This window comes from Phalacrocorax carbo, chromosome 3 (assembly GCF_963921805.1).
Source record: "Phalacrocorax carbo chromosome 3, bPhaCar2.1, whole genome shotgun sequence".
NCBI classification, from domain to species: Eukaryota; Metazoa; Chordata; class Aves; order Suliformes; family Phalacrocoracidae; genus Phalacrocorax; species Phalacrocorax carbo.
In genome coordinates, this window is record NC_087515.1 from 95,616,355 (window position 1) to 96,193,070 (window position 576,716).

General features: G+C 40.0%; 3 protein-coding genes and 1 long non-coding RNA gene across 12 annotated transcripts in view; 3 read left to right on the forward strand and 1 right to left on the reverse strand.

Moving 5' to 3' along the window:
• Positions 1-31,194: 31,194 nt before the first annotated feature.
• RIMS1 (regulating synaptic membrane exocytosis 1) lies at positions 31,195-385,202 on the reverse strand. Of its 3 annotated transcripts, XM_064447811.1 has the most exons (33): positions 384,704-385,202; positions 258,183-258,396; positions 228,031-228,374; positions 224,805-225,676; positions 191,579-191,646; positions 190,268-190,378; positions 188,001-188,100; positions 183,554-183,677; positions 177,444-177,490; positions 176,187-176,299; positions 175,020-175,150; positions 174,522-174,693; positions 174,232-174,388; positions 172,928-172,999; positions 164,879-165,035; positions 162,782-162,913; positions 158,656-158,718; positions 152,909-152,986; positions 152,436-152,549; positions 151,883-151,972; positions 139,758-139,835; positions 137,368-137,439; positions 131,917-132,099; positions 130,470-130,582; positions 124,861-124,890; positions 113,995-114,107; positions 103,670-103,836; positions 75,197-75,429; positions 42,856-42,997; positions 37,864-37,976; positions 34,989-35,090; positions 33,772-33,911; positions 31,195-33,410 (listed from the first exon to the last, which is right to left on the reverse strand). In XM_064447811.1, exons 1-33 carry the CDS (start codon positions 384,865-384,867, stop codon positions 33,192-33,194), a joined length of 5,028 nt encoding a protein of 1,675 aa, XP_064303881.1. In that variant the 5' UTR covers positions 384,868-385,202; the 3' UTR covers positions 31,195-33,191. The 3 variants fall into 3 exon arrangements, with proteins under 3 accessions (XP_064303881.1, XP_064303879.1, XP_064303880.1); XM_064447809.1 differs by lacking the exons at positions 124,861-124,890; positions 130,470-130,582; positions 131,917-132,099; ... (20 more) ...; positions 258,183-258,396; positions 384,704-385,202 and adding an exon at positions 115,966-117,096; XM_064447810.1 differs by lacking the exons at positions 75,197-75,429; positions 103,670-103,836; positions 113,995-114,107; ... (23 more) ...; positions 258,183-258,396; positions 384,704-385,202 and adding an exon at positions 50,957-51,135.
• A 70,327-nt stretch (positions 385,203-455,529) lies between these two features.
• On the forward strand, positions 455,530-478,100 carry ASRGL1 (asparaginase and isoaspartyl peptidase 1). 6 transcript variants are annotated; one of them, XM_064447814.1, is made up of 7 exons: positions 455,530-455,630; positions 456,730-456,972; positions 461,507-461,649; positions 468,174-468,328; positions 472,544-472,662; positions 474,576-474,686; positions 477,300-478,100. In XM_064447814.1, the coding sequence occupies exons 2-7, from the start codon at positions 456,786-456,788 to the stop codon at positions 477,533-477,535; spliced, it is 951 nt and encodes a 316-aa protein (XP_064303884.1). In that variant the 5' UTR covers positions 455,530-455,630; positions 456,730-456,785; the 3' UTR covers positions 477,536-478,100. The 6 variants fall into 6 exon arrangements, with proteins under 6 accessions (XP_064303884.1, XP_064303883.1, XP_064303885.1 ...); XM_064447813.1 differs by lacking the exon at positions 455,530-455,630 and adding an exon at positions 455,733-455,864; XM_064447815.1 differs by lacking the exon at positions 455,530-455,630 and adding an exon at positions 456,025-456,101.
• Positions 478,101-496,995: 18,895 nt separating this feature from the next.
• LOC135312646 (uncharacterized) lies at positions 496,996-538,156 on the forward strand. The gene is made up of 3 exons (XR_010372293.1): positions 496,996-497,318; positions 504,881-504,992; positions 535,558-538,156. It is a non-coding gene; the product is annotated as an uncharacterized LOC135312646 (long non-coding RNA).
• Positions 538,157-576,325: 38,169 nt separating this feature from the next.
• OGFRL1 (opioid growth factor receptor like 1) overlaps positions 576,326-576,716 on the forward strand; it is a 9,071-nt gene continuing 8,680 nt past the window's right edge. The window contains exon 1 of one of the 2 annotated variants that reach the window (XM_064447821.1): positions 576,326-576,716. This exon is cut by the window's right edge and continues 32 nt beyond it. In XM_064447821.1, the coding sequence (XP_064303891.1) occupies positions 576,473-576,716 (244 nt within the window). In that variant the 5' untranslated portion in view covers positions 576,326-576,472. The other variant, XM_064447820.1, reaches the window with a different exon arrangement.

Genomic DNA, 576,716 nt, shown 5'->3' on the forward strand with positions numbered 1-576,716 from the left:
TGTCAGCGAGAACCTAACATCTGTATCCCTTTTTGTAAGAGCCTTCTAAACGATGTGGACCTTTCAGATAGGAGCAAGGTCTAAATATCTCAAAAAATCTGCACCATTTCTGCAATCTGCAATGGCAGGATGGAGAGCATCAGATACACAGTCCCACCTCCTTCCCTTTGGGGGACTGAAGCAGGCCCAAGCTAAGAGTCGTCCTCTCCATTCTCATATCATACAAAACAGTCTAGCCTGGGGCTTCTACTTTTAGGGATTAGTTTTTCACTAAAAGTCAGATTAGAATAAAAAGCAGCTTCTTTTTGAAAAGGGATAACTGGAAAATGTAGGCAGAAGTACGTTTTCTGTAATTTTCTTCCTATGCACCATTTTGTCTAAAATATAAAGCAAAAATATTTCAGAACCTACATTCTGATGGCAGAAAAAAAAACCCAAAACCCAAAACAAATCTCAGCTCACCTGCTTTTGCAACCAGTGCACAGACAGTGTTAGCATTCAGACCCTCCTAGAAACTCTCACAGCATTTTCCTCTGGTTCAAGCTAGCTCCTGCTTAATTTTTTTTTTTTTTTGCTTAAAACAAAAACAAATTGACATATAACACCCCTTCACCCTCATAGACAAGGCATCTACCAAAATAACTCTTTTTCCTTTCTGCACCCAAGCCTAGCAGCTTGCAGACTTAACATGGTAGCCACCAAGCAGTGACACTGGCGAAGTGATGGGAGCAGCCATAAAGGTGGCCTGGTTAGAAGGGAAAAAATTACTTAACAGAAGAAAATATCCACTGGAAAAATACTGACAGAGGAAATGCCTGCAAGCCTGGGAACGGCAAGCCTGGGAACCAGGCCTGTGAACCAGAAGCATCCTCGAGCAGCATGCAGCTGGCATCTTTGGAGTACAGCTGGGCACTGGAGACATCCAGAGCTACCATCGATAACTGCAAAAACAAGGAACTCTAACAGTAACTTATCATCTGAAAAGGTCCAAAATAGTCTGGAAAAAAAGGGAAAACATCCTGAGAAAGTATGAATCAGTAGCTGGCATTGCCTGTTCTAACTGCAAGAAGATGAAAACAATACAGGAAAATACAAATTGGTCTGAAAGAACAGAAAACATCATCATCTATTAGCTGCCCCAGGTGAAAACCAGAAATTAACAGCATATATTGGGTCCTCAAAGTGGTGGCGTCCCATGCCCTCTTATGTCCCTGTGATACAAAAATGACATTTTTTTATCCAAAATGGAGCTGCTGTCTCTCTGAGGACTTCCCATGATGCACATACTTTTCATTCCCTTAACAGATTGAATTCTCCACATGAACTTTCTATGATGTCTCGGAATGTCACTGGGGATGCCTGTCTGACTCCAGCCGCTGTGACGCAGAGCATCTCTGAAGTGAGACTCTATTACGTTATTGGCCCCCCTTTTGCCTCCTTCTGGGGTCAGTTTGGTTTGTCCTCCCACTTCTGGGATGGTTTGGCCCCCTCTGAGACTTTCTAATTTGCTTGATACTGATATTATATATTCATATAAGTAATCTACCATAAGTATATCTGCTGTTATGTTGTTGATAAGTTGCTTCACTAATGATAACTTTGTAGTAACCTGTAATAGTATATACCTTCTTGGTTGTTGCTATAATACTGATGGTTGCTGTGAGTGATTGTTGTTATACTATTGATAGCTGCTATACTATTGATTGTTACTATTATTGATTGCTGCCATTCTATTAATTGCTGATAGTAATTTGTAATAGCCTGAGATATATATGTTCCTTTTATTAATCATACATATACTTGCTAGTGGTGATTTTTGTGGCAAAATGTAATAAAGCAGAGAAATTTAGAGGATAAAGCCTCCTTGTCCTTGTGTATTACAGAATCCAACAAACCTGTTGTCATGATCTCTACACACCCGCAGGCTGGGTAGCCCTTCAGGTCATGACGTGAGTTGGAGAAAAGGCAATTTCCTCAAAGATCTCTGAGCCAGATGAGTAGAAGCGCTTGCGAGGTTGGCATCAGTGGTGCCACAGCACCACGGCCAAGAGGTGACTTGGATCAGCTGAGAAACAAATGTGGAGAGTGGGAGCACACGCACAATGGGTGCAACTATAAGCAAATTAAAATCACTTATAATTTGAAGTATTTCTGTATTCTTGAAATACCTAATCTTTTTTAATTTTGCAGGAAAAGCTTGGGAAATGGCAACGTGAAGAAGCTGGGACTGGGAAAATTGGTGAGTGCTGCTGGGAAAAGCTGGCTGGACTTAGTGCTCTACTCTGCTACATACGTGTATTTCATGAAAGGGAAAAACAACGATCTCCATTCAGATTTGACTCTCCTTTTGCTTCTCTTACACCATTAAAGGTACAAAACAATTTATTTACAATGTCAATTTACTTGTAGTTCTCAAACCCAGTTTTACTGCTCATCTGGTAGTTGTTTATACAGGCAGTTGCTAGGGAACAGAAAATGAATTGTCTTCATCTCCGCATGTGAAAAATCAAGTCTGCTGCCTTTGAAGGTCTGTAGCAAGGATAAGCATAGGAGATAGGAGAGAATAAGCTTTAGGGTATCCGAGCAAGAGCATTGCTGTGAGCTGATGGAGATAAGATGATTCTTTCACCTCCTCCCAGCAAAGGTAAAAAAAAATGTTTTAACTAGAGCTGCTTGGAAAGGGGCTTTGTTTCTCCTGAATACACTTTTTATCTCTTTAAAGAAAAATCTGAACCTGAAACTTTGACTTTTGCCCATAGCAAAGATGCCCATATGGCTTAAAGGTGTTGCTGCAGAGGGGCCCTCTGCTGTTTGCTCCTGGGGCCTGGCTGTTCCCCCCGGACTCTGCCTCCTTTGCAGAGACGCCAGAGCAGCACACTTGCCACAGTGCATTTCAGGAGATATCGTCATCTGAACGTCACAGCCAAACAGTGACTCCCACAAGCCATCGGCAACAGTGCCAAATAGATTTTTTCCACACATCTGGCCAAAACATTTTGGCTTTTACTCTTCAGTCTTTAGAGGGAAGAGAAAAAAATATACATTTTCCATCAAAAGCAAATGCTGTTTTGTGAAAAGAAAACTCAAAATTTAACTTCAAAAGAGTTTTGACAGAGATTTTCTAACCAGTGGTCCAAAAGAATGGAGGGTACAAAGACAGATGCTCGCACAAGCAGCATCCCCCTCTGCCCTGGCAGCTAAGGGAGGAAGGTGCATTGGAGGTCCTTGGAGATCTCCTCAGTGTAACCCGTGGGGGCCTGGCCCCCTTTGCTTTGGAGGCCGTGCAGCTCTCACAGGGCCCTGCTCACTGAAGGGCCTCTGCAAAGCAATGAAAGGACCCCTCTTGGTGCCTGAGAACTGGAGACCTACAGAGGACTACTTTTCTTCCTGAAAAATGAAATGTTGGCATTCAAACCATTTATTCTCATCTTTCCTGTGTGCTTTCTTTCTTTATGCAGTTCCCATTCAGCAGCAATATTCTGCTCACTTCAATTTATGGATAAACTTGCCCTTGTTAAGAACGAAACCTCTGCAGCAGGGATATATGCCCATGTTGGTCGTTTTATTGCTTTTCCAGTGTGCACCGCTTGCAAAAAGCGTGGCTGCTCAGCATTTTTTTTTTCCACTTTAATATCTGCAAGATCTTGGTCTTGTCTTCTTTCTTTCATGTGCATTAACTTGAGAAATAAGCAGGCACCGTTTCTTAAATCCAGATAAAAAGGATACATAATAATTACCAGCTGTGTGGCTTCTTGAGGTGGTCCCCCCAGCCATGCTCCCCTGATCTAATAAAACTAACTGTGAGCAAGATCTGATTATGACTATCAGCTGGCCACCATATTTGTTCATAACAGCCAATAAAATATCAATAAAAAAATTGGTTTTTTTCCTCTTTGTTTAGTATGTGGCGGTAACTTAGAATGTGCTTGTGTGTACAAGGCCCCTGTGTACCTGCCTCTGTGCCCGTGTAACCATCCAGGTGCCTCTCACACACTTACACTGCAAAATCTGAGTGTTGAATCTCCTTCAGAGATTTGGGCCCCTCACAGTTTTAGTGGCCAAACAGCCTCTCCTCATGGTCCTTCCCCAGGCAGGTTTTGAACACTCCTGCTCAACACAATACTTTCCAATATTTTCTTGAATGTTTTTAAAGGAAGACTGAACTCCTTCTGTAAGTTTCCTAGGTATCATGTATAATATAATTTCCTTGACTTTTTTTTTTCTGAATTCTGAAATTATTAAACAACAATACTTAGAAAAAGAAACCAGTATCTAATGCAGCTCTGCATAGTGTGTGTTCAGGCTGAAAGGGAAAAGGGAAACAATTTGTCACAAAGAAATTCTGCAAAGGAAAGTACTCCTAAAAAAACCATTTTTGTGCTAAAGGAACATTAAACAACTCTAAAAAGATTAAAAGCAACATATGGTATTTTTCTCTTCCCCCCCACCTTCTCACCCCGCCCAATACGAGGACTACCAAACACGTAATTCAGCTTTTTATGATCTGGCATCAGTGGGTGCCAGTTATCATTGTTCAGTTGCCATCACACAGCTCCTTAACAGATTGCAGCATAGCTACAATTAATTAGGAGGAGAGCTCGCTGCTGGCACTGCCGCCCCAGGTCTCCAGTCCTCCTGGGGAGCATGTGGTCACTCCCCAACAGGGAGTGCACGGCTGGCAGAGACCAGCAGGCTCTCCAGGATCCTTAACCCAATTTTTTCCAGAAATTTGTTGCGATTGTCACCATAATAATGGCCAAACCTCAGCACCAAGAAAGGTGTGAGACAAGACTTTGAGTACATGAGGCAGGTACAAGTGGAGAGCTTAAGAAAATTAAAGAGCTCACTAAGTAGATTAGCTGTCACCTAAATGCACAGCTAAGATGGGAAAGTTCAAGTACCTCACTACCACCCAGAAGCCATCCCACTCCTCCCTGGGACACTTCAGCTGCTCTCTATGTGAGATCTATAGGCTTTGAGGGGGACCCGACACAGAGCGCCAGCATACCTGTGGCTTTGAGGCTGCTGAGGTTCTGTCGCCTGTCTATCCGATAAATCTCATTAAAGGAAGCTAAAAATGGAATAAGATTATTTCTCCATTTGCTTGGATCAGAGAGGGGGAGGGCTGTGCTGGGGAATGGGAGAAGCAGTCCTGTGTACGTGCCTGCAAAGCCAAGGAGGTATGTCCTCCAAGATTGTTTTTTATTAAGCTGCGTCTCAGTGAAAAAGCTGGGGAACTCTACTTTAATCCCAGTAAAGGCTTTTAGCTTCTGCTGACTTACATTATCAGGGGAAGTATCTCTTTTACAGGCTACCAATGATTTAAACATTTGTGTATGATGAAGCTAAAGGATTAAAGTCCATTTTCAGAGTATGCAGATCATATACTCTCTTACATTGCTGGTCTTAAAGTGGCAAAGGCTTACACAGTTGCAATGATTTTTTATTTAATAAATCCCCCTGTTTATGTATTTACACAAAAGGAAATGCTGTATACATGGAATATTTAAAATAGAAAAGAGAAGTTTCCCTTCATTGTTGGTTTCTCCTGTTATACCTTTTTTCCTCATTCATGCCGAATAGAGTTAGATCTCCATCGCACTTTTAATACCCGGTTCCTTCACTGTCCTCTGAAGGTTCCAGTCACAGACTTAAAAGGTAAAATACCTACAATACAGCCACAGTCCAAATGATATGCAGTGAGGTAAGGTGTTTTCCCTGCTAGTAAAACATTAGCTGCTACATATTATACTTTTACTAATTTGGCCTTGTACTTCTGTGTTAGTCCATTCATGTATCTCTTTCAAAAGCCCTGCGAAGCAGGAAAGGACTATTATCCCTGCAGATCCCAAATGAGGGAGTGAAAGAGGATTACTTAACTCGACTAAAGCTGTACAGTGAGTCAAACCGGAATTAGAAAGAAGATCCAAAAACCGACACCTATAATCCACTGTTCCTACAGTCTTTTTTCCCCTCAGTTCAGGGGATCTTTTCGTTCTCATATTTTCCATTCAGAGGACAATTTTTCTGGTACACTACTTTCACGTTTTTCAAGAAACTCGAGCCAAATTGCAAACAATTCCAGAAAAAAAGTAATATGCATGGGAATCAAACTAGAAATTATAAAAAGGGTCCTCTTTATCCAGTTGCATAAATCTTTATGGAGCTTTTTAGCCTGACTCTGCCATCTTTTACTGGAAAATGTTTAAAGACAAGAAAAAAAGCACTATAAATCATAGAAGGATGTAACAGGATTATTCACAGTAATATTGGAGATGTTTCTGGCAAAACATACTTTATAATGTACTTTCTAATGGATGTTGTATTCTTAAAATTAAATAAAATAGCATAAGTTAAATTACATTCATTTTGCAGAGACAAAAATGGTAGCTGAATTAAAAAAGAGAAATACCACCTAAGTTCTGAGGTGATTACTTACAAAGCTCCTAATTCTCATCATTTTGAAAATTATTACTATTTTCAGATTTGGTGACAGCAGAGTTTTTTTTTACAAGAGACTCTGAGGCCTCCACAGTTGTTCTTCTGGATGCTGCAGCCCAGGCTGGTACCACTGCAGGGCAGATGAAATGGCGTAGGAGAGGCTGGACAAGAACAGCCCAAGGATACAAAAGAGGATGAAGGGAAATGCAGGGTCTTTCACAGGTGGTACAGAGATTTGAAAATCTTACAGAATATTAACTATTTCCTTTAAAATAATTTTAAATTACTTGTTGTTTATGACATAGCTTGTCAATCCAGCCAGTTGCAATGCAGGGTGGCCAGGCATGTGCGGCTGTGGCGGCTGAGGTCCCTCTGGGGTCCATGGGTGGGGGCAGGGCAAATATCACCCCTTTGGCCTCCCTTTTCACCCAAAGCTGTTCCTACGGGAAGAGAAAAATTGCTTCTCAATCACACAGAAGCAGGAGCCAGAGCGGGAAGGAAGGCACAAACACCACTGCAGCTGCATCTCCCCTGGGCTCAGGATACCAGAGGAGACCCAGATGGCTTTTGCAACCTGCCTCCAGGGGAAGAACAGGGAGCACCCCAGGAGAGGAGTGATGTGGTTCCCAGCCTTCACCGCAAAGGCTGCACCTTCACGCCATGGTGCCAGCCTCACAGCCACCAGCCAAGCTGCACGGGTTGGTGGTGGCACCACACCGGGCGTGCCTACCCCCAGCGTGGGGACTGGGTGGCACCTACCCCTCTCTTCCCCTGGCCTCCTGCAGCTTCATAACTGCAGTAATCAAACATACCAGTGTCACCCATGAAATGCCACGTTGGAACGACCTTTGTGTCGCTGGAGGTTTTATATATCCCCTGTGACTTCTACGCGTACAAGTAGCTATTGAATATTGAGACAAATGTAGTGATTAATTACTCAGATTTGCTGCTATGCAGTGTTTCTTTAATAGTTTGGTTTTTTTTTTTAACCTTAAGTTTACCTTTTGAACACCAAACACTGCATCCTTTCAATCAAAATACTAATAAGTTTCTTCAGGTGGCTCGCTGGTTTGCAAAGCCACTGCACCTACCTTCCTAACCTCCCCCGGCCTCAAGTTTTGCTCCTTATTCTTTGGGAAAGGACAGCTTCTGCCCTGAAGCTGAAGCCAAATACAGAGAGAGCTCAAGTACTATATAGTTTTTTAATATGACTGTCAGAATAGCGAATTTTAATGTTAATGTATTTTTAACAAAACGCTACGATTCAGAAATTCCTTGTCCTCCTGCCTTAGAGAGGCTGAGAGTTCAGGCTAGGGTGGGCATCTGGGTAGATAATGAGATAATTTAAGATTGTGCAAGTTGGATTTTTTGAATAAAAGACAACTATACAACTGTTATTCACGGGGCTTGAAAACCCATTTCATCCCAGCTGTCCTTTGCGGACATCGGCTGGTGCGGAGCGGGGGTGACAGCACCCAGAGGAAGGAAAGGTACCACTGATGTACCAGATGTATCAGCCACTGTCAGAGCAAATTGCCATGTTAGACAGGCAATTTAGGCCTGGAGGCAGTGCGGACAGCTGTGGCTATGAACCTGAGCTCTACAATATTATCTAATTATTTTTTCACAGATTCTGGAGGAGGGACATTCAGTCCCTTGCCAGGACTTTACAAACACCTCCTTTTTAAGTACAATATGAAAGCGCTCAGCAGCACACACCTCTAAGCATCACCCGAAACCTCCTCATCACAGCCCTCTGTGATATGGGATGAAAGCTTAGCTGGCTATAACTGCATTTTTTAAAAAGTGGTTAAGAAAATGAATTGTGCAAATTCTTTGCCAAGTGATTAATATTAAAGAGGAGACATCTCAATTACTAGTCAAAAGGGAAGCATGTTCTTAAAGAGGGAACATTTGGACCAAAACAAAATGTCAAACATTTTCTGATCAGCTGCATCCTCAGCTTGATGTGCCTCCTACTCTCTCACAAGATCAGCGTCACCTACTGAGCTCGAGAGAGAAATCAGGCCTGCAGCCTGGTGGCTTTTTCAAAGGGTGCTGGTGCCATTGGGGAGTTACGACGTGGCGGTGGTGGGAACAGCCAGCCCACATGGAGAGCGTAGGCATAGCAGGGAGGCGGGAACCCAGGCTTCGGAGTGACCTTAGGGGTGATGCACCCTTTGGGATGTATGATGAGACTAGCAACTTTGGAAGAAAAACAAAAGCTGGTGAATAATAGTGAAATGAATACTCACAGGTAATGTACAAGACAATTTTTCAAAAGGTTTACTCCCCAGGACCAAAGGTGTTTGTTTCCACCCCAGGAAAAAACATCAGTTTTCACAAGCCTGCAGCGGCTCTGGGCTCCACTAGCACCCTCTGCGCCCAAGGTATCTGGCTCCCTTGAAGCTGTACTGTAAGACTTTATGACCAGCAGGAAAGGCTACCCTAAAGAACAAATGTTAGGCCAAATGAGGCATCTGCCTTGACCTAGTATTTACAGACTACGCATCCCACCTCTGCAACTAACAGCATATACATACACGACAAGGATTTGAAAGAACTATCATTAGAACATGATCAAAGAGGTTTTCTTTAAAATGTAACCCTCACCTGCACAAAGCGTTACTGCTGAAGGACTGGGAAGCACGAGGAGGTGGTAGCCTGAAAAAAGATTTCTGATAGCTCCAAGCAACAGAAAAGTTAGGCTTATGAAAACAACTGTTTCACAATCAAAATTACAGTAAGTGATAAGGCAGTGTGTTCCGTAGCGTGGAAACTAAGAAGCTGTTTTCATACAAAGATATTTGGCTTATTAAGTTAACAGAGAAGGTCACGGTGAAGAAGGATGATGTTCTCAAGAACAAAACCCCAACAGTTTTCCTCATTATTATACCTGTATTCCACACAGTGAGTAGGCACCTAGATGCTGTTACCACTATATATTAGAATAGCTCTAATTATTTCATTGTAACTGTGTGTTCTCCCTGGCCGTTGCCCTTTCTTGTTTTCAATTCAGATGCTAAGCAGCAAGAGACAGCAGCAGTATTTTGGCCTTTTTACAGTCCGCAGCAGGAAGAGAAAAGCACCTATGCTCTGGGTCTGGGACATGGGATTGGGGTCCCCCGGGTCAGCTCTTCAAAGGCAAAGGTGGAAAGGTGTTTCCGCAGGACCTTATCTCCCCATGCCTTGCTGGGTGTCTTTGCTGACTTACAGCAGGCACCTCACCTGCAGCTCACCACAGGCAGAAAGAGTTCACAGAGCTGCTAAAATGAAGGAAGGGTCTTGCTAAATCCCCGCAGACCCTCTTACCTTCATCCGATGGATCTGAAGTGTGCACTGCTTCCTCCTACATTTTGGAGGAGAAGAACCAAACCACAAGGTCAGGACTATTTGGATCTCAAATTTGATTCAGACTTATCTCTTTTTACCAACACCTGTTTTAATCTTTAATGAGGCACACTATACCTTAGTGTGCAATTTGGAAGAGAACCAAGAAAAACAGGGTTTTGATTTTCAGTTCATTTAAACAACAGACAGTCAAGAAACATCATCCTTCCAGCTAATTGAAGTCAGACTGCAGGTTGCTGCTAATCTGGGACTAGGAGTTGTGTGCCGTATTGTGGCCCTGTGTCGCCAATACGCACACGCACAGAGCAGCAGCCACCCTGAAATGGAGTGTCACGAGCAAAACAGATAATAAGGATACCACAGTAAAACAAATGGGAAAAGAAAAATCATTGAGGTACTAGTGCCAGAATACTGCTAATGGAAACTTTCTCTAGCCAAAGCCTTAAGCATCTTACAAATCACTTTTTAAAGTCAAATTCCAATACAAAGAGCCTGGAGATTTTGGACTCTGTGTTTGTCTCCATGCTGTTGCAGGAGTGGCTTAGATTAATTCTAGCACCACCTGAGCTAACTTGACATGAGCTGCCGTGGAGACCAGTGGCATACCTTCCACAGCAACAAGAAACTTAACAGGAGTTTTTTTACCTGTCCAAAACCTGGAGTGACTACTGAGTAAATACATCCCAAGCTCAGACAGTTACGGTGACATACTCTTGTAACTACTTTCAATTGTGTTAAACACATTAGGCTCTTATTTTTAAAAATCTTGGTTTTATTTCCTGCTCAGAGGTTGCCACGGTACTGTGACAATCAAAAGAAATTAATGTTTCAGTATGATAATTAATGCAATGAGCCTGGTGAATTTATCATGATTGCTGTAAATGTCATTCCCTGGGCCCAGTTTTTCTCACCTTGTTTTTACCTTTCTTCTTATTTTTTTTTTAATTTCCTTTTTTAATGCTGGTATCAGCACACTTGGTAAGGATAAATTGAAAAGTTACGACTGTTGAGAAGCACATTGGTTTGCAAGTCAAATAGCTGTTGTAGAGCTGACGAGTCCCTGGGGAACGTTTAACACCAGAAGGATAATTTTAAATTGGAATCTGAGATGACTACGGCCTGACTGAAGATCAAACAGGGTGGAACAAATATCACCTTATTTTTAGAAAAAGAAAATATCTGAATGTAACGTTCAGGGCTCACTAATATATATATGTTGCAGGAATCTATTAAAAGGTACTAAAGAGAATCTGGATCTGTTGGAATGGGCAGGTGAAGACATTAGCTGTGCATTCAAGGAGAGGCAAACCAAGGCAGAGGTGAAACCTTAATAATGTTTGTGTTGTGGTGAAAGGTAAATATTCTGGAGGAGAACTAGGCAGGGGGGTCAGGGAAGGCTGCTCGGGGACTGGGGTCCTTCTGGACTGTACCACTTTTCTTAGGTGTGCTACTTGAAGGTATTGTTTAGCCCACAGACAAATTTATAATGCTGTGATGTGTTCGTCTCAGTCTGAAAGCACAGAGGAGACTGTAATTCTATAAACAGTACTCTTTGCTTCTATTTTTTCTTTCTTTCTTTCTGGCCACAGTTGCTGCTGCCTCCATTTCCTCTTTGGGTTATTGCTGGCATTAATTTCTCCTGGGACTTCTACTGCAGAGCACAAACCTAACAACTGCTGCCTTGATGGCAATGTGACAGACAGTCAAAGAAATGTATAGGCATGCACATGTAAAATGATAGCATTTTATAAGTATATTGTACTCACTCATATAATTTTTAGCCCAGCTTGACCTGGTACACCTGGCCACTAACACCAGATTAATAATTTTTCAATTCCCTGGGAAAGAAAGGCCAAGATTCATTTAATTGTGATGGTCTCTTTAAATATAATATACATCATATTTTACAAGAAACGGTATCTATGGTCTTCCACGGGAACAAAACCAAAAACAAAACCATGCATTGCATGAGAGTATTGCCAGAAAGACAGTTGCAGCAGTTATAATGTCCTTGGCCCAGTGAAGGATGGCTGTCAGACGAATGAGGTGGTGTCTCCAGCTCCAGCCGCTGCTGTTTTCCAGCCTCTGCTCTCCCCCTAAGGATGAGAAGCGGGGTGGGAGGACAAATGCTCCTCATGCCTCGCCTGGGAGCCATGTGGAGAGTTTCTGGTGGGAAGCTGGTTGACAGAAAGGAAAGTTTATGGATCAAGTGTGTGAGCCAGCAGAGGAGATGCTGGGTAAGTCTAAAAATGTCCGGGCAAAATATGTAAGCCAAAGTACATATACGCAGCAGAGAGAATGCAGGGCAGCGGGTGGATAAACAGTAGAAGAATGAAGTAGCTGCATAAACATCACTGGAAAACTTCAGACTGGTACAGAAAGGGCTTGAGGCCACTTAGATACTTGAAAGCTTCTATACATGTACCGGGGTCTCAGCTCCCACTGCTGTCTCTGAGGTCTAGGAAGCAGTTCAACAGGTCACTGACAGGCAACCAAAATGCCCTTGTTACCCAAGCTGACCGATCCAGCTGCTCTTCCAGAAAGGCAAGGGTCACATCTGCCGGCCTCTTACCAATGTCTGGGCAAGCCTAAGGCCTTTCAAATGGCTTGAGATGCCTGGTGCAGGCAACAGAATTAAGCTTTTGAGCAGCAGAGCATAAGGCATGGTTCAGGTTGCCTTTGGTGTGCAGCTGGGGCTCAGTCAAGTTGGCAAGACGCAGGCATCTATGTTATGTTGATCTGGGCGCTATGGGATACTCCATTTGGCCTCTCATACATCCCAGTTAGATCTGGCAGCCCTGTGCAGCTCCTGGGTGTCTGTGGTGCCCCTGGCGTCTCAGACTACACAGGCACCTGGATTTCACTCCCTACGGCTGGTTAGCTTTAGGCTCCACTGACTGCATTGACCTGCCCTCTCTGTTATGCTCAGAGCTTAAAGACATACAGACATAAAGACATTCAACTTCCAGTTTCTTATTCTTGAACTGAATAGCATCCCAAATGCTTACCTAACCAGACGCATATGCTGAAGATACCTTAGAGCTACTCATATCTACTCAAGGGATAAAAAAGAGTTTTATCAAATTTTATCAGCAGTTTGAGGAAGATTATATTGGCTGGATTGGAGAGGTTTTTGTCTTGAAGCATTTCTTGCCAGCAAGCAACCTATGTTTAAAAAAAAAAGCAGTAACAATTGAAACTGTTACAGACCCTATAGCTTTCTCTGCCCCAAGAAATCAGAGGGTTTATTTCAAGTATTTGTCAAAGAAGCCTAGCAAAGGAGAACTATAATTTTTTTAAAAAAGTATTCATTATTGCTTTTATTATTTGAGGAGCTGTCTGGAAAATTTCACCAAATTAAACTGGAAACTAAATAGTACAGCAATTTCAGTGCATTTTCTCAGTTCTTGGAGCGGTTCTAATTATTCCTTCAGAGACAGCTCCTAGGGACCAAAATCTATTGCCTGTGCACAAAATCAGGAAAACACAGACCCAATCTCTAAAAATTTACAACCTGACTAAAATCCTAATCCAACTAACCATTTACTCACTCGCTTTACAGTAAGTGTTTAAATAGCTTGAGGCTCTTAAAATCATGCTTCAACAGATGAGCTGAGTGAATATAAAATATGTTTGTCGCTCCCTGATTTTTGCCAGAATTTCCATAACTTGTATAGACACAGAGCTCAGCAACACGGGAGCTGAAATTCTAAGCAGTCTTTTTATACATACACACATACATACCCTCCCTGTCTCTCTATGTGCGTATGTGTAGTATATGTATAGATCTGTGTATAAGTATGTATACATGTATGTATATCTAATTACAAAGCTTGCACAAATGCTGGGAATCTTAGTCACCGCTGTGAACGGGAAAGGTCACTTGAGCTCTTTGAATTCAGAGAATTTGCTCTGGGGAGAGACTCTGGAAGCGTCAGCCCATATAGCTGTCCAAGTATGGGAAAATAATTCAGGAATATTTTTTTAATAGGGATGAGCCTGAACAGCAAGCCATAGAGCCAAACCATCCCAAGTGTAGTGGAGCTTGAAACTGAGTTATAAATTGATTTCTTCATAGAGAAACAGTCATCCATCTTCTAGAAGGACAGTCAGGAGGGTCCAGTCATAATGCTGGGTAGGAGCCACATCTCAGTTTTTCACCCCCAATAAGGTCATTCATGAAAATAGTTGCCAGCGCTATGCTTCATGCTTCTCTTTTGCATTGCTCTTACTGACTCAGAAGGCTACAGGGGTCAGCTGAGTGGACCAGTAGCTGTTCGAACTCTCACCTGGATGACCCTTCATCCACCTCTCCCATGTCAACCTGTGCATGAGTTTTCCTCTATGCTTGATGACGCTTTCAAGTCCTCAATGAAATTTACACCACTTTCACGAGACTGCAGATCAAATCACAGATCTCTGCCTTTCCTGTCAGGGGTTTTTGGCAATGCTTGACACAAGTGGCGATGCTTGTAGGGTGCTTAGTGAACCATGATTACAGGAGCCTTGGCTCACCCATCCCTACTCAACACCAGCTGTACGGCCCCAACGGGGAGGAGAGAGGAGGGAAATATGCTACCACCTTGGGAAGGGGATTGCAGATATAGGACAGCTAGGAAAATCCCCTCAATGGTCTGAGGGAGTGCAGGAGGTGGAGCAAGAGAGGGCAGTGCCCTGTGGAGGCACCCTGCCCCTTAACCACTTAACCAAGCCCTTTAGCACTGAGACTGACCTTGGAAGGGGTACTCAGCCTGCAGTTTAGCTTTACTTGGCATTTAATACACCAGGGCTGTTACCTGCGGAGGAATAACCGGGGCAGTTGTAGCATGTGCTTACTTACAAGGCACTGAATACTGTAGGGTAAACTCCTTTAAGGAATCTTTGTTCTATTTTCTTCCTGTATTTCGTTTCCAGTTCCTCCAGATGCAGTGGTTGCCCTTGGCAACATTCTCCGGATTCTTCCCAAAATTTATGAAGACAAAATGGCACACTTGAGGACAAATCAGCTCGGTCATTAAATAAACATCCCCTTTGCATTCAGTGGCTGCATCAGAGCCACAGAAAGTCTTTTGCCTGGGTAGTTTCCTGAGATTACTGTCATTTATTACCAAAGCAACTGGGTCTTGCAGCAGAAACCTAACAAGCCCCACTCCCATAGCACAACCCATCTCTTAGCACATTCTGGGACATGCACAGTCCTGCTACTCAGAGAACAAGAAATTCTTCATCAAAATACCTGATGAAATGATCTTCTTTGAAGTTCAAAGTTATCCATTTAAAGAAAAAAAAAATCCACAAAAATATTCTTAATTATTTTTTTAATTCCAGACTAGTTTCAAATCTATTACCACAAACTTCAAAAAAAGATTTTTAAATGGATAGCAGCTCTATAGCTGCCTTCACATAAATTTTTATCTAACATTCTTGAGTGGACGACCCACGATTGCATAATATTCTTTGTGGCCCACAAGCAGAGTAACAAAAACAGGAAATCAAAATAGGCAGAAACTTTACAATGAGAAAAACATAGTGAGAAAGATGAAGAAAACAATTCAGTAATTATTATAAATAAATCCTTAACTCCATCTGCACAGTATTTAATTATAGCAAAGAGAGAAAATCAAACCCTTCAGACACCAATATTTTCAGGCAATTGACATGTCTTGGCATTAGCACAGCCACATTACAATGAAATAGAGGACCTAAGTCTGTAAAACCTTGGCTGTAAAATCAGATTTTCCAGACGATGGATGGATATAGGAGAAAACAAATATGATTTGCTTACAGGCTGAAATGCACAATAGGCAGGGCTATATGCAAAACATGGCACAGAGGTCAGAAAACATGTCACTGAAATATAAGCTGCTGAAGAGAAAAACCAGTTGGAGAAAACAATGTGGTAGAGACGAAGCGATTCAAACCAAGAATTTGTCAGTTCAACCTATCGAGGGGTTAACTCCTGCTTTAAGAAACTTTTTAAAAGAAATCTTACAGTGTTGGCTTGAAAGAAGGCACATACAGCGCCAGTAACAGACTTCCGTACTTGTCAAGAATATATTAAGATTAAAGCATGTTGTTGTGGCATGGTCATTGTTTAGTCCTTGGTGGTGTACAGTATGTCTTTACTCTCTTGATTTCACAGTTTATTATCGTTTTAACCCTTTTGTATTAAGAGGGTGTTTTTGCAAGAGAGCAGGCAAGGGTGAATTTGCAAAACAGCTTGCCAGAGCCTTTACCAACCTGCCTGCTCACTGCTTGACCAACCAGGGAGGGATTAAGTAAGAATCCACAATAACAATCCATAAATAAGAATCCATAAATCATTCTGGCCCTAAGTTCTTAATACTTTAGATGGAGACTGATAAATAGAATTAGTTGACTACCAAACAGCTGTAATTTAACCAAATGTAGTTAAATGAATATCATAAATTTTACTACAAAGAAAGACTATTTTCTCAGCCTCATACCCGAACCACTTAAATTCCATATTCCCAGTTTAAAGCTGACAAAGAAGCAAGAGGCTAAGTACTATGCAAAGAAAGGCTGAACTCCGGGAAAATTTAGGGTGAGATTTCCAAAAGCACTCCCATCACCTAAGAGGGATGTTACCATGTCTCTGGGAAAAGTGACATCGAGTATTTCTGAACCCTCAGAGAAGTCCTCCTGGCTCCACGCGGGAGGTTTCACAGCAGTGGACCTGGCAGGGCTTGGTTGCTTTTACTGGTGTTGTGAAGAGTTTATACTGGTTAAGCCACCTGGCCTGCCTGTGGGTAATCCATGCTGGCCCAGACTGGTGCATGGGCTGCTTCGATTTTTGCTAACTGACTCTCTGTGCTGCTGCAGCTACGTCGTGCAGGTGTGTCACAAAACAGGAGTGCAGCTGCCTGGAGCTAGCCTCTGCCTGCTGCCCGGCCAAGGGGACGCTTGGCCTCTGCTCCCAGCGCGTCCCAGCAGAGCGGGCAGCATGGCTGCAGATCCGGCTGGAAAAGACACGTGGTTCTTCACTTTGGCTGGGACCCACAGGAGTGTACTGGAGCCTCTCGCCTCACTTCCTACGTGCAGAACCCGCCCTGGCTCCTCCAGCGCCTGCTGTGCTCACCTAGGTTAAAGTATCAAGTTCACGACAACATTTGAACTTGAGCTGCTGACCCAAGTTAAAACTGAACAACCCACTATTCACCACTCTTTGGAATCAGGTTAGTGAACCTAGAGTAGGATGATGTTTTTTCCTATACTAGTAAGGCGTACTCCCAAAGATGCTCTCTCACATTGTCAGCTTGTTTTGGTGTATGGTCTTGCCCAGGCTCTCCTGTACTTAACACGAGTCTGTTCTTTTTCCACCCAAAAGCAAATGATCGAGGCCATTTGTGTGAGAACTTTTAATAACAGCAGCCCTGGAATGTAAAGATAACATGCCTGGCTCTATTTACAGAAGAGGCTGAGGATGTAGCATACATTTACATATCATTATTGTAATAAGCAAGAGTAACTTTCCATGTCTCTGTGCACTACTTTTGCTTCTAGATGCTGTGATGAAGGGACACAGCAAATGGGGATTCTGTCAGGAAAGAGGACCTGGTGTAAAGGATGTACAAACAGAAAGCAGGATATGACTGAAAACCCAGGGGTGGCCATAAAAAAGCTTATTTAAAATTACCTCTGTTATCGTAACAGTACCACTTGTTGGTATATTAGGTTCCTGGTGGAGATGTTGCTGTGAAATTAAGGCAAACATGTTACGTTATTCCTGTTGATCATCCTTATGTTTATTCACACACTGTAGGGTAATTTACTCAAATGTTAACTTCTGGAGTTTCTCACTATAAGGGAATTGGATATAAGCAAAAAAAAGCAATATTAGTACAGGCCTGGCTGGAGATTCCCCATCATAATCCAAAATAGTTTAAATTAACCATGAAGCCATCTCCTCAGAAAGGCTGTCTTGCTGGAGAGGGAGACAGGCAGTGATATGAGCTCTGCTCCTCGGCTGGGAGCTCTTGGGAAGCAATGGGAGCACAGAGCTGGCCTAGGGCAGGAGGGGCGGCTGGGGGAGCAGTTACTGGGCACTGCCAGCATGGGGGGCAGTGGTGGGGCCTCTGCATGGACTGAAGATATGTCCCTTGCAGGGGCCTGCGGCACCTTGGTCTTGTGAAACAGTCCAATAAAACATTTCTGTTATCTCCATGAGATCAGGTTGCTTTAAAAGTTGCTTGCTGTACACAGTGTAAATCTTGTCATTTTGAGGATGCAGAGGTGTTTGCAAGAAGACAGGTGTTGAGGAAGAAGAAAAAAAACCCCACAGCAAGCCAACGGGAACACAAAAGAAGCAAAATCTACTATTCCTCCCATGAAAGTGAGTTGCTTTGCCTAAGTAAAGGCTAGCGCTGTGTCCTCCGTAAGGGAAGACTGATGTTTGACTCATAATAAAGTAAAGAGAACATTGCAGCCTGTTCAAGTGAATAATTAACTATTCAAATTTTAAAATGGCCAAGCATTCGATGGATGCTAAAATGGGAGCCATTCTGAATGTGCTGGGATTTCCAGGCATGCTGTGTTTATTTGGAGAATAGGTTCTTGCGGTCTGAAGCTAAGATAATGACACTACCTAACTTTTTTCTTCATTTTAACTTTCTAGTTTAATTGGCAATTTGTGTAACACAGCTAAATCCTTATAAAAGCCCAACAGCAACTATGCATATGGCCTGACCGCTGGCTTTACGGTGACTGGTTGCTGTTTTAAAAAGATGCCAAGGAATGTATAGGCTGTGGATAAGAGACATCCAAGTAACAAGAACTGACTTATGTCTGTAACTGATCTTACTTATTCATGCAAAGATTGGTGATGTTGCAGGAGGAAACGCTCGAAGGTCTGGCCTCAAGCTCTCGGTGTCAAAGTTAATGGTGTCGAGCTCCAAGAACACCTTAACAGCCAACCCTAATTGCAAATATGTACTTCTGCCAGGTCCCAATAGCAATTACAAGGGAGGGGATTGAGTTAAGCCTCTCTGAGGGCACTTTTCCAAGAGTTTCCCAGGCTGAAACCTCCCCAGCTCCACTGGCAGAGGGCTCCTTCACAGCCCCTGGGAACAAGGACACAAACGGAGCAGACAGAAACAGCCCTAACCATATTTATGGGCAACAGAATATGCAAAACGCAGCTGGCGTGTCAGGACGGTGATCAGAAGCTCAGTTCAAAGTATTAGTTATTGAGCCTGGTGAGGTCTGGGAGGCTTAGTCACACAGAAGTTTAGTCAGCTCTGCATTGCTTCAGCCTGTCCCAGACCCAGAGGGATTAGGATTACAACGTGGGGAAATTCAAAGCCTGACCACCAGCCAGCCTGTGGGACAGTCTCCCCTTGCTGACAGTTTTAGACATACTTATTCCCTCACCTGTATGCCCCATCCAGCACCCAGGTGCTGAGGGTCACTCGGGTAAGAGACACAGCTCCAGGCCCGTTTTCCCACATAGCCACCAAGCATAAACGGCTAAAAATGGAAAATTTTCAGTTAAACCAAGAACACAGCATGTGGCATAGTAAGTGAGCCACGCTTACCTTTGCCCAAGTGTTCTGTCTTGTGGCTGACAAGGACCTTTATCATACAGAAATGAGTTTCTTTATAAACAGTCTCTGTTCCTCTTGGAAAGTATAGTGTAACTTTCCAAATACTGCTACACCTGCTTCTCCAAAAAGTCAATCCCTGGCCGTGGGTGTGTCAGCTGTTTCAAAATGGCTGCTGTGGCATAAGCGTACATCTTTCCACAGCCATACAAATTATTAACTGAGTAGCTTATTAAGCTTAAAACAGGATCCAGAAAGTGTGTGCCGTTGCTTCAATACATAGAATGTAGCTGTGCTGTTGATTGATTGCCATTTTGCTACAAGCCTTTGTTCTTTGGAGGGTATGCATGTGTTACTGCAAATGCAGCGGAGGGGGATTAGCTCTGAATTCCACCACCGAGGCGCATTTTATCTTTCAGCCCTTTCACGCAATAACGAATGGGAGCTGTCACTATTGCATAAATTACATTTCTCTCTCTGCTCTTACATATGTAAATGCCTAATCCCGTATGTAAAAGCAGTGGTACACAGTAGGCAAAAATCTTCTTTAGAGACGCATTGTGGAAGGCTTGGATTATAGCCCGGTAAGAACATTTAATACCGGCAGCAGCGGTCCCAAATTCCTCTTTCAGAATTTGCATCACCAGTAAAAGGAGCTTTAAACTCACACTGAAAATTGATACAATTTGTTTGTTGATATAGTTACCAACATCTGCAGTTGTATAATTTATTATCTCCTACTGCTGCTGGGGATAATAAAAGAGTGAGTGGGTTTTGTGATGTGAGTAAAACATGAGCACAAAATCTCCACTGGAAATACTGAGTCACTTAATAAACATGTAGACCACAAATTCATTGTACATTATTCATTATGCAGGTTACAGATGGGCCTGAAGTAGAGGAGCCTGCTTAGGTTTGTGTGCACATCTGCCGGTGCACGCAGGCCCGAGTGGGGAGGAAGGGCGTCTGGCCCTGGATGTCACTTCAGACCCTCTCCAAAGACAGAGGCCAGAAAGTTTGGAAGCAACAGACTGTATTGCAGCTACCTCCAGGCCTGGCAGCCTGCAGTTTTATAGGTTTTGGCTGATCTCCAGTGTAAATACTGTTAAAGACATCGTTGAAGGAATAGTGATCAGGGGTGTCTGTAGTCTTATAAACAATGGATAAGAGATACGAGATACCACAGCTTCTTTGTGACTCTGGTGTCTACCCCAGTGCAGCAGCGGCAGCTGGCTGGACCTGCGTAGCCTGGCTTCTGGGCAGAAAAGTAGGCAGGGGCAGAGTCCAGATATGTCCGCAGGATGGTTTGTCTTAGTCGTGCAGATGTGCCAGCCATCATCAGCTGGAGGGACCAATTCTGCCCTGAAGGTAGAGCCTGGGCAGCGCTCAGCAGGAAGCAAAAGCAAGCCCTGCAGGAAGCCTGTACAGCCCCACTGTCAGGCTAGAGGTTAGGACCGGTGACTTCAGCATTTATTGTAGACCCCTGGGAGGAGAGAAGCACCTGCAAAGAGAAACGCAGGGGATGTGAGCACACCGGTAGTGCACAGCAGCAGGGAGCAGGGACCAGCCAGCCTCAGAAATGGCTCTGGAATCAGGTCCTGCCTCAGAGCTTTAGCAGAGGAATAAGGGCAGTGCTTTACCTCAGCTTTCTTCTCACCTGGTGCACTTGCCTAACCCGAAACAAGCAGCACAACCTGCCTTTTCAAGGCTGGAAACTTGTTCACCTGCTTTGGGGGGAAAAATAACATGAAACCTTTGAAGATTATGTGTAGCTGTGCCAACTGGTGACACCTGTTGTAACATGAATAAACTACTAAGAGTTTGCATTTGCCATTTGAAGTGTATTTTGTAGGCGAAATACAAGGAAATTGGTGTTCAGTGTAAGCCCAAATGCTAATCTTGCACATGTTTGGGTGGGGGAGGGAATAGGAGGAATGGTGGGAGATCTATTCTAACCGAGTAAACTTCACCGTTCTGCTTATTCTTTTCAGCCATGGACCACGGATAAGTAACCACTTGCAGATTTAGCCATCACGGCAGAACTGATAGACATCAGCATTACTCCCCCAGAATGACGCATTTATTTGCTTTCTCACATTTTGCTGCTGTAATAAAAAAGGCCTATTATTGATGATTTCCAGGAAAAGCTCTGCAATCCCATTTTTCTTCATTGCATAAGCCCTTAGATGTATCTCAATCATTAAACATGTTTCATCAGTCTTTTTTTTTTTTTTTTTTGCAAATGGCCATGCAGTGCTGCAGTTCAAATCTCTAGAAAGGCTTTAATTTCCTTGGATCATCATAACTCAGTTGTAATAAAATGGGCAAAATGCTTAATGGCAACCTTAGTACTATTCTTTGCAGACAGTCATGGTTTGACACTTAGACGAATGCTCACCCAGCTTGCAAACAGAAAGGCGTTCAAGCTCAGGTGCTGAAGCGTGGCCATATATTCCATCTACGATCCCTTTGTGTGGTTGTCAGGGTGCCTACAAAATGCCTGTCAAAAAGATAGGGCCACCATCTTCCCTAGAAATCACATTACAGGCATTCGTATTTTCAGTGCATTTGACACTCTTCCCCACCTCTTGAAAAGCCACTCTACTCATTTGCAGTTGACAACACATCTATCCAAATTCAGTCCTACAGCAGTTTCCTAGGTAACTAGCGCTTTGGCACAGAAACCCTCTATGCGGCTGAAGGAACCAAAACACCCATTAGCATTTCCACTTCTTTTCAATCCTTTCAAAACATGCAAAGAAACAAAAAACCACCACAGAAGAATTAAAAAAACCAAAGAAACCAAACCAACCAACCAACAACAAGAAAACCAATGGCAAGGTATGTTCAGCTGCTCTGTTTAACTTTTAATCCAGGAAACTCTTCATCCACCAAAAATTAGCTCAGATCTGGAGACAAGTCCAATCTAAGGTCTGAAACTGTTTCTCAAGGGTTGGACCTCTTTGGGTTATCTTAATAGATCCCAAAGACCTTTCTAGGCTCTGAGTCATGCCTGTAGCGTGGACAGGTATTTCTGAATCACGACGGGAGCTAATAATTTGAGTCTCTGCTCTCCCAGCCCCTCTTACCATAGCCAGGTTCCAGTGGGGCCTTACAAGGGGTGCAGGGCAAGGACCATTATCTCCATCCTGCTAGAGGACTTCTGAGGGGGCGTTTCCTCAGATTGCCTTGTAACACCGACCAGTTCAATACTCCCCTTTCCTCTTCCATTTCTTGGCTGCAGATCTGTGACTAGTAGTGTGGGATCGCACCAGCCCTCATCTCCAGTGCTCTGCGTGTGACTGCGACTCACCAAAGGTTCCTCTATTCATCTCGAGAGAGAAAGACACTTCATTCCCCATGTGCGACTGGTGTCTAGAGCATCTGGTGGAGAACAGCAATGAGGGAAGGGGCAGGGTGACTCCTGAGTTTGCTCTGGCTGCCTCGCTGTAGGCCAGCAGGCGCAGCTGGTTCAGCAGCGCAGTTGTGGTTGTGGCAGCTGCGGTGAGGCAGAATGCATTTCTTTGGTTTGTGTGCAAGAAAAAAGCAAATTCTTGCCCTCACCTAATATCCACACGTGGAGCATTTAGGAACAGGAAAAAAAGCCACAGCCTGAAGCCAGGATCATATTAGAAGAGATTGGGCTACAAGCTACCCTGACAGCCCTTCCTAGCATTAGCATGCACACACACTCACAGAGCTGATCCCTACGAAAAGGTAATTAAGGTGAGGGGGAAACCTGGGAGCGGCTGGCATAAAATGCCCTAAAGGGGAGGAGTGGGCTCAGGAATGTGCATCTGAAGGGCTTGGTCTGGTGTCAACTTCTGTGAACAAGTCCTGCTGAATCTTGCTCACCTACCCAACTGAAGCCAACTCTGCAGGCCTTCGCCAGCCCCGTTCACGAGGAAGTGAGAGGGCTTCACAACTGGAGGCTGTAGCTTGCAGGCAAGGCCCTCCCTTCTCTGCCTGCAATTGTCCTAGTTTGCTGAAGGGCAGCATGTGTGCATCGGACTGGAGCATAGTTCAAAAGAAGCTAGCGTTGCCTGCAGCTGTCCTCACTTCAGAGCATGTTATAGCAGGTTAAAGGCTGCTGTAAGCTATGCCAACCACCAACTCGAGAATGTTTTCTGGCAACCAAGCTTTGCCAGGACATAAGGATATGCTAGTCATGTCCCCCGCAACAGCCTCTTCTCCAGGAGCTTGGGGGAAAATGCCAGGGGCACCTTCTGTTGACCTCCTGTGTCTTTCACAGGAAAGGGGAGCTTCAAAAAGCTGGAAATGCAGGGTTAAATTTAGGAAGTTTTGTGCTATGACCTAGCGCAAAGCTGCAACAGAGTGCAGCTGCCCTGCCATGCCAGCTAATTTGAGAACTGGTAGTTGTCACAATTGCAGACTTTTATGCTAGCAATCTTCCAAAGCACTTTATATCCAGTAAGCACTTCCCTCATTGCTGTCTAGCAGAATCCCGTTGCTGAAGTGCAGCTGTCACTAGCGGGGGCAGCAAACCATGTTGTCCCCTGCTGACCCTCGAAGCTATACCACGGTGAGTATTATTCTTTTGGTTGTGCTGCCTTTTTAGATTCCAAACAGATGGGTTAGAGTCCTAAACCAGGGCCGTGTGTTGTTAGCCCCCTGTGATTTGAGTAGAGAAGGTCGAGCAATGGCCTCAGAGTTTAGCCCTTGTACGTACGCGCTGTCCAACAGCCTGTAGCTGCGCTGTGAGATTCTCCATGCCAGGTCAGCCTCAGCCCAAATCCCAGCAAACTTTAGTTTTACTCTTTGAGGATGTTGGCAAGTTGAAGGCATGAAGCCTTTAATCCTCTCATTTGGCAATTTAAATGTCACAGTAGATATACAAGGCTACACAAAGCAGTCCTGTGCTGTTCTCTGCTTCAGCTCCTTCATGACATTGAATGTTTTTATGGCTCAGGTGTCAAATTAGACCTTGCTCCCCCAAATACAGCCTTCTTTCTTGACTGAGCAAGACCTCTGCTTTTATGCCCATGTTGGCTGACCTTCCTCAGATAGCGGGTAGATGAGCAGGACCTGAGCTATCAAATAATTTTGGCTATCAGCAGTAATGCCTTCTTTTTCCTCCTTAGACAGGTTATCATCAAAGTTTAATAATCCTCCAGCACAAGCTTTCACTGGTTGCAAGAAATTCTCCTGATGTATCTGACTTGCAGCTTAATATGAAAGTAACAAAGGTGTAGTGAGGGTACAGCATAGTCTAACAATAACAGTAGCACTCAGACAACAAAATGAGGTTTGTTGCTTAACCACAGAGTAGCCTGACATTAATCTGTCAGAAGAGCCACCGCAAACACAGGAGTGGGGACAAATGTGCTTTTTAAACACTCCTTAGTGGAACTGCATTAATTTGAATGGGCAGTACTGAATCAGAGGAAAGGGTAGGCTGTTAAATATAAGCATTATTCCTTTTTATGCTTTATTAATTCTCCTTCAAAACTTTTGAGTTTTGACTGTTTTGAGAACTATTATGTGAAACCCGCAGACAAACACAGCCAGTGATCACACACCCGGGTTCACTACACTCACCGGTAGACATCCACCACTTGGAAAAACAGTACGGCTTTTTTTTTTTTTTCCCCCAGTATAAAAGTGCCTAATAAAGTAAAAAAGCAGACGCTTGTTTTTCCACATTACAGGGGAAAAATTCTTCGCGACCCCCGGCTCCAAGGCCACGGCAAGCTCCACTCCCGCGCCCTGCCGGCCTCAGCCGACTGGCCGGGCACACAGCGGGGCGGCTCCATAACCCGGCGACGGTGTGACGAGCAAGCCAGACGGGCCTAAAGCTTAGACTTAGTCCGAGAGCCGGGACGAGCTCTGCAGCTGGGCGAAGCCGAGCCCGGCCGGGCGGGAAACGGCTGAGGGACGAGGGCCTGCCCCGCCAACAGCCCGCCGCTCGCCCGGGGTTGCCCGCGGCCCGCGGTGCTGAGGCGCCCTCCGGCGGCGGCAGGGGGAGCGGCGGGCGGCCTTCGTCGGGTACCGGCGGCCCCGTGAGGTACCGGCGGCCTCCCGCCCTTCCGCCGGGTGGCTCCCTCACCCGAATAATGTATTTGAAAGCTGCTCTTTTTCCCATTCTCCGCTGCTTCCAAGGAGCCTGCCAGCAGCGGGGCTCTTTCCACTAAATAAATGTCCCTAAGTAGATTTGTTTCTCTAAATAAATAACATTATTTGCAAAAGTTGGTTGCCTAGCGATTGCCCGCAGCAGCATGTGTTCCATCTGGCTGCCCCTCAGCCATCCGCGCCACCATCACGCCAGGCCGGGCACCATCCAGCGCCACCTCAGCTGCCACAGCCCGGAGCCCCGCTCGCTTCGCGGCTGCTCTTCTTGCAGTGGGCAGCTTTCCAGAAAGTCCCAGATTTTGGTCTTATTTGTTAGGGCATATGTATTACAAAAATAAAAAAATGGGGCTCATATACAGGCCAGGCAGTGTTCTCTTGTCACGGATGCGGCACCTGGGCTGGATGTGCCGCTGCTGGCTGTCACCTGCACCGCCGTGGCGCAGATTGCCCTCTCCTTACAGAGAAAATGAGGCTCTGCACTTTGTGCAGCTGAAATTGCTGGCTGGCCCCCTGCTTTGTTTGGGGTTTGTTGTCACTGAAAGAGCCTCGCTGTGTTGTACAAGTCACCTTTTGTCACAAAAGCACTTTGGGTTCAGTCTCATTGAAATTGGTGGCAAAATTCCCACATTCTTCAGCAAAGATGAAGCTAATCCCGAGTCCATAAAAAATGCACGGTGTGCATGCGATATGCAAGTATGGGGGGGGAGGAGGGTGCGTGGAATAATGATCTTAAATCATCCACGTACAAATTGAACAGCAACCCCAGAGCAAGCGGTGAGGTATTTAAAAACCCTCCTTGCTTTCCTCCATTCATTCTCACTCGCTGAAGAAATGTAAATGTTATCAACTCCAACAGGTATTCTCTGGAGACAACAGATACAGCTCTGAGCTCGTATCAGGCAAACAAGTGATGGGAGAACGAGACTAAGATTAGTGCTGGGGGGAGATACCTACCTAAAGAACAAAGGGAGAAGAAGGTTAAACCCTGAAGAGTGGCTCACTGCCATGGCAACATATCTCCTTCTCCTCCTTTATATTTTGGGATTTGTTTTAGGCAATATTTGAATGGCATAACAGAAATCTAACAAAGAAGCCCGCACGTATAGCAGAGCTGAAGGATTACATAGATAGCACAGCAGTGACTTCTGGTGCGGCTGTAATTTAATTCTGTTTCAAGCTCTGCAGCAAAAGAAAATGCGATAGGTTTCTTCCCTCTGCCTTTTCATGCACATGATGAATGAAAAAGTCCTCAGGGCTGGGGTATTTTTATATTTTAACATGAATGGTTTAGGAATGCTAGTCTTTTCCACTAATAGGCTTGGGAATCAAGTAAGCTGCTGGCAGCCCCAGAGCAGAGCAACTGAGAGTTGAGTCCAGACACCGAACTACATTAAACTTTGCTTCAGAGTTTGCAGAAGCAATGACTAGGGAAAGGGCAAGAGGAGGTAATCAACATTTCTTACATTTTCCAAGAGAGCAGATACTGTACTTCAGCTGTGTTCCAAATCTTAGGGCCTTTTCCCTACCAGGTAAAAAGAAGCAAAAGAGGTCAACAAGCCACTCTTAATCTGCCTGTGAGAAGCTTGTTGATACTCCCTATTCCCAGCAATTACAGCCTTTATGTGCCTTTGGAGACTAGGTACACAGAAACTGAAAGATTTGTTGTGCCACCAACTTACTTTTCCTCTCCTGGTTAGCTCCTAAAGAGTTAGCCATCAGAAAGGAAACCTGTTTGACAAGCCCTGTTGCCACCATAGAGTCCCTTTCCAATACTGAAGTAATGAAGTTGGGCCAAATCCTTCAGCCCTTCAGGAAGAAATCCACTGCCATCTGTGAGGCTTTAAGGAGTTGTCCACTCTTCATTATTTTCTCTTGGGTTGCCTGTTCATTCCTGAGCGCAGAAGAGCCCCAGGCTCTGTCACTGGAAGAAACGCAGCCCTTTCTAAAACCAGAGGGTGAAGTTCTTGGGCTCTCTCTTGGTTCCTTTTGCTGCAGCTTTAACAAACAGAAGCTCAAGGATAATGCTGCTCCTACCTTCTAACAGACTTTGCTTGGTAACTAAATATGTAGAAAACATTTCCCTCCTAGCCATCCCTCACCCTCTGCATTCCTGAAAATAATAATTGGTCTTTTTTGTTCCTATGTACTAATGTAATACTGCCATGTTTGCATTGTGAGTGGACACAGTTTCTGCAGTATGCAATTACAGTTATCAGAACTGATTTCTTTTCTGAGTACATACTGTAACATGTAATTGAAGTTCTGGTTTACAATATTTGCTGGATTTACAAATCTTAGTTTTCTGGGTTAAACTGCCTGACAAGATTGCTAAAACTATCTACAACTGTCATACCAACCCTTGTATGAGCTTGTTTTAAACAGGATTAGTCCATCTTCTATAATTAGTGCCTGTACATGGGCAGCTTTCTTCTGTGGTGACCTGCTGTCAGAGAAGACAACAGTGACTATAGAGTATACTATATATATCACTAGAGGTGATAGTGCTGCTGTACTTCCTGAAGAGGGGGAGACTGGGACAGGACACATCTTCTGTTTAAAAGACTTTTTGTACAGGGGATGGCATAAACTGAAGAAAACAGCAGTGTCCTGCTTAGGTGTGTGGCTCGGGAATTTTTATTTGGCTGTAGCTGAAATGTAGTGACAAGGTTTAGTACAGAAGACATTGCTTCCTGATAGTTGTCAGTGTAAAAAAGACTTTGGGAGCAAGGACAAGAAGATGGGAGCTTATTATGGCATCTCAGTCTCTGAGGACCTCACAACCACTTTTTCCATATTTATGCTCTGCTCTTTCCATATCTATGTGATGCCCCTGAAATGGGGGATTGCAATTACCCCCATTTTATCCATCACAAAATCCAGGCGCGGAGACTGATATGTAGGTTCTCAAAGTCACACAGAAGACAATGTCCTACTGATATAAATGAGAAGGAAATGTGAAAAAATACACTGTATCTTCACCTAAATGAATTGTTGCAGACACAGTGAAAATCCAAACAGATGGTGGTATCACACAGCCTTTCATTATGGACCCAGCACTTTACCAAGTGGGCCACTACTGATTTGTAACTGCATTTTAGCAGGGCTCTGAAACTATAGACATGTTAAAGAACGGCGATCAGAATGAAAAATTCTGAGTTGTCCGAGGAGCGTGATAATAACAAACTACTGCTCATCGCTTTCTGAAGGTAATTTTTTTCAGAGGCCACCCATGGGATTCTGTGAAACCCTTAGGTGACTCACTTCTAGCAGGCAGCAGCTGAAACCTCCAAAAGACTCGGCTCTCGAGGATGCCTTTCTTGTACTAGCTGAGACATAAATACAGCTATATAACATTTGCCTTACCTGAATTGCTGCACTGATACACAGTCATCTACAGATTCTGTCAACTTTTTACCCTTTCCCTCAGTTACTACCAGTGTTGAGTGTCAGACACTGACTCAACAAAGCAGAACATCTAAGGTTTTACGTCCTGATGCACAACTATGGCTTCAGATCATACCAACCACTGAAAGTACCTAACCAAGAGGCATTTCGTTAGACACCAGGCTGTGCTTTCTGGAGCTGAAACATCAACAGCAGCCAGACTCTAGGAGTGAAGGCAGTTTTCCCTCCTATCTCTGGCTCCTCAGGTAGGATGAATTTGGATCATAAAACTCGGAAGAACATTTGATCTATGTGACATGTCTGCCACACACAAACCCTTTCATAACCATGGTATTTAACTACCGGCATACATGGTCATCCATGCCGACACTGAGACACATGACCCGTGCATTTCCTTCTCCTGGAGAGAAGTGGACAGGCTGGGAGTGAATTGTTAACTGAGGCTTGTTACTCTTGACAGATGTTAGCAGAGTTCTTAATCACTCAAGGTGGCCAGAATACTCACTACCTGAGTTGAGAAACCACATACTTCAACAACAGTCTGCTTTCTTGCAGATTGCTTTCTTCTACGTTTGCATTAATTATAGCAGGATAACATGGGGCGGGCATTTGGGTCTTAAAAGAAAGAGCCACGTTGCTGTCTGCCATGACTTTCTTCAATTAAGGCAAAAGAAGCATATGAGACCCATAATCCTTTTTCCTACAGTTACATGGGCTGTGGACAGTAGGGTAGTGACTACCTGGGAGCAGCAAACAGCCACAAATAGAACACCTGACTTCAGAGAGGACAAGTCACCAGCTATAAGTAGGCAGAATAGCCACTGAAGATCCACTCTGAACTTTCTTTGTATGTATAGTGTATCATACCTGGGCTGAACTTGACTGCTGGGACTGTCATTTGTTAGTGAGAAGAGGCAACAAAAGTGCACGTGTCATTTCTCTGGGAATTACGAAGAAATGAGATAATGAAGCTCTGGTTTGTCCTACACACTCAGGGCAGTGCTGATGTCTCTCTAACACAAAGGGCAAGGCCAAAAGCTTTTTCTCTGCCCACAAAGAAGGACACTACATTTGCATGTCAATACAAAATTTAAAACATTTACTCATCACGAGGAAAATAACTGTCTGATTATATGACAGGGATTACAGGTTTGCTGTCTTTGTTCTTCCCCTGCATACGACATATAAGGCAGTACTGCATTCTCAAGGGCAAACCAGGAAGGAACTACAGCTGATTTATCTGTGTATTATAATCCCACCACTCAGCAATGAGTTTTTAATGGGCAACAGCTCCTGGGAAACAAGACCAGCACACAACTTATCTGTCCTAGCACAGTCTACTACTTCATTCCTGAAGTCTCTGCATATGTGATCCCCTTTCATCAGGAACACCATAAATGAGATAGTTCAGTGTGTTCTTTGCTGCCACATTGTCTGTGCTCTAGGAGGGAATCAGAAATGATAAACTTTATGTACTGCTCAGGATCAGAAAGGTAAAGAAATCCTAGTATTGGGCACTATATTCAAAGCCGTGAGATTTATGAAGTTAAGGGCTTTTTGCAAGAGTATGACAAATTCTATGTTTAAACAGATGACCCCCACCACACAGAAGCAGAAATATAACATGTCTTTTTTTCAGAGATTTACCATGTTTAATAATTCATTTTTTCAGTAGGTTAACCATGTATTCAGATAAATAAAGTAATTAACAAAAGTGTTCAAAGTGAGGCAATATTGTCTTTATGTTATTTTTAAATTGTGATCAGGTATCTGTGGGACATGGAAAACTAAAAATCAAACAAAGTACATAATCTTTGCTTCTCTAATAAAATTTAGCGCCAAATTCTGCTCTCAGGTAAATTTCTATAAAGCATTATCCATGAGGGCATTACAGCACAAGGACATATTTCTGGGTTTAAAAAGTGCAAAATATCAGGAGTTGTTCTCATGTCTCCAAGGCTCAGCACACACCCAATGGAGAGCTGGTGTCCAGCTCTAACACATACCACCCTGCTGACCTAGTGCAAGCAGACGCAGTGTCGCTCAACTCCAATAAGCTGATTCGACCAGATTGTAATTTGTGATTTTTTTTTTTACCTCAATTTGCCTGCTTCAACAAATGAGAGCACAATTTGGCTCCTTTCTCGGTGAAAAGGAAACCAACCAAACACGACTTTCACCAGGCCTCAGCTTTTGGCCCCAGACTTCAACATACACTATTACAGCGATCAAAAGAACCATAGAAGTTACTTATCATTTTACTGTTCCTTAACACATTTCACACAGTCCTGCAGCAAGCAGAATCACAGATGAACCTCAGAACATACAGAGAGCACAACTACTACACTGGACATGAAAAGGAAATTTTATTAAACATGTTTACATAACATGAGTTGGAAGTTCATTTAAAAGCACAGGGGAGTGTTAAGACAAGTGGTCAAAATAGAAAGATACTATCGAATTATAACTAGTTGGTTTTTGGCCACTAAGACGGAACAGGATCTAGTAGTAGTGCACCAATGCTTGAGTTCTTCCTGCTCAGCAGGTCGAGCAGTAACCAATCTGCGCCCTATGGAAAGATGGGCAGAGGAATTCCCACGTGTTGAGTAATAATAAATAGTTCACTTGGTGCAGGCAGTATGTCTATGAATTAAAACCTAGTGTGTACACAGTTTCTACATGTGTTACAGCCCCACAGTAGGAATCTACACCAAAATAGTTATTAGAAGGAATTTGGTCCGTACTACATCACGTTTTCCATAGGGTAAAAAATAAAGTCCATCTATAGACATTTAGCACCAGACTCACAGACCTAGCCTGGCTAAAACCTGCAAAATGTCTATAAGAAAAATGGATGGCTTAGATTTCTTGGTTACTTCAGTATAGTAATTACGAGCAAACTGTACAAGTACATGCAACATACAAGCTGGCCTATGTGGAACTAACATACATTATTAAATAACCTTTTTCATCTCTTTTTACAAAACGTGCATGCAGCTTTGAACAGTTCCAAGTCATGCTGCTCTATTTGTGTGATCACAAAATTGAATGGCCTGTAAAAGGAGGGGAAACATATCAATGCACCTGCAGGAATCTGCAGTTGTTCTCACATTTACAGAATATCACAAGGGATTTCAAGGCCAAGAAGAACTCAAATGAATAAAAAGCAAATTGAAATTTGACTTTTTTTTTTTCTCCAAAAAGTAAGATATCTTGCGTTAAAAAATCAAGCCTTGTGCTTGCATCAATCTCAAAGAAATGTAAACTAAAATTTGATAAAAACATTAGTAAGTGCAGAATATTTCAACTGGAATTTCCAGTGAAACACTGAACAACTCATACCATGCTCTATCCAGGGCAGACAGGTGCGTCTGAAGCGACACACATCAGAGAAGCCTGGGTACAGCTGAAAGTGTCATATGCTCAATCCATTCCTGGTCAACATTTTGGGAAGTCAAATATACATTTATACACAGAAACGTAAATATTTCCTCCCCATTTCTAGGGGGAAAACTGCATTACCAGTAACATATTCAATGTCAAAATTAAGACTAAAGCTGCTTTATACCAGTCCCCAGCAGTAGCTGCAGAAATCTTCAAAATTCTTCCATGCAAAACATCATAAACATAAAAGTTATTCTATATAATGCAAACATATCTGCTTTTTACAAAGGAAAAGTGGCACTGTGATGACTATTTGTTTTTAAGACTATAACTTAGATTGGTCATTTGTTCTGGGTTCCCACGTGAGAGCCTTGGAAGTACCAGAACTGAGAAACGATTTGAGCTCTCTGGAATCGTAACTGTGGCTGTTGAACACTTTAACGATGCTTACAGAGATATGCTTCAGCCCTTTTTTGTTTGGTTTAGAAAAAGCAAGGAAGGGTCTCTGTTAGCGTTGTGAGGACTTCTACAAAACTAGCAGAATCACATGGCAAAAAACTAGTGGAAGTGACAAGTACAGGAAAACTGCTGATACACCAGGAAGGTAACACTGCTTCAGGGCTCTGCCAAAATGTGAAAAAATACAACATTGTTAACAGAGGGAGAGCTTCCAGTTTGGCTCATCTTTGACTTAGTTTGAATCTAAAGGTGTCTCTCTCTCTCTTTTTTATTTTTTTGATCATTATAAGCATCGGTGGTAGCCGCTAATAGATTGGCCATATGTGATATAACTTTGTTCTGTCAATTTAAGCCATCTCTCGACAAACAGACATATTTTTGGATAACTACTACAAGCAAAAACAGAAGTGATTGTCTCTCTCCAACAGTGTTTTTTGATCATGTGAATATCTGGTTCCAATCGTTATCCTGGGTGACGTTTGCATTAGACAGCACCTGCTACTACGATCTAATGCAGGGAGGCCCAGTTGAACTTTCCAGAGACGACTGGGAAGCCCTGCGTGTCAGGGGAGTCAAGGTTGGATCCACTAGTGATGAAGGTGGAAATAATTTATACCAGCCTATTACCACACTGGACAGATCCAGTTCTTCCAGAAGGATCTGGGCAACTCCCATGAAGCATTTGTGGTCCATTCGGCCGTAGTCTCCCCAAACTATTACCTGGAAGAACACAAAATACAGGTTCAGCATTGTCCCCAAACCCAGGCTTCAATGTTCAGCCCTGCTGCATTTTGTTATGTGTAGTGTAAGGAAAATGTTATTCTTAAGGGTGAATGATTGCTCCCTCTTGTGGGAAAACCTAATGGCAGGACCGCAGCAAGAGTCAACAAAAGAGAAATGTTTAATAGAGCCAGACATTGTGCAGGTCTGAAATGCCAAGCCACAAGGACGTGTTTGCTGGTATGTATAAAATGAAAGGCTTTCTGATTTGGAATGGGTTTACGCATATTGCTTAAACTTAAGTAAACATGCAAGTACTTCTCCAAATGATAGCCTAAAATGGGATTAAGAAGCAACTGACCTGAAGGACTTTACCCTGTGGACTTTCATCAAAAACCAGTGTCTGTTGGTACAAAGGATCAAGGGTCTTCCGTGCGATTCTTGTCTTCTTCTTAGCTATACATGCTCCATTTTCCAATAAATACACTTTGACATATGGAGCTGCAAATAGAACATTCTGAATTTTATGTTTGGACTTCAAAAGTTCTACATTGCACATCCGAGCTGGAGGACAAATGCCTTAAAAGCAAGCTGAGTGGAAAGAAAATGACACGTGCTATTTTCACTGTATAATCTGAATACAATTATATTTATATGACACAGCCCGTAAGAAACCAGTTTAATGAATTTAGTGATCTAAGATGTTACTAACAACAATTCCGTTTCATGTCTGTAATTTTAAAAACACTTCCCTTTGCCAGGAATTAACTGCCACTGATAGCTACTCTGGAGCGTCTACATAAGTTTAGGGGTCAGAGATATTTCAAAACAAAAGACTTTGATGTTTCATTGAAAGCAATATTAAAAACTAAATCACTCAGATAACACAGACATTAATTGCTCTTTTGTCTTCAGCTCCTCAGGAGGTTGTAAAGTTCCATTTTGGCAAAATGTTATCTAAAACAACTGTTCCAGTTGTTATGGGAAGCAGTGGTTGTGGTGGAGATTATACATCTCTTCTAGGAAAGACTTCTATAAATAACCAGAACTTCCAAATATGTCCTTATAAAATAACACAATATTAAAACTCATTAATTATTTAAATTATTGGCACTGGCACTAGCATAACCTGCTGTCTTGAAGCACTGTTGCACACAGAAGACCATGACACATGGGTCCATTAAGCTTTTTGTTCAAAACACTTTCATCTGTTCTCCAACTCCTGTTTTGATGTGGAACTGACAAAGGATTTAATCTACATCGGCAAAGCCTCCCTGAGATACGTGACTTGCCTAAGACACACAGAAATACTTCTGCAAACATTCCTTTCAGAGCAGATGTTGAGTTGCCGAAAATCATTCCTTGAGAGGTGGCATGCAATTGGCAGATGCAAGGTGATAAGAAGTGGACACTGGTAGCAAGGCTATATCCACGCACACATTCCTTGTTGAGAAGCAAACCAAACACATGCAAATGTAGTGACAGCTAACGAGGAGCTCAAAAAGTCTCAGATCCCCAGTTCATCAGTGTATTGCATATTCTTGTCTTCTGTTCTTTCCCCCCCCCCCCGCCCCTTACCTGGGGTAGATTTGGAGCCAGGTTTTTGTGTGAGGCCACGGGCTCTAATGACTTCTACTTCTAACTGGCCCTTTTTATCCACCATTCCAATCTGGATGTCACCTGAGAGAGAGAAGAAAGAAGCCTGCATTTTAGAGCAGCAGTATGGCCCCGGAGATAGGGTACAAGGTGAGAAACAGAAAGACTAGTTTGCTACTAGTCTGCTGCATTAGTGTGCTTGTCACCTCTTCTGCTGACCCCTTTAATTCCTCCAGGACTAGAAGATACATACGTAGGGAGCACAGCGCCCTCCCTTGGTGTACGGTTTATACCAGACCTCAGTATTTCTGATCCATGGAGGCAGGCAAATTTACAGCAACACTATGGTATAACCACCACACCTTTAATGTTGCACTGGTGAATTATCCAGATGCTTCCTACCTAGGACTCTTGCCCAAGCGTGCTGGTCACTGACGTGTGCTGCCCTGACAGTGGTCCCACGCTCAGAGACCCTAAAACCCAAACTCATGTTCAGAAATCCCCTCAGCTGGAAGTTTCTGCCTCTGAGCTGAAATGCAAGAGCTGGCAGTGTGAAGGTTCCTTGTCTGATGTAGCAGGAAGGAGGACTGCTGGTAGAACTAACGTTGAAATCTTCTGCAACTACAATTGCCTGAGTGGATCCTCAGCGCAAGACAGAGGCACCAACCAGACGAGGCACACAGTCACAGTGCAGATTCAGAGAATTATGCTCTGCCCCCCAGGAGCTCAAGAGAGGTCTTTTTTCCTGCAAAAGTCTCCAACAGGTACAGGGGTGACAATTTTCCTGTTTTTATCAATATTCCACACCCATTTTTGGTGTGAATAAAACGATGCAACATGTTAAAATAAGAAGCTGCTTTCGCTACTAAATAGTCAAACTTGTCTCCCTGCCTGAGTTCTGACAAATGACATTTCTTGCAGAAAAAGGAAACTGCTTAGTCCGAGACCAAGCACTGTTCTGATCTAGATCAATAAAATGCAAGGGAAGTCAACGATGGGTTGATGCTCAAAGGGCTATATCTCTATAGTTTCATGTATCATGGAATCAGCTGGGTAGAAATCCAACAGGCCACTTCGAATAAAAAATGCGCAGTATGACATGGGCAGCTGTGTGATGCCTGTGCAAATAAATGAACTATATGTATATCCATGAAACACGTGTGTATGGATATATTTGACATGTAAACACTGATTGTCTAAAAAAAAAACCACACTCACAAATAGATAGTCTTGAACTACAGAATTTGGGGTCTGGATTTCGAAAGACACCATTCTGAAATTAACTGGGCATGAGATTTTCACGTGCTTGTCTAACTATATTAAAGCAGTGTTTATACCTTGGTACTTGAGGTATGACAGAGCAGCAGGGAAGATTTTTTTTATCAATCAAACTTTGCTTGAATAAACAGACCTCTGTCTTGCACTAAAAATAGTTCATAGGAAAATTCCAAGATGCCTTTTTAAGAGCACATCTCCGTAGTGCATATCCAAAATAAAACATGCGACAGGGAACCAGAAGGGGGAGCGATAATACAAACATTTTCATATCGTCACTAGTGAAAGGATACCACATAGAAAGCCTTCTGAAAATTGCTAAAAAGCACGATTGAGTGCATTTTTGGGGGCCAAAACTTGAGCTTTCTAGCAGTTCTAAGAAGTGAAGATAAATGTATTACTCAAGTAATCTGCAGAAAAATATTTAGTCAGAAAACAAGATTAAAATAAAGAAATAGGAGAAATCTAGACCCTTATATTCATAATAATAGAGCCACTTGATTTTTATTGGGCAAATTATCTCAAAAGTACCTTCTCTTTCAAAATAATAACAAAAAATATGAATATGAAAAATATGAACAAGTTTGGTGCTTATTAATGCATTAGTAGCAGTCATTTGGACTTACACAGCAACCCTTGCCTTAGGGGGTACTCAAAGCATTCTCAAGGAAGTTTCTGTCTCCTTTTGCTCATGAGTTGGGAAGGGAACACCCTCTTCTGCAATTTTTCTTTCTGTTTCTCTCTCTTTTTTCAGAGGCAGCTCAGTAGCCCTTCCTGAAGCTGATTCTCCCAAGACAGCTATACTGAAGCGTTGGCCATTTATAATTTCCAGCAGAAGTATGGTTAAAGTAGTGGATCAAGGACTCCTCATTTCGCATCCTAAAGCATGTCTAAGAGTTACCCATATATAAGCAAAAAAAAAAAAAATCACAAACCTTTCCAAAGATACTTATACCGCACTGCACTGTTGCACACCTTATACACTCATACTCTATTCACAGCCAAGAGACAGCTAATGCTACTCTAAGGAAATACAGGCTGGTCTGGAACACGGAGACGACCACAGACAGCCCCAGGCAGCTGCCGTAGAAAAGGATTTTGTCTCTTTTATGACAAACACTGGCCTTTATCAGCAACTGATTATTGAGCATTGCAAATGTGGGCAGAAGTTTCACATTCTGCGGTTAGATGAAGTAAGGTGGGACAAGTGCAGAGTTTGGCCAGAAACTGTCTGTCACATCCAATATAATCTGTGGCAAGGAAATATAAACTCTTAACAGAGGAGATTTTGCCAGTGAGCTACAACTGGAGAAGCCACAATAATTCTGAGTGGGAAGCAAAGTGCAACCCCTGTCTTCAAACTGCAAATGAGATTACTGGACACCTCACACATGGAGCAAATGCCATTTCTCACCCCATTTTGGATGCTACCATGCTAGGAATACCAGTGACTACGTATAGGACCATCATATTTTCAGTGAAGGAAGCCACTTCATAAAAGTCTTTTTGGTGCTGTAGTCTGGCAGCGTGTGCATTAATTGGCTCATTATTTATTTAACAGAGGAGCACATATTATTCTTACCCATGGCAGGGGTTGCTAGCGTTTGTCGGCCTACTAGCTGTGCAGGTCCAAGTCCGTCGAGGAAATCGCTAAACTGACTGTCAGCGCCCAGCCGTACTCCAGGAAATATTAAGCTGAAGCAAAATAAAAGCTAGTTAAGTATAAGAACAGGATTAATTTCTATTGTACTACTGATACAAGGCAAGCAGCTCAGGTTGTGCAACCACAAATTGTTCTGCAGCATCAGAAACAAGCTGTCTCCCATGGACCCTGAACAAGTGTAGTGAAATTCTGTGCATGGACCCAAAGTAGTCCATAATACAGTTCTTGCTAAGGAGGAGTCCTCCAGGAGCAGCGAAGAGCCTGACAGGTGACTAAACTATGAGTGACCTTGTATGAGAAAACATAAAAAGCCTCATGAAATTTAATAGCCTATCATTTTTCATTCTTCAACACTTGATTTACATTTTAATACTGTTTAATATCTGTACATCCATCCAAACCCCATCCGCATCAGTTAGAACATGCACAGAAAACAGATGTACACACTAAATTAATCTGACTGCTGCAGCTGTTTAACGAAGCAGTAAACTGGCAAGTAGTACTGATTGGAGCTAAACAACTAGTGCTGATTAGAGCTAAACCTAATGCCAGTCCCTAGCCAAAATATTCTGGTAGCCACATATGGATCTACAGTTGGTACCCACCCGTCTTTCAGGACACAAACTGAACTGTAATACATCGGCACAGAATATATGGAAACATTCAAGATCAGGTTGGACGGGGCTCTGAGCAACCTAATCTAGCTGAAGATGCCCCTGCTTATTGCAGGGGGGTTCAACTAGGTGAGCTCTAAAGGTCCCTTCCAGCCCAAACTATTCTACGTTTCTATATGTGCTTTTCCAAGGTGCTTTCTTGTATTCCAGTATCTCCACTTTCTTTTTAATAGATATAGAGTCTCCAAACAATAAAAAAGAAACAAAAAAAAAAGAAAGAAAGAATGATCCACGGTGGAGAGACTCAGCTTTGACTTCTTCATCACAATTATGAGGAACAGAACAGCAGACTTTGAACCAAGCCTAGATAGCATCTTACCCAGCAGGCCATCCACGACTGTATCTGCTTCTCCCTCAAAGGCAATGCCCTATTAGACTGGAGAAAATAATAACAAAGCTTCCTAATAAAAACATCTGGTGTGAAAAGATCTGATTTCCACAGATCAGGCTTATGTGCTCCAGTCATTCAATTCACAGTGAAAACTCTTTGCAAACCCCAGTTAATTGGATAGAAAAAGCCAATTCCTCTCTTCAAGACTAACTGCTCTTACTATGCCTGCATAAATGTATAGGCTGCTGGTATCTAAAGCTGTCCAGAAAATATCAGAACAGTGCTTTTGATTAGAAAACTCTGGTTTACCAAAAGGTAAGCTTTTCACAGAAGTTCAGTTTTAAGAAATCTTTTTTTTTTTTTTTTCTTTAAGGTCTCTTTAGCTGGAGGAGGAAAAGAACCCCAAGGAGTCCAGTTCAACCACCAGCCCACCAGTTACAGCATTCGCCTAACCTTGAGATGCAGCTTCAAGTCGACCCTTCCTGACAGGACAAACAAGCTGCTTCTCTCCCCAGTGGCACTGCCTGTTCACTCTTGCCCCTGCTATGAAAAGTTTCTAGCTTGTTTCTTTGGCCTTTTTCCCCAAAACATGCTACATTTTTTAATGGAATGACTAACAACATTGAAAATGTTCACTTGAGAGTATTCTCAGTTTTCAGATACCTCTGGCTATACACATAATACTGAAGGTTGTGAAGTACACATTCACCTTAATGCGTATTCTAATCCATTAAACTCCAGATGCAGGTCAAGCAGAAGAACATAACGTGGTACCTGGGGTACCTACTGTAGGAATGTGCATTCTCAGCTGAGCTACACATCTGATTGGTCTTACAAAATGCAGGATGAGGCATGATACTGTCAAGAAACTCTCTCATCCTGGAAGTAAAGTCAGTATCATAATGTATACACACAAAAGGAAGGAAAAGTAGCCTGCGCAAACTTAACATAAGCAATTCCTAATTGTCATCACTACCTGCCTACAGTACTGTCAAGAGTGAGCTGCAGACAAAATGCTACTCAAGCAACTGAAGCCAAGCTCTCACTGATTTTGATGGGAATCTCACAAGAGACAGGAAAAACCCAGCGAACAGCTTTGCTATTCTGAATACAAGGTGCTATCAAAAACGGATTCATGGTCACACTAGAAATAACATCTGAAGTTAAGGGTGACATTTCTAATGTTCAAAAAAGGCCCAGAAGAAGGAGGGAGAAAGGAAGAGGATTTTAGGATCAGCTGGCACGATGCATGTACCCCTGATTATCTGATGCAGTTGTGCGGCTTCCTCTCCACCTTTCATTTGTGTCCAATTCATGTTCTACAAATAAGCCAGTAATGCAAGTGGGGGAAGTGATTGAACAGTAGGAAGTTGCTTTATTGGTCACCTTTCTCACAAGAGTCTCTGCATTTAACGTTCTTCATTCACTGTGATCTAAACCCAGAGCTGCTGTATGCTAACATTATTCTATCAAACACAAGCAACTTTGCAGACCATCCAAGAATTTGATCTATAGCTAAATCACCGGACCACAGAAAACCAGAAGACTTCAGGGAAGTTTTCTGAGCCACAAAGAACAGAGCCCTCTGGTATCCCTTTTGCCTACAGCATTGTGCCCTCTTTAAGGAATGTTTCTCTTACTTCATTGCAGCAAGATATATTTAACTGTTTCACCTGAGTTTTGTTATCTGCCTCTGGCCCATTCTCCTGGGCTTCCCTTCAGAGTCACTGTTAGATATTGGCGGTGTTCTCACTCCACTGGCCTCGCTGTTTCTTTACTCTTCCCAGGGGTTGAAATAGGTATGTGGAAATCAGGGAAGGCTAAGTTTAAGGCTAAGGTAAAGTGCAAAGTGGGTTTGGAATCAAGAAACAAAGCTGAGGTATACTGAGGACCAGGAATCAGCCAGAAGAGCTGGTAACTCTATCAATCCAAAAGTCTGGGACAGAATCATAGTGAAAAGTTAGGGAGCTGATGCCAAAAGTATGCATCAGAAAAGCAGGACAAACACTGTCAGATGTGAAGAAATCTATTGTATGAGAGTGCTGAGAGAGGTAAGGAGACTTGTCAGAGGCAGAACTGGTGCTGGAGCAGCAAGAGATGAGGAGCAGGCACAGGAGCTAAGGAGGCAGAACCAAGCCATAAGATGCAGACAGTAAGAATACCAGCTTATGATAGCTCACTTTACCTTGAAGATGGACCTAGTTCTAAAGGATAACTTTCAAACTAAGTCCCACTGTGCATTCCCAGCCTGCAATGTCCCAAGAAGAAGCAAGCACTCGGTTTACCTCCCAGGCTTGCTCTCTTCACTGCCTTACTCAGAGGCCGATTCTCAAATCAACATTTTAAGGGTCTACCTTGCAGTTTCTGTCCTCCAGATGCCTGCTGTGACTGCCAGATCCAGTCCTTGTTTGCCCCAGCCTTGCCAAATCTGTTTACACACTCTGAGGGTGGAGCAGAGGATTAGGCTGTTCCCCTGAAAAGGTCCTCACCATCAGTGCTGGGCTCCCACCTCTCCCATACTGCTAACCAGGGAAACAGGCTCTCTTGGCTCCTCCTCCGCAGGGTCCAGTTTATTGGACCCTTTGCCACCATGGGGAGTGACTGGTGCCTTACAGACTGACACTCCAGCCTAAATGGAGGAAGGAGGATGGCAGGATGGAGTGTTAAAAGGGTAAACATAATGCTCTACCATAGAATCATACTGGGAAAAATACTGAGATATTTTACTCTTGTCCCTCATTCTTCATCTGATGCTTATCTACTTTGGTTTTAAGTTATTCATGATGGAACCTGTTTTTCTTAAATGGCTTTTGCAATTCTTAGTATTATCATAGAGTCATAGAATAGCATGGGTTGGAAGAGACCTTAAAGATCATCTAGTCTAACCCCCTGCCATGGGCAGAGACACCTTCCACTAGACCAGGTTGCTCAAAGCCTCATCCCACCTGGCCTTGAACACTTCCAGGGATGAGGCATCCACAACTGCTTTGGGCAGCCTGTTTCAGCGCCTCACCACCCTCACTGTAAAAAACATGAGGGTGGTGAGATCATCTGATGATGGAGAAACTGCACCTTGACACAGCTCCTTGCCACCACCATGGCTACCCTGGGTCTTCACACCTTATACAATGTGCAGTAGCAATTGCGGTAACACAGTAAGCACATAAAAAGATGAAGCCAAAGAAGCCCCCATCTCTCATTTTTTCTAGGTTTTCAGTTTCCCCTTTTTTGTGGAGGCATATTCTAAGAATTCCCTGGTGACCACTGTGCCTTGGCACACATGGTAGAGTCCCACTGAGAGCGGCGAGGAGGCTGGAGTATTCATGCACCCTTTTGTGTCAGACCTGCCTTTGTTCTCCTTCCCTACATACTGAGTCATTCAGCAGTGAATGCGAACAGCTGCCCCATTCCCCACAGTTGTCTGCCCAATTTCAGCTGATGGGGCAGCTGGACTCTGGATTTACAATTCCCAATAAGAGACTTGGACCAACTCCAAACTAAACTTTCTTTGTGTATAGTATTAGTGAACAGAGTTTCATATCACCAGGGATCTACATACAACATCTGAAGTTTAACTCTGAGTTAATCCAAACATAACTCAAAGAAAAAGTACCCCTATGTTTTGTTTTGAATACTGTGGTCTGAATTTAGTTGTCTCTTGATGAGCAAAATGCCTCACTGGATGACAGGGAAAATGTGAATCCCTGAGAAGCCCTCTCTCAATTTTAGTTTTCAAGAAATTTGTGTTAGGTGCCTAAAATAGTTCAGTTTTGCAAACGTTTGAAGAGGAAGAACCTGTACACAGAGCTATCCCCTTCAGCCAGAGCTAGGACCTCTGTCCACATCCCCAGTTTTCTTACAAAGACAAAGTTCTCCTACATTACCGATGTTTTTAATGCCACTTACTTGCCCTCGGAGCTATAACTATTTATGCTGCCATCAGTGGATTCCCGACTTGGCTGTCGAACCATACGACTTCTCATCTCTGCTGCCATTCCTGTCTCTGTGCTTCTCTGTATCGTGCTCTTTAGCTTCTTGTTGCCAGCCTCTGAAAGCAAAGAAAAAGAAGCAATAGTTAGAACAACAACTTCCAACAAAGTCTTCCCTTGCAGTTTTCCCCCAACAAGTGATCTGACTGTTTAATAATACAAAAAGACTGTTCTGATTGAAGAAGAAAACTCTCTTCTACAGCTGCAAACTGGTGAAGATGTCTCTGTAAAAGAGCTGCAGCCTAGGGAAAGCTTTTAGAAATCAGGTGTCTTATTATTAATCTTTATACAGCCAGAATATAGACAGGATGACTGTGATAGTGTCTGCTAACCATACACTCGGGAAGGTGTCTCTAGCCACCTCGTTAGTTGGGTTGGGTATCTACAAAAGAAGTTACAATTCTCACAGGAAAAAAGAGGGAAAAAGACCCTTCATGCATTCAACAGAAAAATGTTAAATACTAAAATACTCAGTATCAAAGTATAATGATGTGTTTTGACCCAGCAAAATCTTACTTTTCACCACAGAAATTCTGCAAAGTAAACAATGAGCTTTACATAACTTCTCGTCTCAGCACTTTCTAAGTAGAATTAACTCTTTGGAGAATCCATGTGGAAGATGATGGACTTCACAGAGTCTAGGCTTGCAATTGAACACTAGAGAGCAATGTAAATCTTGTGAAATTGTTTAAAGACTTGATCCATTTGGAAAAGCTTCCATCACGCATTCTTTAAAATGCACTTTGAGCTCCACTTGGAAGGTTTCGTGTTACCCTTGAGCAAGGAGAGTTTCCAGTTCTTTACAGGGGTGATTATGGGCTCAAGGGGCAACAGCCGATCTACAACAAATTCTGCTGTGGCATGGCAGAAATTACGCTTCTAAATGATGATACACATACTCAAAGACCTTTAACTCAAATACTTCCACCAAAGCCTCTATGTGATGTAACAGTGTGTGTTGTCTTCAAACTCACGAGGCCTGTTCGTTTCCTTTTACTTCAGCCTATCATTCAATGGGTAACGTTACTTTCTCCCAGGAAGTAACAGATTTGATAAAGTGTCACATAAGCGCATGCAAAAACAGTCTCCTGCATTTCCCCCTTCATTTCAGTGCTCCTTCATTTGCTTTCTGCAAAGCCTCTGCTTCCTTTTCACAGTCTGCTCAGGGGAGCATCTGAAAAACATAAATGTTTCTGCCACCTCCGCCTGCTGTGGGGACTGAATTGCTCCGAAAAGTTTTTCACCTTCCTGTTTCACACGGACATGGTTGATACTTGAAGCTGACAGTTCTTGGCCTTTCTTCACATAAAAGCTATGGATCTGGTATCTCCTGCACAGCCTGCCCATTGCTCACGGTGGTTAAACATGCTGGTGAGAATAGCTGGCCCTTGCTCTTTGGGTCTGCACAGCTGGTGGAGGGCAGGGAGAAAACACACAGGAGAGAGCAGCTCCCCCTCCCCTGGGGTTATCACAGTAGCCTCTCTGGAGCTAGCAGACAGACAGAAAACATGCCCAAAGTGAAAATGAAATAATTCATATATTGGGCTAAGAAGAGACAGTACCACAGCAAAAGGGGCTCTGGTTTTCCTTTTAAGCATTCTGGACTAGGGGCCATCTAGCTATGGCCACCCAGAGGCAGAGAAACAAACGCCTCTGAGTGGAAGAAATCTGCTACTTCCACAGATCCTTTACTCTATTCTGAGGCCAGAAGCTCTGAGGTTTTACTGTGGGCCACTGCAAGTCATCCAAATTCCGGGTCCTTGGTCAGCTGAAAACGCATTATTCGGTGCTGCTAAATGTGAGGTAGGCTAGGCTGGGCAAGGTGCACCAGGCAGGCCAGGCTTCACTCTTAGACAGTACAGGTGGCTGGAACTTTAGTGACTCCGTATGTAGAAAATCAAATGCTGTATTTTGGACCTGAGCTTTATCTTTAAAAACAGATGGTGTGTCCAGCATATCAATGCTGAAAGGTAAGCTGAGCATCAAAAATGAATCAAAAGGCAGCCCAGGAAGTATAACCCACAGGCAGAGCCCTGCGCCAAAGCGGTATTCTCACATTTTCAGTAGCTATGCATTTGCCACTCGTGTTGTTTTGTGCCTCTCTCTCTTGCTGGGACCTGTCTGAAAGTGCCTCTGTTTCCACCTGCTCCTACAAAGCGGGTGAGATTATGGGGTTTACCCCCTGCTGCCTTTTCTGGAGCCAGCCAGATCAGGCAGCGTGACTGGAAGTATGTAATACGGTAGAGCCTGAAATGAGGGCAGCTGAACAGGGTTGCCTGTGAGTATTCACGGCTCAGGAAATGGGAGTGATGAGTCACTAAAGGTAGCTGCAAGATCGTTATGACCTTAGTGCAAATTGGGAAAGAGCTGTTGCTCTGGACCACCTGGACAACACGGTGGGTGCTGAAACTTAGGGATTAAAGCCAGGCTGCTGCGAAAGCATAATGAAGAACATATTCATAGAAATAATAACTGTAAAAAATATCCACTGACTAAATTACATAAATTAATATTTTAGCTTTGAGCAACGGTAGAGATTGAAAATAGCAATTTTCTGAATTGGGTCTTTTCTGAAAGAGTAGTTTTATATTATCATGGATAACATCCATGTTGCTGCTTGAACATACTTCTTCGCTCCACAGATTTTAAATGCACCGACCATGAAGTAGGAATCCTCGTGCATGGCCACAAGCGAGTCCACAACCTTGCCTCACTGTGCTGCAAACACCAGACTGGCTTTTTTCCAAATGCTTTTCAAGTCACTGCACTTGGTCTCACTGTGCTGGATTCCACTTCTTTTTTCTCTCATCAACATTTTTTTTTCAGGTTGAAGGTTAAAAAGAAATTCTTTTGCCTTGTCTTGTAACTGCTACTAATATCCACAATGTTTCCTGGAAAAACTAGAGTCCTCCTGCGTATTTCATTTTATACCCTTATATTCTGCAATACAATCAGAAATATAATATAGAAGTAACCCAAGACAGAATGGTAAAATACATCGAGAGTTTTGTGGGATAAAGGGAGTTGCTTTTGCCCATGACTAAGAACTGAAACACATGTTGCACAGGTTTTGCAAGTTTTAACCTCGGTCAGTTACGCATATCGTATTTGTTTCATCCACTTATAGCACAAAAAGTAATGAGAACATTTTATCTTGTTGGTGTAGTCCTGTAAACTTCTCAGCAAAACCCCATTCTGCAAGGGAGGGAGGTAGTTAGCATCCGCTGAGGTGGGAGCTGCTGTTATTTCTAGAGGGTCCCCGGTAAGGTGAAGTCACTCTGGGGTACAACTTCCAGTCCTGCCTTGACTGCACAACGAAATACGGGATCTGAACAACTACCAGTGTTTCTCCCGCTCTTCATAATGTTTTTTTTTTTTAAAAAAAAACCCTTTCATTTTCACCTTGTATTACTTTTAATCTAGCAGTTCTGCATATATCTTCGGAACCCTCTCTATTTATATGAACAGTACAAGTTCATAAAATATTTACATTCAATATCCATGCTATGATATATTGAGAAGATTCTCTGCTCTTGTCTGGGTATCCATTGGAGAATGCTTTGTCCTGCTCCCAATTTTTATTATTTTGATATGTACAATTAAATTTTATAATATGTTACAGTTCTTTGCCTGCACTGTGTAAATTGCACTATATCATTGTGCAGACTGAAGATAAACTGGCTCTATACTGAATACCATTTAGGGGCAAAATTTACTCCAAAATGGTCTGTATGCTTCTGTCTGCTGTGCCAGTTGTGTAAGGCTTTCTGCATGCAGAAATGCAGATTGATGTCCATAAACTGCATCTAAACACATAGTTTAACAGGTACAAGCTAGAGAAAAACCATTACAGAGCAATTGTGATAAATGTTTTTGCAGATTTAGTAACCGAAGCAAAAGGATCATAAAGCAGCCATCTGCAGCTACAAAAAAAAATACACAGCTTGTAAGCATTTTGCAATTCATCAGCAGCCTTGTTGTAGCACCCCTGCTACAATGAGAGTGGGCCATGTGCTATTTCAGTCTACCTATTATAAATATAGCCTATAGTGATTCCTTTTTAGTCTGACAAGAAACTGGTCCCTGATATTGGTTTTCTCAGGCAGAAGTAAATTAATGGAGCTCCTGATCTAAGTAATGATGAAGAGCAAAAAGCAAGCTTGTTAGTGTAGGGACTATCTTACATTTGCTCAAAATATCAATGCAATTGATGCGTCCCCAGTTTCTGTACTTCCTAATCATCCTCAAGGAGAGCAGCCAGGAGCAAAATGTTATTGACAAGGGAATTATATTATCAAGAAAGGGTCAGTGATAGTATCTATAGAATTAAGATGGCCTACTAGAGATACCTCAAGGCTAGCTTTATGTTTCTAAAGGCATCAAATTCAGAGAGGTCAATGCCAGGACAAACGGCCCAAAATGACTTGTATCCATGACTGCCCTTAGCACTGTCACGACTGCCACATGGCATCACCGTTGGCCTGGCTCTTCCTCTGGGCTCCATGTGGTGCCTGGAGGCAATTACTACATTTGCTTTTGTTTCAGTATAGTAAGTCTGAAGTAACGGGAGGGGCTGTGCCACGGCCTGCTGGAGTGAAACTTTTATCCTGTGATGCCAAGGGACAAGGCTAGGGGTCATACAGGAACATGCATGGACACAAGCCTGGTGACTTAATCAATAGGACCTCTAGAAACCTCTGAGGGCAGAAGATGACAATCCTGACATGGTCTTCTATGTACTGCCTGTAGGGAGAGGTGCCTTGAGCGAGTATTGCCCAGAATCATACCTGAGGGCAACCAGTTGGTTAGCACAAAAAAAAGAGAAGCAAATTTACAGACATACAGCTCCTGGGTATGTGGTGTGGAGCATTCACGACTGGCTCAAAAGGACACTCCAGAGAACAAAGCATACACCATTGCTAAATCCACTAATGAAAGGGATAATAAGCAGGGTGCTAACACTCAAAGTCATCACGTCTCAAAGGCAAACTGTTCACAGTATCAAGCATGCTTATGCATCCAAAGAGAGCCTAAAAGACCTACAGCTTGAAGCCAGCTCTGACTGAAACCTGGCAGGACTGTGACCCTGTTGTTGGTTTGTACACTGACTGTGCAAGACACCACGATTATGCCAGTTGGAATAGTAAGGGTCGTCCTCAGTTCAAAGGACTATAAAAAGAAAAGCCAAGGGGCATATTTCCTTCTGGTCCTTTCTGATGTGTTACTGATTTTACAACCTCAGAGTTGGCTGCTTGGAAACCTGCTGAGTTACAAGTTCTGCAGCATCCCACTCACTCTGCACGTAGCACTTTTAAACAACAACAAAATGTATTTACACATGAATTGAAAAAGTGCCCCTTGGATTATAGTCCTAAAACAGAGAAAGAAAGGAAGAAATAATTCAAACAGCATTTGTTCTTTTACATGTGTTCATCTCTCAGATGAACTCAGCAGTAGATTGATGTCAAAGATTGAAAGTGCACAGTGACTATGGACAGAAGATAAATAGTAAAAAATATGACATTTAAATACGATTTTTTTCCCCAAACTTTATATACTGCAACGCTCCACCGTATTTTTCATTTTTTTGTATTCTGCAACACTCTCCTGAATATATAATGCTGTTTATAAAAAGACATCTGAAATATTTCAGTAATGGTCTTTTAAATGTTTCCTCTGTCACACAATATATTCCAAGAAAGGAGAATGCTGTTTATATTATGTGGTATTAGATCCCAAGGTTTAAAATGCAAATATAAACCATCATGTACTTTTTCCCATTTCTATTTATTCAAACAAATCTACAAACAACATTTATACTATTATAAATAACAAAACCTTCTAGGACGAATGTTCACCTTTTCAGGTGGGATGATCTATCGAGGTGTATTTTTTTTCAGGAGTTTGGAATAAATGGTATCTCTTAATTATACTTATAAATTCACACATTCAGCTGGTAAACCAACTTCTTTCCCAATAAATATTTTCAGATAATACAAAACAGATAGTGCAACTAGTCCATTAATACACACGCTATTTTTTACCTTACATATTTAGAGACAAAAGAACAAAAAGCACCAATCCTAACAAAAGAAGACTTCGCTGAAATGCTGTTAACGGATATATTAATGCTGTGATGGCACTTTAGCCAGTGTAGTTCAGAATCTGAGCTTCTGACTCTGTTACTCATTGAAAAGCAAAGTTGCAAACTCAAAACTTTTAACAGTTTGCACTTAGATTTCAAAGGAAAGTAACTTGTCCAACAGCTCCTACTGACTTCTGCGAAGCTGAAGTAGTACTGAGAACAAATGACAAGAACTGCTTAAGGTCCATGCTCAAAACAAAACAAAAGTAACCAAGAACTTGAAATCAGGCCATTATTTACCACCTGAAAACTTCAAGAAACTGCTTTTATAAATCTTGCCTCCTTAAGAAAAGATGGTGTTAGGCATGTTTACTGAAAAATAGTGAAAACAAGCCTGTGGTTTTGTATGATCACCCTGATACATATGATTTTCCCACGTCAGGGAAGAAAACCCATGTCTAACCAGAACACTGTCAGCCAAAATAAGGCAATCAGGGATGATATATGGTAACGAGTTTTTACTGCTGTGATTGCACTAAACACTCTTTATAAACATACGAAACAACAGCATCTTAATTATCTTGTTCACATATATGCAAAGAGCTATATAAAAGCAGAATATGTAAATGAAACTGCTAATAGGTATATTATATATGCCTAGTTTTTCAACTCTTAAAGCCTGTTTCAGTGAAATTCAATTAGTAACACAACAGCAGCAAGTTCCCAACAAATTATTTACTATACAAACAGTTTATAAATGTTCAAGCACTCATTTTCTCATATACTCTTGGCTTTGTTAGACTGGAGGAGAAAGCGAGACGGGCTGAAATAAGAAGCTCAGAAGAGCTGTTTGCACTTCAACAGTAACATTTTTCCAGCAAAACACAGCATTATATTACAGCATTGTTTACTGCCGGCCAACCCGTAGAAGAGAACTGACATATGGTTCAGAGATAACATTTGTCCACTGAAAGGGTGCTGGGACACAGCTGCCAGTTAATACAGGAGAGGAAAACAAAATCGTAATGCAGAAGAAAGTGGAAGAGATTCTTCAGGTAAACTAAAACAATATTTTATTTTTTTTAAGGATTTAAACATATTTAAGTAACTGCATGAAGTCCTTTTTGGTTATAGGCAGCCATTTTAATTTTAGTAAATCTGTTTTTTAAATAAGAGTATTCACAGTTACAAATATTTTAGTATTTATTATTAAAACATAAAAGGACAGTATGATTACACATTTTACAAAATTATATCACCAATAAGACAATTTATAAGACATCACAAAAAAAAACCCCTCACTCTTGCTATGCATCTTCAAAAAATAAGGACTATCTGATGTACAGAATGGCAACCTGTACATTCAACAATGTACATTTCCAATGTACCTGGCAACAATTCTAATTCTTTTCATAATTACCATAAAAACTGTAAATTGAAACACTGTCAAAACCTTTGGTGCCAAAGCATCTTCTAGGAAAATAATGTTACATGCCTTTTTGTACAGCGGAAAAGTTTCTGAACAATAACTCAGCCCTAATTTAACAGCACAGCATACTAATCAGGAGACATTAGAGCTCCAGAAAGAGTCCTCTCCTCTTTCTCAGAACAATTAGCATCCTGTTAATTGATCTGAATATTCTGTACCTTTCCTGTAGTTTGATTTGTTCGGACTGCAACTTTCAAGCCCTTCAAGTTTTATTTTACCACTACCAGCACCTCCAGGTGGGTATTACACTTCCTTTTAAAAATGTTACTAATCTGCCTTTAGAGATCCTTTCTAGCGTATCAGATCAAGGGAGTGCCACACTGACACAGGTTTTTCCTTAGTGACTGTAAGCATTGCAAAGTTATAACCCCAGACTAACACACACTGCTAAATCAGACTAATACGTAGGCTCATCACAGCACCACACAGAAAACACAGGCTTACCTCTGGTTTAAGCAAAATTAAACATGGGCTACGATATAATCCTTAGCAAGCAGCCAGCACCTAAAGCAGCTTCACCTTTGTTTAAATATCTTGTGCTGTTTCTGGGTAGAATAAATCTCTGGGGTCCTGGCGTTGCCTCTCCCTCGTTCTCCTGTAACCACTTGGCACTGCAGCACTGCGAGGAATGATCAAGTTGCTTCACTCACAAGTTCCTTTTACAACTGTGATTACATTATAGGGCCTTGCAGTGAAAAAGTACTGAACTACCTGCCAGCTAGCACTTCATAATATATTGCTGAAAGGTTAAAAAATTCAGTCAGCAGTGTATTTTCTAGCCATGTGTAAGTAGAGAAGAGCACAAAATATTCTTGGCAACCTTGTTTGATGCATTTTTTTAATGCTGCTGTTCAGAACTGGATGAGAAGAGTCAAATAAACCCAGAAACACATTTCTCTATCCTGGTGATTTTGACTCATTCTGCATGAATTTTGGTACAAAACCACCTGAAAGATTGCAAAACTGAGAAAGCATCAAATTAGCATTAAATACTAAATTGCCGTTACACTACAGAAAAGTCTTAATGATGTTACTGTCTTAGAGGGACTTGAGCACGCCATAGTTAAAGTTTCACTGCCTCCTAAGGGCCCACGTGCATTTTGAGAACAGAACTTCATTACTGAATTACTCCTTTCATCTTTAAACTTCGTTTTGAGGAAACAGACTTTGCCATATGGTTGTTCCCAGGTCAAATCGTTCCATTTTCCTGATACTCTATTCCAAAAATGTAATATCCTTTCCTCTTGCAACTGGTTAAGAATCAATTAATTTAACACACCTTTGTCAACTTGGCATTCAAGCACTGTAGGGACCCATATGCTTTCTCTCACTCTCTTTTACAAAGAACAGAGGTACCCAACCTAATCTATATAGTGAATTTGGATTATCAGGTTGATTAAAGATAGAAAGGAGAAAGGAAATGACTCGGCTTTTGTCAAGCAGAAGGAAGAAAACTATTTCAATGAATTATAATGGGAAAAAGCCAAAAAAACACGCATGCAATAAATTTCTCTCCAGTGGATCTTCAAGTTGTGGTGAAGTTCTGATTGTTTAAAGATTCGTAAAATGATTAATGAGAAAAATGCCACAAATGATACTGCACATTTCAGCTAATAAACATATACCAGGACTTACGATTGCAAGTACTTTATAGGTGACTATCACATTCAAAATCCTCTGCGGTAGAGATGCAGTATATCTCATGCCACACCCATGCAGAAATATCCACCTATTTTCATTGCATAGGTACAGATTTCCTACATAGTGCGATCATTAAAGTAATTTGTATCTTCTTGCTCTGCGGTATGCATTTAGAAATGATGTTCAGAACACCAGAGGGAGGGAGGCTTACCACCTTTTTGAAAAACATGTAGTCGTTTGGTATGCGATTTTCTCATGAGGTATGTTAAAAATTTAAAAAGGTAAAATGCAATTAAATGGAAAGATTTATCTTCCAAAGATCAGTACAATGCCATGGTAGGAATGCAATGGTGATGTTGGTAGCTGCTAATGTGCACATGCCACCCTCCCGAGACGCGCCTTCAGCATCTGCATGGCAAAGGCTCCGAGACCAGGCTGCCATGTTGAGCACTTTTACCCAAAGTGCTGCACTTACCTCAAGTGTATGGAAGTTCCCCCCCACTCAGGCTTTTGCTCAGGGAAACTCAGCAGAGGTTTGAAGTTTAAATAAAAAACCCACAGAGGAAAGGCTTTCACACCATAGGCTCCAAGAAAGCCCCCACTTTGGTCACAGTCTTTCCTCCTTTACCCTCCTTCTCCTGGTCCCAGGAAAAATCATTCCTTATATTTCTTATTTGTATGACCAAAACCCCTTTCCATGATTGTAAGTGCTTGACCTGCTCTTCTGGATCTTCTCTTCTGGAGAAAGGCTGACCAAAAGCTTGGCTTGTTCCTCCACCATGGCAGGAAGAGTGAATTCGAGCTCATCTGCCTCCTGAAATATTAGCCTCAGACTCTCTACAGAATAAATTTTTCTGGGCAGCCTCCAAAGTACCATACCCTAAAACAAACTTTCATTTAAACTTTCTACATTTCTAAGCACAAATTTGCATGTTGTTTTTGCAACTTTGTTTGCACTGCTGTACCTTGTATCCACCAGTGACCCCGCTGAAGGTTCACCTACAGTAAAACATAGCCGTGCTCTCCTTGGGCCAAAGCACCTCCGTTAAGGCTTACTCTGCTTTTGAATTTCTTTTGCATTACTTTTGAATGCTGTTTTAAATGTGACTATATAAAGTCCCAAGCCAGAAGTGTTGTGATGACATAAGGACCTACCGCACCCCCACATATATGAGGTCAGCCCAGACAACAGCTGCCAGAAGAGAGGCTAAAAACTGAGGGGAGGCTCCTTCTTTTGGTCAGTTCAAATCCACTTAAATGATGGTCCTGGTGCAAAATTTCTCTTTTTAATCCGCTTTTTATCCATAGCAGTAGTTAAGAGAGGTAAACAGTGAGTGAAACAGTCGCTGAATGTTTGTTTAAAATCGCTGTTTGTGGCATTGCATTCAGACTCGTTTACCTTAGTTACAGCAGTCAGCATGTAAAAACACCTACGGACTTGGACAGTGGATCTGTGCTAGATAAACACTGCGTAACTTCAAGATATAATTGTTCCTGATGTGTTTATGTTATTGAAAGTGGACAACCGTACATGAAGACTCAGTTTAGAGACAGATTGCTCAGCCCAAATGAATGCTCTGGCATAACTCTGCTACGAAATTGTAAGGTTTGCATCCAGTATCGCTGGTTTATGTCCATCATCAAATATGCACTGAGGAAAACTCTACTGACAAGACATAAATGTTCAGCTGTGCCGCAGACAGACACCAGCCACAGCATCAGAACTGCTTTGATTACTGTGCAAAGTAGGGAGAGATGTGAGAGAGCAGGATTTTCTGTAACACCTTGCCTTTTGCCATTAAAAATGAGTCCGGGTTATTTTTACAGGTGGCTGCCAATTTCTCATTCTCCTCAGGTCTCCGTCCTGGGTTGCAAACCTTGCTTAGAAAGGGTTTGCCTTTCTCAAAGACAAAGGAGACGAGACTATGGTCAACAGACACCAGGCAAAAGGGTACCAATGCAAGAAGAGTTGTCCTGTTTTTTCTCTGGAAGATTATGCTCGCTTTTCATTACAAAGCAAGATTTCTTTACTGCAACTCTTTGCTTGAGTGATAATAGATTTTTTATATAATTGATCTGTTGTAAACATGATAAAAAGCTATGAAAAATATAAGCACAAGGGAGAATTAGCCATATATTATAAATGAATATTTAAGAGCATCTGAATTACAGCCAATATATTTAAGCAGACTGCAAATGTTTACCAAATTTTAAAGCCATTTCAAACACAAGGCATAATGAGATGAAAAAGAAAAGGAAACAATGCTAATACTGCCTATCTCTATAGAAAAAACAACTTCCCCAACTTCTAGTTATTTCTGAAGTGAAAACACCTCCAAACTGCTATCCCAACTAAAACACAGGGTTACTTGAACTACACTTTTTAATGTGATCGTGCAGGCATATTAGTAAGTTCAATGATCTAATGCACTTTTCTTGAAATATATATCCGCTATATCTGCAAATGTTGCTCCAGGTATGCTAATAACAGACATTACAGTACAATATGAAGCTAATTTCAATATTTCCAAACTATTTAACAGGTCATTTTCTTCTTTCTATAATATCCAAAAGCAGAGGCTAAGATTTAACACTACATTTTCTTGCTGTTTTGATATAGAGGGCACTGACAAACCTATCACAGATGAAGAGATGACGATCATTTTAAAATAAACTGGAAAATAAAAATTGGGTAGGAACATCGGCACCAAAGAAAATGAGAAAGGGTAGCAGAAAATCAGACAGCTCGGTATGAAGGCAACTTTCAAATCCTTATCATAAAAACAAACACGAAAATGTACAATAATCAATCAGCCAGTCTGAAGCACAGATTTCAAAATCCAAATTTACTTGCAGCTAGCATATAGAAAGATGGCTGCCAGAGTACCCAGCACAAAATTAAAATATAACAAATAAACCTTATTTTCGTGTTCCTAGGCTTACTATTGGTTAAATAGAAACTTGCATTTTACAGTCTTTTTCGTCTCTATCTTAGCATAGAATAACTCAAGCCAAGCAGTACTACATCTTTCCAGGGATTTCAATATATGTTAGCTCACAGATGAAGATCATAAAATACAAAAGTAAAACAAACTTGCCTTTCATAGCAGGATTACACCATGGTGCTTGGATCTTGCAGAGCTAATGGTCTGAAGGTCAGGCTCTTTGGAACAGATGCACTAATCTCTTATTATCTGTATATTACACAAATTATTTCAGATAGTATTTTTTCTTGGAACTGGCAGATAAAGCTCTATTTGCTGCTCAGGATTACTATGATCATTAATGAGAGTGCTGCTTTTAGGGTGTGTTCACACTGTGAGAGGTTAGCTGTTATTGAGTACAGGCTGCTACAAAAATAGCAATGGACATTTAAATAGTAGTAAAAAATAAGAAAGGTAAATTCTGCACAGGTAAGACATCATCAAAGTAAGGATTAAACACAATATATGCACAGAAAAAAAGATTGCCATATACATTATGAGTCAAAATCACATGAGATAAAACTTTAGATGAAAACACAATCTTGCTCTGTCATTATAAAATACTCTTTAAGGAAACATGCAATTTTGTTATTCTAGCCTCTGTAATATATCAGATTTTAAAACTCCATGAGTAAACAGAGTCTAACATGACTGAATATTAGAGTTAAACAAGAAACAATAAAATGTGCATAAACCCTGGCTCATTTATATAAAAATGGTATTACTACCCTCCTGAATAAGTAAAAATTGCATGGACACAATAAAACTAGCTAATTGTCAGATAACTTCTAATAAAATCATAATGAAAGGTGACATCAAGAGCATGCAGATATTACAAAAGAAAAAGTTTGAGAAGCTCCTTGAGAAGTTAAATGATATAGCTACTGCCAGAATAAGAACCAATATAGAAGTGACTTTCAATAAGCTTAAGTAACATACATAATTAGTATAATAACTGTTATACAGAGCCTTTAAACAATAATGATTATATGTTATTAAATATAGCATCTTTAGACTACAAAAAATATCAAGACTAGCACGACAGGTATTAGAAAAAGGATATTTTTTGAAAGGAGACTGCAGTCACAGGATTTTCCCTGTCCATTAGTGATGCAGCACTGAAGATATGTAATGAAGACAACCTCCAGTTTCTTTTGAAGTGAGTGTCGATGTGCATTTCAGTGGCAACAGGAGCCTATGTCACCAAAAGATGACTCAAATCTAAAAATTATTTTACTTTATAATTCTTTCATACAATGTGCCTGATTGCATACAGTTATTCACACTATCTCCTTTTGTCCTCGGCATTAAATACGTGTATTTAATTTTTAACAAAAAAAAGCACATTCTAGAGTAAAACTGAAGGCATTTTTCTCGAGTCAAGAATTTACAATATATAGGCAGAAAAGTTCTTAGAGTAATTTATGCTTTCTTCCACCAAAATTTTTAAGTAAAACCAATCTTTCTAACCCTTGAGAGGATGCCGTCGTCCAGTGGTGGTCTTACTCTGAAGACTGCATTATGTGTATGCCAAGTTGTGAAAGAGGAAGATGCACAGTGAAGGACAAAGCTTTTCCAAAGGCCTTAGCTTTTCTGCACATCTTTCTGTCATCTTCAGGAACTTTGGGCTACACAGGCTAATTGACTATATCGAACTAAACATAAAAAGCATGGGTAATTTAAAATAAATCCAAAGTGCATGGTCCTATTGGAGGTTTCATTTTCCTCTATATCTGGAAGAAGTGGCTTTTTATATAGCGGCTTTTTGTGTCTTACATACTCATTCACATTTAGGTATTACACACTTATTCACAAAAGCATGCAGAATTTTCACCAAGGTCCAAGTTCATCACCTGTAGTTCTCCATGGGACTATTCCCTGTGAAACATGCATAGGACTGGACTTCACCCTCATCTGGATACCTAATGCATCCTATTTAAATAAAACTTCCAATACATGTGTAATGTGACAATATGGTATTTTGACAGTGAGGAAAATAATGCACTTTAGAAACCAAAGTCAACTTTCCCATAAAATCCTGTCCCAGCACAATGGTGCCTGAAAATTTAAAATAATTACAGTTACCCAGCTACTAGGGTATGATTTATATAAAATATTATGTCTTTAATATAAATCACTATCCATGAGTTCATAATATGCTCTGTTCTATTCATCCCAACGACTTAATAATAAATAAAGAACCAACCCAGAATCAAGGTGAAATTCTGGTCTGCTTTTCTTCAGAATTACAAAGGGAAAGGAGAACATCTGGTGTACACTTGAGTGATCTCTCATCATGCCACCTTCCTGTTCAGCAAGGCAGGCAACCACAGTATTTTCAGGTATTTTGTAAAGATAACCTATGACAGTGACGAGCTATTATTTTGATAGAAAAACTAGCAATCTGAATAAAAAGATCTTGTAACAGAGAGCTTAGCACCATGCCAACAAGCAAGATAACAAATGTCACCATGCTGTCTTCTGACGTACAAAACATGAGCTGAAAGAATGGTCAAGAGGACGTGAGTATAAACATACACATTTTCAACAGTGAGCTGTTCACATATTTTATGCATTTCTTCATGGTTCAACTGAGTTCACCGGATTAAAAGATTTTAGAGATCTTACTGCGAAGTCCTGACTCAGCTTGTGGTCAACATATCTTTTATAATAATATCACTAAAATATGCCAAGTAATCAGGTACCACTACTTGATTATTTAGCTAATATTACACTGCAGAGAAGAATCTGTTATATTAACCTTTAAAGCAAGTCCATCCTGGCAGAGTATTTAATTGAAATCCCCCAAATAGAAATATTCTTACTAGGAGGACACAAGAAATGAAGATGCTGAAGGAAGCCAAGGATGATTATATGCACGACCCGCATTATATCTCAGCAGCACACAAGTGAATCCTGTTACAACATGTTGTAGGGGTCAAACACTATATTGTTTTCAGCCATAGATTCCCATTGCAAGAAAGCTAACACTGTCCTAGTCTGTATTGTAAACACTATCAAACATGTTTAATATGTAAGTGATGTTTAGACATGCTTTAATGTACGGACATTCAAGGTTCCATGGAATCTTTGCTTAAAACAATACCCCTAACTAAAGATTACACACAGATGCTCACACACATACACGCACACCCTGTGGGCACTCTGTGTTGTTTCTTTTCCAGCACCGCTTCAATGAGATTAGTAGATCTCTTACAACGTGCTCCTAGGTACTTTAAACAGTCACAAATATTTTTTAATCTGGTAATTACAGTCATAAGATTTTAGGAAGTCTTGGCTCTTCTGCAGACTGTGAGATTTTCCGTCGGTCAGTTCCAGTCCTGGAGTTTGCTCCTCAATAACATGGGATAATGGCACTTACCATTCCTTCTTAAAATGCTTTAAGGTCCATGACTGCCAACAACGCAAAGAACAAAGAACCATCGCTACTATTAAAGAGGTCTGACATGAACTATAAAAGTCAGAACATAAATTAAGAGTGCATAAAATAACTTGCACTGCAACAGTACATGTTTAGCTAGTAGCCATAGCAGTTCTTGCTCCAGTTGGGACTGCAAAATGATTGCTACACTGCTACTGCAACTCCGAACAGGATACAAAACTTTGGACAACGAATAGAGAAAACCAACCTGCAAAAGGTCATCCATTTATTCTACAGAACAGCCTTATCGAGTACCAAATTCTTAAGCCTTGAAATCAATGGGATTTTTCAGCTCTCAAAAGCAATTGATTTCTTAAAAATAAGCACATCCCACCAACAAAGAGAACTTGTTATGCATAAAGAGAAACTACCTGTGTATGTAACATGCTGACTAAAAAACCTGTGGGAAGGAAGGTCTTAAAGTGAAAAAGGAATGCCGCGATGCAAAGCATCAAGGTTCACCTCTCAATTTTGCAACGTCATTTCATTCGCAGTTCTTTTACATAACACAGATGATCTTACTTCTCTATGGCACACAGCTTATTGTGGTGATGGGTACTACGTGGACACAGATAAAGAGTAAAAGATGAGAAGAAAGTCAGGAGATGTAATATCTGTCACCCTAAACTGACAACATTCAGCCTTCCTTTTGGGACTAATCATTGATCCAGCCGGACTTTTGATTTTGCCTCACTGTTTCTCTTCGTCACTTTTAACTCAACTAAAGTTCATGTTGTCCAAGTATCTTTGCTCCTTTCAGCAAAAGACTATTTGCAATTATATGTGAAAAGTAGTATTAACGCGATAGTAAAAAAGCATAGTATGAACAGAAGCATTAACACGTGAAAGTTATCCCCCCCGAGCAAAAATAAGATAGCGTATTTACTGCTCATTATACCAGCACCAAACACACGGCAGCACTAGATGAATAATAGCACATTGCAGCTTGCTGGGCTCTCCATTTGCCCTTTGAAGACTAAAAGCATTATCCTATTCCCAGCTTGTAGAAACTGGCAGTGTCATATAATAGAAAAAAGTAATAATTTTGTTAATATTACACAAAAAAAAAGACTATTATTAGGGAAAGTACTTACATTTTCATCATAAACAAGGTATCACAGGACAATGCTGCTATTACATACTCTGCCTGATTGACGACAATGTATGAAAGGCTCGGATCATGACAGTTGTGCTGAGAGCGCAACTACTTAGAGTTACCATAAAATTACAATTCACTGTGTCGTTTCCATCTACATGGTTATTAAATTTTTGGTTTGACTGGAAAGTTTTGTACCAAGTACATAGTGTTAGTTCTGATGATGCCATTCGCTTATCAGAAAAGGTAAGATATTTAAGGAGACTGTCAGATGTAAAACTGCCGTCCCTTATTTCTTCTGATTTGATCACATATAAAACAATTAACAACTGGATTTCTTAAAGGCTTTTCATTGCAGTATTTTTCTTCTGAGTCTGACAATCTCACTATCCTGTCTATAAACTTACCAATGGCTCCCTTCATGTGAACAATTAATATAAAAATATAAACTAGCCACACACATATATGTAACTCTTGATTAGCATTCACAGAGAGACTTAGAAAACTCTGACTTTACATCTGCAACCAAATCCTGCTGCTCTTATGGATGCTGAGCAATCAACAGAGCAAATGAGAGAAACCGCTTATCAGGTACAGAATTACTCCGTCTCAGGAAAATCATTACCTGGTCTCCTGCAAAAATAGCATCAGAAAGCTTGATGGTGGTACCAATGAAAAAAACACACCCTATTTAAAAAATGGTGATTTCATTGTAAGTGTGCCAAAGGCACTCTTGAATTTAAAATTTGAACTTTGCTATCATGCAGCAAGATGAGGATCAAACCTGGTGCTGTGACACAGTTTGCTTATTGCATGCCAAGCTGCAAGAACAAGAAAGTATCTACTTTGTGTAGCTCAACGGTTGAGTCTTTTCTTAAGTCAGACTTCTAATCAAGCAACTCTGCCATCTGTCTCTCCTCTGTGCAAGAGGGGCAACAGGAAACCTTGCAGGATTCTGCTACAGGAGATGAAGGACTGGGGCAGCTGAAGCCCTTGCTACTGCTGGCCTCTGAGGGGAACCAAGGGAAGGGCTGGGAGCAGAAAGAAAGGGAGGCTGTGCACAGGCTAAGTAGGACTTGGCTCACTGAACTTTACGTGTCTGTAGATGCTGTACTGGAGCTAGTTGTGCCAGACTCCTTTTAGAGCATACATAAAGAAAGAGACATTCTAGGGTGCAGTTTGTTTTTACTGTCTCAGATATTTATTTGAGGATGGATGAGCCACATATCCAGAAGTGTACCTTTCTCTCTGCTGGCTAGAAAGAAAGCTGGAAGTGATGAACTAACAGCTACTTTGTGGACACCTACACTTGCACAGACTAATCCTACTCTTTGTGATTATAACTTCTCGTCTGCTTTTTTGAAGAACAGTTCCTCTCTAGTTGTCATGTACAGCTCATACCATATATTTAAAAAGCATGATGTGAGAGACATGGACACATGGGATTCCTTAAAAGGATAAGAAGAATAAGTGGGAATTAGTGGCTGGAAGGTTTGTGCTCAAGTCTTTCTAGATGCAGACTCAGATTTTTTTGATCCAGAGCAAGTAAAGCAATGGAAGCAGCTGCTCCATGCAACAGAATGGCGCCATATAAATGAAACAATCCGTGACGTCAAATATTCAGTCACCAGCATTTGCACAGAAAGATTTGTTTCTGGGCCGCAATGACTAGATCTGGAGAGGGGCTTTTTGCCCTCTTCAGAGCATCCCCCTGCCCAAGTCAGTAAACTTCAAGTGGTATTGCATTAGCCTGGCACAATCTGGAGGTGGTTACTGGGAAAAGTCACTCTTCTGAATATTTGGGAATATGGTCAGATGTTTAAAAACACATACTCCAAAATAAATGCAAGGCAATTTAATGGACCTGGGATTTTGGCCATGGGCAAACTTTGGACCAGAAACTACTATGAGGCAGACTGGGAGAGCCTGAACCTTGGCTAAAAGGGAAACTTTGGGATCCCATCAAATTTCTTGCCATTGTTGCCAAGTCGGCCATAAACACATCTATCCCCTTGAAACTGAGTTAAAGGCCTGTACCCAAGCATGGAGCATAAAAGTGCTGCCTGAACAAAAATAAATAAAACTGTATTACAGGCAAGCATATAAGTGCTGTTAAAGTAAAACTGTGAACTGCTACTCGAACCCACCACAGTTCCTATGTCACCTGCTCTGTCACTTTTTCTCCTGGATTCCCCAGTCAATGACAATGGTTCATCTGTTAAGAGCTAAATCCTGACCTGTCTCTATAATCCCTGCAGAAAGATATCAAAGTTGCCTGTTCCAACACATGCTAGAGATGACAGCTCTCTTGCTGTGATACGAGCCTGCTGCCAGAGCTGTAAATTTTTTCACATCAGAGGAGAAATAAGTGCAATACAAATGCAACTCAGCTCTCAGAGTGGTTATGCCTTACAAAGGCCATTACAGAGACTCCAGAGAAACAGTTTGGTTGCTAGATTAATCGGATCCTGTGCGTGACCTTTCTTGTGACCACTTCACAGCCCTATGTAGTACCTCTGCCTAGGCAGAAGCAGCTGTTTCTTAACATGGTATGCCTCTAAGCTAAGGACAAGTGATTCCCTCAAAATGTTTTCCTGGTAAATTACTCCTTTCCTATCAATAAATACAAAACTTCAAGAGAGTACTTTTAGTATGCAAAAAAACCCAAGGCAACGCTACTGTGTATATACCCAGGAGTTTGTTTTCTATGCCCTTTGAACATCTTCCCCCATTAACATTTTAGTCACTTTGAAGAAAGCAGACGAGTCGTCAAAGAAATCCCCCTACCCTGCCCTGACTAGAGAAGAGCTGCTCAGGCAGGAGAAAAGATGGTTAGTAAGATAATTTTCAAAGGGAGAGTGATGGGTAAAACTGATTTAATTTTATACACAAATCTAAGGTCACATCTATACCTAATTCAGTGTTTCAGTCTGGCCACGCTCTGAGAGAGAACACTTTGCACCATCAAATCCAATCAAACAGCAGAGCTATAAATAAAGCTATCAACTGCCATGTGAAAGCAAAACTAATCAAGACAGCAGCCCTGAGATTCCTCCCTGGAAGAGCTTTTCAGATATTTTAACCTGCTTTATAAACAGGAAATCCATTTGCATGGACCTGCACTAAGATAACTTGTCAATCTGACAAATTCTGTTCTGAGACCAGAGAAATCATTACAAATAAATGGATTCCCAAGACACTGATTTTTATCCCAAAGACAGAAAAGCCACCATTAAAAAACCCAATTTAAAAAAAGCTGATATTTGATAAGCATCATTTAAAGTCGAAGTAAGTTACCCAGTTAACCCATTTATAACTTTTATAAATACTAAGTAATTTCAAAGCAATTCTCAGGTAACTTATGAGGATAAACACGCAACAGATCAACAACAACAAAAAAACACCCTGCAGTTTACTCTTTTGGTTCTTTGAATGTCTTAGGTCTATGACACTGCAGTTAAACATTTGTAAACTTCAGTCTGAAAATCTAAACATTGTCAAATTTTGGTAAATTAAAGCAAGTTCAGAGATGAACCTTCCAATGGAGAACTGAAGATATACAGAGGCAACATGTACTGTTTACTGAGGTCTAAGGAAGTAACTATACCGAGGTTTGTACAACAGGAAACAGCAGCTCAGCTTCAATATTGCACAGAATTTTCATGCCTTACTTAGAGTAAGTCATCCCAAATAACCGATATACATAGCACCTAACACTGCAACAGAAATCAATATAGATTTAAACAAAGCTAACATTTTACACTATTTGTCCCTTTCGGAAGCTATATCACCATCACATTCTAAAAACCGCTCACTTACCAAACTAAAGAAAAGCTGGCACAACATTCAAAACACTAATGAAACTGTAAACCTGTGCCACAGCTGATAAAAATACTCGCACTTTGACAACATGCCAATGACTTAGACATATGAACATCTCTAACTTCCTGAGCTATTTTATTCCTTCACCTTTTCTTGGCAATTTGAAGAAAATTTTGCAGATGCAACAAACTGGCTAGTCAAACAGAGTGGCTAAAAATCACTGAAGGTTTAATTTAAGCACTTGAAATACCAGTACATGTACAAAGGAAAAGATGGTGTAAGAATAAAAAAGTGTATTTAAATATAAACTGCCAAATTCTCACTAGCCCCTGCTGATTTCCTTAAAAAGAAATCACCTGGTATGTTATGAAGAAAATCATTCATATGCATAGAGAGCAGTCATTTCCATGGGATAAACCCCACTGCTCATGAGCAGCGTTTACACATCAAGTGCAACTGATGCCACTGAAGAGCTGAGCTCTGTTCTGAAGAAGCACAAATTCACTTGGGTGCCTCAATCTCTTTTTTCCCTTCTCTTTGTGTATCAGATTGGTTGGCAGGAAGCAAGTTTGGACTAGCAAGGAATATGATGTGCTCCGTTTCATATTTTGTATCTTTGTTCTATTTTAAGACTTGCCAAAGTGGTTATTACTTATGTTAATTTAATTTATATGCCATCTAAAGTATGGAGAGGAGTCTGGGCAATAAATGTTATACAACCAGAGATCAAATTCTTCTGTCACACAGTTTATATTTGACTGCTGCTCCTTCTCTTCTTGGAAACAAAGTCAACATTGGACTGGCCAATAGCCCTGGCTAGCAGATATGCTGCCAGACTGATGCACGTGGGAACAAGGCCAGTGACTGTCCCCATTTCTCCTCTCCTCTCCTCTGTCCTGCAATGCTGCTGTTACCTGGACCTCAGCCAGCAGAACCTGACCTCCTTTCACTATCTGTAAAAAGTACTGGAGGAGGGAGAGTTGCTTTTAGGACTGTACCTTAGGTGTGCTCGCAGACAAGATATGCTGTGCCGGGTGGCTGCTGCCCAGACTCTTTCCTATTCATATGCAGAGCTCCTTCATGGGGAAACAATGTACCAACATAGCTCTGCGAGGCTGAGTGAAATTTTTCAGCCCAATACCTTTTCCAGCAAAAAGAAAGGAAAAGGGAAAAAAAAAAAAAAAAAAAGATTCAGCAACACTGAAATATTTTGTGAACCACTACCCGCTGTACCTGATGCTGTCAGCATTTTGTTTTAAAATGTCATTTGTATTTATTCGTATTTAAGGAAATATGCAAGCTGAATTGTGTCCTTTCAAGATGGACATCATAAGCTGTTAGGTTTGAAATAATTTTTCATCCAACTTAATGACTAGCCAAAAAATTTGAAAATTAAATCCTATGAACATTTTTTTCGTAATTTTAGTGAGTTCTGCTACTTCATTACTTAGCATATGCAATTCAGAGTATATAAGGGCCATTATCTGTATTGCAGGCGCTATGAGTTACATTATAGATATGTATACATTAACATCATCAGCTGCAAAAAACCAGCAAGCTTTATTGTCATTATTATTATCATCATCATAATCATTATCGTTATTACCCTTATTATCCTTGAAAATCCCTTAAAAACACCTGTTGATCCTCTTTTTTGTCTTAGGTTAGGTTTACTGCTGTTCATTTGGATTCTGTTGCTAACAGTTCTATTCCTAGCAAAAAAAATACTGAAAAACCCCTCAAAGCTCATCCTCACATTCACATGTAAAAAGGGCTAAATAAGATTAAAATATCGTCTCTGAATCTAATGCTCCTTTGCACTCAGCTAAATGCACTTTTTTTTAAACTGAGCCCACCAATATCTTATCAAATGTATGACTACCACACATTTATGTTTCATAAAAAAAACTTTAATATTTTAAAAAGTCAGTCTTATTTTCTAAAAGATCCAGAATTAAATTATTTCTTGCCTCTCATGGTTTTAGAGATATGATACTCATATTTGAAATACTGTGCTGGAATCAAAGAAGAACCTCTGCCCATATTTATGTGCAAAGACCGACTTTGACCATGACTGTAGCTACACTGAAGCTACAAGCAAGCAAGCAAAATATTAAAGATGACCTGTAAAAGAAAAGAACGCAAAGAAAATTTCAGTTGTCTGTTTGCAGGGAAGAATTAAGTATGATTTTAAAACATTTTTTAAATCATTGCAAATTCTTCAGTTACATGAGAAAAATAATACCGTAAAATAATTGTAAGAAATACTATCATGTACTGGCCAGATTTCAAAATATCTCTTTCTAAGAAGTATTTTGATCTGCCCTCTGGAACTCTGTATTACCTTTACTAAAACTATCAGGGAAAAGCCCATAGTGTGAGAATCTGCAAAATTCAACAAAAAATGGTGACATTAACAGAGTCTTGAGAAGCCATTTGAGTAGACGATTGTATACAACAAGTCAGTTCTGCCCCAGACTTCATCTAGATATTTGGAACAACCCTGGAAAGCAAATAGTGAAGATCCAGCTGTTTCTGTTCTTCCCAGTTTTAAACTAGATAGCCTGAGCTCCCAAATCAATACTTAAAAATTGAATGAGTTGTTTCATGCTGAACAGGCTCATTCACACAAAAATCAAAGTTTATATTAGTTAAGAGAAGGACTGCTTTGGAAAGGAAAAAAAATCCAGGTATATGAAAATTAACCTATATTATCTGACTCTAAACTAAGGGGGTTTTACTATTCTGTGAGACAGGAATTCATTCCTGTGCCACAGAATGAGAGCATTTTATCTCTGGATAACTGCAGGTACTCTAAACTTTTCTACAAAATCCCACAGGTTTCAGAAAGCCACAAACTGTGGACCTGATCAGGCATGAAGTATCTGAAGAGTAATAAAATTCAAGTTTGAGGCTGACATTCTCTTACAGACAGGCATTTATGTAGTAGACCTTTTTTCCCCACTTGACTGTATTTGGCATCACTCTATTTCCCTCTTCTGTCATAATTTTGATATTATTTCAACTCAATGTTTATACTTGCACAAAATAAAACTTGTGAACGCAGTGTGGGTCAGATGAAAAAGCAAATAAAAATCCTGTTTAAACAAAGCTCAGTTAAATACAGTCAGAATTATCAGTAGGTCTTTCTATAAAACATTTCATAAAAAATACAATAGAAACATAATAGTGAAGCTACACATATTAAATACATTTTACATATTTTGAAATTATAGTTCTACAAGACATGTACGTCTTAGCTAAAGCTGATGTATAGCTTAGCTAAAATCCAGATTATAGCTTTGAGAAGGAATAAATTTTCCTAAACCCCACGCTACTTATATACTTGAGGTAGCCCAACATACAGTTACTACTGCAGTAATATCTGTTAAAAAAATCCAGGGAGAAAGTGCAAATAGACAGAAAAGCAAACAAATACTTTTGAGTACAAGTCAACCAAATACATAACAGGAGACAAAGTCAAAATTTATATTTCAGGAAAAAGGAAAAGAGCCACATGTACTACTAACTCAACAGAGCGGGGGGGACTTTGTTTGAAAATACTAGCCCTTATTTGGAAATGTTTTGGAAGATGAGTAACTGGAACTGAATTATGTTTCTATTAAGGGTAGTGAATTCCTCAGCTAGACGGCAGCAGTAAATAAAAGAGAACACGCTTACATTCACTCAATAGTTTCAAAGAATTAAGTATCATTACTAGAACAAAGAGTTCCTCTTACATAAATAATCAGGTCTTTTTCTTTGCTTTTGACATTATTCTTCATCCATTTGTCCGTTTTCCCCCTCCCACTGCAGAAACGTGTGGATGCATGTGGGATCGGTCGGAAGCTTTTGCTCGGTTCAGGAGGGTGCTCTTTGCTGCCGGGGTGTCAGGTTTAGAGCCTGTCACCACCCCTAAGGCACCGTTACCATCCCTGCTGCTGCACTACAGACTTTTTTTAGATTGGCTGAAGAGAGAAATCCATCTTCATGTCAGTCTCCCTCCATTCTTCTTTTTGTGCAACAGAGCCATTGTCCTCACAGACCACCACAACTATGCAAAGCAAGCTCTAATGGCCTGCTCTGGGAGAAATAACACCCTGGATAGGAAAGACTGTGAACAGCCAAACAAAGCTAATGAGTGAGCTGCAGGATGGATTACCACACTTCTGCTAGGCTGCAGAAACATACCTTTCAAGTACACGCAGTCTAACATTAAGGAAATGATTTACAAAGTGTGCAACCTTAAGACAACAAAACGGAGGCATCTGTAGGTAAGGGAACTCGTGTAAATGCTAAGCGTTCTTGCAGAGATAAACGCCCCACGCAAACGAACACTTGGAAATGCTCCTCTACAACACAGTGAACAACAGGTGAATTACAGAAGACTAAGCTAAACCTGTGGGGTAACTGTAGAGCTGGAAGCCTCATGTTAATTCTGACTTCCAAGATAATACTGTGAATCTATCAATCCAAAATTTGAGATCTTGTAGCATTTCATCTGAATGAACAGGAGATGGCAATACAAAAGAACAACATCAGAAAAGAAATCCTATGAAAACAGCAATGGGATATTCTGCTAGATACAAAACAAAACAAAACAAAAAAAACCAAAAGGGTTGTTTCATCCGTGGCATGCTAAATGCTTTGAGAGGTTTAACATACCACTCTCTCTGTTCTGACAGTTAGAAACTTTATTGTAATTCTGAAACAAATAGAACAATTTTTTCATAACTAATTTATACCGGTTTGATTTTATACCACAGTTTCTGATGGAGTTGCCCTTCAGCTTCAAAAGCTCCTCTGCCCTTTTGACGTTTACTCTCATTGCATTCTTACAGAATAGTCATATCCCTGTTAGAACCTTCATTTTTATAGGCTGAACAAATCCAGCAATAGATCATCCTTCAAGGTCTTGATTCCCACAAACATCCAGCATTCATTTTCTTGAATGCTGAGTGACCAGTATTCCAGATGAGCTGTCAGCTGTGCCTCATTCAATGATGTTAACATTTTCTTAGCTCTCCAAGGAAACACCTTGCCTGATACACCCAGGATAGCGTTTGCCTTTTCCCTGGCCAGATCTTACACACAGCTCACGTTCATGCTGTGATTTTCATTATACCCATGTCTTATCACAGAATCATAGAATCATTAAGGTTGGAAAAGATCATCTCTAAGATCATCGAGTCCAACCGCCAATAAATTTCATAAGACAGACTGCATGCCATATATGGTTAGTGAGTACAACAGGTAGTAAGATATACAACAACTATGTGCTTGGTCATTAAAGTATTTTTAATCTGAAACAAATGAAAGTGTCTTCCTCCTCCTCCTGTTTTTTCTAGATGACAGCTCCCAGATTGCACCTGGAAATCTTCACTAGTTGTTCTGAAAAGATTGATCTTGCTATCTGCATTATCACATTTTATCCGAGTTCCATTGGTCTGGTCCTCAGGTCCTTCCTCTATATCACCTGGAAGTGACATACCTTCCAAATCAGCATATTCTAGCTGTGCACACACTACATCTCATTAAAATATTAGTGAGATCTGTGTGTGGTTTTTGTCTTAGAAACTCCACCTATAAGCACGCTCTGGCTCTTGTTTTAATAAAACCAGCTGATGCCTCCCTCCTAACCAGTTTCTTCCTGATGTCTAGTATTCCTTACTGACGTCCATGCTTTCCGTCCAGCCTAATAATAATAGATGATTTATTGAAGTCTAGATAAAATAACAAATCTTTTGAACTTTTGTCTAGCACTCAGCTTTCTTACCAAATAAATGTAATTTTAAAAATAAGCACAATTTCTTTCACTACACTAAAAAAAACCCCAAACTCCAGAGGTTATGTGGTAAAATAAACATGCTCAGAATGAATCCTTGTCATTGTTTATAACTGAGACTCAATCAATCAAAATGAAATGTGGGGAAAAAAAAAAAGACTGACCACTCCAGGAAAAGATTGTCAGGATCCTTGTAAAAAAGTAATAAAATTATGGAAAGAAGCAATAGCTTTCTCAAGAAAGACAGCAAACAACCCTCCTTATCCCACAGGCCTCCACTCTCCAGCATATTTTAGTTCTGATTTGTTACCTGCTTTATCTGTCTGTACTATCTAGACCTGTATGAAATCTCTTGTATCATAAAATTACTACAAGGATGGACAGAAGATTATCCCTCCTGGCATTACGAAACAAAGACTGTGAAAATGAAAGCTGAGATTTTTTTTTTTTTCTCCTAGCAGTGTCTACTCTGAAATGATGTAGCTCCAAGCCTGGAAGATTGCTTTACTCTGCTTAATTTCCATGTCTCCCAGGCAGTGCTATTTTTACCACAGCATAGTGGTGCTTGCTAAGTCATTAGGTACCTCCAGTGAACCACCATGTTCTCCACCACTGGAGGACAATTTGTGTAATGGATGGGGTTGCCTTTTCTAAATGTTTACCTAAAATTTGGTCATCCAACAAAACCATGAGAGAAGGCCTTCTTAAGATCAGTCTTAGAAGGTGAATTGTGGGGCAGCCAACCAGACGAAGTGGTGTTTTTAAAGGTAGACTGAGCACACAAAAGGAGCACAACTATACTGCGGAGTATAAGATAAAGATTATCAGGACTTCACTGCTCAATGACAATTTCCTCACTTAGATGATGGTACCTTTTCTGAAACTGGGAATTTGGAATTTAATTCAAAAGGACATACAGAAAGACACTTCTTTAATGGGAAAATTACAGCAAATTACAGAAAATATACTGTAGCAGGGAATTCCATGTGAGGACATGTGCAATTTTTACATAGGGGAATGCATTATACGATTCTCACATGGTTTTGCTCAGGTTGCCAGTTATTTCCTGAGTGAAGCAGTCAGACACTTAAAGATTCCTTCCAAGAATCCAGCTCACAGATGCGCATAAGTGGTCCTTACATAGAAATATCTCATTGTGGCTCATGCTATAAACATGGCAAGGTATTTCCATTTAGAAAAATAACCCAGTACCAGTGTAATGTGAGACTGGACAAGCTCCCCACTCATCCAAGCTCCTTAGCTCTCCTTCTCTGCACCTCTCCCACCATCAACTGTTTTGAGCCAGTAGTAAGAACAATATGCATTATCCCAGGCAAAGTCTCACTTTTATCTTATGTGAGACCACTAATGTTTCGCAAGCAATGTCAATGGAAAACTAGTCAGAATACTGATGTTAATGGTGTTGAACACCTTAAAAAATAAAAGTAGTCTCAAAGAACTCATATTTAGGAAGAATAGAGTCCATGTCTCAAAAGGTTCACCTGTCGCATCTCTGGTAGTTTTGTTCGTATTTATCTCAAAGCTGGTGTTTTCAGTCTTTCTATCTGTACTGGTTATCATGTTTCGGATATCTTAATTAAATAAACATGCCCAAATTATTTTGTAATTTCCTATAAACTCTTACTCTCAATGCTTTTGAGAGAAAAAAATGGCCTCCATTAGAAGTGGCTAAAGAAAGAAAATCCTCTAAGCCCTTCAACAAAACAAACAAAACCACAGCCTTCCATCCTGTCCATTTGCCTTGAAGAGAAAAACCTGTCTTGCTGACCCAGCAGGCAATTGCATCAGGCTGAATAAGTTGTAAGATGTTACACTACCAAATCTCTGATAGCAAGATGGCGAAGATACAGTGTCAGAATGGTTGCAAAGCACTTAAAAAGAACTGGAAAAGAGTCTCCTAGTAGTAGATGACCTTTCTGAACCCCTATCTGCTGACCAGGGGTTAGAAAGCAAAAGGGAGGAATCCTTTCACCTGCTTAAGGCACTCCTCTGCATGTACCAGGACAACTGAAAGGGACCCAGGGGTGGGAATACTTTTGTTTATCTGAGATTGAGCTTTTCCTTTTCTCCAGAACTCATCTTACTGGTGATACCCCTATCATTACCTCCATCCACTTTGAAATGCACTATTATGTCTCTATTTATGGTATAAATTATGTAATAAAGCTCTTTCCTCTTGTAATAAAACTCCTTCCTCCTATGGCAGCAGTTTTTCTCTCTTTGAAAAAAAACCCAGAACCCCACATCAAAAAGCAGTGTGATCAATACTGCCCTCAGTCGCTCTTGGTCAGGAAACTATAATATAAGAATATCTGTAGGGGAATAGAGTGTTGTATCAAAAAATCAAGACAATAGATGATGATTTCCTAGCATAATCTGTTTTCCTCTCATCTTCCTATAATTTAAAGTTTAGTTGCTGTAATTATTTAGAAAATCTGCAGTTATATATTTATTTCGTATATATGTATATATTTATTTACAAAAATTAGGCTTGCAAAGAAAGCTAGAAAAGTTGGTTTATAATTAAAATGGTACAGAATATGCCTGGACCTATTTTCATTCTTCTGTTGTCTTTCTGGGGGTTTTGTTTCTTTTTTTTTCCTTTTTCTTTTCTTCTTTTTAACTGTGATAACATAAGCAGAACTGGATTTTCAGTACGAATACTGCCAGAAGATTACAAGGTTTTTTTGATGAACTGTAATATCTATCCAATTTGTGGACACAATGAACAAACCATAGCGAGTAAGGATTTCTTTATTTCAATGAACAGTTACTAGAAGTATTATGAAATCTTAAATGCAATTGAAAGGAAGGCACAGCAGAAATATATACTTTTCCTCGCAAATTTACATAATTTTTTTTCATTGACCATTTTATAAGGCACATATTAAGAATAAATATTTTCCAACTGCACTGAACAAGGATGCACAAAATAATGTGATTACTGGCCCTTCTAAAGCTAACATGCAAGTGGACCTGCACCACACATGCAACGAGGTCGTGTGCGTATATATGGAAACATACATGCATGAACAGGCTCACACTCACACACTCCTTTTTCAGGTGAAAAGAAAATAAACTCTTAGAAATAACTGGCTACCTAGTAGCAGGTTCATACACTCCACTTCTATTTTTATATAAGATTACACCTGTGCAGTGTACTAAAAGCAAGAATTATCTACAAAAAGTCAAATTTAGCACTTATTGACCACCTCTTCAAATGAAAAAAGGCAGGACAGAAGTTAATTTTACTGGTTTTGAAGACAGTAGTAAACTAGAATTTCAGACCTACGTGTTCCACAAAAATATGGAACCTCTGATTTTTAGAGAATTATCTGACTTTTTGTTATATTTCTGATCTTCTGTTTTGAGTTTTCAGAAACAACTAACCATATATGTCATATGTAGCTGGCTTACAGTCATGCAAGTCATAGGAAAAAAAAATTAAACTGACCAATTCAGGAAAAACTATGGAGGCTATACATACATTTCTGTATTTTTTTATACTTCCTTTAAAATTTGTGCTCTGTGTCCACAGCACACCTTCAGTTACTGAAGATTTGTAGCAGAAGTTCATACCTGGCACCTCTTTTTGGAGGCTCATACACTGCCACACCAATTTTAAAACTTCAGAATTTGGCTATTAGAACCGATTTAAACATAATCAATTTTAAGGACGTAGTTTATACTATATTGTCAAAACAGGTTTGGTTTTTTTTACTCTCAGTGGTAGAGACATTATTAAGTTACTTAGGCACAACACATTAAAATGAATTAAACCTTTTTAGATTTCTCCTCCCCTCTTGTACACTATAGGAAGGAAGGAAAGTGGGTGCCTGATTTAGGACATGAGTACCTAGTCTCCAGCAATGGATTTTCTTTGAAAAACCTATCAAGTCTCATGTATATATTGTCCTAAAAATGCATTAATTCAACTCACTGATTTCTGACATAATTTAAGTAAAGAAAGAGTGACTGACAAAACATGCCAGATTTTATTTGCTCTGCTTATACCACGGACAGTACTGTTTGCCTGAGGCACAGTAAGGCAAAGTAATTATCATTCTCAACTCTGTTTTATAATCATGAATAATACATAATTGTGCTTTTCATATTTGATTTGCTGTTTGAGTTTCATTATCATTATAACTTTAGGTGCTCCATTCCTTGCAAAATCCCTATTGTTTTGAAAGTTACACCAAGCAAAATTTGGAGAGCTATAGTATATTTCTGTGAAGAGTGGGAACATCTGAGCTTTAAATAGCTAATGCTGAGAAGAGCTTGGAAGTCATAGTTTAGATTTTAAGCTATTGGCAAACTTCACTGAGAAGAGCCAGCTGGGGCTTATGCAAGGCAAATCATCCTGTGTTTAGTAGCCCCCTGTGCCTTCCTCTTAGGCATACTGCCCTGGTCCCTGGTTAGAGCTGGACTATGGAGTAAGATGGAGCAAAGATTTGCTCTGTCACAGGAATTCCTATTTCAATGAGATTTAGGAGCTAGAAAGGAACACCAGATCAAACCACAAAAACATTCTGTAAAATACTTAAAATACTTTGTTCTTTATAGTAAGTGGAGTAAAACATCAACCTAAAATCCTTTCTATAATACAATACCACTTTTTATTATTTTAAGAGCATGTCATTGATTCTGATGCATCTAAACTAACATTTTACTGTGTACAGCTATCTATATTCTAGTTTAATATCCAAGCAGAGTGCATTTTTGAGCAACACAATATTAATTACAATTCTGGCCTTCAAATATGCCTACTATATTTATCAATTGATGCAACTGTATGATTATATGCTTTTTGGCTTAAAATTCATAAATGATTAAGTGTAGAAAAATAATCTTTTTGTTAAAGCTGACCAAGCTTCACATTTTGAAAGAATCATTTCTACTGCTCATCTGGCAATTAAAGAAAACCAAGAGAAAAGGGTGAAATATTTAATGATACAAATAAACAATAGTTTTACTTACCTTAGTTTAGATTACCCTGCCTATGTGAGAGGAGTGCTGCAATACACGTGCATTCTATGCTAGGCTGAAGCTTTTCCTCTTTCTTTTCCTTCTTTTAGTAATAAAGAACCCTTAGGGTCAGGCCCTGCTCCCAATGAAGACAAGAGGAAAAGTCTTACTGGGGTTCAATAGGAGCAGGACAGGGACTTTAAAACACTTTTTTTTTTTTTTTTCCTTTTGTATCTTTCTGTATGAGCTTTTGCTCCCCTCCAGGCTATGCAGATATGAAGCTTTTAAGATTTTTGAAGTCACAATAAAGAGTTAGATGTCTTACGTTCCTAATGAAGCATCATGCTGTCATCTAATTTATCTGAAATCACTGACCCCAATTTGCCAGTGTTGTTTTTAAAGAAAAAATATTGGTTTTACTCTTGACTAAGAAAACAAAGGTAGTTTTTTAAAACCCGTATTTTTTGCCACTACAGGTACAACCTTTTATCCGAGTTATGTAACTGCCATTCAGTTGCTCAGATTTCAGTTCCCCCATTCGTACTCAACTCTTCTGCTAGAAGAAATTTCCTATACATAGAAAACTGCTTTTAGCCAAACCACTATCCACAGTTGATACCCACATATGTCTCTTTGCATTTCCTTGCCTACCTGTAAACAATGTTTCTAAGAGATAAAAACATTTTTCATTGATCAGGACCGAAAGTTGTTATGGTACATATTCTAAAAGGCATTTGTATATTGTTTCTTGCAGATGCCTAATGATCAAAGAAAATTAACATCTCAGAAATTTATTCACAGCTGGAAAATCTTCTCTCCTGAGTGGTCTATATCCATATACATGTAACACAGATGCCACAGATGAAATAATGGTAAACCACGTTTGGTGAGAGTCCTGTTTCCAAAGAGCATGTGTCTCACTCACCTGTTTGGCTAAGCTGAGATGTGCTTCTGCTCCTTCGAGACACTATGGCAACCACTTTGGCACTAAGGCTGGAACGCCTTTTCTTCCCACCTGTTCCAACCGTGCCGACAGCCGTGTCCGACTGACTCCCGTCATTGTGCTCCAGCTTATACATCTCTCCGCTCACACTTGTGCTCTTAGTGATTCTCCCTGAAGTCCCCATCCGTCTGCTTTGCAATTTAGGAGTAAATGTACTACAGTTACAAAGTAAAAACAAACATGTTAATTTGCCTGTGTAACAGCAATGCCAAAAGCCTTTTTTTTTTAATTCAGTAAATTATTTTTAAGTCTTGATACATCTTAATTTCTTTGATTCACAAAGAAAAGGTTAATCTGATGCTCCTCAGAGTATGTATTTCCAGTATTATAATATGTTCTTCACTTCTTCGAGGGAAATAAATAAAATGAACACTTTCCCATGTTTTTCAGAGTGACAGGAAGAGAGACATGCAAATTTTAAAAGTCCTGTGGAGCCTTCCTATCTATATCCCCACAACACAGAAAGTAATAAACCAGCAATTTTACGACCAAAGAAAATTAATATGGGCCAAGACAATATATGTAGGTTAATACACGTATCTTATCGGCACTGTTCACCAAAGCCTTAACACCTAATACATATGAAGATATCATCTTCTATATTTTCATACTTCACAGAAACAGTAGTATTTTTTAGGTCTTAGCTCTATCTTAGCAGTAATCACAGTATGAAGGCAAATAATTTCGAGGCTAAAACCCCTAATAACTGACTAAAACTTTCATTGATTGATAGAAAGACGAATCGCTCTGTCAGTTCAGTTTGATTTTAACTATCTCATTGCATTTGGATGTTTCTATACAAATCCTTTTTCTGCTCCTGCACATTGAGGCTGGACAAAGTATTCAGAAACACGCTCTGGAGAACAATCTCAAATACACTCAGGACATGCTAATACACAGTCCTACCACCGCTGCGACCGAGCGACGCCCTAGCTCTAATGGCAATACAAAGTTAGCTATCACTCTGCAGAGACCCAGAATTTAAGCTGCAGCCTGACTCACGTCAGGTGTAGTTGTTAAATCAGCCTAGTATGTGGGAAATGCCTCCATCTTGCATTGCTGATTAGTAGACCTACTGGCAACATACTAATTTTAGTGATTTTTTTCAGTAATTCTGTATTTTGAAGTCAAATTTTGACTTTATTTGTTGAGGGACAGTCCTGCAGTCCCCCCCAGCAGGTTCCCTTCCCAGCAGATATGATGGCCTGCTCCTCCCCCCACCCCGCTAAAATAAGAAAGAGAGGGGTTAGAGGTGGAAGGTTCTTTATCTCATAGCAAGTTTCAGACAGATAGGAAATCTTTCCAGGGAGAAATGAAGGGGTCTGTGGGAGAAGAACTGACATCCTGTGACTTCTGTGGATCTGGGCCCTACTAAAGCTTAAACCAGTCCTCTCCAAAGACAGATGCAGGAAAGTATGAGTATACCTAAACTATGTTTTACTGACAGTTATGAAGATTTACTAATGTGTGACCGTATGTAAGAGCAGATAAAAATAGACAGTATTTTTTGAAGGAGAAGCTGGAAAACTTGAATAGACAACACTTCACGGAAAGGTGATTATCAATCCTGCATAGGCATTTAACTGTGCTCAGCACTTAGGATCTGCTCCTGTTAAGTTCAGATAAAAAGCCAGCTACAACCTTCGCACAGAACAAGGTGCTGTGATGCACTGAAGTACTCAAGAGCACATTCGAGTGGCCCACCTGAGGCACACTGAGCTAAAAATAGGTTCTCCTTCCTTCCTATCCCACTGTGACTTTAGTGACTGGGTTTGCATGGCAAAACTGAAAGGACATATGAATTTTGATGTTTTTATGTAAAATTCCTTTGTATTTTATCACAGATCTCCCCCAGCACACACTCCTCTACATTTATGCAAGCACACACACACATACACGCACACACACACATATCTATATATTCAACCACTACAGGAAAAATTTTAACCGCAGTTTTTGGTCATTTAAAAAAAAACCTCACAAAAAGACGATCTTCTATAAATATGAAAGTATCAAGGAAAAGGTTTTGTGTAAGGCGTACTAGTTCCATTCACTTAAAATTATTATAAAATTGAGAAAAAATGCCCTACATTATTTCCCATTTTCAAAATAGAGACCGATTTTCTTGAGGGACATAAATATTAGTTTCTTGGTTTTAATATAAATCATGTCCCTAATATAGTCCAGGTGTTTACTTCATCGGCCACATATACTGCTGCTTTTTAAAGCTGCAATGACCACTAAACAATGATATTTTTATTGTTCACAGAATGCAATAACCTCAACTTTACAAAATATCTAACCTAACATCTACTTTTGTTTCAAGTAACACAGATTTCTTTCTTTCTTGGTCTCTCCACAAACACTGTAACATGAAAAAATATGAATCAGAATTGCCCATGCTCTAAGAACACAGGAGTCATTATTCTTCGAACAGTGAATTCATTTAACAAAGCAGTAATGAACATAACAAAATTCATGATGAAACTTCTGATAAAATTTTTTTTCCTACAATTTGAGATGTAGTGAGGTTTATCTTCCTTAATTTTGGGGCTGGATTTTAGTCCATGCCTCTAGCACAGAATTCTGGCTATGGGCAGAAAATCTTAGGAAATGGTTTCTCTTTAAGAAGTGATGTTACTAACTTGCACGTTTATCAAGGAAACCTTAAAAACAGAGATCAAATGTACAGTGTGATAATACTGTCTGACTACGCAATCAACCTACATCACTACCGCAGAGTGCTGTCACACGACCCCAGTATTCAAACAGAACCTTTGATCCCTATTTCAAATTAGGGAATTTGAATTCAAATCCAAATCCCTAATACCAGGGTTTGCCAACATCATTTCTACATCAGCCAGTTTCCAAACGCTGAGTCCCTTTTCCTCCTCTGCCGAGGAGACAAGGCCCCACACTCACGCTCACAGGGTGCTAGAAGGCAACCCCACTGACTGGGTTGCTTCTCTGGAGGAGGAGACGCTGCCACTTCAAGCAGAGGGCAGACCAAAAGTACACTCTGATACTTGGTGGGGGGTGGGTGGTTGTGCAGAATCACACAGGCCTCATTTTCAGGGGTCCTACTTTCTACTTTGATTAGACATGGATAATTCCTTTCCACTGGCACTTCAAACTGGATTTCAGTGACTGTTTCTGTGTTGCGGATGACGCCTATCACTCAAAGCTTTCTGTAGTCATTTTGTTCCCATTTTGAGCCATGGAGTTGCTGTCAGTTCTGGAACTCCTGAGTTTATGCATCAACACTTTAGTAAGAGAGAGGGAAGAAACTGGAAATACTTATTTTGAGAACATCTGTTGACATTTGAGCTATATTGACGTGTACTTTGCTGACATATTAATCTATAACCATACAATTTACAGCAATAAAGTTTAATGAAGTATAAAATCTGCCATGCAATTAAAGAAATAATTGTTTATCATAATACTGACTTTGCTACCGAATTTCAAGTGTTTAGCAATATAATAAATACAAATCTTATGGTATTTTTTATGCCAGTCTACTTTTTTGTACAATGGAGCTGAAATGCTCTAATCTAATATTATTTAATAAGAGTTTAGGAGACAATTATGTCCATCAACTGAGAAATAAGAACTTATATTATCATGACGTCATCAAAAATCCCATTTTTGATGTTTTAATTCCCTAATTCAAGGATCATGAATACTTCCTGAATAATAGATAAATTGCTTTTTCAAAGACCCACATACATTTCAATTTTCATTCTTTGTGACAGGTGAGGGACCTAGAAGATTCACCTTAATAAAAAAAAGATTGAGAAATTCGGAATTCAGATTAATCTTGTACTTGTTCTTACCTTGCAAATATCAAGTCCTACTTTCCTAGGAAATATGTTCTAGTGTACTTCTAGTATGAAATACCTATTAGTTTGCAAGAAACAGACTTAATGGGATAGGACCAAGGATCAAATCCTACAGCTGTCCAATACTTACCCTTGTCATAACTAAACAAACAGACTAAGATTCCTTTGCATTCATCTAATTCTTGGGCTGGTCTATTATTTGACATTAACTGGAACAGTATCAAAAGAACGGACATTTAAAATTCTGTCTTTTTATACCATCTAATTGAGTACCCTTAGAACATAACATTTTTCATTCCATTACTGGCTATTACTCGGAGAAATAGCTCCTAGCTCACACTCTTACTTCCGTCAATATACTTAGAGTTTAATTCAGGAAGCACAAAGAAGCAAAAGACCTGCATAAATCTACATATAATCTTTTGCACTTAACCCTTCTGATAAGAACATACCTAAATTTTATTTTCCTTTACTGGACTTGCTGGGATTATTGACACATTCATTTAAATACAGACACAAGTTTTTGCAAGCCTGTGGCTAAAAATGCTAAATTATTAAATTATACTGTTGACTCAAACCTAGTTATCATAACATAATAAATAAATACAGTTTTCAGTAGCAGGATAACTAGAAGTAACATATTTATCAGTATAGTCCACTGATTTCTGAAGAAAATAATTCATTACATTTCTATTTAAAATTATTTTACCATCTTTAGCAATTCTTTTAATGACTAGTTCAGCAAAAATCTTACGCTATTTCTAATTATTGACATAACAGCATCATCAACGTGTATATTAAGAATAGTTACAGACAATCTGTCCGTGCCTCTGTTTTACTTCACAGATATTTAGCATGGAAAAAGAGATGCTTGGTTTTTATTTTAATTTTTTTTTTTTTAATTGAAGTAAACCACTAAAGCCAAAACCCCTTTGACGCCAGCAGGAGCAGAGCCACCCCCCCGGGCTCCCTGGAGCTGTCCTTCAGCATGGAGGGGAACCCACTACCCTGGGCTCCCACATCAGCTGGGAAGCCACTGCTTGCTTTACCGAGCAAAAAACGCCTACATTTTCTTGCCAAAACTTATGCAGTTGAGATGGATCCTATCTAAAGTGGTATCTGTACTAGAGAAGGCAAAATCAAGGCTGCATTTACACGTCAGACATCAGAGTTGTGAAAGAAAGCAGCACTTTCAGTTTTGCGAGCTGCCACTACCTGAAAGTTGTATTTGCATCTGTGGGAATGAAGAATGAACTATTAAGATAAAAATCTTATTCAAAGAGTAGTTTGAGTTACAAGCTGCTATAAAAATCAACCCTAAGGTAAATTCTATAAAATGAACACACTACAAGGATGCTGTGGATTATATTTGCTTATATTAAACTATAGCATACAGAACTATAGAACTGAAACAAAGCCAATTACATGTATTAAGTCATTGTATATCTTTCTACATAGAGATATCTAATATATATATTCAAGATGCATATAGTTATACTGGACAAATTATTTGGATTGAGAAAATTAGTATATAGATATACACTCAGTATTTCTCAGTAACTACATAAAATACCTACCAAGAGTATATATCACCTGAAAAAGAAATAGAGTAAGACACAGTAAGCCAGAACAAACTTTGCCCATAAACTCACCTTTATAATATCTGGAAGCATATCCTTTTAGGGAAAAAATCGTAAGTGATTAGCCATTGCTAAAATTACAGTATTTCCTTCATTCTCTTAGACTTACTGATGATTTACAAAAAATACTTTAGGTGTTTATTTTCATGATCACTCATTTTTACTCCATCCATTTTTCTAATAATGCAAGCCATGAGTAAATAAATAATCCCCTGTATTTCTTGCTGTATAGATATTTTAATATACGTTCTTTCCACACAGTTGCAGTAACTTGAATCTTTTGACAGAATCCCTGGCCTTCACCAGCACGAGCTAGTAAGCTTCCTTTCTGTTCTGCTAACTGCAGAATCACGTACTAATTCATAGCCCCTATGGCACCCTTTTGCAGGGAGGTAGCTCATGAATACTAATAACTTCCTAAACGTGTAATAGTTGTGGACCAAAGGGAAGATGAGCACTCCTTTATAATGAGGAACATTACATTTCTAAAAATAAACTAAGTCTTGTTATTAGTATTATATGATATATAATTAATAAATCCAAACTCTAAATTACCTATCCACAAATTGCTCTGCCAGTCTTAGAATATATATCTATATTTACATAAGATATGTAACATTTGCTGCAAGATTAATTACTGTACAATTTATGGTATTTCATAGATTAATTCAAACACAGTGCTTTACAAACCAAAGGACAAACACATATCCCATATTAAAATTCTCTCTAGTTAGTCAAGAGACTTTTTTAGACCATAAAGAAGTTAGCTGATTCAATGAAACAATAATTTCGTACAGTCTGTACCAACTGGAATTACATATTGACCGAACATGAACATTGATCATATATTAAATCCATGAAATGGCTATTAGAATCAGAAAAAAAAACTTGCTTCCTCTGTAAAGTCACCATATTAGAATCCTATTGGTGTATTATGATAGCTGAAATTCAGTAACTCTTGTGAATTATATCTGCTCTTGACAATGTTCCTACAGTGTAAAAAAGTGCTACTCGGTGACACAGACACTGCCCCTGGAATGACAAAGTCCCAGCTCCATGTGTAAACTCTCACTGAGGTAAGGGTTGGGGAAGGTTTCATTACAGAAATCTCCTCTGGGAGCTTAACTGATTAACATCCTACTTTGGAGGATCAGGACATTTCCATGTCGGAAAATAATATCAGAGTCTGTTTTGTGAAAATGCCTTTCTCAGTGACACGCTGACCAGTGAATTGTGCACGTTTCCCAGCTCTGTCAGCTCTCTGTTTTTTAAACTTGTAAAACTAGCATTTCTCCGTGAAATGAAGGAATAATAATTCAGAATCTAAGCCTGAATATTACGAAAGATGAGCAGATTTTAACTATTTTCAAGAACATTTCAGCAAGTTAATTTATATTCTCTGAAGAAAGCCGAGAATTGCCTCTGTGTCTGCCTGTGCATACCCATGGCGCTATCAGCCTGAAGCCAAGTAATCACATGAATCGTCAAATGAAATCAACACAAAAGCAGTTAAGTCACTGCAGAGATGCTGCTCAGGGTGAAGTGTTGCTCTTAATGCTGATGTGGACAGGCCAGTGGGAATCGAAGGGCAAACAGCTCAGTTGACCCAAACTTGACTGCAAATAGCTATGTATATATTAAGTTCTAGTGTACCAAACAGAGCAAGCATGTAATTGTTAAATCTGTATCAAGAAAATAGGTAGTATTTGTGTATAACAAATACAAAAATGTGGAGTTTTTTGTGCTCACCACTGAATGGAGGAAACTTTCTTCAGTGGCAAGAAAGCTGAATTCACTAGTTTTTCTTTTTGTGTGTAACATTCAGCGATAACATATTATTCTGCTTGTTACAACATGCTGTATTGCTTTTTCCCCTCCAACGCATGACGTACTGAAGTACCTGCGATGTGACTGCTCTTTCTGTAAAAAGGTTACATCGCCGATATGAACTAGATTGCTCACCGCTCCTTTACAAAAGTAAATAATAGCAACAGGCAACAGCCACAAAACAGGGAATGAAGGAGGAAAATCTAAAAGGCTAAATGGAACAGTGAAAGGACAGGACTACCGAAGAGAATACAGAAAATATTTTAAAAAACATAACCTGAGATGAAGGTAAAGCAAGTGAGAGCTACCCTGAGGTCTGAGGCATGGCAAAAACTATTTTCCTATATTTCTTCATTCTAAAAATAACATGTACTGCCTGTTAAAAATGTTAGTGCAATATTCTTATACTAAAAGTTTATGAATTATATTTCATCTTAATCAACTAATAATTAAATGAAAAACCAATTAAATATTTTTCAGTCTTTTTCAAATCATTAAGAAAGGCTGCTGGTAATGTGACAGTTTCTTTGGAAGAGGAAGCATAATTAGATAATTAAAAATGCACAAGCAATGCTCCAAAGTACATTTTTCATGTACAGATGTTCTGAAGGGATTAAAGACTCCAACTCCCTCCCTCTCTGACAGACATATAAAGCAGCTGATTATGTAGGATTTGAAAAAAATCATTATTTTTAGATAATGAATAATTAGAACATTAATTACTCTGGCTTCACCTTGGGTTTTTTACATAAATGACCTCAGAATCAGAAGTTTCCATCTGTAATATACTGTTTGGGGGTAAAAAGGATACACTATATTTTTTAAGCAGCTTAGCTTAACTGTTTTCATATCTCTTGCCTCCATGGTAATCATATAGAGGCTATTGTCCTCTGTTTCACCCCCAAAAAGCCAGTTGTGACTCAGGCTACATCAGTGTCCTTGCCCTTGCCCCAGAGAGATCACCTAAGAAGCAATATTAATTAATCCACCATACATGTCCAAAATGTTTCTGTAACGAAACTGAGAAGTGTTGCAGTTCAGAAACAGTTTTGGTGTTTGGTTTTGAGCTGCAATGATTTGGATAATCAGGAAAAAAAGCAGGATTGCCAATTTACTTCAAGTATTGTGGTGGATGTTTACACTCTGGAGATTTGAGATGCAAAAAGCCAGTCAGTTATAACGTTACTGGCTTCCCTGTTAGTTAAATCTATTCTTCAAATTTGTCAAACATTAAAAATTTAGGTAGGAATTTTCCATGCCTGGTTTCTGCCCAAAGTATAATTTATTCTTTTATTTATTTTCAGTTCCAGCTGAAATATCATGACAGATTTTCCGGTCCTTTTGAGGAATTAAAAAGAAAAAAACAATCCATATTGTACTGTCGCATAATAAGCAAATACATAAATTCACTTCACTCTGAGAAGTATTTATGGGCAGTGCATGACTAAAAGATGGCAGTGAAGTGATCCTTCTATTTGGCACAAACTGTTTTCTGTTCCTTTGAATATCTGCAAATTTGGTAAAACAACATATTTAAGCCATAACTCTCATGTTAAGAGACTTCAAAGAGATCAACAGTTAAAACACCAGGAGAATTTCTATTACAAAGTGGCATTGCACTCACTCACAGCTCCTGTTGCTAAACAGATTGTACATTTCCTGAATATTATGATTTCGCCTCAAGACTAGAGGCAGAAAGTGAGTATTTCCCAGGAATTGCTTCTCTTGGCTACTCTGGACCTGGGAAAGTCAGCTGGACTGTCCAGGTTGCAGGAGGCTGCCTCTTCTCTATTGGCCGTCAAGCATGACCCAAGACAGTCATCTGACTGGAGTGCAAAATTGAAGTGAGATGCACAGTAATCCCTGGAAGGAAAGAGACTGGTTCATGGTGATACTGAAGTAGGAAGAGAATAAGAAAACTTGGGGAATAAATTATTTTCATTGCTCCTTCTAAAGACAAAATGGTCCCTAACAATTCCTGAGACTGTACGCAAGCCTTTCCAACATACCACTACAAGTATTCATTATATTATGACCCTCCCATGAGAAGGTCAGTTTATCTTTTGTAGCAACAAAACACTCACTATCCCCTCACTTTGGGAGAGAAAGCACACTGCTTTCTCAAGTGCCATTCATCCTGTTGCACAGTGAACCCAGCAATCATATAAACTGTGCAATCTTTTACTATGTAACTGGGTTAAACAAACCAGAGTGTTAAAGAACCATGTATATTTTTTTCCTCCAAACTTTCCACATGATGAAGGGATTGAACCCACAGCATCAAGCCCAAATAGACTCACATGCAACAGGCAGCATATGATCACCGATGAAATCAAAAGCTATGGGGCAGAGACCTGAAGAGATTAATTTCCCAGAGCAGTAATTAACTAGCTGAGCCAGAAGACCATCCTTTCTCCTCCTACAATTTCCCCCTCAGTCTCTAAATAAGTTCTAGCTTCTGTAACAAAGAGAAGTTGAGTTTTAAAGATGACTGACTCTTTATGTGCACTGTCTTCATTTATCCCTGGAACAGGCCCATAGCATGCACTGATTGAGGCAATTTCCTTGGAAAGAAATGTGAGACTAATTAAATGAGTGTCCTACACACAAAAAGCCAGGCTTACACAGGCATGCTCGGTTCTAGGATTTCCTATCTTTCAGCACTTAGCTTCACACTCTTTGTATTCTTTTCATATAAATTTTCTGGAAGTTTTCTTTATATTTTTATATATATATTTATATATATATTTATATATTTATATTTATATTACATAAATTTCAGTTTAATTCTTTATGTCATTAAAAACCTTCACACATAAGCAGTAGAACTGATTTTCATAGTATTTTATCCATATATGCATGCAATAATCCTGCTATTTTTCAGCCACCTTCTCCTGATTTTTCAGAAACATATACATCAATCTAAGACCCATAAAATGTTTTTTTGCTTTCCATTTCAGGGTACATTTTTAATGAGGTGTATTTTTATAAAAACACAGTTTATTCTAATATATCAAGAACCAAAGATTGACCAGCCATAAACTTAACAAATCAGTACTGTTCAGTTTTTCCTTTCTGTTTTCAGTTGAAGTACTGCAGACTGAGAGGCTTTGGTGATTTTAAATTTATTCTGACAGCTCTTCAAGCCAACTTGCTGGTCATCCTTCCATTTCTGGTCATTACCAATTTCAGTGAGTAAAATTCAGCGAATTGCTTAGCCAGCCAAATTCAGCCAATTCAGCAAATTGCTTAGCCAGTCAGACTTTGTTAAAATTGTAGTTTTCTGACTTTCTACGTCAGAGTAATTTTTATTCACGAACTTAAACATACCTTCACTATTCTGGCTGAACTCTTATACTTCACTGTGCTTGAACTACTCTTCCAACTAAGTTATGTTATTTGGAGACATTGAGACTAACCATAAAATCACAGACTAATGCAAAAGATCACTCTCAAAGCAAATTACCACATACTCTCTTCCAGCACTTGTTCAAAAGAAAACAGTCCATATGGTTACTATTCTGTTACTACTCCTATCTACTCTTGACACAAAGACATGAAGTAACACAGGGACAAAAATCTTCCTGTAAACAAACTAGCCCTGGAGTGAGAAGCCACAGAGCTGCGCTTAGTGGCGCTGTGCCCCACCTCACAAGCCCTGAAGAGGAGGACTTCTGGTCTCGGCATAGCAAGTTGCTGACATGAGATAATGCTGGGATAAAACTGTTGTGTATGAATAGCTGTGTACACACTATGTGATTATATAAATTGAAAAAGGGAATTAAAGTGCAAAATATAGATAAATACTTTCAGATATTATGGCAGGGATTATCCAGAAGCAGGGATATGCCTAGCACAGGCAGCATGATGGCACGCCTGCGCCAGAGTTGGTGGAAAAATCCTTTCCTTTTCTTCCCACTGTCTATCACTATGAGAGCTTCTTATGCTGTCTAATGGGTTGGGTAACCTATATTCAGCTATATTCTTTCAGTTTTCTTAAATTCTGACCAGCTCACAATGTGATTATTTATTGCTGACATAAGGTCATTTAGATCATGAAGATTTTTACAAAATTTTACTTAAATATACCTCTGTCAAAAATACATATCTTTTTAACTTAACAGCATTACATGAATAGCCAGAAACAAGAAGTGAGGATGTTATTACATATGCATCTATCTACGCATCCATACAAACACATACAGAGTATTTCAACCATGCCCTACACAAAAACTGAGATAGAAGTAGACTTACTCTCTACTTCTCAGAAAGCTGGGACAGATGTCATGCAGATGAGAGAACCAAATCTTAAAGTTGCCCAATGCTGAAAAGGTTCCTAGAGAGATTTTATGCCTACGGCTTTGCCTAAAAGTCTTGATCAGGCTTTTTGCTGCATAAATACTCTTTCTTTGCAAGAATGAACACTATTACCATCCTGAAGCTTTGAAAAGATGCTCCTTCATTTCTCAGATCTGATGACAGCTGGAACACCACTGTCCACATCTGTGGAGCTCTTAGTCTTCGCTAACCCAGGGGATTTGCATTAGCCACAAGTTGCATTTTGCACTATATAAAAGTTGTATTATCTTTCAATACAATTTGACTTGGACTGTTTGGTCTTCCATCCATACTTCTCAATTTCCACTCGTATTTTAAGCAAAGCAGCAGCCATACCACTCTACTTAGCACAGTTACACTGAAAACTGATAAGTTTTCCACCAGCTTGAACTTCCAGTGTGTGAAGAGTAATCTTTTAAAAGACCTCTGAGTATTGACAAGTATCAGTTACCCCTCTAGGGGGAAGCTGAATAAATGTATCCGTTTGTTAAGCACACAAAATAGTCAAATGCCCAGCCTGTAAATAAAAAGATGAACTATTGTGCTTTTTAAACCCAGTTTTAAAATGTTACCATTATGATAATGTTTTCCAGACCATAATGTTCTAACTAATCATAAAAAGTTTACTAATGCTTATAAAAATATATCACTGTCTTGAGCACAGACTTGTTAAAGAGTTTCAAGTGCTGGTTATTACACTGTCCTCTGAAAGCCAAATTATTTTTTGGCTTATAAACTTCCAATTCAGAAAAAAGACAAAAATCAGTGAACTTCATTTTTTTTAACTCAGATATGAAATTTCTGAGCTTCTAGCTTTGTTTCCTCTATTCCTTATGCAACCCTTACAGTTTCTATCACTCATTCCCCTGCTGGCTTATGGTGGTGAATTTCAACCAGAATTGATCTGTTGTGAAGGAGCTAAAGGTACCAAGGTTTTACAAGTTTTGTTAAGTCTGATATCTAGGCAGATAAGGGCTACATTAAATAAGGTGCCCTGCTGAAAAAAGGCTGCTATGTGATCTCAGTACTTATCTATTCTCTTTGGTCTGCCAGATGAACGCTCTGGGTAGGGGAAGATCATGGAGGTACAGTGGAGGAGGGAGGTGACTGCAGTGTGGGCTGGTAGGTTGTGACCCTCCACTGAGTTGTTCCAAAATGTCTTATATACATGGTCTTTTCACTGCAGTAAATATTAAAGGTGAATTGAGTTTGATTAATTTATTTTTATCAACACTCCACATTTTAGTTATCATCTATATATCTTTTGTGAGCAGAGCACTAATGCAAACATGGACCAGGGACACACACATGTACAACAGACAGTGCAAATGAGTATGCTAAATGTGGAAAGCCTACATCAAAAAACTGATTGAATCTATTACCTGCTGCTGCTGGTCTTGCTTTCACCTCATTTTATTCTTGCAGTAGGAGTTTGATTAGCAATTATGGAGTGGGTAAGTTTCATTGATGATTTTGAACATCGTATGCTTTGAAAAATACTGCTTCTTATAATGCTACCCCATATGCCATTTTCTGCATTATCAATAGTGAGAGGCTCTTTGGATTGAACAAATGCTAACACCAGTCACAGAGTAAAATGTTAATTTAAACATCCTATTTTTAAATAAAGACTTTGCAATGGAAAATTCCAAGATGAAAAGGAATCTTCCGAAAACATAGCAGACTTACGGCTATGAATCCAATTAAGGCTCTTATTGTTTATTATTAATAATAAGACCCATGGAAAGTCTTCAGTCTGTCAGCAGCACTGGCTACATGATGGATGCTCCCATTCTAGCTATGGGAGAGAAGATGTTCTCCATTGCAATATCAACTAATTAATCTCACTCAGTATTTAAACACACAACTATAAACCACTGAAGCAACTGCACAATAAATGTTGCTTATTACATTATATAAGAAAATGACTCTACTCAGTGACCCTAAATGTCTTGTTTACAGCAGAAACCTTGACTACAAAGAAACAGACGTACACAGGCAAATTGTCAGCAATATAATTAGCGTCATAAATAAAGAAGCTGTCTTCTGGTATTTATAATAGCCTTTTTTTACATCAAGCTGGAATTCCATTACTGTTTCGGTCATGTTGTACAAAAGCTAAAGCAGTATAATATCTTAGGTCTAATACTGACTTTAATAGCTTGCATTTATAAATTACAAATAAACAATTGTTAAAAAATATTTGGGAAATCAAAGCAGATGGTCACCATTGCCATGTGCTCAATTAGCTTGTTAATACAAGTGCTGAAAGAATCTAATTCCTGAAGCTAATGGGAATGGAAAAGTGCTTGACAATTCCATGCAAGTGCTCAACACAATGCAGAATTCCAGCCAGGCAGAATAAAACATACAAGTAACTGTTAACATCCTGAGTCAGCGTAAGTGCTGCCATAGGCTTGAATCTCTTTCCAGCAAAGCATGTGTAGTGCAGCACAGGCTATGTACTTCACTGAACCTGTGCACAAATCTCTAATCATAGAGATTCATTGGTTGTGGGGAGCGCTCATTCGTCCTTCATTGAAACCACTTGGTTCTTCCTGCACACATAGTCTGGATCTCACTATCCTTCCCTTCCCTTTACTGCTGATGATCACTCATTAAAGCTTGTTACTATTGTGCAACAGAAAAAGCTATTAATCGTCTGACTATTCTCCCCTCCCCATACCCAGCTAAGCCTGCTGATACGAAGTTACGCTTCAAATGCTCAGTTCCCTGCAAATTCCCCCCAAATATACATCTTAGTACAAATGTCAACATGACAAAAGCAAACAGCATGAAGAGAATCAGGCCACTGTGCTCTGCTGGTGATCCCTTGGTGATCTTCATTGTCAATATACAGAGTGACTATTTAAACATTTTGAGATCCCAGTTCACCAGGGAATCTGAGCAATTTGAGCTCTGCAATTATGCCTCAAACTAAAAACTCCTTTCTTTCCATGAAGAGGAAACTGGCCTCCAACACTAGATCAAACTGGGCTGTTAACTCATAGTGTTTCTGCTGTGATGGCTCTCTGAGCTGGATGTCTCATCTGCCTCTGCAAAACTCTCTCCTTCCTTACTCTAAATTCTAAGAGCCTTTGAAATTAAACCAGAAGTAGTGTGCAAGAAAAAAAAAAAAAATTTTGTGTTTTCCTGCTCTAATAAGAATCTCTGGGTAACACACTGAGAAAGACCCCAGATTTCTGTAGAAGTTAGATGGGTAAAACAGAAGAATCAAACTAGAGTGAAGTATCTCTTATATTAGTTGCATCATTTTATTTTTTGGGCATGACAAAAAATGGTGGAGAGACCAGCCCAAGGTTTCCAGGGAAGAATGAAAATTAGCAATAGATTTTTCTTTAAGGTGAAGCAGTTTAAGGTAATTTCTCTTCCACATAGAAGTGAACAAAATCCCCCCACCAGTTTAAGCTGAAAAAATGGACCACAGGAGGCCCCAGAAACAGAAAGTCATTAAATAAATTTAATCCTGGGGAACGCTCTGCATTGTCCCCACTAGCAGGAGACACATTTGAAGAAGGGCAAACAAAAGAAATGAGTCAATTTTTATTTAACTTTAAAGAATTTGGTTACACTCAATATTTTATTGAGAAATTACATAGGTTAAAAATCTTTGGCCTTTGAAAGCCATCTAGTACTAGAGGACTATAATGTAACATATGATGGCATAATAAAATGCAGTTGCTACACACTGAAGTTAGAAAACAGATGTTTAGTTCCTAGGAAGTTGAGAGACTTCACATGTTTACAAAAATTACAGTTTTTCAGTTACAGCTTACTGAACTGTAACTCAAAACCTAAAAGTTAATCTTGTAGGTTAAAGTGTGAGGCTTGAAATTTGATTCTGAACTATAAGAGCTATTGAAATCAGTATGATTTAATTATTCAAATTAGAAGGAAGAACCACTTATTTCCGATAACGTTATTTGTACACTTAAGCACAAAACAAATTATTGCATCATTTTTGCATTATAAATATATGGATTACTTTAATCAGTGTAGCTCAGTTCTAGTATTTCATGTTTCTTTCTTAGAAAGGAGGGATCCCTGTTTACACAGAAGATAAAGGGTTTCACACTAATGTGAAGTACAGCCTAGCCACCTTTAACAAATTTGTACCTGAAAATTACAGGATCTACAAGTCATCACAAGAAAGAAATACTCAGGTCAAGAAATACTCTTCAGTAAAGCTTAATTTTCAGAAACATAATTTAAAAAATAAATTGGGAACTCTCTCATCCTTTTGAACATTAGAAATAATGAAAATTAAAAGAAAGCTTCAGAAAAGAGGATAACTTCACTATTACCTCCCCAAAGCCATGCCAGTTCATATTATGAGCAGAAATTAGTATTGTTTCAAGAAGAGCCTTTGCACTGGGGCTTTTACAGTTGATTAATAAAATCATATTGAAGTATGGATTCTTATGACCCACAGTCCAGCTGATAAATTACAACTGCAACCATCTATAAATTTGCATTGCTTAGCTATGCAGGCTTTGAAGCAGCTATAATATGGAAGATGAATAGCAAATGAGAACTGAGTCTAAGGTTCTTTAGAAATGTAACAACCTGTAATAATCTGGAGTTAAAATTTCCGAAGAAAAAGCCTGATCTGATTCATATGTGAATATATATGGAGCAGAATTCATAATTTCTGGTACTGCTCCAGCTATGTAATTGACTGTGTGGTGCTTTAGGCCTGAGAAATGTGGAACAGACCCTCCACAGTGATGTTCTGAAATGCTGCACAGGGCAGAATTTAACCACAAAAGCAAGAAACACCCTCTTGAAAATGCCGATTAAGGACCAGATTTTCAACATGATGCAGACTGGCATTGCCACAGTGATGTTTGTGGAGCTGTGAGATTTTCAGTTGCTGGGATCTAGCCCTTCATATATTGCTAACACCTGCTTCTACTGAGAGACCCAGAAACGCACGCTGCTAGAACACTGTGATCATTAACACCTGGTGGCATACAGCCAGGCATGCAGGAGGTATGCAAGTAATAAGAGGTTTTTTTAATCTGTTTGGCAGTGCTGCAGCATATACAGTATACAAGATGAATCTACTATGTCTTTTAGTAAATAAATTTCACTGCAAATTTATGTAGCTCAATCCTTTCTTTATATAACACGCACTTGCCCATACACAGGTTTGTATAAGGAACATGGGATCAAACATATGCAAGGTAAAAAAACCACCTGTAATATTCAACCATTTTCATGATCCTCTGCTAGGTTTAGATCATGAGTGTGGCATAGTGAATATCCAACGCAAGGCCAGTTTGAAACTACCCATGAATTTGGCCTATTTTCCAGATGATTTGCTTTTATTGATAAATAAACTGCAGTGTTCTGTTATTGCCTCCGCTAGTTCTGTCTGCAATATCTACAATAATGAAAGTATTTTTTTCTATGAGTGAAGAATCTTAGCTACACCCTGTACACTGTAGCACAAATTTAATACACAGATTTTAATTACTTTTGCAATTAACATGAAATTAGTGCATTTCTTTATTTCAACGCAAACTTCAGTCTCATCAATTGAAACGCATGAAAAGCCTTGGTGTATTATGTTTTCCTCAACTGCCATGACATGAAGTTAAACTTCACTCAGCTGGCTCTGTGGTGCAGTACCCTGCATTTCAAGTGAATTAGTGAGCTGACAAGGATGGATGCAGCCCTAGTCTAAACAGAGGGTGAGGGAAGGACTGAACAACTTTATTGTGCAGGTCACATCACATCCATACATTTACAATGGCAAGGCAGCACTAGTGGGAGGGCTGAGAAGAGGTCAGAAGACCCTTCAAGCTCTCTCTACACCATTCTCCCTCACCACCATAAATGGTATTAAACTAGCTCCAATGCACTATGTGGAAGGATGAAAAACCAATGGGAGAAAATCTATTTCCAGTCCAGAGAGAGCTCTCTGGCTACATCTCCTTGAGCGATCTTTTGCAGATCAATGCTGCTGTTTGTCCTCAATGAGATGGCAAAGTTCCAGTTACTTCATCTGGCTCCACACTAAAGACATTGAACGTTTTATGTAAGAGACTAGCATGATAAGCAGCATGAAATGAAACTCTGAAAAGGAAGACGGATCTATGTGTACAAATATTGCTAAATAAGAGGGAGCTACAAGCACAGAAAAGCAGCCAGTCAGCACTCACCATTTCCCAGTGACCTCCAAGCATAATGCCCCTGGGCAGGTCTAGAAGTGGGGAAGGGAGAGATCTTATCTGGGTCACTGGGAGCCTTGCCTGGTTTAGAGTTTTCAAGCTCATCACCTTAAGAGCTTGAAGAAGCTGGCTCCTCAGTAACTAACAGGGCAAGAAAGTACAACAGCATAAAGATGGGGACCCTATCCTGTGCTAGGGAGTCTCTTACACTTACATAAAGCCAGCAGACTCCCCCTCTAGAAGTGTGAGTTTCCAGAACTGTCACAGTAACTAGGAAAGTCCCCAAATGCTTTGAAAAGAAAATATTGAAATGGCCCCATTTCTAGTTAGCTCCTTGTATGAGAGTACTATCAACAGAAGGAACATTATGTTATTTTTCTCTGAGACAGGCATAGACATAGGAGTGGGTACTTCTAATCCCTGCTGACAAACTGGAAGAATTGATGGAGTTGGGTAAAAACTGCATATCCAAAAAGTTAACATTGCACGATATGCTACCTGTGTCATCTTCAGTTTCACAGTGACAATCAGACTTTTAGTGCAAATATTCAGTCGTGGTCAAACCCAACTTTAATAAGTTAATTCCTTTTAAAAGAAAGAAATTAACAGCAGACTCATTCATTAACACACAGTTCCTTTTCAGTACGAAAAGTTAAGGATACTTGGAAACTGCAGTTATATATGAAAGCTAATTTAGATTCATCGGATCCTCCCTCTCAGTAAGTGTTGCTAATCAAAACTGCGAGGGAACACAAAAAGACCTAAGTTTCTCAGATTTCCTCCTCGTTGAAATGGCAAGGAGAGCCTGCAGAGGAAAGGCCAGGAGCAGGGTGCTGAAGGGAACACTCAGCTAGCTCTTCATGCATGCTCAATATCCAAGGAGAAAGGACTCTGGAGGAGATGCAGGGGACTGAGGAAATGATCCAGCTCTAACTATGCCTCCAAAGGCATCGCTTCTGACATGGTTACAGTTTTTGACCCGTTTAGCCAACTGCTACACAAGCAGCACAACCAAGCATTATGGTTATGAAAAAAGCAAATGGACTCTTCCATGTCTTGGTTAGGGCAGAATTAATGACACTGTGGAAGAGACCCATCCGCAGCACTGGTGACACGAAGTCATGGTTTCATTCAAACTGGAAACTGGCAGAGAAGGGCTGCTAGGAAGGCCAGCAAAATAGAAAGGATGTAATATATAACTGAGTAAAACAACAGCTAGTTACACCATTGAGTTATGATTGCTTGCTATGATACCCCAGGGAGTAAACAGAAGTGAGAAAAAAACCTGTGTAAATAAGATGCCAATACTGGCACAGGGACAAATGTGAACAATGTGTTTAAATTCCCTGTGAATAAATTGACCCTGTAACTCAAAGAAATTTTCAGATCATCACAGAAATTAGATTTGGAAAACCTTCTAAAATAAGTGGGTGAGCGCAAAAGCAACCAATTGAGTTGAAGATGGATACTGAAAATGCAGAAATGTGATTCAGTCCTTTGTGATAGCAGGGGCCACATTCAGTAACTCCAGAGAGGTCCCTTCCAGTTCTGTGTTCTTATATATAGAACAGAACAGATGAAGGGAAAATTGGCTTACAGACAGCACCTACTACAAAATAGGACTGAGTTATGACCAAATGCTTCCATATGTGTCATCTAATAAAGCTGAGATTTAATGAAGTAACATTCCTGAAGATCTGCTTATGTCCAGTCTGTTTAGGCACCTGTTACAGATAAGCCTGAGGATTGGTCACCACAAACTCATTTACCAGCTCTAAGTGATTGATTACTATCTACCAGGTTGTCACAACGAGTCAGAAGCAAGTTGTATGCTTTAATCCTACTCACATGATACCAAGTAGTGTGGTCAGTTTTAGAGCCTGATATTAAAACGATGATTTTAGCACATGGAGAAGCTTCCTAATAACATTTACATGTTGCCTCAACAGGTGGGAAAACCAATATTCCTTCTTTAAGTGCAATTATGATTTGATAGTAGCAGAGTGGAAGGCAGGAGGTAACCTAATCTGCCAAAGGGTCATTTGCATTTCCGATGTACATGCATATTAAAGTGTGTGCATGCACACTCAGAGAGGAAAACAACAATCACAGGGTTGAGGAGCAGCCTCCTCAATCGGTTAAGAATCGATGGTGTAGTTCATGCATGTGTGTGCATGTATGGAATATGATCTGAACCTGAAAGAAACTGTAAGGCAACCCTGAGTAAAGGATGGAATGAAAAAATCTAGCGTGCTATGATTTCAGAAGATTGCCTCTGACAAATGCAACTTTAGTTGTAAAGTACGCATATGAGTAAGGTAAAGGGACAGCATCTACAACAGGTGATGTGAAAACTGGAGAAAGAATTTGGGTGTTAAATACAAATGAAAAAAATTCTTCATTCTCACTTACATTGTGTCACACTTAACTGTCATCTGCTTTGCATTCTATAACTAAGTATTTTACTTTCATTTAGCTTCAACCCCAATCTCACTTGAATTAGAAGTAAATTCCAGATACAGCATGCTCACCTACCCAATACATTATTCACAAAATCATGGAATAGTTGAGGTTGGAGGACAACTTTGGAGTCTGTTTAGTCCAATCCTCCTGCTCACTGCAGGGACAATGACAGCGGGCTGCTCAGGGCCATACCCAGCTGTTTTTGGATATCCCCAAGCACTGAGACTGCACAACATCTCTGAGCCACCTGTCCCAGTGTTCAATAAATTGTGCAGGAAAAAGGTTTCTCTTATGGTTAAACGGGATTTCCCTTATTTCAGTTTGTGCCCACTGCTTCTTATCCTTTCACTGAGAGGAGTCTGGCTGTGTCTTCTTTACTCTGTCTCATCAGGCATTTATGCACATTGATAAGATCCCCCTGAGCCTTCTCTTCTTCAGCCTGAACAGTCCCAGCTCTCTTGGCCTCTCCTTCTATGACAGATACTCCAATCCCTTCACCATCTTCATGGCCCTTTGCTGGACTTGCTCCAGTAGCTCCATGTCTCTTGTACTGGGGAGCCCAGAACTGGACTCAGCACTCCAGATGTTTCTCACTAAAGTTGAGTAGAGGGGAAGGATCATGTTCCTCAGCCTGCTGGCAATGCGCTTCCTAATGCAGTCCAGGATGGTGTTGGCCTTCTTTGCTGCAAGGAGGCATTGCTGGCTCAGGTTTAACTTAGTGTCCACAAGGATCCTCAGATCTTACCTGTAAAGCTGTTTTCCAGCCGCAAAGCTGCTTTCCAGTTTGTGAGCCCCCAGTATGTAATGGTACATGCGGTTATTCCTCCCCAGATACAGGATTTTGCATTTCCCTTGTTGAAGTTCATGAGGTTCCTATTGGCCCATTTCTCCATCCTGTTGAGCTCCCTCTGAAGAGTGTCACACCTGCCTAGCCTATCAATTATTCCTACCAGCTTTCTGTTGTCTGCTAACCTGCTGAGGGTGCACTTTATCCCATCATGCTAGTCACTAATGAAGATGGTAAACAGTACTGTCACAATATTAACCCGATGCATGCAGCACTAATGACTTGCCTCCAGCTGGACTTCATGTCACAGATCACAATTCTCTGAGCCTGATGTTCAGCCAGTTTTCAACCTGCTTCACTCTTCACTTACCTAGGCTGTACTTCCTCAGTTTGTCTAAGGATGTTTTGGAAGAGAGTGTTGAAAGTCTTACTAAAGACAAGATAGAGAATGTCAGCTGTTCTCATTCACCAAACCAGCCAACTAATGAAAGAAAGCTATCAGGTTGGTCAGGCATGATTTCGCCTTTGTAAACTCATGCTGACTATTCACAACCACCCTCTTGTTCTACATTCTTGTAAATAGTTTCCAGGATTATTTGTTCCATCACCTCCCCAGGGGCTGAGCTGAGGCTATAGCTCCCCGGATCCCCCTTGCTCTTCTTGAAGACAGTAGTGACAATTTCTTTCTTCCAGTGTTCAAGAACATCACGTGGTTGCTCTGATATTCCAAAGATTACTGAGTGACCTTGCAGAGACACTGGTCAGCACCAGCTCATTTAGTACTCATGGCTGCATCTTGTCAGGTGCCAATGACTTGTACATATTTAATGTTATCTCATCAACATTAATTGCTTAAATGTTGCCTCATCTGATCATCCTCTGCTGAGTCCTTGCTCCAGACTTTCCTTCTGGTCACCAATGCACTCCAGAAACCTCCTGGATTTCTTGTGCCTGCTCATCCAGCAGATATCAGGATGGTTCAAGGTCCCCATGCAAACCAGTTCCCATGAAAATGAATCTTCTTCCAGATGTTGGAAGAAGGTTTCATCTACTACTTCTTCCTGATCAGAGTGTCCACAGCAGACACCCACAACATGATGACATTGATTGGCCCTCTAATCCTGACCCATAAACTCTTGGCGGGTTCATCATTCATCTTCAGGCAGAATTCCCTGCTCTCTCACATAAAGGGCAACACCCCTTCCTTGCCATGCTTCCATGGATCGCAGCACTCCAGTCACATGAGCTATCGCAGCATATCTCTGTGATCCTGATAAGATCATAGCCCTGCAGCTACACAACATACCTCTAATTCCTTGTTTGTTCCCATGCATTAGCGCACAGGCCATTCACAGAGCCACCCAGCTGTACCGCTCTCCCAGAAAATGTGTAAGAGCTTCCCCCAAATGCTCTCCTCTCAAGCACCTCCTTATTTGTGTGCATACACTTGGGGTGGGCTCCCTCCTACCCTGTTTTCTTGATTATGAGGCCCTGCCTGTCTACACCCTGGGTACGGGGTGCATCACCCTGCATCCTTTGCTTGCCAACTCATCAACTACTTCCTCACTTGATCATGTGTTGTCATTTTGCTCCCCCATTGCTCCTGATTCAAAGCTCAAGTAGTGCTAAAGTTCTAGTGTACTGAGAATAACAGCTACATGCAAGTTGTACGTGCTGTCCTGGAAATGGGGAATGAACAGGTTTGTCAGAGAGAACCAAATAAGTTCTTTTTCCTGCAGTAATATACTGAGAACATACCTGAATCCCAAGAAGCATATATAAGTTTGAGATACAAGCCATTCAGTGGCATGCTATAATATGTGAAAGAAATTGGGACTGGTTTAAGTCCACTATTATACCCTATTATATTATTCTCTTTCTTTAATAGGCCTATTTAAAATATTTTCATTAAACTTAAGCATTCAATTAAGCAATGCTAGTAAACCAGATGAAAATATGGCACATACATAATTATATTATTGTATACCAGATATTTATTAAGATATTAAATATAATTCTTATGAAAGATGTGATGATACTAAATATAGGTCTTACTAAAGATGTGATTTTCAAATGTAAAATGAGGAATAACTGTGATATTCTTAATGCAGGGACAATTTGCTTGAAATCCAGATACATGGACAGAAATTCACCTTACAAGTAGTTATGTAGTCTTTCATATACTTGGTAGATTTTGTTCAGTCAGATTTAAGTGAAACATCTTATGGTAGCCAGCTTGCTAAACCCTCCAGAACAGAAACCTCCAGTTCACCTCCACCATGCATGACAATTCCCTCCTTGACTTCACCAAGGAGTCTAGGTATGCTTGGTATCTTTGCACAAACAGGTCTCTAATGAAAAATGACACAGTGAAATCGCTGGGCATGATTTTTAAGAAAGAGAGCAAATGTCCTTCTTTGTCTGATCAAGCCCATATGGTGCTGATTAATCATCATGTATTTAACATAGATTCTTATTTATCAATCTTTTGCATTAAACCATGAAGAATTTCCTTCTGTTTCATTTAGAATGTGAGAAATGTTTCTGATTCATATACAGTGGCATCTGTAGCATCCACAGGCACAAAGCATTGCTTGACAGTACTATGAATGCATAAAGACCATGACCGACGAAAGCAAACCTCCATAAAGAACGACTGGTAATCTGACTTCGGTCATGAAATACACACCAGCTCCAAATGCTATGGCAAGCCAAATTTTCAAGTCTGATACTGATTCAAGTCAGAAGTCCCAGAACACTTTGTTCCCAAAATTCAGGGAATACGTTGTTCCCAGAACAAAAATTCCCAGTATTTGCCTGCACTTCCACTAGAGAGCGTGGCAGTCAACCAGACTTCCCAGGACAGTAACATGAAAGGTGTTTGGAATAATTTCATATGCAGACTAGTTTATTCATGCATAGCCATTTGTGATAACAACCACCTGAAAATGCTAAACAAATTAGAAATGAAGAAGCTATTTTATATACTTATATTTAGAACTTGCATCAATCATAATTCCCTCTTGCAGCCTACTGGAAGTGTTAATCAACAAAATCTCCAGACTGAAGACTAACTAATGGTATTTTCTATGCATGCTATGCCACAGATTTCTGACAGGTAATTAAATTACAAATATACTGCAGGAATGAAATTAGTCTTCTGCCTTAGAAGGTTTAGACGTGGTCCTGTCATTGGTTAAAGGAAAGGGAAGATTCATCTTCATTCTCCATATGTTACTAACTTCTTCAGTGTGCTCGTTTCCTATTACTACAAAACTTCAACTATGGGAGTTTTGACCCAATGAACAGCTAGAGTGTTATCTAGCTATTTAAATAAGATGCACAGTATTTCTGTGTTCTTCTGGATCAACTGGTTTTATCCTTGCTATTCAGATAGTGGTTTATTCTATAAAAGCTCTACATTATGAAAAGCACAATGTAAATTGAATATAATGTAACTGAAAGAGTTACTCATTAAAATTAAAAGTTGCTGAAAACATCACAAATTGTTGCACATTTATAGCTAATACCTGTACACTTTAGAGCCACAAGATAATGAGATGTGTGTCCAGATTTTATAATCTTTACTGCTTGAATAAAGAAATAACTATTTACAAACATAGGATAATATAGAATGCATTGTCTGAAATGACAGAATCTCAAACCTTCAAAACTGAGAGGTAAGAGAGAGAGATTGATCAATTCTGCCTGGACTGATGGGGAAAAGGCATTAGCAAGCTTTTTTTAAGGCTCTTTCCTCTATTAGGATTGGGGAGGAAAGGTCAGGAAGCTGCTTGTGCTGGCAGGACTGGTGGTGAAATTAGCAGATATAAACTCACTATTACCTGAAACCTCTGTCCCTCTGACATTTAAAAGTAACGATATTTTGTACGAAATTACAACAAAAGTTTGCTCTCTTAACAATAGTCCTAAAGAGGACAGTATCTTCTATTTTCGTATGTCTAGGAGTTTAATTTATAGCCCTTTTCACCGATACATTAATATGGTGGGTGATGAGGTTATATACTGACTAACAACATTAACTAAAACTACTGCTGTCTTAAGCTGGCACACTTCACATTCAGAAATGTGACTCCACAACCCAGTATGAATAACTAACCAGTGCTTTTTAGCTCATGTAGAAATGTTAGAGGAGCACAATTTCACTTCAGGTTACTAACCTGACCACTGAAGTACTCTCCAGTCACATTTCTCCATTTAATTAACTCAGCTTGCTGGTCAATAGCGCTAGGATTCATTTTCCTCTACTCAGTGGAGAAAGAGACAGAGACACCTTTCCCAAAGGTGATGCACACCAGGAATCTTGCATGTGTATTCTGGATTTGTGTATTTTCCTTCTGGATACAAAAGGCACCTAAGGATACTAGTTGAATGACTTAGTTTAGTGAGATGGCTAAAACTGGGCCACCCCTTCAGCTTCTATACGCTTACTAGCTTCTTCATAGCTCTCACCTCCAGAAAGTACGTGGCGAACAAAAGTAGTTGCATAAAAAAGGCAGTTCAACAAAATTTGTGTCTTTAAACTTAACATTACTTTCACACACTTGCCATGGCCACTGAGCTGACACACTTCCCAGTGAAGATGATCGTGGATATGTGGTTTCAGTAAGACAGAAGACGGGAAGTTAAAAAATGCCCTTCTCCTTGCCCCATCCCATTCTGCTTGATATGTTAGCACCAGGTTCCTTGGAGGTAAAAATAAAACTTAAACTTCAAATTTACTGATCAAACTTGAACTTCAAATTTCTAATTCCTTGACCTGAAAGAAACATTAGTAATTAAGAGAGAGAATCCATTTCACTTAATGTTAGAGGTCTAAAATTAAAACAGCCAATCTAAACAAGTGATCTAGGGTTAATTCAAATATTAATGCCAGAAAAGGACATCTCACTTGTCTTTGACATCTATCTGAAAATGAGGTGAACCATCTGAGATAATAGGTGTTTTCTTCTTTTTAATAATGACTTAGGGAATTTAGCCAATTAATTTAATAAAAAACTAATTTTTACATGAATTCCACTGTAGATATGCAGGTTTTAAAGCTGAAGTTAAAAAGCACGAATTTCGCTCTGAAAAAAATGTTCATAATACAATTAACCCCATCCCCAAATTAGCTCTTCACTTCCATGTAATAAGTAAGCTGCACAAAGAATTAACTAAAGACTGTGTGACAGAGGCTACCAGTACAGACACAGGGGGTAGGAAGCTGACTTTGGCTCACATCATCAGGAAAATGCTTTGTCCTTTTCTTCAACACCCAACTTACTTTCAGTCTGACTTCTCTTGATACCTAATTCCTATGATAAAACTTTTTTGCAGGTCTCTAAAGACTTTGACCTTTTTATAGTGATGGTGGGCAATCATCCAAAAACAAGTGTGGACAAATCAAATGGAAAATTTTGAACAGTGGATGTTAATCTGCTGAATACAATGTTTTCCAGCATAACATCAAATTATTTTAAATTTAATCCACTGCACTTAATGGTTGAAATAGGCTAATTGCAAAGACAGTGTACTAGGCATCTCCCACTTATTTTAAAAGGTGTTTCAGGGGAGCAAAACCACTGCCAGCTTGGAAGAAAAATATTGGACATTATGAGTAATTTATGAATCTATTAATTTCTTCCTCGTATTTCTAATGAATGAGCTGCACTGTATATTATTGCTATACATTTTGTTCACTATGTAAGTACTATCTGAATTTGAGAACACTAAAGCAAGCAAGCATAAAGTGTCTAAACTCTGAAGTATGGATCCTGTGGACAGTATCAGAAAAGGAAGGCATCTGAATTCTACTTATGTCTCAATTTAGGGGTCTAGAGTGAAGCTGAAGTGGAGCTCCCATTGCAGACACTTGGTTTTGTACACTATTGTGGCTGATCCTGTACCCAAGGTGCTCTGCTACTCATTAGATGTTGAACAAGAGCAAGGACTTGACCCTAAGTTTCCCCCTTTCCAGACTCACATGAGGTTAGCGTTTCTCCTGGTTCTGATATTTGTGATCAGACATTCTGAACCCAAGGAACATTTCTAATAAAATCTGTTCAACACAGAGATATATAGGGGAAAAAAAATCCTATTGTGTTCAGCCTGCTGAAGATATTGTGACAGGGCCTAGTTGAGAAAATTCAATGTCTAGAAAACACAGGTATTTTGGTATAACTAAATCCCTCTATAAGAGACAAGTACTGAAAATCTAGGACAGAATGAAAAGCAGCATTTAAACACATGAATTGAAATCACTGTAAACATTTGAATAACTTTAAACACATTTACAGTTCCACCACGGTGTTCTGTTGGATTGTGGATTACTGCACTGCCAGGTTGTAATTTCACCAGTCTGAAACATGACTTTGAATACCCTTGTGAACTTTCCTTAACAAAAAAATGAGGTGGAGCTAGTTCATACATAGAGGCCACTTTCCGAGTTTCCCTAACAGCCCTTCCCATTGCATGAACAGATAAAAAAGCCTGCAGCTGTATTTCTCAGATAGTGAGTCTGTCTAGAAATGTTCTGAAGTACTAAATGATGCCATCCAGACTTTTATCAGACTGATTTCCTCCATAGGGCTAATTTTTTTTTTTATAGTTCCTAATTCTTCTTGTGTCTTATAACACTTAAAGTCAAATCTTTGAGAGTTCAGATATTGGTAGATATAATTGTAGACTACCATGCCAATCCTGCAGCCATTATAGCTGGTGGGAGCAGTGAACCAATAATAGATTATTATCAAGGATGAAAGAGATGTTTGATTATTGATAATAAAAATGAATTAAACTACTTTCGAACCAGAGATATCAAAATTACTATACAAGTACTTGTTTCAAAGCTAGTAATTTATCATATGCATGAAAACAGCAAAATAAAGGCAGGTAGGTAGGGAAATAAATACACAGATTTAAAGAAAGAAAAACAGAGCTTTTATGAAAGAAAATTCTGTATATTAAAGATCTAGTAATATTTCTGCTATAATACTTTATTGGCATACAGATTACACTAATTCATAGTCAGCAATGAGATGATAGTGTGTGTTCAGGTTCCAGTTGCCACAAATACATTAATCTGTCATCTCCCCATAGGAAGTTTGTTTCCTGTTTTAGATGCACAACTGCAAAAATATTGTCATCTTAGGCTAGCAATGGAAGACAGTTTATATGTGCATAGACATTTTTTGTAACTTCTTATGTTTTGACCATCTAATTTCAATAATTTCTGGTTGTATTTTGGCACTAAATGAAAGAGGGGGTGTGATACAATTGAAGCTGCACTGAGAACTCACCTGATTCTGCCCCGAGGGCGTTCAGATTGCTCTGACATAAAACTTGTGCTGCTGAGGCGTGAGGCACTGCTGGTTCGGGAAATGGCTGACACATCACTGACATCACTATCTGATGATTTGGCAGAGACGTTATCACAACTTCTGTACTGATCTGTTTGTATATTATACTAAAGATCAAGAAAAGAAAGGGTGAGGAGTCTCATCAAAACATAATGCATATATTGAGACAACAAATGACCTAAGTATGAAAATTCTCTCTAACTGCTTTTAAATCTAACAAAATTGTATGAAATTCAGAGAAATGCCTATATTAAATAATGGATTTTTGTCTAGTGAAGAAATCAAACATGGTATTTATGGACTAAATAAGACACTTGAAATAAATTATGGCATTGGAACTGAAATAGGCTGTTGATTCTTTAGTAGACTGAAACTATAATGAAATATTTATGCAGTGGACAGATATCTTCTCAAGCACATGCATACCATCTATTTGGCTACAGACCTTTTACAATTTTTAATTTTCAATGCTATGAAATACTTGTATAGAGTTAGATTGGAACCGGATAACTGTGTATGAGTCTAAATGAAATGTAATGCTACATGAAGCTGACATTGGGGACTGATCAAAATACCTAAGTTCTATCAGAAAAGGAAAAAAAGTACATTTTCTACCACAATATATCTCTTTGCATCATAATGCTAGAGGACTAGTCAGGCAGAAAGCTAACTCAGCAAAAATATTATTTGTTTTCAGGCAGATCAGTGCCATATCTAGTTGCCTTTACATGTGCACGTGTGTGAGAACTGGCAGAAGACTCAGCAGGAGGAATATGTAGACAGGTAGAAATTATTACCATTTTGCCTTCAGCAGAATCTTTGGTTAGTTAAAACCGACAGTGACACCATACCACCTATTACATAATGCTCATATTACTCACGTCATCAGTCAGACATATATAATAGGGCCTGGGGTTGTATAGCCTGGAGAAAAGGAGGCTGAGGGAGAGACCTTATCACTCTCTACAACCACCTGAAAGGAGGTTGTCGTGAGGTGGGTGTTGGTCTCTTCTCCCAAGTTACTAGTGATAAGATAGGAAATGGCCTCAAGTTGCATCACGGCAGGTTTAGATTGGATATTAGGAAAAATGTCTTCTCCAAAAGGGTTGTCAAGCATTGGACCAGGCTGCCCAGGGAAGTGGTTGAGTCACCATCCCTGGAGGTATTTAAAAGACATGTAGATGTGGTGCTTAGGGACATGGCTTAGTGGTGGACTTGGCAGTATTGGGTTAATGGTTGGACTTGATTATATTAAAGGTCTTTTCCAACCTAAATGATTCTATGAAAAGGAAGCTTTTGTACTAGCAATGTCACACTTACCTAAATTTTCAGTCACACAGATATGAGGATCAAATCGTTGCCAGGTTCACAAAACTAAAACCCTCTATCATTAGAAAGCAAGGTACCCTTGACTGGAAAGCGACTAAACCAGTGGTAGACTTCCCAGGGCATACTATGAGAAAATTATTAACACGTGGGAACACTAGGCAGTTTTTAACATGATACTCTAGGGACTTCATTTTCCAGATCTGTGCTCTGAAAAATTGCAAGTCATAGAAGTTTATTTATGAATTATACACAAAGCTCTGACAGTCTGTGAATACCCCCAGCTCATCTAGGCACGGGTTGCAGGCTGAGTCAGTTGTCAAATGTCATGACTTAACTTAAAAAGCCTGGCAAACACTTGGGTTTGTGAAGATGAATGTATCGGGCCTCCTGTCTTCAAGCCAGGTTTATCTTCTGCTGATCTGAGGCCTTTCAGTACCTAAGTTTGAGGTCTACCCAGCATACCTGAAAACCTCTTGGTAAAACATCTAAGAGAAAACGAGGAAGTTAACGGGAGTAGAGAAAGGGAGGGAATAAAAAGAATACTAAGCACTGACTGTAAATATAGAAATCTGTAGGAGAAATAGAGATTATACAAATTTAGTGTCCCAGCATGTGTTTCAGGGTTACTCACAGCTCCTGGACAGGATATGCCAAGATTAAAAACACAAACCAATTTATAAATAAAAACCTGGGGGTTTGACCTGAGGATTGTGCATTGAGGGAACTCTTAGCAATATCCTGTGAGGGGCTTGCACTGGCTGACTGAATAAAAACATCTGAGGGAGAGAAAGCTCTGGTTTACTAAAGGTGAATTTTTGGCTTCAAGTATTAAAAGAAACTCGCAGATAATTTCAGGATAGCTTGGAGTATGATGACTTCAGGGTCAAATAACATATCTAACAGGCATTGGCATGGAAAAAGATGCACCAGAGCTCTGATTTAATGAAGTGGATAACAGAGGACTCAAGAACTCCAATATTTAAAAATATTTTCAATTACAGCAAGGATTTATTTGGAGATTTTCTTTCCAAGTGACTTTGTGTGACTTATCTGAATAGAAATGACCAATGGAGTTAAGGTGAGACTATGCTGCTATGTTTATTCAGACCACCTTTTGGAAATGGCTTGTAGAGTCTCTTAAATAATTTTGCTGCTTCCCCTCTTTGAGACTACAAAATAAACCTCTCCGAAAAGGAAATACAAAGCATACCAATTCTTATCAGCTCTGTTTCATAATAATGGAACATTTAAATTCCTTTAGATGACATATTTTTCTTCTAAAGCCAAAAAAAAAAAAAAATTCAAAGCAAGAATAAAAGCTATGAAGACTTTTTACTTACACTAAAAATAAATGTTTTCCAGAGGCTGGAAAAGTGAATGGTTAATTTTTTCCATTTTAAGTTAAACTGTCCCACTCCTGCGCCAGCCTTGGTATTTTATGCAAAGTTCCCATAGAATTCCTAATGAATCCTTTAAGCTTTCCTAAAATGAGGCATCTAAAAATATGAAAAGCATCTGAACACGTGGAATGTTCTGGTTTTCCATTGAGCTAAACAGAATTGCAATCTGCAAAAGAAATCATGATCCTATGAAATAACAGCATTTCTACTGATTTCAGTGAAAAACGGATTTCACCCTTCCTATATATTTAAACTATATCGAGAAATTATTTCTCCACAGGTGAGATTTTAAAAAATACATTGCAGTCTTTCTCAAATACATGTTTTTTTATGCATGGCAACAGAATGTTTCAGAAATATCTCCATGTTTTACTTGCATTTGCTGAAGACAATCTGACTTCCCCCCTCACCATAACAGATATTACGATGTCTATTTACTTCTTTTCCTCACCAAGAAGTTCACATTCTCTTTGTGGCTGTTGGTTTGAGAGTACATACAGCAAATCTGGAATGGTAGAAGATTCATGTGAACCCTGAGCAAGGACGATGACATGCTGCTGGAGAAAGCTGACACTGAGCTCTCTCATCAAGGGAACCGTCAAGGACAGATGCAGTGACTTCCTTCCTCCTGCTGGAAGCCTTTCTTCTTCTTAAGTGTTGAGGGAGGTAGAAGCTGCTGGCCTTTGTCCCAAACCACACCTGAATCTGGCTGTTTGTTTAGCACTCAACTGATTATTCAACCGCAGAATAACAAAGTTAAACGCAGTGTACTATATATGCCATGTGGGGCAGCGGAAGACCCTCTGTTTCACTCGTACTGAATTTGCTCCACCTTTCATGGGCTGTCTACATGGCTGGGAAAGATGAGGAGGAGAGAGAGAGAAAGCATCAAGCATAGTTGTCCAGTTTACGGACATGATCCCCGGTTATGATACTGGGAGAGAAATCAGAATTTCCAGCTTGTATATCAGTGACTGTTTAGGGACTCAGCCTCGTCAAATGACTGCTCTGTATCAGTATGAAACCATTTATTGCCACAGGGTCTTTAGCCCAGGTATCATCCCCCATTAGTGGGGGCTATATAAATATCCTCACTCTGTCTTGCTCGTTATAGTCCAGCAGTCTGTATGGAATCGCTTTGTAAATATCGGACTTAACAGCCAGTGTTTCATATGTTGGTAGACAGAATTTTATGGTGAGGTAGGAGATAAGGAGAAAACTGAATCCATGTCTTCCACTTGCCTTGGTATTCTAATCACAGAGCTACTGCATAAAACATGGATCTTCCCTTCCTAAATGAGATTTTCATGGCATGGCTGAGCTTTTACTATCCATTTATACTGTATGCCAGGGCTGTGATTCCCAAGAAACTGAAAACCCTTCCCTTCCCAGAAACAGAGATCAGCACAAAAGGTGGTGATGCTGAAAGTTACTGCTGAATGCTGCAGCATTTACATTTTACTACTTCATCTTCTGGCTTTAGCTCTTCCTTCCTATAGCTGCTGCTTCTGCTGAATTCACTCTCCTCTATAGGAGGCATACAGCTTTTCCTGCTTATTCTCTACCTACTCCTAAATCATCTTAGCTAACAGATTAACAAACTGAAAGCAATTTTGAAGTCAGCATTTTTCCCCTCAAATACAGATGGAAGTAAATAGTACTCTTCCACAAATCAGTGATCATTAAAAGAACATTTTACTGGTGCAATACACCTGAACTTATCATTCAGAAGAAAAATGTCCTGGGCTGAGATCCACTTATTCGGTATCTGCATTGAAGTGGTGCTTGCAGGTTTCCAGCTGGGCTCTAAAGTAATATGATACTGTCCTGCTCATCTAGAAACTACTGTTCTTCATAATTCTGCATGTATTTGTAAGAAATTTCTCTGTTGTGTTATATTTAAATATTATATAAAAAAATGTTGAAGCTTCAAAATAAAGTGGATTTTCAGTGCAATCACTTCTTTTTCAATTCTGTCTTAAAAAGTTAAAGCTTATGTAACATTTCTATTCCGAGGTGCACCATTTGTCACATTAGGAGAGCTGTTGAAGTTTGCAGCAACTCTGAGAGCAGTTTCGAAAGAGTAGGCCTGGTTTTTCAAACATTAATAGCAGCTAGCTTCAAATGTTCAAACTATCTGCGCTGTCTGCTTCTGCATCACAAAGACAGAAGTTTTTTCAATACAACAGAAGTTTTTTCAATATAACTATCTGAAATATAAACAGCTGAAATGCAGTTCTTCCACCCACTTTACCACTTGTGGAGTTGCTGCTTCTTCTATGCCAGCAAAGGGAGAAAAACGGGGTATGATGAGCTGCAGGTGTGTTAATGTCAACGGGAAGAGCATAGATGTACAGAATGTATTTCATTAACAGTTTTACAGTTCCTCAATGCCTAACAATGTCAGCAATTTTACTGATTATAAGGCATATTTTAGAAGTCATTTAATAGTCCACTATAATTATATTATCTTCCATATTAATCAGTATTTATAATTCTAGATTTACCTCCCAAGAGCATAGAGAATACAATAGTAGAGAGCTTTGAAAATCAAAGGAGTGTCCCCTCCTTCGACTACAAAAAAACAGCCTCAGGTGACCAACCTCTGAAAATATGTGCCTCATTAAGTGCATAAAAGGAGGAAATTAAATGAGAAAATTGAATGGGGATTAAAATGAGGAATGAGAAATCCAGACCAGAAACATTAAGGGCTAGAGTCATCTTGGGGCTTATGCAAGTCTTGAGATCACAGCTATCTTTTGAGGCACCTTACTCTAAAAAGGAATTTTGTCAGGAAACACTGACTCATGCACAAAGCACCTCAAGTTTTATGGTTCCTCTAAATGCTGCTGGGGTTCATGGCCCAGCAGTCAGCACCCTCGTTCATCCAGGTTCCATCTCTGACTCCTACCAGCATCTGGATCTGTGTCTTAGAAGCAGCTCACATGATGGTCCAGAGCCCAGTAAGCAGCAGCGATTCTAAGTAACTCTTCCCATAATTGCATCCAACTCAACTACTGAGAGCATTGCTCAACTTCCTAACAGGGAACAGTAAAAATGAGCAAGTCAGACCATCAGAAAACTGCAGTGAAGCCCATGAGTCGAAGGAATGGACCTCACTGAATTTTGTGAAACCCTACCAGTACCGGAGTGACTGTCATATCAATAAAATATACAGTAAATATTTTTTCTTGAAGATCGATGAAGTGGGATCAAAAGAAGATACTCATCACATCAATGTCTAAGAGCCCTAAGTGCCTTGCCCAGCATGACATAAAACTTAATCAGTCCCCTATCACGCCAAGTCTCCTACCCAGCCTTTCCCTGTAGACACTAACTATCAAGTCAGACCCACAGAGTGCCACTGAACTAAGGTCACGGTTACACTCTTACACTAAATGCTCTCCAATCACATAGAGCGTTAACTGAGTGGGTAGTGCATCTAAATATAGATTGAAGTCCTTTTAAGTATGTACTACAGCTCTCCGATCAGTAACTCTCTTGAATAAACAGAGCTTCCAAAAAATGTGTTTCACATTCTCTGGAAAGCTGGAACAGCTGCAGCATGGTGTTTGTGTTCTGTGTGTGGCATCTGGAGTAAAAAACTTAACTGTATTTTGAACTAAGAACCTAATTAAGATATACTGCCACTTATATCTATGCAAATCCAGAATTATGCTACCAAAGTGTTTTGGTTCTCTCAAACACTGAAACAGCACAAATATGTGCGTACTAGCCACTACAGCCTTACCAATACGCAAGAAAGAAGGCAGACAGATGTTTAAAGCTCTTTAAACCCTTTTGCCAAATCCACGGAGGGTTTGTTGGGTTTGTTTTTTTAATTTTTTATTTAGCTTCTTATAATTTAACTGTTTTGCATAAATTATGGAGTCTTTCTGTTGGAAGTGAAGGCAACAAGGAAGTGAGCTCTGTGAGGGTCTCGAAACAATTAGAGTGGAACAGCCATTAAGACCTATACAAATGTTGTAGAGCAGAAAAGTTACCTATTTAAAATCCATTAATGGATGTTTAAAACACAGATGTTCAGAAATGTTTATGAAATAACTTGCAATGACATGCATGGTGCATGCTTGAAAAACTAGTGCTTGCTTACTGAAACTAGAAGATTGAGAAACTGAGTGGGAGAAATGGAAGAAATGCACCTGAAATGGGTTGGAAATTGCAAAGGCCATGTTATGATACCTCTGAAAAAAGGCTTGTTTCAATATAAGAGAAAACATATTTAAATTTAGGGAATTAATTTTGCATACACATAATTAACTATTGCAAAGGGGATCCAGTCCATACTGAAGGAAAATTTTTGAAAGGTTTAGAGATTTTTATGTGTAAGAAAACAAGTGTATTTGCAAATGCTAAAACAGTGGATGTATCAAATCCATGTCACTGATTGTGCTGAAAAGCAGAAGGGAATATTTTCTCAATGTGCAGCACAGCAATAATTTTTCTATTAAATATAAATATTTATTTTCTGAAGTAGTGGGCAAATACTGCTATTTGGCAAAGAAAGAAGCATTTTTGTTAAAGAGGGACAAACTCTGCTTGCAAGTGCTGTTTCTTTAATAGCTATTTAATATTTCTTTCTCACTATTCTAAAATGTCTATTAGACCACTGAACATTTCTCCTTTTTTATTTAAAGTAAGTCTTGCTCCTGCAGCTTTCAAAGACTTTGCACAGATTTTGGCAGCAGAAATTAGGTATAGTCTGAAGTCCTTAGAAGTCTCAGTCACCAGCTTTACTGCACCACCTGACATGACTTACTACATTTTCATTAGATCTGTCTAAATCTTCATCTGTCTGGTTTATTTTCTTGACTCTGTCAGCATCTTCTGAGGGTAAAGAAAGACAGTAGCACAAGGTTTGCTTTAGTAGCCTTTTTAAAGTGATGACTACCATTATGAAGCAAACAGCTACATCACTGAATATAGTACAGAGTGTTAGAATGTGCTAATATAATTTGTTCTCAGCACTTAACAATTTATTATAGGCTGGACCATCCTAGCTAGGACTACACCATTACCATGTAGAAAATAGATGAAGAGTTAAAGATTCTTTGATTTAAATTCCAGTACAAGTCATTTATTCTCCTTACTACTGTTTTAGAATGGAAAGGGACCAATGGCTTTCAGAATATCAGGTACCCCAAAATATTCTTCTTGTAACAATGGACAGAGAATTCACTTCCTTAAAGCTGTGGTCATACCTGTTTTAAAAATTCTGAATAAACAATAGTACTTTAGCACTCATCATGCTGTGATTTCAATTTTGATTTCATTTCCACACATATTTAAAAACTAAAGGTGATACTAGAAAACTCTAAATACTAGGGGATAAGGGAAATTGGTATCATTGCAGACTGATGTTTTCCAACAGCTAGTTCACCACAGATGGGATTTACATTAACACAATATGAAAAATATATTGAGGAGTTAAAATAATGCTTATGATAAATACTAAAGAGAGTGGGTATAAAAAAATGTTTCATAATGAAAAGAAAACCCTGAAAATTTGAATCAATCTCTAAGCACAGTTAATCCAAATCAGAAAACTGGCCTTTGACTATGAGCAAAGGTATGTGTTTGGTCATTCTGGCCAGACTGCACATTAGCTTTCTCTCCTGCAAACTTTATCAAATGCATTTTTACTATTTTTTTAACACTTTAACTGGTTGGGAAGCACCACAGAGACACACTGTATCTCATCCTCCTGTCCTAAGTTGACCTCTTGTGAGGGTAACGGCAAACCCAACATCAAATAAGCTGTTCTAATTATTATACAAATTCTGTCTTCTGACAGATGATCTCATTGGAAATTTCCATCCCAAGTGTTTTATTTTTTAATAGCACTGACATCCCACAATTTGGCAATTGAGGGCCTAAAGCCCTGTTTCTCTTATTTCTCTTCCCTTTGAGAACTATTTCATGTAAGTTCTGTGTTCACAGTGGGGTGGTATCAAAAATGAAACATCCTTATTAAAGTTGCCTCCATATTTAACTGTAACAAGATCTTGAACAGACCTTTCATATCTGTTAGATACTACAAGTTAGATGCTCAGTTGCCTTTTTACCCATTTCTAAGTAAGTTTCTGATTTTGTTTCTGCCGAGTACCTCACTTATCCATTATTTCAACCTGTGCCTCCACGACCATGCATCAATTCTGTGAAACAGAGGGAAGTGACCCTGGAGGGGCAGGGACAGAAATTCCAGTGCCCGTGCTGCTGCAGTAAGCGCCAGGAGCGTTCTGGTGTCCGCAGCTGTTCGGAGCTTGACAATGTTTGTTGATTTCTGTATGGCACTGGTTCACAAATGGGAAGTTTGTCTCTTTTTAAACGTGGAAATAAAAATACAAGCGTTTAGTTCTTACTGATGTGAAGAAAATCTTTGAAATGTGGCTCTAGAAGCACTGAAGTCTCAATTAATAAAAGCTGTGATTTTCTTCCAACTACTGTTATTTGAGACCTTATTTTTAATGCATACGGTTGCTATGTGAGTCTCTGAATTTTTTACAGTGGACTTTTACATTGATACTGCCATCCTGTGGTCACTTGCTGAAAGCACGTAACCCTCAATGGCACCGCAAGAAAAGAATTGCGGGAATGCTTCCCACACAACTGAGTTACCGCTGGTTTTGCCCCTGCCCTTTACTTCGCCTACACCAACACAGTGATGTTTCTCTAAAAGGAAACACGGAATCTAACCAAACCTTTCCCTTCCTGACTTCTGCAAACGTCCCCCCTCCGTTAGGTGCCACATGGCAACACAGCTTTAGCAGAAAGTTCAGCCCCTCACAGCTTGATTTGTAAGTGGCAGTGGAGATGTGTCAGATGTTTTCAGCAGTTTGCTCAGAAGCCTATACAGTTTTAAACTTACAAGGTTGTGGGATATCATTTTAGCATTATCAAGAAAAAAGGTCCCTCTATATAACTTCAGTAAAGTAATTTAATGTACACTTAATTATCAGAGGAAATCTTTACACTTTCATTAGAAAAGGAGATGAAAGTGATCAGTATGCATTTCAAGAAACAAAATACTTAATCTGTGACATTATTAGGGTGCAAAAAAATTATACAAATATGAGATCAGCTGCATGGGACTGGATCTAATTCTTCCTACCTCTCTACACATCAAACAGCAAGGGTCTAGAGAAGAACCAGAGAGTAGGGCCAACATAAAATGATACTTCCATGGCCCACTTTTCCAGCCTCCAGGGATTTGCAGGCCAGGGACTTCCTATGCTAGACGTGACATGGCTTTGTTTAACAGCTGTTGAAGGATCTTTCTTCCCTGAATTAGTTTTGAAGTGTTCTGCTTATTGCAGATTCATTTTAGGTGACATCAAAGACTAAATCTAATGCACATCAGATGGGGGTAAAAACAATGTTAAAAGCTATTACTCGAAGACATTTCTGTGAGGCTTTATAACACAGTGTTCTTGAGGGTTATACAATATTTTAAATAAACAGGTTTATGCCTTCAATTTTAAAGCCAAAGTATCATTTCAATACTACTGACTTTACCTTGGTATATTGCTCACGCTCATGTTCTTGGCTAGAACCAGACCCTGATGTCTGATTATAACGGTGCACTTTCATTTTCATCTGTCTCGTTCGCTCCTCCACTACTAAGCTTGCTGCAAAAACACACAATGAAAATCAATTAAAAATTGTGAAAACCTTTTGGAAAAACAAACGGTTTAGCAACAATTTTAACTTATTTCCATCTCAACGAAACAAAGAAGTGTACAAACATGTAGAACGAGCAGGGTGTAAACACAGAACAAAGGAACACTAATGTCAAGAAATCAACCACTTCCATTGTGAAAGTCTTTACCTGAAAATGGGCAGACATCCCAATTTCCTATACATAATCAAGCTGGTGCAACAGATATGAAAAGAGTGTAAGAATTTTGGTGATAGGCTGAATTATAAACCTGTTAAGTATTCTGGATGCAGGGGACATAAATCCATGATCATCTAACCATGTATTTGCTTACATGCAGAAAATATTACAGTAGCATTCTAAAAATTAATGCATTAAACAGGTATTAAAATTTATTTTTAAAGTAATTAACTCCTACTGCTGTCTTAAAACATAACTGCTTACCAAAGCTAAAGATTATTTGACAGGAATAATTTCTCCATTCAACCAGTCATAGTAAAAAATACAGTCATTTTCTAGTAATTTATTTTTTTTACAAAAAGTCCTTTAAAAACACTACTTTGCTCTCTAATGTTCACACCTATTTCAAATAAATTATTTGTTCTGTGTCTTCAATTTCCCTATGACAATGTTTGTTTTAAAAAAATGCATATAATATAAAGAAGTTGTGGTGCTATAAAGAGCATTTTCTTCAGTTTGAGCAAGTTATGGCAGTTAATGTTGGCTGTGCTTGCCATAGGAAGATGACCTTGCACTAACGGAAAGAATGGTGTGAAAGCCCCTGGGCTAAGGCTTCCTGAAGAAAAATTAACCTTTGTGGTAGTGGATAATTTTCAGAGGGAACTATATGTTTTGCCATTCTTAAACTTGGTAGCACTACAAATGCAAAGGAACACCAATAAAACCAATACCTTGAAAACTACCACTTTTTTACAGTTCTAGAACTAGACCCAAATCTTCATCAGTCACTATTCTAAATCACAGGAGTACTCACTATGTTCATTGTGTTTTAACAGGTTATAACATCCCAGAACAACTTCTTCTAGTTGGATTTTTTTTTTGTTGTGGTCACAATTTCAAGGCTGGCATTTTATTTGGGAAAACCTCCGCAAAAGCTTCTGCTTTTAGGTCAACCATGAATTTATATGTCTTTCTCCAAAATTATTAGCTTTAAGTCAGGATTTTTGTACACAGCCCCTCCCCAGACCAGTGACAGGAGAGAGACACCAATTTAAAAGCTGCATGATATTAATCACAAAACACAGAATTTTCAATTAGGGGAAAATAAGTACTTTATCCTGTTGTTTACAGATCTGTATTGTGAATTAAGAGGTACCAATGTCATCATATCTGGGTTTTATGCTGCTACTTAACTGTGGGATTCTTTACATATCTTATTTTTTGTCTGTGCTTTGCGAGCACAAAGATACAAAAAGAAAGCAGTACACTCAGGGTTGGATATTTTAAACTTGTGCTAATGTGCAAATCACAATTGCACGTGCACGTGCCATCCGTAACCTGTTTGTGGAAATTATGGAATGTCTGCGTGCTGGTTGGGTACGAAAAAATATACAGAGACACCATTGTGAAAAATACGTTGTTTTCATGTCCTCTTTCCACATTTCTTAGTTAAAATAAGAAAATTAAATCCAGCAATTGACATTAAAGTTTTGCTACAGCTACAAATTTAAGGCAAGAAATAAAGTTATCATCGTAATCTTCAATCTCCCACACGCAGAGGGTCCAATCGAGGAAATTCTGCACATGCAGAATGTCACACTGGACCCAGCGACTATTCCAGATGACTAATTATGTTGGTAAATGTGTACCTTAATTGCAATGAATCCAGTTCCACCATCAGATATGCAGGCACAGCTCCAATTACTTCAATGGAAGTTGCATGGAGGTATCTGAAGGCAAAATTGAGCACTTTAGGTGAAATTTTTAAAGATGGCCTCTTATTTTATGGACAGATATGAAGGGATTAAGATATATCAGTTAGTGATTGAAGTCAAAACCTCAGATATCTTAATCCTATCATACACGCATGAAATAGACGGAGGATATAAAATCAGAGGGAAAATTGAGACCCCTTTAAAAATTTAGCCCTATATGTTTATGGTACACAGATTACAGTTACTCTGAAAAATAACCCTGTCATTGTGTGACTCTTAGGTGCTTCACCCTGTCAACTGTATGTTATACTAAATAATTTATATGAAAGAATGTTACTCTATATTACTTATATCTGAGAAAGAATATTCTATTATGTAATGAGATGCTATCTCAGTGACTATATGTGAAAACTACTGCAGTCAAGGTTGAGTAAACATTCAGCCTTAACTCAGTAATGCTAGGTTTTTGTTATGTTTACATCCTTAACCTTAACTCCATGCTTATGTTCTGTTTTGCATCATTAGATATCATTACATAAAATAACATGAGAACAATTAATGAGGACTGTGAAGTAAATCTAATTCTCTAGTGGAGACATTTAGCTTTGTGCATGGAGTAGAATGTATTTAGCTCACCAATTAGCTGGTAATGTGTTTCTAAGCAAGCAACTGTGTGAAATGTGCCTGCTCTACAAAATACAACTGTGTTCCTTTCAGATTGTTTACCGTGCACATCTGAACATATATGGTATCTAGCTCAATTCTGTGATGGAAAATTTTGTCTGCCCGGTAGGTAGCCTGGTATACTCCTTACATGTTAATCACAAGAAGCAGAAAAAAATCTAACACAGGAGCAAAAGCACATTAGCAAAAGCTGTAACAACCATAGGTAAACACCACCGTACGATCACATTACTTTCTTGGAACACAGCTGGTTACCACAGGTAACGAAAATTTGACATAAACAATACTTGAGGAACTTAACCTGTCTGTCAGAAAAATACAGTTCTACTTTCTTTTAGGACATCAATATTTATGGAGTGCTTTTCCTGGAGCTCTTGAGAGGTAGGACTACGCAGTAATTTGCATATAGAAGCATTGTAATCCCAAGACCTCTAAATTCTGCAGAGGCCCTAGAATTCAAAATATGGAGATTTACCAGAAGCATCTGAAGTTAGTGGTACAACTACCATCAATATCAGTTGTGCCAACATGTTACTCTCTTTGGTGTCAACAAGTCACACTTGAAAGAGCGATCACTCTCATCTCTTCAAGAGCTGCTGATTCAGATGTGATCAGTGTAAGAAGTAATTGAGAGATGAGAACTCTAAGCAGACTGCTTAGATAAGGAGTGCAAGTTTAGAGCTAAAGCTTTTACTAGAATGGGTTTTCTTATGTAAACCATGTAAAGGTTGTACAACAATGATGTACATAAACAATCAAGCCATGCAGGAGAGAAAAGACAGACATACAAATGGAATCAGAATGTTACACTTCAACTCCATTAATATATTTATTATCTGGTCTGACTTCTGTAATCCCAAGGGTACTGGGTCTGGCTGGGGTGGAGGTAATTTTTGTCACAGCAGCCTGTATGGTGCTGAGTTCTGGACTTGTGACTAAAACAGCGTTGATAATACATCGATGTTTTATCAATTGCTGAGCAGTGCCTGCACAGTGCCGAAGCCTTCTCTGTTTCTCATGCTGCCTGCCCCCCAGCAAGTAGGCTGGAGACTGGAAGAGGAAACAGCCAGGACGGCTGGCCCCAAATAACCAATGGGATGTTCCGTACCATATAGCATCATCCTCAGCAATAAAACTGGGGGTAGTCTTTCCAAAGCAGCTGTTGCTCAGAGACTGGCTGGGCATTGGCCTCCTAGTGGGAGGTGGTGAGTGATTGCTGTTGCATCACTTGGTGGTGGGGTTTTTTGTTTTGTGGGTTTTTTTTTTGTTTTGTTTTGGTTTTTTTTATTATTATTTTTTCTCTTCACTTATTAAACTGCTTTTATCACAGCCCATGAGATTTATCCACTTTTGCTCTTCTAGTTATCTCCCCCATCTCACTGGGGAGGGTGGAGTGAGTCAGTGGGTGGTGGGTACTTAATTGCTGGCTTGGGTCAACCCACCATACCAAGCTACCAAGAATTAACTGCCCGGTGTGGTCTTTCATCAAACAAACAAAAGTTCCCTTAGCTATTACTCAGTTTATTACTCAACTCACTGCTAAGTCTCATCTGGCTTCCACTGGGAATGATATTCAAAGGAAGAAGACATAGTCTACAAAGATTAAGACCACCTCCTATCCCACAGGCTAGTAGGTCCATCAGCTCCTCCTGGGTCTCTTCCTCACAAGTCATTCAAGAAACATCCTTGTGAAGAATGTGCACCCTGTACTGTAAGTCATAAGTTTTAGTATGGACATACATCTTAGCTAGAAGAAAGATCCTACACAATTTTGTCAGTACAATAGCTTTCTCTTTTGTGCTTTCTTGAATGCTGAAATGTTGAACTTTCTTCTGTTACTGATGAAAAAGGTATTATATTCGCATATTAATCTACAGTTATACTTTCCCAATTTGCCAAGCTGTTTATCCCTGATGGAGGTCAGTTAGTGGTAGCAGGACACTCAGAGTGTAGAAAATTAGGAATTCTTATCCTAACAATGGCTTTTCTGCCATTGAATATACTGGAACTACAATTAATTTAGTGTTGCATCTGCATTTTTTCTTTCAATCTTATTTGACTAATAAAAGTAGCAAGAGTTCTTCTATTGAAGTTGGGATTTTTTAGGTGAAACAGGGCTTTTCTGAAAGTGTTTCTATCTGTTCTTTGGTAGCACAGTGCTGGTATTAATGTCATGAACTTTTCATCCTCTCTTGATATCTTTCCAGAACTCTTAACTTTTTGAAATTAAGGATGCATTTTATATAACATAATTTTTGTTGTCTTGTTAGACCTTTATTTCAAAATTCCTTTACAAATTCATTTTCTTATTGGAAAGGAGAGGATAAGCTCAGTAATGGCATAGCTGGATAACTAGGCAAGTTTTAATGTACAGTAATCTCTCATTTAATGAATAGCACTTAGTAGAATTAAACGTTCTCTTAAAGTATGCTTCTCTGCTGTTCCTTATTATTGATGCCCAAAGGACTTGTGATTCTATGCTTATTCATAGCCACTATTTGTTAGTAATTCTGCTTTTCTTCCGTTGTTACAGAGAGTAACAGTGAAAGGTGCTTTTTACCATGTAAAGCCAGAAAGGTGTATATGGAAAAGTGCAGTTTATATACCTAAGGGGCCTAAAGCACAACTTCGTGCTGAAACAGGATACAGAAAAAAAGCTGCAGGGGAGGGACCAGACTTTTTTCTCCATCACTTTAAGAATACCCCATCTCTTTGTTGTGCAGTAAGCTGGGCAATCACCAACCATAAGAAGTTTAACAAGAGCAAGTGCTGGATTTTGCACCTGGAGCATTGCAACCCTGAATGTACAGGATTCAAAATATGCTATATGCTGGAAGTACAACTAAACATCTGGATTTCCAGTCTTTGTAGAGGTGATCATGGTATTAGTAAAAGAATGAATGAATGAATTAATTAATTAATTTAATTAATGGTAAATGTTTCCATCATAAGGAATCTGATTTTCTTATTTCATTGACAGCCTATGAAATACAAGCTCTCCTTCAATTGTCTAAAATATGCAAATCCGTAATATGTTACTTGAAGGAGACAGGGAAGAAACTAAAGAAAATAGCTACAGCTCTCTCATTTTCAGCCTGCAACCTATCCTCAGAGAAAATCATGACAGGCCAACAGTTGTTTTTCTTAAAGGAGATGGCCATTTCTAAATCATTCTACGAGCTTATCTCTTCACTAAGAATTTATATACTCCTTTTAATATGTCAGCACTAAGGTAAGGTTTATAGAGGTATTTCTGATAGCATTAACTAGCTGACAGTCTTCATCTTTATTTCTATCATCAAAGAACTACATGGACACATTTTGACCCCTATCTGCTGTTTAACTGACAGGTTAGACCTGGCTAGAATCCAGAATGTGAATCTAGCAGTGCACAAAATCTGACCTTAAAATAAATTCAGCCTGCATTGGCATCAACAACAGACCGATCCTATGAAAAACAGTGAGAGCTACAAAAGCTGCACTAACATTAGTGACCACTGCAAAATAAAATAAAATAATTTTGAGGTTTTAAGTCCCCTATTTAAGGTTTGAAAGAGGGACTAAACTATGTGTTATTTGCAAAATTTCTTAAATGGCATGATGCTATAAGCACCTATCTGTTGGGCTCATAACAAAATATATGAAGCATATGTGGGCTTATTTAAGTAAGGATTGTACAACATGCAGCAATACTGAACTAGCAAGGAGCAGCGAAAATGCTGTAGCTGCCTTTCTAGCTCTAGTTTTTAATTCCTGAGCTTACCTGTTCAGATATCCACCTCTTTCACATTACAACAATCATCAAAGAGACTACATTCTGTAGACTTTGGAAAGCTTTGAACCTTGACAATAAATAACATCTAAAAAGAACACACTCATACATTTGGAAAAAAAGGATTAGAATTGTTTTAGCACTGAAACTACCTCCTGTGTAGCAATGTGACTATCTTGAATTCTTGACCACCACCAGATTCCAAGAAGAAGCACCTTCCACCCAAAACTGAACTGCTGTACATGCTACACGTATCTCCAGAAAAATGTCACTCTTCCTGAAGCGGAGACTTGTTGCTATCTACCAAATAACTGAGCAAGAAAGGAGAAGGGAAATTTTGGCAAGGTACATGAAAATAAGCCTTTATGCTTACAAAAAGAACAACAAATGTTTAAATGCCATACAGAGATAGGGAGTTTTAGGACATTAAAAAAAACATATGTAAACTGGAAGACACTCAGTTTATCTAAGGAAGACTATCATTCAAAGCATATTGTCGGTAGAAAGATTTAGGGAGATGTCATCAGAATTATACATAGTCCAGGACATGGTCTTGCAGAAACAGATTAAAGAAATGATTAAAAAGAAGGCAAATATGCATTGACTGTGGGAAGATTTCTAACAGTAGAAGCCTCTCCAACTTAGCGGATACAGGTAAAATAATGCTCAGAAGCTATGAAGTACTAAGACATATGTTTAAAAGTCAGGTGGTTAAACACAGGAACAATTTTCCATCACTTGGAGTCATTAAGTGCAAATACCTTTCTAAAAGGACATTCTTACTCATACCCAAGTATGGGTTTAATGCCAAGAACAATTGGTACCATTACCTGGTCTGTGATCAAAGCTGATAACCATATTGGTTTTTTCTAGCCTACAGAAACCCTACGGATACCTTAGCACTGGCTGTACAATTGTCTGCAACGTCTGCAACAAACACAGAATTTGCTCTTGACGCAGTTTATATTTCTGTTAAAGAAGGTCAAGACAGAAGGGAGGTATAGGCAAGCAGTACAATTTGGAAATCCTCCAAGTCTTACCTGCACTATTAATCACTGGGGTAAGCTACAGAACAAGAAATCAGCATAAAATTTCAGATGGCTGTAACCCTTACCAGCAGATTTCACACACCATTTATGATGCAAACTTTAAGGGAAAAAGTCTAAAAGTCTGAAATGACAGAAAGATTTGCTTACACAAGGAAGCTACTGAAAGATAACTTGATATGACAATTTATCTCATAAAAACTATTGTACAGTAATAGAGAAACTATTGTACAGTAATAGAGTTTCTGGGGCACAAACAGCAGGTTCTGGCAGGGCCACAGGGAACTGCACTAATCCCAGAAGCCAACAGAGATCTGACCTATTCTTCACTGTCAGTCTTCATACTAAGAAGAAAAGTTGAACGCTGACAAGCAGCTACAGCTACAATGCAGTCTGGAGGTATGTACACTTAGCCTTTCTATGCTGCAAAAGCCAGGAGCTTCATCTCTCTGTGCTGCTTAGACGCCCTCTGGATAGCCATCAGTGGAGAAAAACAGTATCTGGTTTGAGGAAGTGAGAGATGGAAGCTGGAGAAGAAACTACGCAGAACTAATGTCCAGCACAAAGGCAGGGGAATAAAGCAGTGATGAGATTTGGATGGGAGAATCCTGCAGTACAGTGGGCAAGGGAAATGAGAGGGCAGGGGAACATTCACTGGACAGCTGGCTGTGCTGCACAGGGAAGAGAACTCACACTGGTGTTGGACCAAGGATGAAGCATTTCAGAAATAATACAGAGTCTCCAGGTTATTTCTGTTCAGCCTTCAGGATTAGCTTTGCAATATGCACACACAAAGTATCCCTGTGGTAGGTTTCATGCCTTAAATATCCACAGAAAACTCTACTGTGAAATTTTAAAAAGACAAAATTTTGAAATCATGAGCAGATGAATATTTTCAAATACAAGGTTAGCAACACTGACAAATCAATCTGTTGCTAAGATAAAGAACTTGTTACCACTTCTCTGCACATACGACTTCAAAACATGCTTATTGGCATCATGCAGATAGTGAAGGAGGTGGGCTCTGAAGCCTGCTCTGCAGCCCTGGTCCCTGGTCCTGACTGGAACATGCTGTGGCTCCTTTAAGCTTGTGTGCATGGGTTTTCTTTCCATGGGAGCTGATACTGCTCTCAGCCTCCTCCCAGATTAGAACCGAGGCATGACCAAAGCACATACTCAGACTGCCAAGCTGGGAACTGAGCTTGGATCCCCCAGTACACACAGAAGCATGGTGGCCATCTTGAGTTTAGTAACTCACTCCAGAAGAAAGATAAGCCAATATAAAAATCTGAACCAGCTGATGCAACACTCAGTTCTTCCTCAAAGAGTTTCAAGGATGATCCAAACAGAAGCTTCTATTTAAAAGAAAACAACAATAAAACAAACTTATACTTCTTAAAAGAGTAAACCATTGGTTTTGGTATCAATTTGAGTGAGCATTTTAGTAACCTGTTGAAGACCATATTGCAACCCTTACCATTGATTAAGTGGAACAGATGTTTGATTTCTTTGTTGTAGACCTATCTTGTCAGTGTTGGTCATATCTGTAGTATATGCTTTCCTTCATACCTATGTCTCCTGTTACATAATATCATGTAAACCCCCCAACTCCATCTCCCATTCACCTACTGTCTATTCTTTTTATCTCTTATTCTGCACTGGGGAAAGTCACAGGTGACAGTGGGCTACTAGTGTAAGTCAGCTCAACTTAAGTTATTCATGGTCCCCCAGCACTCCACTTCTTCCCGCTCCTCTTCTTTTGCCCAACACTTTTTTCTCCTCTGGGCTGCATCTGCATTCAGCTCCCTTGAGCCAGAGGAATCTGTGCGTAGAGATCCCACCACCTTCTACACACTCCCAAATCTTGGGCCAGATCCATCAAATATTGTGGAAACAAGCTCATTTACAAACCTGTTCCAGGCATGGTCTAGTTTGTCTGCATAAAGTCAATTGTTTTAAACAAAGAAACATCCACTGCAGTCCAAATCACAGGGCAAGGTTTGTGAACTTGAAAGAGGTATAAACAGCAAACTGGCATGACTGATTTCTAGTGTTCTGTTTGAGAGAAATATAAACACTGAAGAAAGCAAAAATGACAGAAACAATTTGTAAAATCAACCATTCTTAGCACTTTTTAAAGACATTTCATAGTACATTCTTAACACTGCAAAATAACCCGTAATTGCTAAAACCTAAGTTAAATACTGTTTCTTTTTCACCTTTTGTTTTTTTTTTTACTTTTATCAAGAAAACATACTCCTAAATAATGGTGTGGGTGTTGCAGTTTGTAGCTAGTGGAACAGCTGCTGTATTTTTACCTAAGAAAGTATGAATGCATCTGTGGAATTCACCCTTTCAGAAAGTAAAGAATTTTCAGGAGATATTCTGATTCAACTTCAGCTCACAATTTGGCTTTGACCCAGCAAAGCTCAGACCAGAATTTCCCAAGATCTGCAGGACTCAGGACTAAAGGTCAGAAAAGGTTAATCTGTGCTATTCATGTTTATGCAGCATTGTATTTTGCCTTTAACATTAAAAGGGATGAATTTTTTCATTTTTTCTCTCCAAGCTTCATTCTGATTTTGAGATAAATCCTGCTTTGAGCAAAAAGAAAAAAATAAGGGACTTCTCTGCAAGGTTGCCTTGATAGGGACATGACAGAATACACGTTTCACTTCGTGAGACAGCCTTAGATACCTGTTGTTTAAGCTCACTGATTCAGTAGTATTGGGACAGACACAGAGAATTCATAGGAGGTCAAATTCGTAGGAGATGAGCATTGTATTTCTGCTCCCAGAAACCTGCCCTACAACATGGTTAACTTTCTGAGTGTCAAGGGCTTGGCACGCAAATAAAACACAGCTCATTCTTCAGAATCTCTCTGCATATGAAGGATGGTTTCTGGCCATCATCACCTTCACCTATTCCTAAACCTAGACCTATGAAACATTCTTCACAGATGCCAAGAGCCATGGCTGCATTGCTGGAAGCAGATGTTTTGCAGAGCTCAAGAGCAGCTTAGGTAAAATCTTAGTGTTTGAGTGAACTTTAACTCAACCGAGCAGCTTGAGGCATGCAAAATTCTATGGCTACTCCTGTTAAATCCAGTATATTGAATTTCAATAGGAAAATTAGAAATCACAAGAGAAACCATTTTCAGATTCTAAAGAAAGAGGGGCATCAGATAGCATACAGATATTTGAGAAACAACCCTCTCGCCTGTTAAACACTGTTAACTAAATACTATATGCTGACATGGAATATATTGAGGGAAAAGCCAGTATTAATAGTTGCCAAACATTTGTAAAAAATTACATAAATATTTACCTTTTGTGGAAGAGTTAAAAGTCTCTTGCTCTTCAATGAATTAAATGCACGGAATGATGGAAACAGAAAAAGAAATCAGCAAATTTAAAGTTAGATAAAGAAATGTGTTACATGTGACAATGGCATGTACAGTAGGCAGTACTCCAGCATATGTAAAAGTAATGTAGAAAATTAAAATGATAAACCATGACAAATAATAAAGCCTGTGACTTTCTTTAAAATCAACAGGAACAATGAAGTTACTGAGAACCAGATTGTGGAATCTTTAAGTATTCCGCTTGAGCAGTATTGTCACATCCAAATTTATGAATGACATAAATATCTTAGAATTGCTTTAAGTATCACTCTCACTCCCGAACCACGTAGAGCTCTTTTAGATTCTGAAGCCTTTTCTGCAATAATGAGCGTTACAAATTTCTTTTCTATTAACTGAAATCTGTAATACTCAATAACCACTGGACTATTGAAAATGGGTCTTTAAGGAAAACATAAAGGATTATGAGGCTTAAACTCATTTGCAAGAGTTAGCAATGCTGAGAAAAAATACTCTCCAGCGAGAGTAAAGATTCCACAAGCTGCCTCAAAATACGCAGTGCCACCTAATAATTTCAAAATAAAACCAGAAATATGAAGACAAAACAAATAACGCTAAAAGACTAAAATCTAAAATGGAAATTACTTTTTCTTTTGCCAATCAAGTTTTATACTGATGGATCTGAAGAAAGGTTTTAACTGAAAGGGTTTGATCTTTAACCATTACTCAAGCCATACTCTTACTCCAATGACATTTCAATGATCAAGTACATAAACACAGAACGGTTTTCACTATTCATTTTTTTTAGGCTCTTAAGTTGGTTAAATAGAAAAAGATAGTTGCAACTCAAACGTATTATTTGACAACATACTGATTTTCTGTACAGAATTCTGATTCTTATTTGTTAAAAAGGAAACGCTGGACATCAAAACACTTCACTCCTCTATGATGTGACTACCATTAAAGACTTGTACATGTATTATACACATCAAGTTTATACAAGTAATCCCCATTCAGTACCAGCAGAGTCTTCAATGTAGCCTTCCCTCATGAAACAGCAGCGCACACACGCACACATGCACTTCACCCTGCATACAAGCTATGTACAAAGGTTATGCAGCTTGTTATGACATGAGCTAAGATACAGAAATATCTTCTTGTGCTGACACACGCTGGTTGCACTTTTGCTTTTCTAAAGGTCACTGCATAAGGCCTATTGCTGTAAACAGGTGCCACTGGAAACACATACAACCACACTAGTTTGGTTATGCTTACAGATGCTCTTTACACGTCAATAGGCTGCTGATCCTCACAAACCTTACACTCATTATAGGACTTCTGAAACATGAAACCACGTTGTTGAGGCTATGAAAAAGAAATCATGCTGTGAAGAGCCAAACAGAAGTAGATATAGGGATAAAGACCTGCTTTGCATGAATTAGCTCTTAAAGATCGTTTCTATACTACAATCATTGCACATTTATCTTGCTGGTTCATAAATTTCAGTAGTACATAACATGTTTTTTCTTATTCATTTGCTAATTTTCCTAATATTATCCCTAATATTATCTCCTGCAGCTAAAAAGGAGTGTAGAAAAATGCTACAGATCTTCAGGCTGTATTCTTTTCCATCATCAATACAATGATTAACCATTATGCAAAAGTGTAGAGACCCACCCTTAAATCCTATTCAAGCAGGAATTCCTGTGATGTTTGGTAGTTGCAATGACAGAGGACAGACTGAATAAAGATTGCAGAAATACGCTTTACACAAAAGTATCATTTAAAAACCATACAATTGCATAATAAAGTTGTTATAGAAACAGCTGAAAAACAATTTCAATGCAGAATCCCCACCCTTCTTAATGGTTTGCACAGATCCACTCAAACATGATGCAAGTAAAAAAAACACTGATGCAAATCTCTTACAGCTCAGTACACAGGGCGACATATTGAGATCACAGCATTGTCCTTACCATGGCTTAGAATTTCATTCCTTTAGTCACTGAGCCACAACATCTTCATATATTAGATCCTTTTATAAAATTATCAGTTAAAACAAAGAAATAAAAACTGCTTCTTAAGTAGCATAAGTTAGGGTAATGACCACCAAATCATGAGTTTTTAAACACACACAGAGGCACACCTACACCAGACTAACTTTCAGTATTCAAGCATCTCAGGACCTTTAGTTACCATAATATCCCAGTGTGTCTTGCACGCTAGGAAATACTGCTGACAGGGTTGCAAAGGAAAGAAATACAGGCACATCTTCCTTCAGTATCACCAGGATTAAAATAAAAATCACATTGCCTAAAATTTCAGAAGCCTACAGTCTTAACTATAACCACTTTAAAAAGTCTGCACGTACTGGAGTTGCTAAAAATATTATTTAGATAGAATTGTCCCAAGTGAAAATAACTATCTCCCTCCCCCACTCCAAAACCAGGCAAAGCTGCTATCCCCTTTAGAACATAATCACCAAGAAGCCATTTTTTTTTTTAGCTAGTGTGCATAATTATGCTGGTTTGAGATTTTAGTCCTTAAATTGGATGTTTCCCTCTACATTTAAGACTTTTTTCTCTGTTCCCGATCAGTAGTACCAACCTCACTTCTGTAAAGGAATAGGGACCACTACTTCAGTTGTGTTTGTGAGAATTACTTCTATGAGATTTTTTTTCAATAAAATTTGTCTACTAATAAGGACCTTTTAAAACTACCTTATTTTCTCACATGCTGACTTTTTATGCTTCTCAAACTGCTGACCAGAGCAGTACCTAAGACAACATCATCTGGCAGAGACAAGGAAACCACTGTTTTTTTGTAGTTCTAAACTTGACAATGACAAAATGGAAAGTTTGAGATGAAATGTCAGTCCTAGAAAAAGCCTTATTAGCATGGATATGATCATTTACAACTAAGAGCTAAAGATTAAAAAGTAAAAATCTCATCTAAGATTAAGAGTTAAAATATCATTGTTTCTCAGTGAAAACCACTACCAGTCTCTTGCTCCTTCATTAACTTTTATGTGTTCCATAATGAAAGCTTTAAAGAGTGATAAAATTACTTTACTGGATTCTTCTATGCCTCCTGAATATGCAAACAGCAAATAAAAAAAAAAATCTACTCTTGATACACATTCAATCTTTTTACAACAATTACTGTGATTTGTAAACCAGACATAGATTAATAGATGTATATATTTAGATGTGTATTCAACCCTCCTGAGAACAGAATTTGTATAGAGTGTAAAGGAGAACTTTACTATAAAAATGATACCTTATGGTATATCACACAGGATTTCCTTGAAACACAGGATGTCAAAACTGACCACCAAGAAGTAACTTTATTTATAAATTACGAAAATGCAAAGAATTTTTAACTGCCTCCTATAATATCTATAGATTGCACCAGATTTTGACATCTTCTAAATCCATGGTGTGAATTTAAATCATTAAGGACACAAACACAGTTAATGGAAATCTTTTACAGACCTCAGTATGCTTTGGATTCAATCTCACATTAGCGTCCCATCACTTCTAGTCACTCCATTTGACCCTGATACTCATTTGAAAAGGATTAAAGAGGTGAAACTGGTATTAAAATTTGATACTGTAAATCACAGCAAATGCTATGGTTTTATAGCCTCACTGAATTTAATTTCTTACAGTAGTATAAAGTTTATACATACTATCATATTTATTTCAGAAGATACTGACATAACCATTTAAAATATTTTATTAAATCTATTCAATTTAGTACTTCTCCGCAAATATATTCTCAATCTTGAACAGAGTGTTAAACATGCATAAAATCAAAAAACCTCCCCTTCAAAAGGACAAGCCAGTCACTTAGGCAAAACCAAAGTGCTATATAGAGAAGGAAATCTCTTTAGCTTTCATTTTCATGTGCTGCAATACAGCCATATTGAAATAGGCGGTATGATACGTAACAACAAAGTAAACAATATGTCACATCCTACTTGTACATTTTATACGTAAGACGCAAGCATATCAACCACAAGTGCAAATCAGAGTTCAGTGAAACAGCATTATTTTACAGATTTCATGGTATCAATGGTGTCAACAACTTCCTAAATCTAGAGTAGCTTTAGCCTTCTGCTCAACTTCAATTTTTTCTTTCCTCTTCTGTGTACATCCCACTTCTACTCATTCTAATGGTACGTTCTACATTCATTTCCCATGTCTTCAACAAAATATAAACTAGTATTTTATTGTCAACACACCAGTTATCAAGAAAGCTGAAAGATGATAGATGAACATTCAAAGGAAAGCCAGCTCAAAATTAAATTAAAAGCTGATTCATCATTATATATTGGACCAAGTTCTGAAATTGCAGAAAAAACCACAAAAGACATTTGAAATTCATTACTCATTAAATTTCCCTAAAAAGCTCCCAATTTACTAATATGCAGAAACAGAATCTGTAAATGTAGTTTGTCACTAGTTTGCAATCCGGAGAGTCTTTGATTCACTACAAAATGAGATAACTCGAATGTAAAGTTTAAAATGAATGAAACTGCCTTGTATTAGTATATTATTCGTTCAGAATAAACACATGAATAAAACAAGAATACATTTTTATATGTGTTAATTGAAGGTGTAGTATGCCATCACAGCCCAAAGCCATAAAATTAATGTAAGCTGATTGCATGTTAATGTAAGCCATCATACCAAAACCCTCTATGGTAATCTATCACGATAAGGTGGTCATGGTCAGCAACATTATCTGTTAAAGAAAGCAGTCTGCCAGCAGTTCTATAAAGTACTACAATATTACATCATTAGAAGCATTTCTTTAATTTCCACATAGAAAGAAACCTTGTGGCACATGGCAGTCTCAGCTGTTGCTTGTAGTCAATGAGAAAACAGGCTTTTTAAACACAGAAGAAAACCTGGATGTGCAAATGCTATGCATTGTGCCATTTCATTTTACCATGATAGCTCATACTCTGTGTGCAGTATGTTGCTAGAAAAGGAAACATCTTCCACAACCACTAGGCCTATATTCCCTTTTTCAGAAAAGAGCAGCACTCTTTGCCTGATCAGTTTATTCTTAAGAAAGAAAGAGCTGATGACCTGTGATTTCACATTTCCCATGGTGATTATTTTCATTCTTTAATCACTGAACTATGAACTCCAAAAGAAAAACAGATTTGTTATATTATTAATCTATGTTAACAATGCACAACAATTAATATAAACCACAAAATAAGAAATGAGTAAGACTGTTAGAGTGTTGTCAAAATCTTTGCACCTGATTTCTTTAGCTGAATACAAACTAAATATGTGCCGGAAACTACCATGACTCTAATAGAATTTTTAAAGTAGACAAACATAAAAGGGTACTAGAAAACTAAGGCAATTAAACCATGTGTTATAATCTACTGGTCAAACTCTAATGGATTTTCCAGACTACAAATATGCTTTCATTCTCTTCTATTGCTCTATTAGTAGAATTATAGCATTGAACACACAGTTACGAAAGTAGACTTTAAGTAAAAAAAGGTAAGAAATCAAAGAGTTTGAGCTATCATAAGCTCATTATTTGATACCTTGCTCTATACTGCCACTTCTTACTGGAACTTGCGGTAGCTGTCTTCCCCTGCGACTGCTGAAGGATGTGTCTGCAGAAGGAGACTGTGTGGGACTTCCTTGTTGATGTATTCTGCAAATGAAACGAAGACAAAAGTCAAATAACCCAAATGAAGAGAATTTTTACATTCTGAACTTTAAACACATATTAAGTTGCATATACTGAAGATGGGTTTGAAGAAGTTTGCATTTGGTGCATGCCATATGCACATACTCAGGTCTGGAAATCCAGTAAACTTACAAGGCCTCACATTTAATTTCTCTAACTACCTTCAACTAAGGAGAAATATTTTCCTTTGTTTTGTTGTTTTCTTTTTTTTTTTAATAAAGTACCAGTGCACGAAAAGCAGTTTTCTAAGAACCATTTATGATTATGACTCACAATTTACGCATGTCCTCCTGCACTGCATCAAGGGCAATATGAAATGCCACCTCTGCATTTTATTAACTTTTGTACTCCCTTTGTGCTGATGCAATAATTGCACAAGGCCACAGAGAACTGGACACCAAGTATGTATTCCCATGGGATAACGTGTTGTTCCTCCCTGAACTCAAAGAAGGAAAAAGACCTTTAACCTTGGTACTGAGGGGAGGCACGTGTGTGTGTGAGTGAAGAATGTACAAGATTTCTAATATTCTTACCTAAGTAAATAGCCTAAACCCCTTTGGCAGAGTTCTAGCTAGCACTATTTCAGAGCACCTTGGCTACTTGATTTCTAATGCATAGATAGAGCATCAGAGTGTAACACATCAAACACCTTTCGAACACTGGTAAGTTTGCGTGTAAAATAAGTAGGGCCACCTCTAATAACCAGGGAAAAAGTTTAAGAAAGTAAAACAAAGATGACAAGAAGCAGACTGCTGAGAGGGAGAGCTTACTACGAAATGCCCTTGCCAGTTACAGTAACATCACACTCGCTGTGGAGGACAAACACTGTTCATCCACTACACTAAGGTTGCAAGTAGATAATTTGCAGTTTTAAGTAACACATTTAAACAAGTTCAAAATACTGTTGCCTTTCACACCGCGTAGATCAACTGACTTTCTCTTAGCTGTAAGATCATAATTAGCTGTGTACAGCATGTGATTTTCTGCATAGTGTTTAAGCAAAATACTTTGATAGTTTTCATATGGATACAGAACAAAACACAACAATGGTGGGATGAAACACAGCCGATTTTTTACTCTTACATTGTATAACTATTTAAGTTCAACAGCGAGAAGTACCATCTGGATGGTGAAGATAAGTGGCGTAAAGGATATGGGAGAAGTGTAAATACCATGAAGAGAGGATAATCTACAGTGCCAGAATGGGTGAACGCGCCATGTATGCTCAGGAAAGTACACCACCACACTGACACCTGGGAGGCAGAACATGAAAGCTGTGCTGTACATGTAAGAGCAACCTTGTCAGAAGTGGAGAAGGTGGTGCCGACCCTCCGGGCGCTAGGTGATGTACAGAGCATAAGGGTCTGATACTAGGGAGCTCACTCGATCTTGAGCGAGCGTGATGTTTTCCCCTAATGACTGGCTGTTCAGTCGTTCGTGGGGTTGGAAGTCCCCTTCTAGAAAGACATGGTAGCAGACCCCTAAAACATCAGGGCCAAAAAGAAACTGTTCAGTTGTTAGCTCCAGGCACACCTTCCCATGCCCCCCTCCACCAAAGAACATTGCAAATCCTGGCTGCATGACCAGGGTTGACATTTCAGATCAAAGTTATTAATTCTCAGTGCAAATCCATTTTCTAAATGATGAACTGCAGAACACTCACCACTGCAGACACACATGACCCTACCTGTGGAACTGTCGAACTGCACTGCATATAGCAGACAGTTGGCCAAAAACCCTAGCTGCATCTTAGACACAGCAAACACAAGCTAACAACATGCATGACGTAAGTGCTAGCACAGAGTAGGCTGTGGATACCTAGTTTTACCACAAAGCATTTCTGTTTCTAAAACATATCTTTTATCTTTATTAAAAATATTAACTGGCTTTCAATTAGTGTCCTAAAACAGGACAATGTGTAAGCACATATACGTAATTCCCTTGGTTTCCTTAGTTTGAAACAAGGAATCTATTTAAGTATCTTTCTGCTGTAAGCCTAAACCAGAAATACAGTTCTGAAGGAACTCTAAGGAAAATATAATTAAAATATGCAGTAAAATGATTAATCATGTTATTATGATAAAGCATAATTATTAGTAGCTTAATAACTGCATACACTGCAAGTATAAGATATCCTGAAACATTTCAGGTTTGGAGAGTGACAAAGTATTCTAACTGTGCCTTTTTACTCTTCCTTGGTTTCCCAACAGTGCAGCGTTCTGTAATTGGTACTATTGTATCTGCTGTTCCTTCAGAAATGTCAATGTCTTGTGACATCATTTCATTATGGGTTTTTGGTTTGTTTGCTTTTTGTTTTTTTTTTTAATTTCTGCAGACTTATGAAGTCTCCCTTCACACACCTAGCACAACTTTCCCAGACAAAGTAACCAACTGTCTAGTTCATGTGACTATCATACACTGAAAAGTCAGCCTAAAAAATATGAGGTAACATGCAGGTGTCTACCAAGGATAACAAACAGGTTTGGCTTCAAAGCCATTTAATCAGTAACAGTTTATGTGGAAGACCAGCCACAATACAACAGAACCAGGCCTCTGTTGCCCTTGCTCTGTTCTCCCTCTTAAACCCTAACGCTTCTTTAGCTTAACTCCTGGCTTGCCCTGGTGATAACCATAACATTCACGCAGAGACCGACTCCCCTGATTCTAAGAGATGCTTACAATAACAAAGATAAGCTGAGTTCTGAAAATGCCTGTTTGTCCATGCTGACTGTAAAAGTAATCCATGCCTACTATTGGATGCAATCAGCTTTTAAGTATGTGGTTTACCAGATGTTTAAACATCATAACATTCATAAAGCAAATATGGATCCCACTCTGTACCAGAAAGTGCTTGCTTGCTTTTACTATGAATGAATGTTCCAGTCTAACAAAGTCGTCATGTTCTCAGTTCTGATTTTTCTCATTTTAGAGGCTAAATATCCTGGAATTTATCTGAGAGCCCAGTGAAGCACTAGGAGAGTCTCTCCTGCCACTACAGAACAGAGACTTTACCTGAGACTCAGAAACTTACCTCCTGCTCTTTCAGTAATACCCTTTTTACAGACCTGCACCCTTCCACTAGAGAAAGATAGAGGATCTGCTTAACCAAAATGAAGACAAATTAGACTGAAGCCTTGCATTAGCTGGGGTATTACATTGGGACGAATATGCTACTTAGAGCGCAAATGAAGAATAGAGCTAAGAGGGAACTGGAGAAAATCTAGAATGGAGTTAAGGACTTGCTGGTCTAGAAGAAAGATCAGTTGCCGAAAGGACGTAGTCTGCAAATGGCCGATCAGGATAATGAGACAAAAAGGAACAAGCATGGGAGACAAAAGCTAGTGTATGACTGAGGAAACAAGAAAGAAGTGAGATAAGTATGGAGAGGAGAGGAATTTGGGAGAGAAATACCTGGTAAGCAATGAGACTGCAACAAGCACATACACGTGTTATCTAATCTCCTGGTTCCTCACAGAGGAAGGTAACACTGCAAGCAGCAAAACTATTAAGTCAATTGGCAATGGTTTACGGGGGAATCCTACAGGTTCTAGCTCTGCCTGCACACGAGAAAACTCAAATTCCTTTATCTTCAGACAGATGCCTCAGTGGCAAGTACTAAATAAAACATGCTGCCACTATGGAACTATAAAGAGAAACTAAGAATAAGAGAGCATCGCCAATCAGTGCACCCAGGGACCTGTGTAAAATATAGCAAGTACAGTTAAAGACTGCAGGTATCAAAACATATATGACAGGTAACCTCAAATCTGGCTTTTCTGGGGTGAGCAGTTAGGGCTGAAAGAACACACTTTACAATTGGGATGAACCAATTTTTACCATAGTTTTACTCATTCATACAAGGACAGAAAATGTTTGATTTTTATGTAATCAGTTTTACTCCTTCAGAAGAGTTTACCGAATCCCATCCTGAAGGCTTATCTCATCAAATTATTGAGAGAACTGTTAGGCTTTGTAAACTATCCTGAAAAGGTTTGCTTTTTCCCTTTTATGTACATTTCCTAAGCTATCACAATACATAGAGAACTTAACCTTACATAGCATGCTGAAAGGCCTTATAAAGAAGCTGATGCATGCTGATATCTTACTCCAGTAATCTGCTTAGCTTGTAGACAAGATCTGCAAATTGCAGAATAAAGACTAAATCTAAGACAGAAATGGATATTTGAGGAAGAAATAGTCTTGAGTTATATTTGCCATTTGACAAGGAAGTTAATTGCCTGTCCTACTATCAAAAGTTTCTGCCACTAGTGCAACATTATATCTATGAATAAATACTAAACTACAGCACTCGTGCTTATTTAGGCATTTGTGTCTCACTTCTAACAGCAGTGAATCATCTTATGGAAAAAGAAACCTACACCATGTGCCATGGAGATGTAAAAAGAAGCACAATTCATGTTTTGCTATGCTCTTGTTGCACTGGGTCCATCGCTCATTAGAAATCAGAGCTGGCTTTTCTCTTGTGGAAAGTAAAAATGTAGCTACGGGGACTTATACTTCTGGTAACTTTGCTAAACTTTGTGGGGGGGGAAAAAACCCACCAGATTTTTTTTTTTCATTTTCCTAATCACATTGATTTAAAAAAACAACCCACGCCGCCACCCCCCAAAAAAAAATAATCCAAAACCAGCAACTCCCTTCCCCCAGCCTAACACTAGCACCAGGTAGTGGCTACAATCATTAACATATCAATGCCAAATTTATCTCAGCACAGCAATGACAGAAGTATCAACTTCCAATCCATTAAATCACATACAGATACTGTATATAGGCACTGTAGCAATATTTCACAGGGGCCTCCAGACTCATGCTTCAATCTTCAATCGGATGTTTATATAAAAAAGAAAAAGCTTTGAAATATCCAGGAAAAAAGAATCTCAAATTTTCAGACCTGGGCTGGTCATTTAAAGCAGAGAAACATATTGCCCAAGCCTTAAATAGGCCTCTTCCTCATAAATATAACTACACTGCATGCCTGTCCTTAGAGATGGAGCCCATGTGCTGCTGATGTGTTCAGCATAACACCTCATGATCACAGCCCCTGCAAATCAGTTCCTATCTCACCTGCAATATCTGAAATTCTAAGTATTTCAAGATTATGATTTACACCTTCCATATATTGAGATTAGTGTGAAGCACTAATTAGTGTAAACAGGATTTATTGAGGCATTTGTTCTTGATCTATGCAGTGAACTTAACATCTGTAGAAGAAACATGTGCCCAGTTCGCTCACTGAAATACAACGTTTGAAATGTAAACTTCTGCATATACAGATACACTGATTTGTCCAATTGCAAGTGTTGTGGGGTTTCGTTTTGTACTCTGCCAGTGTCTCTCCCTCTCTTTGCTCTACCCTTTTGCCATCAGAATCTTGTATTTTCTTTCCTTCCTTATCCTTTCTGTTGCTATACTTTCTAGTGATGCTTATATTCCCATTTTTTCCCCTCCGATTCACTTTATATATCTTCATATCTCTTTCCCACCTTATCTTCCTTCTCATTTTCATGCCAAACTCTCTAACCATATAGTCTGGTTATCAAGAACTGTGAGCCCCTTGGACCTCAGTCCCAGTGGCTCTTCTTACTCTTCAGAAGTTAGAAAAAAAACAGGGAAAAAGTGATCTCAATGGCACAACTGCTCTGGTTTAAACACAGCAAGGATTTCAGCAATCATTTACATAATTTCTCTGGTCTAAACTGAAAAAGCAACTGGGTTGTTGTGACAACAGAATCATCAAAACCCAGAACCATTGCTTTTAGATCAGGACTGATAATCTGGGCCTTGAAGCAGTAAAATAAAATAAAAGCTCTGAATTATTGCTACATAATGTTCATTTTCATCGAAAATAAAACTCTGTGTTGTTCATGTAAGTTTTTCAACCCTCACAATGTAAACAGATGTACATTGCTCCTCTGCTAAGCAAGATAACATAAATGTGTTTCTGATAAAGGCAGGATCTCACCTCTCCCCACTGCCCTTATTTCATCTAATACAGAGGGTTTAAAACTTAACTAGATGTACTTATTACCATTTAGTAAATATATTTTTTTTACTTTTTCTTAAGAATCTAAATACATAACTCTATATGACTGCAACATCAAAGCTAAAAGTTACAATGATGATGCAAGCACAGCAAAATTCAATTAATATGAAGGGTAAAGTCCCAGTGTTGATATTAACTTTATGTAATGGTAGATGACAATTTTTTCTACACATATTTAAATGTATAACAGCTTTTTTATATTATAAAGGGAAATCAGTTTGATCAGAGACAACTTGAATTATTAATCTGTTATGATATTTTTCTCATCCTCAAAGTTACTGTAAAATAGACTAGATTTTTTGGAAAAAGATCAGTGGGGTAAAGCACAGAAAAGATTTAGTCCCATACCAATGAAATATGCTATGCATTCCCAAATTTCATCTTACAGAGATCAAGATAGTGGCAATGGGTCTCAGATTTTGGCTCATAAAATGTACAGACTGCTAGTCTTTACCATTGAGTTTATCTGCAATGATGGAGAGTGCCAGAAAAATTCCGTATGTATGCAACACAGCAAGCAGTGCTAATAATATAGATACAAAGTAAATAATACTGTAAGTTACAACAACATAGTTGTTGGTACAGTCACAGATTTTCTACTTTAAAAGTCACATTAGAGGTATTTTCCAAACACTGGAATCAGACTGATTATAAGAGATGTTTACTCATCGATCAGCAATCCTACCTTTCTGTTTCAGCTGCGGAGCCTTTCCTAGTTTGTTTTTGGCTGCTATATCTTTCCACTTTTCTGGACTGCCTGTGAAATGACATGTCAGAAAAGAAATAAACAAAGAAGAAAAAGAATACAAAAATATGAAGATTATATATTTATTAATGCATTGCAAAGCTAGTAACAGAAACGGTCGACAGATGAAAAGGTGACAACAATCTTCACAAACAGGCTGGTGACTTGAGGATTAAGACACATGGCCCTGATTAGTTTTGATTGAGGCTGATGATGTGAAAGTTATGAGGTACCAAAACAGGGGAGATAACATTAATCCTGACTGAAGAGTGCAGCTAGCTTCCACTTCACCATCTGCATGTGATTAGAAACAATGCCTCCTCAGAGGCCTTTTAGTCCTCCCTTGACAGCATGAAAAACAAATGCAAAGTAAACAGCAGGAAAAACTGTTGCAGAAAGGACCAGAAAATACTATTCAAATGTAAACTTCAGAAATCGCTTTTAAATCTAAGTTTCAAACGCAAAATAAATACTGCATCGTATCAGATTTAAATAATGCTGTCAGTATATTGATAAATACTTGCTTCTCAAAAATCTCATGGTATTAAAACTCGTTAAAGTTTTTGAGAAACAGTTTAAAATAATTCCATTTTTTTCTAGTCAATATAAATAAACTAGAAGTTTATTTCATTCCTTCATTCCTTTCCCACAAAAATCTTTTATAGAAATAATCTGACATTTGGATAGTAGGCATTAGTTACCTCTGACAATCTAAGCATTTACTCTGATAGTAGATAAGAACAATGAACAGTAATATGAGTCAATAAATGTAAGAACAAAGGTAAAGCAAGCTTCACCCCTATGACCCTGGACTATAAATATACTGTAAAAACCTCTGCAAGTCTTGTGTGTTCCAAAATTTCCATTACTATCCATAGTAATGTAAGCATTTACAAATTAGGATTTACAATTTTAAATCTCTGATAATCAATAGATATTAGTTTTATAGAATAAAAAGTACACACAGTATATCAGGAGTGGTCAAAAACAGGGAGTGATGATTTTTCATGATAGACCAGAAATGCTGACAAACCCTAACTTGCATCTTACACCGGTGCAAGAAACATACGTAGGAACTTGCAACGATATACTCAATGTAATATATTAAGCCATAAAAGAATTAATGTGGGCAAAATAAATAGATAAAGATAATACTTATAAATTATATTTTCCTTTTAAATCTCTGTGGTTATAAAGAGTAATCCAATGTCTGAACTGAGAGATACCTAAACAACACCAAATTATACCCAAACAACAACATCACAGTGGATTTTTGTGGTTTGTACCCACTGTACTTTGTGAGCATTATATTGTGACACAGCATGCTCCACAACAAAGAAAATAACGCAGCAAAGTAAAATGTATTTTGCATGAGGAGAGCTCATTACCTGATGCTTTCTGGGTTTTAAAATAATATATTTTCTTACCAAAAAATAGTATCTCAGAATAAAAATTAAAATCCCGGTTGTCCTCAAACTACTTTTTCCAGAATTATTTTTTGTATATTCTCATGACTTTTAATTATTTTTCTTGACCAGGACGATTACAAGGTGGATACACAGGGAAACAAACATTAAATACTGCAGCTTTACTTAAAACCTAAGGTTAGCAAAGTGTTTAAAGTTATGGTTAGATCCACTGAATGCAGCAGCATTACCACTCAAATGATGTCACTCTCTTCATTTTCTGTTTGGTTGATTATGGGGCTTATTTTCATCTTCCTCCTTATGTCACTTGCTTAGACTGTGACATTACGTGCAATGGAGAAAAAGAGCACGTAGTGACTGCTCTTTTTAGGATGGAAAAGCTGAGAGTAGGACATGCTTTCCCGTGAAGAGTGACAAAATCATATATAGCAGTAGTGAGCGGAATATACTTATTTCTCTGCTCTCTGTGGTGTCCTTGTGAGAAGTATACATTAGAAATATGTTTAAAATCACAATCTCCTTTCTGTTTCCTTCCTCTTGCTAAGATGATGCTGTACACAATTCCATATAGCTCAACAGCCTACTACAGCACTCGCAGTCCTGGCTCAGCTTGAGCACGCTGTGGGCATTGGCAGGTACACATTTACAGGTAGGCATCCTTTCACGCTCAAGACAACGTATGAAGAATGCGCTGGGGATAAGAACATTCATGTCATACTCAAATTTACCTCTTAAATGTACTTCATAGGGGATTAAATATTATCTATGAACAATACATGCATATATGTACTTATACATAAAAAGAGAAGAAATATTAAATATGTGAAGGTATTATGCAGAGCATATGAATATACTATAACCAATACCTCATTTACTTGGAACTATGATTTGAGTAAATAATACCTCTGTGCTGCTCCAGGTTTAGCACTTAGGTGGTCTACACTGTCCTGTTTTGGAATGCAAGACTCCAGCGTCCTTGTTCTTCACAAAATTTGGAAACATGGATGTGAATTTGGACAGAATGAGCAGAAACAGAGAGATGGTCACATGCAGTGAAGGTGGAGACATGCAGTCAAATATATAAACCAAAAGCATTAAGGTACTATCTTCTGAGAAAGGTTATATTTCTCATTTCCCCTTCCGTTGATTTAATGCATACACTTAAAGGAAATGTTAAAATTTTTAGACATAATATCAATAATCTAAGATGCAATAACGTAAAGAATGAAAGCCACAACAGTATTTTAAAAAACCTTTATACTCTACATGCTGAACGGCAGCACTGTGGCTTAATAGCTGCCATTATCCTTCTTGTAAATTCATCTACAGTATTGTTCATTAGATTGATATATAAACCCATACAGAACATCTTCCCTTAGGAATATGAAACATGCGTATATTGTCATTATATTGTGAAATTCTCCTGAAAATGTAAGTGGAATTCATAATTCAATATACTTCGATGAAAACTTCATGTTCTGTCTGCTACAGTAATAATTAACAACAAATCAACAGTAAAGTAGAATAACTGACTCAGTTTTTTAAAATGCAAATGAAGTTCAGAATATTTTTTAATTTCTATATTATTTTCATTTCTGCTGAAGCTGTTTCAGAACCTCAGAATTTATTCACAGCTTTCAATTTGGCATAAATATTATTAGCTTGTTGGTTTATTAGTAGTCTTTTATGGAATATATGGTAAAAAAAAAATAATTTCTTGATAAGGTGTATCAATGTAAGAATTTTTTTTCCAAACATCAATTTTGGCGTTTAATGAGAAAACTCAGCAAAATTTGCAGTCCACTAATAATGTAGGGTATGCGATAAATTTGCATCTATACTTCCTTTATGGTGAGGAAATGATAAAATATCCCTTAAAGGCCATAAATCTACCAACTTGTCACACCAAATCATTGATCAATGAGGCCTTATTACATATATAGACAAGCACTATATATTATTTTATATACAGACAAGCTATCCATAGTTCAGGTTCCAAAGACCCATGTGCCTCAAAGTATTTATCACCGTTGAGTGTAAACAAAATCTACACACAGAAATATGATAATATTCCTACCAAAATTAAAAATTGCTATTCATAAAGTGACAAAATAACAGTTTTATAAAATTCAGTGTCTAACATTTAAAATTATTTATTACTGGCTTGTACAAGAGGCCTCAGTGGTTTGCAGTTATTCTCTTCATTTATGTAGCCTTAAAGCCATCAAGAACGTGATGGTCAATACTTGCTGATTTTTCCTGAAGATTTCTGAAAGGCTGGATCTACATGGTATGTGAGCTGGGAGGTCACAACTACTCTGAAGGCTTGGTAGCTCCTCACACTCATTCCTAGCACTTTTGTTATGTCTGGCAAAACTGCCTCCCTGATCAAGTCAAATAGTATTGCTAGAAAGACAGGAAAGGATCATCCAGGCCAAATCGGTGTGCCACTGGCAGTGCACAGCACACCTCAGGTTCACTTTGTGAAAGTACTTGCTCTACAGCTGGCTTCAGGATGACGCTTGGATAAGGGTTCTTACAGATGCATGCATGACCACCAAAAGCTACTTCTCTTAACCGGAAGTATATGAAAATTATTTTTTAAAAAGGCTTATTTTATCCAGTCTTGGTTGTATGCTGAAATTATATGCAGACTTCTCAAAAAGAACAGTCTGAATAATATTCCCACCTACCATTAAATGCTCAACTTTCATTCTCCTTGATTTCATCATCACTTATAATTTCACAGTTTCGCAGTTCTCCAGTTACCAGAAAGTCTTTCACTTTAGACAGACTTTCTAATTCTCATTTCTTATATAAAAATCAAAAAACCTCCCAGCAATGACGCTATCAAATTCAAACACAAAACTAGTCTTCAAAATATCTTAAAGAAATACATGATACTAACCAAACACTCGTTACTTCTTAACACTGAAAGAACATATAACCCATGTCTTCATCTTACCAAGGTACATCAAGGAGTCACTTTTTCTGACTTGGCAAGTGATCAAATTCCAGAATAACAACAATCTTGCCAAGACCTTTACTAAAATTTATGTTATGAATCATTATCAACAAATACAATATTGCAAAAATTGAATTTAAGTGACCAAAATTAGAAGTAACGCATATCATATGTTTAAGAAATGTATTCAGAAATAGATCTTGATTGCACCCTATATGCAAATTGGGCCAACTTGTAAGATAAATCTGGAATGTACTCAAATGAGGAGTAAGATGACATCTGTCAAAGTCAATTAATCTGTGAAAATGTGATTTGAAAGCAGTGATATGCTGTTAATTAGTCACCCCTGCCGATCCATCAGACACTCATTCCCCAACACCCACTGCATCAGTTGTCAAACTGATACCAGCACATCTTAAAAACCCGTAAATTACAGAAGTGAGTGGTGCTGGCCAACTGCCAAAGCTATGGGAAATAATCAGAATGAATGTAAACTTGAAGAGTAGAAAACAAAGGTAAAGTACCTGTGATCCCCTCACTGATACTCTCTCTACACACAATGTGGGCTATTATTTATATTGGGCATGCAATGTAAAGAGCCCAGCGTTCTCTGAACTTCTCTTAATCTGGGAGAAAGATGCAGGAACTGAGAGGCTGCAACCAGTCATCAGGATTGGGGTTCGCCTAAATGCCTTCGAGGTTCATCACTGACCGCATCACTGGGATATGGTGACCAGATTACCTGCAAGACTTCTAAGCACAAGGTGGCACTGATTTCACTATGAAAAATAGACTGCTGTTTCTCCAACTTAAAACCTTTCCCATAATAGATTCTATATCTCACAGATGCTTTATTGTAGTATGTTTGCTAACAGGTATTAGATGATTTCAGCCTTTCTCTGCGAAACTTCAGCTGACATCAAAAGGCTTACAATTCTGCATTAAGGATGGCAGTATTTAAATGAAATCTCCATTTCACTGATAAGTGATATGATTATGATTTAATTTTAATCACTTCTTCAATGACAACAAGATTTTATCAAGTCTGATCTACTGAAGGCAAAGACAGTCTTTCCATCAACTTGAAAAATGGGAAGAGAAATTACTTTAAAATGCCTAAAAGATACAAAGGACATTTGTAAACTATTAATAGGTGTCCCATCAAAGGGATGCATTGGCAAAATTTCTAGAAATATAAGGAGGGACAATTTTGAAATAATGTTTCACAAATCTAATTTTATAATTTAGAATGCTGATTTACTCAAATAAAAACCAGAAATGCTATCCAAACACAACTACACTCTTCCCACCTTGTATGAGTAGAATACTTACAGTATTAAGCAAACATGACAAATGACAGCACAAATATAAGTACTGTGGAGAGCAGAAGGTAAGGACTAGCACTACAGTAACTGAATTTATCCATATACCAGTCTTACAGTTTTAAGTGCAACTTCCTAAGAGTTTACACATATATGGATTATTTACAGAAACCATCCGTATCCTGTCATTTACTGTAACACAAAAAATTTGAAGGGAAAATTTTGAATTTGCATTTCAACAGAAATTATAATGTCTGTTTAACACACACCCTCCCCCCCCCCCCATCTATCTGGAAAAAACCACGAAATAAATTACTACTGCCAAAGCAATGGAATACCAAAACTGATTAGAGTGGAAAGTTCATGAGAAAAAAAAAAGCAAAGGCGCTTCTATTAATCACAGGTGGTATCCACCATAAAAATTTATTTAAAGCACTGGTGTTTTTAACCAAAACCTACCTTGTTAGGAAAACCTGCTCCATGGAGACCATCCTGATTTAGGACAGAACTTACGAACAGTGCCAATTTTTACATGCATCAACTAGCAAGCGTTACAAAGACTTCCAACATATCAGTTTGTGGGTTTTTTTCCCCCTTAGGAACAGTTTGTTAAAAAAAAAAGGAAAAAACCCAATAAAAATAAAAATAAACACCTGGACAAGAACAGGGTCTACAACAAATATTTATCACATTATAAAGCACCACAGTTAACACACCACCAATGTTTACAGAAGCAGGTAAAAACAGACTAAAGAATATTAACACAGATGATGTTCTGTTGTATTAGACATCTTATTTCATGGCTTGTGACCATTCAGGCAAACAGAAATCTTGACAAGACATTAATTCCTAGGTGCTTTATAACAGTTCAACAAAATGCAGAGATGATATTTAAGCTGCTGTTTTATTTTGGGCTTCTGGAGGTTGTAAGTCTCTCTCTACATATATGCATACTTTTAAATTTCAGTATACTCCTCTGAGAGTGCAAGATGCAGTAAGCCACTTTTCAACTGGGAGGAGTTGACTAGTACCTGTCATCCTCCGGAGATGCATGCTGGATATGAATCCTGGGACTAGTAGGTCGTCTCCTCTCTAGGGAGGGGGACCATCTACCCCTGTTTGCCCGTTCAATAAAACAGGAAAAAAATAGGATATTTAGTTTGTGATAAAATTAAATATGTGGGATTGGGACTGGAAAAATACCCCAAAAAGTAATGAAAGTGTGTAATTTAATTATTTTTTCTAGCAGTTTTCTAATTCCCAAGTATACTATTCTTATGGCTGCTTACCACAGAAATATTACAGCTGAAACAAAAAGAGCGTATGCCCAAAGATGCAGAATTTAGACCGATATAAATCCTTTACATAGTGTACCATTAAGTTTTCAAATATTCTCAAGTGCTAGACTATCTAAAAGCTGACTATTCAAAACAGAAGTTTTAATTCCAAACTACAACAGCTTTTCAGAGACCGTATGGTGGTCATTTTCCATCGACTGCTGGCTGGTATTTTGGTAGGCCCATCTCTCCTAGCATTTTGCACTGAAAAATGCATTCTCAGAAAAAATGTAGGACTTCGAATTCTAAAAAAATTTCTACGGCACAAAATGACCCTTCTCTGGAATGCAATGAGAGAGTAAAGGTAAGTTAATTAGCTACAACTAAGCTACACACATTTGTTTACAAGTACTGGGGTAGGTTTTTTGTTTTCATTTAAAAATATATATTGAAAGTGCGTGCAGCCAGCTTCCTCTTCTGTTCGTTTCTCTGTATCCCTGTAGTACATGCCAGCAGATCACGTTATATAATTAACAAAAAGGACCTGAACTGTGAACGAAAACTGGTGTCTTACATGATTTTTTCTTAAAAAAGCTAATTTAATTTATAATTACGTATACTATACTATAGACCGGTGTTGCTTATTTTGTTGGGATGTTATGTGGTTGTAATAGTACAAGTGTATCTGTAATAATTTACAAAATCAAACTATACTGATTAATTTACAAGCAGCAAAATGTTTACATAAACTCTGCATGACACTCTAATATTTCACTTTCTGAGGCATCCTTCCAGTCCATGTAATAAGGAGAAGGGTTTGATTTATGGAGCATGCAAATAACAAAGGTTTCAAGGAGATTAGCATCACTTGAACAGTTAGGTAGATCTTTCAGAAGTTTCAAGAGGAAATAGCTTGTTAGCGGTTAGTTTCTTTTTCTTTCCAAAGCAAGAGTTAAAGAAAATGTTAATGCATCAGTGCACTCAAAGCCCTTAATATGCTGATATCCACTATAAATATTAAACAGCATTTGATAGAATTCACTGGGTCATGCAGTATGAACTTTGAGAACATGCTCTCTTTCACTGAATTTTGAATGACCATGATTCACAGTATATTGCACACAAACATGCAATAACCTATTCCTTTACATGGCTATAAAGAACTGGAAACACAATATGTTGCATACCTAATACAAACAGATATTTTACTATACATTATTTTAAATGTAAATGGTGATATTCAACATAACAGTTAAAAGCATGCAATATGAACACTTAATACTTCAGACTTACTAAAAACCTTAGAAAAATCAACATGAAATCAGGACAGGTCTTAACTGGACCAAGTGACAGCTCCAACTTCTTTGTTAGCTATTTATGGGTATGTAACAGGTAACTGTTCAGCTTTGTATCTTGTTTACGTGGTAGTGACCAGCTGACAGCAAACATCCTGATAATCCTTGAAATGCTTTGATTCCTACTGCAGCAAAGCACCTCATAACAAATCGAACAGAGCTGCAGGGCTGCATTTTGCAGATACACTGACCCTGTTGTACATGAACTAATCCTCAGGCTGTGCTCCTCGCTTGTATTTGCCTAGCTCTCCGCTGACTAACCTCTCAGAACCAAAGCAGTACCAATCTGTGCGACTGCTCTTGTGCTAACTGCTAATACACAAATTGCTTGCAACACAAGAAACTTAGAAGGTAAACAGAAGCCACACTAAGTATTATTAATGTGCTTTCCTGACTTGAGGCTGAGGTTGCACACAGATTCCTCCATTGTAAGGAAATGTCATCCAAGTTACAAGGCAAAAAAAATCAGAAATTTTGAGACACAGTGAAGACACAATTAAAAAAAATCATACTAAAGGAAGTAGTGACACCAAAACCCATTTTCAATGGCATTAGAGGGTATTTATGACCATATTACACACTAACCTATGTCTTAAAATTCATCACAGAAGCTTCAACAAGATAACCATTTTGAAAAGCTAGGAATAAAAGGGAGGGGAAGAAGAAAGAGGGGGGAAAAAATGGCATGCATGGCGCAACTGTATAGATATATAAGTAGGGGCTGTATCTTTTTGAGTACCCTAGTGTACACTGTGCCAAAGAAAAATATATAGACTCACAGAATCATAGAATCATTTAAGTTGGAAAAGACCTTTAAGATCGTTGAGTCCAACCATTCACTGAGCACTGCCAAGTCCACCACTAAACCATGTCCCTAAGCACACACTTACACATCTTTTAAATACCTCCAGGGATGGTGACTCAACCACTTCCCTGGGCAGCCTGTTCTAATGCTTGACAACCCTTTTGGTGAAGAAATTCTTCCTGATATCCAATCTAAACATCCCCTGATGCAACGTGAGGTCATCTCCTTTTGTCCTAACGCTTCTTACTTAGGAGAAGAGACCAACACCCACCTCGCTACAACCTCCTTTCAGGTAGTTGCAGAGAGCCTCTTTTTCTCCAGGCTAAACAACCCCAGTTCCCTCATCCACTCCTCACAAGACTTCTGCTCCAGACCCTTCACCAGTTTCGTTGCCCTTCTTTGCACATGCTCCAGCAACTCCATGCCCTTCTTGTAGTGAGGGTCCCAAAACTGAACACAGCATTCAAGGTGCAGCCTCACCAGTGCCGAGTACAGGGGCATGATCACCGCCCTACTCCTGCTGGCCACACTATTTCTGATACAAGCCAGGATGCTGTTGGCCTTCTTCGTCACCTGGGCACACTGCTGGCTCATGTTCAGTGGGCTGTCAACCAACACCCCCAGGTCCTTTTCTGCCAGGCAGCTCTCCAGCCACTCTTCCCCAAGCCTGTAGCATTGCACGGGGTTGTTGTGACCAAGTGCAGGACCCAGCACTTGGCCTTGTTGAATCTCATATAGTTGGCCTCAACCCATTGATCCAGCCTGTCCAGATCCCTCTGTAGAGTCTTCCTACCCTCCAGCAGATCAACACTCCTGCCCAACTTGGTGTCATCTGCAAACTTACTGAGGGTGCACTCGATCCCCTCATTGATAAAGATATTAAACAGAACCAGACCCAGTACTGAGCCCTGGTGGACATCACTTGTGACTGGCCGCCAACTGGATTTAGCTCCATTCACCACAACTCTCTGGGCTTGGCCATCCAGCCAGTTTTTCACCCACTGAAGAGTACACCTGTCCAAGCCATGAGCAGCCAGTTTTTCCAGGAGAATGCTGTGGGAAACGTTTTCAAAGGCTTTACTAAAGTCTTGGTAGACAACATCCCACAGCCTTTCCCTCATCTACTAAGCAGGTCACTTTGTCATAGAAGGAGATCAGGTTAGTTCAGCAGGACCTGCCTTTCCTAAACACATGCTGACTGGGGCTGATCATTTGGTTATCCTGTATGTGCCACGTGATGGCACTCAAGATGATCTGCTCCATAACCTTCCCCGGCATCCAGGTTAGGCCAACAGGCCTGTAGTTCCCTGAATCCCCCTTCCATCCCTTCTTGTAGATGGATGTCACATTTGCTAACCTCCAGTCAACTGGGACCTTCCCAGTTAGCCAGGATAGCTGACAAAGGATTGAAAGTGGCTTGCTGAGCACTTGTGCCAGTTCCCTCAGTACCCTTGGGTGGATCCCATCTGGATCCACAGACTTGTTTGTAAGTGGTATAGCAGGTCACTAACCATTTCCCCTTGGATTATGGGACCTTCATTCTGCTCCCCGTGCAGGTGCTTCCTCTGGGATTATGCGGGGTTTACTCTGCTCCTCTGTCCCTGTCTTCCAGCTCAGGGGGCTGGGTACCCAGAGAACAACCAGTCTTACTATTAAAGACTGAGGCAAAGAAGGCATTAAGTACCTCAGCCTTTTCCTCGTGCTTTCTCCCTATGTTTTCCCCCGCATCCAGTAAAGGATGGAGATTCTCCTTAGCCCTCCTTTTGTTGCTAATGTACTTCTATAAACATATTTTATTGCCTTTTATGGCAGTAGCCAGATTAAGTTCTAGCTGGGCTTTGGCCCCTCTAATTTTCTCATGCATAACTTCATGACATCCTTGTAGTCCTGAGTTGCCTGCCCCTTCTTCCAAAGGTCATATACTCTCTTTTTTCTTCTGTGTTCCAGCCAAAGCTCTCTGTTCAGCTACGCCACCCTTCTTCCCCACTGGCTCATCTTTCAGCACATGGGGACAGCGTGCTCCTGCACCTTTACAATTTCCTTCTTGAAGAATACCCAGCCTTCCTGGACTCCTTTGCCCTTCAGGACTGCCTCCCAAAGGACTCTGCCAAGCAGTCTCCTAAACAGACCAAAATCTGCCCTCCAGAAGTCCAAGGGAGCAGTTCTGCTGAACCCCCTCCTTACTTGAAGGATTGCATTCTGTACCAAACCAGTCCATTTACCACAAAATTTTGGCAGGTCTGTGTCAAGGCAAGGTCAGTTTGCCAGTCAGGTTGTATGGACTTTCCTTGCTCAAATGATGTAGCTTATAGCAGGAGAAAGGTCTTTTTTTGTTGTTTTGTTTTTGTTTTAGTGCAACTAACAAGATATATATCCCAAAATCATAAATATTGCTGAAAGTATTTTTCTGCTGGTGTATGTGGGTCAACACAATGACTTCTACTGGCAAAGCAGCATCTTAAAAAAACATTAATTACTCCAAACATTTGAAATGACAAGAATTATGTTACACAGGGATTAAGGATCAAAACCATTTCCAATAAATCATTAACATAGGGAAACTACGCTTTACTGTCTATCAGTTACACATGGCCAATACCATGTTGTTAAAAAAGGTCAAGTGGACCATTTGATCCCAAATGCAACCTAATTTATACCCTCTGAGGCAAAAGGGTTTAGGAAGGGAATGAGTGGGAAGGATTTTCCATAGGTAAGTGTACTTATAATTTTGCTGAAGAAAATACGTAATGCCACATTTAGAAGTCTATCGTTATACTTTGAAGACTAAAAGCCTAATTTGTAAATAAAATATACCATTCCATTCCCGGTGACAGGGAAGTAGACACCTTGAAAGCAACTAACAATACCTTCAACACAGACCCCTTAAATATAACAATCATAAAGTGGTGCTCTACAGACTGGACTTCACAAAACCATATAGTGTTTACCTTTGCTACAAGCAGGATCAACTACGCATGACAGTTATTTAATGATAGGAATAATAATATATAAATAATAACAAAAATAATATAAACTTTAATCTCTTCTTAGGCAGTGTTCAGTAATGAAGTCTAGACAACCTTTTCCGTATCATCTATTACAGTGTTTCATTATACTAGCCTTCAGAAAAGCTTTCCTACTATTTAAGGTGAACCTATCTTACTTTAAGTCACCTGTTCTCCTCTTGTCCACACATATACAAAGTGCTTTCTACACACCTTGAACTTAATTCTGTATTTTTCAAACTGAAGACTCCTCTGTCATTACACACAACTGATCACTAACCTCACACTAAAGTGTAAGCAGATACATTCAACAGTGGGGAATTAAATCTTCTAAAATTAGCTTCCCCCCATATGAAAGATTAATTTGGTGTTTCTTATACATTAAATATGACATCTTCCTCAAAAAAAATTGGAAAAAATCTATGCCTGACCAAAAACCCCCATGTTGTTAATCCTCTGACAGAGCCACACAGATCTTCTAATTTGCAACAAAGCCATCATGGAAATTTGGAACAATAATTTAATAAAAAAGCTTTTCTACACCCCCATGAAGGACCCCAAATCAGAAGCACCTATTCAGTCACTATTTAGGACTTCTAAAGGCAAAGACAAAAGGTTCATAGGGATGGACAATTTTTCTGGATCAGGCCCACAGATGATTTGGCAAAACCTCATTTTTAGCAGAGGCCATTAACAGACTAAACGCTTCTCTTTATGAGGAGGCTCTTGAAGAATGCTGCAGATTCTGCTCAGTACCTATTGGACAGAGGTTGCTGAAGATGATTTATAAAGACATAATAGACCTAGTTAACATCAGTGACAGGTTCAGTTTTGAGTATAATATTTTAACCAGGTAGTTTACAATTCCCAGCTTTCGTGTCATTGAATATTTAACTGGATGGGTGGCATCTTGAAATAAAAGTACAAAACATATACTGCTTATGTCCATATGTTAGCACATTAAATAACTGCTTATAGATGAATACAGCTGTATATAACTACACACTTAGTTATTCATATAATGCTACAATAATTTTTTCAATCATTTAGAATGGTATCCTGTATTTCATTCTGAGTGGCTTTATTTCTGTCCTACTTTTTTTGGATAACCATATATGTTTTATCTATGGTATCTTGAGCTTGACCTGAAAAAGGAATGAACTATTATTTTAGATCTGAGATATCTCAGCAGAACATTAGTCACTCCTCTGCAACAAGGGCACAACTTGAGAAGCCAGATCAAGGAAGCAGGGAAAAGGGAAAGGGAAATTCCACCAAAAAAAACCCCAAAAGAAACCTTACCTCAATGAGAAAAGTATGTTCTTATTTCTTTTCTACACAGGTCCTCTCCCATGATAATGAAAGTGATGCAACTGTTTTAATAGCCACACTGTGGGTTGACTGACAAAGCAACTTTGCATGACTAACTGCCACACTAGTTAAATATGTAATGCACAGATGAAATTATAATTCCACCATATTCCCACTCAATGGGAGACTATTACTGCCTTTAGTGAAGCTAAAATCTAGACTAGAATGGTAAAATTCTTAGCCAAAAACACAGGTGGTGATGAAAAATTCCACTGTGAAACAATTCCATCTGTCAAATACACCAACAGTATTTGGTTCACCTAAGATTTTTAACCAAGTGATTGCAATATTATAAATTCAGAAAGCATCCATAAAATGCCTGCATAATGTATGTGACACAACAATATTTCATTTAAATTGCAAACATGTCTTCTTAAGAATTATGTGAGACTTAATATAATGTCACAGAGTGAAAAAAAGCTTAATGCAGCTTTTTGCCTTGTAATTGCAGAAGCAGATGAAGCAGATTAGATTAAGGAAGCAATGAAGTTTGGCTGTTTAGTAGAAAATACATCATGATACCAACTACAATTCTGGTTTTAAATATGAGAGTTTTGTCATATAATTTATAAATTATGTCACTGCCTTAACAGCAGTCCACAGAACAGGCAAGAAACAAAATTTTAGCAAATGATGATGAAGATTAACTTTGTCAAAATACTTAACACTGCAATGCTATTATCAGCATACTGAGGACTTTTGTAAACAATGACATCAGCTTGAAATAAAACAAGGAAAGAAGCCAGAAGCGGTTATAAACTCCAACACACAATTTACATGACATTCATGAATATAGGCGCAAAAATGTCTACAAATACCAAAGCAGACATGAACGTACAAGAATGTAGAGTACTCATATGAAGAAAAACAAAACTGATAAAGATCACCAGCACAGATGACAAGAAATTCATAAGTTTTTATTTTATACCTTTCTCGTTCTGGTGAATGCAAACTAGTATCTGGTCTCAAGCAGTTGGTACTAGCACTCCTAGCCCTGTCAAGGGAGGGCTGTAGTTCACTAGTGCCAGTGCATTGCATCCAATGGTAGAAGAGAAAGAAAAAGAAAACAAAGAAAGGAATACAATGTTAGATATTAACTCATAAAATAATGCTCTCTTTACAGAAAATGTAGAATCACAATGATTTAATTAAGGAAAACACAAAAGAGCTGACTGGATGACAGTGCCAAGGTTTGTTTAGAAAATAAAAGCAAACAAAAGACTGCTAGAAATTTTTTACTAAGGTTGTTGAAATGTTTAAAAACTGAATGAGACAGAACAGCATCCACTTGTAAGAAAGTGGAATGAGAAATACCAAACAATAAATTTAAATCCTTATTAAGAGAAGTAAATCTTAGGCCAACTTAAAAGGATGTGATACACTACATATTATGTGAAATCACTTTACAGTGAAGCTCATTTATTTTGCAAATCCGTATGAGATACCAAACAGAAGGAGGGAAGTAATCCTCAGTTTCTTACCTAACCAGTAGATCATCTCCAAATTTCGGTATTTGTGAATTAAGGCAATCACGAAGAAGTGAAATATCCTGTCTAATCACTGATTTGGTCTTAGCACATGCAGGAAGAGTTGAGCTTTGTAAATTAAAATTATTTAAACAAAATAAAAACAAATTTGACATGTAACCAAAATCATATACATAAACAAAAGAATTGAACAAAGAAAAATATGCAACATATATTTTAACAGTGAAGAAAACTCTACCTAATACAAAGTGGTTTGGGTTTTTTGGGGTGGGGTTTTTTTTTCCTTTTTGGATGTGTGTGGAATGTAGGAGTTAATTTAGACAGTTATATGAAGTTATTTTAGTTTTATATCCCTTATCTCTCAGTTATCAAAACTGTATGAAACTTTTTTTTTAAAAAATTTAACAAGGCAAGACTATTTTTTAGAAGGAACTAACTACTTAAAGCAGACTCTAAACACTTCTTACCTGTACAGGTTCCAATGAGTACCATTTTCTAGTAAAGGCATCTTGGGTGGTAATGTTTTATAGTGCCTAACAGAATTTCTTGAATGTGGTGGATCAGAAAAGAAAACAGAACACAAAAACATGCCAGAAATAAACAGACAGGTAAAGGTAAGGCAAGACTGACCAGAACGTAAAATAAATGCATAAATACTACTACACTTAATAGCTGTCTGAGTAGATTTCTCAATACGTGTTTTTCTCAACTCAACTACTGTGACAGCTACCTGGGGGACAATTTTTTGTATTTACACCTTTGTTAATATAGTCCAAGAACACATGACAATACTAGTACAGTTCAGATTTTTTTCCTTGTGATGAAAGTAATCTAAATTCAATTTCCAGATATTTTTAAGTAAAATATATAAGCTGTTGTAAAAGATTCAGTTGTAATTAAACTTGCTGTCTATTTCTCTCAATAACGTCTTATTTAGACCTACAGAGACTTTAACCTCTTCAGTAGCTAGGCATGGAAAGCTTTCTAAAACAGTGATATAAGTTATCACAAACTCCGTTACAGATGTGTTAGCTTTTGAATGTGGAAGTCTTTCTGAAGTGGTGTGTCAGATTCAAAATCTAACAGTAATTAAATGCTATTAATACTAAATTAATTAAAAAACCCTAGAGATCTACTACATCAACCACCACAGTGGCATAGCTGCTCTGAGATGCTACATGACAACTATCTAATATCATCACTTCCAGTACATGAGATTTTAGAACTGGAAGTGTTTGCTTTATTATCCAGCTCTACAAACTGAACAAGGGCATCAAGTAGGATTACATCCCTAGAGTTCAGGAGAGCTGACTTTGGCCTCTTCAAAGACCTGCTAGGAGGAATCCCATGGGTTAGGGCTCTAGAAGGTAAGGGGGTCCAAGAAAGCTGGTCAGTATTCAAGTACCAATTCCTCCAAGATCAAGATCGGTGCATCCCCAGGAGGAAGAAGCCAAGCAAAGGAGCCAGGAGACCTGCATGGATGAGCAAAGAGCTTCTAGAAAAACTCAAATGGAGGAAGGAGGTTTACACTATGTGGAAAAAGGGACTGGCCACCTGGGAGGAATATAGGGATGTTGTCAGGGTATACAGAGATGCAACAAGGAAGGCCAAGGCCCACTTGGACCTATCTGGCAAGGGATGTCAAGGATAACAAGAAGGGCTTCTTTAAATACATCAGTAGTAAAAGGAAGACTGGGGAAACTGTGGGCCCATGCTGAATGAGGTGGGTGCCCTGGTGACGCAGGATGCAGAGAAGGCAGAGTTACTGAATGCTGCCTTTGCTTCAGTCTTCACCGCTAAGGCTGGTCCTCAGGCATCCCAGCCCCCATAGAGGAGAGAGAAAATCTGGAGAAAGGAAGACTTCCCCTTGGTTGAGGAGGATTGCATTAGAGATCATTTAGGCAAACTGGATCCTCACACATCATAGGCCCTGAGGGGATGCACCCACGAGTGTGGAGGAAGCTGGCAGATGCTGTTGCTAAGCCATCCTCCATCGTCTTTGAGAGGTTGTGGAGAACAGGAGAGATGCCCAAGGACTGGAGGACAGCAAATGTCATTCCAATCTTCAAAAAGGGTGAGAAGGAGGACCTGGGGAACTATAGGCCAGTCAGCCTCACCTCAATCCCTAGAAAGGTGATGGAACAGTTCATTCTGGAGGTCATCTCCAGGCATGTAGAGGAAAAGAAGGTTATCAGATGTAGTCAACATGGATTCACCAAGGGAAGATCATGCTTGACCAACCTGATAGCCTTCTATGATGGCGTGACTGGCTGGATAAATGAAGGAAGAGCAGTGGATGTTGTTTACCTCGACTTCAGCAAGGCTTTTAACACTGTCTCCTGTAACATCCTCATAGGTAAGCTTAGGAAGTGTGAGTTCAATGAGTGGACAGTGAGGTGGATTGAGAACTGGCTCAACAGCAGAGCTCAGAGGGTTGTGATCAGTGGTGCAGAGTCTGGATGGAGGCCTGTCACTAGTGGTGTTCCCCAGGGGTCAGTGCTGGGACCAGTCCTGTTCAACATACTCATCAATGACCTGGACAAAGGGACAGTGTCCCCTCAGCAAGTTTGCTGATGATAGAAAACTGGGAGGAGTGGCTGATACACCAGAAGGCTGTGCTGCCATCCAGTGAGACCTGGACGGGCTGGAGAGCTGGGCCGAGGGGAACCTGATGAAATTCAACAGGAGCAAGTGCAAGGTCCTGCACCTGGGGAGGAACAACTCCATGGACCAGTACAGGTTGGGGATTGACCTGCTGGAAAGCAGCTCTGCTGAGAAGGACCTGGGAGTGCTGGTGGACAGCAACAGCAAGCTGACCATGAGCCAGAAATGTGCCCGTGTGGCCAAGAAGGCCAACAATATCCTGGGATGCATTAAACGCAGTGTGGCCAGCAGGTTGAGGGAGGTTATCCTCCCCCTCTACTCTGCCCTAGTGAGGCCACATTCGGAGTACTGTGTCCAGTTTTGGTCCCCCCAGTTTAAGAAGGGTGTGGAACTGCTTGAGCAAGTGCAGCAGAGAGCTACCAAGATGATCAGGGGACTGGAGCATCTCCCTTCTGAGGAAAGGCTGAGAGTCTTGGGTTTTTTTAGCCTGGAGAAGAGAAGACTGAGGGGGCTTCTTCTCTAGATATAAATATCTAAAGGGTGGGTGTCAGGATGATGGGACTAGACTCTTTTCAGGTGCCCAATGACAGGACAAGGGGCAATGGGCACAAATTGGAACACAGGAAGTTCTACCTAAACATGAGACAAAACTTCTTTCCTGTGAGGGTGGCAGAGCAGTGGAACAGGCTGCCCAGAGAGGTTGTGGAGTCATCTTCTCTGGAAATACACAAAACCTGCCTGGACATGGTCCGTGCCCCCTGCTCTAGGTATACCTGCTGAAGCAGGGGGGGTTGGACAAGATGATCTGCAAAGGTCCCTTCCAACCCCTACCATTCTGTGGTTCTTTTTGATTCTGTGAACAAGGGAGAAATTTAAAGGCAGACAGTGGCTGCGAAATGGGAATCATGGCTATTTAAAGGTTAAGGGTTAATAATGAAGTTCTAACAATTTTCCACATACCCTATCAGGACACAGATGAGGTGCTATAAGAGAAGGACCAGCAGCCTTGAGGATTTTGCAGCTTGAAGAACAGTCTGTCCCAATAGGACATTTTGATTCCTATTAAGGCTTGTACCTAGGCACAGCAGATCAACATTACAAGCCTGGCTGTGTCACAGACAGAGGAAACAACTCTCTTCCTGGAAAACATAGTGTTTGTAAAACCTTGAGGGATTTAACAGAGGAGCTTTGACCCTTCTTGTACATGTTTAGCGGTCATCACTGCTGACACCTCTACCAAAGATCACTGTGTTGTTGCAAAGTTGGAACAAAGGAACGGTTGTCCATCGGATCAATCCTGGCATACTAGCAGATATTACCAATCAAAGTGGGTGTGACCTAAGACATGGACTGTGACTACCCATGGTCTATGGCATAGGCACACATGTCCTTCCACCATTCCTGCTATTAGTCAATAACTGCATACAGATGGACAGGATGGACAGCTAGGACTAGTATTAGTCTAAACTAGTGTATTAAACTAACAATTTATCTGAACTTTGTAGCTTGGACTATCTCATATTGATATTTCTTTCATTTAACATGAAACCCTTAATATTTCTTTCTCATTTTAAGCTGAAACTGTCTCAACTATTAATTAAAACATTCAGCAAGCTGTCTAGAAAACAAGGATAAGGCCTTATAATGTTTCTAACATGAATGTCAGGCCACTACAAACAAGAAAGGACAAAAGATGGCAACCAACACGCAGGCCAAATTTTTGTTGAAATGGTTTTTGAAACTATTCAGTCAAGGACGGATATTGGCAATTTTCTGGGTATTATTCAAACTTGGATCAGGCTGTATAAGCCTCAGAGTTAAATTTTTAAAAATCAACCTATTGTCTTCTATTGCCCTTATATTCACCTTTAATACATTATTAAAAGTACCATTCTGTTTCATAGTATACTATTACTGTTACTTTAAAGGAGTGAATTTGTTACTTTTCTTGATCATAAAAATATAACAGCAATAATTAGAATAAGGAAAAAGGCTAGAAAGGGCTGTATCTCTGAATTAACTGTAGGTCTCACCTCACTCTGTTGCAGCCCGTGCACGATTTTTGACTGTTTAACTTGCCAGACTGGTTAGTAGATTTGTAAAACTACTGGAAATCTATAGTGGCTGGGCAAAGTGCATCAAAAATTCATAACACAATATATACTTAATAAATTGAGAATTTAAGAATTGTCACTGAAGAATTCTAATGAAAATTATAATCTTTAAGAAGGAAAGGAAAAAACATAAATCTGGGGGCAACAAGGGGGGTGAAGCTATAGAAGATGCAGCAGAAAGAGAAAGGCCGTAGGAAGGAGGCAGGAAAAATTGCTATTATATGACAATAAACTGACATAAAATAACAGGGATTAAAATAAATTATTAATGTTTAAAACCTAAAATATTGAGGAAAAAGCTTCTTTAGCTGAAGTGTGAGAATAAAACCCTTTCTACTGATAATGAAATCTTAAATTTTAATTTAACAGCTTCACTGATGCACAGATGTTTTTTGGAATTTTTTGTATTTATTATTTTATCTTTATACTCGTGCCTTGTAACAGAACCCTATCACAGCATCTTTGATGATGTTTCAAATACTATGAAAAGAATTAAAGAAACCCAAGGCATATTAAAGAAAACCTACTCTATAGGGGAAAATTCTACACCAAGTAAATGAATAAGTACATTAGACAACATGGTTTTAAAAGTTTGATGGTTATAAACATATAGCACAGATGTAAAACTCTTAGCAACACCCAGATTCCTAAGAGAAAAATAGCTGACTACTTGGCTGAAGCAGTTGAATGGTTACCTCTTTCAACTTCAACCTACATTTTTACTCATTCTAACTAGAAGATTCTCTACACAATCTGACATGTATGTTTAACAAGGTTAACAGACGTGGTGAAAAAAAAAGGAGGGGGCAGAGTTACACTTGTTAGAAAAAAGATATTTCAGTCCCATTTAGTTTCACAACAATGGGAAGAGTTGAGAGAGGGAGCTCCAAGCTTTGGAATGAGAGATTAATGAAGACTGAAGATGAGCCCAAACTACAAAGTTTATGCCTGGATCTAATTTATAGCACAGTTTGTAGATGAAAAAACACGTAACACAAGACCCCTCAAATCTGGGGTTCACAGTGAGCCCTCATTAATCACTGTTTTTTCCTCTACAAGTGACCAATATCAACATGAGATTAGCTGTCACAACAAGTAAAGATTGTTGGCTTGAGCATGGTTGTAATATAAACATAAAAATGCAAATAAAAGAGTATATAAAAACAACTGAAAAGGAACATTTAAAATTATAACAACACTGTCATGCATTGGGAGATCAGGACTTCTCTGACTAGACAGAAAATCTACCACAAAATACAACTGCAAAATCAGAATTTCTTCAACTGCTTTAATCCTTACTACTGAAGTTCACAAACACATGTACACATCTCGATCTGAATTAAAATGAACAAAAAAGAACAACTGACACCTGGATCACAACGCACTAGGAAGTTCTTTACTTACTGGCACTAAATACCACTATAGAGAAAAGTCGGGCACACAAAGTATAGACAACTAACCAGATGTGTTCATGATTACCGAATTCCTGTATTTACCTGATGGTATGTAGGCACTCTGCACTTCTTCCTCGTTTTGCTCTGGGCAGCATAAGAAGCTCACTGCACAGACAGGATGGGTGGTGAGTGAAACAGATATAATTATGAAGCATTAGATGACATGGGTTATGCCAATGATATGCAAATGAAAACATAAAAAGAAACAAGAAGCTTCCACCCAGATAGATAGTCTGATAATGTTCAAACCCAGACTGCACTTCTCAAAGAATAGGAGCCAAAAAATGCCTGTGATAACTGCATTTTCAACAAATTCCGTTTAGCGTGGCACCTAATTTTGTGGGATTTCTCCTTTTAAAATTCAGAAGTACTGTTTCAGAGTTCTTCACAACAAAAGGAATCCACAAAACAGCTATATTTCTCTAATAATCTCCTTTCTCATGAACTAATTAGTGAAGAAATACTTCAGAAGAAAAACAAATGATGCTTATTGTTTGGGTTTTTTTTTTTCCCCTCTTCCTAAGCCACAAAAACATACATGAAAAGGCAGGGAGGGTTTGCTACTAATTTACTGCAAATCAGTTTATGGGAAGAGTAACCAGTCACCCTTTCAGGAAAAACAAAAAATTATGTTCACTGGAAATATTACGTTTGGAAAAAATATAAATTCTGACTCATAACTCTTGACAGTATTTTTTAATGCAATCCTAAAGAAACAAAAAAATTGCTAATCAGCCATTAGAATTTTTGTTTCTTATTGTTTCCAGTTGAGAAAACCAGCCATCTATTCTATTTTTTATTTAGTGTAACCAAACACATGCTACAGCTGGCACAATGGTAAAATTAACACACATTTATGCCTATGGTAAATATGACTATGATATGAAATATCCCTTGAATTAATCTTGCAGTTTTATGCACTTCAACACAATGAGAAAGACCAAGCTCCAAACCAGCTAATTATTGTAAATAGGAAATTAAAGCTAAACTTCATGGAAACATGCTATTTTAAAAGAAGCAGGGAATCATATGAAGTACTGTGGTGACAAAGAGAGAAAAGATTACAAAATAGGTAAAGCGGCAGTTATTCATTGTGTTTTGTGCTTCATGCCATTATAAAATGACCCATTTAATTGATGCAGTATAGGTAATATTTATCTAAAATTCTAAACTGGGCAGCTTGAAATAATGGCTTGTGAGTCACGTAGGAGATTTAACTTTGCATCTGGAATCGCTAGCCTGATTTTGACGCAACAAGATGCATTAAAGGTGAACTGAATTGTTTTTCTTTTAAGCAAAATTTCCATTCATAAGCTCAGAGGACTGACAGAGTTTATATGCATGTTTCCAAATTACAAATAAATATGCATTTTAGGAAAAAAGTTACTACTTTCGTAAGAGTTGTGAAGCAGATGCAATGTCCATATTAAAGCACAGAGTACTTCGTTAATATTTACTGTACCTTTGCTAACTCAAAGAGTATCTATTGCAATTGGTCCACAGCAAACGGTAACATAAAATTCATCCAGAAAAGGGATATAAAATAGCAAATCTACCATGAAATCTTCAAGATTAAAAAAAAAAAAAAAAACAAGGCAAAAGAATCCATCACAGTGGATTACCAATAATATAAGATACTCACAGTTCTGTAGTAAATTAACACTGGTTTGGAGACATTGAAAATTACTCTAAAACAAATGTTTTACTCTCATTAACAGGTTTCATTTAGGAATAAAACACTAAAAATATTATAAGGGCCATGTCCTTGAAAATTGGATGATGATCCTAAGTTCAGAGCAAAGTATACTGCTTAGGTAGATTTCCTAATAAAAAGCTTTTCCTAACAGATTTATATATATACACACAAATACATGTGTGGATATATGTATATAAATATATATTAAAAAGGTACAGTGGACAAATCCATTTCACTGGAAATTTATCACACCAAATGTTTTAGTAAGAGACCAAAATACCTGTTTTTACAAGGATCTGTTCAGAATATTTAATATTAATTTGGGACCAATCATTGAGAAAATGATCAAAAATAATCAGCAACTGCAATTTCTGCCATGTGACTACAGGGTAATTACTCACCTTTCAAACCAAGTTTATGTTAGGTATCTACATGAATGTACTTGTTTAGATTAAGGGTTCAGTAAAGGGTTCAGTAAATGAACAACACATAACAGCCATACTACTACTGATACTAATACATAACACTGAATCAAGATTTGTTTTAAAAAATTTTTTGAATGTGATAGAGAATCTTGCTCAACAAAAGCTGATTTTGATCTTCCCTATGATGCAATTTATGTACTGAAAGACAGTGAAACCTGCAAGAGTTAAACAGGCTCCACAACTGAATAAATCTGGGGGAAAGATGAAAACAGGAAAAGGAGACCGCTGCAGACAAGATTACTACTGAAGAAGAGTAAGTACATGGACTCATCTTTAAATCCTGCAAACGAGCCACGTATATCCTTCATGTCTGATCTGTAAAAAGGCATTTTTTGAACACTGAAAAGAACTGAAGCATGTGTCTTACTCCTCTGAACAAATCCAGCAGCCAATTGCTGCTGTGACTCTGGTCTGATGCCTCATCTCCAGGCAAGCCACAATGCAAGCCCTGCTCTTTAAGCAGAATCCATGCATGTATCATCATTTATATCATGGTTTGAGGATTTACTGGAAGAAAATTTTCTAGACAGTTAGGTGTCTATATTTATTTCTACTGACAAATCTACTTTCTAATGTCTCTTCCTCTTCAGATCTGCTGAATAAGAAATCTACTCAAGAAATATTTCCAGTAATCTTTTGAAAATATCACTACTTATAATAAATAATAATATGAAACGTTTGCAACAAGTGGAAATTATTTGAATTAGCTTAACTATAAATCTGACTGCTACATTTAAAAAGCATTTCAATTCACCTCTGGAAGGAAATTCAGTACAATCCAACTTAGACAATTCTGTACATACTTCTTGCCCACAAGGTGGAATTTTAAAGTGTTTCGAATAACTCATTAATTCCCATTTGTATCTTACCACATTAAAAAAAAGCAAAACAGGCAAGAGCATATACAAAACTGAAGTAGTTCAACTGCAAAAGCCATCTGTTATTCAATTTCTATGTTGCTTCAAAACTGGACAGAGTTCCAGAGATTTTTATGGTTTATTCCTTACATGTTTTCACATCACTAAATGTATGTTTTGTATTGAATTTACTGGATCATTTGGAAAGGTATTGTCATCCTCACTCATAAAAAATAGTAATGTACTGCAAAAAACTAAAAATCCAAAGACATTACCAGGATAATTGATTGTGTATGAATGGTAAAAGTTTGCCATTCTAGTTTAGCTATATGATTTTTTTTTAAGAAACTACCCACAAACATTGATGACCTATGTGACTGTCATCATTATGTTTCCCAGATACTGAAGTGAAATACATTTTTAAACTTTTTTCAGCTATAAACTAAACAGATAGTCTAATTTTCTTCCGTTTTATTAGACAATATTCCTAGATAGCTGAAAACAATGCCTACTAGGAGACACCAAGCATTCTGCGAGGAGTGTAGCCACTGCATGTACTCCAGTGAGAAACGTGTACATGTCACGCACCTAAGATTGGAGATTTTTGCTAATCACAAGCACTGCAACTATCCTTGCTATGCTTGGGTACTGTTCACCAGAACGTTACATAGGATGCTGTGAGACTGCATGAATCGATGTACAAAATCTATAAGCACAGGAATGCAAATCAGAGCATATGCAACTCCTAACTAGTAGGAAGGCATGCCTGGTATTTTGCTGGCTACCAAAACAGAAAAATCCTAAGTTACAAGAACAGCGAGAGCATACATGTAGATTTATGTCTTTCTAGCAAAAATCTCTGGGCTTCATCCATGAAACAATCAGCAGAATGCTCTAGGACAACACCCAAGAACTGTTAGTCTAGATACCTGCTATTACTGCCAACACAAAGCACAGTTTTACCAAAAAAGAGGCATAGATAATTTAACCAGGACACTAGATTTGACAGTTAGGATGATTTCTCTCCCTTCCCCATTACTATCAGTTGTGTTTCTACTGAATACTTGAAAATTAGGCAAACCAACAAAGACATTTCTAAACTTGTTTCCAAATTCAGGCTGACGATGTACCTTTCTTGATCAGACAAATACTGACTATCCATGTCTCTGTCTCTGGATCTGTAATCAACTGGAGTTCTGGAGGCATCATGGTGTCTAGTTGGAGAACGTGATCTTCTCATTTGATGAATTTCATCTAAACTCCTGAAAGGCAGAAATACATAGGATAAACCTGTTTTCTCAAAAATAACACAGCTTCATGGATTACAGTACAAGTTGGCTGAAGGAAGTCATTAATCATTACATTGCTAATATATGACTTCCAAAAAACAATCGGTTCCTAAGATTAAAAAAAACCCGAACAACCTCTAACTATAGAAAGCAGCCATTTCTACCATATTTAGAAGTACACGTCTGTTCCTGTGTACACTGATGGATTCAGTAATGGCATTTCCAAAGCCTGTACTTAAAGAATAACTGAGATAACAAAAGAACTGGTAATACTTCACATGAAATTAAGTTTTATGCTTTTGCAGATTGATGGAGAGATTTCTAAAGGGCTGATTTGGGGCTGTCAACTTTTTGTAGGTATCTCCAAGTATCCTTTAAAAAATTCTGGGACAGGATATAGGGACTTGCAGCATATTTTATCAATTTCAGGCTAAGTATTATACAAAAGCGGTATGATTTTGTATAAATACCAGTAGGCGCTGACCTCCATGACAATAGTATAAAGCTCTCTTCACATGGAAAATAACAAGAAAAGAAACTACTACTTGAAGGGCACATTCTTCCTGTAGTTTAATAACTGACATTGGAACAAGATGCATTAGTTTTGCAAAGTACAAAATGAAAGGATGGGTGGAACTGACTATGAAATATTTCATTTGTGCGTTGTGCTTCTAGACAGAAAGATACAACAAGGGCACATATTAATTGTTTGCAAAAGCAGAATGAGGAGGTCTCACTCTCTCTACTACAAAAGAAATGAGTCAGTGCCACAGTCTGTTTTATGTACAGCCATAGTCTTAGTCTTCTATCTGGACGGATCATTACTGAGAAATGCAACAGCAAGTGATTGGGTGGATAGTGAAACAGCTTCATCTGTAAGAACTGATGTAACAGAGGGGATGCATGCAGAGACTTAAGAAACACACAAAATTTTAATGCACACGAACAGTATATATGGCATGGAGAATGAAAAGGCAGAAGCAAGATCATCAGGATTCTCAACCTGTAGGAGAAGCTGGTTTTCCAGAATATAGCATCACTTTGAAACATCACAGATTTCTGGTATTAAATGTCCAGTGATGGAACTCCAAAAAACCAGACACAGAAACAATGGATAAGGACAGTACTTTGGCACAGAATTTTGTACACAAAATTCAGCTACGAAGGGTAGATTTTCAGTAAACTACCACAGCTAGTGGGCAACGGTGTTGCTAGTGCAACACTTCAAGCTCTTGCAGTGATTAAAGAACAAAATTCCTAGAAATTTGAGGAAAGAAAAACTGGTAAAAACTGGCTGATTTTTAGGGTTCCATGAGAGGTTGCAAGAAAAGCTTATTGCCCTGCACAATAAAGCAAACAAAATCATGTGGGTCAAGTTTTAAAGCATGCAAATTAAAAGCTCAGAAAGGATTCTCCTATTAATAGGTTGTCTATTAAAAGCAGTAATTGCAGAAAATAGACGTTTATAAATCACTGTCTGTTTCTGTAAAGTATTTTTTACTCCTTCCAATAAAAATGTCACATTATAAATACAGTTGGTAATTTCAGGCTGCTGTTAATTCAAAATTAGCTCAATTCATAGTTATTATATGATTTGTACATACCGCTATTTATTATTCTACAAATACACTTCATACAAGAGTCAGCCACTGATTGAAAAAACACTTCCAGACCTACATATTAATTCTGGTACACAGATGATGAATCACAAAGAAAATATCAGTAAGAAGAGGTAAGTCTTACAAAGTTATGATTCATCTCATGAGTGCTCTTGAATTATTAATAAAAGCATACATCAAGTTCAAACACAATGCTATTAGTTTAAGATACAAAAAGCATTTTAAAATTGTGAAAAATCGCTGAACAAGAGAAAAGTTAATAGTGACACACTATACAAACTTGAAGCCACCCAGTGTTTCACTAACTTGTGCTGCTTACCTCTGTAATGGCACATTTGGTAAACGTGAACGGGTCCTGCCCTGATCGTCGCCACGGTGAGGAGATACAGATCGTGAACGATGATGTGTTGTTCTTTGCTGTTCTGGCACAGTTAGCGTTGTAGATTTACTTTCTCTAGTACTAGATCTATAACCTACTGGCAAGAGGGCAACAAAAGGAAATTAGAGAATAAAAGTCTGGGTTTGGAAAGAATTCAGATGGTTAGTCCTTTCAGGAACACACATCTAAACGCTTACACAACTTCTAAGATGTCATTCAGCTGTTGTACATCCCGGCGTATCATGCAGCCAGGATAAATTACAAGCATTACCTTTAAATGTCTACACGTACAGAGACAGAGAAACTGGGATGATTTTCATACTGGAAGATGTGGAGGAGAGGACTGAAATAGTTTTCTGACTTGGGGAAGACTGCCCAGAGTAACTTGTATTTCAAAATTGTCATACAGTAGCAAAAATTTAAAAGGAATCCAAGCAAGGGAGGTCTATCTCATATAACAAATGGAGAAGGCATACTTGTGTACAGCAGCACAGACTCATCCAGGACTGTTCATATATAAAGCATCCTTCTGACTCTTGTTTCAGTTAAATACAAAGATATTCTCTACCGAACTTGGCCAAAGCCACCTACTTTCAAGAATTACGAGCACTTAGAGTATATTGTACAGAATACTGGGTGTTGCATACTCTGCAGAACACTTTTTCCGAATACTATGAATGAGCTGCAAAGTTTCGCATAGTTCATTTTCACATAGGTTTTAAAAAAGAAATCAGCAGAATATTAGTACATTTTAAAGCATTTATATTGCTGTGCATTTTTCCATGTAGCATACTGTTTCCCTTTCCTAAAAGGTCAATAAGATGAACAGCTTTCAAAAGGTGCTTGTTATCTTTCCAAAAGAGCCTAAGGAGATTTGCTGAGACTTCAGTTGCTCAGTCCTGACATTGAAATTAGATTACAAGAATCCATTGACAGAAAATCCCTTAATGACAAAGGGTCATCCCTCAAGTCATCCCTTAATGACTCACAAATTATTGTTTAGATTCCAAAATAATAATTTTGCTGCTTCTTTGAATTTGTCCAGCATTAAGTTCCTGGAATGTGTTATTTTGTTCAGCTAAAAAAACCAGCCTGCATCAGAAATCTTCCTTCCATGCAGGAAAAGATTATGACTTAGTCACTCAATGATCAATTGGATAAATTAAGTAAGTTGCACTTTCTAAGGCTCTTGTTACAGAGTTTCAAGTGTGGGGGGCTTTTTTTCACATTTTGTATAATTTGTACAATTCTTGTAGTTCTTCTCTGATCTTCTATGACATTGTTATAGCCCTCTGTATTAGGCTTGGTCATGTATTCAATGGCACTTTACCTGTCCTGACACCTCATAACCTGTTAAGCTGCAAGTCCAAACCCTGATCACAAACATCAAGAAAGCATTCATGCTCTTTCTCCCAAATTGTACATTGGTTTACTAACCTATTCTAATGGACATCTAACTTATCTGAATGCATTATCTCATTACCAGACAAGGAGAAAAACACTTTGTTAAAAAAGTGATAAGTAATCCTAAAATAACATCTTCCACCATAGAACAGATTATTTTAGTAACACAAAGCTGAGCACAAAGACCTACTTGATCATGCATTTTATCATCCAAGGAACTCGAAGACCGTTTTCCCTGATTATACGGTTTATAATATCACAGCCTCCAGATCTGTTTCCACACTTTTTATGGAGTACTGACCAAACTAGCAGAAACTATCCAAAGATAACAGATGAGCACCAGGGTGCTCTGGTATCCTGCAGCAGCCTCCACCCTTTCACCAGCAGCAACTTTAGGAAATAAAAAAAGATCGGCTTCAAAAATTTTTGTGATCTTTAATATATTTACCACTAGAAATATGATAGGGAAGGCAGGTGTGAAGGAGGCAAGGTTACCAAAAAGATGATTGGGCAGTTTTACTATGGACTTTCTGGTTACTGAGATCTAGAAAACATATGCAGAAAGACTTTTGCAAAATCTGCTATCATTTTGTCCAGCCTGTATGACTCATACTTCATAGTATAGCAGCTGGTGTGAGAACATGGGAAATAACTTTTTTCTTCCATTTGTTGAAGCAGAGAGGTGAGATGAGGTTAACAAATCAGGGAAACAGGAATCACTATGAGTATTGATAGATCTTAGAAGGTACGGCTAGGCCCAGAGTAAAGCATTTGTAATAAGAACGTATCATGTAGCTCAGAAACAAACCAGTGATCATAATGTTGTGTGCATGTGTGCACTGTTCCCAAACACTGAGTTAGACATGTCAAATAAAATAATGAATACTGTTTCGTACTTAAAATGTGACATTACTCAAGTTTGAGGAGGTTGGGGGCTGTCGTTTGAAAACCAGAGGACATGGAGAAAAAAATTCCCAGGTACGTAAACAGCAAATGCTTGCCACTTAATTGGCAATTTTAATAGCAAAGCTGTACTGAGTACTGACTGCAAAATAGAGCTGTAAAAGTTAACGGCATGCATGAAAGTATCTACCAAGGTTTATCAACCTTTTAACAAAGAAGGACTCCAATGTTCTGCAGGTTTTGATGCACTGTGATGCTAGAGTACCTTATCTGCCATAAAAATGTTTCAGAGTTGTGTAATAAAAATAGAAAGAAACATGAGGAACTCCCTCATCTCAGGACAAGGACCGTGCAAATTTTGAGGCAAAAAAGGGACTCCCTCAGACTTCTGTGGAGATTCCCTCATCTCATGTACTAAGGTTGCTGCAGAAAATGTCTGGTTTTTTGTAAGAGGAAGGAAAAAAAGACCACATATGATAAAAGCTGGATGTGTTCCCTTTCCCAGGATAATTACACCTAAGCTCTATGTGCTAAAAGATATTTCATTTTCCAGACAAGCTCATTTCAGATAAAATCCTGTCAACTCTATTAGAAGGCACACTAGTTTACATCTATTCAACACTAACATCAAAGAAATCCAAAATGTCATTCCAAGCTTTAGGCAACTGTACTGAAATACATATAATTTAAACATAAATTCCAGTTTTAAATATATTTCTAGAGCATCTCTTGTGTGCCTAAAAAAATATACCTAGGATTATCCTGTAGATGTAAAAATCTGGTATAGAAAGATGATTTTATCTGATACGTTCTTCAGAGCCAAACTATCCAGGGAACAATATCTGAAATTTGTGCATTGTGTGTACACAAAGCTTACAGAACAGACAGAGCAATAACAATTTACATTTGTCCTAAGTATTAGCTCAAGTATTGTCAAGTTGGTGAAATCGCACTTCCACAGCGACCGTGACAGTGACAGCAACAGTAACATTTCCTCATATCCTCAAATACAAAGGCTCTGTGCTCTCCAGAGTGAGCAGAGAAATTATTTGCATGGACCAGCATGATAGCAGCAATCAAGCTTATGGTAGTTTACACAGAAGAAGTTTCTCAGTTGCTCATGGGAAACTGTCAGGTGTGACATGAAATGGAAGCTGGATGGATGATGAAAATGGTTCTAGCAAATGTTTCATACCAGAACTTTTTCTTTTTTTAAAGACAATACAGACAGCAACAAGGTTTTGTGTTGATGTCACCCTGCTGCTACAGGAGTAAAGTCAGTACAATGAAAACATATATACAGATTACATATGATAGAAAAATAAATTGTTCTGAAGAGTTACCCATAGTAGAAGCAATACAGCTCATTAAAAATACCCTTTGGGATAATGCCAACTGCATATCAGCTTTTTTCTTTTTAATTAAGAAAGTTATTGAAGTTTTGGTTAAAAAGATAGGCCTCAAAACATCTTCAGTTTTTATTAAATCCTTCATTGATCCTTTACTAATCCTTCCTATGCACTTAGCATTGGTGAGGCCACATCTGGAGTACTGGGCTCCCCAGTGCAAGACAGACATGGAGTTACATATGAGCAGAGGCTGAAAGATTTAAATTAATATTTTCTTCATGCTAATAGATGTGGGCATATCACAAAAAACAATTGTATCACAATTGCCTGTCATATCACATATCACAAAAATCAATTCTGTTAAAGCTGAGCTTCAAATTAATCTGACTTTCAGCTGTTGATATAAACTCCTTTTATGAACAATTATATGAGCTGATTTTAAAAAAAAATATATATACTGCAAGATACTAATAATGACAGTAAAATTATATGAAAGATAAGACACATTTGTGGTATGACAAGGGAAAAACTTTTCTTCAAATATTCTTGAAATTATAAAAGTGTCATTATTTTTGATGTAGCAGTCTCTACTTCCATCAACAAGCAGTGATTCTTTGCAGCTGCTGAAGCCTCTAGGAAAATAGTTTTCTGTGTTATTACTAAAGGTCAATACTACATTTGCCTTAGCAATTAGTAAAACATTTGAAATTATAGTTTAAAGGATTTCCAATGTTAGTTAAATTAGCCAAAATATTTTCATCATTCCTTTTTTAGCTTATGGTGGTGATCAAGTGAACTTTTGTGCTTCTACATTTTGCAGTTATGTGTCTGTTTTTCAGAAAATGAGCAATAACATGTGTGAAAATCTTGAGATATTAAGAATGCAAAATAACTTCCTTCTCTTCTGAATATTTCAAGAAAAAGAATAAATTAACAACTGTTAAGAATATACCTTTAATAAAGACAGAGCTTATTTATCATATATAAGCACCATGGTGGGTAACATTGGCAAGTAAGTCGTAAAGGAAGGAAAAGGGGCTTTAAAGGGAAACATTTTCTTTTGTGTCACATGTAAACTCAATTTTGATATTCTTACTTCTTTTGAGAAGGTATATCTTAATCCTAGACTAATCTAGTTGAAGCCAATAAAGGCTATGCCAAAATGGTCTAAGAGTGCACCTGAACTGCATCATCATCATCCTACATTACAGGAAATATGGAATTTCGTCGTTCCCTCCCAGATGCATACCTTGCAAGATAATGCGTGGGAAATCTGGACCAGACAAGAGCTTCAGTGCACTCTGGTGAGGTCCACGGTATTGCAGGGCAGGAGGAGGGAAGGAGTAAAGACGCTGCAGCACAACAAGGAACTTGCATTCAACTTAGTTTTAACAGAGGACACTGTTAGATGGAGAAAATACTGTCCTATTCATTCACTGCAAATGAAGGTAGCAGTCCAGAGTCTTAGAAGATTTAGCAATGTGATAAGTAAGGAAGGTTGGATAGGAGGGTAGAAATGTATATCTTGGTGTCCAGGCGCATTTGTGAATCTGTGTCTAAGATTTTCAAGCAGTTCAATAGATGGTGGGATTGGCAACCTTTTCCAGCTCTCACTTGAAAACACATTTTCATATTCTGTCTAGGCTGTCACACATTCATGGTTGATGACTGAAATTTTCTTCGCCCCTGTGTGCCTAAAGTCTAACCCCCGTTTAAGAATTCAGGTTGCACCTGCAAACAAAACCCCCACTTATATGTATATCCACTTCGCATAGGATTCACAAGCTGATGAACTTCACTTACAATTGCCAAATATGTATCCATTAAACTCAAAATAGACAAATTTGTGCTTGGTCAGGTCAGCTGTCAGATTGTTTCTGATTAGATGGAGTTCAGAATGAGTTTCCTCACCAGGCCCCTCAAGTTTCAGTTTAGAGACTCTCAGCTAATTGTAAATGCTATTGCAATTTTCCACTGAGCCAGTGAATAGAGTCCAATGCATTCAAAATATTTTTGAACATTTCCTGTCAGATGGAAAATGGTTTTGTATTGGGTTTGCAGGGCAAGGTTTCGGTAGTATGGGGACTACAGGGGTGGCTTCTGTAAGAAGCTGTTAGAAGCTTCCCCTATGTCTGATAGAGCCAGTGCCAGCCGGCTCCAAGATGGACCTGCTGCTGGCTAAGGCCAAGCCCATCAGCGACAGGTGACAGTGGTCGTGCCTCTGGGATAATATATTGAAGAAGGGGAAAAAGTTGCTGTGCAACAGCAACTGCAGCCAGAAGAGAGGAGTGAGAATATGTGAGAGAAACAACCCTGCAGATACCAAGGTCAGGGAAGAAGAAGGGGAAGGAGGTGCTCCAGGTGCCAGAGCAGAGATTCCCCTGCAGCTGTGGTGAAGACCATGGTGAGGCAGGCTGTGCCCCTGAAGCCCATGGAGGTCCACAGTGGAGCAGATACCCACCTGCAGCCCATGGAGGGCCCCACACCAGAGCAGCTGGATGTGCCCAAAACAGGCTGTGACCCTGTGAGAAGCCAACGCTGGAGCAGACTGTTCCTGAATGACTGCACCCTATGGAAGGAACCCACACTGGAAAAGTTCATGAAGAACTGCAGCCCTTGAGAAGTACCCACACTGGAGAAGTTCATGGAGGACTGTCTCCTGTGGGAGGGACCCCATACTGGAGCAGGGGAAGAGTGTGAGGAGTCCTCCCCCTGCGGAGGAAGGAGTGGCAGACACAACGTGTGATGAACTGACCACAACCTCCATTCCCCATCCCCCTACGCCGCTGATTGCGAGGAGGTAGAGAAAACTGGGAGTCAAGTTAAGCCCGGGAAGAAGGAAGGGGTGGGGAGAAGGTGTTAAGATTTAGTTTTTATTTCTCATTTTTCTGCTCTGATTTGATTGGTAATAAATGAAATTATTTTTTCCCCAAGTTGAGTCTGTTTTGCCCGTGACCGCAATTGCTGAGTGATCTCCCTGCCCTTATCTTGACCCATGAGCCTTCTGTTAGATTTTCTCTCCCTTGCCCATCTGAGGAGGGGAGTGTTAAGAGAGGCTTTTGTGCGCACCTGGTGTCCAGCCCAGGTTTATTCAAATGGCAAATGGATACCATGAAGAACTGACAGCTGAAAAAAAGCCCCAATTTTTAATACACTATACTGAAACCTTAAACCTAAGTAAGTCTACACAGATATGCCAGTATCTACACTGCCAACTAAAAAAATGAAATCATGAAGAGGAAAAAATATTTAGAACCTATTATTTATTTTAAATTTAAATGTTCATTCTCTCAGCTGATGTAAAAATGTCAAGACTAATCACTGTGTTAAAGCAAATATCATTACTGAATGAATTACCTGAATAAATTTCCCTCTTAGTAACTCATGTGGTAAGTGTATTAAAGTAAGGAAAGAACCCAATCAACGTCAAAGGAAGGAGAAATTGGCTCAGTAAACATCAAAATGATATTTCATTAATAAAATACATGATTTATTTTTATGGTTATATAATGAATAAATAAACTGCCATATTATTTTAAACACAGATCAGGAAGACAGAGAGCTTTCCAAATCCCACCATGATTTAATTCAGAAATTTTCATCAGTAAGTTCCACAGAAAAACTGATTTAGTGCTGGCAATGACATAGTGACTCTTCAGTTAGTTTGGGACAATTGGGAAACATTCATCTGACTTGTGGCAACAGTCAAATAGAAGTAGAAAAATGTGGTATCCAAAATGATCCTCAAGATTTTCAGTATGTAAGGAATGCTGAACTAAAAGTCAAACCACGATAGTGTCGACAAGTATATATTTATGAACATTTAGGCAATGATAGTTCATGAAGGCTTATGAAAACTACAAAAGATATAGCCATGCTACATGCATCTTAATCTACAGCCATGCATTCTCAATAAAGTCCATGGGAGACTGCATTATATCTAAGTTTCAAGCAAAAAGCAAAATGAAAAAAAAATGCTTACAATAAACACTGAAATCTTAATTACTATTTTAAAATTATTTTTTTAATTTAATTTATATTTTAAATAATGCTTGGAACATTGCGCAGTAAACAATTAAACAATTTGAACCATCTAGTGGTTCACATATGAAGAATGATATGTAAAAGAAACATCAATGAATGAATAGTAGAATCTTTTAATTCACCATGATTTAGGACAGGTGCCATGGAATTATCAGGAAAACTGTTTTTTTCACAATGCACTCTCCGAAACCAGTATCCTCAATATTCCGATATATTATAAAGAAAAAAAAACAACAAACAAGCAAAAAAGAAGAAGAAGAAAGCAGGACCATGCTGTTCACCCACGCACCTGGAGGAACAACTCCAATACCATCATCAACATCATAATCTGAGATGTCACTATCACTGATTGGCCGAGATCCTGCACAACAGTAAGGTAAACAAATACCTGAACATCTGGTCGTGTTATAAAATGTAAAAATACGTTCATTTAACGTACTACTGAAATTAAAAAGATGATTTTAAGTCTAAACAATAGAGGAGGAGAACTAAACTGCAGTGACTGACAGTGATGTTTCAAAAGACAGCTGAGCCAGTTTAACATCTTAGAGCTGCTGCAGCCTCCTTTCCCCTTCTCCTTCCCTCAGGACCTCATTAATCCTCTACTAGGACAGTTTACCTCACTAAACCAGCAAAAAGTTAACTCAAATAAAGGAAAAAAAATACTTTTGTGCTATTTCAGTGAGTAAGCTGAATCAGCTTGCTGAACAGGAAAGGAGAGGTGGCAGCATATGGTGAGAAAGGGAAAGAGGAAACAGCATTGCCAGCATTTAGAAAAGTTCAAATATCTCATGAAAAGTAACCTTTAATTTGTTCGCTCTATACATATCCTCATACAGCAAATACAGCAGTATCACATTTTTATAATTCATTCCTGAATGTGCACCAATTTCCTATGCATTGGCTGGAATGAATGACTGCCACGTTTAAGAAAAAAACAAAAAAATAGCTTGGAGACATATTTTAAAATGTGTCCCTGCATCCTTCTTATTTCTAAATAAATCTTAAATGGATTTAAATTAACAGAGGAGCTACAATATTCAAATATTTCAATACATTCATTATTTTAATTGCCTCATACAAACCTGAAATCAGACTCATCAAAACAACTGTAACTCCCAAATACACAGTTTCTTTTGCTGCAAAATTACACTTCTCATCTGTTGTATAATGAGCATATTAGAGGTTGAGACTTTGTGATGAAAAGTGGTTTTAAGCTTCATATGTCTTTAAGGATTTTCTTTTTTTAGACAAAATGATTTTAATTATTGATAAAAGTAAGTAGCCAATAATGATGAACTTCATCTTTCTATTTGAAAGGAAATTTATGCAAACAAATGTTAGAACAATTTTCTTTTGTTAGTGAAAACGAAACAATTCCAACAGGCTTCACATACTTAAAAGTTATACATCACAGGTGAAAGGCTGCCATGTCATAATGTCATAATTTGCATTTCTTCTACCACACATTTTCATATATTTAAAGACTATGAAATAGTATTTTTATTTTGTATATGAAAGTCAAATACCATTACACCATATCCAGCATTTCTGATTTAAAATTGAAGAGAGATGAATGGAATTTGGACCTACTTTGTAATTTTTTGCTAGTGCTTTCTCCACCATGAACATGTCTTCTTGGCATGAAAGGTGATGGCTGAGGCAGAGGTAGTGAAGATTCATCATGTGTCTGTAGCTTATACCAATGTGGTTCATCATCTAAAAGTGCTGTCTCCAGCTCTATAAGAATCTAATAGAAAAATTATCAGGTTTTAATTTTACTTTCAAGGCACACACACACACAAACACAAATATAATATATTTATGCATATGTATTAAAAATCAAACAACAAATTCAGGAGAAATGTGACTTTATGTATCACCTCTCCAAGAAATTCACTCTCTTCTTCTTGTACTCGTGGCTGATCCCATACGGTTATTTCAAGCATTCGTTCTCTAAAATCTCTACGATGTACATGTGAGTAGAGAAAAGTTTGGTTCCACTTTGGCTCTAGACTTTTCTTTACTGTTTTGGTCCTCCTTTTACTCTTATCACTGAAACATAAATATTAGTTGTAAATTTTTTGTAGAAATAAATCACAGAATGCCATCTACTCATCAGCACATACTGTTTTCATTCCTTCTGATATGATGATGCCTAAGGGAGAAACGTATTTGCTGTACAGTGGATCACGTTCATCCAAAAGTCCACCAAGTTAATCTGATACTGACTCACATGATTCAAGCGCAATTTTTGGTTATAATTCATCTAACTATAATAAATTATTAAATGGAATTCTTTACTTCATAAGCATCCATCCAAACATTGATTCAATACATGGTAAATTACAGCATAATTTTCTAAATAGAAAAACTACTACCTTCTGTCTGGAAGAAAATACATTTTTACATAGGGATTCCTGGGGCGTCCATCTACTCTTGGTGGCAAATCTGTTGCTTGCAGAACATTTACTATTAGCTGATGTCCCACTTTGTCATACCACAGTTTAACCTACAAGAATCAAGTTACCAGAAAACACTACTGAAAATGGAGAAAAACGAGAATTTTCAGACTGCATCACATTAACCACAATGTAAAAGTAACCACTGTTTTTTCCAAAAGATAATATATTTTATTTCAAATCCCTTAATATTTAGTAAGGTTAGATGGAAAATATGATGACATATACCAAAGACCTTTGTATTTACCACACGTGAATAAAAAGGTGGTGCTTGATTATACTTACATTGTTTATTGTTCTCACTGCATAATCTTGTGTCTCTGAGTGCATTTAAACCATCATAAGTCTTAGCTCTGCACCTTAAAAGCTACATTAAAATAGGAAGCCCTGACTGCAGCTAAACTCGAGGCACAGTTGAAATTTATCCACTCTGATTTTTCACCTTGCAAATGTTCTTATGAAAAGTATAATATACAGCTAAATAATTTCTTAAGAGAATGATAACATCATGAAATTTTTGAGCCTGCTGTGTACTTAGAAATTAGTATGATCAATATAAACATATAATAAAGTACCAAAGTCCACGTACTCACAGTATATTTAATAAGCACAGCTTCAATTAGTATTACAGGCAGTTCCAGAATGTAGTGTGTGTCTAAATTAAAATGCACTACTGAACACTGCAACTCTCAACAAACACACAGCTCTTTAAATGCTCCCTTAAAGAAGATAAAGTGGCACCATGCTTGTTATCTGCGGATTAGTGGGCATGTAAAGGAGAGTGATCATTTTCAGTGCAGAGGGTACAGGATGACAAGTTACAAGGCACTTTTATGGGCTCCTCTCAGTGGAAACTCCTGCACTCCTTGGTGTATTAAGACAACAACTCTTTTACCTCTGCTGTGATTACAGTGATGATCTGTGAGGGTGTACAGGGGATCTTAAAAAACATTTGAAATATGTTAGTCTTTACCAACAGCAGACATTTCTCTTGACCTCCCAATAGACCGCGGGAATGTGGAGGGCTGAGGGGCCAGCACTTCATAGATTTTTATTAGCAGCTTAGGAAAAACAAAATCTGCTCACAGAAAGCTGCCCTGGTAGGACTTGTGGTGCATCCCGTAGGGCTCCAGGGCTGGTTGGAGATATAACAGAAATAGAAGGCCTTTCCATCTTCTGCGACTCAAAAGAACTTGAACCTAAAAATACATGAGAAACCCATGAATTTTCCATCCAAATTCTTTATGTGAATTTGGATAACTTATGAATTGCTCTTTCTTTGAATTGTATAAAGCTTGTATTTATCCACAGAATAACTGGATTAATATACAGAAAGATTTTAAACTGATGTAGATAGCATGGTGAAAAAGACTGTCTGGTTACCCTTACCCCAGATTAAACCTGCCGTTTTTTGTTTTATTTGAAATAATATATTAAAAAAGTGCTCCTCATACAGCAGTGACAGACCATACCAAGTGTTTTAAATAAAATAGTGTCTTCTGACAGAATCTCCCTTCCAACCCAAACTATTCTATTACTCTATGATTCTGTGATCTCAAATCTTTGATGAATAAACCCACATCTGTTGTATGGATTATACTTCCAGTAGCCTCTGAAGTTTTAACTCCCAAGGAACTGGCGCACAGGAAGGTATGCAGGACACGTGTCTGGCATGGAGGATGCACCGGTGCCTGCTGGACATCAGCAGTTCTCCACCAGTGAGGCAGAGCCCTCACTAATGGGATAAGCTCATGACAGGTGTAACTACACTAGGTGGCCTCACAGGACCCTGTCCCAGGGAAGGTTTCTGGCTGCACCTCAGACAAGGCTCAGATGAAGCCATGACCCTCACACCATTCAAACGCAATAGTTAAAATGAAAACCGTTCTTTCAAAGCATGATACACAGAAAGTTCACCTAACCAACATTTTCTTGTTAAGAAAAAGAGAAACAAGAACTCTGGACTTAGGCTGGATGGTACGAGAGGTGAAATCCTGACACCATTTGTATATTTGACAATCCCTTATACCTGATTTCTCTCTTATGTTAGGGCAAGTAAATGACTGTTTTGGGCCACAGCAGGTACACCAGTATGGTACTAGCAACACAATATATAGAAGAAAACAATAAAATCCTGTTAACATTTCAAATCTGTTTAGCTTCTAACCAAATCTGTATTGTTTTGAATTTAACACACAAGACCAAAAGCCACTAAATTTTGTCATACAAAAACCTCGGAGCCAATGCAGTCTCCCAGTGCTCACGTTTCAGAAAATTCATAGCCGAAATGATCGTGCTGGGTACAAGACCATGCTCAGTGAAAGGAACAAGGTGCGTACTCACTAGACTCTAATGGGGGGTGAGAAGTCTCAGGAATCCGTGGAATATCACTAAAACATGAACATACACACAGCAATTAGAAACAACAGAGACGACCTTCTGCTGTAACAAATACATTTTTTGGGACATTTTTTTAGAAATATGGATCTGTTTCTATTCTAATGGATTACAATGAAAGAAAGGAGAAATATTTTAAAACATATTTTCCACTAGCATTGATGAAAATCTTACTAATGCAAACTACTTCCCTCAAGTTCAGGAACTAGCAGACATAACAATACGTGTACTACAATGTTAATATTGTGGATGGATTCCACAATATTTTTACAACCAGGACAAGAAAGTTAGAGAGCTTTTAGGAAAAGAAAGGTGGCAAAAGGTAGTACAGCTATACATGTTCAACTATTTTTTGGAGGAAAATAAATCAAAAAAATAAGACATAGATTAACTCACTAGTAATTTTTATATAAACGTCTCAAGGAGTTCACTGAATGAAACTGATGAAAATGTCTTATAACAATAAAAAGAAAAAGCAAATAACATTAGCAATGTTAAACGAACAAAAAAATGCATTTCTTCAAAGGCTAAAAGAAAAGATCAAACCATATTACAATTGGGTATGGACATTTTCTGACATACACATACCGAGCACATATACAGGCACAATCAAAATCAAACTGGTTAAGTCCACACACATATATAAAAATCTTGCCATCAACAAATTTACTCTTCCATCAAAATCTGGATGATGCTAGCTCCTAGCTCCTAACTCTTTTGTGTTCTCAGCAACCATTGAAAACACACTGCAAGAGCAAGAAATTACTGTTATTGTACAAACTTTAGAAAAGCAGCAGAGCAGGAAAATGGAAACAAAGCTCTTGAACTAATTACTTGAAAATATTTTCTCCCTTCAATTTCCAGGGCAATTCTTATCAGTCTGAAATATTTACTTAGCATATTCAAACTGATTTTTCTGTTCAATACAACATTAAGTTTGCAATGTTTTCTTGTGCTAGAATGTGAACACTCTTGTCTACAGTATAGCATTGTTTGTAACAATACCCCATTTAGGATATCTAAATGAGGGCTCATCTGCACAAGGAGTGTTTCAATATGGAAAGTGCAACCTACTGTGTCAAGTTTCATAGTTCTTGGGTGGGTGAAAAAACGGTTGATAGTATTTTCCTCACTTAGAGATGGCAATACAAAAGTCCTCACCAGGTAAAGGTAAATGACAAAAATAATCAGATCCTCGTTAAGACTTTACTCATCAGACAGGAAAGAGCTGAAAGTATAATTTGTTAATGTATGTTTCTAAGCCTCTTGTAATTCTTGTGGAAAACTGACAAGAACAGTGGATGCTAGAACATAAATTTTAACTCCTGACAAAATGTATGGTTTGCAAGAGAAATGTTATTTGGCAGCTTTCCCACCCACTCTGTACATCCCCACCATTTTAGAGCTCGTTCACCCTCAGGAAATCTCTAAAATTTTATAGTACAATGGACAGCTTTATATATACACATATAGAAAATCATCTCTTCCCTGATATATTTGTCTTGTTTAAGTACAACTCCACACAGAACTGCAAGACACAAAAAGCAAATAAACCAATAAATTAAGTATGCAATACAGTACTGATCACCAAACTTGTGGCAGAATATCCTAACAAGCTCTGTAAGAGTTCTCCTTTCTGCTATTGATTTCAAAATGGACACGAAATAATTAAAAGCTCTGCTTCTGTCCGTATACAAACTTCTTATAAATTCAATAATCTACTTTACATCATCATTTCTTAAATATTACATGCCCACAAGAAAATAACTGGTGTTATATAGCTAGTGACTTTATCAAATGTATGAGTGGTAATTTTTTTTTAAAAATGGCATTTTAATTGAAGAATGACAATTCTAAAAAGAAACTATAATCTAAAGCTTGTTAGGTAAGAAAATGAGTTTTATCTAGCCTGCTCTTACGGATTGCAGGAAATATTCTAACACTAAGGTTTACAAAAAAAGCTCTTCAGAAGAAATACTAGGAACCTCATGACTTATTCAAAACTAGACTAGTCAAAGCAAATGGTAAAAACAAAGTAAAAAGTTGCACAACCTTTTATTGAAAATAACAACAAAATTCTCCTCTGCTTTCAGAGCAATGTGGACATCAGAAAAGCAATGTCAGACACATTCCAGTAAATAGCTGCCAACATCAAGCTTCATCTTTCTATCCCTACTCTGAAAGGCAAATGTTTTGTGTGATCTTATGTGATGTTACATATGATCCTTCCACACCTCAGTGAGTACATAAATTAAACCAAACTATACCTTAGGTTGAGGCTATGCTGTGCAGATATATGGTTTGCGAGGATCACTATTTCGTAAAACACAGGAACAGCTATAATTTCTCTGAGAGCTATAGTCAAGAGCTTGATCACTGAAGACAAACCAAATTCAAATGTGGTTGTAACCCACACTTCTTTAGATTGCTCTAGGGACAGAAGCATCATCCTCTACACCCTTCAGAGTTTTCAGTGTTTCCGAGTATCTGTCCGCAGTGCTCATCCTATTTCCAAACCTGTTTTTCCCATCAGAACCTGTACATCAATCTGCAGTTTGTACTAATTAATTACTTGAGCGACTCTCTGGAATTCAGAACTGCCTGGTCTATGATGGAGGTTCAACCTCCTTGCAAGGACGTAGAGCACAATAGCAGTCCTTGCACAAAGAAGCTGAATCACACCAGAGAAACAACAATTTTGGCAATATTATCTGTGGAAATCCAAGCAAAGATAGCTAGCATCTGACAAAGAAAACAGAAACAAATGAAAAAACATTTGTTTTACCTGCACTGTCCCATAGAGCTCACCCAAGCACACAAGAGACGGTGAGTTAGTTACCATGCCAGGTTTCTTCTCTAAAAAGCATACTGCCAGAGGATTTTCTGTGCTGTCCTATGTTAACCGCCTCTCGCGCTGTATGCATATTCATAGGTAATTCTTCCCCTCATATTTAGATAGCCAACCCATTAATTCTATTTTTTATAGGTTTCTTATCTACCTTGTGTTGCAATCATTAGCAACAATTAGTTTCTATGGAGTTTTAAAGGTTCTGTTGTGGTTATACTGTTTATCATTGTTATGCCTTCATCTGCTAATAGTGTTACATGTTTCACATTTTTCTCTAATAAACATCCTACAATTATCCATTACTCAAAATTACATTTGCTGGTAGACGCAGAAATCCAAATTTACAAGACCCAGCAAATTGTTTAGACATCAATTTTGTAACTGGCAGTTATCTAATTAGTGGGCTCGCAGTCCTCCCATTATTCACTTAAGTTAAACTGTGTCATATTTGGGCTTTTTAGACCTAATATGCTTGGACTTTTTAAATAGGGACCATTAAAAGTGCTGGTACATTATTTGCATTATTAATACTGAAAGATGAAAACACTTAAATTATGCAGACGAAACACCATTTTTCAGGTCTTTCGGGAACCTATTTCTTCACAGAAATTTTAGCTGTAATGGACTACCGCTTAATGCTGTATCAAGTAGCTCCGATTTTGCTGAGTCAGCGTCTAAAGTAGACACAAAACTTTGATATACTAGATTTGTTGGATTAAATAAAATTCCCTGTCATGAATTTGAAACAATCATATATTTTGAATAACAAGACAAGTAGAAGCTGGGGGATTGTGGAAACTAATCTGTTAATGCAAGCAAACCATTATGTACACAATTTACATAGATTTTAATTATTAAAAAAAATAATCCTGTGCAGCATGTTCTTTTTTGTTAACTAAAACCAGGATTTCCTTCATTGTACAATGTCTGATATTTTTTGTTCTTTTAAGGCAATGGACAGGTAAATCCCGATCTGATACAAAACAACAAGACTTTGACTCATTACTGCTGGAGAAAGGAAATATCTTCAAATTTCAAAGGTATATGCTCTAGTTGTTTTGGGATATTTATTTGCTCTTCTCAAAAAAAAAAAAAAATCAAGACACAACTCTTCAAGAATAGTGGTGTTATAGTATGTAAAAATGTCCATGCCAAGACTGTATTTCTCTCAAAATAAAAGCACAATCTGATGTGCTCTATTTTTGCCTATGTCTAGAAAAAAAAATATGTATGGGTCATCCAAAGCAAAACTTTCCATTTTATTGGTACTATTTCTGGGTGCACTTTTTCAGTTTAAAATTGACTGCTCAGATTCAAAAACATTTTTGACTTTGAATGCACTTCACATTATATGCCTCAGTTCAATGGTTGAGGTATTTTCTCTCAATTTTTCTTCAAGAATACGTCATGGGAATGTGTTCACCTTGTACTTCATTTTTTTGAATTATTACATTTATCAAATTCATAAAGTAAAATAATTCAATTAGTTTAATAATAAGGTTATCTTAAAAGCTTAAGGATACATGATATTTGCAAATATACTGATAGCAATAAATATATCTAAAGCTCATTATTTGAAATACTAATCTAGCACTCTCCTTTTACATCAGTTGTACAAATAAATTTCCAGGTTCTCTTCAACTGAAACATGGAGTTCAAGTCAGGTCCAGTATCAACGTATTTCTTTTCTGCCGATTTGAACATAAAAACTAAACTTCAAAAAAATCTCCTTATGGCATTCTATTTTTAATTACAAATTGTAGGACTGAACTTGCAATTTTCAGTCAGGAATGACTCTTAATTTATCCAACTAAAGAATGTAAAATAAGGTTTCTACTCCCCCACAGTCTCCATCTGGATGGTAATTTTAGCTTTTAACAACCACTATTATTGCATCAAGTTTTCATTTTCCATTAGAAGGTCAAACTCATAACTGAAATTAGCAACGAATGTTAATTTTATTTAAGTACTTTTAATAGTGATTGCCATTAAAAGGCAGAACTCATTCTTAAAATATAGGTACACTTGCACAGTTCAGACAAAGCCAAACATCGAAAGCTGATATGAAATAAATGTAAAGGAAGAATGTTTTAGTCAGAAAGAAAATTGTGGTTTTGGTTTCTAAAATTAAAAACCTATCATATTTGAGACAGATAAAAATTATTATTAGGATGAAATCTAACAAATTCAAAATAAAATAATCATGCATTCATAAGGAGGAAACAGTTTACCACCTACCTACAGGACAGTGGTATTCAGAGACTTAGAGTGAGTGGACATGAAGTCTGGGAAGGTGATAAACTACAGAGACATTTAAATCCTTTTATTTTATTTTTTAAACTAGGGAAGAGTCACTTTTTATTGCCAATCATGTGACTCTGTTCCACAATATAAATGTGAATTTACAATATATGATTGATATTCAGTCCTTTAAGACTTAGTTCAAAATGGTCCCAATAAAGTAACATCCAATTGTGACAAATGCAGGGCCAACCCCACTAATCTTATCAATTCGAACAGATTTTATGATCTTTCTAAGGCTATTTGGGAATTCAAGGATATAAGAATTGTTACAAGAAAACGCCCAACCTGGATTTGTAATAAATTAAGATTATAAGCATTACATGTTAATGCTAATTTTTGAAGAAACAAGTTACCTTTGTAAATATGAAGGTATTTTTGTTTCGACTTTTGATTTTGATGACAGTACCATTTACGGCTAAATACAGTCTTTTCGATTAAGAGTTTCGGGTTTTGGGTTTTTTAGCTCTTTAAAGAAGGTCTCTTTAAAATCTTGCTAGCATTGACATACTAAAATCCTGCAGTGTTCAATGATTGCTGATGCTTCCTTCTACTCATGAATACTTGTATGAGTTATTCTGATTTAATGAAGCTAAAAGCATGAAAAACAGATTTTTCTCACACAGAGGTCCACTTGATCCACCAATTTTCCTTTGCTACTTGGCAAAAACCTTGTTAGTACTTTGACCATACAGAAAGCAACATTCATACTTATATATGCATCACTACAAACATCCGAGATTGCAAATGTTGGTGAAGAAAAGGGAATACACAGAATGTCAGTAATAGAAAATTAATCATATTCCATTATTAATAGATAAAAACTAATGAACTCACAAATAGTCCCTTTAAAAGTCCCATTAGTAGAAGTAATAACTGTGTTTAAGAAGCAAGTTTTTAGCCTTACCCAATAGGCCTTGAAACAATAATTTCAACTTGAGGTTCTGATTTTGATTCTAAAATAATGTTGTAAACTTCTTCATTTGTAGCTCCAGGCAAGGGTTTACCATTCCATTCTAGAACTTCATCCCCTTGAAAGTAAAGAGAGGTTTATCATCTCATTTCCACATTCTTTTAGAAAGTGCAAAACATTTCTTAAATCCTTATAATCAAGTAACATTCCTGGAATCAATTAAAGACTGTGCTGAAACTCAAAAGAGGTTTCTGAGACACTATCAAGGCTCCTTTCTCAGAACACAGCTACAATTTGCACACACAAAACATATTAAAGAAACCACTAGAGCAAATATATTAAGTATTTCAAAAATAATACAGCAGCTGTTATTGTGCTATGAAATGCAAGAGCCTTTTTAAAAGATCTTTTATTAACTAGCGGCAATAAAGTTTGAAAACGGGTTAATCTTCAAAAATTAAAAATATAAATACCTACTGTTAAGCCTTTAAAAATAATGATATTTCATTACAAGTTATATACTGTGTATTTTAATTTCTCTACATGAAGTGCCGTCTTCACTGTCTGTGTCAAACGAACCAAAAATAAAAGCAAGGAGTGAGTCACTATCTCCTGAGGACATTAAGGGGGACAGAAAGAAAAACGTGATGTGGAAGTTATTTAGATAACTTACTTTCTTCAGCTTGCCATTTCTGGAATTTAAATAGTATGTACATTGCATTGTACTTTGGCACTATTATAAAAAGGAGCAAATCTTGAAGAACTGTTTCTAAAGAAAGATCAGTATATACAGTTGAACTGCAGGAACCATAGGGTAAGTTTACACTCACATACCCCACCATATGGAGCAGCCAAAACTTCACAACCACTACCTGATGCCACAAATAACTTTACTGACAATGATTTTATCTTTCTTTATTGACAATGGTTTCTTGTTAATCTGATTCAGTCAGGAAGAACCTTTCAGCTGTTGGCTTTGCTCCTTTCTGAGGAGATTTATGCCAAATGATCAAACTTGTGCTTGTTAATAAGCCAAGGAAAACTATCCTAACTGAATTACTATCTATCAAAACACATGGCTTCAATCTCTTGTTATGTTCAGTGATTGTCAGTCCTTTTTCACAAACAGCCTATATTTTGATGGCTTAAGAAAGGACTCCACAGAGTACTCCATTGGCTTTCAAAGCATTCTGGCATTCTTTAAAACATAAGGGCTTGCTAATGACAGACTTAATAAATGCTTGCTGACATAAGTTTAATATTGCCTAGGAACTTCATTTAAAATTTATACAGCTCAGTGAAAACACGCTCAGTTTCTTCTGTAATTCTGACTGTATTTTAAAGCTAACAACTGTTATAAACTAACATGTTGGTTTTTCCCTAAAATAAAATCTGATTTCTTTAGAGATTATTGGCTTAACTTACAAAAGCATCCCAGGCATTGAAAGGAACAAGACGTGGCCAGCTTTGCAATACTTGTAATTTAATAGCAAAAACTGACAGGGACATATGTTAAATTTCTAACACTAAAAATAATGAATTAACCTAGTTTACACAGCATTGAAACTATCACATTTTGAAGAAGACAAAGAGGGTGCAACATGGTTGAGAATCCTGAAGAAGAACATGTAAGGTGTCTGCATCGCTATTTTAGAGGACTTAAGCAGCTTTTTGAGAGTCACTAGGAGATCAAACAATTAAAAAAAAGAATTGCCAAGATGATTAAACATCAGATCATCAGAGTCAGAATGCTAAATTAACAAAAGTGGTTCCAAATATTCTTAGTGAAAACTAGATCCAAATGGAGATTTGAGTGAAATGGCATTTCTGCTACTTTTAACCAGATCACCACCATCCATCTTTTGCTCAGCTTGTCCAGTTCTTGATATGTTTGACCACTCAAGCCCTTTTACATTGTCTCTTTTATCTAAGATGCCATCTATAAGGCTTACATTCTGATTTCTACTCTCAGTAACAGACATGGAAACAGGAAAACACCATTCACATACCCAAAACTTGGACATGTGCAAAACCCAGCTGGACACGGTCCTGTGCAACCTGCTCTAGCTGACCTTGCTTAAGAGTAGAGATGTCAAGAGGTCCTTACCCACCTCAACCATTCTATGATCAGGTGATACACTGCTACAAATAGAGGTGAGATGAACTCCACGGTCTTAAGTCCCACTGTAGTAGCCCAGTTGCAAGTCAGTCAGTCAAGGAGCTGTTAGACATCTTATGCTGTAGATGTTTAGGATAACCAAGATATCTGCACAAAGCTGGCTGACAGAACCTACAGGACACCTGCACCCATATGGAGCCACTTCTGCTGGTGAGGCATATAACCCAGCATATGTAAGACGCCTCTAGAAAGGAGTATTAATGCATCTTGCATTCTACTCCCACTTACTGATGCACATTAGGCAGAGATAGAAAGCTTTCAGACATGCTGCAAACCTCTGAATTGTTTTATATTGATTTCTAAAATAGTAATTTGGATTGGGAAATACCTCTGGGGGTCAGCTAGTTCCAACTCCTGCTCAAAGGGCCAACATCAAAGGATATCCCAGGTTGCTCAGGGATTTGACCAGATGAGATCTGGGTATCACAAAGGAAGGATATGCAACATCTCCTCTGGGGAATTTGTTGCAAGCCTTAACTATCTTCCCTAGATACAAGAAAAAAGATTTTCACAAACAGGATCTCCCTCATTCTAGCTTGTGCACGTTGCTTCTTGTGTGATCAGTGTGCGCCTCTGAGAAATGCCCAACTCTGGGTTCTCTACAGCTTCCCATTAGCCGGGTAAAAAAAAGAAATAGACCGTCCCATAGTCTTAGTCTTTGCCCGTCGGAACAAACCCAGTTCTCTCAGCTCCTTGTACGCCACATGCTCTAGACCCCAATCAACTTTCTGCACCTCTGCCCAGCCTGGGCCAGTTTGTCAGTATCTCTCTTGTACCAGAGAAACCCAAAGAGGACACAGTACTCCAGATACTCCTACCCCAACCTGCTGGTGACAATCCTGCTAGTACAGCCCTGTACATGGCTGGCATTTCCTGCAAGGCTGCTTTGCTAACTCACATTCAACTTACTGTCCTCCAGCACCTCCAGACACTTTTCTGCCAAGCTGCTTTCTAGCTCATTGGCTCCTAGTGCTTACTGTTGCACTGGGTTATTCTGTTCCTGATGCAGAACTTGGTATTTTCCTTTGTTAAAATTTATGGGGTTTGTACAATTACTCAAAGATTTATCAGCTAGCCAAATTTTAGAGGTTTTTTGTAAAGACGAAAAAGCATGTTTTCCTAATAGCAAGGACACATCCATGCCTTTTTTTTGTCCCATACAATAGGCTGAATAGACTTTCATGCATTGAAAACGTGCAGAACAATGTATTTTTTCTGTGAAATTATTTTGGCTCTAAAAATATTTTTAGAAATTAAAAATAGCTTCAACTTAAAAGAACAACCTAGAACAGACATTAGCAATGTATAATTTCAGCCCAAATAGTTCAAAATTAGTGGACAGAAACTTATTTTCTGTAATTATAATCTGCAGTTAAAATCTGTAAACAACTATAATTGGTGCTATTAACCCCGTGTATATTGACTTTGTTAAAATAAAAAATTAACAAATTCCAAAACAAATTAGGATAATTTTAGAGACTCATCACATTTTCTACTTCTTTATTACTATTTGCTTCATGCAATTATCCTAAATTCACACAAGTTGTTATCAGAGCTTCTGGATTCCTAAGAAGGCATTGCATAGACTTTGGTTTGCTAAGACGACACTTGGAAAGTAGTTGCTTAGAGCCATGGTAAAAATATAAACCACTAAGAAGTAATTTTGAAAACCAGCTGCTGTGCATAGTTCTTGCTTCATTTAGAAGCTTGAAAAGTGCCAACAGCATGGCCACTTATTTGTAAGTACAGAATATACATCTTATATAAATGAAATATTTTAAGATCATTTTCTTGGGTTGTTTTCCATTATTATTTGTAACAATTCACACTGAAAGAAGCACTAAGAAAGCCTATTGTGTACACAGTGCATCATCCTTCAGGTGACGTTATAGCGCAAGTAAAGTAACTGTATTGAGTTTTGTTTGCCACCCTGAAACAGTTTAAAAAATTTTTTGCATTGATTTTATAGAACGTAACAACCACCTCCTGAGCTAGCAACCAAAAAATTTACCAGTGGCACTCAAACCTGACACCAGCACTGATCAGGAGCACTTCCATTTTGCTTGTACAGCCAAGCAATTGGAGTTAATAATAAATTAGAAATGTAGGCAACTGCAGCATTTCATAATAACTTTTCAGTATTGTCCTGCATTTTAAAAATATTAGCATATGACGTGAGCAATGTTAATATGAATTAACAGCTGCATTACAAAAAGCCATAATTAAAAGACAATATATTTTGTACGCAACTGATTGATTTACCTGCTCTGAGATGCCCCACCACATCAGCCAAGCTACCTTTCTTCACTTTGGTAATGAAGGCACCGAGTCGTCCTAATTCTGTCATTTTTCCTCCAACAACCTGGTTAATCATAAATTTGTGAGTTTCCAAGCCACAAATTAGACAATATATCAAGCATAGACATATCAGCAGATCAGTTTTCACAGCATTTTAAAAATTAAACTTAAAATATGCCTAATTTGCATCTATAATAAATAAATAATGCAGAAACTTAAAATATGCACATGGGCTTTACAGAGGCTTAAAGACAAAGTTAGAGATTAAAAAAGGCCAGATTTCCTTGAAAAGAAGCAAAGCTGGCACACAACAAATAAAATTTATATTCCTTTTAATGTGTTTGACTAATCAATCTTATGCAGTTTGCTAACTATCTAAATTTGTTGCAGAAAGAAAATTTCTTAACAAATAACCAAGAAAATGTACTTTTTGCAAATAGATGTCTGTTACGTTCTTAAGTTTAAATTACAAGTGCACATCAAACCAAATGTATGAAAATCCCAAAATGCAACTGGTACAACAATTAAAATCTTAGCAAATACACTACTATGAAACAAGGACAAACAATTCACAAGAACCATTGCTACTGCTAAAACGCAGGCCCTCTCATCCAAGCGCATGACAGGACAAAATAGCAACTTCTGGCTTTTATTACACAGAACTCAAGAGGGCTATTTTTGAAGACGACTGCATGATCAGGAAAATAATTTTAAAAAGGTGCCCTCAGGAGACTGTATTTTTAATAAAATATGAAACAAGAAAATGTAGTCTTGCTGACTTGCTATTTTTGTCTATCTTACTCTCTCCAGTCATGTTTTTTTTTGTCAGGAATATCCTGGGAGGAGTTTTATAATAAAATGGAAGAGTGGAACTCTGGTTCATTAGGTATTATTTCCCCATGTTGCAATCACAATAACTAGTAGGAGCTTTAATATAGATATACATCCAAGCAGATCCAGAAGCCAACCTGCCAACAAGGTTGTAACAAGATAATGAGTTAAGTTTATCAGTGGGTGCCTTAGTTCATATCATACAAAAATGAAACCTGAAAAATTGAAGAGAAGCTCTCCAACCTACGTTTCCTACCAGGACCAACCTTTTTACTCACATATTAAAAAAATATTGCTTGCTGCCAGCAAAAGTCAGCATTGTGCTACAGACTACTAGACATTTAGTAGAGTGAAGCTGTTCTCATCTTCTATATTCCCATACCACACCATCTCACTTCAGGGTGGATAAATGGCTTATACCCAGGACATGCCGTTACCAAGTTCACAAGATTCTTTCCTGATTCAATTCCCACCATGATGAGCAGAACCAACAACCCACATCTCCATCATGTGCGAGAGACTGAGCTATCAGACAACTCTGTGCAAGGAGCAGTTCAGTGTCAGTGCCCTTTGAAGCAGAAACAGTCCTAAGTGGATGGGAATGTTTCATATTTTGCATTGTTTCCGTTGTTCTCACTGGGGTGAGGAAGACAGCCAAATTAAATTCTCTCAGTCATCTCTGGAGCTCCATATAGTTAAAAATATACACAGAGAGAGAAATTCTTGAACTGGCACACTGTCCTCCCAACCAACTTCAGAAGTAGCACTCTCTCTTTAAGTGTTCCAGCAATTTATGGACACAAACCTAAAAGTCCACTACAAATGACTAATTTAGGGATTTAAATCAACTGGACAGTGTTGCCAGTGTCTTAATTTTGGAGCACCGAACTGGAATTACATTAAATATAATTTGTACTATGCTTTACATTTTTGTTTTTGCAATTGTTGGTGTAAATGTCTAGTTTCATTCCACAAAATTTCTGTTTCTGAATGGGTGTATGGATTTTAAACACTGACATGGTACACATTTGCATCCGGATGACATTTATGTATGTGGATTATGAGATTAATTACTTGACTGAAATGCAAACAGTAGAGCTAGAAAAGGCAGGACTCCATTAGTGCATTGCAATGTGCAGTGTATGTTTTGCAGACAGGAAGCTGAATAAACATACACTTTTTAATCAAAATGGTTCAGGTCCTTTGCCAAGGATGAGTGGAATACTGCATAGAAGGATAACTTATCTGTAAAACTTTCAAAACTTACTAAAAAATGAGAAATATATTTTTGTCAAATGACCATATAATTGGAGAGTCCTCTGATATAATGCGTTAGACATCTACATGCTATGGTCAGTGGAAGTTTCTTTCACTTAGCACACAAACACTGTAATACTTACTTTTAGCCCCAATAATGCACCTGATTCTTTTGGCATGGTTGTTCTCTTGTTAAGAATAACACGCCCAATTAAGCGATCTCCCTCTTTAGAAGGCTGCCACGTTACTGGATGCTGTTAAAAAAAAAAGCAGTGGAATTAAAGAAGTGCAGCCATCCTCCTCTATTTAGATGCACATTTATAAACCAATAAAATCTCTGGATCATTATATCATGGTAGAAAAAAACATCCTTCAGATGTGTTACACATTGCACCTAAGCTTTCTATTATTACATCTGTTGGACTCTGGCTTCATTAAATATTTATGCCCACTGTAAAAAAATCTCAGCGCTAAGTCTACAGGTGGAATTATAATACAATTTGAATTTCAATACAATTAAACATTTAAACCACACCTTAGGCAATAAAATTAAACATTTACTTTTAAATTCCATACACCTGAAAAGTGCATTCATAACTTCTGTTCTTTGGAATAATATACATGTTATACAGTTCTACCATATGGGTTCACTATATAACAAAAATCAAAACGATCCCTTCCCGCTCCAAGTCAATAGAAAAACTCACTAATCTCTCCCAGAGCAACATCACACTCACACCTGCTTTTGTGGCGTTTAGTGAAATCTAGTATCATGTCTATAAAAGTTAAATACAAGTTAAAATTCAGGCAATTTTACTAGTATATATTATGATGAAAATTTCTTTCCAATTTCAATTTCCATGATCCATTAAACCAAATTTTGCTACCACAGAATCACAGAATGGCAGGGGTTGGAAGCGATCTCTGCAGATCATCTTGTCCAACCCCCCTGCTTCAGCAGGTACACCCAGAGCAGGGGGCACAGGAACGTGTCCAGGCAGGTTTTGAATGTCTCCAGGGAAGGAGACTCCACAACCTCCCTGGCAGCCTGTGCCACTGCTCTGTCACCCTCACAGGAAAGAAGTTTTTCCTCATATTCAGGCAGAACTTCCTGTGTCCCAACTTGTGCCCATTGCCCCTTGTCCTGTCGTTGGGCACCACTGAAAAGAGTCCAGTCCTATCGTCCTGACACCCACCCTTTAGATATTTATAAGTATTGATTAAATCCCCCCTCAGTCGTCTCTTCTCAAGGCTGAACAAACCCAAGTCTCTCAGCCTTTCCTCATATGAGAGATGCTCATCTCCCTGATCATCTTCCTAGCTCTCCGATGGACTTGCTCGAGCAAATAATTTGTATAGAGTATTTTTTTTGCAAGAAAATACCTATGCTGAACTGAAATAATGAGCAAGCATTTTAACTCATACTTATGACCTTCTTTTTCCCTATTTCTTACCGAACTAATAGGGGATGTCTCCCTGCTGTGCCACGTTGCAGGATCCAGCCAGTAATAATCCAAGTCACCTGGAAGAATATGAATAGAAAGAAATGTGTAATCTCTCAAACAGAAAAAGATGCATGAATGATTACTTCTGCATGCATGAATTTTAATGTGCAATAGTTTGATGAAGCAAATACAAAACCTGTATTATGATTCAAATTAACTTATATCAATTTGAAAACAATATAGCATAATAATATAAAAGCACAGAATAGTACATTTATTTGGACCTCTGCTTTTCCACAAATTGCACCTCAGAATCAGTTGTGCACTCCAGCTGGTTTTTTCTTTGCCCAGTCATCTTCCAAGAATGGACCCCAATGCATTGCATTCACGGCCCTCCTCCCCCCCCCGCCCAGTCTCCATAACAAATACGCAGGACTACAGCTAATGGTGACATAGGAGAGAATATTCCACAGAATAGGCACTTAGCTGTAGTTAAGGACAGAACAGTCAACCACACTCAGGAATCTGCCAAGTGACCAATACTGTGACAACGGGTACCACACAGATGGACAGGCACAGGAGCTGGTAAAGGGCAATGGAGTATCAGGCAAAACAGCCACACAAATAGAGCAAACAGTGCCAACAGCACATTAAAGGTTGCAATCTTTCATTTCGCTTGGGACAAACTTATACACTATGTACATCAAGAATAAATCCATTTGCAGCAACCTGGAAGCCATCAGCCCATCGGGCCAAGAAGGGGAACCGTGGGTAGAGTCTGGGAGAAAAGGCAGCAGAGTGTAACACCACAGAGTATACATTTATTTATGGAAAGCTAAGGAAACCACAGTTTGACTTAATATATTACAGCTGTAAAAGGCTAAGTCAGTACCAAAAAACTACCAACTTCACTGGCAGCTGTCTGTGATAGAGGACTGATGCAAGAGTGCACTCTGAGAAGGAAAAGCACAAGGCAGGAACTGCAAGAGGAAGTGCAATTCAGAGCACAATTTTCTTTACAAAGAGGAAGGGTGCAGGTGATATTGGGAAGGTCATAGAAGAATGATGCAGGCTAGAATAGATCCAACAGAAGAATAAATGTGAGACTGATACAGCAAGAATAATCTGAAGTATTTCTGTGCTAGTGCTAGTTTTAAACAGAATATACCTGTGAACTCTGAACCTTGGTTATTTCATCCCTTTGGGCATTGCCACAGTGTAGTAACAAAAATGCAATAGTGTCATTAGAAATGAGAACGACAACTCTTTCTAATGCTCTCTTGCAATAACAGTAGTATATAAAAGCTTGATCTGAAATAACCAAGAGGTATTTTTGAATTTTATCTGAGAAAAGGTAGATGATTCTGCCATTCAGCTTACAATGACTTTAAACACGTGAACAGCCAAAACCCCCACTAAATCAAAATCTAAACTATCACTTCACAGGTTCATTTTAGACCTTGAAGGAAATACAGTCACCCCTCACTGAGGTTTACATCCATACCTGCACTCCAAGCGTTCTTCACCCTCACTTAGGCAGAGAACCTTGGTCATTTTAAATATGTTAGTGCAACAGTTTAATAATACTGCTTTTTGCATCTGCAAGTGATTTTTTTTTCAAGTCTTTAAATTATTATGTCCCAGAGTTAGTTTTCGTTATAGAACAACTCTTCACATGCTCTCCTAAAATTAATCCTACAAACTCTTTACCGATCGTTTAAAAGTCACTGGGTAAAAACCTACTTTATCACTAAAGTCAGATAATTATTGCTGATACCCTCAGCAGTCTTGATACGCTCTATGTCTTCAGAAAACGTGTTTTACTTGTTATGTACACTTTAGGCAATACATCTTCACTATTTTGCTTTAGAAAACACACCCCTACAGTACTACTGTTAGGTGACTACTCTTACTAGCACGCAGGCATCCCACAGAAGCCCAAACAAAGCATGCTTCTACCTGGAAAACATACACATTTACATGAAGAGTTTATTATTTTTGACTCTTTTTCTACAAATGTTTAAATGCTGGTTATGAAATACAAGTTGTACCACTCTTTATAATCCATAAAATCTTTAATAGCTTACGGTCTGCATGATCATATGCACAAGCCTATTTTTAAACAGGTTATTATTATCATATGCATAACCACACAAGGCAGTTTGCGGTTGCATTAGCTACTGCAGTTCCGCAATTTTAGAGAGCTTAACTTCACATTAAAGATCTTTTGGTTTTATTTTTAGCATCATTCCTTGCACCTTTATAGACTTCAAAATTGCAGCAAGAGCAACAAATTCACAAACCAGACTGCCACCCCAAGAGCTGGCAGTACGCTGGGACCTGTGGCACAGAGCTCTGCAATTTTCAGTAATGGACTCAACAGTAACAACAAAAAGCAACTCTTGCCTGTATGAGCTGGCCTGCCACAGGCAAAACACAACATGCTTCGCCTCATTGTTTCACATCTATTTGCTCAGCAACAGAGAAATGTTCAGGCAGGAATAAACGTCAGCTCCAGCATGCAGAAGTGTGTGTCCAAGCGCTCAAAGACATTTCTGCGCTTGTCCCCATTGCTCCCTGGTCTCCTTTCTTCCTTCCTCAGCTTCAGCGCCTGGGTCTAAGTTCCCTTGCTGCTCTTCCTCCTGGATATTGCATACCTGTGACCACCTGATTCAGGCACCTAGCATCCTTCCCCACCAAGCTCCTGCTGTAGCAAGATCCTCTCATACATCTTCTGCCCTGGCTCCTGCCTGCTAATCTTTCCTCCTCACCTACTACCTACACTTTGCTGCCTTTCTTCCCTGTCCATTTGGTTGCCATCGTCCACGTTCTGTCTCCCGCTTCTGGCTTTGGTGTCCTCTCTTTATTGTCTGTTTTATTCCCTCCTTCCCCTCACACCCCTCTATACTGAGCTACCTACTTGCAGCCCCCTCTTCCCCACACATAAAACTTCAGCTTTCATCCCTTTCACCCCTCCTGTCTGTTCTACACTTCGGTAAATTCCAAACCACCAGCTACATCCAGCGCGGCTGGCCATGGCCATGGCCTTTTCCCTCTGCTCTTAGAACCTCAGAGCAGGAACTGCACTGCCAATGCAGCTGTACTGAGCTGGAGCATAGGTGATACACCAGGAATGCATAAAGGTAGCTTTCAAATAAAAATTCGTGACTAAGCGGTATGACTACAATTCAGTGAATATTTTAAAAGCTGCAAAAACCTGTGAATTGGGGGGGGAAAAAAAAGAAAAAAAGTCCACGTTATTGGAAGAATTACTGTGGTTTTAAATTTCCATTAAAATTCTGTATGAAATAGACCACTAGCATGTCAACTTTTGGTTGAATCTACAACTGTGAAAAGGGTTTTACAATGGAAAGTGCCAGTTAATCCATATTCAAAAACTCTCATAGAATAAAACAAACGAAACATAAAGGAATAAAATCCCCAAATGAGATTTAAAAATATTTTATGGTAGCAACACTGACAGTGGGGTCTTGACATCTTCAGGTAAGTACTCTGTTACGGCTATACTTTTAAAAATAATTTCTCCTTGATCATCCTATGTCATTGCTGCTTCTTTACTTAATACTTATTTATGTCTTTCTTTCACTGCTGCACCCCAGAACTGACTATTTCTTTAATTACACATAATAATTTCACTGAGCAAGTATTCTAGAGATCCAGGCATAGGTAAATAACATGCAAAAACTTAGTCTAAGAGCATAGTTTCAGAATTTCAGATTTTCTCAAAAAAAACCCACCGAAACCCAAAAAAAAAACCCTCTACACAGAGTACCCTCTCCACTGGTAAAAGTCACTAAGAATAACTAGCAAAATAAGACAAATTTAAGACATTATGGAGCAGAAAGAACAACTTTTCTAAGGAGTAAATAATTGATTTACAGGCTTAAACTGCTTTTAAACACTTTTTTAACAATGCTTTAAATTTAAAAACATTAAAAACTTTAAAATAGTAAGTCCCTATGAAAATGTACATATACTGTATGATTATTTTTGTTAGAGTTCCAATGTACATTACTGATATATTTCTAAAACATAAAAAATATATTTCAACTTAAAACATATTATTAAAAATCCATTTGCAGTTATAATGCATGATTTACTTAAGACCAAGAGAGTAAAACAAGTATATATTTATAAAACCTTTTTTCCTGAGGGAATAATTCAAAAGTCCTGCCAGCAAAGAAATATTTTTCCTATTAACATGCTGCTGCTCAATTACTTTACACTTGGACACAGATGGATATAATAATAAATCTACTTTACAAGACACAAATGTGATGAGGTTTTTTTTTCCAAGAGAAGTCTTTTGCAGTCTTCAATCAAATTTTAAGACGGGGAGTAAAACTCTAATTGCCGTTGTTTTTATATCCGCAACATGCATGCCTTCAAAGTAAAGGGAAAGCAAAATTCACACCACCAAAAAAACATTTTCTATAAAATACTTCATCTTCAGCAGCGCTACCCATACCAAAGCTAATGCTGGGATACTGTTTATTTCAAGTGAAACCCTGCAAAGCTGAGAAGTGCTGGAAACTGCAGCCTTGTCTCTCCTGCAAAGCCAAAACAAGCACAAAACATGAGAAACTCCATTATCGTGTATGACCAGTCGTGCTGATTTCCAAAGAGTCCTGATTACCAGAAATAAAATACCCCAAGAAGTTTTTCTAAATCCAGACTCTATTCAGTGACTACTGATATTCAGCAAACAACTCGCTTCTGGTGTTTCGCTCAAATCCAGATGCACTAGATTTGCAGCAGTTAAGACAAGAAGCAGTCTAATGATAAGAGTCAGTCAACCCATGTTAGGCACCTAATTGAGCCTAGCATGTAGGTGCTAATTAATAAAGCAGTTCTATCATGTAACTAGGAAACTTAGATAATTATTTTCAGAGGATGCATCTAAAATTAAGGCACAGACTGGCTTCTTACATAGTCAGACTAGATCTCTAATTAACACATGCAACAGCCATTTTTGTATTTACCTTGTTAATTTTTAGGGTCAAATATAGCCTGCATTAAACAGACAATAAAGCTTATCAAAGACCTGGAACATCCTCTGTTTTGTCTTCCACAGGTCCCATGGAACTGGATCAGTATCTCATGGAAATGATCAACTGTTTCCCAAGGTAAAAATCAATAGAAGCCACGCATCAACCTACAGAAAGTTACAACAAATGTACAGAAACACTATGTATCGACTTGATTGCCCTCCTCCTTCATAGCCTGAGTTTTCATGAGTTAGAAGACCACTACATGCTATTGGTAAATGTCTTCACCATACTGTTATTGCCACCAAAAACATCTGGCTGCTGTTGCAGATGTGATAGGTCATATTGTTAAGAAACAAAGTACTTCTATGCCCAAGAAAAAAAAAGATGCTAAACATTCTATCCTGTCAGATAAACAACGTGTGTTTAAATCATTCTAGTCAAGCTGCTAACTAACCACATAGTGAGAAAACACTGGAGTACCCTGGCTTGACAGACAGCCCTTGCATCTAAGTGGCAAGCAGAGAATTCAAAAGCTACCTATTGCCTATTTATATAGAAAGCTTCACAAAAATGCTCATTATCTCCTTGCTGTCAAATCAACCCACTTCAGATGCCTACAGTTACGAACTTAAATCCTTGCAGAACAAGGTCTGTGTTTTACCATTTATTCAGTTGAAGGACATGCTGGCTCATGCGGTATGTGGGAAGAATGCAGCACATGACTGTGAAGTTTAGGTTTTATTTTGTACAGAAAATATATAATTGCATTGGATTTGAGTCCCCTGCTGGCACATGTCCTAAACACTGAATGCTAACATACTGTAAGATTCCAAAGCTCAAATAAAGACTCGTACTTCATACAAGTGACAATTTACATATATATAATACTCGCATTTGGAGTACAGACCTGGCACACGTGCCTGTGACCTCTATAGCTCCCAAAACTAGAGCCAAGGTCTCAGATCAGTCCCTCAATTCAATATTTATTTAGACATTTTATCATAATGATGAGATACAAAATTGCTTTTCTATATATTAATTAAATTTCTGAGTAACAGAAGATCATTAAAAGAGGGTCTATGGAGCTTTACCAAGCACTAGGCTTTCAGATTTAAATAACTGACAAACTGGGCTTATCCAGCACACACTGAAAATAACTGTTTATTCCTTACTTTTGTGTTTAGAAGTTAAGGGCATTTCCTACTCTTTCTCACACAAACTGAGCACTTTGGCATTTTCTTTTGAAAAAAAAAAAAAAACAAACAACAAACCCTTAGTTTAAAAATCTTTTTAAAAGAGGTAGTTACATTGTGAGCATTGCGCAGGTTGTAATGCTAATTAGTATTTGCAAACCAGAAATCCAGAAATAATTAGGCAAGGAAGTAGTTAAGGACATTACCATTAAATGAAATCTAGTGAAAAGGAAATCCATTTGACTTCTCCCTTAGTTACTATTGCAAAGTTATTTGTTTACAAGAGTTTGCAAATTCACAGTTATTTTTGATTTGTCAGTGGCTGATTTACTAAAAATTCTTTTAATATATTATTTTTATCTGGGGGCAAGGTGAATTTTCTGCGGACTGGTTAAAATATAACATGAGTTTCTTATCCAGCCAAGATTTTTTTTATTTTATGGATTGTGATTTTTTACTTTAATGAGGAGTACAGTTTACACATTTACTCTTTTATATGACAATATTGCACTTGCACTCATTGACGGTTCAGGAAGGTTTCTCAAATGATATACTTGCAAAAGACCGACCAACACAACAACAGCTGGGCCCATTTGTATGTTCACAAGGTGGATTTCCTACCTGAATTGTCTCAGCATTGTTAGAAGGCTTTATAAATTATTGAAAGCAAAGATTACTAATCTTGCCAACAGAAGCTTGAAGCCAAAAATCACAATTTATCCAGTCAAGTAACAAACTGAGGATTTGTGAATGTTTCCAAAACTTTTAATATGCACACAAGGAACGTAACAAGGAAGCTGTGCTAAGTTTCCTGAATCTCTAGGGAGTCTGCTCATGAGACTCTCTGAGCCAACATTATTTAGTTCCTTCACTCAAATGCTGAGAGTGTTGAAGAGTTCATCGACCCTTTCCAGCTAGATGCTTATTTTTATCTCTGAGACTGTCTAAAATGTTATTCTGAGGATGTGTAAGTCTTATTGTATGCATAGGAGTCCAAGAATATATACGATCCACAAAGCTCACAAAGGGATGGCCCTCAGAAGCATGTTCTGTAAGGTCTTCAAAAGGGTGTTTCAAGTGCTAAAGGACCTGGAGAGACTTAGAGATGTAAAATACTAAGTAAGATGCATGAACTTCCATTAATTTGAAAAGTTCCTTTAAAAGCTTTATTAAAAAAAATATTGTGTTGAGGATACAAGAAAAAGCAGTTAGCACTACCGAGAACTTCAAACCAGCAGGCAAACATTTTATTTGAGTTTTGATACTGTGGTATCTAAACATTTAAGAAAAATTTTGTTGTCTCAGGGCTAGCTCCAAGTGCTGATTTTGCTGACTTTGATTACTCTCTTGAGTGGAAGCTAATTCTGTAGATGGATGGAGAGAGATCTTGTTTTTGAAACTCAGAACTTGTTTGAATAAATTTATTATTGTTATTTAATTCCAATTCAATATTGAAACTAACTTGTTTGAACTGCTTTATTTCAGTTCCTGGTTCATATGATTAACACTATTTTAGCTTTGGCATGATCTCTTGGTAATATTTTTGTTCAGCATATGATGAAATTTGCAAAATGTATAGCAAGTTATCTCAAAAAGTCACATGGGCTCATAAATTTGGAAACAAGGATACATAGCTATACCGCACACTAAAAGCCTGGCCAGCTCTTAGTAACTCTTCTGCTGTTCTGAAGGAATTCCTAGCACTTCAAGTATGCCATGCTGTATTCCAGCCTAACACAAATTTTCTTTCCTGTGTTTTTTTGTTTGGTTTGGTTGTATTTTACAGAGAGGTGGGAGAAGGTATTTTAAAAAACCCACGTAGACAAAATAGCTTTCAGCTGTTGTGTGGGGAGTGGGTTTTTCTGGTGTGTGTGTGTGGTTTTTTTTTTCTGTAGATATTTAAACCAATTGAATAGGTGTTAATTGCAAAAGAAAGTAATATTTTCATTTTGGTCTCTTTTGGTATTTTTCCCCTGACAATTCTAAAAAACATTCAATTGAATATTTTTTTATCTTAGTATTTGTTAAAGACTGATTTATGAACAAATTATAATTCAAAGCAAAGCTCAGAATAAATTCTCCTCAAACCCCACGTTGTTTCTACACTGCCAGTACATAGGAATTTTAACAAGGATAAGCATACCAGAAAAAAATGTAAGGCTGTGAAACAGCAACCCATGCCTTAGAAGTCCCATGGATACAACGCCCAGCGAGGTATCAGGGCCCTGGCAGCACTCACTGCAAGTAAGTTGACCAAAATGGGCTATGCCCAGAGAGGCTTCTTTAAACATACATTTTCTCCTACTGCCAGAAAGGCAATTCTGCTCAGATATAGGTGTATTACCTACTCAAAAGGTAATACACAGTGTTTATAAACATGCTGATAGAAACACCAGCAGCTGGGAGCAAGGTTTCTCGTTACCCACGGGACCACAGGAATGGGAAAAAAAAGACAGTGAGCCTTTACTTTGATTGTCCAACATACACAGAGTCAATCGTGCAGACCTGCCCAAGTGACTTGAGAAATAACAAGAAGATGATATTTCATAATCAAAGTTATTATTTCATTTTCATGAAAACTGGGGGAGATAATTAAACTCAAATATTATAATGAAAAGGGAAGTCTGAGGAAATAAAACAAAGCCTTTGGTTGTCCTGAGCTTCAGGACTATAGAAGGAAATACAGCAGGTTAAATTCTTGGGATCGTGATTAAAGAGAAAAGCACTTCAGCAGTACCATGATGGGGACGTACTCCACAGCACCAAATTAGGAAGATGAGCCTGATAAATTTTGCCTTTTTTTTTTTTTTTTTTTTGGTAAGTATTCATCAGAATTCTCCATTACACTGCATTTGAAGACTATAAGAGGTTTTAAAGGCTTTCGCTTCTCCAGTTCAGAGGGGAATACAGCAGAAAGAATCCTTGGAGCACACAATGAGAGATTACTGACACTAGGAAGGCAACCAGCAAAGGACCTTTGGGACTTTGTTTCCCATCAGTAGAGAGGAAATAGTTTAGAATGTGAAAGTGAATACACTTTGTGATCTTTAAAAAGGTAAGGAAGCTGAGCAGAAGAAAACCCCCAAACGTTTATAAAAAAAACCAAAAACCAACAACAACAAAACAAAACCAAAACATCCTAACCTTTGAGAAAATAAGGAAGCAACCATAGCAGCAAAAAGGAGTCCATGATTTATGGACTTCCATGATCTACGGAAACATTTGAAGAAATAATACCAACATCAGAAGCACAACCAGCCCAATACAAAAGAAGGAGAAATCCTGCCAAAACTGACCAGCTAGGCCATAAATGTTTCATTTTCTAGAAGATGAACAATCAATGGAAAGTTGCTTATGATTGAGGAACTTACAGTGATAGAGTACCCAGAATCATTCAAGACAAAATTAGAAACACACAAAATTTAATGCAAACAGCAAAGTATGCAAAAAACAATTGAGATGATTCTGCAAATACTTAGTCCCTAGCACTTAGTACCTAGTACCATGTATTTCCCATTCTAGAATATTATGGAAGGAGTCTGCTGCCATTTGGCTCTATCAGCAAACGATACCAAAGCAGCTGAGTTGTTTTTTACTTTTAAATAAGTTCTCCTAAAATAAACTGAAATAAAGCCCATCGCAACAAGTTAACAATGTCTGTAGCATAAAAATTAGATGTTATGCCAAAGCAGGAAGAGGTCAAACTGTCTAGACTGTGTATTATACACTAGGCTGATTCACTTCATCCTGGAGTACATATAGACCTGTCTGAAGCCAGGTCTCATTGCCAGGAACAATTATTTCTTGAGAATTAGTGGAGTATGAATGAAGTTTCACAAAATTGGGAAACGGCAAACACAGCACGTATTTTTAAAGGAGAGGGGAGAGGAAGAGAAGCTAGAAATCATAGACCAGTCAGTTTAGTATCAGTTCCTGAAAAAATGCTAAAAAAGCCCAAATAGTTTTGTTGCCTATCACTGCAGTATGATAGGTAACAAACAGCAGATGTCAAATATCTTCAGTTGAGCAGGAGTTTTGTTTATGAGCATCCCATGTTAGAGTCACACCAGAAAAAGTGTCTAACTAAAACTAGTATAAGGTGAAAAGCTATTTAGAAAAGCATATTCTAAACAGCTAAAATTGGTAACAAAAAAAAACCCCGAAGTATTGATTAAGCAGGATCTGTCATGTTTGTCTGGGATACGGTAATAGTCAACTCTCACATTACCGTTCTAGATAATAAAACAGAAATGTATTACGTTTGTTGGTGACTTGACCCCAAGGAGAAAAGAATGGCCAGTTACAGGAGACCAGGACTGGACTTCAAAGCTATCATGACAAACTGGAACAATGAAAAGAGAAACCAGTTCAGAGTGAACAAGGAAATGGCTCCACACTCAGACCAGGATAAACAAGTATAGAAACAGGGAAAGGAACTCAACCAGTTAAGGACTAGCTGTGCAGAAGATGATGAGGTAGATATACTCTATCACAGTGGTAACAGGAGAAGACAGCACACAAGCCTGCCTGCTGTCTGAAAACCATTACCTTGCACTTGAGGAGGTAGCACCGCTGGCCAGAGGCCAGGCTTAGGTGCCTGGCCTACTACTTGCCACTAAATAACAAATACCTCCACAGGTCAAACTGGTGGAGAACTTAAGGTTTTGTTGTTGTTGTTATTGTTTTGATTTTGCTTTACTCTGCATCATGGTTTGTCTTCTGGGCACCTTTGCACCTAACCAACACCCTGACATGACAGTGACCTTGATGACAGCTCAGTCTCTCAGGTTCTCTCCTTCTAGCACACAGTTCAATTTTAAGAGCGGAATATTTAGCTTAACTGAAGTGTAGTTATGGGAGAGACATGAGTTAAATTTAATAGCCAGAGAGATATAGATGGTCTTAATAATCCCTTTATAACTCTACAGTTTATTCCACAAAAAAAAAGTTAAATGTTGTCAAGAGAGACTACAACTGGACTGGGGAATATGGGCTAGTGTGATTTTAAAATATCTTTCAGTTCTTGCTATTCCACGCTATTCCAAAGGCTGGAGAGGTGCTGCTGTATGACACTGCTCACAGCACAGCCTTGAATCTCTGCAAAGCCAGGTGTCAACAGCTCTGTACTTCTCAATCCCAGCCCAACTCCAGCTTTGTCATCTACTTATGCCATCTACCTGAGTACCCTGAAGAAGAAATAGGATTTTACCTTCTTTACATAGCTATAAACAACTGATTAAGTGTGAGAGAAAGTGCAAGGCTTTGATCTTAACCAAAGGTTTTCTCCAGTCTTACCCTTCAAACTCCATGCAGAGCTAAGACTGACCGTTGTCTCTTCCCAGCCTTAGCAGCATCTTGTTTTCCTGATATTCCTGCTGCTGTTTCAGTTCTATCTCTGTTCTGATTGCTGCTCAACCCCATTTTCTCCAACACACCTCTCCAGATTCTGCCCTCAGAATACTCTTATGCTCCTCTAAACTCTGCTAAAACAAATTAATTTCACACATGGTTTTCTTAATACATGGTAACTAACAGACCTGTAATATTTGAGAGGACAAAACCTCTTTCATGACTTATTCTATCATACAATCTTTAGGATTAATTCTTGTAGTGAAAAAATTACTTTTCAAAAATTATTTTTACAGACAGTGTTATCAACTACTTAGACATAAGATTTTAAAGATTTTTGTTATTCTCAACACACTGCACAATCCCGAAGGAATCTGCAATCATCAGTCCTTCCTCTCACTTTCGCCTGTGATCCTTTAGTGATTTAGCTGAGAACCTTATTCCAAATACAGACTTTTTTTTCCTCCTAAGTAGAGGGCTCATGTCCTTCCCTGATTCAGAAAGTGCAATGCATCAGTATGATGATGCAGAGATAACATACAAAATAACCACAACTATACATTTATTATGACCCATATATTATTATTATAAACATAACTGTATAATACGCTAAACAAACATATTCTTGTTCTATGTACATGGGTTTGATGATAATTTTTTTCCCAAAATAATATGCAGAAATAGAAGTAACAAAAACATATTCCCTTCTGAACTTGTTAGATCTACTAACAATAGCACAATTCATGGGATTGAGGACACATCATTTGTCTTCTGCCAAAGAGAAATAATACACAGGAATGATCACTTGTTTCCTGAAGTAAATTTCTAAATTATTTATCTGTGACATCTCCAAAATGCAAAATAATCATAATGCAGTCAGAATATTATTATGACTTTTCAAAAACACATTTACATTTTGATGTGTGCTTTCAAAATACAGATTTTTGTTTAAAAACTCATGCCACATAGCATCACTAATGTCAAATTATATTTGACGATGATCTTTCAAAGCACAAACAAAACTGAAACACAGACTTACAAGTAAAATGGTTCCTTATTCCCTGATTAAGCTGAATATTTGCTACATTTAATACTTTCCATTCAGAGGACACGTTTCTACTCAAACTGTACCGTTAAAGAAATCTGTTTATAAAAAGATATACGTAAAAAATATAGAATACAAAAATATATCTAAAACCTCAGCACTGTATAGCCACTTGTTTACCTGTCCCTGAATGCAATGTATGGAGCAGAAACTGAAGAAACCCAGCAAACATAGCAGCATCAGCAAGAGAGTGGTTAAAAAAGCACAACTGGCATCTAGTAGGTTGCTAAATTCCAGCCTGCAACTGTAGCAAGAACATAACGCAAGCAAAAATCCACTTCAGTGTGAAGGAGGTGATATAAAAGAAGTCCCTAAGGTCCTTGCGTCCTGATTCTAAGCCAAATTATTCTGCAGCGTCAAACATTCAACACCGGTGACACCAAACAGGGCTATACAAGAGCTCTTGTCATCAAAACAAATCTCTGCAGTGTAGTGCAAGCATCGATTACTGCATTAGTTCATACACGCTCACTGCAATGACAAGGAGTTTCAGTCTCTCGAAGGAGTTAATGATTTTAGGAATCCAGAATTAATAATCCTCAGGAAACAAGATGGGGAAAAAAAGCTCTCCAGATAGAACAGGAAAGAAGTTTCTTAGCGCTTTAAAGCCAACAGTAGACACAAACTCAGGTACCTAAATAATCAATACTACTGCTGCAGTTGTTATTTATATTCAGCAGTGGTGCACTGAACAAGTTTTAATGAGCTGCATAAATGAAGCAATTGTGTAAACCAAATGTGGCTGTTTTAAGTTATGTAAAACTTCCCAAGCTGTAGATTTACTTCTAGCACACTGAAAACACAATGGCCCTTAAAAAAATTCACCATTTTTTACAAATTAATGGGGTGATTTAATACTTTTCTTACATAATAAATGTGTGCATGGAAATGTCATTTTATATAAGAAAAATATATTCTAAATAAAAAACTGGAAATAAAATTTTGTATTCCAAATTACATATTCAAGCTAAAGCAGAAAAGCAGAACCTGTGCACCAGCATATTTGGGAAAGCCAGATGATTAGAGAATTACAGCTAATAAAATTTGCTAAAGAATTTAATCTAATTTTACCATATCCAACCATATGACAATAAAACAATTTCTTTGGCAGAGAGAGCTTTCCTCTGTAAAAATACATGTTTCTCTGCAGCATATCTAGATACTGCAGGACTTTAAAAATACAAAAATCCTGCCTGTTTGCAAACTAAAATGTGAGAAAACAAAGCATGATGAACTAATCTACTTAAATTTCCATTCAAAGAGAAGCTTATAAGGGATAAAATATAGATAATTAAGCTAATGAGAGCTTACAGTTCTTTCATCTTTAATAATATAGAGAGCTATTAGTAATGATTAAAATATACTTTTAATCAAGTTGTTTCCCTGTAATTCTGGATCACATCATCAAACCCAAGGTACTGTACGCTGCCTTTCACACACAATGTCACCTGTCAGAGAACGGCAAAAGCCATGGCTGACATCCCAGCTCACCGCTGACTTTCAGTGTCCCCAGGAGCACAGTATTAGCAGAAAGACAACACTGCTGTTACACCTGCTTTTTTCACTGACATGTCCTCATTAGGAGATGATTCTTCAGAGGAGGACAATGTGCAGGTTTCACACACTCCAAGAGACAGTGATCATTTGGACATTTACTGACCAGGGAGCAAACACCCAGCTTTCTCTTAAGCTGGAGAACATTTCTTGCAAGAGAGACAAAATACAGACTATGCCAAATGCCCCATGCTTCCACAGCGCACCCACTCTCCCACTGACCCTTCTGCACTTCTCCTTAGAGGACTTCCTCCTGTTCTGCCAGGGTTGGCGTCGAGCCCTTTGCTTCATTTTCAGAACATACCTCCTCTGGATCCTGAATGCTCTCCTCCCCTTGCAGCACATACTAAACAAGGTAGAGGATTTTGCCACAACCCAACTCAACATATGAAAAATATTTATTCCCTACAAACTCAGAACTTCTAAATGAGACTGCACTGTAAGGGGTTTTTCTTCTGACTTTTTTAAAAATGTTCCTGTCATTCCCACAGCATGCGTTTGTGGAAAAAACTAATAAACTGTTCTCCCAAATGTATCTAGAAAGCTTGTTTGTGCCCCACGGTGTTGTTGAAGTTCTCGCTGTCTCCCATTGTGCCAGATATGCACAACCTCTCTCTGCTTCTCCATCCCCACATCAGGCAGTCCTCAACACCAATTTTACCCACCGCGCTCCCTAGCCATGAGATCTGCCCAAGCCCTGCCTAAGCAGCCCAGTCTAACAGCTTCAGGTTTACATGGCAGAGGTTTATGCGAATATTTGATGAAAAGTAAGGGAAGAGAGGAGCAGCTGAAGAGCATTCTGAGATCAGAAGTGCGCACTGCACACTCCAAAGGGTGGTTTTCATTCTCCCCAGCCCAAATCAGAGCCTTTCTGATCAGAGTTTCGGCACCCCGAAGGCCCATCTGACAGTCTGAGGATCAAACACTGATAGATGCTTTAATTGCTTTTGTATCTATTAATAGTAGCAAAGCTACTGGAAACTAACTGGAAATCGGGTTACCATTCCATTGTCCTAGTAAAAATACATAATTAAGTTATAGCACACTTTCAACCTTTGCTTTGGGTAACATTGCCTATGCAATCTCAGGAGGTTTTTACCCTTGCAAGTTATTTTACTGCCACTGTCCTCTGAGGCACATTACACTGTGCATTTGATACTTGGATTTTGACCATCGTATTTTAGCTCCTTCATAATCTTCCTGCTAACAATTGTTCTAGATCTTAATCCATGTATGATCCTCGTGCATTTATGACACATTCTAAGATCATTAGAAAAGAATGAGATTGAACAATCTCACACAAATATCCAACCCTACCAGTTGCCAAGTTTCAAGATTCCAAGTCAAGTTTTAAATTCCAAGCATTAAACAAACTATTCAGTTTTATGCCTGGGTGAAAATGCAGCTTTCCTCTAAACCAAAAATTTTACATCACTTCTTTTGAAAGAAGAAATCTAGAGAATTGTCCCAAGCTTAATTCAGTAGCACAGAAAGAGCAATTAAAGGAAAAAAACATATGCTTTAAGTGGGAATTTAGTTTAGGAAATGAGAGAAGCAACAGAGAAGATCCATGTTGTGGTCTCCAGGCCTCAAAGCCAAGTTACAATAAAGAAGAGATTCTAAAACAGTTGCAGGAGTCTTAGATACAATATCAGGTATTGTATGTGACATTTTGTACTGCAGCCCTGTGTGATCCACTTTGAAAAGTCCTGGCTATTGTGGGAGATTCACAGTGACTGGACAAGGCAAACGTCACACCTCTCTTCAAGGAGGGCAAGAAAAAGGACCTGGGAAACTACAGACTGGGAAGGCTAACCTGAGTCCCTGGCAGGTTATGGAACAAATCCTACTGGAAGGCAGTCCTGAGCACATGAACACCAAGAAGGTGACGGCAAACCACAGGCATAGCTTTACCAAAGGCAAATAATACCTGACCAATAGGATTTCTGGATTTGCCGACAAGGGGAGAGCATGTTGTTTAACATAACTGTAGCAAGGCTTTAAATCAAGTCTCCCACAATATCTTTGTAGCTGAATTGGAGAGATATGGATTGATTAGTGAACTACGAGGTGGGTGGAAAACTGACATAACCACTTGACTCTAGTCATGGTCAAAGGATTGAAGTTCACCTGGTGGTACATAACAGAATCACAGAATGGCAGGGGTTGGAAGGGACCTCTGGAGATCATCTCATCCAACGCCCCTGCTTGAGCAGGTACACGGGGCACAGATGCTAGATATGTAAAAAAGTATAAGAACAAAGATTTATGGGGAGGAATCAAGGCTTTCCTCTGCTCGGCCAGCAGCACTCCAGACCACAAAATGCTCTCCTGGGATCAGAGAAAACTTGGATATAGCCTTTGGCTATGCATCCACAATTAAACTCAGTAAAGAAAACATACTTGCTTCTGATGGGCTTAAGTGCAGAGTTTGGCTGACACTGGGCTAATTAAAACACTTCTGTTCTCTGTGCATTTGTGTAACATTAAGTGCATCTTCTCTTCAGCAAAGTATTGCCCAGTGAAGAGGACTGAGCATTTTTCAGATTCTTTGGCAAAATGCTTACAACTTTGCAAAGACAACTGTTGATCACTTACCATTTACAAGACAAAGACTTCTATATGTAAATATACAGATACATATAGTCACACACACAGAAGTGGTTTTCTTTTCAACAGATTGACATAGCATGTCATTTCTCATAACTACTGAGAAAAATCAGAGGTTAAGAACTGAGATGACTGTGGTGAAAAGGACACATAGCTCCTAAAAGGAATGTCTGCCCTCCAACACTCATCAAATTTGTTAGAGCTCATCAACGTTCCTTTCCATGCAGGCATGGCATATTCTGTTTATGTGTTGGCCAGCTGGCAAAAAACAAAAACACCAAGGCAGAAATGATGTGGTCACATCAACAGAGACATATGCTGGAGCTAATAAGTTTGGCCTTTTATTTACCTTGGGCTAAATCAATGTCATGCTGTCGTTACTCCACAGCTTTTAGCTCAAACCTTGATCAGAGCCAATGAACTCAAACTAGAAGGGAAGTAACTTGGCATCTGTCTGAAAAACACAATGTAAATGCACACGTTGGGAGCAGGCTATGGTGTGCCTCCCACTGGCATCCCAGGCAAGCGGCTTTACCACATTGTTCCTAAAGCTCCTTTAGGGGAGTTTTATGGGACACCACCTGCCATTTTGCAGCACACTGGAAGACTGCTGGAAGACAGAAGAGCATTGCTGCACAACCAGATGATAGAAACCCCTTCAGGCACACAGGTATGCAAGAGGCAGTAAAGAAACACCCTGCTATCTATTGCTCCTGTATCCATAGTCTCCAAGTTCCAGCGCCGATTGTTTACTACACTGCTGCCACCAATATTCTGTTTCCCCATCCTCCACCCCTGATTCACTCAATTGGTCTTGACTTATCTGAGGAAGATGATAATGACAGAGAAAGAAGAATGCTCACATTAGAAACCTATGTTAGGCCTTCAATCCCATAGATGTAGTGGCTGAGATCTTTGCTATCCAACCTTCATGATCCAGTATTTTTTCAATGCATTTGTCTTAGTTACTTTTAAATACTTGAACTATTAGTAGTTACTAAAACTACTAATCTAGTTACTTGAAAAACAAAATTATTAACTTTAATAGTTAAAACTAGCTATTAAATATGAAATTTAATAGCTAAATAACTAGCTATTAAAAAAGCCGACATCTCCTCAGGTTGATCATTTTGATAATTGGTCTTGACTGAGGAGGATCTACTGAAATCAAGACAGAGAACATCAGTGTTGCACTGTCACATTTACAGATGACTTCTGGAATTCCTCTGACATCACAGGACAATGAACTGACTTTTGTATGAAGAGAAATTTTTTTGAACACTTTTCTTTGTGATAAGAGCAGTACTTAAGAAAATAACTTAGAATATCTATAAAATATCTGTTGGATGACTTTTTTTAAGAGCCAAAGATGGTCTTAACTGAACCCTAATTCAAACAATTTGCTCAGCCATTCAATTGCTAGCCAAAGCAGGTGCTTTCAGTGAAATGGTAACTGATATGCAGACACTGACTTTTCAATTTACTAACCAAAAGTATCAAAACATTCTTTCTGCTCCAAACTTTAACTACTACTTCTAGTTGTTGTGTTAATGTCTCCATAGAGACAGATTTCTCCCAACTCTCATGCCCTACAGCATGGTGGATGTGGAAGACCCATATTCAAGTCTCTTCCCTGTCTGATGCAGGCTAAGCTGGGATGAAGTGGTGGTATGACAGCACTACCTTTGATAGCCATGCTCAGGTACAGGCTTGAACTCAGAGAACTGAATTGCTCAAATCAATTTGATGTTACTACCTGTTGGAAAAGACCACAGACATCTCACCTGCACCCGAGATTTCCTGCCTAAAGAGAAGCCAAGCAAAAGGTATCATCTGCAAACCTGGGCTACAGCAAAATACAGGAGATTCAACCTATAGTGACAGTGTCATTACAGCTTCTTATTTAAGTCGGCCACACCACCTTACCAAAATTCCTTAAAACAATTCTTTTTTTCCCTCCAAAAGTTTTTTTTTCTCCTCTTCATTACAAAACAAAAGACAATGCATATCCTGAACTGATTCATGTACAGGCTGTGGCTAAAAGGTTATACAGCCAAGGGTGATAGACATCTATGTGTCACTAGTTCATTCTATTTCTCTAGTTCAGGACACCTTTGACAGTGTAATTCACATTTCTGCCTTTTCCTTTCCTTACCACCTAAGTCTGCATAGATGTGGTTTAATTTCTAGTTCCTCCTACAAGTCAGATTCCTCCCAGATCCTTTAAGTCTAAAAATTTCAGATTTAAACCAAGAAATTAGAGCAGCAGTACCATATGTATTGACCATTTCAAAAGTTCAACCTCTATTAAATAGCATTTTCTATTACTTTAAAAATGTTACATACCATCCAAACAAAAAAAAAATAAAACCACACAACTAAAGCAGCGTTTAACATTGACCATGTTGTTTGTTTAAGCATTGCCAGAAAATTCATTCCTAATCCTTATAATAATTTTCTAGGTCAAAGTAATTTTAGGTCCACCATAGCACAGATAACTGATGTCTGACAACACTCCTTAAGTTCATATCATTATTTGGTTTTGTAGCTTTTTTTTTTTGGAAAAAAAAAAGGATGCTTATGGATTAGAATTTAAAGGAAACATTTGAAAAGTCAAAATGTAAATGGTACATTTATTTGTTTAAAAAAAAAAAAAAAAGAAAAATCTGCTCACTGGCAAAAGTTAACATCTTCCTAAATATCTCCTTTCAGTGGCTTGTAGAAATAGCCATTCCCTAAAACTTCCTCAGCAGTGAGATTTAAAACCTGGTAACAGGAACAGATTAATCAACTTTCTGCATAACTGATTTCAGAGCAACTTGTCTGTGGAAGAGTGTGTAGCAGCACAACTGGATTTATTCCTAAGCATTCAGTTCAATTCCCATTCCCAGGGGGCTGTTTTGCCCTCAACAGACAGCCTCTCCTTAAAGACAATGACGACTCCACTACCGGCAAAGCCAGAACACCCGCCCCATGGGAGATAACTGAACCGACCTGGGTATGTTGACAAGGTTCAGTGTGTTACATAAAAACTGGCAGAAACAGGAAACACCAGAACGTTTTGAGAATCTAAATCTGTTTAAATTTGTATCTGTGAGTTGCTTTTGTGAGGTTCACTTTTATCTGTAAGTGCATGGGAAGCTGAGAAGGTCCCTGACTACTACAGGTGCTGCAGTGAAGAGAAGTAACTCTTTCCCAGCCAAAACCAGCACACTTTTATACTACATTTTAAGTAAAATCTGACCCTGTACAGAATACCAAATTAACTTGGCATCCCATGTGTTTTGATGTAAACTTACACCAATTTGCTGTGGTAGAGCTCCAGAGCCTGACAGGCAAGAACGTGCATTATACCTGAGTGACCCAGGACTTCGGGGAGTTAGAAAAAACTGGCTGTTCACTAGCCCTCAGCTCATGGCACTGATTATTATTCACTGGGTGAGCACCGGTTTTTGCTTATCTCACAATTCAGGTGAGACCTGTATGAATAACTGCACATAGCTTAAAGCGAGTCAGCTGGAGACCGCAGCTTTGCACAGCATGAGCTCCCCGCTCTGCAAAGCTATCTGTCACTCCTACCCAAAACTCACAGGATCCAGGTGCCAGGATTTGCAGTTCCCACCTGAGATGCAGGAGCAGGGCTGAGGCACTCCAAGGACTGTAGCCAGCTGCTTCGGAACCGCATTTCTTCTCTTGTGACACCTGCTGATAATCTTTAATGCAGAACAGTCTGACTTTGAAATTCCTTACAAAGGCAAAGAATAAAACAAAAGCCTGCAGAATTCTATAGTCATGCATAGTTCTATGCACTGCCTCTAACACCACTCTGGGGTGGTGCCGTACAAGTACACCTCATGTCACCTGAAGTATCTAAATGCAACAGAGGTACTGGAAGGCACACATGCCTTCTAATAGCACACACACATTCTAATTCCTATAAATGTCTACATATATATTCACAAGCATGTACCCTCCCGAATAAAAACCTCATCTTACTAATGTTATGAAACTACAATAAAACAAAGAATATGAAAGCATTCACATAAATTATTCTATCTTTTCTTTCTGCTCCTGAACCTACCTCACTGCAGTGTTCCTGAAGCAGGTAACACAGTGTGCTCTCATTAAACAGGTGTTTCTTATGCATTAGGTCACAGAAAAAAATTAGGTTGGAAGGAAATGTGCTTTGGGGAAGTAGGAAGAAAACATGTGACTTCACCAGAAGGTTCAGCAAGATCTCTTAAGCACAAACATAGAGAGTCCTCTGTAAATGTGTATCTCTAAGCTTCCCAAAATTCTGGAAAATCTGCTCGTGATCCTCAAAAAAGAGCACCTTTTTCTTGCTATGTTTATTTTTTTTCTGAGGATAGGACTCAACCCATGTAATGAATAACTGCTTCCGTAGAGCTATAATTCTCAGTGTAATTTCCATATCCAGAATATATTTCATACACTGTCTCTGACACTGAACCCATAGGACAATGCAAATCCACCTACGGAAAAATGCACATGGAGATGAGATCTGATAAAGAGTTTCAAATTACCAGTTCGAGTAGGAAGGTGTGCCTGCACTTCCAGACTCTCACTTTGCTAAGAAAGAAATTGTCTTGCATAAACAGAGTGTGACAGATAAAAATGAGATTTGACTGCTCCATCTAGCGGCTCATTAAGCACAATTTTAATGGTTAAGAACATGTGGCCTAATGGGTTAAAAAGTGCCACGTGTGGTGCTTGCTGAGCAAGAGAGCAAAATAAATTCATAGCACCAAGTTCTTTTAATAGCAAAACACAAAAATAATACCAAAAAGTTAAATAAAATTTCATGAACATTTAATATCATTAGATCCAAAAAAGCAGGTAAATATTTTTACATTTTTAATTATTAGCTTATTTATTCTGTTTAGTTAATCAACTTTAATAAGAATGGAAAAGCTTTAGGAATCATTCATTTGAATTTACAGTGAAGTTATATTTCTATTTGAGTTTACATTTCCAGTGAAAAGGTATCTTATGTTTTTAGTAAAAGAACCCAGTTAAGAAGAAGCCAACCATTAAAACATATGAACTGACTCTTACCTATAAGAAGTAAATAACAAAGCTTAGGTGTGATTCAGAAAGCTAATTCTACTCCACGAAGGACAAGTCCTAAACTAAGCTATAGACCCACTGACTTTTAGAGGGAAAAAGAAGTGTGTGCCCTCAAGTCTGCCCAAGGCTATTCCATGGCAATTCTAAAATATTCCAAGAACTTAGATCCTTTAGAAAACCAGTATAATAACATCACCAAGTTGTGTTAAATAGAATATTTTTTCAACAATAATTTTGAGAACAACTAATTAGAATTTAAGCTTATATTGCAGATGAAAGAATTACCAAATCAAGGACTAGGTTTCAAAAACTGGAACTTCAAATTCTAGAAATTAATGTATACAATTAAATCATAAAATACATGTGAGTTAAAAATCAGACAAACATGCGATGTGCTTCATTTTTCCTTGCTACATGTCTGAAAACATTTTGTTTTAACTTACAGATATGACTGAGAGGTAGCCAAGGAATATAACCATTTCACGTACTCCTCCACCACACATAGCTCCCACAACTAACACGAAAGACATACCAAGTTACAACCCTATGTGCAATCAAAACCTCTTTGTAATGAAAATTAATTATATGCTTAAATTCTTACAGACCTGCATTTAGAATTGCAAAATAATCCCACGCTACCTGTGGCCGAGGTGAAGCATACAACACATATCAAAGTTAAACACCCTTTTCAGTCTGATGTTCCAAAACAGCCCACCTTCCCTTCAAAGGCCATATTTGGATCTGGGAAGTTTAGATGAGCCACGCTGCCCTCCACATTTCTCAGCTTGCTCAACAGACCAAGCTAGACTTGGTCCAATTTGCATTTAAGGTACAGCAAAGGCACAGGTCACAAAGTAAAGAATGCTGATATTTGCTTTCTAAAATAGAAAAGGTCATGTTTACAGACAGAAAGGAAATTCTAAATAAAATGTATTATTAGAAGTTGCTTCATAGCTGGAAAGAAAGTGTAATAAAATATTTAACACTGTATATCTAAAAAGTATTGCTGTAGGTATGCATTTACTGTATAACATCAAAGCATTTCTGAGACACTGACAAAATAGCTCTAGAGTTGGAAGTGTTTAACAATTAGAAAGCTCTTCATATACTATTTTTGCAGTCAGTCAAGGGAATGAGCTGAGGGACTCATACATAACAGAAAGATATTTTTAAGAAGCTAAACATGTACAAACACTGAGATTGCAAGTGTTGGAGCACCTCAAAGAGTAACCAATTCAACTCAACATTTAGAGCAGCTGGGTGTCTGCAGAGGGAGGCAGTGAACTTATTAACAGGCTAGCACCATGTAGGTCCTAGCTCTCTATGTGCATTAGCCAACAAATAATCATTGTTGCATCACATTTTGTGTATCCTGCTTGCAAACTTTCTATTCTCACAGCAAATTTATGAAGAAAAGCCAAAAACAACTATCAACATGAAAATAAAACTATAAAACTCTGTCCTGTCCTTACATGTCTTCAAGATGAGGGGCAAGCCAAAACAAAAGCCCTTTTAAGAGTCCTCTAATTGGACCAGAACAGCAACGTGGTCAGTTATCAGAACCATTAGGTTTAGGTCTTAAAAACTGTAAGATCTGGAAATCTGGTCTTTTCATATGAAAGAAATACCTCCACAACATCTTTATAAGGAGTAGCAGTATACACACATAAATCACTTTGCTACCTGATAGGAAAAGCAAGCAGGCAAACAAAAGGGTAATTTAGCTGATTAACAGCAAATTAATAGGTAGTGAGAACAGGAATCTAGGCTCAACTGCAGCAGGCAACCTGCAGTTAGCCACAAGAGAATACAACCATGCCAGAGGACACCTGACAGTAATCTGGAATTCTGCTGGATGCCAATAAATGGAAGAAAAAGGTAACTAATAATAATACTGTGTCCTTGCATTAAATAAGAATACTATTTTATGATCATCAAGGCAAGTTGGAGTCTCAGTCATGGACTGAAATCTGTCCAAGTTAGGCACTGTACAAACATAAAAAGAGAGCCCAGGCTCCAATGAACTTGCAATTTAAAGGCAAGGGAAGAAAACAGGCAGACAAACAAATACGAAACAGTGACTACATTTATACCAGTGTATTAGACAGTGCCAAGTGGATTGTCTTTCTTGCTCTGTCATTAGAGTTATCCCTGGAACAGTGGTGCCCTGCATCAGTTAGCACTCTCCCATTTACTTCTAGGCAGGAGACAGGCCAAGAACAAAACCTATGCAGCTTCCATGCAGCCTTTCTCTTGAGGAATGCAAATGCTTCATCATCCGGAAGTGCGCTGTGTTTAATTACTTGGCCAAAGATGTCCAAGAATGGCTCTTTAATTCACTAGGACAGTAAGTATAGCCAATGAAACTGTATGAGATGTGCACCTTTGAAAATACAACTCTTGTGCTTGGTATCACAGGTGAAATGGAGACAAGAATCAAATTCAGTGATTCCAAAGTCTAGGTGGGGAGTCCCTGACTGTGAAGTTCATATATTGTACAGAAGGAGAAAGGAAAGAAGAAAGCGTTAGAGCAATGCAAAAACACATGAGCAAATATGGGAAAACACATTTTCAGGGGACCATTCAGAATGGACAGGAACAGGATGAAACCATGCATATTTAGTCAAAGGAAACACAGACATTTCATAATTATTAACCTTCCTTCTGACACAATCAAGTTTTTCCCAGATGCCATTTATCAGCACAGTGATTTTAGAAAGCTCCAATAGGCCAGCCTGTCTACTCAAAGTTGTGCTGAAGAAAAAAAACTGGAATGGTTCCTGTGTGTTACGGTAATGACGTGCATTATTAAAAGCAAAAAAAAAAGGTATCAAAGGTATCAGATAGTAACACAAAATACTAACCAATAATATCCAGTATTTTACACCATATGGTATAACCCCTATGTTTGGACTCAATATGATTTAGGATGATCAGAATGAATACACTGAACCCCTGGAACTAAGAAAAGGAAACAGAAGGATTTTTTTCAGAAATTCAGATGCTTGTTTGTTCCTAGGTAACTCTATAATTAACTAAAATAAACTCTGAAATTAATAAAAAAGTACATATTATTCTAAAATAAGCCAATATTTAATTTACCTTTTACTTTCACAGGCTTTCATTTTCCACCCAAACAGAGGCAACTTCCCCATACAGGTGGAAAAAAGCAAAAGGTTTGGATTTCAGTCCCAAGACCTAAATTCATCCTTCAATATGTTGCACAGACCATCCACCGTTACACAGCTTTACCAAACACAGTTCGGTTAATCCTTCACAGTTCACCTTTTCCTCCAAGCTCTCAGATCAAAAGAATAATAGTAAATCCTGAGTAGCAGTTCACATAACTTTTATGGTATACAAAAAATATAGGCATATACAAAACAATAGCAGGACAGAGTAGGGGAAAGGATCATCCTCTGGCTGTAACACCATGCCACATTTCAAGCTAGCTGAGTTTTAACTCCAGTTCACTGCATGGCTGCATTTTGAAAAATGCTCAGCAGCTAAAATTAGGGCAAGTTTTTCAAAAGCTCTCAGCTCCCTCTTAGACCCTTAAAAAGTGCTCCATGACCTGCAGCTCCCACTGCTCTCCTCTCACCTGCTACCACCAGTGATTTCTGTATGGAAAAAACCTGACTGATTAATGTTCTTGAGGATTGGTCCTTCATGGAGAAATCTAGAGAAGTCCTGAGTTTCTCTACAGGTCCAAACTCTCTCACTGCTCCTGAAATTAAAGCTACCCTGCTTGTCAGGTGTTGTTCAAAGTCTTTTTGAACTTATGATCCTATTCCTCCATGCTTTAGTATCCCCCTTTTTGTAATGACAGTACTTATTACAAATTACTATTAGGACAAATTCATTGCTGTTTTATGAATTGGATGTGCAAGAGAAAGGTAAGCAACAAAGAAAAAACAATTAATAAAATAATGAATATGTGAAAAATCAAGCAACATGGAAGGCAGAGCACATTAATAGTAACGATACATAATGCCTTGCCAACTGCCAGAGATGTAAGAAAGAACTCAAGATTTAACAGTTTGTGACATCTTTTTCTTCCATGTCTCTTAATATGTCAAAACATACATTTCTTTTTTCCTTTTCAAAAACCAGATTGTCATAATTTTGTACTGGAATTGGCTATCAAATATCATTAACTAAAGGGTGACAAAAAAGGATAAGCTACAGTCCAGAGTACTGGGGATTTAGCCTCAGATTTCTCTACCTTGGCCCAGAGCCCTCCATAGGAACAACAGCAGTATTTCTAACATACAATTCCAGTGCAGGCTATGACGAAATTAATTTTTTTATTTACAGGAATCCTCTATTTCAACTGAGTAAGAAATCATTATTACAATTACCTTTAACTCTGCTTATCTGACCTCTGAGATGACATGGTTTCTAGCACAGAGCTTCAAACTCCCTAACCCTCCAGGGGAAGAGAGAAACACTCACTCAGTCTCTTTCCCCCTACAGTTTCTTCTTTCCTATCTAAAGCCCAGTCCTTCCTCCCTGCTTGCTTTTGTTTGTTTGGGTTTTTTTGTTGGGTTTTTTAGGTTTTTTCCCCTTTCTTTTCTGGACTGTTCAACCCACCTTTCATCCCACCTTTCCTTAATATATCATGTTTTATAGACCTTGGTCCATCTCACAGCTCTTCTGTGAACTTCCTTCAGCACATTCACAACCTTATTAAGGTAAACTAGAGAAAGGGCTTTATTAGGATTTTAAAGGAGAACTGAGCCACGTATCTTCTGTGACATCCCCATTTATCTGGTTATGTATCTCTGTGAAGTGTTGGATTTCTTGGCAACAGTATGACTTTTTTCCCAATCATGCTCAGCTTATTTAATTTGTATATGCATGTATGCACTTTCAATAATTTCATAAACACAAAAAAGATTTCTTACTGCCCAACACTAAGTTAACAAGCACTTATTTACAACTCCATGAGCACTGCAAATAATTTCAGCTACTCAAAAACACTGAATATTGACACCATTGAATAATGTTAGCACTGACCAAAATTCTGAAACGAGAGCCATTTTAGTTTATATTTTCATTAAAATCTGAATCAGATGTAGATCTAAATTATTGCACAAGGACTAGAAGATAAAAAGAAACTAATTTCTAAGAGCTAACAACTTCATAGCAAAGATATTTTATTTTACACTAAGTTAAAGCTCAGTCACATTTTAAAAATATCCAGCTCTTTTTAAACCTCCATGCCCAACTCTCCATGTGAACAGATGTTAAAACATGCTAGTAGATGTTCCAGTACAACCTGACTTGCCTACACTCCAGATTTAAAATACCTCAGTGAAAAAGCTTAGCTAAAAAAATTTTAAAACAGCTGCTTCTTCTCTATAGCCTTTTCCTGATGTTTTCTTTCGGTCCACTTATACACCCTGCTGCATGCGTGTGGTTTCTGTCTTAGCCCACAAGCTACCTTTCTTGCCAACAATACTACAGAATTTGGAAGAAATCACTGGGGCAAGGATTTAATTTATGCTCTCCTTCCCCCAGGACGCACAAGTGCCCAAAGCAGCACTTGAAACACCAGAGGAGGATGGAGGCAAGGGTCAAATCCTCTTGTCGTGGAGCTGAGCCAGCACCAACACATTTGTCTGCAAACAACAGCGGCCCTTTCTCCTTCTGACCTTCAGGACCCCTCCTCCTTGTCACAACCATCCTGCCTCACACCTGCACAATACACCAAGATCCCTGCCCCTAACACTTTCTAACCAGAAGGGTAATGTCATAAGAATGAAATGAAATTGGGTTGCTCTGTTCCTACTGGTACCGTAAGAAAGGCATTATGACTGAAACAATCATATCTTCATGAAAGTGACTAGAATTTAATCTCAGAACATTTTTTTCAAACACAACTCCAACTCTATCACTCTCTTCACTCCCAATTAAAGCCATGAGCAAGTAAAAAAAGTGAGTTTTACTTAGCTTTTTACCATTTTGCTGACAATATGCGAGTATTAGGCAGATTTTCAAGCCTAAACAGTGTGAACAAAATACACATTTAGGCAAATATGAACAATGAGTAAGCAAAATGTAAAACCATTATCACATCTATTTACATGAAAGTACACGAGCAGGTCCCAGTACCTCCTTACATTGCTCCAATTTCCAACTATATTTTATCTTCCAGTTTCAAAGACTGCATGACAGAAGTCTAGACTATCACTTGTACCTATCATGGGATAACAGAAGTTACGTACAACCTCATGACAAAGTGACTTGCCTGGTTGACATGGGGCAGGCGGTGGACATTGTCTACCTGGACTTCTCCAAGGCTTTGGATACAGTCCCCCACAGTCTCCTCCTGGAGAAATTAATGTGTTATGGCCTAGACAAGTTGTCTGTGCAGTGGGTGGGGAACTGGCTGACAGGCCGCACCCAAAGCATAGTGGTAAATAGCTCCTTTTCAAACTGGCAACCTGTCACAAGTGGGGTCCCCCAGGGATCAATATTGGGCCCAATGTTATTCAACATCTTTATAAGTGATCTGGATAACGGCATCAAGTGTAGCCTGATGAAGTTTGTAGATGACAGCAAGTTGAGTGGGGAAGTAGACACTCCAGAAGGGAGAGCTGTTCTGCAGGGAGATCTGGATAGGCTGGAAGATGGGGCTAACAAGAACCTTATGAAGTTCAACAAGGACGAGTGTAAGGTCTTGCACCTGGGAAAACATAATCCAGGAGTGCAGCACAGACTGGGATCCACCTGGCTGGTGAGCAGCTCTGTGGAAAAGGACCTGGGGGTCTTGGTGGACAGGAAGCTCAACATGAGCGAACAGTGTGTTGCTGCAGCCAAGAAGGCCAACAGGATGCTGCGTTGCATCAAAAAGGGCATCGCCAGCAGAGATAAAGAAGTCATCATCCCACTCTACTCAGCGCTTGTCAGGCCACACCTGGAGTACTATGTACAGTTCTGGTCCCCACTATACAAAAAGGATGTGGACAGGATGGAAGGTTTCCAGAGAAGGGCCACCAAGATGATCAGAGGACTGGGAAGGCTGCCATACGAGGATAGGCTGGGAGAACTGGGTTTGTTCAGCCTTGAGAAAAGGAGGCTCAGACAGGATCTCATCACCGTGTCCCAGTACTTAAGGGGTAGCTACAAAGAAGATGGAGACTCCCTTTTTACACAGAGTCACATGGAGAGGACAAGGGGGAATGGACACAAGTTGCTCCTGGGGAGATTCTGATTGGACATGAGAGGGAAATTTTTCACAGTGAGAACCGTCAACCATTGGAATAAGCTCCCCAGGGAAGTGGTTGACTCTGCCACATTGGACACCTTCAAGAGTCATCTGGCCAGGGTGCTGGGCCATCTTGTCTAGACTGTGCTCTTCCCAGAGAGGTTGGACTAGATGATCCCTGAGGTCCCTTCCAACCTGTGATTCTGTGATTCTGTGTGATTCATCTGGAAACAAATCTGCCAGTTCTACACAAATTCTTGGGTTTAAACTTTAAAGAAGATCTAATTTGCATTCTTCATTGGATGTCAGTAGGCAGAAGCTGTTCTCAGTTTTAAAATGACGTCTGGATTTCATGTGTCATAGTCCAGTTTGTGTTATTCTAGCAAGTCTTTGGAGCAATATGAATGCAATCTATGCCTTCTAAGAGGATTCCTTTTGCCTTGCCATGACAGTGTCATCACTGGAGACTAAGTGTGCCTAATGTTCAACTATTATGTATTTCAGAATAAGGAGTCCTACATACTAATGTATTAATAGGCATACCTGCATAATAGGATGAAAAAGATTATCAGCAATCAGTAATAGTGTCCTGCAAAAGGTGCAGATTTTTTTTTAAATAAATTTGAGGTGGCCTTTTTGGATACCGCTACACAGTTCTTTCTCTAGATTTACTCCAACATGGAAACAACTTGACATAAATCTTTAGGTCCTCCACCAAAGAGGCAAAATCCCAGCGGACTGCAAAAGACATTGATTTTTTGGAAAGAAAGTGTCTCCAATGCTTGTGAATTATTTTGTTAATCATTTTGAAGAAAGACAAAAGGTTACAGTAAACAGCAGGAGATGTACTAGCTAAATTAGCTTGCTTTGTATTTAAGAATATCACTTTTAGAGGGTGTTGTGTGCTCAGAAGACAGGGGAATGCAATCCTAAACAGTGTTTCTAGGAAATGCAAATGTTAAAAAGTAACTTTTGTACAGCATCTACTTCATATGTAATTTTTGGCTATTAATTTTCAATACAGGCTCATCCACTCTACCTATACCTTGCATTCCTATGGGGCATTATTTACTTCTAAACATCTCTGTAAGCTGTTTTCCATAGAAAACTTCTACTTTATTTGTTCAACACAGAATTGTAAATAGTACATCTTTATTACTCAGTTGCTGATTCCTTTATATTAGTACTCACCAAATATTAACATTTTAAGATCTTGGTTTTTCTTTGTAAAGCTGTTCGAAGTTAAAAATTTTATTTGCAATAATTCTATCTTTCTAGTTCCATTTCTATTACTTTGGCACCGGATTTCTGACTGCAATATTTATATAAGAGAGGATGGATTCCAGACCCTCCTGGGCTTATAAACTAAAGCACTACAACTAGGGACCTGTGCAGTATCTCTCCAAATTACACGCAAAGCACTGAAGGAATGGTGGGTGAAATTCTGTTTGTAACAATGCTGCTGAAGAGCAAAGAATGGGATTCTGACCTTAATTACAATAGGGGAATTTTAAAATTATTTTTATCCATTTTTTAACACTAGACCCTTTTACCATGGCATTTTTTTCTTTTAGAATATTGAAGGATTTCTAAAAGATTTCCTTAGGTAATAAAATTTCCTGCCTTTCCATCTATTCTTATTAAATGCTGCAGATTTTTTCAAGTACTGATGAAAATTTAATTCTAAAAATAATTGGATAAATTACTACCAAAAATGCTTCTGCTCCTCCATTTGTATTCACATTTCCTAGCTCTTTTTCTGTACTATAACACCATCTTCAAAGGCTTTCCACTTTTTTCCCATGACAACGATTTTAAAAGTCATATCAAGACCAGGTGAAAAAGAAAACACATTAACAGCTGCATCTCTCAACTATTAAATTAATAAATATATTTCTGTAATTAATTTATTGCATACCCCCGTACACACACACAAATAATATATACACATATATACATTTTTATATATATATTCTGATTAATAACACGGTGCTAGCTTACTGACAAGTAGAGAGAAGGTCTCAAGGAATGCTCAAGAATGTTAACCAAGTATTGAGTTGGCAGTGGTCAGACAGGTCCCTAACATATTCCTATTTATAATATTTATTCAAATACAGTGAGATAGCACTGTGATATGATACAGACCAAGGCCTCCGCTGTCGAAAGGGGGAGCTTAAATATCTCCCTTGGAGGTAACCAAGAACTTGATTTAGTTATTGAGAACATAAGTATTTAGAGACATTTGAAACCCTCTGGGATTCATAACACTGAAGGAAAGAAGTCTAACCCTTAATGACTTAACAATACAATGGGAAACTAGTCAAAAGCCGAGATCAGTGTTGTGAGCCTGAAAGCAGCCATCAAAAGTTTTAACTTACAAAGGACCATTATGAAGCAACCTTTATCAACATATTGATATCCGTATCAATGACTTTCAGCCTGGACTTGACTTTCACATCAATGACCTTCCACTTTATAAGGATACCCCTCACTGAATACAGGAAATCCTTTCTACTTCATAAGCAACCTTAAACTGATGCACGTAAATGAAAGATAATAACAAAGATGAAAAGGAAATGCTGTATTACAGACTGCTACTACCAACAGAGGAAGTCAGGGAAAATGACACAAATCCAATTTTCAGCATAAAACACTGCCACAAAATAAGGGAAAGAGATGTGTTCCCTTAGAAAGACAGAATAGTTGAGACTGGAGGGACTTCTGTAGGTAACCTAGTTAAAACCCCACTGCTCAAAAGCAGGGTCAGCTACAGCAGATTGCTCAGGGCCTTCTCCATTTGGCTTTTTAGCATCTCCAAGGATGGAGACTGTACAACATCTCTGTGTGATATGTTCCAGTGTTTGACCACACCCACAGTCAAAAAAGTTAGGGTTTTTTATGTCTAAGTGGAATCTGGATTAAGATTTTAGGGGCATGATCATCATCCTTCCTTAAAAATGAACAGAAGAGCAAGCTTCCATATGTTGAATGGAAAAGATCACACTTAGAGAGTTAAAACAAGCAGCTATTCAGATGGGATAGGAGAGAAATGTTGTCTTTTTTTAATATGTATACCTGTAGCTTTACAGGATGTCAGGAGACCACAACATCAGATAAAGACAGACAGATCAGCATACATGAATCATGTCAGAACAGAGTGCCAGGAACTAAAAAGCAATGCAGACAAGCCGTTGGCATTTGAGTATGAACACCAGCAGAAAACTTTCAAGTTACAAACACAGATAATTAAAGAGCTAAAAGTTACTTCCAAAGATAGAAAAAGCCTTCAGCTCACTGTATTGTCACTTAAAGACAAATCAGTTACAAGAGAGTTGGTAGGTTCTACCACAGTCTTTTCTGATGATGCTTATTTTATCTGTTCACCATTCATTAAATTGATTAACTTCTTCAGCCAGAAGCACAGAGTGTACTACACTTATTCCTCACTGATGAGTGTTACCATCAACAGATGAAGGCAAACTGAAATAACAGATTTTAAACATAGTTGTAAGCCTGGGAGCAAATTCATCTAGATAAGTTAGGCAATTCTCATTTCTTTCCTGCGTAACACTGCCCTTGCCCCATATCCTGTCCTTGATAATAATGAACTCTGGCAGATCCTTGATATTTTATTAAATGTTGTAAAATTTTGCATATCTTAAGACTGAGGTGTCAGTGAGATTATGACGCTGTCTAATGGTCTTCTCAGATGGTTACAGAACTCACTTCCAATTTCAATTCATTCACAGAAAATTATCCTGCATTCAGACAAAAGGATGATATAATGACCAAAGGAGTACAGATACCATCGAGAGAATAAAGTAGAACCCTTCAATTCTGTCAGTTCTAGTTGAAAGAGACAAGAGAATGAGAAGGAAGCTCATCAGCTGATGCTACCTGTAACCACCTCACCTAAGAATGCAAAAGGAAACATTGCAAACCAAATGTAAACAGGTATAAGACACTTCTCAGTTGGAAGGAAAAAAAAAAGAAAGGTAAGGGGAAAAACAAACGTGTATGTTTAAAAAAGAGGCAAAAGAGAGAGTAAAATACAGATTATTTTTTTTCCCCAAACCATGGCCATGTGCATAATATACATAAAGGTCCTTACCTTTTTCACTGACACTTTCACTTTCTATCTCCACATCTTCACAGCTAGTATATTCTGGTGTTGATGCCCCTTCTTCCTCTGAGCTACTAACTGACATCTGCCTTTTCTTTCCGCCTCTTTTTGCTCTATGAGGCTTTGGAGGGGATGGCCGCACTGATTCCGACTGGTCAGAGCTAAGGGAATCATTCCTTAGCATGGTCTCCATTTTCTCCCGCTTTGCTTTTCGCATGAGAATAGCAGAGCTAGGATCAAGGCGGCTCTGTTTTTTAAAGGAATCGTGGTTCTTGTACTCTATGTGTTCTATAGGAACTGGACTATGCCTGGGAGTTGGTGGGCTATGATTAGTTAATTGTTTAGAAACAGAAATTCTTACATCACCTGTTCTGTCTATAGAGTACGACCTCTGAGTTTCCACAAGAGATTTTCTGTCCTGAGTTCCCTGTAATTGTGAGCGTTTTCCTAATTTATTCTCAGGTACCTCCGCTTCCTCCATTTCTGTATGTGGCAAAGCTACATCACTGTGCCTTCTCTCGTGCCGTGCTTTAGAAACTTTGGCATGCATGCGCATCTGCTGTTCCTCAGGATGTGGTTTTACAGGATATCTTGCCAGATTGGGGTCACTCCTGTAACGGGTATGATATTCATCTTCCTTCCTTTGTTTTTCATCATCAGGCACTTTGCCTTCCTCAAGTTTCTCTGGCAAGTCTGGGTACTCCTGTGACTTGCCTTTCTCCAGCCTTCTACCTTCATGCCGTTCTTTACGCTCCCTGTCATCCGCTGGTCCTTCTTTCTGAAGCGAGGATTTTGGCGCACGCTTTCGCTCGCTCTTCAAACCTTTGCCATTCTGGTCTGAAACAGATATTGTCTTCTTCCTACAATGAAAAGGAGTACAATAATTCGGAGAATTGAATGTAAAATAAAAATACTGGTGTACACTGTTTCGGTGAATAGATTATAAACCAGGATAAGCTATGGCAAAATGTACTGGATCCATTAGCATGAATTAAATCTGTTAAACCTTCCAGTGGTACATTTATTTTCCAAGAGCAAACAACTTCCAGAGTCCACAAAAACATAAATTACGGATGGTCAAATTTAGTAAAATCACAGAAAATATTAACATGGACAAATGCAAATAAAATAATTTACCCACATAAGCAGGAAGACACAAAGTCATCTTTGTAGTAACTGCAGCACTATGAGAGAGTATTGGACTACGTTCTCCATTTTTCTGGCAGCAGTCATGAGGGTTACAGACTAACCACATATACACAATTCACTTCAAGCACCCTGACAGTATAAATAAACACCACCAAATGGAGTATCTCCCACAAGGATATTACAGACAAAAGTAATATGGGTATTAAAAAAAATGCAGAAGAGAATATATCCAGAAACAAAAATATTTGGCCTAGTTTGTTTTATCTTATTAAAGCTCTAAAAAGAAGTGCCCATTGCATAAACATATAAAGAAAAGCAAATTGACTCCTTGGGATAAATTAATGGCATTCCTTTCTCTGGTAATAAAAGAGGATGAAAAATGTAATTTATTTCTCTATACAGCCAACGTACAAAACAATGAATAATGAAGCTGAATGAAAATTATGCTCTCTCCTCTTTCATCTTCTGCTTTGGGAGAATAAGCAAGCCAAAGAATCATAAAATCCTCTTACACTGGATATTTTTATTTCCCTCATTATACCAGTTGCCCTTTTGTTTACCAGTTCACATACGAATCCTTCGATTTTGAAGAAGGCTGAACACAGCTACACACTGGATTTGAGATGAACCTGCACCAGGACAAAGTCACCAGGACTTTGTTTTGTGGCACTGAATCTTCCCTTCCACAACTGACATGTCTTCAGATTACATATCACAGATTTTCGCAGATGCATCCTACAGGACAGGCAAAGTTGGATATGATCCAAGTTAAGCTTCTGTTTCCTTTTTCTCTATCTACTGTTCCTCCTGAGATTTTGGCAATAAATGGGACCTGAGCTTTCCAAAGATGCTTTCCATTCAGAACTCTAGGACTTCATTTGAAAGTCTCGATGACAAATAGAGAACATTCCTATTGTATGATTAATATAACCATCTCACTTTTGGACAGCAAAGCAGAAATAGAAAGCATTTTGCTGCCCTAAAAGTGTCCTTCAGCTGAGTGATGACTGCTCTGGGGGCCTTCCCAGTGCTGGGGGAAAAAAGTCAACAGAATTAGGGGAAGTTCATTTATATGTGTTCATTTACATCATATGTATACATAACACTAATCTCAGTTTTGGTACAGTTAAACCCAGACAGACCTCACCCACACAGTATGTTACTGTTCATCATCCATTTTCAACTTCAATAGCTATGAAAAAAAACCCAACAACCATTCTGGCCAAGGGAGGATCTTCTATGGAAGGCTCTTGTTTTGTTGCCACAGGCTCCCTCCTCAACTTCTCTGCCATCTGCTGGGCAGCGGCCAAAAGAACAGCAACTGCTTCATCACATTAACCTCTGATTTGCTACTCCTCAACCCGTTCATCACCCTGAATGCAGCTCAGGAATTTATTCATTCACTTGCTTAAAACATAATAGTTTGCTTCCAGTTAGCTTTATTCTTGCATACAATTTGCTCTGAATTCAAGACGGTGCTATTGCTGTTCTTCACGAATGTTTACTTTGCAGGTGTAAATGAGATCTTTTAACAGTTCCTCTTTTATTATTAAAAATAATACAACAATTGATAAAAAGATAACACATAAGGATACCTGACAGAACTCCACAGAGTGGGTTTTTTTGGTTGGTTGGTTGGTTGGTTGGTTGGTTGGTTGGTTGGTTGGTTGGTTGGGGTTTTGGGGTTTTTTTTGGGGGGTGGGGTGTATTTTTGTAAATTCTAGTAATAGGCTTGTTCTTTGTTTAATAACTCTAAAACACCTGCCAAATTTAAATTTTAAAAGTAACCTGCAATTCTATATTAAAAGCATTCACCAAAATGCATTGAAGTACATGGAAATATCCCTAAAGTACAATTATTAGTTTTTGTCCTCATTTTTGTTGCACAGACCAAATCAGACAATGTATTTGCTAGTGAACATTTATCCTTCCCTGGTCAGTAAATCAACTTATTCTTTGTTTTTACACAGTTCTAGACACACACAAATCCCAGCTGACAGCCTCGTGTAATGTTACTGAACTAGCATTTATAATTGTGAGGCTCTATCAAGACAGAAACCATTACCTCTCTCTTGGAGGTTCACTTCTAGACCTTGATGAAGCTTGCTTTTCGTCCAGGCCCATAGCCGGCTGTGATACTTCTGCTCCTTTCCTCCGGTCAGACTGCACTTTGGAAGAAGAGATTTCCTGTGGCGAGGCAGTTGCTGTACTTAAGGGAGTCTGTGATCTCGATCGCTCTTGAAGTCTTGCTTTCTTTTCTCTCGGTGCATCCGAGCTTCCACCAGTTGCCGTATCACTCAGTGCTCCGTCCTGGCTGGGTGAGGGTTGTGGTCCACTTCCAAAAAACCACGCTCCGGATTTTGTTAGGATTTCTTGTTGCTTTCGACATAAATTGCATACCCACATAACCTAGTTGAAGACAACAAGAAGAGTCAGTGCAGCTACACTTCAGACCCTGAAAAGCATGCTTGCGATCACAGAGCAGGTACGATCCCCTGCTCTCCTCTAAGCTGTTGAGGTTGGTGCTCATGACAGGACCCATAACATGCTTTTCCAAGCACTGACTGCACTGGCTAGAGCCAAGCATCCTACAGGCACATGCTATGCGAGCTTCTCCAAAATGTGCTGCCAACATATGTCAGTCCTACCTATAGCAATCCCCTCTCAGCCCAGCCCTTGCTCTCCTCTGAATAAACACCAACAACATGACCAACGCTTGTTGCTGGTGTTGATGCAGTTGGTGGGGTGGGTCAGGTTGTTTTTGTTGATGTGGATCACTGTCAGGACAAGCCAGTACTGGACTGTAAATGTGGCTTGTACCTCAGGTGGCAGAGTCCTGCCCAGCTAACTCCCAACCTCCGCCACCACAGAAAACTGACACAGCATTTCCCTTTAATTAATTTTTCTCAGGTAACACAACTCAACATTATCCTGCAAATACATTCAGCATTTACTGTGCATAGTTTTAGCTACATCCACAACAACTACTTACCAGAGATGTATGGTAAGACCTAAAGAAACCTACTAATAGAGAACTAAATGCACCAATGAAAAGAATGCAAAAGTATCATATTTTGTACTACGCAGAAAGGATCATTTACCATCTCTTTGAGTTATAGCTGTAAATAATAACTAAACAAATTTAAACATGTGTCCCTGGCAATCACAGTTAAGCGGTGTACATAAACGGTGCTTCTTAGGTTTTTAAAATATTTTTTTTAATTCCAGATACACAGATAAACAGGAGCACACACAGTAAAGGGAAACTCCATGTTTCAAGTCTAGATACAGTACAAGACTGTCTTATGTACAGGAGTAAATCACCAGAGAAAAATAAAATGTTAATCAGGACTCTAAAGTGTGTGAATATTTAAGAAAAAATTGAGACAAAGACAAAAGGAGATTTGAGGCAGAAGAACACAAAAGGCAAAACGCATGAATAATATACAAGAGGTAGGAATATTGGCAGAAATAAAAATAGAGATGAGAGGAAACAAAGTTGGCAACTAATAAGGAAAATGGTACAGAAAATCTTTTAGTTTACCTGGAAAAAAGTAAAAGAATAGGCAAAATTGTAAAGAGGATAAGAAGGATAACAAAAGTTCAAATGAAAAATATGCTTAAATTATTTTGCTTTAACACAGGAATGGTGCAACAGTTGAAAAATTATGCAACACTTAAAACTGAAAGGAACAGAAAAAACAATCACTTCAGGGAAGAAACTGCAACAGGACAAAGCTCTGGCACCGAGCTCTCTTATTCTCTGGCCTGGGGAAGAAGTACATGGCTTACATGGCATGATGAAAATTTTAGGCATTTTGCATATTTAACATAATTAAGATTTATTTAAAACACCTTAGAACAGACTATCTGTTTAGGTCTGAAGACTACCTCAGAACTTCCAATACCACTTCTGCACTGCTTGACCAAACCACCCTGAGAAGACATCCAATTCTTTTCCCTGAACCTGGATTGTGCCTTTATCAAAAGATCACTTATATTTCTTCTATTTAAGAAGGATAATAAAATACCTATTAAAATTTTAATTAATTAAAAACAACAACCCAAAGCTAGTTATTCCAACAGTGGCACAAACATGCATCATGATAAAACCAGATAACCCTCAGTAGGATAGTAGGAACAGCATCTTCAACAAAATAAATGCTAGTCTTTTAACGAAAAATTCCCTTGATTCCAAAATGTCTTACTTCATCTAGTACAGCTCAAAAAACAGAGATTCAGTTTATCAGACTATCTGTTCTAATAGAATAGATTTTTAGTCTATCTGGTATTATCATTACAGGTATTTAAAAAAACAGCAAGACTAAAAGGAAACACACACACCCCCACACATTTTTAAATGTCTTCATAGACTCTGACACAATTGTTAGCTCATTAGACAGCAAGAGTGTGCATGCACAGGTGTCTGTGTATAAAATCTATATCAATGCTATAAACCAAAGTCATTAATGAAAAATACGTTGTTGCCTGTATTTTATCAGTTTACAGGGAAAGTTGAAAAAAGTGTTAATAAAAACATAAGTCAACTGGAGTTTGTTTAAAGGAAGGATAAGGAACACTAAAGTAAACTTTAAATATTCTACTTAAATTACATATGTGTGTATGTATGCAAGGACATTTAAATGTATAACGATGGTAACAGACTTCATTTAAATTTAATGTATTTGATAATTTAAAATATGTATAAAGTATGTAATAAACTTCAAGAAATTGCCATTAATTTACATAATCACTTTTGATGTTGTAATAGGTTTTATGCAAAATATTATGAGATCCAAACAAATAGGAATAGCTAATGCACAAATAGACACAGAAAAATATGGAATACAGAAAGAAGAAATACTAGACATGTAAATACAAAACCATTTTCTTACATCTGTCTTTAAACACTGCAGTTTGGACACAATACATACCAATCACCACAGATTGCACATGTAGGAAATCTGCATTATACTCACACAGAAGCTACACTACCATCCCTGTTGAGGAATCTCCTCAGGACTTAATAAATGCTGTGTTTGCCTTGAGATATATTCAGTCCAAAAGGAAAAATAATAAAAGCTTTTCTTTATGAGGAAAAAAAACCCCAAAGCTTGAGGTGACAGAACAGTTTCAGTGACAAAACTGTATATTGCAAAACATTTCTAGAGGAGTATGTGGAGCAAGCAATTTAGCAGCATGCAGGAATTATATCCTGATTGAATATACTGGGATGTGGTCCAAACTAATCTGAACTAAAGCAGGTCTGTGCAATAACTTATCTTAACAATCCACAGATGTTAGGCAACCAAACAAATGCTCTGATGAAGGATTACAGCTCTCTAATGTGGCTTCTGGACCTCCACGTGATGCATCAGTAAAATGAAGAGTGTTAGACAATTTTACTCTGGCCTGTCACTTCAATAATAGTTTCTGTTTACTCTTTTCTGGATGCTGCGTTCTGATGCAGTGCTACAGTAACTCATTCAAGACATACACAGTCTGGGTTTTGTTGTTGGGTTTGTTTCTGGTTTATTGCATCCTTGCATAGGTTAATGCATATCTGCACATAAAGAAAACCAGTAAAGGGGTGCTCCTCATTCAAAGGGTTCATGTGTGTGGCTCTGGAAAAATGTGCATTTTCACAGCATAGCAAAGGGTTCTGGGCTTTACTGCTACGTAACAAAAACAAAGTGGCACATACAGGACTCAGCAGAGGTGGGTCAACAGCTCCCACACAGATTCACGTGGAAACTTTACAGGCTGCGTGAAAACATGCTAGAAGGATCCCATGCTTGCCTTCACGTGGAATGTGGGGGTATTTCATTCACAGAAAAAATATTCCTCAAACTTACTCTTACAGGTACTGTTGAATGTGATCCACAATGAGTAGGAACAGAATTCCTGTACTAACACAACATGAAATACCAACTTGAAAGAGCCCATAGTAAGTAATATATACAACTATACACACAGAGAAAAAGAGCATTTTCAGTTACAAAAATAAGAACACTTCTTCATAATCACATATTTCAAAACCACATTTTAGAATGCAGAAAGGCTTTTTTCAAATTCAAATTTGGAGACTTCCAAACATGCTCTGGGAGGCTAAAGTCACATTAGGGGGACACAAACTTTATTCCAGATTTGTGTGACACACGCTAGGCAAAACTCAGACTGAGGTCAGAGCAAGCTCTCCCAAATCCTTCACCCAAGCCCGGATTCTGTGGAGACTCCAAAAGGAGCACACACTTCATGAGTTTAGAAACAGCAAACCCACGGTTACACTGACTCCCAAGCATCCTGCTTCATCTCTGTACAGCAAATTAGGTAACAAGCATGCTAGTACAACAGGCCACAAGCTATTCCTTACTGAACTTTCATGTTATCTTAATTATTTCCCTTCTGAAGGGTGTGTACACAACATCTTTTCAGTTTATTGCTTTTGTTAGCGTTCCTTTAGCCACCTCCTTCTATGCACTTCTAGAAAACCCTGGTTATTTCAGAAGACAATAGTTATTTCAGACAGATGTAATTAGGCAGACCCTCTTCTCTGCGTGAAGCACCATTAACTTCAGCAGAGCTCTGCCACCATCCTACAAGTCATCTTTGAAAGTCATGGTATCAATGGTATCAAGATATGCTATCAATTTCCTCTTACAAAACTATTCATTCACAGAATTAAGACAGACTATGTATCACTTAATGTTTCTGAGATAACGTAAAACATGCAGCACACCATGAAATTAGCATATCGTATTGCATTTATCTCTTTTGCTACATTGAAATGAATTCTGCAGCAAAACCCTAGCTTAAGTGTCAGGATGGTTTCACTCCATTAAAATATAAATAAATGAGACTGAAAATCTACTTGATTTCTTACATTAGTCCAAAATCTAAGTAACTCTACCTTTCTAATGCAAATGCGCTTGTGAATCCAAGCTTTCACAAAACTTATTTTTCAAAATTTTACAGACAGCTGAGTTCATCCAATGGCTCCTGGTCATCACAAGGGAACATCTTCCCCCCACCTCCCTCCTCTCTTGCTCTTCTTTCTCCCTATCCAGGCTTGCCCTCTGCCTTCCTTGTTCCCAGCTTCACCATACTGCATGTTCCCTTGTATGCCCTCCCCTGACTGCCAGGTCCTCCCAGGAGCCACCTGCATTTAAAAACAGAGCAGAAATGTATGTGTATTTTTAATTGGTTTCATTTTTTGTCCCATCTATTTTTCTCATGGAGGGGTATGATGAGTAGTGAAACCACATGGCCAGGAACAGAGGCAAATGGGAAGATGTTTTCTCTATGGCAGTGGCTCGCTGCCTCCTATTAAACTACATCTTGAAACCACACGCATACTAGTACATTAAAATTGCACAGGAACCGTTTTGAGCACTGAAGCCGAATGACATGAAATAACCTGCACCTCCACTACGATCTCTGCTCTACTGCAAAGCAAGGTGGCTGCATACTGTCTTCTGGAGATAAGGCTGGGATCACCCCAACTCCCAAACCACCAGGAAAAATGGATGAGAAAGTGCGGGTGGGCAGAAGATCAAGAGCGTGCCAAGCAACCTTCTGTTGGTTTACTAGTTAGATACTCTAACACCTATGAACAGACCCAGATTAGGTTTAATTGGTTAGTAGAGAAGTAGCTTAGGAGTCTAGGCTTTGCTTTTGCTGAAGCCTCTCCCCTTGACTGAAGGGTTTAGAAGGGACAGTACAACTCTCTACCGTTCTCCCCTGCAAGCGGAGAGGGGACTGGTCTGCCCACACTGATGCTCATCAGACATACGGGGCTCAGCCATTTCAGGACTGTGATAAAAAGCCATTTTAGCACTCCCTGTTCTTCCATTCCTGTTCAGAGCAGATTTACTTCATAACTTAGGTTTTCAGCTTGATATTTTTATCCCAGTTTGGCAAGAAAATGAGGTTTATGCTGACAGCTGATTGGTTTCTTCCTCCTTTTCTCCCCACTCCCTCCAATAATGTTTTAAACCACAGGACAAATGCAATAAAATTTTGCACAGGCATGCGAATTTTCAAGGGATTATATTCTTAAAAGTTTCATGAAATAGACAGTTCTATAAAAGCCCTATAAATATTTCATTAGTGCAATCTCTTACTGGCATCACAGAATCTACACAGCAATTCAACCGCAAGACATGTTCATAGGGAACGAGGTCCCACCGCTCACAGAACTACATGTCACCTTAAAGTCTGTGGTGTTATTTACATGTTTAATAGAGAGCATCCAGGAGGGATGTTAGAAAGTCCACCTTACCAGAATTTTCCACTGGCGCTACAGAGTGCACTTCAGACTCTTTTCCTGCTTGCCCTTCATAGTTAGCCAAGATGTTAACATTCCAAATCAGATCCTATGTGTACGAATCAGGATGAGAGTAAGATGCTTATATTTTTTCTCTACCCAGAAATTACTATAGGCATGGCAGGTATTTAATTTCCCATCCAAAGAGAACCCACTCCCTTTCAAGTAGACACAACAAAATAAAATGAAATCCTGTGCCTAATGATAGGCTAGTGCCGTTAGAGGTAAGTCAGCATATCCCGCCTGGCTGCCATGTGCCACTTAAGAGGGCATAAGCCTGCCACAGGAGTTACATCACATCTGCTGGCCATACGTATGTGTCTTATGTACCGTAGGGCATCAAAAATGGCATCAGATGCCTACTTTTAGGCAACTGAAGACACAGTCCACACATTGATCCTAATCTTATTCCTGGCCTAAGTTTCTAAACCTACAACTACAAACTGCCAACAGAAAGATGCAGGAAAGGTGCAGTGGAGCAATGATTCAAGGAGTTAACATCAAAGTGTATTTTATGCCAGTTTTGTTGACACTGGTGCTAGCAACAGCATTACTAGTCATTTTTAGATAAAAATAAAACAAAAACCAACTGACTTTCTTCACATGCCCTGCTGCCAAAATCTCTCAGCTACAGCTGCCAATCTTTCGGAAGGCTCCCGACAACTTCCACAAAAATGAAACATTCTCTAGAAAAATCCTGCAGCAAACTGAGTGTTGGAAGTGATACATTCAGGCAACTATAAAGTTATCATATGAAATAATATCTCAAAAACAGCAAACAGACAGGTTCCAGTCACTATTGCAATGTACTTCTCTGAGAATACCTTTCGAATCCAAGGAAGAAAGCAAAATCACTAGCGGAGGAGTCTTTGCTTTTGTCTAAAAATTCACACCAGCACATTTACATACAGTAATTTGAAATATTCTCCCCCTGCAAGTTTTTTTTTTCTAAATGTACCACACAAGTAAATTAATAGATACACAGCACTAAAAAAAGACTATGAAAATTGTATTGCTTGTCTCAGTTACAGTTCTGGCCTCCTGAAGCAGGACTATAGCTTGGACAAATCTGTGAAACCTTGCACCTGAACTTCCTTGAAGCTCTGGTTTTAGGTCCACTTCTAACTAAAATAATCAAAATTTACAAACTTACAATTTGGAGGGAGACAGAAGAGACTATCACACCAAGAGAAAGGAGGCATTAGAAAGTCAAAGAGACTCAGGAAGTATTAATTGTTTGGGCTGATTTGTCTGGGCTTGAGAATTTCATTTTTGGAAAAAAAAGCAAACCATCAAGAAAAGTTGGTGGAGCATCAGACAGTACAGGCTTTATTTATCCACGGGTCACCATGAAGAGGCTTAGACCACTTTTTTTGAAACTCAGCAATCCCAAACATCCCAATGGCTTGATTCCTCCACAGGCCCTGTATTTAAGCTTACCCCATTTAAAACCATTTTCCATATTGCTACACTCACTCCCTCCTCACCCGTCATGTCCACACTACCCAGTTTCTCCCTCAGTATTTTTACTTCCTTGGCAGTGGGAGAATTCTGAGCCCTAGCAACAATCACAGCTTCAGAAAGCTCTGCTTTGGTCTCAGTCTTTCCTCATAGATCGGTTTCTTTTTCAGCTTTATCTCTCTTGCCTCGATTTCCTTCAATTTCTTAATATCTTTCTGATAATGTAGTAGCCATTAATTGCTAGTCACATTTTCTGCAATGTCAATCTCCATTTTTTTCATAGACTGTTAAGCTACACTAGAAATCGTTATGTCATAGGTCATTTTTGTATATTCTTCTAACCTTAAAACAACAAAAAGTTTTGTCTAACTATTTGAACATTTGGCTGTCTTGATGAGCCACAGAAGCGTCAACTGTACTCCTCTTAATCACTTCATGGTTTCCATAGTTACAGATATACATGGAACACAGAAATAATTTTTAAAAAATGACATAAGTCTAACAAAATAAGGTAATTGGCATGAAACAGCTTACACACAGGACTGATATAAAATTTTAGTTGCCGTTCAAAAAAGAGAGAACTCACCAGAAGGTTTCCACTCCATTTATCCACTTATATATTTAAAAACTGTAGTAAAAATATACAACTGCTTAGAACAAGACTCTTTAATAGTGCATGAGTGTCTATATCATCTCTGCAGGAGCTTGCACTACAACGCCATTATTTATGTTTCTATACTATTCTTTTATATAAACATTATTTTATATAAACTGTGTCAAAACAAATGTAGAGAGGCAAGAGAGGGGTTTTTTGGTATAGAATGGAAAATAATTTATGGCAAAAGAAATTGGAAATGTGTGGCTGTAGAGAAGTTGTGAAGATTAGTTAAGCTACAAAGCTGAATTCTTGAAGTAAAAAAAAAAAGCTCATGTTAGGAAAAGGAAAACTGATGGAGGTCATAGGGGGCTTGATGGGCATGAACTAAATTCTGATTTTGTATTCTCAAACACTAAAAAATTAAAGATCGGGTTATGGACCCTCCATCCTTGGAGACATTTAAAACCCAATGGGACACAGCCCTAGCAATCTGATATACTTGGGCCTGCTCTGAGTAGGCATTCGGACTAGAGGGTCTCCAGAGGCCCCTTCAAACCACAACTGTTCTGTGATTCTCTACAGAATAAAGCACACAGAAATTTAAATATCTTGGCCCTATGGCTCTTCAACTACTTTAAGTATTACTATGCTTGCAATACTTTACTGCTAGAAGGTCTGCCTCTTTTTTGCCTCACTGTCAACATAGGTTTCTGCCCTAAAGCAAACAGTACATAAAATCTGAAAAGCTCTGAGTTGGAGAGGCACTGCACTCACACACAGGACTATGCAAAGCCCACAGCATGTCGACCTATTTTCTTCCAGGAGCATACAACAGTCTATAAACACAGCTACTTCCCTCGGATATCTGAAAGCTTAAGATTACCACCAGCAAATGCTAGTGGAGTAATTGTGCGCTTGAAAGCTTCCACTATGAGTTACTGAAACCCAAGTTGTATTAATTTTAGCATATATATATATGCATCTCCAGAGATTTCAGAGATTAAGTCTCTTTATCCTGTGTTGAAGTAAGGTGTTAACAGCTGATGGTGTTCTCTCTAGATTCAAGAGAGATTGTCTGCCTAAAACCTGCATTTGGGGTTCCAAACCTCTGAAACGCATGTCACTGTTGAGTTACTCAAAGGAACATACTGGCCTTGAAAGCCACTAGGAGCACGGGATGACCAGGAGATCTGTTCTGTGTGCCTCTGTCTGCAGGGGCAATTCAGGGGAAAGAACAACAGGCACAGGAGGTGAGCAAAGCTTACAGAGACTGCTTGGATCCACAGGAAGAGACAGTGGAGCTGAGACTAACAGAGCGCTAGGCAGACACAACATGGAAATTCAGGGGCTGTGAGGATGAAGAGGATCATTACTGACTGTGTAAATAAGGGTAGAAGGCAACAGAGGATGGCTGGCAGTTCAGGAGTATTCCCAATGGGAATGAACTGAATATACAGCAGAGTGACAATCATGTTAGGATGAAGATTTTTATGCCTGACATAACTACCTGCCCAGGGAATGAAGGGAGCATGTGCAGCACATTTGGACCTGTCAGTTCAAATAAATACACAAAACCACTCTGGTTGAGAGGAGAGTGGCACTAAAGGTATGCTCTCTCCTGTGCCTGGGCAGCCCTGCACACAGCCCACGCTCACCACCACTGCCCAGGACGGCCAGCGCCCTTGCCACTGTCCTTCAGAGGCTGAAAGCAGATGTGAAATGGTCTCTGATTGATCTGTTACAGGTACCTTTTTATATCACAAAGACATACAATACTAAAGACAATCCGGATAAACCTGGAAATCTAAGCTTAGAAAAATGAAATCATGACAAACCTCTACCAGTTTGATCCTTCATGTTTTAACTTTTCTTAAGCAAGCCACATCAAACATTCTCAGTAAAAGAGTAAAATTCATATTCTATGATTGCACATTAATTTTGTATTATTAATATTTAGTTTTCAGAATTAAAAAAAAACCTCACTATGGTAGAAATATAGCTAGACAGAACTTTTCAAGCTTGAGGGATGTTAAGTATCATATGGTACCTACTTATGAGCATTTTGCAACAGTACTGCCGCCCCTGAGGGTTTTGACAAAGCGTCAGGTAGGATTATGCCCTACACATTATACACATTCATGATTCACCATCTATCCCAAACTACACTCTTAAGTTGTACATTTCTTCACGCAGTTAAAAATACTTAAGCTTGATTTTTTGTTATGCAGGTAAATGCATGGAATGCTTATAATTACAGAAGGCATATTCTTCCCACTTTGATATCATCACCACAACTTCTTACATGTTTCTAAGAGCTATTTTTAAAGCAAACACATGCTTTCTTTGTGCAACATTCTGCCTTACACAGACCAGCAAACTGAGCTCCTCTTCCAAAAAAGCTACCAGACTATCCTGAGAAACCACAACACACCATAGGAGTTGGCTCAACATCTTATTTGCAGTTACTCCCTTACCGAAAGGATGACAAAGTTTTGGGGCTTTTTGCTTTTTTTTTTTTTACATTTCATCTTTGTTGATCCTACCTTCTGAGATGTCCATGGTCCTTTCTCTTATTTCTCCCACCTCTTGCTCCAGGTGCAGAGTGTGAGGCTAAGTTGGTTAAGTCTGTGCTATCTGTGCTATCAAGCTCGAGCACAAAGGAATCTCAGTAAATCTGGGGTGGAAGATTTGAGGAAGGGGAAGAGAAAGCATCAGTGTTCTACAACAAATTTGAGTGGATATCTAAGATTTAAAAAAAAAAAACAAAACCCAAAACTGGGAAAACAATGTATTTGTGATAAGGAAAAGTGTAGATTTTTAGGAGAGTAAAGACTACAGGGTGACTGAGAAAGAGATAAACAACTGTGAGTTTGAATATGGAAGATTTAAAAGACAGGGAAAAGGAAAATGGGGCAGGAAAATGCAGTAAGAGTTTCGTGCCAGCATAAGAATATTATAAATTTTTTAACTGATCTAAACAGCACATTGTTGACAGCCAATTCACAGACCATCCCCGGTATCAATTTCAGAAGTGTACTGTCCTGAATTTACAATTCTACTGGCAGACCACAAAGGGAAAGAGGAGAGTTTCAATAAGGTAAGAAGATGTAAAGCAGTGCAGAACGTTACAGTTGAGAAATTCAAACAGTAATGATATTTCATTATCTGATGAAGCTACTGTTACAAAAAACAGGTTCAAAAATTGAGATCAGAACTTTGCTAGATGATGAGATAATCGTTCTGATCTTCTGCACTTACCTGTATATTCACAGATATCTAATGAGGCTTTTTATCTCCTAAACAAATAAAAGGCATATAGCACAGTGATGACTTAAGCGTATGGAAGGAAGAGGCAACAATTAAGGATATCCTGCCTTTTATTATCAGAAATAGAGGGATGCACACCCCATGGTGGTACAAATATAGGGGCCGTGGGCCCTCAGACCACGTTTATACATTGGTGAAGACTTTTTGTGCTCACATGGACAGCCTGTTCAACAGAAGCAAGCTATCTTTTTAGTTAGGTAACTGATTTGTATGTTACAGGTTTCTGTGTATATCAGGAACTAGACGAAATTTAATGGCTAGCTAGATCCCTCTTAAATGCTAGCTCCTGGGCACTTGCACCTTATATAGAGGAAAAAGAACTGTGTCGGCAGCTAGGGAGAGAACTTCCATATTTCCTGCTTGGTAGAAGGTAGCCTTCCATAGCAACAGCTTCCAGGCCTGGTGGGGTCCATCTGCTGTTGCCTAAACTTGGATCACCTTTCCTGCATACAGATGTGAGCTGTATTTAATGTTCGGTACCCAGCCGTATTTGACATAGCTGAATGCTAAACACAACCACAGGCTTTGCAGGAAGCAGGAGTATTTCTGATCATGTGGTATATCTGGAAAAAAATAACTTTCAAATATATCAGCCTTTTGCTGGGTTCAAAAGCTTGACCACCTTCTGAACTGAAAATATAATTTTATCCAGCCCAGGTGATAATCCTTCTGTGCACAGTACAATTCCTCTCAGTTTTGATTTGATCCCTGCATGTTCTTGTGAATCCATCTTTGAACCCTTTTTTTAAATTCAAATGACGTAATATAGCTACCAGAATCATCCCAGCCAAAGAAATCAACTTTGGTTATTTAAATCCAAACAAGACATAACAGACAAATCAGACAATTGTACCCTCATCCATAGCCACAAGGTTTTATGGAAGATTTTCTAGAAGATTTTATTTCAGTAATATCTGCTGTTTCTAGAATGTGAGATTAATAGTTCATTTGTGTTTCTCTCTAGTTCACAATTAATTTTAACTCTATACTGAAATACTTCAGTCAGGTCAGTAGACTATATATTATTAAGGTTAGCACTGTTCTACTCTGGTTGTCTCTGTAAGTTTTAGACGATTATACTAAAACCAGCAGTTTATCCCAGCTTAAATACAACTGGTTTACTGGAGGTCAGACTCTTCTGGCCCTGTTGTCTTTAATAACTTTCTCTTAAGCACTTCAGCTCTTTATTGTCTCTAGGCAAAAGAATGCAGGGTAAGAGGGAAGACTTGTGGGATGAGGTGGCCAAGAAGAAAGAACGTCCAAGAGAACATGGACAAACAGGTAGAAGGGTTCAAAGTAGGGTGAAGAGAAAAGGTAAAAAGGCAATGACAAGTGGAGGAGAAAGTTTCAGAGAGAGACAACAGGGAGAAAGTAGGGCAAATATCAGGAATTAAGACAAAACAAGTGTGCTGGAAAAGCAACAAAAATGGGTTGTCTTGTCACATACCAAAGGTTATTGCATTTGGAACAGAGATGATGCACAGGCAAATGAAAGTTACTTCAGAGGAAATTCTACTTCCTTTCCTCCGTTTGGATTTTTTCTTTGGGTTTGGGTTTTTTTCTTCAGAAAAGAAAGAAGGCATTTGGGGATTTAGGGTTATCTTTCCCTTTTAAGAAAAATGCTTTTTGGCAAGCTTTACATCTCTTCAGGCAAAATCAGCATAAGACATTAACAAGCCCACACACACATGTGCACTACGACAAACTACCTAACAAATGAGCTTACTAGGACTCTTAGTACACAGCAGAAAACAGTGGCAGATTGAATGTGAGACACTAAAGCTCTAAATGGAAACAAAGCATGTCCAGCAGCTTTTGTAATGATCACGTGGCATTGCAATCTTTTATTTGCAAATCCTTCAGGGTTTTTTTTTTTTTGTCCTGCCTATTTTAAGGAAACAAGAACTATCCTGAAGGTTAACGTTCAACCACTAGAAGAAACTTTCTTTTCCCCTGAGCACCAGTGATAAGAGTATCACTAGCCTTATAAACATTTGCTGCCTGCAGAATGTGACAGAACTGAAAGGTTTAAGATCTGCACTGAATGTCATGCTCTGCATAAGTCAGACTATACTACCAAGTTTTTTGTATTATTTTAATGGTTGTCTTTCAAATTAAATCAAAGCAGAAGTGACTCCTCAGTTTCTAAATCTACATATGTTTACTTATCCTCTGTAAGAAATATTACTATATATAGGGGTTTAAGCATTTTGTTTGAAAGAGTTGCTCAAACTATGCCATGCCACTTGGTGTGCAAGCACAAGGAACTTTTCTTTTTGAAACATCTACAGTATTTGCTACACTTTGTCACCCCGAAGAGTTTACGAAACAGAGGCCTAAAAGTTGCTGTATACTACCTTAATCTTGAACGCTGCTGTCTTTCCTTGCTTTTTGTAGCACAGGAATCATAAGTTCTTTGTACTTGTTTAATACAATACTTTGTGACAGATAAATTGGAAAAGGAAATTATTGGGCAGCTAAAGTTAGCCATCCAGAAAGCTATTGAAAATAAAGAAGAATAAAAGATTAAGAGAGTACATACTTTTCAGTAAGACAAACTGCTAAGAAATAGTAATCACAGTTAAAATATATGTTGGGTAAGTTATATAGTTAAAAGGACAGAAAAATAAAACCACGAATAGAAGCAAGGAGGAAAAGGTGATTTCTCAGCCCATAAACATTATAGTAGCTACATTTATGGCATAGATACGGCCAAAAAACAGAGTTCTTAGTCACCTGTGAACATCTCTAAAATAAAACACTAAAACGCAGATTGCTATCAAACAAATTGAATGCCTTAACCAAGTGAAAGAGTAGACAGCACAATATGTGAGATAAGTTTTGAGAAAACAGCCAAATTACAAGCAATATAAGGTGTTGTACACCAGGCAGCTTCTTGCCATAATTTAGCACTTCCAAAAGAGTGGCTTTTAAAAGCAAATATTAAAACAGTTAAACCCCAAATCTGATCCTCCTGGGGCTAAAATAGAAAGACAGTAATTTTATCTTGATGGTAGTTTAGGATTAGCTCTCTGATCATTATTTAACTCATATTCATCCACTTGGTGTACACAAAGTTGCTCCTGTATGATTCTAATTTATTACACAAGGTATAATGTAACAGTGGGATGCTAAGTGCAGCTTTATTATCTATTAAATTTTTATTTAATTATAAATTAACTTATAACGGAAATAAAGCCTGTAAGCAACACTGCCTCAAAACTTGCAATGATATAGTTTCAAAATTTGCAGGTAATCCAAAACATAATCAAAAGTTGAGAACAAAACGAAAAATGAAAGCAGCCTAATAAGGATGTTGACAACCTGTGTGCCAGTGACTGTATAAAGGATCTTCTACCTTTAAAAAAGGAGAGAAAATAAATAACAGGAAAACTGGCCAAAGTAAAGTTTCAAAAATCTACATGCTTTACACTGAAAACAAGCTATTGTTTTGTGCATCAAATTAATGGATTAAATCCAGTCAGTCCACTGAAGAGAGCAGTAACTACAGATATTTATGGTCAAAGAAAAGAAAGTAATTAGGCAGAACATGGTGGGCTGATCCCAAGACAGCCGGAGTGACAAAAAGAAGGGCTAAGAAAGAAAGAGAAAATAGTATGAGGACTAAAAAGGACAGACCATACAGGCCAGCCTCCCTCAGGCTGCGTTAGCACTGCCAAGGAGATGACTGAAGCTGTACTGGGTGCAGGTGCCCAGGCACTGGCGGCACTGGGGGGCTGCAGGGCGGCCTCTGTGAGGAGCGGCCGGGGCTGCCCCGTGCCGGGCACGGCCGGTTCCGGCCGGCTCCAGCCCCCCCACCCCAGGGCACGGCCGAGCCCCGCAGCCACGATAGTGGAGCCTCTGTGGAAACCCATTTAAGAAAGGCTGAAAAATACCACTCAGCAGAGAGGAGTAAGGATAAAAGGTGTGAGAAATAGCACTGTGAGCACCGAGGTGAGAGAAGGAGGGGAGAGAAGGGTGTGTTCCAGTCACCCAAGCAGAGATTCCCCTGCAGCCGTGCTGGAGCAGGTTTTCCTGCCAGGAACTGCAGCTCCTGAAGAGTCCACATGGGAGCAGATTCTTTTCTTGAAGGACTGCAGCCCATGGAGGACCCCAAGCTGGAGCAGGGGAACAGCATGAGGAAAGAAGGAGCCGAAGAGAGGAGCTGTTACGGACTGACCTCAACCCCCACTCCCCACTCCACTGCACCGCTTGGCGGGACAAGGCAGAGGAGTCGGGAATGAAGTTGAGCCTGGGAAGAAGGGAGGAGCAGGGAGGTGTTTTAGGTTTTTTCTTTGTTTCTCACCATCCAACTCTGTTTTAGCTGGGAATAAATTAATCTTCTCCAACCTGAGTCTCTTTTGCCTCCATGATGGCAACTGGTGGACCAACTCCCTGGTTTTATGTCAACCCATGAGCTTTTCCATCTTATTTTCTCCCCCTGCCCTGTTCAGGCACCTAGCAGCCAGCCAAAGTCAACCCACCACAGAAGCTTCTCTAACAAGACCTTCAAAATTAAGAAATGCAGCTGACTGATGTAAATCTTGTCTTTGTGAAACAAACTGCATAACAGTTTTACAAATGACTGGTAGCCCATCTACGGCCCTTGAAGTCTTAACAGCCTCTCCCCATAGTCTTCAATGGGAGAAAAAAACCCTGGATGCATTTCAGATGCAGCTTGGATAGATTAAACAGCCTCCTTAATCTAATTTAACTCAGTCACGAACTTCCATATCAAGAGACTTATGAAACAAGTTACTTTTCATGTAATTACAGTTACTGAAGTATTCATTTCTATTTATCGTTGTGTCTTGCTAACAGAGCCCCAGATCTGTCAAGCTTTCAGCTCTCTTCCCAATGGATAACTTGGGAATTTAGGCAGGGAGTCCAGAGAGAACTGTACCCAAAAATTTGCAACAGTTGTTGAGACTCCACAAACCCTTTCCTATAGTAACTGCTGATAGTGTGTATCTCTGGCATTACAGAAAGGGCGCGGTTTCTGAGAAACACATATGTATTAGCTGAGCCTGCCTGAATCTTCTGTTGCTTGAAGCATTAGGCTTGCTCCTTGGTTTTGGCTTGGGAGAAACAGCCTGCATGGCTTACAGCACCTTTTGTATCCCAAATCTGTCATTCAGCTTCTTTTTACGAAAACAAGTAGTTTCTCCTAAATCAACCAGACCACCCTGGGTTTTCTCCAGTCACTCTCTTAGCCTCAAGAAGGCTACAACATTCTAGCCTAGATTAAGCTAGTTAAGTAAACTCTTTCCTTAGCTGACTACTGATCTTTATGAAGCTGAATATTCATAGTTGAACTATGCCCTTCTCATTACCTAAAGATTGTGTATAACAAATTTTTAAGAATAGTTTTTGAGTGCCTCATTGCATGGCCATAGAGTTGAAAAAAGTTTTTTGTTTTCATAGGTCCATGAATTATACTCAAGAAATGGAAAAAGAATTTTCTAATGCTAATAATTTATATCCTAAATAAAATATTTAAAATTGAACCGTGGGTTAGTACAATTATCAGTAACATACAAAATTTTTTTGTCAATGTTGAACGTGGGAAAAAAACCAAACTGAACTCTCTATAGTGGAATGTATTCACAACTTTCCACACATCACAGACTGCATAAGACCATAGATACCTGCTTTAAAGAAGGTCAGTTTATGTAGGAGACAAAAGGCTAAAAAAAATATCCGCTGCTGTATGAAATCATAGAATGGTTTGGGTTGGATGGGACCTTTAAAGGCCATCTAGTCCAACCCCCCTGCCGTAAGCAGGGACACCTTCAACTAGACCAGGTTGCTCAGAGCCCCGTCCAACCTGACCTTGAATGTTTCCAGGGATGGGGCCTCCATAACCTTTCTGGGCAAACCATTGCCAGGGCCTCACCACCCTCATTGTAAAAAAATATTTTCCTTATACCCAGTCTAAATCTTTTAGTTTAAAACCATTACCCTTTGTCCTGTCACAACAGGCCTTGCTAAAGAGACTGCCCCCATCCTTCCTATAGTCCCCCTTTAAGTACTGAAAGGCTGCAGTAGGGCTGCAGCCTTCTCTTCTTGAGGCTGCACAACCCCAACTCTCTCAGTCTGTCCTCATAGAAGAAATGTCAGGTTGCCTATAATGGAGAGAAGGCGTAGGTTTGCACAGAAGATTCATATCAAGCATGTAGAGTTTCATTTGAGATAAGACTAAATATAGGTTTCTAAATGTGTCTACAGGCCATCACTGGTGTCTGATTTCCTACTGTAACTAATAAATATCTATAGTAGGATTCAGCTGCCTCAACACTGGCATTCAATTCCACCTGCAATACCCTAAGCATTTCCAAAGTAAGAGCGTGGAGCTGTCATGTATGAATGACATGGGAATTACCTGAGAGCTACCCTCATATGCTGTAGATGCTGGAAGCTATAGTAAAAGCCTACAGTACCTTATATGACACTAGGTGCCTGGTTTGGCAAGCAAAGCCCCTAGTCAGCACAGCTGAGAAAGATTCTGGGCAGATTCAGTCTAGTTCACAGCAAGCTGAATCACTCCAAAGCACGCTGATCTCCTGCAGTAAGTCTTATGAAAGCGTAAACACAGCGCACATATAACGTAGGTGCTTTCACCTGGAACTGACTTCTATGCAGTCTGACAGGTAAGGTGTTGACTTAATCTCTCTTGGACACCTCACCAGCCTCCTCTTTAAAAGGCTATAGAAGTGACCAGGAGGCCAGCTCCTCTAACGTAAACAATAGGCTCTACTGAACACTCACTTGCTGGTTGATCAAAAAACCATATACTTAGGTGTATAAAGCAAAGGGGTATAACCTGCAACATAGGATATTCACAGGTATGCAACAATAAGGTTATACCTATGCTGAAAGCAAAGGGGCAAAACCCAGAATAATACAGCAAGTGGATGAAATCTTCCTCCATTGAATTCCTTGCACCACCTTGTTGCTCTCCCTGCTGCACTGCACTTACATGGACAAGAAATTGTCTCTGTGGTCTTTTTAGCCTACTCACAAAGCCAGTCAGATCAGCTCCTGGAACAGGATAGGAAAGCAGCTGTCTCTACAGCTAAGGACTGATCCAAATGATCCTAAAGGCTAAAGCTGTCAGGCTGACAAAAGTCTGGAGAGCAGTTTGCTGGGTGGACCTTCAACTGCCCTCTCTCTGTTTATGAAAGCTATTCAGCCAGAGAAAAAAAAGTTACAGAAGAGAAAAATTGGCTTTGCCAATGCATGCATAGGCAAGTAATAGAATACATGAGTTGTGAACACTTACCACACATTGCAGAGATGCAAGTTACACTACCATTAATAACATCCCAGTAACATACAAAAAATTGCTCCAGTCATGACAACACAACCATCATGTACATGCTCATTTATAGAGTCCCAGGATCATCTGGTCATCTCTACAATTAATCGGTATTTCTCAGTAATAATAAACTTTTTACGGTGTCATATCCCCAATCATTTTCACAAAACTCACCAATACAAAGGTTTTGATACGGGAATCTGCTTTTTATGAGCAAGTTAATTACAAATCTAATATATTATTCAGAAAATAACATTTAATTCCAAAATTGCCTGTAAACCTGTTACATATAAGTTAGTTGATGGGTGTTTTAGCTGTATGCTGGTTTTGGCTGGGATAGAGTTAATTTTCTCCATAGTAGCTTATATGGGGCTGTGTTTGGATTTGTGCTAAAAACACTATTGATAACACAAGGATGTTTTCATTACTGCTGAGCAGCGCTTACACAGGCTCAAGACCTTTTATCCTTCTCACCCCACCCCACCAGCAAGGAGGCTGGGGGGGCACAAGGAGTTGGGAGGGGACACAACCAGGAAGCTGAGCCCAACTGACCAAAGGCATATCCCACACCATATGACGTCATGCTCATTATATAAACTAGGGGAAGAAAAGGAAGGGGGGGATGTTCCGAGTATGGTGTTTGTCTTCCCAAGCCACCATTATGTGTGACAGAGCCCTGCTTTCCTGGAGATGAATGAACAGTTGCCTGCCAGTGGGAAGTAGGGAATTCATTCCTTGGTTTGCTTTGCTTGCGTGCACAGCTTTTTCTTTACAGCTTTTGCTTTACCTATTAAACTGTCTTAATCTCAACCCATGAGTTTTCTCACTTTTACTCTTCTGATTCTCTCCCCATCCCACCGAGGGGGGAGAGAACGAGCGGTTAGGGCTTAGTTGCCAGCTGGGGTTAAACCATGACAAGCTGGAATAATGAAATTGCCCAGTAAGTGATTAAACTTCAGTCGAAATAACTTGCAGGTCTTTGGAAATGTCAATCTGGATTTTAAAAATTATTAGGTTTTATCTGCTCCTTAAGGAAATGCAGATTACATTTTGTGCAGATTTTCACTTAATCTCTTACCAGTCATTAAACAATCAGTAACAGATATTTTATACCCTTTTATAATCACAGTTTTGGGGAGGGGGTTAATTTATCTCCATAGGAAGGCTGAGTTGCAAATGTCTCCTCTATTAACGGCATCCAAGAAAAACCCACAAAATACTACAGAAACTTTGTCTATAGATTTGCTTTCTTAACATACGCTGTTCTATCCTCAAACTCATGTATTATATTTAATAAAATCATGTATCTCAGGTATATCTATGCCAAACTATCCTAAGCCCTCATTAATTGCAGCACTAGAGATATATAGATGAAAGTATCCATCTGTTAAGTAAAGTCACAAAATGCTCCAGAATGCAAAAGAGAGAAAAACATAGATGGAAGTATCTCTTATCTAGGACATCGCATAGCTAAAAATACACTGAATTTTAATCCTGGATGAGGATTAAGGTTATTTATAATAAAAAGAGAAAGAGAAAGCGAGAGAGAGCACAGCTCTGGTCCTCATAATTACTTTGTTCTCTGGAAATTTTTTCTGCTATTTGTCGGTTTCTCAAAATGCTTAATAGGTCATAAATATTATCAAATCTCTCTTTACAGTAAAATCTCTTTTTAGCTAAAATCTCTGTGGTTTGGGGGTGACAAAATATCCCCAGAATTCAGTTTGCTAAATTTAGTTCTATTTAGCATCTCCACATTATTTTGTAACTACTAAAAACAAAGAATTATGCGTTAGCAGTGTACCTAACTATAGAAATTTTAAATTAATATTAGAAGTCATACTTAGTCCAAAACCCTACATATCAGGTTCAGATCCCATCACATGAAAGGATCTTACATGAACGAGGGCCATAATGATTCATGCTGAAAGATAAAAAATACAAGAGGAAGTTTCAAACTGAAACAATTTTCAAATTTTCATGGATCAACAGATGCAAGACCCCAGTCAACAGTGTTTATTACTCAATAATGTAACAAAAGGGTGAAAAGGGCAACACCTGCCGACACACAAGCCATTAGAGATTTAAGAAATAAATAAATCAAAAAGCTACAAAATCTTATTTTAATCCCAGGAGGGGGAATAAAAAATTAAGAATACACTAAAAAATGTGTTCTCTTAACCCTTTATTACTACGCAATAACACACACCTGGGGAAAATAGCAGCAGCCTGGGGAAAAGTGTTCTCTTGTTCAGCTGAAAACACCATACAAAACAGACATTGAAAAATTAAGATAAACTGAAAGTCTTCTCCCAGGAGACATAGTAAATAATATTTTTGTTGCAGAAGGAGTTCATACAGAACATAATCATAAAACAACTATCATGCAACACAGTGGAGTAGCCACTTGGTCAGGTGCCTGTAGCATTTCTGTCTAATGCAATAAAAATGCCACTAGCTGGTTGGGGCGGGGGTGCCTTTTTCTTTAACTGATTAAACTTGTCTTATGTGTTCAGCATATGTGGTTTTGTTTTAAATGGCAATGAAAAAAAATCACACAGCCTCCACTCACTGGAAAAAAAATTAGTTCTTTCCCATTATTTTTAAAGTATGTATTTAAGCAGAATTAGCTTATAAGGTGTGGAATGTCAGTAATAAATTTGCTACTATCTTTTGCTGTGAAAGCATACCTTTAAAAGTACAATACAGTAACTTATTAAAAAATTCAATAAATACATGTTCAGGAAGTCAAAGCTATATACTAACTCAACGTGTGCTTTTGGACAGAAAGAAAACCAGAAAAATCATTCCAACACTTTCCATTCTAACTTTTCAGTGAGACTGATCCAAGTCAGGTGTAAAGACGAAGATGTTCCTCGTTACTTCAGTACTGACAGCACCCTATTCCCATCTGGGAAAGTAAGCTTTAATCACCGTGGAGTTCAACACTGATCTCCCACACCTCAGATGATGTCTGAGCCCCCAGGATACACAGTATTGCTGGGAGAATCACTCAAAGGCTCTCCTGTTCCTCCTCTTCGGCTTTATACCACCAACTTAATTTGACCAAACAGAACGTGAGGTTGTTAGTGTTAAAATTATAAAAATACTACATTGAAGGAAACAAATAGCTTAAAGTTAATCTGGTAGCTTTTTTTTTTTTCCCTTTCTCTCTGAGCACTATGCTGAAAAAGCATAGTACTTGTTAGTGCTCCTTCTGAAGGATTCTGTGAAATTCTGGAATTCATTTGTGCGAAGTTGTAAGTCACAGAATTATTCCCTAGCAGAACTTAAGGAGATTTTCTGTAAGCTTACAACGTGTGTAGCTACAGTGAGGAAACAAGTTCCTCCTGGTGGCCCTGCTGGAGCGGGGTGGTTGGATCAGATGACCTCCAGAGGTTCCTTCCAACCCCAACCATTCTGGGTTTCTGTGTCTGCTATGACATGCCGTAATTTTTGTCAAGATAAATGGGCTTATAAATAATAATTCCTCAACCGATTTAGATACCTTGGATGATTTATAGATTTCAGAGGTCAAGAAGGTGGTTCATAAGAGTTTTATTCTGTCCCGTATTTCCTATATTAGACTATACAGTGGGATACATGTATATAGTATGCATGTATATTCACTTACAAAAAATCTATACAATATATGCTTATACATACACATACCATATATATATATATATTTCTCCAATACATGAGATTAGGCAAAAGGAGGTGGAATAAAGCTCCTTTTGAAAACCCTTATTGACCTTTCAGATCTTATCAATATTTATTTTTTTTAACACAAGTTTTTGCAATGGAAGGAATTACTACACTCAAAGGTATTGCTGACCCTAAGAAAATATGCAAAATAATTCTGACATTTTTGTATCAGTTAAACTGAAACAAAGGTACTGAAAATACAAGACTGAAAATAGGATAACATGTCCAGCAGTAACACTGCAGGGGATTTAAAGGTTGGGTTTGGGTTTTTTTAGGATCCATTATACTACATGGAGTTTCCAATATTGTTTATGTAGGGTCTCCACAGATCACTGTTACCCAGCTTGCATGCTAATGGCAAAAACAACCATGAAAGATTCAAGACTAAGAAAGAAGGTTGCAGTAGCAATATTTTGTTGGTCATCAACTGGCATCACATGACAAGTAGACAGTGTTTGGCTAACAGGTAAACTAAAGGAGCATTAAGCAAGTGGTTATTGATTTAATGCTGATCTAAAGCTATAGGGGAAAAAACCCCAGCTGTCCAGTGACTGTCCTACAGCCCAACCATTAAATGAAGAAGCTCTGATCTGGTTACCTTCAGAGCGTAAGCATCAGCTGCCTGCTTCTTTTTGTGTACAAGAAGTAACTGAACATTTTTGCTAGCTGGACACTGAAAAACAGGTATTAAATTCAAATGTGTTGCTTCAGCAAACTTGGTAAAGAGCAAGCTAATTTTAAGGATTTAATTAGAAAAATTTAACACTTGGATTTGTTTGACAGTGAAATACCTTCCCAGAAAGCAAAGCACTCTGCATCTTACTTGAGATAGAATTCCTCAGTTTCTTGCTGGACATCTTTTTTTTTTTCTTTTTTCCTTTTTCTTCTTTTATCTGCTGGAAGCAGCAGTTCTAGGGAGCAGTTACTGAAAAGCAATGCTTCTTCCCTGATGCATACAAACCCCAAATCTTTTAGGAAACAAATTTCACTGAATGCTACATGGAGAATTTATCTGCTATCACTTTGCAATTTGCTATGTAATTTTACCTCCTTCTGATGATTTTTTTGTTGTTGTTGTTCTACAGCTGTATTAGTCAAAACTTATACAAGTTAGCCTTTTAATGGACAATTTGACATAAGAGATCTATTAAAGGCATGTAGAAACACTCCTGACAATCCAGACATTTTGTTCTGACAATATTAACAACTTCTGTTAAAACCATTTAGTACACAGCTGAATTGCATAGCATATGCGCTCAACTTGTTAAAGCTTAAATTAGCAAGCCATTATGTAAGCAAATTTTAAGCACCATTTAAAGGAACTAAATGACAAATACCCTGTAAAAACACCTGACATACAATTAGGGAACTGTTTCCAAGTTCTCTTTCTTTCCAAGTATAAATCACTGACATGCAACTAAAATGAAAAGAATTTCAGTGAAACCCAGATCAGAAATGTGAATCTTTACTATTTCAGCACTGATAATCAACATTACTTTCCACAATCACATACTACTAAGTTCAGTTAAATTATTTCTCATTTACCCATAATGTATTTTACATCCTGATTTCCTCCCAGTCGTCCTTTACATATGGAAACAAAACAAAACAAAAAAAAAAGTAAACCGCTTTATTATGCACAAGTAACATTTCTGGAAAACACAGGGAAATAGTGACAAAACTGTTTTTCACCATTTGCTCCCAATCCTTTTCACTTTAATTTTGATCAAAAATTGTAACTCTAATGAAATCTGTAGAATGGTAGACTGACTGCTAGGGAGAAACACGTGGCTTAATCTGGAACATGGATCCTGCACCTGATTCTGTCAATGTCATACAAATTTCACTTAGTTCAATACACCCAGAGCACCTCACAAAATACTTTAATTTTGATTCGGACAAACTGCATTTGCTCATTCAAGGCTACTTTTGTACCCTAAAATATATCTCCTTTTCTAGAAGGAGAAAGAAACAGAGCCATACGACTTCACAGATCAGGTGTTTACAAAGGAAATGCATCTTTTTGCATTACCTAACCAAATATTAGGAAAATGTTTTACAGGAATGATGCAAGGAAAAAAAGTAATATTTTCAGATGTTTTTTGCTCTACAAGGCTGCGGTACCACTAGAGGGAAGACCAGGACAAGCAGTGGCAGCCAGCCAGTCGGGAGGACAGGGCTCTGCCCACTGCTTGCCAAACCACAGAGAAGTACCAGCTGGACATTTTGCTGGCTTCTCCACTGCCCCAACACCACCGATAGTTGACATCAGAGGGGACAGTGAATGGAATGGAGTAACTTAAACCCATTACTATTTTGGCAATTAAAATGCTGGTGTACAGAACAGAACTAGAAGGATCCAGAGCAAAGCGAGACACTTTCTACAGAACTAACACCTAGAAAACATAGTGTCAAATTAATAGCAAGTGGTCCCTCCTGCCAGCCTTTCTCTAAACACCTACATGACTTCCTTCTGAAATACTGTCCCATGTAAAATTCTGTACTAATAATATTCTGCTTTTTTTAGAAATACATACAAATGCTCAGTGCTCACAGTGGTAATACTAAGGTAATACGAAGGAAGAGAGAACAATTGTAAATTTTCTGTACACCATACAACAGCCGATGGTTTTCAGATCCAGCCACCGCTGATATTATTACTAACATTATTAACACAGTGAATACTCTCACTGCACAACTACATTTAAGCCTGATTTGAGTAATCAAATCAGCTAACAGTCCTTTTATCTGACGGTGCTGCCATTAAATGTGGTCTGTCTGCAAACATATGAAAGGAGAGCAGGCTCGGGTGAATATGAAGAGCTATCCAATCCTCACAGAACATGGAAGAACTTAAGATACATATTTAGGTATGCATTTTGACATATTAAAATAAAAATAATTTAAAAGTATGTAACTTTTAATGGATGTACCAGTTATTGCAAATTAATTTTGTAACTGCACTGGAGAATTCTCATGATAAACCTAGAATGCTTCCTAATTCCAACAACAAGGAATTAATGTTTTGGGATGTCTTTTTTTATTTTCAACAAGGAGAGAACATATTAAGTTCTGTTATGTATTTTTGAAACTGTCCTAAAAATATATTTGGTACTTACTTGAAAAGGTCAAGAACAGCTTCAAAAGCTTTGCCTGCAGTATTATCTAGTCCTAGTAAGGGCATAATACATTCCTCTACAGCCACAAGGAACCATATCACATACATCCTTTCTTAAACTTCTCAAATTTAATCTTTAAATATTTATTGGGTTATTTTTCCTTTCAATAAGTCATATGAAAAAATTTCCCAAAGCTTTACTCTACTCATTGCAAAAATCTTTTTCCAAGCCAAGAGCATTTATAGCCAAGTTACACCCATTCGATTTTATTCACCATCCTCTTATTCTATTCAGTCTTATACTCACTGTCCTCCAGTTTAAAGGTTATTCTTACTGTTTAAACTGACTGTTTTTCTAGAGATCAATTATAATTTCTCTAGCTTTTGTCCCTCTACTCTCTCTAGTCTTCTATGATGAACTCTTAATTTCTTTGATCATCCTCTGTATTACTGACTTTGTGCCTGTCACAGGCACAATTTGAATTTATCAAATATGGGTAACACACAGTACCCAACATCCCAGGTGAGGTCTCATTAATACTACCAAGGTTTATTTCATTCTCCAACTCTACAGGAAATATCTTGAATCTAGGATCATGCTTGACTTTTCCTGGGCTTGGCACTTTGATAACTCACACTTCATGCTATCCTTTCCAACTGAAGCACCCCTAGCTTGTAGGAATTGGGTGCATGGGGTTTAATATTAACATAATTTATTGGGCTAAAAATTCATGTGGAGAGAGCAAGGCTCATCTAAACATACTAATATTAAATTCACCAGATAAAGAAAGGTTTCTCCCTATAAGTAGTACAGTCAGGAATGTTGAGTCACTGAAAATAATTAAACAGGTGTTGCTTTATATAAGTTATACCAATTGTTATTCTTATAAAAGAAGTTATTTGCTAGGTATGTAGTCATATTTTTGAATTAATTCATTCTATATATCCCATTAGCTTTCAGAGACAAGCACTGTGAAAGCAATTGTGCTTCAAAGTTCCTCATGCAATCAGGAGTAAGTATTGGATACTCTCCTTCTGACTCCTGTAACTTTTCAGCTGTCAAAGAGATGTAGCTCAGCTTCACCACAAGGTAAAAAGGATATTTTCATGTTATTAGGGTATTTTCTTGGCATGTGGAAGCTTGGAGTTCAACACAGCAAAACCTAAACTAAGGCAAATGCAAGCAACAAGGATATTTTTAACTGAACTTCGGACAATCCAGATGAGTCAGGTATGTCTTCAGCACACGTCTTCAGAGTACTTTAGTGCAGTGGGGTCTATTTTCTGGATCCAAATGACATTAATCAAAGATGCCCACCTAAGCTGTCACCTCATCAAAGACACCACCTCTACTGCATGTGGATGCTGTCACGGTTTCGGTAATCAAGAAAAGTTTTTGTTCCAAACTGAAGTGCGATGAATGCCTCAAGCATATAAGCAGGTGCAGTTCACCTGGATTGCTCTCCAAAACCTAGGTGACTAAATTGTACCTAAGTGGCACTTTCAGCACTTAAGGGAATTGCTGTTCCTGGCCCTAAAGAAGCAAGCGTGTTAGCCTTTTAGCACCCCAGTGGATGCATCAATGATGCACTGCTTTAGTAACAAATCAATATCAACCTGAAACCTCTCTCACTCTATCCTAAGTAATTTAGATAAATAGAATGGAAAAGATCTGGAAGTCCTGGATTACTTCAGCACTTTGTTCAGAGTACCACACAGAAAACAGTGGAATGAAGCTGTAGCAAGTTATATTTCATAGGCCTTAGAAAAACAACCACGCTCTCACAACACTTGCCTCAGAAAAAAACTACTGCAATATGCAGGTGTGAGAGAACTCATCTTCTCTGGGTGTTGCATAGCACTAAATTGCAGGTGACAGGCACGCAGTGATGTACGTTGGGCCGTACCACCACTTCCGCGTACAAGCCTAGCACCATCACGTCAAGAACCACGTTGGACCGTAATGACTTTACGCTCATTTAGGCTGAAGTGCCAGCGAAGGTGGCTAATTCCCACTACCTACGTCTCCAAGCTGAAGTCTGGAATACCACGTTTTGCAGAGCCCCCTGAGGACAGGTGGTAAGTGGACAGGCACTGTTCTGCTCAAGTACTGCCACCCCTTCCTCTGTGCGCAGGGCGCAGATGTGAACGGGGAATTACCCTCACCTATTTCAGATGAGGCGCAGGCATTAGTGGTGAATATGCCAGTACTTGAGCCTATGCAAACTATTTCTAATGTAAAATCAAAAAGCTGATCTCACAAGAATGCCCTAAATTTCTGCTGCAGCCAGAAACGAAACACAGCAAACCATATACATCGATGTAAAATTACAACTAAAATACTAAATTAGATTTCCTGAAGCTGATGGAAGGGCCTTGCATGCAAAAAGTCAAATTGTTAACCAAAGATATTTTTATGAAATATCACTGTATTACACTTCATTACCTCTTCTACTTTTTAGCTATTAATAATTCTCCATTCTTAATTAATTTCTGTTATTTTCCTAATTTTGACAACAGTCTTGCATTTCCTTCGCAGAGCTATTTTTGAAGCGTACATTCACCTAAGGGATGGGCAGGGCCTGGGTGTTAGGATTCCTGTTCTTCCCCGCACCCCCCCCCCCCCCCGCCCTTGGATGATTTTAAAATTTCAGTTCAGTTTTTTATATTAATATGTTTCCCAGTCAACTAACAACATTATAATAATAAATGATAAAAAGCATGGATTCTAACCACTTTGTCCTCCTTTGGGAAAGCATCCAAGGAAGCAGAATAAAAAGAGAAAAGAAAAAAAGAAGAGAAAAAGAATAAAATAGGCAAGTATTAATAGACAGATTTCAAAGAAATGCAGTACTAATAACTCTCTACAAAGAGATAACGTAAAATTTCAAAAAAAAAGAGCTTTAAATAAAAAGATGACATTACTGTATATGTAGAAAACATGCTTTCCCACTCTAACCCACAGAAGAATAAACAATATAACAAACAAAAGGCAAGTTACAAATAAATGGAAACTTTTCCATTTCTGTGACTTGAAACAGTGGGTGAAAAATCATTAAAATATATTCAGGTTTTTTCTGAGTAAAGATAAGCTGTATCATATGCACTCTAACAAATGAAAGTCAACTACATTTTCATAGACTTGCTCTACTGACACCACCTGCAGGTGATGCAAAGCAATGCATCTATTTTATTAAAATATGGATATATTTAAAATTTTTTTCCAATACACCAACATAATTTTTTCAGAATGTGAATTTAATTTAATGGACTCACAAGTACTTTAGGGCTATGGAAAACTTCCAAAATAAAGATGAAATGTATTTTCTTCTGAGGGTTTGTTTTTTTTTTTTTTTTTCTTACATGACATTTCAGAAGCCCTATTCAGTTGATGTTTAGTTCAAAGAAAGTGAAAAGGACATAAACTAGTTCCATTGTGAACATAATTACCTGCTATAAAATTCATGACCACTTTTAAGTGAATTTGTCTTGATACAAAGAAGATTGATGTGTTTCCCTTACAAAAGACTGGCATCTTAAAGCCATATGAGAAAGCTTTCTCATCTCATGATAGACAACAAAACTATTCATGCAATAAAAGGATATTTGTAAAATGTTTTATAACACACCATAGTCCTAAAATAATCACTGGATAATGGTCTTTATAGACTGTTCAACAATCAAATATAGATCCTACCACTCATGTGCAAGTGAGTAGCCAGTTCTTTCTAAGGGACTGACTGAACAGAGGGTATTCTCTCTCGGATACCCTTCAGTTTTGTGGACAGCTACCGCAGTTAACTGCATGAGGATCAGAGGGAGAAATATTTCTCTCACCTGCCTGAAGTAGGATACCTAATCCAGATTAATCTATAGTTTTACATTTTAAATAAATACAAAATAAATTGACGTAACACTGTAGTAAGAAAAGTGGTTGGGGTTTTTTTTCTAACCAAAAAAATGACTGATTTTATGTAAGAGAAACCTGTAAATGTATATGAAAAACTTTATAAAAAGAGAAATGTAAAATGAAATTAGAGTTCAATAAAAAATTATCAGTATGGAGTTGTACCTGAGCAAAAAGGTTTTTTCTTTCATTCTATGAAAAACAAGTATGTTTTCTTCAAGCCATCACTCAGTAGAACTATATACTATGTATTCTTTTTTTCATTAACTCTGTGAATCTTAATATCTCCACAATCATTAAATACATTATTCTTCTTTATAAAAACCTCATAACAAAGTGATGAATGAAACACTTAAGTAAAATGAAGCACGAAATGCCAAACTTAAGGTGAACAATCTGCAGTGTGACAATGTCAAGGAGGCTTTTTCTTAAGAGTACGCATCAGAAGACTTACATTGTTTGATCGCAGAGAGACACGACCTCCACATCGAGCACAAAACTTGGTCCGGCAATAAGAGCATAAATGGCCACAGCCATCTGCAAACTTTGTTTTATGACAGATTCCACATGTTGGAGCATCATCCTTGTGCTCTCCCTGGTAGCGGCGGGCTTCTTCCCCTATCTTTCTTACTTGCTCTTTATAGCTTTCAAATTGTTGATGCAACCTCCTGCATAGATGAGAAAAAAGTTTATATAGCAAGAATAGGAGGAAATACTGCTAATGTGTATTTCTTTCTTTCAATTTATAACTCTACCTAATATTCTTGGCATGTTCACAACAATAAATGTACCTCATATCAAACACACACTGCACATAGAAGACTGTATAGGAGAATCTAAAGGAAAAAAATAACAGGCGTATTCCTATTAGGTTTACTTCAAAGCTCATCAGCACATCATTTCACTTCCAGAGAAATTGATCCAAATATAAAAAGATGGCAAAAAATGTATACTCTTAAACAGAAGTATCTATCATGTACAGAATAAAAGCAGAAATATAATTGCCTGAGCAAATTTGCATGCTTTTTAATCAATGTTATTTATACAGCAGGTGTAATAAAACAAATCTTCAGTTAGTGTCACACTTCTGTTTTCAAAATCTAAGTTACTACCCCATATAACTTAAAGATTTCAACAGGCACTCTACAATCACACTGGCCCTACAAGAATCTGAGATCAGTTTTCTCTGTCAAATCTATATATTAGCAATCTCTAGTATTCTCTCTGGTTAAGTATTTTGCATGCAAGGTTTGCTGTCCCTCATTAAAGACATTTCTTCCAGCTTATCTGTGCTTAGCTGTAGGAGTATATAGGAGTATTAGCAGGTATATAGGCTCCTGAGATGAATACTGGTGTTCAGAGAAGTAGCACTTCTCCTCCAGCCGCCCCAAATAACAAATGTCCTGACGCTGTGCCACCAACTGGCTAAGCATCCTGCTACCCAAAAGACCTTCCTTCTAATCATGAGAGCTCAGGGAAGAGCACTAAGCCCTTTAGCCTTCACTTCCCCTTCTGTAAGTCAGAATAATGAAATATTTAGTGATAAAATCTTTCTTTTAATTATGATATTATCTCTGAGGAAAAAGATGTTCTCCTGTTGGTTTCCATGAGATTTTGTTAGCACGGATGATGTTTCAGAGAGGAACCAGCTAAAGGTCCAGGCTCTTTCAAAAAGGGCAATCCAGCTCCTCTCCTGCTCCTGGCTGCACACAGTTACTGCTCCTTAGGCTCTGATTTTGACATTCACCAAATCCATCTCAGTGAGCTAACTCATTTCCCTGAACCAACAGAAAAGTAATTCTCCTAAGAAAAAAAAGAAAACCACCCAAATTGTTCTCCCATCATTTTGCTTCCTGAATCACTCCACTCTGAGCAGGGCACTGGAGACCTGGGAATAAGGCAGGACATGAGCTCTTGAAGCCCAAAATGAAGATGAGCCATGGACAGCAGGATCATCCTTTTTGCAGCAACGAGGAACAAGCTCAACTGTCGTGTGAAACCCCGCTCTGAAGCTTACTTAAAAGGATTGTATTTCAATTCTGTTAACTATCATACTATTTATCAAATCACACAAGAAAGAAAAATTTCTGTAGGTGCATCAGGACAGCATTGCAACTTCTGACCTTTATTTTCATGAGCTTGAGCAAAAACCTCATATAGCCTAAGTGGGAGAGTCCAGCAGGGCACATTTAACAACTCAGTCTTTTCACCACATGTGTTGGTTTTGGCTGGGATAGAGTTAATTTTCCCCACAGTAGCTGTTACGGGGCTGTGTTTTGGATTTGTGCTGGAAACAGTGTTGATAACACAGGGATATTTTTGTTATTGCCGAGCAGTGCTTACAGAGAGTGAAGGAGTTGGGAGGGGACACAGCCGGGACAGCTGACCCAACTGACCAAAGGTATATCCCACACCATATGACGTCATGCTCAGGACATAAAGCTGGTGGAAGAAGAAGGAAGGGGGGGACGTTTGGAGTGATGGTGTTTCTCTTCCCAAGTCACCATTATGCGTGATTGAGCCCTGCTTTCCTGGAGATGGCTGAACCCCTGCCTGCCCATGGGAAGTAGGGACTGAATTCCTTGTCTTGCTTTGCTTGTGTGCGCAGCTTTTGCTTTACCTATTAAACTGTCTTAATCTCAATGCATGAGTTTTCTTGCTTTTACTCTTCCAATTCTCTCCCCCGTCCCACTGAGGCGAGAGACAGTGAGTGGCTGTGTGGGTCTTAGTTGCCAGCTGGGGTTAAACCACAACATCCTGCTCTGCGGAGCCTACAGGCTATTCATCCACATTTTCAGATGTTGCTTCAAATCGACATCTCCATGGATAACATTAAAAAAATCATTAACAGATAAATAGATTATTAATAGCAGCATGGAATCTGTAGTTTAATTAATTATAACAGTAGATGTGTTGTCTACAGAGGTCTTGATGATATCCTTCATCTCCACCTGCTTCGAGCTACATAAATCACTTAATTAGCATTGAGACTCGCAGCATTTAACCAATGTATTTCTAGTGAAAGAATTTCTAGTGAGACAATTCTGTGTTTCAGAGGGATTATTTTTTTTTGTGGTGAAGTTGTTTTGACTTTTAAGATATAAGTAATCAGTGTTATCTGTATGAAATACTGTTTTGGGTGGTGTGGATAGTTTTACTTTAAGATTATATTCAAGCCTAGAAAATGATAATTCAATTTATCTAACAGGAATCATGGTAAAATACACATATTTCATTTGGACAAGAATATCACCGCTCGTTACTACATAAATCACCAAATCCCACACTAAAATCAGTGACTTCATACAGGCACATTCTAGTGAGGATGCAGCAATAGCAAAATCTAAGAAGCCAAATAATCTATTCTACCTCACTACAGACATGATGCATTATCCTTAATGCTTTATGCTAATGAAAAACTTGGCAGAAGTAGTAAATGGGGGGTTTTTTTGTTGTTTTATTTTGATTTTTTACTAATCTGCTTATAAAAATTTCACAGTATTAAGTAAGAGGAGAAAAGTAGGTCAAAAGAATTAGGCAAAGTAATGGAGAAACGTAATACTTTTGGCCACATTATTGGATTACACATATGATTTAATTTATCTTACACGGCTGCTCACTTATAATGCAGAAAAACCACTGAAGACATTCAGGAATTTGTATAATAACCAGCTTAAAGAACGCAATTAAATAATGGAGAGGTCTGTAGGTAACTTTCTTGTTACATCAATATTCTATTAAAAAATGGAACCATGGAAACTAAATTCAGTTCTCTTCCACTACAGCAAGACTTCAAGCTCTGGATCTTTACTAATGTGGAAAGGGAAGATAACAGCAAGCACTGCACCTCTGCCTGTTCTTTTCCAATCAGACAGTCTACATCTGAATTTTTTTTATCTCATATGAAGCTTACAAAGTGTATTTATACAATTATGTTTTGCCCTCCTGTGTACACCAAGAGGTAGATGAACATACTAGCAACCAAGCAAAACTTAAGTGAGAGATTTCATTTATTTGTAAGTATGTAGCACTTATTTATAGATTTCTTATTTTCTGCATCAGTGTAAGACCAGCCTTTTTACCATGAGGGGTTCAAAACCAAGCACTTATTTTGCATGTCATACTCCACATTATTGGAGAAATCCTCATATTTTATCTACAGCAGGAATGGAACTGAAGAAATCCGTTGCAGAATTCACAGAGCTGAAAGATTCTTACCCAGTCCATGGCAGGTCTGGTTCAACTACTTCTTTTGGAAGGCTTGAACCATCTTTCCCACCTTTTTGAGGAATGACAGGATCTCTGTATCTCTGGCTATTCTATAACGGCGGCAGCAAATCCCTCTCAACAGTTTTGCCTTATACAGAAGTATTATTAGCCTCATAGAGAAGTATTCTCTGGAGCAAGAACTAACATACAGATGGGTGTTTTTCAGGTTTGCTCCTTAACTTCCAGGCTATAGAGCACATTTTCGTCAAATGCAAGGAAAATTCAAGTCTATTAAATATTCCTTAATGTAGACAAGCACCTAAAGGTTAGGTTAAAGACTTAATAACAGCATATGATATAATAGCTTGGGGGAACCTTGAGGCAGACATCAATTCAAACCCCAATGCCTGAAAGAGCAGCCACGCTACTATGTAAGAGGAATATATGCATATATCTACACCGTTTTTCATCATGCATCCCAAAATTCAGCTAGTTCTACTACTGAGGTCAAGAGCATAGCCAAAAAGGGGAGGTTTCCTCACCCGCACAGCCTCCAAACATGAAGAGGAAAAAAATAAACGAAACTTTATAACAAAAAACAGAGGGAACTATTCCAGGACTTAACACTGGACATATATAAGTCAGACTGAATAAGTTTCATAGAATTTTTCCTTCAAAAGGGAGGAATATAGGAGGCAGAAGATGGCCAAAAGGAGCAATGCACTGCAAGTGTACTATTCTTACAGTCTCCATGCATATCACAAAACAGGAAAGTATGACATCTAATTTATTCAGATTTTATACTACCTATAAATAATTGTTAATATCACCTTCCAGATGTGTTCTGTAACAATACACTAACAAATACAGTAAAATTCAGTAGTTTTAAAATGTTGACCAGAAAAAAATCTACCAAATGTTCTTGTTATTAAAAATTAGTATTTATTTTTGAAATTGGTATCTTCAACAGACTTCACTGAACATATATTTTAGAACAGAAAAAAAAATCCTGAAGTGCAAAAATATCTTCCAGTAATACTGTTTTGTAAAAGCTTTTTGTTGTTGTATGGTTGCTTGTTTGTTTAGGTGGGAGGATTGTGGTGGTGACTTTAGCAGCCAGTACAAACAAGTTAATGACTATTATTTTTACTCAGTTTAAATGTTCTTTGACTTGAAAGTGCAAATCTTTGATCCCACCCTAAAGAAAATGGATTTATTTCTCTGTTCCTTAAGATTTGATCCTCTAATCCACAAAATCTATCAGCAGCTGTTGCATAATAAGTAAGAACTGTTAGGTACAAACAGAATTTGAATTAATTAGAAAAACATCCCTCCAGGTGTAGATGCAAGAAAATATTAAAATTCTCATAAGTTTACCTATTTACATATTTTACACATTTAATATTGTATGATTAATATTTTAATATTTATGTATTTATATTTTAATATTGTTGAATTAGAAGTCCCTTAATTTTTGTCCTGTATCATCCTAGCCACATTTCTTGCTTAATGGATCTACCTTCTTTAACAGATTGTCTCAATATAATAAAACTTTGGGTACCTCCAAGAGCACCTCTTTGTAACATTTATGCGTGAAACTTCATCTTTGCTAGAAACACAGAAGCACCCATGCACTGGGAACTGTTTGGGTCACCAACAGCATCACCTGATGGCCCAAGACTTCAGTACTGCTCCACCTTTTATTATGCAGTAAACTTATCAGGCACAGACACAGGATTAAAACCATTCCTCTCTTCATGGAGAAATAATAGGGAAGATGTCTACAAAGGCAGCAATACATCTGAGAACATAGCACAGCGAAATCAAGACACTTGAAGGATAACCTTCCTCCAACATTACTGCCTTACTTCACTTGTGCAGACCTTGCACCACTCAGCAAAACAGCTGCACCCACATAAGATGGCTCTGCTGGTGAGGGTGCCTGGTATTTCACATTCACACAGGTGGCACATATGTGTGTGATCAAAAAAAGACCATACAATGGGTGAATCTTTGGGCATATCAGATCTCATATGACTAAAAAAAAAATCTTCTCTTGCTGGATTCTGGAAGAGACTGAGCCGCTCGGAGAGGTACGTCATAGCATCATGGCTACAGCTCCGTCTCTGGACTCTTAAGCATCAGCCTCAGTACTGTACCACATGTACATGAGAGCTTGGCACCGCCACTCGTAGAGCAAGAGAAGAACCGATACATTTTTCATGCGTACACTGAAAGACTTAGCCCATTCACTTTTACAGTAGGACAGTACAACATGTGTTGAGGTTTCTAGGGTTTTTTCCCCAAGAAGATATGGTGGGTTCCTCTGCCCTTTTTTCTTCAAAGGCATTTCACAAAAAAAATGTTTTAACTGCAAGTCACACATGTACCACATTTTCAGTTGAATACGCAATATTTTACATTGACTAGTGTAAACTAGTAAAAAAAATTACTGATGGGGTATTCTGCCAAGCTTCACTCATGTCTTCATGTAGTTATTAAAAACTGGAAGCCTTGGAGGACACTCATGTCATAAGCATCTTATATACCTCAATCATTTCAGACAGCTCAGAGATATCCTTAGTAGGACAGACAATGGACATGAGGTAATCTGTAATATTGACTGATCACACAGTGGCATATCGAACCATACAGAAGTAATCATTTATGTTGTTGGGTTTTTTTGAGTTGGCCCAAGATGTAAATTTATACTGCTGCAACCATCTCCACTAAGCAGATATTACAGTTATGATCCAAGAATGCAATTTTTGATTAACAGGCTGTGTTATTGCTTTTTTGCTGGTTTACTGTTAAATTCCTACAGTGTATACCTATCTGAAGTATTTGCACACATACACTGAGGATTAAAAAGTGACAAAACGATGCACTTGCATATGCATGCTCTGTCTGCACAGATTTTCCAAACATGCCAAAGATTTGGGTCACCTTTATGCACCGTTACATTTTAAATGATTTTTAAATGTAGTATGAATCTATATTTTTTCACTTGCTTAAAAATCCAGCAGATGGCACTACAGATTGCATTTTCACTCGCAGTTCAACACAAATCATTCAGTCTTGAAATCTTTAACACCTGATTTAACATTATAAAAATATTATGCCCTGTCATGAGTTCAAGTTGGTAGAAAAAGTGACACCTTCTAAGTGACATAGCCTTAAGTAACTATTGACCAGTGGCTATTGCGTGTTTGAGAAAAGCTCTTAGTAAAATGCAGTACTTTACCCTGTTCAACCATGCCACACAAACACATAATCACACAGAACTTAGACATTTTTTTCTTTGTTTTGTGGTTGGTTGTTGTTTTGTTTTGTTTTGTTTTGTTTTGTGCATAAAATCAGAGGGACTTTAACTGAAGTCTGTTCTTAGCATTCTTCTTTATGGCAAATAAAACAAACAAACAAACAAAAAGTTCAGGAATGCAAACTCAAAATTGTTTCTACACATTTTCTTCTGCTGTAGGAGATGTACCGAAGACTAAGACTTCATTAATGTGCCAGTAGGGTAATGTATTTGGACAACACAGCAAGACTTCAAGCACTTTTGGATATTTGGATATTTTGCTGCCTGTGAAGGCAACAGCTAGACCTAACAACCTGTAGACAAACTTTCAGTGGCTATGTTGAAGCTGTGACCTGAACCAATGTTCATCAGCTCTGTAACGCTGGAAGTACCCCAGCCTCACCGGGTGCCTGGCTGCTCTGCCAGAGTTGGGGGTACTCACCTCATGCAGGTGTTCCCAGAGGGAGCAGCGTGGCACCTGGCTCTGCCTCAGCCCCACTAGCACCTTAGCTGGGGAAAGCTGTCAACTTGTGACAGGTTTTAGGAGTACACACTTTAAACAACAAAGCTAAGACAGGCAACCTTAGCAAGATGATATGGACAGCTTTGTCTGAAAAAAAGGGGAAACGAGAAGCTTAGGAGGAATCTAGCAATGCTGACCAGAAGAACAGCTGAAGTTCAGAGAAGTCTAGATGTATTTGCTGCTTACTTCATGCATCATCACATCACATATAAATCTGTTATTAAAACTTATACCTTCTGCGCAAGTAGGAGGAATTAAGGTTGCATAGTAAATGAACTTATCTAACTCTTCCAGCCCCCAAGTGCTTGACCTAGCCAGGCTAATGTGTTAGCATATTTGAAGTCTAGGGTATTTTCTGAATGTTTGGGGTGTGCTGCTCTTTAGCACGGATGATACCTAGTTTGGTTGTTTTGTGAAGATCGAATAATTACTGAATGTACTCATATTGCAAAATATTGTACTTCTGAGTACATTTGGATGTTATGTTAATATTTCTTTATTATTGCTACTGCTGTACTTTTTTATTCAGTTTGAACTGCCATTTTACAAGTGGAGAGTAGTATTTGTCTGTAAAAAATGCTCGCCCGAGGCAAGCGAGACATGGATGTGTGTAAGTTGTGAAACAGGTAGGAACCTGATTAATCATCTAATCTTTAGAGGAAAAAAAGGCCATATTTCTGTAAGAGTAATACAAGCATTAATCAAAGGACTGCAAATGAAAGTTAGCGGCTTCCATATCTTGAGGGCGTTGGGTTTTCTCCTCCACGAACCAGCTGCTTCTAACCCCTTTGCTGTTACTTACTGTCCAACTTCTCAATTTTCTGTAACTACTTAACACCCATTTGACCTTTTCCTATTCACATTTCCTGTAGGCTTTGTCTCTCCCTCCTACACATTTTTAACAAATATATCACAGTAATTACTATATACAACATATTATAGCATGTTCTATATTCTATAATCAAACAAACAAATATTCCTCAAAATCTCAGATTTTGCCTGGCTTGAAGGTTTCTTCATTCTCCCTTGTTTGTTCAACACACAACTGTGGATCAATTCTATTACTCTCTCAACTCGGTCTTCACCTTCCACCCATGACATTTTTCACCTCACCAGCAATCACCTGAATCCTGCTGGGCATCAGCCCTTTCTCCTCCACATGCCAAGATCTCTTCTTCCACCCTGTTTTATTGGTGCAAACACAAATTTGATCATGCTTGTAACTCGCAGGTCTGTTTCTCTACCCCACATTTGTCTCCTTCTGTCCAAACCAGTGTTTGGCATAGTCTCCCTTCATGGGAGACTTGTACATCAAACTACATAAACTGAAATAAAGATCTCCTTGTGCCTCCAGCAAACCTTAACCACCACCTCCATTCTGCTTACCACTCAGGACCAATATCTACTGTGCTACGCTGGACTCACACCTATTTAGACCTTCACCTCAAAATGCTTTATAAACCTCAGAGATTAATTTTTCAAATTAAAAAAAAAAAACCACACCAAAGTTTAGCTAATTTCATATCCGTCCAGCTTAAACATTCAGCTCTCATCAGCTCATCCCTCAATTCCTTTTCTCGCCAGTTCAAGTCTGTCCTGCTGATAGTCTAATCACAATCCTGCAACAAATATAATTTAATTTATTTTACCTCTCTCTTTGTATTCCTCCGATGAGCCCCCTTTTCTGCTGCATAAAACATAAATGGCTTATCTTCACCTTCAAAGACTTTCACAGCCTATTTCCACCTTACCTATCATTTCTCATTCAGTACTGTGACACTTCTGGTCCAGTTAAACTTTCAAGCAATAATTTTTGTGGTTTGCCCCTTGTTGCCCCTAACATGGGAGTATTAGCAATAACACCATCCCATTATCCTCCTTCAAACTCTCCTTTGCCTTGATGCTTACAAAGATCTGGACAAAAATTACGTTACTGCTATGTTAAAACTTTCGCTTATCAGGTCAGACCATACAGGCTCCCCTGTCTGCTCCTATTATTTTATTGTTTGCTTAATACTTACAGTTTAGGCTTCTGCTGTGGCAAAGACTGCCTTTTTTCCTAAGTCCATAAAAACCCTCACTCAGAAGGGTTACAGTCCATGACAAGTGCTTCCAGGCAATATGGTAGTACAAATCTCCCAACATGACTCAGAAATTCATGATGTTACTTTTCAAATTTCTTCTAATAATTTTATGATTCTCATCATTTACTTTTTGGTTTCCTGCCCTCAGGCAATATATTCATACTTTTCCCCATGTTCATGAGGGACAAAGTGTTTTTAATGAATGTTGGTATTTTCCTACATGCCCATGATGCTAGAAACCAGGAGCAACATAACCATAACGCATTTGATTATGAGACTTATGATAAAGTTCAGACTTGGCAAAGACTAAGGTTTCACTTATAGACCTCATAGGGGTGTTCAGATCTGGCCACCACCACTGGAATTAATAGCTGTTCACATCTAACAGATACTTTTGCCCTCTATACAAGTTATCTTAATTCCAATTCCCCCATATAATCTCTTATCAAACACATACTACGTGGCAGCATCCTAACAAGACTGTACAGGTTGAGGCAAAAAAGTCCAACACATGGATTAGAAAGTCCCGCTCCTCATCACATTGGAGCAGAGGCACACCAGCAAGGTGGCGTGGACTGCTGCTCTATTCACGGGGCTCTTATCTGGTGCCTTTTCACCAGCTGTAACAAGTCATTTTCAAGCTAACGTTTTACTAAGGGCAGGTTTCCTGTAAGCATATAAATGGGCTCACTAAATAACTTGCATAAAATGTCAATTTTTTCGGCTTCCTGGAAGTTTCCTAATGTAGGTTACGGGAAAACTTTATTTTCCTGTACTTCTATTTGTTTTTTAAAAATAACCACAGCCCACAAGCAGATTTCCTCCTTACACAACTGAAGAACTGTGAGTCAGACATATGCAATATCTACAATAAGGAATTTACATTCCAGCTTCCCACAGTTCCTCCCAAATGACCGTTACCCTTTCTGAGGTATAAAAGAGAAACCAGATAACTAAGCAAACAACGCCTAACAGTACTAAAAGGGGCATAATGAAGGAATTCAGAAAGAAGCTCTGCATGTCTCGTATTAAAAAGCACTTACACGCTGAGATATGTTTAGTACTTTGTACATTCGTATATTTAGTACATTGAAGGATCGATGCCTTCTGCAAAAAAAATAATTAATGCTTATTCCTTCTTTGTTTAAAAACATCCATTCTTCTGACATGGCTTTTATGGAAAATGCAAATAATTTAAATCAACTGGGTTTTTTCTTTTTTGTTTTTTAATCCTGAGTTCATAAAAATATTAAAACCGATACCATTGCTAAAAAAGATGTTCCATTCTCCTCATGTGACTATTTCCACTACCTTAAGTACGTGTACAGCTCCTATGCTTTATGGTAACTGGGTATAGAAAAGCTTATCTTCCAAAAGTTTAAGTCTTATTTTTCATTGAAAGTGTTTCAGTAGTATTCGGAAGGGTTTCATGGTTTTCTTAAGACAACACCTTTCCACCCAGTACATCTCAGGTCCTAAAGCCCTTGTACTTTTGGGAACCTCTGTGCCCCCTTCCTTGGCCTTTTTAAGGAGGTATAAGCCCTTCTACTCAATTGCTGTGATGAGCTGGGATCTGGAAACAGATTCTCCTAGGGCAGGGCATGAGCTGTACTCACGACGCCCCAGCTGGCTTGCACAAAATACAAGGAGGAAGACCTCTAGGTCACAGCACAAGCATGGAAAACTCTGAAAGAGCAACACAAATCCAGAATACAAGAAAAACAGATGAAAGGTATGATCCACCCCTCCGAGGTGGAGAGGGAACTGTAAGGGATGGAGATTATACCAGGGTGGAAGAGGCTCCAGCTGAGACTTTCTTAGAGAATGAGAGCCTTGTCAGAAGAGGCCACAGAAACAGAAGTCCAGCATTCAGAAGAACCATGAGATCAGGTTTCACACAAAGCACAAAGTTTGTGATGTAAGTACAAGCAAAAGAGACAGCATTAATGAGTCTGAAAATGTTAATGAGTTCAAAGAATAGCAATAGGACGGTGAATGGGAAATGGTGGCAAGGAGCTACCCACTCCCCTGTCTTCCATGGACAGGAAAAGGATATAGCTCCACTAATCTAACAGGTTTCAGTATTAACCAAGTAAAATTTGTAATTACACCGACCACAAATAATTACACTGCCCAAATTTGGTGACACAAGGCTTAATATAATATGAAGTCCCATCAGGTGAGTGAGCCTGCACATAGTTCCACACCAAAATAATATTAATAAACATTTGTCCCTAAGCCCATTGGAAACAGCTGATTTAAAAATCTGCAAGCAACAACCATAGTCCTCAATGGTTTCTTCACTCACATCTGAACATCAAATTCAACAGAACTTTCTTTTTTGAAAACAAGGAAACGACAAGTTCTGGTATGACACGCATTATCTTTGGTGTCCTGGAACAGAGTCCAGCATGCCTGTAACATGCAGACTCACCATGCCTTAGGGCAGCAACTGACTCAGTACTGCACTGCAGGAACCATGCTGTATTTGCTAAACGTTCAACCCTTCTGTTTCTTTTACCATCCTATTTTAACTACAGCATCTGCCCTTCCAGCTATTGTTTGAACTTCACTTACTCATCATCAGTCCCACGGGTTAGACTCCTCTCTCATCCCACTGCTGCCAGCTTCCCAGGCGAGCAGACTCCGGTGCCCTAATGCAGTCAGCTCAACACTTCACTAGAACACGTAACAGATTTATAAGGGTACATGAAGTGGTATCACGCAGAGAGGAGACATATCTCTACCCACTCGCCTTATACTTTTATGCTTCCCTGGGCAGCCCCAATAGGCCACTTTTGGTTCTCTACCCCTAACAGGACCTAGGAAACAGGGATGGAGTTAAACACTGTCACCACCATCACAAAACTGGGAAAACAATCGTGGCAGTCAAAGAATAAAAAAACCAAACAAAACCAAAAGATACCCCACCAGATACAGGGAGTAAAAGACGACTCTACTGTAAAAATGCTTAATTGCAGGCGACACCAAGCACAGCACCGCAAAGACCTCCACAGAGTTAGCAGACTACTCAAATAGTATTCTGTCCAGAGACTTGGTAGCATGTTGGAGGCCCCAAAGTCACCAGGATACTCTCCGTCAGGCTTCCTCTTCCCAGTGCTGTACATGGACAGTTTGGCCAGAGCCAGCAGATGAACAGTGAGAACATTCCACTATGCGTCAATTCCTTGTCCTTTGGTCTTACCCTGTATGGGTATTTTTACACACCTCTTACCTCTGTGAACAACCTCACCAAATATCGGTCATCTCACATAACCATCAGAGCTCTGCTGCAGTTTCCTGTTTAATTTCTTCACTACCCAGCTCTCCTAACACAGATGGTGCAGCAGGAGAGCACCTGGTTTGCTCCAAAGGGTTGCTACCAGTTCAAAAAGTTTCGTGAATGCATGCACTTGATGCTGTTAGGAGCCTGAAGTTTACTGAACACAACCACTTAAGTTATGGAAATATCCCTATGTTACAGTTCCTCTCTTACTGAATTGCTAAAACAAGCATTCATGGCCAAGTGTTATCTACCTAATAAACACAGGACCTATAAAGATATTACTCTTTTTAAAGATTGCTCTAACTACTCATGCATAAAAACTGCACAAGTAAATTAATATATTATTTTACTTGCAGCATTCACTACAACACCTGTTGCAGGAAAACCAGCCATAATAATCAAGGGACAGCAATACTCACGTAACCACACAATGACCCAGTCCAGGAAACTGTCAAAACCAAGCATTTTAAGAAATAAAGTTCTAGTATTTTTCAAGGTGCAAACCTACTATTGTTTGTACGTGACTTTAACCAAGACGTGCCTCTTGGAAAAAAGACTTATTAAAAATCAAAATAACAAGATTTGCCACAGAGTTTGTTTTAAAAGTAAATTTCAGTTTTCTAAAATTTGTCAGATCAATTTTCCAGAAGATCCACTGTAAAAAGAGACCTGAGAAATTCTCTCCTACCTGCTGCCTACCCTCACTATCAAACCTCAACAGGGAGACCACCTTCCAGCATCTCTGCAATCCCCAACACCTTTATAATTTAGCCCCTGCTAAACTGTGAAGTGAGATAAGAGTCATCTCTTCTTTCCCCAGTTATTTCAGAGACAAACATCTATTCATATACATAAAAAAGTATTTAAATAAGTTTTATGCAAGGGTTACTTAAACACATGAAATCAGGGTTTACTTTGACACCAAGAGAAGAATTATAAAAATATTAAAGGCAATTAACTAAGGTTAATTTGCCTTTTTCTTTCAGTGAAATATTTTCATTCTCTCTGCTTTCCTTATATAGTGTACCAGATGAACTCTTTTAGTACAGGTCTATGGCAGAAAGCAAAGGTCCCGAAGACAGCCAGCCATGCCAGCACCATTTGCGAGATTACAGGGCATATGCTTTTACATTACTGCATTTGCAGACACAAGTAGTTTTCATACACGGGGGGGGGGGCGGTTTCTGGGTTTTCTCAGAGCAACATGAAACACCACCATTCATAAAATATGTGTGCTTCAACATGCCCGAGAATCAAGAGCACTGATTAGCAGCCAAGGAGGCAATAACCTCTAATGCAGAGAATGAGAACCAAATCACTCCATGATTTTTTTTGTCACTGATACTGAGTCCCACTGAACCAACAATTGCAAAGAAGTGGGGAAAGAATAACTGGAAGTACCAGTAGAATATAACCAGTTTAAAAATAGGTATAAAATGTGTGCTACATAATCCTGGGTGGGTTTTAGCTTTTTTCCTTTATTGCTGCTTTGCTATCTAATAAGCAAGAAGTTTCCATCTCTGATTTTATAAGTGGCTATAAAAAGTGGAATATTTCAGGTACTGGATCATGGTTTTCTTTATCAACTGCCTAAGTGATGTCTTCATTTTCCTCATTTACCTAAATATTACTGATTCTAAGCCAGCACCATGCTCTCTTCCCCACGTAATATAAAAGACATGCAAACTGTGTCTCCTGAATGAGCCGACCTTTGTCAGCTCGTGATGGTGTAACACTGCTTTAATGCCACTACTTCCCTGAAAGAAGCACAAAATGATCCTTGGAGCAGTAGTCTCTGAGCCCCATAAGAAATTTCTCCAGTGAAATACTGTTTTATGAAGTGCCTCTGCCAGCAAATGTCCCTTAAAGTACATTAAATCAATGAGTAAAGAATACCTTGATTTATTTTCTTTTCAAAAACATCAGCTTCATTTTATTATGGAACACAAACACCATTTATTTAAGCTAAACTTCACCAAAATCATATTTTTGTGAACAAACAAAACCTAATATGTTTTCAGAGTGAAGCAAAAGGTAATTAAATGGTGTTCTCTTCAATTTATTGAATTAATTTATTGAATCAGATATTATGCTACTGTGGGCATGTTTTTTTTTTCCTAGGGATGGTCATCATGTTGTAACCAACCAGCCATAAAATGCAGAATAACTTAAAGGCATGTAAAACAAAGGGCAAAAAGGCCGAAAGGGGGTGAGGGGTGTTTACAGTAGAAAAGCTCAATGTAATGATTGGTGAGGAGAAAAAAAAGATGAGTGAAAATCTTAAGGAAGAAGTTTTAAAAGTAAGGCACAAATTTGCACCTACACAAAATCACAAACACAGGTACCAGTATTTAGCTTTCTTACTCTGAATACAGAACCACTAACCGCTAGACATATTAACGAAGTAGTGCATGAGAGACATAGAAAATAAAAGAGAAGCCCATTTATCCAACAGAACAATATGAATTAGTAGCACCACTAAGTTCAGCTGGATGAATTCTAAAATCGAGGTAGAATTTGTCCTGATCAACCAAGCTACCTACAACAGAGACAGTCCAAGTCAGCAGAGAGGCAGAACAACCGCCCATCAGATGGGACTCAGATGGGTCTTAAGAGATCAGCGACCATTTATAGGCAGTTGGTCCTGTATGGGCTTGCATTTTTAAGCTGTTAACTCAGTTTGGAAACTGAGGGCACTTAAATGCACAGCAATACCCAGGGAAGCTGGCAGAAGATGACCACAGAATTATATGGCTTCACTATGGGCACACAACTGTGAAATGTTGTTCTTTGTCCCCACCAAGAAGCCATAGGAAACAGAGGCTTATGAGCACCTCTTCTAAAATTAAAGCTATGAACACCTGGCAAATCAAGATTTTTGCATCTTAGAATACTACTAATTCATCATGTCTAATACCCCAAATGCTGCTGCAGGCTCCTCTACCTCTAATTCGGTGATACATTCATTTCTCATGCTATCTGTTCCTCTGCCCCCAACATTTAATTACGTCGTGACAGTTGGTGAAGTGATTTTTTTGGTGTCAATATCACGAGAGATTGAAATGGTGGATTAAAATGGCATCAGCCATCACTAATGCCAACACTTGCAAATCATAATGATCATAATGTATTTTATCTGTCAAACCAGTCTCAAAAACAGTTACTTAGCACAACCCGAGTACCAGGGTATGAATAGACCCTGCTATACTCTAAGAATATTGTTTTTGTTACAATCACGCAGTGGGAAAATATGCTTAAACACATTACAGTCTGCTACTAACAGTGCAATGCACACAAGCCAGAAAAAAAGAATCCCCCGTGCTGCGGTATATCCCTCCAGTCAGCTGGCACCTGTTAAAAAGTTTGGAAAGTTGAGAGGTGTGGGTACTGGTTCAACATAACAGGAAATTACTTTGGAGCAATGTTTATTAAAACAGCTTTCTGAAACAGTCTTTCTCACACACGCATTTGAAAAAAAAATCTGAGTATTTTTGGCATCCAATGTGTTAAACAGATGATAGGTATCAGATGGCAATACAGGGTGAGCAGCAAAAATATGACAAAGCACAGTGGTCTGTAAACAGAGCAAAGCTACTGAAATTCTAACTACCATATGGTGGGAACAAACAGGACACGTGCAAAACAGGAAAAGATCTCACAGTGAGGGGCGTGATAGGAGCCAGCAAGATGCAGAACTGAAAAAAAATTACAATAAGACTGCAAGCACAACTGCGATAACGTTTCAAATTAATTATATTCAGCTGAGGCTCAGTGTGTACAGTATGTCTTCTACCTAAAAATAATTTAACAGCCTCGCTGAGAGCATCTCTAATTTACCATCCTGTTCACCTTCCTTTATAATATCCATAATACAAGGAACAAAAAAGGCTCACACATCTATTTTAAATATACCATCAAAGTGCTTGAACACAAGACAATGATGAAGCTCATCTCCAGCATTATTTAATTCTCTTCATTCTTCTGGATGCCAAAGTAAACACAAATTAAAAGCATATGGCATTTTAGTGAATTAGAAAATTAGAAAAGGAGAACATTAACTGGTTTTATTTTACGCTTTAAGCATGGCACATAGTAAAATAAAAAAATTCAAGACTTTTTATAGTTGCGATTTACTTTCATTCCTTCTTTTAATGTACTCTCTACTGAAGTTAAATGTCCTCAAAACCACTATTTGTGAAAGAAAACCCATGCTCCCTACATTTTTATTACCTTTTTTTCCCCAAAATATCACTGATCATAACTTTTAAGAAAATTTTTTTGAGCTTTAAATTATTCTCAGTAGACAAATTAAGCCTCTTTTGTGGTAAGCATCCTTGCTTCTTGATGCTCACTGAGACTGTACAAGCTAAGAATTAAATCAGTGTTAACAAATAATTTTTCCGCAAAACTGTCTTACCTGATGAAGTTGTTGAGTAGAAAGTATGAGCCCAAAATTAGTATAAACTACTTTTCCTTTGATCTAAACCTCCCCAGCAAGGCCTACAGAAAACCATGACATCCAATTTCAGGTTTTCTTCTCCTTTCCTTCCTGTTTTCTATCAACGGTTTGATTAATTCCCAAGCCTACTGTTTATGTCCAAACTCTTCCAAAAAGATATTCCCATAAAGAAATTTAGTCCACACAGTTCAGTACTGCTAATACATCAAAACATGGATTTTATTCCTGTAATAACACATATTGAAAAATTGTCACACAGACCACGCAAAGCAGAAGGACACCAAGAGGGGTGCTTAAAGTAACCACGTGCTCATTAATCACATCTAGCACACCCACTGGTGTTCTCTCTTGAGGAGCCATACTTGTCATAGGTATGATTTTAAAAGAAGGAAAGCTTCTGCCAACCCATTTCCCATTTAAGTCCTGAGAGAAAACCCCTAGGGCTCGTAATAAACCAATAATGTCTTCAATCAGGAATGAGCGTCCTTTGGGAAACACTGCACAAAGCCTACTAACCCGTTCTAGGATTCTGCCTGCTACTCTGAAACACCTATAAATTTGGCAGAGAGACATTTCTCCAAAGGTTTTCCTTGGTTAATATTCTTCTACTGTTCTACAGTGGTTCTCACAACAGCCCGTTAAGCAACCTGCACTCACAGAGCTTCAGGCTCCCTGATCACTTTTGACCACCACAGGAGTCCACAGGCAGGTGACCCATCACATGCAATAAGCTCAGCCCTCCAGAAAATTTGGTCCAGTACCACAGAAGGCTCCAGGTACAAATCTGACACTCCAGCATAGCTGTGTCCATAGAAAAAGCACTGATAATTTTTCAAGTGACCAAGTCAGTATTTGTTCCAGAATACCTGGATCTAACCATAGCATTAGTCTCCTACTTATTCTCTATCAGAAAAAGGCATTTCAGTCCCCTTGGCTAGCCCTTTAGAGAGCCAAAAGCTGTAAGGATTTAGTTCGTCTCGTAGTTCAGTATTTTGTTAACCTAAAAATGGATTTCCAGATGGAGCTAGATGTAAAGGAAGAATATAATTCTTTTACATCAGGATTTCTTATTCCTTGAGCCAGCAGCCTCTGCTCATCTAAGCAGAGTTCTTGTGTTTTTGATGATCGCTGACTTGTTCTTCTGCCAACTTCACAGATTTTTCACAACCACATGGAACAGTCATAGAACTGGACCATTATTTTGTAGACTTGTTCTGTGCTATGTTTTTTAAAAGGCACTCCCTCCCTTTACTTGGGGTACATGATGTGAAATCCAAAGCTGTATGTCAAGAGTGCTTAAGTGACATTTTTATTCAGCACATTGTACAATATTCTCTAAAAGCTGAACAGAACAATGAAGAGTGAAGCTGTATGGGTACCTGGAGTGAGATCCTTCAAAACAGATGATGATGATTTCTTATCAGCTCTCTCCACCCAAATGGAACAAATGAAAATTTCTTTCTGTCAGCTATAGTGTGAACCACCACCAGTGCATTTCTAAAGTAGAAGTGAAAATCTGGAGGCTTAAAGAAAATACCTGGAGCTGGCCAACAGTACAGATACTGAGACTTTTCCTATGTTTCAAAGAAAATCACCTACCAAGCCATCTGTGCATTGCAGCACGCCTTGGTCTAAAGCCAGAACAACAAAGGGGTGGCTGGGCCCAGAACGCTGACATCATCCAACCATGTCACTGATGTGGCCTCATATCTGCCAGCTTCCCAAAAAGCAGGAAGTACAATTTGCCAGAAAAATTTGTCATGTTGAATGATGGCACACAACAAACCTGGCTTGCTTGATGAAAGGTAGTACTTTCCCTACCTGAAAACAGATAAGGAGTAAGTATCTCTGGGTAGCAGCAATTCTCACCTTTTCTTCCTCTCAATAAACTGCCAAGATTATAAAAGTAGTATCCTGGTATGTCCAATAGGGGTATATTCAAAAAACATATGAGAGAAAACATCCTGCTAGGATTGCACTAGTGTGAAATGCTGTCTCTAACACTTCAGGAGGACTTGGCTTAGGATATGGTACACTGAAGGACAGAGAAGATTTTTTTCTTCTGTGATGAGGACTGAGATGTAGGAGAAATTTTCCTGTAGCAGATCATCTGCCTGTGCTCGCTGCCATTGCTACTGTAATTTATTTATGTCACGGAAGACCAAAATATATGTGAGGAAGTTTGGAAGGAAGCAGAGTGTTAGGAACTCAAATGATAGTGTCTCTAGTTAAGAAGTTTGAACCAAAACCCACTAGGTATCCTATTTCATGTCATTTTGTTAGGTCAAGTCACCTGGGGGATAATTTGGTGTTTCATACAGATTCTTCAGCCAAACCATTACATTATTTGGAGACTGAAGAGATTAATATTTTACCCTGGAGGAGTGTGGAAGCATGGCTTTACACACTTTTTATCAGTACCTGCTTGATTACCAGGGAGTTATGATTGGAGGTATGTACAATTGATCACTGAAAAACAGTGGACTGGTTGTAACCATTATACTGGAAATATTATCAGCACATACAATGAAATGTATTGAAGCAGCAAGTCTAGGTAAGTTGTCTTTACTACACCATAAAACATGTCAGTTAATTCCTTTAGGAAACCTGCTCCTGACGTAGGAAGATGTACAATACAAGCTCATTAACATCTTTGCAATACATTGACATCAAAAACTTCGGTTCTAGCTCTGTGAAACAGGTTTGAAAATGGCCCCTTCTGTCCCTTCGGGGGGGGGGGGGGGGGGGTAAGACAAGAAAAAGAAAAGACAAAACAAATTATCTAAGTCCTGGAGCTCAGGAAGTGTGTAACATTGTGTTGATGGGATCTGAAGCTGTATAATGCATTAACTTTACGATAAGAAGCAAGTTTTGTTTGGAGAATACCGAGAGATCAGCACCTCCTAGGTGAATCACCCTCACCATTAAAAATGCACACCCTGCTTCCAAGGACAGTCACTTCAACTCCTCAATGCTTATTCTGCTTTTCACCACTAGATTAAAAAGCTTTTAGTGGTGGACACTGTGTGTGTATGAAAGTGTTTACATTTTATAAAGTCACCTCTTGATCTCCTGTGTGATGAACTAAACAGATTGAGATCTCTAAATCCTCCATTGCAAAGTAGCTTCTCCAGCATCTGAAACATTATTGTAGCTCTGAACTGAACCTTTTGCGACCTTTCAACAAGCTTTAAAACCATAATGCCCTAAGAATTGTGTCTTTCCTTTACCCATTTTCCAAATGCTGTATTACAAATGCCAAGGATGAACATCAGGCTTAATGGCCCAACAAGCCCCTTTCGTCATCTGAGTGCTCCTTTTGAATACCAGCTCTATGTCAGGAGTCTCATAAATTTACATAATTGTCCTAATTTCCAAAATTTAACAAAGAAAAAAAGAGCATCACTCAACCAGAGACTTCTGCAGCCAAGTCTTTTAGTTGTCTTCTGCACAAGAAACTAAGGCCTATTTATTTTTAAATATTTACCCAAAGCAGGTGTTTTCTCAAGTTTTCTTTCGTTACTGTAAAAATGGGAAATGACTACTTGTCCTCATAGGATGCAAATATACTTCTCTTTTTTTTTTTTTTTGTACAAACAGAAGTATTTAAGTAATGCTCTCACTTTTTGTACATATTAGCAGTGCTGGTATCCATCTGAAAATGGGCCACTATCCTCCTTAGAGTATCTTCTGTCTAAAATACATTTCCTGAACAACCTTACTGCCTGGCAGATCTGGATTTTCTCCCCATTTCTTTTGTATCCCTTACAAATTCTCTGTACTTCATAGTTTATCATTCTAAACAGTTTGTATCTGTGTTTATAAGGAATAAAGACAGATGAGTAAAAGCAACTGGAGCTGTATGATTCCCATATTACTCAGGTAGATTAGCCAGTTAAAATATACCTTCCCTGGAAGATATTCCATATTAAACTTGAAGGGATTCTGTAGAATGGAAGCAAATGAAAGTTTCGAAGTATTACAGTAGTCTTCTCATCTCTGAAAAATACTAAAAATATTGTCCTATTTTCTTCGTTGTAGAGTGTACAAATAATTACTTAAAATCTTTCCTGCAGTTCTTAGTAAGTACATTTGAGAAATTTTTAAGAGTACAAAAATTAACTTGCATTGTTATGACACCCAGGATTTACAAATGAAGGGTCCTACATGAGTATTTAATATTAATCACAATTAAAAAGAGCAATCAATTTTTAAGGGGAAAAAAAACCCTTAATTCTAGCCATTCAGGGGTACACTTTTCCCTTGATCATTTGTACTGAGAACTTCTAAAATTCATATAAAATAGCTTCTTGTCATGAAAAAAAAGAGTCAGCTATCCCTCCTTCAGAAAGAAGGCTCTCACTATTCTAACGTAACTCTTCTCCACTCCTGCCAAAAACTCCAGGTTATGTGAATCTTAGTAGAACTTGCAAAACTAAGCGTTATCCTACTTTCGCAAAAAAAAAAAAAAAAAAATTTCCATTAATTGCAGAAAAATGCTTCTGAGTGTTGTATCCTTATTTTCTTCTACTAATGCCCCTGTACTAAATCCCAAAGTCTTCAGTCAGGGGAAATTCCTTAGAAACAATTTTGAAATCCCTTCTTTACTTCCTATTTTTAGCTTTCAGATGTTGGCAGGTAGGAAAGTCGAGTGCTTGCAAATCCTGAATTTCAGCAGAGCTCCTTTGATTTCCTTCTTCGAGGATGCAACAGACAATTAGTATGTCCCCGCTGTCAGAAAAGTTTCTTAATTAAGTTCATGAAAAGGCTTTTGAATTCCTGACTGAAGTGGAACGCTCTTGTTTATTGCTCATACTGTCATCGCTGCCAACGCTATGAATAGCTCTCCTGCTTCTCCTTGTGCGTGCTCTTCAGCAACGGCAAGGCATCACGGACGCTGTCCTCTTGTCAACTCTGTTATCACGAATGGCATCACCGGCAAACTTTCCATGCGCCTTGCAGAGCTCACTCCCTGCCTCTGTTGGCGTCCTCCACCAGCTTTGCCCCTTAATCTTAAATCACGAATACTCAACTCCTACAACTTCCAACATATTACCACAGAAAAAAATCAAAATCCTGGGTATATGCTGTTCAACTTTTCTTATCATCTTCTGTGACCTGAAACGACCACTACAAAAACCATATAAAAAGCCTAATTCAGAAAAAGGGTATTTCTTTGAGCCAAAAATCTGACATTTTTATATACAGTTTCAGTGCCACAAACTAATGTAGCATTCTGTACAAAGAGAAAGTGAACCTCATTTTAACCTTCAAGTATTCATTCTGATTTCACTTAGGTAAGTGTCTAGCTCTGGCAAGGATATGATTTGCATTTTATTTGTAAGGAGAGCAAAGATGGATTCACACAACGAGAGACATTTAGAGTGACAAGAGTTGAGGGACAAAAGATAAAATCTCCAGCTTAAATCTTTGCAGGTGCTGAAACAAAAAGGGAATAGGAGACAACAATACAAATGCCGCTCTAGGAAAAAAGGCAAAAAATTTAAAGTATCACACAACTTTTGTCATGTATTCATTTTAAGTACTTTCAGAATCTTGCAAATATAGTGCTCTACTGTTTAATTTTCTTCTGTATTTGGAAAATATTAAATGCATTAGCAGGCTTTCATTATGGCAAGCCAATATTGCTCTATTTCGTTTACTTCCTTCCTTATTCATTAGCTGAAATGATTAAGTCAAGGGGATTAATAAGTCAGAAATTTTCTGTTTCCAAATCTGACAGTGCAGCAAAGTCTAATGTATTAGATCCTTCAGAGACACAGTCATTTAAAACAAGGGGGTGTTTTTTTGAGATTGGCAACTGTATAAACAAACAAAATAATACCTGCTTAACTCTGCACCTTAAAACCATGAGCTCTACACACACAGATGTTCCCAAATAAGGTCCCAAAAAGCATCTCAGATGCACTAGATGCTCACAGTCAGGCAACTGAATACTGGCCCTAGTTACACTCCATGGAGCCTATAGTGAGATTACCTCATACTAAAGTAGAAAACTGCTTTTGATTGGCTGAATAGCTCCCTATTTGCGCTCATGCAAATAGGGGGCCTGGTTGACAGCCGGCTGAACGTGAGCCAGCAGCGTGCCCAGGTGGACAAGAAGGCCAACAGCATCCTGGCTTGTGTCAGAAATAGTGTGGCCAGCAGGAGTAGGGAGGTGATTGTGCCCCTGTGCTCGGCACTGGCAAGGCTGCGCATTGAATACTGCGTTCAGTTTTGTGCCCCTCACTACAAGAAGGCCATGGAGTTGCTGGAGCGTGTCCAGAGAAAGGCAACAAAGCTGGTGAAGGGTCTGGAGCAGAAGTCTTATGAGGAGCAGCTGAGGGAGCTGGGGGTGTTTAGCCTGGAGAAGAGGAGGCTGAGGGGAGACCTTATCGCTCTCCACAGCTACCGGAAAGGAGGTTGTAGCGAGGCGGGTGTTGGTCCCTTCTTCCAAACTACTAGAGACAGGACGAGAGGAAATGGCCTCAAGCTGCATCAGGGGAGGTTTAGATTGGATATTAGGAAAAATGTCTTTACTGAAGGAGCGGTCAGGCATTGGAACAGGCTGCTCAGAGAGGTGGTGGAGTCACCATCCCTGGAGGTGTTCAGAAAACATGTAGATGTGGCACTTAGGGACATAGTTTAGGAGGCATGGTAGTGTTGGGTTCAAGGTTGGACTTGATGATCTTAGAGGTCTTTTCCAACCTTAAAAATTCTATGACACATTTCCTTCTTATTTTTTAAATTTATTTGAGATAATAGAAAGTTGATAATTCTGTAAATATAATTTTAAAATTACTTGAAAAATGTTAATTCATTTGTTAATCAGATTTCTAAATTAGACCCAGACACTCTAGAATAAATTTCTTTAAGGGGTGCCTCTAGCATATTAACCCACTTCTAATAATTAGCCTTTTGGGCCCAGTTACCTTTCAGCTGAAGTCAGTGGAAATTTTGCTATTGACTTAAAAAGAAACAGTGGGACTATTTCATTGGTGGTCTCACCTAAAGGCGTTTTGGCTTCTAGACAACAGAAAAGTATTACTTCTTCATTAATGGTGTATCGTTTTAAAAGGGCAGTACAGACTGGGATCCACCTGGCTGGAGAGCAGCTCTGTGGAAAGGGACCTGGGGGTCTTGGTGGACAGGAAGCTCAACATGAGCGAACAGTGTGGTGCTGCGGCCAAGAAGGCCAACAGGATGCTGCGTTGCATCAAAATGGGCATGGCCAGCAAAGAGAAAGAAGTCATCATCCCACTCTACTCAGCACTTGTCAGGCCACACCTGGAGTCCTGTGTACAGTGCTGGTCCCCACTATACAAAAAGGATGTGGACAGGCTGGAGGGGGTCCAGAGAAGGGCCACCAAGATGATCAGAGGACTGGGAAGCCTGCCATATGAGGATAGGCTGGGAGAACTGGGTTTGTTCAGCCTTGAGAAAAGGAGGCTCAGAGGGGATCTCATCACCATTTCCCAGTACTTAAGGGGTAGCTACAAAGAAGATGGAGACTCCCTTTTTACACAGAGTCACATGGAGAGGACAAGGGGGAATGGAGACAAGTTGCTCCTGGGGAGATTCCAACTGGACATGAGAGGGAAAGTTTTCACAGTGAGGACAGTCAACCATTGGAATAATCTCCCCAGGGAAGTGGTTGACTCGGCCATGTTGGACACCTTCAAGATTTGGTTGGACAGGGTGCTGAGCCATCTTGTCTAGACTGTGCTCTTCCCAGAAAGGTTGGACTAGATGATCCCTGAGGTCCCTTCCAACCTGTGATTCTGTGATTCTGTGGTAACAGTCAACTTTTGAATTGCACGGACTGTCATTTTTGCTTTCAGAGCAGGAGTCAGACGTTATCTGTCAATAATTTCTCAACACTATTTAACACATAAACAGGTGACTAAGTTTTGAATACTTTTGCAGTAGAATGAGTCAACTTAGAAAATTCTAATGAAGGGCCTAAGAAAGAGTTCAGGTGCCTACCTGTCTCAGGATGATCTCTGTCCCCATCTCTACTGCCCCCAATTCAGACTGGGGCTTTTCTTTCGTTCGTTTGAACTTCAGAGCATGCACAAGTGGTGGAACAGTTTGGAGGGCTAGAAGAAGAGATGCTCTAAAAGCTGGCTCAATCATACCATAAGTTTAATCACCTCAATATGGCATTGCATGAAGGGGAAGAAACTGGGGATGATTGTTTTTAAGATAAAAGATCAGCTTTTATAATGTATGGGATAGATAATCACCTGACTGGAACTGCGAAAAATTTCCAGAACTCATTTCAGTAATGACTTTAACTAGACTCCACTGACAAAGCAACTTCTTTGGTGTTATTACACAAAACTTAGAAACCTATTTTAAACATACCAAGGGAAGTCCTACCCAATATGAACTTACTTCCGTTTTGCAAATGAAAACAAGAGTCTAGGCAATAAAAATGTTTATCTTGTCTTGCTGAAGTTAAATGGCAGGATGCGGAGAAGGAAAGAAACATTGATGTTTTCAAGAAACCCAAATTCCATGTCCCAAAGGCACAGACAGAGTGCTCAACTCTCTGTTAATAGCAGAACTCCCATTCTTACTTCAGAAAATACTGGCATTAAAAGGTTAATTTACTAAAACTCACTTTTGTAAGCTAGAAAAAAAACTATACTATATTAAAGGTAAGCCATGACTCCATATAAAAACAGGACAAGTATAGAATAGTTCAATCTACATGTCGGCTGCATATACAGGGAAGTCCAGTAAGCATGTGTTTAGACCTTTTCACATGGAATGAAAGAAGTCAAGATTCCAATTACTTCAGTGTTCTGAAAATAGTTTTAAAAGGAAGCTAAATATTTAGCTAAAAAGAATGCTCTGCAGACATGATAACGTTTAAATATTTAATTTATTAATTTGGACTTGAGTTTGTCTTGGCCCTGCCAGAGCTGATTTAGTCTTAGCTCTGAAAGCAATTGTCTAGCAGTCAGGATAACTATTGCTTAAGGTTGTTTTGTTCAGCTTTAGTTTATAGCGGTAATAGGCAGCTAACTCATGTGGATTAAACCATCTATGTGGTATGGGAGAGTGCAGACACAGGATAATACCAGAGGTCCCAGACTGTACACAGGAGTGACAGTGGTCAAACAGCAGTCACTGCAGGAGTGCAACCTCATGATTCAGGAAAAAACAGCAATAAAGACAACAAAGAGGATAGAAAAACAGAGTAATTAGGGACAAATAAAAAAACAAGTGAGAAACACTGAGTTAAAAAAAAAATGCAAAAATTAACCCATGCTGACCGAAACACTTAGGATGAGTCAGCTATTGGCAGCGTGCTTCCACCCAGCAAACAGAAGGGAGAAACACCCCTCATGACCATCAGCTCCTCCTAAGTGAAGACCTCAAGATGCTGATGTTTTGCTGCAATCTCCCTGCACCCATTCTGCTCAGGAAAAACCAAAGCTGCCAAGGGTAGGAACCTGAGGAACACTGGAAGGGTGAGCATAACAGAGAAAAGAAGCAGGGTTTTGTGTTGTTTATTTCTGTGTAACAATATTATCTGTATTATATGTTTTTGTGTATTAATTTGGACTATACCTATTATTATAACACAGGTAGGGATATTAAGTATTAAGTTATTAAAACATTAATTGGACTAACAATAAATTCTTAGTTCCATATATATGGTGTGTTCCTCTTCACCTGTAAGATCTGGATTATAGCATCACATACACTTCCTATGGGAACCTCAAATACAGAACTGATGGCAGTTGTAGCTTTTTAATTGATAAGAGAGAGACAAGGCAGAAGCTAATTACGCCATTTCAGAAAGTCACTTTTTCAGGGGTAAAAACCAAACAGCCCTCCCATGCACATACATACACATAAAATAAGAAAACCCACAGAACTAGAGGTTGTCTCCAGTTCCATTCCTGATGGACAATATAAAAGAAGTACCTTCAGGGAGAGATCCCCTCTTTTGAAAGGGAAGAACATGGCAGGATGTTTTACATGCTTAAATTGTGTCAGAACTTTTAAAAAAATCTCTTCTACACTTCAGAAGAGAAGAACCACAATAATAACATTTGTGCAACAGTAACCTAATCACAGTCTCTGTTATCAAATTTGTACTATTTTTCTGAAATAACCTGAATTCACATTTATAAACCACAAAACCACATTCAATCTAAATATAATCGTGCTGGTTATGCTTTAACAACAATCATATATCATGCCACCCTGCAAACTGAAAGGAATAAACCTTTTGATAGTAACTTTTAATGATAAAGGATTGTCCTTTATCCATGTTGAAATAATTCTTCAGTCTAATATGTTTAATACATTGAATTAATGAAATGAAAAGATTTCTGCCGCTTTCAACTTTATAAATTCCATGTGCTTACACTGTCCTTTATGATATTGTATGTGAAAATTTCATGCAACACATGTACAGAACATATGTATGTTCAACAGGTTTCATGCACTGAATCATATAAATGAGTAAATGCATTCTGATCAGATATGCATATATTTGTACCCTCTCAGTATGAATGCTTTACTATTCCCTCTTACATACATGTACTTCCTCAGTAACAGAAATGCTTTGCAGACGAGCAAATCCTCTTTTTGGGATACCAAAAAAAACCAGTAAGTCAAAATGTAAAAACTAAAAATACCTAATTCATAGAATTATTGAGGTTGGAAAAGACCTCTAAGATCATCAAGTCCAACCTTGAACCCAACACCACCATGCCTCCTAAACTATGTCCCTAAGTGCCACATCTACATGTTTTCTGAACACCTCCAGGGATGGTGACTCCACCACCACTCTGAGCAGCCTGTTCCAATGCCTGACCGCTCCTTCAGTAAAGACATTTTTCCTAATATCCAATCTAAACCTCCCCTGATGCAGCTTGAGGCCATTTCCTCTCGTCCTGTCTCTAGTAGTTTGGAAGAAGGGACCAACACCCGCCTCGCTACAACCTCCTTTCCGGTAGCTGTGGAGAGCGATAAGGTCTCCCCTCAGCCTCCTCTTCTCCAGGCTAAACACCCCCAGCTCCCTCAGCTGCTCCTCATAAGACTTCTGCTCCAGACCCTTCACCAGCTTTGTTGCCTTTCTCTGGACACGCTCCAGCAACTCCATGGCCTTCTTGTAGTGAGGGGCACAAAACTGAACGCAGTATTCAATGCGCGGCCTTGCCAGTGCCGAGCACAGGGGCACAATCACTTCCCTACTCCTGCTGGCCACACTATTTCTGACACAAGCCAGGATGCTGTTGGCCTTCTGATCTTCATCATCTCATCTTCAGATGAGAAGGAAGACAGGGATCTCACAAATTCCTGATCTATAAAGCCCAAGTATTTTGTTCATCAAGATCTTTTGCGCTCTGCATTTTCACTATGGTAGCATATGCTGAGGACTTAAAATTACAGTAGTTTCCTCATGTTCATATAGGATCTAGAGCAAAGATCAAGAATGTCACTTGAGAATGGATGGTCTTACCACCATTCTTAATTATTTCTCTGGCACAACTACATCAAGGAATCCACAGCCGAGCAAACACCTACCATATTTGTTCTTCATAATACAGCTAGGCATATTAAAAGCTGGAGGTGAAGAGGTGGCAGGTCTGTTCACAATCAAGGGGAGGATGGTAAGAATAGCAGGGTTTTAGCTCACTGCTGAGTCACACATAATACAAGTTGTATCTTGTAGACACAAGAAGAACAAGAAGTACTTACAAGACTGACTGTTGTACTGGATGGAGGAGGAGGGCAGAAAGTGGACACAGGAGAGTTGGTGAGTGAGGTTTTATTCCCTAAAACTTAGTTTTCACTTAAAATGTTTTACTAACTTAAAGGTAAAAAGGATTGACCCAAATATAAATGTATGGAGGAGACTCTTCTAGGATGAGGCAAGAAGCAGCACGTGATCAGTTAGATTGAGTTTAAAAGCAGGTAACTCCTCCAGCAGACTGGACCAGAGTTATGCAATGGGCAAGGTGCCAAAACTTAGAAACGTAACGAGGGAGGAAAAAGAATGACATTGGTATAGAAACTGCTTTTCTTGTCTCCAGTATCACATGAAGCATTAATACTCCACAGAAAAAAGCCAAATAATTTATTCCCTGTTTAACAAAATAAAATTGGTAACAGTCTTTGAAAAGTTTTATTTTTCTTCTTCCAACCACATATCACTATTACCACAAACTACATGTTTATTTTAGATAATCATATATCACACTATACAGAGTTCATAACCATACTAGCAGAAATGTGTAACAAATCTAAATTCAATATCAAAATAAGCTGTGGACATCATCTTCAGGGTTTCCACTTAGCTATCCTTTCTTTTTATATGCTGCTTTAATCAATCAAATGCAATTCTGTCATTTCTATGAAGTCACTAATTTTCTTTTGATTTTTTAAGATAATGTGTTACTTCTTTCTACTTGGAGGCTGGCAATGCATAGACTTGTCTCAGATTTTTTCAACTAAATATGATGGGATTTCATTTCTTCTACATTTCTCTTCTCATTTATTATATGAGGAATTAGGTGGATATATCACCTATACAGATATAGGTGGAATTCCAAGAACAGGTGCCTACAATTTTGGTGAAGCAATGCCTACTTAGTAAAAGCTGAAGTAAGGAAACCGAACACTTATTTCTCTTGACTGCATGTTTCTTATGCATTCATTTTTCCTTTTTGGGGGTCTTGTTGTTTTCCTCAGGTTTTTATTTAGCATCTTCATACTGCCTGAATCCAGGATCAGACCTACAGGATCAGGCAAATCCTCTGCCTCCCCGAAACTGCCATTCTCTAATTCCTTTTAATATGGAACTTAAAATTAACCAAAGTTTAAAAGAGTAACATTTGGATTTCGCTCATTATCTAACAGTGCTTTTTAACATATCCTTCCTTTAATTTAGCTCTCCTTAATATTATTGCCTAAAATTGTAACTTCAGAACAGATCTTTGACACTTTTTCTTGCTCCTCTTCTTTGTAAATACTCACAGAGGACCTTTTCATCTATTCAATACTGTCTAGTGTCTGGTGTGTAATATTTTTAAAGCAACTGAAATTCAGTTCTGAACACACCACGGGACTGCAATGTTACAAGTTACTACCAAGGAACATAAGATCAGAAACCAAGAAGATGCCATCACCCTCACAAAGTCCATACCCTGAGAGACGCTGTAGCTGACAACTTACGATTCACTACAGTAGAGAAAATCACTGTGGTAAATGTCTCCGTGAAAGAGGATAAGAACATTAAAAGGAAGGAAGATGAGACAGGGTTGGCCTGAAGACATAATGGGTGAAATGAGGGACATGCATTTTATTCAAATCCTTTCTTCAAATTCTGTTGTGCCACAATGCCTGTAAGTTATCTGACAATGGTTATGGTGTAAATTTCAAGATCACCATCTACTATGCTAAGGAGGATATACACACTCTTTCCTTGCATGTTACTCTCTGTCTGTCTAGACTACAAACGCTTTCAGACAATGTATTTTCTGCAGCATTCTTTGTGTACCGTTCCAATAAGGATGCCACCCCAGGCCTACAGCTCCTAGATGCTAGAGCAATCCAAGTGACAATAACAACAGAAATGTTCTCAGACATTCCTCACAAAGGAAAATATAATCTTCAGCCAAGCACACCTCACCAGGAAATCTCAGTTTTCCAGTTCTGTTATTCAGTTCATGAAGGGAAAATACTAGAGGTTGTTCATAACCCTCTTTTGCTGCAGTATCTTCCGAAGTATAAAATAAAGACCTTTCTATGATTGCTAAAGAATATCACAATTACTCCCTTATTTAAGATTTTCTTTCATTCTTATTACACCACAAAAGAGTCTGCAATAGCTTCCCACCATGAGTTAATATTGCAAAAGGCATAAGGTAACAAACCCATACCTTCTACCATGAAAACATGGCATGTCACCTCTAACATGTTCCCTCAGTTCCACTCTGGGATTTGAAATGTACTCCCATGCACTTCTCTTTGACAGATTAATGCACTGAATATGGCAGCTCATTAAAACATTTTTAAATAAAGTACAGTTTGGGGATTTCTAATGTGAACATGATTTCTAGAATTACCTCAACACAGAATTTCTCCATTGCAGTATTTCCCCAGGCATCATTGCAACTACAGAAAAGCGAAGCACCAAAGCACACTTTCCATTTTAATTTGTAATTGCTGAGCACCATAAAGTTGCTTCGGGAGGTTTGGGGGTGAATAACTATTTGGTGCATGTATTCAAAGAAATCCTGACTATAAGCAAATGAAATGAGCAGTCTGTATTAATGGACAGAATAGCAGCAGAAAATGACAAGCTGAATGTCCTTGTTGCTGCACAACACAGAACAAAGAAATGGAAAATGCATGGAAGGTGGCTCAGCAGTGACAGGCAGAGCCACTCCCCATGTTATCGCCTGCCATCTCTATCCTTTTGCACAACCACAGTTACCAGTGCTAAGCCTTCCTGACCAATAGGCCAAAATGATATGGTCTTAAACAGAGAAAGAACAGTCTGTGAACAGCCACCCATCATCTTTAGTCTATTGGTGGGAGAAACACTGACTTCCTTCAACTTTTCCATATCAGAGAAAGGGATAGTGTGGGAGACACTCACAAAGAGAACAGAAAGGTGGACTACATAAGACTGTGGAGGAGCAGGGAAGTCATGTTCCCAGCTATTCTGTGTGCACCACAAAGCTTGCAGCAGGCAATGATTTAGAGAACCTCCAGAAGTTAAATCCCACCTATTAAGAGCAGATATATAGTTAGGTAACTACAACACAAACACGCTTGTAGATTCACTTTGCCAAAACTGCATCTTTATATCCAAAAAATTGCCATACATCAACAGGAAAAGTAAAAGACCCTGGAGATACTTCCCCACGCTGAGCAGTGGGAAGACTTGCTTGACACATTTAATAACTACAGGTTATTTGCACATCTACAGGTGAGAATAAAATAAAACTGATGCATTCATGGCTTTGGAAAATTAACTGCCTGGCAAAAGAGGTTCAGGACCAACATTTGCTCTAATTATTCCTCCTGTGAGCAGGAAAAAAAAAAATCACTGCCGTATCTCCAGTTGAAAGTCTAGGAGCAGAGTCTCTCCCCCTCTCATGCCCTCCTTATTTAATCTCCCCTTCCACTCACCTGCTCCCCCTCCTTCTTTGTTCTATTTTCCACCTTCATTACCACCTCCTCCTCACCTCTCACATTCTCCCTTTTGTCTCCCTCACCCTCCCTCTCACTTTCTCCCCCCCTTTTCTACTCCTCATCCCACACACCCTCCTCTGTTAGCTTCACTATGTGAGAAGTTAAGAGGAAAAGAAGAAAGAGAAAAGACAGAAGGATTTGCGGAGGTGGAGAACTAGAAATAAAGAGAGACAAAAAAAGAAAGATGTGCTAAGCCATCCTATTTGTGTCAGTGAAAGCAAGGATATGAAGCCAGAGCCCTGGATCCAGCAGACAGATGCTAACTGGTAGGAAGCAATTCTGCCAGCAGGGACACCATTTAAGAATTCAATCAATAGCAAATCTCTGGTGAAAACAAATAAGCATGCAATATTCAAACGTAGATTAAAAACCATTAAAATCACACTGGGTTTTAGTGGCAGAGTCAGAATTAGAAATTGTAGTACAAATGGAGCTACTCCTTACTCGGAACAGCTTCAAATACAAAAATGGCTGCACAAATGGTCATCTTCCCCAAAAACTACCTACAGCTGCCTATTTGTTTAGAGACCACCACATGCGCAACATCTACATATTCAGACAAACTATCTGGGCAGCATATTTTTCAATATTGAGATTTTACTGACAATATCCGTAATTAGCAACCCATTCATAGACATTCTCCCCCTCAGTATTCACAAAGTATGTGTCGGAGCTTGCAGCACAGATCCTCCTGAGTGGCTAAGCCTGCCCAGCTTTCACTGTTTCAGGGCTATAGAATCAATCAAGCAGTATAGAGAATGTTTTTTAATTAGATCCTATCAGGATTATAATTAGTGTTGTGTAGGAGCAGAATTAAGGTAACACATCAAAACGCAGAACAATTCTATCCTGCCTGGCATGGCTACAGCCAGCAGTAAAACAGCTAATAGCGTCTGATCATTTTCTCCTTGCCCACGTGCTTTCATTTCCAGTGCAAGCCAGTGGAAGTGGCTCCAGGAGAAGAAAGCGAAGAGTGCCACCTTCGTCCCACAGCCTCAGAGCTAACAGGATGCAAAGGTGGCACAGTCAATTCCACCCAGGGTCTCTGAGCACGCCTGGCTTCCAGGAGTAAGAGCAGACCTGCTGTGCAGTGCACAAGCAACGTATAGATTTGACATTAGCGAAACACCTACTTGGCTACAGGCACCTTTTCTCTGAGCTCCTGGGAGTCCAAGCTGTTGGAAGCAGGTTAGGCGGCACACCCTCTGCCTCACACTCTCCCACTGTGAGCGCAGCCAACAGCCAAACAGAAACACCCTGAGCCTCCCCCTGTTTGAAGTTGTTCCCTCAGGACAGTGCAGAGTCAGCCTGAACACGGGCCTGCACAACCATCACAGGGTGTAAGAGCATGTATGGCAAATCTCACTTGTTCCTCTGCCACACCAGAAGATGGGTGCTGTAGAAATGAAGCTGTACTGAGACAAGCTGCATTAATGACAGAGATACCAGCTTAGGATAGTTTGCAGACTTTTGACCTTGCAGCTCTGGAAGAGCAGAAGGTTGTCCCTTTTGCAGTCCTGTTGAGGCACTTCCCTTGAAATCTGCTGAAGAGCCTCAGCCATCTGCCCCCTCTCTTTGTCTACATCTCATGATGAGAGAAAGTAGAATGAAGTTAACTTATCACATTGATCTCAACAAATGGGTGCCTGAGATCTATTTTAACAAAAATAACTAAATACCAACAACTAAGGGCTCACAAGGCATTCAATATGATTTAAAGCACCATCAGTGCTGTATGCAAGGTGAGCTGGAGCACAGCCATATTTCACAGAGTAACAAAACCATATGTGCTGGAAGGGATCTTTGGACTTCATCTAGTCCAACTGCCTTCTCAGAGCAGCATGATTTTCAAAGATGCCCCGCTGCCTGGGAGCAGCAAGAGCACCTCTGCAAAGCAAGAAGAGCCAGATGCTGAGCATCATAACAAGGCAGGGCAGAGGCAGCAGCCTCAATGACAAGCCAGTCAGTCCCAGAGTACAAAATGTGGTGAGAGCAACAGGTATGGCGATGGTAGCCAAGCTCAGCCAAGGGTCCAGTGATTGCCAAGCAAGTCTGTAGGGTAGGTCCGTAAAATAGCACAGTCCCCCACCATCAATTCCTGAGGGACACCACTAGTAGCCAGTTGCCAATTGCATTTTGGATGCTAATCACCAACCTCAGAATGCAGCAATCCATCCAGCGCTTATCAATTCCCAATTTTTCTGCCAGCATACTACTGAAGAATTTTTTTCAGAACTTCCTGAAGTCCATTTCAAGCAACATTCACTGCACTTCTCGTTTACAGAGCCAGTCATTTGTAGAAGGCATTTAGGTTGGCCAGGTGTGATTTGTCATTGTTAATGCCATGCTAGCTGTTCCTAAACACCTTGTTGCCTTTCATGTGCTCAGAAATGGATTCCAGAAGAATTTGCTCCACCATCTTCCCAGGTCCTGTGGAGACACCAACAACCCTGTAGGTGTGGCTCTTTTTCAATATGGGTGCAATATTTGTATTTTTCCAGTCATCAGGGATCTCTCCTGATTGCCACAACCTTTCAAAGATGGTAAAAAGCAGTCTTGTTACATCTGCAGGCCTCCTCCACAGCCTTAGATGCATCTCTACCAAGATTTGTAGGAACCACTGCAAAAATTGCCTCAGATGCTTTCTAAAATACGTTCTATAACTACCAAAATTTCAGATCAAGACCATTTGTTGTACAGATTGTATCTGACCTGGGGTCCAGCAACTGACATTTTCATATGTCATTAGAGTCTTTAAAATACTATCAATGAAACTAGCATTAACATTTGATCTACCAACAGCATTTGAAAAGCCTACCTGGAGCAAGGAAAAGGATTCTTCCCCTCATCTAAACAAGATCCCTTTCAGTTTGATAAATTGTATTTGTTGTCAAACAAGTTTTCCCCAATGCCAAAGCTATCCCTGCGAGGTTGGTTAAGCTGGCTTTAAATATATTTTCTGTTACCACATAGCAGAAAGACATCTTCCAGGGGCTCAGATCTGGTTAATCCATGTCTGTGTGTGCAGAATGCTCTTCACCCATATATACTGGCTTACTTAGCCAGTTGCAGTGGACGTCTTTTGCGTATTCAGAGAGAATGCTCCATGCCTGGTCTCTCCACCATGATTAAGTTCCTGTGTACTTTCACATAATGGAATTTCAGTAAGACACAGTACTTTTGTCAGATCATCAGTTAATTCAATTCTCTGCCATATTTTTTTTTTTCCATTTTACTGCAGCTAGGATATAGGCATTCTCTCCATCCCGTGGGGAATTGGCTGCCGTTTTCTGCTTCTGCTCTACCTTCACTACAAAGGGAATTACATTAGAGTGGCAGCAACAGTCTCATGGCTTATTAGTACTTCCTTTGCTGATCTTTGAAAGGTTGTACCCTGAGAGGAAGCATTTAGCAGCTAGGAAATGAGCCAAAGAAACACAATACTTTAAGAGAACTCTCTCCTTCCCAAACTAAGACTTTTTTTTACTAGACTCATTAAAGGAATTATACACCCTATAACATAATTTTTTAAGAAAGCAAAAATTGTCAAAAAGCTCAGAGAATAATCATGAGATTGCTCCCCAAAGTCAATTTCCTGAAGATACCTCTAAAATCTCTGTCATTTCCCTACATCCCATTCTTCCCCACACATCCACCCTGAATCAGAACTATGAACTGAATATTACAAACTAATAACCAAGAAACATACAACATTCTTGTTTTGCTCCAAGTTTCCCACTTACTTTTCAGCAGATGTCCATGTTTTTACATAAATGAACCAAAACACAGCTCAGGTAACATGACTGTGATTATTATACAAGGCATTTTTTTTTTCCCCGGATTCACTATTGTCACAACACTTAGCAAAATATTGTATCATACTACGTGATTTTTACAATATCAATCAACTGTATAATTATATACATCATTTGATAATCACATTATTTTTATGTAACTTAAAACTTTGATTCATAGCCACCCTAACAACTAAGTGGAATTGATTCTTTATTGTCTTCTGATACCACTTCCTGAGACTTTCAGGAGGAAGAAATGAAAAGAAAGAGGCAGAAACCCTGCAGCTGTCTTCTGGATAGAAGTCCTGGAGAAATGGGGCTGGGGAGGTAGGTGCAGTTCTCCTGCTATTTCTTTCACACTTCCTTGCCTGAGTGCCAGGCACCATCACTGCACCAGAGGAGTTGAGTTTTAGGTGACTGCAACAGCTCCTCCTGCACTAGGACTTGGTTGACTCATAATCAGTTGGAGAGACACACCTAAGGGGCATCTTTAGAGTGACATATCCTCTTCACTACAGCATGCAAGTATTTCAAGGAAAGCATCTTTCCCTGAGTTGTTTTGGGAAGACACGAAGTGAGTACCCTTGGACATCTGGCAGATGCAGATATTTAACTAAAAAGTAACACCAGACAGGTACGGATCAACCAAAGAGCCAAAAGGTTTTAAGTTGGGACTGCTGGAAACATCTGATTTGATCGCCTATGGTGTAAAAGGCATCTGGGCAGTGCCCACACTGTCTGTGGGTCAGCAGTAGTAAAAAATCCAAGCTATCACAGAAATACCATGATACATGTTAGAGATAACAAATACAGGGCTTAAAGCCTCTGTTTTTTTCACGAGGCTGAGTAGCTGCTACCCAAATAAAAGGAGTAGATATCAGACATACTCTGAAGATATTTCTTCAGATTAATCACTGATACCATCATGTCATATAAAAGACAGTGCCAAAAAACACTGATTTGAAGTGGTTGTTGATCAAAACCATCCTGTTAACTTTGAACAGTCTCTATACGCTGTCATATCCACAGTCGTATTGAAAGGCTGAAAGACTGAAGTCCTGTGATGTAAACGTTATACCTATTTCGGTTAATGCAGAAACGTTTAAACATTTAATTAGAATATAAACTTAGCAGGATGTTTCATAATTTGGAAATGTTCTGACTTCCAATGTTCTCTAACAAACACTTCTCAGTGCTCTGCTGTAAACTGGGCCCTCTGCTAAATAGCATCAATAAAATGACAGCTCCTGTGGAGGGAATGAAAACTAAAGAAACAATCTCTTTTCAGTTTTAGTAACCTTATCCAGAAAATTCACATTTTAATTTTACATTTACATCCTAGAAGGATCAGAACTTTAGTGGCGCTTTAAGTGACACTGCTAAGGCAGAGCTCTGTGATCCTTAGTCTTATATTTAGACCATTCTGTGGGACTGGTCTTAAACACAGAAACCAGAGAAAAGGGAAACCATTTTCAGATTCATGTGAGAGAAACCCACATTAACACTGACTTTGTGATTTGGTGACTGAAACCGTAAGTGTGATTTGAGTTCTGCCACAAGGAGAAAAAAAATTAAAAAAAAAAAAGAAGCAGCTGAGATTTCACCAAAATGAACATCCAGCCTCCAGAGCTCATCTCTGGTGACAATGGATATGCTCCACAGCAGTATCAGCAAGATGGATCATTTGGACAAGAAGCGCAATCCTTATTTATACAGCCCATTAACTAGCTATACACACACACACACGCAGAGAAACACATGGAAATTTTCTGTCAGCTAAGGAAGTATTATACAATGAACTTGGGGAGAGACAGGGTTTCCCATGAAGTTGCAGAAAAAGTCCTTAAAAAGTATTTTGAAATGAATGTCAGAACATCTTATACTGAGGATCGTTTTTTATAGTTAATATTTTTATTTCCTCCAAAATGTATTTTTTTAAAAAGTTGCCTAATAGAAGCTACTTTTAAATCACAACACACAACTCCATCTTTACACACACAGTGCACTTCAGAAGACGCTGCAAAGGAGTCAGCATCTTCACTAGCTTTAGGCTAGTGGGAAAACACCTCCTTGGAGTCAGCCCGGAGAAATCCCAGCACCAGCCGCATCAGGGCTGCTTGTGCCCCAGTCCCAGGAGAGCCCCCTGGGCTCCAGCACAGCAGGACGTGTCCTCCTTATGCCTCTGACTGAGGCATCCACCCCGAGGAGATGCAGGCTCCACGCCCCAGCCCTGGGCTAAGCTGCCCCTATGTTGTACCGCCAGCTCACAGCTGCCTTGTGCTGACTCTTTCCGTACCATCGACCATCGCAGAGACAACACCCACTGCCGGCAGCTAATCAAACAGCTTTATATTAATCCATAATTGATTAATTTTTTCAAAAGAAATTTTCAAAACATCAAACCATCTTTCCCGGTCATTAATTCAACCCTCTGAATATTTTATATCTCCAGACACTTCTACTTGTGCATACTTATTTTAAGAGCCCTTCATCAAAGCACTGATGTTACTTGTATATATCCATCGCTTCTTAATTTCATTGCGTGTATAAACAGAATTGGATCTACAGAAGTATGCACAGAGCAAAAATACATAAATAGAAAAGCCTAGAGTTTTATGTTATAACACTACATAAACTGTACCGGAAAGATGTGAAGTCACACTTACTAATAACAGTAAGACTTAAAAAACAAAACCACATACACAGAATAGCTATGCCTATTCACGTAAGACTATTTCTGGCAAATAGAACCTTTTGTTCTTTATTAAACAGAAGTAACTCCTCTTTTGTCTGAAATGAAACAAAATTTGCCCTTGTGTGAACACCTTATTTCCACAAAACTACCTTAAGATTTTTTAATTCACAGCATGCATCTCCTGCTTTCAAACATCCAACACTTACATTATTAATTCATTCAGAATTATTTATGTGGGATGATGGGTCAAAAAGCAGCCTGGAAGACAAGAGCTTCTTTTGTATTTTATTTTCCAAGTATTATGAAATTGATAATTTTCTGAACACTACTGACTGAATAGTCAATTCCACAGTCATAGTCAAACTACCAACATCACCTCCTGCATCAGCTTCCTAGCTTGTAAACCAAAATCCTGAGGAGCACAGCATCATCCACCCACTTCCACTCCCCATCTACTTGCAGCTCTAGATTTATTATTTGTTGATGGGCTAGAGATGGGGATCATGTTACTACCTGGAACAACGATCTGCAGAAATGTGATGTGCTGTTTTCTTAGTAATCAAGGAACTACATAGTAAAAAGGACACCCTGCTGAATTCACCTGCTAGCTTTTCTTCCAAGTCATCAATTCAATTGCTTGCAACTGCTGTCCCAACTTCTATCATCTAACTTAAGGCTAAGAGCAAGAAGAGATGATCTAATGAACATGGCCCACAGTGGTTGCTTTTTAAAAGACTTCTTAGAAGTCTAATTTTAAAGGCAGGATGGGAAGAGATGAAAAAATGACAGAGAAGGAATGGCAAGAAGTGGGGAACTAATTTATGCATTTTCCCCCTGTAAAATGAGCTCTATGAGACATGCAGTGCTTCCAAACATAAAAGTGATGCTAGTGGAAATAAATATTACACCAGTTATGTCCTGCTTTTCTCAAGCATCTTCTCTCTGAAGGCATCAAAATATTTTCAGCAACAACACTGGCTAAAAGCGCAAGCGTTCCACTCGTTTTTCATGTTTCTCAACTCTACACAGAAGAATTTAGCACCCTACTATAAGTCACACGGTGCATCAACTGTATCGATGATGAGAAAATACATGATGATGAGATAAACTGGTGACGAGAAAATACAAGTGAGTGAATGCCAACTAGATCACACTAGACTTACACTGTTGTTTTAAGAGACTAAACTCTCCTCAGTTTGAATCCTCAAGGATTTAAATGTTTTCCTGTTAACAAAGATCTACATCACCTCACTAACAAAACCCTGTGGAACCTAGAAAAATATTCATGACATCAGTACGCTCGTGATAACACAGTTTGGCAATTTGTCACATCTAAAAGTAAGAAAAATAAAAGGAAGAATCTCATTTGACATTAACATCAATACACAGTTCTTCACATTATTCAGCATATGAGCGATCAATTATTAAGGGTATTTTTAAAGAAAAAGTGCACTGAACTTAGATGTGGTTTCTCTGGGAAAAGCAACATTACTCTTTATTCGGGTAACTTCATGTATTAAAGTGTCAAACACCTGTTTCTTGCTATTGAGACTGTTACAGACAGAAAACACTTAAAATAGGCTTACTGACTTGAATTTTTTTTGTTTGTTTGTTTGTTTTAATATGAAAGGCCAATTTCCTCACTTCATTAGGGCAGTCTCTCCCTAGGGAAAATCACCATGTTCCAGCACCCAAATGGAAGGGAACACAGTAGTGCAAATAAATATCTAAAAAAGAAATTGTTGTGAATGACTGTATTATTTTTGCAGGTATTAAGTGCACCTACATCACACATTCAAAGCTGCCTCATCTTCGTCAACTGAGATAAATCAGGAAGCTTTGCCACTAATTTTTCAACTCTTCTTTGAAAACATAACAGCCTTCCATAACACTTCTGAAAATGTTTGGAGTGGTAAGTTTTTTTCAGAAAGTGTCTCCAGTGAGGAACAGCAGTCACATAACTGGCACAGTTAAGCAGTTTTCAACATTATTCCCTCACAGACAGAGATGTCAGAAGCATGTTTCTAGCTCTTTCCCACATTTTATACAACTACTGCCATCTTCTTCCTCCATTAATTATCCCTTTGATTTTCAGTCGTGCTGTTTCTTCCCTACCACTTCTTCTGCTACACTTTTCCACTTTTTGTTTAAATTTTCCACTTTCCTTCCCACCTATTTTTCTAAATCATGATTTTCTTAAGATTCCCTGCCTATTCATAGTAGGGCTGCAGGATACACCTACTCTTAGAAAAGCATTGCAGTCTGAGAGAAAACTTGCATAAAATTACATACACCGCTGTTATGCAAATACAAACATCCCACAGTTCTACCTTGCTACATCTCCCCTAAGCCTACTGACTAGCCTAACATAATCTGTCTCCCTCTTGTGTATTCCGCTAATAAATTCCACTAATTTCATTTCCTCTTCTTCTCAGTCCATTTGTCTTTCAAGTCTCTGTGTCCCAGCCTCACTTTCTTTGCTCTGCCCTCCATCACCCCAAAGACACCTTCCCTCAATCCTGCCAGGCCTCCCATCACAGACTGGGAAAACAGTCAAGACCAGGAAGTCAAAAAAGCATCAAGCAAGAAGGGCAGGACAGAGTCACAACTGGCCCTTCCTGTTTATTACAGTAACTTTGTTTAGCTGTTTAGAATCAAAAAGCATGTTAAAAAAGAAATAAAATCTAGAAACTGCAGTCAAAACCTAAAAGCCAAGCAAGTCTGATTTCGTTAGAGGAGAAGAAATTATCTGCTAAAGAAAAGTTGATGCTTAGGTCCAGAGAAAGGGCAGCTGCACTGGCGGTTGGATGAAACCCCAGGACAGAGAAAATACAAACAAGAACAGGTAAAAGACTTCAGGAGTGGGTGAGAGCAAAGAAAGTCAGCTTCAAAGCTTCCATTTTACCAAAAGGGAAATCTTAAATACTTACAGAGATAGAACCTCCAATACTTCCCTTTCATTCTCCGTTACTGCCGTCTCTTGAAGGTATAGCTTCAATAATATACGTAGTAAGTCTGGTTCACAGAATGATAGTATCACTTAGCTTGGTAGGGACCTCTTGAGATCATCTTGTCCAACCTTGCTGCTTAAGCAGGGTCAGCTATAACAGGTTTCCCAGGACCACGTTCACTCAAGTTTAGAATATCTCCAGGGATGAAGACTCCACATTCTCTTTGGGCAGCCTGTTTTCAGTGTTCGACCACCTTCAGAGAAAATAAATGTTTTCTTGTATTCAGATGGAGTTTCATTGTTTTTGATTTGTGCCCATTGCCTCTTGTCTGTCACTGGGCACCACTGAGAAGAGTCTGGCTCCATTGCCTTCATTCCCTGTCATCAGGTATTTATACACATTAATGAGATGCCCCCTGAGCCTTCAGTTCTCCAGGCTGAACAGTCCATGCTCTCTCAGCCTCTTTTCATTACAGATGCCCCAGTCCCTTCATCATCTTCATGGCCTTTCACTCAGCTCTCTCCAGTGTGTTTATATCTCTCTTGTACTGGGGGAGGCAGAAACTAGACACAGCAGTCCAGATGTCGCCTCACCAGTGCAGTGTAGAGGCAAAGGATCACCTCCCTCAACCTGCTGGCAACACTCCTGATGCTCCATTCTAATGCTCCAGGCTGTTATTGGCCTTTTTCACCTTCAGAGTGCATTGCTGGCTCATGGTCAGCCTGTAGTCCACCAGGACCCTGAAGTCCTTCTCTACAAAGCTGCTTCCCAGATGCTCAGTCCCTCACCTGAACTTGTGCCTGTGGTTATGCAGGACTTCACATACCCCTTTGTTGAACTTCGTCAGATTGCTCTCTGCCCAGCTCTCCAGCATTCCAGGTCCTTTTGAATGGCAGGACATCTACCTAGTGTATCAGCCACTCCTCCCAGTTTTGTGTCATCTGTGAACTTGCTGAGGGTTCAGTCTGTCCCATCATCCAGCTCATTAATGAAGAGGTTAAATACAACTGGACCCACTAATGACCCTTGGGGCACACCACTACTGACTTCCCTCCAACTGGACCTTGTGCCACTGACCACCTGTTATTCAGCTTGTTTTTAATCCACCTCACTGTCCACTTACCTAACCTGTACCTTGTCAGCTTGTCTACAAGCACATTATGGGAGACAGCGTCAAAAGCCTTCATGAAGTCGAGATGAACAATACCCACTGTGCTCCCCTTATCTACCAAGCTAGTCACCTCATTGTAGAATGCTATCAGGTTGGTTAAGCATTTGTAAATGCATGGTGACTACTCATGACAAGCTTTTTGTTCTTCATTTGTCTGGAAATCATTTCCAGGATTAATTGCTCCATAACCTTTGCAGGATTGGAGGTGAAGCTGACTGGCCTGTAGTTCCCTGGATATTCCTTCTTGCCATTCTCAAAGACAGGACTGGCATTTGCTTTCTTCCAGTCTTCAGGAGCCTCTCCCAACTGCCAAGATCTTTCAAAGATAGTTGAGAGTACTTGTACAGTATCAGCCAGCTCCCTCAGCACTTGTGAGTGTATCCCATCAGGTTCCACGGACTTACATATGTCCCATTCTGAGAAATATATTTATTTGGAGCTTTTTACTTTGTTTTAAAGTTATTTCAGCACCACACTTCCTCCTGACCCGATATTTGAATTTGTTGGTTAAGGAGAACCAGAAGCATCCAGAAAGGAAATAAGACACTATCATTCACTTCCAACTCTGAAGAATTCATGGAGCATACATACACACTGAAGTCTCATGCAGCCACTACAGAGGTGGCTAAATGTGCATCACAGTATGAAGTTCATTCTGGTGCACTAAAAGACAGCACAGAACATATGCAATAGTAACTACCTGGGGGGTGACGACTTATGAAGATTACCGTAAGGTTAACTGCTCACTAGCTTTGCTGAATAAGTTATCAAAAAATAATCTAAATATCATTCACATTGAGTGCCTGTTTACTAGAAAATTGACAGTACAGGACTGCCGAGGCTGACAGGCAACACATTAACAGTGACACTCAGTTTTCCGTACTGCACTTTGCAATGCAAATGCATAATAGGCTGGCATTTTCTTTATAAAACAACTCAAAAGACTGAACTCTGCTCTACAGTGCAGCAGGAAGTACGCTGATGTACAAAAACCAAAGGAGGCCCACACACAGCTAAAACGCTATGCTCCTGCCACATGTCCCTGAGTGCATAAACTTTGAGTTCGTCCTTCCAGTCGACTGCTGAAACTCATAGAACTGAAGACCAGCTTTGGCACATCTGTAACCACCTTTATCCAGGACAAGCCACCTATGCATTACAAACCAGCTCCATCCAGGACAAGAAAGAGATTCCTTCAGTTTGGGTGGACTAGAAAAGCCTCTCCTTGATATCATGAGAAAGGGCATAATTCTGGGCTTTTTTTAAAATCACTTTGCTGTCAATGAAAGTCTTAATTCTTTATTACTTGTCAGTTAACAAGCAAGAAACAGTTTATGCTTGGTAAGAGATGTGCTGTTGTTTGAAGATCTAGTGGATGATTTGAACAGCACAGAGCAGATTGGGTCAACATTTTTTACCAACAGCACATTGTGTTACTTATCACCACTTGCCTCATTTGCAAGTATGATGCCTCTTGACTCAGTCCCAACTTTAGCACCACCTGTTTTTCTCAAAATGGTTTTTAGTTCATTAAAAAGATGTGCTTCATTATCATAATGAAATAGATAGCCCATCTGATGTACTGTATGAATAAATTTTTCCACATTCATATTTTTAATTTTAGGTTAGCAGTTTGGGCTATTGCTTTAAAATTTTTTTGCACATACATATATTTCTAAATACAAATGTTATCAAAAAGAAAGAAATCCTCAAAGGGTGTTACATCCTCCTTAGTGAAGCACAATTAAATCTATTCAACTAGACAGACATGATTTAGTAAGTGCATCCCATAAGCTACTGATTTTGAAATTATGCTGTAATACAAAGGAACCAATTTCCACATTAATTTGTATTAATGCAACGCCTTAAGATCAAGAATTCTCCTCATCCTGTTCTTGCCTACTGTGAAACTATGGCCTTTATTCCAAAAATCTCACACTTGAAAGGCAAAGCCCAGAGAAAATTCCTATGTTGCAAAGAACAGCTTTCACTCCAGAAGAACAGATGTTTTTTGTCATTCTCCCTGGATCCATACTATTCGTCGGAACACACTAGCTCAGGAAACCTTCTAGAAGTTATCCCTTGCTAAAATTTGTGTTCTGATCAGAAGCAATTTGAAGAACTTCAGAGTTCTGTAATACGCCTTTCCACGGGGGGGAGGGGGGGCGTGGGGTGGGGGTGGGGAAGTAAAGAAAAATGAAAATCATTGTCCTATAAAAAAAAAAGTGATGTAGAAGAGTTTGGTGAATAGCCAGCACTTTGGTTACTATATTTTTCATAAAAATACTTAGTTTCTTTGAAACCCTCTAAAAGATAAACAAACTGATCCTAAGTAAACCCTTGACCAAAAACCCAAGAGGTATATTCCCCACCACCGTAGATCGTGTGCTCGGTCCTCATCTCAGAAGTGACTGTACTAAGTCCTATTGCAGAAATCCTTGTCCCACGGCCATCTCATTTGCATATACTGTATAATACAAGAACAACCCTCTGTATAAATTATGTCTACTCATGATTCATCAAGCTCCTTATCATAGACATGGGTTTCTGCACCACTGGACAGAATGGCTCCTACAGGGGGTGAAGTCAGCCAAAGAGAAGCAACTCAACCATAAACAAAAAGATTAATTAAAACAACTAATTTATGAAATAAAAGAGAGCAGCAATAACTATATGCTGCAAATTACATAAGTTGTATTTGTCCATCTATCCAGGAAGAAATGTACCCACAGTGTCTTGCATAGCTCTATGATGACAGTGACTCTTTTAAATGGTATCTGGATAAATATCACCAATTATATTTAAGAAGGTTTAAAATCATTAACACATCAAAATGTACGACTTAGTTTTTTCATGGCAAGCTGTGTTACATAAACATTCACCTGCTCTCTCTCCAAACTGCACTATATTTTTAAAGCTACTATGAATTTTTATTCTATCCTACTTCTGTTTTGATGGCTTGTAACAGATGGTAAAATTATTTAGGTTTTTTTCCAGTGTACCTACCTTATATATGTTTAACCCAGAAAGGATGCAAGTGAAGAACAGGAGGAAGGCTACACCATTGCAGTGCCCTGACTAGTTCCCTGGGGCAGGAAGACAGACTGCTTTGCTCCTCAGCATGCCTCAGCACCCACAACTCCTGCCATAGACCAGCAGAAAGGGAGGGCACTGAAGAAACCTGAGCTTGAAAAGCTGCCAGGGTGACTGAAAGGGCAAACCACTGGAAGGAAGAGCACTGCTCTGGAGACCAGAGGAAACTGCATGGAGTTTGGGTGACTCAGAAAAACTCTTACGTTGGACCTATTTCTCTTTTTCAAGAGGCTCAAATAATGAGATTCACCTAGCAGGCCAGAGTTTCCCCTAGTTGAACAGCTATCTTGTTTTAGATTATCTGAGTATGCTCTAGTAAAACATAAATTTAGCTGCTGGGAGGTTTCTGCTATCACTTTGTTTGCCCAGCTTGGAGAAAGAAGTAGGCTACCTCCACCCAAAGACTCAGCTCTGAGTTGAGTCAACTGGTGGAGGTCCTCTACTTCTAATGATCTTTTCAGTAGCTCTTGAGAGATGAAGAAGCAAGTGAAGGAGCTACATAAATACAGAAGTTATCAATGCTAACATGCAGGAGTAAGTGTCTTAAAGCCCTATGGTTTGGGCAAGAAATCATGACTAAGTTCTTCTGAAAGAATTTTGTTTTCTAAAAACAAGGAACTAGTCACCTAAAGCCTCTCGACAGTTACTGGTGAAAATATGAAGATACAAAGGATTACCATTCAACTTACAACAGATGTTTTTTCTCAGTTTGCATGCTCTCCATAAGTACCTTTTGACAGCACTGACTAGAAAAAAGTTTAGATGACAAGGAAAGGTAGATGAGAAGAATCTCACCTCAGACCACCGGCGGAGTTAAGGTTTCTCAGATGCTCAGTTTTCCTTGCACTGCCTGCCATGTTAGAGTAGAAGCAGAAACAGAGATCTATCTATACACGTGGTTTCAGAAGTGATAAGTGCTTTATTCGCTGTAGCATCAAAAAGATGAAAGCTCCTAAGGGCATTTAAGGTCTCCCTAAAATATGCTTGGTTCATCTAATAAAAACTATGACAGTAATAATGAAAGTAAAAATGTTTTGAATTATTAAAGCATTTATCTTAAAAAGAAACTAACATTTAAGCCAAAACTTATCTTTGTACCATGTTCCAAGTTCTGCCAGTCAGGAGGTCTGGGACGAGGCCTGGAATTTCAGCAATAGGGCTTTACCATACTGCAGACCCTAAGAAGAGGCCATTAAAGTAGCCGCTCTGTGTACAAGTACCATTAATGACTTCAGACTGGCAAGCGGCCTGGTACAGAGACGATCACTTCCCATGCCAACAGCATTACTTGCTGTCAACACCACTGCTTAACGGCGGTGTCATTTTTGCCACTGTTGACTGTGACATCCAGTCAACAGTAAAGTAGTTTACAAACCTCTGGCTGAGTGTGGAGCTGGTTCAGTAAAATCATTATGCAGTATATGAATTCAAAGTATAATACTTATTTAACATGGTTGTAAGAGATACTAATGGAAGTTCCCAAGAAACAAAGCATTCATTATACATGATACTGAAGCATTACAACTATGAGGATGTCAAAACATCCACATAGAACTATAACATCTTAAATATCATTATCCTGATGATATAAAAACTCAAACTGAATCAAAATAAAAATCCAGGAAATTATTTTCAGAAATTCATGAGGAATTCCTCGTTTAAGAGGACAGAGACCTATGAAATGTAACACATACAGACATGCCCTGATTTGGATTTCATTTTTCTGCTGAATTAAATTTCAGAGAATTACAGCATAATTGAGCTTTGGAAGGACCACCTGAGGTCATTAGTCCAAGCCCACCCTGTTCAAGAAGGGTCAGCTACAGCATGTTGCCTGGGGCCATGTCCAGTCAGGTCTTGAATATCTCCAAGGATGGAGACTCCGCGAACTCCACATGGCATGAACATTACAGGCATTTAGTCTGACTGGCTGTATTCATCTGAGAGGTTTTTTCATTCTTTGGTAGCTGAGAGATCATGCTGTCCTCAAAAAACACATGCACCATATACCATGCAGTTACCAACAAGGGAGAGAAACACTGCTCAGCACTGCACAGCCCACAGCGCACTGGAAAGCTGGCACGTCCCTGCTTCATACAGACAGGAAGGTGGGAAAGTGGTCCAGGAAAAAATTATCTTTTACTGCTTTTCTATTTTGTCACTATTGCTGCATTGAAAATCGGTTTTGCATTCAGCATCTTTTTCATGTTAACTTAAACAGCAACAAAAAAATCCTGCTCCAATCACAATCTTCTGCCATCGGAATCAGCCCATGAGGCTCAAAATGACCTATATCAGAAAAAATAGCTACAAAAGCTTCTCATTTGTGTTGTCACACACTATGCTTAAGGCTTAAAAAAAATCTTTTGACTTATGGCAGTGCCAAATAAATCCAAATTATTTTAAGATAATTTCTCAATGTGCACGTAACTTAAAGAGGCAATTAAATTTACCTGAAATATATATTCTAATGGGAGAGAGAAGTATGTTATCACACAAAGTAATCTTATTAAAAATTTCAGCAGCTGTAAAGAGTTTAAATTACTCCTTTCAAGATTTATCAAGGTGCTCAAAGGCAAGACAAAGACTCAGATAGACCATATACTACAAGATAATTATAGAGGGAGGGAGGGAAGGAGGGAGGGAGGAAGGAAGGGAGGAGGGAGGGAGGGGAAGGAGGGAGGGAGGGAAGGGAAGGAGGGAGGGAGGGAAGGGAAGGAGGGAGGGAGGGAGGACTATTCAAATAGTCATTGCTATTGCATTCCTATTGCTATTCACTCTTGCAAATAGCTCTTTTTTCAGTCAAGAGACCTCAACTTGCTTTATTTACACTAAAAAAGATCTATCTCCATTTTATTGATAAGGGTGCTACAGTCCACAGGAATAAAAATAAATCAGTATGTATGCCTGGCCAATTAAAGAATGAAGACCAGTGTTACCCAAAAGTCAGGTATAGTATCAGGAAATGGGAGAGTGCTCTAAGTACAGGCACCATCGATGAGAGTTCTCTTCCTCTCTTCTGAGATGCTGCTGCTTGCTTCACTGGAAGACCACAGCAGACAAAAGCAAGCACAACACAAAATCAGATCGCATGTACAGTACAGTAATGTGAAGTTGTGTGGATTTCTGAAGAGCAGGACAACTAGTTTAAACTTCATATGGCATTGGAAGCCAAAGCACTAAGCTGATGTTGAATGCAACATGACCTAATAAACTGACAGATAAAATAACTGGCTTAGGGAGGGTTGCTGGTCTTAGCTGCTGAAACACTCTCCACTTCTTGCAAAAAGTTATGCCAATGACTTAAAAGGAATATTACTTTCAGATTAATTTTTAATTATGTAATTTTAAATACTTTACTTTTCCGAATATTTATATGGTATGGTATTATGAAATGTGTCTATTACAGTATACCACTCTGAAGTGCATAAGCAAAAGAGTGAGGTACAGATCAATAGGCAGCTACTGCAACTTACATTACTAAAATATTCTTGAAACAATAGCATGCAAAAGCCAGAAATTCTCAAAGCATTTCTTCCAAACACTGACAGTCTCAAACAAAATATATTCATTAACAGCTCAAAAGGTATACTTTTTAACAATGTATGACTGGAAATAGCTTTAGCTTAAGGCTATGCCAAGTTCAGAACCAACAGAAACTACTCTGTTCTTCTGTGTGGCAGCATTTATCATCTAGGGAAGAAACAAGCATGAAAATACAAACTTTACAGGTTCAGAGTATAATGGAGTATGCTCCTTGCTTGCCTTAGAGTACCCCCTCTCACTAAAATCTGCTGGTTGAGATCTCAGATTGGTTTGATTATGAGTATGTAGTTTACCTCTCTAAAAGAAAAATGGATGGTGTAACTTCTCACTCTGTAATCTCTCAAGAGGGACACTGTTCTCTACTCCTTTTTAGCCAGCCCCACATATGCTGGATGACATTCCTGCACATCTCCCCATCCGGGCAGAAGTCCCAAAGCAGCTGCAGAGTTAATTCTAGCAAGTCCTGGTGAGAAACATCAGTATAAGGACAAGGGTGACAAAACGATTGCTTCCCCTCAACTCCTGGATACCAGGTTCCCAAATCAAAGAGGTGAATGGCACACATACATTTTGAACTGCAGCCTCTTCAGGGAAACAGCACTAAAGAAAGGAAAGGACTGTCAATATTTAATCTATCACCTTCCTTACACTTATGGTAAGACAGGCAAATGCTGATAGGAGTCCCACCTGGTTCCTCTTAGATGGAAGACAGGAATCAATCCAGGATTACCAAAGCAGGAAAAATGAGATATGCCAGAACGAAACCTCCAGAATCCAAACTGAAAACTTCCATACGAACGGAAAGCATCAACCTCCCACTTTAAATCACAATATGTAATGTAATGTGATCGTTCATCCTCAAGAGGTAGTCGAGCAATATTTTGATTCTTGCCTTTCAGCTGTTCTGAACAATTTAATTATCATCCTTTGCTAAAATGGATGCAGGAACGATGCAGGTTTTATTCTCCAGCCATGTCTTATCATGTGCTTGGTTGTTGAAGTGAATACTCCAATTCAATAAAGCAAGCTGAACTAAGCCTAGCTTGAGCTTTTAGCTTGTACAATGATTTTAAGAGATTTCTAAATAACAACACAGAAATGCAGGAGGACATATTGCAAAGACATGTTGGAAGCAAAATTACTGACATTCGCAAGCCTTACATAGCAAACACCTCCTTCATCTTACTTGTTTTCCAGATCTGCTCTCTTGCTTCTGCACTAGTTATATGCTTGTACTGCATGAGTTTCTGGAACACACTAATAGGAAATACTTCAAAAGCACAAAATTTGATTTAATAACTAATGAAATTTATGAAATGATCACTTCATTACTGAGCATCTCCACTTCCTATATGAAGGCTGGGTTTACTTATAATTTAAAGCACACATTCAGATCTTGTTTCCAAAACAATACTTGTACATTAATGGGCATATTTAGTTTCACTGATTTCTTTTACTGATTCATTTTCATTTTTGCTTTATTTTATCATGTGATTCAAAGTGACAGCCTATTACAGGCTTCATCTCTCCTGTCTGACCTTTCTGAAGTTTAGATTAATAAATGTATTTATAATAACTCTTTACACTGCCACTTTGGAATTACATTTAATATCCTCCATGCAACAGTACACACTTACCTATGACAGATCCACTTTGCCTCTGTAAAATATTGACTTCCTAGTACCTCCATGAAAAAAGACAGAATTTTAGGAAATTAGTTTCTCACCCACCTACTCTTTAGTCAGGATGCTTATAAAAGGCATGCCAGGTTGCAAAACCAATGGGATAAAAACAGACATAATTTTTTAAAGGATTATTTGCCCCTCCAATGTTTTATACACATGATAGATGATAAATCGCTTTTATTTTGTGACTGAGTCCAATTAACACATCTATAAATAAACTAGAGTTACTAATTAGTTTTTTGGTTTAAATGCTAGTAATATGGAGGCAGGGGTCTAAACTCAAACCATATTTTAAAGTTACATGTGCATTTAATGCTGAGATGCCAAATTTTAAAGTAGGCCTACTTACCGAGAACACTATTAATCAATGAGTCATTTCGGTGATACTGGTCACACACTGATAAAATATTGCCTAATGTTTTCAATGCAATACAAATGCTAATCTTCTACAGATTTTAAACTGTTTTTCTTAAACACTGGCTGCTTTCTTTACCACAGGGTGGTGGTAAAGTGGTTTAACGCTTTTCAACTGCTCTCTCCCTCAAATAATGTAAACCTTCAAATCAAATAATAGTTATCTTGCACTCCAAAGAGATAATTGTGTCTTATAAAGATATTTTTGTACATATCTTAGCTCTTTTGTCCACAGAGGACTAGAATATTTTGTTGATCGACTGCAACAGTATTTTGATTAAGCAATGTGTGTTTCCGGCATAGATATGTAATAAGCTGTCATTTTTATCAGAACCAAAGAAATTCTCGGTCAGATTAATATCTGTAGGTTTTGATGTAAAAGAGCTTGTTAAATAGGCTCCCAGAATGGTCAATTTGCCCATTTAATTGACTCAGTATTCCCTCCTACTTTCCTTAATTGGATGCTAGAATATAGATAATGCAATAGAAGGATAAAATTACATGCTGTGTAAATTCTGCCACAAAAATTACATTAAAACCATTCAGAATGAAACACATTTCAATTATAAAATAAAAAAATACATTTCAGTGACATTGCATGTCTCCCTTTAACTGTTCCTAACATGATAAAACAATGGAATAATGGTTAAATTTAAAAATAACTTATTACATGTTATGGATTGAAATGCACAGTCAGGGCACCCAGAATAGCATTAACTGTGCCCACTGTAGCCAATTGGTGACAATCATATGATTAAATCATTTTTTGTATTTGTAGTTTAAGAAAAAAATTGACTGGATTTTTTTTTTTTTTTTTTTTAAAGGCATCTCTCCTGGCTTCTGTCATAACACGACAAACTCACTGAAATATCACTCTGAAATCACAAGGTTCAAGTTAAAAAAACAATTTAATAATATCAAATTACACCAAGACATGGCAGAAAGGTGGTGATAAAAGCAACCCCAAAAAAACCTCTAGACGCTAAGAAGCAGAGCAATTACTGAAGCATTCTCTCCCATTCTACTACCTAGACACATCTCCTGGCCTTCTCAGATAACAGAAAGAAAATATTGTGGTCCTAGAAAACATTATCAGATGCAGACAGTATCAAACACACAGAACACCTTCTAATCTACTTTACTGCCCTGGAAATTAAGAAGGAGAGGTCATCATTCCTCTGCTGGAGAAGCAGTAAAGTCACACTTGAGAGAATGTTTCTGTATTACAAATCAAGCCAGGCTGCCTCTGTTCATTCACTGAAGGCAACACCTCCTCCTGCAGGAAAGATTCATGGAGGAATCTTCTCGAACAGCCTTCCTGACAAACGTACATGTAGTGGGAGTATTTAGCCCTCCTCTGAGCTCCAGCTCTGTCACCGTATGATGTTTTCCAACACCATATTTCTAAAAGTTAGGGCTGATACACCACGGACATGTACTCCTGACCATGGTAAGTCCAGTCAGACATACCTGCCTAGAGAGCTTACTTAATCAGGACTCTAGGTACACAAATGTAAAACCCAAATGTCGTCTAAGGCATCATCTCCAGCCTCAGTCACTTCTTCTGCCTGACTACTGAAACAGTTTGTATTGTGGGCATTACATACCTTTATTAGTTGAACTTAAAAAAAAAAAAAAATTCCTGAATATCAGAGCCTAATCCCAAATAAATTTGCTTGGCTGAAAAATCCAAAATTCTTTAAAAAAAACCCTTAAGATTTTAGAGTAGCCTGACACAGCATACCAACTTTTTTTCTCCTTCTGTCTTGTATACAACCCCCCCATGAACTAAGCAACCTGTTTCTCAAAAAAATCATAACAATAAAAAAACCCACAAATTGCTATCACTATTTTTAAATCTAAACAAAATGCCATGATGGTAAGTGCCTTGTAAGCACACAGAAAGAAAATTACAGAACAACAACACAACATAGCCCAACACAGCTTCGATTCCAGATAACCCCAAACAAATGGTCTGCTTATCTGTTTAGGTCCTTACTGTGTGCAGATCCCTACAGTATCTGAAGGCTGTTCCTCATCCATCAGACCTAAAACCTTAACAGTAACAGACCTCATCCCTAGCAAGATGCTTTCACACAAGGGAGTCCACCCGAAGACTCAAGGTACATTTTAAAGTGCTTTCTAGTTCAGAATTCAAATGCATTCTGCCTGAACACACGCATGAAGTGAAAACGTGGTTACTACTGAAATTAAAAGATTTAGAAGTCCTTTACGCATCATAGCTCAAATACCACAAAATTTGAATACTCCTACAATTAAAAAAAAAAAAAAAGATACATTTCCCAACCTTCTGGCGTTAACTATTTCTTTTGGTAAAATTTTGTATTTTAAGTTGTTTTCCCTTTCTGGGAACAAGTGTTGGCAGACTGTTCCAATCCTGTCGCTTCACTGCAGCTTATCTTTTCGTTTCACTGATCTTCTAAATCAGCAAATTCCTACACTTTAAATACTAACAGAAATGTAGTTTTGGGTGCTAGCGTACTAAGACTTAAAAATATTCACAATAGCATGAGTATTTTTTGTGAAATACTGTCTCTCATTTGTGCCCCCCCAGCTATTTAACTGACGAACAGGGATTTTCTGTGCACTTATTTAGTGCTGCTGTCCCCCTGGTCCTAAAGGTCTGCTTCATGCAGATGGACAACTTGTATACATTTAAAAAGCAAGTTATCATCACCATCACCTACAGCAAAGTTTCAAAGTCTTAAAAAAGCAAAATAATTTAAAACCCGGTAACAAGACATTTTAACATATCACCATTGTTTTAAGACAGAACCGTCTGACCAACTGAAAGCAGCTTTCTCCCTTGAAGCGGTTTTGAAATCCTGTCTAGAAGGGTCACTAATTCCACAGGTATCCAAGCTGAAAAAACAAAAGAAAAATAAATTGCTTACTTACAAGTCAGCACCTCTTTTTCTAGACCAGAGCATAAGGTTAGTATTGTTCCTATTTGATTTTCTTTCAGCATTAAAAACTTTTAATCAGACAACTGGGAGAAGTATGTGATGTGGCTTATTTCTGTTGCTAATCGTCAAGAAAAACTACCTTTTCCGAGCCTCATATGACCAAAAAAATTACTACAGGAAATGGATTATTTTCAGAATCTGGGAGATGCAGAAGCGCTTCCATGATAAGCAATGTTCGCAGAGCTTCACAAAAGTCTACTGTAAAAGACAATCAAGCTGCTTGAAAAGGGAGCTTTCTAGTACATGAAGGATGTAAATGAGAAGTCAGTCTTCAATTTCTGATGGCAACCCTGAATAAACAACACTTGATGTACGGTCTGCTCCTTTCTGCAGAAATTTCCAACTTTACACCTTTATAAAGCAAACACTACAGAAAGTATATGAGATTTGCTAGCTTGCCCTACATCGCACTGTAGATGCCATACACCAGGGATGTGTATGGTATGTTCTCCAGGGATGGAGAACAGTAAATCCCTGTAGGGAAGTCCACAGAGGGGCCTCCTCACAGTTACAATCCTTCATCCTCAACACAGGAGGAAGCTCATCAGAAAGCTTGTAAGCAGCTTTCCATTCTCCTGTCCAGATTCCTCACAATCACAGAGCCTCTGTATTTGACTGTACAGTTCCCAAAATCATGGTGGTTTTCAGTAGGGTCTTTCTACAGGCTTTTTTGTATCCTGAAAATCAATATGTAGATTGACTTAGTACAGAAAAATAGTGTATGTGTGGATTAATGTATCTATCTTGGATGCAGCCTGTGTGTCCAGGCTGGTCCCTGATCTGTTCTCTGGGCTCCACTGAGTCCAAACATGGTGTATTTGAGAGCACTCTTAGTCTGGAAAAGGGAGATCAGAGTTAGCCTGGCATCTGCCAGCTGGACACACATAACCTTCTCAAGGGTGCAGCTGTCTGTAGACAAGAGAAAACACAAACCTACAGTTCAGAGATGCTTGATTACTCTTTCCACCTTCCAGTGCCACAGCCAAGACCTTCACACGCCACTCTCCCCACACAACCCAGACTCAAAGCATGCACTAGCTAACACAAAGGATCTCGGAAGTTACCCTCCACTGAAGCATGACAGGGAGCATTCCTCTTGAGGCTCACACCAACATGTGACCTAGTCTATCCTCCAGAGAAACATTACACGTGATAAGAAGAGAAACCTAAACCAAACCAGTCTCTCCACCCTGGCCCGATTGAAAAAGAAAAAAAATACCAGCCAGAATTAACAGAGGTGGAAACTAGGAAGAAAAAAGAGCAGTGGAGGACATTTTTCCAGTCATTTTGGTGGAATACGATCTTCCACATCCACATCTCTGCTTTGCTCTGGCAGAGCAGCAGCCCTTGCAGTGCTCTGGACTCCCCTGCCTTGGAGAGATGTCTATCGACGCCAGCTCCTGATGGGCCCAAGAGCCCTAAGTGTATTGCTGGCAGCGCACTCCCTTCATGTGCCTGGATGACTTCTTAGGTCATCTGCTCATTTCCCACCAGCTGATGCAACATACGAGGCTAGGCTTTGGACAGCTTCATATAAGCAGGCTTTTGGAACAGGTCTTGCACACTTGAGCCATGAGCAAAATAACAAAAAACAAAGAGTGGGGGACTGAAGGATGAGTGATGGAAATGGCTGCGACACCATGGAAAGAAGAGCAGCTGAAAACCCAACTGGAACGATGCAGAAGCCTGATTCCCAGCAGCCTTAACTGTGGAGTATTAGTTCAGTATTATTTGCCCTTTTTGAGATTTTATTCTTCCTTTTTTTAATTGTGCTTTTACTGGTAACTGAATACTCTTAATTTTAATCTCTTTGTACTAATACCTTCTTAACAGTGAATAAATTTATCCTGGAAAAAATGTGAAGTCAAAGAAATGAGGAAACCAAAAAGAAATGGGGATACCCTCAAACCTAGAAAGGGGAACTGGACTGAAAAGCTATGCAAAATATAGCGAGGAGTGTTCTTCCTCAAGGTCTTGCATACTCCAAAGACTTACCTTCAATCATGAAAAAAAAAGTTTGCTATATAGAAGAGCTAAAAACCAAATCTCCTCACCATACAAACAGCAAGATGGATGTAAATGTGACAGGAGAAGAAGTCATTTGGGCACAGACTCCATGAACAAACTTAATAATTTAAGAGCAAGAGAAAACTACCATTGTTTGCAAAACTGTATTTCAGTGAATTTAGATGACATACATTCAGAAATCTGTCTGGATGGCAGATGCTCTTATTGTCCCATGAAAGAGCTAGAACAAAAGGCTTGTTTTAAAAATGTGCTAACAAGCTAACGAATTCTGAGTGGATCGGTAACTGGCTGTTCAGGAAAATCTCTTTGGTTATGAGGTACCACGTTTTATCTGAACTCTAAGGTAGCCTCAGCTGCTCAAAATTTATTCTGGCCTTAGGTTTTACATCTCATTTTACTCAGGTTTATTTTGTCACAAGCCATTAGAAATAAATGGCTCTAGGATATGGGCGCTCTTCTAAGAAGATCTGTTGTATTAATTGGTGACTGGTATCCCCAAAATTAAAGAGCTGTCAAAAAGAAGAGAATACTGCAGTAACTTTACCTCCATTTAATTCATAAAACCAACAATCACTGGTAATGAAGAGGTATTAACTATTTTATTATTTATTATTATTTTATATGTATCATATTTTATACAAATATATATATATTTACACACACTCACATATATATATAAAATACTTTGTGTCCAAGAGGCTGGGATCAAAGCTACACTAGGTTTTTACCCAGAAGCTGCAGTTTTCCAGTGGAGACATTAGAGAAGCAACATCACTTATGCTAAATTCAGCAAGTCCATGTTTTTTAGTTGGATGGTTTGGGTGTCATTGATGACAGACAGATATATTTTGGGTGACTTTAGCTATAACTACAGCAGAGGTTTTCCCTTCCTCATCTCCCTTTGGAGAAGCTATGGCTTCACTTTTCTATCTACAGAATCCCATGCAGAAATACAGATGCTTGCCTCAAACAACACGCAAGGTATGACCACCAAGTCCAGGTGCCTCAGATGGCCAGAGCACACATGGCAAGTCGCATCAGATGATTTCATGGCATACGTACAGCGCTCGTGTTTGCACTCTGCTGCAGACTCTCCACTGACTTCACAGTAAGTGTGAAACGTCCCTACACTGTGAGTAAATGCCCGTCTTGATTACTAACACACAGGGGGTTATTCGTCCATGATTTCCAGGCGTCTAACAAAAGAATACCAAGTCATCCAGCAGTCCAGCTAGGAGAGCAGCAATCCCACAGATATCCCAGTGAAAAATGTCAATTCCTTTCTTCCCCACCTCACCCCCAACCTGGATGAAGCTTTTTCATATTATATCTAAACAATAAACTGAAAAAAAAATATGGTCTCTGTTTAGTAGGAAGGCTACAACTAGGGGGGAAAAAAAAGGCAGATTTTTGTTTAAATCCTTTCACATCAAAGAAGGTTGTGCCAACAGAGCACACAGCTGCTACAAGGAAACTTCTGGTAATGCAGGATTTAAACACATGGGTTACATGTAAAATTCTTCAGGTCTGGGGGAGTCTAAGTCTTAGTATCAGCTCTAACACAACAAGCTTTAGACTCTGAATCAAATTATAATGACAATCAAAGATTTCTCAAGCTAAATGATTGGGCCACAGATGTGCAGAGCCTTCACTTATATTGGCTGGGGAACCCACTGGATTAGGCTCCATTACTAAACTGGTAAATTCATGCAAATTCACTTTATTCCCAGTAGATAGAAGGATTACAAGACAGTGTTTTCAGAAGAACAAGGTCTCGTATTTATACATTATTTATGCTGCTAGGAATCTAACACAAACATGATTTTCTCCAAAGCTTGAAAATATTTTATCTATAAATTCTTAGAAAAGTTATAGAATGCATGTATTTATACTGATTACACAGTTCCCCCTCCCTGAAACACACAGAATCTAGAATTAAAAGGTAGCCATTCCTAATCATGACACTGAATTGAACACTGGTTTTGCAGATTCTTCACAGATTGTTAGATTCACACTCCCTAATCAATAACCCTAGTTCCATGTTTCCTGTGATTCAAGGAGTTAAAACACACACACACACAGACTTCCATTCACACAGTATACGCCTTTATTCTTCTTACTTCCTTTCCTTTACATCCTCTTTCCATTTTCTCATATGTCCCCCTGGGCCTTCAAATACATTTTTTCCCTACTCCAAGCCAGCTTTTCTTTTGGTTATTCTTTTCTTTTTTCTGTACTGAAGAACTATCAAGACTGCAATACCTGCTACAACAAGCCTAGTCTTCAACGTTGACTTAAAAGCGTACATGGGCAGAATAGACATTTTTGTACTTGATGTTTATCAAAGTTCTCTCAGATCAGACAGTATTATCATCCTTCCCTCCATCACCCGACAGGACTGCGCCTTACGCTTATGTCACTCACACTAAGAAGGAAGCCTGGCTGTCACTCTCCAGCCCTGTAATTTGCAGGAAAACAGATACAGGTTTCCCAAAACCCACCACTACTGAAAGAATAAGCTCTACACTTCTCAGAACTTCTTATAATAGTAAATATAAACAGAAGGAACTTTAAAAGAATGCAAGATTTAGTCTGCCTGACACTACTGCATATGAACCCAAAATGGAGAAGGTGCTTATAGGGTGCATCAGGGTCAGGGTCTGATTTCTAAATATCAAGGAGGGGAACACCTGCCCTTTCTTTCTTCTGAACCATCAGAGACGGCCGAGTGCTAGAAGCAGGCTAGGGAACACTGCCATGGCACATACAGTGCTGCTCTCTGCCAGCAAATTCAGGCATTCTCTCGCCTGTGTCAGAAATTCCTCCCCATCTCCATCCAGTTCTGCTGAAACCAAGTGCTCTTATGGCCTCTGTGCTTGAATTACATCTTCAGAACATGTAAATAACAACAATTCTGCGGTATCTTGCAGGATCAACCAGAAGAAGGCTCTCCAAATGAAAAAGGAACAGCTAGTTAGCTTACTGCAAAAGGCTCCAATACCTTCTTCACAAAAACACACAGGGAGATACTAGTTGTCTCAAACACTACCTGCCCTATTGCAACACAGGAAGACAGGGTCGGTTTTCCAGAAATAAAGGATCCTGAACAAGCAGTTCCAACACAATAAGCTAAGATCCCTTACTGTGAAGAGTTTCTTTATGGTTCTCCTGAAGGCACCTAGACATCCTTTCCCTGGAAGTCTCTATTACACCCATACAAGACAGAACTACAGGAAGTGTGCTTAAATATGTACTGTCTTCACACTGAAACAGGTCCTTCGGAAATGATTTTCAAAAGTGTTCAGGCTTGAAGGGAGATTCTTGAGTGTGCTGATGAAGTCTCATTAGGCACCTGAGAGATTTCAGTAAAGAGTATACCTACATTTTTAATTTGTTAAACAATGTCCAGCCTTTTGTCCTTGTATCTAGGCTAAAAGCAAAGACGAACACACAGCTACCTAAATAGAAGCTGCAGATGTTTACATATGTAGCCTGATGCATCCTATTTTAGTTGTCTGGATGGCAGCTGAGTACTAGTCAATTAGCCAATACTACCAACTCTTCCATTTTCTTTTGCTGACCACAGAAGCCAGCAGAAAACTACAGGAGGGAGAAGCAACGTGTGTAAGAAGCAGCACTGAGAGAAGATATTGGCTAGAATATGAATTGCCAGTAAAGATAAAACATGGAGAAATGTTTCTGCGGGTACATCACTCATTCATGCGGCAGCCACGGCACTTACGTTGCAGAGGTACTTGTGTGTTGTTTGGGTTTTTAAATGCTCCAAGAAAAAGAATCACATATGGGGCTAAAATTTTTCCAAACAATTAAACTATTTCTGTATAGTTGTTAACACTGGAGTGTTAAGAAACAACACACAAACACAAGAAGTATTCTGCTGGGTTGGACCAATGGTCCATCCAGTCCTGTATTTTGGCTCTAATAAAAGATGGTAGAAGAGGCTACATAGGGAGGGTACATGAGCTGGACTGCTTTGTATAGCGCTTTCCCCTCATGCTCCACGAGCAACCATTGCTGTTGTTTGGGGGATGCAAAATAAGATGGGCACCCAACAAAACTGAGAGGATATTAGCTATATCTGAAATGTCACTGAAAGCTGTAGCCTGTTACATGGGGAAGTTGCCAAGTTAAAAATAGAAACTGCCGTTCTGACTACAGCTGTGAGATGCATTGCACTGATGGGCTGGCTTTTAGCTGTTTTATATTTTATTTAAAATGATAAACCCCTTAAAAAAAAAACCTGACATCATAAAATGTTACCTGTATCAGAACACCAAAACCTGCAGTGCTGGCTGCAGAGAGAAATTAAAAACAACCCAGTATATTGCAATACATGTTCTCATCAGTAGCAGGTCAGCAGAAAGCACTGTGATGAATCTGCTGCTGCTGCTGCTTTTCTAGTTTCTGACTGCGGTAGTAAAAGAGTTAGAGAAACTTAAAAAGGTATCTTTAACAGCTGCTCTTCATGGATGCTGAGTTACTAAAGTGGGACTAGTCTGCATGGTTTCAGCCTGCTTTCAGGGCATCATATTCCCCTATATAATGTTTAGAGCTGTATAAAGACTGCTATGTATACAGTGTAACCAAATAAATCATACCACTTGTCCCTAATATTATCAGCTGCTCCCAGTAACAGACAAGGACTTCACGCCAGCCTCCAAAAATCACCCAGCCGAATGGCCTTAAAATAAACAGACAATACATTACTTGAAACTTCTGAAAGATGAAATATCGCTAAGGTAGAAAGCAAGTTCAATACATTTGATTTCTTCCTTCCGTTGTGAAATATGTCTTCAAAAGGAAGAGAGACAGTTTTAAAAATGGTATTTGTACAGCACTTGGTTTTTCAAAATGCAAGGAACCAAGTACACTCATTCAACACCCACATAACTTATGAACAGATTTTTTTCAGGCACCTGTAAATCTCTTCACTTGTGTACAGTGAATTAACTGCATATGTACGTATGGATAAGAGAGGCTTCAAACCCCATGCATGCCACTGGACTTGAGCCCCTGGTCATTTGTCCATCTCAAAAGAGGAATTGGTCTACAGCAGGAAGTGATATTTATTGGTACATGAGACTCTGCTGGTCCAGCTCCAGGACAAAAAGCAACACACCTGGGAAAGTCATACCTCCAGACTGATCTCGCATGCACTAATCTCTCAGCAGGTCACATACCATATTCTTTCTTAAGTGTGCATTTTTCTTTGATGTACGTATATTACACTTGTTAGTACTAATGAAAGCACTGAGAAACTCTTGAGAACAAAGCGAAACCAGTGCCCCAAGGGGTACGCACTCTCTCCTGGTGACTGCAACAGTTTGAGCTGCCTGAACTACAACACAAAACCTTCTGAAAGATGAAGCATACATGCACTTTCACTGGAACATTGCCATAGTGAAGTTTGGCTTATATATATTTTAATCGGAGCTTCTGCAAAAGCTTCAAAGAGCCTATTTAATTAGCTATTTGTTAGAAAGAGACCAGGGTCACTTTGAAATTTTGCCATCTGATAAGGAACAAGCACATTCTGTCCGAGGTGTTATGTAAACCATACACACAGAGTGCTCCAGACCTTCATTTAAAATGAAATCTTCTAGCCTAGCATTACATTCTTCCAGGCTGTGCTTAGAGCAGGATCAGACCCAGGAGCCCACCTGCAAACAGATCAAATACAGGGAAGTCGACACTGATTATTCCACTTCTCAATGGACAGGTCTGGTTCTGTAAGGGGATATTATTTTGCAATTTAACATCCTAAGCCCTGACTTAACAACAAAGAACCTGCTATTTTCAATTTAAATGCAGTGGCAGCCTGGACACAAACCCGGCCTTAAACACCATGTCCCAGCCAGTACTAGATCAGGCTGCAGTGACATCTCTGTAGCTTTCTGAGAAGCAGTGAACTGCACAGGCCAAACCAGAAGAGATGGAACAGCTGATACAATAGCATTTACTCACACACAGTTTCAAATAAATCAGATTTATAAATTAAAATTGGAGTCTATCAACCTGCTGTAACTTCGCCACTTTGGACACAAAGATGAAATAAAATCTTGCCAAGACCATCTATGAGATTGGAAGTCATTGCAATTAGGGGAAAAAATATAAATGCAGCAATTTAAAGACCAAGAATATACAGGATGGTTTGCTGCTTCTGACATACCCTCTGGTTCAAATTAAACTTTCACTGTCATTTACACCTTAGAAATATGTAGTCCGAGAATATATTCCCTACTCACCTCAAAATTGCCTTTAATCAGTGGATCAAGACCCATTAATTTCCTAAAATTGCTTGTTTTAAAGGCAAAAGGCATACTCCAGATGGTATCACAAACTAGAGGGCACCCCTTGAAAGTGATTTATTGCCTTTAGCTGAACACAGAACTGTTAGATCTCTCCACATTGACAACTGTGGTGGGCTAGAGGAGAAAAGAATTAGAACCATTTTACTTTATTATAAGCAACTCCCTTTAATTAGATGCATTTAGCACACATCTCCTCATTACATTCATCACGCCGTATTTGAGCAGCTTCTCGAATCATTTGTGATTGCACAAGCGTGTCTTCTGCAAGAGCCTGAAAGGCGGCTGCTGCTGCTGGCTCCACCTCTCAGCTCTGCAGTTTTTATGAATGACTAGCAATCACTGACAATGAATGACTGCCAACTGCCCACTCAACCCTTTCTACTCTTCCCCGCACGTACATACTAGAGAAGCAAACAAGCTCCATGACTGCAAATGAGCCTTCAGTACACTTTCCAATGTATGGCATCCATCTTTCAAAACAGGAACTAAATGTTCTTCCGGATACTTAGAGTATAGAAATTAAATATTAAAAGCTTATGCAACATCCTTTTTCTTTTTTTTTTTCCCAACCAGATAACTTTTTAGACATTTAATCAAAGTGAAATTGTCTTTTTCTGAATGCTTCACTGCTTCAGCAACAAACAGGAAAACTGGAATTAAAGAGCCCTCACCTACTTCCAGCAAACTGAGATTTATCTGGAGCCAAAACATAAAATCTGTCAGTTGTTTTGCAATACTACATTGGTAATGTTTCGACATAAAAGATACTTTCTATCCAGAAGGCAGTTACATCTATACTGCTCATTTCTTAATTTAATGGATACGTGAAAACAATTGGTACTATTTTGATTGTTTATTACAATGAGGATAGCCTATAATGAACATTGAATGCCAGAGCAGTTACTATCATGGCCTGATCAATCTTAATTTGTGACTGTAAGCAGAGGGTAAAAAAACTCACATAGGGAAAACATTTCTATTACAGATGAGTTGCTAAGGCCCAATGTCAATCAAGAAGTAGCTCGCTTCAAGCTCTGACATTACTCCGTCATAATAAAAAATAAAATAAAATAAAAGAAAATGCAAGGTCTGTTTCATACTGCTTAAGATGCCTTCTCAGTTCTTGCAACCCTGCAGCCCTGTATTGCCACTGCTAGGATCAAGCCACAGGCTTTACACAGAGCTTGCAAGGCCCCGGGGCCAAGGCTTTTCAGCCCTGCTTTGTCTGAACTTCCCTTGGCCTGTCTTCAGCTTTGTTTCACTTGGTTTAGTTGTAAAAGCAAATAACAGAGCTTTGTATCTCCTGTTATCTAGCAGGAAAAACGAAGGTGTTTGGGACACACAAAGAAGAGTGAACCAGAAGAGTTTGAAGTTAGCACGTTCAGAAACATGAAAGTGGCACAGATACAGGAGTGCCTTCACTGAGCATTATTCAGTCAAGAAAAATATAAAAGATCTAGAACAGAAACATAGAAAAAGTTGTCAGAAGAGGCAGTGTCCATGCCTTAAGTTAGATTCAGCTAAAATAATGAGCGACTGAAGAGTTCTGAGCACAATAAATTACCATCTAAAATAAAACTCATCATTTTGAGTATATGTAAAAAATAGAAAACAAGATAATTCCAGGATCAGCTGATACTGAAGCTTAATCTCATGTCCTAATGCCTAAGAAGCTTCAAGAATAGACTTGAAGATGTAATATAACACACTGGAAACTTACACACCATGTTTCAGCACAATTATTGCTAAATAATGATCATGAATAACAAGGGTAAAGGCTGGGGAGGGGAGGGGAGGGACACGGGACCTAAAGGGATCTTATCAGTATCTTTAAAATATCAGCAAATTTAAGTCATTTAATGCATTAGTAAGTATTTTTAATGTAAATGTATTGATAACCAGGCAATAGTACACAGGTTGCAAATCCCATTCTTTATACACTTTCTCTATTTGAAGTGGGATAAATGAAGCTCCTATTCATGCTCTGCTCATCTGAGCATGAAGAAAAATATGTAAGTAGTAATTTATATAGTGACAGAAGTATTTCAACATTATTACCGCATGTCAAGGGTTTGACTTCAGCTGAGACCCATGAAATCATCACAAAATGTATGAAAAGGTTTTAGTGAACTCCTGCTCAGGTGCTATGGCCTAAAGCAAACTGTTCCTCGTCTCCAATTCCCAGCAAACACTGATATGCACAGAACATGTAAAGTGGTGTGAAATGGATGATGGAGCCAACATTTCCTCTGTGTCCTGAGAAACAGTATTAAAATATACTCTTAGCAGCAAATTATTTTGTTGTGGTTTCAGTTTTCTTAAGCCTTCTTGCAAAACAAATAAAAATACAGGGACAAAGAAACACAATAATTGTCTCTCTATTTAAGGAAGATCAAATGGCTACAAACGAATAGCAGGTAAGGAGGCCTGAAGATGAGCACATTCATACCCAATTAGCTTGTTTTCCATCTCCAGCAGTATTAGTCTTATAAAAGATAATCACCTCTTACTATAAATTTTGCCTTGCTTACTTGTATCTTTACACCATCACAAGCTACCACAAAACTACCATTAGAAAAGCAGAAGGTGACAGTGGCAGACACAGCTTTTGAAGTTCTCTAACCCTGTTACAGCTTGCGGCCTTTCCCATCCCACCACACCGACGTCCATCTGTAAACAAAGCATGGCCTCCACCTAGACGTTTGCCATGAGCAGTTTTTGAGAGAGCTGATCAGTTTGCACTGCCTGACTTCTAGGCCAGGTACCCAGGGGAGATGATCAACTGTTAAGATTCTAGTAGTCACGTAAGATTTTGTTATGTGGTATCTGCCATCATTTTTGCTTCTGACACAACACCACCCAACATTTTCAACAGAAGCACAGCATTACTCAGTTTTGCAGCTCTCTTGGTCATCCTCCAGCTTGAGTCAAGTCTGATGATGCCCAGCTGACACAGGCTTTTCACTCACTAAGCCACAGAAAGGAGCAAACAAAAGGGTAGGGGATGAAACCAGTCCAAGCTGCTATCTGAAACAGCCAACATGTCCCCAAATTTGTTTACATTTGTAGTTGCTCCCCTGGATATTTTGCATTTTCAGTACAGTCAAGATGATTGCTTAATACATTCACACTAGTGCTATTCATAGCAAGAGAATCTCAGTAATTCCACGTTTTCTTTTGATCTATTTTTGCAGGTGTTCTGATGCTGACATGATTAGGCTGAGAGCATACTTCTTTGTCTGAAAGTAATTCTGAGGCAAGAACAAAAAACCTTTATCGCTGCAAGATCTGAAATACCATCAGTCTTAGGGACGTAATTATGGATTTTTTCTAAGCTATTTAAGATTCTTATGACAAATCATGACTAAAGAGTACTAACCATTCTTTCACATCCAATTCAAACAACTTTTGTTATATGATCATGGAGAAAGCCAACATGTTAGACATCACAACATATTCAGAAAGACAGACAGTTATGTTCACATAGCACAAAATGAGCTCTTCAATTATTCTTGATTACATCTATGCTGCCCAGCTGGAAATAGCTGAGAGCTGCATTTAGACTTCAGTAGGGGACATTTATTGTATGAATTATTTGCAAACTGTCAAATACCAGTGCTATGTTTACCTAGAATACATGTATCACCCTTACTCCATGTCTTCACTTTAATAGACATGTAATAATTCAGCTATTTGAAGGGATGTCTCCAAATAGGACAGCTACACTGATATTTTGAAAGCTGTTTTTGCCACTTCTCATGCCCTATTCTCTACATAAATGATGTAAATGGAAGTCACTTATTAAATCCTTGAGAGAGATGCATTCAACATGAATCTAGGCAAGGGATATGGACATAAATATAGTGACAATTAACATTTCAGACCTTGCTGTTTCTGGACTAGAAAAGGATCTGAAGCACTGGGGAGGCGGGAAAACCAGATACAATGGTTTGGGTTTTTTTTTCCTTTTTCTCCATTGAAACCCAAGTATTCCTTTTTAGAAAACCCCTACATATTACTTGTCAATAGTGAACCACTTTTGTGGCCTCTATATCTTTCTGTGAAGACATATTTCATATATGATCACAGAACTCATTCTGTACTTAATCCATACTTGCACACTCCTACACACACAGAGGATCACAGGATCTTTGAGGTTGGAAGGAATCTCTGGAGACAATCTAGTCCAACCCACTACTCCAAGCTGGATCAGCTCTGACATCAGATCAGGTTGCTCAAGGCTTTATCCAGTCAGTCTTGAAACCTCTAAGGACGGAGACTACAAAAACTCTCTGGGCAATTGCTCACTGCTTGACTGTCCTTATGGTGAAAAAGGTTTTCCTTGTATTTCCTCTGAATCTCTCCTTTCAGTTTATGTCCTGTATCTCTCACCCTCCTACCAACACAATGCTTAGGATAGCCTGGCTCCATGTTCTGAATAAACTCCTTGTCGGTACTGGAAGGCTGCTGACTGGTTCCCCCAAAGTCATCTCTTCTCCAGGCTGAACAAGCCCAGGTCCCTCAGCATCTCCCAGGGCAAGTGCTCCAGATACCTGAACGTGTTGGTGGCCTCTGCTGAACTCACTCCAGTTCATCAATATCTTTTCTGTACTGTGGGGTCCAAAACCAGATGCGATACTCTAAATGATGCCTAACAAGTGCTGAGTAGAGGAGGTTAATCCCTCCCCTCGATCTCCTGGCTGCTGGGTGCTGTTGGCCTTCTTCGTTGCCAAGGCACACTTCTGGCTTGTATTCAGCTTGCTGTCTACTAGGATGCCCAAGTCCTCTTCCGCTGAACTGCCCCCAGTTAGTTCCCAGCCCAGACTGTTAACATTCCTTCCCAGATCCAGGAGTTTGCACTTTCCCTACTGAATTTCATAGGGTTCCTGTCAACCCACTCCTCCAGTTTATCAGGGTCACTCTGGATGGCAGCCCTGTCCTCAAGCCTATCCACTGACCCCGCCCAGTATGGCATCATTTGCAAACCTGAGCAGAGTGCATTCCATTGCCTTTTCCAGGACACTGATAAAGACATTAAATGGTAGAGATCACTGTGGCACTCCACTTGCCGCTGGCACCCAGGCAGAGTATGAACCATTAATATCTTCCCTCTGAGCCTAAATATCCCACCAAGTTTTTACCCATCTTGTTGCTAACACATCCAGACAGTAGGGTCCTCATTTGGACATGAGAATACTGTGGGAGGTTGTATATAAATTCCTGTTAAAGCCCAGGTCAACGACACACACTGCTCTCTCATCCAAAAAGCTAGTCATTTCATCACAGCAGGCAACCATGTTAGTCAGGCATAATTTACCCATGTGCCTTTCTCCAGTCAACAGATCAATTCATCTAATCTCCAGGACCTTTCAAAGATGATAAGACAGCAACCTTGCAAGGGCATCTGTTGTCCGAAGTCATAAGCCTCCAGCCTTCCTGAACATAGGAGTATCCACTTGTATCACAACTGCCCACAGAGCCTATCTGCCCCATTTTGCACAGTCAGGGGATTCAGACTCTCATCCCTGAAGGGTCCCTGTGAAGACCCCATCAATCCCTTTTTCATATTCCCTGACACCATATAGTCTGCTCATCTCCCCCTGGAGCTGCTTAACTTGGCCACAACTCCCCATCCAATACACACCTCCAGCAGGCATGGCCACCACCTCCGACTGTCCCAGCCTCAGCGAGGCACTGGGCACTGACTGCAGTCTGGCATCTACCTGGAAAGCAGCATCCCTCCCAGCGCACTGCCTGAGCAGGCACCTCTGCTGTGCCAGGGGTAGCTGCTCCAGTTACAGCTGGGAATCAGGCTCTGTGGCGCGTTACCACTGTAACTGATGACTTCCACACCGCCTTCAGCAGGTTTATGGTACCCTTTTTGCAAACTGTAGCTTCTAAGAAGTGCTCCCTGGTTCCCACACACTGGTAGTTACATAGCTGTATCCCCAGAACTAGCTGAACATGTGTTGATCCACCCTAACCAGCAGCTGACCTTTCCCAGCAGCAACCTGGATCAGATGCTGCCATAAAAAGTCCCCAAAGATACAGAAACCAAACCACAAACTGCAAACGCCATCCATGACCAGCAGCCGGAGCTGGGACCCTGGCACATGCCCAGCTGTGGTCCCCAGGGGCCACTCAATGAGCATTCAGAGGCCTGGCACACACACCAGCACGCTCCCGGGGGACACTCTCCTGCTCCCTGCACCACCAGGTACCTTGACTTGAGGCGCCACCAGAACTCTGCCCTCCCATCCACAGGACCACCATCCCACCCAAATGCCTCCAGCCCCCTGAGCTCCTGCACGACACCTCCCAGCGATGGGGTCCCTGGCTCAGGCTCCAAGCTGACCCACAGGAAGCTGTTGGTTATATACTGAGGGATGAAATTGCCTCTACTAAGAAGGAAAACTCACCAGAGCATCCTTCTTCTCAGCAATGAGGAGAAGCCATAAATCCCTGCTGCCCCAGAGGCTAACACCATCTGGCTCCTTCCACAGGGGCTCTCCTACCACTGGACTGATCCCCTGAGCTGTCCTTACCCATCAAAAACCTTATCTTTCTGATATGACATTTCCTTAAACACCCACAAAACAGTTCAAATATAATCCAGCTAACCAGAGCATTACAGGTGAACTTGTGAGTTGTTTTTCAGCATTCTCCTAAACTGAAAACTTCAGCACATCAGAAAAGTAAGTACCTTTTCTACCACTGTTACCCTGCTAGCATACAAGGTGAGAGGATGGGAACCTGAAGCGATTTTCAGCCACATGCTGCATGAGGAGGAGCTCCTTCACAGCAGCAGCAGCCATGGAGGAACTGGGACTCACAGACAACACATTGCAAGTGGTACCTTACTTTAAACTAGCTGAGAAGACTCCTCCTCTGAGAGATCTGATGAACATTACAGGGTTTCCTTTTCATTTTTTTCAGCAATATTTCAATTTAGGACCCAAATCGGACTGCAATATATTGAAGAACGAGAAACATGAGCAGCCATTCTGTCCAGTTCCGCAATGTTTATTGATACTCTGCTTTTAGCAGATCAGAATAGGCCTCCAGGTGCAGAGCAAGTACTGAAGCTCTGGGACAAGAAATAAGACCACCATGAAATATAAGGGCATTAACTAAGGCCAGACATAACTTCTGATGTCATATAGTTACAAACAGGTATGACGCTGGGTGAGAAAGGAAGCAGAGGAAAACTTGCTCTCATGGAAGTCTTCAGGCAGAACATTCAGGTCCACCATTCATGTTAACAGCATGTCAGATATGGTGGTGACAGACACAGAGAAATACCAGGGGACAAGTGCTACAAAATGTAATATTGGTACCAGTAACCATGGGTATAAATGTTTTATGAGCTCCAGCAGGGCCTAAAGAACATATTGCAGATTGGGTAGAGGAGAAAATGACACTTAAGGAAGGGGAAAGTGGGTCTCGAGCACTCAGGTCCTTAATCACCCAGCATGTGGGAAAAAACCAGCAAAACAATTCCCGATCATATGCTCATGACTGATTAATATGGAACCAGGGAGGGGGAAATACAAAGACTCACCCTTAAGTACTCCTTAGAGAATCACAGAATCACAGAATGGTAGGGGTTGGAAGGGACCTCTGGAGATCATCTCGTCCAACCCCTCTGCTTGAACAGGCACACCTAGAGCAGGGGGCACAGGAATGTGTCCAGGTGGGTTTTGAATACTTCCAGAGAAGACGACTCCACAACCTCTCTGGGCAGCCTGTTCCACTGCTCTGCCACCCTCAAAGCAAAACAGTTTTTCCTCATATTGAGGTGGAACTTCCTGTGTTCCAACTTGAGCCCATTGCCCCTTGTCCTGTCATTGGGCACCACTGGAAAGAGCCTAATCACATCATCCTGACACCCACCCTTCAAATATTTATAGGTATTTATAAAACCCTCCCTCAGTCTTCTCTTCTCCAGGCTAAACAAGCCCAAGATTCTCAGCCTTTCCTCAGAAGGGAGATGCTCCAGTCCCCTGATCATCTTGGTAGCTCTCTGCTGCACTTGCTCAAGCAGTTCCACATCCTTCTTAAACTGGGGGGTCCAAAACTGGACACAGTACTCTGAATGTGGCCTCACTAGGCAGAGTAGAGGGGGAAGATAACCTCCCTCAACCTGCTGGCCACACTGTGTTTAATGCAGCCCAGGATATTGTTGGCCTTCTTGGCCACAAGGGCACATTTCTGGCTCAGGGACAGCTTGCTGTTGCTGTCCACCAGCACTCCCAGGTCCTTCTCAGCAGAGCTGCTTTCCAGTAGCTCAGCCCCAGCCTGTACTGGTCCATGGGGTTGTTCCTCCCCAGGTGCAGGACCTTGCACTTGCTCTTGTTGAATTTCATCAGGTTCCCCTTGGCCCAGCTCTCCAGCCCGTCCAGGTCTCACTGGATGGCAGCACAGCCTTCTGGTGTATCAGCCACTCCTCCCAGTTTTCTATCATCAGCAAACCTGGTGAGGTTACACTCTATCCCATCATCCAGGTCATTGATGAATATGTTGAACAGGACTGGGGCCAGCACAGACCCCTGGGGAACACCACTAGTGACAGGCCTCCATCCAGACTCTGCCCCATTGATCACAACCCTCTGAGCACTGTTGTTGAGCCAGTTCTCAATCCACCTCACTGTCCACTCATCCAACCCACACTTCCTTAGCTTGCCTGTGAGGAAGCTATGGGAGACAGTGTCGAATGCTTTACTGAAGTCAAGACAGACAACATCCACTGCTCTCCCTTCATCAACCCAGCCACTCATGCCATCATAGAGGGTTGGTCAAGCATGATCTTCCCTTGGTGAATCCATGTTGACTACTTCTGATAACCTTCTTTTCCTCTACATGCCTGGAGATGACCTCCAGAATGAACTGTTCCATCACCGTTCCAGGGATGGAGGTGAGGCTGACTGGCCTATAGTTTCCCATGTCTTCCTTCTCACCCTTTTTGAAGATTGGAGTGACACTGGCTACCCTCCAGTACTCAGGCACCTCTCCTGTCCTCCACGACCTTTCAAAGATGATGGAGAGTGTCTCAGCAAGAACATCCGCCAGCTCCCTCAACACTCGCGGGTGCATCCCATTGGGGCCCATGGATTTTTGAGGATCCAGTTTGCATAGCTGATCTCTCAGCCAATCCTTCTCAACCGATGGTAAATCTTACTTTGTCCCAATTTGTCCCCTCCTCTCTGGGGGCTGAGATGGCTGAGGGCCAGCCTTAGCAGCAAAGACCGAGGCAAAGAAGGCATTCAGTAACTCCACCTTCTCTGCATCCTGCATCACCAGAGCCCCCTCCTTGTTCAGCAGTGGGCCCACTGTGTCCCCAGTCTTCCTTTTACTGCTGATGTATTTAAAGAAGCCCTTCTTGTTACCTTAGACATTCCTATATTCCTCCCAAGTGGCCAGTCCCTTCTTCCACATACTGTGAACCTCCCTCTTCCATTTCAGTTTCTCTAGAAGCTCTTTGCTCATCCATGGGGGTCTCCTGGCTCTTCTGTCTGACTTCTTCCTCCTAGGGATGCAACGATCTTGAGCTCGGAGGAAGTGGTCCTTGAATACTGTCCAGCTCTCCTGGACCCCCCTGCCTTCCAGAGCCCTAAGCCATGGGATTCCTCCTAGCAGGTCTTTGAATAGGCCAGAGCTGGCCCTCTTGAAGTCCAAGGTTGTAACCCAACTCGTAGCCCTGCTTCTACCTCGCAGTATCCTAAACTCGACCATCTCATGGTCATGGCAGCCAAGGCTACCCCCAACTCTCACATCCTCAAACAGCCCTTCCTTGTTTGTTAGGATAAGGTCAAGCAGCACATCTCGCCTCGTTGGCTCCTCCACCACTTGCATCAAAAAGTTGTCCGCAATGCACTGCAGGAACCTTCCAGATTGTGCATGGCTCGCCATGTTGCTTTTCCAGCAAATATCAGGGTGGTCGAGGACGTCCCCCATGAGGACCAGGGCCTGCGATTGTGAGGGTACTTCCAGCTGTGTGTAGGCGGCTTCATCAATTTCCTCTTCTTGATCAGGTGGCCTGTAGCAAACGCCCACAACAGTGTCACCCATATTTGGCTGTCCCTTAATTTTTTACCCAAAAGCTCTCAACTTATTCTCCTTCCACTCCAAGGCAGAGCTTGATACACTCCAGCTGCTGCCTCACATAAAGAGCAGCTCCCCCACCTCACCTTGCCAGTCTGTCTTTCCTGAAAAGCCTGTAGCCATCCATGACCACATTCCAGTCATGCGAGCCATCCCACCATGTCTCTGTGATCGCAATGAGATCATGGCCCTGCAACCGCACACAGGCATCTAGTTCCTCCTGTTTATTCCCCATGCTGTGTGCGTTGGTGTACAGGCATTTCAGAAAGGTGCTTGAGCACACAGGTTTCCCCAGAGGAGTGTACAAGGACCCACTACAGCTATGCAAACCCTTGAGGTGGTTGGTCTCCTCACTACCATCGCATGAGGCCACTACGGCACCTTTATCACTGCTCAGGTTGTCCTGTCTTATTCCCCCATTGTGTGTGATGGCATTAGCATTGCCAGTTTGTCCCCCTCCCCCCAAGTTCCTCAGTTTAAAGCCCTCCTCACCAAGTTTGCCAGCCTGCAAAGATTCCCTTGCCCCTTCCGGACAGGTGGAGTCCATCCCTCCCTAGCAGCCTATGGTTGCTGAAGAACGTCCCATTGTCATAAAAGCCAAAACCCTCTTGTCAACACGAGCCACGTAGCCAGGATCCATCTTTATGTAAAGTCAGCAGCAGAGGCATTTTAGATATGTTACCAAAACTAGCAGTAAAAAGAAGATAACTACACAGAAATGGAGTTTATACAGAGACCTCCTAAAGATGCCCCAGACCCTCACCCAGTGTCCACCCAAGGCTTATTCCCGGGCCAAGAGGTTTCCCAACAAATACACACAACTCTGCCAGCTCTTCAGGTTGCTTTCCTTGATGTTTGCAGCTTCTGCAGGCTGTTGTCTCACCCCCAGAACACCAGTCTCTCTCCCATCATTTACTAACACACACTGCCTATTTCACTGAGGCCATGTTTTGCCGCTTAAAAATTTAATTCAAGCTAGTTGACTTCTAAAATATAATTTCACTCTAGTGAAACCAGCCACACAACACAATCATATAAGCTTCACAAAGAAGGCCAACACCAGTCTGACCTGCATGAGGGGGCACCACCAGCAGGTGAGAGAGGTGCTCCTTCCCCTCTGCTCAGCAGAGGTGAGACACACCTGGAGTGCTGGGTCCAGATCTGGGCTCCCCAGTACAAGATAGATAGGAGCATACTGGAGTGGGTTCAGCAAAGGACCACAAAGGCAACTGAGGGTCTGGAGTGCCCGTCATACAAGGGGAGGCTGAGAGAGCTGAGACTGTTCAGCCTAGAGGAGAGAAGGCTCAGGAGGGATCTCATCAATGTGTATAATTACCTGATGGGAGGGTGCAAAGAAGACGGAGCCAGGCTCTTCTCTGTGGTACCCAGTGAATGGCCAAGAGCCAACTGTCACAAACTGAAATACAGCAAATTCATTTTAAACATCAGAAAAAGCTTTTCTTTTGTTATGAGGCTGACTGAACACAGGTTCCCCGCAGAGGTTGTGGAGTCTCCATCCTCAGCGATACTCAAAATCTGACTGAACATGGCCCTGTGCAACCTGGTTTATCTGATCTTGCTTGAGCTGAGGAGTTGGACTAGACAATCTCCAGAGGTTCCTTCCAATCTTAACTATGCTGTGAGTCTGTGTGTACGGTGGTGCCCTGTAGGTATGCGTTCCACAACAGTTTGCACCAGACTATGATCTTTCTTTTTATTTTTAATGTATATGCTTCATTATTGCTTATAGAATCAGGCTAGAACTACAGCAGTATAGTACAATAAGTGCAAAACTGTGTTCATTTAGGCAAACTGTTCCAGAAGCTGAACATGGCTGTACCTTCAGATGGTGCAGAACATTTATATTTCACTGGTACTTCCTCAGTGGCCATGCCTCAATTGCTTATACTTATGAATATATAACCAGGAAGCCCCCGAACACCACCACCAAAGTTTCCTCCTCATTTGGCAAGGTCCTTACTGTAACACTCATCATAGCCTCTACGCTGTACAACTGCCATAGCCTCTACACTAACCTCCTGCAGGAGAAGGAGGGAAAAGAGGTCAAATCCATCATTCCCAGCTCATTGCACACTTACACCAGTTATGCATCCAGGAGCCTGGTGTATCCCAGGGGAACAGGTTAGGAGACTAGCTTTTTGCTACGATTGGTAGAAGTACGTATTGCACCCTAACAATAAACTGTCCGGTACATTATTTTCTGGTAAATGTTGGGATATCTGGTCTGTGCCTACTGGGTAGCAGCAGAAACTGAAGAAACAGTTTAGAAGGCCAGCAGCATCTCAGCTGAGCTAGCCTGCATCCAGAGCATCAGATCCAAACTTTCAACCTTTCACCTATACTACCTGAAAATTCAGTCAAGAAGGGTGTTAAAACCAAAACCATTTAAAAAACAAAATGGCTGTGTATTGTTAGGACCCAAATTATGGCAACATCCAACACACCAATGAGTCCAACCAAACACCCTCTCCTCCACATGTAGTGGGTGCTCAATAGCATCTCCAGCTAAACAAGGTCTAATCATGCCCAGCTAAGCATGTCTGAAAATGGGTAATAAATCCAGGCTTCTACACGACTGATGAACAGGTTTTTAGGTCCATCAAAAATACCAGTGTCTTTCTTCCCACTGAGTCCAACCTCATCCATTGGTAGCAGAAGGAGGAAACAACACATAATTTATGGCTTTCGGTAAATATCATTGTGACAAATTGTCAAAGGTAGAACCAACTTAGTTTTTGAAAGCTATTTGACAAATAAAGAAGACTAACAACTTCCTTCTAATGAGATCCAAATTTAGCTTTAATAATTAGAATTTGTATAAAAAGGAAATTGTCTTCGCAAGCAAAGACTGGCAGTAGTTCATGTTGTCAAATTTGACAGCATGAAATCATAGTACAAATGACGAGATACTGCAGCTGCTAAATACTGTCAAATACACTTTACAAGTTTTATTCTTATAAATTCATTAATACAAGGTCCTGTTTTTACAAGGAACTGCCTCACTTCCCAACATACAATTTGGACAAAAAATGGTTCTGAAAGATTCCTCACTGCCATTAAGATGGCTTGCTGTTCTTTCAACATTTCAAAGCCCTGGTCTGCACACAAAGCTGTACCAGAGCCCTACAGAGTTGACAACAGATTGGAAACAGCTAGGACAGTTTACGAGCAAGTTCCTAGAAGTGTTCTGTGTGACGGACTGTTCAACCACACGTACCAACAGCCAAGGTAAAAGCTAACACGCCTGGCTTTGTACTGAAGAATCACAGAATCACAGGTTGGAAGGGACCTCAGGGATCGTCTAGTTCAACCTTTCTGGGAAGAGCAGGGTCTAGACAAGATGGCTCAGCACCCTGTCCAACCAAATCTTGAAGGTGTCCAACATGGCCGAGTCAACCACTTCCCTGGGGAGATTATTCTGATGGTTGACTGTCCTCACTGTGAAAAATTTCCCTCTCATATCCAGTTGGAATCTCCCCAGGAGCAACTTGTCTCCATTCCCCCTTGTCCTCTCCATGTGACTCTGTGTAAAAAGGGAGTCTCCATCTTCTTTGTAGCTACCCCTTAAGTACTGGTACACGGTGATGAGATGCCCTCTGAGCCTCCTTTTCTCAAGGCTGAACAAACCCAGTTCTCCCAGCCTATCCTCATATGGAAGGCTTCCCACTCCTTTGGTCATCTTGGTGGCCCTTCTCTGGACCCCTTCCAGCCTGTCCACATCCTTTTTGTATAGCGGGGACCAGAACTGTACACAGGACTCCAGGTGTGGCCTGACAAGCGCTGAGTAGAGTGGGATGATGACTTCTTTGTCTCTGCTGGTGATGCCCTTTTTGATGCAAACCAGCATCCTGTTGGCCTTCTTGGCCGCAGCAACACTCTGTTCCCTCATGTTGAGCTTCCTGTCCACCAGGACCCCCAGGTCCCTTTCCACAGAGCTGCTCTCCAGACAGGTGGATCCCAGTCTGTGCTGCACTCCTGGATTATGTTTTCCCAGGTGCAAGACCTTACACTTGTCCTTGTTGAACTTCATAAGGTTCTTGTTAGCCCAATCTTCCAGCCTATCCAGATCTTCCTGCAGAGCAGCTCTCCCTTCTGGAGTGTCTACTTCCCCACTCAACTTGGTGTCATCCACAAACTTCATCAGGCTACACTTGATCCCGTCATCCAGATCGCTTATGAAGATGTTGAATAACATTGGGCCCAATATTGATCCCTGGGGGACCCCACTTGTGACAGGTTGCCAGTTTGAAAAAGAGCTATTTACCACTATGCTTTGGGTGCGGCCTGTCAGTCAGTTCCCCACCCACTGCACAGACCACTCGTCTAGGTCATAACGCATCAATTTCTCCAGGAGGAGGCCATGGGGAACCGTATCAAAAGCCATGGAGAAGTCCAGGTAGACAATGTCCACCGCCCGCCCCATGTCAACCAGGCAAGTCACTTTGTCGTAGAAGGCCATCAGGTTTGTCAAGCACAAACTGCTCTTAGTGAAGCCATGTTGGCTTTTCCCAATCACGTCTTCATTTGACTTGTGATGGCCCCCAGGAGGAATTGTTCCATAACTTTCCCAGGGATTGAAGTAAGACTGACGGGCCTATAATTACCTGGATCCTCCCTCAAGCCCTTCTTGTAGATAGGGGTAACATTTGCCTTCCTCCAGTCCTCTGGGACATCCCCCATTCTCCATGACTTCTCAAAGATTATGGAGAGCGGCCTTGCAATGATGTCAGCCAGCTCTCTCAACACCCTCGGGTGGATGGCGTGAGGGCCCATCAATTTGTAGGGGTCAAGCTCCTGTAATAATTTGTGTACTAAATCTTCCTTCTCTGATGGTGGGTCTATGTTTGGATCAACCAAGAATTCGTTCTCAACGCCTGGGGCCCAACAGTGTTGGTAAAGACAGAGGTGAAGAAAGTGAACCTCTGCCTTTTCAGCATTGTTGGTGACTGACTCTCCTGTTTAACAATGGGCCTATGTTTTCCTTCTGTTTCCGCTTGTGGTTGACATACCCGAAGAACCCTTTCTTGTTATTTTTGACATCTATGGCCAGTTTCAATTCAAGCTGAGAAGAAGATGAGAGCAACCACAATCCACTAAGGCAGCTCAACAGCTGACTGTGACCTGCCAACAGTAGACAGCTCGTGAGAAGTAACGTTTTAAACTACTCCAGCTACATGTATTGGATTTCATTTTTCTATATATAAAGGAAAAATATAAAGTAAATCTGTGTTACAAATATTGTGGGTGTGGACTTACCTCAGTATAAACCTGATGCAGGTTAAACTGCTGTTGCTGTGTGGCTAGACACCCAATTTAGCACATATTTTCAAAAATGCAATGAAAATCCAAAATATTATAAATATATAAATTAGGCACAAATCCTTTGGGTAATTATACTTCATATAAATTATATTTCATATTAGAATGGCAAAAAGTGTTACATAAATTTAAAAAACCCTTTTGTTTCATTGCTGTTGGAGGACTAAAACCAATCTGACAATAAAAGAAAAACCACCTTGAGAAAAGCATGCACTAACAAAACTTCTTATTGAACTATTTAACCGTTTGGTTTTTTTTGCTGCATGTTCCATCTGAACTGTTGAAAACCATTTACAATCAAATGTTTCAAAGGTCAAAATTGTAATTACATTCAAGGCAGATATGGTGAACTTGCGTGGTGTTCTTGCCATTTTTTCTAACAATCCATGTCAGTTGGACACAGTAAAGAAACAAGTCCTGCTCCTTACAGTCATTCTGCTCAAGACTCTCTTAGATAATTCACTTGCCTTGATTAGGTCTGCACACACAAGATGCTTTTTTGTAGACCTCATCACAGCAGTTTACTTCAGCATCTACTAACTAGATGAATTTGTGCCTCCAGACATCATCGTGGATAATGTTACTGCTCCTAGTCTCTCTCAGTGAAAGAACACCAGTGCTGCTTTAGACCAGTTAACACTGGAAATGACTGCAATCACCCAGGTTCTACCAGTGCTCCTCTCCTCCCAAGCTCTAGCAGGGTTCTCACAGTAGACATCCCTCCCTCTATCCCACTGGCAAAACAACGCAATCTGGTGTCCTGAAAACACCTTGGACAAGTCATTCTTACATTGTGGTCAGAGCAACAGAGTGGGTAAAACACTATTTCAATATAGCTTAGACGTGGAAAATTCATCCTTGACACTAATACAGAATGTGTGACATTCTTATGGAGATTAAAAAAATGGGAAAACATAAAATGTAGACCAAGAAGCATTTAAATTAAAAACTCAAGTTTAATGCTTTAAACAGAATTCTTAGATGGCAAATAGAAGAAATCTTACCATAATCACTTAAAATCAAGGAAGGTTTCTTGGTCTCTGCCAGGTAAGAACCTGAGCAGGAACACAGATTCAGTTCCAAAGGCATGTGGGTTTTTTATTATTTTATCACTAATAGAAAACTACCTTGTTCTTCAGAAAGCACTTATATATCATTATCCCTGCACTGTATTTATTTTATCTGGATCAAGATATATGTAACTCCTATAAAATCATCTTTCCCTATGAAAGATGAGCATGTCTATTTTCTGTTTGTGATCGTGCTTGCTTGCTGACTACTATATATTGAAAGCATGGATTATTTATTACTACTTCAAGTCATCTCATCTCCTAGAGGCACATTAAAGTTATGTTGGGCATACACTATCTATACATTTTAACCTGTATTTGGTTAAGTTGCTGCATCTAATAATATTCCTAATTCTGTCTTATATTAAGACCTATTAAAATTAAATGGCAGCTCTACAGTACTTTTTGGAGCTTAAAAATACTCCAGTTACTGGAGAAAACACTTCAGCTCTTACATAGCACTTCATCATTCGGCCTCACAAAGAGCTTTGCAGAAAATCAATGCTTTGTCCACACTACACTTACCGGGAACTAGAGGTTTAAAAAGAAGAAAAATATTTTCAAGGTCACCCAGTAAGATACTGGAGAGTCTTCTGAATTCCCAGTCACAGACCCATTAGTAGGAGGCACTGCTTACTTTGAGTATTTATTGATAGTTCATGCTTCCCTTCATTGTAACATTACATCCAACTCTCAACAGTCTTTGCCAGCTCTGTATCCACAGTCCTGACTGAAAATGAAAATGTTCCCCTAGGGATTATTTTTATTTTTTCCTTAAGTGTTCACTAACAGATTTTGGAGCAAGATCTCCTCCTGTGCTATAGCTCTCTACTGCACAGGACAGGCATCCAGGAACTGCTTCTAGCTTCTTGATCCTGAGAAAGGGTACTTCGCTCAGACACGTAACTGCTGCTGACCAGCTCCATGTTGCACCACTGACACAAGGAGTGGGATTCACCTTGCTTACCCTCACACACCTACAAAGAGATTATACCTCTAGCTGAGCTACTGACTCTAGGCTCCTTTTGTAGTCAGGGTAGAGAAACAGGGACCGTAGGATGAGATGTAGAGCACCCCACAGGCACCCATTCCTCTCCAATGATTATCAAGGAGCATTTAGGATGACTAACTCATATGAAGATTTCATATACAGACATACACTTTTATTTGTTAAGCTGAATCCCATCGATGGTTTCTAAGTGAGCACATACTAGCACAGGTTTGGATTTGGACCTGGCATAGATAAAATACCTGGAATATTTGCAGCCAGATTTTCTTCTTTTATGGTGTCTGAACAGCCAGAGGAACATTGTAAATACACCAGAGAGCTTGAACTTTAACATTATATATGGTAACAGTGATCAGCTACTCCTCTCAGCATCGTGATGATTAAGGCAACCAGCATTGCACCAGCTTGAAAGGCAGTCTCCCTTCAACACTTCACATCCAGGATCAAGTTTCAAACATGTCACTCAGCTTTTACAGCCCTTGATCAGGATTTTAACCTCCTCTCAATCTGTCTGGGAATTATGTATCCCTGGATTAAATAATCTCTTAGACAGAAAGTTTTAGACCTTCCCTCCAACAACATGAGAGGAAGCCAGATCAACAGATGGCTGCCAGGCTGACCATCAGTAGCTCTGCCATGGATTCAGATGGAAGAAAGACTGAGAAAAACAACAACTCTCACTTAAGTGGTTATTCACTGGTACTGTAGGTGTTCAATGGTTTCCCCCTTCCATACTACCTAAAGCAAACTGAATCTGCATTTTTCCAAACCTGCATCTTCTGCCTTTGGGCAGTGAAGACACATATTCGTGACATCTGCCCAGTCACCAGGCTCCCAGGGTGCCCACCATGGATGGAAGCAAGGAAAAAGGTGCCTGCTAACAGGATACGGGATACCCCAGCATAGCAGCCAAGAACTGAAAGCCCACTGGTGAGAAACAGCCAGAGACAGTGTGGAAGCAGCACTGGCACCCCAGGGGAAGGGAGCAACCTTCCCACCTTCCAGCAGGGACTGCAGAGGATACAGTCCCAAACCCCACTTGGGGAACAGGCCCATTTGTAAGAGAGAGGAGGAAAAGTACGACCATATTTTCTCCCCTGCTTACTCAGCCCTAACCATCTCAACACACACACACCGAGTTCTCTTTGACCTTTGGCCACCCCTCCTGCTCCTGTGAGACAAAGACACAAGGTGCCTTTAGGTTACACACCCTATTTTTAAAATCAGTACTGCTTTCTGGTTTTTTCAGGTCAAGCCAAGCTGGCCACGAGCCTGTTGATACTCTATATGCTAGAGAGGAAGAAGGGCAGAGATCAAGCAGGACTAGTTGTTGGCATTTCAGTGCCAGCACATGTGGCTGAAGATCAAGCCATCCTCAGTCAGCTCTTCCCTAGAGGAAAGTTTTTTTCCTTTTAAAGATCTCTACACATAAATCCTTAGCGAATACATTGCATACCAAAAAGTAAATGCTGGACACTAGAGGACTATGCCATGTTTTCCACACACAAAATACACAACTCTATTCAGTGAAAACAATAAATACGTAGCATCCTGGAGTCTACCTCCATTTTATTCTTCATGTGTACATGGCATGAGGGAAGGGATATATGGATTCCTAATGTGCTGAAATGAAGTCACTGCTGCTGTCGTTAGTTGGTTAGATCTGAAAAGGAAAAGGCTGTTTTTTCAGTTGGCTGCAGATGAAATCTCATGAGAACAGCTGCTGTCATTTGAGTTCAGGCCAAGATGGCAACATTTGAGAAAAACAACTGATCTTGTGAATTTCCCACCACTTGGAATTGAAATGTAGAGATGCCAGCATCAGACATTTTATAAATATAGAAGTCCCAATTCAGGCAGGAAACTGAACCTACTGAAGCACCTATCCAGTCATCACCTGTGTCATCCTCTCACCCATGCCTCACCTCCAGGGTCTTTAAAGGTCCATGATCTCCAGAAAGCTCCATGGTTGGAAATGGTGGCCAACAACCACCGTTGTTGCGGTGGCCACCATTTCCAAGCATGGAGCTTTCTGGAGATCTTAAAGGATCTTCCATTTCAAAAGGAAAAGCTCACTTGGCAGGAGCCAGTTTTCTCACAGATCAGCTGAAATAAAGACTTCAAGTCTCACAAGATATACACACCATCACTGCTTTCTGCTTCAAGTACACATCTTCAGGTCTGCTTTTTCTAACACAAGCATACAGAATTACATTTAAAATGAACTCTAGTAAAACAAATTACTGTCCTACATACCCAGCTTTCCAAGGCTGACAATGAAGCACACAAGACAGATGTTAATCGTGCCACTTAATGCGTGACTGGGTGGATGCTGGGGTAATGTGGGCGGTTTAAAACTGAATATAATACCAACCTACAGCTGCAGAAGTAAGTGAACTCTGCCAGCACTTTGACAGCAGATATGTTATTTGTGTGGACCTACTCATGTAACAGAAAGATCCTTTAAAAATTACCTCATACCTAAAAAATATTAACCAAGCATTCAAATCACTACTGAAGGATCATAAGACACGTTTTAAGAGCTAGTACTTGGTAGTGCTAAAAAATAGAGATTATATTTGAGACAGCTGAAGAACTCTGCATACTGGCTTGAAAGGATTCCTGGTTTTGCTCTTTGCAAACTCTCACCAAAGTACAAAAACTCTCTTTTAAAACCTTTTGTTATTGAAAATTATTCACACTGAAAGATCTGCAAGTAATTTTCACTTCAAACAAAGCTTTCAAAATACTAATTATATTAAATTTGAGTTATGTGAATTATTAGGATGCATGATATACTTCTGCTGTCTCACTGAATGAATGTACATCTCTAAGACAGGGTTCCAGTGTCAATAATTGTGATAAATTAACATTAAATGTTTGTATCAAATATTTGTAACTATTTCTTTAAATATGCTCTCTGCCCAAAGAATTCTGTAAGTAAAGGTGCATGGAAAGCAAAAATAAAACATTTATAAATACAGTGAAAATTTAACATGGTTTTAAATGACAATGAGAACATGTTGAAGATGTTTCTCTCTTTTTCTAGTTCTCAGGGCACTCAGCAGATGTTCAGTGAAGAAACGCATTTGAAATAGGGAAGAATAACACTTTTTCAGTATTCCAAGTGGAAAACTGCAAAAGGGTTATGAGCTACATAGATATTCCTTCTCCTGTAAATGCTATCCTACATTCAGTACCTACAGATGAGAACCCTGACTTTAGAGGAATGTTTACCTTAAAAGTTAAAAGCAGCCAAAAGTTTCTGCATTTGGAACACAGGCAGTGTTCTGTGGGCAATGCTGTGCCCCCATCGAAATTTAAGTGATTTAAATGATGACTTCAAGTTCTTTCTTCGATATAACTCTGTGCACTTGCACAAAAGGTCAGAAGACCATGATCTGACCACACCAAGAAATTCAGTTTTATATCCTATGGACTAGACGGCAAGAGCATGGCAAAAATAGATGGCAATAATAAATTATATTATGTCATAAAAACTTGCTTCAGAATTGTCCAACTGTGTCTGAAACCTAATAATTTCAGTCACAGTGGTAGGTAAAACCTTATTTCCTTCCATTAGAGTTAAGTCATTAGTATTTCTGTGATAACTACAGCACATCAAAAACAAGAGCATTAATCTAATCAGTCTCCTGACATGCTTTTAACTTTTTGATAATTTTCTTTAAAAATGGCTAATGTAAATTGCATTGTAATAGTCCGTGTATTTTGGTTTTATTGTTTATATTGCTGCATTCAAAACAACAAGAGGATATCTAGGTTTAAAGTATTAATATAAGAGAGTATTTTCAAAATCAGTAGCAATGAGATTAATTAGGCATGAACAATGAAACTGAAATCTTTTCTTAAAGGGGATGATTTTTAGTAAAAGGCTATGATATTTGACACTATGATTGGTTTGGTGGGTTCTTTGCATTTGTCGTCCAAATGTCAAGTGACTTTCTGTTAAGTAATTTTACACACAGTTCTGCACTGAGCACTTCTGTGGATAACGGTCTCTGTTTCAGATGAAGTATCCTCAAGTAAGAGCTGAAACTTAAGAGATTTAGATAGTGTATAAAGTTTGAGGGAGGCTCTGTCTTCAATTTGTGTGACCAAAGTTCCACTGAAATCAGCTGGAGCTTTTGGTAGACGTGGCAAGCAGGACAGAGCATGTAACCGGTGCTTAAGGTTTAGATACTCTTTTGCTCAATTTAACATAATTGCAAGTGTAGAGAAAAAGTGGAGAAAAATCTACAGAAAATGCTATCAATTTGTTTTTTCTAGCCTGATTAGAAATATGTAAGTAATTTACATGGTTTGATTCAGTGACCTGCATCATAACCCATCAATACTAACAGCATTGGTAATAAATAACATTCACAATCTTTTCCTTTAATTCAATGTTCTATAGAAATAGATTCTGCAGATGAATATGTGAAAGTGCTTTAAAAATATTATTTAGACATAATTTTGGATTCAGTATAATTCATCACCATATAAACTAAGTTCATACTCCCCTTTTTCTCCTGAGGGTACTGACATACTATCCTGAGTGGGCTTAAACTCAAAGCCATTAGCCTATCATCTTACAAAGTCTCTGCAGAATCATGAGTTCATAAGTTTATTAAATATCCATCCACGAGAAGATACGTTAATCCAATTATATGTTTTGGTGCTAACACAGTTGATAAGTTTACTATTTTAGGGGTTTTGTTTTCTTTTTTACTTGGACTGAAATAAAGTGGGTGCAAAGCAAAAAGGTTCACTGAAGAACTAAGTTACTGCAAACAATACATTTTAACACCTACTTATATTACTTATTTGTAAATAACCTGGTGGCCACTGGGTTTTCCATCCGTTGTTTAAGAAGCCAAATGCATGCTGCCTCTGCACAGCACATGAAAACAAAGGGAGAAATTTCATTGCAGTCGCTGGCTTCTTACACTTGCCAAGCACAGGTCAGTGCACAGAAACTGGCCCTTATCAAGCAGTTCAGTGGTTGTTACCAGTAGGAAATTAAAAGTTCCATCTTCAGGCAGTTTGTTCAAGGCCTTGGACCTACACCAAGAACAACATCACAATCATGAAGCACACCAGAAGCACTCTGCTTATTCTTCTTACAAAGCCAGGCCTCATGTATAGCACCATCCTTCATACAGAACACTGAAATGAAGAACAGGGAATCGAAAATTGAACACAGAAGCAGCTGGATTTCAACATAACTGAGCTGATTCTTTCTTTAATATTCACTCCTGTAAGTCACTTCACCACTCCAGAGTTTTAAAACTCAGGATCACTGACAGCAGCCAGGGCCAGCATGCATGACAAGCTGAGATGCCAGTCTACATGCGGTCAACGCTGGCTTGCAGGGCTTACGTGATTTAATGGATGGGGTATACTTTTGTAAATACAAAAGCAAAACAGAAAAGTAGACTAATTTTTTCCTTCCTTACTTAATTATGAAAAAAACCAAACTAATCATATTTCCAGTGCACAAAGGTAAATGAAATAGGAGCTTCCCAACCACTTAAAAAGAATTTCCTGGCTATACTTCAAACTCAGTAAGTGCATATTAATTACCAGGTAAAATGACAGCAAATTTGTTATTTCAGTATTAGTAAATATTTGGATTTTATTGTTATTTGAATCACAGGTCAAAATGAGTATCTATTTAATGTTATTTCCCAGCAATGATGCAAAATGCTTAGGCTTATTTATAAAATTTTCTTTTAATGTAATTAAGGATTCAGGGCACCCAATTATAGTCTTTTAAAAAGGAACAGCTTTTCAAACAGTGCCAACCTTGAAAATCCTCTAAGGTGTTTCATCTAACAACTGTCATATTTCAATGGCAGTTTTTAAAATCAAGGCCACCTTAATAGGCACAATTTTTTTTTTTCAATATTGATGAACAACTATGATATTCTGGTCTGCAAAGTGCTATGGGAATGCAAGAAAACATTAAAACCAATTACCTTGAACAGCTATTGAAAGTCTGTTTACCACATAAACATATTTCATTTCACAGTGAACCATGTGAAAATAAAACCCACCGTGCTAAAACCAGAGGGTTGTTTCAGCTGAAAATGAACACAGTAACATATTTAAAATAGCTAATTGTAAAGAGCAAAATCAGGTAACATACAATATTACCATGCTGTTGAATTGCATTTACAGTAGCTAAACGACAGTTACACTTAAAGAGATGAGCAAAGGATGATTCATCCTAACTTATGTCCTGCTTTAACTTATTTTAAATTCTAAACCAGAGTTTTTCAACTCACTGATTAATGATATACTAGTATGGTACAGGAGTTTCAAACACTCAGCTGATGAAGAGATGCACAGTTAGGTTATGACATTGCAAAACTTTTTAACACTGTGCATCTTCTAATTTTAAATAAACACACATTTTGTCCTTACACCTAACTCCCACTTACCAGATTTTCTATACTGAGAGGGGTGCTATTGGCTACACAGAATTCAGCAAAAGACAGCATCTAAAGAACAGCCGCAGTTGGCATACTAATACCGTGACTGGCATATCCTGAAGTACAGGCTTGCAGAATGACTACAGGAACTTCCTGGCTAGTGAATCTGTATGACTGCAGGACAAACTTCCTTGCTGACTCTGCACTTTGAAAAACATTCAGATTTTGTATGAGTCTCATCCACTGTGCAGAGAACATCTGTGTTTCAGAGAATGTGAAAAAATCTTCTTCAGCGCAGTTTATTCATGCTGACATACCTTTAGTTACCACCCCTAGAGCAAATGTTTTTTCTTTCATCCAGAACAATCTTTCTCAGGTGAAGACCATGAAGCTTCTGGATACTGAGGGTTATCTCCCTCCTCTGTTTGTGCAGCTCAAAGACAACGAGCGCTTAAAAGGAGAAAGAACATCATTCTCCTAAGACACATGACATCAAACACACAGGACGGACTTCTGCCAGCTTTAGAAGGAGATACTAAAGGAAGCAAAAGCTTCTCCAAACAGAAGCCGAAAAACCAAAAAAGTCAAAATATGACAGATTTTATCGATCATACCATTTTAGCCAGATGAATGCCCTGGATGCTGGGTGCTCTAGGTGTTGTACAGTCACAAAGGCACAGCCCCTGAAAGCTGATTATCCAAGTACAGGGCACACCGCAACACACGGACACCGACAGATGGGAGAGCAGAAGGAAAGAATGAGTCAATATTGGTCCGTGTGTCAAAAGAGCTGGCACATGAAGTCCCAGGTACAATTGCAGGTCCACCGGAGGACAGCTGCATACACAAGGAAGAGCAAAACTCGCACTCATTTTCAGAAGGGTGATTAAAGCACTCATTAGTCTGTGCAGGCAATGTTTTATGCTGACCTACACAGTACATACGGCTTTAGCCAGGCCTCAGTAGTATGTTTTTGAAGGAAACTACTATCAAAGATGGAGGTAAATTTAAGAAAATTGAAAGAAAGAAGAGTTTAAGAAAATACAGGTCACATCAGACCAGTGGCAAGAGCCTCTTGTGATTAATTGATTTTTCTAAACAAATGGAGATGTAGTTCATCTAAATTTCAATAAAGCATTTGATAGAGTCAAATGGGAAATCATTGGGTAAACTGCAGAAGATTTCTTCAGCAACCAAGCTGAAGAAAAGGCAGGAAAATATATATCTGAGAAGGGTACTACCAGCTGAAAGGAGGCTGACTAATCCAATTTCACAGAACTGGGATTAGGATTGCCTGTATTTATCATTTAGCTCAATAGTCTTTGCACAAGAAGTGTAATTGTGATGAAGAAGTTTTCTTGCAATACAAATTCAGGAGGCAAGGTCAATTAAGTGAAAGATTGAACTGTACACAAAGTCAAATGATCTTGAGTAACACAATAAGATTACATTCAGTAGTACAAAATGTAATGTCAGGCAGCTACAGATTAATAACATCTATTACAAGTTACGAGTTCATTACCTGGAAACAAGTGAGGAAAGAGAGAGAGACCAACTGGCCCAAGTCTGCTTGTTCATCACAGCATAGCTGTGTCAACGAATGCAATTCCAAAGTATGGTAAATATAGTGCATTTCTGATAGAGGTGGGAGAACTCTACCATTGTACAAAGTTCTCCCAAAACCTCACCTGTACTGAGAAAAGCTGTGGGCAACCCAGCGAAAGCCTCATGATGTACCCAGCTTAAAATGTTCATTTTTTGTAATACTTATGTAGAAACAGGCAGCCAAGGATGGCCTACAAAACTACATTGGACCTCCTGTTAAAGCATTTGGGCAATGCTGTATATATTGTTACCTTAAATAAATCATTTACTGTACATATTGTAATTATATACATATTAAAGTTCCACCTAAAGGCCTTCTAAACTCTCATTAACGCAAGGTGTATTAAACAAGACAGGAAATTAATTAACCAGACAGCAGGAAACGGTGGCCTGTGATGTTTTACTGTAGAAGTGGTACAGGAACGTTCCCCTCGCTTTGCTAGGTCCACATGCCAATAACGAGTAACAATCAGTAGCAACAATTACTTTTGGTCAATCCTAAAGAATACAAGGATTTATGGACTTTAAAAATGTAATGAAAAAATATATCATGTAAATGTGTAAGGGCAGAATAAAAAACTGGAATGAAGAGAAATTAAAGGCACCACTGGAATGACCAGAAGTGTGAAGAACGAACTTCCCTACCTCCCAGAGAACCTTCTCAACTGCAGTGACTATTTCAGCCTAGCTCAGATGATGAATATATCTGTAAGTTGCATATCTTGGTAGCCACCCACTGACAATTCTTGAATTTTAAGAATAAATTATGGCTCTGGCCAACCTCCTTCTCCCTCTATTTGTAGGAAGAGGGGAGAGATTAAAACCTCCTGGAACATTCTGCTAGAGAAAAAGGCCACCAAGATGACCGGGGAATGGAGCCTGCCTGAGCAAAGGAGAACCAAAGAGCTCATTTCATCATCAAGACAAGTCTTGCAAGAATGTAATACTCATCTTTAACTACTTCAGGATAAAATGCACAGAGGAAAAGAGCTGAACAATAAGCAATACATATACACTAGCTAGAAAATAAATTCAGCCTGGAATTTATAATGCCTAATTATCAGGCTAGATCCGAGGATTGATCTCTTCTAGCTGGCATCTGGGGGCCTTGTGACGGAGGAACCCTTTTGCAGAGATTTGAATAGATACATCTATGCGTACAAAAAGCATCACTCATCCTAACACATCTGAAAATACCAAGTCCTCCTCTGCAGCTGAATCCTGGAAAATGTAATTTTTAACCAGTTTCTAAAAGCATCCTGTGAAAACAAAAAATAAAAGTTGCAGTGCTACAGAATGGCCAGCTTCTTATACCTTACTCTTCCACAAGTACGTAAGCAGCCAAAAGTACACTGGGAACATCACTGAACTCACCAAATATTTAGATTGAGCTTTTCAGGTCAGGTAATAAACACTGCACAGAAGATCTGAATCAAGCTATAGCATGCAAGAGGAGGAGGACAGATAGAGCCTGGGAAACACCGATAGAATTACATGGTTACTCAATTTAGATATAAATATTATCCTTCTGATTCAGATGTGTGATCATCTCATTGCTGGTCTTTTGAAGTGCAAACACACATAAAATCATGGGGAGATAGTTTTATCAGTTATCTGAATTATTTGGTACCATCATGATACCTGAATTATAAGGGAAGCTGCTACTAAAAGCCATTTTATCACATAAAAGCAGTGTTCTGAAGTACCTATCATCCAAATTATGACCCACCTATATATAAAAGTAAGAATTTTATCCAGGAATCATTATTTGGCAAGTACCTTTCAAAACAAAAATTAAATTTATTTGTATATGTGTGCATGTATACACATATATATGCTTTTCCTTCAAATAAAGGTTTGAAAGACCAGCAAGTAAGCCAATGGCTATACAGCAGGAGCTAATCTAGGAAGATATTGTCATATAAAAGCCTTTCCTCAAACTAGTGCGGCAGCATCCCACCTTGACCACCTGATGTTTAGCACACCGGTTCTCACCTGGAAGAGGCACACCAGTTTTCCAGGTGCTAGAGGAACTCCAGCCCAGCTTTTGTAGGCAGTTGTCAACACATTGGTTTGAGTAACTTGATTCTGTGAGCCGGCACACACTCTCCAAGGCAGCTTCCAGGTAAGGCTGCTGTTCTAGATCTGCCTGCCTTTGGCTGAAAGGTAAGTTAAAAAGCCAAAAAGAGCCTGCTGCTCACTGGTGATGATTCTGCTGAAATCGCTTGTGCACAAAGCACTGACCAGTGCTGACAAAACACTACCAGCTGGCAGAAATTCAGCGCTGTAGCCAGTTCTCAGCTACCTCCACTGTTTCACTAATTTAACCTAAAGCATAGAGCTCAACTGATGTAGCCAGATCAAAAGCCAGTGGAGGCACCACTTTAACTGAAACTCTATCGCTTGCTTCACAAAGGTACATTGGGTACCTGAGACTTATATTTCATAATGGTTTTATGACACAGCCACTGCTCTTTTCTGAGGGCTTTTTATTTCTTTTTTGCCACGGAGAGGGTGGCAATGTTGGTTTTGTCTGGAAGTAGGAGGATGTTGAATCCAGCAGTTGTCCGACATTCTCTGCTGCTGTCAGGCTACAGTCACGCCACATCTTATTTTCCATGGACTTGAATCTTGCACATCTGGCTTCAAACCTGCCCAATTTCAAAATGACCGATGGAATGATGTGCCTCCTAAACCTAGTGTGACCGGGCTGGGAAAGACTTTCTGGGAATTAAGATCTGTGAATTTGAGAGCGAAGAATCTAGATGCATTGCTTCTGATACATCATGGCTTCATTCGTGCATAAAAATCAGCTGTGATTTACACAGCTACCTAGACCACATCTCAAGGGTCTGGATCTTGAGTAGGTTCTAGTTTGCAGCTCTGAGCTCCAGAGAAGAAGGAGCTGTGACCCTCATGTCTCGTTACCCATTTCAGGGTGCCTATGTACACTAATTACATAAGAACGTGTTCTGCTGGAATCTGTTTTAATACTGTTCACCTCTTTCTGGGAAGATGGTATACGTCTCACTGGCGTTTTCAGATGGGGGTCCCGACATACATGTTTAGTGACACCAGCACCACTGTGAACACAGCTTACTCCTGTGAGCCCACCCTGGCTCACGCCCCGCATGCTCTTGCCAACAACGTACTGAAGAAGCAAATATGGGAAGACAGATTTCCTTTCTACATGTAGTGATGCACGGTCTTCATATATTCACTTACCGCAGACTCCTCAGGCTGATTTGTGACACGGAGAATTTGAGGGAGACATACTATGTGGTTTACACACAGAGAGGAGAGACTACGTCTGATACAGCTCCCTACACTATCCAGAAAGCATCTGCACATCTGCCTAAGAGCAGAGGGCATACAGTTTCCAGAGGTGACTAAACAAACAGTGGCATCATTTAAGCTACCTCTCAGCTACTAAACTGACATTTTGCCGAAGTTTTGAAAACCTACTTATTAGGGATTTTTTTCTAATTTGCTGATGCATATTGAGAAACGCACATACAGGAGCAGCATGCTAATTCAGCTTACACATTTCTTGATTTCTGAGTTCTCACACATGGAAACCTAAAGTTGTCCTTAGTTTTTCAAGGAATTTCATGTGGAAAAACTAGATTTTTTTTTTTTCTAAGAACTCAATGCTCGCACAGTATGACAAATAAACATGTACACACAAGCACACAGGCACGCATCAGAGCCACAAAGCACCATGTTCATCTCATCTAGTTCTTGGGGTGCAGAATGCAGACATCACATCACAGTTGTTACCCCAGCCTCCTTTACTAGCCAAACGGGTACTTTCAGGCTATGAGTCATTTCATCTTAACACAAAGGTGAAAAAAAAAAAAAAAAAAGGTTCTTCAAGGGTGTGATTCATCTGTCCTGTTTCTCTCCATTCCCCACACAGGGAGCCTTGGGTGACTAACTCAGATGTAGACGTCTACATTTTGCCGTATGAATCCCACTCACAGTCTGTAATTTCCCCAGCATATCACGCAAGAGCATGAGATTTCAAAACTGAAGAAGGGAGGTAACAGAGACAATTTCCCTAATCTCCCCCCACCTGTGCCAAGTTAATTATATATGTTGCTCTTATATTGTGTGTGGTCGCTAGAGAGATCTGACAACATACCCTCAATTGTAAGACTATCAAAATATTTTCCAAGTACTACTTTTTTCTGATACTCAAGTTGAAAGTTATTACAAAGACAAAGAAAAGCTTACAATGAATATCACACTTTCAGGGAAGGAAGGAGTTAGATGAAACGATAATTCAATTGACTAGATGAAAATTGGTTCAAGGGAAAGAAACCAGCATGTCACAAGGTCTGGACATCTCAGAGGACAACCTAGATTCAGGCAATCTGAAAAGAAAAAGGGGTTTGATTTGTATTCTCACAAACAACCAGAGCTAATCAAATTCTCCTAAATTGATTAATAAAAACAAAGCAAGAAGCAGGGGTCACTGTAACTGCTCTGAATATTAATTTGAGAACTGTAGTGTCCAGATGACCCTCAGAATTGGTAAGACTGAATTTTTAGTGGTTCAGGAAAGCATTGGGTGGGATTTTTAATCTTCCCTGGAGGCAGCAGCAAAGGGGGAAGAAAAAGCCGTCTCTCACCCCGACACCCAGAGATGGGAGAAGAAATAGCACAAGGTGATGTGTGAGGAAAAGAAGGAGCATGAAGCAGACCAGTGGAAGTTAGGATCCATCAGATTTTTTATTTACACTGGAGAAAAAAAATTTCTAGTCCTGCTACCTGGAACATGGTCACTCTAGAAGTAGAGGCAGGGTCCACTTGAGCAGCTTCAGCTACAAGAAATTAAATTTCACTCCTTCTCCTCATTTGCCTCTTCTGACTCTGATGCTTTTCTCCTGTAATTTCCACTTTTCTGAGCAAAAGCACAACTACTTGCTCTTCTGAAATAGGTACTGTTGTTGCTCAATCTAGTGTACAAAGTCAACCCAGATGAGAGACACCGAACATACTACTTGAGGCAGAAAATCCAAACAAAGCAGTGCTGCACACAAAAATCTTTGAAGTACTAAACACAAAGATACATCTCAGGATCCCACGCAATGGGATGTCTTCTTCAATAAACTGCAAGCTTCTGTTTAAGGAAAGGTGTCAGATGAAAGGAGAGATCCCTATTAGGATTTTCAGTGTTCCCCTGAGAAGAGGCAGACAATGAAATTACAGCTTATGACTTTGGGAAAACTGTTGTCACAAATAGTTAATTATATTACCACACAATATTAGATATTAGTACATTACGTACAAATATACTTTACAGCAGCACTGGACCACCACTGCACTCCACTTACACAAATCCTGTCTGGAATCTCCTGAAGATAATACACCTCCACTTCTCTTTCAAGATATTGGTTTGAGCTGCTTTATATATTTTTCTTTAAGTTTTGTCATTAATCTTACAAGAATTTCCAGAGACATTTCCATGTTAATATACTTGTCTTTTAGAAGTGAAACACAAGGAAATTTCCATCTTCAGAGGATTTTCTTTCGTCACAACAAAGAACAACGTATTCCTTCTATTAAAATACATGCAGGCTCATTTTCTTCCAGTATGCATCTAATGCATTTAGGTCCCAAACCTGTAATGAGCACAGATGCAGGGGTCTGCCCACACACAGCAGGAAAAGGGCCATAATTCTGACTCATCTGGTAATTTATGCTTCTATACTGGTGTTACAATAATGTTAATATTGCATGAAAATATTTCTATAACACTTATAATATTTGTCAAAAAATAATATTCAACGGTTGTCAAATTGCCACCATGATTCTTACATGATCAGAACATCTCCCACTAGGCTGCACTGGTGAAGGCACATCAGAACCCAGCATGAGCTTCAGTATTTGCAGTGACCTGAGCCACGGACAGAGCTTGGAGGCGGCAAGGACAGAATATGCCAGCAAATGAAAATATCCAACTCAGTTGTTGTGAAAGCTTCCAGATTCTATGGTGTCAAATGTCTCACCTGCTGCCAACCATATACTTACCAGAAGATCTTTGTTAAGGGCTAACACTGCTGTCTCTCGTTAAATTGTATGTTCGTTTCATGTTCCTGTCTCTCTTTAACAAATGCAAAATAAGATAACCAAGACTCTCAGAAGTGTAAACCAAATAAAGAACATTAAATTTACATTGGCTTATGTGTTGCAATCACTGTACGGGACAGGTCTGATGTAGATGCAGGATAGGTCACATGTAGAATAAACACATGTGAGTTTTATATTTTTTTATATATACACTTCGTCTCAGAAAGGATAATTTCAAAATTTGAGACCAGAATTGAAACTTTTGGATGGTATTCCTAAATACCATCCTCATTTAATTGATGAATTAGGTTAAAGAAAAAAATGCCCCCCACATTTTTTCCTTTTTAAAAATCGTAGTATAAATAATTGATGAAATATAAAACATAGTTAGATTTGTCTTTTTCACTTGGATGCACACAGCCAATCTTACGCAAGTTTTGCCACAGTTTGATTTCCCTTTGTCCAGAAAAATCTGTTTTGCCCTTTCATGGTTGTATTTCAAATATCTTTATTCTTTTGTCATTAAGTATACTGGGGTTACATTACAGAAATGTAGCTGCTAAACCCTCAGTAAGTGGTGATGGAATTTGCTAGGATGCATTTCATTTTCTTCAATGCCAAGTAGACATGAAAAGAAGATTCTCAGATTAAAAAAAAAACCCACAGGATGGTTTGAAATAAAACTGTTGCTCTGAATGTCTGAGGTGAATTTTTTTAAAGAAACTCTAACGTACTTAGAAGACTATATAAAAAGCTTAAACAGATGTATGTACGAAAGACATGATGATGTGTGTGAACGCATGCGTGTAGCAGAGTGGGAAGACATGTACTTGCATATATATGTACACTACTGGGTGAAACAAGCTTATATTTGGGAAGAAAATAACTTGAACAGGTGCAATTCCTAAGTTCTTGAGATCTCTTCTTGGAAAGGCCAGATCATTCAACCGTCTGAGATCCTTTCCAAGTTTTGCTATTAATGCCACTCAAGCCCCCACCCAAACAAAAACATCTGGTGCTTGCTGTATTTCTTATTAAATGATTTTAAATCTCCTCTGATTCATTCCTTCCTGCATGAATTAAAAAAAAAAAAAACCAATAACCTACACCACTTGCTATCTCTACCTGACTCGTGGCCTCTGGATGTGTGAACATAAGCATCATGATTATTCTTTGAGGGTCCGTATTCCTGGGCAGCTGTGCTGTGAGGAGGGATGGGGAGAAAGGCACCTACAGGTTCATCATTCTTAAGCTAGAGAATGAGAACCAGTGCCTGGAGTTGATTAGTTCTTCAATCACTCAAAGTCATTACTGCATTAAATTAAGACTGCTTGAAGGCACATGGAGCAATTTGCTTTGCACAAAATAAAGGAATTGCTGTCGTGGGAGTCTCCTATAGGCAACGCAGCCAGAATAATGACACTGATGAGTTATTCGTTAAGGAACTAAGGGATGCCTCTAAGTCATCTGCCCTTGTCCAGATGGGGGACTTCAACTTACCAGATGTCAACTGAGAATATCACACAGCTGGGACAAACAGGTCCAGAAGATTCCTAAACCATCTGGACAATAACTTCCTGGGACAGGTACTAAGGGAACTGACCACAAAGGGTGTCTTCCTGGATTTATTGCTTCCTAACAGAAAGGCTCTCGTGGGTGAAGGGGTGATTGTGGCTGCCTTGGCCACAGCAACCATGAAGCAGTCAGGTTTAAAATCTATGGTAGTAGAAGGAAAACTGCCAGCAAGACCTCAACGCTGGGTATCGGGAGAGCAGACTTCAGGTTGCTCAGGGAACTATTTAGGAAGGTACCTTGGGGAAAAGCTTCTGAAGGTGCTGGGGTCCATCAGTGCTGGTCACTCTTTAAATACCACCTCCTAAGAGCACAGGAGCAGGCAATTCCAAAATGTAGGAAGTCAAGCAGGCAAGGCAGAAGGCTGGCTTGGCTGAGCAGGGATATTCTTCTTCAAATAAGGTGCAAAAAGGAAGCATATGGCCATTGGAAGCAAAGTCAGCCGACATGGGAGGACTATAGGGATGCTGTTCTCCACTGTAGGGAGGAAATTCATTTGGCCATAGCTCAATTAAGAGTTGAAGCTGGCCAGTACTGTGAGGGACAATAAAAAGGGCTTTTTAAAAATATGTTAATGGCAAAAGGCAGGCCAGATATAACATTGGCCCATTACTTCATGAGCACGGTCACCTCACAAGCAGGGACACAGACAAAGCAGAGACGTTTAACACATTCTGCGCCTCAGTCTTCAACACTGATGGGGGGCTCTGGGATCCCCAGAGCCTTGGGCTAGGGAACCATGACTGTGGACATGATAAACTCCCAATCAAACCCGAACTTGTGCAGGACTTGCTGCTCCAGCTGGATCCCTGTAAGTTGATGGGGCCTGACGACATTCATCCAAGGCTACTTGAAAAGCTGGCTGATGCCGTAGCAAGACCTCTTTCAATGATTTTTCAATGCTCTTGGGAATCTGGAGAGGTCCCAGTTGACTGGAAGCTGGCAAACGTTGTCCCAGTCTTCAAGAAGGGCAACAGGGATGACCCCAGTAACTACAGGCCTGTCAGTCTCAATTCTGTACCTGGCAAAATTATGGAGAAGATTATTCTGGGAGTTATTGAAAAACACCTGAAAGACAATGCAGTCATTGCTCCCAGCCAGCACGGGTTCATGAGGGGAAAGTCCTGCTCAACAAATTTGATTTCCTTCTATGACAAGGTTACCCACCTAGTTGACCAAGTCAATGTAATCTGTTGGGATTTCAGGAAACCATTTGATACTGTCTCTCACAGTAGCCTCCTGGACAAAATGTCCAGCACACAGCTGCATAAACACATACCACAATGGGTGAGCAATTGGCTGATGGGTCAGGCTCAAAGGGCCATAGTAAATGGGGTAACATCGGGCTGGCAGCCAACCCCTAGCGGAGTTCTCCAGGGATCCATCTTAGGGCCAGTACTCTTTAATGTCTTCATAAATGACTTGGATGCAAGCCCTGAAGGAATACCAATTAAGTTTGCGGATGACACAAAATTGGGAGGAGCCGTTGGCACTCTGGAGGGCAGAGAGGCCCTGATGAGAGACCTAGACAAATCAGAGAGCTGGGAAATCACCAACTGCATGAAGTTTAACAAGAGCAAGTGCCAGATTTTGCACCGGGGGCACAGCAACCCTGGATGTACATACAGGCTGGGGAACGAGAGGCTGCAGAGCAGCCCCGCAGAGAGGGACCTGGGGGTTCTGGTTGACGACAAGGCAAACATGAGCCAAGAGTGTGCCCTGGCAGCCAAGAGGGCCAACCGTGCCCTGGGGTGCAGCAAGCCCTGCATTGCAGCCGGTCGAGGGAGGTGATTGTCCTGCTCTGCTCTGTGCTGGTGCGGCCTAACCCGAGTACTGTGTGCGGTTGTGGGTGCCACAGTACATTAAGGATACAAAGCTACCTGAGAGTGTCCAGAGGAGGGCCACGAAGTCGGTGAAGGGTTTAAAGGGGAAGCCGTATAAGGAGCGGCTAAAGTTACTTGGTTTGTTCAGCCTGGAGAAGAAGAGACTGAGGGGAGACCTCATCACAGTCTACATCTTGCTCACAAGGGGAAGAGCAGGGGCAGGCGCTGATCTCTCCTCTCTGGCGACCAATGATAGGACCCTGGGGAATGGCAGGAAGATGTGCCAGGGGAAGTATAGGTTGGGTGTTAGGAAAAGGTTCTTCCCCCAGCAGGTGGTGGGGCACTGGAACAGGCTTCCTAGGGAGGTAGTCACAGCACCAAGCCTGACACTATTCAAGAAGTATTCGGACAACACCCTCAGAGACATGGTGTGAATTTCAGGGTTGTCCTGTGCACGGACAGGAGTTGGACTTGATTAATCTTGTGGGTCCCTTCCAACTCAGGACATTCTATGACTCTATGAATTAGCAAAATTGCATGTGAAGAAACCATTATCTGATCCCTGGTTGCAGTATTTCACACTTCCTTAGCACCTCTCATCCAAGGATCTCAATGCATTCAGGGGCCAAAATCTTCTAAAGATGAGTCCCAACTTTATCTGCTCAGAGGATACCACTTGCACAGATTTGTCTCTACCTCACACCAAAGGTATCTGTGATGCCTTCTGAGGTCCAGTCCAAGGCTGCATTCATGACAAAAGTCTGAAAGTCTGAGAAGAGCAGACCTGCAGGCACAGGTTCACACACAGCTGGAAGACCCACTTGGAGGCACACCACACCCAAAGTGTACAAGCAGGGTATTCAGGTCACCACGTCTCCTGGTATTCTTGCATAGGTCTTATGACACTTGACAGAAAAAGCACTTGCGAGCCTGCTCTTTGCAGATGGCTGCATTTGAAACCAGTCTTTTGGAAAGGGCAGATACACCCCCCACTATGCTTCTTTCTTCTGCAAACACACATCTTTGGATTATTCTGTCCTTTCTCATTTCCTGCAAATAAGTTTGTCCTTTCCCTTCCACAGCATGCTGTATGAAGCTCCAGTTTAAAATTAAGAAAATAAATAAATAAGAAAGATAAAGCACATTTGCTAGGATGGTACGCCCACTGCGAAATCAAAACAGCAGTCTCCACCACTATGTGACAGATTCTGGGGCTGCAGAAATGTAAAGGGATTGTAAAAGCCATGGTCCCATGAAGAGAAGGATACCTCCAAGGAACGAAGGCAGGGAACTGCGGGCAGAGGATTTAATTTTGCACACATTTAACTACTGATGTTTCACTTGCAACACACAGCTCCCTTGGTAAGAGGTGAAATCCTCAGGGCATGGCACTGCAGAAGACTCGGGGTGGTGGCAGCTGAGGACAAATCCCTGTAGGACTGACTGTCCGTACCAATTCTGTAGGGTTGATTGCAATATCTGAAGCAGCTCAGAACTGCACAGGTACAATATTGAAGTTTTATTAACTTTCTTCTATGTGGGAACTCTCTTCTGTGCATCCAGAATCTCATCCAATGACCTAATTTCACACACATTTCTGAATGGTGTATAACAAATACACTGGTGTATACACATGCAAATACCCATACATACATACATTATATAAAACACATTTAAGCATACCACAGAAAGATCCCATAAATTGCCAGTAAGGAGAGATCAAGACCCTCACCTGTGATGTGATATACCTTGCTTCAAAAAACTTTTTTTCTAATTCAAATTCACATTATTCACGAAAGACTCTTAGCCATCAGGATCCAGAGTATTTCCATATATTCTCTCCCACAGCTGATGCAGCTGATATAAAGATACTGAACTACTTACTAACTCAGTGTATTTGAAATTACCAAATTGCCTTCTCAGCTCACTAGTTACAGCATATGCTTAGGAACTTCACTGGGTAGGATCCACTTCCTAAGCCAATGAATATTATTAAATAAGCAGAATGATTTTTGGGATTTGTTCTTTGGCTTTTGTTGTGGGTTTTTTGTTTTGTTTTGTTTTTCCAGAGGGGAAAATGAGGGAGAACTTTCTTACTAAGCACAATTTTGAAACACACCATTTTTGGTCACTGTATAACCCAGTATTTTTTTTCCACGTTGGGGCTACATCTCAAAAAATAGTAATCAGCACATGCACAGCAGTACTGACCAGAGAGGATGTCTTACTCCTTTTAGTCTACATGGACTTCATAACGCAGTAGGGCAAACATTAAGAAGCATTCAGCTTCCTTTCAGTTGCCAACAGAAATTTCCTGATTTCACACAGATCTGGCCTGCTGGATGATCACTGGCACTAAGTTCTTGAAAAAATGAAGACAAGAAAAGGATAGCCATACCTATGTGTTTGTAAAGCACAGCTCTATGCTTTATAGCTCTCGCCTGCAATTTAGCATGATGATAGCTGCATCAAAGCTAAAGCAAATGGTTAGGTACCATATTACCATGCCAGTAGCAGCAGAGGTATTCAATACATTCAACATTTCAAATCTTTCAGAAACACTGCATTTGCACTGAAGTCAACAGGGATAGTGCCTATTGATGTCAGCAGGGCAAGGATTTCACCATGAGCCTCTCTATGGGGAGTATCATACTAAACACACCACACTCTTCATATTTCTCATGCGATATTACAAGGTAAACTTCCACCATTTATCAAGACTAGAATTTTCAGAGAAAGGAATCAGTTAATAAATTAAATCCAAGAGAAAGTCTTTTAAAACAAGCCTAAACAAATATCACCTCTTATTAATGTGTTGTGTTTCTTTCCTTCCACAACACCATGTTCCATGAGATCTTGAGTAATTTCAGGCTCCATCAATTTTCATTAAAGTGGAAGACTTGAGGATCTCCATATATGTTGCTATGCACATCAGAAGGATAAGCTTAACCCTTCAGCTCTGTCTGCAATCTATTCCTATACCATTGACAAGTTAGCTGTAGTACAGTGATATTTTAACTTAAGATAAAACTCTATTATAAACATCTTGATTTAAAAATAACTGACATTTACTTGTAGGTATTTGAAGTCATTTTTTAATTCTCAAAGTTACACTAATGCAGATGACCACTCACAATGTTTGAGTGGATTTCTCTGGAAAGTTTCAGTGAAAAACTTTAAAACTCTTCTCTTGCTTGGTTGAATACATAGTGCATAAGAAAACCACTTCTTAGCAGCTACTCACAGGGTGATATGTCATTATATGTACACCAGGGCATACAGGTATTACAGAGATGGCTTAAATCATTATTATTTACATCATCTTCACTTGTGAAGAGAACAACTTCCTTCCTAGGGAAAGAGCTAGGTCCTGATATACCAAATCGTAAACAAGCAATCCTACAGAAAACTTACTTGCCTAAATGATTCCAATGACTCACCTGTACCCAGGGAACATGGGGACATCACTGCTTCCATCTTGTAAGCAAGGCACTCAGCAACACACCACCACAGAGAATTCCCTCCTCAAAATCTGCATCCTCAAATTCCTTCCTCATGCAATACCTTTGCAGTGGTTACTCCCTAATTCTTGCAGCTTATTGTAAATAAGCCTGCATTCCCTACCCCTGCTGTTATATTGACTTACTAGCTATGGAGAAGCAGTACACGCTATGCTGACTGGTTTCACCCTAGGTTCCCTTCTGCCTTTACATAAGACTGTCTTCAGTTTAAATTAAAAAAAAAAAAAAGTAAAAAAGCAAGAATTTAGTTGAGAAGATTTAAAACTACACAGTTCAAAACAGCTTTTGTTTTCTCTGTAACTTCTAACTAACTTGAATATAACTATGAAGGTGTTTGCCTAGGTGTTTAGCTCTCTGTAGAACTCCAACATGTATCCTGGTTGCTACAGCAATAACACAGGGGTTCATAGCAACATGTCATTAAGTCTCTTGAGTGCAATCGGTGTTTTGAAAGACACAGCTCTCTTTATCCTAACCACATTCCCTGGGAGGTAGGTCTGGGAAGTGAATGCAGTCACTTCCGATGACCCAGTCTGGGATAGTGTACCTTAGAGACTTCAAGGATCTTTCCTTCCCAAGTCATGTCTAATTGACCATTGCATGTAAGGTCTACCTAAATACACAAGATTATTTCTAGAACTGTGTATCAGGGCTCTTCTTCCCCTCTCAATTTTCCTCTGTCAAACAGACATTGTTGGGACTAATTCCACTAAATTATTAAAATATACATTATTTACAGGCATACTGTGTTCATTTTGTGTAAAATTCAGGATTGAAAAAAACAGTCCAACTTCAAAGTTAAAAGAGTAGATTTTAAAAAGCTCAGACTGCCCTAGAGAATGGGAATATCCAACTATATCCAACCTCCCCTTTATAACAAGGAATATAAATTGGTTGAGAGACACTGCAGCCACCGAGCCTTAACTGTCAATTCCCCACCACTGAAAAAGTTCATGGGTCTGTTACCAGCTATAGGTTACTCCAACATATGTTCCCCAGGAAAAAAAAAAGCCATTTTGGGTCCTGTTCTGAGCACAGCTTGGCCAAACATAAGGATCTGATCTAAACAAATCTGTCATGTTACCCTGACATGACTTTTCAAAACTATTTCTAAGCTTTTTGGTTTTTATCTTCATTAAAGATAACGAATTCCACATTTGTTTCGCTAGAAACAAAATACTTTTTAGCATCTTTGGAAAGGGGCTGTCTTGGGGAATACAAAGACACAGCTGTTTCATTTGCACACAGTTAAAGCAGGAAAAGGCATGCTATTAAAATGTGTATGGTGGTACATGAGCAGCTACCTGCCTCGGCCAAAGGTGGGGTGTGAACAGAGTAAGGATGGGAGTCTCATGAACAAGCTTTCTCGGTCTCTAATGGATTTTTCCTCAGAGGAGCTGGGACTATAAGAACAATTGTCAGGACCTGACGTGTGCTGAGGTCTTGGAGAAGAGAGGACATGAAGTTTTAAGTGAAGAGAAGAGAATGGGGAAGAAGAACGAGAGCGCAGAGCGGACACAGAACAGAAGATGACGTTAGAGGACAGACGGGAAGCAAGAGCGCAGCATGGTTTATATCTGTGCCAGAAACCACTAAGAATACAATGCTGATAGCTATAAAATCATATATAATTTATATATATTATATATGCGCACACATACACTTAGAAAAAAGCTTTATAAGACATTTAAACAATACATAAAGTTTTCCCCAACCCTCTGTTCCCTCAGCCGTGGGTTACCAAGATATACTACTGAAGCAAGCTTCCACCTCAAACACATTCACTTCAAACCAGCAGCAGCAAGTGCCCTCCTTGCTGCGCCTTCTGGACTTAAAGAAACTGAACACTCCTATGCATATTTTGTACGCCTGCCTAAAGGAAAATTTGGTGCTGAATTAGAAAGCAGGGGGAACTTCTGAACAAATAGCACACAAAAACAGAGCAAATTGTGAAGGACCCTCACAAGAGGCCACCTAGCACTTCTTAAAATGCCGTATTTTTATATAAATCTTAAACATAAAATAGCCCCATGTAAGAATAGCTCCTGTCCAGATTTTTCTTTTTAAAAAGCCCAAACTGTTCCCATTTCCATAATATTCTTCATCCCCTCACTACCACATCAACCAGTCTTATCTCTGCCTCTTACGCTTGTAAAAATGTATGCAAACAGTAATGGAACAAGTGACTAGGAGATTACAAAATCCAATTTTCCTGCTCCGAGTACAAATTTCCAATACAGCAAAACACCCACCTATGCTATCTTACTCACTGCAGGAAACCCCACGTGTTAGCTGCTACAAAATGTATTTAAAAAGACAAACTTGCACCTCGAAACACATTTACACAAACCTACAACACCATATACCATATACCATTCAAGACTAGGAGATCAATAATTACAGTCATAAGGTTCTGCTCTATCACCACACTGTGCTTTAAAAGAAATAAATAAAATGAAATAAATTTCTAGTATTATCTAATGTTTCAGATATTATAGTTCTACTGAAATCTCTGCACTTACTAAGCCATCAACACATCACATATACCCAATGCTTCATTTTCACTGCAGAATAAAACAAGAGGGAAAAGGAAAGTGTGAGCGGCATAAATCAACTGGAGGCAATAATGAAGGACTAAAGGCCATCAGAACTCACCAGGTCCTGTAAAAGTCCATTGCCAGAGTCACGAACTGGTGCCTTTCTCACAGCTGAAATATTTCGCCTAAGAAACACTTCTATTACTCTTTCATGTCTTTTTCTCTTCTTCTGGGCATTAATTTCTCTGGGAATTGCCAAATAACCCCTTCTAAAAGCTAACACAGTTCTGGGGCTCATTTCAGGAGCTCTGAGGAATTCAAGTTTTTTAACCTTTAAAATGAGACCATTAGCCACAAGCTGCCGTTATTGTCAAAATACCATCAATATAAATATATATAAACACACACACCTTCTCAGCAGAGTGCAACTTAATGTAAATTTGCTAATTAGCAGCATGCCCTTCCCCCCCAGGTTAAACAGGAAAATAAATGAAGAAAATCCCTTGGCATGTGCAGAACATGCACATGGTATATTAAGATTATCACTGGCTAAGAGGAAAGAATTTTTGCAGGAGCCACTCGTTAAACTACTGAAAGCATATTACTCATTAGGACCTGTGCCCTCTTAAAGCAGACACTAATTTTCCAGTAGTATCCTGCACTTCAGGGCACAGAGGAGTGGCACTGCTGTACTTGGAAAGAAAATTATATTTTGGAGTTTGCACATTATTATACACTAAACCAAGGTTTATGGTGTCTAATTAAGGGCCAAATAAGGTCTAGAAAGTAGTGAAACTTCATTCTAATACAATTTGAATTCTACTTTAGCAAGAATATGATTTAAATACAGCTTTATATTAAGTAGCAAGGCCCACAGAAAAAGAATATTAAAAAATCAGAAGATCCCTTTGAAGAACTATTTTAGTTTTCCTTTATAAGCAGACAAAAAAGATTTTCATATTGAATGCCTCATGAAGAAGTGTGGCCTTGGTTTCAAGCTTTTAATGAACTAAAAACAATAGAGAAAATTAACAGAAGATGTAAATAGGATTTTTAAAATCTCTTTTGTTAAAGTTGGAGCTACGTTTATTCTTAGTGTTATCTGCAGATCCTATTCTGGCTAAAAAAAAAGATATTAAAATCAACTCTTTTCTGTATATTGATTACATTTGTTTATAAAAAAGTCTGATGAAAAGGGTTTGTAATAACTCCCTTCAACATTTTTAAATGTTTTAAAAATTTAATGGTATCCCAAAAAATATAAAAACATGTGCTTAGAGAGAGGATTTTGGAAGGGAGACTGGAATAAAGGACCCGTATATCAGAAGAACTATACTATGTATTGCTAGCATGGGCTGCTGTGTGTTGGTAAACTCTATTCCAATATTATTCGCATATGTGCTTTAAGGTCCTCAATACGTTTTCCTAGCTGCAGGGGTTTTTGATCTTTTTTCCACTGAGATTAGCAGTACAGCCATTTATTAGAGAACGGCCACCTTGACCAGCATGGAGAACAGCTTTTCCAACGTGGTTTTTCTGAAGGCAGATCCCCCAAAGGCAAGTTCATGATCATTCAACCAGCACAAGAGGGATTTCCATTCAAAAAATCAGCAGGTATTTCCACTTTTTCTTAACAATTGGGACTTGACTGACATTATAAATATGAGTTAGAGGAAAAGAAAATATTGTGCCATACAGTAGTAAGCTTGCATAATTACTTAAGAAACAAAACCTTACTTTTAGAGCAATACATAGGCTGAGCCTGCCTTGTTTAAACAATGCAAAGGTGGCCAAAGAGTAATGCATGGTTTACAGCTCTGATATTAGCCATTGTTTGCCTCCATCTTTTGTAATGAAATAAGACCGGGTGATGTTTGAACATCTTATTCACTCCCATCTTCTCCTGGAGTCCATTTTTATGCAAATAGAGCTTTGTTAAACATGCTCCCTGTTCATGCAGTGAACAATGTTTTCCTGTCATCAAACACCAAAGCATGAAATCTCAACACACGAAGCAATTCTGGTCATTAAGTGTTTCAAATCTGTATGTGGTCACAAATAACTTCACAACGTGCAGGGAGAACACACATCAAATCCACAACACAGGATCTGTGCCTCTTCATTAAAACAGCATTTGGATACGTCACCGAGCTGCACAGCCAACTTTGGACAGAAAAAGCAAGCGGAGCGATTCAAGGCTATTCTCGGCAGTATGTTTTGGTAAATGACAAAGTTGTGCCTATGTAGACGATGCGTTGCCTAACTGAGTTAACCACATGAAATGTCCAAGATTAAAAGCAGCAAACATGAACCTTTCTCATGAGCACAAAGTGCTGAACTTGCTGTTGAACTACCATTGTAAAAGAGGGATTCCTTGTACTGTGTATCTATACAATGGATTTATATCTTCCTTTGCCAAAATTATTTGTATTCATATCTGATTCTTAGGAAATTATCACCTTGAACAAAGGATGAGGCTTCACTACCCAGGAGGCAGCAGTCCTTACAGAAGAACCCCAAACACAGTTCCAATTTTGGTCCAGAGAGTGAAGTCAGACCCAGCTGCAGACATCAACAAAGCCAGATCCTGTCCCAAATAGGCAGCTTAACGCTGGTTATTTGGATTTACTATTATCGCTTTGTCTTACTGCACTGTGCCCTGAGACCTCTGCTGAGACCACAGAGATTCTCGGGAGAAAAGCCTAGAGACCATCCCAACACACAGGAAAGGAGTGTCACCAAGACAAGAAACTACCTGAAGAAAGAAGATGGGACAACTGAAGGGAAGAGAAAAGCATTATCTCAATTTAACAAATGCAGACCTGAGGTACAAGCAGACTCCAACTTCTCCAGAGTGGCAGCACACACAGGTTAATTGTATCTCAAGTCTCTGTCCAATAACTTAACATCCAGACTGATTATTTCCTAAAGTGAAATCCAGAAATCTCAGAGTAGCACTAGAAGAACAGTGACAAATTTTCTGGATGACAATGACTGATAATTGCTCCTGACACTTGTTACAGGCTACCAGAGGTCTTCCAGCTACAGTTACACTCAGCATCAAGGTAACACAGTGCACCTTTGAAGAAAGTCAGATACACTGATTGTAATTTCTAGCAAACAAGCAGCTGAATTAGCAAATTTCCATCACAGTTAGCACTTCTGGCAAGTCCCTACCCTCAGAGTTCACCCAAAAGCACTGAGGACTTGGGAACTGAATCATTAAGTTGTCTTAAAGTGATCCCTCCAGAACTGCTGGATCCCAGCATGTGCTCTGGGTATTGCCTATCAGTTGTGATTAGACAACTCAGTATCAAGGGCTGGTAGCTTTCAGGTGTGTCACATTCATTTAAAAGAAAGGGAAAAATTATATTTTCAGAAGAATAGTATCATTAATCACCCTGCTTTTGCAATGGATGACCACTAAGATATGTGAGTATGTATCACAGCATCACTCCCATATCCTGACTTCTTGAAATTCCAAATTTCAAAATTAGCAGACACATGCTGGTACAGAAGCAAGATATCACTGATAAACCAAGTAGATGATGGTGAAATTTTGTTTCTATCAAGAGTGCTTATTCTGTAATTTTGGGGAAGAAATACGAAACTGTCAGTCCCAAGCTACAACATATAACACATTTGAAATACCCATGTCTTTCCTTAGTACAACCCCCAGGATATCCTAGCACACTCAAACTTCTTCCCCAGCAGGCCTATGTATTTATGTGTCTCTGCCTCTCCCTCACTTTTTTTTTTTTGGCTAATGATTATCACACATTCAAGAGTTTGTTTTTTTTTTTGGGGGGGGGGGGAGCTGCTGCCTCTTTGTATGCACACTTGTGGTCAGCAGCAGTCTGTGAACAATAAGATTTGCTTGTGTAGCTGTGAAGACACGAACACATGTATTGCAGTTTCAGATTTCATTGTGCATCCCTCATCAAGCACACTGGAGCAGACACCTGTTCCATATTAAAGCCCGCATCCTTCTATCCTTAAGGCCATCCAAAACAGCACAAACTTAAGTTTAGTACAAGATTGTCTGCTGCAGTCACCTCTCCCAAATCTAGCACTGATACCCTTCTTTGCCTCTTTGTATGGCCTCAAGCTGTGTCAGGGGAGGTTTAGATTGGATATTAGGAGAAATTTTTTTACTGAAGGAGTGGTCAGGCATTGGAATGGGCTGCCCAGAGAGGTGGTGGAGTCACTATCCCTGGAGGTATTCAAAAAATGTGTAGATGTGGCACTTCAGGACACGATTTAGGAGACATGGTAGTGTTGGGTTGATGGTTGGAGTTGATCCTAGAGGTCTTTTCCAACTTTAACGATTCTACGATTCAAATCCACCTTCTGGCTGCAAAGATACAGGATGACACTACTGCTTATCTGTTTCTCATCACAGTTTGAAAAACTTGTTACTTTCTCCAACATCTAGAAAAGAAAGAGCTAAACCGGCCCAGGAGAGTCAAGGTTTAGTTCTGTGTTAACCACAGTATTACTGTGTGACAATCTTTAATTGTGAAAATAGGGTTCATACTGTAGCCAAATGGGCCTTCTACATTGAGAAAAAAGGGCAATAAAGAGCTTGAAATACTCTCCTCTTCTCCTTTTCAGCTGTTTCAGAGGATGCAGGACCATACGGTGCAGGACCAAGGCAGACCCTTCTATGCCACCTCTACAGGATCAGGATATAGGTGCTGTTTCCTCTCTCCCCTCCCTTTCCATTGTGGCACTGAGGAAAATGCAGAGAGGATGTTCCAGGTGACGGGATGAGTGCTAGAAGCGGCCAAGCAGACCCCTGATACCAAGGAGCGCAGAGGGTAGAGTAAGATTGCCTACCATCGTGTTTGCTCATCCCAAATGACACTGTGCAGCCTATGAGATTATGCACCTATGTGGCTCACCTTAAATACTAGAGCAAAGGTTTCTAATGCTGTCTCCCATACTACTATATAGAACATGCATATGCACACACACACAGATACCAGGGAGACCTCTACGCACTGCCTGGGGACCGAAGAGTTATCCCTATCCACCAGAGAGTGGTACTGGGGAAAAACTACAGAAAAGTACCAGGAAGATTTCCCAGCCAAGAGCAGATGCTACTTCAGCAAAGCAGGGCCTTTACACATTCAGAGCACTTTCTACGGTTTTGATTAAGGTCTCTGCTGTACAGTCATCTCTTTGCCCCAGTTGTTCTTCCTTCTCACCTGCCCAGTCTTTTAGCTGTACTTGTACCCTCGCCTCAAACTTCAACATCCTGTACTCCCTCTTCTTTCCATTCAGCTGATTCCTTTTAGCTCCATTCTTCACCCACCCAAAAAGCAGAGATGCCACCTTTAATTAAAAGCAGAAACACACAAACATGCACCATTCCCTGAGGCACCGAGCCTGCACAGATTAATATGCACATACACAGAACTTCCAATATGTCAGGCTGGAGATGACAAGGCTGGACAGACGCAGGGGACGTGGCACCCTGCCTATAAACCTTGAGACTAACAGAACGTTTAGTGCTGCCTTACAGCTGATCTACTTGTGCTCTTTATACCTCATCTCCCTTTTGCCTGCTTACTCTGTTAGGAAGGTAAACTCCTGGTGTGGGGCCTTTCCACAACCCTCTATGATACAGCTCCTGTGACAGCAGGGGCCTTTTCCTAACCAGAGAAAGCACTCCTCTTATAAGTAGTAAGATTAAAGCAAATTCTAAATATTCAAAACCACAAAGGCCCCAAAATTCTGAGACTGAGTTAACATGGCAAATTATTTTGAAAAATAATAATGTGGATTACTACTATCAGGTTTAGGAACTCTAAGATGTTTCCAAGTCCTCTGCTACAAACAAGGAGGAAGCCTAGCCACCCTCCTGTTAAACCAGACCAGCTCTCTTACATGGATCTACCTTTCAAAGGGAAGCCAAAGAGTAGTTAGGTAATACTATAAAATGCTAATTTTCTGGGAACGTTGAATTCAAATGCACCAAGGTGTCCAGTTCCTTCTTCAGTCAAGCTAACCCGTGTTTCCGGATGCTCTCACTGCACCATCCGAGCCTGCCGAAATCCGGGAAAGCAGCTCTGCCAAGCCCCAAGGATCTGAACCTCATGACTCAGACCCCTCTCTTCACAGTCATGAGGCTGGCTCACACCCTGAGCATCTCCGAACCTTTGTATTTTCTACTTGCCCTCTAATTTATTTATTTTCACACTGAAAATAAATGTTCACCTCCTCCTGATTTGTGTGCTTAACCATCTCCAGTTCAAACCCAAAGTGAAACAGACACATAAATACACAAGTCCCAGGTCTGCTACCAATGGATCCATCACTTTTCATTACCCAGTTCTCAGTGTGCAGAAGTGCTATTTTATGCTTGTTCTGTACTAGACGAACAGGCAGCTGCATCACTCACAGCCTACTTCCAGGCTCCCATCCCAGCTAATTCCAGCCTTCCCCTCACATCTCTCTCCTGTCATACATTTCTCCTCTGATCGCCGCAGACCCGCCTATATTCCCTATAAGTCTAACTTTTTGTGCTTTAAGGGACATGTAACTTCTTAGTTTCCCACACACGTGCAACATGCTTTCCCCTTTCCTGCTGTCCCTCACAAGGCCATAGCCTGCACTCTCATCTTCTCTCCTCATTTTTTCTCTCCCACGGCAACTAAGCAACCATAGCTTTTCTAGCGAATAGCCTTGCCAGCGCAGTGCAAAATGCTGACTATTTTGCAGTCTTTTCTCATTAATCTGGTGGTTACCTTGTGAGGACATTTAAAACACCTTAGCTAGCATGAGACTCAGTATTAACACAGTAAAATAAAATAAGGATTTTATCAAACAAAGTATCTCAGTTTCACTAGTGGCAGCTTAATGATAATTCACATACAAAAGGTACTGCTTCTCATGTGGAGGGAAACGTGCTCTTACCTCAACCACCATAATATTATTTGAGAAATGAGAGATCCCCAAAGGAAAGTCGGCGACCTCAAAAATCCCACAGGACGGATCTGGAGAAAGTGGCAGCCTGTTGCACAGGTCTGAAAACAAAATCAGACCTGTCAGCTGAGCTGAAACTTTTGCCATTGCTGTCTGTGTCCAGCAATGAAACCCAGATGGTCGGGGGACTGCTTCCAGCTGAGGAAATACCCACCCATGACGGGCTCGAGGGAGCTTCAGGCCAGTCAGCTACAGAAACCTCCTCCTGCTCCCCAGCTCCCTCCACTCCCTGCTTCCCACTGCTGCAAAACCTGGTTTCAAGTATCAACCAGCTTCCCACCCTTTCCTCCCCCCTCCTCTGGGGGACAGATGAAGACAAAAAGGGTTACCACTGGACACCTCAAATAGTAGCAGGCACCTGCGTTCAGACAATGAAATCCCCTCCTGGGAGACACAAGCATGGCTTCTGTGCTGTCACCACACCTCCAGGGATAGCGCAGACATACCCTCAGCCACAACTGGACAGTGCTTTGTATCTCTGAACACCGACCACAGTTCATCCTCTTAGCAAGATTTTATGAGCTGAGCATGACATTTGCACTGAACAACACTGCAATTTCCTCACAGTTTTTCAGGAAGCTCACCTTAAACAGAAATGCAATTTAATATGCATAGAACGGCTCTTTAACTCAACTTGATGTTGAGGATTTTATCAAGAGCATGATTATAATGCCTGGAATGAGGAAAAAGAAAAAACTTCATGTGTTCCTAAAATATTACAGATTGAACTCTGACGTACTATATATATTGTATGTAATAGGTAGGATGTGTATGTAATATATATCAGTGTAACCATGATGATTTAAACATCTGGAAGGTAAGTAAAGTTGAAAGCTATAATGAAAAATATGTTATGAGATAAAGACACTCACACCTTCATAAATTGGTTTAGAATTCAACTGGGAAGGACTACAGTATTACAGGGCATAATTTGAACTGCCTTCTAGTGAACAGACAGTAGTAGTACTTTTCAGGTTTACAAAAGTGTAACAAAACATATATTGGGAGCTAATAAAAACTAGGAGGCTGATAGCCCTGGGATGCAGCTCTCTGAAGGACAAACATCTTGATATCAAATAAGAAGGGCACAACTTCACAATATTAAAAACTGCAGACTGCTAGATTCAGACAAACTGTGGTAACACAGCAAAAAAAAGCTCTCCCATATTCTCAGTGGCATCAGCTTTAGCCTGGAGGAAAAACTACTTTTCCTTTTCCTTCAGGGAAAACACTTTTAATTTTCTTGTTCATTCAGTACTTGGCCTCTGACAAAGGAGTCAAAAGGGTGGCAGTTACCGAAGTCACTTATTGATTTTCTTGGTTTATTTATGAATGCCAGACATGCAAGGACCTGTCTTCAAAATTTAACACCTGGTATTTTACACCATTAAGTAAATTGCCAGGAAGATCAGTTCCTTTCCACCTCTGCAACTTTCACATAATGAACGAGCTGCCCTCGCAGAGAGTTTATCAAATTTTAGCTTTCATAGAAAGCTCTAAAATTTAGGGGCCTTCTAGCAAAGCTGTGTGTGGAAGTTCCCTGTCTTCTTTCATTCAGGAAGGCTTTCTTCTGTAGTCTCAGTTGACCTCCATTCTTCTACCAGTACACATGAAGGAAACTGCTTTAAGCTGAAATATATGCAATAGGAAGCAGAGGGAAAAGTAAAAAGGCACAGTATGAGATCAACAGGACAGTCTTCAAGGGTAATCCCATGTACAATATGTTGCAGTAATCCAACGCAAGGTGACAGAAATCATGAATCACTCTGACAAGGTCTTGACTCCAGAGAAATATGGCAAACACTTAAATGCAGACAGAAAAAAAGCATACTTGACCATAAATTCTGCAAGGAGAGAGCTGAAAGCATTGCCAAACTGCAAACGCTGTAAAAAATAAGAGGACAAACCCCCTCAATAATAGGAAGCACTACTGTTGCTGTTGTTCTCAAAATTCTTCCCTCATATTAACTTCATTAATTTTATTTTACCTCGAGGAAACCTCAGCTTTTTTACTTTTGATCCCATACACGATAAATACCAGGAAAGAAAGGATCAGATCACCTTTGTTGAATGAAAGAGAGCGCACTGTCTCATCTACCATGTAACTAGAATTCCCCAGCTCCTTTTCCACATGGACCACTTAAACCTGTTCAAAGGGATAAGCTTAGAACTTGAAACATCCCCTCCAGAAAAAGGGATGTTACAGGTGAACAAAACTGTAAATTCACTGCTGATTCACTGAACTGGTCAGCCCAGTCCAAACCGTTCCTGGTGAAAGTTGTTTTACAGTGAGTGCTCTAATTGTTTGAAAGCAATTTTGTTACAGGAGGGTGTTTTGCTTTAAGCTAACGTAGTTTAAAAAAAAAAAAAGCTAAATAAATTATGAAGACATTTTGCTTGTCAATGAGAGAGCTTTTAAATATGAAAACTACAATCAATATCAAATCATCTAAAAACACAAAATACAAGAATCATAATATGCAAGTGAGGTTCTATATTTCTAGAATAGATTTCTCATTAAAAAATCAATATCTAATTTTGCTCTGAAATATAAGAAAAATTTACTGTGCTTTTAATCTCAAAGGAATTTACACACTCTTTACATGTACACTATCAGAATCAATTCATATAACTCTGCAATCTCCACCTCTGAGTGAATACAGTTCCTTTCTATGAGTATATTGAAAAACAGGGGTTTTTTTTAGAAAACAAAGGAAAACAAAGTACACAATTAAGGGTGCAGGAAATTAGGGGCACACAAAACAGGAAGTAATTTTTAAAAATACAGATACACTTTTGAACAGTGATAAGATTTTTCCAGAAATGTAGGTAGCTATGTCTTAGTTTCACTTTCCTGAAGTTTATTTTCTCCATAAAGCCTGGGGAGTAACTGAACAGTTACTAAATGCATTTGAGAAAAATGTGCTTCTTTCTGCAAAATACAAGACTTACAGGGACGTACCCCATCTAAACAGACTCAACAACATGTAAGTCTTACTCCAGTTAACAGATGTGCTGCCAGTGACAACTGTTCCAAGGCAGAGACTCACTGAAGTTAATCAAACTCAGCACAGGCACAAGCACAAACCAATACAGTGGTTTTCTAGTCCATGGCAGCAACTTGTTCAGCTGTGTCACCTGTCATGACATGACTGCAGGCAAAATTGTTCCCAGTTTTCAGCTCCTAATCAAATTTCACCAATGCAATCTGCATATTTCAAGCAATGCTAAGCAACATAATGTCGCAATTAAAGTCCATAAAAGAACCTGTACATATTTCCGTACAGCCTGGTTCCAGATCCTTAGGCACAGGCACACATACACATACAAAATCTCTTCTGATTCTCATCCATAAAGTGCAAACCCATTACCCTGATACTTTGCAGGTGGCATCCAGGGCCAAAATCAATAGAGTTAAACTAGTATGATCTAGAGTTCTCATAAATTCTCTCCTTTCTTCTCAACTGCCTAGCCTCATGCACCATGCACTCCATCAACCAGCTGCCTTCTTGTTCTACATCTACAGCTAAAAACACATAGCCGGAGAACACTAAACTGTATAGCTGAAGTTTGTCATGCAATGTCAAAGTTTTTGCAATAAATAACAGTACCAAGGAGACTTATCACCTAAAGGAACCAAAATACTCGTAGATTGTTCATGTCCTTTTACCACTCAAGCTTTCAGATTATGGTTTCATCTACATCAGGGCAATTTCATTTAATCAGTACAAAATTTAGCCTCCTGATGTCAAATGTCAAAATTATTCTAAAGTTCATACCGCAAATATGCAAAAGTGCAATGTTTTTATTTTGAAATAACTTCATATGAAAGGCTAACTAAAAACCTAGAGAATAGTGAATATAAATGAAGAATGACTGCTCTCCTAGTACATACAAGTGCTAAAGAAATTGTGCAAAGAAAATATATTAGAAAGCTCCGACAGCTACTATGTCTGGTTGCGTGTAGGTCTTGATGTTTTTTCCAAGACCAATGGAATCATCAAAAGGAAACAGTTATACTAACAAATCATGGCTTGAAACACAAGTAAACATATTCAACCATCCAGTTCCAAAATGGCCTTTTGGTACATAAACTGCTTCATTGTAATTTCTTTCAGAAGTCCCATCACTAATCATTCACTCTGCAGAATACTTTCACATGATTAATACATACTGATACAAATAGCCTCTAGTTAAATCTTTGGATTTTTTGGATAGTATAGTACTGTAGGTTTGCTAAATATCTGGAAAGAGAACAATGTATCAATATAAACATTACAAAATCCTAGTTTATTGATATGATTTTTGAAGCCTCCACAGTATATTTAAAGACTTTAGAATTAATATATATTTTACAAAAATGTAGACGAAATCTTTATGAGCAGTGGCTACAAAATTTGTAATGCTTGCTAGGCTCATAGGCTAAACAAGGTTTGTAAAAAAATGTATCTTTTATTAGACCTGCTAGTATAAGATGTAGACAGACTTCTGGGTACACAATTCCTTTGTCTGATCAATTCAGAATAAGTAGTATTGGTAACCAAGAGAAATACTTGAGAAGACACTTCACACTTTGGTCATTCAAGCATGTGAAGACTTCCATTAGCAATTCTCAGAACAAACAGAGCGCTCTGTTTCTTGCTAGAAGCGTACTAGATTTTTTTCTCTGCAATATAATAGTACTTACACTAAAATAGCGTGATTGGGCTGTGTTGCATTCATGAGCAATGTCCTAATAAATTTCACATAATGAAGTTTAGAAAAATAATTCTCAGTTAAGGACCTTAAAGTAAGTAATGGTCTTTTGATGCAAGGCATTTAAACCACCATACTAACTAGAACTTGGTGGTCATCTAAAGCCCAAAATACAGAGAAAATTATTCTTTGGTTACACCCCAGCTCCTCAAAATTTGAAACAGTTAATTTGCTATACACCCACCACTGTCATCATTAAACAGTGGAGCTCTGTCTGCTAGGGTCACTCCTGATCAAAAAGCAGTTCTCAGGGCATACACTCATCTTCAGTGATTCCAAGAGAGCTTAACATAGGAAAGATAGACCAAAAAAATTAGGAGATTTCAAAACACTACAAATTTTTACTGCAGATATCTGAAAAAAACATACAGAGACAGACACACTCCCCTATCTTCAATAGTATTAACAATGCTTATCATAAGCAAAAGTGCACAAAAGTCCTGACACTGAAAATAAGACACACCTTATGTGAACAAACTCAGAAATGAGTGCCAAAAGAGATGTTCTAATTCAATCTAGAACTGTCTGGAAACAGCTATTCATCATGCCGTGTCTCTTCATGCCTCTGAAGTGGCGAGTGTATGAATGCTTTTGTGTGTGTCATTATTCTGAAAATTGCAACTAGCTTTTCTTGCCTCTGTAACAGTGCCAAAAAATATATTTGGAACATGGCTTTCTTGTTTAAAACTCTCTCTGGACTTAAGTATCTGAAATGCAATCAAATTTTGAGGATGATTACTTCAGTTACAAGTACAAAGAATTACAATGCTATCCTATCATGTTGTGCAAATTATCTTACCCAAGTAACTATTAAAGCAAACTGATAGTGGTAGTCTTTTCTGCTGTTTGTTGTGAGAACCAAAAATAACTCTGACTAACATTTACTGCCTATATTCCAAAACTAGGCAACACCATAAACATTGCATAATATTTTACCATACCTGTGAGGTATAAAAGAAGGGATAAAACAATCGTAACTCTTGACAGATGCAGAGATCTGATAAGCTATCTGCATCCTTACAGATCTAATAGATGGACCTGACTGGGGTAAAATCACACAGTGCTGATGAGGTGTAAATCATTCCAGTAATGGTAAATTATATGCAACTACTTCCAAAAAGCAGAATGAAACCACTCTGATTGTAACTGATCACATAAGATTTTCGTATATGTTTTATCACCACTGGGAATTAGAGTCAAACTGTAGGCACTCAAGCTTTTTCCCCCAAAACGCAATTGCATGCCAGCATCTATTAATTAAAACTAGTAGGCCCAGGGGAGAAGACAAATACAGCGGGCACCAGTGGGTAGTGCAAAGAAGGTAAAATTGGCTAGAAATTAGAACTGGCTCTAACTATAGGCAACCAAAAACAAAATCTTGATTTTGTCATTTTCCACCTTTGATAGCAACTGCATCCCAACAAGCCTGAATACAAGGGAAGCAGTATTTTTAAATAGCCTTTTCTTAAGGTATTAGGTTCAAGTCTTAAAATGCTTAGTAACAGCCTGATGAAGGAAGCACACTACATCTTTGTTAGTTACTTTCCTGTATCCAAGGATGCAAAAAATTCTTCACATGAGCCTTCAGAAATAAAAGGGCATTGACAAGACTGACAATTTCAAATCTCTCTTAATGTTGTTCTCCCTCTGCTATTTTTCAGAAAAACAACCAACAGGAGGTACCCTCCCCCTCTAGAGAAGAGGTCTCTTCTGCATAATTCCTTTTAAGATCTGGGTTTATAACAATCCCGTACTTTGAGAAGTTCCTGCCCAAAGATCATGTTCTTTCACCCAGTCTTCTTCTTCACTCTTCTGCTGGACACAGATAATGGCCATGAATTTGTAGGCTCACAGATTTCTGAGTGAGAAAGTATTAGTGCAACGTCAGACAAAGCCAGGCACGAAGCTCTGGAGGCTTCTTGTATCAAGTGGAGAATCACGTGGGAAGACACATGCACAGAAATAACGCCCTGTGCATTTCAATAAAACCACTGCAACTGGGGCCAGAAAAGAGCTCTGAACAGAAGCCTGCACTTCAGACCTTCCAAAATGTCAACACATGCCCATCTGAAGCCCAAGTCTAGAATATGGTAGGGATGTTTATTACTGCCTGTCATCCCCTGTCACCTCCCTCTTCTATATATAGCTTTTGAGGAAATTCCTATGAATCTACTATTGTCTGCTGACAGTCTCCTGCCTTGGTGGTGAGAGAGCCCCCCAGTAGAACAGTCAACGACTGCCTCATAAATGCCTTACTGCATGACTGTGTGCACTTCTGAATACATTTTGCCTGTATATAGTAGTCTCCTTGGACTACTCAGTCCACCTTCCTGCTTAAAAATCAATTCTCTGAAGTTCCCTGAAAGTCATTAAAACCCCCCTTGCAATTCTGAGGTCACCATAGTTGTCTCTGATTAGCACATCTTTCTAGCCACATCTGCCCTCTCAGAGTGGTGAAAACTTGAAGTTTCAAATGCTGTTAAATTCTTTCTGATTCTTCCATTGGCCAAAAGGCAACAATAGTTTCTGCACTGTTCAATTCCCTCTCTTCCTCCCTGAGTGAGAGTCTTTGACAGTAAACAGAAAGGGGCTGGAAGCAGTGACCAGAAGCAATTCTCCCCCTCAATGATTCAGACTGAGTTGAGAACACATTAGATACTGGTCTCCCTCGTAAGCTTTCAAACATTCAACAAAGGGACATGTGAAGTCTTGCACAAGGAGAGGACTAATCCCGTGCACCACTACATGCTGGGGGCCAACCAGCTGGAATGAAGCTCTGCAGAAAAGCAGCTGTAGATTCCTGATCAACACCTAGCTGAGCATGAGCCAGCAACATGCCTTTGCAGCAAAGGCAGCCAACACCATCCTGGGCTGCATTGGAAAAGCATTCCCAGCAGATTGAGAGAGGTGATCTTTCCTCTCTGCCTCAGTGCTGGTGAAGCCACATCTGGATGCTAAGTCTAGTTCTGGGCTTCTTAGTACAAGAAAGACATGGACATACTGGAGCAAGTAGAGCAAAGAGCCACAAAGACGGGTAAGGGACTGGAGCACGTCACATGAAGAAAGGCTGAGAGAGTCAGCACTGCTCAGCCTGGAGAAGAGAAGGCTCACGGGGATCTTAATGTGTATAGATCCCCAGTGGGGAGGAGTCAAGAGGACAGAGCCAAACTCTTCTCAGAGGTGCCCAGTGACAGGACCAGAGGCAATGGACACAAACTGAAACACAGGAGGTGCCATCTGAACATCAGGAAACACTTTTTACTGTGAGGGTGGCTAAACACTGGGAAAGGTTGTCCAGCAAGGTTGTGGAGTCTCTGTCCTTGGAGATACTCAAAAGTCACCTGCACACAGTCTCGGGCTACCAGCTCCAGGTGGCCCTGCTCTGAGCAGGCGGCTGGACTAGACAATCTCCAGACTCCTGCCCACAACCACAACCTGAACCACAACCATTATGTGATTCTGTGAAAATGCAGTCCTCCAGGAGTAAAATCATTTCACCATGGATTTGTACACTCAAATGTCTCGATCAGAGTTGGCACTGCCAGGAAGAAGCATAAAGTAATATTCAGCCAGTCTGTCTGGGTGATTCCAGGGGCTTAAACTACCCATGCACACAGTAAGCAACCTGCATTCTGCTCCCTGCTCCATCACAGAGCCTGAAACATGGTGCTTCCAAACCCCCGCAAATACAAAGAAAGAAATAAACATTTCAAGCAGCTGAATTGACAGCATCCTCCATTCCTCCTATTCCACTGCACCGGAAGTGAGATTCGTGGGACCAAAGAAAGAATAAGCAAGAGGGAGTCTGACTCAGAGGAGGGAGTCTTGGTAGTGTTTATCTATTTTATCCTTTAATTCCTTAGTGCCAAATGCACTACCATTTCCCAGAACTCCCACTTCCTCTTTTGTCTTCTCAGTGGGATTAAAGATAGGCTTTAGATCCTTCATCCTAAAGACAGGATAAAGGCAGACTTCCTCGCGATGGCCCCTTGACTCTTGCTTTTATTTCTGCAAAGTGGCCCAGTTACAACAGAAGGGATGAAGAATGATCCTACCTCTCCCTTCCCTACTGTTTATAGAAGGGCAATTATCATCAGGGGATTTACAGCATTCAGGCTAAGAAGGTCTTGGAACCCTACTCCCTTATTTTGCCCATAAGTACTATACAAAATAAGGGTGGCAGCAGCCGCCACTGTGTTTTGAGCACTATTCAATGTTTTCTGACAATGTTAGGTGTGGTCCAAGTGTTAGAAATGGAGAGGAAAACAAATTGTCTCTAGGAAACTGGTTAAGAGCACATGCCTCCTGGCCAAGCTGTTAATCTTCAGAATTACACAGCTAGTAGTTGAGGTTGGAAAATTCCAGGTGCAGATAGGAAACAATATAGGGGTTGTCTTGAGATCTCTGAAACAGAGATTCTCACCAAATTCAAGTGACTTCAGGGTTTAGCAGTCCTGAAAAGTAACTAGCTCCAATACCCTTGTTGATTATAGAGACCTGAATTCTGCTAAAATCAAGTTTGTGCACACTAGATGGTCAAAATAGGGTGTTAGGACCAAGTTCTTCGTAATTATTAACTGCCACTCCCATCACAAGTCTTGAAATAACTCTCTTAAGATCTTGGAAGGTTTCAAGTACCTGCTAGCCTCTAATGAACCTATTCTATCAGAGTTACAAAACAACAAAGAACCTATGTCTCTTGAGTTAAGTTTCCTACTATTGCCACTACCTTGGCAAACAACCTCTTTCACAGTCTTGTGAAATCCCATCAGAAGGGCAGTAAGAGCTTTTATCCCCACCTAAATTTGCTCCAGAAAATTACTGCCATGGTAACTAGGAACCTTCATCTAATTTCTGACCAAAATTTGTCTAAGGTTGATTTATAGCTGTTCTGCCTTTGATAAGCCACTGTTCCACCAGGGGTGGACAAAAGTACTTTGGCTGTCCCAATGTATGGTCCTGTTGGGCTGTGAGAGTCTACCACAGAACAGAACTGGAACTCAACCAGCTGCGTTCACAGCTGCCATGGCTTGCACGTAGTACTTAACTAACCCAGTGAGATAAGGCACACAAGCAAACTTCAGCTTACGTACATATACATATAAATATATATAGTTCTGTGATTTGCCTATGACTGAAATTTGCTGTATATTAGGCAGGGTTGTTTCACTTCAAGGTACCTTATACCCACAAACAATACAGTTATCTCAGGCTATCCAGTGTTTAAAAGTTTAAAGTGTACGTTCAAACTATTTTTCCTTTAAAACTGTTCCCCTGCCCCGTTTTTGCAAACGATGGTTTGTTTCTCTCTTCAGCCACCTTGAAAACTTTCCCTATCACACTTCCTCACAATTTGTTAGTCACATCAGAGCGACCTGTAGGGCAACATCTGGACTTCAGGCTAGACACATCAGCCACTCAACATGAACCTCTTCCCTTTCAGCTACAGGAGTATTTACTATGTAAAGCGGGAAAAATGCCTCCAATGTTAATTAGTTTGCATCGGAGGCCATGGCACATTCTACTACTGTCCTACGCAAACATTTATTCATACAGGAGCAGCAGAAGCTTGGGTCTGTAAGGCCAATCTCCAATTAAAAGAGTTGCTAGAGACTAGTCTTCAGAGATACCTGCAAAATCCGGCACAGTCAGTGTGAAATGGGGAAACAAGAATGGATGGGAGTTCAGTCTACCATGGTAAAGCCCCACCTTCTCAACAGACTGCTCTCCATGCTGCTGGGAAATGTCTGGCAGGCAGGAAGGTGAAGCTCTCCCAACCACAGAGGAACAAAAAGGCAAAGCTCTCAAGCCCTGAGACGAGATCGTTCAGCACAGAGGGAGGAAGACCAGCTTCCTGCTCCCAGACCTCTCAGCACTTTAAACTTCTCTGACTCATTTGAAAAAAGGCTACATTAACAGCCCTGGGTAACCAGAAGCATGCAGCATGAGAGCAAGACAGCTCCTCTGCAAGGGGAACTCTTCCTGTTGGGCTTGACGTTGAGTTAGGCTCCTGGGCCCATAAACTTTTCATTCTTCTCTGTATGGGGAGCTAAAATGTTTCCACCAAGTGATAATGTAATGGCACTTGTCCAGAACACAGTTTCTTCAGGCTGGTAAGTGTACTGGGCTTAGGTAACTACTTCCTAACCACCAGGCCATCACACCTAAGGTAGCTGGAAGCGGTAACACTGCCTGTCCCCTACATGTTAGGAAAGCGGCCATCGCTGTGACAACAGCACTTTGAGTTCAGCACTGAGCATCAATACACATTAGACAGATACTGTATTAGCATCAGGTCTTTCAGAGGACTTAAACATATGACTATGTAGTTTGTGACTCCCAAACAGGCTTAGGCAAAAGGCACACAGCAAGCAACTCAGCAGCCAAGGCACTCACATGCTCTGGTCCTATATGCGCGGGACACACAGGAACACCCAGCTTCCAGGTGTATCATTACAGAAAGATTTCATGTACTGACTCAAGATGCCTCAGTTTCTACTTAGTGCCAGGTAAGCATCAAAGTGCTTATGTGGATTTGAGCCTTCAGTGCCATACACCAGGCTGGGACTGCACTTAATTGCACAAAGGCATGGATATGCTCCCAAGAGTACCTAGTGACACCGCCCCTATTACAGCAGGAATGCAAAACCTGTCTTTGGGTGCAAAGGCAATTTCAAGACAATTAACTGACATTAAAGTGTTCCTCATGCCAAGGTACACCTGTTCATAAAAAAAAAAAGGCAGTTAGAGGAACCTTCACAAAAGCCCCAACTCCTCAACACACTGCTCCAGGTCATAGGATAGCAGAACATTTCCCTTCCACAAACACCAACACAGTAGTTTGAAATCTGATATTGGAAGGGTAGGGAGGACAAGGTCTCTGCCACTGATCAGGTATACCTAGAAAAAGAAAGTCACACTGACCAGTACAAGTTGCATGCCTTTAATCTAAGTGTGTGACAAGCCCCGTTAGCCCCAGACTGCTGAAGGAAACTCGGCGGGCCAACAAACTATGGGTAGGGAAAGTTCCTGGAAAGAGACAAGCAGGTGGTTTCAAACCAAAGCATGCATTTATGCCTTTCTCCAGAGGAAGCAGAGAAAGCATGGCATTGTCCATAGTCCTGCTCCCTGCAACAGTGCCCTGCTCCCAGGCTGGCACACTGCAGTATGTGCTGATGTCAGCATGAACTGGCAGCAAGGTTTTACAAGAAGGCTTTTAGCTCCGAGTCAGAAACAGGGCTCAGGAAGAGAGAGAGGTACAGACCCAAGGGAGAGGGACACAGCCTTTTTACCCATGACCCTAGTCTCTTTCATTCCTCCTGAAATGCATACAGTCTACTCACAGGAACACCTCAAATTTGCCTAGATCCACAATTTTGTGATCGTCATGTCGAGAATGCAGTAGTTTAACCAATAATTTTCCCTGCTTTTTTTGCCATGAGGAGTGCTGGAAAGTGAAATTACAAGTACCATTTTAAAATTTTCCATTGCTATTGGGACATCCAGAACAGGAGAGAAATGCTGCACTCTTTTTAGCCCTTATGATTCATGAGACAGCACGTATCCAGCCTCCGATCCATCCAGGATTGAAGGTAGCCTAGTTTGCAACACAGATCAACTTCACTTCCAGGTGACATTACAGATTTGCATGTGGGTGTTACAGACAGAAACAATTTTCTGCAGGTGGTTTTAAATGAAAACTGGTGGCTTTTTTGCTGAGACATTTGGATAATCAGAAAAACTTTTACTGAAGATAACAGGAAGGGATGGTGACAATATATGATTTTTGTAATATAGCTGTGTCATCCGGGTAACACCATTGTATATTTCTAACAAACCTCTACAAAATTATGGAACTAAATTCTTGTCTCAAAATCCAATCTTAGAAGGGTTACTCTCTGGAAAGATGTGTCTAACTCTTGTCCCAAAAAGGAAGTAAGTGCTCTGTGTACAGAAAAGGCAAATGGTCTTAGAAAATCCAGTGGCTCTAAGAGTCGAATCATAATCCATATGAAAACTATTTGCTGTGACCTAATTTTTTAAAAGCTGAAGTGAGTAAAGAGGTTTGTAAGTTTCCCAACATATTTTCTATTAATTTCTGGCTCTTTATTAAAAGAAAAAAATCTATTTAAAAATCACAATTTCTCAGACCAATGGAGAGCCTAGACTGTTATTCCCATGAATTGACAGAATTGTTGCAAGGAAATAAACTTTTAACTTTGGGCATCACAAGCCTCTGAAGATAATATAAAGTTATTTCAAGCTGAATTCACACAGCACAATTTTTGACCTCTTCTAAAAATTGTATTTAAAGTATCCTAAATTCATTTAGTAAAACTGCTGAAGACTCGCATAATCTCACAGAAAGGGAAGCATCAGTCCAGAATTCAGAAATGCCAATGCAAAAGAAAAGCAGACTTTAAAAAAGGGGGGGGGGGGGGGGGGGGGGGGGAGGGCACAAGAGAAAGGAGGAAAATTTATCCTCTATCACACATTAACAAGAACAGGGCTGAGAAATTACCATCTCTACCAACAAAAGTTTATTCTTGCAGTGACTGTAAGATTTATAGTATTGCTCTACAACATCATCACAGAACCAGTAATCTTCTTCACCGAATAAAAGCTAAATATTTATAGGGAAGTAGTCGTGCTGGAGGACAAGGAATAGGAGAAGGATAAATGTAGTTTAGAGCCTTTGAGCTACTCCTTTATTTAATTTTCTTCTGATAAATAGAAACTGAGGAGGGATCCTTCATTTACATTGCCTTACATTGACTAATACAATGCAGTTTCACAAAACATTTCTCGTTTCAACCAGCCCCCCCTCCAAGACTAGCCACACCCCAAGCACAGTGAACAGCAAGAGCAAACTGAACTCTTCATCTCGGGCTGAGATCCAAACACCACGCTCGCAGCCTGAGACCCTCTCCTTGGCAATACGCAATGCTAGCAGCTGGGCCTCGGTCCCCGCCGCTGCGATCACCTCCGGTAGCCCCTGTAAAAATCCAGAGCCAGGCACCACCGGGAAGGGACGGAGACAGCAATATACCGAAACGCTGTCCCAGCCCCACCACGCGCAGCGTGCGGGGCCGAAGCCGGGAGCCCGCGGGGGGTTTGGTCCCCGCATCGGTCAGAGAAAGCCGCGGGGAAGAGCTGGCACCCGCATCGTCCCAGTGGGTATTTCTGATGCTGCCAAAAGAAACACCCAGATCGCATCGCACCTTCGGGACACCCCTTCCAAGCACAGGTGTACGTAACCAGCAGACAGTGAGATAAGGATACACCTCCCATGGCAGGGAGGGTCCGGGTAACGTCAGAGGTTTGCACGTATTCCAGTCACCTCTCCTACCGTTTTCCCCCCTTCCCGAGCGAACAGGCCTGACGGGTAGTCAGGAGAAACCCTGATTCTCCTCCACAGGCCACAGCTTCAATCTGTTTATTCTCATCACTCGCAGCAGGCAATTTGGTAATGTTACGTTTGAAGCCTCCTATTGACGGAGGAGGCTAGAAAATGTGGTCACATGCGCTGTTTGACAAGGATGGGGGAAGAGGATGAGAGAGAGAGAGGTTCAAAAGAGGCTGTGGGGACCCGGTTTCCAAACATGGCACCTACCCACGCCCCGCGCTCCCTCCCGCACCCCTCCCCGTGCCGCCGGCAGCGGGATCAACCCGCTCCCCCTCCGTCCCGCCAGCACGCACGCACGCACGCTTCCCCCCGCAACGAGCCGTGCGACTAATTGCGTGTATTTCCTAATCACGAACGCCCCGCTGCCCCCGCAGCGGCGAGGTGCCCTGCCGGGAGCGGGCGGGCCGGGGGGGCGGTCGGGGGCAGCCGCCTCAGCCCCGCGGCGGGCGGTGGCGGAGGCCGAGCCAGGCGGGGGCAGCACGGCGGCCGCGGAGCCTCCCGCACGCAGGGAAACCCCACCCAGCGGCCCCTCCTGACAGAGGCGGGGTTTTGGGGACCCCACAGGAATCCCACCTCGCCCCTCACCCCCATGGCGGGGTTTCCGCCCACCCCTCCGCCGCTGGTTCCCTCGGGGCGGGCGGGGAGGGCCGCCGTCCCGCTCCGTCCCGCCGTGCCGGGCTCCCCCAGCAGCTCTGCCTCGGGAGGAGCTGCCCGGGGTACGGGCAAGGGGACGGACGGACGGACGGGGAAGAGGAAGTTATGGGTCGGGAGCGGAGCGGGAGCGGGGCTCCGCAGCGCCAGCCCCGCTGAGGGGTCCCTGCGGGGCGGCCCGCCGAGCCCGGGCGTCGGGCACCGACCGGCTCCCGCTGTGGCAGCGCCCGCTCCCGCCCGCCGGCGATCGGCGCATGAATGAGTGCCTGAATGAATGAATGACTGGCGTCTGCTTACTTGAGCATGGCCTCTTCTTTCTCTTCCTCTTCTTTCTGCCGGTCCATCACTGCCATGATAATGTTCCTCTCCTCCTCTGTCAGGTGGCTCAGGTCGGGCAGCTCCTGCATCGGGGGGGGCACCGTGGGCGGGCGAGGGCCGCGGGGCCCCACAGAAGAAGACATTTTCTTTCCGCCTCTCCCTTACACCTTCTACCTTTGCACGGCAAACCAAGCCAGCCTCTCCTCCGCCCCCTTCACAGTGTAGTCCTCCGAGCAGCAGCAGCCGGCAGCTCTCTGGCAGCAGCGGAGGAGGCGGAGACCCAGCCTTTCATGGTTGCTTGCATCCACCCCGGCCCGGCTGCTGCTGCTGCCGCTTGCTCCCTTTGTTTCCGCGGCTTCAGGGAGCTCGGGGGCTGCCGTGCCGCCGCCCGCAGCCCATCCTCCCGGCGGTGGGCGTGCGTGGCGGGGGTGCAGTGGCGCGGAGGGCTCCCGACCGCCGCCGGCGGGCTGCGTGCGGGAGCGGGGACGGGGGGGCGGTGCGGGCCGGCCGGGAAGGGCGGGTGCTGCTGCCGCCGCCGCCGCCGAAATGCTCCGCCGCTGCGAGCCTGGCGCTGGGAGGAGTGAGGGACGGGGGGGGGGGGGGAGAGTTCGGTGCCGGTGAGGCGGAGTCCGAGGTCCGAGGCGCAGCGCTGCTGCCTCACGGGCGGCAGCGCTGCCTGCCCCTGCTGCTGGCCCTGCCCTGCCCTGCCCCTGGCGGGGACCCTCCCGCCGCCGCCGCCCCTCTCCCTCGCCCCGCGGTCCCACGGTCACGGCGTTGACCCCGGCCCTGCCGCCCTCCTCGCGTCCTCCTTGAGGTTTCCGCACGGCGGGGGGGGGCGGGAGCTCGCCGGAGTCCCCGCCAGGGCTGCGGCTCGCCCTGAGGCAGGGGCCACCCGAGGCAGGGGGCGCAGGGGCTGGCGAGCCGTGCTGCGGGTGGCCTGAGGCGCCGGGGAAGCCCTGGGCTCCCGGGGATGTCGCCGCTGCCTCGGGCGTGAGGCGTGCTCGGCCCAGCCCCTGGGGCTCCCGTGGCAGCTGCTGCCCCCTTGCCAGCTCTGTCACCGCCCGACCGTCCCTTCCTTGGGGTCCCACGCTTCAGCACTTTTTTCATTTGCTGCTTACACCCGGTCAGTGGCACTCACGCCATGGTCCCCCCACACCTCCCAGGGTGGTGGCGAGCGCACTTCACTCTCCGCATCTATCAGACCCATTTTTTCACTGTTGTGACCCACCAAAACTGTCCGTGAAACACGCCACAGTGCCAGCCATTCAAGTGAGGGGGTAGCACACAGTGGAACAAAACATTGTTTCCAGACAGAAAGAGCTTCCCTGCCAATTTCTGATCTACTAGCTCTGAGCAACTTGATTTTTGGGGTGCTGGTAATGAACACAACAGCCCTTCTCTATAGGAGATCATCTGCCTGTAATCCACTGGCCGGAAACCCCTGCCTGTAGCCCTGAAAGGTTCCGTGCTCAAACGCGTGCCTATCAGTGAATGAAATTGTTCAGGCTACTTAGAAATGCATAGCTGAAATATAGAGAAAACTGCACTTTCAAATAAAATGTGAACTACCACTAACATACGCTGACACTTAAGACCTCTCAGTCACGCTTCTGCCGAGGTCACAGCATGGAAACAGCTCTGGTTTCTAGAGAGATCGTCTGATGGGCACGAACCAAAGGAAAAAAAATCTATGCTGGCAGCGTTCAATGCTTCTTGCTGCCAAACTTGCCGGGTTTGGAATAGGGAGAGGGACCAGCTTTCAGCCAGCCACACTAATACCTCTCACGCAAATTCTGAGAGCTATGAACCTTTGTGACCTTTGAATTTGAGTGGAATTACTGTTGCCATCTGCTTGTACCCCCCCAAGCGATTTTCTGCAGGACACAACTTGATAACACAAATTAAAAAGAAAAAAATAATAAGCACTACTGTGACCACCAGAACTTTTGAGTGGTAATGTCCAAGTTCAGCTCAGAAAGTAAGTCTCTCAACTCTTCCAGCACATGAAGGAAACTGAAACTTGAATGACCGACAGATGGCTCAGAAGAGATTAAAGTGATGTTAATAAGCAAAGCACTATGAAGGGTTGGTAAAATTCATAATGTCACAGTCAGTTAAAGACACAGACCCTCCACTAACTCATGTGGTGATTTGAGACAGGGCCTGGCCACATTATTACTGCTAGGTGTAATCCTCCTAGCTAAGTACTTACAAATCAATAAAATCACTTCCCACCATCTGCAACCAGCAGGGAAGATAGCCTTCATGTTACAGGCTGATGCTAAAAAATTTATCCATTCATTACCAACAGGTGAAAGTATGGCAGCCACCTCAAAACTGAAGAAAGCAAGACTGAAAAAAATAAGACAATGTGAAGAAGGTGATATACCACCATAGGATGAGTATCAGAAACAACTAAAACATGACATGACTGGAATGGTAACACCAGACACGATGACTATGTTGCTATAGGTATCCATAGGTAGTCCACAATCTTTCAGATAATTTAGGCCTGCACATGCAACAGAGAAGATGGAGCTCAAGCAACTGCAACAACTAATTCACTGGAGCAGTGGCCCTAGTGTTGAAGAGTCACTGCCTTAAGGCCAACCTAAACAAAATATTAAAGGTCTAAGACCATAAGACCCAAATGCCTCCATAATAATTTTATGAAGAAAATATGCTATGAGGTTAAGTTATTCTACTCACCTTACTGCTTATTAATTACTGACGCAGTCCCATATATGTCTGTTCTGTATTATATCATTAACTACTTTATGCTGGGTGAAGTACGTTAATTCTTACTGCTCTGTGTGAAGAACAAAATTAACAAAATGTATGAGGGGCTTTGTATGTAGTTTCTTATGACTTAAAAGGGAAAGCTCAAAGCTTTTGCAGAGTAATGGTTATAAAAAAAATTATGGAAATTGGAGTGTGGACTTACACCAAGCCAATATTGTGAATAAAACCATTACTGAAAAGCACAAAATCACAGAACCATTTAGGTTGGAAGGGACCTCTGGAGTTCATCTAGTCCAGCCTCCCTGTTCAAGCAGGGTCAGGTAGAGCACAGCAGGTTGGCCAGGTCCATGTCCAGATGGCTTTTGAATATCTCCAAAAATAGAGACTCCCCAGCCTCTCTGGGCAACCTGTGCCAGTGCTCAGTGACCCTCATGGTAAAAGTGTTTCCTCATGTTCAGATGAGACCCCCTGTGTTTTAGCTTGTGCCCATTCCTCTTGTCCTATCACTGGGCACCACTGAAAAGATCCTGACTCAGTCTTCCTTACACCCTCCTGTCAAATATTCACTCCCTCTGAGCCTTCTGTTTATAGGCTAAACAGCCCCAGCTCTCAGCCTTTCCTCATAAGACACACTCCAATCCCTTAACCATCTTTGTTGCCCTTCACTTGACCTGCTCCAGTATGTCCACATCTTTGTTGTACTGGGGAGCCATGAACAGTCCAGATGTGGCTTCACCAGTGCCAAGCAGATGGGAAGGTTCATCTCCCTCAACCTTCTGGAAATGCTTTTCCTAATGCCTACAAAGTCTTAGGCACAACAAATGATTTTACATTATTTTTGAACAAAGACAGTAGAATTTACTAGAGAGAAATACAGAAGAAACTATAAAAGTAATATCATTTTTTCATAGGGTATGAAGAGTCTTAGCCCTTATTGTAAGTACTTCACGCCTTTAATGGTCATTTTCTGATTTGCCCTCATTTGCTTTGTAAAGATGAAATATCTGACATTGTTGTCCAACCAACAATGGGTGGAAAGCCCAGTCTAGTTCAATACATTATATTCTGAAGCTGGAATGATACATGAGAGCCTTGAAGAGAGTTTCTTTGCCAGGTTAGTAAGAATGCCCCCTGCTCAGTAGCATCCAAAGTCTTGCCACTGATAGGCATCCTATTAACTCCATTTCTCTGAAGTCCTGTCTATGGAAGAATGCTGTGAAATCTAGAAATGGAGTATCAGTATAGCTTTTGTAACACATCAGGTAAATTTTTTTTCTTAAACTTGAGAAGCCAATCATTATAATGGAATCTGTGATCTTTTCTTCTCAGTTCATAATGACAAGTATCCACATACGCCCCACACATGGTTCTAGACCTTCCTTCGATCTTAGGAACCTTCCTTCTCCACAGCATCTTCCTTTCAGATTGTCCAAAGGCCAAGGACTAAATTTCTCAATTACCCTAATACTTCCTTTTAAAGCTCTTTCCGTTAGCCTGGCTGTGAGCAGTCATGATTGTCTGTTTTCTTGCTTGAGGCAAACTGAAAGAAGAAACTGGAAACAAACAACTTAGAAGGTTTCCCTGTAGGTCCCTTCCCTAAAAGAGTGGTGCTCTTTCTCAGACTCATGGGAGACTGGGGATAGTGAAAGCTGTGGAGGACTTTTCAGTCTGAGGGTGGTTTGCTGTTTGAGGGACAGCCATGAGGATGAAATACCCTGTAGAATGAAGGGCTTAGAGTAATTTCTCACAATAGGTTAGTAAAAGTGGGACACTGTGACTTCTCTTTCACTCAAGAAGAAGTTGAAGGAATTAAAAAACTTCAAAGACAGACCAGTAAAATCTCTTTTATTAACATATCATGATTTTCAAGAGCAGTTTATGTTTGGGCGTCTGACTCATGATTTTTCATTTCTTTAAGTATGGTGGTACTGCAGTATTTTAAGAGAGGGAAGAAGGTCGCAGCTAGCTCTAGCATGAGAAGAAATGGAAACTGTCTTTTTCAAGGCAGACAAAACACAATGGCACAAAGGGAGTTCATTTCAGGTAGGGATTTCAGGTCCTGTTCTGGACAAGATTTGTTATTATGCATAATTTCATAATGAGTCCCTACATCCTGCCGTGATTAGTGTCTTTAAAATGCTCTCAGACAGAACTCTCGGTCTTCTTTTAAATATATTTAAAAAAAAAAAAACAAAAAGAGAAAGGGAAAAAAACAAAACCAAACAACAAACTAGCAGTTCCATCGGCAGCAAACCTTACCAAGCCTGGTTTTGGATAACAGCTTTGCATTCTCTTGTGTCAAATAATGCAGCTGGGTTCACCCTTCCACCTGTTCTTTAGTGGGTGCACAATCTGATTCTTCACTATCTGGCTGCTGGTTTTCAGATGAAGCCCACAGGAGCTCAGCGTTTTCAGACCTCTCCCTTCTTGTCAGACTTATCTGAAATCGGTCAAGAGATTCAAATGTTACTGCTGGAGAACTGACAGAAAAACAGTGTGATTGCATAGATTGGTTTCCTTAAAAAAATAGACTAGAAACCCTGTCCCACCCCCACAGGTCTCTAATTATTCCCTTTGCTCTTCTCAGTTCCCTCCTGTTTAGCGGTGTATTTCTGGCATGGCAGTTTCCAGAAAATCATCCCATCCTTCAGGTGCAGCTTGCCAAAAATGCATAAACAGGAACTGTCACCTTCCTCCTCCATGACATGATGCTTCTGTATGTGCAGCTCCAAATCATACACCCTTTTAGGTGCAATAGTGCATTTGCAAACTCCTATCTGATTTGAATCTGTTATGAGCTCATTCTTATTTCAGTCTGACTACTTTCCCAATGTGTTTGTTGATAATTATTTTTTAACCCAGAAATACTAACAAGGTTTTAAGTACAACATAATTTTCCAAAGTAGTGAGATCAGTTTCCATTTTTTTCTCCTTTAGCTAGAAAAAAAGTGCAAAAATGATGGACCTGACAGCACCCTCCACCTCAAAAAGTCATCATCTACTTTTTATTTTCTGTGATTCTGGACCTGTTGTCTAAAGGTGACAGTGCAGGCAGATCCAATCCCGTTCAGTTCAGGGGAACCCTGCGTAAGGCCACTGCACAGAAATACCATAAGTTTGTAATATCTTTTTACATCTGTCAGAAAGGCTGAGAAGTGTTATGGCTCAGACAGAAGAAACTGAAGCCCAACACTCTTAGTCAGCAATCTGGCAGTTGGAAAAGCAATGATTCACTTCAAGCATTGAAGTAACACAACATTTTCTGTAATTATGGACCATATCTTTTTGGAATAAGAATTTTATTGTTGATCCAGTGATTTTGCTGAACAGTTCTAACATAATTAGTAAAGTAGCCTATAGATAAAATGAATATGTACTTTACATTATACTAGATAAAGGTTTTTTTAAAAAAATCAATTTGCTGCCGATTCAAATATCTTACTATTATTTTTGCTTCAAAAGAAAATCTTCAATAAAGTTCTTGAATGTTTTACCCTATGACTGCAGCAGAGAGTGCAGTAAGGGTAAGATCTAAATGATCCAAGTCACCAAATGAACAAAGTGCTTAGTACACTGCGGTCTAATGCTGCCCATTTAGCCAGAAGCCCTCCAACAGCTGCCAGCAGCCCAGAAATACTCTTGTCAAGAGAATGCAAGAAATTCCTGCTGTTTCATCAAGCCTAATTGGCAGTAAACACCTGATTCCCCAGACAGGCTGTGAAGAAGCAGCAGGTAAGAGGACTGCAGTGAAGGGAGGAAGGTGTCATTCTCCAGAACTGTTTCTACAGTGGAGGATGTGCTATGGCAAGTTCCGTCTTAACGATCTGTTGCAGCCTATATAGTCTCATGCGTCTCTATTCATAAATTGCAAGATACTTTAAAAGAAAGTCAGTATTATTACTAAAACAGGCATGAGAGTTTTGTGTTTGCCTTCATGAGGAGTGAGGCAAAGTGTGTAGGGAAAAAACACCTTTAATTATTCAATGGATATAATCGGAAAGGATGAACAAACTTTCAGACACACAAGCCCTTTTACGTTCAGAAGGAAACAGCAAAATTCAAGCTAAGCACAGCCTGGGAACAGTTGCTTTGAACTTAACTTTATTATTTTGATCAGCTAGACAACCTGAGAGAAAAGAGTGCTTGAAATATGTGAAAGAGAGGATATTTGTGAGAGGAGTGATGTGTTTGAGGAAAAGAGAAGGAAATAGAAGGAAAGACAGACAGAAAGAAAATTATTATTATTACCTGTGAAAGAGGAAGATGTCAGATGAGACACAAGAACAACCAGAGGCCATAACCCAAAATGTGTACTGAGTTAATGACTTTAAACAAATGTAGTTTCATCAAAATGAAAGCATTCATCAGAAATGTGTCAGCTTCTATGGCATTGTTTCACTGGAGAGAAATTAAAACATTTTGTTCCTGTGGTGTAGATTTTCTTCATTTTGATAGTGTTTTGATTAATTTTGTTTGAACTTCTTATTATACTAAATTATTGAAATTGTTTTATTTAAGAAGTTAAATACTTCTGTATAAGAGGCACAATTGCATTAAAGAGAAGGCATGAAAAATGAAGTTGTGATAATCCCAAACCACCATTTTGGGGAATAGGGTTTTTTGCAAATAATTTGGATTTTTGCTCTTCAAATATAGTACCTTAAAATAAAGGGGCGGGGTGGGGGAATCACATAGGCAATAACCCAGTGGTCAGCCAGCTTTACCATTTTTATAATTGGGGAAGCTGAGGCACAGATTGAGTAAGTGACATTACCCCAGTCATCAAGTGAGTCCCTGGAAATAAGGAGAAAATAGTAAAGGTCACATCCAATTCCTGTGGTCTACCTATTCATCTACCTCCCACATCTCAGGGTGCTCTTACGATCAAGCTGAATAATCTCAGTAGTCTCTTCCCTTAGTCTTCCCTTAGTTACTGTCCTCTGAGTCACAACAAAGATTGAGTGCTTGTAGTCCACCACAATACAGAGTAAAGCAGGTGCACTTAAACAGGTGATTTAAAGTACTTGTTTCAATATGGATCTGGAAACCAGCTGTTTCCTTCTCTCTTTCAAAATGCTATTTTTATTAACCAAAAGTTGCAACATAATATTCTTATTTATGCATTAAATATCTCTCTTTTATATATCCTCTCTATTTGTTCTGAGACTTTAGGTACACACATACTTTTTATATGCATGAGGAAGTACCAAACTGTAAAGAGGGAGGAAATTCAGAACCGTGGCACCCAAATCAGTGTGTTCTAGTCAAAAGCTGCACCCTGAATAATCTTGTTCTCACGATACAATACAACAGTTTATATGAAGTTCCATGTTTCTTAAATCAAAAGAAGAACTTACAAAGAAGTTTGAAGTAAATAATTCTACTAATGCCTGAAGGTTATGTTCCTAAAATTACTTCCCAATGGCCTCCAGTAGTCATTCTTACTTTGTTGCCAAAGAATTATATTCTCAGATTATTTTGCAAACCACCTTTAAAAGCTGAAATGCTGAAAGAAAAGATGAAACTCTACCTAGGTTTTTTAACCTTCTCAGGGTGTATGAGATTATGAACTGAACTCCTAAAGGAGAGGTCTGTAGTCTCGGGTCAATACCTGAGATTCAACTTGAAAAGGGATATCTGTGTAAGTGTTGTTTTCTGTTAAAAATAGAATCAGAATTATAGCTGTTGAAACACTTTTTGTAGTCAAGGCATCATTAGAGAGGAAAAGATTTTTACAAGTATAAGAATGTCTTCAGTTACAGGCAATATTGTTGCCCTCTGGGCTAAAGACAAAATCAAAGTGCCAGAATAGAAAATTATCAGGATGACGAAAATGGAGTAGAATTAATGAATTTGCAATGACGATGAAAGCATTTAGGCTCAGCAGAGTAGCAGAGAAACAGAAGATGGAGCTCAGATGTTGATATTAGTAGAGTGAGAGTAGCAGGCTTCAGGGTCAAAACACAACAGCATAAGCTCTGCTTCAGTCCTGAAAGCAAAGGAACTGGATTAAAAACTACTGATTACATGATTGAACAACTATTGGCTACAGCTGTTTTTCTTCCTCCTTTCTTCCTCATGGAAGATAGACAGAGGGATGCTGTAATACTAGTGTACAAAATATGAAGGGATGAGAAAAGTATACCGTGTTAACGCTACAATAGAATTACATGTTTAGTTAGAGCTTGGGATCAAATTGAATTAATAAACTAACCACCTTAACAAGTAGCACAGAAGCTAGATTGAAATCCCAGACCCAAAGAGGAAGACTATAGAATAGGGACAATACAACCAGCCTCCCAACCAGGAGCTGAGACGGACAGGCTGAGTTAAGCTTTCAGAAGTCACAGAGCTAGTAAGGACAGAAAGTATTGGTTCACTTCAGTTACCTCCGTGTAGAAGAGGGAAACTTCATAAAGGTCACAAACCATAGATTAAATTGTCAATGATTCTTTCATGGGTCAGCTGGCTAGCAACCCTACAAGAGGAAGTGCAGCCCTTGACAAAGATCTGTTTCAAAATTTCCTCTGGAAGCGCAGCTCCGTAACAATAATTGTTACTCAGATCCAGCATCCATGACACAACAAAAGCAAAAGGCCACTACAGTTGTGCCATCAATTGGGCAACTGAGAATTAATTTACAGGTGGTGTAGAAGCTGAAGGACACCAGAGCGAAAGCACAACAACATTGTGTACTGTGTATTAGGAGAGGCTTGGAAACTGGCAAAAGGAAGATGGAATGGCTACACTGGGTTGTTAGAATTAAGAAAGCATAATTTAAAAATCTGAAGTTGTATTCAAACAAAATGAAAAGAATCATAAATTGGGGTAGAGGAAATGTGAAAATATAATGAAGCAGACCAAAAAGAATTGGAGGAGTATCTTCCTAAAGGAACTAAAATTAGTACTAAATTCTTCTCTTAGGACATCAAGAGCAAAATATCTGGCAAGCATTTTGTAGCACTTCCTTAACTGGAGTAGAAAGGAGCAGTCAGAGAGGACAAGACCATTGCAGAGAAGCTAAGTAGATTGTTGGCATACAGGTTCATTACAGAAAACATGGGAGATTACAACACAAGCATCCTTTTTTAAGGGGAACTGAGTGAACCATCTGTCTGAAATTTGAAGTAACTCTGGAAAGGATTATGATTCAAAGAAATAGAATGAAAAATAACAAATACGAATCACCAGGGTCAAGTGGTATTCACCTAAAAACTTATAGAGGAAATAGGTGAGTTACTAATGGCAATGTGTATTCACACCTGATGATGACTATGATCTTGGAAAGAGAAAACACGGTTCTGCCTTGTAAACCTCTTGTTGTTCTCTGAAGTGGTCAACAAGTATGTGGTTCTGTGTGATCCTGTTGATATAGTTTACTGGAATTTCCAAAAGACCTTGGCAATATCCTTCAAGCAAGGACACTGAGCAGGCATGGGAGAAGAGGGAAAATCCTGTCTTAAATGCATAGAATCATGTGATAATATAGGTTTGAGTGGATTTCTGGAGGATCATTCCAGCTTACACCTTAGATAAGGTGGCTCAGGGTCATGAACAGTCAAGCATTGAATATCCTGAAGGACAGAAATCCCAGAAGCTCTTTGGGTGTCTTGGTGAAGTGTGAAGAAAGTCTTTCTTACTTCTAATCAGAATTTCCCTTGCAGCAACTCATGTCCGTCACCTCTTCTCCTTTCGCTGTGAACCTATGAGAAGAGTCTACCTCTGTGTTCTCTAGAACCTCATCTTTAGAAGCCAAATAAAGTAATTAGATTTCCCTTTAGCCTTCTCTTTAAGCTGAACAAACACATCTAGAAGTAAAGCACAATAGGAACTAATAGTCAAAATTCTCAGTAAAGGAAGAGGAGTTTGACAGAATTCTGTGCTCGGACCCACATGCTTTAGCATAGCCACAAATGACCTGGAAAAGCGGATAAGTGGTGAGATTTCAAAGTTTTCTGATGATACAGTTATCAACGTAATAAGGACAAGGGTTGAGTGTACAATTGCTGAAAGATCTTACGAGGCTTCATGACAGAGCAATAAAATGGCTTCATGACAGATCAATAAAACGTTTTGAGAAATGCTGTGGTGAAAAACAATCTTAGCTTCATATATCAAGTAGTGGACTGTGACCTGACCATTACCACTCAGAAGCGAGAGAGACTTTAGGGTTAAGATAAATAGTTCCAAGGAAGCACCCTCTCAGTGTGCAGCAGCAGTCAAAAAATAAATCAAATGTTAGGAACTATCAGGGAAGGAGTAAAGAACAAGACAGAAAACACAGTTACATCTCTGGATAAATGCATGTTTCTTATACTTGGAATACTATCTGCAGTTCTGGTCTCCTCATTTAAGAAAGGATACATTAGAGCTTAAAAGAGATTCAGAGGAAGACACATTTGATGATCAAATAGTACAGAATGGCTTCTGTACAGCGAATGATTCAGTGGGCTGGGATTGTGCCAAAAAAGGGTGATTTGTAGGGATGTGATAGAGATCTACAAAATCATAAGTAGCATGACTGAAGTGGATAGAGATCAAGTATTCACTGTCCCTTCTGGGGACATTAGGAGTCATCAAATAAAGCTTGTGCTGGTGGTTCCTCAGACATCGGGTACCAGACCTGTGGAAATCCTTGCAAAAGACACTGTGAATGGGAGAAGTTTATATAAATTCAGGGGGAGAAGTACTTGGAAGAATGATTCATGAAGAGTTGCTAAATAAACAAACTATAAAAGACACAGGAAATCCTCTAAGCTTAAAACAGTAAGAAGCTGGAAGAGTATTAGAGGAAACAACCATATATACTTACACAGTTTTTATTCTTCCCTAAACGACAACTTATGATCACTGTTAGAGACAGAACATTGGCCAGCGGGACCTTTGTTTTGAATCAGTATGGCAGTTCTTATGTTCCTTCTACTCAGCTTTTGTTCGTTTGGTTTTTTAAATAATCATCCTCAAAATGAGCCCCACATTTCAGGGGCTATGCCATTGCCCAGCCTGTCTTGCTCCATTCTAATATTAGCTGAGATGCAGCCTAGAATGTAGCCCATTTTATTGCTGTCCAGAATGAAGAAATACATATTTTATCACAACAAAACAACTTTTACTCCAACCGCAGAGTAAAACAAAACCAAATTATGTGTTTTCTAAGCACAGCCTGCCTCTGTATACACTAAGAACAAAGTGATGTTCAATATCTTATTAAATGCAATGCTTAATATGTCTTTTGCATTGACAGAATGGAAACCAAACCTTTGTTAGACTGGAGATAGATGAGATTCCCTTATTTAAGAAAGCTCAAGCCAGTTCTGTAAAGAATGTTTGTTAAATTTTTTATAGTGACCAGACCCAAGCCAGATGCTCTGAAGAAAACCCCAGAGAAATCTACCAGCTGCTGCTGGTAGAAACTAACAAAATGGATGTCAGACTAAATAGCTCCTTATACTTTGCAATGGAAGAGGGTTAAAAGGCATATATAGATCTTTGTCCTTTAACTGGTGGTACTATAGCACATAGGTAGGCTGATGAGAGACTTCTGTTAGAGAAAAGCTTTGGTCAGCAAGGAGACAGCAAATACAAATTTCAGTTATTTGGAAAGGATTGTTGCTAGCCTTCTCACCTTGTGTTAAGGAATCTATATTTTTTACATTTTGATTTAAAAACCCACATTGTTTTCAATCTAGTGGCTATACCACAAAGGAAAAATCAAGAAACCAGAAGTCAAAGCTATTAGACTTAAAAATAAAATAACTTCTTTCTGAGGGCCAGAGATAGTTGTCAAAGCAAAGGTAAATCCATTTGTGTTGTGAAAGTGGACAGGATCAGCTGTCCTCAGAGAATTCTTCCAAGACTCAGAGGCATCACAAACCAGAAAAATGTTGGTGATAATGGAGGGAGGCCCAAGGAAATCATAGAGATTATACTAAATCTCTCTCAGTATTAATAACTACCCACCACCATAGCTTAATTTATGCAGCTGTTCTGGAGCAAACCTGTAGAAGAGATGTAACGTGTGTGCATGGTGCATTGTAGCTTACAGTCCTATATACACTATGCTGGCTTAGGTTATAATTCACATTTGCCTTTCAGGGAAGGACAGGTATGGCATCTGCTGCAACTCTATCAGTTTAACTACAAGTGTTTCTTTGAAACATACTTTTCATTCTATAGTACCTCATCCTAGAAAGGGGAGTTCTCTGCTTAGGTGTTTCTGTAGAGGCAACAGCATCTATAGAGGTGCTGCTGCTGAAAAGAGCATCCCCAGAGATGCAGCACACCAGCTGAACGTCTTCAGGCATAGTAGTGATTTAGCTCTCATGGTTCTTGCACAGCTCACATGGTTCTTGTATCCTCAGAGCACCCTGATAAGTCTTCTGACCTCCTGCAATGTGATTATGGCCAAATCCTGGAAGCACAGGTTTAACCTGAAGTTCTGTGAGAGCTCTTACCCCAGGAATTGCAAGTGACAGTTTGCAGATGAGTAGCTTAGTGGATTTCTGGCGGCACCCATAGTTTCCTCAGAGGCATGGTGCTGGAATTGCACCCCTCCATGTCACCCTTAGAAGAAGCATGCTGGCAGGCAGTCATGCTAGCAAGCTGCTTTCTTGGAACTCTGTCTCCAGCTGCTGCACTGGCTTGCAGCTGGTGGGCCAAGTCATTCTTGGCGTAGATAGGTCTGCTTTTTTAGGGATAGTGGCATGAACTCTGGAGAGCTCAGCATTAATGGCAGTCTCTGCCCTGCAACAGCTGCGCAACAAGCCAAAGGATGAATACTATATTGCTGTACTAAGGTATAGTAAGGATCTCTGTCTAGGCTTCCTAGTTCTTTTCCTCAGAGGTCAGAAACATCATAGAATCACAGAATCACAGAACCACAGGCCAGAAGGGACCTCAGGGATCATCTAGCCCAACCTTTCTGGGAAGAGCACAGTCTAGACTAGATGGCCCAGCACCCCGGCCAGCTAAATCTTAAAAGTGTCCAATGTGGCCGAGTCAACCACTTCCCTGGGGAGATTATTCCAATGGGTGACTGTTCTCACTGTGAAAAATTCCCCTCTGGTGTCCAATCGGAATCTCCCCAAGAGCAACTTGTGTCCATTCCCCCTTGTCCTCTCCATGTAAAAAGACTCCTTGTAAAAAGGGAGTCTCCATGTACTAGTACGCAGTGATGAGATCCCCTCTGAGCCTCCTTTTCTCAAGGCTGAACAAACCCAGCTCTCCCAGCCTATCCTCATATGGCAGGCTTCCCAGTCCTTTGATCATCTTGGTGGCCGTTCTCTGGACCCCTTAACATGCTTCATTCTGACCCTCTGTTGGCACTCTTTGAAGTGAAATACCCCTGGCATGCATCCCATGAGGCTCAGAGATCCTATTGTTTTGTTTATACCCTTACCTCCACCTCACGTCCATCTTTTCAGACCTCAGAGGCTTACTTTACCTAAGCTCAAGACTGACTTTCAGTAATGAGCATTGCCATTGAACCAAGGCTAGTGCCACATCTCCTACAAACCATTGAGAAATTAATTCCTTCACTGAAAAGTGTGCCATTTAAGCATGAAGCCAGAGGGAACAGCTGGGTACCAGGAGAGGGAGCATGTGAAGAAACAGTGCTCAGTATCTGCCAGCATGAGTGGTGATAGTCTCAGCCAAGGGCTGCTGCCAGTGTGGCAAAGGAGGATGTAAGGAGACACTTAAAAGGAGTTAATGAGGTAGCTTTGTGGCTATTTACAGAGTTTTCCCTTGGTGTGAAGGGCAGGAAGGAAGAGAGACCACAGGTGGTGTTTTGGTCTGGTTTTGTTTGGTTTTTTTTAAATTCATTAGATAGAAAGTGGAAACTGGCAAAATGAATAGAAAAAACTGAAAGGCTGAGTCCGAACACTGCTATTTGGAAGACGTAGCCTGCTATCTCTTGATGGAAGGCCAAGTACCATGAGACATTATTGTTACGCCCCAAAATTTTAAAAGGATCAGTTTGCCTTATTTTGTTTCCAAGGAAATCTTCCTGTATCTGATAGTTTCACATAAGACAAGATAACAGGACAGCACACCTTTGGCTACCAGCTACCTTGTAGCCAGTAGCTAAGAATCCTCAGAGCTTTCTTTTAGCCCTTATTCTATCAGATGGCATTCACAGACCCTATGACCAGTGAACAGAATGACCTAATGCAAAGATTTCCTCCCTTCCAAATATGTCTGTTAGTAATAAGATGTAAGTAGGGCTTGAGTACATACCTGTGAATCTGTTCATTGGATGTTCTTAAACATAGATGTCTTCCAAATAATGAGTAAATAGATTGGAGGTACCATGGATGAGTTACTTAATCAGTCTGGATATTTTAAACTAGTTGAATAATCAGCCTCCATGCTTTCAAAACACAGCTCCTATCTTATAAAATGTTCAAAATGCAGAAATGTTGCTATTTTGGTTTTGCAGGCTCACAGTCACCTGGAGATTGGATAGAATCAAAGTGGAGGAGAGAGAAAATCACTGGACTGGGATGCATGCAAAACATCAGAACTCCACTCATGCACAGTCTGTCAGTCATCCTCTGAGATCTCAGAGGAGGTACAAATCAAATATGATACTCAGTGAGTAGAAGCAGTGGTTCTTTTGCCAAGCCTCTTGTCTTCCATTGAGGTATTGGAGTATCAGACTTGCAGGAATATGAGAAGAGGAGAAAAGATGGTAACCCAATATAAGGGGACAAAGTGTCTAATATGACTCAACAGAAGGATGAGAAAGAGTGGAAGGGTGGAACAAAATACCTAAATAGAGCAATTTCTCATAGGTTTTCTGTCTTGCCTATTTTAAGTGGTTTTCATAGGTGTTAAGTGCAATAAATACCCGCTCCTTTAGTATCTTAAGTATAGAGAATCACAGAAAAACAGGTGAGAAGCTTCAGGAGGTCACCTGGTCCATCCTCCCAACCAAAGTAGGATCAATTATTCATTTATGATCAATCATCATGGCTGGTAGGAATTTGCCTACCCTGTTCCTCAGGACAGCTAAACTATTCCAGAGACTGGCTACCTTTACTCTTAGAAGGCTACTCCTAATGTCAGAACTAAGTCTGCTGCAATTTTAGCCCATTGTTTCCTGTTTTGTACACAGGGGACATTCTCATCCTCTTTGCAGTAGCCTTTAATGCATCTGAAGATTGCTATCACATCTTTTTGCCGTATTCGTTTCTGCAGTGTTCCTATCCTGGCAATTTCAGACTTCCAAACAACAACCAAACTTTTAGAATGAAGATAGCTTTCTTGACTCCCTTCTTCTTTACTTCCTAAAAGTGTGTAAATTTTATTCTTAATGCTATCATGAGGGAAGTGGCTACACAATTCTTTAGAATCACCTGGAGGAAAGGAACACAAAAATCATGGGCAAATGAAACAGCCTACAGCAACTGTACTTGTCCAGTTTCTCCACATTCCTTAGAACATAGCTTCAGTATCCTAATATCATGACGGCATTTAAGCATACTTTGATTTTGAGAAGGGGGTTCAATTATGATTTTATGTCCTTTGTATTACAGTCTGTATTGGTGGAACTAAGATTAATCTAAGAGGACCTCATGGATATGTAGTGATTTATCTGTATGGTCCATTTCAGAGGCATTAGGTGTGCTGATTTACAACTGAAGAAGCTCTACTGAATTAAGTATCATTTAAGTGTAATGTTACAAGGATTACTATTATAACAAATTGTTATAACTTATTGTTAAAACTGTTACTTACAAAAATAATGCATAAATAATTTCTTATACATAAAACAAGGAAATCTTTAAAAAACAAGTGGTAGAACTATGCCTTAGAGTAATACATAAGCAAAAAACTAGATAGTTATGAATTTCACTCAAAACTAGGAAAGACTAGCATTCTGATGAGATATTTATTTCTCATTATGATTACAAATGCAGCTTATTAGACCAGGAGCCTGTCTTGCTGCTGAAGGTTATTGCTGTGCTATAGAACTACAAATGCAAGGGTCAGCAATTGCTAAGCTATTCAATATCTCTCCTCCATTTATACCCTTGAAAGGGAAAAAGAAAAAAGGTAGAAAGAGATTCTGTTTCTATTCTTGTTAAAGTTAACGCAACAGGATCCTACAGGCTGTAGGTGTTGCTAGGAAAGTACTGCACAAGCTGGTCTGCCTCTTTTACTGTACTAGCTCTCTGCCTTCTACCAGCTGAGAATGCCATGGAAACAGAGGTTGGGAAGCAAAAGCTGGTCAGGTTGGGGATCGAGGATTTATTTTTTTTTAGTACCTGTATCAAAGGAGACTTTCTTTGGAACGGCAGCGTGAAACATCCTGTCCCATTTCTAGTGATCTCTATGGCAGTGACAGCGTTCCCACTGGACAAAGACAAAAGAGTGTGACAAGGTCAGTGCAGGAGTGTCTCCTAAGCAGTACTTAAGAAACTTGAAGTAATTAGAAAGGTGAGGCATGCAAATGCAAAAAGTATCTTTAAATGTAAGCAAATAAACTCAGTTTACCTTACTCAAAAGTGGTGGACCCAGTGGAAGTTAATGAATAGTGTGAATTAGCAAGGGTGAAAATAGACAATGAAAAAAGATGGAAAAAAGTCTGGGTTTCATGGTGTTAGTTAAAACTTAATAACTGATTTTTCTAATATGTTAGCATATATCTTGTAAAATGGTATTTGTCTTTCTAGCTGTCATGCTCTTATCACTTCTTGTCTATGTCAATAAAAGCCTGATCTTAACTGTTGCAAATAAAGGAACTTATCACAGCAGTATCTCAGTCCAGTTCAAAGGCCTATAGTCTGTAGGTCTGTAGCTCACAGTGGAGTGCCATGATTCAAGCATTTCTCCTTATCAGGTACTACCAATATGGCAGTTTTAACCTTCAGCAAATGCACAACATCCCTGTTTGCAACATTCAAGCAACACATCTTGTTTTAGATTATGGGGAAGAATAATGAAACTAAATGGAAATGCTTTTGAAATTGCTGGCCTGGGCCCCAAAGAGCTAAGTCAGTGATTTCATTGGAGTTAACCTCTCATCAGCCTGTGAATCCAGATCTTTAAACCTGTACACAGTGGTGTACACAGTAGAGCTGCTACAGCTCAGACAACATCCGCTAACCTGTTAAGTGTTAGGAACTGCCAGTGTGAGCTTACATTCTATGTCAAACAGCTCTGTAACTTGCTACTATGGAGTCCTCCAAACATTAGCTGGTTCCTAGTAATATCTTATTTGGAAGCAAAACAAAATAAAAAACCAGGAAGACCTAACAGCATGAGAAGAATTAATACTAAACCCCTTCATTACAACAAACTGCTGTCAGGGGAGATGGCGCGCCTGATTTTGTAACAGTTTAAGCTTGCACAGATTGGCAAGGTTTTGTTGTGCCTGACATTGTCTTGAGCTAGCAAAACTACTGTCGTTCATACTTCAATATTAAATGGAAGTGTAAAGATAGGCATTATCACTGAAGTTGTTCAGTAGTGTTTATACATAAACATGCCATTAGTGACCAAGCAGAATACACTTAATTACAGTAGTCGTGACAAAAAATAATGATCTAAAACTGCTTAGCTGGTCTTGTGTTTTAAGGATTTATCCATTTCCAGCCAATGAATTTTTTGTATTAAGCATCTATCAGTGTCCTAAAATAGGCTGTTGATAAACAAGAAGACTTACACCAGGTAATCCTTGGAGTTGCTTGCAGAGATCCAAGAACGTAGTTCTGAGAGGTGTGAACAGTCCCATTTATATCATAAGAATTATTTTAGATGATCAACTAATGATGTAGATGATCAACAGTGCTAATCCGATTAGAACACATTAGCTACCTAGACAGAGGAATCTAGTGCCATTTGCAAACCCTGTAGGTGCTGCAGACACTGGCATAGTCTTGACAGACATGACTAAAGGGTTTTCAGGAGCCCAAGCAGAATATCCTGTGACTTCTAATTGACATTAGGTGAATTTGTGTATAAATCTGAATTCTGCCCTGTTACATCGTCAACCCCTCTACTGCTTGTGAAAGATAGAAGATGGAAGTTCACATTACTAGTCTCAGCACAAGCTCATGATTGGCACCTCTCTTTCATAGTGTAAGGTGGTATCCAGAAGAGGACACCTGTTTATTTTGCCTAACAGGTTTTTGTTCATTCTGATCCACTAAGCCAGAAGATCCAAAGAGTACAACTAAGCGTAAAGTGTATCTGACCAGCATCATAAGCTTTGTCTGTATCAATAATTTAGAGTACTATAGAATGGGCATAGTCACTGGAGGTCAGTCACCTCTACTTTTTAGTTTGCAGCAAGGTTTTCTCCTACATCAGCTGTCACCTCTGCCAAACAATTCCCTTTCTTGGTTCAAGACAGCACAAGTCACCCGGTTCCTACAAAGTACTTAAATAATCTCATACAGTTTTGGAGGCTAAAAGTGTTTAAAAAGTACGGACTGGGCAAAACTGCTCTGGGTGGCCTCAGGGTCCTAATACAGAACCCCTCCCTTCTTAGCCTATTGGTACAGAGTAGGTATAGCTAAAGAGACCCTTATGACATCTTGTCTTCCTAATACACAGCTCCTAGCTGCAGAAGCCAGTCTGATCTGACAAGACCCAAGAGGCTTTTTCCAGTCTTGAGATGGCAGCATTTTTTTCTCTGCTGCAGGATATGTCCCAGCTCAGGAAGACATTCCATGTTTCCAGGTTTCATATTTTTCACTGTGAAATCAAGAAGCGAGAACAAAATTAAGACTCAGATAGCTTCTCTGCCCAGTCTTAATTTAGCCTTGAGCACCTAGAGATACAACTATTGTGCCTGCTCTTTAATTTGGACAACACATTGAATGTTTGCCAAAGGGGACCTGAAAAAGGAGTGCAACCTGCTTTGTGCAGTATCTTGCTTTGGCATTTCAGGTGAGAAAGATTTGGCTTGTGGATAGGATTTGACAGAAGACTACCAGTACCTTTTTTTCCAGTGTAAATGCTGAGTCATTTTGAGACCAGGCTGCATACTGAAGAATCAAACCCCAGCCAGTTAAAGGTTGGCTTAAGACATTTTGGTGGTTTAGATCGCTAACCTAGAAAGAAAATGGGTTAATGTTTCCTAAACTGTGACCTCCCTTGAAAAGAAGTTAAAGGTGTCATTAGCTAACAACACCACCTGTTTATACAGCCAACAACTGGAAAGCTCGGAGATTAACTGATTGCCTTTAAAATTGGGAGCCAATGCCAAAATTGTGAATGGACTAAAAATCTTGATTCCCAGGCCTCTGCTTTAGTCAGTAAACTATATGCTATGCAAGGAGCAATAAGGATAGGGCCACTTTGTGAGAGAAGATGAGGAGCTGACAACAGTGCAGGTAGGTAGCAGCAATGACCACACTGACAAGGGCACGGTCCCACAGTATCCAAGCAAGACAAACAGAGCAGGGTTGGTGACAGTAACAGGCTCATCCAACAGTCCAGTCATCAGATATATGTAACATGACATGTTAGGCTTGAAGTCAATCCAGGAAGTCCAGTCAGCAAATCAGAATCATCAAGTAACAAAGATGGACACAGACCTACCTACAGTGCAGCTCAGGCAAGGACTAGGGCCTGGGCCTGAGCTTAAGTGGAGCTCTTGGGGCAAAGGTGGAGGATATATAGGCAGAGGTCGTAGGTGTTCTCAGGGCAATCAAAGCAAATTGGTGCACTCAGGGCATACTCACTATACACTATATTTCTTGTTCCTCATATCTACCAAGAGGAATCTTAAGCATTGCTATTGTTACTTTTCTTGAGGTGGCATAGTCTTTCATTAAATGTATGGACTGCTTTGTTTTTACAACATTTCAAGAGCTTCCTTAATAGGTTGTTTTTTTTTTTGTAATTATTTTCAGTTTTAATTAATGTGATGCTATGTTTATAACATCATTCTTACAACATAAGTAGCAGCAAAACAAATCTTTTGACAAGGTCACCTCCCAGACCAAAAGCACATGCATTCCCTGAAAGTTAGTGTGCACTGGAAGAAACAATAGAAGAAAGCTATGAATGCTGGTGGCTCCTGAAAAAGATCTTACCTCACAATAAAATTGTCTAACCTTAGTGTTGGACAATTCTGTGACAGAGCCTGCACATTGCAATGAGTTTTTCAGAAGACCAAGAGATGTAGGTTATCTTGCCTGTGATTATAACTAGTGCTGGATTTGAATAAGTGCATTTGAACAACTGAACACCAGCAGCTGTTGGGAATTAGAAAAAAGAAAAGCTGATCTGATAGGTCCTGTCAGAGAGTGAGAGTCAGGGACAACATAGCATTTCATCCCTTCATGTGAGACCATTTCACACAGACTGTTCTTCTTTCAGTCTTCTGATGTGCCAGCTGAAAGGGGTGAGGTTGTGACCTCTTCATTTTACTAGCAGAGCTGATTGACAGCAAAGGGCACACCAACACCTACAAAGGCCCAGCCTATACTATCTTCTGACATTCAGAGCTTTTTGTTACATTTCCAAATCTTTTATATGACTTCCTGCTTGTTCTTAGAGCTTAGTCTGTGAAGCACATTTGTGTATAGAATATTGCATTTTTTAAAGCAGAGGTTGGATGCAGAATGCAGATATGATGGCACACTCATATTAATGTGTTTACTTTGAAAAATTGCATTCAGTCCAGGAAATCTCATTGATTTCTGTATTTGGCTGTAGAGCCAAATCTTTAGCTGAACTGTGGCTTCCAATTTGGCTGCTTCTGACACCTAAAGTTCAAACCTGCCTGGAGAGTTCCTAAAAATAGGAAAATTAAAGAGAAGTAATTAGGGGGGCAAATGCTTCTTTAAAAGTGAAAATAACTGACATTGCTTACAGTGAAGACAACCGCAATAGCAAGTCTTGGGTTAAGAAGTACTAGCTCTAGCCTTTAAAGACTTCCTCACCTAAATTATCAAAAGCGTCTGTTGATGTAGGTGTTTCACCACAAAGTATTCAAACAGAGATGCCTCAAATGTGGTTAAATTTCACAGTGATTGAAAATTTCCTACTTGGAAGTCAGATTCCACAAGTTATTTTGAGTTAAGCACACAAAGCAAATGAGTTCCTGAAATTTTAGTGTAGTGCCTCACAAGCAATGGAGTTCATTGTTGCAAGGGATTATTTAGAGAACTGATGGAACTCAGATCTGTATGAATGTGTGAATTTCTAAGTATATGATACCAAATTATTTCTGGATAGGAAAATACTCCTTACCATATTATCGCACCTTTCTGAGTATTACAGATAAGTTCTATGCCTTTCTGTGGAGCTTATGAGACAAAATATCAGAGCCTCCACAATGTTCACTCTATTATCAGTCTTTTTTGACTTTTGTTCCAATAAAGTATAATTGTTGTTTTAATAAGTTTCAGATAACCAAATGAATAGCAACACAATAATACACTTTGAAAGTTTTGTTTTATTTAGGTAAACCATCCCTCCTCATATTTTCTCCTGACAGCTAAAAGGCATTCTTTTAGCCCACTGAGAATGCATTTAAAAATGGATGAAATAATAAGATGCTGATATCGATTAAGAAGAGCAAGGTAATTTTAGAGTTTAGTCTTTGGTTATAGTATTACCAGAAACCCAATCATTCTTTGGTATAGCAGCACATATGGCACATAATATCACCCACTGTTCTGAGGCGCCCTGTTAGACAGCCATATGTGCTGACAAAAGTCTCTAGTTGTTCAGGGGCTTAATCAAGATTGACTGGCTGCTTTTTCTCAGAATGTCTTTGATTTACTGTTTTACATCTAAATTAGAACTTTTAAACTGTAAATATTCATGCTTAGTTTTAAAATGCTACAGCATGTATAATTTTGGCCTGAAACATCAAGCTTCATTTCTACCAGAAAAAACCATGCAACCCCTTGACACTCAAGACCCATGAAGAAAGGTTTATATTCTGATATTGCAGTCTAAGCATTATTAATTTCTTTGCCTAAATCTTTTTCCCACTTTACTCGCTACCAGAACACACCTCTGGATGTGACTTTCTTCATGGTTGAGAACAACAGTCCTCATTTCACCTCCTATCTTTTAGTATCCAGTTTACATAGGCACTCTGTGAGTTCTCTGTGGTTTGAAGAGTGGAAACATCCCATAGGAAATGTATGTAAATAGCAGCAGTTATGGGACAACAAATAATGAATCTTTTGTGAGTCAGCTTTGGCTGCTCTGAATAATGCAGCGTAGAAGATAGCTCATCACAATAAAAAGGATATTGAAGGATATTTGCTTAAAGGAAAAGTTAAAGCATGGGAATATATACACTGGAAATAAGACTGGAAGAGTATTTTACAATGGCAATTTAGAGTGAGAGCAGTGCAGAATAAAATCATAGAACATTTGCAATGAAATCTTTGAGATACTGTCTTTAATGGGAATTAAAAGGCAGGAAGATACAAATTTCAGTTAACACAAAAGTAGGTTATTTTACTTCTTTGACATAAGAATTCCTTTGCTAAAGGAACTGAGATGATTTAATGTAGGCTTTAGTAAAAAGTATGTCTTAGCACCTCATTCTGTTAAACAATTAGGACCGCACAACACTTGTGAAGCACATAATAAGTATACTCAGAAATGATAGTCTGCAACATCATCTGTCAATATGGAATCATCCCTGGGTAGTGTGTCTCTGATGAATATCCTTATGACTAAATTTTACAGTATTCAACATTCTCCTCAGTGACCTAAAAGTAAATATAAAATCAGCATTAATAAAAGCTGCAGATGACATGAGGGTTGGCAGAGTGGTAACTAACAGTGAATATAGATTAGTCAGTGTGATTTGGGTCAGCTGGTAGACTTGCCTATTCAAACAAACTGTAATTTAATACAGCAAGATACAGCTATCCCTACAGAATGCTGGATCCTAAACTGAAAAATAGTCACTTTAAATTAAATTGTGGAGTCACAGTGGACAAGAACCTGCGTTCTCATTGTGATGCTATGGCACAAAGAGGTAGCACAAACTGTGAATGTACAAACAGAAGTAGTGACTAGAAACCGGGAAGTGTTTTTTACTCTGCATGTGGCATTGGTGACACCGGTGTGCCACCTCCAGGTGTGGTACACATGTCTTAAAAATGGTGCTGAAAAATTAGAGGAAAGGGCAGGAGAGAACTGCAAATATATCACGAAAGACTTAACGAGCTCAGTGCTTATTTTTAGCAAGAAGGACTTTAAGAAGTGACTAGGATATGTTGTTTTGCATAAAGAAAACACTGAGTTGTCTCTAAGAGAGAAAGCAATAATACTGGAGGAAGGGAAAAAAAATTTTTTTTTTTCTTTAATTTTGGCCTATGTTCCTTTCAGAAGGAACCACACAAATGTCTGAGTTCAAGACGGGCAAGTGGGTGAAATGTGATGATTTATGAAAGGCAGAGTGTTAGGCTGAGTAACCTAGTACCTTTTCTGATCCTAAACACCATGAATCTATGATACGTAGATTAATTTGTTTTCTCCCAGCTCCATTTGGTTGTTCCACAAATAGATTTAATTGTGGTAAGTGTTAATCCCATCTCTTTCAAAAAAAAAAAACCACTGGCACTTTCAAATGCAAAAATGTTAGTTAATACAGAAAATCTGCAAATATTAAGTGTCAGTGTTTATGTTTACATCACCCTGAGCTGAGTGGGCAGATGCTGATATGCATGTGTAATGACATGAATATGGATTGTTGAGTATAAATAGTGAAAAAAATTGCATTTATTCATAGAGTATAATAGTAGTGTTCTTGCACCACTGTTCATCTAAGTACATGGGTATATTTTTAAAGTTTTATGTGAAGGGTTTGGTTTTTGAGCTGCTGGTTATTCGCACCGAAAGGGTGGTTACCCTTCCTACAAGACTGTGCTACCGGTGTTGAGTTGCTCTCCAGGAGCCCGTTCAGCACCACGGCCAGCACCCGCCTCCGCCCCGGCTTCTTGGCCTGCTCAGGGTCGTCACGATTAACAGCCCAGACCTTCCACAGGCCTTCCAATTTTCAGACCTTTCAACCTTCTATTTGTAAGATTCAGTGGATTAGTTTGGTCAGCTTCCATAGAGAATCCAGAATAATCACGGGCAAAGTGAGAGACTTGGTTTTTGAAGTCATTAAAGGTGCGTAGATGCACAGTAAACAAAATCAAACTGCGAACAAGGTGTGAGTGAAAACCTTGTTCTGCTGGTAACCACCACTGAGAGCATGCATTGCCAAGTCTAACATGTGGTGGGATGGCCCCGGCCAGCAGCCAAGCACCCACAGAGCCCTTTGCTCTCTCTTCCCTCCCTTCCCTTCTGCAGTGGGAATGGGAAGAAAATAGGAAGAACAAGAATGAGAAAACTCATGGATCAAAACAAAGACAAGGAAATCACTCACCAATTACTGCAGGTGGCAAAACAGACTCAACTTGTGGAATTTCATTTAAAACATTTACTGATTTGGGTACTGGGAAACAAAGATGACAAACATTTAAACACTAAGCGAAGACACCATTTCTCTCCCACTCCCAAGTTCAACTTCATTCTGGTTGCCTCTCCTCCCCACTTCCCAATCTCCCCTCCCCTTCCTGTCACTGCAGGGTACACTCAGTCCCATCAGTGAGGCAACAGATGGTGCAGGAGGTTGAGGTCAGTGCATAGCTATTTCTTTCTGCTGCTTTGTTCCTTTTTTCCTCTACTGCCCCTTCCTTCTTACTGTTTCCTCTGCTCCAATGTGTGCTCCTCCATGGGCCACAGTACCTACAGGGGGGTACTTGCTGCATTGTGCTTTTACCCATGAGCTGCAGTCCTGTCATGGAAGTGTCTGTGGGTCCTCCACAGGCTGCAGTGCTTCCCAGAACTACTTGCTTTGGCATGAGCTTACCCACAGGTTGCGGTCTCTTCAGGGAAGTACCTGCCTCTGTGTGGGTCCTCCACAGACCACAGTTCCTTCAGGGGTGTAACCAGCTCCACCGTGGAGTGCCTCCTAATGCTGTGGCCTTATTTTTCCCTCTGTTGTTCACTTGTTGCATCACTCTTGGGTTTTTCTGACTTTTCTTATATATGTCCTCACAGAGGCACCACAAATTCCTCTGATGTGCTTAGCTTTGGCACGCAGTGGATCCATTGCTGAGCTGGCTTGGACTAACTGTGTCCGGCACAGGGCAGTCCCTGACCTCCTCCTACAGAGGCCACCCCTGCAGGTCCCTCACTACCAAAACCTTACCATTTATACCCTACACAGAAATGTCATACCTGAGCTAAAGAAACTAGCTTGGCAACAGGTCAATATGTTGGGCAGGGGCTCAGTAGGCTTTTTAGATGGCAGGAAATGCCCCCTAAGGACTAGAGAAAGGAGTGTTTAGCTCACTCTGAGACCAAAACAAATCCATTCTTTTCATTTGGATTGGTTCCACAAAGTCTCATGGACTCATTCCAGATCGAGAGCACCCACAGTTAAAGAAGAATGGGGCTAAATTTAATTTGTTGTCCTATTTGATTGAATTGCCCGCTTTGTTCGTTGGATAATTACTTGCAGATATGCAAAGAAAATGTAGAATGCTACTTCACTCATTTTCAAACACATAAAAAACTATAAAGACTCAAAGCATTTGGAAATTAGGTCTCTTTCACCACTGATAAGGTAGACCTCTTAAGGAGTATGGGTATTCTTGATAACAGATGTGAGCAGGCAGCAAATCTCTATTAGATCGATCTAACTGACTATTGCAAGGAACATGCAGCACCACAAACTTTCAAATGTGCCCCTAAGATCTGGAGGGAGTGTGTGTTGTAGGTACTATGTGGAAGACCATGCCATTGTATCTTCACAGTTACTGCTCATGCTAGCTAGGTTAAGCTAGCATTGGCTCAGTTGCAAACGCCAGATCCATAATTCCACTTCTAGACTCTTCACGTATCAGAGACTGGCTTGGTGCAGCTCTGTTTACTATTTTGGATTCCTTTGACCTAATTTGCCTGGGATTGATGTCGGTGCAGCTCCATTAATATCATAGGCATAAATCCAGACTTAAACCAACATAAATGTCAAACCCATATTTATAATGACATCCATATATTCTTCATTATATTCATAGACATTAGTTTACTAACAAGTCAATCATCTTCCTTCTGGTTTTGGCTGGGATAGAGTTAATTTTCTTCACTGTAGCTGGTATAGTGCTGTGTTTGGGATTTGGTATGACAATAGTGCTGATGGCACATTGATGGTTTAGTTGTTGTTAAGTAGCGGCTAAGGGTCCCTAAGTAGTGCCTATACTAGTCAAGGATGTTTTCAGCTTCCCATGCTCTGCTGGGGGCACAAGAAGCCAGGAGGGGAGGGGGCACAGCCAAGGAAGCTGACCCAAGCCTACCAAAAGGATATTCCATACCATATGATGTCATGGTCAGTATATAAAGCTGGGGAAAGAAGGAAGGGGTGGAGGGGGTGACGTTCAGGGTTATGGTGTTTGTCTTCCCAAGTAACCATTACGCATGATGGAGCCCTGCTTTCCTGGAGATGGCTGAACACCTGCCTGCCCATGGGAAGTAGTGAATGAACTCCTGGTTTTGCTTTGTTTGCTTATGTAGCTTTAGCAGTTCCTTTTCATTATATTATTGTTATTGTAATTATTATTCTTACTATTACTATTACTGTTTTGCTTTACCTATTAAACTGTCTTTATGTCAACCCATGAGTTTTTTCACTTTTACCCTTCTGATTCTCTTCCCCATCCCACTGGGGGGGAGTGAGCGAGTGGGTGTGTGGGGCTTAGTTGCCAGCAGGGGACAAACCAGGACGCTTCCAAACAAGCAGACTAATGAAAATAACAATATCCCTATCACTTTTTCACAGACAAAATGAAATCACATCAAGCAAACTAAAAAGCCTTAATGTTTCTTTCGTCTATAACACATTTTAAAAAAGGCAGTTTCTTTCTATTAGAGATCCAAAATTCTGCTTCTGGTATATTTTATGATTTTAACAGGGTTTTTTAGGCTGCAGTGGCTGAATTCAACAGCAAATAACTATAATTTTAATAATCATAAATAGAATTCATGTCATAAAGAGTCCAAACTAATATGTCATTACAACAGGAGAATCCATTATTGTAGACTAGCTTTATTCTGCCAAAAACATATTACATGTTAGATATAGATGGATATACATTCTATTATAAGATTGAGATTGCATGGAATTTGGCCACTGCACAGAAGGTGCAGGAGTCAAATCACATGGCATCTCTTCATGGGGCATTATCACAAGATTTCCATCACTGCTGCCATTAACTGACACTTAAACATCTTTATCTCTGGGTGAATCTGTTGAGCCCAAACCAGGACAACTAAATCTTAATAGGACAAAATGCTTTTATATAACAGCAATTTCTGTCACTTTTCTGTTCAGAGTATGAGGAATAAGCATGTAACAAGTCATCTGTGCCTAGACACTCATCTGTCAGACATTCCTACAGAGTATTCTATAGAGTGCAATTGTTTCTTCTTATTTTCATAGTAGCAATTTGTTTTAGTGCGAAGATTTCTGGGGAGTGGACAGGTTGAGGAAAAAAAAATAATGGCAGAACATGGAGTACCTCCATTAACACAAGAAGTTCTAAAGCTCTAGAGCAGCTTTTCAAAAATACGCAGGGTTCAGTGTTTCTTAGTGTTCCCTCTAAAAGACAAGATATGAATAAGCTGTGAGAAAGCAAACTTAGCCCAGGTTCTTGAAATGTTCAAGTATAAAAATACACTGGTAGCATCCCTGAAAATGATGCAGTTACATTTCTAGTCTCTTCTCATCTCTCAGCTCCACTTCCATTCTCCTTTCTCATTCTCAAAAAACAAAAAGATTATTTTTTAAATGGACCTATCAAAGCTTTGATTTTCCTGTCATGACTTGAATGCGTAAAGAGTAAAATTGTCAACAGTTAAAGATAGAGACACAGAAGGGAAATTTTGATTAGCATAGCTCTTGTGGAATCTCACCTCTCTGCAAGAGTCAAAGGGTTTCATTCAAAGGGATGCCATTGTTTTTTTAGAAAGTGAAGGCTTTGTAAAAAAAATATAAATAAGAAATTAACTTTTATGATTTTAGTAACTTATTTTACTGTAATCCTAGTTGGTTACTAGAATTCCTAGCTGAGATGTTCAAATCTCCACTGTTTCAGTAATATAGGCAGGTAAGCAGGCATCACCTTCTCTTTCACGCAAGGTGCCTATTTGAGCGCCTATTCACTCAAAGTGCCTACATTTTTAATGAGACTGTATTTAAATTAGGTACCTAATAGGGAAAGTAACTGGATTCTATAAAATTATTTATTTACATTTTGTTGTTTTGACACTTGTCAAAAGTTTTGTTGCTTTGATACTTGTCAGTCTTTGGATTTACTCAGTTTCAGTCAATAAGCTGAATCTTGTATAGCCAAGTCTGCATTCTTATGCTGGTGGGCTTTTCAGATATCCCAGGTCTGCAAATGGCATAGTCTTAAGAAATTGTCTGTCCTTCCTTCTCCAGAAGACGTTCACCTTTTAGCATAGAAGTCCTCATTTTTTCTTTCCTGCCACCTTGCTGATATGCAGAAATGCAAGGCCTCTGTTTTCAATCTGGGCCTTGGATGTCCTGCCATTTTTTTTTTCTTAACCTGTCCACCCCGTGGCAGTCCTTATAGGGTTCCATGCCATCACCTGTTCGATGTCTTTGAGTAAAATCGACAGGAAATAGCTTCAACTACAGCATCAAACTGAAGGGACACAACGATAATGAAAGGTGGGAAACTGGCAGCTAGAAGCTAATCAAATAAAACCTTGCGATTCTTGAGTTGCCCAGTGTAGAAAGGCTCATTACAGCCTCAAAAGATTTTTTTTTGTCTGAATCTTAAGCTATGTCTAAAATTAAGATAGCAGATTTACACCTACTCTGTTTCTCACCTACACTGTTTCTCTTAACATTGCATTAATATCAGGTTGTAAGCAAAGGGAAAGAAATAGGAACAGCAGAAGTGTTGAGAGTCAAAAGCAAGTTTCTGAAAAGAGCACTCGTCCTCAACAAACCCTTGCCAGGTCAGCAGGTATCTTGGCAGGTGCTGTGAGTAGCGGAATACACAAAACGGGTGTGTAGAGATTATTATTTTCACTCACCTGAAAAGGATGAACTTGAGATAATAAAAAAAAAAAAAACCAAAGTAAAATTACAAATTCCAGAATGTTCAAAAATTTCTGACATAATCTCTAGCATTTTAGAAGATTTTAAATTCCAGAACTGGAAAAAGAGATTCCTCTCACATTTTTCAATGAGTTAGCATAACCAAGTGATGTTTTATAAAAAAGCAAGAATTGCTCAAAACCGTGAGCACTAGCACTAACTGTCTTCTCCCAGCTGTCCCATGTGCATATCAGGCATAGAGGTCTGATCTAAAACCAGATACCCTGAGCACTTTCCTGTTCACTCAGTTTTGTCTCACAATTTCCCGTGAAACGTTATTGGTGATTAGAATGCAGGATTTGGTACAGAATCATCTGTACTGCAATATAAAGTGTGTGTTCTTGTTGCTCTCTTATCTTTCTCATTAGTCATTCTTCTTTATTTCACGCTAGGTTGTTGTACCATTTTTATGTTTTTTTCTAATGGTTTGTTGCAACTTTTCTATTATTTGTTTCACTGCTCCCATCCTCCTCTACTGTTTCCTTTCTCAAAATCTGGTTTTTATATCTCGCTCAAACTGCTTTGGTCTGTTACTCATGTATTTACTTCTTCACTCATGGGATATTTTCTGCTGGGAGAGGAAGAGCAATTTCTTCTCTTCACTTTCCTTGGAGCTAGCAGGAAGGGAATGCTCTTCTCCATTGCTGCTCCTGAAGGAGCAGAGCTCTGACTGAAAAAGGACAAAGGATAGAAATGTCTGATGATGATTTCTGATGCTAAAAATATGAAAAGTCTATTCTTCCCTAGAACTAGGCTTTTTACTTGCTCATCATCTAATTTTAGCTGTTAGCTGATTTTGACCTTTCTATAGTAATAACTGTGCCTTAGATCTCATAAAGGAAAAGTTTAGTCAAAATTTCTAAGTTGGGTATCTAATACTGTATGCTTAAATCTGTATTTCTTTGCCTAATTTCCAGCTGAACAGGATACTGCATGACTCCTATGGATTCCTGTCAGCTCTGGAGTAAGTAAGGTGAAAAAAAGAACCAAAGAAGAAGATAGCATGAATTATAGTGCTACAAATCCCCCTTTCCTGTTAGATTGTCTACAGAGAAATTCAGTAATAGCTAGGCAGTCCATGACCCCTGACAAATCATCTCATTGTTTTCTTGGGCTTTTCTATCTTCTTTTCTGAAACTCTGCCAGTAACCTCTTGGAGGCAGCTACTGCATTTCAATATTTTTGTGCCAGACCTAGCAACTTGGAAGGTTCATTGTTCCTTGATTTTTAGTTTGTCGAAAATGTTTTTATCTGAAAAGATTCCTGCCAGAATCTATTATAGTTTTAATAACTCTTATGAGTATGACTTCTTCTATCTAATCCACCCTATTATTAAAGTTTGATATTTGTTTCACTGCTTTGTGTTTGTCTGTCTACAAAACTTTGAGGATAGAGGAGGGCTATAGTTATTCTGCTACCCTTAGTGGAATGACTTGCTGTTTTCTAGTTGTTTCTTGGGTTTTATCAATAAGAAGAAGAATAAGAGGCCTGAAAAATATAGGCTTGGCCCTGTGCTTTGCACTGCTGGGTTGTGGGGGGGACGACAGAGCATATACTTTATATCTTCAAAGTATGTAGAATATGTATCAGCAGGCAGATTTCATCCACATATTTGGGTATCCTGGGAACTGCTACCGCAACTGTCTACTTTCTGTTGATCCCTTTATTTGTCCAAACACAGACTGGAATATTCCAGTATTCAGGATATCACTTACTGTAGATTTATAATTACTGTAACTTTCATAACCAAATGGGCCAGATCCACCTAAAAATCACCAGATCCATCTAAAAATTGCCAGTGCTGGGATTTATGTAGTTAAAACCCATGGAAATAATTTTCCTCTGCCTTTGCTTTGCTGCCGATGTACTTAAAGAAGCCCTTCATTTTGCCCTTCATATTCCCCGCTGGTCTCAGCTCCAGGTGAGCTTTGGCTTTCTCAGCAGCATCCCTGCATGCTTGGGCCCTGTCTCTATGTTCCTCTTGGGAAGTCCATTCCTCCCTCCTGGGTTCACGTACTTTGTGGTGTTTGAGCTCACTCAGGAGTTCCCTGTTCATGCATGCTGACCTGCTACACTTGCTTACCTTCCTGCACATCAGAATGGACCAATGTTTTTCTCTGAGGAAGTTCAAGCAGCTGTCCTGCAGCCTGGTGTCCTCCATGGCAGATTCCCATTGGATCCTGCCATGAAGATCCCAGAATAAGCTAAAATTGGTTCTCCAAAAGTTCAGGGTTATGATTCTGCTATTAGTCTTCCTCACTTCTCTCAGGATTTTAAACTCCACAATCTCATGGTCACTGTAACCATGACAGCCCCCAACCTGTAAGAGTCCACCTATTAGAATAGTCTTCCACTTAGTGGGATATTTTAGGTTTTAGTTTCCTTCAATCCCTCCAGTCCCTCAGTCTTGTAAGGACTGAATCCACCTCATTGACTGATACTGTATTTTCTCCCAGTTTAATAAAGACATTGAACAACATCAGGCAAAGAGCAGATCTCTGCAGGACCTGCTAAAAACACCCCAATGGTTAATTTGCAATTTACATATACAGTTACATTTTGCAATCTATTACTTGGCTAGTTTTTAATTTGTTTGAAGTAGGTTGTATTGATTTTGTATATTCTTAATTTGTATCAGAATGTCATGAGTCTAAATATATTACACCACATACTTGTATTAACCATGCTTTTAATCCAACTATAAACAATATCAGATTTGTTTGATAAGACACAGTCAACAAAGACATGCTGATTGCCATTAATTAAACACCTTCATTTAATTCCTTGCTGATTGCATTCTGTATCAGCCTTTTTGTGATTCTGCCCAAAAGCACTGTACAGCTGATGGGCCTATTGTTTTAAGGTGATGGCACTTAGAAGTGAAAAACATGGAAAGGAGAGAAGGAAAAAATGTAGCAAACAAGTATTTCACATCTGAATGTCTGTTTTCCTTCTCCCTTGGGCACTGGCTGGGTTGAAAGGAGGTCCAGCGTACATGTTTAGGACAAAATCTGTCACAGTCAGGAAGCCTCAGCAGACAGAGAAGGCAAACAGTATTTTTTATATTATTTTGCTGCAAAAAAATTTACTTCAATTTTTCAAAGCTAGAGGAATTTTTTGACAAAATGCATCCCCCAAACTAGCAGAACAGAAATACCAAGGATGCTGTTCTGTGCCCTGCTGCTCTAAGGGACACAGGGACGCAGCTCTGTGTCTGTGAGCAGAGCTGGCGGCTTCAGAAAGCACCCTGCTCTGCTAAAGCTGAGTGAGACAGACCTCAACTTAAATACAGAGGATAGAAGCTAGCAATTGCTTTGAATATACGTCAAGTAGTCTTATTGCTTTTTCATTAGGTTTTGTGTTTTAAAGCATAGTTTATTCAGCTCTGTAATTGTTTAAATCAGGAAATGAGGCCCAGCTGACACTTACTTAAGATCTTCCTCACCACACCTTTCTGCCTACTATCTTTGCAATTTAGACTGAGCTAGACAATACTGTACACAAACACGGCTACTGCAGTCTGGCTTACTCACACACTGCCATACCAAATTTTTTCCATTAAAAAGCATATTGATTGCAATACCTCTCTGGATAAGGTTGCCTTTTTGTTCATTAGAAGATTGAGCCTGAGACAGATTCTTGAAAGCTGCCAGGTATTTAACATCAATTTTCGTTGTCACAGGACAAACATTGCAAACCCCCTACTAACTAGCTCTATAAATGGGCAAAAAGTGTATTTTTTAATCTTAACATTCAAATCTTTGAAAAGTATTTGGCTGGGATGTTGTGGAAACTGTATATCACAGTCAGAATGGACTAGGATTTTAAGGAGAACTTTTTTTCTTTCCAGGTGAGCTTCATTGCTGTTTACAGATATTCTTAGAGTAATTATCATCCTTACAGTTTATCAGAAGAATTTCTTAAGGCCCTTTCCAAGGACCAAAAGTCCCTCATAAAAGTTATGGCATGTTAACTGGGTGGGGCTGCACACCTATGTGGCTCCATCCACTTCCTCATGTGATGTGGCCATGTGCATAAAGCATAGGCTGCTATTAATAGTCTTGCATGTGCTACATACTAATTACTAGTATTGGTAACACTCGAATTACTAGAACACAAGAAGGACATGGACCTGTTCGAGTGGGTCCAGAGGAGGGCCACAAAAATTATCTGAGGGCTGGAGCACCTCTCCTATGAGGACACGCTGAGAGAGTTGGGGTTGTTCAGCCTGCAGAAGAGAAGGCCCCAGGGAGACCTTATTGCGGCCTTCCAGTCCTTAAAGGGGGACTGTAGGAAAGAGGGGGAAAACCTCTTCAGCAAGGCCTGTTGTGACAGGGCAAGGGGTAATGGTTTTAAACTAAAGGAGGGTAGATTTAGACTGGATATTAGGAAAAAATTTTTTACTATAAGGGTGGTGAAACACTGGAGCAGGTTGCCCAGAGAAGTGGTGGATGTCCCTTCCCTAGGAACATTCAAGGTCAAGTTGGACGGGGCTCTGAGCAACCTGATCTAGTTGAAGATCACTGGTCCCTGCTCACTGCAGGGGGGCTGGACTAGATGACCTTTTAAAGGTCCCTTCCAACCCAAACCATTCTGTGATTCTATAACTCTATGATTCTATGATTCTTGGACTCTCTGAAGTTACCGATGGTTTTCCACAGACCTCAAAAGGAACAGGATCAGGATAGTATATACTGCATGACGCTCACTGTCCAAAAATGTCATAAATACTCATACCACTAGGGGTACTTCTGGCAGATATCTTGTCTTGTTAGTTAGTGGAGAAAATGGCTTGCAAAGAACTGCTTTGCTTGTCAAAATTGTGGTGTTGTTTTTCCTCTGTTTGTCAGTAGGCCCTGTCTTTTGCCTTTGGTGAGCTTAATAGGCAAGTCCTGCAGGCTACATGTCCAAGATTTAAGGCTTCCTTTGCCCAACAGTACAGCTATCAAAATCTCCTCTCCCCTTGCAAACAGCCTTCTTTCTCCCCCTGTTAAAAATCCACATTTTTGCTCTGCCTCTTATCTCTTCTGCTAGAAAAACTAAATTATAAAAATCCATCTGAGGTTGCCAAAATACAAGAGGTAAGAATTCCTGTAGAAACAAGCTATGCAGGTGTTCTGCTGTAACCAGAACCTTTTCTGACCTGCAGAGAAAGGGGACAAAGCTTCATCCTGTATAATTAGCTTAAATGACTTTAAAACAATACTTTATTCACACTGGCATCTCATAATGTGAAAATAACATGGGTGGTTTTAGCTCTGCATGCCTAAAAAACGCTCAAACTTAGAAAGAAAATAAGTGGTTTATTTGGCTGTCAGTGGCAGTTATTTTCAGATCATCTTTCTTTTTTTTACAGACTGAAGTCACCCTTGATAACTTGGCAACCACAATTTCCAGTTGTAAATTCTTGGGGCATTACAAGAAAGTTCCTGCGTAAATACCTTTAGAGAAGCTAAACTTTCCAGAATGCTGTCTGCGTAAAGCATAACAACTCTGCATGGGTATGTATTTTGATTGTCTTATTTGTTTCTTAGTGGCAATAACATTACTAGTTCTTTTATCTCTTGCTGTCTACTCTATTGCTTCAAGCAGGTTAAAAAATAATCTAACTAAAAAGGAATTCTAAACCACACAGTTAAGGTGCTTTCCAATTTCTGGTGCTTGGAATAGAGCCATTTGAAAATAAAGGCCACAAAATTAGAGGGTGTGCTGTGCCTTGATGCTTTTTTACTTTCTTTTTTTTTTATTTGGCTTATATATAATAAATACTTATTTCCTCCCTACTGATGAAGAGGGAACTCAGGGTGATTAGCCCAGCGGTAAACGCCTCTATTGTAGACATCAAAAGTTAGATGAGAGCCACCTTTCTTCACAGTGGAATGCTTCAACTCTGCTGGCTGAAATCTCTCTCTTACACTTGCTGGGACTCCTTCAGAAGGTCCAAATGAGATTGACTGTCTTTTGGAGACCTAACGTCTTGACAGCTGTATGCTCAGTGAATGTCTGCAGCCAAGCAGTAACCTCTTTTCAAAGTGAAACATTGCCTGTTATTCAACATGGATTTAGTGTTTGGAAACATTGACTTGAATTTGTTACCTTGTCTGGTTAAGAGCATCCCTTTTTGTACTGGCCAAGGTAATAAATTAGATGCATGTCTGTGATAAATCTCACTAGCTCTGTCCAACAGGCCAAGAATTGAATAATTCTCCCCAGAGGAGAATAATATTCTTATAAAAACTTCTTACTATCAATGGGTTTGTTCATGTTGCAGTCACATAGCTGTCATGGGTACTGCTTTCTCACTCTTTGAATCTGTTAAGGGAGGCAGCCTGGTTTGCTAGATCATACACCATACCAGAAAAATAGGAAGTAAAACTGAAAAGAACTTCCCGGGTAGCAAATTCAACTCCAACTGCTTCAAGGAATCATGTAACACAATCTCTTTCATAATTCAATCAAACACCAAGCTATCGCCTCTTTACTTCGTTACTGTCAGAAGATTATTCCAGAACCTGAGTGTTTTGAGTACAAAAATCCTGCTTTGAATTTCAAGCCTAGAATTAATTCATGCCAAATTATCTTCATCTATGCTGTAGTGCTGTCCCTTAGTTTAAAAAGCTCTCTTTCTACGTGGATCTTTATAGGCAGTGATCTTATCTCCTTCCAGCTCTTGATTTAATGTACTGAGATCCAATCTCCCACAGGTTCTCCATTCCCCTAATTGTCCTGTTAACCATTTTAAAAAATGTGTTCCAGCTCACGGTCATCTTTTTTAAGCATGAATGAACAGGACTGCATAAAGTATCCTGTAGGAAAACTCACTAAACTATTCTAAATTTGCATTAATATTTGCAGATCAGAGAAAGCAAGGTTGGTGGAGATTATTCCACAGAGGTAGGCAAGAAGGATATATTCTTTTTATCTAGGATATATATGGTAGGTATACTTGCTGTCAAAACTAAATGGGACTGTTATAGATGATGTCCACTATGCATTAGCCTTATCAGGAGTTAGAAATGCATCCAATCGCATACACTTTGGATCCCAAGTGATTGCTGCTGGTGCCCTCCTCAGGGGTTTTTGATATTGCACTGTGCATACTAAATAATGGCAACTGAATAAAAATTTCTTTCTTGTGTGTGCAATAGAGATTTGATTAAACACCAGAAAAGAGCTCCCCTTCACAGAAACTCCAATGCTGAGGTGGTCAAACACTTGTACAGAAGGAAATGCTGAGTCTAAAGCAAGCCGACTCCATGACCATGACGTTTCAGAAGACTGAAAAATTAGTAGTTATGAGCAAGATGTGGCCCAAAAAGGAAATCAACTTTCACTTATTTTACTGAAATAGTTTGAACTGAAATCCCTGGCATCACATCTGCCTGTACAGAGATGTTGAGGATATTTTTACCAGACACTGCAAAGGTTCACAGAAAGGAAGGCTGTAAGCGTCTTCATAGTACAGGACCTATCTCTACAAATCAACATGTCTGTAGAAGGAGATCTGTGGTCTTCAGTGTTCAGGAGGTGTGGGAAAGGATAGTGGGACATCTAGATTAAATATTTTCATGTCTATCAATCATTTAAAAAGGTAAAAGGGTCCAGTTGCTAGTCTCCACTGTATCATCACAGTAGCTCTAGTTACTTGCTGCTGATTCATGATACACCATTTATATCACAGCTGACATTTCTACTTGAACCACATCCAATCCATTTTATGCTTATTCCATCCTTTCCAGTACATGCCTCTGTAAGAAGTTAGCCTTTTGAGACGAAGTAGGCAGCAATACAAAAATCAATGCATAAGTAATACCGAAATACCTAAGTATATGTATCTCATTTATGCCATGCAAAATGCATTTTAATTAATTTTTCAAAAAGGCATGGATGGATTAGATAAGCAGAAATAAATATACGCCAAATGACATAAAATTTAGCCTATTTTACAGTCCTCAGTTTAAAATGGGTGATTGCCTTAGATTTTAAAAAGGTATGATATAAATATTCTCCTCTTAGCTTTGGAGAGATTTGATTCAGCTGCAAAAAATGCAAAGATAAAATCACCATGCTGGGTCAGAACAGTGGATTAACAAGTCACTAGTAACAGGCAAAGCTGCAGAGGCTGATGAAAAAGTTCCTAGGAAAGCCAAATACAAAGAAAAAAATATTTGCTCCCCTTGGGATTTCTTCTCAACAGCAGTCAGATGGTTTTCTCACTGGAATGTGATGTTTTCTAGACTTTATAGTATAATTTTATTTCTGTTCAGTTATCAAGAGGTTTTGAATTCTGGTGAGATCTTTAAGCCTTTTTTTGAAGCAGTAACTTTGGTGGGCTAATTACATATATGTGAAAGTGCACTAATGGGTTCCCCTTCTAGTCATCCCTAACAAATATCAAATTGTAGCAAGCTATAATTTCACAGACTTTTGTAAGATATTTCGCTGAAGCAATGAGAACATTTCATTGACAGAATAAGGGAAGAATGAAAAGTATGGAACAAGAAAAGAAAAGGAAACTGAAAAGCAGAAACTTATATTCTCTTAAAATAAATTATAAAGAAAATATAATTTTGGAGACTTTGGTCTTCACGTGACCAAACATCTAATTATATACTTACAGAGTGGGTCTTGTGGGTGAAGGGGTGATTGTGGCTGCCTTGGCCACAGCAACCATGAAGCAGTCAGGTTTAAAATCTATGGTAATAGAAGGAAAACTGCCAGCAAGACCTCAACGCTGGGTATCGGGAGAGCAGACTTCAGGTTGCTCAGGGAACTACTTAGGAAGGTACCTTGGGGAAAAGCTTCTGAAGGTGCTGGGGTCCATCAGTGCTGGTCACTCTTTAAATACCACCTCCTAAGAGCACAGGAGCAGGCAATTCCAAAATGTAGGAAGTCAAGCAGGCAAGGCAGAAGGCTGGCTTGGCTGAGCAGGGATATTCTTCTTCAAATAAGGTGCAAAAAGGAAGCATATGGCCATTGGAAGCAAAATCAGCCGACATGGGAGGACTATAGGGATGCTGTTCTCCACTGTAAGGAGGAAATTCATTTGGCCATAGCTCAATTAAGAGTTGAAGCTGGCCAGTACTGTGAGGGACAATAAAAAGGGCTTTTTAAAAATATGTTAATGGCAAAAGGCAGGCCAGAAATAACATTGGCCTATTACTTCATGAGCACGGTCACCTCACAAGCAGGGACACAGACAAAGCAGAGACGTTTAACACATTTTGCACCTCAGTCTTCAACACTGATGGGGGGCTCTGGGATCCCCAGAGCCTTGGGCTAGGGAACCATGACTGTGGACATGATAAACTCCCAATCAAACCCGAACTTGTGCAGGACTTGCTGCTCCAGCTGGATCCCTGTAAGTTGATGGGGCCTGACGACATTCATCCAAGGCTACTTGAAAAGCTGGCTGATGCCGTAGCAAGACCTCTTTCAATGATTTTTCAATGCTCTTGGGAATCTGGAGAGGTCCCAGATGACTGGAAGCTGGCAAACATTGTCCCAGTCTTCAAGAAGGGCAACAGGGATGACCCCGGTAACTACAGGCCTGTCAGTCTCAATTCTGTACCTGGCAAAATTATGGAGAAGATTATTCTGGGAGTTATTGAAAAACACCTGAAAGACAATGCAGTCATTGCTCCCAGCCAGCACGGGTTCATGAGGGGAAAGTCCTGCTCAACAAATTTGATTTCCTTCTATGACAAGGTTACCCACCTAGTTGACCAAGTCAATGTAATCTGTTGGGATTTCAGGAAACCATTTGATACTGTCTTTCACAGTAGCCTCCTGGACAAAATGTCCAGCACACAGCTGCATAAACACATACCACAATGGGTGAGCAATTGGCTGATGGGTCAGGCTCAAAGGGCCATAGTAAATGGGGTAACATCGGGCTGGCAGCCAACCCCTAGCGGAGTTCTCCAGGGATCCACCTTAGGGCCAGTACTCTTTAATGTCTTCATAAATGACTTGGATGCAAGCCTTGAAGGAATACCAATTAAGTTTGCGGATGACACAAAATTGGGAGGAGCCGTTGGCACTCTGGAGGGCAGAGAGGCCCTGCCGAGAGACCTAGACAAATCAGAGAGCTGGGAAATCACCAACTGCATGAAGTTTAACAAGAGCAAGTGCCAGATTTTGCACCTGGGGCACGGCAACCCTGGATGTACATACAGGCTGGGGAACGTGAGGCTGCAGAGCAGCCCCGCAGAGAGGGACCTGGGGGTTCTGGTTGACGACAAGGCAAACATGAGCCAAGAGTGTGCCCTGGCAGCCAAGAGGGCCAACCGTGCCCTGGGGTGCAGCAAGCCCTGCATTGCAGCCAGTTGAGGGAGGTGATTGTCCTGCTCTGCTCTGTGCTGGTGCGGCCTCACCTCGAGTACTGTGTGCAGTTGTGGGTGCCACAATACATTAAGGACACAAAGCTACCTGAGAGTGTCCAGAGGAGGGCCATGAAGTCGGTGAAGGGTTTAAAGGGGAAGCCATATGAGGAGCAGCTAAAGTTACTTGGTCTGTTCAGCCTGGAGAAGAGGAGACTGACTCATAGCAGTCTACATCTTGCTCACAAGGGGAAGAGCAGGGGCAGGCGCTGATCTCTCCTCTCTGGCGACCAATGATAGGACCCTGGGGAATGGCAGGAAGATGTGCCAGGGGAGGTATAGGTTGGATGTTAGGAAAAGGTCCTTCCCCGAGAGGAACAGGCTCCTCGGGGAGGCAGTCACGGCCCCAAGCCTGACACTATTCAAGAAGCACTTGGACAACACCCTCAGACACACGGTGTGAATTTCAGGGTTGTCCTGTGCACGGACAGGAGTTGGACTCGATGATCCTTGTGGGTCCCTTCCAACTCAGGCCATTCTATGATTCTATATGGAAATTCGCTACTAGGATATAGGAAGAGCAAATATTTTTCAAAATTACTATTCAAGAAATCAGATAAAGATGAAAGTAATAGCACCGTCTATGAAAAAAAAAAAGCTTGAAAATAGACCCTGTTTAAGGAAGAAATTTGTAACTGATCAAGAACAGGCTAATTAAAGAATGATAGTATAGAGAGTAAAGACAAGTATCAAAAGTGTTTTAAGAAACAGCTCCTATTACATTTATATAACTCAGACAAGAAAAGAGGGGCATCTTCAATATAGATGGAATTAAGGCAATGAAGCACTAAAGGAGTTGAAATGGAAGAAAATTAGTGTGGCTAAAGACAGGAAAAGTATATAGTGTCAAGATTAAAAAAAACTAGAGATGGATTAGATGAAATACTATAGAGGCAGAAATAGAAAAAAATGAATGAAGAGGACATTCTTACACATACATGCTGAGAATTAGGTAAAAGAGAAAGAAATGATGAAATATTTGTAATTGATGAAGTTTAGGACTGCAAAACTTTTTGGGAATAAACATCTTGAATAAAGTCTTCTTATGACTGAGCAGAAAAAAAGCAGACTTGCAAGCAAATGAAATGTTGCTTGTTTAGCCACATCTCTTAGGGAAAAAGATACACAGCTTTCATAAAAGTCACACATATTGTCATGGAAACAAAACTGGAAGCGTTGCTTTGGTGAAGGATATTTTGGGCCCAACAAAAGCAAAGATGCACGTTTGCTTGTTTCAGTTATGCTAATCAGAGGAGTTCTGTTGTTAAGATATCTTAGGATAACTTTGTTATAAAGACTGCTTTACCTAGTGCTTTAATTTGTCATTAAACATAGAAGGAAGAAAGGATAAATAATAAAACACTTGATGTAAACAAATATGACTCAATTTTAATGATTTCTATATTATTTTCCCATTGTATGTATTCAAACAAGTTTCTGGATTATTAGATTTATTTTATCATCTCACATGGGAAGAAGAGTTTAGATGTTCTTTGACTGCTGTTCAAAACTGACTATGTTGTCTTTTAGATAAAGCACATAGAAAGTGGAATGCAGCTTTGGTTTCTCCTTGGCACTGACCAGTTCACTTATGGACAATATTAGGTATGGCACCTGAGGTTTCTGGCCATTCTGAAATGTCAATTGATTAATACATTGCTTGAAACCCAAACACTATAAAGAAAGAAAAAGAGGAAGACGAAAGTTAAAAAAAAAAAAAAAAAAAAAGGTAAAATAAGATGGAAGTGAATAGGAAGACTCTTGTTTGCCATAGATGCTTAGGATTTATCCAGGCTGGAATAAGGTGTGCTAACAATTGTGTCCTCTTTCTGAAATGCTGAATAATGAGATACTTTCAAAGCAGAAAATCAATGACTGACATTCAAAGCATGGAAGTAGACAAACATTTAAAACTTGCTGTCCAAACTGCTTACAAAGTTGGCTTTTCAGTGAATACTGTTTGAAAAGCAATTTATCTCATTAAACAATCAAATATGCCTACAGCTATTAATTTAATCTCTGATGGACTGTTCAATATCTCTTCCAAGACGAGAATGGAACTTTAAGTGAAGACAGTAAGAACCTGGTTCAAAACAAAAGGTGGGGGTTTTTTTGGTGCAAGACAGTCCCAGGTAGGGAACACTTTGCCAAAGGGGTCTGAATGTTTCTATTAATCCAAAGGACCACTGTACAAGTTAATTGAAGATAAATCCTCTGAAGGTTACAATAAGCAGAAACCCTATGGAGCATAGGAAGCTCCCAAGATGAAGACGGTTAGGGGCTGGTAGAGTATCAGGTATAAGTACTTGCCTTGTTCTTGTATTTTCCTCTATTTGCTTATGGCCACTGATGGATACATGAAATGTAGCCAGGGTGAGCTTTGGTCAGTTGTATTATGCCTGTTTTTATGTTCTTTTAGTCTAAGCACTTCCTCGTCAGTTGAGAAACGTGTTTCTCAGGGGTATGTTACCATATATTCTCATCATTTAAACCTTCTGGTGACAGATCTTGAAAAACTTAATCCCGTTTGTACAGTTCTTTCTAATACCATTTTTTTGTTTATTCCATCATACTAATTTATTGTCCCACCTGGTGCTCTATGTCAGCTATTCAGCATTTTTGGTGTTGATTCAGTAGTTTCTATTTGTCTGGGTTACTTGCTCATTAACACTGCTGTTTCTAACAGTTGTGCCACAGATGTTTCTGCTACGTTGCCCGCTCTTTGCTCTTCCATTACAGTTGCCAAAACACAAACCTATTCCCTAGCATTTTCAAAATATACAAAGGTCTTTATTATCTTTACTGCACAACCTTCATCAGCTGGAAATCACGCCCCTCTGAAATCTCAGTGGTACTTGGTGTGACGGATTCACACTGAGCATCGAGAGCACAGCAGTGTGCCTGAAGCTTTGTCCCCTTCTGGAAGCCAAACGGGTATGGTTAAGGCCAGGACCTAGCTTCTACCTACTGGCATACCACTCCTCCCAAACTCGCATATGCATTAGCCCCCAGTGCTCATCTAATCTCTTCATCCACACTTCCCAGGCATCTCTGATGTCATTTCAGTGAAAAGCTGTTTTGACTATCTGAGGGAGATGAGATCTTGTCCTACCCTGGGCTTGTGAGGGCTCTTCTTTTGCCATTTCAGGCAATCAGGCACTCAGTCTGTGTACTTGTTCTGAAAGAGAAGACCAGACCTTGGTTGTACAAACAGCCTACACGTATCGATGGTGAGCAGTGACCAGCAATGTTTTAGCCCCTTGGAGAACACAAGAGGCCAGCATGTTGGGGATCTGCAAGGGGCTGGCTGCTCCCTCAGGGAAGGAACCGAGGGAGGCCAACCCCAGCGCAGGCTGTGCCCTCGCCCGTGAGGTGCCGTCCCACAGGGGCTGAGCGCGGCGGGCAGAGCGGGGGCTGGCAGCACGGCCCATCAGCAGCCCCAGGCACAGCAAGCAGTGCACCCGCTCCAGGGTCCAGCCGGGGGATCCAGTCAGGAGCTAAAGCAGACAGGGCCAGAGACAGGACTGGGAGACGGCTGGGGCAGGGACTGGCAGCCCTGAGGTGAGCTGGTATGGGGGTGCTGGGCCCCAGGGAGGGCTGGGGGAGGCCCTGGGGGAGGCTGGGCTGGGACCTTCGGGGCTGTCAGCGCACTCAGGACCCTGGCACTATAGATCAACACAGGTGTTGGGTTAACCTTGTATCCACCAAATACCACAGGACTGTACACAGGAAATGGAGATGCTATAGGGGAAGAATAACATGTTATTATGCTAGGAACTATAAGCTGAAATATTTTTTATTTAATGAGTATGTTCTTGTTACCTCAATTTGTTTTTATCTTGGCAAAGAGTTAATAGAGTTTACAAGCAGACAACATTTTTCCCTCTTCTGGTTGGTCTAGATGTGTAGCAGTCAGATTCTTCCAAACTAGAATATCATGTATACATTTCAGCTTTCATTACTCCCTCAAATAGTTAGCTAATTAGTCTATAGAAAACATCTGGCACTGAACTAAATACAGGTGGCTGATGAAAAAAATCAATATAATAAAAATGGAAAATTAATTATTCTGTAGGCAGTGGTCTAGTTTATCAAATTCTGAGACTGCACTGAAGAATTGTGACAGGTCCATTGTAAGCACTGGCATCTAAGCTAGTTACTCTAGATTTCCTTTTTAATGTGGCGAGACAAATAAATTCTTCTTAGGTGTGTTCATCCTAAAGCATATATCTAAAATGTGCCCTAAAAATATTTACTTCTCTCCATTGACTGTAAGTTGTGCTTGCTACTTTCCAGTACAAATGCTGTGTAGTAGGGAGTTCACCATTAGGTGAGGTGAATCCCACCTTGTACATCTGAACAAGGTCTAAGACATCATTTAGATTTTCCTAAAATGTTTTCTTCTCTTCCTGGTGTGTAAATCATTCTATCAGCAAGATATTTACTGATGTGTGTTCAGTTCTGTCCAGCTCCATTTAACATCTGCCCCTCAGCATCACTAGAACATGCCTTGGAGAAGCAAGTAAGCTAGAAGTCATTTGTCAACTTTGATGCTTTCCTTCCAGACACCCGGTTCTGTGAAACTTTCCCTTACTCAGTTAGACTGTCACAGCTCATTATTGTCATACTATAGCTCAGTGTATTAGCTTTGCAGTCTCAGATAGCTTGTTAGCCATCATTCATTTATAATACAAAATTCAAATCCCTGGCTCATTTTTTATGGGGGGACCAGTACAAACTCTCCTTATTATGGCACCATTCCGTTTACTTTGTTCACACTTGGTCACATGAAAGTCGGAACTATATGATACTTCAGTCTATTGGCTATGTCCTTCAAGAAGATTGTGACAACAAATCAGCACAAAGTAATCTATATGCCTAATTATTTTACTTTCATTAGAAGCTTGCCTTTATAAGACATATCTCAAAACTATGCCACAGTTAGCCCTTTTTTAAGTGAGAGCTACTTGTTAGCCTAAGGAAAGTTAAAATAACTTTGTTAATTGAAAGCAGAATGTTTTTATAAAAAGACTGAGGCCTTGAGATTAAGAAAAGTTAATTTTACATGGGTCTGTCCACTCATACATAATTTCTATAGCTGGTTGAAAAAATTATGTTGTTACATTTTTCTATAAAAATGCCATTCCATGGAAATCAAAACTTTCTGTAGGAATGGGCAAATTTTGGTGACCTTTCATGAGACAAAACCAATCCAAGTTGAAGCATCCCAGTGAGATCAAAATATTCTGATTTGACCTCATCATGTTTCAGTTTTTCTTATTAAAATCTCTTTTCATCTCCAAATGCCATTTTCTCCATTATGAATTATAAAACATAAAATAAGAAGAAAACATCAGAAAATCCCCTTCATTTTATTGAGCAAGAGTGAATTTTTAAATATGTAATTTTTTTGAAATTCTGAAAGTGTTTTTCTTCATTCTAGTGTTGAAGAAAAACAGGTTTTAAAATCCATTTCCCACAGAATATGAATACCATTTCCTCTACAACGCTAATCATTTTTCCGGCATATATTTCAGAAAGCAATCCTTCTCCACTTAACATCTCTTCTAAGACAGACAGATGAATCATGCCCTGGAGGTGCCCGTTTCTTTCAGCTGGCTATAAAGGGAATCTAGGTTGACGAGTCTAGACATCGACAACCAACTTTCAGATATTTACCCTTAGGCAAGATGACTCCTTTCTATTGAAAAGATGACAATACCATACAATTACTTTTCAGTAAGCACGATTTTTCAATCATGCTTAAGGTAATGTTTATTAACAGTTTGCCTTCTAATTATAAGCCTTAAAACAGCTTAGCCGGGGAGGTGGTGGAATCCCCGCCATCCCAGTGCAAGGCCATATTACGCAAATACACGCCCCTCAAAGTTGGGCTGTGCCAGTGTGGTCCCCTTTGTTCAACACTTTGGCTCAAATTATAGTCTGGGGTAGTTGTGTAGGTCACAAACAGAACTACAACATTCCTCTGCCCATGGTCACAGGAGAGCAGTGCCCTCCTCACTGGTAAGCACATCAGCAGATTGCAGGAATGGGTGCATGGGCACATGGAGACAACCAGGATCCTTCCAGCCACTCTAGGCCCTCATGCGTGGCCAGGAACAGCTGTCTTCCTTGCTCACCCTTGCACACAAGGTCACAGCAGTAGATGCTGGGCTGGATGGGATCACTCAGCTGTACTGAGCCTTTCTGCTGGTGCCACGGACCGCGATGGCCTGCGTATATTTAGTCTTGTCTTTTAATATTAAAATGGACTGCATGATCTCTGGAGGCATCTCCTACCCCTTTTATTTCAGGGTCATAGATTTGGCCCAAACATTTGAGACAATTTGCGTCCACTGATTACAGCTGCAATTCCACACTGGGGGAAACCTGGACCTCTGCCACCTCATACCACCAAGGGTGTTGTGAAGCCAGACTTACTACACAGTGTAAGAAGGATGAACAACCAATGGTCACTTGAGCTATGCGAGATATTTAGATAAACAGTGCAAAAGACTAGAACTGAGGCTTTATTCCTTCTTCTGCCACTGAGTCACTTTGTGTATGCTGAAAAGCAATTTAATATGTGTTTACTTCAAAATGTACTGTGAATAATTACAGCCACCTGACAGCAGCTTTGTATAATTTCAAATTCAGCAGAAGCCAAACCTGTAAGAAAGCTTAACAAATAAAGACAAGTTGAATTCTGTCCTGCCTCCTCTCCCCTTGGGGACAGTAGTGCTGGGAAGGCTGGGAAAAGTCCCCATGTCCTGCTTTCAATGGAAGTAACTGCAATGCATGGCGACAGCAGGGTGGGTGAGCTGTGGGTCCGAGAGGAGGCATCAGGGGATGCTTAGCACAGTAGGATCAGGAGCCACTCCCTGCCATGTGCTCAAAGAAAAGAGACATGCTAGTGCCTTAAGAGATACAATATACTACATTTGAGCACTTCCATGGAAGGGTGTGGGTATAGTCACCTTACAGGTCTTTTTGTCGTAAAGGTTGTCAGCACTGAAGATGGAGATTAATACAACTGGAATAATGAAAGAAAAAAAATAGTGTTATATTGCACATTTGCATCAGGATAAAGGGGTAGGAAGACAGGCATGAGGTAGCTGTAAAGTTTAGCAGATGGGGTATACTTTTTGGACTAGGGCAAGCCTGAGCACAGAGAAAGCATAAGCAGCTTCTCTTTCAGTACAGTTTTTGAGACAGAAAGAGAGAAGTTGTGTGTTTATTGGGTCATTGTTCAAATAAGGAAGAATTAAGGTTATTTGAGAACTTAAAATAACTCTTCATTTCATGGGTTTCTAGAAGCCTAATATTTGTTGACTTTCCCATTCTGAAAGGGCACAAGATATGCCTGGGATGCATTTACTGCCTTAGCAGAGTTTTTCAGCAGTGAATTACTTTTCCTTGAAGAGAATGCATTTACATTTGGTTTTGTACGTGCGAGTGGACCTTTAAGCAGTTGCAGATATCTGTTTAAGATGTGGCCATATTGATGCAATTCAGGTATGCAAAACCAGACAATGTTTTTCCTTGGCATGTGCTGGAGGGGGAAACACCACTGTGGTATTGCACAGAGAAGGAAAAGGTCAGCTCACAGGCACGGTCACAAGTGTCCCCCCAAGGCCTGTGAGTGGCTCTAGGGATCCCACATCACTCTTCTCTCTGCTAGCTGCAGGGGTGCTAGAAATGCCCAGTTCCAATCCCTAAGCTTCTGCTTTGTTGTAGCACAATGAAGATTATGGCTGTGTCTGAAATACTGTATTTGGAAAGAGAAAAGAAACTTGGCTCTATAGCTCAAGATGTCAATGACCTTTCATGACATAACGGTTACAGTAATAGTAAGCATTTCAAAGCAAATCGATGTCTCCCTCTGTCATTATCTCCTTCCCCATTTCACAGTGTACAAGTTACTTCCACCATCCTGGCCATCCAGATCCTGTTCCTTTTTTTTTCATCACAGTACAGCAATAGTATTTAAGGAGCAAAAAACATTCATGGAATCTGACAGTTGTAAGAAAACCTTGCTCTTGCTTTCTCCAAAGGCTACCTCTGGAGAACCGCAGGTCACAGATTCCCCAAAGCACATCTCTGGACCTCCATCACTCAATGCACTCAAAATTGAGTAAGCATGCAGATTTTAGAGCACTTAAACCAGCTATCATTTGCACATGGAAAGATTCTCTGGGTCATTCATCCAAACACTGTCAAATGAGTGTAGGTGTTCCTGGAGCAGAAACAGCCAGAAAAAGACAACTCCGGCCATGCCCCCAGGGTGGGCGGAGGAGGTCACAGATAGCCCCTTTCCATGAGATTCTGTGGGAGAGAGGTGAACTGCTTAGAGCTGCCTGGGAGATATCCTTCATTCACACACATGGGAAGAAAATGAAAAACTGGGAAAGACCCCACACCTACTGTTCCCTATCCTTCTTCCCATTCTATTGTCATTCCTCCCTGACCTGAACTTCACTACACACTCCTTCCTTTCCCAGAATGATGTCCTTTCCTTGCTGCTCTTGCCTCACCCTTTGCTTCTGTAACCCTTGTCTTTCCTTTGTAAAACATGGAGATTGCCATGTGAGTGGCCTTATATATTGGATTCTGTTAAATTTATCTGAGATCTCCATGGGCTTCTATAGTTTGTTGCTTGGGATCAAACTCTGCCAGAAGTTTTAATCTTAAAACCCTCCTTTCCGCTATGAGAAGGTGTGCTTAGATATCCGTTTTTGTTGCTTGGTAGTATTTTAATCTCAGAGGAAAATTAACAGCAGGTGAAAGCTTATCAGGATTCTATGGTGAATCTATTCAATATAAGATATGCATATTTTTTCTCTAAATTTCATTTATGCATAATATCTATGAAAAATTAATTAGCCATGTATGTACTGCTGAAATGCTTCTCTGAAAAAAAATTATAAAATTAACACTGTCTCTATACCAAATTATATTATGTTAAAATTCTAAAAATAACTAGATTTCCTCATTAAATATGATGCAAACAGCCGAGATTTATTATGGGAATCTCTTATCACACCTGCAACTACGTTAATTAGAGTTGAATGAAAAAATTCCCATTTGTTTGATTCACTTTACCTTTTTGCTGTTCCTAAATTGTCTGCAAGCAGACCAAGCCTTTCTGGGACTCACTCTTGCTTTAAACTGCAAAACCGATTTGAAATCTTGGCATTCTGAATTCACAGGTGAGGAAATGTAGCCCAATGGGGTTTAGCTACAGCTTCTCATGGGTACCAGGAGGCTCATCCAGCGACAGGATTTGCCAAACACAAACGATCCTTTTTCCCCTGACCCTCCTGGACTGAAGGATGAAGGCAGACAGAATGACAGAATGCTGTCTCTGAGCCACCAGACTTTTGCCTCCTGTTTTCCCAGGCGATTGCTCTCCCTCAAAGAAACCATCTCACATGCAACATTCAAAGGTAGGAGAGTAATGCACTAATATTTATATACTTGGTTATTTTTAATAATAATTTAGAATAGAAAGAAAATCAAGGAAAGGAAGTTTGGGGAAGGAGGGAAATCCATTTTGACATCAATCCTTTTGAGGAAAAGTTACTGCAATTCCTTACCAGTGTTTGATAAAATATTAGGCAATCTTTAGGGAAGTCCAAGCTCTTTTGCAATATCAACTACTTGAAGGTTAAAAAAAAAACCTCAAAACAACATTTTTCAAAGAAAAAAAAATTTAGAAAGTCCCTAGCTTTAGTTAACATAGCCTATGAGATGTAAATTCATTCCACAGGTCGAAAAGAGTTTTAGAAGGCATTCTCTTCCTTGCTTCTTGCATCACAGTAACTTCACTGAGAATGGGAGTGCACCAGGCTTCACTCCATGCCTGGAAAGCCACCATCCCCAAAGGTTTCTAAAGGTAAGGTGGAACAAACTTCTGTAAGGAACGGCTTAGGTGTAGCTGACCCTCCCTCAGGCACAGAGGGCTGGATTAGGTTGGTACTCTTCAACACATGATCTGTGAACGCTAGCTGCTCATAGGGGAGCACACCACTTTCTGTGAAAAGTCTTTCTTGCAGTGCACAAACATATTTCAAAACAAGCAAGCAAACAAAATGAAGAAAATAATTTTTTCCAACTTAAACCTCATCTTTATTTGGTTTTTAATTAAAACTTGGGCGCACTTTCAGAAGCTTCTTGTGAAGGTATTTTCACAACGATTCTTGCACTGAAAACAGTGGGAACACACTGGACCAGACACTTTCCAAATGGCCCTCCTGACTCCCTCCTCCACGATTCAAAGTTATGAAAGCAGTGGGGCCCAGACATCACTCTATTAATGCCTCTCCTTGTATTTTTAAGGCATAAATTGTCTGCCCAGTGCTTTACTTTGGTGATGTCCTTTAGTACAGTGCTGTTAGCCAGAGATCAGCACCTCACCACATACAGCTCTGCCCAGGAGTGGGTGTTGTTTGCTTCGCTCACCTCCGCTGAGGGCTCAGCACTGGCTGATCTATCCACCAGCAGCAACCTTTGGTAGCTGTAGCACTGCTGTTAGATGATGCTGTATTAGTGAAATCTCATCACTGTGAGAGCACTTTATTTTATTAAAAGTGCAATTAAAACAAAATCAAATACTTTCATTAACTGCAACAACTAAAAATTATATTCCCAGTTGCCTTCTTCTCATTAAGAAAATTTGCATTTGAATAACTTTTCAACTGTGTGTATTTGTTAATTAATGCAATTACAAGCCAGAGATCTGTTCCCAAAAGTAAAGAAAACTTCTTTATCAGTTTTACCATTTTAATTGAAGTAAGACTTTGTATAGTGAATTATTTAATGTCTGTTATCTTAAAGTACATATAGAGATAACAAGTCAGCCTCAGTATCTGGGACTGTGCCCATTTATTTTAGAGCTGGTGTAAGTTCTGGGAGCCACAGAGGATGAATTGTTGGGTTCAACCCTGGAACACTGAGTTTTGTTGGTTTAAAACTAGGGCCTATGTTTATTTAACTCTTTAACATTTTATTTTCTATTTTTCAAATTAATATATGATAGATAGGAAGATACATATTCTTAGAAGGGGAAAAACTAGCAGGTTGAGGGAAGATTGAAAATGTTAATGGAAAGAAAGGGAAAAAGGGAAAGATGATACAGTTTATAAATAAAATAATACAACCTGGGGTTGTCACGTACAATAACAGAGCTCTGGGCATAATGAAGGCGATATCATGCTGGATGCTGCACAAATACATGGCGCTTGGAGCCTTTGCTTTACATCATTTATTATCTCCATTTTCAATCCTGAAATATTTTTTTGCAAATTTCTCCTGGGATTTCAGAGCCTCTCTGAGTCCTCGGCTTTCACACAGTCTATGGGTAAGCATTACTGCAGGGCTTTATATCTTCATGCATGTAAAATTTGATGATGGAGCCTTATTTGAAACAGGAGCCACAGGTGTGTATGATCAGTAAATTGACACGGCTAAAGGCTAAAAAGATATATGTACATAAAGCGGACAGTTCATGAACAGCTTGAAAGATTTTTAAAAGGTGCATCTAGTGTTACTGCCACTAACAACTTCGCTATTACAATTTGGATAATTTTTCATGGGTGCTGCGCTGATATTCTTCTTCAGAGACTTCTTTAAAGGAGTGTAAGATGCAGGCTGGGTTCAAGAAAATGTATGCATCACAAATACAGTGGAATCGAGCACCAAGGTCTAGGTAAATGCAGCTCCAGATTAGGTCTACTGTGACACGAAAGTGAATTACAATTAGGATGGAAAGAATGTATTTGGGGAGAAAACAACATATTAATCTGTTCATGAGTTCACACTTAAAAAATTCACATCGTAGAAGAAGTTTGAGCTGTTCATGACAGAGGGTCTGCTCTGCTTTTGCTTCTCATTCAGCTGCTGCCACGGCCAGCTCTGTGGGCTAGGGCCATCAGAGAGGGTAGGGGAATGCTCTTGACTATGAATGCATCTCTTCTACATACAAAGCGATGGTCTGATCCTATAGAAGTCCTATAGAAGGGACAGTTCTGCACCTCATATTTGCCAGATTGTAAGATTCATGTATTCTTTAAATGTGTACCAGAAACAGACTGACCAGAAGGAGGCAGCTTACCATCCCGTGCTCCATCCTCACCACTCGCTAGCATTAGCTGGGTGCCCCAGGATCAGAAGGCCAGAAAGCTCATTGCCCTTTCCAGGGAATTCACACTTGGTTGACTTATTGGGCTAAGCATTTACCAACAGGGAATTCTCATTAAATTCCTTCTTTTCTTTGACTACATGGAAATAAGAAATCTTTCCTTAGTTTTCATTTTTCATTCTGAAAGTGTATACATCAAGATGAATGGAATTCCTTTAAATACTTTCTCTTCCACAGTGAGAGAATTACCATCTTCCACTAGTCCTAAGGTACAAATACATATAGATTTTTCTTATATGATGTGTTCAGCAGCAAAGCAACCCATACAGAGAGATCAAACAAGCAGAAAGAAAAAATATGCTGAACACATCATTTTCCAAATTCTCCTGCTCCCCCTCCTTTTCCTCCCTCACAAGTACTGCTTTACACCCATGCTCTCAAACTGTCTATCTTCTAGCTTTGGTTCACCGCTTAAAGAATATTTCAGGTGAAGAACTATGAAAAAAGAAATTGTGTAATGACCTGGACATCAGGGGTGCAACCATATGCAGAGGACAAGAAGAAAATCTAATCCAGTCAGGAACTGCTTCAAGAATCTCCTGTCCACTACAGAGTAGGTCAAACCATATGGTCACATTAGTTCCTTCCGGGTTATATGTGGTTAAACTAGGAATTTGTTATGAGTTACACCTTACATCTGTATAGGTTTGTTCACTAATGGCCATTTACTGGTGTTTTTCCATAAAAGAAAGCTTCCTCCTCTTCCCTTGAGGGGCACTGTTGCAAGGAGGAAATTTAACATCACAGGAACTGAGTCCTAGAACTGATCAATTTAATTTTTCTTCATTTCATCCTCCATTCTATATCCTGTTCATTGAACTATGATATTCTCCCTTTTCGGTACACCATTTAAGTATTTATAAATTGTAATCATGCCTTTGTGGCGTTTCAGCTGTCATGTAGCAAAGCTGTATAAGTTCAGTCTCCCACTTTCTCTCTTCCACTTCCAAGCCACTTTTATTGCACTTGTTGTGTACTCTCCAACTTGTCAAGACCTTCAGGACACTGACTTGCCCAGACCTAAACACACTATATCATGTCCAGTTATATCACCAGCCCTATGGAACTCTTCTGCTGCTCTGTGTTGTTTCCTCATATACATGAGGGAACTTCCAGGTCCCTGCAACAACTTCCACTGAATTTTACTGTATGTCACAAGGATTTCCAACTTGGGTCAATACTCCCATCCTCATAAATGGAGAGCAAAAATACTTACATTAAATTCTGTGGTTCCAGGCCATGGATAAGGAACTCTTAAAAGCTGGCATTTAGAAGCACTCTGCAGGTGAACACATTTAGGATAAATGACATTTTTTCTTATCCATTAACTGAATTACTGAGAATATTGTAATATCTCTTTCAAAACTCACCAGATCCACTTAAAATTTGAAAGAATGACAGGATCCCATATTCCACCGCTGCAAATTTTGACTGTGACTCAGCACTTCACATTTCCATTAAATTTCCACCTCTGTAAGCCACTGATGGCATTATCCCTATTTATTTCTACTGTCCTTTTAGTATTAGTACAGTAGTTCAATATAATACATAAATAATAGAGGAATTACAAGTTGCATCACAATCTTTGTTAGAGACTTTTCCATACTTCCTATTATTTTACACTGTTCTCACTTGTGTATTATTTGGAGTTCTGACTTCCAAAAATTTGAATAATTCTACTGAAATAACTAACTGTACCATGAAATTTATTGGACCCCATGAGGTCCAGTATCCTATAGATATGTGTCTCAAGTTTGAGCTCCAACACAGCTTCTCTGATGGCTTTTCAATAACGAATGCTCAAAAGTTCAAAAGCTCCTGAAGGAGTAGGCATGAGGCAGAGAACAGAAAAATCAAGTTGAGAGGACACAGAGAAAACATAAATCTTGTTTTCCTTTGGAAAGCACCTTGAATAGAGGTTTATAAAGCTATGTGCAATCAAAGCCTAATTTCTGCACATTTTACAAGTCACAGATTAGAACTAGATCCTCTACAGTTTCCCTTCCTTGGCCTCTCAAGAATTAACAAGCATTCTGTACAAAATAAGTTGCTTTATACCAGATCCTAGTGAGACTGCATGATATTCCTGCACCAACAGTTAATCATACTAAGCTTTCAAGCTAATTTTAAAATTTGAATTAAGGTAATGGACTGTAATAGATATTTGACACACTTATGCTCTTTATGTCCTTTTAAACATAGCCATTGATGGACCATAAAATAAAAAGGAATAAGTTCCTGAAACGAGATTTACAAATTTATCTGCAGATGTTTTGTTGTATCTTCAGATATTGACAACTGTTACTTAAAGTTAACGATTGATTTTTTTAAATTCTGAAAGTAAAAGCCAGATGAAATTTGAGAGCGAGAAGAATGAAAAGATGCTTCATAGATTTAGGTAAGAAAGCTACAAATATGTTCTAGCAGAATGTAATTATTTCAGGGAATCTACTGTTCAATAGAAGATAAATGATATTTTAGAATTCTATAAAAATCCAGGTAAGAACTTCTAATGAGGAAATGGATGGTTGTTTTAATAGATTAAGTCTGCTGTCACTTACACATAATGGGAAAAATCTCTTAGATTTTTCTTTTTGTCTCACAGGAAATTGAGAAAAGCAATTAAATGTCTCAGATTTGAAAACTTTTTACTAATGACAGGTTTCCAATACTGTTTCACAGATATTACTGACTGCACATACTTCAGCCTTTAATTCAAATATTTATTCATTGTACAAAAAAGTTACTTGGGATACTGCTACACAAACAGAAACAACCTCTGCGCTGCTTAAAATAGATGGAGATCACTTAAACAGTAACAGTTTAAGTCAAAGTTCTTTCTTAATAAAGGCTGCAAATTCATTTTCAACCTTTTTAATAGCCTATATAACATATAGGCTGGCAAAATGAACTGAAAAAAGGAATAGTAGGTGTTAGGAAATATAGCTTATTTATCAGGAAAAAAACACATAAAAAGCAAGCCTCAAAACCTGCTCCCCAAACTATATAAAGCTAATTACCTAAAATTTCCTTTCTGCAGTGGTTTTCAATGCTCTCAAAAGTCCTTTGACTGCACAGAATAGCTGTGCAAAATCCTGAGTCATTTCAGTCTGGGCAGACCTTTACCCAGTGGATTAAGGTAGTGTTAGTGGTGTGAGGTATCTGAAAACATTACATCTGAGAGCCATCACATGAGATCAGTTCTATTCCTTTTTGTTTGGAGACATCATCTACACTGCGACACCTCTGTATTTATGTAGGTGTATAACATGAAACACACATTTCTCAGTGTCTTTCATTTTAGCAAACGGCATTATCATCAGATAAGTAGAGGTTGGAGTCAGACAAACTCAAGCACTTCGAGGTGGAAATTAAGACTTATGTGCTTGCATGACACCCAGTGAAATGCAGCCTGTCCTGATCGAAGATTCAGCAATAAAAAATAAAACGGTTTTGATCTTCCTCAAACAATCCCTCTTTAAATTGTCTCTCAGGTTCTTTTTCATCTAGATTGTGGCTTGGTAAAAGTATTTTGGATCAGTGAGCTAGTTTAAAAGTATATATTTTATGCATACTCTTATTTTGCAATCTAATTATAGGCATGTTGGGGCCATAAATGAAAGAATGCAAAATATGAACTGCCTTATGGAACCTCCTGGTTTGTTTGCAGCAGGGGCAAACACCCTTCACCAAGTCCCACGTGAAGAAAACACTGCATGTGTACAACCAGACCTAATCACAGCAGCACACGGTGTTCTGTCAGGAAAACTCTTCCACAAAACCTGTCTGTGTGGTACTGTGCTATGTTTTATGACAGCAATCAAGTAAAAAAGCACTATGTAGCAGTCTTAGCACTGACCTTCTGAAGGCTTCTCTCCCATGGCCTTTGATAATCGGGACACAGGGACAGAATGTAAACTGGGGGGAAAAAAGTTGATTACAAATACCAAGAGCAAACCCTATTAAATAACAGAAATCACAGAAATTTATTCAGCATATCAAGACCAGCCCTGAAAGATATTTAGGTAACCTTTTTCAAAAATTTCCCCACAGAAATGTTAAAGAAGCAGCAACATAATAGAGCCTGTCTTGCTTTAGACAGAAGCCCTTCCTGAATATAGGTTTTGATAAAAAATGAAATTGCTATCTTCTTGCTCAAGTGACAGCTCCTGCCTTTCTAACAACCTTTTACAGACTGGAAGAGTTAACGTGCTTCCCTTAAGAGCGTTCTTTGTATACATAGATATATACATACAAATATGATTAAACACTAAAAACTCTTCACTAAACACAAAGAGCTAAAGTGCGAGTCAGACACCTAAATGAGAGGGAGAGTTTCCCGCTCCCCATTTCTACACTGCATTCTGCTGTCTCTTTTCTAGGTCATATTTTCTAAAATGTTTGTATTTGTTGTCGTCCTCTGGGTTCTCTCTAATGGTGTGTTGCCCTGTAGTAGCTCCAGTGCTTTATATATGATGGTTATTTAATACACCACAGAATAAGCTTTGCCTTTTCAACAGCATCATATTGTCAACTTGAATTGAGTTTGCTGTCCACGGTGGTTTCTGTTTCCTTTTCTGTATTGTCTCAACCTACCGAGGAGGAGGAAGGTGGCAAAGGTATCATTCTGATACAGGGATCTGTGGGTTGGATGAGATATTGTGAAGGAGTGACACTGAGATGACAATATGAAATCAAAGCTAAACTAGAAGCCTGACTAGTCACTGAAAACAGAAGCAGATTTTATGTTGGAGGAAAACTCTATATTTCATGCAGTGCCTAGTGGCGAAGGCTTTATACTCCCTTTGAATTGTATCTTTATGCATATTTGCATGAAACTACTTGGGAAGTTTTATTACCAGATTGAATAATAGAGTCCAGAGCTGGTAGGAACTGAAAGATGTATCTAGTCCCAAGGCAGTATCTGTTATATGATAGATATTTGTCTGACCAGCTCATAAACAAGCAAGCAGAGAAGCCTCCATGGTCCCAGTGCTTTCAATATGCCTAGCAAAAATAATGTAACATTAACATTTAGCCTGAAATTTTCCTATGATTTAAGCCCATTTTATATTTTCCTACTCCCATTAGCCCACAGGACAGGTTATTATCTTTCTGCTTTCAAGTCTCTTAAATATTTGATATTTGTCATGTCTCCCCAGCATGTTTACTTTTTTATAGTAATACAACACTGTTGACTCATGCTTAACCTAAGTACCACTATCCATTCCTCATACTACATTTTAGATATGAAATTTTTAGATAAGTATTGCGGTTTAACCTCAGCCAGCAACTAAGCCCCACACAGCTGCTTGCTCACTCCCCCCTTGGTGGGATGGGTGAGAAGCAGAAGGGTAAAAGTGAGAACACTCGTGGGTTGAGATATTGAAAAGACAGTTCAATAGGTAAAGCAAACACCACGCACACAAGCAAACGAAAACAAGGAATTCATTCACTACTTCCCATGGGCAGGCAGGTGCTCAGCCGTCTCCCGGAAAGCAGGGCTCCATCAAGCGTAATGGTTACTTGGGAAGACAAATGCCATCACTCCAGACACCCTTCTCCTTCCTTCTTATTCCCCCAGCTTTATGTGCTGAGTATGATGTCATATGGTGTGGAATGTCCCTTTGGTCAGTTGGGCTCAGCTGTCCCAGCTGTGTCCCCTCCCAGCTTCTTGTGCACCCCCAGCCTCCTCGCTGGTGGGGTGGGGTGAGAAGCAGAAAAGGCCTTCAGCCTGTGTAAGCGCTGCTCAGCAGTAACTAAAACATATCTGTATTATCACCACTGTTTTCAGCACAAATCCAAAACACAGCCCTGTAACAGCTACTATCAAGAAAATTAACTCTATACCAGCCAAAACCAGCACAATAATAAACACCATCTAAACAGAGCAGTACTTTGACTTTGTCCCTGAACTGCATCCTGATTTTCTCAGACTATTTATTGACATGAGTATTAAACCTCTTTTGGGTGTATTTCAGTCCTCCCACCTTTGAATTGTCTGTAAACATAAAATACCTGTAATAAATACTGAGAAACATAGCTTATGGATATTATATATCTGCAAGCCATTGCATACAGGATATTTTCTGCTGTTTGAGATTACTGTGAGACAAGAGTAGTCACACCAAGCACATTTATTCATAAATGAAAAACAGTGGAGAAGCGATTCATGTAAGCAACACTATCCCTAAGCAATTCTAATTTATGTATCTTACATTTACAGAACATGGCAGAAATCCACACTTCCCCAGCTTTAATGGTATGCAGATCCATATGCAAGCCTAGCCTTAACTATGTTCTTAAAACCTCTTTTGTACAGATGTTTTAGGAATATTGAGTATTTTGTACTTTACTGATGTTTAAATTTGATAATTAAGCCACTGGTGTACTTTCCAAATACAATCCAGCAATTATCTTTTCTTGTTGCTTTAATCAAATTGGTAGGCACATGTTCAAAAGATATACTAATAAGTCACTAAGGCCTGTTCTGTGCCTTCCCCAAACCAAGGTCCATCCCATGCTGCACAGTTTAAGGCTCCTATTCATCTCTCCAACCATACACACACAGATTCAGCCATCTGAAAATGCGCTGTTTAGTCCTCAAACGCTGTTTTTTAGTTTGCACTTACCCTTTACAAGTTTTTATATAATCATCCCAGAATGCTTTTACTTTTCATTCTGTGAGATAACCATGGAGACCTGAAAGGGTTGACGTTTCTCAGCAAGGAGGAGTAAGGCACTGCTGCAGAGTCTTTGTAGAGAAAGTAATCCAAAACTAATCCTGTTTATTGCAGCAATAGTTGTTCTACAGCCTTTACCAGTCAACATTGTTCAGAATTTTTAGCAGATTTTTTTTTTAATCTGGAAGGGGTTCTAAGAAAAATATAACCCAAAAGAAAAACAGAAAAAGAGCATTTAATTGTTGTGAACAGCAAGCAACATGATCGGCTACGTCAAGAGAACTGCAACAGCAGCTTCATGTGTTGTTCCCAGGCGTGTTAAAGCAAGCTAATTTTAGCAATCCTTATGTATTCTCAGAACATGTGTTCAGTCTTTATGAAATTGCAGGATATCTTAGTAGAGGGATTTCATATAAATTATTTATGATTAATCATGTGGCTTGGTTTGGCTTATGTCCACTCTCAGTGAAAGAACTTCAAACTTCTTAAGTGGAAGCACAATGTGAAATATTAAAGAGAAATATTTATATATACATTCTCTTTCTATCTATGGATTTCAGACATGAGATAAAAGGTTTCTATTGTTGATTATTTCAGCTCTCTTGGTACTACTGCAGAGCACTCACTGCTGAGCTCAAAGCTACAGCTTGGGGATTTCAAACTGACAGAGGAATGCTCCAAACTAGCAGCCTCCTTTTGATTTGCCAAAACGTCTTCTGAGCTAGCAACAGCAGTATTCTTCTGGTATGAAAAAGATCAATTATAACGAATCACATTCATCACCCTCTGGAGAAACAATTACATCTCTCTATTAAATAACAGCAGTTTGTATGAGGTAACGATTTCAGGAATCCACAACGGAGTCCTACCTGTATTATGCATCACTTGAAATTTTGCCCTAGGTAAGGGAGATGTTCCCTGACAGCAGCCAGGTTTACATTCAAAACCAGCAAACTTCTTACAGTCTTTTAACAGATGCACTCCGATACAAAACTTGCCATGCTGTCCAGCCAGTTGTTATCTTTAAATAAGAGTATGTTTAAAATGAAAATTAATTCAGTAGCTGCTCAAGTAATTTCCATTACCCTGATGAATGCTCCCTATTATAGACAAATCTTTATGGAACCATACAGTGACAGTTTGGTCTTTCTTGTTATCAGGTATCTAGCAAGTGAGCCTCATCAAACAACTCTGGCGACTATAAATGATGTTCCTGTTCCCCTGGATACACCTTGTGTCCTTTGCAATTTTACCTTCCTTGGCCTTTAAAACAAGAATTACCAAAGAGTAGAATTTGAATTTATCCAACAGATTCAAGGTTGTTTATTGTCTTTGGTGAATGCATTCACTATTTTTTACAGTTACTATATTAAAGTAATTTTGTCATCTGAACTCCTTCACTCTAAGACAATGCCCAGTGTACAGCACTTAGAGTTGTCGTTTGCCTTTTGTAATATGCCTCCTTTTCTCCCTGGAAGTCTGGAAACTCCTACTCCCTCAGGTGATAATGGAATATCCTATATCGTGCTGTTTTCCCTCTGTGTGCAACGAAGATTGATTGAAGCTGGTCTGTGTTCTATGACTTCACCCTTCCCTGATTTTGTGCTTTACCTATAAACTTGGACTTCCATATTAAAAGAAAGGAAAATCCATGGATCTCAACTTGCCATGTTAATATGTTCCTAAACTCTGTAGATGATTTTTCAAACTGTAGCAAAACAGTTCAACACCCTGAATTTCTAAGCTCTGTACAATCTGCATAAAGTAATATATAACCAGTTATTATGCTTTCAAAGTTATAGTAGGAGTGTAGTGCTTTAGGTAAAGCAGCTGTTGACCAACAGAAGAATATAAAAATTCATCAGGCTGTTTGATCCAAAGCATTGCATTCTAATGCTTTGAATGCATAAATGAAGAGGTCCTTACGGTGTCTGTGCCAGCCGACAGCTCAGTACTCAAGGCCTCACAGACACAGGAGAGAGAATTGTTTCGGATTCAACCAGGGAGCGTGCAAAATGAACGCAAACTTTCTGAGAAAACCAAATGGATTCTGCTGACTATCCTGGGCCAGTGGGTGGTGCTCAGTCAATTAAGTTACAAGAGAAAAAAAGTTAAAAACTGAGTGCACTACATACATTACATTACATACTGCTACATTAACATTACTAAGCATACTACCATTAACCATGAAGCAGCTACTTTTAATGCAAGCTAAGCCTGACATGCAGAAATATATTCTAAATATATTCAGAAAACTATTCTGCTCTGAGTTGACAACGTATTACTGACCTAAAAATTACAATAGGAAACAATACGGGAAGTATTCATGTTGCCTACTTTAACAGCCTGCAAAACCAGGCTAAGCTTCCCCCGCAGTAAATTCAGAGGGATAACGATCTCAGCGGTTGTTTCAGGGGATTCAGGGTAGGCGGCAGCGTAAGTCCTCCAGAGGGCAACCAGAGCACTAACTTCCTGCTTACCGTAGTTGCTCTGAATTGTTCCCTGGAGGTGCCAACTCTTCTCCATTGATTACAGAAGGTGCTCAGACTCCTTGTTTAGAAATCTAATGTGGTATCTAAAAATCAGATGTTGTGAATGCTTCATTAATATTCACCGAGACCTCATAATTTTCAAATTGACCAAGTGACAGGTTTTAATTAAATATTAATGAGTCTAAAGCTTAATTTTTTGTAAGTTCTGCAAAAAAGTGCACCCAAAGCAGTAACCAGTGGACAGCCAAGTTAATGTCATGTACACCGCCCCTGCAGACTGCAGATCTTCAAAGTCCATGCTGTACTTAGCAGACACATGCTAGCAACCTTTTAGTATATAAACACCAAGCATAATGGATTTTACATCCAGTTCCACTGGAATAAATACAAAGCAATTTCAATACAAAGCGATTTCAATAATGGAAACTGATGCAGAATACATACCATGCCCATTGCTTCATATGTCTGCGTAATGTAAATAACACTCATCCCTTTCTAGTGGGATTTTTAAGGTGACGAAACATCATCTTTTCCTCACCTTGATATAGATTAATTTAGCAAAAAATAAAATCCATGTATTTATGAAAGATACAGCAGGACAGCAATGCAGGTCCACCTCTTTTTCAGCATATACTGCATGACCAATGGACTTACAGGATGATTTCATAATGACTGCATACTTGTGCCTCTTTCCATTAAAAGACATCAGTGCTGATCTCTCTCTTTCATTACTTACCAGTCCAGAATTTAGCTATCTAGGGTAAGTTAGTCATCTAGGTCTCCCTCTGTCGTCAGTAGAGTGGCAGGTACTTCCAGAGGATGAGTCACCTCATCTATTTTAGACACATATCTTAGAACAGTGTGAATCATTCTGAAAATCCCTCTCCCCAGGGCTTACAGAGGAAGCCCAGACAACTAGCTTAGCCAGGACACCTAACTTTTTGCCAGCTATGGCAGGTGCCTGCTACTTAGTGTTCTTGCAAAAAGGATGTCAGTTAGAAGAGTGGTTCTTTGAATGTAGACTTCTGTCAACTGATGGCAATATAGAGACATGTTCAGGCCGGACTATCAGACTACAACAGCATTCAGTTGGTATCAGCCTGCCTTGTTTCCCACCTTCAGGTGAAAAACTCCCTATTCCTCTGCCAATTTTTTGTGCTAACTCACATTTGAACACGTGGATAAAGACAGGTGCAGCAGGGCAAATCCCCTGGCAAGCACCAAGCCTATAAATCGGGGACTGAGGAGTAAGTTTTTTCTAGCCAATTCAGGTAGTCTAATCCCCGTTGGGTTAATACTGCTTGTTGTTTTTATTTCCTTCTGATTTACATTCATATAAGAATGCTTTCATACAAATTGTATTCAAAATATGCAATTAGACTGAGAAAAGAATGAAATGTTGTCACAGTGGTATATGTCTATTCTTTCTTTCCCCTTCAGAATGGGCTGGATAAGGAAAAAGAAATCTGCTAATTTAATTACAAAATTTTGAAGAGGTCAAAACAGTGCAGCACACACCAAGCTCTAATTCAAAGAGCCCAGGAAGCAGTGCAATTTGGATTTGCCATCGTTTGACACAGATTGTAACAATCCAGTCAGAAGTCTTACAGAAACACACATCCTTTTTTCATTCTTTCGCTCCCTCTGGGGTCACTGCACTGCGATCTATTTTTACACAGGGGAAAAAAAAAAAAAAAAAAGAGTTTTCATTGTTAAAATGAGTTGGATGCTCCCATATCTCATATTCAATCAGAGAGCACTTCAGAAAGCCTAGCGTCCTCCTTTCAGCCTGCTTTGAAGCATTTCTACTGGTTATAGACATCATTCATCCATAATACTGTAACCATAAAAACCTTTCTTTTTTTTTAAAGTTGGGAAAAAAATGGCACTTCCAATGACTTATGAATAAATGGTATTGAAATATTTTCTTTAAAAATGCAAAAGCTAGAGAAGGAACAAAAGCAGCAGAAAGATAATAAATCTAACTGCATGCCCCCAAAATTTTAGGGATACTGATGCCCCAGTGTTAACTACTTTTCTTTCAATTCTATCTTCAGTAAGGTTTGTCTAAGGAATTCCTCCTCAGAAATAGCTCACCAAATATGATGAAACTGGTACTATCTTATGTTCCTGACTTTTCCATCAGCTTTAAATACTAATTCTGTGTTGCCAGTTTCTTCATGAAGCCCCCTGTACAAAAAAGGAAACTCGGGGTGGAGTGGGGGGAGCAGGGGGTGTGAAAGATGAAAAAGGTGGAAGAAGGAAAAGAAAAAGGGCAGGGATGGCAGTCATTCTGGAATTGCCAGCATCTCAGTTATTACATCAGGGGACAACTTTTGTTACCAAACAAAAAGCTTAGTTACAAAAATACACATTTTACCCATGGCATCTTAAAGAAGGAAGACACCCTCTATCACCATGACAGAGATTCCCATGTGCTCTCAAGGCTCACCGGAGCACTACCTTAGGTCCATGCCACAAACCTCATCCTTTCCATATACTGGTCTGAGTTCAGCTCCCCTTTAGGAGACATCCAGTAGTTATAAAAGACGGCATTTCCTAAGAGTCTCCTCTCCTTACCTGTGACACTAGAAACTATCCAATATTCAAAATCAGAGCTGTTTTGTTTGGCCTTGCCTTGGCACATCAATCACAAAGCCTATTCCCATTCTGTGGATGAATGTGACACTCAGAGGTAAGTTTTTAGTTTCATGAGGAAACCTCACCCTTGAAAAATACCATCTGATAACCTCCAAAGTTTTGCTGCTTTCACGAACATACATGCCAGGTAAGTTGTTTATTAGATATGTAAACATTTGGATGAAGAAATAAATCTTTCTTTCCTGCATAGCCCAGCAAAACCCTCAATATAACTTCAACACTTGAATGCCCTTAACACATCTGTTTCATATTGTGCCGATTAATACCCAACTGAAGGTGGCTACTGAACATGAAGAAATGCATGTTTTTTTTCAAAGTTTCCTTAATAACATTTTAAATTGAGACTACATTACAAAATAATATTAAAATAGGGACTTATCAGATAACATCAGAGGCTGTTCACAAGTGTATGAAGTAAAGAAAAAGGAGAATTTGTGGTTCATAAAAGAATTGATTTGCAGTTTACAGCTCCACCCAAACCTGGCAAAAAAGCTGTAATACACAATATCATCTTTATGTTCACCTAATTTCTTAACATATATTTCAGTGCTGAAAATAGTAGAATGCTACCATTTTGGTCCTTAACAATGCTCTGTTCCACACTCCATACTCATGTTTAACCAGTCCTAATTACATTTGTTCATTTGTTTGTTCATGTGTTGCTAGTACTGCAATAGCTTTAGTCTCTTCAGTAAAATAATACTGTGAATCCACTCCCATTCATTGATCACTCCTTAAAGCTGAGCTGACAAATTGCCTCCTTCTGTAACTTAGAATAACACTTAATCTGGAGTTTTCTTTTCATGTGAGCTTATTTAGAAAATTGCTAGCACCGGCAACGTGATCAAATCTTCAGGAAGACACCTAGTTTTGCAGGCATCTAGCAGCCCCACATGCATGTGTAAGCTGCATTTTTGCTTAGCAGGAGGCAAATTAAGTCTGCTGCTTCCAGCAACTTTAGGAAGCTTCCCAGATAATGGTACCAAAACCAATATTCACCACCTATGATCAGCACAAGTGACACTATGGAATTCTCTGTACCTCCGATCTTGAATTCTTCTCCAAGCTCTCATGAAATGATCACTCTCTGCACTGCAGTTGGGAGCAAACATCACTGCTTTTGTTCCCATGATTGAGGAGAAAGTCACCATACTGCTCCCGCTTTCAAGCAATTCCACTGGTTCCCAATTCATATCGCAATCAAATTAAAAGTGCTTTTTATTTCCAGAATCCTTGTATGGCTTATCCCGAGATCTCCCACAAATCTCATTACCTGTTACACTGCATTTACAGCATCCTCTTTCAGCAATCTGACATCAACTCTCTCCCTAATAGATCTATGCCTATAAGGCAGACATCAATTAGCTATCTCATTTAGCATTCTCATTTTAAAATACACCTTTTCTCTTTCTGTTTTGCCTGCCACCAGCCTCATGACTGACTTCTTTGATTTATACTGGAGAATTTGCTGTTAGCATGGCCTACTTGGTGTCGTATTCTTGCATTTTATAAGCAAATTGGTCAATGTCTTAAAAAAATCCAACCTTAATTCAGACTTTTAGATTGATATGCCACAACACAGACTTTAGTTACTTCACCAGAATGGGGGTGCTGGCTCAGAGATAGAAGAAAAATAAAAGGTCAAGTTTTCAAAATAAAACCTCTTAGTTCCTGATATTTCCCTTGTAGTTATTTTCCACATAAAAAACTACAACCACAACAATATCTCAACTGGAAGTTTTTCCAGGTTCATTTCTGATCGATTATTATGACAGTATTACAGCTACTGTATGAGTTTATACTTAGGTGGAAATGAAGAGGAAGAAATGCAATTCCTTATAATTAAAAAAACAAAACAAAATGTTTGCTCAAAAACAACCTGGCAGCAAGAAAGGCATATGGAAAAACCTGAAATTTTCTTAAGAAATAAAATTTAAAACTCTGGAGAATCACCTTTCTAAGCAAGCCTTTTGAATCTCGTTTTATGTACATTGCATACATTTTTCTAAGCATTTCTTAATAACTACATTAGGATATACTTTTATTGGCTACATAATTTTCATCAAGCTAACTTCATCACTTAAATTTTCATGGTTCTCCTACTGTTACATCTCAGCTTTGTACTTCATTACACACAAAAATAAGTCTAACAAATACACCAAACATTTGAACTAAGCAAAACTACCATGCTTCTATTTTCCTTTCCAGTGGCCACACATGGTCATTACAATCCTCCTGGTAACAGAGTAACTGCTATATATAAGCACACCTGCAATGCAACGCACTTACACCCAGCAAACTTCTAAAGCTTAATTTTTCCCTGCCCACCTTTCTGCAAAATTACATCACCTCCACAGGGTCACTGCAGGTAATTATGATGACCCCCTGGAGCTCCATTTACTAAGTTTTTATGACTTGAACCCCATTTCAAGTCATGAGAGGGAATCTTCGATCCGATACAGGAGCCCCATGATTCTCTCCAATGCCTGGACACTTGGTTAAGCCTTTAAGTTTCCAAAAGTTATTTTCATTCCATGACTGCACCCCAACCTATTTTCATTTTATTCCTATTTCATCTCTCAAGTATCATACATACGCTTCGTTGGTTTCTGCCAAATAAGAGTATCAACTCTTATTTCCTGCATTCTGCGATACACTGCATTTAGGGTCACTACACATCCATACATCTGAGTGACAAGAAGTTACAAAGAAAGAAATAACTTCGACAAATTTTAATTTGTCATTTTATTAATTGTCATTCTGCTCCAACTGGGAGACAGGAAAAAACCTTTATGAATTATTTTGAACTATTTTGTGCTAAGTTTTCTCCCCAGGGTGTTCTATATATTGACAAGGCTGCCTATAATCTTTACTGTGGAATCTTCTATCACCCTCAGTAAGATCACACACACGACAAAATACTTAGAACTGAGCCTTAGTTACTGGTAAGGTGTATTATAAATTTCCCCCTGGAAATTCCTGTAGAGCATGTAAGTTTGAGACCTTATCTCAAGTGCTATTTAAGCAACCATGTTCTAAAGTATTTTTAAAAGTAATCATGGTTTTGCCTAAAACATGGGCTAAGCTAAAATCTCTGTTTTAATTATAGCCTCTAGCACTTTCATCTTGTATCATTAAGAACAAAGAGAACTGCATTTTTCCTAATGTAATCAAAATTTAAGGACAAAATAAAAGCGAGAGGCATGTAAGCGAAACACTTCCTAAGTCTTGGGGGTTTCAGTGCCTGCAATTGTGATAGCTCCGGAGTTTGCAAGTGTCTTTGGCTAAGCGTGTGGGGTTGAACCAAAGCAAGTACGACTGTTGCCAGTATTGAGGGTGCCATCTTCTCTGAACAGACTGATCCAGAAGTCCCCTGCACTTGCTGGGAAGCTCTAAGTTTCTGTCAGACATACAGTCAGGTTTTCCAACATGCTGCACATATGTACTATGCAGATTAGCCAAACAAGAAGGTCTGAAATAGTTTTATAGAGGGAATGTTAAGCTTGGGATAAACAGAGAATTTAAAATAATCTCAAAAAATTGAACTTGATCTGCCTTCTTTGAAGTTAAAGTGATTAGAATGGAGCAGGCTAGGATTTATAGACTGCATAGGCTGTGGGAGGGACTTCAAAAGCACAGAGGTGATAGATGAACGTGTTTTTTCAGATGTGCAGTGACAAAAGTGCAATATGGTTTCAGGGCTCTTATAATAACAGCAAGAAAAGAAAAGAAAAACAAAAAGTTCTAATTATAGTTTTTGCCAGTCATCCATGTTGCAGTTTGAGTGCCTTGGGCTTAGGACACTCACCTTGCATGCCCCTTCAGCAAAGCGCAAGGCTGACAAATACTGATAAATTCTCTGTAAATACAAAATACAGAGACAGGAACCACTAGGACCATTTTTAAACTTTAGCTTTGAAAACTGGTCAAACCTATTCTGTGCTTGATTCAAAACTAGGATCTGAACTGGGATTTCCCGCCTCCTCCCCCAGCACACAGGTTTCTCAGAGAGCCGCCTACTTCTGTCTCTCTGGTAGGACCATCACACTACATATGGAATACTTAAATACTGGGAGCGGTAAGATGCTGTTAACTTCTTGTTTGAAACAATCTGCTACATGAAGGACATCTGAGATCTAGGGTTAAAACCTACTCGAAGCAGGAAAATGAACCCATCTCCGATTTAATCTCACTTATGGGCAGAAGGGGAGAAAACATTATTGCCATTGGTTATTCTAGCCCCTCCACCCAAGAAAATACTTCCAGCTAAACTATTCAACATATAACTTATTAATTTGATCACATTTGTATTTTAGTGAAATCCACATCCACCATTTTCTGTCTTACTGCTGCACATTTCACTGCTGATCTGACCTGAAAGTAAGTTTAAGAATTATTGCAATTTATTTAAAAAAATTAAACTGGTTCTCAGAGAAAATGGGTTTTCCAGCTTCTCTAAATGGTAGCATACTCTTTGCAATAAGAATATGGTTAGGAAGTAGTTTACAGACTTAATCGAATTGTGCATGTGAACAAATTTTTTCAACATGCATAAGTTTTTGCAGAGCATGACCTGAGCACCCTAATGCCTCAGTGATCTCCTTATGACAATTCTGCCTAACATGAAAAGATCTGAATTTGCAGACTTTTTGAATTAGTATTGTGTTTCTGCATGCTTATGACACTTGCTCCAGCAGCCTAGCCTTGATCAACTCTACATGCTCCTACAATCCAATAAATACAATACAGAGCAATGCTTTCTGTTCTACATGTTTTGAAGATTTTAATAGTTTATGGATAACAGACAAGTTGCTACATAAACATTTAATTAAAAAAATATTATGCATATGAGTTAAGAGTTACATTTAAAATACATTTTACTTTCTTAGCTGGTTCCTGAAATTAAAATTTCGAGGAGATTCTAGGGAAATTCTTTCTCTAGAGGCAGGAGGGCATGCCCTTAATTATATGGGTTCTGTAGGAAAATAGAAGGTGCAATTATAGTTGTATTTTAGTCATCCAAGATGCAGAGTAGACCCTATGATATCAGTCTATTCTCACACACACATGTGGCCTATCCACATGTGGGGAGATTGCTTACTTCCCTGCTTCAGCCCTCTAGCCCTTATCTGTGGTTACACATTCCCACCTCTCTCAAGTACAGCACATTCCGTTTACAGGCAGGAAAGCTAATCTCCACGAGGCTGCACATGCAAAGGAACTAATTTATTCTGTGTATTTTAAAATTTGCTTCTCTAGCAATTATAATAGGCAAAATTCTCTTAAGAAAATTAGTAAGAATGAAATCAAATAGGTTTCTACAGTAATTATTTAAACTTCCCCTAACAGTTTACATAGCTTTAGGACAGATTCCTGATATGCAATTCAATGTTGATTTTTTAAAACTACATAATAGTTATAAAACTAAAAATAATGCTTTCCAGCAAGTTCTGAGAAGCTTTACAGCATTTTTAAAAGAACATCAAATGATCTGACCACAATGGCAAAGGCAGCGGCCAAAGAGGGATTAAGGCAGAAAACTGATGTAGAAACAGATTATTCCAGTTCTATCAAGTGACACGCTTGTTTTGTTGAATCGTAACAATGTCGGACTAATATTAAAATTTCAGCTTAAGGTTACTATATAAATTTAGTGTTCAGGTATCAACTGCAAACAATTTAAATAATTGTTCTGAACTATTTAACCTAACTAGTATCAGTTTCCTGTTTTGACACTACCTGTGAAACCAAGATAAATATTCCATACAAATAAGTGGTACTCTCAAATAATTCACATATGAAATTTCAATTTGTCATTGTTAATCCTATCAGTGGCAATGAAAAACCATCCCGAGTAGTTCCTTTTAATTAAACCACACTAATTAATTTTAAACCAACCTTCAGGGTCAAAACAGATGTCAAACTGAGTGACCGAACATTGCCATAAATCCTTGTCCTTTTGCACAGCCACGTCACCTCGACTCTGCGTGGCCACAGCAGACCAAGCTCACGGGTCTCCCTGCAGCCCAGCCTAGAGCAACAAAATAGAAAAGAGAGGGGAAGAGGTGGTGAGCTAAGCAGGAATGGCCAAGGAGGAAGGCCAGCTGCTTGCCAGGTAAAGTTTGTGTAAATTTTGAGAATATTTTTATGTACTTTTTACTACAAAGGTAAACAATTTCAGCATTTTTTAAAAAATAAGCTCTATTTTACAAATATTCATCCTCTTCTGGAAAAGCTTTTTTTTAGTGGCTTTTTATAGCAAACAACTGTTCCACCAACAGCCTATCATAAAAAAAAAAAAAAAGACTATTAATAATAAATAGCAAACTTATTTCTTGCCTTTACTATTTGGGGTCAGCATGGCCACATAGAGCTTACCTTACCCTCACCTGGTCTGCACCCACCTCCCACAGCCCGCCTGAGCTCGCACTCGGCAGGCCGAGCTTTGGGAGCGGGAATAAGCCCGCCCCGTCAGAGGAGAGGGGAAGGGCGGGCACGCGTGCCGCGCTAATGGGTTTCGATTTGGGGGAGAGCTGCTCTTTATCTACTTTAACTGGAGGAGAAATCAAGCGACGGTGAGTGAGGCGGTGGTATCACGCTGCAGCTATTACCTTACATAGTGCGGCGGTACGACTGCCCCGGCCCCTCCACGGGAGCGCGCTGCCGGGGAACTCTCTCCCGCCTGCCTGGGGCTGAGGAGGGGAATGGAGCCTAGAAGGGTGCGGTGACACCTCTGCCCTGCAGCCCGAAGCCGGGCTGCTCCCATCGGCCCTGAGGCAGCAACGCCCGGGCCCCTGCCAAGATGAGGGGTATGAACGCCCGGGCGAGAGCGGCAGCAGGCCGCCATTTTAACTGTGGGCATCCCCTCAGCGCGGGTGCGGGGCGCCATGGCTGCTGAGGGCGGCTGCCGCTAGCGGCGCCGCCGGGAAAACGGCCGCCCGTGTCCCTTGCGGCTGAGCCCGCCCCGTCCCGTCCCACCGGCGGCACCCGGCTGGGAGCGCGTCCGGGGCGGCGCTGGGCGCTGCGAGGACGGGTCGCTGCCGCAGGTGGGCTGCGAGGCTGTGGAAGCGGGCGGGCAGCTTAGCGGGGCGCGGGGGCGCCGGAAGCGGGCGGGCGGGCAGGCAGGCAGGCAGCCCGGCGGGGTGCGGGGGCGGGCCGGGCGCGCCCCGGGCTGAGGCGCCGCCGCCGTGCCCGGCAGGACTCGATCCGTGGCTGAGGAGAGCCCGTCAGTCACTTCTGTTTATTGCTGGTTATATTATTGTATTTTAAAAATAAGGTTACCCATCTAATGTGAAGGGCAGTTAGCAGGATCGAAAGTCCCTCAGATGTTTTGGGTTTGTTTTGTTTTGTGGTTTTTTGTTTTGGTTTGGTTTTCCCTGTGTAACTTGTAAAATCACCGGAAAGGCTTCATATGAAATCATGAGATCATAGAGTAACTTAGGCTGGAAGGGGCCTTCAAAGCAGGGCTGACCTCAGAGTTGCACCAAGTTTCAACTCTGCAATTCAAGCCTCCTCCAGCCGAGACTTGATTTAGGAGGTCCTTTGCGTGAGTACTCGGCATCCCGAGAGGTAAAATGGTTGCAGTCAAACTGATCATAGCTGTTAACTAACCTGCAGGCCTCTCCTCATGTGGAAGGGAGCAACACATGCTAAAGGCTCTTCTTTCCAAAACAGGCGAATTAGAAGTAACCTGTGTGCACCGCCGAAAGTCTTGGGAGGAATTTGGCAGGATGAAGCCTGTCATTGTGGTGCATGGTGGAGCTGGCCGGATCTTTAAGGATCGAGAAGAGGGAAGTCGTGCTGGTGTTGTCCGAGCTGTGCTTCGAGGTTATGGTATTCTGAAACAGGGAGGCAGTGCCTTAGATGCAGTTGAGGAGGCAGTACGATCAATGGAAGATGATCCTCATTTTAATGCAGGTAATTCTTCAAGACTTAAGTGGGTTTAGCATCATCATGTATTTCAAGTATTTTGCCCTAATGCTGCTTAAAACGCTGGTTTGCATCTTTGAATTATGCACATTGCAGTGCAGGAAATACTGATGTCACAAGATAGTTTATTTCTCTGTATAATAAAATAGCATGGTATGTACCATAGTGTCTTATATGTATGTACCATAGTTTCTTCTTCACTAAGGCAGATGAGTTACTCTCTTCTCATTTTTCAGTGTTATATACCTGTTGTTTTGTTCTTGTGTGGCAGTATTGCTGTTGTGTAAATCTCCTGTTGCTGTGCTGTGTCTTCAGTTTTAAGACATGGACTCCTTACTGGAGTTTATGTTTAGTCAATGTTCATATTTAATGTACTGGAACATAACTTGCAGCAATATTTGAGCCTTAACACTTGGTCTGTACCTTTTGCTGGAGGAAAACTGTTCTTGAGGATTTGGGGTGTTTTTTTCTCTTAGTTAATTATTGCAATTACCGCTTTTTATCAATAATATTACAGAAGTAATGCAGTAATGGTAGATGAGTCATGAGCTTGTACAGTAAGGGTTCATAACTGGATTTCCTAACAATTAATATCCTCATATGACCTCAAATTTATTATTTTGATGAATTTCAGTGAAAATATTTCCCCACCCCTACCAAGGTATGTCAGGAATGAACATGGAAAGAAAGACCTGTCAGCATTCAGTGTTCTAGATAACATAGCTATTAGTTATGTGCACACCAAGCTCGCAGACATTCACTTGTTCCTTCTCACCTGTAATTGAGAACAAGGGGGAGCTTTAACTTCAGCCGAAACTTTTGAAGTCAGTTTTGATACTGACTTGGGTTGAACATCTTGATTTTTAGATGATTCAAGTTGAAATCAGGAAGTGGACTTAGAGGTGTGGTGTGTGCTATTGCATAATTAACATCAAGAGGGCATTCTTTCATGTAACTTATACTTTTCTTCATCTGTTCTCTAAATCAGTCACTAGCCTTTAGGACTTCGTTTTGCTCAGGTCAGTAAATCAGTATCTATTTGGCCTTTGGCTCTCTTTATGCTTCTGGGTCTCAAAATATCTGTCTGGCAAGAGAATTTAGATTTGCTATTTTAAAAATGCCAGTTACTTCAGGCCAGGAAAAATCCTAATTATTGAGAAGCATCTCTTCATTGATGTTCTGCCTGACATTAGGTGTCCATGTTAATGTGGGAGTAGCTTCAGTATAAATTTAAGCCTAAAGATTGTTTACATCTATCTCTTAATCTTATGTAAGCAATTACATACTTTCTTGGTTTCTTACCAAGTTTCTTGGTTTCTTCTTAGTTTTGATGGTTCTGTAAATCAAAATTGTTTAGATGGGGAATATATTTTAGCTCAGTATGACTCTCAGTGATGAAAGCTTACTTTATAGTGATCTGTTTATGCTCATTTATTTAATTTGTACACAACAGTCTGAAGCATTTGGGCACTTATCCTAGGTAGGATTACAGTAACTGCCAGTATTCTGTGTTTTGCCTACAAGCGTTTTTTTAACCTTTATGTGGGATCTGGTCACTAACACTGCTTTTTCTGAGCTGTGCTCTCTCATAGTGTGCTGTCATTGAAGTGAGACCTGTGAGCAGTGTATATTCCTCTAAAAAGGATCATATCATTTGAGGATAGGACCTTAGACTCTGCTATATCCAATAACTGATATATAGATATAACTTAACATTTTGCTTAATGTACAAAGTGCAGTATGTGTTTGTGACACACTTTTTCATGGTCTGAGGTCACATTTATCCTTAATTAAATATATGTTGAATTATTTTTTTGTCTAAAGGTGTTTGTTTACTTCAGTTCATTCTGACAGTCTTTATACCTTGTTTGTAGTACATGAAATTAGCAATTATTAGCAAAACTTGCTTAAAATGGACTTGAGCCTTAAGCCCTTGTTCAGGTTCGACTATGCTGATCTAAATGGCAGGTAGTCTGGTAATCACTTACAGATACAGCTAATTGTATTAACGCTCATTAGATACAGCTGCTCTCAGTAGCTGGCAAAAATGAGCTGAAAGCTATGTGAAGAGGGCCTTGATTGGAGTGGCTGTTTAACACTCACTGTGTGGTATTTCTCTTTGTAAAATAAAAATCAGTTTTACTGTAATATTTTCTAGGAAAACACAGACATTGCTAAGAGACAACAATAAAGATGGGGAAGAATGGGCATTTTTGAATGATAGGGTTTAGTTGTGCTGTGGAGATGCATCTTGATGTAGGGGCTCAGGAGCTATATCGTTGCCTTAAAACTAACATTTTAGCGACTTGTGCAGCATAATGAAGTCATCAGACTCTGCTGGTGATGAGGACATGGCCTTGTTTATATCTCCTTCATGTGATCTCTTTGACTAGCAATATTAACTAGCTTGGTGTGAATACTCCAGACATAAAAACTGTCATTATAGTGATCCCTGCACACTCTTTCCTTCTCAGCCTTTGCAGGACAGGGACAGATCTATCTATCTGTAGATAGAGGGAATTGGAATACTCCTCTCTCCTCTCAGTATCCCTGCTATGATTTGGTTAATGTCAGACATGATTGTTATTTGTGTCCCTTTGGATTGTCTGTCTTTTGTTGTCTCTGGTTTTCCCTGCCTTGGCTTCACGAGTTAGTCAAACTTTTTTTCCAGTGCTGCTGCCAATGGATGCTCTGGCCTCAGAAGCAGGTAGTTGCTACCCATTGTGCCACAAGATGGGAGAAAAGGGAGTCTGTACCTACAGGAGGAAGGATTCATCCTACCTTGTATAACAAAGTTTAGTGTCTAGCCTTGCCATGGTGCACAGGCTTTCACAGTGGTCAGGGGAATGAGAAAGGATGACTATACAGCTCTCTAAAGCAAGTGGGGTGAATTGTTTTTAGAGGGCATCTGTCTCTCTCTTCAACAACTGTAAAAGGAGGCTTTTGTAGGAAGCTGATTTTGACTGCAGGATCTGTGTTCAGCTGTGTTCTGCTCAGGAAATTTTAGGAAATCCTAAGATGTATCCTATGAGAGATGTCCAGTAGACATCTGTTAATGTCCAGGATACTATTAATGCAGTGATGAAGGGGGCTCATAGAGCTTCCCCTGGAACCGTGGCTCTGGTCACTGGTACCTGAGAAGGGGGTACCTAGTTCTAGTGGGAATTTGGTGATCATGAGCTAGAGGGCCTACCTTGTTAAAGGAAGCTGAAAGAGTATGTCAGGGCTTATCTAAGAAAACAAAGAACTTGGACTTACTCTTTACACTAGCATAAAGGAGAAGCTGGAGGAATTATGTTAACACAGGTGGCATGAGAAAGTTACCTATCAGTTCTCCACAGATCAGTGTAGTCTAGAAATTAGCATGTTGTGAATGATGCAGGACTGAATTCTGGAATAGCTTTTCCAGTCAGAGAGGGGCAGAAAATAACTTTTTGGGGGAAGAGTTCAGGCGCACCTGTGTGTGGCAGGGGGAATTTTGGAGATTACAGGAGGAGGATTACAGGATTTTGTTGTCTCCTGTAACAGGGGATTTAACTTCATTTATTCAGGTCAGAAGTACACTGGTATAGAAGCCTTATGTCAACAATTATTAATAGTGGTTTCTGGCCTGCTTTAATGTTGGTTTAACATTGTACAGAGCTAAGCCAGCCTTTTTTATTTCTGTTCAAGTCTTTCTACCTGAGCTACTGTGTAAGTCTGCCATATTTTTGGTTCGGTGGGGTTTTTTTTACTTCTTTTTAAGTTTAGTCTTCTCTATCCTCATTAGCAAGGCTTGCGCACTTGATGAGTTACAACTGATTGTTCCCCTGTGATACAGTTATTGGCATTATTACAAAATGAGACAATGCAAATAGGTTTTTTTTAATTTCATTAATTTTCTATTCGGTTAGTGATAGCACCGATAACTATAGAAGAAAATAGCTACCCAACATTTTATTACTTGGTTTCTTTTTTTAATTCCTTCATCTACTGTTTTTATTTGGTAATGAAGAACTGGTTATTTCAAGCTTTTGTTACGTTAGTGGGTGGGCACTTATTCTGCTCCATCAATTTTGGCAGTTTCTTGAAATGCCATGTGACATTAATCTATTGATAGGATTGAACACTACACTATTTTGTTGGGTTATATTGTATCCTCCTTTGGAAGAACTGTACAGGTAAAATAGTTTTATGTGCACTTGAAGTGATCTGAGGGATAAAGAATTCCATTCATGACTGTCATTTTAACTTTTATACCTAGTATATCATTTTGGATGGGATTGGAAGCGTATTTATACTTGCAAAAATAAAACTCAGTTTAAAGTAGATGTTGTACCCTGTGAGACTTCTGTTAATGGTTGGATTTTGTAGTTATACTCAGCAGTGTTTCTGTTGTTTTGTTTGTATTCAGGAGATACTTTCAATAAGTCAGGCAACAAACTGGGAAAGTTTGCTTGATGAGATCTAAAAATTGAATCACCTGATGTTAAGCTCTTAATGACTTTTTTCCTTCCCCACTGATTTTTTTTCTTGTCTTTAGGCTGTGGATCTGTTCTAAATGAAAAAGGTGAAGTAGAAATGGATGCTATTATCATGGATGGAAAAAATCTAAACTCTGGAGCAGTATCTGCAGTTAAATGTATAGCAAACCCAATAAAAGTCGCTCGACTTGTCATGGAAAAGGTATGCTGACTATGTACTTGAATAGGAAACCTTTTTTTTCCCTTTAGAACTATATTAGGTATATTGATACACCTCAGTAATGATGTTTGTGTAGTGCTTTAAAGCAGGAAAGAAGGGAGAAATGGATGGTAGTGTTTGGAAACTGTGATCATGGCCATGAAGAACTTTATTTTAGGGATTTTTGAGAAGTACTTATTAAAAATACCATTCTAAAGAAATATGAGTTCTGCCATGCAATTGGAAGCTGAAGGAGAAATTGACCTATACATGTTGATCTCTTGTTGCTCCAAGATTTTAAGGGGTCTTTTGTTCACTTGTTTTTTTAAGAGCTTTTATGCTGTCACTGAGTATTCTGCTTGATCGTGCAGGACTGAAGTTGTATAATGTACTGTTGACTTTGCAATGACATGGAACTGAATTAAATGACCCAATAATGTATTTGGCCATGTAATGCAGTCTTATGTTGTTCTAGGTGGCCTGCTTCATTGTGACCTAATCACATGGTAGCCTTAGGGCAAAGTGACGGTATTCCAGCAGTAGGATAGGCTATTTCATTTGGAAGGGACCTACAATGATCGTCCAGTCCAACTGCCTGACCACCTCAGGCCTCATCAAAGTTGGACAATGCCCTTAATAGCATGCTTTGAATGCCTCTTAAACGCTAACAGGCCTGGGCATTGTCCAGTGTTTGACCACCCTCCCAGTAAAGAAATGCTTCCTAATATCCTGTCTAAATCTCCCCTGGTGCAGCTTTGAACCATTCTCATGCATCCTATCACTGGATCCCAGGGAGATGAGCTCAGTACCTCCCTCTCCACTTGCCCTTCTCAGGAAGCTGTAGAGAGCAACAATGTTGCCCCTCAGCCTCCTTTACTCCAAACTAGACAAGCCCAAAGTCCTCAGCCACTCCTCACAGGACATTCCTTTCAGCCCTTTCAGTAGCTTTGTTGCCTTCCTCTGGACACATCCAAGGACCTTCACATCCTTCTTAAACTGTGGGCCCAGAACTACCCACAGTACTCCAGGTGAGGCTGTACCAAAGCCACACACAGCGGGATAATCACCTCTTTTGACCAGCTGGTTGTGCTGTGTTTGATGCACCCCAGGATGTGGTTTGCCCTCTTGGCTGCCAGGGCACACTGCTGACTCATATCGAGCCTGCTGTCGATCAGCACCCCCAGATCGCTTTCTGCAGGGCTGCTCTCCAGCCACTCCTCTCCCAGTTTATACTTGTGCCTGGTGTTACTCTGTCCTAGGTGCAGAATTCAGCATCTGGACTTGTTAAATTTCATCCCATTAATCATAGTCCTGTGTTCCAGTCTATCAGGTTCTTCTGCAAGGCCTCTTGTCCCTCAAGAGAGTCAACAACACCTCCCAGTTTATCACTAGCGTACTTGTTAATGGCACATTCGACTCCCGCATCCAGATCATTGATAAATATATTGAACAGGACTGGCCCTAGAACAGAACCCTGAGAAACAGCGCTGGTGACTGGTTGCCAACTAGATGTAGCCCCATTCATTACAATACTTTGAGATCTGCCCTTCAGCCAGTTCTTCACCCAGTGAACTGTGAATCCTCTCATCCCACAGTTGGACAACTTGTCCAGAAGGATGCTGTGAGGGACAGTATCAAAAGCCTTACTGAAATCCAGAAAAACTACATCCACCACCTTCCCTTCATCTGCTAGGCAGGTGACCTTATCATAGAAGGATATCAAATTGGTTAAATAGGACTTTCCCTTTGTGAATCCATGTTGACTGTGCCTGATGATTGCATTATGCCTTTCACCAGTACCCAATGTGATCTCCATAAATTTTCCAGGCACTGAAGTTAGACTAACAGTCTGTAGCTCCCTGGGTCTTCCCTCACACCCTTTATGTAGATGGGAATAACGTTGGCTAGCTTGAATAACGTGGGCTGGAAGATAACATTAGCACTATGTGATGGTGACAGATTTTCCAAGAGAATCAAACTTATCGGGGCAGCAAAATGATTATTACTTTACCTTCTATGTAAAATCAATCTCGCCTTAATTCCACTAAGAAGTCCTTCTAATATCTGCCACAGCAGATATCTCTGATTTTGCAGAAATGGTACAACTGGTATGGTTCAGGATGGAGCATGTCATTTGTGTGATATGTGCATGTTTTACCATTTCTAGACTGTGGCAGTGATCAAAAAGTTTGTACTGTCTTTGGAATTTACATTTTTTGAATCCATTGTTGAAAAGGGTTCATATTCGCAAAAACACTTGTTAACAAAGAGTATTTATGGGTTGTTTGTTTTTTAACCTTTTGAAGTGACTTTTGAGGAAACAAAACCTCTTTTCGTGATCTATAAAGATGATTGAAATGTAATTTGTCCTCAACAGCCTCCAAAGAAAATAGGAAATTTTTTTGCCCTTAACTGGATGATAATTTTGCTTTTAAAATCAGAATTTTTCACTAAAGTATTGAATATAAATACTTTGTAAAATGTATGTCTACTAGGAAATGGTGTTAAAATTTGTGATGAATAATGTTTGTGTTCCTTCACATGGGACTTACTCTGTCATTTAGCTAGGAGTGTAAGTATAGCTGGTAGACAGCTTCACAAGACCAAATTTTTCAGAATTTGAGAATACAGGTGGAGAGTTGGGGGAGAGATGTCTTCTAGCGTGTTGGGGGGTATGTTGTAATTTTTTTTCACTGTAGTTTAATTCTTTTAATGGCCGTTGTTGAGTTCAGATGAACTGAATGCCCATTCCAGAATCACTGTGGTTTTTGTGTTGGTTTTTTTTTTTTTTTTTGTTCTCCATGACAAAATCACATTTAAGTCAACAAGAGTAAACTCAAAACAACACTGTTGGTTTTGGAGAACATAACTCTCCAAAGTGTTTTGTTGCTTGTTGTTGTTTGTTTTGTTTGTTTTGTTTTTTAAAAAAATCCCCCAAACAAAAAATTTCTCCTTTGTTTTTCTCGTCACTTATAAGGTCTTTCGTGTGGTGCTTCTGGTGCTTAAAAATGTTGAGGCTAAATTTGAAAAGAAATTGTAAAAATTCAACCATACAGGACCAAATATGATGGTATAGCCCTAAAACCGTGAAATTTTATGATTAAGTGTTTTAATCTTTGCCCAGATGCAAAAACTTCTGTGTAGATGACGAAGTTGAAATGTAATGTTGGCCTAAATTGCTTAATGTGTCTTGAGGAAAGTTTCTGCTGCTTCTCCCTCAGGTACTGTAAATGGGAATATGAACTGATAGAACTCTTCAGTTCATTTTGGACAGGAATTTTGGGACACCAACCCAGGCTATTTCACAGTACTTTTCGGAGGTATTTTGTTCTGTTTTGCTGGGCATAATGAAAAATATTCTGAACTTTGTGACCCATGGGTAATAAGACTGTAGTTTTCCTGGGGTCCTAAGCACGTTAGGATGCTTATTTCCCAGTGGTTTTGAGATTCCTCACTGCCTTAAGGAATTTTGAAACGTGCAGCTCCCAAAAACAAACCAACCAAAAAAACCATCCCCACCTGCTTGTAATTTTCTGTAGTTCCATTCCTGTTATGGAACAATATGGGCTCCATCTGGTGGCCAGAGTAGCTCCTCTAGATTGTTGTTGCACACATTTATCCTGGGTGCTGTCGCATTCTCGCTGGGCTCAAACTTGTCCAAATTCATGGGGTAGAAGAAAGGAGGGCACCAGAATAATTTCCATTCATGATTTACTGTTGAACACAGCAACCTCTAGAGATGGAAGGCTGTTAGTATGTTAACTAATTGATTCAACAAATCCTTGAGAAAGCAATTAAATAACTGTTGAATTATTCCTGTTTGTAGTGAACAAAAATAGAATTATACAATGAAATACCTTTTTTTTTTTCTTTTTTAAAATGGAGCATGTAATCTCCCTCAGCTCCAGCACTTCATTAGATGGGCATCTTGTGAATGTCAGAGTGCTGATTCATTGGTGTACATGAACTGTATATATGTTTTCCCTACTATATTACCCAACTCTTTACATTAGGCAAAGGAGAATTTAGCTTAGAACATAGACTTCCCAAGGCAAAGGTGGAAATGTTTGCTGTGCTCTGTGCACTGCTAGAATTGTTAAATAAAGAACACTGATGGTCAGAATTTTGGGCTGGCTGCAGCAATTTGAGGGATTTTTTTCTTCCGCATTTCCATGAAATGAACTAAACATGCCAACAGTTGGTTTTTGTTAGCAAGATCTCTGGAACCTTTTTTTTTTTTCCCCCTTTTGGATTACTTTGTATTAATGTGTCCCAGAAAAATTAGGCACTTAAGAAGTTAGCAAACATATTCATCAAAGTGAAAAAGAAAGATGAGACAGAAAAATGTGCTTTTGGGTTGTTTGCAATGTTCTACCAACTCTTTTGATCAACAAGCTATATTGAGGAGAAAAACAAATAAAATTCTCCTTAAGATACCCTCTTTCCAGTGAGGACTGCAAAAAAAACCCAAACCAAAACCTATCGTACAAGTTTGTTCCTGTTCATGCAAATATTTTTAGTTTGTACAGCTCAGGAAGGTGGGTATGTTATCAGAATCTGCATATGGGAGGGAACCCTTTGAAAAAGTTTTAAGGAGTAACTTCCATTTATTGTAGTAAAACTTTAAATTTTTTAAGCTGATTTAAAAGATGATACAGAGTCATAATTTCTAAAGAAGCAAGTGATGGAGGACACAGCCTTCTGATACAGATGAAGTAAAAAGGAAAGTTCAGTGTACTTCCTAAAAATAAAACAAAAAAAAAAAAAAACAAACAAAAAAATCCCATCAAAAACCAAAACCAGTTTTAATTATTGGATCGTGTGCCTCTGGTGGTTTAGTGGCAGTGGCAGAGGGGGGCAGTATTGCACAAAGAAGTTGGCTTTCATGTTAGAAGAACACTTCAGCTTTATTAGAAATAGGTAGCTCTTTCACCTATATAGAGGACTTCTTCCTTGTAACCCTTAGTCTTGTTCCCTAAAGCAATACTCTCGTTAATTGAGGACTTAAATGTCCTTTTATCGACAAATTAAATTCTCAAAAATGTTTGATGTCAGGGCCACCACATGTGTGAATGACTGTTCAGGAATGAATGTTTCACACCACATGTGTGAATGACTGTTCTGAAGTGTAGGCATGTTTCCTGCTTGTGTAAGCAGCTGAAGGGTTAGTGCAGAGGCTGAAGCAGAGCTCAGCATCTGTGGTTTGGGAAGAGGTTCAGCTCGAATCCTTCAAAACAATGCAGTGCTATGGGTTGGTCATGGTAGTGATTGCTTGTCATTGCTTTAGACATCAGCAGAAACTGGTGGCTTGCAACATCTTCACGTCTGAAGCTTTGAGGCTGTAAATGTCCTGCAGAATGCAGCATGACACAGAAATACCTTCTGGAATCCTCACTTCAGGCTGAGTGTAGAGTATGTGCCACTGTGGTCTCCTACACCTCCTCCAGCACCACGTGGTTCTTCTTTTTTGGACCTCTACCTTTTGGTACTTGTGTGCTGTGGTGCTGCTGCATGGACATAAAAGCTTGCTTGAAGTTAGCTGCTGTGCTCTGAAATGACTCCACACTGTAATAGTCAAGACCACTGCTCCTCCAAAGCCTTCCTGGGCTCTGATGAGCAATTAACAGCTGTGTAGTGGTCCAAAGTTGGTACTTATTTTTGGACACAGATTAATAAAAAAAAAAAAAAAACCACAAAAAAACCCAGACCCAAAACATCAGATTTTAGAGCTCCTACTAAAGTATAAGGATTAATGAAACATTTATCTGGCAAGCTTCTCTAAAATAGGAATTAACCAAGCTGTACAGACTACAAAGCATGGAATTAACTAAGGGTGTTGACTTAAAATGTGGTCTAAGTGCTTTGCTAAATAAAAGAATCAAAACAGACCTTCTGCAGATGTTGTTAGAAGAGAGCAAACATTTCTTTGTCAAACCTGTGAGAACAATATTCTGTTCATAAATTTGAAATTCTGTGTCCATAAGAGTAGCAGCTAGTTGAAGGAAGTATTTAAAATAAAATGGTTCAGCTGATGTTAAGAAACACTTTAGTGTATGATATTTACATTTTTTGGGGTTATTTTATTCTTACAAGGTGTAATACCTTCAAACAGAACAGGAATTTACCATTCTTCCCTTCTGAGTAAAATCCTCCTATATCTCTTAGTTAACTGGACAAAACAGTTGAGTAGTGCTTTGGTGATTGACTGGGAACAGTACAAAGAAGTTGCATGCAAATTAGCAAAAGACCAAATTTACCAATTTTTCTTTTCCTGTTATAAGTTTGAAATAGATAAATGCAATTCTTTTCTACTAATGATGGAAGTTTGTATCTGTGTTTTGGAGAGCTGAAATTTTTTTCAGCTAGTGGAAGAGGATATAGGCATAGAAATCTAGAAAGTGTAAAAAAAAAAACCCACAAAACAAAATTTGGAATTTTCTTTGTGTGGATACCTCTAACAATAAAGAGTGATTATACAAAACTGCAAAACATGAATCATCAGTGAATCTCTTGTCTGTCTTCTGCAGACGAAGCACATGCTGCTGACTGACCATGGAGCACACCTGTTTGCGCAGAGTATGGGTATTCCTGAGACTCCAGGAGAGAAGCTCATAACTGAGAGATCCCTGCAGAGATGGAAGAAGAACCTCGAACCAGATTCCAACCCAGAAGAGCTTCAGAAGTAGGGGTTCTGTAAAAATATTTTTTCTTTTTAAATTCAGGTAATTTAGTTTATGATATCATTAAAAAAAAAAATCCCAAAACACCACCAAAGCTTGAAGGCCTGTATTCAGACTTGAGAATACTTCGGTTCTGAGTGTTACATGGTTTGATACAGTCTTCACAGTATGTCCAGTATGTCCTCAGTGAAAATAGTGAAAAATAAAGCTTTCAATGAATTTGCTCAAGTGTAAGTGACTGGAACATACTTGCACAAACCTGTTGATGCTTAAGAGGATTGTTTGACATAGCATACGTTTTGTGGGATTAATGGAGGACAAAGTTAGAACTTCTAATTGCTCTTAAAATCACCAGTTACAGAAATGCATATGCAGCTTTAACAAACAGCAGGCATCACTTTGTATAATTCTTTTCCACAGAAGTACTGTGATTTTAAAGAAATCTCCAGTCCACAGGTCCATGAGAAAAAAAATTAATAAAGCTGACCTGGGTTAAGTAGATGATCAGATTTGTCTTTAAACTGGATTAGGTAGTTAAACAACATTAAATTTTAACCAGTTACTCTGTCTGAGTGCTGACTGTGGCTGTTGGTTATTGTAAATAGGAATGAAAAAATTGACCAAGAAGGTCAGTGTAGTGGTGGATGTGAAAAGAGATCCCCCTGGATGATATTGTGCAACAGCAGAACAAAAGTCACTTGAAAAATAAGCAAGTCTCATTAAAGTAGAGAGGAAGGTGAGGTGGAATGGAATGGAAGGAAAACCATCAGGTGTCAAAAATGGTTTTTATACCTGTGAGGTAGGCATAAATACTAAATTGTTTTGAGTTTCCATTTGTATGTCAATGGTTGCAGCATAGGAAAACGCTGTAATATAGCATTTATGTAATGTAATACATTTTGTTCATCTGTTTTGTGAAATAGTAGTAATAAGAGCAGCAGAGCTGAAGAATTTGCAGATCAAAAGGAGGAAATTTCTTCTGTGGGGATGTTAATTAAAGTCCATTAAATGCGGCTATAAACTACAAGCTATATGGTATTTTCAGTAAATTGCTAGAAGGAAAAACAGATTCATGAGGCAAGTGTAAATATAGTCTTGTAAACAAAGTTAACTTGTTCCTTGACCATAAGGTCTTAGTCGTGGTTCATCTTGTATCCAAGAGCAGTTTTCTTTTGATCCATGATCTATCCAAGGACCATGTGGTATTAAAATTCATTACGAAAAAATTTGAGGACGGTGTAGCCCCTACTGCCACTTCATCTCCTGAATATATAAGTTGGAATGGCACGGCATCTGAGTCTCCATTCGTTCTTTATGACTGCTTAATTTTTTTTCTTGTAACAGTGCTAGGCATCGTCAGTTTCAGCATTGTCTTGTTCTGGAATATCTGATAATAGGAGGCTTGTATATTTCTGAAGGGCTCAAGACTTTTTCTTGTCTTAGCCACACTCTTCTCTTTTGACAACCAGTGCCCAAAATGTCAGCACAAAATCACAAAGTTGAAAATAGGTCTTTTTTTATGCAAGCCTGTTTGTTCCTGTAGCACATGTGGAATGTTCTTTTCCCCTGTTATGTCCACAGTGATTATGCAGAAACTTGCCTGAGGCAAACAGGCAAAAGGTGAAGTAGTGTTATGCAGCAGCAACATAATACCAGATCATACTGGGAATTTGAAGGTTGGTGTGTACTTCACTTCCAGTCCTCTGGTCCTAACAGTATTGACAACCTTGGGAGTTCACAGCTTTCCAAGCAAAGTTTGGTGTCTCCAGAAGAGACACCTTTCTCTTCTGTTGGCTAGAAACCTGCATTCATTTATGCTAAAAACCTATGATTCTATTGCATGTACAACGTGGCATCGTGTATACCTTTTGCTGAGAATAAGGTGTGGGTTGTTTGTTTTTTTTAATTTTCAGTCTCTTACTCCAAAGATTCTGACCAAACTCTTGTCAAGAATTGCTAGAGATTGCCCAGAACCCCCAGAAAGGGAGTTGAGTCTAGCCATGAGGTAGTAGATGGGCTACTAGTCACTCTGTCAATCACAGTGCAAGAGTAACTCGAAGAGGTATTAACTAAAAGGACCCTGACAGTGATTGACACAAAACCCTATTTCTGATGCAGGGCTAAGAGACAAGATAGCAGATGCTTTATTAGCTGAATGGGGACAGAAAAGTAAATGTAACATCATGGGTACTGGATAATGAAAGATGTAGACAAAAGGGAATAAACATATCCAGATGATCTATTCTGTATCACAGGATATGCAGTACATAAGAATAATTCTTGATCAAACAAAATCATTACTACTAATAGCATCTTCTGGTATACAACAGGTACTTGTTGAGATTCTTACTATCACTAATGATAAATGATTCTAACATGATATTTCTACTTAGACAGTTTTGCCTGCCTTGGTAATGTTTCTGAGTCAACTAGCTATGCAACAGATTGTTTATATCTTCTTTGCCCTTGTTCTGAAGATGAACAAAGAAAACGTGACACTGAAGCAATATAAAAGTTTAAAGGGACAGTAAGAAATAGAGTGTAGTTGTCTGTTTGCTCTGCTGCAGATAAGGTATGTCAGACACATTCACTTCATTACTTACCGCTGGTTGAGCTCTTAAACAGATAGCTGTTGCATATGTGATCTGTGTACTTCCAGCATTCTTAATGCTTAAGGTACCTTCAGTTTATTCAGTTGCTTAAGGTAAATAAATACCTCGGAAAATGTACATCTGGATGCACCTTTCTTAATTTCTCATTTGGTTGAAGGGTGCCACATGAGTGTGCAAGGGAGTACTGAATTTACTAATATTCTTTTGAGCAAATAATTTGTAACAGATGGATGGGTGGGAAGCCCGTCTGCACCATCATATCAGTTTGAGATGAGGTCCGTCTCCACATAAATGTCAGAGCAGTTTGTAAGGCCTGTGATTCATCAGTCAATTTTGAATTGCTGTGAATGAAGTGTAGGGACTGACAGTATGATATTTTACATAAGCAGAAGGGAACAGGAAGTTCGTTCTCTGAGAAATTGGCTGTAGGTTTCATGGTACACAAAGACTTTGACTTAATTAGCTTAGATTTTGGGGGATTACAGAGAGACCCTCACCAGCGCCCAAGCAACTTCCAAAGGTGTTTCTGTTCCAGTCACCTGTTGGGCAGTTCCTTGAAGGATTGTTACAAATTTTTGCCGTGTGGAGGGATTTAGATCGGTATATCTCTCCTAGCCAGATACTGTTTTATGTTCCTACACGAATTGCCAAGACTGGAATATGTGGACACTCACTGTTGCTTCTCAGTAATGTCTTGCCTCTCGTTGCAGCAACTGCCACAGTAAGTTACAATAGCCTTTTTTCTCTGAGTATGAATACACATGTATAATTTAAGCAGCCTATTATATATGACTTTTTTGTGCTGAAGAAATAAAGCAGTAGTTGAGACTTCTGTTTTCTTCAGTGCATGAAGATTTTTAAGCTGATGTGTGGTTTCAACAGATTCTACTGGCCGAGTGATTTAAACCTCAAGATTGCTTAGTTACAGAGTACAAAGACAAAAATATGTATTAATGATGCATTGTGAACAAAACTAGTTGAAAGGCACATAAATAACCTTTTTTTTTTGGTGGCATTCAAACATTTAGGGGAGTAAGGAAGAGGAAAGAGGAGGAACAGGAAGGAAATGAATCAGTGCATTCATAACATTACTCTCCTTTTCTGTATTCAATCGTTTACGTGCATTGTCATTAATAATTCCGGTCAACCTCCTGTTGAGACAGTGGAGACAATTCTTGCGTCTTTGAGTTGCTGTTTAGGGGAAAGTCATGTGTCAGGTGTGTCACAGCCAAAAAGCCAGAAAACTCCAGAACTATGATGGCTAGAAATATTTCGCCCTGTGTACTTCTGTTTTGTGGGTTTTTTTTCTTCCCCAAGTCAAACTTTCCAAGCCATGAAGGTAAACAAGTCATGGGGGGAGATAAAAAAAAAAAAAAACAAAATTGAGTGTTTTCTACTCTATTAAATATAAAGCTATGAGAATTGTTGCATATTGCTTGTTATTTTTGTAATGAGAAGCATGGTTAAAAAAAAAAAAAAGCTTTATGATGAGCTGTAATTTTTTCTTGCAGTAATCTTTTTAAAGCTACCTGGAAAATAAATTCAGCATGCTTTGACAGGTATGCTTTAATTCAACCTAATTTTGCGAACTGTTTTTCTTGGCAGAGACCTTGGAACAGTTGGCGCTGTTGCTATAGACAGTGAAGGAAATGTAGCTTGTGCAACATCCACTGGAGGACTCTCTAATAAACTGATTGGCCGTGTTGGTGACACAGCATGCATAGGTATGGGGTGTGGGGTGTTGCCTCTCATTTTTTGTAGGTATCTCATCTAAAGAAATGAAAAAAAAGTATTACACATTCTCTTTCTCATTAGTGAAATGAAACATAAATAGTAGTACACCTGAAATGGAGGTCTAACATTCAAATGTATCAAAGCTCAAGCTCCTTAACACAACATGGAGATTGCAAGTCAGGATTGGGAAAAGAGGTGTAGTGCTGTTATTACTGTCATCCACCACTTCTCTATCTGGAAAATGGGGGTGGGATTTTTTTTTTCTTGTCTCTTCCTGAATGCTGGTGGGTTTTCCCACTGTGTTTCTTTTCTGTTCATTCTGATAAAGCTTTCCTTTTGTATGTCCATGCTTACAACTAAGTAAAAAAAATGTAGCCTGTTCCATACTAAGATGCTGTTTTCTTGATACTTAGGGAAGTAGGTGTAACTGCAATTACTGTTCGTTATGTCAGCAAGCCAGAATTGTAAAATGACTGGCAACTTTGAGTAAATTCCTTTTCTTAGAGAGCCCTGATAAGACTGCCTCAGAGCCTAATAGATGCAGTGTAGAATAAAGGAAATATTTTATGAGATCTCTTATCTGAGTGTAAAGAGACACTTGAAATCCTTTCCCCAGACTTGTTCCTCTCGTGGGACAGACTTGCCGTTTGATTTCTTCAGAGTTCTACCATACAGTTGGGATTTGGAAAATCATTATTTTTAGTAAAACACGTTCTGAACTCAAGTAGCAGTGCTGTTGGCAGTACATGGTTATTATAAAACTAATACTAACTTTCTGTCGCACCCTAAGTTGCCAATGTTTTGGTACCCTCTGCATTTTGACTATGATTTTCAGCTTCATTTCTGACTGCAAATACTTTTCTCTTATGTAGATAGTGTTCAGGGCTGCTGTAGTCTGCAAAGGACAAGTGAAACTGGGCACTGTTGAGCGTATTGCTTGTAACTTTTGCTCTCGCTAGACATCTGCAGGATTGGATACAGAAATGCTCGCTATCCTTTTAAATATTAGAGCCTTCTGAACGGGGGTTTTGACAGACTGATTGCCGCAGTGGTTTTCCACCTAGAAACCGGGTTCCATTGAAGGGATCTAATCTGATCAAGAACGTACAGAAGGGAAGAAACTTTCATTGCTCCTCTATGCCTCTTTTCCCTCCCCCAGTACCTTGTTTATAATGCTGTGGTATGCTCCTCCCTTGCTCCTGGGAAATATTTTTCTTAGGAGATGTGCTAGAAACATGGGTGTTGAGCAAGCGGAAGCTTGGGGGAGAACAGGGTGTGGAATGTGCAGGCAAAACAAGGATGGGAGGGGAAAAAAAGGGGGGGGGGGAGTGGGAGTTGAGCTGAAGAAACACTCTGCTTGTGGTGAGGACTTGCAAGATTCTTCAGGGGTGCTTTGTGATGCTTCACTGTAGAGCCCAGGCTCTTCCAGCCTCTTATCTGCTTTTGCTCTTGTGGATAAGTCTCCCTCAAACTTTGGTCAGTTCACCAATGTCCTCATGAGATCTTCCTTCATGTCTTCTCAATTGGTAATGTGTGACCTGGCATTCTGCATCCCCTTGCTATCTTGCTGATCCTCAATATACCATCCCTTGCTGTTCTGGAAAATATTTTTGCCCATCCCTGTGAAGTGTTGGCTTGCTTCTGCTTCTTGTACCGCAAGCAGATCACTAGTCTTCTAGCTCATAACTTGGCAACTGACTTCATCCAGCTGTTGTTGATCTCTCATGTATTTTACTTCTCAAACCGAGGCAGAAATGAGACGTTAGTTTCTAACACTTTGCTCCCAGGAGCGCACAGAAGAGCTGGACCTTTCAGAAGAAATGTTCAGTACCTATTTTAAACAATGCAGAGCTTGTAAACTGTATTACAGAATCTTGCCTTTTTTTTTTTCCCCTCTGAAAAGGAAGTGGAGGTTATGCTGATAACTGTTCTGGTGCCACTTCAACCACCGGACATGGGGAGAGCATTATGAAAGTGGTCTTAGCCCGACTGATCCTCTATCACATGGAGCAAGGTATATTCCAAACTTCCTGTAAGCTGAAAGAGTGAGGATAGGAAACGTTGCCTAATGACAGGTTTCAGTTTGTGTACTATCATCATAGAACAGCTGCCAGAAGAGTTGCTCCCAGGGGTATGCAGATGGGTCACCTCTCTTTAAAACCAAACCAAAGTACTAAAGTATTCATAAAGCTAAAATATTCTTAAGTGGACAGAAATATCTATGCTGCTTGATGTTTAATCATGCTTTAGATCAATGTACATTGAAAGGCATTATTGTTTACTTTAATCGAAGTTCTAATTAATAATTTTTTCCCAATTTTAAACTAAAATTTTGTGAACAAAAATAGAAAACAAGTAAAAGCAAGATATTTTTAAGGAAGCAGTAGGGGAGGGCTACAGGCAGATAATCAGAGCTGAAATAAGAAAGCATAGAATATCACCTTCCTAATAAACTAATGGTTTTTATTTTACCAACTCTGATTAGAGCAACAGAAATGCTTTTAAGACATTTTCACTACGATTTAAATTTTCATTTGTTTTGGAAAATGTACTAAACTGTCTGGGTGGGTATGTGGTGAACAGCTGACACAGTATGTCTTATGTGACTGTAATATAATCTGACTGCGGGATGACCCTTTAGAGCTTTACCTTCATGAGTTAGTCTGTCATCTAAACCCTTGATTATATTACAGCCTGTAAACATAGCTAGACAACATACTTGCATTGCATGCAGTTGAAGAACCATTAATATAGATATCACCATTATTTTTAGAAAGCCATAGCTTTTGGGAAGTACAGTGTAACTTGCTTTGAGATCAACCAAACTGGAAATTGTTGGAAAACTTTCAATTTACATTTTCATTGGAGAAGGAGTAAGTAGAGGGACAAGTAACAGCTGAGAATATGTTTGTTACGCTTTATGGAGCTGTTTGCTTATAATGGGTGCATTTCTCTGTAAATCTCTCAGCTAATGTGATAGTTTCAGCATAAAATACAGCCTACAGAGTATTTCCCAAAGCTCTAACTCGTTATGGTCTCCCCTTACTCTCTATATTATGTTCCTGGCCATTCAATTTGTGAATGACTTTCTAAACTCTGTTTAGTCTCAACTATGTAAACCAGTTTCTTCTCTGGCTTGAAGTTAACTGCGCTGCAAACCCTATGCATCGATAGCAGTTCCCTGGCTTGCAATAAATCAGTTTGAGAGGCAAATGAAGCTCAAATTAATTTTTTTTAAGAAAAAAGAAAACCCACATGTGTGTGCGTTTTATTGGTTTGCACTTGTTCACCCTGCCTGTGCTTGCTCTACCTTCATTCATCCTGCCCAGAAGTATAAATCAGCTGCCAGGAAAATACGTCAGCAATATACTTCCTCCCCCCCACCCCCCACATTTCCATGAAGGCACTGAAAACAAACCCTCAAGTTATAGCTTTTTGAGTCCTTGAATGGTCAACTGAAGTTGCATGTTTAAGAACAACTGTAGAGCTCTTTGGTAATTCTGTTCAGCTATTTAGTAATTCACATAGTAAATATCTTCTTTTGGACCAATGCTGCAAAATTTCCTTTAATATTTCAGGAGTGAATTGCTTTGCCAGTCTTAACAGCTGTTGGAGTCTCTGTCTTATGGTGGCAGCTGTTGTCTTGATGAAAAATCAAACAGTGAAATACTGACCCTTTGAAGTCAGTGCCGCTGACTTGAATAGTCACAGTGTCACCCGTAACGTCAGAGAAAGGAGCTTTATCCTGTCAGTCACCAGTGCTGTGAATACTTCTAACTCTGCTGATTTTGTTTGGTTTTAACTCAAAGTTTGCAGGGAAGGCATGAAGGTCAGTTTTTGTTCTGCAACTTCAGCTGCATAACATTACCGATAGTATATATCCTAGAACAATTAGGCTGAGCCAACTGCATTCCTGAATATGTATTCGAACTTGCAGTGAACACATTCTGCAACTGTTACAGGCCTGTGTGTATGATGTATGCATTAACTTTGATTTATTTTGAAAATACTCCTGTTAATGTGAATTAAGAGTAATGAAAAGATAAAGTTGCTTTTCTGGTCATTTCTCTGAGGTCTAGTACATTCAGTCTTCATCTTGTCTGATACTTTCAGAAGTTTCAGGGAAAGTAACGCTGATGTCTGCTTCTGATAAATGATGACAATGTGAAGTACATGCTTTGAACTCTGCTGCGGCCAGTGAACTCGAAACGTAGATGATGGTTGAAATTTTGGATTGTTTTAATGTGGGTGGTTTTTTTGTTTGGTTGTTTTTGGTTGGGTTTGCTGTTGGTTGTCCCTGTCCCGTCCCCCCCCCCACCAATTGTAAATGCTTTAGACCTAGGTTGTGACAAAGCTTTGATGCAAAGCTTCCAAATTGGCATTTGTCCCTTCAAATGATAGCATAAGAAATGTTGTGTCTGGAACACAGAGCTCATGAGTTAGTCTATATCAAACACTGAAATGGATTACAATCCGAAGCTATTTAAATCCTGTCTTTGTAGCAGCACCATACCACAGCAGTTACTAATAACTGTACAGAGCCTTCCTATAAATAGTTCCTTGAAGGGAATTTTAAAACGAATATTTCAAGACAGACACCATGAAGTTGTCTTGTCCTTCTTTTCAGGAATGTCACCAGAGATGGCTGCTGACACTGCGTTAGACTACATGAAGGCACGAGTTGGGGGCTTGGGGGGTGTCATTGTTGTTAACAGCTCGGGAGAGTGGGCAGCAAGGTTCTCCACCAAGCAGATGTCCTGGGCTGCTGTAAAGGATGACCAGCTGCATTGTGGGATTTATGCTGGGGAGAGGCACACAAAATCTGTGGACGAAGCACTCTCATCTGAAAGCGAGGGATTCTGAGAATGAAGAAATATTGACTGAGGAAGAATGAAGATCTCCAGCTTTTGCTAGAGGACAACGATGGTTGATTTCATCTTTCTGAAATATCTGTACTCTTTTGATTGGTTCACAGGCATTGCCGCATTTACAGTTAAAGTGAAACCTGGATGTAGTTTGTCAGCAGTCGTGGATATATGCAGTGTTTAATAATACCTCTGGGAAGTCAGGAGACCCTCCTTTTCTAGATAAGAAAGAGAATGGTCAGTAGGTTTCTTGGGCTCCCTTCAATGCAGGATTAAGCAAGTTTCAGTATTACAGGAACTCCTTTCCATGCCCATTCTCAGAGACTGCTGCCAGGATGATTGGAGAGATGAATGCTTATTAATTAAAAACTGAATTTGGAAAATTGCATTGCATTTTGAGCAGTCACCCCGAGATAACACAGTGCTAACGGTCAGTGAAATACCCCCAAACAGCAGTGAAGAGTTAGGGCTACGTCATCGTCACAGGCTTGAGGTAACTGTCAGGGGAAATAATAATGAAGTAAAGAAAATTCCTTTTCTCCAGAGTTGGGAAATGCGATGCTTTCTAAGGAGTCATATTCTAGTCCATTCATTGGCATCAGACCTACAATTAAAAAACAGTATTTCAAAGTATATGTGGATAGTTACCAGGAAGGATATTATTGACTTAATATCTGGGGTAGTCATAAAAGAGGTCATGATTTCAATAAATATAAATAAACCAGCAATCTTTACTACTCAAATCGAGAGGTGATAGGCACCTTTCAAGTCTAAATGTGAGACAGAGATGATGAGTAACTGGAAAAATAGTTATCTAAAATCAAGTGATAAAAGCAAGCTGTAATAAAACAAATAAAACCTCTTAACAAGCTCCTTTTGTGTAGTCTGAAATGTTTTCTGGAGATGTTTTCTTTTTAAAAAAATAATTGATATTCTGCATTACCTCTAATACAGTTTCTTCAAAAGATGTATTTTTAAAGAAAAATTTTTTTCCTGTTTTCAGACTTAACTACATTTTTTGTGTTAGAAGTGTGTAGTAATGCTATGGATTTCAGCTGGTGACCAGGTTTCCTCTGCAGACAGATGTGTGTGCTATAATTGCATGCCATCACACTGTGGAATGTTCTCTTTAAAAGATAACCTGAGTAAACATAGCAAAAATCTTAAATCATAGCTTGAAACGACTCATACCTGTGTCCCAGCTACAATAAGCCATGTTATTGAGCTGGCTCCTACAGAGCGGTGAGGTTGCCAAGGCTGTCCAACCCACTCTCTACTTCGATCCACGGTTTATTAGATGCTGCAGATGACTGGATGTGGACAGTGATGGTTCAAGAGCAGATGGCTCATGCGAAACTTAACCACAGGGCACTTGCGTACTTTGTTCCACAGGAGATAACGGAGAAGATGGCTGCTATCTGATCATTAGCAGTTTATGAAACAGTAATGGTATTTAAGATGTGCTCAGCTGTAGCGAGAATTAGTCGTCTTCTGAGTAAAAATGAATTCATTTCCCCGTCTCTGCGTAAGATACCAATCCTACAGGGCCAGACCTTTCTCTGGAAAAAAAAAAAGCAGTATTGCCTTAGGTTCACTGCCAGAATATCAAGGCAATCCAGAATTTTGTGGTCGGGGTTCTGCATTGTTCACCTCACCTGTCCCTAGTGCAAGATCAAATTCAGGCTAGGCACTAGAAAATATGGTCTCTGCAAGTTCTGCCAAATCTTGCTTTGCAACATTGTTTTCATGAAATTGCTCAATGATATTTTTTTTTTAATGGAAAAGAATCAAACTTGAAGGATTTTTTTTTTTTTAGAGCTAAATGATGATATGTAGGCATAGATGTAGGCTGTACGCAAAAAAAGAATGCAAATGTCTCATGCTTGCTTTATCAGATAAAAGACTAGAGGGCATGTTCCTAGTAACCATTCCTTTGCTTGAAGTAGCTGGAGGGAGGAGCATTTAACCCGATATAACTGCACACCTGGCGTATCATCTTTGTCAAGCTCTGTTTTTGTTTCCTGAGTGGATGCAAGCCTGCTCTGGTCATGCTCCAAGCTGACCAAAACCCAAGGGATGGTTAGCGTAGCAGCAAGCATAAGCTAACGCACCCTCTGGGTGCTTTATTGGCCAGAGTTTGGCCTGGACAGTTGGCTTTTGGTTAGCTTCGAACAAGTTCACATCTGCCCAGAAGGTACCGTCGACCACAGCAGCAGTACAGATACAATCTCAGGGCTGTCAGAAGGAATAGTAAATGGTTACTGTGGTTAATTCACCTCAGCTGTTTTCAGGAATATAATGTAATAAATTGCTGGCACTTAACAAAGAGCGTTATCGTATATATGTTGTTCTGTCGCTCATCACCAGACTAGCTGGGCACCTTCCAACAGCGCGGCAAGCAGCGTGACTGCCATCTGCTCCGGATGGTTTGTTCTGTCTCGCCCGCCCGCCCCTTGGTAGCACGCTCTATGTTCCTGCCTTGTGAAAAAGTAGCTGGTTTTCAAAAACATGCCTGTGCTGCTATGCCTTTCCAGTTGAAGCAGGGCTGGGAATGAGGAACTGTCTCTTGCCTATGGATTGACGACACTTGGACTGATGACACTTGATAATCCTGAGGCTATGTGGAGTTTGCTCCACAGCTTAAATGATGGTAGCTCAGGCAAAGCACCGGTACCAGGGGTCAGGGCTACGTGCTTTTCTTCCAGCTTGCTGACTGAGTCAACGCTCATCAGAAATACATGAGATTTCCAAGCGTAACCTGGACAGCAGGTAAACCTTTTCTAGGACAGTGTTCCCCTTTCTCATAAGAAGGTGGGATGACAGGTCAGGGATGGGGTAGACCTAACTTTTGAAGAAACTGGAGAGCTGGTGGTGAAACTTTTTCTTCTCTCTCTATCCTTTCAGCTATGTTCTTTAGCTGGAACGGGACAAGACACTTGCTGCTGATTTAAGAAGTTGCTGGTGTCACATGGCTACCGATGCTTACATGTCCCCCGACCTTTGTGAATATTGAGAAACTAGCCTTTATAAGGGCTTTTAACATTTAACTGCCTTTATAATTATAAATATAGTTGAAAGATGCTGAACTTCAGGGGGATACTGACAGCAGGACAGGAAGTTATGTGCCTGCACTGCTGCTGGAAAAGAGCCTCTCATCCAAATGGCTGTGACCTGGATATCAAAGAAGGAAAATTAGAGGTCTGTTGCCAAGAAACTGAGTGTCCTTGGCATGCAGCAAAGCAGCAACAGTTTTAATTATCTAATTAAAGTGTGGCATCCCGTTATTTTATATCATTTAGAAAGCCAGTTGTGGATGATGTCCTGTTGCTTTCTTACTACTCTGTAGAAGGGGTCCCTGACCCAAGCAGGTAGCCACGATAGGCATTCGTATCAGAGCCAAGATGTTAGCAAAAGCAGCAGGATGGTGATCATTGACCTTGCTCATACATTGTTACCTCTGTGTGGGTTTTCCTTCTTAATCTGTGAGTTTTAAGTAATTAAAAATTGTTCTGTAGGACATCAGTGTGTGGAAGTTTGGGTTTATTTTTTTCAGTGTTCTACTTTGTCCTGCATTTTAGCTCAGTGTCTCTGGGGTGGTTTTCATTGACTTTGAAATCTGTCTTGGCAAAGTTTAATGGCATTCGCTATTTTGCTTGTTTCTCTTCTGGTCTGCTTGGCCTTTGATATGCTCTGATAAATATTTGCTGTGGGACAGATTTCAATCTTGGTTACGTCAGTATAAATGAAAAGCACAGTCACTGAAGTCTGTGATTACACTAGAGGAAGTGAAATCAGACATGGGCTTGCCTGTCCGAAGCCGGTAGCTCTGTGAGTATTCAGTCAGCCTTTGCTAACGAGGGAGAGAAAAAAGAGAGGAGAGAGAGCCTGATGCCGGGAGCCGCTGCGTGAGACGGGACTCTGGGCTCCAGCAGTGTCAGGGTGAGGATGATGCCCAGGGAAATAGTTAAATGCACACACTGGGAAATAGATAAGTGTCAAAAGATTCACGTAAAAGAATCTTAAGATAATGCAAATAGGGCAAGCAGAGAGTCATTTTGTTTTAGAAGTGTAAACAGTGAAGGAGGGGAATCTCATTTTCCTTCCCATTGCACCCCTTACGCTTGGTTTGTTGGGGGCATGTAGATACCCCACGGCCTTTGTGTAAATGAGCTTTGCCAGACCTGCTCACATGTGCTTTAACCTGAGTTATTTTTAACATTCTTGCCTTTTTGGCCTTTAAAATTCTCCTTGGTCAGAGTGAGACTTGTTTTCTTGCGGTTCCTCCCTAAGTCCTTTTCTGCTGAGGACAGGACGGGTTACGACGCAGCCTGCGTGGGCATTAGCCCTCCAGCCCTGCACTTTTGACCCTCTACTGCTAGGGCTTTACTACAACTTAAGCTATGTAAATGTATGGTAGCATGCAGCTTATTAAATACTCAGCTGCTTCCAGACTTAATGGCTCTGCCCAGTCCTGCCTGCTTAGCGGCATAGCAGGCTGCGTGCTTAGCAACCCAGGCTGCCGTGAGCGCATCCCCCCGCCCCGTGCACCGCTTTCCCTACTGCCTCCCCGCTGAACCGAGTGAGTATTCACAGCTTTTTTCTGACAGTACCCAAAATCTTATCTAGGTTTGGGTGTAGCTGCCAGCCACAACCTGTGATAACAACTGTATTACAACAGCACCAGGAGGGCTGACTGATACAGGAGTCAAAACCCAGGGCATTAGAGGTGCTGGACTCATTTCTGCAAGTACCAACGACAGTAAAATACACATACCAGTAAATGTAGACCCTATTGTTTTAGCACATGCTTTTTCTTAGCAATTTCCAAATGTCCACTCATAAGCAGTTTCTACAATAATTAACAAACTGCCTCTCTTTTGGGCTGGAAAAGTGGCACAATTTGCTGGGACGGGGGTACTCACATCCTCTGTACATGGAACTCATTTGCTGCGTGGGAGAGGGATACAGGCAGTATTTTTCGCCTTTCCTATATTATGGAAAATTATTTGTGGTGGTGTTGGCTGGTTGAGTATTTTTTGTTTCGTTGGTTTTGTTTTTTAAAAGCTGGAAAAGGTTATTTTGGCTTCACTCGGGCATTTTCACCTATCTCTTGCCTCACCTCAGGTAACCCTTCTGAGATCCTTGGGAATGACAGCAGCTCAGCTAAGCCTCTAGTAAGATAATCACTCAGAAATTATGATATTAGGGAAAATGAGTGGAACATGAAACCCAGCACGTTTTCAAGTGGTTTAAGCCACAAGGAATTGCAATTATTATCTAGTCTTACTTCCTAAATAAACAGGCCATAGGTCCTTCTCTCTGTTATTTCTGCATTAAGCAAATAAGTTCTGTTGAAGTATGGTCTGTTTCTGCCAGGGACAGAATGAAAATGAGGCCGCTTTCTGAGAGAAAGCACCTGAACCATTTTTTAAATAATTCTCGTTTAACCCATTTAAGAAAAAAAAAGGAGAAGAAAAAAAAGAGGTTATCATGGCAGATACCCTGGTGGCTTCTGTGCTGCCACCAGGCTGTGCTTGAAGTCCCATGGGGTGAGGGTCTCTGCTAGAAAATAGACCTGAAATTTCAGACCCGAAGATATAGGGTAGGTATTTTCCTGGACACAAACCTCCAGAAGTCCTGCATGTAATGGTAATATTTATATAACAATTCAGGTCTTCAGAGAAGCACGCAGAAGCTGTGAACTGATCTGCGCAGCTCTTCAGCGGAGTTTATTATATTTGAACTGTTTTATCTCTGGCATGCATGCAGGGAGATTAAACAACTACTCTGGGGCCACCAAATGCATCTGAGGCAGGGCCAAGATTAGAATATTGATTTCTGGCCTCCACAGTCCCAGGCTCAGTTCACTACATTATGTTGTTTTTACAGATAACGTTTAGACAAATAGATCTTGACATATCAAAAGCTCAGTAGCCTCTCAGTAAATTGAGCAGGGCTTTAGCTGTTCAATTCCTGTGATTTGTGCGTGCCTCACACTTGGTCCTGGTAATCTCGGTAGCTATTGTATATTTACAGTGAAATCCACTTCTAACCTGAAGCATACTAGACTTTTTTTTTTTCTCTCAGAGTAGAAGTAAACCTAATTATGATACATTTTCTTCTTGTCAGATTGAGATCTGCAAATACATTACTTCAAAGAAATTCTGCTTCAATCCTCTTAAAAAAAAACAACAAACAAAACACATTAGTGGAGATTCTCAGACCTAACCAACAGCAGCTTGTTGCTCTTTCTAATTCCTTGTTTGAGTAAGAAGTCAGAAAAATGGGGAAAGTCCCATGGACCTGAAGTTCAAATCCAAATGCTTTTAATGAAATCACCACATGTCACCTGAGGATATCTGAATGCCAAAGAAAAGGCAAGTATGGACTTGAAAGGCAAAATAAATTCTACACAGAGATTAATTCAGCTATATTTGTAGTAGAAAACTGGCCTCCCAGTATCTACAGTGGTGTAAGAGTATTGCCATTGCTCCAACCCAGGAAACCTCAGAACTACCTGAGCATGCTGAGATGTAGACCAGAAACTTTTTTCCACATTTCTGAACTCCAGGTATCTCATCTGCATCTAACAAAGGACCCTGCTTACTCTTACAGAGTCTGCTTGAAGTTTGGCAGACCTACAAAAGCCATGCTGGCGTTTCAGACACGTCAAGTTATCTAACAGCCTTCTCCACCCTTCTTTGTTACTTGATGCAGTAGCACGATGTCATTTGTCAGAGCGCCAAAACTGGAGACATGCTGAATATGTGAATACCAAGGAAGTGGTTTCCTTAGCAATAACAGGCATGTGAAAGTCAAAACTTCCTTTCCTCCTCATGTGACCTTTTTCAAAGCAATTCAGCCTGGGGACAATAGGAGTGAATTCCAAGCGTCCACAGCGTTCCTGCACCGCCGGGCAAGGATCTGCCAAACGGCCAACTTATCTTACCTTTTTATTAAGGTAAAATCGTATTTCTCTTCAGATGTTGTCCGCTAGGGATTTGGTGTGTTTGTGTGTACAGCATAGTGTTTCCTGAAAGCAAAATGGCCTAACGCCATGGGAACAAATATATAGAAGACTGCTAAGTAATTTTCTTGCCATTGTGGACCAAAACTTTTGTTATGCATAAAATCCAAACTTCTTTCTGTCCCGAGGAAATAAGGGCATGAAAACTCTTACCAGCTTGTTTGAATAGCTGGACCTCCCTGATGATACTTGGCCCATTTTACATATGGTGAAAATCACTGTTCCTTATGAAAACCCCCAAGAAAAAAAAAAGAGAGAGGGAGATGACTTACTAAGGCAAATAAGAGGAAGATGACATTCATCTCACCCATCCTGCACACAAGTGCAGTATCAGCCCTCTGTTGCTATTCTTATCCTGAATATTTGGTACAGCCTTTCCTCATCCCTAAGGAGACAGCAGTGATAGCCAGCAGTACTTACACAAAGCTGCCTGCCCAAGAATCCTGAAGTATTTTCTAAAAGCAGCTACTAAATTTAAACCTGAGCTTCCTACCAAGTCAGGGAACTATTCTCCCTGTTTTTCCAGCTGGGGAGGCGATACAGCAGAGTTGTCAAAAGGGCAGAGAAAATTCCTGTTAGAGCTGGAAATCGTAATTTAGCATCCTTTCTGTATTGCAACAAATGAGAGAAAGGCTTGGATTTCAGAAATTCAAGCTCTGGTGTTGCAGTTCTCCACAGCTTCGGTGTTTCTGGGCTGCCCATGCACAGCCCCTTGCTAGCTGCCTTGCTCCGCACCAATGGGGCCTGCATTCAAGTCCCTGGTAATTCACAGAGAAGGGATTCTCTGGTTCTCAGGGACTGCTGATTGTCATCTTACTTTTAGTCACATGTGCTGTGGTTCAGGGTTTTCCCCCCAATTTCATCATTTAATCCTAAACTCTAGAGGACCAGCAATTTTCAGAAATAAACTATGTAACGTGAATAGCTGAGATTGGAGCCAGCCCCGCCAGGCAGGAGAAGAAATTTGACAGGAGGTGGTTCCTCTGCAGCTTTCTGTGAATCTGGGGAAGGGATGTGGCATGGATTCAGAGCCTTAATGTCTGGGGGAAAATAGGGAAGCCATCTGCTCCCACAGGCGCTGGTGCATCGGTGCTTTGTGCCAGTTACACCAAGGTACAACCTATTGTCTAGCTAGGCATTCATGTCCAACAGAGTGTGTAAGCACCTGTGGTGAGTTGTCATATGAAATCCCAGTCCGCTCTTGGCAAAATGTCATACAAAGCATGTCCGTGTTTAATGCCAGGAGGCTTTCTGGATACGAGACATCTGCCCCGCACAGGCAAGGAGAGCCAGAACTGTGCTTCCCGTAGGGGAGCAAGTGAGCAGCGGCCAGGCCATGGCTGCAGCGGCACAACTGCAGGATGGTGCAAGTGGAGGTGGGCTTTCTGCAGTTGGGAGGCTTAGCGAGTGATGCCATAAGCCCAAAGTACCACATTACAGAGGCTGCATAAAGTAGATACAGACTTGGGACAGTGATGGAGCTGAAACCAAAGACGACCAAGAGCTCCTAGCCAGTGCCTTTGGCGTAAGAAAGAAGGACTCACAAAAAGGTCCCTGCCTTTTTTTTCTGGTGTGGCAGAAAAGGGTCAGAGAAAAGGTGTAGGAGCAGCCCAGAAAATGCCCTCCAGCAGAGATAAGACAGGAACAGGCTGCGCACAAGTCCCCCTCCAATTGTAACTATATAGAATGGGTCAAAACCGAGCTAGGCTGTACCCTGGCACAGCAGTAACACCCCGTAAACTATTGCTGTACCAAACAATGCTGATATTATTAGATGTCAGTGCCTGAATGAGTATTTCAAGATCTATTCAGCTGTCTCCATGTTGCTGCTCTGTGTGCAGCACTTTCCAACCCCCCTGTCAAGCGTGGGGCCTGTGGGAGGCCAGGGGGAAGGGCTGCTGGTGGCTCTGCGGGTCTGGAAAGGCACTGGGAGATGCCGAGATGGAAGCGGGCAAGGTGAGGTTGTGCTGGGGACAGGGTTCCCGGGAGCCGTGGGAGGACAGAAGCGCTCCCCTCCTAGCAGGGTTGGAGCAAAGCACAGGTCCACCCGGCCCACAGCCTGTTCAACATCTCCATGGCCAGGTTGGTGATATAGGGAGGTACAGATCAGCGAGGAGAAAAAGCAGCTTTGGCCAACTCTTCAGCTCCCTCGAACACTGCTGGCCCACCACAATCCGTGTGTCTTGGTGTCAGCACCTGAAACGTTCAAATGCATTTCAAAGGGGTCTGTGCTGGTCGTGAGGACCAACTCCCGGTGCGGTGAGAAGGCAGCGCTGCGCACTAATGACCCCAGACTCCAGGAGGAAGCATAGACTGGTGCAAAAACACAACAGCAGCAAAAAAAAAAAAAAGTGAAAGACAAGAGAAGGATGTGCCTGGGGCTCAGAGTCTTGGAGGAGCAGAGATGGCAAGGGAGACTGGCACCAAGCTGCCTACGTCTGGCTATAGTGTTAACTGCTGGGGCTCAGGGAATCGTTTTCCTGTCAAGGACTATTTGAACATACAGGCTCAGTGCATTATAATTACCCAACACAGAGCAGACTGCAAGATGTGCATCGCATGCTGTGGGACTAGGCACTATTTCCAGTGATCCCATAGAAGTGTCATAGGATGATACTCTCAGCTGCATGTTACTAATTAATAGGGGTTTTTCATTCTGTTTTCTTTTGTTCCTGTTAAGATAGGCTTTATTTCTCTTTATGTGTCATTTAGCTCAATAAATCTATTTGAAAAATCACTTGTCAAGTCTTTCAGCAAAGATTCTTTCTAAGTGTGTGTTCCTTTTGGAGAAAATCTGGCCAAATACCTTCCGATCTGTTCCTTCGTAGGAGAGATAACACAGTCAGGATATGCCAGCTCCTCCTGCCTTGTCCAGTTGTTTTTTTCCCTTCATTCTTGCATGTTTCAGTTTTACAATTGCTCCCACGGGTCATAATAAACCAAGATATAAAGAAAATATATTCAGCATATTTTGAAAAATAACAAGCTGTACCCTTTACAGGAAATGTGGGTTGAGGCATACTATACAAACTTTTGTCATGTCCTTTAATCTCTCTTAACAGGGACATAGTTCAGCCATGCTGGTTTCTTCATAGCATGTGCTGATAGGATTTAATTAATAAATCAGATTTTAGATTCTGTGACTGCTAGAAAATGTTCAACAGCAAAGTCATTTTGACCGAGCTGCTTTTCAACGTATTATCCTTCTGCTGAAAGATCCCCCAATGAATCCAATATTTGTCTCAAGCGCTGAGAAGAGCAATGACCTACTATAAACAGCACTGCCTGGCAGTCAGAGCTTGTCATCATTAAGTTACTGCCAGAGCAGCTCATTCCCAACCTTGCTGAATAAACACAGGTATTAAATCATTCAGCTGATGGGAGAAAAAAAAAGCAGATTTCAGTCTAATCCATGTATTACGATGTTTCTAGACTTCACTTTTTGAGTAGTGTGTTTTAACAAACCTGGCTTCTAGGAGATGGGAGTGCAAGCTAAGGCAGTGCTATATGTCTTAGTACAGAAATTTTCCAGCTATTCCAGCACAGCAGTGCTGTCAGTTCAGTGCACTTTTGAAACCCTCTCTGAAATTACTATGAAAGTAATGAGAACCAAGCAGATTGTTCTGGATCTGGAAGAGCTGCTCCAGGTGAAACCCCCAGTGAAATGAAACCTTCAGTGACCAAGAATGAGGGCAGGATGCAGAGACAAGGGTGGGATGTGGAGATGAGGGTGGGGTGTAGAGACGAGGGTGGGATGCAGAGATGAGGGTGGGATGCAGAGATGAGGGTGGGATGCGGAGACAAGGGTGGGTTGCAGTGATGACGGTGGGTAAGGGTCTGAGCAGACACACAGCTCAGGTGAAAGATGTCTTTCACTGAACACTGGTTGCATCCTTCCTCCCAGCACAGACGTACAACCTTGCCTCTTCACAGTGGAGCTCTAGGTCCTTTAGTGTCTGAGAGCCATCAGATACCTACCACATGGACTAAATTAAAAAGCACCTCTGCAGGAGAGCAACAGTGTGCTCCAGAACTCTTCTGATGATTAACTTGAAAACATGCAATTGCCCATAAAGCATATTTTCTGTTCTGGACAGCTGAAGGACACACAGAAATTCAGCATCTCTGCTATTGCAACTTCTGAGACCTGAAAAACAGGTTCATTACCAGTTCTACAGGTGTAAGGGGAGGGTATGGATATCGTATCTTTTGTTTCACTTGCTCTTGGTGCTTGTTGCTCTGTGAGGCAGATTTGTTCCTGTTTCTGGTTCATTCTTCCTTTGCTCCAATCTGTCTCGCAGGCAGTGTTTGGGAAGAACCTGCCTCCCCAGTACCATTTTGCATCAGCAGATCTCCAAGAAGTTTACAAAAAGAAAATAAATTGAAGGAATGAAGCAGATTTGGGGCAGTTGGCAGGGCTGGGCAGGTAGGGAAGTGCTGTGGATGAACGGATCATCCTCGAGAGGAGCAGGTGGAAGAGTCGTCATGTGAAAACACAGTGTGGCAGGTCCTGGAGTGATACCCAAGCTCCCTAAATCCTGTGTGGCTGCCGCTACTGCTGAAACACACCAAGCAGACCTGTTCTTGTGGTGGTCCACCTACAGAGAATAAGCTACTGCTACAGGCAAACACATGCTGCTTCAAGTGGCAGTGATTTCTATTGGGAACCTAAAGGTTTCAGCCCTGACATGCCAATGTCATTCAGGTATCATTATGACGTTTTGGGGTTTTTCTCCTCCAATTTTAAAAGAAAATTACATATAAAAGCTTCATTTAAAAAAGCCATAAAATCAAGCACTCACATGTTAGGAAATGTAAGAATTACAGTTTCACCCTTTGATTCAATTCTTTTTTGTCCCTGCATGATACAATCTTTAATTACATTCCACCAGCTAAACCGTAAGAAAAATGCTACTGCTTACTTTTACTGGTAATTTACTGTAGAAAAATAATACGCTAAACATGAATGAATGTTCAGTGATTTAATATTACCAAAGTAATAATGTGATAAAATATTGTGGTGTACCTGTTTGGTCCTCATACCGTACTTACTGTACCAATGTTTTAGTGAACAGCATGGAAAGCCTGGAGCTTGAAAGTATCTTATGGCAAAAAAGACTTTTAGTCAATGAGAAAAGTTATTTCAGAAAAAAAGTGAAGGATGGGGATTAATTACTTTGCTTTCTTGTCTCAGACATTCAGCTAGAGAAGGTTTACGAAACTCATACAATAAGTGTGAACTGAGCAGTTGTATTGCAAAACTGAATTGTTCATTCATGCTGTTTGATGGCATCTCCCCAACGTCCACAGGGCCTTGATCTTTAAAAGCTCACGCAGAGCATGTCTGTTAAAGTTACACATATTTACCACCACAAGACTGTCCAAAAATGAGTAAATGCCAGCTCTTGCAATACAGTATCTCATGTTCTCCCCTCTTTTGTTTCTGCATTCACCTCTACTCTGAATTTTATTTTGTTAGGAAATTATACTTTTAATATTTTCTGGTCTATTCCTGGTAGAAGGTTCAAAGAGCTATAGACATTTACTGTCCTCCTACAGTATTACAAATATAACATGGTTTGAATTTAAATAAATATGTAAGAACTTTTACCAGGAGAACTGCTGTCTGTGTCCTCAAGGACATTTATTAGACATATTTCTAGTTATAACCTAATCGTTTGCCTCCAAGTATTAGCCTTTTTTTTTTTTTTCCTTTTTATTAATATCAAGTGGTACTAACTAAACTGGGATGTTGTAAGATGACTTAAGGAAAAAAACTCCTCTGATACTAGATTGGCAAAACTGGGCCCTTCGTTCTTTAAACAATGACTCAAAGTCACGTTGCCCTTATTGTTAGCCTTCAGTACCACAGATTTTCCTCATGCCTGGCTTCACTTTGACTTCATGGCTAAGGTTTCAGCTAATGATGCTATCAGACAATAGCAGAATGCAATTCAAAACAACTACTGGAAAAATGCCTACCCTCTTCCAAAGCTGCCAGGTTAGGACAAAAGAAGAGCTGTAACACCATGAAGCAAATACAAGCATCGAAGCTATCAGGCCTATGCCTGTACGTAGATTTGCTCGCTACTCATTTAGTGTTTTGTTGTTTCAAATATAAGTTGCAAATGGTTTGATAACATGGCCTAGAAACAGACAGAGCTTCTGCACCTTTTGAGAACTGGATTTGGTGTTATTTTTGTTTAAGTTTTTTCAACCACAGCATTTATTTGGAATTGCAAGTGATCTCTTAGTATGCGGCACAACAGACATACCGGAACATGTTTTTTTGTTCTTGTTCTGGGTAAACTCAGCTCATATAAAAAATACAAACACATAAGTCAACAAACATGCATCCAGACTAAGTGATGAGCGTACGTTGTGGTGCACCCCAAGGTACCCATCATCCTAGTTCGCAGGCCTTCCATCTGCTTTGCAGGCCTGGAAAAAAAAAGTGAGCAGGAAGATGTAGGAAAAGACATCTGAAAAGATCTAATTACTTTAGACATAAACACTAAAGTTGGGGAGGGAAGCAGAAAATTACCATTTTACAATTGAACTTTTATTTGGATGGAACATCCCTGCTGATATAACCTGTTGGCATAATTCTCATTAAGGCGTAGAAAAAGAACAATTGCTTTCATCATGTTCTTTCCTCAAATGGGAAAATTTAATATTATTGTTCAGCAGGGAGATTCAGGAGGTGGGTAGACTTGACAAATTTCTCTTTCAGTCACTGGATGATTACTCCTGTCTGTATCTCTGTTGATGGTATTTATTATGGCAGATAATAAATAACCCTGACCACTGGCAGGGGGGTTCTCTGAACTTTACCACCAAGCACAGCAACCTTCAATACCTAAGGACAGTGAGTTTGTGTTTGGCACCAGTGGGATGGCAGCCTCCTCCTCTCCTTACATCCCCAGGCTAAGTGATATGCCAGGCACAACATGTTATCTAAAGTGAACTATTTGTGAAAAAAAAAAACCAAAACAAAAAACCAACAAACATTTTAAAAGAGCAATTAACAAGTAATTGAAACTGAATGAGTAAACGAACTCATTAGTGTTGGATCTGTTGAACAAGTGTGGCTCAGGGCAGACCTGGAGTTCAGTTCTACACCTTGAGAAGACTGTCACACTGTACAACTAAGCTCACCAGTGGTAGCAAGCATATGCCATCATGGTCAAACATCATATCCAGTCATTCTGTTAGGGAACTTTTGTCTTTCTTGTTAGCATATATTTGTTTTACTAAGCTGTATGGAATTAAACCATAGTATTAATAATTATGGAGAGAGAAAAGTGTTCCTGGTAATACTGGGGATATTATGGGCATCCCTGTGAGACACTAGATCGAACCACATCAGTAAAGAATAATATTTTGTTATAGTTGAGAGCTGAAGTCTAAAAGTCACTTTTGATTAAATTGTAAGATAGTATTTTCTAAGCTGTATTAATTTTAATTTGAAGTCCAGAGTGGCAAAAATGCAAGACAATATTCCAGTTACTCTGACCATCTCTTTTGAAGGTTAAACACTACATGCTGCTCCCTACCTGTAACTCGCTGTGTGCATGGTAGAAGTACCAAATTGGACATCTGCTGCTGTCCTCTTTACCATCGAAGCCACTTTAAAAAGCTGTCTGCTGTGCTTTCAAAGAAACCCATCGCTGTGTTCCAGCACTGAAGACAATAGTGGAGGGCAAAGATCTAACCCCTCTTGCCCAAATGTTACATGTACACATTATATCTCCTGCAGATGAGAACCCATTGTTTAAATGAAGAAGAAAAATTTTGGAACAGAGCATACTTCTGAATTATGCTTTCCACCACAAATGAAGTGGCAGAACTGCCCACTGCTTAATAATGATTTATTATGTGGGTTCATTATGGTTGTACCTATCAACCAACCCACATCAGATCCTCTTGTGCTAGACATTATAAAACCAAGAGCTGTACTGAAAGATAGACTATGCAGAAAATCATTTTGTACCGCTGAAATGTGTTGCTTGGAGGAGTGCCTAATTTTGTAACTTTTTTAGTACAAACATTTTTGGAGTAAGAAAAACGGCATAATGTTAACTTCATCTAAAAGCTCAGACTATATAGGCCATGCTACTCAGAAATGGAACATCAGCCAGAACATGTTGCTTGTTTGTGACTGGAAACAGCCAGAGAAGAGCCACAGACAAGCAGTCACAGCTGCAAGGGAAGGGTGGAAAATGCCAGCCTGAGAGAAACTTGAGGGCTCTTTCTTTCTGGTAGAAAAGAGGCTGGAAGAAACCTAGGAGTACTGAATAAGTATCAAAGAAGGTATGTTCTTGTACAAGGCTTTGTCAGTGCCCAACCGTACCTTTGACTTGGTTTTTTGGCGGAAATAATCTGTGAGGCCATGAGTATTGGATCAAAAGGGATTTGAGCCACATTTCATGAGTTTGGATCAGAAGAGGCAAGAAGATATCACTGGTTTTACCCTTACCGTTGCAGTGTGTTTGTCCTTCATTGAAAACTAAAATAAAATGACTGTGCTTTTTCTTCCTCATTGCCTCCCACACAGCAGCTCTGCTGCAAATCAGATGCCATGTAGGGTAGGTACCTTTTCTTTCCAAATGTCTTGTTTAATCTCCTCCTTCCCTTCTGTTCAGCTTCTCTTACAGTACAATAAACCCCAGGCTTTGTCCACCAGTCTGTGTGTACACATTAGGTCCACAACCTTGTCTGTAGTTCTGATGACCTCTGGGGAGAATATATCAACACTTTTTCATCTCACTACAGCAGTGAAAGTGAGTAAAACACAGTGTGTTTGTCTTTGAGCAATAGATTTGATGAGGAAGTTATTTGGTAATTAAAAAAAAACCACCACCCCCAAGGACTCTGAATGGCTTCTCTATTAATCACTACAAGGACACCATTGACTTCCTGCATTTGTGAGAAATGTGCCTGTAACAAAGTAGACACACTTTTGTTACTAACTTGAAGAGCATTTCATTTGGCAGAGTCTAATAGCTTTCCCTCACAGATATTACAGTAATAAACTGTGGCTGAAAAAAGTTACCAAATATAACCTTGCATGTCTTAAATATATGATTGAACTTTATATGCTTACCAAGCTATTTTAAGTGTAAAACAGTAACAATCAGCTCTTCCACCAAGACTGGGCTAACCCAGCCTCCCGACGGATCCATCTGGGTGTTAAAGCCTGCTGAGAGCTCACCAGTGACGGAGTTACCAGGCATCAGCCAAGAAGCAGTGCCCATCCGTGCTCTTAGCCCATGACAAAAGTGAGGTGTGATGCTAACCTCTTCCGCTGTGAAAGCGGCTTAGGAAATGTTTTTTTTTACATTTGAAACAGTTTATGAGCAGGAACATGGCCAGTTACCATGGCTGAATCACCAGTAGCTCATAAGGGCGTTGCAAATCACCTGTATATCTGCTGTGATCAACGGACACCTTATTTTACCCACGTATGGGGAAGATGGCCATGACTATTGCAGGAGGGATTTGTGGAGTATGGATCTGAGTGACTCCCAAATTTTTGCTCTACTGTTGAGATTTGGCTGAATCCTTAGGTAACTACTCCACGTATAAATACCGGATGTCATTGTTCCTTCAGCACCTCTCGTCTCCTTCCCAACTTGAGCTGTGGGTTGTTGGGGGCAGGACTGTCCTTGCCTAGATGTTTGTACCACAGTGGCATGCCTGGGCTCTGTCCCTGAACTTGTGCCTGGCTGTGACAAATACAAGCCTTACAGATGATAACATCTCCTGAACTTCTGGGCTAAAACCCTAAGACACCAGAAAGGTACCAAGCCTGCTCAGTAGGTCAGATCTTCATTGAGAAACAGAAATGCAGCAAAAAATCTAAGCGAAGACTATCTTTTGAGACACACAGGAGAGGACGCTGGCACTCATGTGCTTAAGCACTGATACTCAACTCTCAAGAGGAAAGGCTGAGAAAGAAGGACCTCCATGCCACAAAGTACGGGAGAAAAATCCAAGTTCAGCCAAATCTGTTTTTGTTAATTGTAATATTACTTGACTCTCCCATGGCCACAAGACACAGTGCATGGCGTACAATCTGGAATTAGCCTCTATTATTCTTTTATCCATGGCATGGGACTCCCATGATGGCAATTCTCATCAGAGGGCAAGAGTCACAGAGGATGTTCTTCCCAGGCAGGGGAAAACCCAGGCTGAGGAAGCCACCAGCACACTCTTGCTACCAACATTCAAACTCAGCCGCAAGTAACTGCAGGGTACTTGTCTGTCACCATTAGCTGCTAAGGAATGAGAGCAAATGTATAAGGAAAATGTAATGAAACAGGTGGAAGTAAGTGGAAAGCTGAATAAAACAACAGTGCTTTGCCAGAGGTGAATTTTGCGAGGCAAAACCACTACCCTCTGTGAGAAGTAAGGTTCCTGAATAAGGAGAAGACGGGAGATCCAGCACCACTAGACCTTGGTCAGCATTTGGCATGTGATTTTATGGAAAGCTGTTACAGGGGTTGGTGAGGTGCTGCAGGGTGGGTGACAAACCATGTAAAGGGAGATGCCACAGAGGGAATGCTCCCCTGCAGAAGGAAGCTCTGGAAGGAGCAGGCATTACGCTGATCTAAAATTTAAGAGGTTCATCCACCCTCTTGGCACTAAACTATGGATTGTACTGGTGAGATTTCCCACTGGCAGGGCTGGGAGGGACAGCCAGGAGAAAGAAGGATCAGGATAGCCTAAAAAAAAGATTTGCCTGGACTTGAGGACTGGAATAACACGATGGAAGTTCAAGCAACACCTTTTTTTTATTTATTTTGAGGTTAAACAATAAATACACCCAGTTTTAGGGTGTGTAACTGTGACTTATTGGGTAGGACTGAGTGGAGTATATTTGTAGGTCACCAGATGAGCATGACACAGTCATGGGAAAGGTAATGAGGTCCCGCAATGATGGCTTTCATCTCTGATTTATTGTTTTTGTTATTTCTTCTGCTCACCCCTTTGCTACATAATGGACTTCATGTTTTTTACGCTCCAACACCGACACAAGGACTAATCAGAGAAAGCTTTTGCCTGTGGCAGAGACAACAGTAAAAGACAACGCTCCTCAGTTCAGGAGGCTGCTGTGGTCTCTGCCTACTTCTTCTCTCTCCAGATCCTGGCATGGATGTCACTTTGCTTTTTCGCAAGTCCCTTCATAGAATCATTAAAGTTGGAAAAGACCTCTAGGATCATCAAGTCCAACCATCAACCCAACACTACCATGTCTCCTAAACCATGTCCTGAAGTGCCACGTCTACATGTTTCCTGAACGCCTCCAGGGATGGCGACTCCACCATCTCTCTGGGCAGCCTGTTCCAGTGCCTGAGCACTCCTTCAGTTAAGAAATTTTTCCTACTATCCAATCTAAACCTCCCCTGACACAGCTTGAGGCCATTTCCTCTCGTCCTATCACTAGTAACTTGAGAGAAGAGACCAACACCCACCCCACTACAACCTCCTTCCAGGTAGTTGTAGAGAGCGATAAGGTCTCCCCTCAGCCTCCCCTTCTCCAAACTAAACAACCCCAGTTCCCTCAGCTGCTCCTCAGAACACTTGCTCTCCAGACCCTTCACCAGCTTTGCTGCCCTTCTCTGGACACACTTGAGCAACTCAGTGCCCTTCTTGTAGTGAGGGGCCCAAAACTGAACACAGTATTAAAGATGCGGCCTCAGCAGTGCCGAGTACAGGGACACAATCACCTCCCTGCTCCTGCTGGCCTCACTATTCCTGATACAAGCCAGGATGCTGTTGGCCTCCTTGGCCACCTGGGCACACTGCTGGCTGATGCTCCTTTCCGCCTCCTACCCCTCCCACCTCATCCGGAAGGTGTCTGGGGAGGCGTGCGGGGCAGGGCCGCAGTGCCGGGGTGCCGCCGGGGTCCGGCAGGCCCCCTGCTCGCCGGCCGGCCACACCGCCGACAGGGGCCATGGGCCGAGGCGCGGGGCGGGCCGGCAGGGCCGCGCCCCGGAGGCCCCCCCTCCTTCCCGCTCAGCGCGCCGGGGTGCTGTGAGCCGACACCGCCCCGCACAGCGCCGGAGCCGGAGCCGGGCCCGCAGCGGCAGCACTGCTCGCCCCGCTGGCGCTACGGCCCGGCGGCCGCCCCGGGTCCCCGCGCCGCCCGGCGGGGAGGCGGGCCCGCCCGCCGCTCTCCGCCCCATTGGCTCACCCTGGGGGACTCTCCGAGCTCCCCGGCGCCTCATTGGACGGGGCTGCCCCTTTCCCCCTGAGCTAATTGGCGGAGCGGGACGGGATCCCCTCCGGCGGCGGCGGGCGGCCGGTCGGTCGGTCACCTGCGGGCGGGGCGGCCCCGCTCCCCCGGCCCCGCCGCGCCGGGAAGGGGCAGGGGTGAGGAGGGGGCAGCGGAGCGGCGGGGACCGCAGCCGCCGGGGGGAACGGCCGGGGAAAGCCGGGGAAACAAAGAACATGGCGTGGGGAGGAGGAGCCTGCGCCCCCCGCCCCCGCCGGGAAGGGCGCTTTGGGGGCGGACAATGCCCGGCCCTGCCCGCCCCGGCCGCGGCGGCGGCGCCCGGGGGCGGCTCGGCTGGCCTCCCCCCGCCCCCTTTCCCCGCCCCTGTGGCAGGGCCCGGCGGGACGGGACGGGCTGGGCTGGGCTGGGCTGGGCTGGGCTGGGCAGGCGGCGGCGGCGGCGGCGGCCGCCGCAAGTTTCTTCCAGAGTGGGGAAAGTCGGGCGCGGCGCCGCGGCCCGGCGGGACCCGGGCAGGTAAGGAGCGGCGGCGGCGGCTCGGCGGGGCCGGGGGGGCGCGGAGCGGCCGGGGCACCTGCGAAAGCCGGGCGGCGCCGGGCCGCTCCCCCCCGCCGCCGGTGCCGGGCGGGGGCCGGGCGGGGCTGCAGGTGCGGCGGGACGGAGGGAGCTCCGTCGGCCGCGGAGAGGGGGCTGGGAACGCCCCGGTTCTGGGAACTTTTTAGAAACTTCGGACACTGCCCCCCCCCCCCCCCCGGCCCCTGTGGGTGGGGGAACCGCCGCCCGGGGGGCACTTGGCCCCGGACAGTCCCCGGCGGGGGCAGCCCCCGGTGCCGGAGCGGGCACCTCCCCAGATAGCCCTCGTCAAGGCGGGCGGAGTTGCAGACGGACCGCGGAGGGGTGCCGGGACCCCCGCCCGCGGGACGAAAGCTCGCCAGCCCGCGTCCTTGCGGCCGCACGGAGCGCGGATCGCGGCGGGGCTCCCTCACCCCTCACGGTAGTTTTTAGCTCTGCCTTGAACAAATACTGCTCGTGTCAAACCGATTATAGCGGTGTTGCGGGCCCTCGGTCAGGATTTTGATCCTTTCACTTTGTACTGAGACACTTTTTTTTTAAAAAAAAAAACCAACTAACCAATGCTGTGAGCATCCAGTGTGAGAGGTGGTTTAAATGGATCTGTACCGAGCGTTCAGCTTTTCAGCGTCAGTTTTAAGATGTCTTGAGTTAGTTTCCTGAAGTTGGGATTTGCAGAAGTGTTTTAAAGTGAAAACATATATTGCTGGTCTGACTAAAATAATGATTAATGTGTTCATAATTAATTCTGCTACGGTCCGTCCCCCCCCCCCCCCCCCGCCCGCCCCTTCCTCCCCCAGCTCTACATCCAGGCAGCTCGATTGCATATCAAAAGCCTCTTCTCATTTTCATGTAGTAAATTATTAGACTTTCAGACTGTTCTTGCTCCTTTTCTCTTCCCTTCACTCACACCCTGAACAGTTGAAACGGAGTTTTGGGGAGAGGGAGAAGAGTGTCTCCACATACTTCCTTAGGCACAAATAATAAAAGACAGCTTAGCGACAGGGAAGCCGGGAGCGTAAATAGCCATTGTTTTCTACCAAAGGTTAATCAGTTATCATCTTTGTTATCTGCACGTGTACGTATAGGATGGGTAGAATTCTAAGTTGAAAGTGGCACAGCAGCTTTGGAAAGTGCTATGACACATTGCCCCAACTTCAGAAGAATATCTCTTTAAAACGTGTTGACATTTAATTGACCTTTGAAAGTTCATTCTGTTAATCATACTCAAAGCGCTAAAGCTATGGTTGACTGATCTGGTGCTCGTACATTCAGCCGTGCTCAGCATATAAATTCTGCAGCATAATTGCTACTTATTGAGCAAGAGTTCCTTTTCTTCTCTGAAAATGAGAAAGTTTTGCTGCGCCTTCGGCTGGGTACTTCGGGTAGAGTTTTGAATCCAAATGCTTTCCTGCCATCAGTTGTTGTGGCGGGTGTGGCCTCCAGCCAGGCAAGAAATTCCTTTGCTGAAACTGTGTTTTTGTCCTTCCTGGGGCCGCAAATAGGGCAAGGTAACCTTGAAGGTTACTTTCATGTCTACTTGGGTCAAAACACAATTGCTCACTTTTCTTTTTTTCTTTTAAGCTCTTCTAAACTCCAGTTGTTTGGATGGAGAGGGCTGAGTTTAAATAGGTTGATTGCAGAAGATAACAACCCCCTCCAAAGAACTTGGCTCTTGAAGTCAAACCTAATACACCCGTGTTAAAGCGCATGCTGCCTGCTTTATGCCTGTTGACCATAGCTTTGTTGTAACAAAAACTCATATAGATACCGAGAATGGAAGGATTACGTATGAGGTTGCTATCAAAAGATCTGGGTAAAGATTAATTCCTGTTATGTTCACTTTCTGAAGGATAGGTTTCGCAGTGAGGTTAATATCGCCAGCAGTATTTTTCATGTGTTGAGACCTCTTCTGTCATGTGTCGTATTTATAAGTCTATCTGTTTCCTTGTGTGAAGTGAGGGAAATACTGATTGTTAAATGCAGTGTCTGTGATTCCTAATAGATCATTAGCTCTTTGCTGTTATCATTGAAAACTAATTAGTAGCTCTTACTCTTAATTATAAATCTACTTACAAAGTTAGAGCCCTGACAGTGCTGCGGTACTTTTCAGAGCTATTTTCTCAATGCTGCTTTTGTAGCTGGAATCCCCTTCCCTAACCGTGAAGTCAGATGTGATGTTCAAGCTGCATTTGCAGTCAAGTAACAGCCCTGCAGCTCCGTAGGGTTGGGAGCTGCTATACCCATGGGCGGGCGGGGGTCATCTGGGTGAGCGTTTTCATCAGGGCTGCATCCACCCACATGCAAGTGCTTTGAATACTAAAAAGAGATCCCGTGGTTGAGTTTTGTTTATTTTAGTACAATAGATACAAGTGCTGCACACGATTCGTTTCACTGAATCTTTAGAAAGCTGAGTGAAAATAAATATGCCAGCAGCATGTCTGTACTTTCTGTACAGTTGACAGAAGGAGGAGGCCAAAAACACAAGGTAGCTTAAGGGCTGGAGCGTGCAGGTGCCTGACCTGCAGCTGCTCTGACGCCTGCTAGCCTGGAGCTGGCACCTGCTTTGTCTGTATGACCTGCAGGGAAAGGTCATGCAAGGTGTCCTCTGGCCACCTCAGAGGACAAAGAGCAGAGAGCCTCAGCTGACCAGTGGGACATGTAGGGAGAGATATGCTGTTGCAGATTGGCTTTTATAGAGGCTTAGGTCTTGGCTCTAGCTGGGTGAAGGTGTTCATCCATTCTTATTATTTGCAGTTGTAAACGGTGTCCTGGAATGAGATACCTGAGCAGAGTCCCCTTTTCCAAAGGCTCTTTTTTTTAATGTCATGTTGCTGATTTGGAGGAGTGATTTGAACGTGTTGCTCTCCTGGGCGGCAGGAACTCCTGGGCTGAGCCTCTCCTGTTGAAATCTCTGGGCGAAGCACGGGTGGCATCACCACAAGGCACAGACATTCAGCTGGGGTAAACTGGGGTAAAGCCAAGGTTTGGTTTGCATCCTGAGACAGACCTAGGTGGAGATTTAAACCTGAACGCTTCTTGTCCTAGTGTTTGTATGGCACAAAAAGCTTTTAGGTGCAGCTGGTCCATTCCCAAACTCCTGATTTTATCATTGGGATAAAGCACAGCTCTGGAAGTTGGATTTCAAAAAGTGCATTCTAGCGTTTAGCAGTTGAGGTATGGCAGGGTGAGCAGGGGATTTGAGAACTGCGTGGAGATTTGGACGTGCAGTGCTGGTTCAAGCAATGTTACGAAGGCTTCAGTGTCGGTACGTGTACCCACTGGCAGAAAGTTGTCAGCTTGAAGGGTACTAGTGTCTGAGCGTGGATGTTTAAAGTTTTATTCCTATCTAAAACTGTATCAGGCACCTAAACCCTTGAGGGTTAAGAGGGAGAGTCTTATGAAGGTGCTAGTTGATGTTCTCTGTATCTGCATTCCTAGATTACTCTGAGGAGGATAATGTGAAGTCATTCACTGAAGATTATGGCACTGCATGAAAGGAATGTAACATCGAGCCATAAATTAACAGAAACAGGAAAAGCTCATTCTCGGCTCTGGTTTGTTAAGCCAACCGTTTGCATATATAACCCCTTTGCACCAAGAGCTTGTACTGCATGAATGTACCTTTTATAATAACAGAACCTACCATGGCAAGTACATTTTGCAAAGAAAAGTTTCCCCTTCTTTTTCAAGTTCAGGTGTGTAGAAAAGAAGTTGTACATTATTCTCTAAGACTATTTTTGCCTGTAATACTTCATGTTGAATAAAACAGGACCATAGCATGGTCTTGATCAGCATTACTCCAACAGATGCCTTTCTTCTGTAACCATTTGAAATTTAAAAGAAGCACAAGTTGGACTGCAAATGTAGACGGGGCTTAGTTGCATTTTAACATACTCGCCGGTCAAGGTGAGCCCAAGCCATCCTAATGTGACATGCTTGACATAATCTGAAGGGGATTAGTTATTAAGATGTTTGAAAAGTAAAGTCTGTTCTTGCTTCAGTGTTTTTCTTCAGTGACACGTGCTCAAAATTAAGCTTTTGCTGCAAGTTGGTTATAAACTTTCTAAGAGTCAAAGCAACTGAGACCTGTTCTTGGAGCTATCAAGGTACATTCTAATAGCTCTAATTTTTAGCTGACTATGAAAGCTATATTCATCCACTGGGGACTTTCTTTGCTAATAAACAGAAACATTTTCTGGAGAGGAAACCATTTCATAGGTGTCTTCCTGTCCCTTTATGGTTCCTTTTCTGTAACTTCTGGGCAATTATTTCTGCTGATCAGGAGCAAAATGCAGTTACGCCACTTGTTTGCATTTGTAGAAGGCTGTGTGGGGGTAGCACTTAGAGTAACTCTTTGTGACTTATACTGGAAATTTTGGGGTGAAGGTGAGGAAGGATGATAATTTTAACTTCCCAATGCCTGAAGCTAACAGTAGGGTTTCTTCTCTCTTTGTGCCCTCTTCCTACCTGACTGGTCTCTCACATGCGACTCTTTTAGCTGTTCCAAACTGGGCGTCATGCTGCTTCCTCCTTTCCCAGGACTTTCAAGTGTGTGTGCCCATTGGCCTGTCAGTGTTAATTTCTGTGTAATAGTTTTTTGAGTAGTTTGGTGCTTCTACAGTGGCGTAGCTAGGATGTTTATGCTGGCAAACTCTATCCCCTTCCTGAAGTGGTCAGTCTAATTCTTTCTCTGCTCTTCGTAGGACTGAATTGTTTCTCTAACTTTGTGGATGCTTTTTCCATGTGCATATTAATCTCTTGTAGCTTCTGCTTCAAAAAAGCTGGGAGGAAAGACCTTTTTTCACACTGATGAGAATTCAGGTTAAGAGAAGTTTGAAAGTGTAACATTAACAGGATTCAGGTTCGTGGCCCTGTCAGTGTAATGTCAGCATTTTCTCTGATAGGTATTTAATTACAAACTGTGGGAACAAGTGTTTTACCTAGCTTGAGGCTGACGTTCAGCCTCATTCTGTTCCCTCATGCCATAAGCCTGGTCATACCCAGGGAAAGGGGAGGCCGTTGGAAATAAATGAAGAACGGGACTTGAGTAGGTGTATTGCCCTGGTGTCTATGTGTGCAAAGGTTAATGCATTTGTTCTACAGGAACAGGAACTCTAGTTTTGTTCTCTAAATGTTGCTGTTATGTTTTATTTGCATAGTGCTGTGAAGAAGGAAGCATTTTCTAAATTTCTTTAGCACATGGTCGTGTTAACAAAGTTGCTTTCTGCACAGTTTTAGTGGATGTATTGCTTAACATAGTACCCAGAAGTTCTCTTGCATCTAGCACTAACTTCTGGTAATGTTCAAGTACCTTTGGGACGAGAGAAATCAATGCATTGCACAACCTTATGGGTTAAAAAAAAGTGTAAGCTGAAGCCTTGCAGACTCTTCTGCAGCATCTGGGTCTTGTGCAGTTCACTATGGAGTACACTAAGTAAAAATAGCCTTGTGGTCAGAGGCTGTATTTGTTTTGATCTACTGGAGGTGAAGCACAAACTTTATGATGGTGCTAATTATTTTTTATGTCTTTATGTCCCAATTGTGTCTTTAACCTCTGTACAAAAGAGGAAGTGATGGGAAGAGGAAAATGTCCTTCCTTGTATTTGCAAGGAAGTTGGGATGGATACTGTGTCCTGTCTACGGGCAAGAAGAACCAATTCTTGCATTGATTACCTGACCCTGAAATGAGAAATCCGAGGGTAAACTTGTAGCATGTAAGGTGTGGGTCACTGGACCAATGCAAAGATCAGAGTTCAAGTCTGCTTTTCTTCAGGACTACAGCAGGGTATAAAATACATTCCCTAGAGATGTGACTTCAGAGCAGATTACATGCTCTGAATAAGGGACATAAGAAATGTGAGTTAGGAGACAGTTTGCAAAATATAGGGTGAAAGCATCCTAGAAATTCTTGGGGGATGGTGGGGCAGTTTTGTGTTTGAAGATGGTTCTGGTCAGCCCAAACATACCTGCACACAGAAGCGAACGTATCTCAGATATCGACCACCTGCTGCCTGTCGTGTCTCCCCTGTTCCAGAGGCTTGTTCTCACTGCAGCTGTACTTTGCCTTTCCTTTGAATGTGGATAAGGAGGCTGAATAAGTTGTGTACTGTAGGTAGTTCACCCTGTTAAATCTAAGTAAATGTTCTTTGCTAAGCTTGGGATGTGGTATGTATGCGCTCTCGGGTAATGCTTCTCCCAAATAACCACAAGGAGGAGTTACTGCTGTTGGGGGCTGTTTTCTTGTCCAATATACGCTCTTTATTCTTGTGTTGACCCAGTACGCGGTCTTTGTATTTATCTGAAATAGAAAACCACTTAAGCATTCTGCATTGGGAACTGACACAGCGATGCGTACTTATGCACAGCTTCAGGCCAGTCATCTGCTCCGCTCCATGGTGGAACAGCAACTGGTGCGGCACTCAGTCTGCCAACAAGTAGAGTGATGCTCTGAACTACCTGGGCATCACCCACTACTGCCAGGTGACATGAAAGGACAGTTGAGGCTGTTGCACCTTCCTTTCAGGCCAGTATGTAAGGCTTGTGGGCTTCAATGCCCTGGTGACACTGAAATGTAGAGATTGTTTACTGATTCTGTAGTAGAGCATAAATATCGCAGATATCCCTCCTTGGCCTCTACTTGTTGCTAGAGCTGGTTGAGTGACAGAGGTGTTGTGTTTATCAAAGGCATCCTCATTTCATGTGGTCACATACAGAACTGGTTCAAGTACCTTCAGAAGATGTCAGCAGTGCAAATTGATACATAATATATTTTGAGTATATACATTTCTGTTAATAATCCCTACTGACTGCATTTCTTCTGCTTTTGTCATGTGCTCATAACTGAGATTTCAGAACTGTCACGTGTGTATTTTTCCCCCTTCTACAGATTGGTTTACTTTAGTTCCCCTTGCGATGTTGTTTCCATGCTCTTCTCTTCTCCATCTCTATTTCTTGATTACTTCAGTTTTCTCCTAATAATCTGGTTCTATTTTGTGTGTCTGTCCATCTATCTGTTTGCAAGTGGGTTCTGTAGGTCTCTTTTCCTCCAGAATGATTGTGTGAATAAATTCCTTCTCCATCATAAAGGCTTAACTAGGAGGACTCTGGAGATGTTGCTTTTCTGAAGTGATGCTCAATCTCAGATTTATTGTATGGCTGGTCTTGGTTGTGTAATCTGTACATTTCTTAAGATAGTAAATAAGGGAAGTCATGATGCCTATCTCTGGTGGATAATTTAACTACTTCAGTCTAGGTTCTGAATACTTAACACTGCCTTAGCTGTTAACCTTTATCTCCTCTAATTGAGAGACAGCTGCATTCAGGAGTAATGTGTCACTTTAAACACATTCTAAGTTTTAAATGATTATACCAGAAAAGGACACTGTTTTAATAATGGTTGTTAAAAGCTATCTGACTTCTTGCAGACAGTTCTAATAATGAAAACTGAGATCTGAACTGCTGAACTTCTGGAATTACAATAACTTCTGTTCATGTGTGTGATACAGATTCCTGGAAATCTGAGGAGCAGTCTTTGGAGGCCGAAGAATGCAATTCTCCCTGGAGGTGTGGGTATCTTGCATGAAAGGGACTGAAGTAGAATCAGCTGGTATCCAAGAAGTAAGTTCTTGGTTTTTCTCCAGATTTATTTCTACTGAGGTGCACTGTAGTGTTCATTCACCTACATGGATTAAAAGCTGATTAAAATCCCCAATGATCAGACATTGGAGAGAGGCATTTGGGAAGAGGGTCAAAAAAATGCACTACATGTTGTTCATACTCTTACCAATAGTTTTGACTTCTCGTTTCCAAATGTTCAGATGTTCTCTGTCTCATCTGGTGCGTCATTTCAGCTGCTTTTCTGCAACTGCCTGCTCAGCGCAGGGGGAGCCTGCTTCTTCAGGCAATTTTAGAGTGAGTTCAGATGCAGTTGGGAGAATTGGATTCATCAGCAACAGTTGGAGAAACTCAGGCTGTATCATAACAGCTGTGAACTTGAGTTCATATAAGTAATATGTGCTTAATCTTCCTGTCCTGTCAGTGACAGGAAGAGAAGGAATAATTTTTTCCCATATTTAATGATGATTTTAAGATTTTTGGCAAGCAAATTTGAAAACATATACTATAAAGCAAGTTAGGAAACAATTGCCATGAGTTAAGTTTTGCTCAGGTTCTATGCAGTTTTGAGTTTGTATCTTTATCTATTGGTATTCCAGTGTTAGTCTAATGTGATAAAAAATTAATTTACCTGTCTGAATTTGCATATCATCTCCTCTGTATGGAAGGTGATAGAAAATCTAGAGGCCCTGTTTTTGAATTCTAGCAGCACTTGGAAAATTTTGGTTTAGTTGCTTTTTTCTTGTTGTTGTTTGTTTGTTGGTTTTTTTTTCTCTACCACTAATAATCCATTCATCTGGCTTGGAAATTTCAGGAGAGTGGGAGAAAAACAGTTGAATTTCTTTTTTTAACTGAGCAGTCCTTAAGCACCACCAGTTTGCCCCTTTCTACTTCTGTGACAAGAACTGTAAATTCATTAAGACATTGAAAAGTTAGAATGTTGTTCCTTTTTTCTTACCTGTGCGTGTTCAAAACCTTATCAAGATCAGCACGTATCAAGCCCTGTTGATTGATATTCAAGTCTTGGACACTTTCAGCCTAAATTCCTCTATAAGAATACTGTACAAATTAAAAAACAGCAGTAAAGATAACTGATTGCAATCTCTTGCCTAACAGTCCATACTGTGTGATAAAATGCCTCGCAGTTTTAGATCGACCTTGCCTTGACTTTCATACAGATATTATCTGTTTGATGTCTTTTAAAAGTGGAAAGGAAGCCATACATGGAGTGGAATTGCACATTGTTGCTGACATAATGTCCTTCATCTAATTAATTTAAAGTAGTAGGATTTTATAGTCTCCCTACTTTTTCCCCTTTTAAGTTGCAGATATTAGGCCAGTATTAGGCCAAGCTGATCTCGGTTTCATGACCAGGTGTAATGAAGCTGAAATCTTTTCATTCTGCAATCAGTGATTTGCATCTAAGGATTTTTGTTGCCTTTTTCTTTTACACTCCATATAGATTGTCTTGCAAGGTCACTATTTGCTTGTGATAAACAAGATGCAACTTGCCAGAAGAGGAACTCTTTCCTTTTTTCAGAACTGTCATTATAGGAAATATATTTTCTTACCCTCCTGTCACGTGTTATATCTCATGTGGGGATGTCAGTACCTGCTCGTATTGGCAACTTTGTGAAGTTGGGCACCTTACTAAGAGTTTTGTAGCTTGTCATGGTAGCTCTGCTAAGGAGAGGGCGAGTGCATCCCGTGGCTCTGGCGTGGTCTATAGATGCCAAGTGCTAGGAATTCCTGGAATGTAGAGTTGTGCAGCACTGATAAAGTTTGCTTTGTTTCCTTAGTGACTTGACCCATTGAGAAAATGTGGTTCCCTAGGAAGCTTTAATAGCTCAAAGTTGGTATTGAATAAAGGGAAAGGCCCCAACATAATTCTGCGTGTTTTCACCTGCTGCCTGAAAGATTAATTTTCTTAACCTTACTATAGAAAATATAACCCTGAGTTTTGAAAGTGATTTATAGAGATCCTTCACACTTATCAGTTTGAGTAAATACACCGCAGGCTTCTGCGTTCCAGCTACAGTCTTTTCATAACGTACTCACTTTACAGTGTGGTAATTTCATTTGGGGGCAAGAAAGTTTCAAGGAAAAAACACCTTCTAATTAGAGTGATATAATCACTTTGCTTGCCTGCTGCGGTTTCATATGACTTCAGAAAAATAGTTGAGTGATTAATCTTTAATTTTCCCCATCATTAACTTAATAAGGAAATAGGAGATAGAATGAAAAACAAACAGCAGAACTGTACAACCGGGATGTTATGATGCCAAATCTTTTTGGCTTTTTCATTTGGTGAGAAATGCCATTCTGCCAACTATGTGAAGTGTAGCAGCAACTGGTTAGCTCAGATAATTTGTAGAAATCTTCTAACTTTGAAGTTAGAAGTTGAACTTTATTGAAGCCTTTGCAGAGCTTGCTACGCAACTTCCTCCCACTTCCCTGCGGTCCCCTGTGGGTTGGGTGGTTGTTTTCCATGGTTTTATTTGGAAGCAAATGTTGCATAAAATAACTTATAATATCACATAATTCCCTCACATCCACTTTTCTGTGGGGAAGGAAGCCATCCCAGACACTACAGTGAAATAACCTTAGAAAGGGTTTGGTTCTATTTCCGTGCCGGTTGCTATCTTTAGACACTGTGCTGATAACCAAACTTAGTTGTGGAGTAGTGCGGTTTTTGTAATGAACGTGACAGGATTTCTCTGGTCCTTGGGAGGACAAAACAAAAGCAACAGTGGAAGCAAGTTGCTCTTTTTGTATGTCTTTAATTCTTACTGGATGTAAAATAGGCAACATAATTCTAGAAGTGTAACACTTGAACAGAAAATATGCGTGGCTGTTCACAAATGTTCCTCTGGAAGTCATACTTCATTTCATTTGTAAATACTTACGAAAACAGTCCCATGTACATATGCAGGCAGCAACACAGCAACTGAAGTTGTAGTGGTCTTAACTAACCTGCTTGGAGGCCTCTGCATGTTAATAATACAAAGTAAACAGCTGAGGAATGTGTATTGCTGTTGACAGTGAGCGACTGTAAACATCCTCGACTGGAAGCTGTGAAGCAGCAGATGGGGCTTTCAGTCGGATGTTTGCAGCTGCCAACTGCCACAGACGTCAAGAAATGTTTGACACCTAAAGCATAGTTGTCTGTTTAAAACTTCTATTTGGTTTATCACAGACATGAATTTAGGCCAAACTTTCCTACTTACTGCTTAATCTTTCTGTGATGTCTGTGTCTGAGTATCTAGAAGTCATCCAATCTCTGGTAGGAAAAAGAGCAAAAATGGAATCAATTAGGTTATATTTTTAGCTGCAAACTCAATTCTAAGTTTTCAGAGGTCAGTTTCTGTGCAGCTTACTTGGCTGTACAGGTTGCTTGGCTTTGTTTCTAGACTCTACTACAAAGTTTTTAGAAGACGATTTTGCATGTTTACCATCTCTGCAATGGTTCATTTAGAATTTCAAATCCTAAGCCTTATAGGAAGCAATCACTTACAGGAGTTCTGGAAACTAGAAATGTACCAGTTAGAGCAACTATGGAAAAAACCAAGTATACAAAAAATTAATTTTTCCTGGAAGAGGTCCAACCCTCCAAAATGTTGGGGAGGTCATGGAGGTTTCATGTGACGGGGTTCACCTCTGACTAATCACATCATCTCAGCTGTTTGAGTTTCAGTGATCCTCCTCCTTCTCCCTTTCCTTTCATTCTCTGTCCCTCCTCCCTTTCAAAAAAAAAATAGGAGGAAGTGCTGAAAGCTGATTCATACTTTTCTAGAAGTCAGTTGAGACAGTTTCAAGACTCCAGTCCTGCCAGCTAATTTTATGTGTGGGTGGACCCCTGTGCTTAAATATGACCCTGGGACATAAAGAAGAGTTTGTGATTGGGACGGTATTTAACGATGATTGCTATCATACCAGAAAAAGAGCAGTGAGGTTGTAGCAAGTAACTGATCTAAGTTGATATTGAAAGCAGTAGTAAACTCACTCTCAAGAGAAGATATGCATCTTGTTGGTATGTAAAATATCTACACCTTTGGTAAAGAGTTTTGTTGTTAACTTGTTTTTTCTTGTAGTTAGTATCCTTGTTTCTCAGATATATGTGTATGTTCATATAAAAGTTTGAGGTGACATAATCTAAACATTAATCTGTCTCTTTACATTTCACATAAGATAGAGATAACATAAGGCTCTCTGGAGTTTCTGACTTCTTTTTTTTTAAAGGAGCTAATGTCCTAGTCAGAGTTCTTTTTTAAAAAAAAAAACTACATTGACATGTAGGTACCTAAAGCTATATCTGCAATCTCAAAAGTCCACGCTTTATATTTGAGGAACTTCACTAGTTCATGCTTTGCAAATAGCTTTTGGTGTAGATTTGTATGCTTCCCATAGATTCAGATTATATTGTATTTCAGTAATGCTATGGTTCCTGTTAGGATTAGCACTGTACATTATCTTGCACACTTCGCCATCTGTAGTAAGGTACAAGCTCTCCCAACAAGGGATTGCAATCTAATTCAAGACCAATGGAATCCAGTTGATGTGGGCAGGGGCCAAGTGGGAATAGCAAGAGGAAAACCAGGGGGACAGAAGGATGGGTGGAGGAGCTAACGAGGTGAGATGTGCTGCTTGCTGGACCTTACACTAGCAAACAAAGATGGTCTGATTGTAGGTGTGAGGGTTGGGGGTGGCCTTGGCTGCTGTGACTCTGAGATGGTGGAATTTAGGATCCTGTGTGGTAGAAGCAGGGTGACAAGTAGGATTACAACCCTAGAGTTCAGGAGAGCTGACTTTGGCCTCTTCAAAGACCTGCTAGGAGGAATCCCATGGGTTAGGGCTCTAGAAGGTAGGGGGGTCCAAGAAAGCTGGTCAGTATTCAAGTACCAATTCCTCTAAGCTCAAGATCAGTGCGTCCCTGTGAGGAAGAAGCCAAGCAAAGGAGCCAGGAGACCTGCATGGATGAGCAAAGAGCTTCTAGAAAAACTCAAATGGAGGAAGGAGGTTTACTCTATGTGGAAAAAGGGACTGGCCACCTGGGAGGAATATAGGGATGTTGTCAGGGTATACAGAGATGCAACAAGGAAGGCCAAGGCCCACTTGGACCTATCTGGCAAGGGATGTCAAGGATAACAAGAAGGGCTTCTTTAAATACATCAGTAGTAAAAGGAAGACTGGGGAAACTGTGGGCCCATGCTGAATGAGGTGGGTGCCCTGGTGACGCAGGATGCAGAGAAGGCAGAGTTACTGAATGTCGTCTTTGCTTCAGTCTTCACCACTAAGGCTGGTCCTCAGGCATCCCAGCCCCCAGAGAGGAGAGAGAAAATCTGGAGAAAGGAAAACTTCCCCTTGGTTGAGGAGGATTGCATTAGAGATCATTTAGGCAAACTGGATCCTCACACATCATAGGCCCTGAGGGGATGCACCTACAAGTGCTGAGGGACCTGGTGGATGCTGTCGCTAAGCCACTCTCCATCATCTCTGAGAGGTTGTGGAGAGGTGCCTGAGGACTGGAGGGTAGCCAGTGTCACTCCAATCTTCAGAAAGGGTGAGAAGGAGGACCTGGGAAACTATAGGCCAGTCAGCCTCACCTCAATCCCTAGAAAGGTGATGGAACAGTTCATTCTGGAGGTCATCTCCAGGCATGTAGAGGAAAAGAAGGTTATCAGATGTAGTCAACATGGATTCACCAAGGGAAGATCATGCTTGACCAACCTGATAGCCTTCTATGATGGCATGACTGGCTGGATAAATGAAGGAAGAGCAGTGGATGTTGTTTACCTCGACTTCAGCAAGGCTTTTGACACTGTCTCCTGTAACATCCTCACAGGCAAGCTAAGGAAGCGTGGGTTGGGTGAGTGGACAGTGAGGTGGATTGAGAACTGGTTCAACAACAGAACTCAGAGGGTCGTCATCAATGGAGCAGAGTCTGGATGGAGGCCTGTCACTAGTGGTGTTCCCCAGGGGTCTGTGCTGGCCCCAGTCCTGTTCAACATATTCATCAGTGACCTGGATGATGGGATAGAGTGTAACCTCTGTAAGTTTGCTAATGATACCAAGCTGGGAGGAGTGACTGATACACCAGAAGGCTGTGCTGCCATCCAGCGAGACCTGGACGGGCTGGAGAGCTGGGCCGAGGGGAACCTGATGAAATTGAACAAGAGCAAGTGCAAGGTCCTGCACCTGGGGAGGAACAACCCCATGCACCAGTACAGGTTGGGGATTGACCTGCTGGAAAGCAGCTCTGCTGAGAAGGACCTGGGAGTGCTGGTGGACAGCAACAGCAAGCTGACCATGAGCCGGCAATGTGCCCTTGTGGCCAAGAAGGCCAACAATATCCTGGGCTGCATTAAACACAGTGTGGCCAGCAGGTTGAGGGAGGTTATCTTCCCCCTCTACTCTGCCGTGGTGAGGCCACATTCGGAGTACTGTGTCCAGTTTTGGACCCCCCAGTTTAAGAAGGGTGTGGAACTGCTTGAGCAAGTGCAGCAGAGAGCTACCAAGATGATGAGGGGACTGGAGCACCTCTCTTTTGAGAAAATGCTGAGACACCTGGGTTTGTTCAGCCTAGAGAGAAGACTGAGGGGGGATCTTATCAATACTTACAAATATTTGAAGGGTGGGTGTCAGGAGGATAGGACTGGACTCTTTTCAGTGGTGCCCAATGACAGGATGAGGGGCAATGGGCACAAATTGGAACACAGGAAGTTCCACCTCAATATGAGGAAAAACTATTTTGCTGTGAGGGTGACAGAGCAGTGGAACAGGCTGCCCAGAGAGGTTGTGGAGTCGTCTTATCTGGAAGTATTCAAAACCCACCTGGACACGTTCCTGTGCCCCCTGCTCTAGGTGTGCCTGTTCAAGCAGAGGGGTTGGACGAGATGATCTCCAGAGGTCCCTTCCAACCCCTACCATTCTGTGATTCTGTGAAGTGGCTTTGAGTTGTTTGCTTAATCAAAATGGAGGAAGACAGGAGAGGTATCTTCTTAGCGAGTTATTTGTCTGGCTATAAAAATCTTGAAGGATGATGATTTGGTTGGGTGGTATGTGGCTTTGAAGTTAGGACAGACTGATGAAGCTGTGTTTTTAGGTTGATCTTTTTTTTTGAAGTACAGCAGAGGGAGCAGGTGAAATGGGCAGAGGTTTCTAAAAGTCTTTTCTTGCAAATCTAAGAAACTCTGAAAAGCTTATAGTGAACTTAGAAGAATAGTCAGTATGAATACAACATTGGAGTGTTGCAAACTTAGCGACGTACTGACCAAGTTCAGGGCCAAGGTAGATGTTAGGGGTAGGGCTTACTTTCAGTGTAGAAGTAGCTGAATTTTCTATGAGTATCTATGGCAAAAGAGAAATGGGAATTACTGACAATAATCATGTTATATTTGTGAATGACAGAGATGGGTGTTACTGTTGACAAAGTACTACAGTAATGAAGAGACTTGTGGTTCAAGAAATAACAAGTTTTTAGGTGAGTGCTTCTGTTCTCTTTCTGAGCTTAAAACTGGCTTTATTGACAACCCAGAGAACTTCCTAACTGACCTTGTAATGAAATTCATGAAACTTGGAGCCGCTTGAGAAACACTATCTAGGCAGAGGATTCTTGATGTAATCTTCTCATCTGGAAAGCTTCGCTAGATATTTGAAGACAGGATTGAGCAATAGGAGAGAACTTGCATAGGCAGAGTATTTCATATCAAAAGCATTAAGTACCTCCTGTGAAGATTTACATATTGATAATATTTGTGCTTTGGCAGGAAATTCTTTCAATACCCATTCTATTACTCTTCTTCCTGAATTACGTACCGTCTCAAAGTTCAGCATGTTTCCTCTTGGAAAATGTAGTAGTATGTTGGGACTGTTTGCTTCAGCCTCTAATCTCACTACGTGCGCATGAGGAGTTTTCTTCCAGAAAAACAGCTTCAGACACGTAACCTGCTCTTCTGCCAGCTACCTCTTAAAGCCTGCTAGGACTAAACTTCAAAAGAACGTTAGAGCAGAGGTCCTTAATTTCTGTCTGCAGTGTAAGCTGACTGCTAGCTTTGTGTTACCCTCAATGCTGGTGTATGTTGTTGCCTCTGGTACTTGTTGAGGTCACTGTCTCACTTGGAAGGCAGGGTCTTGCTTTCAGGCTCTGGCTCCAGCTTTGGGTAGGTCAAATCAAGCCCTCTTCTCCCTTCTACTGAATTAATGGATGTATTCTTAAAAAAGCTGCTTCCCTCCGTGGCCCTGTGTGAAAGGGAAGAGCTGTTCTTGTCTGTGGGGTCCTAGTTTTGACTCTGCAGAAGTTCTGTCTGATGGCCAGGAAGAAGAGAAAGAAAAGGGGGAAAGTCAACCAGTGCTACTTACCCATGCATGCTGTTTATTGAAATCATCTTTAAAATGACGGGCAGCTGTTGGAAAAGGCACAATCCATCTGCCTACATATGCACTTGTTATGAAGAGAATACAGTTGATGATGTGAATGGAAAGCTTTCAGTACTGAGCTGCCTTTCCTACTCAAGCCACACTCAAAACCATAAATTGTTCAGATATGTGCTTTAACTCTTTGCTTGAAAAGTGACAGTGTTAAATAGCCATGCTTCTTGGGGAGTTTTCTTTGTTAACGATATGTGGAATAGGCGTTATACAATATGATTGTTTTGTTTAAAAACACAGTAAAAGATGATGAACTAATCCTGTAGCTGTACAGCAAATCTGAATTGGAAAGGATGACTTTTGAGTTGAATTGAGCATATAACTTTTTTCCCTTTAAGCAGTAATTTATAGACCAAGATGCATGAAATCACTACTCTTTTTTTTTTTGTGCTGATACATACAGCCTGTTCTAGTTTTTTTTCCTAAAGCTTCAAACAGTTATTATGAAACAAATAAATGAACAAAGGATATGAGAAGAAAGCCATGTGCCATGCAGTGACATAGTGTTTTTCCAAATGATGGCTTGAGGCATCTTGTTAGCTGTGGATGTAAATGTAGCTTCTTTTATTTAACAATACTTCTCTTGATTTAATATGGATAGCCAGCATTTTGCATCGATTCAGCCTTCCTGTCATTGGCACTTGATTTTTCTTGTGAGCAAATTGAGCTATTTTCAGTAACTTTCTGTCTTGTGTTGCTGAAGACTTTTTTTTTATTCCTCCCTCCCTTGTATGCCCTTTGATTAAATATATACCTCCTTTGATAATGCAGTGCATAGAAAATTAACTTCAGAGCTTCTGCCTATGGCAAGGCAGGAATATCAGTGGAAAAGAGGGATATTGCTCAGAGTTGGGTTGGGTTTTTTTTTTTGTTTTTCAGTCTCTTCTGGGCATCCAGGTGTATTTCAACTCCAAGCAGAAAGACAACTATTGATTATCAGTGATTCTGTCCTCTTCATTGCACTCCTTTTTTCATTCTTGTCATGTGTAAGGGTAGAGGAGGTAGCACTCTAGGATGCTGTGCAGAGATCTCTTGTCTCTGCTTTCACCAGATCACGCATCTCTCTGCCTTCCTTCCCTGACTCACCTTTACTCATTAGATGCAACTTAAACATCTTGCTTTTGCCTTCAAGGCCATCACAGCTTATACATGTATTAACCCCCACATCTAGTTGTCCTGTAATGCTGTTCTCCATTACTGGCTTGAACTTTTTCTATCTTTTCAAACTTTTCAAACTTTTTTTTTCTCTATTTTAGAAATAAAAGGCTACTCAGTCAACAACCTTTCTAACTACTTCGTTTTAGTAAAAGCTTTGGGAAGAGTTTGTGTACTCTTCTGAAGGCCAGAGGCTGTTAAGAGGTCTTCTTGCAATAATGTTTACAGTACTTTTTTTCCCTTGCCCTCATCACCTTCTGTATACTTTGAGAGTAAGATTAATATTTTCTTATTGCAGTGTTGATTTTGCAGAGTTGATAGCTAGATTTCTGACGTGTGCTGCCATTTCTGGGGATAGTGTCTGCTTTGTCCTGTGCAGAATGGTGAAAACATTTTCTTTCCTACAGAAGGGTTTTCACCGTTCTGCATAGCAACATTTATGTTTTATGTTCCTTTATATGTATTTTTATATATACTTGAAACTGATTGTATTAAGAAATTCTAAAATGCAAGGCTTGTCTGCTCTGCCATGTATTTTTTGTGTGTGTACATATGTATACATACACAAAAACATATCAGCAAAGCCAGAGGTAATATGGTATGAAGAATGGAAGAAAGAGGTAAAGGAGGCTGTGCAAATGGCTCAGCTTTTTCCACCCTTTGCCTAGCTGTGCATGTTGAGCAGAGTAAACCAGCCTGGTGTTCTAGAATTTCTTAATACAATTAGTTTCAAGTACACTAGCTGTGTTTTATTCACAACATTATTCCATGGAATACCTGCTCATCTGAAGCTCTTGCTGTAAAATTACTGGCTTTAAAAAAAAAACCACAAAGCAACTGAATATTTAGTCTGTTTAAGAACAAATGCTGTTGTTCCTTTAGAGTAAGGATCTTATTAATGTGTCAGCAATTTAATGTATGGAGGCTAGAAAGAACCATGAAGTTCCTCTATTTTGATTGTTGAAAGCTATGTAACCTTAAAGCGTTTCTGCATATCTGATGCAATTCTGGGATTCAAAGCAGTGATTAATTCTATAACTATAAATGCTTGTCATCAGCATCCTGAAATGTTTTCAAAACATATGGAGGGGGTTTTAACAGCTTGAACTAAACAGTGGTGAAATAAGAGACCCTACGTAAGACACGTTTACAACAGTACTTACTATCTCCTGAAAACAGTACCTGCTATGTGGGTCTTTGGTCTTTTGTATGAATAGTGATATTCTTCAAGCAGTAACTGGAGCTTCTATGTAATGCATGGAAAGCAGTGAAAGGAAGGCAACTAGCTTAGGTCCTAGACTTACAGGGCAAGACTCAATTAGGAGCAGTGGGGAAAGGGTATAAAACAAGACTCTTGACAGCTCTGCAGAGCTTGTTAAATGAGGCCCAGGGCTGTGACCCTGCAGATGTACACCTCTTTCACCGAAGGTGGCCCTGGGAATGGTATAGAAGCCACTTGGCAGGTCACATAAATACTGGTATCTGTGAATCAGCTAAGTACCTCAAAAATGGTGACTTGAGCAATTAAGCTTCTTTACAAAGAAACAAATAGGAATTACATTCTGGAAGTAAATATGGTGGTCCTAGTACATACCCCTGAGGGACACCACTTGACACTGATCTGATTCCAGCCATTGAGCCATTGACCACTACTCTCTGGATGTAACCATCCAACCAATTTGTTATCTACCAAACAGTCTACCCATCAAATCTATATATCTCCAATTTAGAGAGAAGGATGTTGTGGGGGACCATGCCTGAGCAGGACTGTTTCAGGCTTACCTTAATGAAGAAGGAGAGGCCCTTTAATGAGACAATTTATATGATTTAGTTTAGATATGTATTTAGGACTGGGATGACTTGTCCCCAATTGCCATGCTTATTTCTCTCCTTTATCCTCAAAAGTCAGTCTAGGATAACTAGCTCAGATGCGGGTATCTTGGCTTATGGAAGTCCATATGTGGGCAGATGAATACAATCTTGTGCTCTCAAAGGAGGGAATTCAAAAGGTAGAAGGCTTTTGAACAAAACAAGGTGAAAGATTAAATACGAACAGCAAAAGCAGAGCATTTTTGAATGGCTTACAAAAGTCTTTCTAGTTGTGGAAGAATCCACAATCAAGGGGGAGAGTCAAAGATAAAATGGCCGAGAACGGAGGTAGAAACAGCTATTAAAAATACTCTTTCCCTTCCTCCTGCCACCAGAAATCCCTGAATAGATAGCTGTCAGCTTCTATTCCGTTAATATAAATTAGCAGATAATGAAGGAATGTATAAAATTAGTAAGAAAATGACATGGATGGAGGGAGGACAGCTGGGCAGTTGGAGAAAGAAGGATTTTATTAGAAATAAGAGTAACTTTAATGTTGGTGCTCTGTGACCAGGTAGCAGTCATAGAGCAATGCTTAAAGACAAAAATACTCAAAGTTTCTCCAGTGGTTAAGTGGTTAAAAAGCTAGCTTTTAGTCAGATACAAATGTTGACAGCATTCTTTCCACTTTAGCAAGCCAGAAGGATGTTTAACAAAAGCTATTAAAATATGACATAACTTAGAAAATGCCAATAATATGTATGAAGAAGTTAGGAGTAATATGAGAAACTCCTTGGACTGCTAATCTAAAATTTGAGTACTCCAGATTACAGGCAAACTAATTTGTGTTTAGTGGCTAACTGGCTGAATGGAGTGTATGACTGCTTATAGGCTGTCAGCTTGACATAGTTTTGGACAGAAGTACTGAAATAGGACTTGGACCAAAGTCGGTAAGGGGAGTAAATCTTACTGGGAAATACAACTCACCTACTATGCCATCTTTTTGTTATTTCTTTTAAGTCAGGCAGATTAGGAGCCTCACACAAGCACTAGCCTTTATGATGTGTTTCAGGATTTTTGATTTGGCAACCCAAACATCCTGATGGAAAAAAAAAATTTAACATAGCAATAAGTCTGGATACCATGTACAAGAGGGATTAAAAACTGTTGAACTGATTTAAAACTATAATAATCAATGGAGAATCATCATTGAGTGGTATGTTTCCCTGGGGTGGAGAAAAGTAGACATTGATTCTTTATCTTCTCTTGGTTTGTTTTTTGTTTTTTGTTGGTGGTTCATCTAGAGGAAACCAGAGGTATTCCTATTCACTTTACAAGTTAATTAAATATTGGAAGGGTATAACGAAGATGGGCATAGGTCATATTGTGGTCTACTTGTATGTTTTAGGAAGCAAGTTGGTACTGTTCTTCTTGAATGCAACCAAAAAAATAAAAACCACATTTAGAAATCAGGAGTTTAGAGTATGTTTATACTTGATTTTTCTGTGTTTGAAAAATGCATTGTAGGTGCCTACTGGATAATGGGTTGAAGGAGTTGTAAGAATATGTGCTTTTAAAAGGCAAAAGAAAGAATTATGAAATGCTCTGCCTCCAGGATGAATTTATGTTATAACAGTGAGAAGTTAGAAAAACAGCACTGTGTAAGCCTGGGTGGTATTTTGTACTTTTCTCCAGCAGTATGTGCTTTGAGGATAGTGGGACCATGGCTATGACCTAGTACATAGCTTCTGTGTTTGAAAAGTGAAGGCAATGTTGCTGGCCTATTGCAAGGTAGTGGGCAGTGTTAGGAGGTAGGAGAATAGAGGGAGGCGTGAAGAAGGAATATCTTGCTTGGCAAAAAAAAAAAAAAAAAAGAAAATGAGCAAAAGCAAGCTACTGAAGCTAAAAACGTGGAATGGACAAGCATGGGAGAAACAGTGCCAAAACATTTAAAACCAGTGCAGCAGATAATGCTTTTGAAAGACTTTTAATTTGTTGTTTTTTCACTCCGGGTTTGAGTTGAGCGTGAGTCTGTCAGGCAAAATATGTCACTAGTGTACCTCTGATGCATTCCTGTGTGCCTCAGTGACAGGGTGGAAGCAGAGCACTGACCAGCCCTATGGTGAGTGAGGGTGGGGGACAACACTGTGGAAGGGATCAGCCTTTTAACTAAAAGTTAACTTTGTTTTTTTAGAAATTGGATGCTTAATGTCTTCTGGAAACCAGGCCTTTAGGATTTATCTCCATGCAGTCAGCAAAGAATGCCAGTTTTGTCATAAAATGTAGTTGTGCTCTTTCAACTCCTAAAGGGGATCTTCAGCGTCGTCTTATGATTGTGTTGGATGGTATTTTTGAAAGGTGTAGAACTTGGCTGTATAAAAATAACACATTAAAAGTTTCATTTGAGAGTTCAGAGAGTTGTCTGGTCTCAGACCTGAAGTAGCTGATCTGTGGATTACTTCTAACACTTCAGGATACAACACCACTACAAGCTGAGGTTAATAGATCAAATTCCTAAGTCAGTCAGTCTCTGATTCATCTTTTAAGTGTTGTTCCCGGTCTTCAAAGTAAGCCAAATTCTCAACAGCAACAAATGTTTCTACTTCTCTGAACGAACAAGTAAATAAGTCCAGCAAAATCCAAATGCAATTTGGCAAGCCGGGATACTGCTGGAAATACTTGCCAAAATTGCCTTGGCAAAAGGTTTTCTCTGTTTTCAGTATATTTGGAATGAAATCAGACAAGCTCTCAGCTCTCTCTCCATGGGAACCTTGTGATTCTCTTAAATATTCCTACTACTGTGTGGATTGTGTGTAACGAGTATAGCTGTAGAAGCACTGGGTGCAGGGTGGTTTCCTTGCAGCGTCCCTTGTCTCTGAGCTGTGAGAACTGGGTTATAGCTACATTAGCGGAATCATTCAGATGCTTGTTAAATAAATGGAAAAGGAGAACCATGTGTGCTTGTAAATGTTACAGTGAAGGGACAATACTTTCTCCAGTGTTTAGAAGTTAGTAGTTGTTCTGTCCAAGGCTGGCCTTGGTGAAGGTCTGATTTCTGTAGACAGATGCAGTCAGGAGGGCTTCTGGCTTAACAGCCAGGAGATTATTGGTTTTCCCTTGGAAACAAATTCCAGCAGATGGAGGAACCAAAGAATGGAAAGAAGTCTATGCTAATGCCCTCCAGTGTATATTTTTTTCCCCCTTCAAAATTCTTGTGGTGCTGGTAGTAGCACAAATACAGATTAGATGCTACTGTTTCGGTTCAGGCTGTTTGCTATCAGTAGGGAGCAAATGGTGTGCGCCATTAGTTAAGCTTTCCAGGCATATGTGACAATATGGAAAATGGTATTTTTACACTTTGTTCAAACAGTAAGCAGGTAAAGAGAGAGAAATACATGATGGCAAACAATAGCATTGGGGGCAGGGGATGAATAAATTGCAGTCTAAAGAGAGCAAGAAAACTGCCATAGCATTTTAAAGCTGTCACAAGTCTTGTTTCCTCTCCTATTTATTTTTTTTTAGTTTTGTATTCCTGACCTGACAGAATAGAATATTCAGGCTGTAGCAAGATGCTGGTGTGGCCAGTAATGACGCCTAAGATGGATGTTCCAAGCAATTCAGATGCCAAAAATTAGACAGCATCTCCCTCTGGAGGTCTTTAAAGGCATCTCTGTCTGTGCCTTTATACTTTATACTTGTTTTAGGAAGACTTATCATTAAGTTCCTAAACTGTGGATGCTCTAGTCACTTCTACCCCACCCTGCATGTTCAGTAAAAACACAATATATGGCAGAATCAGGCTGGTCCCTGACTGAATGGGACAACTAACCTGTTCTATATGAGTGTGTTTTATGTACCATGCTAAAGGAAAGTTGATTAAGGCCGTTCATGCAGACAGGTTATATAGAAGACAAAAATGTTCTAATCTTCTGGCAAGTGAATAATGGATCTAGGCGAGAAATTACATTTGGCTGCTTCTTTAGAAGATGGGACCCTGAAGAGGTGACTGCAAGGTGTCTTAGTCTTACATAGCACCAAACACCCCAAGAATGAATAGTCTAAGACTATGCTATAGGTGATAGCTATCTTGTCAACTGGCAAAAGAATAAAAGATGCCTGCTGTTTGTGACTGATGAAAAACATTTAAGTTTTATACTCTGCACCAAGTTTCTGTGCTCTCTCTCTCTTCATAGTCGGTGAAGATTTAGTCAATAGAGTCAATGGGGCCTGGATAGCAGCCCTCTGGTCACCTGCCTAAACCTAGCGTCAATTAGGAACTCTGCATGATTGGTAAAAATTGTGTAATTTTGATGGGTATGACCTGGGACCTGTAGGGTTTACAACAGAGACAACTGGAAGTGAGGTGGAACTCCCAGGATGTTTAAACTAACAGCAGATACCTATGTCTAGGTACCTGAATGAGACCTAAAGTGTCTGCTGTAGGATAAGCTGAATCTCTAGGCTTTTTTGGCTGTACGGGAAGTTTAAGTGTCGTTATATGGTTTAGGTGTCTTAGAGAGTTGAATCCTACCCTAAATGTCTTTGTCCTGTTCTTCTTGAATCTGTAAACAGTCAGGCATACCTGTTAGGATAAAACCTGTATAAGAAGTTCTCAGAAGAATCAGGATTTTGCCTGAGAATGTCAAAACGGCATATTTTTTTATAGGTCCATGCAGTGTTACATTGTGGTGAAGTGTTGACAGTATTCGAAGATAATCTGGCATTTCATTCCCAGAGTAAGTCTCTCTTCCCTTGAGTGAGTCTCTCAGGATTTAGTATGGCTTTTATTCTTTTTGAAACTATATTGTCCCTCCTGTCTGTCGTCTAATCCACGTGGATGTTTTTCTCTAGATCTGTGCAGAACACGTGGGAGCTTTGTAAAGTTGCTAACGCTTGTGTTTGTCCTCTACCATCTGACAGCCTAAAGACAGGAAGCTAAAGGGCTTAAATTTCAAGATGGATCAAGTAGAGCGTATTGGAAACCTGTAAACAAGAAGTCTGATCTCCCCTCTTTTTCCCCTTAAGACTGTACCATAGCAACTATCTACACAGAAGGTTTTCATGTCTTGTATGAGGAAATCTGTAGAGAAGCCTTGAAGTTCTGTTCTTTTCTACCACAAAGATACGTTATATGGACATATCTGGTGCTGTCTTGGAAAGTTGGGTGTTTCATTCCTGGGAAGAACTGACTGCAGATATCAGCTTTGTTAAAAGATCTTTTTCTGTTACACCTCCTTCTCTGTTAGTGAGCTGAGTTGATAATCCGATTGTAAAGGAGCTTGTGAACACATACTGAAAAATAATGTGCAAGTTTTCCAATCTGAGCATTTCTCTTCCCCGACAGGAAGATCTGCAGGTTCTCTCCATGTTAGCTAAACAGAATGAAATTGGTAGCTTTAGGAAAAGGAGAACATGAGTGTTTCAGTACAGAACTTGAATAATTAAAATTTGGAACTGAACACATTTTTGCCTCAGGCATTTTGCAGTTGCTGCTTATGAGGACTGTGTTATTGCAGAATGATTTGGATCTTTGTATCACTGATTTAAGACTAGTTTAGCCCTTATACTGCCAAGTGGCCGTATATTGAGGGGGAAAAGGGGCAACTGTTTCTCATTAGGACACAGACAAAAGCTGCAAGCATAAAATAAAGGTATGGCAAGCATCTTCCTTGCGGTAGTGTCAGCTGGACCCAGTTCTAAGCCTGTCTACTACTATTCTGTGGTTATATATGAGGTTTTTTCCACTGCCAAATGCCTGTTTGATGTTCGTGAAGGTGCTCGCACAGCGGGGCTGAAGCTTACATATTCCTGCCCGGGTACTCACCTTGAGGTGCACAAAGCCTGCCTTGTGTTCAGAAGTGCTTATTGTCTACAGCTTCGCTTGATTATCTAAGTGTACTAATTCATCATAGCTAAAATAGGTGTAAAATGTTTATAGGAAGGGTATCTGGTGCTTTAAGTCCCTCAAACTTCTGGCACTTGCTGTCTGATGTCTTGGGACATGGGTGGCTAGACTTGGTTGTATCATTGTCAGTGCTTCTCTTGCAGACAAGTTTTCAAAACCAGTGGCTGACTACACTTGTTAGGTGTATTGAGTTACAAGATAGTATTATACACAGATACGTGTTCTCCTCCATGGAAGTTGTAGAACAATGCTCCTAACTGCATTTGTAGAGCGTCTGCTCTCTGTTTTAGATACTGGTGAAGTGTCTCTGTTCCTGGAGATTCAGTAGCTCCTAATAAAACTTCTAATGTACGGATACAGCATTTTTGCTTTAAAAGTAAGTAGTTTTTAACTTTATAAAGATGTTTCCACAGCTGCAGCAAATGTGTTCTGTTGTGTGAAGTATGCAAGTGGGAACATCATGCGCTAAAAATTGCATCATGAACTAAATTAGGGTTGTGACATGCATCATATATTGAGAAATAGTTTGCATTGAATTTCAGTTGCTTACTGAAATGGATGTCTAAAGGTATAAATCCTCTAGTTTTCATTGTAAGCAATACATTAAAATATAATCTCTCTAATTTGATTGCATTTTGCCTTGTGTTGCTAATATTCTGCTTTAATTTGCTGGAACCAGTTTTCTCCTCTTAGGAGAGAACTAGCAGCTGGTGGGATGAAAGTTCCTTTGAGCTGACCAAAAAAAGTAACTAATATAGCTTGAATGCAATAGTTCTGGAAGGCTACTATATATTATGTTTTTCTACTACGATTTGTGTCAGATCTTATTTCAAGTTTCCAGTCACTTTAAACCTAATAAGAGTAAAATATTTGCAATTTAGAAAACAGGGTGTATCCTTTCAAATCTGGTCAGAGAAATTACTACTGTTGTTGCAAATTCTGCTGGAGAAATCTGTGTCAACTCCCTACTTTTCTAAAGAATCTGAAGACACATGATAAAAAACTGAACATCATTCAGTCTTTACTTCCACATTTATCATTTCAGAATGGAGAATTTTATTGTTTTAAAAATTAAAATCTGAACCTAGCTTAACTTTTGACTTCCTCTTTGGTTCCTGTTTTAGCATCTCTTGACATTACTGTTATGTTGGTGGGAGGTGTCAGGTTGCCAGGCTCTCAAGAACAAAGTTTCCTGGCACTGGCATGAACAGGACCAGGACAGATTTGCTGTTATGAAGAGACTGTATATATTACCACGCTTCTTAAATTTGGTTTTTGACCTCTGCTGAAGTGGCTAAAGGTGACGACAGAATAATTTCTGATACTGTCTTGTAGCTTCAGTGCAGCTTGTGCAGCCCAATGGGGCTGTGAGCGGGCAAATGTCAGTCACTGCAACTTTGAAGAGTGATTAGGGTATTTCTATCTGGAAGCATAAGTCATGATAGGAGAGAAGGCAGATATCAATGCTTTTTCATCTCATTGCAAGGCACTCTATTTTGCATAGCTTCCTAACAAACAGCCTGTGGGGCACTTGCCATCATCCCTCTCTTTGCATTTGTGTTTAGCACAGAAGGTAAACTTGGGATGTTGCTGGACCCTGCCTAACATGTCAGTTCTTCAGATGAGACCCATGGAATTGCAGCGCTGGTCAAAAATATCTCCAGAAGGGAAGTACCCGAGCTGCTTACATCCCTTTCTTCTTTCTTTAATACTTGGCAGGCTTTCACTTAGCTTGGTCAGGAAGTTAATATGCGGTGGTAGCTGGAGCAGTCACTTGCATCGAGCAATCTGAAATACTAGCTGCCTGCTCTCATCTTTAGCCAGGAAGGGCACAGGCAAAACTGCAGGCGGTCGCTTGATTTTTATTTTTATTTTTTTTTTTCCTATGCTGCTTCTAAGATTTCCATGCGTTGTAAGACTTGGGAAGGAAAATGAAGTCTCTGTCTACTGTTGCATGGTTGGGTGTAGGAGGAGTTTATTGCAAATTACCTTTTGAGAGAAGTAGTCTGCTAATTTTTGTAGCAGAGAGCTCTGGAGGTGAGTGGCATGATTCCAGGTTAGCACAATGATTCACAGCCCTGGAGCAGGGCAACAGGATGCAATTTAGCAACCTTGATGGAGGAGGAGGCATGGAAACTTTTTAAAAATACTATTTCCATTGCCAGGCTATTTACTTATGAAGATTCTTTTGCTGGAGCCTACCTCTGCCTTTATCTCTGCTGCTGACCCTCGAGTTTCTTCCTTCATGCTTCTCAGATGGAGCCTGCATATCCATGTTGCCTCTGGCTGACGCTTCTTTGCCTCCTGCTTCCTACCAGCCGTGTCTGCCATAGTAATCAGGTGGGTTGTAGGGCTGGAAGTGAGGTAGAAACAAGAAAAAAAAACTGGTGCATTTTTGTCTTATGCCTGCTTGCCTTGTCTTATACATTGACTATATGATGTTACAAGTTTGATTAGTGGGCAAAATGCATGCTGGGAACAGCTTTCTGCTTCATTCCTTTGTTAGTAACTGAGAGATTGAAAACACTTAAATTACCAGATGGACTGGGTTTTCTAAAAGTTCTAATTCTCATGAACTTTGTGAAGCTTAGTGCTTATATTTATATATCCTACTCTTGGATTATAGCTGTCTGTATTTATTTGTTTAAGTATAGGGTACAGTGTGTTCTATTTTGTTGTACTATTTTTTATCATCACTGTATTGTTCCACTTCCTTAAAAAAAATAAAAAATAGACTAATACTTAGCAGCATGCTAAGTGGTGAAAGGTTGCTGCTAATTAAGTAGGGTTGTCAAAGTGCATGTATGAAGAATTACAGATGGTGCAGAATGTTTGTATTTCAGCTACCCTTGCCTTTAGACTGCCCCAACTTTGTGAAAATGTTTTTCATGGCTTTTAAAAAACAAAAAAAACCCACAAAACCACAACAAAAAAGTGTTCCTTTATTTTATATTGGCAATACTTGGGCCCCTTATTTGTACATGTGTAAGTTAGGCAGCAAGAGGAGAGGTGAGGATGATAATATAAAACTGTTGCTAAATTGGTACTTTTTGGTTCCTTTGTTCAGTGTCAGATTTACTTCAACCACAATAAAATAGATGTGGTTTTTAAAGAAGCCTCTGTATAAAATAACTAAAAATGTATCAACATTTGACTAATGCTTAATTTACTACTTTTCCATTAAAAAAAAAAAAAATACTGCTGCTTTCCCCACCCCCTTCAAACTATTTTTGTTCCAGAGTATCAGAAACTCTCCTATCGGTGACATTGCTGTTTCTGTAAACACTGTCCATGGGCTGGCTCCGGGACTCTGTTTGTTCAGAGCGTGAGTTGGGAGACTCCCTTCCAACAGAGGAAATGGGCTGATGCGTTAAGCTCTCACTGGAGATTGTTCACATCCACGGAAGCTAAATCCTCTGCAGGAAAACAGATCCTGGATTCATGCCACAGCGTGTCCGTGATGTTAACAAGTGGGAGAAGCTGTGTGTTTGTTGCCTGCTTCAGCAGTAATCTGCTAATTCAGGAGAGGACTGAGAAAACAAAGTGGAGTTTGATGAAATTTAGAGGATGGATACTTGATTCTGTTAGCACACAAAGGGAAAAGCTTCGTGTTGTGACGGTGGGGGGTGAGGAGCTATTGAATTCACCTGAAATCTGTGCATTGGGAAGAGCCAGATCAGATGGCGTCTGGATCTATGCCTTGTTTCAAATACTTCGTCTTTGGCAAATAAAAAGCTCCGCTGAGTTTCTGCAAAACTGAAGCCCTGCTTGTTTTCATCCCTCAGCAACTGTTGTTTAATACAGATGAGCAACTCGATCTTCTTGCGTTGCTCACATACCATAGTGATGAGCCTCACCAAAACACTAATAAAGTTTTAAGTTTACTGCCTATTTAGGAGAAAAAAATATGTTCAGGTGAGTTTTGTTACTATCTTTATGTTCAAGCGGTGAGTTTAAATCCTTTTTTTCAGTTTCAGGGTTGCTGCTTCCAGTAATACCTATTACTGCTCTCAGATTTTTTCTTTGGTGTTGCTAGTTTGGCAGCCTTGGCCCAAAATGGATTAAATAGCATTATAAGTTGTCAGGCAGGTATTCAGTGTAACTGCAGCACACGGTGGTGCTGAGCGCTGTGGTTTCTGTGAGCTCCCTGACGTAGTTCTGGATTGCAATGGGTAGATGCACCGGGAGGAGTATGGGGCAAGACAGCACTGGTGGGGCTGGTAAGCCAGTAACACCAGTTTGTTGCTTAAATCTTTTTTGTAGGCAGTGTGAAGAGGAGGGGAGAAAGGAGGACGGTGAGGGAGGCTATAGAGTTGGAAATTGCATTTCTCTTAAGATGCAACATAAAGCAAGGCACAAATGAGGCTTGATAGAAACTAACGTGGGGAGCAGAGGCTGACATTGTGTGATAACTGGAGGTAGAGAAGATGGCTTAATGGGGGAAAGATCAAGGTCTACAATTACAGGCCTAGATCATGATAGTAGCTGCTGTTTGATTCAACTGAGAAGGGGTAGCCGTCAGAGGATATGAAGGGATGACTTAGACTATTCTTTCTGGCATTAGTTTTCTGAGTATGTTACAGTCACAGCAAGATTTTTGCCTTTCCTTCATTGGAGGATGTTGTGTAAAGTGAACCTGGAAGAGGAAGAGTCACTGGATGGGACAGAAATGTAGGGATCAGTTGAAAGGGCTGCAATTTAGATTTTATGCATAAAGAATCTGCAAGACTGGGTGTTTGGCTGCGACTGTGGAGTTGCAAGTATTAATGACGTGTTTGAGTTGGCAGGCGTATTTTTCTTGAAGTGATGGAGAGATGAAGAAAGATTTCATGTGTACTGATGGATACAGATTTGGAGTAGAGGCAGTTTTCCAGTCCATGTTCACAAAGTTGGCAGGTTTTTTTTAAAGTTGCAAAGTAGATTATCCAGAGACTGGATGTCCAGAATAGCTTTTCAGGATCTCCTTTTTTTTTTTTTTTTTTTAAAAGGAGGCTCTTCTGATAGGAAAGGAAAAGAAAAAAGTAGCTGAATAAGAGAGCTAGGTTTTGACTGTTGCAGAAAAGATGATTGACAACTTGAAATGCATGGGAATGGAACAGCACAAATCACTTTGGACTTTGGCAAGAATACTGTTAGCTAAGTTAACCTGAAGAAGGTCTAGGATGGAAATAGAAAAGCGAAACTTGAGGCAAGTACTGTGCTTAGACCAACTGAAAATCTGGGTGGTGAATGAAGGATGGAAATTCCCTAATAATGCATACTTTTCCATAAAACTTACTTGTAAATCCTTAAAAAGGGGATATAATTAAAAACAAATGAACCAACAAAACTATTTTAACATGGTTATAGTAACCATAAGTGTTAGCAATAGGAAATGCTTCCTGTGTTGCTTAATTCTTGCTCTGTGAATTTAATGGCACTCTTAAACCAACCGCAGCAAGAAAAATTGACTGTACAAGTCTTTCAAGCATTACGCCAAACCTCATTCCTACTCATGCACGTAAAAATGACAACACTTCAGGTTGGCAATTTCCCTTTCTTAAAAGCGACTTTAGAACTTTTTTCAGTAGAGGAAGAAAGATGCATCCATCATACTCCATCTGCTCAGTCATGCAAATACTGCCTTGTAACTATTGAAATGCCAGCCTCTATCGAAGTCTCACAGCTTGAATGCCATTTGCTGCAGTTCATTCCACAGCAGAGCTAGCTGCCTGGTGGGTGTAGAGGAAATGTTAGAGGCTAGCTGAACACAGTTTAGGAAATTTAGAGAAGGATGCAAAAATCTCTTTGATGCTCAAGGGTGAACTTGTAATCTAAAGATTTTAGGAAATGAAGTTGTGCTAAACAGTAACTGACTGTAAGCTTCTTTCTACTCAAATTTTCTGTGGATGTGAAATCTTAAGTAACTTTTAAGTGCAGCTTTGCAGTTTTGTTTCTGCAGAAGCTGAATTTCTTCTTTACTTTCTTAAAACTTTGATTTTGAAGAAGTTACGTTTCATAGGGAAAAGCGGCCAGCTATTCTATTATTCTGGCATAGTGTCCAAGCTGGCTGTTGAGTCATGTACTCCCGCTGTTAGTAACGTTCTTAAGATTTCCTGAAGAGAGAGTGACCGGAATAGTACTTGTCACCTGGGCATATCGAACTCGGACTGAGCAAGTGTTTACGTGTAAAACTGAGGCACTTGGGGTTGGTTTTTGCATGTGCAAAAAGTGGGGGGGGAGATGACTTGCAGAAGAGCTGTTGTAGAAACAAGTGTTTACGTGTAGAAAATTTGAGGTAGAGAAGTTAAGAGAGAAACTATGAGCCTCAAGGGTCTTTGTTACAATTAGAGCCAAGACACATGAATTAAAAATTCCAGTTTAGAGGGTGCACATAAATTACCTCTTGTTTTAACCTGACAGACTCATAGTTGTATGGAACAAAATAAGAATTGTGCAAAGGTTTCCTGATGAAACTCAAAAGCAAGGTGAAACATGCTTGTAGGTTTTATATTTAATTAAACACTTAGGTTTGCAACAGACCTTGCCTTCCCTCCAGAGTCCGTGATCAGACTCTTCAGAGAGAAACTTCTGAGACTATGTAGCTCATCTGAATTGGAGGTTCCAGGGCTTAGTTTAGGTACAAAATTAGAGGCATTCTTCCTTTGGACATAATTTTGATACCATGTTAAGTGGTTTGGGGGTTTCCTCTGCAGCGATTTACTTCAGCTTAATTTTTTTTGTGGTTGCTGCTGCTCAACTACTAGGTAGTTTGTACTCCATCTGCCCTTCAGAATTATATAAGGTAAATCTTCTAGGATGCTGTCTGCCTTTCTGCTTTTTATTTATCTTTTCCATCTTAATATCCAAGTTGTCCAGCATCTATATTAAGAAAACATAAATGCTCCAAAAAAGGCTCTACGTTACTGTATTTTTGCAGCTCTTCAAATTTTACTCAGCTTCAGATATGAAACCATGTAAAGGAAATATAAGAGTACGATAGGCTTAAAACTTAAGTTGAAACCTCAGAGCTGTGCTAAAACCACCCTATAAGGCATGAGAGAGAGATGTTTCAGTAGTTTCTCTTCCTAGCAATCAGCCTAAAAAGTTAATTTTATGCTCATGGATTTTAACTAAAACTTTCCTTTAATTATTTAATTTTCCAAGTTCTCTGCATTGGACTGTAAGAATATAAGTGCACTGAGTTGACTGTGTTTGGTAAGAAAATTGAAGAGACTTCTGTAAGGTCGTGCAATAAGCCAATATTAAAATCATAAACCTAGTTTCTTATATTACTCTTGTACCTAAGGAATGAATTAAAAATGAAATTAATTAAAAATTGATTAAAATCTAAAATTAAAGTTATCCTAATATAAAATTCCATAGGTCAGTGTATGTTTGTTGCTTTGCTTACCTGCATATTTCTCACAAAATAACAATCAGGATGTCACCAACGTCCAGTGGTTCTATGCCAAGCAAAAATTACATTAGTTAGATTTCTTAATCACTTGAAATTCTTAATTTCTACAAATTCTGGTGTTTTCTTTATAAGTGCTTTTGCTTCAGAGTAAGGCTTGTTGGTTGTGGTAGGACAGAAAGCTCAATCTATAAACTAGCAAAGCTGAAAAGTCTTGCTAAGACTAAATAATGTAGGTTATGTTTGGGATGGAGGAATAGTTTCATTCCTTTTTCCACTGTTTTTAATATGTGCACTAATGGTCTAAAATAATTCCTGCCCTTTTTTTAAGTAGCCCGTGGAACTTTGCTAATTAGTAGCTGTAGTAGCAAAGTGTGTAACTGAATTTGGACATTAAGCAGCAAAAATGTTTTTGTGCCACATCTGTTTTGCTGAAACTAATTTGTACCATTAAGCAATTGTAAATTTTGATATGTATTTGCATGAAGAAATGAGATAAATGCTGCTGTTAGAATTTTCTAAGTAAAATCACCTCAGCCAGAGATGCTCCGGAGATACTTTCCTCTTGTCAAAAATCAAAGAGACGGGTAGAAGGCAGAGGGAGCCTCTGCTGTAGCACAAGGACAAACATGCTAACGCTTGTCTTGCAGAAAAAGCTTTATTTAGCTTAGCAACCTCATTGCTAAATATTCCCCAACACTTTGCAGCATAATCTGAGGAGACTAAAGCTATTTACGAACAGAGGGAATGCGAACATGTGGGGCAAAGACGCATGCCTTAGCTAGTCTGAGTGTGAGGGAGGAGGGCATTGAACGTTATTTAGAGATTATTTAATATCAAGCTGGTTCTTGATGTCCTGCAGCAGTAGAAACTGATGCCTATTCTTACAGCTTTGTATTTCATTTTTTTGCATGTTGACAATATGCAAGTGAGATCACACGGCAGGCCCCAAGGGTTGCTTCTCTGTATGAAAGTGAGATTTTCCATTTTGTGTGACTCTTACCATTCAAGGCTGATGGCAGGGCTGGATTTGTGTACCTGAACAGTTGAGGGGGGGGACAGTTAAATAAATATCCGTATCAGCCTGGAGGGTTGAACTAGGAATTTTCTAGGCTGTACTGACATCTGGTGGCAGTTTATGCATTTATATAGGATTTGAAATGCTTTTCATTCAAAGATGGGGTAATTAGCTGTCTACAGTCTACTTGCTTTTGTATTTTGGGCTGTTTCACTGTATTTTGTGGCTTCTATGTGGTGGCCATTCTTCTCCCACTATCTTGCTACTGACTCCTAGGGGAAAAAAAAAGTTTAAAATTGCTGAAACTAATGTTTCTTTTAGCTAGTTTAAAAATGTACTAAGGACTTCAATTTCAGGTTTGGTTTTGGTTTTGTTTTTTATTATTATTATTTTCTGTGTGTGTCTTATAGCAGATACATGGAAAAGGAAACATTTTTATTATTCTATGTTTTCCCCCTCCCTTCAAAGTGCTGCAAGGTGACTGTTTCATGAAGGAAACGAATAGGATAGTTTTCTTCCTTCAAAGCCAAAAGCACATAGAGTTGGTAAAGGAGAGCCCTGAAGTCCACCTCCATTTTTAGGTCTTCCCCATCTGATAAGAGATTGTGGGTTTCCTCCTTACATACCCAGATACACAAGCGCGTGTATCCAAAAGGTAACACAGAATGATCAGGATAGGAATGGACATAGACTTCATTGGCATGGACTTGAAGTAATTTTGTAAACATGCCAGGTTTTTTTGAGACAGTCGATAACAAATTGTTACCAGGACCAGAAGTTGTTCGCTGAAGCTGTGCACCCTTCCAGGAGCAGGCAGGTGAGAGGAAAAACTTGGCCATTTTGAGGGGAATGCTGCTTCACATGGTAGGAAAATAGCAGAAGTGAGCAGTTTATGATCTTCACAGCTACCACATGAGGATGGAGGCATATGGAAGGGGGATCCACCAGACTCTAGCTGAGCTCTAAGGATGCCTGCCACTTTGCCTGCTCCTTCCCTAGTCCAAATCTCAATTCTGACTTCAGGTTGACATGGCTGTTGTACTTTAGAAGTTGCTAGTCGCTTTTTGAGGGGTGGCAGATCAGTGGAAGAGGTAATTTGGGATACGTCTCCAAGTGTGAAGACCACATAGTCTTTACTCCAGGACTCCACCAGGCAGGGAGAGAAGAGTTTTAAATATCTTAAGTACCTTACAGTTTTAAATGAACGTCAGCTCATCTGACAAGGCTGTAAAGGTGTTATACCTCACGCTGTAATTTTCTCCCTGTTTACAAACTGAGGGCAATTTTTATTTGTTTTCCTGTCATCTAATGTTGGGTTATATAATTGAATTCTTCTTGACTATAACAAAAATTCTGTAAAATAAGCAGTGAGTTTTATGTGTATGCTGGCACCCAAATTCTTGTCGTCACAAGAAATTAAATATCTAACTTGCTGAAGAGGGAAGAGAATAGGTTTTCTTTTCAGTCATTGCATTTTGTGCTTTGTTGTGAAATGAAAGCAAATGAATGACTGCAGTCTCTTTATAGCGTGGCCTGTATTGTGCAATTCAAAATCTCTTCCTTCTAGGTGATGGCGGCGCAGTGCTTCAGTTAGGTTTTGGAGTTGTTGGGTTTTGTTGTTGCACTATATTCTTTTACAGAGTTCCCAAGGAAGCAGCTGCTATTATTGTTTATTCTTACTGTCGTGATAACTTTGAGCCTGTGATCACCTGTGTGGCTGTCTGCAGGTAGGGCCTTCCATTAATTCCCTCAGCTGCAGAATTTTAGGCTTTATTTCTTCTCAAAGACCTATAGAAGGACATGCTTTGTAGTGAAAGCTGATAGGGTTGGTGGGGTAGGTTTTTTCTTTCTTTTTTTTTTTTCTATCTGAGTATCTAGACATACACAAGAAACTGTGCCTAGCAAGTGGTAGGCATCTATTTTGGCAAAAGCATGTAATCTGTGCAACTTCTTACCCCTCTCCAAGTATCTCACTTTAGATGCATCATTCAGACTTCATAAACATTGGTTAAAATAAAATAGTCACCTGTACTGATTTGGAAGTTAAAGGCAGTCAATAGAGAAGCAGCAGAAATATACTGGACCAGTGCTTAATGTAATCATTTCATTGCTGTCATGTTCTCCTGTTGCTTGTTTTGAATGTAAGCCATTCAGAGTAAGAATTACTATGTTGAGTATAAATGCAGCTCTTACCAGAAGGTTTCCTTAAACTGTTTTAAATTACTATGACTGTCTGGTGGGAAGCATATCTAAAATACATATGCAAAACTGACTTTTGAAGTCTTAAGTCACTTGTATCATTAATTTAAATGTTGAAGCCGAAGAACATACAGTAAGTCTCAAAAGTGTTTGGGATTCCATAGTCGTATAAGACAATAATACATTGCCTAGTTTTTATTCTGATTGTTCTTGCTCTGAATTTCTGGATTGTTTTTTACTTTATCTGTTTGAGTATTTCCTTGTCGCTGCATCATTTGCCATGCAAGTTTTCTTCCTCTGTGTGCTGACAGTATGTTGCTTGTTGCACTGGCTCTCATAGATTTTCTTAGCTATGAGGCCAATAGCTCCAATAGTTCATAGGCTTATTGGGAAAGCAGAATTCTTTGTTGCTATAGAAAAAATCCAAAGCAGACATCTTGGGTTTCTACCTACTGCTTTCTTTTTAGCCAATACAATATCCGTGCTCTCTGAATTGACATAGTTTGGGGTGGGGTTTTTTTTTGCCTTAGGAACATACTGGATTATTGGGGGGGAAGTAATTTTTTTTCTTTCCATTTATCTTCCATATATTAGATTAGGGAAAACTGTTTTAATGTAAGAGGGTCTAACATAGCCTAACATTTTCAGAGTCAACTGTCTGATTTGAGGCTCTGAAGTTTGAATTGTACAGGGAAAATAAAATAATAGTAAAAGGAAGTTCTAACCAACAGTAATAAAAGATGCAAATCCAGACAATATTGTGATTGATCACTTGAATATAAAAAATAATCATAGCCCTTAGAGGATCAAAATAGGATCTGTTAACAATAGAAATATCAGATTCCTGTCTGTCAAAGGTGCTGAAAGTACTGTGGTAAATTTGGTCAGAGACTACCACAGTATTGTTTTTCTGCCCTCTCTTGTAAAAGGTTGAAGTGCCTTTTGCAAATCATACTTCATCTGGAGAACCTTGAATGAGAAATATAAGGTCTTTAGCAACTGTTCACATGGGACTTTGAAGCTGGCACTTCTTCCAGCAGGGACTGGGGCTAGATGACCTCCTGAGACGTGTTCACTTTATTCTATGATTTATTCCTTTTTCTTGCTTTGAGGGCGCAGCTCCGTGCTTTTGTTTCTGCACTTTATTCTTTTGTTTCTACTGCTGGTTTCATTGTTGAGCCAACACCAGGCAACGCTGTTTCTTGCAGGCTTACCTGGCTCTCTGACTAGCTTGGCTGATGGATTAAAAGACTGGGATTTCCCTCTTCTATTGTGTGTCTTAGAGTGATCCAACCAATGGCCCTTGTCAACATGTAAAGTTGGTGGAGGTTTTTTTAGGAGAAATGCATCTTGCATGCACATAATTAGCATAGGTCGTTCAGCTGCCGACCAGAGAGCTGATGTATTCTTGACAGGCAGCTTGAGAATAAAACGTTTTAATTCTTGCAGGTTTTGCCTTCTTTGCCCTTGCAGTTCATATTATTTTGTAGCAGACTGGAAGGTGAAGGTAATCTGTACCTTCAGATTTATTTCAACTTTTCAGGCTCCTCCAAATCTGTAGGCCTTCTTATGAATGGTAAAATGGGATGTGCAGTTACATAGTCACCTTCTTTCCCTCTCCTGCTGCTGTATTTTTTGTCTTGACCAAAGGGATCCCCACTGGGGATTTTTGTGACTGCGAGAACTGGGCTTCTAGGTATGTGGCATGATTTTCAGAAGTACTGGAATGAGATGCAGGTAATGGTGGAGGAGAAAATTGTACAGTAACTTTGGTCCAACTGAAACAAGCTTCATGCCCAAAGGAAAGCTGTTCAGAAAGCTGGCCAATATACTGTGCTATAAATGGTGTTCATATAACGGTAAGAACAGTACCAGTACTGGGGCAACCCTTCTATGGGTTGAGCTCTTGTATAAAGTTCCTATGCCTTTTCAACAGCCAATCAACTTTTCTTAAAGTAGGTTGCTGTGATTCTGTAAGACAATTCAGGTCGCAGTCACTTGCACGCAGTTTTTTTGCACATGTATTGTTTTTTTAAAGTAGAAACTATTAATAATCTTGTCCCAAAGTGTTTCTTATGTTGTACTAAAACTTGTTTGAATATTTTTTTTCTTTTCTGAGGGTTTTGGCTATTGTTCTACATGAGAAAACCTTTTTGTTATTTAAGGTTAGACTCTCATTTTTTGTTTGGGTTGTTTTTTAACTTTTCCCTCAGAGGCTATCTGTTTTAAGAAACTGAATACCTAATCTGTCTCTGAGAGGAAAATATAATCTCAAATGTACCTAGACTGCTGTTAAGTCATCTATTGTTGTATAACTGAACTCTTAAATTTACCAAACCGAGTCTTTAAAAGTATCCTTTTCCTCACAGTACTCAAAGGTGTCACAGAACCATAATATCCTCTGATCTATATATATTATGATATATATATGATAACATATCTTCTGATAATTAAAAATAAACCAGGTATTGGAGGCGTTCCCCTAGGCCAGCACTCTAGGATATTACTTTTAAATTGTGTTAAAAGCTTCCAGTCCTTTGGAAAAATTACAGGACAGCTTTTACTTGTAGAATGCAAATACAGTTTTTCTGCTTGATTGTTTTTTTGTTAGTGTATTTATGTGCACTCATTAAAATGCTGAATTCTCTCTTTTCTGCAGGCACAACCTCAAGACACTCAGGACACTCATACTTTGGAGTGAACTGGTAGGAAGCCTTGCAGTACCACAGTGGCGAAAATAGTGGCTGTCCTCTGGAGATGCTGAAGCTCAGCTTTATTTTGAACTTTGTTCTTACACCTCCCAGATTGTGCACAAAGTACTTGATTTGGATTTGTATCGTATAAAATAGCCATGGGTATGGGGGGGGGGGCGTTCCTTCGCTTTACTTGACATCAACCTGTTTCTGGCAATCAGTGATAATCTGTACTAGGTCTGCTGACCTTTGGTCTGTTTTCGATAGCTCTGAGTGACAGGTACTGTAAACATCCTACACTCTCAGCTGTGGAAACTAAGAAAGCTGGGAGAAGGCTGTTTACTCTCCCTGCCTTGGAAATCATCCGGAGGAAAAGGATGGAATATTCTGAGCTCTGTGTTGATTGTATTTCTGACAACCTGTATTTCATATTTTATGTTATAGTGTCAGTAAACAAATAATAGTATTATATCATGTCATCAGTGTCTGGTGTTCTGACTGAGGGCGGAAGGGCCTTACAATATGATTTAGCTGCACTGCTGGCTTGAGGGAAACCTAAATAGTAGCAATAATACATTACAATACTTCCATCCTTAAGCAGTGATTAAAACAGTGTTGTGCTGTTTGTTCATAGGTGGTGGTACATACAAGTTACAGTGTAGACATGCTCAGGTTGACACATCAGTAGTGTATTTAATGAAAATCATCCTTAAATATTTGGTTCTTGTTTTCTAAGATTCACTCAATTCTGGTTTCCTACCAAAAAGGGCTAGAAATAGAGGTCAGAAGGCAAAAAGGTTCTAGGGGACTTCAAATTTTCAGTTTCTTTTCAAAGAAATTCAGAGGTGTCAACACTGATTAACTCCATCTATAAATTAACTGAATTAAAGATACAAAGGTATTTACCTTATGTTCTCCACTTGCTGTTCCCTGCCATTTGTCCCCCAGACTGTATTATTCTTTGTACTTTGTCCTGGCAACCTTCCTCTTCCTTGTTGTGTTTCTTTCATTCTATTTGCTGTTAGCCAAGTAGAGCTTCTCATTTTAAATGTAGAATAAGCTGAAAAAAACCACCCTTTTAAATCTAGTAGCCTGCTGGCATGGTCTAAATTCTCATGAAGTGCAGTTTTTCAGCTCTTCTTAAGGAGGGACTTTGGCAGAAAGAATATTGTTCCCGTCTTTTTTCTTATTTATGGGAGAGGACACCTTTTGTGCTCTCTAAGAAATGTTTTTTAGAATACAGTTGAATTCAAAGATCACCTTCTAGCTCCTTTTGCAATACCACTCTTATGTCTTCAGATCCTGCTGCTCTATCTTTTTAGCAGAGGCATTTAAATATAAAATCTTTGAAATATAAGGCTGTTAAAAGAGTTTAAATATCAGGGTTTGGAAAGTGATGGGAGTGGGAAGACAACAGGAGAATGGTGAAAGATGGTGTATAGATTTGAAGTAATACTTGTACAAAATGGACAAGAAAGAATGCAAACTGTTCGGCAGTGCTAAAAAAGAAGTCAGTTATTTGAAGCTATAATTATTTTTCAGGCTCTGGCTTGCCTTCTTTTTGGAAAAAGGAATTGGAGGGGAAGCCAGAGTCACAGGGCCTGTTAGAGTGCTGTAGCCAAGGAGTAAGTTGATGAGTGAAAAGAAGGTTGAGGTCTGGTTATGCAGTAACAAACACCAGAGCTTTGGGTTTGTGGGATTTTTAACTCATGATTTGTGTAGCAATTTCTAAGAAAAGCAGAGTTAGCTTCCTAAAATGATCATTTTAAGGAGACATTAGCTGTTCAGACTAGTCAAACGATAGAGGGTAGCATTTCCTAATACACATGGTTCCTTTGGCAGAGAGATATTTCCAAGGGTGACAGAGCACACAGTTACATTCTCCAGTGCATGACGGTACTGATTGGAGGCTATGCTGTTGAGGAAAGATAACCTTCTGAAAGAGATAACATCCTGAAATTTTGGAGTGTGGTGGTTTTTTTTATATTATTCTTATTTAGGTTTGCTTTAGGTTTGGAATAATTATTTTGTGTCAATTGAAGAAACTTCTCTATGTTTAGTATTACTTATTTGGGCGTTTAATAGTGAAATTCCATCTTCATTTTTGTCAGTGTAAGTTGAGAGTGTTGGAGTCTTTCTCGTACATCCTTCCTTGGCCACGCTTTCGTGCCCTTTTACTTGTGCTGACATTAATGTTTGTTTAAACTGCGAGCTAATTCAGTGGCTTGACCTTGCTGAAAACTAAATAAGCAAAACAGCTTTTATGTGGATCAGCTGAGTAATGACTTACTCCACCACTTGCTGTGGCCAAAAATGCTACTGAAAATGCTAATTCCTTCAAATATGGCCACTTCTCTGAAGAGCTAGAACACAGTTTATTTTAAATAGATTATGAAATCCTAAAACAGTAAAATGGTGAAATTACAGGATTTTTTAATATTTTCTGTGTTTTATTTGATGTTACATTCTTCTGTTAATGCTGTTTAAGTGCAGTTGCAAGCATGGTGCTAAAATAAATTCAGTAAAATAGTTTTAATTAAAATTTTTCATTTTTTGGATGCTGTTCATGCTTCTCTGAAAGATTTGTTCGTGAAGTCTAATAACTAAATTGTGTCGGTAATAGGGAGCAACCAGTAATTTTGCTACCTCCAGACCTTTAATTGTAAAGGTATCCTCTGATGTACTTGCACCATATTGAGCACTGAATAAATTGCATTATTTCTAGATCACAGAGTTTCTTTCCCCCAGGTATCACCTGCCAAGCCAAAGGCAAACATTACGTCCTTTTTTCCTGTTAATCTCAGACTTCAAAGAGTTTAAGGTTCTTTCCAGTCTATCAATTAAATATAGATCTTCCCCACTGCAAAAAAAACATACAGGGCTGTTTCAAAAGCCTGTTGCCAGTAATGAGCTTTGGATTGGGTCCATGGAGAGGTAATCTGGGTAGCTACCACAGCAAGTCATCTGTGGGAATTTCCTGATTGTAGGCGTGGGCTTTTTTTTCTCTCTCTCTAAGGGCGGTTCTGCCAAGATGCAAAAGTGACTTGCTCCAAGTGTTTCTTGGCACCCCCTGGGACAATAAGATTCTGTATGTTAAGCTCAACATGCTGCATTGATTATGTTTTTATTATTGTCTTTTGTGAGGAAGAGGAGGATAGTTATTATCATGTTTCCTGAATTTGATAATAACTTCCTAAGTTTAGAAACATGATAAGTTTAAGTATTGTAATATTTTTTCTCTAAACTCTTTTACACGGAGGTGAAGCAGAATTTTTTTTTTTTGTAAGGTACATTTTTGATTACGTAGTCCCTCTAGGTATTGCCTAACATCCGGTTTTGGCAATATAGGGAGTGACTGTGTGAAGAAAGAATGCATGGGAGTCCTGGGGCAGAGCTGTTGCCTGTTTGGAGATTGCAGCCTGACCTTGGGGTTCACAACTGAAATACTAGAAAAAACATTGTATCAAACGGAGGGTAGGGAGGAAAAGTAGAGGTGAAGGGGAAAGAGGTGACTGACTTGTTATCTGTAGGGGGAAAAATAATATACTGTTGATTTTAAGTGTAAACACTTCCTTGATGATACAGTGAAAGGGAACAGCAATTGTCCTTGATGCTTATACAAAAGTCAAGTTCTTTATGCAGTAAATCTTGCTGTCACTGATTCTAATTTAGTGCAGGAGATTGTAAAGGTCTATGACAAGCTATTCTACTTTGAAGAACTATATCTAAATTGAAGAAGGAAAAAAAGTTTGCTTTGAATGAAAGGGAGAAGAAATACACATTCTGTGGACTTCAGTCATAACTGCCTCTGAAATGAGAGAGGGGACTCTAGATTTGAATTCTCTGTGCTACGATTGAGATAAAACGATGTAAAAACCTGTCCTTCTGCAAAATGCAAACAGATGTGGAACATCTGCAATACAAATATGCATTTATATGCAGATTTTAAAAGCTTAAAATACATTAACTTTTAAAATCTGAACAAACACTTTGTTTGATTCAGGTTTTCTTTAAAATGAGGTTCTCGTTTTTGAAAGCCCTTTTTTTTGTAAACTGATTCTCTTACATTTAATTAAACAGAATGCATAAGCTGAAGCTTCTTTTATTCTTTTGTGAAACTTGGTTCTTGTCAGCTCTGGGGTCCATCCGAGACCTACTTAGCTACAGTTAGGTTTTTGTTTCCTTATTTTTGACCTTTGGTTTTAAGGATGTTAGTGTGAAATAAATGGAATTATGCTTTTGTAGCAACCACTTTATATAATAAGCAAACTTCAGCTATGCATTGCAGTCTATAGCTATGAAATACCTCAGAAGAGAAGCTGAGGGCTTGCTTATTTGAAACAGTGTAATGTGATAGCTAGATTACACCTTATTTAACTCTCCAAAAGGGAGAGTAGAGTGAGCCTGTGTTGCTTAAGTCTTACTTTTGCAACACTGACTCGGCTCCATAAGAGGACCTAGTTTTGTTCCTGCTACAGGTGGTAGGGGGTTTTTATTGCTGCCTTGGTCCTGTAATTAAGCTGTTAAAATAATACTGCAGAAAGACTCTGTTTTGTTACTTAGTTCAGCAGAAATACACTGAGCATTGCCACCAACTAAGGACTTCTGGGCTTTGCATCATTTGATGGCTGCCTTTCTCCAGTTGTTTCTGTATAGCCTAAAGCACCTGCTGGCTCAGGCGTTCTGACAAAGTGCTGCTAGAATAACTCAGCTCTGATGGGCAAGGGATAGGTTGATGACAAATTAAGTAATTCGTGTATCTATGAAATTTGTGTTGTGTTCCTTGGCTAAAAATAGATGGCCTGTATAGCTATGAATTTCATAAATATTTAAACTTTGTGCAACTGCCTAGCTTGCAAACTGTTTTGGTAAGGGTGTTGAGGTACCACTAGGTTCTTCTTAGTTCACAAAGTATAGATAAAATATGTATAGTGGTAGATTTTTTTTTCTTAGCAGTAACCATACTCACTGCATTGATATTAATGGAGCTGCTAATTAGGATCTTGCAGCTTGACTACGTGCAATTTAATGTGAGGTATTTAAAAGACATGTAGATGTCCTTAAGTGCCACATCGTTTAGTGGCGCACTTGGCAGCGTTAGGTTTACGGTCGGACTTAATGATCATAAAGGTGTCCTCCAACCTAAATGATTCATAGATCTGTGATTCTAATTGATGAAATGCTACCATATGCTTTGTGCTGCTTGCATGGAAGGATGGATCAAATCTAAATTGAAATAGATCATGTTTTATTGCCTTGGGGTAATTGTGCATAGCATACAGCCTTGGAAATTAGAAGTGACAAAACCAGTTGTCTCTGTTGCCATTCAGAGTAGGTGTGTGTCAGTGTATAGATTTGCAAAGGTAGGAGTGATCAAACTTGTCTGCTCTTCACTGAAAAGTCTTGGCACTCATGAAAAGTCCCACAGCCACTTGTGTGCATGGCTAGAAGTCAGCCATGTTGAATTCCGGGGACCCTGGCCCTTCTGATGACCATTGCAGTGCCTCCCCTGTGACCCCAGGAATGGGTTCTCCTGAGACTATTTATCACCTACTTTCCCTGTTGAAAGTGAAAAGTATCAGCTGTCTTTTGTGATCAGCCTTGCTGAAGTTTGCGCGCTCTGAAAGTCTCAACAAGTACCCAAACTGAGGCATGCTTGGTGATGCTACAGCTTGGGAGACAAGCTCTGCTGCTAAAGAAGGTCTATTTTCTGATACTTCCAGTGGCAAACTTTATTCTGACAGTGTGTTTTCACCTATACTTGATGTTTTTCTCTCCTGCAGAGATGGGTGTATCTTAGCCCAAATACCCTTCAGTGGGGCTTTGCTTTTTAGCTCGGAGATTTAGTTAGAGCTACATGAACTTACTGTGTTATGGCTTGGTTAGGATAGGAAAGGAGCAGGACTGAAACTCAGAGGACAAAAGAAGTCGAATGGAAAATATCTGGGAAGATTTTTCTATGAACTGCTGAGCTCTTCCAAGGGGGGGAGAAAAAGGTTCAAAAATGAAGAATATTAAAGTCAAATTGATGTCTGAACTGTCAGTTCAGGAAACTCCAGAGACAAACTGAATGGAAAGTTTTCCCCTGAAGTCCCCATGGAATTTTTAAAGACAAATCTAAATGGAGAACAGCACGGATTTACGTCTTTGACTACAGGAATGGAATAATTATTGGCAGCCAGAAAAGAAACTCCAGATTCTTGGCAGAAAAAGAAAGAGGTCCGGCTCAGAGATTTGAACTGAGTTGATTTAAGGTCTTTCGGGGCAAATGGAAGGTTTTTATATGTACAACAGAACAAATTTGTGGAAATGCGGAGGCAGGAAATGAAAAATGTTGGTTAGGGCTTGAAAATACGTGTACCTGTATTTGGTTTCTCTGAGTATTTCTGCAGGCTGGAATGATATCTGAACATATGCCAAATGCATTATTTACAGCAAGTAAGGGAATTACCTGTAAAGGAATATAAAAGCTCCTGCTTCAGATTGTGGTTTGTCACTTAATTTTAAAAGCAAGACTTATCTTGAGTATTTTAACAAAAATGCAATTTCTATTTCAAATTTTAGTCTGAAATGAGAGGAAGGGTAGTTGATGCTGTCATCATCTCCCAGTTTGAGCAGTTCAAAAAATACATGTGGATTTTAGGTGCATAAAAGTTCACAGTGGCTTCTTGATTGCTGTAGATGTTTGGGTTTTTGTTGGTGTTTTCTGTTGTTTGGTTTTGTTGGCGGGGGGTTGTTTGGTTTTGATTTTGTTTGGTTGGGGTTTTTTAGTAGATCATGCTCTTCTTTTGATCTATTTGATGTTGCTGGAATCATTAGGATGTTAGGCTGGTTTTACTCCCCTCCCTTCCTTTCCATGTAATCTGTATTTGTGTCTAGTGAAGAGGGGGAAGTAAGGATTTTGCTTCAGTCCATTTGAGTCAAGATTACTATGCTGTGCAATGATTTCTGCTGAGGCCTTCACAGGCTTTTTAGTATTGCTGGTTTAGTACCATCCTCTAGTTCTGCGGGGATGTGAAAGAGTGAGTCACAGGGTGTATGCTCTGAGACTTGTAAAGCGCGAGAGATCCTGGCAGGGGCAATAGGCTGGACCTCTGTGTCCTTGAACCATTCCCTTCCAACTCCCCTGCTGAACCTTAAAGAAATGTCACAGGTCTGACCAGTTTTGTTTCTCTTCAGATTAACCTGAAAGAAGGACGAATGCATATGGCTGTCACCAGCAGGGCTAGTTCATCTGGCTCAGCAGTGTAAAGTGTTTTTTAATGTCTGCTCTTCTGAAGAGAATTTGAACTAAGACACCAAACTATATGGGCGTGGGGAGAAAGCTTCAGTTTTTCAACAGGACATTGGCTTTTTTGTTACCTGGCTTCTGGGACTTGCCTATACGCAGACTTGTTCTGAACAGCTCTCCCCGACGCTTCTGTGAATAGAACAGAAGCTTCCAAAAATAATTTGATTTCTGAATCATCCATTGTGTTTGAAATGCACACCCTGCTTTAATAATAACAGACAGTTTTTAGGCATAGACAAGTTCTTGACAATTTGTTAAAAAAGAAACTTTTTAATGGAAATATTCTTTACTTTCAAATAACTTTTGAGAAAGGTGCTTACATCCAGACTCTGACTTGTACATGAACGGTGAAGGCAAACTTGCAGCACAGACACTGGGACTCAAGAGGGATGCAGGAGACTGAAACACACAAGTATCTTCTACCTGATTAAAAAATGAAAGCAAGTGTTGAAATCTTGATGAATTTAACAAAAAAAAGACAGTGCCCCAACCTGTGTGTGTCCCTCACAAGTTCCTGTGGTATCATATTTTGGCCAGCTTTACTCCACTGTTTGTTCATGGAAAAGACAGTTATTTTATACTCTGAAGACCTTGATGTATAGTCTGCTTGAGAGTATATTTTCTAAATTGTCATCTTAATCTCTCATTTCTGTATGGGATACAATTTTCCTGTGGGGAAGGGAGGTGGAGTAAAAAGAGTCAATCAAGAGCAGATCATGGACAGAGAAGAAAGTGGAGGAGAATTTTTCAAAAGGCCAAAAGGTCCAACTTAATCTCTGCTGATGCTGACAGTCCTGCGGAGATCAATATTCAGCAGACATGGCTATACCCTTCTGAGACTGTGCCTTGCCTTTCACTGGAAGCTCCTGCTCCGTGTCCCTCTGGCTTGCCTGTCTGCCCTGTGGAGCTTGCCTGATCCCACTAAGGGGAATTGCATACCAGCTCTCAGCTGATCTGTCTCCCACATCTTGCAGTTTGTAGCTAGGGGAGTGAAAGAAATTGGGCTGAGAAGGAGGTAGCTGCCCTAGAAAGTTCAAGAGGGGCTAGAGTCGGTACAGTTGCCAGAAGAGAGAGACCTAGAAACTGGGCTGCAGAAAGGCAGGTTGCAGAAGCAACCTGAGGACAGCTTGAGTAGAGAGGAGTCTTGGGAGACACAGAGAAGGGCAAACCTTGGCAGGGACAGAGCTTGCTGCTTAATGTAGAGCTGCAGCAGCTGATTTCACAGGAGAGGTGATGGCATGAAATCCTGCACAAGAGGGCATAAAATGCAAAAGGTGGGCAATATGTGCGTATACAACCAAAAGGAAGCAAAATGTGAGACGGCTCTGCCAGTGTGGGCTTTTGAGAGAATAACTGGAAGTACTGTACCAGGAGAGCACAGTGAACCTTTTTTGAAGATGGGACTCGATAGACCTTTAGCTTGAAACAGTCTTGTACTCAGCTGGCAGAAACCGAACTTCTAATTGTCTGGAAAAGACCATCTACGCATATTCTAAGTCTTCTGCCTTGGTGAAGGAAGGACTGGTCCTCCCACATCAGTCCGGTGACAAACAGCTATTGCTACTGCTCAGCCTGGAGAGGGCAAGGTCATCCGCAAAGAGCGTGGTCTGTGGTGTCGTGTTCCTCTGGAAGGAGAAGGCTTTTACTCTGGTGACCTATAGCCAAAGCTCCTGCACCATCAAAGGAAGACGCTGGGGACAGTAGCCTGATTCTGACGGGGGAGAGCTAATTCATCACAAAATTCTCTCTTTCAGCATCCTGAACAAAAAGCAATGTGGAAAGCAGCCAGGGATTCACATATATGTTACCCAAACCACCTGCATCAAACCAAGCTACTCTAAGAACTTGTTCTCTATCAACAAGCAATTTTAAAGGAGGCCTTCCAGATGTTATCTTCCTCTGGAACAGTGTTTTGGAGGTAGCTCTGCAGCATCTATGAGTCTATGGGGATAGTTTATTTCACGTTTTTATTTTGCTGAAATTTAAGATAAATTTTTCTATCAATTTCTGTATATAATTGGGCAGTACAAAATGGGAGCTGGTCCCTGTGGTGCCTGGTGCAAGGGGACCAGAGGCAGGGCAGCGAGAATGGAGTAGAAAATACATTTGATAACATTGATTTATGTTTGGGGATTTTTTTCGTTGCTGGAGGCTGCGGGGCTGAGAGAGTTGGGGTAGGCTGCTGCTGCTGCCTCCGAAACATTAAATAATAATAATAATAAACAAGTCTTTAGTGCTGTTGCTGTTTTGGTATGATGCAAATTTACTATTCTCCCTCAGTGCACTGTTCTCCATCCAGACGAAAAACAATCTAAAATCCCTACCCACAGAATTAAAAGAAATAAAAATTATTTCCTCAGTCTCCTGTGGGGCCTGCCTGCCTCTCTGGGCCGGCCTGCCCTGCCATCTCCCGACCACTGGCCTTGCTGCGCCCAGGGATACGGCCTCTGGCTCACCTACAGGAGATAACCATCTTACACTGCCTTGAGGAGAAACTGGGAATAATTTGAGGTAATGATCTAGTAATAAAGGTCGGGTCTTAATGAGTGAGGACGTAGCCTAGCTTAATAACTCCTGTTTTCTGACAGCCTTTTTCTGTTTTGGGACAGGAAAAGTGGGTTTACTGCTTTAATTCAAGGTAAATGCTGTGCTTTGCCCCCTTGCTCGTTTTGGATTTAGGCAACACGTAGTTAAGGAAGTCTGAAATATTTTTGCAGCTAGCTAGTCCATGAATTATAGCAGATTTGGCCTAGTTTTGGAGAGTTTTGAGGCAGAGATGTTTACAACAGCTTGCAGAAAGGACAGGACTTGTTTTTGTAAAATTCTCCTTTATGTGCCAGCATCTGGGTACCTCAGTCTTGCTGCTAATCAGTCTGCAGGTTTCAGAAACATTATTATATTTTTTTTGCCTGTCACGTCCCCTGTTCTGGAGGTGGGGACTGCTACAAACTTCAAACCTAGCAGAAGCACAAAACTCTTTTTAGCGTTTTCAGAGCTCCAGATCCAGGCTGCACAGTTGACAGAGGCCAGCTATGTTTGCATCTTGCTAGCTCTTTTCAATTTATTTTTGTCACCCCACGTCCTGGTTTCAGCTGGGATAGAGATAATTTTCTTCCTAGTAGCTGGTATAGTGCTGTGTTTTGGATTTAGTATGAGAATAATGTTGATAAGACACTGATGTTTTAGTTGTTGCTAAGTAGTGCTTACACTAGCCAAGGACTCTTCAGCTTCTCATGGCCTGCCAGCGTGAAGATGGGAGGGGACACAGCCAGGACAGCTGACCCAAACTGGCCAAATGGCTATTCCATACCATATGACATCATGCTCAGTATATAAACTGGGGGGAGTTGGCCGGAGGGCCGTGGCCGCTGCTCAGGAACTCGCTGGGCACCGTTTGGCGGGTGGTGAGCAATTGCATTGTGCATCACTTATTTTGTGTATCCTCTTACCATTACTATTACTTATTACTTTCCCTTCTTTTTCTGTCCTATTAAACTGTCTTTATCTCAACCCACAAATTCTACTCCACCCCCCCACCCTTTCTCTCCCCCATCCTACTGAGGGCGGGGGGGGGCAGGGGATGAGCGAGTGAGCAGCTTTGTGGTGTTTAGCTGCCTGCCAGGTTAAACCACAACACCGCATGAGTACCACCTTCTCTGTCCCAGTACATTCTAGAGGAAGTCTTTGAGGAAAACCAGCAAAGGACAAGATCTTAGATTACATGATCTTAGATGGCTTTTTAAGGATGGTGTAAGACTCCAAATTGTTCCTTTGGTGCAAGAGAGAAGAATCTTTTATTTGAAGAAAGGTTGCAGACATCTCAAAACCCTGGAGCTTTGGGGGATAGTTTACTTCATGTTTTCATTTTGATGAAATTTAAGATAAATTTTTCCATCAAAATTTCTATATATAATTGGTCAATAAAGTCAGTATGCTGTGGAGCTCTGGATGGCTTCACTTTCTACCGTTCTTACAAGAAAAGATTAGGAACAGGCAAGGCTTGTTAATTTGCATTACAAGAAAGCCCAGCGTACTGGCTTGTCTGTCACTGCAGTATTTCATCTGTCTGCCAGGCTTTCTTTCTGCATCTGACTGAGTTGAGCAATGTGGCTGCGTTGATTTCTGTCTGCAACACGGGGTTTTACTGGACAGATATTAAATTATTCTAATCATCTTTATGACAAACAGGAGAAAAAAAAAAAAGCCAATACTGAGTGTGTACCTGATATTTGCTGACACACAACTTGTTTTGCAACCAGTGGGAAAGTGTGGTTGAGTCAGGCTTAGCACCCTGGTCTTACTGCATCTTACAGCACCAGTACTGATTTATTTTTTAATTCTAATTTGTGATTGTCAAAGGTTAGTTTGACTTTTAGTTGCTCTTTCAGGAGCTCCAAACTTTTGCTTAGGATAAACAATCGAACTGTTCTGGTGAGTGCTGCGCTTAAGCCTTCACACTTGAGCATGGTCACTAAGGGAGTGACCAGCTCTGCTGACAAAAGCTGAGCTTGAGATGCTTATAAGTAACAGGGTGGTTAGAAAGTCAGATTAACCTTGCGCTATGTTAAGGCAACTATAGGACCAATAAAATGAGCATTTGCAACTCAAGAAAACGTGGAATTTCAAAATGCTTGCTGTACCAACCCAGGCACAACTTGCTCATAATTGCTGTAGGGTATCTAAATTAAGCAATGAAGTTTCTATTGCAGTCTTTCCTAACAGTTGCTGCAACACACATCAATTCCACCAGGACCCAAATGCACTTTTCCTTTCAAGGGGGGGGTTGTGGGCATTCAGATCCTTGCAGACAAGTTACTGAGGCCCTAAATCAGCAAAACACTTTTAAGCATATCCTTAAGCACTTTGCTGATGAAGGGGAGACATAAGCTCTTAATTATCTGTGCTGAACAGGGAGCTGGGAGGCTCCTTGAGTATCTTTTAAAACACTTATATGGTAGCTGTGCCCTGAAATGCAGAGCCCAAGAAGCTGCTGCCTTACCCTCTAGCTGTACTTGTCTTATGTGAATGTGCTCACTAACCTTCAAGTAAATGGTGCCTTACATCTGACTCTTTGCGGGAGTTTTGCCTATCCCGAGTGCTTATCGATTTAGAAGAATAGACATAATGCTGTATTCAGCTTTGACCGGAGCACTTTTGAGAACTGTCCATTTTATCCAAATACGGCTGTGTGGGATTATTAAATATAACCTGAAAGACAAATGGAGGATGAAGCCAGGAGGAGAACGGACTTTGTCTTTCGGATGTTCACATCTGTAGCATAACCAAGTGTTGGTAGGTAGCCCTATCAGCACAGCCAGTACTTTGGAGTGATCTGCAGGAGGCAGAAAAAGAAGGAAAATAACCCCACCCCCTCCCCAAGGCAGCAGGCAATTGCAGCTGTTCTCAAGGAGAGGGTTTGTGTCAGCAGATCTTACACAGCTATGCTCAGAAAGTTTGTGTCAGCAGCCGTAAAAGCTGGCCTGTCAGCATTTCTGTTTTATTCCATACACAAAATGCATATTACTGAACAATTATGCCAAAGGCAGGGAATATTTCTTAATAACGCATCTTGGAAGTAGCGTCTTCCTGTGGGAGCGATTCATGTCATGTGCCACAGAAATCCGTGTGGGTTTAGATGCAAACCATTGTTGCTGGTACTTACTGTAAGATTGCATTGGAAGTCAAGTCATTTGCTATTGCATCCTGGCCAAAGTAGTCTTGACCTGACCCAGAGTCCATGGAAATTAATGAATTCCTCGTAATTCTAATGAGCTTCCAAGCATGCCCCCAAAACTGTATTCATTATGAAGGAATCTTGGTGATGCTTAGATTTTTGACCTCCAAAATCTTTGGAGAATATGTGAAATGCACATTGATTTCGGTGTGCAGTTGGGATCTAGACATAAAAGGCAAGACAGAGAGCTGGGATGAATTCTGAACACAAACTGATTTACTGCTTTAATATGTGTTTATTGCTGTATCTCTACCACCATTTTTAACTTTGTTTTGGCGGTCTCCATTAAGAAAGATACTTTTATTCCCCCTTTGTCAGAGGTCACAGTTCAGAACAAATATTTTATTAAATAACAGAGGTGGAGAAACATTTGGGTTTTAATTTCACTTTTTATTGAATGAGCCCTCCTTTGCTGTCCTATGAATAGGCAACAATTTGCTGTACAGTCCTCATCTCTGCTTACTGGCAAGCACGAGTTCTTTAAGAAACAAACAAAAAAAACCCAAGCAAAAAGTCACGCTTGGAGTAATTAAGGAAGCAGGAGAAGAGGAGCATAAAATCCCCAGACGCTCGTTGTGGATTTGATCTCTGCCCATGTACAGGAGCTTGACTAACAAAGTGCATGAGGCTCCAGGTCTGATTTCTGAACCTAAAACAGATAAGTGTTTGGACACGGAGACTCTTGTGATCCAAATCAGCATAGAAATTGCTGTGATGCTGAGAACCACCTTGCTCACTTGTAGGTTGTTCCCAGCCTGCTGCTGGAGGTTACCACTGCCAGCCACTCACCTGGCACAGCAGATTTTATAAGGCCTCCTCTTTTAAGCACCCTTCAGTGGTACTTACGATAGACCTGGATGCCTGTGCAGGGATAAGGCATGCCCAGAAGTGTGCTGCCAGGCCACTGGTGCCAGGTGCTAACGTCCAGCTGGATGGAGGGAGTCACCCTAACAACTTAAAAAAAAAACACCCAACCAAACCAACCAACCAAACAAACAAAACCTCAACCCACCACCAAACAAAACAAAGCCAACAAGAAAGCCTGTGCCAGCTGCCTGTGCAGCAGGCATCTGACCACAGCTGAAGCCTGACTTAAAGGAAGACGGTGTCTACTGAAGAGCTAACAGCAGTTTAACAAAACGATGCTAAATGATGCAGGTTAGAAGAAATATTTTTGTGGAGTTGCAGTTTCATCCTCTTTTCCTTTCTCTTTTCCTTTCTCTTTTCCTTTCTCTTTTCCTTTCTCTTTTCCTTTCTCTTTTCCTTTCTCTTTTCCTTTCTCTTTTCCTTTCTCTTTTCCTTTCTCTTTTCCTTTCTCTTTTCCTTTCTCTTTTCCTTTCTCTTTTCCTTTCTCTTTTCCTTTCTCTTTTCCTTTCTCTTTTCCTTTCTCTTTTCCTTTCTCTTTTCCTTTCTCTTTTCCTTTCTCTTTTCCTTTCTCTTTTCCTTTCTCTTTTCCTTTCTCTTTTCCTTTCTCTTTTCCTTTCTCTTTTCCTTTCTCTTTTCCTTTCTCTTTTCCTTTCTCTTTTCCTTTCTCTTTTCCTTTCTCTTTTCCTTTCTCTTTTCCTTTCTCTTTTCCTTTCTCTTTTCCTTTCTCTTTTCCTTTCTCTTTTCCTTTCTCTTTTCCTTTCTCTTTTCCTTTCTCTTTTCCTTTCTCTTTTCCTTTCTCTTTTCCTTTCTCTTTTCCTTTCTCTTTTCCTTTCTCTTTTCCTTTCTCTTTTCCTTTCTCTTTTCCTTTCTCTTTTCCTTTCTCTTTTCCTTTCTCTTTTCCTTTCTCTTTTCCTTTCTCTTTTCCTTTCTCTTTTCCTTTCTCTTTTCCTTTCTCTTTTCCTTTCTCTTTTCCTTTCTCTTTTCCTTTCTCTTTTCCTTTCTCTTTTCCTTTCTCTTTTCCTTTCTCTTTTCCTTTCTCTTTTCCTTTCTCTTTTCCTTTCTCTTTTCCTTTCTCTTTTCCTTTCTCTTTTCCTTTCTCTTTTCCTTTCTCTTTTCCTTTCTCTTTTCCTTTCTCTTTTCCTTTCTCTTTTCCTTTCTCTTTTCCTTTCTCTTTTCCTTTCTCTTTTCCTTTCTCTTTTCCTTTCTCTTTTCCTTTCTCTTTTCCTGAAATCAGGATTGTCTCAGAAAAGAAAGGAAAAACCAAACCGTAACATAGACAGTATTTTGGGGTTTTTTTCTCATGGGCCTTTGAGTACTATGGTATTCAGTCAAAAACAAATACATTAATTTTATCCGTGTCAGAAACAGTCTGGCATGCTTCAAATCCCCATGACTATTCTCTAGCTTAGTGTATTTTTACTTTTTTTTAATGTATATAGGTTTTATTTCTTTCTAGCAAATGTGAACTGTTTTTGTTTTCCTTTGTGAGTCTGAGAACTTTTCATTTCAATGAGAAGTGCGTGGAGCCTCTTACCTTGTGTTTTACAGGGCAGCACTGATCTATTCTTGCGTTTTGAAGGGAGGTGAATAGATGTTGTACCTTTGTCTAACCAGAGAAGCCAAGCCTTTGTGCTTGCATTTTATTCCAGGACATCTTTTTCAGCATTACTTATCCATAAGTGCTAATGTGTTGGTGGAAGGGGGAAGAAGGGGGCCGTATATTCTTGTAGCAGATATATTGGAGAAGGGAATGACATCATTTTGTCTGAGGTTAATAACAACAGATTTTGTTGTGTTGTTTTTATGATAGAATGACCCAATTATGAATTTTTAGCCACATGTGCTGGCACAGTCCCCTTCATCTCACAAAATGCAAAGAAATACCCTGAGGACTAATTGCAGATGTTTCTGTATAAACTAAAGCATTATACTTTAGAATATCATCCCATCTTTAATACCTCCCCACTACCTAGGGACTCAGTTGATAGTCATGTCCAGTGTTATCTGCTTTCTCAAAACCTCCTCTACAGTGGTACCTTAACACCTCTTACGTGCAGGATACTGTATACCTTCTTTCAGGCAGGTTCACACAGTCTTCACTGCCCAAGTACATTGTTATGTACCGCAGTGTTTTCCTTATCTTCCTCGCCTCTCTGTAACTTCCTGAGGATTATCTAGAAGCTAAGATATCCTCTCCATTGGTTAATGGTATCCATGAAGTGGGTGAAACTGGAGGAGAGAAGCTTCTGAGAGTTTCTAATCCTGTAATCTTTCAACAGTTAAAATAATTTTAGTGACTCATGAAAAGATACAAGTGCCAACTGTTCCACTTTTCCTTTTGCTTTGAGAATCACATAGCAAACCCCAACAAATTAGGCCTGAAATGGCTGAAAAACACCTCTAGTTGCCTAGGAGGGAGGAAAGGAAGGGTATGAATTGATGCACTTGAAAAGCAGTCACAAAGTTTCCCTTCTGCCCAGCCCACCATAGTGTATTCAAAACCACTTTTTCCTGATACAGAGCTTAAACTGATTTTTTTTTCAGCTTTATCCCTTTACACTATTACAACTAATCCCCAGTGGAAATATTTCTGTTCCTTTCATTATTTTTTCTGTGAATATTTATATAGTTATCTAGCTGTTTCCTTTAATTCTTCTCCCTTCAGGCCAAATAAATTTAGTTCTTGTCATCTTACTTTCAAAGTTGTATTTTTAATAACAAAGCAGCGTTAAATATAGTTGAAAGCAGATAACATAATGCATCTGAGATTTCACAATAATTTAGGCTTTTGGAGACAATAGTGTCCATTTTACTAACACCAGTAATCCAATATTGTGAATTAGTCCCTGTCAGAAGTTTTCTGAGCATTTGAAATAACTGTCTTTTTAAAATAATTTACAGTGTGTTACTGGTATGTAAAAGCTTATTGTCAGACTTTGTGTAAATTGTCCATCCTGTTTTAATAATAATTACAATGAGAACTTGAATGTTTAACTTCTAAACACTACATTAATTTTTCCTTCTGCTTGTTAAAACACTGTGAAATAGCTTGGAAACTCTTGTGACCACTGACATGGGGTTTCATGGTGCCTGGTGGAAAGCGTTGCATGTTTCCTCACATCCTCCTCTGGTAATATTAATGCCATTTGTTCTTTAGCAAGTGGGACTGGGAAGAAGTCCAGGTTTATCTGTCTTTTCCTGGGGGAACTGGAAGATCCAGGAGATTATGGGATTTAGAGATTCTTAACTTCTAAAGCATTTGTTTGAATTGCTAGTAACTGAAAAGTTTAGTAGACTAAATATATCTACAAAGCCTCTTACATGCCATTTGTACACTGAATGGTATCCTGCAGTAAGCTTTTTAGTGGGCACTCTCTCCTGGAAAAGTCATGCAGAAGTTAACAAAGATATCATGACTGGAATTTGACAGAAATTAGCTCTTAGCTCAATGATATGTCACTGCCCATTTGATTTGTTCACTATAATTTTTACACACAGTGTTGCTAAGTCATTACCTAGTAGTATATATAGATCTTTTGATTAGCTCAGATTCATAGATACTCTGTTGAAACGAAAGGTGGGAATGATGAAGACTGGAAGTTTATCACTGCTTCCTCTCTAAGATCTTGACAACCACTGGTTAAAACTTCTGAGTGCACTCCAAGGCAGAGTTACTGAGATGACGGCACCAAGACTAAAACATATTCTGAAGACGGATCTTTTAAATGGTTTGACCAATAATTTGAGCTTTGCCAACTCATGCCTTTGGCTCCAAGCACTGCATATTTTAAATCAGGCTCATAATGAGTGATAGAAATTTTCCTTTTCCAGGTGACACCCTAGACACATTGCCAATATACCTAGTTTAAATTTACTAAGCAAGTAAGCAATAAAATAAAGTCTACAGAGGTATGTAAAACTAGGGTTGCTTGGATTTACTGCCAGTAGATACATGATGGGTAGGATTAAGAGGCACTTTATGCTGACTTTCTAATAACTCTCTGCTAAAATACGTATTTCAGGCAGTTCTGTCAGCTTTATTGTTACTTTCTAATTTTGGTCTAAAGATTTTTATCAGATGTGATTGTTCCCTTTGGGGATTATAGGATGCATAAATTTCTCAAGATGAGAGAGTTTCTGTGATTCATTTTTCTTGGGCTCTGTTGGTTATGATGAAACCCCTTACCAGCATCTTTAGTGTTGTTTTTTTCACTCTGAATTCTTTTCTTAAATCTTCAGTTTGATTTAATATTATTTATAGCATAGAATATAGTTTCCTTTCTGTATGAGTGCAGGAGGTCAGTATACTGGTTGGAATAAAGGAAGCCTTATTCTTTTCATTGTTGGAAAGAGATTGGGTTTGAATTCCCATAATTCTGTTTGTATTACAACGGAGTTCAGCCTGTATTGTGCTGGAAGAGCTAGAAACTGAAACGCTCTGTGAAAACCTACTGTCCTAAACCTAACATAGTTCTATCCTCACAACTTAAGCCTTATGTCTTCAAAATAAATACTAAAACTATATGCATTTTGCCCATGAGGTAAATGTGGTTTGGCTGTCCCGCATAGGCACCTGCTGCCCTAGGCCTGTCTGGCTTCTTGCGTCTGGTCCAAAAGGGGAATGATATCTCATGATTCCAGTGTCACGCCAGCCAGTCCTGTGTAGACATAACTACACTGAAGACTGTCTTTATGTCTAAGAAGACTTCATAGAAAAAAAAAATATAGAAGACTAAATTTTGCCATTTCTTGGAAACAGGTGGATGAAAGCTGATACAGGTTTTAGTTTAACTTCTTGTAAAATGCTTTGATTTTCCAGTAACGGCCCAGAGAAGCAACAACAATCTATGGACTTAGTTCAGACCCCAAGCACAGATGTCCAGTTATTTACTAGATATCCTGCCTGGCCTCCAGCTGTTGCTCCAGGAGGCTGTGAGTTTCTGTTAAATCCCGTGTCCTATTTATCAACCTTGTGTGGGTGTTCTGCTTGCAAGGTGTATCTGTTGTGGGTCAAGCTGAATCAATCTCCGGGGTCTTTTGACTATGTCTGCCTTGGCTTTACAGGTAGGTCACACACCTAGCTCTCAGGTAGATATGGTTAGGTGTCCAGTGCTAGCCAAGGTGCCCTCATGCCGTCCTCCTGGTTTCCAGGTACTGCTCCAAAATGACACCCGTCTCGCAAAAGTCTCACATCATATCTGCCAGCCCTGCTTGGACATCTCAGATACTCTAGAGTGTCTCAGTGGTATTAGACACTGTTTCGTCTAGAAGCCACTGCTGTCCTATTGATCTTCTGGAGAAGAGATTCATAGGGACAAACTGGTAGGAGCCCATTCCGCTTTCAGGAAACTGTACCTAGTACAGGACAGGATTCAGTTCACCTAACTTTAGAGACCAAACTCTGAGCTTGTCTACAGACGGAGTCTAGGTAACTAGCTTATGATACAAACACATTGAAAGGGGTTTGTCCTGAGGAGGTGCCTGAGATGAGTGAGATGATGGTGCCTGCTTCTTCTTTGTGACTAAAGAGGAAACATAGATGACTCATTTGAACTGCAGCCTCAGAGTGTATGTCTACATGGTATGCTAAAGAAACTATGATTGGACTGCAAGTGCATAGCCAGACATACTGTCCAGATAGCACAGGAAATCAAGTGTCTAGGGTGCTTTATCTGATGGTGTGTCAGGCACTGTGCTGCAGCAAGCATCTGGGGACTGTGAGACAGCAGCGTGGGAGGGAGGTGGAATGAGCCGTGTTCATGGCCACGCAGGAGAGGAGGATTCTTTGTGGGCAGCATAGGTATGGCTTTAAGACATTGCAATCAAAGATGCAAAGGAAGCTATGTGGGCATACCCAGATCCAAATCAATGCCTGAAGTGAATGCAGCCAGGCTGTTGCTGACTGGAGGTGTGAAGGGCTTGGGAAACTGTGCAGTAGGTAAACTCTCCCTTACAACACCCACTATGTAGGCAGTGCTACAGCCCACTGAACTCCTCACCCTGTTTCAAAAACACCAGTTAATGAGCTCAATGACTATGTGAAGCCATTTTATGTGAAATTCAATGTGGATTAACTGCTTAAATATTTACCCAGTTTCTCAGGGGGACTTATGGCACATGCCAAGTTCCATGTTGCTGCTGCTATACTACAGTAGTACTTATGCTCATTAGCCTTAAGGTTAATTGGAGCTTTTTTAGAAGGGTTGCACTAAGCCTGCAATATAGACATATTGCCCTTACTGGGCAGAGCTTGTACAAGAGCTTGTACCTCTTGAGAAGTCCTCAGGGGCAAATGAAGACACCTATTTCTTCTTTGTGGCAGCACAAGTTCCCTGGGGAAAGTCCCATGGTGCTGGCCCTGGGCAGTCTAACAAAGCATACAAGACTGTTGCCTATGAGTACGTGACCACCTTCATAGGTATATGATGGTCTAAAAGCTGAGTACACTGTTCATTCTCTTTGCCATCCCTTTATCCTACTATATATCCGTCTGCATGTGTGCATATATATATATAAAAATATATATATATGCACGCATACACTGTAATGGGGAACAGGGGTGGCTGTTCTCATAGTTGTATTTCGGAAAGCTAAAACTAGGCTTTTGGTGTTAAAAACGGTGTATGGTGCCCAGATCTGTGGTTCAGCTTTGCCTTCTCTCCCTGTTTGCTTGGTAACCATAGCTACTGCACTTTTCTTAGTTGGAGCAGATTTCTCAGAGATTCCTTCTTGTAGAATTACTGATGTAATTACTTTACAAATACCAGCACAATGCTTCTGCAGTGGAAGTCCAGTCTCTTCTACTGGCTTCAGCCTGTTTCCTGGCCTAGCTGCTCAGCCCATGAACAAAACCTGCCCATGGCTTGCTCTGTGCTCAGCTCTCCCTTCACATACCTGCCACCCCTTTACTGGTTTTCGTTGACAAGAGCACCCTACACCACCTGTTGTCAATCTAAAGAAAATAACCAGTGTTCCTGGCTCCTGTTGAGTATGTTGATGCTCAGCAGTAAAGCTTAAAACATTGATTATCCCAAATTGTTTTCCCTAGGTATTGGAGTTGCAAGTGTTAAAAAAGTGCATGCCTCTCAAAAAAAAGCACGCAAAGATTTCATGTCTCCTGCAGAAGAGGCAAGCTAGCAGAGGAAAATAAATCATCACAGGCACTGTGGTACTGATGATTTGTATTCTTGTAGCACCTATTTCTTAGCCCTGAACAGCCACAAAATAAAAGTCATTCCCTTGCCCCAAGTGATGGATAATCCTGGCATAACAGAAGGAATATAGCAGATGGATATAGATGCATAGGGGAATAGAGTCAGCCTGGGTCAGGATGATGCCAGTCTTAGCTTAGCAACTGTCTAACTTCAGTTGAATTTTTGAGGCTTTATGAATTGGATCATTTCAATGGAGAGAGATGACATAAACACGACTGTTGTTGCGCTGTCATAAAAGAAAAGGAGGAACATTCTGTAACGTTTCTAGTATGGAAGGAAAGGCTTTTTGTTGGGTTTGTTGGTTTTGGGTTGGGTTTTTTTGATACCTATTTGCAATGTGGTTTTTGTGCGAATAACTCACTGCTGTAGTTGCCACAACCCACCACCAAACTAACTGCCATAGAAGTAAAAACTAGGCAACGGCATGACACTTTTGGTTTTTTGTCTTATAGAACATTGTTGTCAAAAATTCTCTGGCTAGGTGAGAGGGATCCTGCTTGAGACTGATGCCTTAGTGCAGGTGTCTACAGCCTTGCTACTGCCATATACTCTCATTTCAGTGAGAGTAGAGAGTCTCAGGTAACTAGCCATCATGTGTCTACTCTGCAGTGGGGCACTGCTGAGGCCGCACCTTGAATACTGTGTTCAGTTTTGGGCCACTCACTACAAGAAATATACTGAGGTGCTGGAGCGTGGCCAGAGAAGGGCAATGAAGCTGGTGAAGGGTCTAGAGCACAAGTCTTATGAGGAGCGGCTGAGGGAACTGGGGTTGTTTAGCCTGGGGAAGAGGAGGCTGAGGGGAGACCTTATTGCCCTCTACAAATACCTGAAAGGAGGTTGTAGTGAGGTGGTCTCTTCTCCCAAGTTACTAGTGACAGGACAAGAGGAAATGGCTTCAAGCTGCATCAGGGAAGATTTAGGTAGGATATTAGAAAAATTTCTTCACCAAAAGGGTTGTTAAGCATGGGAATAGGCTGCCCAGGGAAGTGGTTGAGTTACCATCCCTGGAGGTATTTAAAAGATGTGTAAACGTGGCACTTAGGGACATGGCTTAGTGGTGGACTTGGCAGTGTTAGGTTTATGGTTGGTCTCGATCTTAAAGGTCTTTTCCAACCTAAGTGATTCTTTGATTCCATAAAATAATTTTTATGTTTCCTGAGCTGTGTTAGTTAGGTTGTCATTGACTATAATAAACCTTGCTGGTTAGATTTCTCATTGACTGTTGTGGAGCTTGGAGACACAGCACACAAGTAAACACTTAAACACTTAATGTCTGAATTTCCAACCAGAGTCCTATCCTGTGCTGTCTCTTAAATTGTCCATGCAAAAGTGCCTGCCAACTGAGATGTCCACAGGTGTCCTGTTTGGCCAACAGATCCTCCTTTTTAGGGTGTAAATCCAGCAGAAGCCCTGTGGTGTACCTTGCTATACTGGGCATCTCTAATTCCCCTGGACATCTCAGATGTTACCGGACACCTGAGCTTGGGCAACTGAATCGCACCCTCCCTGCTGTCTAACACTGAAGAAGTCTGCTTGAAGCCCATCTTCATTTGGGTAACCTCAAGCATTGGTGTAAGAGCAGCAGCTGAAAGAATGGCTTCATAACTAGCTCTTGCCTAGCGTTGGAGGAATGCTCAGCCTAGATATATGCAGAGTTAGCATCACACTAGGGACAAAGAATTCAATACGGGTGTGGAAGAAAGCTGATTTTCACTAGCTGGGCCAAGCAGGCAGAGATCCTACACAGCATATTCTCAGTTAAATTTTTTAGGTTACCATGGCATTTACCACAATGCCTTGTCAATGCTGTACTCCTGTTTTGAATGCCTTGTCATGCATGTTACATCAACTGAACACTGTCTTTGCACTATGTACCCAGTGACTCAGCTTCGCAGGGAATAGGTACAGCAGGAGCTACCCATCAGGGGACAGTGGTGTGGGCATTTCTATAGCCTGTGCTGCTGTCAGCCTGGGTGCAAACCTTCTACCTTGGCAGCAAGCTGGAGAAGCAGGGGTCAGCTCTGCTGCCAGACTCTGTGGTCTGTGCCCTCAGGGCAGGGCTCTGGTACTGATGTGCACTTCATGTGTTGTAGGGGAATAGCATTGCATAAGCTGGGCGATGGCATCTCACAGACCTTTGCTGATGCCTGACATGAACCTGAGGTAAACCCTGAGGCCAAGAAACCAAGTGATCCACCCCTGAGTCCTGCATCTTCTGCTTGCAGCCCACCGAAGTGAAGACACACCACTTTCTCATTGTTACCCAACTCACCCACCCTCACACGCTCACTGTGTTCAATTTTCACATCACTTCATTGCCTTTTGTCTTATTTAGAGCTAGTTCTGCAGGTGGACAGTGCTGCTGTACTGCCATACAGTATATGATTTTTACAGCAGTGCTTACATGAGCTGAGATCCCAAGAGAGTTAGTCAAGGTCAGGGCAATAGCTTGCTATGGCTTTATAAAGGTGCATGGCACAATAAGTCCTTGATTGGGATCAGTGGATGTTAGTTTAGAACAAGCAATAAGAGGTTCATTTACAAGGAGAATGAGAGTGATGCTGCTGTTATGAAAGGTAGGCATGAGGAAGGATGTAACTTTTTGTTCACAGCTGAAGCGGTATGATTTTCTCTAAATTGTTATATTGCTTAGCTTTGCTAGCCGTCTCCATTCCTGGAGGAAGTAAATGCTTTCAATAGAAGAATTCTTGGTTATTTTAATATACACCTCTTTTGCAAATGAATGGGAAGGGTTAGAGAATGAAGCAGCAGCATTACATCAGTGTGTGAAACCATGTTATATGCAGAGACACTCACAGAGGACCAGAACTGTCTGTGTTGTTTTGTTGCCATGCAGAGAAGCTGCAATTGTATTAAGGCCTGATTTTATTTGGGTCAAATTAGAAATACTTTTGAACAAATATAACAAGGATTGATTTTAGATTTCCATTTTTAAAGAACATTAGCTATTAAGAGATGTGTTGAATTGTCCCCCTTCAGTTTTGTGTATAGCATGCAAAAATGAAAATGCTGTGGTTCCTTGTATGACATTACATTTAGCCTTTCTGGTGTTTTTATGCTATCTCAGAAAATCAATGCAACAAACTTTGAATTTTATAGGTGTAGAGTTAAAGTCGTTCTACAGCTATTTTTTTCTTAATATCTCTATTTTGCAGAGCAAACAACTGATGACATATCCTTGTTCCAGTATACTTCAAAAAGGTTGTTCTGGTTTGTTTTGTTGTTTGGTTTTTTTAAGTAAAAGGTATTTTGATCCATTGGTAGCAGCTGTGCTAAAATTTTTCTTGGAGTAGCCTTCTCAGGACAACTCAGTTTTAACCACATGTTAAGACTGAACTATGAAAGGCTGAAACAGTTTACTTGCCTTAAAAAAAGGAACTACGGAAACATGCCAAATCTTTCTCTTTTTTAATCAGAACTATTGAAGAACAAAGTACACTAAGTATGTAATTTTTTCTTCCTGAGAAACAGAGTGTTCATTTATTTACAGGAAAGAGAAAGGGGTTTGTAACTTCACTGAAAATATGCAAATACATTGCACAAGGAAGACCTTAAAGCTTGTGAAGCAATGAAGGCACTTGTAGTAATGTCATATGAAGCAATTCTTGTAATGATCGCTTGGAGCAGTAGCTCCAGGGTGTAGTGGTCTTGCTGGGATGGAGCTAATTTAATTCATAGCAGCCCACATGGTGCAGTGTTTCGGATTTGTGGCTAAAGCAGTGTTGGTAACACACCAGTGGGCTCTCGATGAGCAGTGCTTGCATGGTGTCAGGGATTTCTCTTCTTCTCATTCTGCTCCTCAGTGAGTAAGCTGGGGGTGCACAAGTGCTTGGGAGGGGACACACCTAGGACAGCTGACAAAAATTGGCCAAAGGGATGTTCCACATCAAATAGTATCATGCTCATCAATAAAAACTGAGGTAGAGGAAGAAGAAGAGACAGGGGGTGGCTTCCTAGGTGGCTGGGCATGGGTCTGCCTATGGCACATGGTGAGAGACTTCCTTTGGTTTGCTTGGTTTTTTCTTCTTCCTTTACCTATTGAACTGTCTTTATCTCAACCCACAAGTTATCTCACTTTTGTTCTTCCTATTTTCTCCCTCTGTCCCACTGGAGTGGGGGAGTGACCAAGCAGCTACGTGGGTGCTTAGCTGCTGGCCAGAGTCAATCCACCACAGTTCTTTTTGGCATCTGACATGGACCTCAGTAGGTTCAAGATCACAACAGATTTGATCAGCGTGTGCTAGATTGAATTTACAGCTGTTATAGCTATTTAGCTGTTACTTGGCAGGTTGGTATTTTCTGTTGCTGGTCCCAATGATGTCATACTTGCTCCCTTACCTCCCTTACCTGCTCCATTATTTACTCCCTTTCTTGCTGTACATTGAATTCGAGGGCTTGTTAATGGTTCCTTTCAGCTTTTGCTGTTTTCTGTGTTGGTTACCACTTTGTTTTGCCTTGCCTGGGAAACCTATTATAAAAGCACTGACCTTGAGCACAGTCTGGTATTTGGATCCTGCATCACTGCATTCCCAATCTCTGGAGAATCATTTTATGGAGACAGCAGCAGTTACACCTTCCTCCTCTCCTCTGGGAGTTGCTTTGTGGGGAGAGTGAAGAACAGCACCTCCCCCTTCTCCTCCGGGACAGGAGTTTCCAGCCTTATTGCAATGACCACCCAGTTTCTTGAAGATCCCTATGCAGTGAGCTCTCATATGGATATGGGCTGTGAACCTGACGTTGCCCTCCTGTAAGGGTAGCCAGCTGGTAGGGGATGTGTCACGGGAATCTGCCCTGAAGCAGCTGATTCCTGGGTGGGAAGGTGAGTGGGAAAATTTGGGCAGTGTACTGGTCTGGCTAGGATGGAGTTAACTTTCTTCATAGTAGTGCTGTGTTTTGGATCTGTAGCTAAAACAGTGTTGGTAACTCACCAAAACCCTATAGCACTAGGTGTTCCCAGGCAGTCTCCCATCCAAGTACCACTCCAGGTCTGCCTTTTCCAAAGGGTTGATCCAAAACCAATAGAAATTCACGACTGTCTTTAAGCTGACTTCAGTATGCTTCAGGCCATCTTGGCAGAGCCCTAGTGTTTCTCATCAGCTTCTTGTATCATCCTGTAATGAAAAGCTTTAACCTGAAGTATATTCTTTTGTATTGGGACTCTGGTAGAGATTATAAACTTTATTTATTATCAGGTGTGCAATATTGCTTCTCACTGGAGTAACTGGTGCACTAGCTAGGCACCAGTGCACACCAGTAACTGGTACACACCACTAGGAGTGCTGGAAATGGTCTCCGTGCATTATTTTGCAGTTTGTATTGTTCTTTTGCAGCCATATTAACTGTTAGGTAATAATGTCATGGTTAGTTTAGTACAATTTATGCTTGGATGAAGTCCTGAAGCTGTACTGCTATAAACAAAATCCCACGGGTGGCTGTATTTTGAATTTACTAGCCATCTCAGACAGATATACTAACTCTGTAGGCGCAGAAGAGTAATTGGTAATCAGCAGGTATTTTGCATCCTCAGTTAATTCACTACTTCATGCCTTGTGCAGGACTTGTTTCTGCCTATATTTAATGGATGTTTTCCTTTGTTTAAACACTGGATTTTGGAAAACTAGCCTACAGTCCATTTGGTGGTTACTCATTTCATTCCCTTTTGAGTATGCTAACCTAGCTATCTCGTCTTCCTAAGCTCCTCCAATGGCTAATGGAGCGACAGACTCTTCCAGGGCCCTATTCACTTTGTTACGTTACATTAGCAAGTAGTGCAAGCCAATGCAGACCTGTGGAGTAACACAGCCAGTTCTGAGGACCTGACATCCACACTATAAACATATTAGGGATTTTTTTCTTTTTCAGAACAGTCCTAGCCTGGTCCCATGGACTGAATGCTCATTGTATCTGTGTATTGGGTACATTTCTGGACTCCATCTTCCACTTTACTTGATCTAAAATGAAACAAAAAAAATTAGCTTTAAAATCTTTTGATCCAGACTAAAACACTAATATAGATGCAGCCTCAAAGCACCAAATTTAGATTACAGTCCTAAATTTCTTGCTGTGGGAGTCATCTTCTTCTTTCACTCCCCACAGAGCAAGTCTGTGGAGACTTGCCAGATACTTTATTGCAGCAAAGCTGGGTGCTGAGAGTTGTATTGTGACTTCTGTGCAACAGCACTGCTGCGTGGAGCTGCCCTCCTGGTGGGACCAAGCTTTGCAAGAGTCCTTTACACCAGCTGAGTTTGTCAGTCATTCATCAGATGGCCAGGCAGAACAAGCTCAGCCTGGTAATTAAAATGTACCTAGGTACTGAAGATGGATCTTTTCTTGGGTAAATTTAGGTATCTTCAGTGTAGAAGTTTACACGTAAGTCAGTCAGTGGCCCTCCCTTTATAAAGAAGACAAATTGGTGCTTCATGAGGCCTAGTTTAAATGTCTATGTTAGGATTAAATGATTCATGCCCTAAAAGTTCCAGTTTCTCTCCACTGACTGCAAGGGGACTCTGAGCAACCATTTAGAGGCACCCACGCTGTAGATGTCCAAAGCTACATGAGAAGTCCATTTCTCCCTTCTATATCTGAGCAAGACTTCAGAGACATCCTTGAGGATTCCTCTTGAGGGTTGTTTGTTTGGTTTTGTTTTTTTTTTGTCAGATTGAATCACTTTTCTCATTTTCTGTCATTTTCATACCCAGTGTGCTAATGATGACTTCTTTCACAAGTTTTAACCAGCTCCTGGTATTTTCTCCCTGGCCCAAAATGTCTCACACACATATCAATCACTAGTTTTCACCCCATGATCTGAGCAACCAATCCTGTTTAATCTCAGGACTGCATACAGAAATACTGATGCTGGAACAAGGTTTAATTTATATCTTGGTGGATTGTTGACAGCATTGATAGCCTGCAGTGCATTAACATACTGAATTATCAAGCCCCTTAAAGGAATAATGAATACTGCTTACACCAACTTTCTGCCAAAAACATTCCTTTGTAATGTAAATGAAAGAACACACCAAAGTGGTTAGACACAGTCCCACCGCTGTGTCTGCTCAAACCAACGGTGCTGAAGAGGGCTGTTCCTATTCTATCTTTTTAGCCCTAACATGATACTTACACTGCCACAGATGCTTTATTTTTCACTCTGGCATGCTCTCAGACCTGTCAAGTATTTCCCTGCCTGAGGACAGCTAGGAGTGGCATTAGAGGGTGACAAATTTCATAGAAATGTAAAAATTAATCATTATTTTCACCTGGAGCAGAACAGGGAGATGATCATTACATTCTAGAAACTGCAAACACCTGCATGATGGTGAACTGCTTGTGTCAGAGTTTCAGGTAGCTCCCTTAAAAACCATCCAGAACACTCAATATTTTACTCATGCATGGCTGGCAGCCTTTATTTTGTTTTCATCCTGATTCCTTTGAAGAATTCATTTAATGAGCACAAACACTCATCATGGGTTTTTTTGCTCCTGTGCTCTTTGCGATGTTAACATTATCTCCTGATCTTAACTTGTAGCCTCCTACTACAAAGAAACACCACCATAAAGCACTGCAAGGCAGGAAATGCCATCACTTTAATGTTCTTGAGATGAAACAATTAGGTTTTGTCCTTTTTAACATCAATTTCAAGAATAAAAATTGCCTCTGGTTTGTTAGCCATACTTTTCTGTTGTAGGATGAATACAGGGATTTTTTAGGTTATGACAATGATGAAGCAAGTATATTGTTTAGTTGCTCTTATCCTTCTGGTAAGAAACCTCCTGTCCTATGAATAAGCCATGTTTACCCAGCAAGAAAGCTGCTTCTTGCTTCCCATCCCTGGCCTGGAACAGTCCTTTTCTTTTTTGGCTGTCCTCAGCTCTGCCTGCCGAGTCTGGATTTGGCTGCGCTCTTTTGCCTGTGTTCTGGTTTATGTCTTGCTTTGAAATTACCTTTGTCTAACAATGTATTTTAAAAGCTTTATCTACTGTTAATTCTGATTTTATCTGTTATTACAGTGACTAAGTGAGATTTCTTTAGTTTTGCTTTTGTTGTCTTCTAGTTGCACTCTACATTAAGGAAAACCTCAAATGTATCGAAGTCAACTATGGTGATTGCAACTGCTCTATCTAATGCCTCTGGGTTAAAGTCAGAGGGTTTGTCTCCAAGCAGGACCTCACAGTGGGCATCTGCCACCAACCTCATAACCACAATGACAATGCTGACAAAGCAATACTTGGGGCATTAAAGCAACCTCTGGCCAACAGAACCTGGTCCTTATGATGACTTCAACTACCCAGACATCTGCTGAAAGAACAATACAGCAGCTCGCATGTCATCCACCAAGTTCCTGGAATGCGTGAAGGACTCTTTCCTCATACAAATGTTAGATGTGCCAACCAGGAATGAGGTACTGCTGGACTTGCTATTCACAAACCAAGAAAACCTGCTTTGTAATATCTTGGTTAGTGGTAGCCTTGGCTGCAGTGGAGTTGTGGAGTTTGGGATCCTGCTGAAGGTCGCTACTAAGACAAGGGTTCTAGATTTTAGAAGAGCAAACTTCAGCTCATTCAGAGCTCAGTTGGGAGGGATTTGATGGGAAGCTTCCATGGAAGATAAAGGAGCTAGTGAGTGCTGGGCGTTCTTCAAGAACTCTTTCCTGGAAGCATAAAATCAGTTTATCCCCTACAAAGGAAAGGGAAGTAAGTGGAGCAAGAGGCCCCCTTGGCTCAACCACAAGCTCCTGGGCCTATTCAAATCCAAAAGAGAAGCATCCCAGAGATGGTAAAGTGGAGGATTACCAGATGGGAGCTACAAGGGCATTGCCAGAGCGTGCAGAGACGCAGTTAGAAAGCAAAATCCCAGCTTGAACTGAAACTGGCTGTAGACGTCAAAAATAACAAGAAAGGGTTCTTCAGGTATGTCAACGACAAGCAGAAACGGAAGGAAAACACAGGCCTGCTGTTAAACAGAATAGGAGAGTCAATCACCAACGATGCTGAAAAGGCAGAGGTCCTCAACACTTCCTTCACCTCTGTCTTTACCAACACTGTCGGGTCCCAGGCTTTGGGAACGAAAGTCCTGGTTGATCCAACCATAGACCCACCATCAGTGAAGGAAGAGTTAGTACGTGAATTATTACTCCTACAAATTGACGGGCCCTGACGCCATCCACCCGAGGGTGTTGAGAGAGCTGCCTGATGTCATTGTGAGGCCACCCTCCATAATCTTTGAGAAGTCACGGAGAATGGGGGATGTCCCAGAGGACTGGAGGAAGGCAAATGTTACCCCTATCTACAAGAAGGGCTTGAGGGAGGATCTGGGTAATTATAGGCCCATCAGTCTTACTTCAATCCCTGGGAAAGTTATGGAACGATCCCTCCTGGGGGCCATCACAAGTCAGATGAAGACGTGATTGGGAAAAGCCAACATGGCTTCACTAAGGGCAGCTTGTGCTTGACAGACCTGGTGGCCTTCTACAACAAAGTGGACATTGTCTACCTGCACTTCTCCACGGCTTTTGATACAGTTCCCCATGGCCTCCTCCTGGAGGTATTGATGCATTATGACCTAGACGAGTGGTCTGTGCAGTGGGTGGGGAACTGGCTGACAGGCCGCACCCAAAGCATAGTGGTAAATAGCTCTTTTTCAAACTGGCAACCTGTCACAAGTGGGGTCCCCCAGGGATCAATATTGGGCCCAATGTTATTCAACATCTTCATAAGTGATCTGGATAACAGGATCAAGTGTAGCCTGATGAAGTTTGTGGATGACACCAAGTTGAGTGGGGAAGTAGACACTCCAGAAGGGAGAGCTGTTCTGCAGGGAGATCTGGATAGGCTGGAAGATTGGGCTAACAAGAACCTTATGAAGTTCAACAAGGACAAGTGTAAGGTCTTGCACCTGGGAAAACATAATCCAGGAGTGCAGCACAGACTGGGATCCACCTGGCTGGAGAGCAGCTCTGTGGAAAAGGACCTGGGGGTCCTGGTGGAGAGGAAGCTCTCAACATGAGCGAACAGTGTGCTGCTGTGGCCAAGAAGGCCAATAGGATGCTGGGTTGCATCAAAAAGGGCATCGCCAGCAAAGAGAAAGAAGTTATCATCCCACTCGACTCAGCACTTGTCAGGCCACACCTGGAGTACTGAGTACAGTTCTGGTCCCCGCTGTACAAAAAGGATGTGGACAGGCTGGAAGGGGTCCAGAGAAGGGCCACCAAGATGATCAGAGGACTGGGAAGCCTGCCATATGAGGATAGGCTGGGAGAACTGGGTTTGTTCAGTCTTGAGAAAAGGAGGCTTAGAGGGGATCTCATCACCGTGTACCAGTACTTAAGGGGTAGCTACAAAGAAGATGGAGACTCCCTTTTTACACGGAGTCCCATGGAGAGGACAAGGGGGAATGGACACAAGTTGGTCTTGGGGAAATTCCGATTGGACACGAGAGGGAAATTTTTCACAGTGAGGACAGTCAACCATTGGAATAATCTCCCCAGGGAAGTGGTTGACTCTGCCACATTGGACACTTAAGATTTGGTTGGACAGGGTGCTGGGCCATCTTGTCTAGACTGTGCTCTTCCTGGAAAGGTTGGACTAGATGATCCCTGAGGTCCCTTCCAACCTGGGATTCTGTGATTAACACTTGTAATTTGCACTCCCTTGTTCATCCCCAAATCCTGGAATTTCCCAGCACACCTAGGGGGTTTTCTGACAAATTGACTCCTCCCAAATCTGGCTGCAAGCAAACTCCTGGATATGATGTACTGAAGGAGGACAGTGCACTCATTGTACTTTAGTACATTACCATCAATATTTTGCTGGCCCACTATGCCACATGCAGAAGGACAATGATGTGCTGCTTCACTCATCTCTTTATTCAAGACAGAAGTGATCCCGTTTGAATGCCACCGGTTCATTCAGCATGGTCAAACACCAATGTGAAAGAATAGGGATGTCTTTCCTGACCACATCAAAGGCTGCCTGTACTCTAGCTGCCAGGCCACTTCACTCTGCAACATGGGATGTTACAAAATGAAATGGGCTAATTCTGGAATACTGCACGTTTACTGCGTTCAGATAAATTTGGTCACTGCATCAGATTCCTAAAGTGAACATTTGTTACCATTACTTGTTAACACATAACTCATTCTCCATATCAGGAAAAGATCTTTCCTATACCTTGTTAGCTCTCCAGTGTCACTAAAAGCAGAGTTTCGTCTCTTTAAACTTATGACCTTGTATGCTCTAGTGAGATGGCAAGTACATTTAATGCATTGGTGGCACTGCAGAGGTAAAGGGAGAGAGGCTTTTACAGGTTCTACTAACATGTTTTCTTCAGAATAGAAGAACACAATAGCATTATATTACAGGGGCAACAGGTAAGAAAAAAATCACTCCTTAATTCCAGAATCTGTGTGCACCAAATGCTTGGAGTTTTTTCTGAAGCTCATGTTATGTGAAGTATGACATACTTCAGTCCCATCCCAAATCAGGTTTATGTCACAAACTGCAGGCCATCTCTTGCTCCTCATCTCTCCAAAGTAGTTGAATTATTCGGCTGTGCAGTCTTCTGCCTCCAGCCTGCCCACCATGAAGTCATCCAGAGTTTGGCAGGGATGGGGAAAGGTCACTCTGAGGTGCCATCAAAGAGTAACAGGCAGGGCTGATGCAGAAGACAACTCTGCCCCAGTGCAGCTGGGGAGCTGGACCTGTGTTTTAACACTGTGCTGTGTATTTTAACTAAGTAAACTAGCCTAAATGGTTGTAAAAATCACTGGGCCTGCGATAAGTAAATGAAAGCCAGTATTGTTTGTGGTTTCTGTTTCTGGTTGTGTTTGTTTACTTGCTTTTATATCTCAGTCTATGTGTGTTTGCCTTAATCACAAGCTAAAAGCTCTGTGCAGCATAAGTGACCTAATTTAAAATGGCTTCCCTGATGAACTTCTTCCCCAATTTATGCATTTATATAGGTTTTCAACGGATGGCATACAAAGCATGATATGGAGAAGAGTGAAAAGCAGGTGGTGGCAGAGTTGTGTTATTTGGCCTTGTGCCAGCCTCCGATTGGAACTAACGGCTGATGAATTAGAAATCAATGATTTTAGGCATTTTCAAATCATCCTTGATGAACTGTGCAAAATCTACAATTGTCTGCCCAAAAGGAAACTACAGAATTGCACAAATGCGTATCATTTAACATGGACCTTTTTTACTTATAGGGATCCTATGAGTCCCATGAGTCACATCAATCTTGATGTCAGTTAGATCTTTGAAATAGCTGCACCATCCCAACTACATAAATTCAGAGTCACATACAAAAACTCAGTTAAGAAAGAACAAGCAGAGTCTGTGGTCTTGAAATAATAACTGGCAATATCTTTTACAGGGATAGCAAGAGCTCCTAGGCCAGTGACACTGAAGTATTACTGCTTGTGCATGCTTCTCCTGCAGCTGGCAGAGGCAGGCCAAATTTGTGATGGCTGTATGTTGGTACTGCTGGGCTGCACTCCCAGGGGATGCCCCGGCTTCATGTCACCTTAAAGTTAGGTGCTTTAACCCGAGCAGAGTGGAACAGGATTCATTATTGCCTCCTCGTACGGATGGGGAAGGGGCCCTGCACAACTTCTGCTGTATTTAGGTGAGGAAATAAAGCACAGTATAATGACCTAATAGGCTTGTATGATGCTATGACCTCCTTCTACCCTTTCGTACTTCTCTGTTGGTCATAGAGCCAAAGGCTGGCTATTCATTCAAAGACCAAGGAGGAGGCAACTTTCTTGTTAGTCTCCTTATCTTTGTGATCTTACACATAAGAAACTCAATAGGATCTGGCAGGAAGGTTAAAGCCTTGTCTCTTCCTAAGGAGATTTGAATTCTACATACCTGGCAACAGATACTCTGAAACAAGGGTCCTCTCAGTCTCTCACTTGAAACGTATTATGTGGTATGACCTGATTACAGATATTCCTCATGTCAGGGAAAGGGATGCTCACTACCAGTTCAGGTGGGTTCCCTATTCTGTTCCTATAGGAAGCTGGGTATTCTATTCAAAATTCAATAGCTTCAGAAAACCTTAAGAGTGTGGGATTGGGTCGTGTCATGTAATTTTTGCAACATGAAGGTCCAATGTCTAAATCTGGATTTGGCTAGACCTTGACTTCCTTTACAATCAGTAGATACAAACAACTCTAGTGATTTAGTCTATATATTTTAAATGCCTGTCTCAGGATAATATGTCTCATCCTCTGGAGGTGCCCGTTTGTCTCCATTGACTACACAAGGAGCATTGTGTGATTACCTCAGACCTAGTCGTCTGCAGGTTAGGTGCCTCAGGGGATATAAATCCCCCAAATGAGAAGCCTGCTCAGGGTCAAGAAGGATGTCGGTCTGTGTCCCTGGTTGATGTCCCAGAGAAGACAATCCCACAGTTTTGGTAGAGTTGGGCCTACTCTGAGTACAGTGATAAGTCAGGTCCTACATGTGACACAGGTAGAAAGTGCCTGGTTTAGGAATACAGCACAGGAGACAGTGTGCTGTCACATCAGAAATGTCCACCATCCAGCGGCAAAGACAGTGTGTAGTACACCTTCCCAAGAGAAACAGGGATGCTCAGCGAGATTAGGGGCAAGATCGAGTTTGTAATAAACCACCTAAATTCAGTTGTTTACACATAGCTGTATGCCTACAAGCTCACTGGGCTGTAAGCATCCATTAGATAAATACAGCTCTGGTTAATACAGTCCATGCAGCTTTCAAAGTGACTCAGCCAACTAACCAGTCACACACAGGCATAGTTGGCCTATGCCCATACGTAATAAGCATACACCTAGTAGGTGTATCGTTCCCTTTGAGATGTCCTGGAGTAGCCAAGACATCTGCATGGGGCTGGCAGCTACACCATGGGACCTACTGAGCCTAGGAGCACCAGTGCCCTTGTGCAGTAGAAGATAGTTACACTAAGGGATCTCCAAGAGCACTTCGATGCCTATATTTGGGCTTCTGAATCATACTCTCGGTTTGTCTTTCAGGGAGAAGAATCTCTTTCTAGGTTCCACTGCAAAAATTACTAGCTTGCCTGGTACAGTCCAGGAGCCCTTCAGCAACCCTGTGTGAATTTCTGGCAAGTAAATGTCATTTCTTATCAGTGGAGTCAGGCAGCTGACCTGCTGATGCACCGTAGTCAAGCCCCGCTGCAGGAAAGCTGAGCGTGCTAACCCAGGCAGCTGGTTTCAGTCCATCACAAGGGTGATGTAGGACCCTAGCTATAAATCAGGGGTTGTGGCACAGCAGCTCGTTTAGACCATGTTGCATCCTACAACTGGATTAATTTCCTCTCAAGAAATTGGCTGCAGTCTTGTGCCGTGTTTGAAAGGCTAGTCAGAGAAGAAACTGAGCAGAATCTTAGAGGCTTAAGGACTAGACCGAGACTACTTCTCTGACTACCTAGACAGACTGCCTTACAGCAATACATTCTTTTATTAATTTGTTCTGGGCTACCTTGGCTGTGACCTTTCACAGAGCCCTAGTACAAGACACTCCAATAAAGAGGGCTTTAGTTAAGGTCTTCAGGGTTGTAAAAATAACCCAGCAAAAAAGGGGAGAACTTCCACTAGCTTTAGTAAGCTTAATAGACTCATCTGTAATGTCTAGCATGATCTATGTGAAGTCTTTTCTTCTCTTCAGATTAATTTCAGTTTTCAACAGAAACAAATTTATGCAAATATACAACCTGACTTCTGAGTTTCCAGTTAATAATTTCCAATGGCATTCATTACAGGAAAATTATGGAGAACTTTCTAAATTAGATTCACCTTCTACGGACACTACATCAGGCTTGGCATTTAGCAATCTGGGACATTACTGAAGTAAAGAAGAGAATTAAATCTCACCACAGTCAGATATTCGTTGAGAATGCCCATTTCCTTTCATAAATAAGCCAAAAAGGTAACAAACCCCATTAAAATACCAGTCAGCTACAGCTATTGCATACAAACCCTCGTCATACCTATCTGACTTCATACACTTGCCCAAATATATGTTGGTGTCCAAATATATTTAGACCCTTGTCTAAACATATGTTAATAATACTGTAACTCCCAGATGTTTCTGTTTATTGCTGCTTTTCTGCATTTCTAAAACCTACCTTTAGTATAAGTATCCACTATGAATCATTTTTACATTATCTCAACTAAATTTCATTTTACCAACATTATTTATTTTGCCCTCTTCTGCCATTTATCAAAGTGGTTTTGCAGTCTATTCATATCCTCTAAAGATGCATAATGCCTCCCAGGTTTATATCACTTTAATATTAGGTTGGTAAGATTATCCACGGTTGTTAATTGACCTCTCTGGTATCCTATTCAGAACATCCTCCCAAGATAATGATGAAGTATTACAACTACCTAATATTTAATTTTTAATAAAATTTTACAGTTATCACACTGATATACATGCAGCATTAGATTCCAGAAAGTGATGTAGTATCCATTTTGAAGTCCTTATAAAACCATGTCCTCATGAAAGAAAAAAAAAATTTCACTAATCTGTGCTGTTTAAAAGGTATATAAAAGTATATAACCAGAAGTCAGATGCTTATGCTTTTTCATCAGCTTTATGAAAGTCAGTATTTGATGTGATAGTGGTCTTCATTTCCCTAGGTCTTCTATTGTTCTTCAGAAATGGGTAGGGTAAGAACTCCTCTGGCCTGCGTTATGTGGAAGTCAGATTGAAACAGGTCCTTCGGGCTTTAGCACTAGTCATCTTCTGTTGTACTGGAATACTTCGGTGAACTCAAGCACCAAAAATTCACGGCCTTCTCAAAAATGACTACCAATTATGACTGTGAAACAACTGAAATTATTTTTTTTAAATTACGTTATCTCTTATGGGGATCTGTTGAAGCTCTCAAATACCACTCTGAGAAGCTAGGTAAGGTCCTAGAGCCTCTTCATGAATCCTGACTGCCTCCAGTTCACAACCAGAACCAGCAATAAGCTGCAACTGTGAAAGACAACATTGCTCATGGAAAAAATGCACACACCTTGCAAAGTGCAGATCTGCCCCACCACAACTAAAGCTTGGAGTATTCTTATCTCAAAAGAGTCAAACCCATGTCCTTTTGGGCAGCTGAGAGATGGTCATGAGTAACATGATAAAAATAGCAGATAACTCTTCCAGGGAAGGAATCTTTCCTTCCTCATTCAGCTGCCCAACAGTGTAGCCAGGCCTCAACAGGCACAAAGTGGATGCCCCGTCACTATCTAGCTAGTGATTCTTGCTGGGTATTGATCTGCGTAAGAGCTGTTCAATTTTCCTTTCCTGGGAAAACTCACTTAGAAATTAGCCACTGTCCAACGATAAGCTAAAGGCTGAAAATCAATTGCATGAGAGCCGAGTCCAGCTAAAACTGAAATTATTGGGATGGGTATTTGAAACATTTTGAAGGTGTGCATCACTGGCACCACTGCCTTTTTTTAAAAGTGCCATACCAACAGTCAGTCAATTTAGTTTCTAATTTGAGAGTTCTTCTAGCCTACCTGCTGATAATAAGCTCCTTTACAGTAGTGAATAATGCCTTACAACATTTCTGGTTGGCAAGGAAAACCTGCGCCACCCTGGCAATCCACTACTACCCGATTAGGCTTCATCCAGCCTTATTTCTGTCACTTCTTGTGTAGATTGCAAGCAATATGGTATACCTAGTTATCGACCCTCAAGAAACTCCAAACATACATCCCAGGACTTCAGGAAACTCCATTGCATGACCTCAGCCACACAGACTACTGTAAGTCAGTCAAAGCCGTCTTCTGCTCTTGGCACTGGCTTCCCAGTTCTTATCAGTGGTCTGGGATCCAGATCCTTTAAAAATCCTCCTAAAACTCTGTGATGAGATTTGGCCGATAGGTTTGCTCTTCAGGTAGAACTGAGCTTTCTATAATAAGGTGCAGTTATTTGCACAAGAGATGGAGCTTTCTTGCAGGGAGATCTTTAGTTTGTAGGATTAATTGCCATGCAAACTAAATATCATCAAAACCTTTGCCTGATTTTTGAGACATGCTTTTGAGGCTCTGCTGTCCCTAGTATAAACACAGTCAATGTGAGGGAGCGTTGACAAAAGCTGTAGCAGGTAGCTAGGTAGCAGGTAGCTGTAGCTGGTCTATATTGGGACCAGTTGATGTTGGTCAATGGAAGTACCTAGTCAGCAGGCAGTCAAGACAAATGGGATCCAGACATCAGATTTTCTTAAGTCAGTTCCTTCAAACTATGTGAACAGTGTGGGAGAAGATATTGTGGAAGCAGGAAGCAAATCTGCTTTTCCTCCAAATAAGGCCGAAGAAAAGGGAACTTGCCAAAAATAGAATTTTCATATAATTTCATATTTATGAATTAGAATTTCATAGATTTTCATAGAATTTCACTTCACAGAATTCTATGATTCCATTAAAATGTGAGACGTAATCTAGCATCCAGGCTTACTGCTTGCCCTCTTATAACCTCACTTGTGCCTTGTCGACGGGGATTTTTTATTCCACATTAAAACACTGTCCACTGGCAAGCATAAGCCTGAACCTTCCTGTATACTACATGCATTCCTGGGTATCACATGTCAAAAAAGTTCCAGTAGAGCTCAAAAACCTAGAGAAAAAGGTCACAAGGATGACAAAAGGAATGCAATGGCTTTCATACTACGTAAGACTGAATAGGGTAGGACATCGCATCTTGGAAGAAAAATAATAGGTATTGAAGTGACAGAGGTCTATAAAATTGTGAATAGTATGGAGACAAATAGGGAGCAATCATACTCTTTCTGATAAAAAAGAACTAATCAGAATCATATGAAATTATATTCTAACATATATACTGAACACATTAAAACGGTATAAGATTGTCTCGCTATGCAACAGAGGTCAAAAGTATATGTAAACAGATACAGGTCCATTAGTGGCTATTAAAATGAACACTCAGATGCAACCTTTTGGTCTGGAGGTTTCTAAAGCTTTGATTTTTCATAAGCTGGGAAGATATGTCAGGGTAAAGATTGTTAAGTAAATGTTTTTAAATCCTTCAGTAAGTATCCCTAAATGGCCATTTCCAACACTAAAAGAGTGGGCAAGACTGACCAATTTGTGTAAGGTCATCCTGTTGTCCCGTTGTTGTGGAAGGGGGACCACCTTCAGTACTGTGGCTAAAATAGAGGTTGGAGGGTTGGGCTGAGCGTTGGGGTGGGGGGTCTTGGCTGGGACCTCCAGGTTTAATCTTGGACTGCATGGGAGTAGCCGGGTCCTGAGGAGGGCGGCAGCCGGCATGATGGTGACAAAGGGGTGTTGGAAAGGCTGAGCAGGCTTCGTTAATTGCCATGAAGAGCAGAGGAGAACTGTCTTGTCCAGGGGAGGTGCTGGTGGAGGAAGCAGAGGCATGGGCCCCTGAGGCAGCGGTGGCTGCGTCCAGGTGAGCTGCGACTGCAAACAAGCTTGCCTGAAACAAGGCCTGACAATGAGGGTATTCCCAAGCAATTTCCTGTCCCTGGTGTCAGCGTGTACAGCTCGTACACGTCAAAGGAACCTGAAGGCAGGTTATGTGTGAGAGCGATACGAACACATCTAAACACAATGCTGTGGCAACTTGAGTTAAAATGATCTTTCAGTTTATAGAGAGTGGAGTGGGAAACAAGAATATAAAGATGATATCGTCTCTACACTATGATCCTGACATCCAGTTAAAATGCTGGTACCTGCACTTGAAGGGGATGCTAAAACACTGAAGTAGAAGCAGAAAAAAAAGGCACAAAAATGAGTGAGGAAATGGGGAAGGTAATTTATGGCCAGAGGCTGAAGAAGCTCGACCTGTTTAGTTTACCAAGAAGAGGACCAAGATAACTTGATAGTGCACATCTTTAGGAGCAGTCAATATACTGGACACCACAGAACCACCTTTAAGGAAAAGGCAGAAATCCGTGAGTGTGAACCGGAGCCTGACAACTCTGGTTAGAAACGAAGAACGCATTTTTAGTCATGAGGCTGAGAGCATCCCCTGGAACAACGTGCTAAGCCTTCAGCTCATCAGGCAGCGTTTCTGTCCAAAAGGCATGCTCTAGCCAAATACAAAACACACCGCCACTGCCCCTGCCAAACCCGTCCTTGAATGTCACGCCAGTTTTATCTCCAAACTCTCAGGGGTTTTAGCAGTAGCTAAAACCGTCAGGGTACCACGCTATTGCCCCCTCCGGTCATGCCTCCTCTGGCACCCGTGCGTTCACTCCTTGAGGTCACCGGCTGACTGCAACCCTTCCCGCGGAAGGGACAGCCCGTGCTTGCGCGCTGCCGGTAACACGGCTGCTTCTGCCACCGAATCTTCTTCACAGACCCCTGCTCAGGGGCAGCCGCCATCCCCGCTCTTCTCGACAAGCACCCGCACCCGCTTGCTCTTCTCGCAACCCTTCGGGGACACCGAGGTCCCCTCCAAGAGGAGCAACCCCCCTTGGTTTCCGCCGTCTCCCTGCGGAGCTCTGGTCTCCCTGGGGCCAGGCCGGGCCTGGACGGGCGGGGGACGGGGCGTACGTGCGTGTCTCCTGTGGAAATCCCGGAGCCTCCAGCTCCGCCCTGCGCGTGTCCGTGGGCTGGGGCCGGGCGGGGGAGCAGCCCCGGCCGCCGCCGCCGCCCCGCCCCGCCATGCCGCAGCCGTAGGCAGCCCGCGGCCGCTCCCAGCCCTCGGCCTCCGCGGCCTCCGGGCGGCGGCGGCGGGCCCGGCCCTGCCCTGCCCTGCCCGATGGGCAGCCTGCTGAGTGGGGTCAGCTTCAAGGAGCCCACCACGGTGGAGGACTGTGACTCCACCTGGGAGACCGACTCGGAGCCCGAGGCGGCGGATCCCAGCGAGGAGCCGCGGCGGCAGGAGGGGGTGTGCACCCCCGCGGGAGGCGGGGAAGAGCCGGCTGAGCTGCCCGCCGCGGACTGCCGGCCCCCAGAGTCCCCGCCGTCCCCGCCGCCGCCGCCGCCGCCGGAGGAGGGGGAGC

Coding starts and splice junctions, on each gene's coding strand:
- RIMS1 (XM_064447811.1), bottom strand. CDS start 384,867: ATGTCTTCTTCTGTGGGGCCCCGCGGCCCTCGCCCGCCCACGGTGCCC. Junction 228,375..258,182: donor TCTCTCTGCGATCAAACAAT/GTAAGTCTTCTG, acceptor GTCTTCAACTAG/GTTATGTGGGTATGCAATTT. Junction 190,379..191,578: donor AGACATCCCCTATTAGTTCG/GTAAGAAATAGG, acceptor TTTTTTTAACAG/CATCCAGTAACGTGGCAGCC.
- ASRGL1 (XM_064447813.1), top strand. Junction 468,329..472,543: donor AACCCAGAAGAGCTTCAGAA/GTAGGGGTTCTG, acceptor TTTTCTTGGCAG/AGACCTTGGAACAGTTGGCG. Junction 472,663..474,575: donor TGGTGACACAGCATGCATAG/GTATGGGGTGTG, acceptor CCCTCTGAAAAG/GAAGTGGAGGTTATGCTGAT.